At 44.2% G+C, this 523,782-nt stretch overlaps 15 protein-coding genes and 4 long non-coding RNA genes across 45 annotated transcripts; 11 read left to right on the plus strand and 8 right to left on the minus strand.

Moving 5' to 3' along the window:
• Positions 1-1,095: 1,095 nt before the first annotated feature.
• On the plus strand, positions 1,096-19,801 carry ANHX (anomalous homeobox). Its single transcript, XM_077308497.1, has 10 exons — positions 1,096-1,198; positions 4,531-4,804; positions 5,630-5,754; positions 7,375-7,498; positions 8,624-8,825; positions 10,722-10,848; positions 11,608-11,921; positions 12,582-12,723; positions 14,494-14,563; positions 18,933-19,801. The coding sequence occupies exons 1-10, from the start codon at positions 1,191-1,193 to the stop codon at positions 19,008-19,010; spliced, it is 1,464 nt and encodes a 487-aa protein (XP_077164612.1). The 5' UTR covers positions 1,096-1,190; the 3' UTR covers positions 19,011-19,801.
• Positions 19,802-24,845: 5,044 nt separating this feature from the next.
• YWHAH (tyrosine 3-monooxygenase/tryptophan 5-monooxygenase activation protein eta) lies at positions 24,846-29,753 on the plus strand. Its single transcript, XM_077309138.1, has 2 exons — positions 24,846-25,378; positions 28,348-29,753. Exons 1-2 carry the CDS (start codon positions 25,292-25,294, stop codon positions 29,002-29,004), a joined length of 744 nt encoding a protein of 247 aa, XP_077165253.1. The 5' UTR covers positions 24,846-25,291; the 3' UTR covers positions 29,005-29,753.
• A 10,707-nt stretch (positions 29,754-40,460) lies between these two features.
• Positions 40,461-60,085, minus strand: LOC143823153 (uncharacterized). Of its 2 annotated transcripts, none has more exons than XR_013226396.1 (5): positions 59,958-60,085; positions 52,428-52,498; positions 45,455-45,564; positions 42,990-43,118; positions 40,461-41,175 (listed from the first exon to the last, which is right to left on the minus strand). It is a non-coding gene; the product is annotated as an uncharacterized LOC143823153 (long non-coding RNA). The 2 variants fall into 2 exon arrangements; XR_013226395.1 differs by having other exon boundaries at positions 40,461-42,494.
• Positions 60,086-60,253: 168 nt separating this feature from the next.
• On the plus strand, positions 60,254-85,806 carry SLC5A1 (solute carrier family 5 member 1). The gene is made up of 15 exons (XM_077309137.1): positions 60,254-60,402; positions 66,075-66,146; positions 69,090-69,194; positions 69,495-69,554; positions 71,388-71,492; positions 73,812-73,917; positions 74,461-74,541; positions 75,194-75,414; positions 76,477-76,612; positions 76,814-76,921; positions 78,604-78,754; positions 79,892-80,060; positions 81,386-81,601; positions 83,195-83,300; positions 84,781-85,806. The coding sequence occupies exons 1-15, from the start codon at positions 60,277-60,279 to the stop codon at positions 84,993-84,995; spliced, it is 1,977 nt and encodes a 658-aa protein (XP_077165252.1). The 5' UTR covers positions 60,254-60,276; the 3' UTR covers positions 84,996-85,806.
• A 6,844-nt stretch (positions 85,807-92,650) lies between these two features.
• RSPH14 (radial spoke head 14 homolog) lies at positions 92,651-160,260 on the minus strand. The gene is made up of 7 exons (XM_077308850.1): positions 160,039-160,260; positions 159,497-159,713; positions 157,960-158,062; positions 156,841-156,959; positions 97,294-97,519; positions 96,642-96,778; positions 92,651-94,987 (listed from the first exon to the last, which is right to left on the minus strand). Exons 2-7 carry the CDS (start codon positions 159,693-159,695, stop codon positions 94,749-94,751), a joined length of 1,023 nt encoding a protein of 340 aa, XP_077164965.1. The 5' UTR covers positions 159,696-159,713; positions 160,039-160,260; the 3' UTR covers positions 92,651-94,748.
• Positions 108,715-154,652, plus strand: GNAZ (G protein subunit alpha z). Of its 2 annotated transcripts, XM_077308849.1 has the most exons (4): positions 108,715-109,165; positions 110,048-110,249; positions 129,981-131,290; positions 148,031-154,652. In XM_077308849.1, the coding sequence occupies exons 3-4, from the start codon at positions 130,568-130,570 to the stop codon at positions 148,373-148,375; spliced, it is 1,068 nt and encodes a 355-aa protein (XP_077164964.1). In that variant the 5' UTR covers positions 108,715-109,165; positions 110,048-110,249; positions 129,981-130,567; the 3' UTR covers positions 148,376-154,652. The 2 variants fall into 2 exon arrangements, with proteins under 2 accessions (XP_077164964.1, XP_077164963.1); XM_077308848.1 differs by lacking the exon at positions 110,048-110,249.
• Positions 160,261-161,355: 1,095 nt separating the features above from the next.
• RAB36 (RAB36, member RAS oncogene family) lies at positions 161,356-176,067 on the plus strand. 7 transcript variants are annotated; one of them, XM_077308854.1, is made up of 15 exons: positions 161,358-161,505; positions 163,842-163,940; positions 164,162-164,214; positions 164,426-164,512; positions 165,016-165,058; positions 166,220-166,307; positions 166,444-166,535; positions 167,224-167,289; positions 168,055-168,156; positions 170,785-170,849; positions 170,998-171,049; positions 172,465-172,546; positions 174,400-174,490; positions 174,847-174,966; positions 175,386-176,067. In XM_077308854.1, the coding sequence occupies exons 6-15, from the start codon at positions 166,239-166,241 to the stop codon at positions 175,448-175,450; spliced, it is 804 nt and encodes a 267-aa protein (XP_077164969.1). In that variant the 5' UTR covers positions 161,358-161,505; positions 163,842-163,940; positions 164,162-164,214; positions 164,426-164,512; positions 165,016-165,058; positions 166,220-166,238; the 3' UTR covers positions 175,451-176,067. The 7 variants fall into 7 exon arrangements, with proteins under 7 accessions (XP_077164972.1, XP_077164973.1, XP_077164969.1 ...); XM_077308851.1 differs by having other exon boundaries at positions 164,162-164,512; XM_077308853.1 differs by lacking the exon at positions 164,426-164,512.
• A 279-nt stretch (positions 176,068-176,346) lies between these two features.
• Positions 176,347-179,390, minus strand: LOC143823052 (uncharacterized). The gene is made up of 2 exons (XR_013226367.1): positions 177,399-179,390; positions 176,347-176,813 (listed from the first exon to the last, which is right to left on the minus strand). It is a non-coding gene; the product is annotated as an uncharacterized LOC143823052 (long non-coding RNA).
• Positions 179,391-179,456: 66 nt separating this feature from the next.
• On the minus strand, positions 179,457-185,248 carry LOC143823054 (uncharacterized). Its single transcript, XR_013226369.1, has 3 exons — positions 185,110-185,248; positions 181,351-181,424; positions 179,457-179,588 (listed from the first exon to the last, which is right to left on the minus strand). It is a non-coding gene; the product is annotated as an uncharacterized LOC143823054 (long non-coding RNA).
• On the plus strand, positions 183,839-285,895 carry BCR (BCR activator of RhoGEF and GTPase). Of its 2 annotated transcripts, XM_077308846.1 has the most exons (23): positions 183,842-185,489; positions 226,741-226,925; positions 233,889-233,993; positions 234,262-234,447; positions 238,391-238,498; positions 240,082-240,142; positions 242,678-242,730; positions 245,044-245,184; positions 252,689-252,810; positions 254,599-254,767; positions 255,460-255,579; positions 256,225-256,300; positions 257,660-257,764; positions 258,657-258,731; positions 259,636-259,733; positions 260,813-260,944; positions 265,356-265,415; positions 266,233-266,342; positions 268,164-268,303; positions 272,454-272,588; positions 273,613-273,718; positions 274,220-274,382; positions 275,038-285,895. In XM_077308846.1, exons 1-23 carry the CDS (start codon positions 184,172-184,174, stop codon positions 275,125-275,127), a joined length of 3,858 nt encoding a protein of 1,285 aa, XP_077164961.1. In that variant the 5' UTR covers positions 183,842-184,171; the 3' UTR covers positions 275,128-285,895. The 2 variants fall into 2 exon arrangements, with proteins under 2 accessions (XP_077164962.1, XP_077164961.1); XM_077308847.1 differs by lacking the exons at positions 266,233-266,342; positions 268,164-268,303; positions 272,454-272,588; ... (1 more) ...; positions 274,220-274,382; positions 275,038-285,895 and adding an exon at positions 266,378-268,154 and having other exon boundaries at positions 183,839-185,489.
• Positions 266,329-284,027, minus strand: LOC143823053 (uncharacterized). The gene is made up of 4 exons (XR_013226368.1): positions 283,988-284,027; positions 280,475-280,508; positions 266,669-266,741; positions 266,329-266,458 (listed from the first exon to the last, which is right to left on the minus strand). It is a non-coding gene; the product is annotated as an uncharacterized LOC143823053 (long non-coding RNA).
• A 1,433-nt stretch (positions 285,896-287,328) lies between the features above and the next one.
• Positions 287,329-342,014, plus strand: SPECC1L (sperm antigen with calponin homology and coiled-coil domains 1 like). 6 transcript variants are annotated; one of them, XM_077309073.1, is made up of 16 exons: positions 287,329-287,463; positions 297,381-297,570; positions 302,056-302,209; positions 303,681-305,314; positions 306,882-307,089; positions 314,211-314,284; positions 315,578-315,753; positions 317,103-317,266; positions 318,090-318,181; positions 318,718-318,808; positions 321,315-321,398; positions 321,702-321,858; positions 326,676-326,778; positions 331,796-331,912; positions 337,807-337,866; positions 339,372-342,014. In XM_077309073.1, exons 2-16 carry the CDS (start codon positions 297,418-297,420, stop codon positions 339,459-339,461), a joined length of 3,357 nt encoding a protein of 1,118 aa, XP_077165188.1. In that variant the 5' UTR covers positions 287,329-287,463; positions 297,381-297,417; the 3' UTR covers positions 339,462-342,014. The 6 variants fall into 6 exon arrangements, with proteins under 6 accessions (XP_077165188.1, XP_077165187.1, XP_077165189.1 ...); XM_077309072.1 differs by having other exon boundaries at positions 287,400-287,663; XM_077309074.1 differs by lacking the exon at positions 287,329-287,463 and adding an exon at positions 287,890-288,029.
• Positions 342,015-348,061: 6,047 nt separating this feature from the next.
• ADORA2A (adenosine A2a receptor) lies at positions 348,062-372,702 on the plus strand. 5 transcript variants are annotated; one of them, XM_077308141.1, is made up of 4 exons: positions 348,062-348,364; positions 360,267-360,370; positions 361,968-362,740; positions 369,225-372,702. In XM_077308141.1, the coding sequence occupies exons 3-4, from the start codon at positions 362,391-362,393 to the stop codon at positions 370,177-370,179; spliced, it is 1,305 nt and encodes a 434-aa protein (XP_077164256.1). In that variant the 5' UTR covers positions 348,062-348,364; positions 360,267-360,370; positions 361,968-362,390; the 3' UTR covers positions 370,180-372,702. The 5 variants fall into 5 exon arrangements, with proteins under 5 accessions (XP_077164256.1, XP_077164257.1, XP_077164255.1 ...); XM_077308142.1 differs by having other exon boundaries at positions 360,267-360,348; XM_077308140.1 differs by lacking the exon at positions 360,267-360,370 and having other exon boundaries at positions 348,062-348,368.
• A 22,894-nt stretch (positions 372,703-395,596) lies between these two features.
• On the plus strand, positions 395,597-420,632 carry UPB1 (beta-ureidopropionase 1). Of its 3 annotated transcripts, none has more exons than XM_077308739.1 (10): positions 395,597-395,831; positions 399,033-399,204; positions 400,830-400,917; positions 402,669-402,763; positions 403,186-403,347; positions 405,591-405,760; positions 408,766-408,847; positions 409,804-409,846; positions 411,686-411,840; positions 419,907-420,632. In XM_077308739.1, the coding sequence occupies exons 1-10, from the start codon at positions 395,731-395,733 to the stop codon at positions 420,003-420,005; spliced, it is 1,167 nt and encodes a 388-aa protein (XP_077164854.1). In that variant the 5' UTR covers positions 395,597-395,730; the 3' UTR covers positions 420,006-420,632. The 3 variants fall into 3 exon arrangements, with proteins under 3 accessions (XP_077164854.1, XP_077164856.1, XP_077164855.1); XM_077308741.1 differs by having other exon boundaries at positions 419,817-419,953; XM_077308740.1 differs by lacking the exon at positions 419,907-420,632 and adding an exon at positions 413,216-415,988 and having other exon boundaries at positions 395,622-395,831.
• GUCD1 (guanylyl cyclase domain containing 1) lies at positions 417,042-425,130 on the minus strand. The gene is made up of 6 exons (XM_077308743.1): positions 424,946-425,130; positions 422,821-422,905; positions 421,114-421,279; positions 420,028-420,119; positions 418,302-418,543; positions 417,042-417,486 (listed from the first exon to the last, which is right to left on the minus strand). The coding sequence occupies exons 1-6, from the start codon at positions 424,980-424,982 to the stop codon at positions 417,395-417,397; spliced, it is 714 nt and encodes a 237-aa protein (XP_077164858.1). The 5' UTR covers positions 424,983-425,130; the 3' UTR covers positions 417,042-417,394.
• An 812-nt stretch (positions 425,131-425,942) lies between these two features.
• SNRPD3 (small nuclear ribonucleoprotein D3 polypeptide) lies at positions 425,943-429,431 on the plus strand. Of its 2 annotated transcripts, none has more exons than XM_077308745.1 (4): positions 425,943-426,095; positions 426,880-427,032; positions 428,494-428,686; positions 429,282-429,431. In XM_077308745.1, exons 2-4 carry the CDS (start codon positions 426,907-426,909, stop codon positions 429,341-429,343), a joined length of 381 nt encoding a protein of 126 aa, XP_077164860.1. In that variant the 5' UTR covers positions 425,943-426,095; positions 426,880-426,906; the 3' UTR covers positions 429,344-429,431. The 2 variants fall into 2 exon arrangements, with proteins under 2 accessions (XP_077164860.1, XP_077164861.1); XM_077308746.1 differs by having other exon boundaries at positions 425,990-426,128.
• A 351-nt stretch (positions 429,432-429,782) lies between these two features.
• On the minus strand, positions 429,783-437,603 carry LRRC75B (leucine rich repeat containing 75B). Its single transcript, XM_077308742.1, has 4 exons — positions 437,223-437,603; positions 435,161-435,289; positions 433,746-433,858; positions 429,783-432,126 (listed from the first exon to the last, which is right to left on the minus strand). The coding sequence occupies exons 1-4, from the start codon at positions 437,442-437,444 to the stop codon at positions 431,640-431,642; spliced, it is 951 nt and encodes a 316-aa protein (XP_077164857.1). The 5' UTR covers positions 437,445-437,603; the 3' UTR covers positions 429,783-431,639.
• An 11,232-nt stretch (positions 437,604-448,835) lies between these two features.
• Positions 448,836-479,629, plus strand: GGT1 (gamma-glutamyltransferase 1). 5 transcript variants are annotated; one of them, XM_077308130.1, is made up of 14 exons: positions 448,837-448,962; positions 451,368-451,525; positions 457,625-457,798; positions 458,828-458,955; positions 460,550-460,639; positions 462,148-462,340; positions 462,925-463,082; positions 466,591-466,740; positions 468,160-468,296; positions 469,442-469,629; positions 472,463-472,590; positions 473,867-473,979; positions 476,645-476,758; positions 477,970-479,629. In XM_077308130.1, the coding sequence occupies exons 3-14, from the start codon at positions 457,629-457,631 to the stop codon at positions 478,111-478,113; spliced, it is 1,713 nt and encodes a 570-aa protein (XP_077164245.1). In that variant the 5' UTR covers positions 448,837-448,962; positions 451,368-451,525; positions 457,625-457,628; the 3' UTR covers positions 478,114-479,629. The 5 variants fall into 5 exon arrangements, with proteins under 5 accessions (XP_077164246.1, XP_077164245.1, XP_077164247.1 ...); XM_077308132.1 differs by having other exon boundaries at positions 448,877-448,948; XM_077308131.1 differs by lacking the exon at positions 451,368-451,525 and having other exon boundaries at positions 448,836-448,962.
• A 2,917-nt stretch (positions 479,630-482,546) lies between these two features.
• GGT5 (gamma-glutamyltransferase 5) lies at positions 482,547-518,486 on the minus strand. Of its 2 annotated transcripts, XR_013226422.1 has the most exons (13): positions 517,934-518,486; positions 497,371-497,501; positions 496,427-496,516; positions 493,457-493,652; positions 492,348-492,505; positions 491,268-491,414; positions 489,623-489,759; positions 489,349-489,539; positions 486,639-486,736; positions 486,113-486,225; positions 485,298-485,408; positions 483,880-484,416; positions 482,547-483,618 (listed from the first exon to the last, which is right to left on the minus strand). XR_013226422.1 is itself a non-coding variant. In XM_077309369.1 (12 exons), the coding sequence occupies exons 1-12, from the start codon at positions 518,101-518,103 to the stop codon at positions 484,270-484,272; spliced, it is 1,689 nt and encodes a 562-aa protein (XP_077165484.1). In that variant the 5' UTR covers positions 518,104-518,486; the 3' UTR covers positions 482,547-484,269. The 2 variants fall into 2 exon arrangements, 1 of the variants encoding a protein (XP_077165484.1); XM_077309369.1 differs by having other exon boundaries at positions 482,547-484,416.
• Between the last annotated feature and the right edge of the window lie 5,296 nt (positions 518,487-523,782).

Consider the following 523,782-nt stretch of genomic DNA (forward strand, 5'->3'; position numbering starts at 1 on the left):
GAAAGCCCTGATATTACTGCTCTATCAATGCTGTGGTGAGCCCAAGGTCACCCAGCTGGCTTCATGTTGGGGAGGAGCAGGAAATCAAACGCTGCTCACCAGATTAGAGGTCCACACTCCTAACCACTACACCAAGCTGGCTTTAATCAACCATGCAGCAGCTTTCATGACTGGACAGGGCAAAAGCATGTAAAGAAAAATGCAGCCTATTTTTCAAAAGTACCCTGCACTTGAGAGTCCCACTTTTACATGTGTACAAGATTCACCCATGGAACTCCCCACCCCCTGATGGCTGGGAACACTATTCCATCCTCTGTAGGCAAAGAAGCAGCCAGTGGTTAACTGGATTTTTGCTACTGGAAGCAAAGGTGCAGTGGAGGTCGCTGTGTCGAAATAAGCTCTGTGGAGCCTTGTGAAACTAGCTCTAATCACATCAAGGGTGTGTAAAAATAAAACAGGTGGCACCTTAGTGATTAACAAAATTGAGGACTGGAGCCCACTTTACATGCTCATCACTACAGTTTTTATGTAAGCTTGGGGGTGGGCAGGTGGGAATACTTTGCTTTAGGATGCTTAGGGCTGATCCTGCGTAGAGCAGGGGGTTGGACTAGATGGCCTGTATGGCCCCTTCCAACTATGATTCTAGGATTCTATGAAAGCGTCTACCGATGTATCCGAAGCATATGAACAGATCCCCGGGAGCGGGGGGGGGGGGGGCTCAGCCCCATAGAACAATTTTTAGAACGCTTTGCAATTAAAGCATAAAATAAAAACTACTTGTCGTGGTGAACTTATGCATGCAACACTTCGTTTGCACTAGGGGCTCACGGTGTGTGTATGTGTGTGTGGGGGGTCTCCCTGTTGCAGAGCAGTTACTCCCCCTGACCCGTGCTGGCGAAGGGAAGCAGCTGGGCGCTTTGCTGAGAATCGTTTCCCAAGTAGCTCGTGCCTTTTGCGTCCCCACAGGAGGCTCTTAGCGCCCCCCTCGCCGATCTAAGTACCCGCGGAGAGCTTGGGCTAAGGCGGCCGTCATAAAACGTGACCGAGCTCTTGGTGGGGCGGGCGTGGTTGGGAATGAACTTTTCCCCTCGCGGCTTCCCACGAGGCGAGGGGGCGCTTGGCCGCCCCGCGCTGGGGTCATGTTGAGGTAGCGGCTTGGGCGGGCAGGCTGGGAAGACGCTCCGACCACAATGAGCAGGTAACGACCGCATGGCTGGCAGGTCAAATTCACCACCTTGACGTTTCTGGAAGTACCTTTCGCTCGAGCCTGCGGCGACTGTACTCCCCAAAGGTCGCTCCCGGAGCACCTCTGGGATGCTCCCGTGCAAAACCTGTCGCCGCAGTTTTGGAAAAGAATATCATGTTTCCCCTGTAATATTCCAGGGAACTGTTTGCTAGCTGGTGGGCAAAAAGGAGACCTTCACCCACCACGGTCCGCGGCACCTGCAGCATTAAAACCACCACTAGACGCCAACAGTAAAAAACACATTGGGTTGGCAGAACCATGAAGCCTAGATGTGGCGGACAAATAACTCCTGGGGGCTTTAAAAAGAAATCTGCAAGTTTTAAAACGTCTATTTATTAACATTTACGACTACATCGTTAAAATTGCAATGTGTAATTAATTTTAGCAGTTTTAGATAGATTGTAATATTTGCAAGGATATAAATCAATCTAACAAAGTAGGTTCTTAAAAAAGAAAATTTGCAACAAAGTAGTCAACTGAAGGGGGCAAGCCTAAATTGCATTGTAAGCCCCATGTTATTAAATGGGCCTTACTCCCAGGAGATTCCCTTAGGTTGCAGCCTAAATGTATTCTTAATAGTTTATTTAAAAATAAATTAAGGCACGTTGGACTATTTGTTATGAATAGGAAACGTGCTCCAAGACATGGCCTTGGATGGAATAAAGTTCTGTATTGATTAGTTTTTGAAACCACCTTGGGCAACATTCAATTGATTTTTATTTGCAAGTAATTGGAATAAAAGAAACCAAAATAGTTTAAATGTGGAATATTAATCAAAAATCAAATATTCCAGAATGATCTGCCACATTCAAACCCTAATTCAATGGATACAATACTGGGCTGGGTGCTGGGTTTGAATGTCAGTTTACCGATAACTCCATTGAGAGCACATCAAAATCAGAGTCCGGTAGCACCTTTAAGACCAACAAAGATTTATTCAAGGCGTGAGCTTTTGAGTAGCCTTCACTGTCACCAGATTGCAGCCTTATTCTATGTCTCTTTGTTGGAAGAGAATTCTACTGACTTTTATTTCCTAGGAAGTGTGCAGAGGCCTTGGCCCCATTTGTGAAATAAGAGGAGAAATTCAGATGGCTGCAGGACACTCATGAAGTTAAATTTAAATAATAATAATAATAATAATAATAATAATAATAATAATAATAATAATAAATTTAAATACCCTTGACCGAAGAATGGTACACTCCTTCTATCTGGGATGGTCGTCCTCTTCCACCGAGCGTGCAGCTTCAGGAGGGACGCAAATGTGAGGGAGGTAGGGGGACACCTGCCTATCCAGCCAGATCCGCTGAATCAACCCTGGTGATCAATGGGGTGACAGATGTCGCAGCCAGATGGCCTCACATCATAAATTTAAATAATAATTTAAATAATAATGGTAATTTAATATTTTAAATAATGGTAATAATAATAATAATAAAGTTACCCCAAATTTGGACTGGTCCTGCTGAAAGTGCCCCCAGGACATAGTTTGGAGACTTTTTTGTTGTTCATTATAAGGGCTGAGAACTTCGGTCAAAGAGCAGTAAGTCAAAAGTGTGCACGTAAAGCTTAGAAAGCAGAGAAGGCATAAAACTTCATTCCCAGCACTTTCTGCATATTGAGTTATTCTTGTGTACCACTGACACAAACTGAGGCTACATAGTTGCCAAAAGCACTGGTTCGAGAGGGCAAAAATTGTCACTAAGATGTTTCTATTAAGTAGTTCCTTGTGAAATTACACAGCAGGAACATTTCATATGGGGCGCAGAATGTGTACTTCAGAAGAAAAGGGGGAAAAAAAGAAAATTATGTCAGCTTTTGAGAAGAATATTAAACGTGCAGTCCCTAAACTGATTCACATCCTCTAGGAGTAGTCAAATTGCGGCCCTCCAGCAGGGGCTCATGGGAATTGTAGTCCATGGACATCTGGAGGGACACAGTTTGCCTACCCCTGTCTAAGGCCCTGGGTGAAGTTCTGTTTCAGATTGCACTGTAAAAATGTTTATTATAATTTGTCACTTTTAATCAATATCTTGCTTGCTTTTTCAAGCCCTAGAAAATTCTCATTGTCACAAGATGAGAAGTTGATCTGTAGGGATCTGAAATTTTTTTGGGGGGGGGGGGGCTGGGTAATTTGCCATATTTTCTCCTGGCTGCTCTCCATTATGATAGGAATTATATGTTGAAAATTTGACAACAGAACAGGGTGTAGAATTGTAAGCATTCAAATCTCTGAATCTTAGGCTCTGGATTTTGCCAGAGAAGTAGATGCAGAGAAGTTGTGGTTGTTTTAAATAGTTATACCCACCTTCCCAGCTATATGGTGGCTGTTGAAATGACAAATATGAACCAACATTAAAAACTTCCATCAGCCAAAATAAAGAGTGAAGCAGTCAATATTTACATTTGCCAATAAAGGTATTGAATTTGAATTTGGGTGAACTGGCAAAAACACACACAAAGAGCTGACAAGGAAAAACTTAAAACATTTTAAAGTCAATAGGTTTAACAATAACCAGAAGAAACATAGTGTGGAATGAAAGATGGAGTACTTTTCACAGTGAAACAGGCTGTAAATGCTTAGGTTTCAGTAAATCCATCATCTTTTTTTTGTACGCAGTATAACAATCACTCTAATAATCAGCAAAAAAGGTCCATGCATTTGATGCAACTTGTCTGTCCTTTCCTGAAATAATCGGCAGGGCATTCTTGGACAGCCTGCTTCACTTTGTAGCTGGCACCCACAGAATCTCCTTTGAGCCTTGTGGCTGGTCACTATTTCTCATTTTTGCAACTCTCATCTTGACTGTCAACACCAGGATTTTCTAGTGGGCAAAAGCCCTGTGAGTGCATATAAATGATGGCAAATTCTCTCCTCTAGTCTCTGCCTTCCACACGTGGTGGGAGAACCAGCATGGTGTTGTAGCTAAAGAGTTAATAGACTCCAATATGGAGGACCAGGTTTGATTCCCCACTCCTCCACATGCAGCTAGCTGGATGACCTTGGGCTGGTCACAGTTCTCTTACAACTACTCTCACAGAGAAGTTCTCTTGGAGCTCTCTCAGCCTCACCTACCTCACTGGGTGTCTTTTGTGGGGACAGGAAGGGAAAGGTGCTGGTAAGCCAGTTTGGGACTCCGAGTAATGAAAAGTATAAAATAAACCAACTCCTTTTCTTCATGGGTGCTATGTGTATATCGGTAGCATTGTTGCTGCTGGAGCTGTCTCTTGCCTCAGTTTTGACATTGGAAATTCCAATCTGAAATGCTGTATGTGTTACACAGAACAGACAACGCCTGGGCCAAAAAGATGAAGCAGTTCATGGCTCTGCTTCAGAGGAATGACTGTGAAGATGCTCCACAGACCAAGCTGCTGGATGAAGCAGAAAAGCTTTGTCAGAATCTACAGCACTCTTCTAGCAGTCTTGAAAAGCTGGTGAAGGCTATGGAACAGGGAAGGCACTGGGGATTCCTCCTTAGCAATATCCACATAGTTCGGGCTTCTGTACATGTTCACATCCGTAGCGGTCAGTACGATGTGGCTTGCAAGCTTGTAGAGGTATAAATGCACTCTTGATCTCTTGTGGTAATATTCTTAAGTCTGCGGGTTCAGTGATCACGGACTCCAAGTCTTTAGAACAGCTCTTTTTATTTAGCAAGGTCAGCAACAGACTACAGCTACTGAACAGAGTAAAACAGGCAAACTCATGCACTTTTATACCTTTCAGGCAGCCCGCTGCTGCCTCTGATTGGCTCTAAGTAGAGCAATTCGATTGGCCCTAGCGGAGCAATCTGAGCAATCCGATTGGCCCAGATTCCTTTGATTGGTTAGTTCCTTGGCTGGGAGAAACCCTCATTTGCATCAGTGTCCAAATGCCCACAGACATAACAATTCTAACATTTTAAAAAGCTCTTTCAGTGCTTCATGTACATTAGCATATTGATGTGATTTTGTTGCAGCAAAAATAAACAAGACTAAAAAAACAAACAAAAAAACAACCACCACCAAACACCCACCCCAAACCTCTCCAGATACTATAAGTGGGTGTTCAGTTTGCATTAATTTGTCTGGGGTGGGGATAGGGGAACAGCAGGGTTATGGGACCATGAAATCCAGGGGGCTTAAAATGAAATATAAAACAAATGATGTTGTATCATTTCCACTGTAATTCTTCCAACAGTTCTGAAAGGTGGACCTTTTGCAGAGAAACTGCTGTGGGGACAGGATAGACTAATCGAGGCCAGAAATAATATTTCACGCTTCCAGTGCTATTTCAAGGTCCAGCCTACAGTACATACGGTCCCTAAGAAAGTGGGGAGCATGAAAAGAGTGGGATTGGTGCTACGTTTCATGAAATATAAACTAACTGTCCTATTGTCTCAGAACTGCGGAGCAATGGAGAAAAAGGAATTGGTGCAGCTTTGGAATGAGATCCACTATCACAAAACTATGGAGAAATATCACAAACCGTCTTTGACATCTGTCCAGAAATTCCGGTGTAGGAAAAGGTACTTGGTGGGAAGGAAGATTAAATGGGGCCAAAATAACTAATTGTTGGGAGGGACTTGTATGTTTGTTGTTTGCTGGTGAAAATTAAGCGTGCCAGTCGATTCCAGAGCTTCCTTTCGGACTTCCTTTGTTTCTGGAGGATTCCAGAGCAAATTCTGGTGTTTATTTTACAATGCCAGAATTCAAGACAGCCCAGAACTCCTTTCCTGAATGGCTTTTGAGTCTTGAGGGCTGTCTTGAGAAGATCTAAAGAAACATATTCAAGCACATACAGGGCTGCAAAAGGTGGAGGATGTGTGCACACAGGACATAAGGGAATCTGCAGGCCTGTGATCCCTAATGTGATCCCTGCTAATGCCACAGTACTCATTTATGGGTTCCCTGGAGACCATTTGCTTATTTGACAATGCTTTACACCCCAAAGCAAAGGGCCTTTCCCCCACCTAATTTGGGTGGAAGGTGGTTCAGAAGGATGCAAGCCATTCAGAAACAGCTGCCTCCTTTGTAACAAGATTCTTGGGAAGTAAGCTATGACTTCTTCGGGGAATGTAAAGTTCCAGCTCTTCAAGATTCTTGGTTTGAAGCCTTCTCAACATTTTTGTTTTATGTCAGCCATTTTTGAACCATTGTGAGAAAGAGAGAGAGAGCTTCTTTTCTTTAACAGAATACGTAGTATGTGTTCAATTAACCACTAAATAAATTACCCTGGAAAAGATATGCTTCTGGAACTTCAGTCACAATTAATATACTGAATTGGCTGCCCCCCTATTATTTGCTTGTCTTCTGCTGGTCTAAACCAGGGGTAGTCAACCTGTGGTCCTCCAGATGTTCATGGACTACAATTCCCATGAGCCCCTGCAGCAAATGCTGGCAGGGGCTCATGGGTATTGTAGCCCATGAACATCTGGAGGACCACAGGTTGACTACCCCTGGTCTAAACCCTATTTTGGCTGGCATGGGACTCTAGTGCCAAGATCAGGTGTCTTGCTTTCTATGTCATTGTGGCAGTTTGGCCACAGAAGGAACCTTATCCCTGTGGATGCCCTTAGAGTGGTACTGCAGATTAGATTCTGCCTAGGAGTACCAAGATGTTATAGCCAGGATGGATTTTCAGACTGAGCAAGTCATCACAGGCACAGTGTGAGCTGCTGTTGACCTTGCCTGGCATCACCATGATCAGACTGGCTTAGAAACAGACATGGGGCTACAGCAGCCTTTTTTACCATGGAGAAATCCCAGGAAATCCCAGGAATGGTGTGATCGTGCATAATATTGTTGGAAACCATAGCTGTGTAGATGCCCACTGGGGCCCTTCCCATCCCCTCCAGGCCCATCATTGGCAATTGGGGAGGACAGGTTGACATGACAGTATATGGTCATATCACCCAATATATGTTTAGCCATTTTTAAAAATTAATTAACTCCCACCCTTTCATGAAACCCTTCCAGGGCCATCAAGAAACCCCAGGCTTTCACAAAACCCTGATCTATAGCAACAGTGAATTCCTGTTTGCTACCACCACAGTCATGAATGGAGGGTTCAGTTCATTCATAGGTGATTAGTTTATGCACTTTGTGGAGCTTGAATAGAGCTCCATTTTTTCTTCTTCCATATACAGGAATCCTCCACCAGCTTCCCTCTGTCCTGATGGAGTGAAAAGTCGGAATTACCCAAAGGAGGTACGCTGGATCCTACAGAGGTTTGCCGTGGAGATGACAACCACACCAAACAGACAGCAAAGGGTAAACCTGCAGATAACTCTGTATGTTGTTTGCATAAGCAAGGATTAACAATTTGTGATTGTCAGTATTAAGTGTGCAAGTTCAGTTATCACAGACTCCCAAGTCTTCAAAACAGCTCTTTTTATTTAGCAGCTCCAGCAGCAGACTGCAACTACTGAACAGAGAAAAACAGGCAAACTCATGCACTTTTATACCTTTCAGGCAGCCAGCTGCTGCCTCTGATTGGCTCTAAGCGGAGCAATCCTATTGGCCCTACGCAGAGCAATCCGATTGGCCCTAAGCAGAGCAATCCGATTGGCTCTGGCAGAGTGATTAGGATTGGTTAGTTCCTTGACTAGCAGAGAACCTTCAGTTGCATCTGTGTCCAAATGCCCACAGACATAACAGTCAGTACCTAGTCTGCGAGAGACGGGTGTGGGCAGTGGACGAGGACAGAAACAAGAGCTGTGAGCCAACTCTCTGGCTTACTTCAAAATCTAGGTTTGGATCAAATATGCCCTTATGGAAGGGAGGATAGCCATCATACAATGCAGCCATGAAGCCTTAGGCAGACTCAACATACATGGAACTGACTGGCAGCTGTGTGAGGCAGGATGCTGGACAAGATGGACCATTTATCTGATCCAGCAGGGCTTTTATTATCTTTGGAGATTGCTTTCCTTCCATATGCTGCTTCATAATTCTGAAGATTCCCCACAGTCCTCTGAATGCCACTGGTTGTGTAATTAGTTAGGAAGACACAGGCATAGAAAGAAGTAATTTCAGTACCTCTGCACCATTAATGAGCTGTTTTAGACCAGCCAAACTCTAAGGTCTTTTCATAATCTGTGCCTCATTTGGGACTTGGAGTGAATAGGGAAGAAGTGTCAACTACTTGGACAAAACATTTTTCTATCCTATTGGGGTGTGTGTGTGTTTTATAAATCACTTTAATTTATCTCTTCCCCTTTTGTGGGGTGATTGATCTGAGAAGCTGGCACAGGTCCTTCAAGGGCCCAAATGGTATAGAGCTGATCCATCCCTTGTTGGCTAAGGATAACTAATAAGACTTAAATTTAAAGGACCTCTATAAAGATGAGGAATTAATCTGGATGTAATTTATGCCACATCTTTTGTTCACTGCAGGACGTTTTGGCCCATGCAACAAACTTGCAGCCCCAATGCATCTATAACTGGTTTGCTAATTATCGTCGCCGTCAGAAAACCAAGCCCAGTCCACCAAAAGAGCTTAACCCATCAACTTGCCAAGAGGAATCTCAAGCAGAAAGGACAGAAGGACAAAAAAGCCCAGCACAGAATACAGATCAGCCTTCTTTCGGTCACCAAGGTAAACATTATGGTTCATGCTGCTGAGAGAAGGATCCCAGTATGGAGTAGAGATGGACTTATAAAACACAAATATACTAAGGCACACTTGCCCTGATGGCCCTCCTGTTGCATTGGTTCCCATATGCTGAGTTTATGCTTATGCTGTGACAGGGATGGAATATGGCTAGTTGAGAAACTTTACAAAACTCAGCTCTTTTGGATTTCCTGTCATCCTGTTTCCTGTCAGTAGCACAAACTAGCAACTTACACTTGTGCTAATGATGTCTAAGGATGCTTCATATAAAATGACTGGTAGGAAAACCCATTTTAAAAATAGGTGGGGGATTGGGGTAGCCCCTCCAACTCTCCTGGCAGCTAGGAGGCCAGGCAGAGTGGCATAGCTGACGGGGAGTGTCTGTATGATCTTCCCCGCCATCTCTTGGTGGCAAGGAGGTTGGGGGAGAGTAGGGTAGCCAGTGTGGAACACGCTTGGAAGGCCTTCCCCCACCATCTCCCAGTAGCCAGGAGGCTGGGGACAGCAGTGTGGCTGGTGCAGTGTGCGTCTGGTTGGCTTTCCCATTGGCCTTAGGAAACCATAGTTCCACTTACTTTTGCCCAGCAAATGCAGCACTTCTCAAATAAATCCCACTTGAAGCATAGTGGGACAGGGGAAAGATGCAACTAGAATGAGAGTTGTAAGGGGTCCTCCTTACAACCCCCTACAGGAACTTACAACTACCTGCCCACCTACTCACAATCTGCCTCAATAAAATCAGCATTTTTGTCAGATGACTATCTAGCCTCTGCTTAAAACCACCCAAAATCCAGTTTACCTTTTTAACTACTGAGTCACACTGCTGACTCATATTTGGTGTCTGGCCTACTAAGACCCCCAGATCCTTTTCACATGTACTACTGCCAAGACAAGTCTCACCTATCCTATAGTGATGCATTTGGTTTTTCTTACCTAAATGCAGAACTTTACATTTTTCACTATTAAAATTCATTTTATTCATTTTAGCCCAGTTTTCTAGCCTGTCAAGATCATCCATTCATTATTGTTAATCTAAGTTATCTGTATTGTTTCTGTTTTATGTGAACCGCCCTGAGCCTTCGGGGAGGGCGGTATATAAATATAATGAATAAAATCCTGTTTCCTGATTCTGTCTTCTGATGTGTTTGCTACCCCTCCCAGTTTAGCATCATCTGCAAATTTAATAAGCACCCCTCTATTCCTTCATCCAAATCATGTTTTCCCCCCCCCCATTCCATGTGAACCACCCTGAGCCTCAGGGGAGGACGGTATACAAATATAAAAAAATAAAATAAATTTATGAATATGTGGAATAACACAGGGCAGATCCCTGAGACACTCCACTCTTCTCCAAGAAGATGACAAAACATTTACAAGCGCCCTTTGGGTGCGATCTGTCAACCAATTCTCAATCCACCTAAGAATAATAAGATCCATACAACATTTTACCAACTTGCCAATAAGAATATCATGAGGAACCTTATCTAAAGCCTTCCTGAAATCAAGGTAAACAATGTCCACAGCATTCCTTTGATCTAGCAGCTCTGTGCCTGTGTTCATGTGCCGACTGGCATGCCAGCACCAGCACACCCCCACACACCCCCACAGAGCGATGCGGTGCTGACTGCTTCTGGCTGGAATGGCTGCTTTGGCAGCCTAAGTAGTAACCTGTCTTTTTCCACACCAAAAGTGGCTTTTCTCATCCCTTGTGAAGAGAAATACTTCTGTGGCATTCCGTTTCTAGGCACCGTCAGTTCTCATAATCTGGAAGAGGATTCTCTGTCCTGTGCCCAAATATTGCCATCATGTTTGTGTTTTTGTAATTTCTTCATGAAAGCCTTGGAGTGTCTTTTCTGCCTGTATTTTCTCTCATTGTTTCAGATGGACTTCATGTAGACACTGGCTTGAAGCAAATGGAGCTGCCTCTTGTGAGCAATAATCCAGGTTGGGAGCAGATAGACAGAGGCCAGGTCTACTCCAGCCGTGGAACCTTTATGTTGCCTGGCAGGTGAAGGATAGCAGTGTTACTTTGGGGTCCTTTCTGGATTGCTCCTTTTAGTAATTTGGCATTAAAAGCCATCCTTTGTGCCTGTCTCTCTCCGCTCCCCATGAATCAATGATGATTCAGACATAACTTAACATTTATTTCAATTATTTTAATTATAGTTTATGAAACTATAATTTGGATGAAAATATGAGTTTGTCCAGTTAAATGTTGATTTAATTGCCTTTGTTCCAACCAAGCTTTACTGTAGCTAGGGAATGCATGAGATGGTAAGGGGCAAACCAGGATAATCCCAGGATACCCCAAAAGTTAAGATGTAGTTTTAAATAATAAACTAATTTCAGAACATGGTTTCAGATCCTGGCTTGAAAGACCTTAGTTAACCATAGTTAGAAGAAGAAGAAGAGTTGGTTCTTATATGCTGCTTTTCTCTACCTGAAGGAAGCTCAAAGCAGCATACAGTCACCTTCCCTTTCCTCTCCCCACAACAAACACCCTGTGAGGTGGGCGAGGCTGAGAGAGCCCTGATATCACTGCCCGGTCAGAACAGTTTTATCAGTGCCGTGGTGAGCCCAAGGTCACCCAGCTGGCTGCATGTGGGGAAGTGCAGAATCGAACCTGGCTCGCCAGGTTAGAAGTCCACACTCCTAACCACTGCAACAAACAGAGTGGCCTACAATACTATGATCATACAAACAGTTGTTGAAGCCACAGTTGTGCATTTTTTTCTGAACTGAGCTTGTGTTTGTGGAACCTTTGCAGCATCTTACAGAGTAGCTACTTGGAAGATTTTGGTCCAAGCCTTGAATTCAGGAGCCCCATCAAAACTGAAGAGTGTATGACGTTCTATTCCCAAACTGAGGAAGACCATGGAAGAAGCCTTGGTGCTGCTATTGTGGAATCTAGATGGAGACCCAGCAGTACCAGTACCAGTCTCTGGATGGAGAACTCCAGCTACAGTTCTTGCATTTTATACCCAACACAGCAGTGGTCTGAAAGGCTGTCAGCTTCTAGAATAGCGCTGGAGGCCACTTCCAAGGCAGACCAGTATACTATTTGGAGCTTGGATGCATCTTGTGAGTCCAATAGATCTTGGATTCAGGGGTGTCTTCCTATATAGAACGAGGCAGTGAATGGGGTGGGTGACAGCAGAGTGGAAAAGAGCCAGCTGAGAGCACAATCCATTGCAAATCCATTCTACCCAGGCCTCTTGAAAGAAACTGAGATATGCAAGTACATGACTGTGGGTAGAATGCTGGCATGTGGATTATGATAGGGGTAGTCAACCTGTGGCCCTCCAGATGTTCATGGACTACAATTCCCATGAGCATTCTCTGGCAGGGGCTCATGGGAATTGTAGTCCATGAACATCTGGAGGACCACAGGTTGACTACCCCTGGGTTATGAGACTCATCTTCTGTTGACCAAGCTCTTACAAGAGTATGCTCTTACAAGAGATCATGGCCAGGCAGCACATCATCCTCGGACCATCTTGAGGATGTTGTTGACATAGCCCTCTGCTGCCCGGTGGCAGGTGTTCCAGTATGGAAAAGGATAGTTTTATGCCATGGTGGGCTTTTTCTATTGGTTGTTGTTTTAATGGGGTTTTATTGGGTTTTTATTGTCCTGGTTCTTTTTTATCTTGTAACCCGCCAGCTTGCCGGGAGTGGCGAGTAATAAATGTAATAGTAATAGTAATAGTAATATTTTAACCTGAGCGTTTACTCCCAATGCAGGTGTGAGAGCTGCTTGCTGCAGAATGCCTCCAAGTATGTATGTTGAAACCAGGATGGAGACTGTCAGGGATCAGGCAGTGAATGAAGGCCTTGTGCTTAGTGAGAGACAGCTAGGGTCCTTGGAAGTACCTATGCTGTGCAGGTAATGAAAAACAGTCTGTGTGCATAGGTTTCTGGAGCACAACTGGGGGTTGGACTAGATGACCCTGGAAGTCCCTTCCAACTCTATGAAATGTGTATGAATCTTTGCCATGGAAGTTTGCCAGATAACCTTGGATCTACCACAGTCTCTGAAGCTGACCTAACTTATGAGGTGGTTCCTGTGGGGATAAAGTAGAGAAGGGGAGGACAATGGGACAAGCCTATTTTTCTTGTGAATAGGAGAAAAGCAGGAGATATTTTTTGTATAAAGATGCCATTTCAATCCTCAGCTTACCTAGCCTTGTGTAACTTGAATCCTGTTTGAATAACATATAGACAGTCCCCATTAGAAAGCATCGATAGAGAAATCAATGCACCAGACCTCCCTGCATGATTTTACACCTTTGCTCCAATGGCATGAATTGAGATCATACTTGATTGTAATGGACTCCAAGAAACCAGTTTCCATAGATACACTCAGAGCCCTGCTGGGTGGAACCAAAGGTTCCCTCATTGGCCAACCAAATCTCTCACCAGCCAAAGCCTTCTATTCCCTGTCTTCTCCTTTTGGTTACTTTTTAGCAGCTGACATTCAGAGGTATAGTGCCTCTGAACATGGAGGTTCTAGTTAGCATTCATGGCTTATTGCCACTGATGGACCTGTCCTCATTGCAGCAGTGTAAAAAGTCAACAACCCCTTGTGGTTTTTACCCAGACTTGGATTATTTTTTGAGCTGTTTGTTTTTATGCACAATAAAATCAGAGTCCAGTAGCACCTTTAAGACCAACAAAGATTTATTCAAGGCGTGAGCTTTCGAGTGCAAGCACTCTTCCTCAGACTATGACAAGCCCATATGCTGCTGGAGCAAGGGCAAGAAGCATTCATTTTGATGTACTCTTCTCACCCGTTTCACCCACAGGTTAAGCACAGGGGGTCAAGTGCGCTCTCCCTACCTGTGCCTATTAATTACAGATACCTGTAATTAATAGGCACAGTGTCCCTTATGGCAGGGATGGTCAACCTGTGGTCCTCCAGATGTTCAGGGACTACAATTCCCATGAGCCCCTGCCAGCAAACGCTGGCAGGGGCTCATGCAAATTGTTCTCCATGAGCATCTGGAGGACCACAGGTTGACTACCCCTGCCTTATGGTATTGGAGGAAAAAATTAAACAGCCTCTGTCCCTTTCCCAGTCTTCAAAGTAGTCACCCGGGCTACTAATTAGTTTTTTAATATGGTGTAAGATTTTAATCATGCGTCATTCAGATTACATTCGGATTGGCCATTACTGTCACTCAGGAAACAAGATTCCAAACTAACAGTCGTCTTCCCCTTCCCCGCCCTCTTTTAAAAGATCCTAGATAGAGTAGGAGAACAAGGTGTTGCAGCACTAGGAGAATTTGTAACTCCTTTTCCTTGTGCAATTTTCCAAAAGGGTACTTTCCCGAGAGAGGTATATGATTTGGAACGGGAAAACTATGTACAAGGAAACAAACACCATCTCACTACAGCACTGTGATTCCAGTCATACTGGTGGGGATTCCCACAGTTCTCTTTAATACTTTCAGATTATACATGAGGACTGATCAGACCAGTTATCCAGTCTTGTTTGGCCTTTAGGCACAGAACTACCTCTCCTTTAATGCACTGAAGTAGTGCCTAAATAGATTCTTGGACATCAGTGAAGAAGTAGGGATGCTTGCAAAAAACTGAGTCAAGAAGGGAAAGTATTTTCATATAGTCTAACTTGCCATCAACTCTTCTTTCTCAGTTCCACTCCTAGGTGCCCGGTGGTTTCCTTGCCTGATTTGGATGAAAGTCAGAGCTGGACGCATGAGCAGGTAATTACCAGCTGCACAGTTATCTGTAGCATGGTTCCTTCCAAAAGAGCAGTGTATGAAGAAGAGGGAAGGGCATTCTCCATCTTGGACTAGCCTAGAATGATGCACATCTGAATGTGAGGATCTAAGATGAATGCAAGAAAATGATCATGGAGTTAGGCTTGCAATTATTCCCTCTCTCTGAGAATTTGTAGTTCTCCATCAGTGAAGGAAGAAGCCTTTACATTGGGTTATGCTCCTTCCTTGCTCTTCAGGCACACCTTATGCAAATCTCTCACTTCCACACCATCTTGGAGGCACATCCCCAATCTATGCCCTTTGACTGAACAAGCTCCTGATAAAAATATGCAGAAGCACTACAAGGAGAAGGAGCATTGTAGATTTGCAACAGATAAATCTGATCACCTTTGTCAAACTACAACTCCCAGGATTCTTTGGGGGAAATCATACTACAATTTTGTTGGGTGATCTATCCCTAAGTTAGTTTATTTGAACAAAAGACGTGCCTTTTTACCATTCTCAAGAGCAATCTGATAGTAAAGGGGCGAGTGGGAAGGAATGACCATTCATCCTGTTTCACTGTAGGTCAGTTTGCTGACAATCCTTTTATCCATGCAATAAATAGACAGGGCCTCACAGTGACAGTGTTTTGCACTTGCTGGGGAACGAAAGCCACACTTCCCCATTAAGGATAGTGTGTGCTGGGGAAGAGTTTGCTTCATTATTTTTTCCTCTGCAACAGGAGATGCACCTGAGGCAAAACAAATGTCTGTATTTCCTGCAGCAGCTGAGCAGAGCAGCTGCTTCCCATGCAAGGAGGCACCCAGGAAGGGTCTGCAGCTGATGCTTACTCAGGGGAGGCTCAGACTATCCTCATGGAAGCTTTGTCTTTCATCTCCACCTGAACTCCATTGCAGGGAATGAAACAGATACACAAAAACATCCTGAGGCAGGAGTGTGAGCTCCAGCTCTTTAAAAAACACACACTTTCCTATTTCTCCCCTGCTGAAAGATAGCTCAAACGAGCTCTGCGGTTGAAGTACCCAAGGAGAACAAGAGAGAGGAAAATTGCCTTCCCTTGTTTTCATTTTCTGACACTGATTTTTATGGTGGGTGTTGTTCCTAGCCAACCCCTTGTGTCAACATGGGCAGCTCCAACAGTGAACTAACACTGCATCTTGAAGACGGACGATAGAGCCTGCAGCAGCAGCTGGTTCATGTCTGCATCATAAGAGGGCAGCTCAGATTTGTCTATAAAGCATTTATGATGTTTCCCCCTCTCCTGTCTCACCGCTCGCTGGTGCAAATACTCTGCAGTTCCTTGGAAAGAAATGGGGTGTCCATCAGATGCCATAGCTCGCCAGGGCGGTACTCCCACTGCCTCTTTCCGATTTCCACCTGGAGGAAATTCTCAGTAGTAAACATGGTACTTATAACCGATGTGAGCCAAGCCAAACACAAACTCTTAAGGCCAATTCGCACATTATAAAGGCCTATGTGGATATGTTATGGGAATTCCTTGCAGGGTGCATGAGGGCCGAGGCATTTGGGAAGGGGCTTCAGCCTTCCACACGCTGAGAGGAGGGAAACATACATGTATATTCATAGATGCATGACAGTACCCCAGTTGGACTAATAATGCTTTCCTGGGCCATGTCCGATGGCAAAAGGACCTTCTCCTCAAGCCCTTTGAGCTCAATCTGAATCAGGCCTGCATGCACCTGGCATCTGAGTTCCCAGCAAGTCCTCATGAACGTCATAACATGTGAATACACTTTTGAGAGACTCAACAGTGAGCAAAGGTGGCATATCACTGCAGTCTGGGGCGCTGTTTTGGTTGGGGTTTTAGATCCAGCTGGGAGGAAAGAAGCATTCTGAACACACAATGCATTCTAGGCTTCATTTGCAACCAAAAGGATTTTTGGTCCACCTCACTTACTATCCAGCTGCTTTAGGACATTGACTTATGACAAAGCCACTTCAGTTATCCAGCAGCTTCACAATAGCACTGCCAAGGTTCCTGCAATGGATAGCATAGAACATTTCCCCCCCTCTGAATTAGCAAGAAAGAGGACGGGCAGTACCTAAGCCCCTCTTAGCCAGTTTTCCCTCTAAACCAGGGTCCCCAATCTGCGCCCCCTCCCAACCTCTTTCTGTGCAGCCCTCCAACCTGCTTGACTGCTGCTATCACCCTCAGAGCATTTTCCCTCTGACCTATTCTGTTCTTCCTGCCTCAAGAGGCACCATCTACTGCTGTTCATCCTGTCCCTTTCTTGCAAAAAAGACAATAGCAACATTGTTTGTTTTGGTCTCCCTGGTTCCTTCTGCCAGCCCCCTCTTCTTCTTATCCTCCATAAGAGCATTTTAACCATTCTGGGTGCTTTGCTAGACAGCAAAGCTCAGGCACCCATCCCACTCAGCTTTTTAACTCCCCCTCTCCATGAATTACCATGTTGAAGCTATGTATGTATATAAGGAAGGTAAGATCGCTGTGTGGGTGGGTTCAGGCGATGTCAGGTCTGCTTTTGCAAAAAAAAAAAAAAACCCAGGAAAAGGACAGTAAAAGGCCTGGTAGTTTTGCAAAAAAAAGGATACAAAGTATTTTGCATACTGAACATTTCTAGAGGCTCCACCTATCAAAGCAAGTGGCTTCCAAAGTTACTGGTGAGGTTGCTGCTGCAAGCAAAAGTATTCTTCCTTCAACAACAAGATCTGGTTGCTCTGCTTCTGCCTTTCCTCCCTTCCTCACTCCAGCTAGAAATCTTCTTATGCATCTGTGATTGTAGGAGCCGGTGAGTGGCCCCTTGAGTACTCTCTTAGCAGGGAAGCTTATGGCCTTCCCCTTCTCTCATCTTCCTCCAGCCAAGTTCCCCTCCCTTTGGCTGCCATTTTACTTCTCATGACTGAGACTTGGCTGGCAAGCAGTGATGTACATGTGTACCCTGCATATAATTTGAAGCCAACTTAATGGCATATTTTCTGTTCCAGGTGGAAGGCTGCCCTCATTCACTCTGTCTACTTGCCCTTTTTTGGAGGGCCCCCAATTTTTAATATATTAAAATTTAAATGTATTAGCACAGAGGTAGTCAAACTGCGGCCCTCCAGATGTCCATGGACTACAATTCCCAGGAGCCCCTGCCAGCGAATGCTGGAAGGGGCTCATGGGAATTGTAGTCCATGGACATCTGGAGGGCCGCAGTTTGACTACCCCTGTTAGCAGGTGTATATTTAAACTTTAAGGGACTGTATTTATTAAGAAATAAACCTCATAGTATTCAATGTACGTAGGATTGCAACTGCCATCTGGTAGGCCAGATTCACAACACATTAAAAAAAATGTTCCTAGCCTATGTATATAGCCCAGGGCCTCTGAGAACTGTAGTGGGGGAAAATATTTTTATTTATTAAAGGATAACATTGAAACTCTGCAACTGCTGCTCTGTTAAAACCCAGTAAGATGTCTGCAAAAGGAAGTTCTGTTTTAAAGAAATGAAAAATTCCTGTGGAGCGGTATAAATAAAAGGCTAAGGGCTAAAGGGGAGGAGAAAGGGCGGGCTCTGTCCGTGATAAAAACTCGGAGGGCCCAATCAGGAGCCGCGAAGTGCCTGAAAATTGTGAAATCAAAGTGTAGGTCAAGCTTACAGGTGAACATTTACATGGTATTTTAAGAGTATCTATCACAAACCTTGACTTGGACATCAATGCCTTGGCTAACACAAATCAGCCACAAAAATCACTGACTAGGTAAGCATGTGTAGCTAAATAAAAGGATTCCACAGTAAAAATATTGTTCCAAAATGGATTGCTTTAACATTTCTTCATTTGCTTTTGAATGTTTACTTTTGATCTAAATAAGTAGGTTAATAATTTTGCTACATTTTGGTTTAAGATTATTAGGCACTTATTATTATTATATTAGGCACTTATTATTATGCCCTTATTAGGCACTGGTCATGCTAATGTGGCCCCCGTGTGCCAAAAGGTTGGGTACCCCTCTAAACTGTGGAAAATGTGAGCAGCCGCTCATTAACACAGGAAGCTTTGCTCACCAGCAATCTGGAGCTTTACAGGGACTTGCATTGCCCATTACCCCTGTTAAACATTATAGCAGTTATATCCTGTTCAGGATGTGAACTGCTCTGCCCAATGTGGGGGTTCTCAGTAGGACCATTGATGTTAATTGTTTTGCCATTTTTCTGGTGGTGTTTTCTCACTGGCTGATCCTGCTGCATGTACCCATCTCTCCCTCCCATTATGCTGAATTTAAAGCAATAGCTACAAGATAGCAGAATTTCACCTCCAAAGGGGAGGGGATTTACCCAAGAATAAAATGCAGCCATTGAACTAACATGTTCTGTTTTAATTCCAGATGTGGAGGGAACCATCAGACATCAGCACACTCCAGGCAGCTTGGTTGCTCTGTGAACTCTCTTGTAGCAACCGTTGAGTCCTACCAACTTTACGCTGGGATCCCTTGTGGCTAAAGGCTGAAGAAAATAGTACAAGGGACTCGTGGTTACTACGGAGAGATGTTGGGTTGCTGCTGCTGGCAGCACATTTAGTGGCTTGGCTCTAAAGGCGGCTCCAAATTAACTGGGAAGCAGTTCTTGGTTACCAAGATTGTTTTAATTAAATGGTTATCTATTTCTGAAATAACTGGGGATTGGCTGCCTACTCCCTCCTGTGTCCCAACAACAGTATTTTGGAACCATGCAAGTTCCTAGTATCTTAGTGTTCACCAGAGGGACACCGAGAGCGGCATGCTAATATTGTTCATACTAAGACATTGAATATTACTTCTGGTTTTGTTGCAAAACTTACTAATAGGAATCGTGTGTTCTGTACTTATTCAAGACTCATAAGAGGAGAGACCACCAGGGCTACTCCCAACTGCCCTTCCACAGACTAGCTGCCCCAGGTTTGCTTCCTTTTCCAATGTGTGACATTTTGCTAAATGCCACTTCCCATGTGGTAGGACTTAATTAAACATGACACCAGCTAAGGGGGAGGGGAAACCATAGGAATTTGCACTCTCTCCAAGTATTCTTTTAAGCCGGGCTTCTATCCGTGCACCGTGCGGAGTTTAAACAAGGCACTGTTCATAGGCAAACCCCCTAAGGGATGATGCTTTTGCCTCAGCCAGTGTCACATTGAACAGGGAATCATGTGTGAGGCAGCCTGAAACAAAAGGACTTTAAATAAGAGTCCAGCACAAAAGTTCTGTTTCATGGTTTCAAAGCAAAACTCTTGAACCTTCAGTTTCCTTTCTGTCATTGAAAAGTTTCAAATAAAAGTGGTTTCTGTCATCCCTCTCTCTTCAGTTTTTCTGTGGAGCAAAAAAACCCCCAAAACTGCACTGGATTGCTCAGTTGTCAGAATGGTAAAGTACCTGTGGGAGCATTTCTTTATACAATAGCATGTAAGAAAGAAAGAAAGGAAGCCTTGGCAAGGGGCTGTGGCTTAGTGGAAGAACCTCTGCTTTGCAGGTTCAATTCCTGGCATTTCCAGCTATGGACCAAGTAGCAAGTGAGCCACTGGACCAAGGGTCGGATTCAGTATTGGCCAGTTTCTTTATGGGGTCATGTGTGTGTGTGATAACACATTATTCATGAATGAGACAAAAGACAGGTGTTGTCATTTTCAGATAATGAAGGAAGAGACATTGAGCAAATAACTTTCTGGCATGGAAAAAAATCAATGAATTAGCATTCCACATCCTTTGCCCATACATTGCCATCTTAATTAGTATCATGTCCCTTGTATATCCATATGACATATCACAAGCACAGAAACAAAGTCTGATCCCTCAAGGGAGGTGATGTTTAAAGGCAAGCTGCTGTCCTGTCTTATTACAATTGCCTAATAAGCCTCCTTTGCCTTTAGCAACAACCTTACTGGCTAGAATTTAGGATGAACCATAGCAACAGGGGAGTAAGATTCTTTCTAGACCTAAAGTCTCAACATACAAGAACTAAGAGGTGCTTCATCTATAAATTGCACAGGAATAAAAGCTATTCCCATAAGAAGACTGCAATCTTTAAAAGACATGGAAACAAAGTAGGCATACAAAACAGAATTTCAAAGTAATGTAACTTGGACTTTTGCTGGGAAAGCTCCCTCATAGGTAATGCCCCAGAAACAAGATCTTTCAGATTCTGGTATTTCAAAGGAAAGGCAGGAAAAGATTCACTACTGGTTAAGGTGGTGACATTTCTGTTCCACTAGAGATGCACTGGAGAGTGCAAAAGTTGGCTTGAAACTCAACATCAAGAAAACAAAGATCATGGCATCCAGCCCTCTCAATTCATGGCAAATAGATGGGGAAGAAATGGAGATAGTGACAGATTTTATTTTCCTGGGCTCCAAGATCACTGCAGATGGGGACTGCAGCAAAGAAATTAAAAGACGCTTGCTCCTGGGGAGGAAAGCTATGACAAATCTAGACAGTATCCTAAAAAGCAGAGACATCACCCTGCCAACAAAAGTGCGTTTAGTCAAGGCTATGATATTCCCAGTTGCAATGTATGGCTGCGAAAGTTGGACCATAAGGAAGGCCGAGTGTCAAAGAATTGAGGCTTTTGAACTCTGGTGCTGGAGAAGACTCTTGCGAGTCCCTTGGACTGCAAGGCGAACAAACCGGTCACTCCTAGAGGAGATCAACCCTGACTGCTCTTTAGAAGGCCAGATCCTGAAGATGAAACTCAAATACTTTGGCCACCTCATGAGAAGGAAGGACTCCCTGGAGAAGAGCCTAATGCTGGGAGCGATCGAGGGCAAAAGAAGAAGGGGACGACAGAGAATGAGGTGGCTGGATGGAGTCACTGAAGCAGTCGGTGCAAACTTAAATGGACTCCGGGGAATGGTAGAGGACAGGAAGGCCTGGAGGATCATTGTCCATGGGGTCGCGATGGGTCGGACACGACTTCGCACATAACAACAACAAAAGATGTTCAGTATAGGCTGATAACCGAGTGGTATGGAACACCCACAAAAGCACAAGCACAATTCTATGCGGAGTTCCTGCAGTTCATTTATTTTATCCACCTTTCTCACTGAGATTCATGGCAGATTACAGGATTCTATAATACAGACAATAAACAATGCAATAAAACTGGATTACACATCTAGAGAGCGATGAAATGAAAACATGCAATAAACTGAGTTTTACAATGCCTAAAATTTTCACACAATTAAACTCTATTTTATTTTATTAAAAGTCCCTCTTAAACAGTTCTGTCTTATTCGGTCTGGGAAATGATGGGAGCCTTCCTGATGGAGTGATCAAAAAGCTTGAACTGGAAAGATTTCAATAATACTCAGATATTGAGACCATTTCCTCGCATGTTGGACATGCTGACTTATACTACACGTGGTGGTAGTATCCATATCTTGATGAGTTTTGTATAAAGGTAATCAATATTCTACCACTGATTACTACTAGCATAAAGTTTGAGATTCAAAAGAAGTGCATTCCATCTAATATCAACAAAAATGTTTCATCAGATACAAAGCAGCTTTGATTAAAGCAAGGAAGCAACCTGTTAAGATGGACAGGAGGCTGTTTGGCCTGAAAGGTAAAACAGCTGCTCAGTTGTTCTGAGACCTGAGCTTATGGGACTGCTGCTCCAGCATCCGGTCTTCATTCAAGGCTGCCTGATGGCGAGTGGAGACGGGAGGGGAAGTGTGTCAGAAAGGGAGCAGATGATGTTCTGTGTATTGTGGCAAAGTGGCTTAACTCTGGGTGATGACAGAGTTATGAGGCCTGTCTCTGGTGATGAGCAGATAATTGCAAGCTTTAAAGAGAATTCACTGCATAATAAATCTTTGTTGCTTTATAAAAACCTCCTGCTTCAATGATCTCTACTATTCAAACCCAATACAAAACCTACCTCACTGCACTGACAAAAAAATCTAAGAAAATCTTGTAAAAGAGGGAATGATTTATATCACAGTACCACATGGGTACCCCAAATGCCCCTCAGTTTCAAGAAAGGGCTTGATACACTTGTATTAATAAAAACATTTACTTCATTTCTGTGTACCAGGCACAAAGAACAGGGAAGGGAAGTCTTTGGCAACCCCATCTCTGTATGCAGCTTGATTCCAGAAACAGGCATTTCTTAATGTGTATGTGTGTCTGCACATCTTAAATTGCAGAGATCATGAGCCAGCCCTTTGTTCTGTACCTGGAACAGCCCCACAAACATCACCAAGGACATCTTTTAAGAAACACGTTTCCCCCTACTCTTGAAATTCTGTAAAACTTATCTATTTCCTCAATTTCTACAATTCCCACGAACTGCTACCAGCATGGCCAACTGGCAGGGGTTCATGGGAATTGTAGTCCATGGATGTCTGGAGAGCCACAGTCTGGCTACCCCTGCATGTGGGCTACCCCACTTGCAGGGTGTGCCAGACTGTGGCTTAACCAATAGTCCTTCGCCCTGGGAACTGCAGTTCTAGGGAGATAGCAGGTGAACTGTTAAGAGCGAATTCTTAGCATCTTCAATGTCACTATGCAGCATCAACACTCGTTTGTTATAGCCTTCATGTCTTTCTAATCTTTTTAGTGGCTTCACTTTTCCTGTCTTGGCTCACTGCACATTGATGCCTATCTTTACAACGCTGGCACTGAAGACCTGAATTATGTGCCAATCCAATATTTCTAAACAGATGGCGACCCAGCCGTTCTCTGGCTTTAACCTACGCACACACAGATTCACGTACAGTTGCTTCCCTCCCACCTCCACAACAAATCTCCCTAATACTTGGCAGAGAAATAAATCACTCCTTATCACCGCTCTTAGTATAGCTGATTCAAGGGCGGATGGCTACAATAAAGGGTGAAATTGGGCTCTCAAGTGATGGGTAACAAATACCTCCCAGACATGTGAAAGAAAATCCCACTTGGTAAAAACAAGTGCCTGCCAGCCCTGAAACATCTTGGGAACAAGGGTTTCTGTGCCATCCTTGCGCCACCTCAGAGAAGTGGCAGCACATAGGAGCAAGTCTCAGCTGGTGAGGCTGACAAGAAGCAAGAGGCATACTACTTGTTTCCTTTCAGTCTGAGATATAAAGGGAGGGCAAATTGGGCTTCAGGAGATCTCCTCCCCCTTGGGCAATATGTGCTTGATTCTTCAAAGATCTGCTGGTAGGGCCAAAATGTTGGTGCCTAGCTACAGCAATGGCACCTTCCCTAGAGATGCAGGCATACAGTTTGCACCTATGGTGCTTGACCTCAGGCAGTAATACTGTGTGCAGAAATGTGTCAAAACTGATGGGAAATGGATAAAAGGATGCTGAGGAAGAAAGTTCTAGAACAAATCCTGGCTGGGAACAGGAAGTGGAGCTAGCATGTGCCTAAGTGCCAACAGAACTCTGTTCATCACAGATATGCAGCCTACTGTACATATCTGAAAGCTTCCTGCCACCAAGCAATATTGCCCAGATCTCAGATTAGTTCCTCAGAGAATAAAACTGATTTAAATGTAATGCTGGTAAGTTTTCCAGCATGCCTAGATAAAACTGGCCTGCCCCTTTAATAGAGGTTTCAGAGGACGTTATTTACTGTTTGATATAATTTCTCTCCATGCCATAAATAAGTGATGTGAAGGGGAGAGATGTATTTGGGGGGAACATCTTCCCCCACCCCAGGACATTGGGAAACTTGTGGGAGCACTAAAAATACACTCTTATCAAAAATCTGTTTGCTTCTGAAATAATTAAAATGTTTAAGACAAAGTTTTATTCACTTGAAATGTAAAGCACCCCCATAATTTCCAGAAATTGTACATCTGAGTGATGAAAAACTGCAAGTTGTAGCCTGCAACTGGAGATTCGTACTAGGGGTCAGGTCCTTTAACCAGAACCCCAATACACCGTACCCTATGAGAGCCACTGCGCCAGCTTCCAGCAATTCACACAAATAGGGTCCAGTTTATCTCGGTAGGATTTACTCCCAGCCAAGTGTGCCACCAAGCCTCGGGGCCACGAAGAAAACCAAGGCACCCCAGCCCATTTTCCAAGGGGTAAGGCCTAAAAAAACGAAAAGGGCTCCTCGCGACAAGGTGCAAATTGCCCCCACCCATACACCACCCTCACTCCCCCCCTGCATTGCTGTTCTGCGCACGCGCCCACCACCGCCCTTTCCAATGCAGCACTTTCCTTACGCGTGCGCCAACTGGCACCGCCCAGTTCTTCTCTACGGCGCAGGATCTATTTATAGTAACTGACGTCACCTAGATATAGAACGAGGGACCGGCAGCCCTCGCGTCACTCCCTGTACCCCCCCTCCACTCGCTCGTTGTCCTCACAGTGCGCAAGCGCGTTGGGGAGCAAAAGGACACTAGCGGACGGCTAAACGCGAGTCGCTGTGATCCTCCTAAAAGCTGCCCCCCCCCCAAAAAACCCTTTTCCCGGTCTTGAGCGCTTTGGCGGGAGCGACCGCCAACGGTCACAGGGAGCTCGCGCGCATGCTCATCGTCTCAACCGCTGCCCGCTCGTGGTCAGTGCTGCGAGGGGGCGCCTGTGCGCATGCGGGGAAGCACCGCGGCGCGCTCTCGGTGATCCCGCTCGCGCGCTCCGCGGCCGGCCTGAGGTAGGAGGAGGGAGCCGCCGTTGAGGCGCAGCTCCTCTTGGCCCTGCGAGGCGTCGCGGGAAGGAAGGAGGGAGGCCCCGTCGGTTCGCCCGCCCGCCCGCCCTGCCAGTGCCACGACGGAGGGAGCAGCCATGAGCGACCGGGAGCAGCTGCTGCAGCGGGCCCGCCTGGCCGAGCAGGCGGAGAGATACGACGACATGGCCGCGGCCATGAAAGCGGTGAGTGGCTGAGGGGGGAGACGGGCTGCGGCAGCCTCCGCTCGGCTGACGGGGAGCCAACGCCCTGCCTCGGCTGCGCCCGCTTCCCGCCCTCGGCGGGGCCCCGCAGCCTCTCCAGGTAAGGGGGAAGGCAGGCAGATGGCCCCGGGCAGCCAGCCCCTCAGCGCGGAGGGCCAGCGTGGGCCGTCGCCGCGGGTCCCGCTTCCCACCCACGCTCCTCTCCCCCGCGGCTTCCGGCCCTCTGCCGGGTGACGCCCGCCTGCATGGGGGCGAATGGAGGGGCATCGCTTCGTGGGGGTTTGAGGCGGGCTCGCACGCATGGACTCCAGCGAACGGGAGGACTCGTGTGCTGAACCAGAGTCGTGCCGGACGTGTGCATGATCGTAGGGAGGGCAGGGACATTTGCGCCTCCCAAAGAGCAGGATGGCTCCTTCCAAGGTGTGGGTTCGGGGGAAAGGGGGCTGGGATGATTTCCAGCAGGGCATTCCACTGTAGACCCGAATGTGCTTGGTGATAGAGCCAGCTGGGGGTCCAAATCCATAACTGTTCCTCGGTGAGGAATATGTGGACCGTTTCTCTTCAGATTGGTTGTGATCTGCGGAATGTCATTCACAATTACAGGAAGGGTGAGGATTTAAACTCTATATGAAATTTTTTAGCAGACTCATAGTGTTAGAATACATATGCCCCATTTATATTTATTCTGAAACTCAGGTCAGTGTTACGCATTACTTTGGTTAGATGAGCTGAGACATCTATGACAAACTTATCTTATACTACAAATGAAACGTCTGGTGTCTTCCTGTATTTTCCATACTGCAGTACAAATTGGAGTAGGCCTTGTCAGTGTCAAACTCACAGTGAGATTTGGAAGAGGTAGGAAATGGTGATAGGCTACCGCCTTCCTTATTGCTGCGCAAATGCGTTCAAGGAGGGAATACGTGTTGCTGCTGATTACCCTCCTCACCAGAGATTCTGGGGCACTTTCTCTTGCAAGTTGGTGAGTGGGCATCTGAATGCCTGAAGGCAAATTTCAGTATTGCAGGATCTGATTTCTTTAAAATGAATCCAAGATTCATTCTAGCCAGAGCTAGTCACAAAATGGCATCTTCAAACCAGAGCCAGTCTGTATCCCATAAACTGACATGACCTGCTCTATCTCAAATGTATATGCCCAATTTTGCAAAATAATATTACCCCTGCCATAATATTACTTTAAAAGCTAATTATGTTAATATTTATTGTTGCTTTCCAAACTATATTGAAAATGTGTCTGTCAGATGTTCATAGTAGTTCTTAAGACAAGCCCCAAAAGTCCAGTCTACAAAGGACAAACAAGAAAGTGCACATGGGTAATTTTATAAGAACTTAATTGCATCAACACCATACTCAGTGAGATGGCAATCAACATATTTCAAATGTGCATTGCTAAGTGACCACATATTTCAGTATATGCCTTTTACTTGCTACAGTCACATAGCCATAGGCACATGACTTGTAGGAGCATAGCCTACAAGGGTTTTTTTTAATAATCTCAGATTATATTTGAAAAATGAAGTCATCGTGATTTAAAGATAACATTATATAACTGTATTTCTTTACACAGGTTTCTAAAGCTGCAAATAATTTGTGCTTGGTGTGTGCTTAACTCTGCCTTCTTCAGATGAGCTAAAAGCAAGTCACTGCATGGCAGCCTTGAGCATCAGTTCTAGAGGGGGAGGAGAGTATAATCGGGCACCAGAAGGGAGAGTTGTAGCTACTGATTATCTTACTCATTTTGTCTGTGTTTTTATCTCTGTGATGCAATGATAAATATATCTGTAACAGGATTGCACAACACTGTGAAGCCAACAGTTGTTGATCTGTCAAACATGGTTATGTTCTACTTGACCCTGAAATAAAGGGCAGTAATCTGTATAATGCAGATCTAATTGGGTGTTTCCTCATTTCATTTTAATCTAGTTGAGGTCCATTTAAAGAGTACAGTCGCTGTTCTGTACAATGTAGAACATAAAGCAGCAAGAATTGAACTGCTTCCAAGTTCTGGGTACCAGGATTACATTTCTAATTGCCAAACTTGTATAAGGATAAGAAGTCAGTTCTTAGGGATTTTTTCCCCCAACCATATAAATTTGCTTGCTATCATCAAAGTCCACTCTTAGTGTAGCAAAGGAGGATTTTTTCCCAAATTGTACAACCAAAAGAAGTATACTGTAGCATCTTTCTGTACTACAGTAGGTCACTTCTTTCTTCATGGGCTCAGGTGCAGAGGCTTGGAGATAGCAAGGACTTTTTCTTCAAATATATATACAGCATCCCACAGAATTCTTATTTTATCTTCCTGTAAGGTCTTTATGTAGGACATGGGGCTATAGCCTTTACTTCCCATGTTGCTGTAATATCTTGGTTAATCTGGACTTTCCTAGGGTGTGATGTATGTTCACATGAATCTCGTCAGATTTCAGAAATCGAATGTTACTGGACAAGAATCTGCTTGTAACTATGGAAAAAATAGGTTCAGTATTTAGAGTAAGACATTCTGTGAGGGAACTAAGGAAGAGCTGGGAATGAAGCATGCAAGCCAGAGAATGTCTCTCAATATGTAGAGTGGGTAGTAATGTCCAAAGCAGCCCATTGTTTCCCTGGACCCTGGGTAAGACAGTAGTGAGCATTATATTGAATGCTACTGCCCTTTTGTATAACTAAGTTACTGTATCAGTTTCATGTATTAAGAATTTAGGAAATGTGGTTAATGCTGATGACTTCAAGGCATTCCCAAGTGGTTCTTCAAAACTTATTTCTTCTTTGGCTTGACTAACCAAATGACTAAAGCTGACTTTACTTCTTGCATTTTAAGAGACATGGATGAAATTTGTGTGTATGAGGCTTATATTTTGGGAGGGGGGAGGATCGAAGATGTTATGGTCCCTAAAACCAGATTGTCTCAAAGTATTTGTGTGCATTTGCAGGTAACTGAGTTGAACGAACCCCTTTCAAATGAAGACCGAAACCTGCTTTCTGTAGCCTATAAGAATGTTGTTGGTGCCAGGAGATCTTCCTGGCGAGTCATCAGCAGCATAGAACAGAAAACCATGACTGATGGGAATGAAAAGAAGCTGGAAAAGGTTAAAGCATACAGGGAGAAGATTGAGAAGGAGCTGGAGACCGTGTGCAATGATGTTTTGGCCCTCCTAGATAAGTTCTTGATCAAGAACTGCAGTGACATTCAGTATGAGAGCAAGGTCTTTTACCTGAAAATGAAAGGTGATTACTACCGTTATTTAGCAGAAGTTGCTGCAGGTGAAAAGAAGAACAGTGTTGTGGAAGCATCAGAAGCTGCCTACAAAGAAGCCTTTGAGATCAGCAAAGAGCACATGCAGCCCACGCACCCAATCCGGCTGGGTCTGGCACTCAACTTCTCAGTGTTCTACTATGAAATCCAGAATGCCCCCGAGCAGGCCTGCCTTCTAGCCAAACAAGCCTTCGATGATGCCATAGCAGAGCTGGATACACTCAATGAGGATTCCTACAAGGACTCCACTCTTATCATGCAGCTACTTCGAGACAACCTCACTCTCTGGACAAGCGACCAGCAAGATGAGGAAGCAGGGGAGGGCAACAACTAAAAAGCTTTCCCCATCACAGCTTACCATCAAACCCCCATCACCAATACTTCCTTGCCACAATCACACTATGTATCTAGTGCTAAGCATATCTGTATTGTTGGCACAGCTATGAGGTCTGCCAGATGCCGCATCAGACAGCTCTTCCATGTGCATTGCTGGACTGAAAGGTGTATCAGCCCATTTTACTATAGTGGCATATTGATTGTGTAGAAGGAAAATGAGGCATTTTAGTTTCATTTGATTCATAATATATTGGTTAACATAATGAAAAGTGAGGGGAATTTAATCAAAAAATCTAAGCAATTCAATTTTCTGTTTGGAAGAAGTGGATTTTGTGTGTATTCAGCAGTATGCCTTGTGCATTCAAAACAAATGAAGAACATGCTGATCCCGTTGCCAGTGGAAACTACCATAAGAAGGTGTGAACTGATTTTGTCTTCATCAGTTTTAAAGTGGTGGTGTTCTGTAATCTGTGTTTGCCTCATAATGTTCACGGACTTTGGTTTCAGGCAATGCATCTTGAAAGGTTTTGATATTTGTAAACCTTTTTCTTTTTTTGCAAGTTTGAAAAATCATGGCATTTTGTTTTAGTAAATCCTTTGGCTGCTCAGTTGCCTGTGTATTCTGACAGCTCTGTGTCAATGTTTAGCCCATATTAAGGTGGATGATGATGAGAGACCAGAATTCTAAATTAAGTGTGTTGGAATTAAACAAAAAATAAACTGCTGCTTTGGGGTTATTGCCTGTAAGATGTCCTGTATTATTTACTAAACAAAAGGATGCTGGCAAGTTGTCTAATCAAGTGATTTAAATAAAATTTTAAGGAACTAGCGGCCACGCATTATTGGTTGGGTTCTCATGACAATGGTGTGACAGAGTGAATTGGTTGCTTTAGTTGCAACAGATGCCTGACTAATTTCTCTGCTTGTGGAAGACACAAATTTCTGTCCTCTGAGCCATTAGACCAATCATAGATCAGCCAATTCTAAACAGAATCATTTGTTGAATAGGTAGAACCACTATCTTTCCTGGCTATTTTATCCCAGACACATTTTTATTTTCTGGCAATACTGCAATGGTTAAGCGGCAGATTCTTGTAATGTTTTCATTGTCCAGAGAGAGAGAGTGTGTGTGATATGAAGACTTTGTTGTGCGCCTTCTCTTTGGTCCAAAGAGAAGTCTTGCTAGACTACCCAAAAATCTGTCAAAATAAATCCAAGCACATTTAGTATAGTTGCAAGGCCTGCACACCTGGCAGAACCAACTTCTGTCCTTTTTAACCTGGTGTATTCAAGTGGTCTTTTTGGGGATATACACGAAGTGTTGCTGGCTATAGCTTTTTTACACTCTTGCTGTTATTTCCCCATCAGGTCCAAAGGGCAAGGATTGGCAGAGTACCAGTCTGTATCACTGGGTTAGTAGGCATGCAATGATAGACTGTGTGTGGGAAGTCGTTAGAATGGTTCTCCCATACTTTACAATTTTGAAATCAAATAATTCATATATTCATTATTAGTAAATATCTCTATACATTAGGAAAAACTAGCATAAACAGATGAGCAGCAAGACATTGAACTTCTTAAGTGATACCACCTATTGAAAGTGACAGAAAAGAACCAAAGGAGTATTACACAATGAAGAAAACATTAAATGAAGAAAACATTTAAAATATTTTAACCTACTAATTGCTATGGAGGACACTGTTTTCTTTTACGAATTACTGGCTGCCCATTTAGAAGTGATTTGTCTAGTTATTTTCATAGCAATTCTGCAGTCAGTTTATAAAGCTGAAATATGATCTTTGACTTAAGGTCATCTTGTTCTGCAGATGAGTCCCTTTAACTGATGATTTTTAGGCTGATGGATCTATGGTCAGATTAAGACAGAATGTAACCGATACTTGCTTTCTGTTTTCTGTTCTATTCTTCATGAACTCTGTGGGGAAAAATACCTTTTCAAATAGAAAGCATAGCAGTTGCCAATGTCTAACAAGCTATTAAATCATTACCTAATTAAAGTACAGCAATTTTAATATTCACTCAATTTTTAGAGTACTTACAGAAGAAAACAGTGGTAAGTATTGACCAGCTTGTTTGGAAGACTCCTTGCCACATCCAGCAAAGAAGAAGAGTTAGTTCTTATCCACTGCTTTTCTCTACCAGAAGGAGTCTCAATTGATCAGAACAGCTTTATCAGTGCTGTGGTAAGTCCAAGGTCACCCAGCTGGCTGCATATGGAGGAGTCGGGAATCAAATCTGGCTTGCCAGATTAGAAGTCCGCGCTCCTAACCACTACACTAAGCTGGCTTTCAAGATTCTTGCATTTGTCTAAAATCCAGTGCTGCTGGTTTAGGACAAAGATAACAATGCCTTTGTGGATTTCATAGATGGCAGTGGAAACTCCTATCAGGAGGGTTTTTGATCAAGTTTCATGGCATCCATCCATATTAAAGAGCAAAACTCCCTGTTCACTTTATTAGCTGTGAATTATATCCATTAACACAACATGAAGAGATTCATCTACTCATCATAGTCATTTATACATGTTCAAATGTCATCTTTCAATCTTATGTGAACATGTAATACACAAACTAAAACAGAAATAACTGAAAAACCCATATAAGTGATCAAGGTAATACCATGGAGATGCTTTCACAATATAGAAGCATTCATGTAAAAGATACCTTGGAGTAGTGTGCTGAAATTTGGTTATGGCATGGGTCAACGAATGCTTGCTGAGGCTGTCTCATATTCTTCAAGGTATTTCTTTGCAGGTTAGTTGTCTTTGGTTACACTAAATGGAAGTTAGAGGGGGTCAGGGATTGAACCAGGATAGTAGTTCAAAGAGGCTTGTAAGATCTGCAGTCTGCTATCTAGGCAGCCTATATACTGCTTACTGGTTTTATTGTTGACTAAGATGACTGGGCTGGTAACTAGTATAAAAATTCAGGCTACTGCCTTTTTCAGCTTTGCTAATCTTGAACTGTTATGTTGCCCTAGAATGTCACCTGTTTCTAATCTTGCCCCTACTGTTAAATAAGACAACTCTCGTTTGTTCAGGGAAGTTTTGGTATTATAATTGCAAAATGTCATATTGCTTCTTTTCTCATTTACAACAGGATTGGATACTTTCCCATAAGATGTAACGCTGGAGACGTGCAAAGTCTTGTAGAAAACATGTAATTTTCCTCTTATGATTTTTCCTTCCTTGAAAGCACCCATATTCTTGCCCCTTTCCCTGTTTCCTCCTTTTATACCACCTTGTCAGCAGATCTACCTGTCCAGATTTTTCTCTTTCTCTGACCTGGTACTGTCTTTCTGGGAAAGGTTTGGACCACTTATATGGTTATGCAGTGGGGAAGCAGCAGGTACTTAAGGGGGGCAATCTACTTTCCCTGTATTCCCTTCACACTTTTTGGCAGCCCCCATATACTTAACTGCCCCCTTTTTCCTTCATTTCACCTGTTAAGCAAGCATACCTTATATCTTCAGTCAAATGTATTGTTTATTTACTTTATTTACCTTGCTTCCTTAATCTTTCTCCCCAGTGGGGACTCAAAGCAGCTTACATCATTCTTCTTTCCCATTTAATCCTCACCATAAACACCATGAGGTAGGTTAGGCTAAGTGTGTGACTGGTCCAAAATCACACAATGATCTTCAGTGACAGAATGGTGATTTAAACCTGGGCCTTCCGTATCCTAATCTAAAATTAACCTGTACAACCACACTGGCTTTCTTGAGGTGGCTGCTATTGAATAATAGCAAACGCAGGTTTCAGTGAGTCATGTCAAATGCGAAGTTGTCTATGGTTGCTACCATGTTTGGCCCTGATGAGTCATCCCTCAAAGGACAAACAGCCCTGAAAAGGACTGCCCCCCTTAACTTGCCTTTTACTGACAGACCAAGGCTTGAAGGTTGACAATGTTGTAGTTACCTAATAACTCGCACAATGGCCACTGTATGGGGCATTCATTTCTTAAAGGTGCAGGTATTGCTGCTTCCATTATTTTGTTTTAATCCACAGTATATTTTAAAGAGTTTTTAGATTTCTCTGCAAACCTGAGCTGTTTCACGTTTGTAGAAAGATCTGCCTTGTCTGTTTATGGATCTAATCTCTGGATTTAACTATCCACAGATTGGGTGATATTGAGAATTACATATTTTGACAATGAAAACCTACACTAAAGAAAGAGGTAAGCATTTAATTGGGAGCCTTGGCAGAAGTGTGAATGTGTTGCAAAAAAGTGTTCCAAAATACCTTTGTTAAATGTATTTTAACAGAATTGGGATGCTTATGTCAAAGCAAATTGTGTTCCCTTGTGGAAGCATATTATTTCTGGAAGTTTTGCATGATAATTTGCCTGTATTATTACATACCTTTAACAGTAAACATACAAATAAACAAACATACAGCAGTTAGGACATTTTGCTTTTCTCTCAAAGGTAACATTTCCCAATTCCATCTCTTCCCTTCCCGGTTTCCTTTAGAGTGTTTTCCCCTTGCTTTTCATGGAGTGTCACTATGGTAATGCCATGACATCATTGCACTAGGAACTGTTGTCTTGGAAACAGTGTGACGTCTTTGCACTGAGAGTGTTGCTAGGGATACTAAACTGACTAGATGAGGCTTGCTGGGAGGAAGGAGAGGAAATGGCGATATCAAACCCATGTCTGGAAATTTTCCTAGTCAACAGGGAAAGAGCAGAAATAAATCATTCAATAAAAGAGCTGCTGAAATTTTGATTTCCCAGTCAAGGCTTTATTAGCTTGAGTTTCATTGTGCCTATCCATCAGGTTGTCCGTTTCCAAGACACCAGCCATCCCAAGGGTACAGTAAGCTGCAAAGTTCAGTGTCTATACTAAAGGGGAGAGCTTTGCAGTCTGGTTCTGTTTTCTTTCCCACTTTTCCATAGGATGGCTTGAAGTGTGCAATGTTTGTCTATTGAAAACATTTCTGTCAACTTGCCACGCAAAGAGTCCCCAAGGTAGAAAATTCCAGCATGAAAACATACAGACATAACACCAAAAATCAGGGAGATGGCTACTAGCAGATATTGGAATTACAGTGAACTGAACAAAAAGGTCTTCAATATTCCTTTCAATGGCTTTGTGCCTTCACATGTTATATTTAAAGGTACCATTGGGCCTCTCAATAATAATAGCATTGGCTGCCCCAAGCAATGAGCTTTGTGTATGTATATTTTATTATAGGCAACAGATTACTGTAGAGAGCCAGCTTAGTGTAGTGGTTAAGAGCAGTGGCCTCTAATATGGAGAGCTGGGTTTGATTCCTCTGAACATGTAGCCAGCAGGGTGACCTTGGGCTAGTCACAGAGCTGTTCTCACACAGCAGTTCTTTCAGGGATCTCTCAGCCCCACCAACCTCATAGGGTGTCTGTTGTGGGGGGGGGGGGGAGGGAAGGTGACTGTAAGCAGCTTTGATTCTCTTTCAGGTCATGAAAAGTGAAGTAGAAAAGCCAGCTCTTCTAGAGGGACTTGAGGAGTGAGCCTGCTATGTACAAGCATCCAAATCCAGTTAGCCTTGAGAGTAACCAAGTCATCTTGTTTCAGTGCTCACTGGTTAGGAGGTTTAGTAAAAAGTGGGGATTTTTAAAAAGGCAAACCTGCCAGACACTCAGTTAAGGTTAAAAAGTTGCCGAATATAAGGAGTGGATCAAAATACACTGCAGGGAGGGAGAGGCAGTGAGCAACAACTTCCCCTTTGCAGAGGGAGGAATGATTGTCTACAGAGGGAAGTGTGTGGAGAAGGGCAGACAGATGACTCCTAAAGCATGATCCATATTCCACAGCTCCCACTCAGTTAGGTTTATGCAAGAAGGCTTCCTTAGATTATGGCCCAATTTTAATTGGTGTCTGGGGAAGAGGATATTTGCATTCTTTAAATGTAGGCATCAAAATTCCATGGGCTGGCCAATAAAAAGCAGTGCTTCACATGCATTTCAACAGTTCTTACATTATCCTTTTAATATTGCCCAGAACTATCCTTTTAATAAGTACTGGAAAGCAAGGGCAGTGTTTTCCCAAAAGCCCTCAAATGTATGTTAGAGGTGAGGATTGAACTAAGGACCACATGTTCCTCAAAGCCTTGAAGAGCTTTGAGCTGCCCTCCCCAGTTGTGCTGTGTAGCTTGTGACCATATAATGAATGTTTTTGACATGACAAAAAGCAGGCAACATAGTTTTAGACCCAATACGTATTCCAGCCACTTCCAACCAATGGCACCTGTTGAAGTTATCAGAACATGGCCTTCCTCAGTGATCCTGAAGAGTACAGACAGGGAGGTGTTTCATGAGACCCTATACAAGTAAAATTATTCATTTATGTTAATTTTTATAGGTAAGAAATGGTTTTAAAATCTTAAATCTAGAATGTTATACACAGCCCTGACAATGTTGTCCTCATAACAACTCTATGAAATACGTTAGGCTGAAAAAGTGATTGCCTCATCAACCAGTGAATTTATTTCCTTCCTGTCTCATCCACCCATCTCATTGAGACTGAAGGAGGATTACATAATTATAATCCAAACGATAACTAGATTACATAACTGAAGAATCAACTAAAATAAGTGTAAGATAAGCTAAATTTCACAATTCAATGGCGCAATAAAGCCAATAAAAATGCAGCATAAAGGGGGGGAACTGCCTGAATTTTGTATAGGAAATTCAAATTACAACCTCATTATGTATATAAAAAGTGGCCTGCAAAACTCTGTATTGCCCAGGCACTAGTCTCTTCATAAATATGTCCTAATGGCTGAACAGTAACCTGAGTAACCTCATGATGCCAGTAGTTCTTGAGATAAAACATAAAAAGACACTTAAAATCTGCCTAATGTCTTCTGAAGCATCTTTGCGTGCTGGACAACAATTAAGCAGCAAGACAGTGGCAATCTTTCATATTTTACCTGCATGGTTTCTTTTTTTTTGGGGGGGGGGAATGTTATGGAGATCCTAGAAAAGGCTGAAAGTAGGATGTCATTAATAAAGTGTCAGAATAGGATCTGGATCACCCAGGTGTCAGTCCCTGCTCTGCATGGACTGCCATGGATGTTTCCTGGCTGAGCTTAGGCCAGTCACAAATTCCCATCTTAACCTATCACAGAGTTATGGGGATAAAATGGAGGACAAAACAATGGAAGCTGCTTTGGGTCCCCATTGGGGAAAAAACAAATACTTCCAAATAATTGCCAGGCCGTAGTTCTTGACCTGAAGTTTCAGAGTCAGCCTTCTTTTCAAAATCATTAAATCAGAGGATGTGGTGTAAAACTCAAGGAAGAGACAGATTATTTTCTGCTTGTGTGTGTTTGATTTCTAGGCCACAGCTCCTAGCCAGCTAGTTCACAGTGGCTGACAACGTTAATTAAAATACAGAAATTCAATAAAACTTTAAATAAAAAACGTTACCCCCACCAAGCCTTCAATTGACTGTAGTCTATATCCAGGGGTGATATAATAGGCCACCGAAGTACCGGCTGGGGGAATAGGATCTTCCTCAGCCAGCCTCAACCAAAGACCTGGAGGAAGAGCTCTGTCTTACGGGACCTGCAGAACTAGTCCTCAGCATTCTTGAGACCTCATTCCACCAGGCAGGGACCAGGGCCAGGCATACCTCTCAAGGGCCAAGGGTCTCCAACCTGTTTGTACCTGCAGAGTGCAAGGCACTGCGAGGAGCATAGGGGGACTGAGTTTCTGCCATTTTCTTTGGCCTACATGCTTTTCACACTACACTATGAGGTTCTAGGTTGTGTGTGTGTGTGTGTGTGTGGGGGGGGAACTATGGCTCTCCAGATGTCCATAGACTACAATTACCATGAGTCCCTGCCAGTATACTGTAAGGGCTTATGATAATTATAGTCCATGGACATCTGGAGAACCACAGTTTGGCCACCCCTGTTCCAGGCTCTTCCACTGAGTTTGCTCTCGTCTGAACCTTCAAGACACCATATATATAATATAAGGGTTTAATAAGCATTAAAGTGCTGAATTAAATGCATGAAGTTCTGAGTAGAAAAGTGGAGACCAGACATGTCATGGGTGTTACCTGCTGTAACTCACTTATAGCTACTGGTTAGCCCTTTGGACTCCTGTGCATTCTGCATATCTGAATACTCTTGGCCTAATTCCATTGCGACTACTTTCTGCACAAGCCATTGTAGATTTCTGCTAAAGGCGGAGTTGCACGAATGCCAGTTTGAATTTTTAAAAGCAACCTGGGAGAAGAAACTTTGACCTGAGAACGGATAGCATGTTGTAGTTCCCCTAGAAATCTGCTGGAGGCAGTAAATCCTAAAAAAAAAAGATGCACATGTATCTGTTGCTGTTCTATGTGACATTTATTTTTAAAGAACAGTGGGGAAGTTGTTTCCCTGTTATTTTCATGTCTGCATGTACATTCCAATAAAATCAGAGTCCAGTAGCACCTTTAAGACCAACAAAGATTTGTTCAAGGCGTGAGCTTTCGAGTGCAAGCACTCAAAAGCTCACGCCCCGAATAAATCTTTGTTGGTCTTAAAGGTGCTACTGGACTCTGATTTTATTGTGCTACTTCAGACCAACACAGCTACTCATTTGAATCTATTCCCAGTCAATATCAGCCTGGTTATATACCATATATATATTTTAAGATACTTTGTTTAAAACATCTGTCTGAAGAAATGTTCATGGCCCGAGTTCGTCATATAATTTAATTCATCTGGGACATTCAATGGATTGTTCTGTATTCCTTGCCATGAGGCTGTTTTCTACTAGAAGAAAGCAATTTATCCAGCCATTTCCTTGGGTTGGGAAGATGATGTACCTTTTCATAGGTGAATGTGTCAGTGGACAGGATTTCGACCTGTAGTACATCAGTTTCTTCTCTCTTCCCTTCTGCTGAAGCCCCAGCTGGACCCGAACCCCAACTTTTTGGGGGCTAGGCAACCTCTGTATAATCAGCAGATGAAGCATTTCTCCCCCCTGTAGAGCACTGGTTCTCAACCTAGGGGTCGAACAACCTTTTCATAGGGGTCGCGGCAGGGCGAGCAGCCCTTCTCTCCAAGGGGGTCCCAAAGTGACCAACATCGCTCCTCTTCCATTTCATCCATACAACAGCCTTGCAGGGTAGACCAAGATAGAGCTTTCATCGGTCTGGAGCAGCAGAAAAGATCAAGATTGGCATGGTGGGACAAGAGGCAGAACTGAACTGAGAAACCCCGAAAAAAAACAATTTATATACAATCATGAACAGTGGATCTTCACGCCATGGTCAGTTTCGGTTTAATTTCTGTGAAAGAACATCTGCATAATTTTATGGTTGGGGGTCACCACAACATGAGGAACTGTATTAAAGGGTCACGGCATTAGGAAGGTTGAGAACCACTGTGTAGAGGATGCTGACTGAATGTTGTGTATGTGCGCATATGCATGCATGTGTGCACAGATGTAAAAGCAGTCATGCACCTCAGAATTTCCACTCAAATTTCTTGTAATATGGTCTACACTACAGGGTTGTTGTAAGGAAGCAATGAGCATCTGTCTCAGGTAAATGACACACTAGGGAAAAGCAGCTTAGACTTGACTCATCTTACAGGCACACAGCAAACTAGGACATTATGAAGGGAGAACAAAGGCAGACTCAGTTTATACAGCAGCTAGAGGGTCACACTTAGGAACATGAAGTTAAATTACCGAAAAGGGGGTATGCAAGAGGAAACATACTTATATATCATATATTTCTAATGATGAGGAAGAAGAGGTAGTAGCTTTTAGCCTGGAAACAACAATTATTAGCCTATCCAAATATTTAGGGTAAGATGATTCTGTATTTTCACCTTTTCTTTGTATCTTTGGTCAGACTGATGTTTGAGGAGTCATGTATATTCTTTTTATTTGTTTAGTATACTTCCTTTCATTGCCAGTGGTTGACCAGAGAGAGAAAAAGTCCCTCCAGGTATTAGGAAAACCTTGGAAGGCAGAGCAGAACAGGGCCTGCAGGTCAGATCAGGACTATTCCACCACAGCGTCAAATATGCTAAACAATTACTTTAGTTATTTTTTATTTTTAGTATAATATTTTGATGCCCAGCAACAATGGTGTGGCCATGCTTTTATCAGTGTACTTTGAGCTCATGATATCAAAACTTATCAAAGTATGTAAAAGAACATGACCTAAGTCTAAACTTGCCATTTTTCACCTCTTGGAATGGGTCCACCTGATAAGGCTACTGAGTTACTCTTTTGAGCTCCTTTTATGATACAGAGGCCAGGAAGATGAGAATCTTGGCTAGCTCCAGAAATAGAAATGGGGCTTTTAAACATGGTGCATCTTCCAGGCAATGTTAAGTCTGGAAGGTATTTTCAGCGCCCCATCCCCCACCAGCAAGGTACAAATTCAAAAATACGAAGAGAAGGAAAAGAATGGCTGTTCTTTTATATCCTACTTTTCACTACCTGAAGGAGTCCTAAAGTGCTTTAAAAACACCTTTCACTTCCTCTGCCCACCACAGACACCCTGTGCGGTAGCTGGGGCTGAGAAAGCTCTAAGAGAACTGTGACTGGCCCAAGGTCACCCAGCTGGCTGCAAGTGGAGGAGTGGGTAATTAATCCTCATTCCCCAGATTAGAGTCTCCCTTTCTCTTAACCATTACACCATATCGAACTTCATTTTGTCAATCATTGAAAGTAAGCTTATAACAGTTTCAGTGGCTATCACAGTGTATTTGAATACAGATTCCACTTCACTTGCCTTTCCTGCCGTCCTCTGGGTCCTCAGCGGCTTTACCACTTCTGTAGCGCAGGAAGACCTGAGAGGGTGATTAGACTCTCTTCTTCCTAAGGGAGGGTCTTGTGCACGAAGGGGGCAAATTTGGATTCAGTCCTCCAAAGTAGCAACCCACCTTCCCTGTTTTCTGTTATGATGCCTCCTAGCAGGAGCGATGCCATTTCCCCCCTCTCAAACAACTCAAACAACTTTCAAGGTCGTGCCGCTTTTTATCCAAGTTTTAAAGAAGTTAATGAGCACTAACGCTGCCAGGAGAGGAGATAAATAGAATATTTTCCAGGGAAAACCACACACTAAGCTGCCTTGCAGCCGCCATCTTCCAACCACTCCCATATATATATATATATATATATATATATATATATATATATATATATATATATATATATATATATATATATATATATATATATATATATATATATATATATATATATATATATATATATATATATATATATATATATATATATATATATATATATATATATATATATATATATATCATATTTCAAATAAAGCTAAATCACTACACTACACTGCCTAGTAATTCAGTCTGGTAAAGAGGGTTGATGAAGAAAAAAGGAGACGACCCTAATCACAGTCTTGGACTTGACTACAGAACAGCTGCATCAAAACAAAATGTTTGCGGGAATCTGAAACACTAATTCTCTGCATAAAGGCACTGTGGCTGCTAGGTATGTATTTTAATATGGGAAATGATGACACTACAGCCGGTGAGAATAAATTAGGGCCTTCAAGAGATACTGCTGGGTTTGTGTGCATGTGTGTTGCAATTTGGGAAACTAAAGTCTAGAGGTGTTGATGAAATTGTTTAATGACACAATTACTAGCATGGGAACAGACATCTGGGAACAGTTTTTATGTAAGTAAGGCATTTATTTATTTAACAGTACCTTGTCATTCAGTTTAGGGAAGAAGAGATCATGGAGCACAAAACAGCAACAGTAACTGGATTACAGATTTGATTTTACATAATACATTCTCCCTCTATCGTCAGAATATAGTGGTTATTTACAAGACATTTATTTAATTCATTTATATCTCACCTTTCTCCCCAATGGGGACCTGAAGCATATATTGTCCCACTCTCCTCCATTCTATCACAACAACCCAGTAAAGTAGGTTAGACAGGGAAATTCCGCACAGTAAACAAAGCTAGGGCCATTCCACACAACTTAAATGTAGCCAAATCTTCCCTTTCGTGAACGCTATTAATTTAACATTCCGCATGACGTCGTAAGCAAACTACAAAACTCCCGCCGAACTCCTGAAACAATTGGAATTTCATAGCGCTTAGGGGGAAATCCAGAAAAGCGCAGAAAAATATCGCTTCCTTTGTTGAGATTCCAGTGAGACTGGAAACCTGTGGGGAATGAATACAATGCTACTGGGACTTCAATATTCCACTAAAATTAAAGGCATGCGGAATGACAAAATTCCACTATTAAATATAGCGTTTCTGCATACTGAAAACATTTGGCAACATTGGTCCTTGTGCGGAAAGGCCCCTAGTGTCACAGATTGTGAGGCAAACCAGAATGGCTTTTGGATCTGCTTCTTAAGAGCTAGATTTGTTATTCTGTGGGACTTTAGGAATGCTGGAGTGGCATTTCTCTCAACTGTAGAGAAGGCGTCTATTAGAGAAAAGGAAAATGCAAAAAATAGCTGGTGGCACAACCGGCTCTGGAATTTACCTGCTCTGAGAGCATAGTTATGCCCTTCTAAATGCCTAAGGCAGAACTATTGTTTTGGTGTTGGAATGTATCTGTTCTCATTTCTGAGAATTGTCCATTCTGATACATAATCTTAGACACAAAACAGTTCCTGTCAATTTAGATTAACAGCTTAGCCTATAGTCTTCATTACGCCTGCTAATGACCTATTTAACATCTAGGTTTCTTTACTTGTGTTCCTGGAACAAGCTTCCTTGGCCTTCAGCTGGGGCGCAGCCTCTGGATACATTATGGCTAATTATATTAGTCATGTGTTAATAAGATGATGCTCCTGTGCTCTATGTCAAACACAGTATTTCCATTGCTTGACAGCTATATTGGTTTCCTTTTATTAGACATGAACATTTCCAGGTGTGTGAGTACATCTTTGCCCTTGGGTAACATAACTGACGTCCTCCCATGGAAAGGTGAATGATCCTCTGAGCACCACTAGTGGATACCAACCTCCAGGTGGGACCTGGGGACCCCCTGGAATTACATCCGATATACATACTACAGAGATCGGTTACCCAGGTGAAAATTTATGCTTTGGATGGTGGACTCTATTTATTATTTATTTATTCATATTTATATACCGCCCTCCCCAAAGGCTCAGGGCGGTTTACAAAAAACTGAAACTATACATAGAACCATACATTTAATAACTATAACATTCATATTATTAACTGATACAACCGGTAGTAGTGTAACATAAACAATAGTAAATCAAACAGGTCCAGGGATCTTAGTGGCATTGTACCCACTAAGGCCTCTGTCCTTCCTACTCTCATTCTCACTTTTTAGGGGTTTCCTAACCTAGATGTGGCAATCCTTTCCCCCATCTACTGCCAGTGGTCAGAGGAGACTTGGACACCATAAAAACCATTTTGGACAGGCAGCAATTACAGTTGATCACATATGACTCCAGTCTTCTTCTTCCCATCGAACAAATTAAAGATTTGAAAAAGACCTGGACACAAGTAGAATAATTTGCTTGTATATATCCCTGCCTATCCATATATTAAATTATTCCAAGCATTTCAGTTGCAACTGCCCTACAATCTGGTCCACTGTGATATTTTAAATTTTGCTATACATTTTTATATTCTAAAGAGGACGGTTTTTCAGAAGTCAGAGCAGGATAGCCCCCCCCCCAGGGTAAATGATGAGCCAGGGGTGCATGAAGCAGTAAACTCTCCCCATGGTGACCCAGTGCTGGGCAGCAGGACACAGCAAGGCCTCAGAACTTGGAAGGGAAGCACAGAGTCCTGACCCTCTCAATGGGCAATTCCGTAAAAAAGTCATGTGGTGGTGGCAAGTTACCCAAGAGAGAGACAAGCTTCTCCAGATGTTGGCCACATCTTGGACAGGGTAAAATGGGGCCTACAGCCCAGAGAAGGCTCATTCTGCCACATTTGCATTTTTACTAGTTTATTGTAACATAATCTTTAAACTCCTTCCTTACCTGTTCCCTGTTGCTTTGTTGCCACTACTCTCCTTTCAGATAAAATCAGACAAGTAGATAGCCATGGCTACATGTGCAGAGGAAGGAGATAGAAAACGCAATCCTAAACCACGCTATATCTTTCTGAATCTACAAAAGACAAAAGAATGAAGATCTGTTTAGAATTGCACTGGCAGCCTCACCTCCCAGGGGATCAACCACAAAGAGAGCTGAGGATCAAAGAGAAAAAGAAACCATTTCAGAACACCAGGTAAGGAGGGTGAAAGCAAGATCTTTTGCAGTGATAGGGATAAGCTTGGTAGAATTTCCTGGATCTACTAGTCATCTAACTGCAATAACCTTTTTGTTGTTGCTGTTGTTGCAGACTTTTATAACTGCCATAGTGTGTGGGGGGTACTTCCTGGCAGAGGCATAACATTTTCAGCACTAAACTGAGATCAGTTTACCTGCCAAGACCCCTTGGACTGTTTCTGCACTGGAAACTTCGCTCTGGCTCTGAGGCGGGAGCACAGATCTGGGGTGGACAAGGTGCACTGGGCGAAATGTTCCTCCGCGTGGGAGCGGGGAGCAGCCTGCCCTGGCTCAAACTTCAGTCTGCAACCCAGCACAAAGCCTCTGGTGTGGAAACAGTCTTGGACTGATGACTACTCTTGAGATTTAGCCAACACATTTAGTTTCAGAGCATCCTTGATGTAATAGGATCAGTACATGAGACTCAAACTACACAACACAGAAAACTGCATGGCAGCTATTTATATATCTATATCATGTAAATATAAAGAAAATGCTTTATGTGGCATGAGTCTGTTGCCATTTCCTTGCTCCACGGCTGTGTCTGCTTGAAATGGAACTGCTCGTGGTAATTATACAACAATGTTGTTTTGTGCTCCTCTCCAGAGCCATCAAGAGAGATCAGAGGCAGAAGCACTTGCACAACTCCCCATAACATATCATTTGAATGACTGCCAGATGGGGATGTGACCCAGCTCCCCGAAACATTGTGCTTAGAGGTGATGCAAAGTGAAACGGAAGTCCAATCTGTGGTAGTTTAGCTATGACGGACCATTTTCACATGAAAGGCGTCAAGGAGTGAACATCCATTCATGAAACAACCTTTGAGAAGCTCTGTATGCTAAGAACAGCATTTGGATCTGTCTGTGAGAGTCTTAAATCCAGTGCACTTCAAAGAAGTTCTGCAAGGGAACAACCACCTCCTGTTAAGTTGAGCTGGGAGGGTGCCACTTGGATTTCCCACGTCAGGCATTAAGAAGTCTTGAACTTGGTCTGTTAGCAATTAAATATGACTCATTGTGTGACTTTATGACAGATCAGAAGAAGAGCTATTCATTAACACTAGGCTGAGCTGGGAGTTTTCCCATTTCAGAGCTGAACAGGTGCTTTTTTGGTGTGGCCTGCAGGTGAGAGTCCATCATTGAGCTATCTTGTCTAGTGATTTTCTGCTCTTTTGAGAGACTGGGTGCTCTAAGAACATGACACAGCTATGTGAACATGGTAGACTTCTTTCAACTCTGGACTCATTCTGGATTCTTTTAATCTGAAGCCCATTGCTAGTTTTGCTACTTTTACTCAAACTGATTCCCCATCACCTGTTTTATTTTTTGCAGCGTTCTATCCTTCTTACACACAGATCTCCTGCCAATGGATAGTTCATGGCACAAAAGTACATCACATTAGCACATCTGGGAGCACCTGGCTCCTGCAGTACTTGCTAAAGAATGGGATCTGACTCACAGCTCATCTACCCTTAGGACTGACTGAAGCACAGCACAGACCCATGGACAATGTAATATATATCGGGCAATTTATCGTTGGAGATTAAAAATGTTAAGGGACTTCCGAAAAGTTTCACTTCCTGTGGTGAACTGCCCAGAGTCTGTTTGTCAGGAAGGGTGGTATATAAATCTAAGAAATAAATAAATTTTCATGCACACTTATTTTCCTGAGGGATCTGGCCACACAAGTTTTGTTGAGTGAAATGCTGTCAGACCTACAGCATCAAATTAGTCAAAGTACCTGTGGATTCCTCTTTTGGAGTATTTTCAGATTTCTGGGGGGAAATAAAGCTATTCTCTTTTCCTAGTATATGTTGATGTGGTAGAAAATTGTATCTGGTATTGTTTCATTTTATTTCTACCAGAATGAATATGGCACAGAATGCATGTAAATACAAAGCTCTCCCTAAATAGTTGTGGCTTTTGCTGACAGATTCCATCTAGCTGTTCTTGAGCTTCCTCCTCTGTGAGCCTTGTCATTAGTCACACCTCATCTCCCAAGGAATCCTCCTGTGCCAAGGGCTGACTCTTTTTTTTTGCCTGTTTAGATTTTTATTTTTCCATTAGCATAGAGTTACAGAAAGGAAAGCAAAGAATAGTAACTAGATTTTACAGTCATTTCAAGAACTTATCTCAATGCCTTTGAAATTCTTCAATTAATCTTTGATTTACCATATTTGTTAATTTGGCCATCACCACCAGTTCAGTAATGTTCTCACATCATAGATCCATCTGTGGTTCTTGGTGTTCTTTCCATCCAGAATCAATGATGAGTCTTATGGCTGTTGTTGCATAGAAGAAAAATTCTGCATCATCTTTAGGGAGACTTATCGGTAAAACACTCAATAACATATTTTCCTGTTTACATGCAAATTTACATTTCAACAAAGTTTGCAATTTGTCATGAACTTTTATTCAATATTTTTTTACTAATTGCAGTTCCACTACATGTGGGAAAAGGACCCAACTGTCTCATGGCATTTCCTACATTCACCATCAGTTTGGTTAGACATTTTACTTATAGCTTTGGGAGTCAAATACCACCTGAAAAACATTTTATACCAATTTTCCTTATATGCCAATAAAGGTACTCTGAATCCTTACCAATTTTCCCATAAAGCCTGACATTTAGTCAGGTTCACTATTTTACACCATAAGCATTCCCAATCTTCTGTAATGGTTTTACCAATGTTCTGCACCCACTTTACCATACAGTTTTAAATTTATTCTGTCTCAGTTTCATAAGTAAGGAGAAGGTTGTAAATTCTACCCAGATGATGTGGCTTGTCCTGCATGAATAATTTTTCAAAATCAGTTTGTTCTCTTAGCTTTCCATTGGAGTCTTTCAATTCTTCCTTCACCATTGTTGGCCATTGTAGATATTCAAACCAATTTACTGTTATACCATCTTGTTGTAATTTTTGCCAGCATTTCCTTTTCCCTGGTGAAGAGGAGGTGTCTGAAATGTCAGTTCTGGGTTGCAGGAGAATGAGGAAGCAAAGCTGCTTCAGTCTATGGGCAGAGGCTCCTGTTTGGGGCTTGCCAGTTATTAAAAAAAAACCTTTATGGAGGAAGGGATGGTATGGTGAGGGCTTTAAGCTTGCATACTGCAGTCAGCTGTGGTATATCCTGCCCACTCTTTATGAGGAACAGTACACCTCAGAGGGGGAAAGATGCTGGTTTTGGTGTTCAGAAGCCTGTGCATCCCCATGGAAGAGTCTCTATATCCATGAACTACAATTCCCACAAGGCCCTGCCAGCAGCATGTTCCAGAGCGATGGTCATGTGACTTTGCAGGAGAACACACGAAGCTCCCCTCCCACAGTGACAGTGACAATGGTTTAGAATGCATAATTGCTCAGAAAACCAACAGTGCAGGAACAGAGCGCAATTTAAAAGGGTCAGCATCATGACTGCAGAGGAAAGCAGTGCATGCACAATAGGCCCGCGTTTCCTGGACCCAGATCTGGTTCTCCACAGCCTCACAGCAGCTGCGAACAATAGCTATTAAACAAATAAAGGAGAGCCTGTTTCAGCTTGGCACACTGCTGTGGGGGAAGAAGTGCTCCTGCCTCCCTGCCCCTGCTGTTTTCTGCACTGAAACAGCAATGTGGGAGGGGTATTTTGTGGAGCACCCCAGGTAACTTCTCCCAGCGCCCTTCTATCCTTGCAGCAGCATTCTGGACCCCGGTTGGCTTTGCTTTATTGACATAGCCATTGTGAGGCTGCAGGGAGCCCAGATTCTTCAACAAAGCAAACCTCCTGTTCGGCTCTCCGGCACTATTATTGTTATTTATCATATGGTGCGTGTAGTGCAGCCAGGATATCCAAAGATTCTCTGGCAGCCAGACAAGGGACATTTAAGGGTGGTTTGCCTCCATGTCATAACCCCTAGTGTTCCCTAGAGGAACTCCATCCAAATCCTTGGACTACCAGCCAGGATTGACTTGCCTGGGCTATCCAAGGGCATGGGAGTGCTCTAGCCCAGGGGTAGTCAACCTGTGGTCCTCCAGATGTTCATGGACTACAATTTCCATGGGCCCCTGCCAGCATTTGCTGGCAGGGGTTCATGGGAATTGTAGTCCATGAACATCTGGAGGACCACAGGTTGACTACCCCTGCTCTAGCCTATCTCTGTTCCAGTCCCATGATGTCTGGGAATGGGTCTGCTGTACCTTTCCTCTTCTGCTGCCTTTTATCCATTTTCCTTGGTCCAAAAAAGCAATTTGCTTTTTGTTTGTGTTTTATTGTATCTGAGATAGAAATGTTCAATCAATCAATAAATCAAAAAAAATGTTTAGTTTTGTTTTCAGCACTCCTTAAGCAGTTGTGCAAATGTGTGGCAACTTAGGAATTCTATCTTCTGCTCCTTTCTCAGCATAATCATTTGAAGCTTTGTTGGTGTGCATTGGCAAAGAGGGCGATGCTGGTGTCAGACATGGCTTCTAGGAAATTACATGGTCCAGGATTTTTGCCTGCTGGAGCCTTGGGCCAGGTTCCTTTCAATGCATCAAGGCCCTATTATGTCAGGAAATGGCTGTGTTCCTAAGGAAATATGTGAGCCATTAAGCTCCAGGAGGAAGAAATATTGACACAAGCAGGAAATATTCCACTAGCTGCTGTGGCTAATGGAGAAAGAAGGACAATCGAGAGAACGAGGGAAACGGGGAATAAAACTTCACACTATAAAATGACAACATCCTATTTTTTATGACATCTAACAGGCAACAGGTTTCCTTCCCAGAATAATCATGTGAACACTCCTCTTAAGGGCTATGTGTATTCAATGCACCACAAACAAAACAAGACGTAAATAAAGTATAGATCGATCCCAGCAGCCGGCTCAAGGTCGACTCAGCCTTCCATCCTTCCGAGGTCGGTAAAATGAGTACCCAGCTTGCTGGGGGGTAAACGGTCATGACTGGGGAAGGCACTGGCAAACCACCCCGTATTGAGTCTGTCAAGAAAATGCTAGAGGGCGTCACCCCAAGGGTCAGAGATGACTCGGTGCGTGCACAGGGGATACCTTTACCTTTATCTAAACATGTTTGGCCCTGATGAGTCATCCCTCAAAGGACAAACAGCCCTGAAAAGGACTGCCCCCCTTAACTTGCCTTTTACTGACAGACCAAGGCTTGAAGGTTGACAATGTTGTAGTTACCTAACAACTCTCACAATGGCCACTGTATGGGGCATTCATTTCTTAAAGGTGCAGGTACTGCTGCTTCCATTATTTTGTTTTAATCCATGGCGGAAGACTTTGCTGGATGAACATTAAATATTATTTATTTATTGCATTTTTATATTGCCACTCCCAGCATAGCTGGCTCATGGCAATTTACAAATCAATATACATCTCATAAAATATCAATAAAATATAATAAAACAACAAAATCCCCATATAATATTCTAAAACAGTAGTCCCCAACCTTTTTATCACCGGGGACCTGTCAATGCATGACAATTTTCCTGAGGCCCGGGGGGGGGGGTAGTCTTTTGCCAAGGGATGTCGCTGCCACTGCCTGAGCCCCTGCTCCACTTGCTTTCCCGCCAGCACCACTGACTTCCCGCCCCCCGCCTGGGAGGTGCTGCCAGCAGCAGCTGTGCAGTACCATGCCGAGGGGGAGCCCCAGCCATGGCAGCCGCCAGAGAGCACCAAAGGGAAGGAGGACAAGGAGGAACCGTGGCCCGGTACTGACTGATCCACGGACCAGTACTGGTTCCTGGACCGGGGGTTGGGGACCACTGTTCTAAAATACAAGTACAAAAATAGCAGCATTAAAAACAATCCCCTTCCCAGCAGACTGCTGCTTTGGCCTTCAAACAGTCATAATAAGAGAAACAAAATCTGTCCAATAGCTTAATCAAATAATATTCAAAATATAAGTCTGTTATCTCTTCATTATAAATTCCACCTAGACTCAGCCAAAACTGTGTCTAGATGCTTTTATCCATGTTCAATTCTTTCATCAGTGGCAATGAGTCTTAAATCACAAAACATTCTTATTAGTATAACATAATGTAACAAATAATTGGAAATGTTCAAGAATGTCCATATCTCCTATTAATAAATTCAGTGTATTTACTCTCAATGTACTTTGTTTGTAATATAAATCTGTTGGAACAAATGTTAAAATGAAACCTACTAACTGCCAAAAGCCTATAAATTTATATCTTACTTTATTGTTTATCATTCTTGAAATATAATTAGTCCAAAAAAAATGCTCACATGGTATGGAGACCAAGCCTGAAAGCTTCTGGCCTCAAATTACCTCACTCAGCTGTGTTCATTTATTTTGCTGAAGTATCTGAGTCAGCAATACCTTGCTATTCAAATTTAAAGAGGCATGCGTCACCAATTCTTACCACATCATTCCCCTAATAATCTACATATTATAATTACTGAAACCTGCCTATGTGTACAAGCCACATACATGTATATACCAGCATAACAAATTTAAAGGACTATCTTTTACAAAAAGCAAGTTAGATCAAAGTGCACATTTAGCCCACGAGGTTGCATTGCCTTTAAGTTGAAGATGTAATAACATTCCTTTTGCAGCAGTTTCTTCCTCACTTCGAACAGTCATGCCATCTCTACTTCACAAAGGAGTCTGAGGCGAGGGCAGAGAGGGTGCTCAGGAGGAATCTCATCAATAGAGCCCATCAGGTGGGACTGCTGGTCTTCCCACAAGAGTCCAACAGCTGAATAGAGGGCGCCTCCAGTGATACTTGCTTTTCCAGGAGCCCCCCCCCCCTCCATTCCTAATATCTCTGGGTTATGGATAATGCTTTGCTCTCAATTTTGACAACCATACCAAAACCTGGGGGTTTCCTAGCAGCATTGCCTGGATTCACATACATCTGTTTATCCACAGTTTCCAGACACTGATTTATGGCAGCTCTTGGATGCTTCATGAAAGAAATATAATGCTCTGTATCATTGAGCAATACCTACGGGGCATTAAAAAAAAAATCCCAGTTCATAAGAAGTCTAGACAGAACCTGGGAAAGGTGTTACCCAAATCATTAGTACATGTGCAGCCCGTATAGCTAGTAAGGAGAAAACATACATATTGTGGGATATTAATAATCAGGATCATAAGCCTGCATATACTGGAGTTGAGATGCAAACACTCAAATGAAATGAAGGGGGATAAGTGTTTTAAACAAGAAATGTATTGAATTAACAGAAAGAGAGTCGTTAAATCGGGTACATAAAAACAGCACACTACAGAAAGGAAATAAATACACAGGTGAAGTATAAACACAGTTTAAACCCTTTCCTTAACAAACTACTTGCCACTGAGGGAGAAAATAAAGGGGGAAATTGAAGACATACAAAATTGAAGACATCCAGAAAATGGGCAGCTCTGAAGACAGAAATGGAATAGACTGGAGAAGTGCAGCAGGATGGGGTAGAAAAGTAGAGAAACTAACTGTACAGTTGGGGTAGCAGGCTGGGATACCAAACTTATTACCAACTGGATGAACGGAGGGATAAATTTCTGTACATTTTTGCTGAGATTGAGGAGGGATTGGAATGTGGAAGTGGTGAAAAGTCCATGTCTCCGTAGATGAGCTTATTTGAAAAAGTGGGGGGGGGGGTTGTGCATCGTGGAGGGGAATTTTCTTCTTTGCATTTATGGCAGAAGTCCCCAGGAGAAGTGTTCCTTTATGGAGATTGACAGGTTAGAGAGATTAGTAAGGATAGCTGAGTATTTTACATGATGATGTAGGGGAAGAAATCTTCCTGTCCAGTACTTAAGATAAGGAAGAAATAGCTGGGACTGACCCATTGCTCATTACTTTGATTATTTGGGTTATGATATTATAAGCTGCCTCAAGCCTAAGGGAAGGGGGAGCACAGAAATATAACAAATAATAATTGCTTAAAACCAAAATATCAGGCAGGGGCCTTGAGGGAAAGGGCTCTTTAGTTGACTCCCACCAGATATGGCTTTCACATGATTAATGGAGGAGTTTTTCATTGCTAGATGTCCATATGTGCAGTGATCAAAATTGGAGTCCCCAGTGAGGGAGAGTCCTGGGACATGACAGGTTAATCTCAAGCAACAGCTGCTTGAAAGATAAATTCACTACCGCTTTCTCCAGTCGCATTGGAGACGAGAACTGAAAAGATGCCCATCCTACCCCTCATATTTTCTGCAACTCAGAAGAGTATTTCCTGGTAATAATCTCTTGCCCTCCTATCTGTAAGATTATCCTTCTTATCTTAATGGTTAGGAAGCAAAGGAACATTAATTATTCCAGGGTGCACAAAGTACACCGTGCGCAGCACTTACACCAAACGCATGCTTATCAACATTGTGGACAATCAGCTCACACATAAACATGCTTCACATTTGCTGAAAGAATCATGCCTCACTGGTTACGCCCATGGCTTGTGTGTCTATCTCCCTCCTCAAGGAACACATCAGAAATGTGTTCAGATTTGCCCAAGGAATTAAAGTGATGAGAAGGAGTAGCAGGAAGCCTTGGGTTCAGGCTGGCCAGGAAAGGGCAAAAAGGCAGACTCCTGTCCGATTCTGCATGGATGGAAAAGACCAGGGCAGTGTTGTTATGGACCTGGGGCTAAGTCCCGTGCTTACACAATGTCACCACCAAGCTGCCACCCTCCTGTGCCTGGTGTGGATCGGGCCCCAGAAGCCCCGTGCTAAGGGAACATAGAACCCTTTCAGCGCTGCAGGGGCCAGTAGGGCCTGTGTCAGGGCAGGGCTGTCAGGCAGGAAGAGCTTGCCCTTCCTGGACCAATTCCTCCCCACCCTACAGAGGCCTGCAGGGTGCACAAAATGCCCTGGACAATTTCGCGACACTTCATGGTGCCATGGGGTGGACCATGGCTTTTTAAATTTTATTTTGCAGGACCGTGGGATTGCATGAAACGCAATCCTACCTTCTAGCAACCTCCCCCCTGCACGGTGGAACCATCCTGCCACCACTGTGTTTCCCAGGGGACACATTTCAGCAATAGCACTGGAATGTGTCCCCCATGGAGACACAGCACGCTGCAGAGCCAGCAGCTCCACAGCAACATACTGGCGGCAGGCAGAAGGGGTGCCACTAGTGCGGAATCGGCCTCCTGAGATCAAGCTTTTGTTTAGTCAGCCTCGAGGATCCTTACCAGATGTTTGTTGGAGAGCCCTTGTTGATGCCATTCCTGAAGAGGGCTCTGCATTTTCAACCATTTTAGGCCTGGAGGGAAGCAATAAGACGTAAACATCGTGCTTTTAAAAATTCTGCCATATGTGATCTGCACAAAAACAGGCAGTCAGGTGTCAACCTTAACTGCTGCTTGGATGACTATAGGGAAAAAAAAGACACAGAAGTCTCAACAGAGATTCTATAGAGTGGCTTTCATCTCCCACAACAGCAGTCTAATTGCCCCTTGGAGACTGTGAGCTGGGCAGTACTGAAGTCCTGTGGGCTGGATATGGCTCTTCCTAGGAAAGTCATGTCCACGTCACTGTGTTATACAGCAGCAATCAAAGGCACATGTAAGCCATTAACACAACCACAGCTGATCAGTACAAAAAGGAATCTGCTTGTAAAAGTATCATGTCATTAGGAATTAATCCAAGCCAAAGGGCACTTTCAATTGTTCACAGAGTGATATGGATTAGCAGCCTGCTGTTGCATGGCTTGGTAGTCAAAGGCATGATGTTGCTGGCAGAATCTCTCTTGAAGATGAGGCAGGGCCAAGTCAGTCCTTGACTGGTCATCACCAAGTCTGGCAAAGAACACTGTTATTTGCCCTCGTTTTTATTTCTGGCTTCAGGCCACCTGTTGGGACCCTGACGGAGCTAAAACAGTTCCGCAGGGCCTGTAAAAAGGACCTCTTCCGCCAGGCATTTGGTTGAGGCCAGGCACAACCAACAACATCTGCAGGGCCCCTGCCCCTCCCCCCTTTCAAGAAATCCATCAAGGCATTCTGCTCCTGGACCTGTTTGTATTATTACTGTTTAATGTTTTGTTACCCTGTTTTCAAGAGCCTCTTGTGGCACAGAGTGGGAAGGCAGCAGACATGCAGTCTGAACGCTCTGCCCATGAGGCTGGGAGTTCGATCCCAGCAGCCGGCTCAAGGTTGCCTTCCATCCTTCCGAGGTCAGTAAAATGAGTACCCAGCTGCTTGCTCTGGGGTAAATGGTAATGACTGGGGAAGACACTGGCAAACCACCCCGTATTGAGTCTGCCATGAAAACGCTAGAAGGCGTCACCCCAAGGGTCAGACATGACCCGGTGCTTGCACAGAGGATAGCTTTTACCTTTACCCTGTTTTCATCAGTAATATTAATGTTATAGTTATTTATATGTATGGTTCTTTCTTTAGTTCTCAGTTCCATGTAAACAGCCCTGAGCCTTTGGGAAGGGGGGTATATAATAAACAAACAAAAAACAAGGTCTGGGACCCTTGCTCAATTAAGGGCATTTATAGTTCAGGAGATGCAAAAAGGGCATAGATTTATATTGGCACTCTGGTCATGCCAATGTTAATGTTGTCGTCCCTCCCACCTGCACAGGGCTTGGTTTCTGCCCATGGATCAGTTGGGCATCCTCATTACTCATAAGTTATGTTCACTGAGTAGCCTACTGCTGAGGTTATGCTTACTAATGTCAACAGCAGCAGCTGAAGAAGAAATTTTAAAAAACCCACAAAACCCGATTGTCAGTGAAAAAACAAACAAGCAAATCAGTCAGCCCGAAACCCTCCTTGACACATCAGCCAACACATACTACTGGCTTTAGTCTGTTTGTATAGTCTTGCTAATGCTAAGGCACCAGGAAGATGCTCAAAATGTCCTTGAGCATAGAGGTCTTGGGTTCAAAGTCTCTGCAGTCGATGAGGATCTCAGGTAACCAAGCTGGGAACTGTCCCTCTGCTAGAGACTATGAAAAGCTGTTGCTACCTTTCTGCTTTTTTTCTGGCTGAAAAAGTTCCATGGATGCCCATGGTTTTCAACTCTAATTCTATGCCCAAGGTCACCCAGAGAAAGCCAGAATTTAACCTTGGGGATTTGCAGTCTAAAGCAGGGGTAGTCAAACTGCGGCTCTCCAGATGTCCATGGACTACAATTCCTAGGAGCCCCCTGCCAGCAAACGCTGGCAGGGGGCTCCTGGGAATTGTAGTCCATGGACATCTGGAGGGCTGCAGTTTGACTACCCCTGGTCTAAAGTGTTAGATGCCCCAAGCTCAAACCAGATGTCTTGCAAGTCAGGCAGCAGCTCCAAGTTCCACATAGCCATTTGGAGGTAAAAAACTGTTCACATCTTAAAGCCAGGATCCTTCTGGTCCAGGCAATCAGGTGATATTTGACAATGTCATCGGTTCCTTTCTGCTACAAAGCTGAAACTCAAAAGGGAAGTTTCACTTCCTCAATTTGGAAAACGTTTTTGAGCCCTAGGGACTTAACTGACCAGCCAGCCTGCTTGCCAAGCAATGGGAGCTGTTTGGCCTAAATAGCTGATCAGCTTTGCAGAAATCCAGGGCAGACCCAGCATGTATAATTAAGCAGTGTACAACCTTATAACATGGCAACTAGAACAGTGTGGTTATGGCTTCTCTAGGCCAAGGACAGGAGCAATTTAGTTGCCCATAAGGAACTTCAGGGGAAAGGCTAGTTGGCACCACAGTTCCCACAGAATTAGTTATGCTATTCATAACAGATACATCGTCATGACAGCAAACTCAAATGAAACCCCAAAGAAGTGTGAAGTCAGCCAACAATGTGCCAGAGCTTGCAGGAACATGACCACACAAGGACACTGTTGATTTGGGCTTGTGCAATGTATTGCTGAAGATCCGTGCATGAAGAATTCCATGTTTGTGACTATTAGATGACTCAGGAAGAGGTAGGAAACACTCTTACTGACATTTAAATAGAATGTTCTGTAACTAGCTTGTTGTGGTGGTTAAGAGTGGCAGCTTCTAATCTGGTTTGATTCCCCACTCCTCCACATGCAGCCAGCTGGGTGACCTTGGGCTGTTCTGACCCAGCAATCCTGACAGAGCTCTCTCATCCTTACCAACCTGACAGGGTGTCTGCTGCGGGGAGAGGAAGGGAAGCCGACTGTAAACTGCTTTGGAATAGGCTGCCTAAGGAGGAGGTGAGCTCCCCCTCATTGGCAGTCTTCAAGCAAAGGTTGGATACACACTTTTCTTGGATGCTTTGGGCTGATCCTGCGTTGAGCAGGAGCTTGGACTAGATGGCCTGTATGGCCCCTTCCAACTCTATGATTCTGTGATTCTGCTTTGAGACTCCTCTGGGCAGTGAAAAGCAAGGTATAAAAAACAATTCTTCTTCCTCTAGCTCTAGGTATTCTAGAGCAGGGGTAGTCAGCCTATGGTCCTCCAGATGTCCATGGACTACAATTCCCATGGGAATTGTAGTCCATGAACATCTGGAGGACCACAGGTTGACTTCTCCTACTCTGGAGTGTCTCCAGAGTGCATGCACTCAAAAGCTCATGCCTTGAATCTTTGTTGGTCTTAAAAGTGCTATTGGACTCAATTTTTGTTGTTCCATTTTCTTGATACATCAGGACCAGCCTATTGGCAGCACTAGAGTTCAGTCATCGGAACTCCATGTATATACGTTGGCCCTAAAAGGCAAGCATTCTGAGCATGGGTGTGCATGAGCTTCATATACACTGGGACCAGAGCACTAGGGAAAGGTGCCCTTCACATGCAGAGAGGAAGCATATTCAAACTAGGCCAGCTGCGCCGTATAAAACTACATGTTGTAGATTTCCAGAGCTTCTACTCTGGTCATATAGGGTGGACCTCCACTTTTGTTCCTACACTGTTTCACTCACTGAAAACAAATTCTGGGGGAAGGGGAGAGCTGTGTTGTTTATTTGGCCTTTCCACTTTGTCAAGAATCACAGCATCCAGGGGCTGGGTGTAGTTTAGCTCTTCAGTTAATGGTCTGAAAAACAGCACAGGTTCAAGTGTGCTGGGAAACTCCTATCTTGCTCTCTGTGGAAAGTCATGGTCAATATTGGGAAAGAAGCTATTGAACTCAATAGGCCTCGAAGCAAGCAGGCTTGCAATTTGCTTCTGAAGCATGGTTTGAAGAGTGGTGGAGTCCATGATTCCAGGAACACCTCCCTCAGATACGTAAATCTCTTGGAGAGGAGAGAGACACACCTATACTTTAGGAGGAAGTGCACCAAGGGAATCAAATGATAAATCCTACACCAAAAGCCTGATCTCTCTTGACCCACCCATGACATAGATACTGCTGGAAAGGGGAGATAGGGAAGAAGTGTTCAGCATGGAATGCGAAAATACAAATAGCTTTCTTTGGATCACTTTATGCATTGAGGTATGCTAAAATAATACAAAAAAAGGTGGCAATAGCAGCATATAATTCCTCTAGGGTAGCAAAAAAACTGGGGTCAGTTCTGAGTCTGGGTCATCCATCTTCCCCCTGGATCAGAAAAGGGCAACTTCATGGTGGTGGAGGGGGTGGAAGGGATGTTGCCTGCGGCTCACACAAGGGATCGCTTCTCCAAATTTGTCCCCCAAAGAACGTTCCAGTCAGCAAATACTAAGAGCCAGTTTGGTGTAGTGGTTAGGAGTGTGGACTTCTAATCTGGCAAGCCAGGTTCGATTCCACGCTCCTCCACATGCAACCAGCTGGGTGACCCTCGGCTCGCCACGGCACTGATAAAACTGGTCTGGCCGAACAGTAATATCAGGGCTCTCTCAGCCTCACCCACTTCACAGGGTGCCTGTTGTGGGGAGAGGAAAGGGAAGGCAATTGTAAGCCGCTTTGAGCCTCCTTCGGGTAGAGAAAAGCAGCATATAAGTACCAGCTCTTCTTCTTCTTCTTCTAAGTTGCTGGTAGTCCCTGGCCCAAAAGAGATTTGCCTGACCTCAGCCAGAGGTCCTGGCTCTTACCTGGTGGAATGAGCTGCTAGTGAATATTTGGGATTTGACAGAATTGCCAAGATTCCTCAGGGTTTGTAAAATGCCACTTTTTCACCAGGCCTATGGTTGAGGCAGGGCAAGTCAGAAGAAGTTCCTCCTTCATTTCTCTCTTCCCCTAGTGTGACCTCCGCTTTCCCAGTGTGGGTTCCTCTCTGCCCATCCGTGACCATCAGTATGTTGAAATATTGGTAAAGCCAAACAAAACTGTGGTGTCATGGAAGAAGGGACATCTTTTAATAACAATAAATTCGTAATAATCTTTATTGTACTTGTATTTAACCAAAAGTAGGTTTTAAATGCTGCGAACTGCCCCAAGACTTCTAGCAGGAAGGGTATGGTCAATAAATTGTTGTTGTTGTTGTTGTTGTAGAAAATCTTGGCTTTGGCTTTATTAAAAGAAGAAAGCAGGGAAAACATTAATGCGTGTTAGGAAAGAATCTTTAATATTTGTCAAACCCCAGCACATTTCACATCAAGTTTCTTCAAGGGGCTATCACTGTAATAATTAATTAGGAGGTTCATTAGGAGTCGCTAGGTCTTTCCCCATTGGCCTGGGCTGGGACCGGAAGGCTGAGGTGCGCATGGCTGGGTTAACTAAATTAACTAAATATTGGAAATAAATTGAAAGAATATTGGATTTATACTTGGTGTGTTCAAGGCAGCTTTGGCAAAACTCTGAATGTTCCATGGTGTAAAGAAGAATGAACTCACAATCTGGAGGTATGCCTAAACTATCCAATACTGAGAGAGCTGAGATACAAGGTTTCTCTTGTATAGTCAGATCTTGTTAATCATTGCTATTAAGCCAGGTGCTTTTTCTTCCTTGTTTATTTTCGGTTTAAATTTAGTCTCTTTGTCAAAGTAAGAAGAGTTGGTTTTTCTACCACACTTTTTACTACCCGAGGGAGACTCAAAGTAGCTTACAATCACATCCCCCTCCTCTCCCTGCAACGGACACTCTGTGAGGTGAGCGGGGCTGAGAGAGTTCTGACAGAACTGCTCTGTCAGAACAGTTCTAACAGGACCGTGACTAGCCCAAAGTCACCCAGCTGGCTGCCTGTAGAAGAATGGGGAATCAAACACAACTCACCAGACTAGAAGCTGCCACTCTTAACCACTACACCAAGCTGACTCAGCATAACTGGCAAGAATTTCCCTATGTGGTTTAGCCTTTAGTGTCAGTTAACAGTTGTACAAGAATGGGGAAAACCTAAAAATAAAAACACAGTGGGATTATAGTGGAGTAAGACAGGTGGTGTTTATGGTTCATGGCAAACAAATCTTTAAACCGCCCATGGCGCCACGGGCGCCACGGACTATATAAATGGCTAAGGGGTGTAGAGGTGGGATTAGTCCGTGATGAGGAAGGGTCCGGATTGGACCCTTCCTCACGACAGACAATCGGAGGGACCAATCGGCAGGCGCGAAGCGCCTGCCGATTGATCCCTCCGATTCCCAGCTCCAGGAACTGCGAGCCGCGCACAGCGCGGCTCGCAGTTCCTCCCGGCCTGACGCGGCGAGAGGCGCAAAGCGCCTCTCACTGTGTCAGGCCGCCGACCCAGGGAGCCCCCGGCAGTCGCACGAAGCGCAGCTGCTGGGGGTTCCCTGCCTGGCGGGCTGACGCGGCGAGAGGCGCAAAGCGCCTCTCGCCACGTCAGCCCGCCACCAACAGAAGAAGCTTGCCGCCCCCGACCAGCCTGCCGCCGCCCCCGACCAGCCCGCCGGACCAGCCCGCCGCCGACCAGCGCGCACACCACTGCGGTAAGGCCCTAGCGCCCGCTGCATTCCTCTGCAGCGGGCTTGATTACTAGTAACTGAATAATTGCATGAGGAGGAAGTGAGATTTTACACATACCCACCCCTCCTTGACGTGCTAGGAATTCTCTCTGCTGATTTGATTCATGTGGTTCCGTTTATCTCTCTCTATCTCACCTGATCTGAGAACTGTCCCAGGAGTCTTACAGGTCTTGACTGAAATAGAGTAGATAAAATATAGTAGATCTGATTGGCACTATATGCTATTTTGGGCGGTTTCCATTTCGAGAAAGTTATCTTTAGAACAATGCTTTTCTTTCAGTGGATCTTTTTGGAGGCCCTGTGTGAAATCCTTTATGCCAGAAAGGCAAAACCCCACACAGGTTCTGCAGTCTGCGAGGTGCGCCCTAAACCTCTTGCAACATCAGGAAGGATTCTGGTCATAACTTGTTGGCGTTAAGATTTTCGACTCTTCAAACTCTTGGGCAGGGTTAGTCAAACTGCGGCCCTCCAGATGTCCATGGACTACAATTCCCATGAGCCCCTGCCAGCGGTCGCTACCATCATCCCACTACCATCATCCTTGCTGTCACTCATTGGGCTGTAGACCGGCCTAACTCACACTTGTGAGAATCACAGTATTGCTTGTTATTTGGAGTCCATCTAACACAAAAGTCTGCCTGAGATCAAACAATTGCACTGATTTGCATTTGCAGATTTGGACTTTGCTGCTCTGATCCGTATTGTGTCCTGCCCTGAAGCACCACTGTGCATTCTCGCCTCCTGTGGGCAGCAGGGATGACACATCACAGCAAGGGTGTTGGTGGTTGCATCCTAGGGGATCCTTGAACCTGATGTAACACCGCTCTCGAACCCTGAGTGAGCAGGGAGTGAGCACGGGTTCCACTGAATCAAACATTCCAGAACAACCACTTCCGGATAGTATCCAGAGAGACAGAACAGTACCTTGCCAAGCCACTCCTGCTGCTGATTCCTCAGCCACCTGTTCCTGGACTACAAAAAGCTTCAGAGTCTTCCACTGCAGGGCATGCGAAACCAGGACTTCTTCACAACTCCAGAAGCAAAGACGCGTGGGAACAAAGTGCCGTGCAGAAAGGCACCTTCTAGGACTTCAGGCATCCCAAGAATACGGAATGAGCTTTTGAAGTTACACATTATATATAGCCTGCGGAAGGGGACCACGAAGGTTTTTCATTAACTTGTAGGCACTGCCGGGTGATATAAAAAGGGGAGCAGCCGAGGAGCAAGAGGCACAGTCAGCAGGATGGACACCACGGCATCAACCACGACAGCCCCTGCCCCTTCCGGCAAATCCATCGCCATCAATAATGCCGCGGACATCTCAGTGATTGTTGTGTATTTCATAGTTGTCTTGGCCGTGGGTCTTTGGGTAGGTTATATTTTTTCCTCCTTTTCTGCCAGCCTAGGTGCCAGGGTCCAGATGCAGAAAGCCCAGGATGAGAGGCTGCTTCTGTGGGAATTTGGATGTGGAAAGGGACAGGTGCATTGAGGGTGTTGAGAGCATATGATTCCCTGACAGGGGGCCAAGGGCCAGAATCCGGTTCAGACAGGAACAAGGAGCAGGCTAGAGGGGACCTGGAGTGAGGACTTTTGAGAGAGGGGGGAGTCAGAGTACCTTTACTGGCATACGAATGGCAAAGCATAAAACTAAAACTTCAAACCTTTCCAGTTACGGATTCCATAATGGAAAGGTTTTCATTTAAGATTGCCAGCAAAGACTTAGCTGCTTTTATAATTATTGCTGAGTCCTTCACACACTCAGCGGTGGGGATATTAGGAGCGGAGGCTGCAGCCGGTGCAAGGAGAGGAGCATTAACGCTTCGGTGCCAAGACTGGCACGGGGGCAATGATAAGAACAGGAGGGAGAGGGAGGTACACAGAAGAGATGGAAGGAAAGAGACTGTCTGGAGCATGGAGGCTGGTATTGATGCGACCTTCTCAGTGGTCCTGACAGGCTAGATGAAAAAAATGTGAAGCTCTGTCAGCTAAAGAATTTAGCACGAGACAAAAGGCTGAGGAGAGCAGGGTCACCTCCAGGATAGGTCAGGGTGTTTTGCTACCCAAGCAGCTGAGAGCTGCGTGGTATGGGAGCTCCTCAACGCCTTTGCAATGTCTTGATGTTGAACAGCTGGGTCTAAGATTTCCTGGTAATACAGTGAAAAAATGTGAAGCCTCTATCCCTGGGAAGGCAGGAACAAAGAGAGAATAAGGGAGATATGAAGACAGGGCTTGGTATCTCATGTGTGTATGGGGATGGGGCTCCAGGGATTCTCAGGCTTGCCCTTTTTGTTTCATAAACTCTTCGCTTTTGATATCAGGTGGGAAGGTTTGAGATTATTTAGCAGTGAGGCCAAAAATACTCTGCACATGTTCAGTGGCACTCTCTTCGTTCTCCTTTGTGCATATGTTTTAGTGGAAATGGCATGGGTGGCATTAGTGCCCAGCTACCTAGGGAAGGGGACTCAGCAGGGCAAGCACACCTGCACGTAATAGTTGGGGATGAAGGAGGAAGTAGGGTTACCAACTCTGGTCTGCGAAATTCCTGAAGATTTGTGGGGTGAAGCCTGGAGATGGCAGAGTTTGGGGAAGGGAAGGACTTCAGTCAGGATATAGTGCCATTAGTCCATGCTCCAAAGCCGCCATTTTTCTCCAGGGAAATTGATCTCTGTAGTCTGGAAATCAGTTGTAATTCCAGGCTGCACTTGGAGGTTGGCAACTACAGGGGGAAAGAAGAAAGACACCAAACCCCTCAAGCTAATTTCTGCTACTTCTGTGAGAGTTGAGGGAATAGGAAGGGAGACACACCGGTGTGTGTGTGAGGGGGAAGAGGGAATGGTGTAGCCCGATCCCATCAGAAGCTAAGCAGGGTTGGTCGGAAGACTGCCAAGAAAGCTTTGATGGAGGAAAGAAGGCACTAGGAAACCATCTCTGCTTCTCACTTGCCTTGAAAGCCCCTTGCTGAGGTCACCCTAAGTTAAGCTGCCCATCCGTCCCGACTTCCGTGGGACACTCACGCTTTTCAAGTCTTTGTCCCGGGTCTCGCCTGGATCCTTAAAAGTCTCCCTAGCCAGAGCCCCCTCCCTGCCTCTCTCCCTCCCTGCTTCCCGGCCAGCAGCGGTGCTCTGCCTTGGCTGGCCCTGTGGCTGGTCTGCACAGGTGTGCCAGGCAGAGGCCTGCCCTCAGCCCCTACCTGACCTTTACCGATGTCGCGCGGGCGCACAAGACGGGCTCATGGGAGAGGTGTGCAGGAGGTGAGGTGAACCCAGTCGGAGGGAGGGAGATCGCTGCCACCATGCTGTGGTGGCGGCGGCAGCAACACATCCCGCCTTACAGTCCCTTAATTCTGGTCACCTTACCCTACGTCAGCTGTCTGACCAGGCATGCGGCCAGAGGAGGAATCATGGAAGGGACCTCCAGGGTCATCTAGTCCAACCCTCTGCAGACTGCAGGAAATTTACAAGTACCGGCTGATCACAGTGACCCCAGTTCCATGCTCAGATGATGCCTCCCCCCAAAAAATCTCAGAATTCCTGGCCAGTCTGGCCTGGAGGAAATTTGCTTCCCAACCCCGAAGTGTTGATCGGCATTTCCCTGGGCATGCAAGAAAGGGTCGCAGGAGCCAAGCTCAGACACAATCCCTTTTCCCCAGCCATGTACAATCTGTCTAAACTCACAGAATCAGCTTCATCCTTCATGTGGAGATAGTGGAAGTCGGGCTGCTTAAATTACCAGAACCTGGTTAACGCAGGGACAATTCAGAGCTGCTTGGTACCAGCTTTTATTTCCTGCTCCTGAGCCCTTAAGGGAGATTTCACTGATGAAGAATTTTTCCAGCCTTCTCCCTGCTTCACCTGCCAGCCCACTCTTGAAAGCCCAGAAACAGAGCTGCTCACAGAAGGTCTGATTGGTGGCAGACAAGAGAGGGCTTGGGCAGGTGACACGAATGCATGGCCCTCTATATTCCCTAGGCTGCCTCATGCTGGAGCAATGAGTCCTGACCTCCATCTTTGCAGCTTTAAGTTCATTGGAGTTGCACAGAAGAGGAGGCAGGTTACAGTCTGGGCATGCCTAAACCAAACTCAGTACACCTGCTACCCTCAATGCCCCCCTCCCAATCTTCTGCTAAATGGAATCACACATCTAGCACTCTGTACCTGTCTTCTTCCTGCTTAAAATCTCCACTAGTTACTGGGCCTCCTCCTAAATGCCTTCAACAAAATCAGAGTCCAGTGGCACCTTTAAGATCAATAAAGATTTGAATAAATCTTTGTTGGTCTTAAAGGTGCCACTGGACTCTGATTTTGTTGTGCTACTTCAGACCAACACGGCCACCCATTTGAATCTAAACTCCTTCAAGTAAGCATGGGAGGGGGGTATCTCCCATGTGTTCTTCTCTGCCACCACCAGGACTCCCAGAAATCTCTGCTCTTGTGCAGTTCCCAGTCATTACCGAAGAAAGATACCCCAAAAATTTCAATTTCATGTTGGTTGATGGAGAAAGAGTCCATTTCCCTCCATTGTAGGATGCAAACAACTTGCACTAGGAATGCAGGAACTGCCTAACCCAGGGGTCTTCAGAGTGCTGTCCAGGGACACCATAGCAACCTCTGACACCTTTCCTGGTACCCAAGTGTTATTAGATGGTGGGCATGGCTTGGTGGAGGTTCTGCCCAGCAATGCTCCTGACTGAGCATTGGATATCTGATTGGCTGTGCAGATTTTTAAAAATCTGAACAAGGCTCTTCACTGTGTGACAGAAGGTAATAGGCAGCAGCCATTTTGTAGCCAGCTCTGCTTTCAGTGTAGTCAATTTGTATCCTACACCCATCACAAAATATAAAAATTCCATAGGTGAGCGCAGGCTCAAAACAGTTGGGGAGATCCCGCCTAGCTGTAACAAGTAACTCACTTAACGTCTCTGTACCAAGCTATGATTTGTTCCTACTGGAATGTTGGAAAGGCCAAGTATGAGTGATGTCACTTTTCAGGAATAATATTATTAATGCTAGAATGTGGGATAGCTTTTTCCCCCTTTCAGAAGTCATGAGGACTAGGAACATGCTCTGTTGGTTGTTTTGGGTTTTGTTTTGTTTTTTAAAGAAATAAGCTTCTGTTACTGTGCAGTAAAACCACACTCTGCAGTTTGGTTCCAGGTGACTGATGAAGGGCTTGGTTATGCAGTCCCCTTCTGTGGTTGGGTTGCTGTGACTGCAAATTCTATCCACAGGGCATTTAAAGGACAGCAAACAGCCATTAATTCTGTACTAACAAATGTACTTTCCAATTCCAACAGATTTTTCCTGTTTTTCTTGTTCTCTGTGCTGCAGAATGATAAAATGTTTGCTTCGGAGTGTAACCTTTTAAGCCTTGCCCAAAGTAATCAGAAATGCTATTTTAAATATTTGTATCCCGCTTTCAATTAGAATTTCTCTTTTCGCTTTCTCTTGGCTTGAGATTAAACCACAAAAAAGCGTGATCTTAGGTTCCCATAAAGCAGCTTCAGAGAGACAATGTCTCTTCCTGTGAATGCCCGGAAATGTGTAGAATGGCGACATTAGGAGAAGGGCTGTAGCTTGAAGCTTTTAGGAGAAAAATCCTGGAATGTCTTCCTTGGAACCACTTAAAATACCTCCTAAGAAAGTGCCCCCCCTTCCCCTGTGAGAACCTGCTGGAGAACCTGGTGGCCAAAATCCCAGATGTATTTGTAAATGTCCAAACCTAGATATGTATTGCTTCACTTTTCAGATGCACACCAGTAATAGTCACCATTCCGCAGGGGATTTCTGGGAACTCTCAACATTTGCAACATCCATGCGAGAATGTCCACAGCTGCCCATTCACTGAAATATATTTATGGCTGAAACAGTCAGGGTAACAAAGAGAATAATGGAAACTGCTTTGGGTCCCAATGGCGGGGGCGGGATGGTAGAGTATTATTTTTGTTGTTGTTGTTGTTGGTGTTTATATCCTGCCACTCTCGAGATTGTCTCATGGCGGGTTACAATTAGATTAAAAAACACCACAGTAAAAACTAAAACGATTAAAACAATTAAAATTACTAAAATTTACCCGTTGGCAGAAAAGACCCTCACCCCCTTCCTTTCCACTCACCCCCCTCCCCAAGCACTTCAGGGAAAAATACTAGTGATGCCTGTCTTATCAGATGGAGCATAGTTGTTATAAATAGAGTGTATATGTATATGTATATGTATATGTATATGTATATGTATATGTATATGTATATGTATATGTATATGTATATGTATATGTATATGTATATGTATATGTATATGTATATGTATATGTATATGTATATGTATATGTATATGTATATGTATATGTCTGAAGCTGTCTGCCCATGAGGCTGGGAGTTCAATCCCAGCAGCCGGCTCAAGGTTGACTCAGCCTTCCATCCTTCCGATGTCGGTAAAATGAGTACCCAGCTTGCTGGGGGGTAAGCGGTAATGACTGGGGAAGGCACTGGCAAACCACCCCGTATTGAGTCTGCCATGAAAATGCTGGAGGGCATCACCCCAAGGGTCAGACGTGACTCGGTGCTTGCACGGGGGATACCTTTACCTTTATGTATATTTATATGTATATGAAAAGGGTATATTATGTTTGAGGCACTTTATGGTGTTGTTCAGAAAGGGCTGGCCTCCTCCTGAGTTGGCAGTGAACAGGGTCTCCAATCTGGGAACATTGAGAGCTAGATACTCCCTGGCACTAACCATGCTTTGAATATCCACTGTAAGGATCTTTCTAGACATGTGTTTCTTGCCCAAATATTTTCTGTTCAGACTCTTTCTTTCTAAAGGCAGTCTCATGGAATGGCTCGGTGTAAAAGTCATCATCTGTCTCTCCTGAGAATCGGGTGAATTAATATCATTTTCCCAGGCAGAAAAACCAACTTTTCCCCTTGCACATTTGTACATACTAGTAATATACAAACATATGGTTTAGAGACAGATTAATCTAATATAAATTCTTTCTTTGGTGGACAGCTCTCTAATCTCCTCCTGATTTCCCTCCCTTTTCTAGGCTATGTTTGCTACGAACCGTGGGACTGTGGGAGGTTTCTTCTTAGCAGGCCGAAGCATGGTTTGGTGGCCGGTGAGTTACATTCAAGAAATGTCAAATCTCTTCCTTATGTGTGTGCATCAGTTGCATTTGTTTTTCTCCCCAAAAAGTTTTTACTCACTGCTTCTGCAACTTTCCTAGAGAATAGGGTCCCTGGCTCAAGTCCCCATAAAGGTTCTTTTTAGCAGAAATGTAGCTTTTAGATGAGCAACAGAATACCATGGAAGATTAAAATGATTTTTAAATATTGTAATTTTTAATGTCTGGTTTATGTCCTTTTTGTGCAAAGGTCCCTATCACCTTCTTGGAGTCATGACAATGGTTGATTCCATTTTAGATCTCACTTCTGTTTTTTTTTGGGGGGGGGGATAGTTTAAAATTAAAACTGATAGGATGGGAGGTGGAAGGTTGGCACTAGAGTTGCAGTACTGTGGTGGGTTTAGACTGTTTTCCTCATGGCAAAAATGCCCCCTGAAAGTACGCTTTTCCCAGTGGGGGGTAGATAACCTAGAGGCTGCTTGATGGGTTAGACTGCACCCTGAAAGGGCAAAGAGGTTGCCCAAAAGAATGCATCATCATGAATACAAATCTTTAAGGGTGTTGCTAACATGGGTTGACTCCGAGGTGCCAACTCAGATGGGGCAAGACCCACTGAAATGAATCGAGACATTAACTCTGCCTTGGGAGTTACCAACATTAGGATTACAAAGAATAACAATGACATTTTAAGAAGCTCAGTGCTTGCTTTGTTAAAGGAAAGTGTATAAATCAAAATAGGTTGCAGAACTGGAATTTTTCTGCATTTAAGTCTAGGGGCTGCTGTAACAGAAAGTCTGTCTTGAACCGTCCAGGAAACAGTCAGAGCAGGAGGAGGGAACTGCTGAAAGAGTAGAGAACATGCAGTTAATCATTTCTTGGAAGAGCTTTCCTAATAACCTAGCATTAGCTGTAGAGATTAATTGAAGAGGAAATACTTAGGTAACTTTTTAGGAAGAGAGGCCTCACCTGGGAGGTTTCGGCTGGTCACAGTAATATGTCAATGAGAACAGCGGGGGGGGGGGGGGGGCGATTTCCCTGTTCCAGTAAGTGGCTCAACTGGAGGCTTTACAAGCCACTGCCTCTCATCTGGCTTGCTGGTCTAGAAACTGCATATGATTGTGCAGGGGTGAGAGATGCTGCAGAACTCTCCCTCCCTCCCTCCCTCTCTCTCAATTATGCGCCTTGAATGGATGCTTTCAGTATCTTTGCAGTCGTGCAGTTCTAATCCAAGACTGGTACAAAGGGCCGAATACCAGAAGATCCATATTCAGGCCCCACAACTAGTCAGCTAAGACCCCAGTGTAGACCCCTTTGCCAGTTCCAAACATGACCTCTGCTGTTTGTCCTCCGTGAGGTCCACACAAGGAGTTTCTCCTTAACTGGACTCCTTTGGGTGGGTTCTCTTGTCAAATCCTTTCTTAATGGCTGCCTTGTTACAACATAATTAATTGCCACAGAAACTCACGCAATATCCAAAACATGTAAGATTAGTCTTCTCTGGGAAGGAAATTCCCTGGCGCTCCTTCCAGCTGTGGCTCTTCCCTATTTGCGTTAAAAGGCAGGGAGGATGCAAGGGATCATTGACATAACAATGAGGAGGATAGACAGATGCTTTCATGAAAGGAAGGGCATGCGGCATTATTGTGCCAGCTTCCATTGCTTCAGTTCTCATGTGCAGAGCTGCCCTAATGGTTCAGTGTAGGATCCGGTAAGCGCTGATTGATCTAATTCTGGCTCTTGGAGTGTGTTTGCTGACAGCCAGGTGAAATATGAGGGCAGCATATCCATCCATGTGTTTAACCCAGATCTGTTCCCATCACAGAAGAAGAGTAGCAGTACTCCTGGGCCCATTCTGCACACGTAATGCATTTTCAATGCGCTTTGGCAGCTGGATTTTCCTGTGCAGAACAGGAAAATCTACTTCTAAAGTGAACTGAAAGTGCATTATCGACTGTGCAGAATAGGCCCTGGAATCTGGAACTATTTCCTCCCTCTGCAATGTATCCCCTCCACACTTCATCCCACCCAGCTCCAGGCATTTTTCTCTCCTTTTGAACTCCTATCTGTGCACCGTGCTTGGTTAGGAAAGCAAAGCTTGGAGCATGCATGTCCATTCCTTGGATGTCTATAACATTGCCTGTCCAGTCCTCAATGAGGTGATAAACCTGTGCGTGAGCTGTGCTACTTCAGAGAACAAGAATTCTCTAACATGTAAATAATTCCTTGCATGCAGAAAATATGTCCATGAAAAAGGGGCTTAGCTTAGTTCGTAACATGCTGGATTTCTAAGGTGCAGGGAATTTAGGGAGAGTACTGAAAACCAGGAGATTGGAATAGCTTCATATTAAGAAGAAGAGTTGGTGCTTATATGTCACTTTTCTCTCCCAGTAGGACTCTCAAAGCAGCTTCCAATCACCTTCCCTTTCCTCTCCCCATAACAGAGACACCCCATGAGATAGGTAAGGTTGAGAGAGCCCTGATATTACTGTTCGGTCAGAACAGCTTTATCAGTGCTGTGGTGAGCCCAAGGTCACCAAGCTGGCTGCATCTGGGGAAGCGGGGAATCAAACCTGGCTTGCCAGATCAGAAGTCCACACTCCTAACCACTACACCAAACTGGCTCTTGGATCGATTGCTAACCTAGCTGGTTTAGCAACTGGAGCATCGTGATATGGGGGAAGGGGGGGATATTGTTTCAGGGGAATCTGGCTGGCAAGATCCAGATCCTGTGTGGTTTATGGCACACTCATGATGAAGACAAGATTTTGAGTTTTGCTGACCAAAGCCTAGCACCAATTATTGTGGTGGGAGCTTCCATGGGTGGGAGTCTGATGCATCAGGTAACAAAAAGCTCATCAAAAATGTACATGCCTCAAGGCTTTATTACAGCAAAGATGATGAATCTGACCAAAGATTTCCTTCCTTTTTTGTGTCCAGATTGGCGCCTCTCTGTTTGCCAGCAACATCGGCAGCGGTCACTTTGTAGGCCTGGCTGGGACAGGGGCAGCTGCTGGGATTGCCATCGGAGGGTTTGAGTGGAACGTGAGTGCAACCGCCTTCATTTGCCTGCTGGGAAAACCGGGCTAGAAATCCCAGCCAGAAATACGTGTTTGGGTCTTCCCTCTGATTCCCCCCCCACTCCATAAGTGCCTTTTGCTGGGTAGGCAGTAGTTCTGGGGGGTGAGATGGGGAGTCCCTGGGGACCTCTAGCAGAAGATTCTTCTCCTTCCTTCCCAGGTTGTGCCTCTGGCCTTCCCACTGCAAGCAAAGGCATGCTCCTTGGCGGGTTTGTCATGCATGGGGAGTGACCTCTGCTAAAACTCCGTCTTCCATTCTCCACAGGCCCTGGTGATGGTGGTGATTCTCGGCTGGATATTTGTACCCATCTATATCAAGGCTGGAGTAAGTACACAAAGCAGAGAGCCAACTTCCTCATTCTGGGTTAATGTCTGTCTGGCCCCTTACTTTCTGTAAACACTTGGCAGAGAGAGAGAGAGAGAGAGAGAGAGAGAGAAGGCATTTGCTGAAAACAAGCAAGCACAGTTCCTTCCCATAAGACTATTGGCACAAACTCTTCATCCTCATCCCTAACTGAGGTACGCAGGCTAACCCAGCCCAGTTCTCTCCTTCCTGCTCACGACCAATGGAAAAGCTGGAATGGTGGCCAGGGGCAGGCCAAGAGATCCTGTGTGCTGTTGCTGCTGCAGTTTATTTAGCAACTCCAGCAACAAACTCCAACTACTGAACGGAGAAAAACAGGCAAACTCATGCACTTTTATACCTTTCAGGCAGCCCGCTGCTGCCTCTGATTGGCCCTAAGCAGAGCAATCTGGTTGGACCTTAACAGGTTCCTTTGATTGGTTAGTTCCTTAGCTGGCAGAAGCCCTCATTTGCATCAGTGGCCAAATGCCCACAGACATAACAATAAGCAAACAAGCAAAAACCAGCTGAGAACAGCTGGGACTTAATGCAGCCACTTGGCAGAAAATTTAGCCTGCAACACTTGCAGAACGGAAACACTCTTGCTTCAATGGGGTTGCCTAAAGGAGTGAGCAGATTCTGCAAAGAGTCCCCCTCCCCTTACTGACACCTCTATCTGCAAGCACCAGGAAGTTCTTTACAAACCAAGGAGTCCTTGTAGCCATCCCCAGGCCTCATCCAGTCCATTCATCTGGACATCCCTGCCCCTTATTACTTTCTTTAAAAAAAACTGATAATATAAGGTGACCAGATTTCAATATTGGTAAATGTTGAAATTCCTGGCAAATAGATGGGGAAGAAATGGATATAGTGACAGATTTTATTTTCCTGGGCTCCAAGATCACTGCAGATGGGGACTGCAGCAAAGAAATTAAAAGACGCTTGCTCCTGGGGAGGAAAGCTATGGCAAATCTAGACAGCATCCTAAAAAGCAGAGGCATCACCCTGCCAACAAAAGTGCGTTTAGTCAAGGCTATGGTCTTCCCAGTTGCAATGTATGGCTGTGAAAGTTGGACCATAAGGAGGGCTGAGCGTCAAAGAAATGAGGCTTTTGAACTCTGGTGCTGGAGAAGACTCTTGCGAGTCACTTGGACTGCAAGGCGAACAAACCGGTCAGTCCTAGAGGAGATCAGCCCTGACTGCTCCTTAGAAGGCCAGATCCTGAAGATGAAACTCAAATACTTTGGCCACCTCATGAGAAGGAAGGACTCCCTGGAGAAGAGCCTAATGCTGGGAGCAATTGAGGGTAAAAGAAGAAGGGGACGACAGAGAATGAGGTGGTTGGATGGAGTCACTGAAGCAGCAGGTGCAAACTTAAATGGACTCCGGGGAATGGTAGAGGACAGGAAGGCCTGGAGGATCATTGTCCATAGGGTTGCGATGGGTCGGACATGACTTCGCAACTAACAACAACAACAAAATGTTGAAATGCAGACACCATTGACCGGGGCGGGGGGCTGTTCTTGATTAAAATTTTGGTCTATATGGAGCGACGAAAAGTTTCATAGAACGCAAAAATAGTATTGTAATATATATACTTTTAATTTCAACACAAGTACAATTTGCCAGGTGCCACCAGATGTCCCTCCAAAAGTGGGACAATCTGGTCACCTTACTTTAGCAGCTGAGATGGGATTCAAACCTGAGACATGGTCCATGCTTTATCTGCCAAATTCATGTTGCTCCCAGCAAATAGCTGCCTACCTGCTGCCTCTCTGTTCTGTTCAAAACACGGTGCTCTTCCTCTCTTTCCAGGTGGTGACCATGCCAGAGTATCTGAGGAAGCGGTTTGGGGGGAAGCGGATCCAGATCTACCTCTCAATCCTTTCTCTGCTTCTTTACATCTTCACCAAAATCTCTGTGAGTCCAGCCTGTTCACTCCCTTCTAGCGCCTTCACTTCTCCACCCCATTGTGCTCCTGGAAAGGGGACAAAGGAACCTTTCCCTATGCTTTATCCCCCCCCCCATTCCTCTTCTGGGGATCAGGACCCCCTCCCCCCACTGACAGCTCTGAAAGTTTGCACAAGACACAGGTGGGCAACTGTTGGTGTGAAGAGGTTCAGGCTGGAAAGCCAACATGAGCTAGACAGTATTGCCCACAGCAAAACCCTAACTTGCCTGCCTGTCAGTGCAATTATTACTCAGAGAAAGCAAAGGTTAAAGAGATCTGCAGCACCTGGGATCTGTAAATTAAATTAACATGGCCCTTTCCAGTAGATACTTTTTGACTTTCTGCTCTAATTCTCTCCCCCTTCCCCACTGGCCTGAAATATACCATTTATCTGAGGTATAAAATCCAAAAAGCGGTTCCTTGCTCACTACCTAAGATAGGCATGATCCATTAGAAAGCTTTCTTACATTGGGCCCTACGGAAATACACACTAATCCCAACACACTATCAAAAGCTGTTGCTTTTCAATATTTGAAAAACCTGCCTTTGAAGGCTACTCTTTGCCCTTTTGTGTGGGAGCCCAAAGATAATCCTACAAATTAACCTAAGTGGCCTGGCCTTTTGCCCTCAGACTCCACCAAGCTGGCAATAACTGATCTCTATCAGAGTTACTAATTAAACACTAATGGGACCCTTCTTAGCAATGTGCTTCCCTTCCTGGGTAATGTTCTCTTCACTGTTGGGTGGGATTCTCTTCCCTTATGTTCAGTTACTCCATTCACTGTCCTGTCCTGAGTGGTAGCCCCAGACAGGCAGTAAATTTTTATTCCTAGGTAGTACATTTCTTGACTCCAAGGCAGTGCAAGTAGTCAGGTCCAGGTCATCTTGCTACCCTCCCCGCAACTAATTGTGCATCACAGAATCCCTTGCAGTGTTGCTCTCTAGAGCTGCTAGTAACTTTGCAAACTCTTTGCTGGTTTTGAAAAACTTTTTTCTCTCACCTTTCCACGACACTTGTGGCACAATGCAGCTACCAAAATGGAATTCGTAAATACAGTTTAAAATCAAAGCAACCTTCTATTTACCAGAGTGGTCATCAGGTGCTCAGAGGGGGTGAGAGGAGGAACATTTGAGGTTAGTAGAGTTATACAGGTAGAAAGGTTGAAGCTCCTCTCCCCTGCCCTGCCACAGTCCTGATCTGGAACCATCTATTCATCAATAAAAGCCACCTGGGAGGTCCATGCCAGATTTCACATCTCTGATGGTTTGGCATCGGAGGTTTCTTTGCTTTTCTGCATGTGGCTTCTCAGGTGATGTCTCCCCAAGACAAAGTTTAGTCCATTAAGAGATACGATAAGGCTTTAAAGAGGGCCATAAAAGGCACTTAATGAATATATATAATGCAAGCCATGGAACTAGCTCCTAGATTAGAAGGGCTTGGATGGCTTCTTAAGAAAATTGGCATTGTTCAGGAAGTAAGGTGACTCAGCTTGTTTTCTTGTAGGGTCACGTACAAGGTGAAGGGACAGGAGCTTGCTCTTACAATCAAAGAGAGAGAGAGAGATTATAGAACTAGAATGCTCAAGAACAGCCCAGGACATTTTATTTACTTATTTATATTTGTATTCATTAACCACCACTCCTGGACACAGCTGGCTCATGGCAGTTTACATAAAAATCTAAAAACCCCAATGCACATCCGCATGGTACCAGTGAAATGACTGGGGAACCTACGAATTCTAGGCACCACCGAGGGAGAAAGCTGGGATAGTTTTCAGGTGAAGGTAATCCTTTTTTACACTTGGTTTATGTGTTTCCTGAGAGCACCTGGGCTGGTCTCTCTTAGAACTGAAAGGCGGGCCTACTTGAACCTTGATCTGATCCAGCCAAGCAGTTCTTATGAAATTTGCCATGATATAGAGATAGTTTTCAATTGGCCTGCCAGACGATTTGTTTACGTGCAAGTCAGTCACCCATGCATTTCACCAGTCCTGTTTACAAAAACTATGCAGATTCTTTACCCCACCCTCCTTTCTCCACACATCAATATGTCACTGTCCAGTGGTCAGCAGGACTTACCATCCAAGGTGTGTTTATTCTGAAGCAAGTCACGCTGAATTCCATGTGGTGGTTCTTATGTAAATTTGCACAGGAGAGTCACAGCCTCTTTTTACCTTGCATCTCACATCCGTGTGTGAATCCAGACAGCCAGAGATGAATTGCTGCCATGTTCTACAGATGTGTAGGCTAGCACGTTGCTAAACATGCCACTTTTGTCTGTGTTTTAGGCAGATATATTTTCCGGAGCAATATTTATTCAGGTAGCCATGGGACTGAATATTTACGTGGCTATCATCATCTTGCTTACCATCACAGCCCTGTATACTATCACTGGTGAGTTCTCCCTTTCTGCACCTGAGTCTCCCATTAGCAGCCTTCTGTTATTAATTAAAATAAGCTGCAGTTCCTTTACCTGGGGGGGATGGCTGCCTCAGTGAGCCATCTCTGACTGTTCCCCTGCCTGAATTTTGTTGCATGTTGTGGACATCCTTGGTAAGCAAGGAAACATGCTGCTTCCAGAAGAAGAAGAAGAGTTGGTTCTTATATGCCGCTTTTCCCTACCCGAAGGAGGCTCAAAGCGGCTTACAGTCGCCTTCCCATTCCTCTCCCCACAACAGACACCCTGTGAGGTGGGTGAGGCTGAAAGAGCCCTGATATTACTGCTCGGTTAGAACAGCTCTATCAGTGCTGTGGCGAGCCCAAGGTCACCCAGCTGGTTGCATGTGGGGAAGCGCAGAATCGAACCCGGCATGCCAGATTAGAAGTCCGCGATCCTAACCACTACACCAAACTGGCTCTCCAGAGGGGAAAATAGAAGGGGGAAGGTCTCACAAAGAATTTGGAATACAGTCTCATCAATTTGATTTGTGCTTTCAGGAGGACTTGCGGCTGTCATCTATACGGACACTTTGCAAACCTTCATCATGTTGGTGGGGTCTATCATCTTGACAGCATTTGGTAAGCCTGAATAATCCTCCATCAAACCCAAGTCATACAGGCCAGAGAATCAGTGTTTCTTCAGCTGCAAATTTAGGATTCGGCTCTTGCATGGAGATTCCGAAAATTCAATGAAAAGAAAAAGAAACTGCAGACAAGCTGTGGATCGATATGTTCATTGGGACAAATAATCTGGGCAGTTGATTCATTTAATTTAAATCCTTCCTTTGAGTAAAAAAAAAAAAAAACCCTGACAAACAACTACAAAGGCAGCTTGGTAGGGACCCAATCACAAGCAATAATAAAATACATAAAACGCAATGAGATTATAATTTGCAAACACAAATCAAAACTAGCCAGCCACCAATAAGAACAGAACCACCCAGCAACAACATGCAGGATAACAACACGCCATTTTCAGTTCAGCCTGCATCCTGACAACGGAGGGTAATTTTACAACCCTTTTGGGTTTTAAGGTTGTACAGTCATAGCATCAGCACAACTGCTCCCTGGTTTGTGTGTATTATTGTGGTTCTAATGGGTAATTTTAATGCTTTTTAATGTACTGTATTTGTATTGAAATATTGTGAACCGCTGCAAGCTGGTTTCTGAGAGCGGCGGTCATACAAATCAAATAAATAATAATAATAATTATTATTATTATGCTTTGCAGCATTTAACGAAGTAGGAGGATATGACAGTTTCATGAAGAAATACATGGAAGCTATCCCAAGTAACATAACGATTGGAAATGAGTCTATTAATCCTAAATGCTACGAACCCCGCGCAGATTCCTTCCATATCTTCCGAAACCCCATCAGTGGTGATATGCCGTGGCCAGGACTCATCTTCGGCTTGAGTATCCTGGCTCTGTGGTACTGGTGCACGGATCAGGTAGTATAAAGGCTACTGCTCTGAAGTCAAAACATATTCTTAATGTATCTTCCCATTTGATTCCAGGACCATGCGTGGCTCTTTAATTGCCAATATACTCTCTTCTTAGTGACCAAGTGTTCTTCTGTGTCCTCAGGAAGCCATCACTGGCTATTATGCCAGAAAGTGCTCCAATGTTGTTTCCCCCCCCCCCATCTTTTCATATCCAAGATCTTCTCTTTAATAGGGAATTGGTAGAACTGTCACATCCAACATGCAACTTATGAATCTGTTGCATGAGCGGAAAAAAGGCCTATATATTTTGATACGGGCTCTAAAATAGGCTCCTTACTCGATGTGAAAAAGTCTCCTAAGCAAAGACACTTTTTAAAAAAATGGGTGATATATGTCTTTGTCAGTTCCCCTAAAGAAGATAGGCAAATTGTGTTAGGGAGTTACAAGTTAAACTAATATTATACCTTCTTGGCTTTGCCTTCAGGGGCGCTTGTACTCCTGAAGAAGAAGAAGAGTTGGTTTTTATAAGCCACTTTTCTCTACCGGAAGGAGTCTCAAAGCGGCTTACAGTCGCCTTCCCTTTCCTCTCCCCACAACAGACACCCTGTGAGGTGGGTGAGGCTGAGAGAGCCCTGGGGCTCTTCTGCATGATGTAAAAGCTTGTGACAACTCACTCAATACATCGTTGTTTATCACACCTCTGCATGGGTTACTTAATTTACATCGCAGACAGGTTTTATCTCTGCATGGTCAAACATGTCTTTTTTGCGTTTCTTCATCGTGGTATCTGAAACTTGTGTTACAGCGACTGATATTCCTGCTCTATCAGTGCTGTGGCGAGCCCAAGGTCACCCAGCTGGCTGCATTTGGGGGAGGAGCAGGGAATCAAACCCAGCTCGCCAGATTAGAAGTCAGCGCTCCTGATCACTACACCAAGCTGGCTCTCAGTTGTAGGAGGTGTATAATTTCTGCCCTTTTTTTAGCTTACTGACTTTGAGGTGTCTGTTGCAAAGTTGACTGTTTGGAGCCTCTGCAGCCCTCACTTCCCCTTGTATATCTTTCTGCCAGGTGATTGTCCAGCGATGCCTCTCGGGCAAGAACATGTCCCACGTCAAGGCTGGCTGCATCATGTGCGGCTACTTGAAACTGCTCCCCATGTTCCTGATGGTGATGCCTGGGATGATCAGTCGGATTCTGTACACAGGTGAGCTCTCACCCTAGCTCTCACCTGTCTACCAATGGATCGTCTCTCTCCACACTCAATTACGGGAGGGGAGGAATGGGGAGACTGAGGCTTTCCTTCCTCAAGGACCCCTTCTCTAGGCAATCCTGGGGAGGATCTCTTGGAGCTTCAAAGCATGTTGGGCCAGCCTGTTAACTTGGTCCTCTTTTCTCACTCCTTCAGATAAGGTGGCTTGTGTCGTGCCCGAAGTGTGCAAGGAGGTCTGTGACACAGAAGTTGGCTGTTCAAACATTGCTTATCCAACACTGGTGGTACAGCTGATGCCAAATGGTGAGACTCCAGCCAAAGTTGCGGTGTTGGGACAGTGGACTTGTGTTGTGGAACGGCAGAGGTAAACCTGGGTCTAAAAATAGCAGAGAAGTCATGCAGAGCCAAAGTCTGGTGGGGATCGAGACGGCTGCACATTAAAAAAAAAAGGCACCTGGGATTGTGGATTCATGGTTTGTTTTGGAGTCGGGAGGAGCTGTAAATAGGGTTGCCAGCCTCCAGGTGGTGGCTGGAGATCTCCTGCTATTGCAAATGTTCTCCAGACAACAGAGATCAGTTCGGCTGGAGCAAATGGCCATTTGAAAGGTGAACTCTATGGCATCACGACTTATTAAGTCCCTCTAGTCCCCAAACCCCACCCTCCTCAGGATCCACCCCAAAAATCTCTAGAAATTTCCCAACCTGGAGTTGGCAACTCTAGGCATGAATCTGATTTTCCCCTGTCTCCCCTCCAATGAAACCTGAAATGGGCCCCTACGTATAAGAGACTTGAAAGTCATAATAGTGTTTGTGTCTTTTGGGGAGCAAAGGTTGTTATGAGGTTGATGGGGAGCTGTGAAGGTGCTGAATCCCTCTGACATGCAAGCCTTGCTCACCTACGTTGGAATAAAAGAGAAGTGAGATTCTCTTCCCAACTGTTACATCTGCCCGTTCTTGGACCAGCCAGTGAGTTAGCCGTGTGGGATGCATTTTCTTACTAAATTATTTACTACCATCAGCTGTGTATTGAGCTTTTAGGATGTTGTTTTAATGGGGCTTGTTTTTAATGATGATTTGTTGTTGGGTCTGTATTATAAAATTGTAAACCGCCGCGAGCCAGTTCTCTGAGAGCAGCGGATATATAAATCCCAACATAAATAAATAAATAAAATAAACCACATGTCAAATTCTGTGCTGCTCACAGGTTGTTTAGCTACCTGCCTCCCCCCCCCCCACACACAGTGCTTTTAGACAGACAATATTTGCTTTTTTAAAAGCAGCATTAAAAAAAAAGATCCTGCCCTAAGCGTATTTGCCTCTGAAAGAAATCTGAGTTTCTTTCTTTCACAATGTTAGAGAAATAACAATCAAAACCTGGGCCCACACGGATTCCCATGCCCTTTTCCTTGTGAAGCTAGACCTAACCCTAATTGAAGATCCTTCATAACCACTTGAGGGGCAAAACGTGTTTGTTTAAACCCAGGGGAGCCACACTGCAGTAACTGGGGATGCTTGTGCCTCAGGGCCTGATTAAGGCCTACTAACCCCCTCAACCAGGGAAGGCTTAAGAGGCCCTATAGCATCACCTCCCACACACATGCTGTGAATAATTGTAGGGTCTGAGAAATATATTTAAAGGCCTCCTCAGAGTCTAAGGCTGTGTGCTATTGCTTACATAGTTTGCGCAAAAACCGAGCACTTCTCTGCCTTCATCACCCAGCTACATTTTTCAGCTGACGGTATTTGTAGGGTTGCCAGCTTCCAGGTCATGCCTGGAGATCTGCTATTACAACTGATCTTCCAGAGACAGAGATCAGTTAACCTGGAGACACTGCCACTTTGGATTTTACGGTGTTAGGCCCCAAACCCTGCCTTTATCGGCCTCCACCCCTCAAATCTCCAACTGTTTCTCAACTCGGAACTGGCAATGTTTTTGACTGTGGCTCAGCTCTTCACCTCCTTCCTCTGTCTTGCTTCTGTTTTAGGCTTGCGAGGTCTGATGCTGTCTGTTATGCTGGCCTCTCTCATGAGCTCCCTCACCTCCATCTTCAACAGCGCCAGCACACTGTTCACCATGGATATCTACACCAAAGTACGAAAGCAAGCGTCAGAAAGAGAACTCATGATAGTAGGCAGGTAAGGATGATGATGGAACAAGGGCTTGTCCTACGAGAAAAGCTTCCGAATGCCAGTGGTGTTGTAATGCCTCCTTGAGGAGATGTGGGCTCATTGCATGCACATTTTTCTGATCGCCCAGATGCCAAAATCCTGTTATCCACTAGAGTAGACCTTTGCTTTTATTCAACCATTGCAACAAATTTTCCCTTGAATAACATGGCTGCTTGCTAAACAAAGGCACAAAGGCATATGTTGGCTGTGCTACTGGATGGATCTTTCTATTTCCTGAAATATGTTACTATGCATTTAAAACATGCTTACAGATGTGGTCAATGTGAACTTGAGTATTTAACATGAGGCCAGGGCTGAATCTGCACTTAGTTTGTTTATTCCATTGTAGATCCTGCTGAATTCAGATCGATTTGAACTCGGGTCTTCCCCTATCCCTCCCTCCCCATTGAAACAGAAAGTGTTCTGCACGTGATCAAGGAAGTTCAGAGGGGGGGGAGCCAAGCGCAGCAGGAGCCTCTTTCTTTTCTTGAATGGGGTGGGGGGGGCAGAGGATTGGAGACAGCAGAGGAGGGGGAATAAATCCAAGAGGAAAATCTCTGCCGAGAGTGGTTAGCACTTCTGGAGCTTCTGCTGAGAGAAGTTAGGGCTTCCCCTTTAAGGGAAGCCTTGCAACTTGGGAACCAGGAAGCCTTTGAATGGACACCCTGGCCAATCAGGGCTTTGCTACAAAATTGGAAGCTCGGCAGCAAGTTAGTTTGGGGAAAAGCAGAGAGCTATACCTTTACTCATGCCGATTTTTCAAATATCGATGGCTATATCCACTCCAGGATATCACAGGGGAAAGGTAGGCTCACTCCAGATCAGTCATGCTTGCTGCAGATGAAAAATTTAAATCACCCAAAATCAAAATGGAAATTGCACTCAGTGTAGACGGCAGGGATTTAATAGCCCTGGGATTGGAATAAAAACTCAGTCCAGATTCAGCCCTTGTTAAACTGGTTTTGATTTCCAACTCTGTTGGTTCAGAGCATGGAAAAAGGTAAGAGAGGAAATGTCTTGCTCAGGAGGGAGGTCTAAACCTAACTTAAACGGAAGGGATAAGTTGGGTATTTGCTATGACATATGCTTTAATTGCTTTTGCAGGTTGTTCATCTTGGTTTTGATTGGCATCAGCATTGCCTGGGTCCCTGTGGTGCAGTCAGCTCAAAACGGGCAGCTCTTTGACTACATCCAGTCCATTACCAGCTACCTGGGCCCACCAATATCAGCTGTCTTCTTTCTGGCTATCTTCTGCAAGAGGGTCAATGAACAAGTAAGCATGATGTGCCATGGCAACACGTCCAGGGACCCGAGGAAGGGCAGATAGCTCCCAAGTCTCCAGCTTGAGAGCAACACATGGCAGGACCCCAGGGAGACTAGCAAGAGACTGGTGAAACTGAGCAGCATGCTGAAATTAGCAGAGGGGGGAGAAAAGCCAAGATAGAGTCATAAAGGCCACTGAGCCTCAGCTACCCCTTCTCTGTAGAGCTTTTTAGAATGCTCTCCATTGGAAACAGGAATCATGAGGATGTGTAATTCCCCATCCCTGGGCATTGTCCCGAATAGTGGCCTAGTATAATAGGATCATAGAGTTGGAAGGGACCTCCAGGGTCATCTACTCCAACCCCCTGCAGAATGCAAGAAATCCACAACTACCAGCCTACCCACAGTGACCCAAATTCCATGCCCCCCCCCAGTCTGGCCTGGAGGAAATTATGAGGCCAACATAATTTCTCTGAGGCAAGGAATCAATGGAGGAGGTTTGAACAGTGGCAGATTTCACTGCCACAAGTTCCTCATTAGACAGAGGAATGGGATATCACTAATCGACTCAGTTTTAGAACCATTATGTTTGTCCCCCACATTATTTACCATCTTTATGTCACCTTTTGCCCAGTTGGTCCAGGGATTTGGACTTGGGTCCCATCAATATCCAGATGAGCTGCCTGAAACTCAACCCCTCCAAAATGGAGATCCTGTGGCTGGGTAGGAAAGGACCAGGAGAAGAACTACAGCTGCCCTCCCTAGACAGCGTGCAACTGGTAGTTGCACAAACCGTTAGGAGTTAGGGTGTGATTTTTGATGCCTCCCTATCTATGGAGGCTCAAGTCACCAGAGTAGCACAGTTGGTGCTCTACCACCTCTGCCAAGCAAAGTTCTCTACCTGGCCCTGGAACAGCTGGCTACAATGATTCATGCAATGGTCACCTTCAGGTTAGATTATTTTAACTCGCTTTACATGGGCCTGCCCTTGTCCCTGACCCGGAAATTGTAACTAGTTCAGAATGCAGCAGCATGGGTCCTCACTAGGAGACCTTGGAGGGCCCATATCCAGCTGCACTGGATTCCAGTTGAATTCTGGATCAGGTTCAAGATATAGGTACTAAGGTAATCCATGGTCTGGGCCCAACATACCTGAGGAACTACCTAATTAGCTATACCCCCCCCCCCAAGAGCGTTCTGCTCTGCCAGTGCAAACCAGCTGGTGATCCCTGGCCCAAGAGATGTACATCATGATTGAAGAAAGGGCTTCAGAGGAGGCCTGGCAACAAATGAACAGCAGCCAAAGCTCTGACTACAGTTTGGTGTCTCCTGCAGGGTGCCTTCTGGGGCCTAGTAATTGGTCTCTTGATTGGTCTCTCTCGAATGATCACCGAGTTTGCCTATGGAACTAGCAGCTGTATGAAGTCCAGCAATTGCCCGGATATCATATGTAAAGTTCACTACCTCTACTTTGCCATTATCCTTTTTGCCATCTGCATTGTCATCATTTTGACCGTCTCGTTCTTGACCAAGCCCATCGATGAGGTCCATGTAAGTAGTCACTCCTGCTCCTCACCTGACCTACATTCTTGCTCCTCAAGGTACTGGCAATGTGTGAGATGCACTTAAAGTAGTAATTTACATTAGGCGTAACACATTGCAATCCTGTGCTAACGGGGGATCAGTTCCAAGGTCCTGTTTCGTATCCTTAGTGCATGACATGAGGAAAGCAAGAGACTCCTTTCCTTTTGGGATCTGCAGCACTGTTCTAGTTTTGAGCATCCAGAGCAAAAAGGATTACCTTCCACTCCAATCTCACTGTTGAACTTAAGAGGTAATGGAAGTCCACCTGGGGAGAAGGCTGGATGTGTGTGGATGGAGATCGAGGTTCAAATCTTTGGGCCATTTCGCACGGCTTCAAAATAGCACAATGGTTGCTAATTGAAAACGCTACTAATTTGCCTTAACGCACGACGTCGCAGACAATCTGCAACACTCCTGAAACCAATCAGCAAAAAGCGCTTCGTTGTAGCGCTTTGAGGGGAATCCAGAAAAGTGGATTCACCCTCCGGATAGCGATACACTCCTGCAACCAATCTGCAACACTAGCGCTAAAGACCTGTGCGTTACCATTATTGCGGGTTCTTCAAAGTCCCTCCTCCTGAGCCTGTCCTCCAAACTTCCGGCGAAGCGATCGCCATTTTTTTTTCTCCGAGCGAGCGGGGATAAACGCACCAGCGAGCCTCTTTCTGTTTAGAGGCTTCCCTGGCTTCAGTCCTTCACCTTTAGTCACTAAGCACAAACCACATAAAAGCCCGTTTGCTGAAATAAAGTCCCTTTATTTTTTACACATTAATTCAGCCGAAAATCGGGCCCGTGAGAGGGGGGGGGATTTTTTTTTTATCACTCGAGGCAGCGTGCCAACGATCATACAATCAAACGACAGCTCACATTAGGCAGCTGGATGGGTCTCTCCGTTGCAACGAATCTACCTAGATTCGTTGCTATGGGTCTGTTTTTTTAAAAAAAAAACCTTTCTTAAAGGGAAAGGGGCTGTTTGGGAGCATGCTAACGGCTGCCCATTGGCTGCTTGACGGCCAGGGGCGGGACGAGCTTGGCAATAGCGCTTCCTTTCTAGCGATTTCTGCCGAGACCGGAAGCCTGTGGGAAACGCTAAAAAACGCAACTGATTCCACTACAAAGGCAGGTATGCATAACGACGAATTCCACTATTTTAAATGGCGATTTTTCATTCCGCAAACAATTTGCAACAAAGATCCCCGTGCGTAAAGGCCCTTTGTTTAACCATAGAGCTTCTCTGATTGATTCTATCTTAGCTTGGCATATTGGGCAGGACTGTTGTGAAGACAAATGGATGAAGTGCAGTTCTTTGTGCAATGAGAAGCAGGCTCAAAATTACAAAGAACTGATCCTTATGGACCCCTTGCTAACCTCCGAGTACAAAAATGGGCAGAATAGATACATTTGGCCACCTTTTCTGGCTTCAGAGCTTTTGTGCTTGAGCTACAAGGCTCATCTCTTAGTGGGCTCAAGTTCCCCCAGTGCTTGGGATCCCCAAACATTTCCCGATCAGGTCTCATCCCCCAAAGTTTACCTCTGTGCTCTTGTTTTATGCAATGGCAGCTCTACCGTCTTTGCTGGACCTTGCGCAACAGGACGGAGGAACGCATCGACCTGGACACAGATGATACGATAAAACTAGAGGAGACTGACCTTGGCGATGAAACTGGTACTTCCAGGTTTAATATTTGGCAATAAGTGTTACTGAAAATGTGGGTCTGGTCAGGTCATCCACAACTGGCCATCGTTTGTCCTGTGCAGTACAGGGAAATGTACAGACCAGGATAAGGGGCACTGGCAGCTCCTGCAAGCTGTGGAAGAAGAGGCTGGGAAATGGTGATGGGGGGAAAAGGGACAGTTATTTATTACTATTACTATTACTATTACTATTACTATTACTATTACTATTACTATTACTATTACTATTACTAGTAATAGTAATAGTAATAGTAATAGTAATAGTAATAGTAATAGTAATATATATTGTATGGTATGTGTGTTGTATAGCCAGGAGATCCTAGGATTGGTTTGCCCTTGCCTGCCTCTGTGTCATGACCTTGGGGTTCCTTGGAGATCTCCCATCCAATATGAACCAGGGCCGACCTTGCTGAGCTTCCAGGATTTTATGGGATTGTGCTTGCCTGGATTATCCAGTTCAAGGCAAGGGACAGCTAAAGTGGCTTGAGGGTTAGATGTGGCTCACTTCACAGGAGTGGTTCCTACAAGGGGAGGATTTAAAAACATATCTCAGAGATCACCCACTGGCACCGATCTCAACATCTGGGGCAAATTTGGTAGATCTTGCTCAGATAAAACATTTGCAGGGATTTGGGCAGAAGTTGAAAGACATTTAAAATATCTTGGGTTTTTAAAAACCTACCTGTTGTCATGGTTTTTAAGTCTTTTAATGGGAGTTTTAATGGGGTTTTAAGACACTGTAACCCGCCACGAGCCATTTGGGAGTGGCGGGAAATAAATCGAAATAATAGTAATAGCAATAGCAATAGCAATAGCAATAGCAATAGCAATAGCAATAGCAATAGCAATAGTAATAGTAATAGTACCCCAGTTCCTCTGGTCCCACTGTAATTATTCTCATACCCAACCACCTCATTGTGTATCAACCCATGGCTATTGTATCCCATGGCTTTGAAATGAAGAACATTGTGAGATCCAACCCATGTAATATATCCTCACAGCAACCCTGTGAGTGAGGATAGGCTGGCCCAAGGTCACCTGGCAAAATGTCATGGCTTGTGTGAGGATTCGAACCCAGGTCTCCCAGATACTAGCCCAACTACTATACCACAGGTTCACAACAGTCTTGAACTGGCCTAATAATTATTCCCCATTCCCCACAAAAACCATCATTTTGTAAAAAGTGACTACAGATCTCTAGCAGAGAATTCTCAGCACCCCTCACCAAATTTAACTCCCAGGATTCCTCGGGGGAAGCCACTGTTATAAAACCAATGCACTGACTCTCAGAATGACCTATCAAAGGGAATGATGAGCATGGCACCTTTCTTAAACCCTCCTCCAGCTAGATCCTGAACAGAATGATGCATAACAAGGTGCCTTTGCTGCTTGGATGGGCACCTCTTTCAGGTTCTGCATTTTTGGTCTAACGGAAAGTCTCTCTGTCGCAGCCCCTGACAAAGAAGTGAGCTGTTTCAGGAGGGCCTTCAACTGGTTTTGTGGCTTGGATGACCAGAAAGGGCCAAAGCTGAGTAAAGAGGAAGAGGCAGCCCTGCAGATGAAATTGACCGACACGACTGAGTCCCCCTTCTGGAAGCGAGTGGGCAACATCAATGGCATCATCCTGCTGAGTGTGGCCGTGTTCTGCCATGCGTATTTTGCATAGGCACCTATGCTCCAGGGTGCTATTTTAACATGGTCTCACTCGCTCACTGAAATTGCATTGTGAAACCATAGTGATGTCGTTGTTGAACCTATTAACTTATTTGTTTCTATTGAACTGATCAATATGGTTTAATCGCGTCAATGAATTGGAATTTTAAAAATCAGTGGGCTAAAGGGAGACCTCGACAGGGAGACCACAAAGCCTCCACAAACCTATGTCATCATGAGACTCTCTTCTAAATGGAATCATACAGCATCTCGGATTCTGCATGCAAGGAAATGGGGTGGGCCACCAGAACCACATCAGTGACACTCAAGTGTTTGATGATCTGGTTTGAATGTATTTTTTTGATACGAAGTGTGATTTTTTAAAAAAAAATGCTGCTTATTATAATGCCTGAATGTTGGGGGAATTTGTTCTCTTCTCTCCTAAGTGTTTTGTGAAGAAAGCAGAAGGTGAATGTGATTGTCTGGCAAATGCAGACTGCCCAGTGACGTTGCCCGTATTCATCTGAAGGCAGAAGCTCTTAGTTATTTTGCTTCCTCCCTTCCTTTTTGCTTCATGTTCAGCATTGTCCTTTCCCTGCGCAGTATTGCCCCCCTCCCTCCACCACTTGTTTCTTGGCCTGCAATGTGAACCGCAAGCATCTGCACGGGATGTTGGTTGCCAGTGCAATTTCCGTGGGCCTGAAACACGTTTGGAGGTGAGTTTTCTCTGACAACGAAGTCTGTTGATGACTGGCCCTGCCTTTGTACAGTGAAGTTGCTGGGCATCTGTGTGGAAATACAAGACCTTTATTTTTGAAAAAGAATAGTTTTTGTTGTTTGTTGGAAAAACAAAACCTCTCCCCGCATGCAGGGCAAAGCTAGCATTCAGCATCTTGTGCCCTGAGTGAACCCAGATTTATGGCCCTCTACAGCCTCTTGTGGCGCAGAGTGGTAAGCAGCAGAAATGCTGTCTGAAGCTGGCTGTCCACGAGGTTGGGAGTTCGATCCCAGCAGCCGGCTCAAAGTTGACTCAGCCTTCCATCCTTCCGAGGTCAGTAAACTGAGTACCCAGCTTGCTGGGGGGTAAACGGTAATGACTGGGGAAGGGAATAGCAAACCACCCTGTATTGAGTCTGCCAAGAAAACGCTAGAGGGCATCGCCCCAAGGATCAGACATGACTCGGTGCTGGCACAGGGGATACCTTTACCTTTACAGCACTAAGTGCCAGCAACTGTGGCCACAAGACAAGATTTGGAAAAATTGCTGAAGGGCTCTGGAATGGGACAGGACATGGCAGAGACAAAGGATATGGAATTTCTACCTGAAAGGTGGACAAGTCTGCTAAGAATGGTTTGGAAAAGAGAACAATGTACTGACTTTGAACCAGTGTGGCATGTGGAGAGGCTGGCATCCAAATCCCTTTTTGGCCATGGTCACTTTATGGGCTTGGGTAAAACCCCAGCCCCCATTATAGTCTAAGCAAAAACACTCTGTCACTAAGCAGGATAGGGATGAGAAAGTCCTGAGACAAAGAAGTGAAAATCAAGTGGGGAAATGAGACAGAAATAAATGAGAAACGTGTGGAAGAGAGAAATGTTTTTTATCTTGCTGCAACACCCTAATTACTGCTTTGTGAGATCTGCCTGAGCTAGGCACATGGAAAGGAAGAAAGGCTAGACTACTGGAGAAAATTACCTGCAGGCTGGCCGTTACTGTAGCACAGTCTTTCTCAACTATTTTACAGTTAAGGAACCCCTAAAACATTCTTCAGAATTCAAGAAACTCCAGAAGTGGCGTGATTGTGCAGAATATGGTTGGGAAGCAGAGCTGTGGACACGCCCACAAGGGGTCCCTCCTGTTCCCACGCCCTCCAAGCCCATCATTGGTCATTTGGGAGGGGAGGCGGGTCAACATGATCATATATGGTCATATCACCCAATAAATGTTTGATAAATTTTAAAAATATATTAAAAATTAATGAACTCCCATCTATTTGGGAGACCTGTCTGACTCCTCCTGGGTATCAGTCACCACGGCAAGCCCTGCAACTCACCGGAGACATTGACTGGATGGAGCAATGTTGGAGGGACCCATGGCAGTGACAGCAGGGCCCCAGAGCACGCACCACACTTGCCAAGGTGCTGGCCAGTGCCAGCCCTTCCTCTCACTGGGAGGCCCCTGCTGGAGCACAAGGCCAGGCAGGCATGGCTGGGAGCAGAGTTATCCAGCAGTGGGCATGGGTGCATCAACGAGCATCACAGCGACCCCTGGCCAGAAGAGGCAGGGCGGGCGGTAATGCTGGAGCATGGGTTGCCATTCTTGTGTCCTCAGGAGGCAGGGAAGCAGAGAGGGGTACCAGGAGAATGGGTAGCTACAAAAGAGGTGTCAAAGGAGCATATGGGGGTCGAATGCAGGAGGAGTGGAGGGCAGACAACCCACAGAGAGGGAGAGCTGAAGAGTGCAGGGATTGGAGGAGACTAAAGGAGACAAGAGAAGGATATTGCGGGAGAGTGAACCAGGGGCTAGTCAGGCAGGATCTGATCCTGGACTGCCTTGTGAGGTAGATGGGGAGGAAGACTCAGATGGGGACACCCCTTCCCCACTTTGGCTCCCCTCTGAAAGGGGGAGCCACCCTGCAGCTGTTGGGGCAGGCACTAAGGGGATCCTTAGTTGCTAGGCAGGGGAGGGGTGCCCACAAAACCCTAGCAGTGCACCCCGGTTGAGAAAGCTTGCTGTAGCAGCTATCAGTGTGTTGGATTTGTTGTAGGATCTATTAAGTAAGTTTGATTCAGTCTTGGAAAAAGTCTAGCTGATCCTAGAGCGCTTTTTGCTATGCTCAGATTGCCCTGTGCTCCTAGTGGTTGCTGCCAGAACTGCATTTTATAAATTAAAGGAAAGTTGTTCAAGGGCTTTCTTCAAGTTGTGCCTGGGGTGCAGCATCCCCTCTCTGCCCTTGGTATGCTGCTCCTTGAAACAAAAATTATATCCTACACTCCTCAGCCAGTTCAGCTTCCTGGGGTGCCTTACAAGTCCTGGGGTGCCTTACAAGTCCTCTCAAATAATTGAGAAGTTAACTAATAATAATAAAATCAGAAAGGAGATGTACAGACTGAACAAAATGGCTGGGCAAATAAACATGTCTTGACCTGGTGCCAGATGCTTAAGTAGCTCCATGGGAGGGAGAGGCATTTCAAAACTGGTAAACCGCAATGCATAAGGCCCTTGTGACTGCTTATCTGACTTCCAGTAATGGAGCAAAATAGAGCAGGGCCTCAGATGAAAATCTTCATTGACTGGCAGCTGGTCTTTTAAATTCCTTAGTCCTAGGCAATTTAAGGCTTCGAAAGTAATAACCACCAATTTTCACTGGACTCTGAACTGAACATCAGCCAACGTAACTGTCCTAAGACTCTCACAAGGTGATCTCTGTAATCTGCATCAGTCAGCAATCTGGTTTCTGCATTTTGCACTGGCTGCACGGTGCATCGGAATGGTCTAACCTGGATATGATCATGCTTGTTCCTCTGAGCCCATTTCAGGGATGCCAGGGCACAAATGAACAGTGGAAGACTCCATCAATCAAATGACATCGCACCAGGAACCCAATGACCAACTTGCCCAGGAGCCCACAAAACCAATTGCCCTTGGACTGGCTGTAGTGTCTCATGTGCTTCCCTTGGTCTCCTTTAGCAGAAATCACAACTCATTTAGTACAATTTTCTGTACCCCCCTGTAATTATACTATGAATATTCTGCAACTGTCTCTACAAATATGCCTCATTACTCTAGGGCCCATTCTGCATACATTGGATAATGCACTTTCAATGTACTTTAAAAGTAGATTATCCTGTTCTACACGAGAAAATCCAGCAGCAAAAGCACACTGAAAGTGCATTATCCAATATGTGCAGAATCGGCCCAGATCAGGCAAGGTCCAAATAAGCCAACTTTCTGACATGAGTCATGAGACTGAATTATAACTTCTGCTCTCGGTATCAGGACGGGGCTGGAGGACCCCTGTGCCGTCCTGGGTCCTTAGGAAAAACCTTTTCTGAATGAGCCAAGATAGATGGCCTGGTCAAAGTTGAGACCTTGCTCTCAGCATTTGTGAGAGAGCTAGGCTCGTTATTGAGTTCTGGCAGCATTAATTATAGCATTAATCAGTGCTGACTTCAAGCAAAAGGGAGAAGCAAGCTATTGTTAGTCAAATTAGGCTTTTGCCGTCACAGTGCAAGGAAACATCATGTGAAAGCCAGCGTCACTCACCATGGGCGTTACAGCAGGCGCTGGCTGAGGCTGACATGGTTTTTAGAAGCGTCAGGTTTAATTACAGGGTGCGAAGGTGCTGGAGCCTGATGGACTAATTGCTGTATTTACCATAAGCAGGAGGCAATGCAAAAGTGGTGGTGGTGGTGGTGGTGGGGAACCAGCATTTCCGAGTGACTAAGTGTTTCTGCAGCGAGATCCCCTGGTGCGCTCATAAGAAAACCTACGGCTGTTTCTGAGTCTTGCACAGCTTTCTGCACAAGGGAAGTGTTGAAGTTTTGAGCGGAAAGTGCAGTGGTCAAATGGATACAGAACTTTGAAGCAAGGGAATCAATATTTCTGGAGATATCAGGACCAAGTGGTCTGTTATAAGGGAGGTTGCTTTGGAATACTTCGTGTGGTGGGAAGTGCCACCAAGTCACAACAGCTCATGGCCAACATGTAAGGTTATCAAGGAAAGAGACATTCAGGGGAGGTTTGCCTCTGTGTCATGATACTAGTTGGGGCCAACCCTCCTTGGCTTCCTAAGTTTGACAAGGTTGGGCTAGCCTGGGCCATCCAGGTCAGGCTACTTTAAGGGCACTCAGGAGACAGCAGTAATTAGCATATAATGGACTCATGAAGCCTGAAGAGGGCATAATTGGCCACAAACATTGGAGGGAAGGCACAGTGTTTCAACAAATGTAATCCAGGGAATGGGCAAGAGATGGCTTTTAACAAGAATAGGGAGGTGTAAGACTCAGGGTGACCTAAAGCGGAAGAAGTGGGGACCAAAATGCCCCTTTCAATGAGGTCCTGGATTATTTGAGATTTAGGGGTAAATGACAAAGCCAATGAAGATACTAGTACAAGAGCAGTTTGAGAGGTGCAACTGAGTTAACAGCTTGACAATTTGAGAGGAGGACAACGTACAGCACCTGGGAACAGAACGTCCTATAATGGATAACGGCCAGTTTCCCAGTGGCTTAAATGAATTTGGTTCCCTCTTCCAGGGAACCAATCGTCAGGGTTCTTACCCATCCTAAATTGCAAAGCAGGCCCAAATTAGCAGCTTGTACTCCAGTGCGTCACCTGTGCTTTTACAGATTTTCTAACTCAAGCGCTGAAATCCCTTTAGCCAGCTCAGGACAGGAAACAGAGGAGTCAGAATCAAGATTGCTGACTTCACTGCTGTGCCCTGGGATTTCTTTTCTCAGCAAGAAAGTGGTTGCGTTTTCTTGTAAGGAAAAGAGCCTTTTGGCACCTGAAAGACTAAGAGTTCACTTCATCGTAAAAAGCATCTGCAACAGTAAATTAATTAGTCTTTAAGGTGCCTCAAGACTCTTTGCCAGCTTAGCTGTCCCTCTGGAGTTATCAGTGGAGCTGTTGCCCAGGAGGCTGCTGCTTATCACTTCCAGTAATGGTTTGAGAAGGATTTGGAGGGAGTTAATTATTGTGGAGTGAAATCTTCTTAATGGCCCTTTCTTTCTGGAAAGGAAAGGTTGGGCCCTGTCTTTCAGATTGGTACTAGAGGTTGCTTGCAGCACTGGAGGAAAATAAATCAGTTACTTGTGGGCAGAATAGAAATGAAAACTGGAATCAGCAGGTCAGATTAAGAGAGAGAGCAGGATGGCAGCTCATACAAAAAGGAAAGAAGAGTTGGTTCTTATAGGTCACTTTTCTCTACCCGAAGGAGTCTCAAAGAGGATTACAATCGCCTTCCCTTTCCTCTCCCCACAACAGAGACACCCCATGAGAAAGGTGAGGATGAGAGAGCCCTGATATTACTGCTCAGTCAGAACAGCTTTATCAGTGCTCTGGCGAGCCCAAGGTCACCCAGCTGGCTGCATGTGGGGGAGAGCGGAATCAAACCCGGCTTGCCAGATTAGAAGTCCGCACTCCTAACCACTACACCAAGCTGGCTTACAAGGGATCACTCTTGGCTGGAAACAGGGCGGTTAGCTCCTTTTTTTAGAATACACACACAGTAAGTTTCTTGTTAGCAAGAGAAAAGGGCATACTCATAGGTTTTCGATGGAAGAGACCAAGTTCAGATCTGTGACAAAATAGCCCCCCTCCACAGACATAGGTAGATCTTTTCCCAGAGCATCCCCTTGTCTTCCTATTTCGTCATAGAACAAATTTAGAGTCCATTGGCACCTTTAAGATGAACAAAGTTTTATTGAATGTATGAGCTTTCATACCTTGAAAAAAACTTTGTTGGCCTTAAAGGCGCCAATGGACTGTAAATTTGTTCTGCTGCTTCAGACCAACACAGCTATCCATGAATCTATTTTGGTCATAGTCAATGTTCATCTCCAATGGATTAAAACCACGAAAGAAAGAAAAAATCAAGAGACAAGGATTCTCACCCCTTATGTGGAACATCTACATAAGGGGCAAGAATCCTTGCTCCCTGCCCCCTCCCTCACCCCCCCCCCACTTCCCTCCTTACCTGCTGGCATGTCTACTGGTGGGGGCGGGGCCAACCCAGCTTGACACAGCACTGTGCATCACTGTGCCGCCCCCGCCCGTCTCCCAAGGCTGCCCCCACTCTCCGGAGGGCAGGAGCGGCCTTGGAAGGCTGGCAGCGGCGGCAATGAGGCCAGAACAATGAGCACACCTCAGTACTTGGTGCTGCTGCCGCGATCCAACTACTGGTGCTGTCCCTGGGGGCGGGACTACGGATGTCATGTCCGTAGACTTCCGTTGGCGGGAGCGCGCCAGTAGATGTTCCACATCAATAACTAGTGCCTTTTCATTTATCAGTGCACCAACAATGCAGGAAAGTGAATGAGAATACAGAACTGTTCTTATGGGTGCACAAAGAAAGCTATGCTAACAGCTCGCAGCCATGGAGTGTGTGTGTGTCTCCATGGGCAAGAACTGGACCCTTGCCCCCAAGAAAAAGTTAGGGGGTTTCACAACAAATATGGGTAATCCATAGAAGGGTGCCAGCGAGATGCTATTAACTCAGAAGGGGATGGATAATGAGTGGAGATCCGCCCTAGGAGTTGGGCTCCAATAGCTGCTGCACTCACAGGGAAGGGGTGGAATCACAAACAAGAGCACAAGAGATCACACCAGGCATAGAGATAAAGAAAAAGATCCAGAGTGATCCCTTTCTTGTCATCACGGACACATCAGTGGAACAATGCTTCTCTTGGTTGGCAGGAAAGGTCAGGGTTTGCTACAGTTCAGTTCTCTGCGCTAACACTGTCACATAACACTGCGTGATATGCATCCACCAACGGATAGCTCTAGGACATGCAATGACATTGATGTGCTCTTCTAAATATTAACTATTTGTGTTCAAATCATGGTTTAGAGTCCAGGTTAGCTGCTACCAACAAGCCACAGTTTAGGCAGCCGGGATTCGTACTTCACATTAGATCAGTTTTAATCATTTTAAAATCATTGAATAATTTATAAATTGTGGTTTATTGTAATGTCTGAATGCAACCAACTGTATACATTGCCTTTTAGAATATTCCAGAACCTCCAGCATAGGCCTCCTGACTATCCGGCTTCCTAATTGACTGATCCCCCATTGTACTGTTTTTGACCATTCTATTCCTTTAATCTAGAGCCTCTTGTGGCACAGGGTAGTAAGGCAGCTGACATGCTGTCTGAAGCTCTGACCATGAGGCTGGGAGTTCAATCCAAGCAGCCGGCTCAAGGTTGACTCAGCTTTCCATCCTTCCAAGGTTGGTAAAATGAGAACCCAGCTTGCTGGGCGGTAAAATGACTGGGGAAGGGAATAGCAAACCACCCTGTATTGAATCTGCCAAGAAAGCGCTAGAGGGCGTCACCCAAGGGTCAGACATGACTCAGTGCTTGCACAGGGGATACCTTTACCTTTTACCTTATTCCTTTAATCTAGGCCAGGGTTTTATACTCTTGAGTCCGCTCCAGCACTTGTGGATGGGTAGGAACAGGGAGAACGGAAGTTGTTGTCACTGCAGCTTCACATAGAAAAAGAACCTGGCTTATTAAATTGTGCTCCTGTTCAAAACTATGCTGCCTCCTTATTCTGATGCTTAGCACTGGGGACACAACACCCATTCCTTGCCAGTTCTTGAACCTAAAAACCTGATAATTGTGTAGGCAGCTGTTTTAGACTGCCCAAGCACAGCCAGTGATGTGTTTGGCTGCATCCTTGCCTTGCCTCTTGACTGAGAATGTATTTATCATATGGTATATGTGTCGGACTGTCCGGCAGCCAGGCAGCCTCTGCATCGTGACTCTCATTTTCCTTGGAGGTCTCCCATCCAATTACTAACCTAGGCTGACCCTGCTTAGCTTCTGAGATCTGGTGTGACTGAGGATGTGGCTAGACTACAATCTGATAGCAAGCAGCTCGTGTGAGGTTGTGAACCTCGTGCCAACATTACTGAGCCTCTGGTTAGAGATATGAATGCTGACGATGAAGAGGATTGGATTAAAAAGCTCCTTATGGGAGGCAACACCCCCACCCCCTTCCAGGTTGCAAAGTACTGTGCAATTTTAATTGAGATCAGGCAACTAAGTATCGCTGCTGAATAGTTTTACCTCTCGGTTGATCTGTTTCCATTTTTTATTCATACTGTTTTATAGGTTTTTGTTATGGTTGGCAATTGCTGAAGCAAATGCCATGGATTGATAGCAAGCAGCTAGCGTGAGGTTGAGTGTGAGGGGGGGAAGGCATGCCTGTATATAGCTGATTGCACAAGAAGGTCAAGCAGCATCTTTTTGGGTACCAATAGAACACCACATGAAGTTCAAGAAATGCAGGCCAAGATTCCTGGCCAGTGGCCATGAAGGGTAATAGCCAGATGCCCTCTGCTGGATCTGCTTGTTGACAAACAGTGAGCAACACAAATTGCTGTGAGAAAGAAGCGACTATGGAGCAGATCGACTGTAGCTGTGGCCCCTCGGAAGCAAAACATCTGTCCCAGGCAGACCTAAGACATCTTAGCAGTTGTTATAGAAAACCAACCCTTCTGATAATTATCACTGGGCAAACTTCTCTGGGAGCTTCTCCATAGTTAGTGTAATCTTCTCTAGAATGTACTGAAATTGCAAAAGACTCTACTATTAGCATTTCTGCAGATCCCATGCAGGGATTGCTTCCGAGTCACTTGTACTGTATGGCAGGGGTAGTCAACCTGTGGTCCTCCAGATGTCCATGGACTACAATTCCCATGAGCCCCTGCCAGCATTTGCTTCCGAGTCACTTGAATTGTAGTCCATGGACATCTGGAGGACCACAGGTTGATTACCCCTGCTGTATGGTTCAGATCCCGCCCCCCCCCCCCAATCTTGGACAGTGTCTGCTGCCTGGGACAACCACCTCACACTGCTCCTCTCTTCCCCTCCCTTTTCTTAGTGTCCAAAGCACCTCTCCTCATGAAATACCCAAGCTCTTCTATCTCACTTGACTCAGGGCAGCTCTACACATCTTCAGAAATCCTAGAACTTGACTGTTTATTGCAATACATGCTTTACAACTTAGTATTAGGCCTGCGTAACCCATTTTTTTCAAGGTTTCCAAGTAATGACATCCACAGCAATTTTGGCAGCTCTTCTGACATCCTCGCTGGGGTCTTTCATCCTTGCCTGAAACTCTTCCACGTGCCACAGCAAAAGCTTGCGACCTTCTGGGGCTTCTGATAACATGGTCAGAGCCTTGATGGAGTACAGGCGGACTTTGCTGGTTTCATCGTGGATCAGCGGCAGCAGCGTCTCAATGGCGGCAGTGTTGATCGCTGCATATTTCCCTGAACACACAAGAATGCAGTTGACAGCTAGGAATGGCAAGGGAAGCGGGACTTAGGGAAGGCACCAGGGGTTCTGCTCTGTGCCATATACTCGGCTCAGACCTCAGCAGTTCAGGAAGTGGGTCTGTGTACTGTGTTGTTAAGAGAAATCCTCTTAATTCCTCTTTACCCTATTTCCCCGTTAAATTTTGCTGGCAGGGGCTCATGGGAATTGTAGTCCATGAACATCTGGAGCACCACAGGTTGACTACCCCTGCCTTAGGGCATATTCTCTGGGAACTGTCCTAGGTCCTGCAGATCCTGGCCCTGCTTTGCACCTCCTTTTGCTTTAACATTATTCCTGCTAAAAACTAGTTCCCTCCAGAGGGCTTGCTTAACTACCCCAAGGGCTTTTGCAGTTTGGCTGGAGCAGGTCAAGCCTGTTTCACAAAAGCGCCCATGTGTTGATGTTGTCTCACAGCTGTGATTGGGTCCTTGGCTTTCCAATGGGACAAAAACATCAGGCAACATAATGCACCTGTTCATAAGGAGCAATGCTGTACCAGGCAATGATGTCAGCACGTCCCCTTGATGCTGTATGGATGCTAAGGCCAAATCCACTCTTGGCTTCTGTGCATGTCATGTAACTCAGCTGCATCCTACATCTGTCATACATTTGATAGGAAAATCTAGGTCATTTTACAGGTATGTTCCAATTCAGTGTAACTCTAGTCGTCAGGTGAGCCAGTCCCCTCTGTCTTGCCACCCCAGTCCCATGCAAGTGCATGTATAGATATTTCCAGTGCTGCTGAGAAATTTACATTTTGGGACTGGGACATCAGAATCTCAAACAACAGAGGGGTCACAGTAGTGGAAGGAGAAGAGGTGGAGACTTGGCAGAACAGTTGGAGGTAGTGGCCAGCCTTGGAAGAAAGTGAACCTCAAGAAATTTGCCTAAAACTAACGAATTATTTTTGTTTTGTCTGTAAGGTATTACTGGAATTGAATCTAACTGTTCTATTTCAGACCAACACTATGAAAATACCTGAATTAAAGTAATGGATTGAGTCGATTCTCATTCATACAAGAATGTACAAGATACTTTTGAGTACATCTGAAAGCACAATATGCACCCAACCTAACATTTATTTTCAGCCATGCACATCTTTATCAGCACATGGAGCAGAAAACTCAAATAGGTTGGTGGCACCATCTGCTGCACGTACGCATGGCATCAAATATACACTTATTGTGACAGGCGAAGTGGCTTTTTGTGTGGTTTCATTTGGTCCCCACCCTCCAGTCGATAATAGTGTTGTATGCCTGAGACAGATTTGCTTCAATACAGCTCAGAAACAATGGAAACTCCAGTCAACTGACTAGCAACTGTCCTGTGTGGCAACATATATCCTATAACTCTGCTGCAAACAAAAGCTGATTCCCACCAAGCTATGCTTTGGAACCGGTGTGGATGCAGCCTTGCAGAGTTTACCTGATCCTGGTGAAGTGTCCCCACTGACACTTCATTTATGTCCTGTTCTTGGAGCAGGGGCTTCAGAAAACTTGCTTTGCTTCGGCTACCTAGCCTAGGAATGTCAGCTGCTGCAAGAAGATTCCCTTCATAAGGGGCCGGATCTCCCAATGGGCCCTCCTACAGCACTTTCCTCGCTCTCACCTTGTGTTGTAACAGCTGCATTCATCAGTGCTCCGGCTGCATTGGCTCGGACCTCAGCATCATCATCGTTCAGCAGGCAGACAAGGTCTGGGAAGACCTCCTCTTGAAAGACCATTTTCTTCCCCTCCAAAGGGACGCTGAAGGTAACAAAAAAGTGGAGACTGAGCACACAGAGAGAGCAGTCTTGTCAGACAGGTGGGTGGCCTTGCCTTGTCTACCGCTCTACAATAGAAGAGCCACCATCTTGGAGGACCAGATACAAGAGGGATGTGTGTGAAATTTACAATGGGGAATATAGAACATTTGGCCTAACCGTGGAGGAAATTCCTTTGGAATTATGCCCCTGGATAAAAACAAAGTAGGCATGACAGGGTGAGGGGAAGCCCTGGACTCCATCACAATGGAGCATGATGTGTAAATCCTCATTTGCCAATAAACCTCACTGGATGATCTTGGACAGGTCACAAATGTGGAAGTTCTGTAAAAGCTTAACTGAAATGAATCAATATTAACAGTAGCTCCCAGTCACCCAATGGAGCTTGCACAGGTCAACTTCCCACTGGTATATCTGCCACTCTTGCCACCATTAATGGTGCCTAAGACTGCCTGAGGTGGGAAGAAGCCCTTTGGGGCTGATGTGTCTTTCCCTCACCTGATGGCCATGAGGGCCCTGGCTACTCTGCTCCTGATCTCCACATTAGGGTGGTTGAGCATCTGCTTCAGAATGCCAACAGCCCCGGTGGCCAAGGCTTCAAAGGCCTCAACACGCAGGCAGCCTGATAGCGTCTCCAGTAGCAGCTTTTGAATCTCTTCATTCTCCGTTTTCAGCTTCCGTACTAGAGAGGGGACCAAGCCACATTCCACAATCTCAACAGCCCCTGCAGGAGCAAACAGAAAGAGCTGATTTTAGGGACTTTATTTTAAGCTAAGGTGACCAGATTTTAACATTAGTAAAGCGGGACACCATTAACCAGGGGGGTTCTTGATTAAAAAATTGGTCTATATGGAGCAACAAAACGTTTCATAGAATGCATTGAACGCAAAAATATATATATTTTAAATTTCAACATAAGTACAATTTGCCAGGTGCCGCGAGATGTCCCTCCAAAAGTGGGACAATCTGGTCACTTTATTTTAAGCGTTCCACTTCTTGAGACCATCCACGCTTACCAAGCCAAGAGAATTGCCAGGGCGAAGTAGTGAAAGCAGGAGAAGGAAAACTTGCAGCGGAAGAGAACACATAGTCCACGAGTAACCAGTTGCAAACGATCCTCAGCCGCCTGGTTACTATGACTAATCCTGTTGTTGCTAGGAGAGATGCAGCTCTGCTCAAAGTGATTCATGTGCGGTTGGATGCTGTGGAGGCTTCGCTGTGCAAGAGAACTGGGAGTTTCTTCAAAGGAATCTCTCCTGAGATAACGGCGAGCGTTTTCTTCCCATCCACCCACAGCTTAGTGGTGTGGTGTGGGACGAATAAAGGGCTTTCATGGCAGACTAAGGGGCGAGTTAATTCCTTCTGTGTGCAGAAGTAGAACAAGAATACCCTCCTTTTGTTAGCAGAGGCTTTGCAATATCTAACACAATCAGCTTGTTAATGGGGGAAAAAATGAATCAAATATCTACTGTGAGCTTATTAAGGATTCTAACTGCACCCTATTTGTCTGAGGGATTGAGATGTAAGTGTAGTGTGGGATTGTGTCAGCAGCAAATTAGGTGGCTTTCATTTTTTAATGCAAGCCATCATTGATGCAGAGAACAGCTGGTAGACTCTCGATTACCCTGGCAGACAAACCTGCTGGGTAAAGTCAGTTTTTTCTGGCTGAGTGCTAAAGTGCTGGGTGCTAAAGTGACAGTACTAGTTCAAGCAGATGGAAAGTTAGGATTAATTCTGAGAACTGGTGAGAGCCTTCCCCCACCCAGCTGGTACTTTATACACCCTTGTATGTACAAAAAATATCTGGTGTTTTGCAGCAGTTTACAAACCACATGATTAAAGAGATGGTCTTTGCTCTTATTTATTTATTTATTTATTTAGTATTTTAGTGGAGACCTCAGTCATTAAAAAAATTAACTTTGGCAGGGGTAGTCAGAGGCGCAAATTCCCATGAGCAAATGCTGGCAGGGGGTCATGGGAATTGTAGTCCATAGACATCTGGAGGGCTGCAGTTTGACTACCCCTGGAATTTGGGGGCATATTTGTAGATAAGTTCCTTGAAATTGCTGTGTGGCCCCTGAAGAGAGCCTTCTCTTAACAAACTGATGTTATTACTGCAACAATCACCATGGTTTCCAGGACTCTCTGTCCTGGGCCTTCCGTATCCACAGCTTCAAGTCTTCAGTTTCAGAAGCTGGGGGTGGCAGGTCAGATGAAAACTGCCTTGAAGTCCGAGGATCATGGCTCCAAGCCCCTGCTTTGACAAAAGCTCTCTGGTATTTTACATCAGACAACACATTTTGACAGCTTGACCTTAAAGCATTTTTGGATGAGATGGTGAATGCAAACCATTAAAACGTTTTTTAAAAACATGGAACCAAATGTAAACATTCTTCCTTTGTCAGGCTTCCATCTTTGAAAACATGCTGTTTCTTCCTTGGTTTTTTTTTTTGAGGGGGGGGGGAACACTCTGAAGAACCCTTGTAGTCTTCATGGCATCCACCCACCCAAGAGCAGAGAGTCTACAGGCTGCTCACCTCTGTCTGTACTGCAGAACTCCCTTGAGTCAACCCTTCTGAAATTCTCCTTCCTGCGTAACCTTTAAAGGTTAAGAAATGATGTTTTGTCCTGCCTTCTGACTGTTATCTCCTTCTTGCCCCACACATCTTTAAGAAGCTCAAGAAAAATGTTCATTTTATTCAATTGCTGGTTGGGCTGCAGGACTTCTTGCCAGCTTCCTGTATTCCAACAGGCAGTGTTGCCACTTGCGAAATAAAGCAGGGCCACTCTGTTGGTACTTGGAATTAACAAAGTTTGTTTAATAAGAGAAAATGAATTCTTCACAACATGTTCTGTGAAAGCATTTTATAAGAAGTGTTGTTAACCTGTGGTCCTCCAGATGTTTATGGACTACAATTCCCATGAGCCCCTGCCAGCGTTTGTTGGCAGGGACTCATGGGGATTATAGTCTGTGAACATCTGGAGGACCACAGGTTGACTACCCCTGGTTAAAAGGACATAACTGGAGGGGAATGCGTGTAAAAGATGGCCCTGTTCATAAACCCTACTTCCTGATTAACCACAAACCATATGTTGCCATGATGTCTAAACTGGACAAAAAACTTGTGGCTCGTTTATAAACCCAAATTTAATCCTGATTTAGAATTCTGGTTTGTGGGCACGAGAATAATCCTCAGGTTGTAATTTCATCCATCTGCGATACCAACAAACTGATCTGTTGGTAAGAGAAAGGTATGAACATTGTGAGATATGCAGAACTGGAGGAGAAAAGGGAAGGAGAAAAAAAGCAAGTCGAAGATGCCCACTCTATCCCATAATAATAGATCATGGCCACATCCCTAAGAGACAAAATTCTGACATATTCTCCTGAAAGCCATTTGAGAAGCTGGAAAATGTTCCTTTTCTTTCAAGGGCATGTGAACTGACTCAAGCTGTCACTGCAACAGATAATACAGATATAGGATACAGCACAGATGGTGTTCAGCAGCTGGAGAAATCCAACCACAAAAGGTATTTACTGAAACAGTCAAAACTGAAAACAGTTTCAGCAAACTCCATGAGAGCATCATGCAGAGAATCAGTAAAGTAAATTTAGCAGACTGAGGCCCTAACTATCCTTTATGTGTAATCAATTCCCTTATAGTTCCAATGCTAGTTTGTGCACTAGAAAAACAACTTCAGGAAGTGGGAAAACAAAGCTGGGAAGAAGCACTTTACTCATTTCCCACCTGTTGTTCCTCTATTCCAGGGGTAGTCAAAACTGTGGCCCTCCAGATGTCCATGGACTACAATTCCCATGAGCCCCTGCCAGCATTTGTTGGCAGGGGCTCATGGGAATTGTAGTCCATGGACATCTGGAGGGCCGCAGTTTGACTACCCCTGCTCTATTCCAATCATCTCCTCAGCAGCTTTCCAGTGTGAGGTTTCAGGATGAAATGAACCTAAGTTTCATATAAATTCATATAAAAACAGCCCTGTTGGGTTGGGTTGAGGAGAGCCTCTAATCCAATATTTTGTTTCCAAGGGTCTTCTGGAAGCTTACCAGCAAGGGGTGACAAAACCCCTTCCTCTTTTTAAAAATCTCCAGTACCTACCACTCAGAGGCACATGGCCTCAGACCTCACAAGCATTTAATTTGCATTTTTAAAAAATCTGTTTTAAAATATAATTTTAAAAGATGCTTGCGGAGGAGGTCTCAGTAAAGGCACAATTTGGTGGCGCTACCATTTCTTCCTCTGTCCTTGGGAGTTGGGAGTCGGAAGAAGGGGCAGTCTCAGACAGAGTATTATCCATGGTCCAGTTAACCATCATCATAGCTACAAACCACTGATCAACTGATACATTCAGAAAACAGCTTAACTTTGCCCATCTCTTCTTCCTCAGTGGCAGTGGGCTGAATGCCCGAATGGACATTCTGTTTGCATCCTCCCCCCTCCAGTTTCCCCTTTGAGCCAGATAAAAGTAAGTTGATTTCTAACTGGACTCAGTCATGCTCACACCGGGCATGGTCTCATCTACACACCCAAATACTGCAGGAGCTGCAAGGAGCTGACTTGGGGGGGAAATCCCTGTGTGGAAGCAGACAAAGTTCAATTGGCATATTGAAGCCCCACTGGAAACATATATTTAGCTAATATGTCTTCTCTTTGCTCTTTGTTCAGTAAGGGACATAAGCAAAAGCATGAGGCATGAGCCCGTTACTGTGGAAGTAAAATTGTCCACATACTTCTGTTCCAAAGCAAAACCATGCATCTTTCAGTGAACATGACTGCCTGCTATTTTACACCTCCATAGGGAGTGGGAGTTCTTGTTTTCCTTTAAAAAAATACCTGAAACGTTGACATCTTTGCCAAGGTATCACACACTGAAAGTTTTGGACTTTTCTCGGGAGGCGAAGCTGATTTTATTGGTTTCATTTTGTTCCTCATGCATGTTCACAACAGAGACATAAGGAGGTGCATCTGGCCATTATTATAGCCATAGTTGTAGCTAGGAGACGCACAAAGGAGGAACAAGGACACAGCTGTCAAATATGCTCCAATACAACAATTCTAGAGGTACCATTAATGGGCAGAGAACACTGTTTACTATTTAAGGGCAAACTTTGCACATCTAAGATTCTGTCCCTGGCAAATTCGAAGGGTAGAGCTTGGGCAGCACTTGACAAGAGCTGGGGTGTGCACAAGTATAATGGGTAAGGGGCTTCAGTGTGGTTGTGTGACATAGGGAAGCATTTACTTCAAGTATGGCTAGATGTGATTTTGCAGTGTTGAGTCCAGGGATGGGCTAGTTCTGAATGTAGGAAGACATTCAGAAAGGGGCTTTTAAAAATGGGCTTTGAAAGGGGTGGCAGGCAGGAGGGTGTGAGAGGGTGGCCATGGCTCCTTTTGGCCTGCAAAGCGGGCTAAAGGGAGTGGAAGGCCGCCTTCCCACCGGTGGCGCTTCCGCGGGAAGATCCCTTTGGCCCAGCAAGCACTCTCACTGTGGCAAGTGTGCTTCCTGGGCTAAAGGGAGTGGAAAGTTCACCCCCCCCCCCAGCAGCAGCAACAGGGCTTTGTGGGCCGCAGGGAGACTGCAACACCCCCCCTCCCCGGCTCCCTCCCAGCAGGAGTGTACCTACGGGCCACAAAGCCCTGTCACTGCCTCTCTCCACGTCGGCAACAATGGAGGCCGCAGCCACAAGGCTTCTAGCAGGCAAGGAGGGAGGGTGGGAGCTGGAGGGGAAGGGCCAATCAGGGTGGACCTGGACGGACAGGGCCCTGGACAGTCTCCTCCCAAGAGGCTGTTTCCCAAATATATAAGGGAGCGAAATAGTGTTAAGGATGAATAATAAAATAAATAAATATTACGGATTGTAGTCAATATGGATGAAAAAATGTGTGTGTGTTGGCGGGGAGTTTAATAATCAAGAAACAGAAATAAACTATAAATTGTATGAATAATCACAATTCAAGCCTTAATTCTGATAATACTTCAAATTATTGTATGGGAGGAGGAAAAATCTTAAAAACTAAAAATGAAGGTTCCCATTAAAAAAATGCTTTGCTCAGAACTTCTTGCACCAAAATGAGACACACAAGTCCTTCTATATATAACTAACCTAAATCTACAGCTAATTTTTAAAAAGAGCTAGTCAAAAAGATGAATGAACCAAGACTCCTGCACAGCTTGCAACCCAAATAGGGGGATGTTTTCCCCCATAGATTTTTGCTTTGCTCTTTTCTGTTTGTATGTACGTGAGCCAAAATTTGAAGCATATTAAATAATTAGGATGACATAACGACTTTTGTAATATATATAGCATATAAAGCGGAGTTTCTAAAAAAACAACACAACACACTCATTTTTACTGTTGTCTTCTTTTGATGTGAATGCCTTTCCTTCTTCAGTCAAAAGGACTGCAATTATCATGGCACCCCCACGGAATCCTCAGTTCTGGCATTTGGATAAGATCCTGGGAATGTTCAGAAAGGGATTTGTGGTGATGGAAAGTCCTGCTGAGCCACAGCTGACTTAAGGCCACACTGCAGGGTTCTTGGGGCAAGATGTTTAGGGATCATTTGTCATTGCCTGCTTCCACATTACAACCCTAGTACTCCTCGGAGGTCTTCCATCTAAATACTAGCCAGGCCCAACCCTGTTTACTTTCAAAGATCTGATGAGATTGGCTTAAAGGTAAAGGTAAAGGTATCCCCCCCTGTGCAAGCACCGAGTCATGTCTGATCCTTGGGGTGATGCCCTCTAGCGTATTCTTGGCAGACTCAGTACGGGGTGGTTTGCCAGTGCCTTCCCCAGTCATTACCATTTTACCCCCCAGCAAGCTGGGTACTCATTTGACCGACCTTGGAAGGGTGGAAGGCTTGGTCAACCTTGTGCCGGCTGCTGGGATCGAACTCCCAGCCTCATGGACAGACAGCTTCAGACAGCATTTCTGCCGCTTACCACTCTGCGCCACAAGAGGCTCTAAGAGATTGGCTTAGCATGGGTTATCCAGGTCAGGGAAAAGGATTTGTAGACACCCTCAAAAGAGAATTCCTATATGGAGAGATGGAATTATCTGAGCAGGGGGCCTGTCTCGGTAGCAGAGCAAATGCTGGGCATGCAAAAAAAAAAAAAAAAATCCCATATTAAGTTCCTGACATCTTTAAGCAAAAATGGATCTTTGGAAGACCATACCAGGCAAGTGTTGTGTCAGCATGGAACTTGGAGAGTTGACACCAATCAATATTGATTTAGACTCGGCATAAGGCAGCTTTAAATATTCATGTAACTGGTAAACCAGTTTAAGTTTGTAGTATAAATGCATCCCAAATCTTCAGGGGGGAAATGGCTTACCATAGGTCAAAAACTGGTAAATATGTGCGTAAAGTGCAAAAACTAGGCTTCCCCATATAGGTCTGTTCTTATGCCTCTGTCTGATGTAAATTTTAAAGATACCTGTGACAATAAGTGATTTTTCAACTATTATGTTTAGCCTTCTGTATTTTATTGTGGAGTATTTTAATTGATTGGCATCTGTTTCATTTTACTATGATGTAAACCACCCTGAGCTCCTTGGAATGGTAGTATAAAAATGCAATAATAATAAATAAATAAACCTACAAAATGGAATCTGGGTTATAAATGTCAGTCTGAAGTTGCCTGTAATTGCACAGGTGAACACGAAGAAACAGAGCTGCTTGTGTTCTGCTGTGCCCGCCCTCTTGCTTGGTGTTTGGCTCCCACACAGGCCTCATTGTAATAAGTAGGTTTACTGCCTTATAATGTAGAAAATGGCCTTGCTTTGTCCCTGTGTGTCACGTGACTACGATGGATTTATTTGTTTAATGTAAAGCCTGTGTGGAGTGCATCCAGGAGAGCCTACGATTCCAGGATGGCCTGGCAGCCAGGCAAGAGACGTTCAGAGGGGTTTGTCATTACCTTGCCCCGTATCATGACCCAGGTTTTTCTTGGAGGCTTCCCATCCAAATATTAACCATGGCCAGCCTGCTTAGTTTCTGAGATCAAGTGAGATTGGGCATGCCTGGGCTATCCAGGTCAGGACACTGCTAAAGATACTAGGATGGATGACTCTCTGGTTTGACAGTGTTTATTGTAATATTGGTTGTTGTTTTTTTTACATGCAAGGGTTTTTTTTTATAGAGGGACACAGAATCAAGTGCCTTTGTGAGGCAGCCAGTATTTCTTGGCTTGTGTACATCTGTTTCTGCTAAAGCCACTGTGCAGGTTGGGCTGCAGAGCCTTGATTGGCAGAGAGCTTTGCAGCGGAGCCAAGTCACTGTTTACTAGCAGACAGAACTTGGCAACAGGGTAGCAACCATTTGTGCTTGGTCAACACAATCATCCACAGAACTGTAGTAGCATAATTCAAGTATGCCGGCCAGTGCAGACAGAGCTAGTACACCCTGGTTCTTTGCTCGATCGCTGCAGAAGCCAACACCAGCCACAAGAACGGAAGGAAACGATGGTCCAATGCAGCAGGTTCAAAGCAGGAATGATTTGAGGATTTGTGGGGCCCACAGCTCCAGAGCCAGTTTAAGAATTTGCAGAGTCCTAACATTACAATTGCAGAGGGAGCAGTCAGACTGGGGGCAGAAAGACCCCCCACTGTGGAAAGGGGTGTCATTCCAAACGTCCTTAAAGGGGGAAAAGGGGGGAAGGAGAGAGGCTATGTCTCTGATCCATGGATGGAAGGCACTACACCAGGGCCCCTGGAAGCACAGGGCTGGTAGCATGTGCTACATATGCTAGAATGGGTGGGCAAACTGTGGCCCTCCAGATGTCCATGAACTACAATTCCCATGAGCCCCGGCAAGCATTCAGATGGATAAACCAGCCCTGTTTTTAAAGTCCTGGAGCACAGAACCGCAGCCATGCAAATGAGTGTACACACTACTGGCCCCTCTTGAAATGGCAAGATGTTTAGAACAGGAAACTTGACATGCGCATTTCCTGCCGTTTATGCCTTCTAGTCTCTGTTGTTATACTGCTTGTTACTGCAGCCACAGGACGAAAGCAAAAAACCAGTCTTCACGTGAGCAAACGGACAGCATGTTGATAAAAGAACCCCAACAAGAAGCATGGGGTTTGATTTGCTGCTCTGTAGAGAAAGGTAGTTGCTATGGAAACTGTCTCAGTGCTTTGCATCTTAGAAATAGCATCTTCCACTTACTGACTGGTCATGGTAAGAAGAATCAATATATTGGGTGCACTATATCTAGGCTGTGCTCTCTGCCCACTGTTGTTCTCTCCAGATGTTGTTAGTTTGATCTGTCAGGTGACCCTCTTTAGCTCCAGCAAGCCCTTCTATAGGCAAGGGCTCATGGAAAGGACTTTCATCATCTTTTACTGCACTGGAATACCAGAGGGGCAAGTAAACAGACAAAGAGCCTGATGCCAGGGGAGGGCACGGAAAGATCAGAAGGGAGTTCAGTGGCAAGCAACAGGTATTTTATGCTACAGGGAAACAGCATGGGAAGTGGAACAATGGATTCAATGGGACTATCATGCACAGCTGGCTAACCTGCTTATGATCCAAATATTGTGGTATACCTATATGACATGGTAGGTAAACATGGCAATTAAAATTAAACTTTCTATGTTTATGTAACCTGCCACAAGACGGCTCGCCGATAGCGATGGGGAAGAAATAAAACAAACAAACACTCTCCATTATATTACTTTTATCATAATTTTAAAATGACAACCTCAGATTGAACATTTTAAGCAAAAAAAAAAAAAAACCAAGACTAAATAAAGCACCATGTGTTTGTGTGCTTTGCATCATAGAAATACACACACATACACACATTCTGGAGTCAATAATGTTTTCCATCTGGTTCTATCAAGTGATGCCTATGGAACTGCCTGTGCATTCCAAACTTACTGTTCTCTATGTATAATACAGAGAGGTTTTATGATAAGGACTCTTTCTGAATGGAAAACCTGGACCTGCCAGTTTCAGCATTTAGATCATTTGCTTTGCTACGATGCTCACAAATAGTGCATGGATGTAACCAGACATCTAACTGGTAATGCTCACTACACACCGATGGTCAAAAGGAAGCAAAATAAAAGGGGACAAATGATATATAGAGAGAGGATGAGGTGAAAGAAGGCAGGGAGAAAAAAGGTAGCAGGTAGCCATCGCTTTGGGCATGGTGTTGAGGACTGCTGGATTGGGAAAGTAAACAGTCGATTTTACGAATGGAACAGATAATCCAGAATTCAGTGCCATGAGATGTGATGATGATTTTAGACAGTTTTGAAACAGTCCTGTTCAAAATGACCGAGTGAGCAGACAGCTAATTGGCCATACTGGTCAAGTGAAAAGTTTCTTCAAAGAGTGTGCACAGGTGAGGAAGAGGTATGTGGAAACTCCCTCTTGGTGGTTTAACACAGGGGTTCCCAATGTTGGCACTATGCCCCCTCTGGGGTGTGTGTGTGTGTGGAAGGATCCAGGGTGTGTGTGAGGAATTCAGGGGCAGTGGCCTGAATCTTCCTTCTGCAGTTGCATTTTCCTAGCGAGAGACATTCCAAGGCAGCTTGTCACTGCCTGCCTCTGGGTAGTACTGACTCCTAACTTCCTTGTTGGTCTCCCATCACAGTGCTGAGCAGGACCAACCCTGCTTAGTTCCCTGAAGACAACAACTTCAGAAGGTGGGCTGGATGGGATTATATTCCTGCTGAGCTCCTTCCCCTCCTCAGACTCTGTTCCTTCCAAGGCTCTATCGCAAATCAGCAGGAATTTCTTCAGCCAGGGTTGCCAACCCGTCCCCAAAAGTCTCCATCGTTGGGAGGCTGGAAAAGCCTTCTCCTGTTTGCTCCTAGCCATGGGATTTTCCATTGCTTGCCTCGCTTGCCCCATCTGTCTTTCTCTCCAGTGAGGACCCAAAATGGCTTTTACAAATGACTTTGACAAAGAACGTATATATTTTTTCTCGACTAAAATACGGCCAGAGTACAGCAACCCAAAAAGACGTGTAGTGTTGTGCTTTGAATTTGCACTAGACCTAACCCCACGGAAGAGGCATGGGCTCCTGTGTGTGGGCCCTTCCCGCCCGTCCCGGAGGGCGCTAGGGATGTGGCCGGGCAGCCAAGAGGACCACAGCCTGAAAATGTTTGGGAACTACTGGCTTAACACATTTTTATCTCAACCTTCCTTTAGAGAGGAGGCGCTCAAAATATCAGACATAGCCGCCCCCCCCCATCAATACGGAAATGCTGTTGATCTCAGGACAGTGCCTGGGCCAAGCTTATGCAACGAGCTTCCTCTCTGGGTGGGGACTGTTCATCTTGCGCCTCCCCTGCACGGCCTGAGGGCCAAGAGGGACCCCGGGTCAGGAACTGGGACACAATACAGCACTGCCAAGGATTCCAAGGGGCAACCACGGGGTCCTGCGGCCCAGCTGGTCGATCAGCCGAACACTCTCAGGCAGCCCTGGGGAGGTTTGTCATGCCGCGCGCCTACACATCCAGGGAAGCACACGTGGGTCATTTCCTGAATCTGCCGGCGCGGACACGTCTTGTCCGCGGGGGAAATGCGGGGCGCGTCGAGCAGCCTTCAAACAGGGCTCGCGATAATGGACCCCAAGCATTAGGTCCCCCTCCCGCCCGCTTATTTGCAGACTTTTCTTTTCCAGATGCAGCCGGGACCGGTTTCTTTGCGAGGGAGAATGGCGCATTGGGGGGAGGGGGGAGTCCCCCCGCCTTTTCTCCTCCTCCCCCCCGCTAGAGAAGACACTCCTAATTGCACGCCCCGCCCCGCCGGGAAGCAAATTACGGCCGCGAGTAAATCTCCCCCGGCCAGAATGACGAGACCGCCGACGTCCCACCTGGCTGCCAAGAAACTGCGGCATGCAGAGCAGGCGTCACAGAACGTACGCGCGCCAGCCTCCCCGCCCGTCCCGGAGGGCCCCGTCCGTCGGGGCAAGGGAGGCACGCGGGGTTTCAGCTCGCAGGCCCCGCCCCTCGCGCGCTCTCGTTGGCCGCGGCTCTCGCCAATCTGCTCCGCGCCGACCAATCCGGGCGAGCGGAGCCCCTGCTCGCCCGTCAGTCCCGCCCCCGTCCGAGGCTCTGGAGCGTGGCGTGCTCCTCCTTGCAGCGGGCGGCGGAAAAACCCTCCTGCCTGGCTGGCTGGCTGGCTGGCTGGGGGCGCCGGCGGCTGAGCGAGCGGATCCTGCGCCGGCGGCTGGGGCGAGCGCCGCGCATCCCGCCTCGCCAGGCAGGACCAGTCCCCCGCGGCCGCGCGCTTTCGCCCACCCTGCCGGGAGGATGGCAGCGCCAGCGGAGTCCAGCTGCCGAACCCGCCCGCTACTGCTGCTGCCGCCGCTGCCTGGTCTGTAGGGAGGTAGGTGCCGCCGCCTCGGGCCCCCGCGACATAGGCCAGGGGCTGCCTGGGCGCCTGCGGTAGGCGCAGCACGGGGAGCTTGCGGATCCCTGGCCGGTGACCTTCTCTGCCCAGGCTGGCCTTGCCGAGAGACACGGGCACCCCTTTCCCTCCCTTCCCCGCGGCATCCCCAGTGCAGCCGCAAGGTCCGGCCCCAGAGAGGGGACCCCGGTGCCCTTGACCCAGACCCGCGGCCGCTCCTGGCCCGATGCGCCGCTTCTCCCGGGCGCATAATCCCCCGTGGCGGAATTGGCCTGGCGGGCGCCTTGCTGCGGAGAGGCGAGGGGCAGGATTCCGCCCCGGGCTGCACCTGTGGACAGCTCCCAGACAGCAACTTCGCACAGCCGGTAGGCCTCTGGCGCTCGCGGGCGGGGACCTCGCCGCATCTGCGAGCCATCGCGTAATGCACGCCCGGCTTCTCCCTCGCCTCCTCCGGCCGCCACTGCTGCTTGGGGCGGCCGCGCTCTGCGTGCATGCAGGCTCCTGCGGCGTCTGCACTAGACGGCGAGGGCCCTCCCCTAATCACTTGGGGTCGTCTGCATGCAGCTCGACAGAGACAGAGAGAGAGTCGAGACTTTCTTTTCTGCTTTTGGAGCGGGCTCTGTGATACGCATCTTAGCGGGTCACACCCTTTGGATGACTGTCTGGATCAGTTTTGCTGCAAGGATGAGAAGCAGCCGATCAGGCCAACAGTTGCCCGATGCGAGTGTGGGTTGGGAGGAACTTAAAAATGAGAATAGGTTTTAATTTGTTGCTGCTCTTTAGAAAAGGCTTTTTGATGTTCTAAATGCCGACGATGTCTGGAATCCAAGCTTCCAGTTGGATCCCTCTTTGTTTGGACAGATTGCTGGTTCTTGCAGCTGGAGATGCTTCTGTGGAAGGATGCATGCTTTCAACATGGCTTTCGGTGCTCACTGACTGGGTTGAGAAGCTGTCAGCCCAGAAAAGATTGATCCCTGTCCTTGGGTGGAGGACATGAGAAGAACATGGTCCCTGAGAGGCATGGATGGTGGCCATGGGGTTTGAAGAATGAGGATAAAAACAGGTGGGCACATTCTTATCAGGATAGTTTCAGATGGAATGATCTCTCATTGAGCCTGTGCAAACAGCCATACGCATCATAGAATGCCCTCTAAAAATGATTCCAGGTTCCAGGAAGAATATTGCAGGCTAGCACCCATGACTGGAGTGAGATGATGTTCTTCTTAAGTTGATATGGCCTCTGGCAATATCAACCATTTGAATGGCAGAACAAGGCTATCAAAGTAGCCATGATTTAAAAGCTATCTAAAAGTAACTGGCTCATATGCATTCCAGGTCTGAAGAGGTATAGTGAGCCATTCTGTTTACCCACACAATGTAATCCCAAAACAGAAGGATCAAAGAATGGGACTGTGTCCTCTCCATTTTATGAATTATATTGGGCACAGAGTGAGACGATCACCTTTAATGATGGAATGTACAAGAACATAGTGATGTCTACATCCCTTGTGGACACAGGCCAGGTTGAGCCAATAGGGAATATACATTAAAGGGTAATTTTAACAAAACTCAGAAACTGATTATGTTTGTTAGAGGAAGAAGTGGCCTCCTTTTTTGCCCACCATGACTACTTTATTTAGAAAGTTGGGGCATAGGATTTGGCCATGATTAAGGGCTTACTATCTGTTCTTCCATTATTCAAGCATGAATTGTAACAGTGGGTCATTTTGTTGCAATCTTATAAGGTATGTTAAGACAGTGTCTGCTGTTCTGTATTGAAGGTGCCCCTGAACTTTAAAAAGCAACTTTGGAGTGCCACTAGATTAATGGCAGACTTAGGTTCTTCTAGAAAAAACTTGATCCAGCAGGTACTGAAGCCATCATGAGTTTTGGTAGAAACAGAAGTGTCACAGTTTTATGACGGGTTTCAGAGAGGTCATTGACTTGGTGACAAATTCCACAACTGTGTGCTGATGTCACTGATGCTACTTTACAAGTCATCAAAGACATTTGTTTGTGCAGTGGAATGTTTGACATGGTTTCCTAAATTCTGGATTATTACATATCACTTTTAAAAGAAGACATCACAGAGTTCTTATGTGTATATATGTTGCATTATATTGCATTATAATATTCTGTTGTCTGCAACCCACCAGAAGGAAGTAGCTTGGCCTCAAGATATACTTCAGAAAAAAAAACAATGTTCTACTCTTAATGCAATAATAAAATCAGAGTCCAGCAGCACCAACAAAGAATCCACTCTTAAGGCATCAATCCGTGTCTCAAACAATCACTGAGACAATAGTAATCAAGGTAGACAAATGTCAGTTGTTATAATGTCACCAAAATAATCTATAATCTTTTTAGCACACTTCAGGTTTATAAGATTAAAGTATATTGAATATATCAAACAGAGATTAAAGCTCCTTGGACATGCTTACTTGGAGGCAAACACCAAGAATATACATACGTTGAATAAGGCGTTTAACAATTTTCACTACTTAGGGCTGGATGTTCTGATTTGTTTTCATCAAATATAAACCAAAAGTAAAGGTTGTAAAGCAGCAATGAAAAAAAATGGGGGGGATAGCAAAATGTACAATAAGACGACTTTAAAAAGTGTTTCTTTACAAAAGTAAGAGAATTACACAAAAAAGTCCTTTCAGCCTTATATTACTATAATAAATAATAAATATTCCAGCACAAAATGGGGCTGTTTTCTAGCAAGCTCTAAAGAATCAACCAAACCATTCCTATTTCAGCACTATCCAAACCATTCCTATCTCATCAGTATCCACAACATTCCACAATCATTGAGGTTGATCAGCTTTCCAGTGATAAACCAGTACAATTTTTGCAGCAACCAAATTGTTTTGTGTTAATAGTTTAGTAGCCTTTTGAAATACTTTTTCTATCCAAGACCTTAAAATGACGAGTAAAGAATCAACTGTTATTGGGTATCTCACAGGTTTACTGGACCTAAATGGTAGAAATAATAAGTAAAAACTCTGCTTTATACTCAGGAAATCTGTATAGCTGGTTTATTGCTTGAAATGGCCATCTAAGTTTCCTCTTTTTAAGATGATCAGTTGGACTCAACTACACGAGATGCTGGGACTTCTATGTTTCTAGTGTATTTTTCCTCTGATCAGATCTGATGCACAGAGGCACAATTAGATTGGGATTGCAGTACAAAATGAGGGGAGTTTTCCTGTATGTTGCTTTCCTGATCTCAAAAGGCCTCAGGAAATTATCATTTGCCCCACTGGGGCAAATATGGAACCTGTATGTCCAAATGGGGCATAGCTGTTCCATCAGGCCATTTCAGATTAGGAAAATGGCGCCAGGGAAAGCCACTCCCTTATGCTGTGAGCCTGATCCAACCCAATCCCTGATTTTTATACCAGGAAACATTTTTATTGGCCTTGCAAGTGCCATAGGACTCAAACGTTGTTCTGCTTCTTCAGATTAATATGGCTACCTACCTAAATCCATAATGGGAACCGTCTAACTTGACATGCTAATCTTTAAGTTATTTCTGTTGCTTCCCTAGTCCTTCACTGATAATTATAAAAATCCTTCAGTTTCCAGTAGTTGTTCTTCATATTGCATTAATTTTCTCAAATGGCCATCAGTTCTTATTTAATATAATACAAAATGCTGTACTATAATTGATGCCTAGTGGCATCTGCTTACGCTTTCATACTTCATGGATGGGAGATAAATTTGTTAATCATTAAGGGTCAAAATTCACATGAAAGAAAAGTCAGATGCATAGGAGGTTTTTGATTTAGATTGTATATTAAGGTTGTTTTTAATGTTCCAAGTTGCTTAAAGTGGAAAAAGACTGCACAAAATATTTACCTTTCCCCCATCTCCTGTAGCACAGTGCAGTCTGGGAGGGAGCTTTTGGAATATATTTTCTAAATTAGAATCTCTAAGAAGTAACATGATGATATTTTGTATCTATGATTTCCCCGAGATGTCAATATTTTTGATGAAACAAGCTAATTCTCTGCATGTGACCTTTCCTGCTTTCATTTATCAACCAAAGACAGACACTGTGATGGAACTGACTCCCCCCCCCTTCCAAATAATAAACCAGCCAATAATGTAAGCCAGTGAATGTGTGCTGCCTCATGACACCAAAACAGATTAGAAAGCACAAGACAACTCTTTTCAGTAGACTTCTATGTGACACAAAATGTAATCCTAGAACACTTCCCCTCCCTTTCACTTTGTAAAAATCATATGAGAGACATTTGTATTTTTTTTCTAAATGGGAGTTCCCAGCACACTGAAAATCAACAGGCTTTCTTGATAAACTCATACACTGCTACATTTGCTGAGGATGTAGACCAGGATTTTGTGAAACCCTGTGGTTTCTTGATAGCCCTAGTAGGGTCTCATAGGTGGGAGTTGATTAATTATGTTTTTAAATGGGTTAAACATTTATCATGTGATAGGACCATATATGGTCATGTCATCGGCCCATTATGCACGGGGGGGAAGGCCCGCATTCGAGGTGGAATGGCGTCGCCTAAAATCACCAATAATGCGTGGCGCTTGCTGCAACCGGCCGCAGATTTGATGTAGGCCGCCGAAAAAGCCGTGTTAGCGAAATGCGGAAGAAAGCGGAGCTCCCGGGCTACCAGAGCGCAACCAGAAGCGGCGCCGGAGTCACCGTGTGCATAATCGGATACTCTGGGTTTTGTGTTCTCTCCCGTGCATAAGCTTGCTTCGCTTCTTCCCCCTCCTCATTTTCCATGTGACCCGAAATCGCCGTTTCGGCGGCCGTGCATAATGGGCCATCCTGACCCGCACCTAAATAATTAATCTTAATTCGATTGATAAAGCAAGCAAGCGAATTATGGAGCTGGGAAGGGAGCAGCCCCAGGTAGGCATGTCCACAGCTATGCTTCCCAACCGTATTCTGCACGATCTCACCCCTTCTGGGGCTTCTCAAAGGCTGAAGAATGTTTCAGAGGTTTCTGTAAAAAAGTCGAGAAAGCCACTGGTGTAGACCAGGGGTAGTCAAACTGCGGCCCTCCAGATGTCCATGGACTACAATTCCCAGGAGCCCCTGCCAGCAGGGGCTCCTGGAAATTGTAGTCCATGGACATCTGGAGGGCCACAGTTTGACTACCCCTGGTGTAGACAGTTGGCTGAGCCTGAACCTCTCCATAGTATATGAAAGCTGAACAAGTGGCTGCAAATGATTTTTCTCCTTGCTGTCAAGGTTTGACAACTAGCTGAGATAGATTCAAATGGGCTGCCGTGTTGGTCTGAAGGAGCACAATAAAACCAGAGTCCAGTAGCACCTTTAAGACCAACAAAGATTTATTCAGGGTGTGAGCTTTCGAGTGCAAGCACTCTTCGTCAGACTATGCACTCCTTACATGACAGGGAATATATAGCAAAAATGACAGTTTTATAGAGACAGATGGGGCAAGCAGCATATGGTGAGGTGAGAGGCTTTGATCACTGACAACAGGCAGTTTGGTTTCTCCTTGTGTTTTTGTAAACTACACTGAATTCCAGGGGATTGATTGGCTGTTTTGACAAAGAATTATCCTTGGCTGTATTTGGCTGTGTGACACAGTCTACTGATGTAACAGAATTGATTTTTGCTATATATTCCCTGTCATGTAAGGAGTTCATAGTCTGACGAAGAGTGCTTGCACTCGAAATCTCACACCCTGAATAAATCTTTGTTGGTCTTAAAGGTGCTACTGGACTCTGATTTTAGCTGAGATAGAACGCCAGTGATCAAATGAAACTCTGACATTTCCATGCAAGACCCAAAACTCTATAGTAAAAGACTTTTCATATAGAATCTAATGTTTTAGTTTTATGTGTGATAAACAAGAATATGTCCAGAAAAGATTTGTTACCTTCCTTGAGCTTACAAAACAGAATGGCTTCAGAAATCAAAATATTGTGTAATAAATAATCAAATAATTGTGATATTATATAACGTAAACCCTTTCCCCCTATAGTTCAGATTTGTCAATCCATTATTTTCTCCCCAATACTACTACTTAACAAAGGGATATAGAAACAGAAAAAAATTCTATTTTGACCAGCTGTTTAACTGTATCAACAGAAATATACATGCAAAAATATCTGTCCTTGTGGACAGGATACGTAATTCTTGGAGTACTTTTACTAGTTGCTGGTATAAACACACACACACACGCAACTGGTAGAAGTACTCCAATAATTATGTATGTGTGTACATGTACATATATACATGCATATTGTGAACTGCCCCTAGCGCACTTGTGGGGAGGGGTGGAATAGAAGTTAAATAAATAAAAGCATCTGGCACAGCTCTGGCTGACCCATGGGTCACTTACACTGTATGTAAGATGTTCTTCCTGGAAGCTGGTCATCCCTTGGAACTTGAGACTTACAGTAGCGATCCCCAACCTGTGGGCCGCGGACCACATGTGCTCCTTCGACTAATCGGAGGTGGGCCCCGAAGGACACCTTCTCCCCCCCCCCAGTCCTTTACTTCATCCCTCCCGACCCTTTACAATACACTTTGGGTGTCATTGTCTCCCATCACTCCCAGATGGGACTACCTCATTGCAGAGAAACAAGTTCAGGGTTCCCATTGATTTGTCATTGTCATGAGTTAAAATTTCCATGAAAATAAAATGGTCCTTATGTTCATTGTTGTGGCGTGTCTGTATCTTATTTTGAAGGGATGTTTAAACATTACCATAGTGATCAGAGAGCATTAGGGCAGCGGTTGAGAGTAGAGGACTAAACTACCCCCTCACCAGGCCTCAGTAAAAAGTGTTGAGTGGTCCCCGGTGATAAAAAGGTTGGGGACCACTGACTTACAGCACCAGAGATTCCTGAGTCTCTCCCCTCCATAATGACTTGAGCTTAATACTAGTGAAATTAAACAAGCTGAGAATCCTTTTTATTTTGTGCTTCTTTCTAAACCATTAGCGGTTGCTTGCTTCTTTGAATAAAATCCAAATATACTTGGAACAGGAAAAAATTCCTTTGGGCTGCTTCCCTTATTGCTTGAATGACTAACAAAGCACTATGTTCATCCCAGGTACACATATCAAATATGTTTGCTTGGCTTAGCGATAGCAATACTTTTTTATGTTTCTAGGCTTGGTGACTTTACATTATGGCTGTGCAGGGAATAAACCTTCCCTTTTTTCTCCCGCGAAAAAAGCCAATCCTCACATTCCTCTACCTCTTCAGTGCTGGAAATGCTTCAGAAGAGCTCAGGAGGGTTTTGTTTAATCCACAGAGAACACATATTAGGAAGTCATAGGAGGATGCTTGGCATCTTCAAAAATTTTGTGACTTGGTCCATCCTCCCAAACTGCAGCCATTTTGTGATTGGTCCTGCCCCTTGGCAGTTATTATGTGGTGGCACCTGCTACCTTTCTCAATACTCCAGAATGGCAGGCTCAATAATGTTGTGGACATCTACATTAGGCCATATGTTTGCACAGAACTGCAGAAAACAGTACACAGGGCTGCAGCTTTCAGCAGCTGCCAGTAGAGTTACATCCAGACCGCTATAAACTTGCTTAAATTTACATGGGAGCAAGTCCAATGTTCAGGCTGGTTTGCGAGTGAGGCTTTTTGCCAGCTCATGATGGCATTATATAGATGTTACTCCAGGAGATATGGTGCTGGGAATATTTAGGATTGGGAAGATGGCATGTATAAAAACACGCTTTGTCATTTATTCTCTCAGATCTCATTCTGGGTTAATTAAGATATAAGGACTTTGGGAGAAGATATAACAGGGTGATTTGACCTGCGTGAAACAAGTGCTGTCTCGTTTTGGTTCAGAAATCATAGTTCAGAAATCATAGGAACCACCCAAGGCAGAAAATCCAAATCGTGCTGTCATCCAAAGCAACAAAAATAGATTTAAAAATGGCCTGGTTGAATGGTTAGCACAATCTGCCCTCTCGTCTACCTCATCATTGTTGTACATAATTAGAAAGGTAGGTATTAACCCTCATTTGCTCCCTCTTCTTGTAACACAACAGCATAAATGTAATAAAGTCTTAATGATAAGATTCAGTTCAATTCAAAGTTCTCTCTGGAGAAGTTAGTTGAAACTGGAGTTTCGCTTCTTTCTGGGAACAGAGGGGACTGAGAAAGGCCTAACTATCTGTAACTAAGTAACTGTTTTTAATTTAATTAATTATGCACCATAATAAATAATCAACAAGTTTTACATTATTTTATTGTACAGCTCAACTTCTGAGTTCCTTCCTTCCCACACCAGCAATGTCATGTGAGAATGAGCCCTTGGCACAGAGGAAGAGGAATCTGGATGCTCAAAGAATATTATTGAACATAAGAACTCAGCAGTAGTTTGTCCTGCCATCTACTCACTTGTGTCATAAAACCAACCTGTCTAGTTTCAATTTGTGGCTTTTTTAAATATTTGCTTTCCACAGAATTATTAACTAGCTGGCAAGTTTATGCAGAAGCCATGCAGTCTGTAAAGCTGGAGAGCTGGAGAGCACTCTTGGGCAGATTTTTGTTTTTTAAAAAGAACTTGTACCACAAACCAATTCCCCCAGTCTTACATGCAATAATTCAGACGGAGATCACCCCAATATAGTTTATATGTTGGGATTCAGAGTGACATTTCTGGCATTCTTAGATATCTGACAGGCACACATCAGAAAAGAGGTTAAGGGCTCTGTAATGGTATTGACTCATAGCTGCAGGCAGTGAATTCAGATAGGAATAATTGGTGGGGGCAGATGCAGCATCAGAAGAATGAAAATACAGACACTTGCAGGCCTTCCAACTAATGATGTTCGCAGCAATGACAAATTGCTTTTCTGTCAGAAACTTTCTTGGGATTCTGAGGCTTAACCCAGGAACCTTGAAGTCCAGGTTCACAACCCTTTTAAAACACAGAGACTGTTACAACCAGTGTGGTATAGTGTGTGTGTGTGTGGGGGGGGGAGGTTGTATGTGCAGAGTCTGTGGATACTTTTGGGATTTTGGGAAAGCATAGTGACTACAGTGTTGTGTCTGTAGACCTGCTGAGGACTGAGCTTGAGGTCTGAGGCAGGATTACAATGAAATTAGCCCATGTGTGGCTAGATTCCGATGGCAGGATCCAGTCAGTTTAAAGTGAAACTGGCCAATAGTGTGCACTGGCAGGAATATCTTTTGTTCTATGTGTGTTTATATGTTGGGGTTTTCAGTGCATTGTTCGGTTCAGTTTCTGTTCAGTTCTGTTTCTTGTACAATCATGCTGGGGTCACAAGAAAGAGCTGAAATGAACTCCCAATGTTCTGATCTCTGAACTCACAGATTTAACTTGCAGAATGGCTACCCAAGAGCGTGGGGGAAATTACAGAACACTGGGACGCCCTTTGACACACCTGCTTCTTAAGAGCTATTCTGCGCAGGTGATGCCTCCTAGGCTCAGCTGAAGCACCTCATCCTCCAGAGAGACTGAACAAAGCTGGCAGTTCAAGAAAGAGGAGAGTATGCTGTCTTCATAAGGAAAAGTTGCCAAGCTCCAAGACAAAAGAAAGACTATGTTTATGGCCAAGCCAAGAGCAGACAGCTGTGCCATGTCTGCTTGAGATGAATTCAGTTCAGTGTTTTGCTAGTCAGAAACCAGCTGTTAGGGAGTGACTCAAAGCTCCCTGATTTTATTTATTTTACTTGTTCCATTAAAGACACTTTGAATGTTATCCCCAAGAAGCAAGCAGGCATCCGAAAATATACTGGCAGGTGCCGTGGTGAGGACTTGAAGGTTAGAATGATATGAGCCCCACTCCTCTACAAATCTTACTGAGTGACCTTGAGCCATAAACTCTGTTAGGCTAACTGATTTTGCTAGATTGTGCTCATGGAATAATGGATCAAAGGAGAGCCTGAGGTCCTTGATGGATGGGTGCAGCAAAAATATAACTAATAGTAGGGATGTCAGACTGATATGCAACTAGCTTGAATTGAGCCTCCAGATTTTCTGGGATTGACACTCTGAGCCCAGTTTGCTGCTGTTCCCTGGTCAATGGAGCAGTGCATTCTGCTTGCTGCACTTGAAGTTTCCAGCTCAGGTTGCTGACCTCTGGGCCTCTGAGGGGACATCGAACCTTCTGGGACAGAGCAGGTATAACTGCCGACAGTCCTGACCTGGTGTTGGGGAGCAGTCATGTGTTAATGACACATGTGCACTTCATGTCGTAAGTGGGTATCAGCATCCCTTGTTTCACTTCCTATTTCTATTTATCACTGAGTATCAAATTAATTGTTAACTGCTTCCCTTCTAGTTGTCACAGTTTGTGTGTACAGTTCTGTTTTATGTTGCATTGTTGTAATGAGGATGTGGACCATTTATTAAAATCAGTGGACTCTATGCGTCTTCTTTGTTCCTTTGGTGGGATTTGGTGTTTCAACACAACTTGCTGATGTATGCATAGGCCAGGCTTTCTCAACAGGCATTTAATGAAACCCTGGGGTTTCTGGAAGCCTGAAGAATGTTTCAGGGGTTTCTCAACAGTAAAAAGGTTGAGAAAGGCTGTTACAGGCCCTTGCTAAATTTAGAGAAATTTTTAAAGGCAGCAACAGATAAGAAAACTTATAAAAGTTCCCAGACCTTTGAAATTAATAGTAACAGAGATGGCTACTTGCAGGTATAGATGTACAATCAACCCAACCTGTTTATCAGGCTAGAAGTTAAATGAAAAACATTATTAGTGTGCTCTGGTTTTTTATTGGTTGAATTTTAAAATATCATGTATTTCCATAAATTTTCCTGTTGAAAGAATTCTTTGTATCTCATGGCTCCTCTCTAGGGTCAAGACTCCTAAACTGGACAGTCCAGATGAAGGATAACTAAGCTACCCGGTATGGCCACAGAATAGGAAGAGATGGAAATAAGCAGGAAGTGATGCATGATAAAATAAAATATTATTCAAATTCTGAGCATATAGGTGTCTAGATTGGTTGATGTTACCCCATAAAGAGATCACTTATTCCTGGGATTGGTACCCATTCTGAAAACATCAGTACATTTTTTTTTATCCCTAGCCAATAATATTCTCAGAGTAACATACAAAAATAATCACTTCCAATAAGAATATCACAAAAGTTCAAGATGGAAACAAGTTCCATTGAGTTGGAGAAGACTTTTTCTCACAGAGTGACCATGACCTTGAAAGCCAAATGGCTGTTAAGTACAGAACTTACATAACTGCATGAGACCTTTCAAGTGTGAATCTTAGCCTTTCTTGTGGCAGCATGCTCAATATATTTACAATTTTGTTGTAAGAGCTCTCTCCTGTCCTAGTGCTTCTGCTAGAGTAATAGTATACCACACACGTATGTGCTATGCACATACCTGCCCCCTTGCTTAAACAAAATTATAACATTCTAATTGAAGACTACACTCAGCTGTAGTCATTTCCAAGTCTCCTGTGTAATATGTAGCATTTCAACTAACTGAATCAATGCAGTCTGTGAATCTTGTGTAAGAACATCTACATTGGGAAGCATTTCATTGCTTTCAGTTTTATTTACAGCAACCATCTGCTTAGTTCACACTCTCATTTTTTAGTCTTGGGAAATACTATTTGGAAGAAAAGCAACGGATGAATGGTGTGGCTTTTAAACCTAGCTGTAAAGAGATTTCTAACAGTGCAACCTGGCATCTTTAAAGGTGGAGAATCATAATGTGTCACAGGTGCCACCGTTACGAAACTGTGTGAAGGAAAGAGGAACTTAAAAACTGGGCAGGAAATCTGTGAAGACAATGTTAGATTGATATATTTCACAGCAGGCAGAGTTGACCTGGCCATTTAATTTACCCAGACTGTCCTTGTGGGGTTGTTGGCGACCTGGAGCAACAGAGCCAAGCACCAGTAGTTTTGCCAACACCGTGGGGCATTTGTTTTGGATGCTTCAGGAGGAACAATGGTCAATGACTGCTTACCCACTGTCTCCTCTGCCATCACTGCCATGAGGCACAACAAAATCAGTGTCAGTAGCACCTTTAAGACCAACAAAGATTTATTCAAGGTGTGAACTTTTGAGTGCAAACACTCTTCATCAGACTATGAACTACCATCATGACAGTGGGAATATAAAGCAAAAGTTAATTCTGTTAAATTAGTAAACTGTGTCACAACATCCAAGTACAGCCATATGATAATTCTATGCCAAAACAGCCAATGAGTACCCTCGAATTCAGTTGTAGTTCACAAAAACATAGGAGAAATAAAACTGTTTGTCAGTGATCAACAGCTCCCACCCCACCATTTGCTGCTGGGCCCATCTGTCTCCATCCAAGTGTGAAACATTCCTGCAAGTGAAATGCTGCTCTCCTGAGACCAGGGAATTAAACTCCAAATTCCATTACATATCACTAACCTCAAATTACAGTCACATTGCCCCAAATAAAATAAAATGTGAGAAATGCGTAGTGAGATAAAAAAAAACCCTATGTCCTTGTTGAGTCCAGGGTATGTCATAGTTTTGACCGTTGTAATAACTTGCATTTCTACAATCTCCCTTTCTAGCCTATTCTTGAAGTTCTTTTGCAATAAAACAGCTTTCAGGTCCCTTATGGAATGTCCTGGAAATTTGAGGTGTTCCCCTACAGGTTTTTCAGTTCTGTGGTTTTTGATATCAGACCTCTGTCCATTTATTCTTTGGTGGAGGGTTTGACCTGTTTGCCCTATGAACAGAGGGGTATTGTTGGCATTTGATGGCATATACAATGTTGGAAGATGAGCATGTGTATAAGCCTTTGATGGTGTAGGTGATGTTGTTAGGTCCAGTAATTGTGGCATTGGAGTGTATGGGGCAGCAAAGTTGGCATCTGGGTTTGTTGCAAGCTCTAGTACCAGTGTCAATGTTCCCATTTGATGCTGCATTGTTGTGGGTGAGGAGTTGTTTGAGATTGGGGGGCTGTCTGTGTGAAAGAAAAGGTTTACCCCCCCCCCCCAGTCCATACACTCTGTTCTCTATAGAGGTCTCTACACAAATTAATGGACAGATTAATAGTCTGAGGAAGTGTGCTTGCACTCGAAAGCTCATGCCTTGAATAAATCTTTGTTGGTCTTAAAGGTGCTTCTGGACTCTAATTTTGTTGTGCTACTTCAGACCAACACGGCTACCCATTTGAAGTCAGTTTCTGGGCTGATCAACGTGGATTGTTTGTGGGACATTTTACCTATCCCTGAGTGTAGTTGTTGTTAGGTGCAAAGTCGTGTCCGACCCATCGCGACCCCATGGACAATGATCCTCCAGGCCTTCCTGTCCTCTACCATTCCTCGAAGTCCATTTAAGTTTGCACTGACTGAGTTCACACATGCAAATAACTCAATTTGTGTAGCAGTGGAGTTTGGCTTTCTGGGATGTGGACACCAAATGTTATTAATACAAGCTCATTTTGAACCTGGTCTAGACCTCTGGAATTCAGACCTAAACTGACATGTCTTCTTTTGGACATATTTTATGCAAGCCTTTACTACAGTTCCCTTTCCCCAAACTTACTTTATAGAGCCTAGAGGGCAGTAAGGAGCACTCGTAGTAAGTGAATACCTCATGATAGAGACACAGAAGCTGTTGCCATTTTGTGGAGTCGCATCTATTGATAGCAAAATTTGAGAACTGGAGGCAGGTAGGGAAGGCTTGCAAATTGCAACAGGGGTTGATAGTGGTGAGGTCGGTCAGGCCCTATTGTGCTATCAGTGGCAAAGGGGCCCAGTTTAGAACAGGCGTGAAATTAATAAGAACATAGAATGTCCCATGAACATTCTTCAACATGAGCTGTAAAAATCTGGCCCAAGGAGTTCACCTATTAATAACAGAGACCCAGAATTCAAGGTGGTATATGAGTTGAGCCACATTGCTGAATGTTCATTAGTCTAGTTTTCAAGGGACTTGGGAGTTCCAAGTGCGCATATGGACTGTGGAGTTTATTGTGGAACCTATGTGATGGGAAACTCCCATCCATGGTATTGCATGTGCGTTTGAATGTTGGGTGGGACCTTTAATGCTCATACACATTTGTTTTATAGTGTTTTGTGTACTGAATGTTTTTATAGTCTGTGATTTTATTGTATTTTTCTGTTATTCGGCCTTGTGTTAGCCATCTGGGCTAAGGGTAGCCTTAGCCGAACCTGTTGAACCATTTAGATCTCCAGGTCCCTTCGCAATCTGAAATGACGTGTCTGTTGACTGTGGTGACGATGCCTCTCTCTATCATGAGTAATGTGTAATTGCATTCATTATAGGAGCAGTGATTGTGGAAATGGTTTTATTACCCCAAGGACCTTGTGTTATAGCTCTTTAAGGGTTTAGTATGCTGTGTTCACATGTCCCAGTCTTGTCCTGGGACCCTCTGAGATATTTATATGAGACCTATATCTGAAGGAGAGATTGTTGGTCCTGAGTTGTGTGAATCTCTTCCTTGAGTCTCTGGAAAGTGGAGGAAAGTGTTGCCTTCCGAGGACTTTACTCTCTTTCTTCTTGTGCTGATCCTGTCGAATCCTTACTGAGGGTGAAGCTGCCATCATCTCAGCTACTCTCTTGGAAGGTGATGAGGGATCATCTGATGGAACTTGCTTTCTCAGGCAAAAACCAGTGCAGAATGCATAGCTTAAAATTTGTTTATTATGTCCCACTGTACATTCCTGTGTATGAAGTCACTTTGGGTCTTGCTTAATCATTTTGCAAACTGGGAGACTTCTATTGTCAAAACATTTTGGTTTAGTTTCTGTTCATATTCAGGGAAGGGCCAAGGAATTTTGGCATCCTGTGGCAGCTACTTGTGGCCCCTGCCCCCACAAAGGTATATGCATGTACCCATCATGACCCAGGTGCACTCTGAACCCTAAACCCACTGTGAAGCTGGAGGGAGAGAATGTGGCAGAGCTGGTGTCTGCCTGCTCTTCCTTTCTCCCTTCTAGGTAGGGGTGTGTCAGGGAAAAGCAAGCCAAGTCAGCTGCTGTTTCCCTGTTTGCTGTTGGAGGGCGGGAGTGGAGTCTGGCACAGTGGATCTAGCAGGGAAAATCGGGGAGTGAGTAAAGCAAGCTGGTTAGAGATGCTGGGTAACCATTTGGAGCTGCAACCTGCCCCATTAAGTGTCTTTTGGTGCCTCCATCTCTGATGCCCTTTTTCCTTCCTGATGCCCAGAATCCTTTTTCCTTTTAAAGACATCTAGAGCAGGCTTTCTCAACCGCGGTTTTGTGAAACCCTGGGGTTTCTGGATGGCCCTGGAAGGGTTTCCTGAATGAGTGGAAGTTAAATTTTTAATACATATTTTAAAAAATGCTGGCAGGGGCTCATGGGAATTGTAGTCCACGGACATCTGGAGGGCCGCAGTTTGACAACCCCTGCTGTAGACTCTGGTTGAGTGCTTGCTGTTTGATCACAGGTGTTTATGTGTATTGTCCTCTGCACAGCTGCCCCTTTTCTTCCAACTGAAATTTCCATTTGGAGGTACCTGGCATGGAAGTGAAGCCGCAACGACATAGCAACTCAAGTTTCCAGCCAGTCTGTCTCTTTCATCAAGAGCTATAGCCCAACCGTTCACAGTTCAGCCTCATTGCACCTTATTTCCTTATAAGTTTAGTTCCCTCGTATTGATATTGGTTTGTGTATTGTTACAAGCTTGGCTTCTGATTATAAGACAAATTATAAGACAAATTATAATGTGTCCTAACTATTGTGGATGTTTCATTGGTGGGCCTAAATGTTAGGAGGTGGCTCTGGGCCCCATCAGCACTTAGAAGAGCAGGGTTAAAAACAGTGTGGTTCAGATTCTGGAAGACAGAATCAGAGTCACTGCTAGAACTTGGGTGCAGGATCTCAGTCTTATGGAATGTGATGTGGGGTGGTGAAGCTGTTGTCTTTTAGGCGTGCTCTATTTATATATTTGTAACAGAAGCAAATACTACAAAAATGCCATAAATGCCAGCCCCTGGAACTTCTCACCACTCCGAAGTAGGATGTGAATTTAATTTCCTTAAAATCTCTTTTTAAATTATATGGTTGTATTTAACAGATTTTAATTTATTATGTGATTTAGTTTTAATATGTATTATGGGTGTGGATTTTGCTGAAAAAATATCCAAAAAAGTACCTTATCGGTATTATTTTTGGATATTAATTCAGCCAGATTTTTGGGTTGAAATGGCTGATCCAAAAATTTCTTGTAATATTTTTCAGGATAGCAGGATTTTTCAGGGTAGCAGCAGTGAAAGTGCATACAATGGGCTCTCAATCCCCATAGATGCCTTTTGAATGAACTTGCAGCTTGGAGAAAGCATTTAAAGAAACTGTAAGCCCTTTAAATGCCTTTGGAGTTCACTTGCATCACTGCAGTTTGCAAAAGGCACTTAAATGTTAAAGGAATCCTTTAAAGTTTAAATCTTTCCCCCCTCCTTTGGAAACAATGGAGTATGGGGGAATCTCCTTTGGAAAACAGAATAGGACTCCCTGGTCCAATCGTTTTCAAACTTGGGAGGTTTTTTGAGGAGGGGCACCAGCAGTTATGATGTAAATTTGATGCCTCTATCTCACACACAAGGCTCCTTTCACACATGTTGGATAGAGCACTTTTGATGCACTGTAGCAATGTATGAAACCAGAAAACTCAGTTGCAAATTATTGTTGCATTATCCCTTGCATGTGAAAGCAGCATAAGAGTGAGTATTATATACCTTTGTGAGGTATATAATAGAATTTCTTTTAAATTTGGGCTAGTATGTACAAATGGCCAACTATAATGATGAAATTAATAATATAGTTATGAAATACATCAGTTATGAAATTTGAAATTAAAAAGGTTTGAAGAAAGGACTACAGTATTTTATAGAAAATGTCTTTAAAATTATAATGATGGGGATGTTGCAGATCTGGAATTTACAATATATTAGTTTACCCTGTGCAGATAAACTCTTACCAGGCTCCATCAGTGGGCAATAGCACAACATGACAACTCTAAAGCAGATTGCAACCAATTTATATATGGGATTGGAAGGATTAAGCAATGAACTTGTGCCATTGACGGATTAGTTTCTATAGATTAAAGACATTGGCTTGATCTAATCCAGTTATCTGGGCACTGTCACTGTCTGGACCTTTGCAAGCTCTTGAGGAACACAAGGATTGGCTCAGGGACTAGAGAAACTAGCTTCTGTGATAGCAGCAGGTAAAAGAGCATCTCTGGAAGAAAACACTGTGTGGCACCTTTTCAATATGGAACTTTTTTGCTGATTAGTTTATGACTGCAAAGAGCAAGTAATAAGAAAATGGGCATTTCTCATCCCTTCTTTAGAAAAGATGACTCCAGGAAAGTTTAGTGTTGCCTTTCCAGTGATGTCTGCCCAAAAGGTTTGGGTTTTGGTCCCTGGCTGGCTGTGAGGACAGGCTAGCTCACCTCTAGGTCCCCAACACAAACACTGAGACACTAACTCAACTGGCTAGCTCTCATCTGATTTCCCCAACACAAGCACACCATGACACTAACTCAAGCCTTCTCCTGAAAGGATCTGTGATGACATCTAACTGCTGAATCTCTTCCTGTGCGGGTCACAGCAAAATAACACTGGGCCAAATGGTCAGGACAACACAACTTCTGCAATTCAAAGAGGCCTCACTAGATAAAAATGGATTCAAATGGGTAGCCGTCTTGGTCTGAAGTAGTACAATAAAATCAGAGTCCAGTAGCACCTTTAAGACCAACAAGGATTTATTCAGGACATGAGCTTTCGAGTGCAGGCACTCTTCCTCAGACTATGAACTCCTTACATGACAGGGAATATATAGAAAAAATCAGTTCTGTTATATCAGTAGACTGGTGTACATCAATCTAGTGATGTAACAGAATATATATTTGCTGTATATTCCCTGTCATGTAAAGCAGGGGTAGCCAACCTGTGGTCCTCCAGCTGTCAATGGACTACAATTCCCATGAGTCCCTGCCAGCATTTGCTGATAGGGGCTTATGGGAATTGTAGTCCATGGACATCTGGAGGACCACAGGTTAACTATGCCTGATGTAAAGAGTTCATAGTCTGATGAAGAGTGCTTGCACTCAAAAGCTCATGCCCTGAATAAATCTTTGTTGGTTTTATAGATAACAATGGAAACGGCTCCTCAGAGGGGAGCCTCCTTCTCGCAGATCCTGATTTCCATTGGGTGGGATTCTGCCAGTGCAAAAGGTACCTTCAAAGAGAGCAACAACTAGCCTAAACCTCAACCGTCTCCCAGCTTTAGGGGGTGGGGACAGGATTAGACAGGGTCTGCCTTTGCTTTCTGTTGCACAGCGTCTCTGTATTGATTCTCTGGTTTTATGTAACTCTGGAGTGATTTTTTAAAAATAGATTCTTTCCTTTTTTCAACCATCCGAGTCTCAGTGTGTTTATTTGCTCTCTGCAATCGGGAAGAGCCATGAAGGCTTGAAGGGGACTCCCCTAAACCTTCCTTACACTGGCCCTGCTGGAAACTCTGTGAATTAGGCCGCATTTGCAGGTTTTGTGATATACTTTCTTGGTCAATGCTTTAAGATGTTTAATTGCACTCCTAGCAACATGTTTGAGTATTAAAACTTTCAATTTTTTAAAAGATTACATAAAATTCAACCAATTTTGGATTTTAGCTAGAAAGGCAATGTATTAATAAGTAGCGTGGTGGAAAGTATAATTTTGTCACCGCTGATTTATGGCTACCATTTTCAAGACAGATGTTCAGAGATGGTTCGCCACTTCTCTGTCACAAACCTGGTGTTCTCCCATCCAAATACAAGTCAAGACAAACTCAGCTTAGCCTCTGAAATTTGACAAAAGCGGGCTAGCCTGGGCTATCCAGGTCAGGACATGAATTAGCAATAGCAGCAAGAAATGTTGAATAACCAATAAGGGCCAAAAATATTGCTAGAATCTAAAACACAAATGAATGACAAACTATTGGTACATGTGGGAGCAGAGATTATTACAGTATGTTCATCAGTGTTTTGTTGGGTTTTAGACCATTTTGAAATAAGTGTTTCAAAGCAGAAAGTTACTATACATTAAGGGGTAAAATAGAATTGCTTCCCTCTAATCCAGCCTTTTTCAACCTTTAGTGGTCCCCAACCCCCGGTCCGGAGACCGGTCCGTGGATCAGTCAGCACCAGGCCGCGGCTCCTCCTCGTCCTCCTCCCCAGCTGCTGCCTTGGGGGCTGCCCTGCCACTCTGCCGCTGGTTCACCTTTGGTGCTCTCCAGTGACCGCCATGGCTGGGGCTCCCCCTCAGTGTGGCACTGCGCAGCTGCTGCTGGCAGCACCCTCCAGCGAGCGGCGGGAAGTCGGGGGCGCAGGCAGGAAAGCAAGTGGAGCAGGGGCTCAGGCGGCGACATCCCTCGGCAAAAGTCTACCCCCCCCCCCAGGCCTCAGTAAAATTGTCAAGCGTTGACCAGTCCCCAGTGATAAAAAGATTGGGGACCACTGCTTTAGACTATGCAGTTGGCATTTCTGTGAACTTCAGAAATTTATGAAGTTACGTAAGGGTATATTTTTAGACATATCCAACAAGACATGATATGCTTATTATATTTTATAACCGTAACAGATTATTATGCAGAATCTTGCTCAATAGTTTTTACTATCTACATTTCCATAGTGGGGAGTCAAGAGGTTGAAGGGGGGAAATAAATGGGGCAGGAGTCACATGGGATACATGAAAACAAAAGCAGGCGTATATACTTAGGCATAATTTCAGTTAGAGACAAGCACTGAGGGATTATGGATCTACTTTATCACTGAATCAGTTAAGTGGAATTGAGCTAGAGTGTCTTGCTCAATAAAAGAACAAGAGTGGGGATCATGGATTCCGCAAAGATCAATATTTGTGTAATTGAAAATTATTATCCACTGTTTACAAAAAAAAAAAGGAAGAAAGTAAAATCAAGTACAAGAACACATGCAGAACAATCACACAAATGGTTTACAATGCTAGGTACAGGATGTAACTGAAAGAGCCGGTAAGCAAGTTGTAGAACAATTATGTCCTCTAGTTTTATGAAAACGGCAGGAGAGGGATTGTCATCACTTCTTGCTGCCAGAGGAGCACTGACAATCAGCTTAGCAGCACTGTTTGCTTTCGTGTTGGGCTTGGGTAAGAACAGCAGACTAGAAAGACAAGAGGACTTGATTTCCTAATGTTCTAAGGACATATTTTCCAGGGCCCCTCATTTGTTTGGCATACCAAGATTTCTTGCTTTCCACTTAGCACTTCCCAACTAGGTTGTCGAGCATTCTCTGTTCTGGCCCCTACCTGGTGGAACGAGCTCCCAGAAGAGATCAGGGCCCTGACGGAGCTTAAACAGTTCCGCAGGGCCTGCAAAAAGGAGCTCCTCCACCAGGCATTTGGCTGAGACCAGACGTAATCAACAGCGACCAAGGGCCCCTGCTCCCCCCCACCCCCCCTCAGAATTCAATCAATAAACCACCCCCCTCAGAATCCCATCAATAAGCCCTGGACCTGTTTGTAGTACTATATTGTTATACCATTATATTGTGCTGTTATTTTGGTTACAATTATTAGTTATCAGTTATACATGTTACAGACTGTTTTATGTATTGTTCTCTGTTATGATGTAAACCACCCTGAGCCTCCGGGGAGGGCGGTATATAAGTATGATAAATAAAAATAAAAATAAATAAATAAATAAATAGTACAATGTTCAGCAGCACAAATAGTATGCAAGGCTCACATCAGAAAAACCGTATCTCCCAACTGAATTCATGTATTCTCTCCTCCTTTCACTGTCTTAACAGGTTGTGAATGCAGATTCACAGATCCAGGCTGGACCAGCTTGAACAGCTGAGTGTCAAGGGAAAGCCGAATAAACACAGCACCACACCTGACTGGAGCTTCAGCTGCACCTGAAGGCGTCACCACACTACCTGGGAAATATAAGGGAAACTGAAACACTTCAGAAGCCAGTGCAGCTCTTGACATTTGCACAGCAGGAGAGCAGTGGAATTATGCAGGAGAGCAAGAAGTATTTGGCAGATTTGACCACCCTGTGGGGAAGGGAAGGGTCTAATTCTTAGCAGAAATGTACAACTATTTACTGTTGGAAAGAGGGAGTGCCATGAGATCTATTGTCTGTTTGTGGTTGTTACAAATAGCTTTGCAACCCTTCTGGGACTGAAACAGTACAGGTCCACTGGGGCAAAGCATATGTTAGACAGTGTTATTTAAAAAAATAAAATAAAATTCCTGCTCCCAGAAGCTACACTTGGTACATGCATTAAGATACCACAGCTCCTTTTTGCAGACAGAGAGAGGGAGACAGAGGTCAAAAGGACAAAAAGAAATAAATCTCAAAATCCCCCCTTTTCCTAGGCTCTTCTGTACCATGGGATGTAGGCAAAGCTCTGAGGAGAAAGAGGCAGCGCGGCGGTCCCGAAGGATTGACCGCCACCTGCGCTCTGAGAGCCAGCGGCAACGACGCGAGATCAAACTCTTACTTCTTGGCACAAGTAATTCTGGGAAGAGCACCATTGTCAAGCAGATGAAAATTATCCACAGTGGTGGCTTTAATTTAGAGGCCTGCAAGGAGTACAAGCCCCTGATTATCTATAACGCCATTGACTCCCTCACACGCATCATTCGGGCTCTGGCCACCCTTAAGATTGAGTTTCACAATCCCGACAGAGCCTATGATGCAGTGCAGCTTTTTGCCTTGACAGGCCCGGCTGAAAGTAAAGGTGAGATCACACCGGAGCTGCTTGGTGTCATGAAAAGGCTCTGGGCTGACCCGGGTGTGCAAGAGTGCTTTTGTCGTTCCAATGAATACCACCTAGAGGACAATGCTGCCTATTACTTGAATGACCTGGAAAGGATTGCTGCATTGGACTATATTCCTACAGTTGAAGATATTCTGCGCTCTCGGGACATGACTACGGGGATTGTGGAAAATAAGTTTACCTTCAAAGAGCTGACTTTCAAAATGGTGGATGTGGGTGGGCAGAGGTCTGAGCGCAAAAAATGGATCCATTGTTTTGAGGGGGTTACAGCAATAATTTTCTGCGTGGAGCTGAGTGGATATGACTTGAAGCTGTATGAAGATAACCAAACAGTGAGTCCATATTCTTTTTTCCCCCCCTTTGCTGGTTTAGAGAGTTCTACTGCTTGTACGTTGACAGTGACTATAGATTCAGGATAAGTTAACTGCTTGCTTCTGTTTTGAGTGCTTAATAAGGAAAGGTCTAATTCCCAACTACCATTGGGGCTTTCCCTCCTCAGTCTCGGTGACAGAAGATAGGAGTTACAAATCCCGGTTAGTTGCTCTGACCAGTGTTTTTTTGTTATGTTAATGGAAGAGAGTAGAACTCACATTACTACTGACTGAAGCCTTTCTGTTTCTCCTGAAGCTCAGCAGAGATGGCCAAAGTTTGCACCACAACTGACATCATTTGTAGCTGTCAGGGATTTGATAATCACTTTAAATGAAATAGTAAGATTTCTGTTATAACAATTGTGACCTAATATATATTGGAGGAAAATCTCTATAAAGCATTTTCAAAACCCACATCTTAAAAGGTGATTTTCAAAATTTCAAAAACTGTTAACACTTTGTCCTGTTTTAAGATGCCTGGCTTCAAAATGTGATTTATCGAGACTATTGTTAAAAGGTTTTTGCTGTCCACTTACATGGCTACTTTTCTAATCATTAAAAAATTCTTCCTTTGCATTTCCTTTTTTAATATTAATACCAGGCTTCGGTTACCTTGAGCAAGCAGATACAGTAACTATAGCAATGGCTGAATATGTAAAAGTGTGTGTATATCACTGCATTCACCCGTCTTGACCTGCATTGTCCATTCTGTTTATGTTTTCCAGTATCCTTGCTTAATATTGAATTTAACTGAGAAGGTAATATACCTAATTGCAGTGCGTCCTTTGGAGAGCATTTCCTGTATGGAAGTCATGATAGCCAGTGATCAGTGAACTGTCTTGGTTACCAAATGCGCTTCATACAGGAAATTGCATTAAAACCTGTTCATGGTCATTGCCAATAATGTATGTGCTCTACAGAAGATAATTTTGTATTATGTTGGACTTTGGTGGAGTCTTATGAGCTGTTGCACAGCGAAATGCTGCACTGACACTACAGATGAAATAACCTTAGTCCCTTCTTGCCGATTCCTTTTTCTGGTGGGGAGGGGTAAGGGAAACGCAAGGAGAAGAGTGCAGAAATGGGAGAAGCAGCTTCAGGGAGGATGGAGACTTCTTTCCAACTCTTTGATACATGGATTCCTTTGGGACAAGAAGAAGAGCTCAGTGTTCCTGGCAATATGTTCATGGCACAAATAATTCAGTTTGATGTCTATAAAAATACAGCCTATATGTTTTGAAACCAAGCACTTTTATGTAATGGGGTAAATGCATCCTTTTCTGTGAGATGGGATTATATAACATTATATGGTTCCATTTAGGTGATGTACAATTATAGCAGTTGGAGTTTGGGTAAGAGTAGACAGATGTTAGCGGGAGACAAGTGTTATTTCAACTGGTTTTGTAATGCATACTGTGGTTTGGGAAGAGGAAAGAATGTCTAATTTTGTCAGACTATCTGCAGATTTATAAAGCAGTTCCTATCAGGTATGGCATAAGTTGAATGGTTTTAGTTGCCATGATGTTACCTGAGTTTGTGGTTGTAAAAGCAGAAGTTTTTCCAGATTACTACATTGGTCATTCAAAGAGCTAGTGAAAGGCAGCCATGTAAACTTGATCCAGCATATTCATATAATCAGAAAATTGAGTAGGATATACTATGTTTATGTAGAGCTATTTGAAATGAAGCTACATGGAAATAATTTTGTGACTTCACAATACTGGGAAGTATGGCTGAATTGATTCTTAGACTTTTGGGGCCCTCTTGTTTCGTTTCAGTTTTGTAAGCCTACTGAAAATGTTAACTACGCCTTCCATAAATGTCAGTAATTTTAAAATTGTGTACTTTTCATCAGATAAAATTGAAGGAATATATTACTGGAATATCCCTCCACCTTCACAAATGAATAATGTGGTGTGAATTTGACTGACCTCTCCAGAGAACATTTTTTAAAAAATCAGCATTTCTAAGGCTGAATCCAGATAACAATCCAGTATGTTTTTTTAAAAGATGAGATCTGGCAGTTGTCTCCTCAAGGCCTCTGTGCAGCTCCCTTCTTTCAGAGAAGAATTAGTGATGTCCCCTCAACCCAAAATCTCAGCATCACTCAGCCTGTGTATTGGAGTGGTAAAACTGGCAACAGTTCTTTGCACATGGCATTTAGGGTCCAGAAGTCTGTTTGCTTTCAATAATGCTTTTATAGAATTCTTTTAGGATTGTAAGCCACGACTTCTTTTAGGAAAAAGTATCTGAGTGGGACTTTCCAGCCTTGTAAAATTCTGAAGATATAAGGGCTTGCATCTTTTCCCAGGCATGCTGCATTGTCTAGCCACATGAATTGCTCTGTTGAGAGCAGTACGGGATCTGGCCAAAACTGGTACAACCTCTGTTGTCATCTTGACAACAATATGAGTCTCTTCTTTTGTTGTGGCCCTTGACCATCTCTTTCTGGTTATGTCAACTAGCTGCTGATTGATCATCCCATCTGAATTTATGATGTTTTAAAACTGTTCTGGCAGGTCTTTAAAGATTTTATTGCACTGTAAAATCATTTCTTTAAGCTATTCGTAATCATTAGCCTTTCAGTGTGAGAGAGTCCTCACTATAGCTTGTGCCCTCCCTACCCCCACCCCAAGTATGGTTCCAATAAACGTAACCAATGAGGCCTGGACTATATGTACAAGACTGAGCTTGTTCTGGCTACACTGTCTTCTGTTTTGACAGTACATCCGTGTCTCAGCATATCCTAAAACTGTGGTTCAAGGCATCCTCCAACACTTCATCATTGGCTTCAGGAGCCTGAGTGTGTGCACTCTGTGCTCACTTGCAGTCTTGCAGAGATGTTACCATAATAGTACCAGTAACACACAGATCTTGAGTTGTGCAGTTTGTGCTACAGAAATCATTTAGGAAACTTTTGAGGCACTATTTTGCAGAAAAAACCTACTTTTGTATTAAATTAATTATCATGTACCCATTTTATTCCCATTTTCCTGCAAAGATCTCAAGGTGTTATACATGGTTCTCTTTTCTCCTAGATTATCTCCAAAGCAACCCTGTGAGGTAGGTTAGGATGCAAGAGTGTGGCTGGCACAAGATCACCCCCCCCCAACTAGCTTTAGGGCTGAGTGGAGATGTGATCTAATTGGGCACTAACTGCTGCACCACATCAGCTCTGAAGTTTAGCATAGTAAGCCAGAAATTACTTCTACTTAAACAATCCCAATTCCTTTCTTCTCTTGTTTCCATAACAACATGTCCTTGTAATGGAACATGTAAGTGCACTGTAAGATTTCCTCCAGCACTGGCTTACCATCATTAGCCTGTGTGTGTCTCAGACACTTCTAACTTCTTGGAACAGGGTTAGGGAGCTTGTGACATGAAGGCAGATTCATTAAAAATAATTCTCAGGCCTGCTGCATTGCCAGGGACTGTCACACATCACGTAAAGGGCAGCAACCGCTATCGGCCATGCATCAAACAATACCACCATACAAGCGCCATGTTCTATACAATTATAACAAGTATTTCTGTGTAGTACATTTGCTGTTCAAAGTGGTCAGCAATCTCCATTGAAAAAGAAAAACAAGGGTGCATGTTTTCATCTGACCTCATTTTCCTTTGTTATATTTTATTTTCATGTGAGTATAAAATGAAGGTCTGTGGGAAGGACAGCTGAGTCATGCAGACTCTGGACCTTCCATGTTTGAGGCCATTCAAAGGTGGGTAGTGATATTTCCTCTGGCTTTGTTAGGAGTGTAAAACAAAAATAGAGTTCACAAAAGTTCGTGGAAGTTTGTGTGCACAAAATGTCCGATGGCTGTTTGCAGAATTATTTTGTGTTGTTATTTTAGGAGGGAGAAGGATTCTCAGCTAGGGATGGGCATAAACTGGCACACGAGCCAAAATTTGGGCTGAACTTCAGCTGGTTTGGAGTTGTGACCTGATGTTCAGGGAAGGCACGTTCCCAAAGCATTTACTGGACCTTTAGCCAGTGCAGTTTGGCTGTTCTAGGCTAGATGAGTTGTGCGAGAAAGAACACGGGATTGGTATTAATGTTCACATTACAGAAGGTTAAGACATTGCAATTTTGATGCTTTGCTATGAAATGTATGTTCTGTACTGTTTTGGAATCTCTATTATAAGTATGTGCCAGATGAAAGGCTGAAATGGATATATTTCTAGAATTCTGTTGCATATACATAGAGATCTTTGTTCCTGTGTGAGCAAGGCATGTAAATGTCAATATAAGGAACCCAGTTGGACTCACTCCTAAGGAAGAAATAACAAGCATGACACTCCAGTTAGCAACTACTGTTTTACCACAGGAAAATTAATAGCATTGGATTAATAATCTACAAACAACATAGGATTAATTAAGGAATCCACAGACAACGTTTGATTACAAGAGATACTACGTGAGGAATTACTGACTTAGGACTGTTCTGTTCCTTTAAGAGTGATAAATATTTGAGAATTTCCTCTCCCAGGTAATCCCCCCCTTTTCTTGGCTGCTGCAGAAAGGGAAGAAAGGTGTAGTTGAATCCAGATGGCATACAATTGAAGATTAAGAAATTCCAATGTGAAGTGATTAATCTCTTAGCAAAAATATGCAAAAATTAGAGCCTCTTGTGGCGCAGAGCGGTAAAGCAGCCAACATGTTGTTTGAAGCTCTGCCCATGAGGCTGGGAGTTTCATCCCAGCAGCCGGCTCAAGGTTGACTCAGCCTTCCATCCTTCCGAGGTCGGTAAAATGAGTACCCAGCTTGCTGGGGGGTAAACGGTAATGATTGGGGAAGGCACTGGTAAACCATCCCGTACTGAGTCTGCCAAGAAAACGCTAGAGGGCGTTACCCTAAGGGTCAGACATGACCTGTTGCTTGCATAGGGGATACCTTTACCTTTACAGAAAAAATCAAGTCATGGTGCAGGTGTTCTTCCACCCTTCTTTGCATTTTTGAATTTCAGCAGGCAGTTGGAACTCTATGAGATGCTTGTTTCAGTGGCAGCTGTTGCTGGTGGCTTACATTTCAAATCAAGCCACATATAAGCTACTTAGAAACAGGTATTAATTGAAAGGAATACTACAACATTAGCGTGTTCATTGGAGGTTTGTCAGCCCTGGCCCCGGCAGAATAGTGAAGGTGCTATGTAATAGGAACTGAACTACAAAAATGTTCAGTGCAGTTGAAGGAACTGAGAACTTGAGCATATGGAGCAAAATTAAAAACACAACTGGTAAAGCAAAGGTAAAATCAAATTGTTTGTTGGCTAATGAAAACAGAGGTTGCCCCTCAGCAAAATTGTTTTAAAATAAATTATCAGTCCTTCCATCCCATTTACTAACTATCTATCTGAGTGGAACTAGAGAAGCTGATGTCATCTAATGTCTTCAAGGACCCTTGTATTACGTACACATTGCAGTTCCCCATATAGAGCTAGACTTATCGCTATTTAAAAAGGACTCTGCAGTTTAAAAGAGCTGAAAGTTTGGGATGCATATTGGAAGTTTTGCATTTGACTAATCTATCACGTTTATGTAAGTTAAATTTTATACCCTTCCTAACCTTGATGCCTTCCACACAGTTTTTGTTCCACCTTTCCTCCCCAGTTGCAATTGCCACATGACATGATGCTCATTTTGATACATGTGTGCCTTTGGGAGCAGCACAAGGAGAAAGTATGGACTCTTCAGATAGTGACTTCCACCTAGGATACTACTCCTCTCGGCCAGTAAGCCAGGACCTGATCACTTTTCATAAGCAAGGTCTAGTCCCCTGAAAATAAGCCATAGTGTGTCTTCTAGAGGAAAAATAAATGTAAGACAGTATCGTATTATCGGGGAAACACAGTAGGAGGAGATGTTTTCAGGAAGGATTCTGGAAGAACTAAGGAAGTGAAAAATGATGTTCTGTGACAGATTAAATATTAAGAAGTAGTTGAGTCCAGATGGCATACAACTGAAGATTAAGAAATTCCAATGTGAAGTAATTAATCTCTTAGCAAAAATATGCAAAATCAGGCTGTCTTCCAGAGGATAAGAAGTTAGAAAATGTAATGCAGGGTATTATAAACCAGTCAGCCTAACATCTGTTCCAGGTAAATTGGTGGAAACTTGTTATAGTATTTTTAGCATATCAGAACAAACCCCACTGAGAATGAATCAGCATGACTTTTGTAAAGTGCTATCTCTCCAGCCTTTTGAAATTCTTTGAGAGAGAGTTAACAAACACAGTTTTTAAAAGAAAAAAATGAATAAGTAAAAAAAATTGCTTTCTTATGTTTACATGACATTTTAAAAAATAATATGCAATGGTGGAGTTAGCATTAGTGCATAGTTTCTGTTAGAATAGTAATAACTAGTGGGTGTGGTATTATTTGAGGCCCACAATGGGAAGGATGAATTGCTCTTATCTAGGTCTCATATTAAACTCTTCTCCACTAACCCCCCCCCACAAAAAAAACAAAAACATTCCCCCTTGAAAACTATTGCTTGTTTTTGGAATGGCTCCAAATGGTATGTTACTTGTCTTCTTCCACTGGGAAATTATCAAATTGCAGTTTTATGTACTGTAAGTAAGCTTGAATGCTTGATGATTAAAAGGAGGTCTACTTTTAAAAACTGGTAACTTCTTTAAACAAAAATTTTGTTTTTCTATATAATTTACAGTTTTATCTACTGTTGCTTAATATTTAATCAAATGGTTTCCTGAAGTTTATTGAATTGGCTTGGACTCCTTCCACCCAGCTCAAAGTTTTTGAAAGTCTTCTAGTTCTAGTAAGATGTTTCTATGGCTGGGATATGGCCTTATAGCTTTTAATGTTGCTCTCCTTGCCAGGGTATCCTACAAACAAAAAACTATATATTGCACTATACCAATAGCAGTTTAAGTTTCTTGAACATGTCATTTTTAAAACAAAAATAGTAAACAACAAAGTTAATTGAGTGTGCAGTGGAAATCCTGACAGACTGTTATGCTCATGATGGAGTTCACAGGGGCTATACTGTAGAGCGGGCTTTCGTGAGACCCTGAGCTTTCTTGATGGCCTTGGAAGGGTTTCCCAAATGGGTGGGAGTTAATTTTTATATATTTTTAAATGTCTTAAACAATTATCAGGTGATATGACCATATATGGTTGAGCTGTTGACCACCCCCCCTACCAAAATGGCCAGTGATAAGCTTGGAGAGGGCAGGGAGGGGCCCCAGGTGGGTGAGTGCACAACTATGCTTCCCACACAATCTGTATGATCGCACCACTTATGGGGTCTTGAAGAATGTTTCATGGGTTTCTCAATGGTACAAGAGTTGAGAAATCCTGGTGTACAGTGTCAGCGTATGAGTGTCAGCAAAGGATATCAGTGTTAGCTGCCTTGGGACACAGATGTCAGTGGCATTCTTACATGAGACTCTTTAGCTCCAGGTTTCCAGTGCTGGAATTTCTAGGACTGATTGTGGGCTTGTCTGAAAGAAAGTAGCTGTTATGAAAGGCATGAGCTGTCACCAAAATGGAAGCCCAGTACATTTCCTCTCCCTGACTCATATCCAGGTGCATTTCCTCACCCTGCCAATCATGTGGAAAGAGGACAGGGAAATGTATTGAAACAGGATACAGTGGAGATGGAAGAACTTAGCACAGGTATACCCATTTGAGGATGCCTCCATTTCTGTCCTCTTAAGACAAGTGCAAGCTATTGTTAAAGCTGCAGCTGTGCCAACCTGTTTATGGTGCCGTGACTAAAGTGATCCCATAGGATTAGGCTGCCCAGATAATAATACTCCTCCAATGAAGCACTAATCTGGCCTAATCACATGATCAGGAACTTGTGGGTTATATCTAGGAGACAAGCATCACCTCTGCAAATCATGCCAGGTGTATTAGACAAACTAGAGTGCAGCTTCCACAATCAAAATGAAGAAAGGCAAGAACATTACTCCTATCCTGTCAGGAAATGTAAGGAAACAAGCCACATTATCATATCATCAGCTACTAGGTCTTCTAAGTATCTTTGCAAATGCACAATAAAATGCATGGAATTGGTTTTCTTTCCAAACAAATTTAGGGGGATCTTAATGGAGAAATAACATTGCTTAGACTTAGAGGATTATGTAGAAGGGAATGGAATTGGGGGGGGAGGGGGCATGAATAATAGTATATAGCGGGAAATAATTACCCAAAACATTTTCAGTGCACTTTTAAAATTCAGCATGAGAAAAATAGTAGAGTTCTCATACTTGGACTCTTACCTAGTATAAGCAGTCCTTGCTGTTTTAGGCTGGGTTTGGAGTTATTACTACTCTGTATGTAATTGTACCTTACATGTACCAGCAGAGAAAGGAGGGAAGGTATAGGCAACTGAAAAGTATACATTTATAAATTGTGCAGTCACAATTCATGCTGGATTCCTCAGCCACTGTTCTTGTACCAATCTACTCCATCTCAGTCCTGCAGTGAGCGACAGATGTTTTCCCCGCCCCCTATAAAAAAACTTGTATATTCTTCAAAGCTGAGGGGCCGCAGAACTCTTCTCAGTTTTTAACATGTATACTGTGTTTGCTGCTTTAACACAGAGATGGTATTTGTCAGTCAAATCTGGCATACATTTTTATGGTCAGTATTACATGGGACCTAATGGCCAGAACCCTGATTGAGCCCGGCCGACTCAGAACATCTGCTGGTCCCCCCCCCCAGACGCCTGCCCATAACTCTCCCAAAGTTACTGTTAATTGTTATTTTATTATAAATGTGGGTTTGTAATCTTTTGATGTTTTATTGAAAGTTGTTTTGATGTTATAATGTTCTGTGTAAACCGCCCAGAGCTGCAAAGAAATAGGCGGTATAGAAATCTAAATAAATAACTAAATAAATAAATAAAATTATGCAGAGTAGTCTTAGATGAAGTGAGGCCAGTAAGCCCAGTTAGAATATAGAATCATAGAGTTGGAAGGGACCTCCAGGGTCCAGCCTAGACTGGAGGAAATTCACCTAACGTCCTAGGCCTCAGTAAGTGGTCTCTCCAGAACAGTTTATCTGAAAAAGCTATGCATACAACCTGAGATATTATATATTTGAAGCATGTCTTTGATAGATGGGATGACAGTATTATAGTCCAAGCAGTTTAAGAATCTAGGGATGCTGTTTCTCCTGGAGTAGCAGATGGCTGTGGTGGCCAGGGCTGCCTTGAGTAGATCCCCTTTTTGAGGTAGATCCCTTCTTTTGTAATCACCAGCAGGACTGACTCCTGTAATATAACACTGCAGCTCTAGAAGCTACAGATGGTGCAGAATGCTGCCACTCACAATCTCTCGATGAATATGGGGAGGCAAGAGCACATCCAACAAACATTGCAGTAACTGCTTGGCTGCCTTTTGACTTCTGAATCCTCTTCAAGGTACACAGAGATTTTTAAAAATGTTAGCTGAAACCCACATATTTTGGGGATTGTCTCTGCCTTAATTTACTTTTTGCAATGGCAGTCGCAGGGGGGAAAACAAATGCAAGCATTTCACCATTTGGCAACCATGAATTAAATTCTGCCTTGAAAAATTAACTCACTATCATAATGAATTTCCTTGCTGTGGGGTAAGTAAGAAGGCAATTCAGGTCTGCACCTGGAAAGGCTGATTTTAGTGTGGAAATAGGTGAAAAAGGCAGCAGTTTAAAAAGGCAAATCCAAATGAAATCGCTTGGGGGAAGAAGGTGATTGTAAGCCACTTTGAGACACATGAGGCCTGCTGAGTGATCCTGGGCCACTCACAATTCTCTCAGAGCTCTCTCCGCCTCCCCTACCTCACAGAGTGTTTGTTGTGGGGAGAGGAGGGGTGGGTGACTGTAAGCTCCTTTGAGACTCCTACAGTAAGGTGACCATATTGTTCCACTTTTGGAGGGACATCTGGGGGTACCTGGCAAATTGTACTTATGTTGAAATTAAAAATATATATATTACAATACTATTTTTGCATTCTATGCGTTCTATGAAACTTTTTGTTGCTCCATATAGGTAGACCAAATTTTTAATCAAGAACCCCCCTGGTCAATGGTGTCCCGCTTTACCAATGTTAAAATCTGGTCACCTTTTCCTACAGGTAGTAAAAAGCAGGGTACAATAAACCAGATCTTCTCTAAATAGGTTAAACAATCTTTCTATGCTTTTCTCAAACAGAATGTGGCTTTCTTGCTTTCAAGTAGTAAAACTGATTGGTTAATGCAGAGGAAGAGCAGACTTTATTTCAGAGGTATTTTATGCTACCTCTGTAGAATCCTGCTCTCTGTTTCTGGGACCTGCTTTTTCCCCATGTGATTTGGGAACTACCAGTCACAGAACAGCAACTTGTATAAAAATCACAGCAAGCCGGCTCAGGGCAGTGAACAAGAGTTAAAATAACATTAGAAAAACAATAACACAGGAGAAAGGGTAGAGGAGCTGTTGCAAGGGCTTTTATATGGAAGGACAAGAATGTGATTACAGCAGCACTGGAAGAGTGGCGGAGACCTACTTTTAATTGCATGTGACCTGCTGCCTTCCATGGGTTCATGCATTGCCAAACTTTGGTTTTGTTCTGTTTCCTAACGGCGGCTGTTGTTTTAAATCTTGTTAACTTATTTGAGCCTCTGTTTTAAATTTACTGTACAGTGTATTTCATTTTTTATTTATTCTGTTCTTCACTGCTTCAAGCACAGGAACAAGGGCATATAAACGCCTACAAGAAAGGAACTGCTCCAGCGTTGAGCTCCAATCCTTGCTTCTGCTGTGAGCTGCAAGTTAATGAATGATTTCTGCTGCTGTGTATTCCTTGCTGAGTTGGCCTTGCCCTGGCCTTGGAGCCCTGCCAGTTCTGTACTGGGCTCTTCTTTATTACTCTTTTGTAAATGAAATAAGTCACCTAAGTTGCAAATCTGTGTTCAGCTAATATATTTGTCCTTGCACGGAGTCCAAATCCACCAAAGCAACTGCTGAAGTTCTGTGCTCTGATCACTATGGTACTCGTATCATCAGAAAAAAAACGGTATCTCACCCCCCCTCCCATTTATGAAATGCTTATTCCAACTGAGAAACAGGGACATTAACATGTGAGCATTTGAGTAGAGCCAATAAGCTTACATTCCTGATTCTGTGACTGCTTCAGTGCAAGAGCATCTGCCACATAAATAATCTTTCTCTGTGTTTCTGAATATATTAACACTTATAATATCACCATCCTTATTTGCTATTTCCATGGAAACCTGAAGAGGAGCTGGGAGGGACTGCATTCATTTATAGTGGTTAGATGAGAAAATATGTTCTCTTTCTCTCTCTCTAGGCCTTATTCTGGATAGGCTGATGTACAGTAACCAATTAATAATTACGTATAGTGTATATTGATTATGCTGTCCTCATTTTCCTAATGGCTCAGGTTTGGCTACAACTGAAAAACAAAACTAAAATATACACTTAATCAGTAATAGTGTCAAAAGCACTTGAGACAGAAGCTCACAGGAAATCTGAAATTCCAAGACCCCTCCTGTAGATTTCTTTGTTGCTCATCCCCCCACACATGCTCACAACCTCTTCTCTCAAGGGGATTATCTTTCACTTCTCCTCCTTATTTGCTTACTCTGGCTCATCTGCCCATGGCTTCATATTGATTTGCAGCATCAAGAACCGTCTTCAGTAATCATACAAACTGCTCGTAGTGTGTTTGAGGTGGAGGTGAATTCTTCACAGTTCCAATGAACAAAAACAAAAAGGAGACTAGTAGGGCTTGCAAATTTATGGTGGCATATAAAAAACACTGCAATAAATGTCTGAGCAGAATGCTTTCCCTGCTTCAGAGAAGGTGGGAGAGTATTTCTACTCCTACTGTAACAGAAGACCAAGGAAGATGGAATTTGGGACTGTATCACAATACCAGTTAAAGTGATGAAAATATTTACATACCACCTTTCTGAAAAAAAGACTCAAGAGGGCTCACAATATGTATATGACTATCATTATCCATGGTTCCTGTATATATTTGTGAAACAGCCTGGGGGGTGGAACGTGTCTGGCTGTCCAAGTTGGAATAGGGCCAATCAGGGTGCAGCCAGGCCTAATTGGTTCTGCCCCTGCAGCTCCCTCCTTCCATCCCTGGACTCTAGCCTCTTTGCTCTCAGATGCGCCTCAGTGCCTGGAGCCAGTAGCAAGGGGAGAGGGCCCTAGGCAAAGGGTCCTGGTGGAAGATCTGCTAACGAGGGCCTCTTGGCCTGCTAAACTGGGCCTGCTAACAAGGGCCTCTTGGCCTCCTGCTAAGCAGGGCCTGCTAATGAGGTCCTCCCAGCCTGCTGACTGCCTGCTAAGGAGCTCTGTCCTGGACCTGCTAACGAGCTGCCCAGCCCCTGCCCGCCCCACTTGATCCTGTGGTGAGCTGCGATCCAAAGCTACCTTAAGCTGCCTGGCCAGGAGAGGGGACCCTTTCAAGGCCCGTTCTTAGGAATGGGCATTGAAACTAGTAATAAGAATATGAAATAGGAAGAGGTGGGGGGGAACAGGCCAACTACAAATGATAATCATCAACTAGCAACTGAGAAAACCGCCCATCATTTCACCACAGCTATCATAATCTCTACAAAACCTTTTGAAATAATGCACCCTTATAACTTTCTTGAAAATTGGGAGGGTAAATGCTCCCCTGCCTTCCTTTGACAGCACGTTCCACCAGACTATATGGATGGTTTAAAAGATCTAAAATAGAAAATGGCTAAGAGAATGATCCTGTTAAATGGCATATATTTTGAGCAAGGAGCAGTGGAGAGAATGAAGCTGGCACATTAATTCATACCAGGAAAAGCAGTCCTTTTGATATGTGGTTTCTAGTGTAGTTGAGAAGTGAATAAACAACCCAATGCACTCTTTTAATATTGGTGATATTGATCACAGACGGGCTCCCTTGGAAACCAGGATGCTGGGGCTGTACTAGGAAGGGAGGACACACTAGGGAGCAACAATTTCTATCCCTTTTCAAAGCCTGAGATACTAGACATACATTAAGGATCTAGTCGAGTCACTGCTTACACTCTCAATCTATTGTTGCTTGGAGTTGGACAACCTTGATGTACTCTGACCCTATGGAGAGGGTGTGCTACTACCAGCTGCCCCTTAAGTGAATACCGATGCTAGCAGGAGAAAATAAATGATACAAAGGGAAACTGTGCTATGAATCCAGAGTTTTTAATTTCTTATACAACAGCAGGAGAAAATATTAAAGAAAGTGTGTGTGAGAGAGACACTGTCAAATTGCTGGATAAATTTCAAGCTCTCTCTAGCTGGTAGGAATTTCCCTTCAGTGTAACACTTTCTCAGAATATGATTCAGTCATAGACCCATTCGTTAAGAGCATTTCCTTCAGCAAACACACATCCATCCATCTATTTATTTGATTTTTAGCCTGCGACTCTCTGGAGACTTGTGGGTACAATATATAAAATCTCCATAAAACATAAAAACCACACCCCAAAGACAGACAAACATGAGCTAGGATAAGATCTGCAGGAGCATTCTTAGTATAGATGGCACTGCTGAAAAGGGCATTTGGCAGATCGTAGGGACTTTTGAACTAATACGAGAACTAGTAGTACAGAGACCTCTGCATTGCATCATAGAAGGGAAAACCCAGCCTTCTTGAATACGTGATACACACACACACACACCAGTAAGCCATTGGTCTTATCTCCTACAAATAGGTAAATTATGGGTGCAATTAATCCAGATTGAAAAGAACTGGCACATATATTTTTAGAAGTTGTAATTTTAAACTCTGCATGAAATCTCTGTTCAAGTAGGGTACCATGGACAGCTCCACACAAACTCTTTCTAGGGACACTGACATTCAGATTGATGTTTTTTTGATACTGGCATGAACTCACTAAAAATGTTTAATAGCTGCTGACTGCTTGAAACCTTATAAATGTTGTACACCAGAAAGAAAAGCATGAAAATTATATGTAAATCTGCCCATGTGATTATCAGAAGGAAAGCTGTGGTATTTAAATAGGCCCTCAATTCAGAGATACTAAGCTGATATTTTGAAAATTACTGCTGCCTTCTTATAGTTTAGAGCAGTGGTTCTCAACCTTCTTAATGCCGCAACCCTTTAATACAGTTCATCATATTGTTGTGATTCCCAACCATAAAATTATGCAGGTGTTCTTTCACAGAAATTAAACTGAAACTGACCAGTGATGTGAAGATCCATTGATCATGATTGTATATAAATTGATTTTTTCCCGGGGTTTCTCAGTTCAGGTCTGCCTCTTGTCCCACCATGCTGATTTCGCTCTTTTCCGCTGCTCCAGACAGATGAACGCTCTATCTCAATCTGCCCCAAAAGGTTGTTGTGTGGATGGCGCCCCCCCAAAAAAGCTGCTTGCCCTACCATGACCCCTGTGAAAGGGGGTTCAACCCCAAAGGGGTCTCGACCCCCAGGTTGAGAACCACTGGTTTAGAGCTTGTCCTGACTGATCAGTTTTCAATGAAGACTGCATTTAGGTGTCCCTTTTAACTTGCTTTTTTACTAAATTATGTTCTTCTTAACATGTAAAACATGTCAAATTGGTGTCAGGGACTAATAGAGCTATATGGGGTTCCCAATGGGGGAATGTGGCCATATTCTCCTAATGCTATATAAAGGTAAAGGTATCCCCTGTGCAAGCAAAGTCGTGTCTGACCCTTGGGGTGACACCCTCTAGCATTTTCTTGGCAGACTCAATACGGGGTGGTTTGGCATTCCTTTCCCCAGTCATTACCGTTTTACCCCCCAGCAAGCTGGGTACTCATTTTACCGACCTCGGAAGGATGGCAGGCTGAGTCAACCTTGAGCTGGCTGCTGGGATCGAACACCAAGCCTCATGGTCAGAGCTTCAGACAGCATGTTGGCTGCCTTACCACCCTGCGCCACAAGAGGCAATAAGGGAAGACAAAAAAATGATTCGAAATTGCATTATATGAGCTCATAGCAATATATTGTGTTCTCACCAGCTTGGGCATGCCAAGCATTCTTCCTTTGAATGGCAGACCTTCCCTGCCCTGCCAAGTCATGCTTCTGAAACACTGCTCAGTTTCAAAAGGCGGCTGCTGTATGGTGGCTGTGGATAAACAATTTGGGCATGAGGAACAAAGGGATGTTGTTCCTTGCATCCAGGCTTACATGAAAAAGTGTTGCCATACTGTGTTGACATCATTGCATCCTCTCAAGCAGGAATTGAGAGTGTGCTATGGTAGTAAACAACTGCAGCTCCCTAATGGGATCTAAAGACTGATGCTGCATAATAAGAATAACCTTGAATGTTCAGTCCTCTACATATTGTTTTACAGATAAGAGGAAAACAGGGAAATGTTCAAAACTTGGAATATTCAGTCTAGGGAAGGGAATTATATGGAAGGGAAACAAGAAAAGTGTTATTTGCATAAAGCACTGTTGCCAGGAAAATGTGAAGGGTTCAAGCTTCTGGTAATAGGCTAGATGAGTATTTTGTTAGTAAATTACAAGATTGAGTTAAATATTAGGCAGAACAAAACTGAAGTCCAGTAGCACCATAAAGAACAAAACTTTACAGAGTTTCAGCTTTCCTGTGTCAAAACTCACTTTGCCTGATAGAAAAAGGCAGCTATAACAAGTATAATTAAATAAATATAAGGCAGTTGCTAATAGCTACAGTTAAGCCACAGTTCCAATTATCAGCAGATGTATCATTAGATTTCTTTTTATGTTTGGTTTTGGCATAATTAGCTATGTTCAAAACAGATGCATGGGTTGGTCGCTTCAACGCCCAAAGCGGCCAGTCTCTCCCAGTGCAGCCAGCACCACGCTGCGGGGCGGGGGGGGGGGGAGCAGAGGCACAGGTGCCTCCAATGCCCGTGGCGCTGGCTGAGCCGGGAGATTCTGGCCACTTTGGGCGCCGAAGTGCCCAACCCTATTGAAGATACTTTAAGCCAACATGTGTAGTATTTTGTGGCAAACCAATGTAAGTAATAAGCACTTTTCTTTCTGCTAAAAATTAGTGGAATGTTTAGTCTGAAATGTAACTATTTTCCTGAAGGGAAATAAATCCTGGGTTGTATTCTGAAGATTTAGTATTTTAAATTTTGAATATTCACTATCTGTAATGATTTCTTCAGAAAAACTGAAGACCACAAGCAGGAGTCCAGTGGCATCATAAGGACTATCAGAATTTTATTTATTTATTCAAACCACCTACACAGAAGCTCTCACTAATGAGCACAGCAGATGAAGTTTTTAGGTTTTAAACCCTGCTCTTTACTATCCTAAGGAGTCTCAAAATGGAATTTAATCACCTTCCCTTCCTTTGCGCACAACAGGCACGTTGTGAGGTAGGTGGGGCTCAGAGAGCTCTGACAGGACTGCTTTGTCAGACCAGCACTATCAGGGATGTGACTAGCCCAAGGTCACTCAGCTGGCTGCGGAATCAAACCCAGCACGTCACATTAGAAACCACTGGTCTTAACCACTAAATCAAGAGGGCTCTAGTCTGTGAAAGCTTACACTAGAATCAAATGTTGTTAATCTATAAGGTGCCACTGGATTCATGTTTACTTTTACTGCAGTGAGGCTAGTATGGCTGTTTGTCTGAGACAAAAGACTTTGTCTACTAATGAGGTTGTGGCTTATTCAGTTCATTCAGTGTTTTGTCTGGCAGATGGTTGCTGACATTTCTGTTCTTCCCACAGAGCCGAATGGCAGAGAGTCTTCGCCTTTTTGACTCCATTTGCAACAACAACTGGTTTATCAACACCTCCCTCATCCTCTTCCTGAATAAGAAGGATCTACTGGCAGAAAAAATTCGCCGCATTCCGCTAACAGTTTGTTTTCCTGAGTACAAAGGCCAAAACACTTATGAGGAGGCAGCTGTCTATATCCAACGGCAGTTTGAGGACTTGAATCGTAACAAGGAAACCAAGGAGATCTATTCACATTTCACTTGTGCTACAGATACCAGTAATATTCAGTTTGTTTTTGATGCGGTGACAGATGTCATCATCCAGAACAATCTCAAGTACATTGGCCTTTGCTAAGGAGCCATGTAAACGTCTTTGGTTTCTCAAGGTGATGCAAAAGAGGCCAACTGCCTGTCCTCACAATGGAAATACCAGGGCAGCATTTGGAAGACCCAGTCACGGAGGGGAGAAATATGAAGTATGTTCACATCCCTTCAGCTGCCTACACGCATTTTTTGCAAAAAAAAAGAAAAAAAAGTTAAATGTTTTGGAATGTGCAAGGCCTCCCTAAATGGTGAGGTTTTAAACTGTATGGAAATGTTTTCACTACTATCACCGCACCACTGGTTCATTCTATGTGTTTAATTTATTATTCCTATAAGATGGTAGAACTATGCTATTCTATGTAAGAGCAGATTGTTGTCTTTGCTGTCTTAGAAGCCATTTAATGTCAGGAAGATGCAAACTTGGTGGAGTGGGAGAGAGGGCTTATGTTGTGGTTCTTTTCCTCCTAAGAGGCTGGAGAACTGATATACCCACAAATATTGATCCTTAATGATATCCTGGTGCACAGTCAGTAGATGCATATAGACATGGATCACGTATACAAAATAAATCAACTTGAAGCAAATACAAAGTACGTAAGAAGTACCTGTTGTCTTTGCATCATAGTTGATCATGATTATTCCACCTGTTGGAGGAATTGAAAGTGCAAAAAAGTTCTGTGAGTTCCTATCCAATCTGTAGTCCTTTTTGCTGTTTAGAACTTCAAAGTTTGCAGCAAAAAAAAAAGAAAAGAAAACTAAAGGAATGATTAAATAAAGACTAGGCCAAATGCAGTCAGTGTTTCTTCTACCAGAGAGGAATTTTATACATCAAAAGTCTTCTTTTACATCCTTTTTTTGCCAAATAATTGTGCTGTTTCACAAAAAAAAAAAAAACCTCTAAAAGTTTAATAAGTGGTTGGATGTTCTTTTTTTAAAAAAAGAAATACAGATATATATATAAAAATAAGACATTTTGGAAAAAAAATATTGTTTTGTGTCTGGATTTATGAGTGTGCCAATGGACAAATCTAATCTGTTGCTCCAAGGAAATTCTGAGAAGTATGGCAACATTTACAACAGCCTTTACAAAAACAGGAGCCAATGAAACTGTACAATGTAGGCTTTTTTTTTTCCTTTTTTGGGGTGTTTTTTATTTTTTAACAGTGTGTTGTAATTAATAGGTGAACAGATGAGTGATATGAACAATACCTAAATGTCTTGATATTTAAATTTTTAAAATTAAAATTGCAGTTCAATGAAATTGAAGAAGTTGAAGCAATGCATTCTTCAGCTTCCTTTCATCCTGTATACCAATGATACTGGATGGTGTATTATTCTAGCAAATTTTCAGGAAAGTCTGAATGCCCAAGAAACTGTGTGATATAACTTGAAACACTCACACAGCCATTGGTGATGCTTCTCTCCTTTTCTCCTCTGATCCCATGCAAAAGCTCTTACAGGATCAGTGTGTAAATAAATGTTCAAGAATTGTAAAGCACATAAACGTGTTCACACTTTCTGTCAAATACACACACAGCAAGAATTCAGGGAGAATTTTCTTCTCTGTCCCCCTGTTTCCCACTTGTGTGAAAATTAGTGCAAATTCTCAGCCAAGGGCTCTAAGAAAAATATAGAGGAAATAATGAATGAAAATGCAGTTATAGGCTGTTCACTTCAAGAAAATAAATAATCTGACTGATCCCAACTAGTTCATGGTGTGCTCATTGTTGTAGATCTTATGATTTAAAATCCCACAAGTGGTTTCCCTCTTCTTTATTTGTCGTAGATTGGAGCTCTTATGCAATTAAATCCTTTTTAGTTTACAGGGTTGGTGATTTGGCTGTAGTTGAATGATTCGTCACTGTGTCATAGATACAGTATGATATTGTATGAACTTGGAGTGTAGCTTTCTTCAGAAAGAGCTTAAAAGGCTGAGGGTTGAAGGGTACCCTTGAGAGTGCTTTGCAGAAGAAAATTTCCCAGTGTCATTTTGCCTAGCTCTAGGGGGTACCAATCATAGCCCTATTTGTAAAAAGCAGTCTTTAAAGAAACAGACATTAGTCTTGGAAAACTTGTATCTATGAGAACTCATACTTGTGAATCCTACTGAATGTAATCTGGGAACCAACGTTTAAAAGGCTATTTATAAAGGCCAAGACTTTAAAAGTGCCAGTAAATGGAAGGAAATGCCTAACTGATCTAAACACAACTATTTAGTGAATGCTGCTCTCTGATTTAAGCTTACAGTACTTTCTAGCTGTGGAGGATGCAGCAAAAAAACTGGGTCACTTTTTGGTCTCCGTATCTGACATCCCATGGACTGGTGCCACCTTGTGCCATTAGAAGGTAAAGGCAAACAGCTGGAAGGGTAGACTGGCAAAACTACTGTGGATTATAAAATTATTTGTTTGGACCTATCAGCCTTTGAACTTAATGGGACATCTTTCCAAGTAAATGCACTTAGATAATGTGAACTGCTGAGAATTCCAAATCAAACTGTAAGATGCTTGCTCTTGAAGTATGAAGATTTATAACAATTCAGACCCCTTGACTGAAATTAGTGTGGTCTGACTGCAGATTGCAGGTGGGAGTGGTCCACTGCTAAAAGTTTTTATCCCCAGTTTTATCCAAATTAAAGTTGTAACAAGATCTAACCCAGATATACAGAATCTTGAGCTCAGACAAAAACGCTAAAGGTGCGCAATTTGTGGTTGCAGTAACCAACTTCAAACTTACAGTATAAAATACTGGTATGTCATGTAGCTGTCATATTCATGGATTTTTAAGATACAGAAGTCACCACTTTTAGGATACGTATCTTTGTTGCTTGCATTTGACATCAGATACATAAGCGCTAAGCACAGGATTCAAATAAGTCTCCATTGGTGAACTTAAAAAAAAACCCTAATATTTATTCATTCATTTTTTTAAATTTATATATCGCCCTCCCTTGTGGCTCAGAACGGTTTACACTGAAACTTTCATAATGAAGTACATTATAATGTTTTGACTTGAATACATAGCATTTTCTTAACAGAAGGAAGAATTAACAGGAGGAACTCATAACACAATGTAATATAGGACATCAGCATTGTTGCTCTAGTTTGGCATTCCATACTACACTGTAGGATCTGTTATTTTGTGGGTTCAGTTTGATGGCAGGAGGGGCCTTGGGCTCCGGTTGGTGCAGGTTCATTTGCCTCGACCAAAAGCCTGGTGGAAGAGTTCCATTTTGCAGTCCCTGCAGAATTGTTGACGTGGAAACATCTACTGGCACGGTCCCTCAAATGGAAGTCTACAAATGTGACATCCGTAGTCCAGCCCCCAGGGACCACACCAGTAGATGGAGAGTGTGGGTGGCCTTGGAGAACAAGCAATAGTGGCAGCAGGCAAGGCTCAGAGCTGAGCCCCGTTCGCCGTGATGCTGCCTGTCCGAGGCTGCCCACACCCTCAGAAGAGCGCAGGGGGCCTTGGAGGATGAATGGTAGCAGGGAACAAGCCTCAGCTCCGGGCCTCACCACCCACCGCTACTGTTTGTCCTCTGAGGCTGCCCATGCCCTCAGGAGAGCACAGGCGGCCTTGCAGGATGAGCGGTAGCAGTGAACAGGGCTTGACCCCAGGCCTTGCCACCCGCTGCTGCTGCTTGTCCTCCAAGTCTGCCCCCATCCTCAGGAGAACACAGGCAGGCTTGGAAACAAGCAGCGGTGGCGGCTGACCAGGCTCAAAGCCGAGCTTGATTTGCCGCACTGCTGCCACCTGTCCTCCAAGATTGCCTTGCACCCTCAGGAGAGCACGGGCATCCTCAGAGGACAGGCGGTATCAGCGAATGGGGCTCGGCTCTGGGCCTTGCCACCCACTGCCACTGCTTGTCCTCCAAGGCTGCCCCTGCCCTCAGCAGAGCGTAGGCATTCTTGAAGAGTGTATGGCGGCAGCTGGCCCCAGAGTCCAGCCCTATTTGCTGTGCCACCACTGCCTGCCTTCTGAGCCTGGTGGAGGCCAGCGGACAGGGCCTGGCACCCAGACTCACCAGCCATCGCTCCAGCCATTTTGTGGGATGTTTCCACATAATGGCTGAGAATCTGGTTGCCAGCATTTTTTTATTTTAGGTCTGGCAGGCCCTGATGCCATCTTGGAGCTCATTCCACCAGATGGGAGCCAGGACAGAGAAAATTCTGGCTCTGGCTGAGGTCAAACAAGCTTCCCTGGGGCCAGGGATCACCAGCTTGTTGATTTTAACCAAGCGTAGTGCTCACTGGGGGGGCATAGGTAGATAGGAAGTCCCTCAGATACTCAGGGCCCAGACTGTGTATGGCCTTGAAGGTGATTACCTTGAGCCTGATCTGGTAGTCAAGTGGTAGCCAGTGCAGTTGGAATGCGGACCTGATGTGGGCTCTCCAAGGTGTTCCCGTAAGAACCCTAGCTCCTGCATTCTGTACCAGTTGGAATTTCCTAATCAGGGGTAGGCCTGCACAGAGCGAGTTGCAGAAATCCAGAAGACACCGCCAAGGAGCCGCCCGCCCTCGCAAAAGGCCTCTAACGGGTAAGCCACCTTTCCTCACCCTACCCTCGCCAGTCCCTCGCTCTGCCCCCGCCTGCTAGCACGCATTGTATTTGTTATACAATGGGCTTTTTTACTAGTTAAATATATGTCTAGTATAGCCAGGCCACAAATCCTGAGGGTACTTCAATGATATTCCAATGCCCAATGCTGTAAAACCTCTAAATAACAGGAATAGGCAGGACTGGTAACTAAGCAGCAAGTAGGAGCAAAGACTTCAAGTATCAACAATACTTAAGGGTAAAAACTGTATCCGGAGTAGAGACTTTTTAAGAAGTAAAGGCCTAATCAAGTGAAGGTCATGCTAGTGAATGGGTGTAGAATGAGAAAGGAGAATAAAAGACCAGAGAAGGAAAATGCAGAAACTGATGCAGGTAGTAAAATAACTAGCAAGGCCTGCGGCCTGTATGATAGAAGGACCAGGCCTATGCCAACCCATGAGACAGGGAGGTGACAGTCCTGTCCAGAAGAACAGCAGGTTATTTTTTGAGGACCTGTCTGCCTTAATGTCTAACCTTGTACTAAAGGTGCAGTGGTTGGAGGCAGCAAGTAAGGAATCAAATCCCTGGTAGAGGCAGTAAGTGATGTGGATTGCCAAGCTACAATTGAGCAATGCGAACCTGAGTTTCTGTTATTGCAAACAAATTGTGCAGTAAACCACAGCCTTAATGGTCTTCCTTTTGGCTACCTTTTACCTAGGTGCCCTTGGCTGTACAGATTTGATAGGTACCTTAAAGACCAGCAGGTTTAATATGACATAAAAAAATGTTCATGGGCAAGAACCCACTTCATTGCTTGAAGTGTTATCCTCAGCTGTCAGAGTAATATCTATGGGGACAGATGAAAAAAATCTTAACTTTGGGGTCAATAAATGCTGACAGTGAAATGTAGGCCATTTTTATAGAAATCTCAGCTGTATTTGAGAGGCACAAAGAAACTATTAACAACAGCAGTAATTGATGATGATAATACATTCTTCTTAGACAAAATTCAGCTTCTTTAACACCTGTAGTCTAAGTGATAAGAATTCGTTGTCCTGACTGAGCTTTAATTGGACAGTGTCAAGTTTCCCAATTCTAATTCTGTAGTTTCACACTGAAGTTCATTTCTATGCGGAAACCATTAAGAACACATGTAATGTGCTATCTGCATATATGTACTTATTTCCCCTAGAACTGCAGGCTTTTTAAAAAATCAGTGTTGTACTGTTAATTAGAAATCTATTTACTGGGAGAAAATATGGAGTAGAAGAGTGAAATATATTGAAATTGGTCTGTGATACTTCTACTAAAAGGAAATAGTAGGTAAGACCTAGTTGTTATTTTTTAAATAAAAGGCCATTGACAACAGTGGAGAAACAGGATTTTTCATCCCACTTCTTCTGCATGGAGTTCTGCATTTAACTTCAGAAAGGTTACTGTACTAGATAAAGTGCCTTCTGACCCAGAAGGAGAATGTTGTGAAACTTCTGACCGAACCCAGCTGAAAAAAAGCTTATACTTTAACGAAGGAAAAAATCTTTCCACCCAAAGCCATGCTATGAATAGCACATTCTCCTGCATTCTTGCTTTGTAAAAATAAAAAAATAAAAAAAGGGGGGGGGGAGAAATTGGGTGTTAATTTTATGTGTTTTTTTCTTAACCTATTGTACCTTTTTATGATTTTAATAATTTCTGCTTCTCTAACTTCCTCTGACATCCTTGAATCAAAATCCTTCTCCTTCGAAGAATAAATTATGCAATTAACTTTGTATCCATTTCTTCAGTTTTCTGATTTACCAATTTTACAATATACTAATACCTGGAAATTAAAACATGCATACGAAAATCCTTTCCATCCAGCAAGCCTGGCATATTATGGGTGGGTTGTAGTTTGCTAAAATGAACAAAAGAGCCTCTGGCCTGCTTTACATTTGGCACCCTGGGGAGTAATATAGGTTGCAACAAAATGCAGTTCACCTCACCAAAGTTTCAAAGATAGTATCAAAACTCTATGATAAATTAGCCATGAAAACCCACACAATTTCAGAAAGCTATACCTTAAGGTTGGATGGCAGACAGTTCACAAGCACTATGCAACCAAAGTGTTTGACATTTTGCTTGTTCTTAGCAACTTGATGAAATCACTGGGCAAAGTATAGGGAATTTTTAGGTTCTGCAGCATTTCTGTCTTCACATAGTAAGGTCCCCTACTCATAAACAAAAATAGAACTACTTCCTCTCCCTCTCCCCCTCCAGCTGCCACTAATAGGAATTAGTATATTTCCCTTATGTCATCAGTGACTACTGTTGGCAGCAGTACACAGTATGCAGGAATTCTACTCTCTTGTTTCCCTGTAGGTGACACCAAGAGCCAACAGGTAGGATAGCCTGGGAGGTTCTCTGGCAATGGAAAACCAAACCGGGCTGCTCATTGGCTACTGAAAGTATACTCAAAGATGAATGTGTTATGGGCACTAGTTTCATATATTCTCTTCCACCCAGTGCCTCTCTCTTGACCCTTTTGTCAGCCATTCATTAATTAATTCATTCATTCATTCATTCATTCATTCATTCATTCATTCATTCATTCATTCGTAGAATCATAGAATCATAGAGTTGGAAGGGGCCATACAGGCCATCTAGTCCCACCCCCTGCTCAACGCAGGATCAGCCCAAAGCATCCTAAAGCATCCAAGAAAAGTGTTTATCCAACCTTTGCTTGAAGACTGCCAGTGAGGGGGAGCTCACCACCTCCTTAGGCAGCCTATTCCACTGCTGAACTACTGACTGTGAAAACTCCTGAAATTCATTCATTTATATACCGCCCTCCCCGGAGGCTCAAGAAGATGAGTTCTTTGAAGACTTAAAACATACAGAGGAGAGGGGACAGAAGTTCCAATAACTCAGATAATGTAAAGAGAAATGAACAATCGTTCTAAACTGAGTTCTACCACAGACCTGCTGCACCAACAAATTAACAGGTTCACCACAGGACACATATATACTACAGTCTCGTAAATACTAGTTTAATTAGCCTGGCTCCCCCCCCCAAAGAATCATGGGAGATGCAAATTAGTGAAGATGCAAAGAATTTAATCTCTATTCCCAGCCCTTCTCCAAAACCAGAGTCCCCTAGGAAGAAGGAACAAATCATAAAGTTTAATACCAGGGGTAGTCAAACTGCGGCCCTCCAGATGTCCATGGACTACAATTCCCAGGAGCCCCTGCCAGCGAATGCTGGCAGGGGGCTCCTGGGAATTGTAGTCCATGGACATCTGGAGGGCCGCAGTTTGACTACACCTGGTTTAATACGGTAGTCAGGGCTGATTCGCTGCCTCTGCAACACAAATTCTTGCTTCGGGTATCAGTAGTAGAAGGCAGCAATGTGGAAGAGGTTACAAGTGTGCTTCGCGCTTCTTGTCACCTCGTGGGCTGTGCAGGTTCTTGAGCCCACCTGGGACATAGTATTTGGGGTGGCAATATGCCTTGAATTGGCCAGGTCTGTATTGTTAAATATATTCTTTAAATGTTGGGGTGATTGGACAAAGCAATCTAGACCAATAGTCTCTCAAAATGCCATCTCCACTTTCCTTCTTCCACATGCAGATCAAATGATTAATTTCAGATGTACATTAGCCACAAATGCTGCATGCCAGAAAATAACTAGCTGCATTTTTCTCAAACAAAGCAAGCTGCAAATTGAAGACTGTCTTTAGCTGATTTGGTCTAAGTAAAAACTTTTTCTGACAATAACATGACAATTAACTATATCCTGAGAAGACTGAAGTCCCTGGGATACTTGACTTTATATGTGCATTGGAAATGCTTTTCATCAGCACACATTATAGGCTCAGGGTGCCCATTACATAATTTTAAACTACTATTATTGGCAAGCAGTAAAATGAAAGCAATCAATGGTTCTGAATAACTAATACTGTGAACTTTAATTTGTCATACCTACAGGCAGTTCTGACATTAGTTTCAATCCATAGTGCATGTTCCACCGACAGATGTCAACCGGATCATTCAAAAGTTGTGCTAGAGCTGGAATGACTTTCTGTTTTATAAAATTGTACCTAAAATCAGAAAGTACACATTTCTGTAATCAATCACACTTTTGTTCCAAGATGTTCACAGTAGTGTACTGTACCCTCTCTCATTTTATCTTCACAAAACCCCTGCAAGGTAAGCCAATCCAAGAAGGGGAGTGACCCACGCAACACTCTTTCATGAACTCCCTACCTGTTGTCTTATTAGCAAAATACTGAGCTCATCCAAATTATGTCCATCACATTTTTGTATTCATGACTTGGACACAGAATGGTAGCCTCTCTTTGACCGATTATGCACGGCAGCAGCCGGGCTACCACCATTCTGGTGCGCCGGGGTAAAAAGCCCCAGTGTCCCCTGAGTATGCACGGGGGCAGAGCATCCCAGGGACATGCTGGCTTCCCCAGTGCAATGGCCCTGCACATGCAATGTGGGGTAGGAAGCACCGGGTGCACTTGGAAGCGGCGCCAGCTGCAGCGAGGGGTCGGTGGCAAGCCCCCCCCCCCACTGCACAATGTTGGGGAGGAGCATGCTGTTTTCCCACCACGGCGGGGGCAGGGGGATGGCAGAAATCAATCATTCAGTTTTCTTTTGAATCTTAAAGCAAGCAACATCGCAAAACAAAGAGCCGAGCAGCTTTCCTATGCCTTCTTGGAGCAAGAATGGCTTAAAAAGAGCCCAGGAAGCATCTTGCATCTGTAGAGAACACCTATTTAGAGGCAGGGGGACATCTGGCACAGAGCTGTCCCAATATATTTTGTGGACTCTCCCAATATATTGTTGATGGCCCTGCCCTGTGGCAACCTCCTTATAGTGGCACCCATTACTTTTTCTCAAAAAGCATCTGCAGGTTTAATAACATTTCCCCCCACCCCCAATCATTATAAAACACTGTCTTCCATACAGGTGAACATGTAAAACACTAATTTCTAGAACCTAGAAAATGTATTGCCAAATGAAACTGTATGAATATGTAGCTAAATATCATTTAGCTAATTTACATCAAACTTTGGATCAAATACCTACCTGCCAATATTATGCGTAGCCATTATATAGAGCACCTCTGTTGTTTTTTGTCGCACAGTCTGATCATCATCTAAAAGCAGCTTTTTCAAGTTATCTAGAAATCCTGAAAAATAGGATACATAATCCTTCTGTGTTCTTAAGTTTGGTAGTTAAAACAGTAGTTACGAAGCATTAGGCATAAAAGCCTGTGAGTATATGCATCATACAACTTGTCCTTCCTTGCATACATCCAAAGTTCTGAGTATATCCTGCCAAAAGTCCCTCAGTTTAAAGATTACAGGACTGCCATTATGCATGAATTATCTAACTTCATTTATTTTCAGGTTCTTTCCTTGAAAGCTAATTAGAACTTACTTCAACCTCTCATTATATTCCTGGTTGCTCTTCCCTTGTGAGAATAACATTTACAAACATCTGATACCATCAAGACTCCCAAGCCTGTTACCTTATTCTTCAGTATACCTTTGAAGAGTAACCATTTTGAGCTTTCTGGGGTGCCTGAGAAACTGAACTTTGCATTGTACTATTTTCTCTGGTCTGTCCTAAATTACATAGAGGTCCACAAATCTCCCAGTTTCAAGGATGTAAACACAAGAAATATTTCTTAATGTATCAATTTAAATATTTATAGCCTACTTGGCCATGTGGCTCAGAGCAGCCTACAAGTCAGAGCTGAAACATTACATCTTAAAACCAGTAAAGCCCCAATAACGCCTTCCCCCATAGCTATTACTACCGTTTAATAATTTAGGAATTCCCTAGTCCAACATCCCGTTAAAAGTAAATTTGGTGCACCTCCAACACGCACCTTCCATTTTCCAAAGTACATTTTATAGCCTGATCTGAATGAGTCATACATTCATATTTAGCAGGATTCAGAAATGTACCAACCACGGTGCGATTTGATCCAATGCAGTTTGTGAGTGGGTGGACAGAAGGGATTGTGTCCATGCTTGGCTCTTGTGGCCCTTTCTTGCATGCCCAGCAAAAATGCCAGATGCCAAAAGAAGTTCCTGACAGAGCAGTTTCTCAGTGGAACAGGCTTTCTCGGGAGGTGGTGGGTTCTCCATCTTTGGAGATTTTAAAACAGAGGTTGGATAGCCATCTGACAGAGAAGCTGATTCTGTGAAGGCTTAAGGGGGTGGCAGGTTACAGTGGATGAGCGATAGGGTTCTGAATGTCCTGCATAGTGCAGGGGGTTGGACTAGATGACCCAGGAGGTCCCTTCCAACTCTATTATTCTATGATTCTATGCCACTTTGGGATCAGGAAGCAAATTTCTCCCAGGCCAGACTGGAAGGGATTCTGGGAGGTTTTCTTTTTTTGGGGGGGGGAGCATGGAATTGAGATCACTATAGGTGCGCAGGTACTTGTGAATTCCCTGCATTCTGCATGGTATTGGTGCTAGAATAACCCTGGATGTCCCTTCCAACACTATGATTCTAATATTACACCAGCATTGTGGGGACATTGTGGCAGTGCAAATGGCCAGAGTGATGACATCGACATGACAGATGCAGCACTAGTGGTTTCTTACCTATACTTACTGCTTGGTACGCATTCTCAGGATCATGTACCAGATCACAGAGTGACATCAGTGCCCTCTGCCGGGTCAGCAGGTCAGGATCTTCCAATTCCTCGTTGAGTTTAGGAAGGGCCCTCCGTCCAAACGCAATGGGGGCTTTTGTGGGATCGATATCAGGAGGCAATTTTGATGAAATACGGGGGTGTGCCATTGCAAATTCTTTCTATCCCTGCAATTTACACAAACATCAGTCAAGGGCATTGATCCCTGCACGGATCAAGACCGAACACGCCCCCGCAACCCCCTTTGCTTTCACTGCAAAGTACTTGTGTAGAGAAGACACGTGTCTGTTTTAGGTTTCAGTGCTACACCGGGGGGTCCAAATTCAACGCAGGAATCTTCCAGCAACCCCCCTCCCACCATAGGGTGGAAAAAAACATAACGTTGCAAAGGAGAAACTTTCAAAGTAGAGGACAGGGGAATTGACAGAGGAAACGTTAGCGTCGGGACAAAGAATGAAAATTATCATCCGGGCCACAAAGCAAAGCACCCACCAAAACAGCAATAGAGGAGAAACTCTGGCTTCCGTCAGGCGTGGAGCCTCTCAACATGGTGGACCTCCAGACACCGCCCTGGTTGCCAGGCGCCAGCGACGCCCTCGCTGCGGCCGCCAGTTTCTGGGAATACTAGATTACGGCCGTAGTCAGCGGGAGCGCCCGAGTCCATCGGAAGGCAAACTCCGCAGTCGCCGGCGGCGGTTGCGGAACATGAATGGCGGCAATGACAACATGGGAGAACCGAATACGACGCAATCTGCGAAATTGGCGTACCCGAGAGCACTAAAGGGGCGGAGCGGGAGGGAAAGGGACAAAGGCCTCACTTTCTCTTTGGAGGGTGGGAAGAGGGCGCGGTGGTTGACTGTGCAGCGGCCCGAGCAGCATTAGTACGGGTCGCCTTGCCCCCTTCGAAAGCCGAGGGATGCTTCGCGCGTTCCCTTACTCCTCTTGAGGAAGTGTGACAGCAGCCATGCTCAACTTTTTTACATTGAGGAACCCCTGAAACATTATTCAGGCTTCAAGAAACCCCAGTAGTGGCACTATTGTGCAGAATATGGTTGGGAAGCATAGCAGTGTACACGCCTTCCCACCTCCTCCAGATCTTTTGTTGGCCAATTTGTGGGGGGAGGTCATATAACCATTAAATGTTTAACAGGTTTTTTTCAAATGTATGCACATTAATTAATCCCCTACACCCAGGGCCATCAAGAAACTCCAGGTTTTCACAAAACCCTGGTTGAGAAAGTCTGGGCTAGAGACTCCAGGGTGTGTGAAGCTGTAGGCATCATGGTCAGTCCGGCTCTGCAGAGTTGCTAAAAGTGTCGGATTCATGGATAGGCTAGAATGATAAACTCCAGTTTAGGGTTTCACAATACAAGAGGGCTACTCGGTAATGAAAAGTTTAGATTGTGAGATAAATATATACAGTTTTCGCATATATTCACAGGTGAAAGGGCAAAGAGATACCCTCCAGTTGTGAATATAGTTGTAGTGCCTTTTCTAAAATAATAATAATTTGCCCTGAGTCATTTAAAGGAAGGGTGGAATAAGAGCAGAAACATAAATAACAATTTTATACTATAGGACATCTTAAACGATCATCATTGAGGATCTCGTTGAATCAGAATCTGGGCCTGCTTGCTGAGTGTGCCCAGCCTGGCCTAAAGGGTTATCTAAAAACAGCAGTCTTCCCTTAATACCTTTCGTTAAGAATAAGGGAAGCTTTGCTCCAGTCCAGAAAATATATCTAGTTACTAAGCACATTGCTAATACTCTAAATAAATTATTTTTTCCCTCACATGGGATCGTCTGTTAATTTCCAGTCCAGAAAGAAACAGAAGGAACTAAACTGGCCCTCAGCACTCTGTTTTGTTCAGGTGAAATCTTTGAAGCATACAGCACCACACATGCTGGAGCCAAGCAAGCTAAATGTTGCAGACTGCTTTGAACACTCACAGTACAATCGTAAGCATTTACTCTTTTATAAGTATATTTAGGATTATGGTGAAATAACTTCCCCCATTTTGCATTTGCTTATGGCTAAATCAGAAAACATTGATTGATTCATTGATTCATTGATTGATTCATTGATTGATTCATTGATTATTTATTATGGTCATTGACCAGCATCAGAAAACATTATTATATTTATATATGTATAATAAAGTAATACACACACGGAAAATGCACAAGAAATGGATGCCACTAGAACGGTCTTTTGTGGATGCAGCCTTAGGGTGTGAAATATGTCAAGAAGTATGAATCTACCAATAAAATGGGGCAAGGCAGCCACTGAGGGACATTAAAGAATGAGATGGAGAAAACTCTGAGGGTACAATTCGTTATAAAGTTCTCTTGCAGGAACACCTCCAAGAGGAGGAGGAGATTTCTATATGCTGCTTTGCTCTACCAGAAGGAATCTCAAAGCGGCTTCCCATCACCTGTTTCCTCTCCTCACAACAGACACCCTGTGACGTAGCTGAGGCTGAGAGAGCCCTCATATAACTGCTCTGTGAAAACAATATTATTGGGTTTGTGACAAGTCCAAGGTCACCCAGCTAGCTGTATGTGGGGGAGCAGGGAATCAAACCCAGCTCACCAGATTAGAAGCTGTTGGTCTTAACTACTATACCAAGTTGGCTTTTGGGAGGTAGATAAGATAGCTTGTGCTGTTAGTCACTATGCTTACCACAAATTTTAGGTCAGAATCCTATTAGAAAAAGGCTTCTCTTTACTGCTCCTTGCCTGTTCATCCTACTAAAGTCATAGCATTATAATGGGTTTTAAACTGGATTGTTTGACAAACTGCAATAATATGTCTCTGTGGTGTTTATGGCCTCATTTGGGAGAAGTTCTAAGCTTTCATGCGGGCAATTGTGAAGCTGGCTACATTAGAGGCTTTTGTTGCAGGGAATGGTTCTTCCTCAATATAAATAAGCAATGTGATTATTTATACATACCATCTATTTTTTGCTCCTCTGATATCATGTAACAAAAAGCTATTTTAAAAGCATTTTAAAAAAGCAGGGGTCAAGCAGGTCTGATGGATTAAAATAAAACAGGGAAATGGATGCTGCCTTGTGATCAAAATCCACAGCCAGCAGCAAATAAATTATTGCAAAAGCTGTTAATGCTCTTGATCACTAGGCTTACAAGCATGTGGTCTACAAGGAGTTGTCAGCTCCTTATTACATTACTATGGTAAATTTGACGTAACCTATTGTAGTAGTTCCACTGAGATGTATATTCCTCTACTGACATGGCTGTTTTGTATTTACAAGACAGTTCCTAGAAATACAGCTAATTAATTAAGGTGAGCTGATTAAATATTTTTTGCTCTATGAACAGATGCCTCAGATTCCCTCCGTGAAGCAGGTCTAGGTGGGTGGATAATAAATTTGAGATTATGAAAGGAGAAAAGACTAAACTCTCTTATCTTCATACACTGACACTGATTAGTTCCTTTAAAAACATATTTTTAGACACCCTTTAAACATATCTCAAGAGCCTCTTGTGGCTCAGAGTGGTAAGGCAGCCATCTGAAAGCTCTGCCCATGAGGCTGGGAGTTCAATCCCAGCAGCCGGCTCAAGGTTGACTCAGCCTTCCATCCTTCCGAGGTCGGTAAAATGAGTACCCAGCTTGCTGCTGGGGGGTAAACGGTAATGACTGGGGAAGGCACTGGCAAACCACCCCGTATTGAGTCTTCCATGAAAACGCTGGAGGGCGTCACCCCAAGGGTCAGACATGACTCGGTGCTTGCACAGGGGATACCTTTACCTTTACCTAAACATATCTCAATTTTAATTTGACCCTAAAAATTGTTGTTTTTTTGCCAGCTGCTACTGGTTTTGCCACAGGAAACCATGTCATTTTCTCTCTTCTTCATGTGGCATTTTTCTTAACAGAACATGGGGAAAAAACTCCAGTCTCTTTCTCAGACCAAATCTGAAGGGCAGAATACTTTAGCAGGTGTTAACTAGTTGTGGCAGATAAATATACAGATCAGATGCAGGTAGACAGCAAGATACCCACTGTGGGAAAGCAATAACTATTAAATGTGTTGTCTTCTTCCAGAGTGCAGCAGTTGGTTCATTTTCTTTTAAAACAGAGTTATTTGATGTTTCTGTCGCTTAAATTATCAGCATTGTGCATTTCAAATGCCAGCGTCCTTCAAAATGGCAAAATCCTGTAATAGCCGGATTTTCTATTCCACAGGGCTGGGTTTTACAGGGTTGTAAGATCTTTCAAATGGTTGGTCCGTTTTTGTGTGTGTGTGTCTGAGCTCCGCCTTCTTATTTAGAGGGAGGTGTTGAAAGTTACACTCTGGTTGCTATGGCCACACAGCAGAAGGCAGAGTGGTGTATGTGACGGGGGAACCTGCTGCATGAACTGCTGCATGGTGAGTTGTTTCTCTTGCTCTTTGCTGAACCATCTGAATCCTAACGGGAAATATCCCGATTGTAAATGCAGCAGCAAAGTCTTTGATCTGTGAAAGAAGGTCTTAGACCCCATCCTCCTGTACCCTGTGCCTTCCTTAAACGTGAGTCAGCTATTTTGTTTCGAATAAGCGTCTTGACAAAACTGAGCTATGTAGCTAAAACGTGTGTTCCTCTTTCAAAGGTTAAATTGGCTTTTCCGTGGATTAAATTGACACAAATGTAAGACCAACACTGGTAAGGATGTACGTTTAATTACCATGTTTTGTCTAATGTGAACTGTTTTGGCACCTGGAATGGAAAATTGGAATGGTACCTTTTGCTTTCTGCAGACTGGTTGGTTTAAAAATTAACACAAAATTAACATCACAAGTATTTCTGCTATCTGTTGTCTGATTGGATTAAAGTTCTTGCAATAGTTGTTACACAGAATGCAGTCTGTATGCAGGATGGTCTCCATGGAAGAATTTGCCTTTAAACAAATGAGGAAAATTACCTTGTGAAGAACAAATAAAAACAACAACATTTACCTGAGGTAATTCGTTATTTTAGTTGGGCATTTAGCGTGTAGACAGGTTAAGTTAAAAAATAATCCAAATAGATAAAAACAAGTTGACTCTGGCGTGAGGGCCTCACAAGGGGAGATTTCTATATCTTTTTCAGTGGCTTTATGGGTTTAGGATGCCCCTTACCTTTACTATAACAACCTAAAGGGATTGTTTTATTGAAGAAAGGCCTTGGTATTTTATTATCAAAGGAAATGAAAGACTTCTGAGCAACAGACTGCACATTTCCTCTGCGTGAAATAAAAATATGACCAAGTTAGGAAAAGCAGATATTCTGGCAGGTGTTTCCAGTATAATTCAAAGTGGGAAATTTGACTCTTTTATGCCTTACAGGCCAAGTTTTGGCCTAAAACCTGCATTGGTTTCTAAAGCAGGGAAAACCTATCTTTTGGAAGTATTTGCGGTGATGCCGAATTTGGGGATATATATACACACATAACTGAAAAAAAATGTTGCTTTGTTATCTGTACAGGCTGTTGGAAGAAGTCAACACAGAATATTAGATCTACTTTGGGGTATGTGAGCGGTCTTATTGTTACTGGTTTACTCCTCCCTCCAACATTACCTTATCCACACAGGCATGCCAAGATAATGGCCATGCATCTGGTAACTGAGTTCAGATAATGGAACTTGCATGGCACATTTGCTTCAAAGTCTTTGTGGTGGACCCAGCAATGATGCAAGGATAATGCAATATATAGATAAGCCTTCAGACTGGGAGTTTTCTTATAAGAAAATTAATTTATAAATGGGTAATCAAAACAACCACTTGGGTTTGCCTTGTATACTTTGAGAAGGAGCTGTTTGGCACACGTTAAGAATGAGCAGAACAGGAGGGGAGGGCTTAGGGTTGCCAAAATTTTAAAAAGTGGAGGTTCATATTATTAGGAATGTTAGCGAGCATGTCTAAAAGCAGGTTCCCTTCCTCTTCCCAGAGCCAGCTTGGTGTAGTGGTTAGGAGAGCAGATTTCTAATCTGGCGAGCCGTGTTTGATTCCACACTCCCCCACATGCAACCAGGTGGGTGACCATGGGCTCGCCACAGCACTGATAAAGCTGTCCTGATCAAGCAGTAATATCAGAGCTCTCTCAGCCTCACCCACCTCACAGGGTGTCTGTTGTGGGGGGAGGAAAGGGAAGGCGACTGTAAGCCACTTTGAGGCTCTTGGGAAGAGAAAAATGGCATATAAGAACCAACTCTTCTTCATATGGGACATGGGTATCCCTTGGAATTGCTACTCATCCCCAGACTACATAGAACAGTTATCTTGAAGAAAAAGGATGCTTTGGAGGGTGAACTTCATGGGATTATATCCCACTGGTGACCCTGCCCTCCCCAAGCTCCATTACCAAATCTCCAGGAGTTTCCCAATTTGGAACTGGGAACCCAGCCCACGCACCGCATTGGTGGCCAGGGGGGACCTGGCAACCAAAGTGCATGGGCTGCTAAAGTTTGAGAACCAATGCTCCAAAATGTTACCTAAGTGCTAAGTGTAATTATTGTTTTATTATTTCTCTGCTGGCAAGTCTACCTGGGTGATCTCCATAGTTACTGTCTATATCTGAGTTATTAGACTTTTATTCTACTATTCAGCAAAAAAAAAAAAAAATGATGCCCTTAATCTGGTGGGTTTGTGGATGGCAGCTGGAAACTATTAGATGTTTCATACTTTTTAGGAGAGATTGAATCTAGGGAATGAAGACCACTTTACTACACATTGTACCACCAGTGAGCAGAGACAGAATAATCTCCCACTTCCCAAAAGTAAGTGAACTTTTAACTTTTGTTGACTTCCTTAGCAACTTGGGCTATTCCCTCAAACAGACCCATTATAAAATTGTGCTGCAGCCTTTATATCATCCTGCATAGAGACAGATATCTGCTCTCTTCGTCTCTGCAGTGGTACACACCGGAGGCCTGCTTGCAGTTCAAAGATCACTTCCACACCCAGGTGAGGAGCGCCTGTCAGCGACGGAACACTGGTGCTGTTGGGTGAGTTTTACTTAAAAAACAATCAACATTTGCAATCTAAAATGTCCTGTAACGTCTCTCTGCTTCCTCAAGTGGTGAGGAGTTCCAGGGATAGCACTACTTTGGTTTTTGAAGAGGCAACACGAGTCATATTTTTTAAAAAAATTTATTTACAAATCTGTGGAAGTCTTGTTGCTGCTAAGCTGTTTCAGCAGCCATAGTAGCATCAGGGAAAACTGAAGAAGCCTGACCCTGACCGTTTCTGCACTCGGAACTTCACTGCCCCAGCTCCCGTGCAGGAGCGCAAATCAGGGGCGGATGAGGTGCACCAGGCTTCCACATGTGGGTGCAGGAAGTGGTGGGGCAACCTGCCCCAACTAAAACTCCAGCTTGCATCCCAGCATGAAACTTCCAGTGCGTAAATAGTCCTTGTGGCAACCACCCTGGGTGAATACCGTGTGGATGGCTTGTATTACTGTCAAGTCTCTAGTTATGGCCCTCTTGATATCCTCTACATTCATCTATGGGGGCTAGGGAAGGAGATGGGTGTGGTAACAACATGGATGATAGAGAGTCAGCTGTAATGGATATGGAAGGAATTGAGGAGGGGGAAATCACTAAGGACTCAAGCAAGAGAAAGAAAGGGAAGAGATGTTATTACTGTGGTCACTAAGCTTGATCTTAGCCTAATGTTAAAATGTATTCACAGGTTAAAAATATCAAAAGTGGTTGTGGTGGGAGACCTGTATGTTGGAAAAACAAGTCTCATCAACAGGTATAGTGAATATCAATCCCTAGCTCAGGGGTTTGTCAAAATTGTGTTTTGTAGTTTTTTAAGCCCCTTTAGTTGACTAGTTTATGGGGTTACAACTCACTGCAAAATTTGGCAAAGTCCTTGTAGAGAACTCTCCTTCATAAAGATAGTACAAAGCTTTCCCAGAAAGCCCCTCATTTATAGTTAGTAACATAAGATGGTCACATCATCTCTGATCTAGAGTCCACTACACCGCATCCTTTCCCCTCAAGGCCATAGTGCATGTGGCTTGAGACCACAAAATAGCCAATGAGGTAAGAAGCAGATTCAGGAACTTTTAAAAGATCCTAATGTCAACTGAAGTTCTGTATTAAGAAAATGGCATTTTATCTGCTAGACAAGTAGAATTGTGGCTAATGCTGAAGAACTGTGGCTAAATTTGGTTCTTCTTCCTTCTTGGATCCTCCCTCAATTCTTTGCTTCAGGATTTGATATCAGACTTCTGCTAAATTTTTGAAATTCAATTCCTGAGTCTTGAAATGTTGCATTTAATTTGGGACTGTGGATATTCAGTGTAGGGTGTCAATATTTTCTGCATTGGTACCATTGCCTGCACTGCAGCTCCCAAAATCTATTTCAATCAATAAGAATAAGCAATTCCTAGATCAATTTTTTCTGTATTCTTCCTTCTCCATCTCTAGCAAAATATTATTAAAGGATCAATCTTTCTAGCCCATTTTCCTCTGCACCTCAGGGGGGTTTTTTGTACCACTTTTTCCATTGCAGGTTTTGTAAGGATGTGTTTGACCGTGATTACAAGGCAACGATTGGAGTGGATTTTGAAATTGAACGCTTTGAGATAGTTGGAGTTCCATATAGCCTCCAGATGTAAGTTGGAATGCAAATAGTGCTCAATACTTTTTTATTTTTTTATATCTAAATAAATAAATATAGAAACTTCTGAGAGAACCAGATCAAGCTTTAGCTAATGGAATTAGTATCACCTCTAGTGGACAAAAAAAAATGACTGATTGCCTGTTTTAGCAAAGAATTATCCTATGGCATAATATGGCTTAATTTGGATATTATGACACAGTTTACTAATTTGCCACTAATTTACTTTTGCCTTATATCTGTACTCTTATGATCCTTGTTCCATTTAGTCTAAGGAAGAGTGCATGCACTCGAAAGCTCATGCCTTGAATACCTCTTTGTTGGTCTTAAAGGTGCTGTTGGACTCAATTTTTGTTGTGCTACTTCAGACCAACATGGCCACTCACTTGAATGAATTGTTAACAGTAACTGAGGGGGAGGCAAGATGAGATTGAGACTGGTTCTGGAGAAGGCATTTAGAACACCTTTCCATCCAAACACCAGTTTTCCAATATGCTGAATCTGCTATTTGCTGCATGGTAATAAATAAATAAACACACCCGGTACCTATAAAGTTTCCCCTGCAAGGCAGTACAGCTGGGGGAAGGGCAGTGCTTCACTTGAGAAAATAGTGTAGGGGAAAAGAGGATTAAATCCTTCCTCCAGTGCTGAGCTCATGATGCAATTTGGGATACCTGGAAGGCTTATGAATTTCTTACCAGGAAGTCTAATTTGGGCCTTAGCCAAAATTATTCATACAGAGTAAGGGACTTTTCCAATTACAAATCCTCATTCTTAAGGCTGAATTCAGTGGGACTTATTATGAAGTAAACATGCATAAGATCACAGCCTTAGGTTATCTAATGTTAGTAAATAAAATTACATACACCACATTTTGAACAGAAAAATACCATAGGCAATATATTTTTCCCATTGTTAAGAATTGCAGCATGTGTAGTTGGTTAATCAGTAGCACTTCTTAAGCTGTTCTTGTTCTATTGAGCAATGATAGACACAAAGAAGAAAATATTGAAGAAAAAACACCACTTGCTAGAAAAAGGACATCTTTAGCATGGTTGCCTTGACATACTAACAGGTTTCTGTGTTTGCACATGAGAGGCAGAGTAGCCATCTGTCTCTGTACTGCAGGGAATACTTAAGCAGTGCTTTATATCACCTGGACTGACACAGTTAACAATTGCTGTCTATGAACATGGGGAAAATAACATAACAAGTGTTGATTCTTTAATAGTGAACAATTTTCATTACTTAATGGTAACCCAAGCAACTATTATATAGAATTACATGAAGTGCTCCTGTAGTGAAATGGAGGCTTTTTGTGGGTGTAAAAGTCAGTCTGTGCCCACACTACTCTTTTAGTTTATTTCTTCTGGCTGCTCTTCCTTGTCTCACATTCCTCTTCATATATTCCATATATTTTTTTCTTCAGGCTTCTTTACTCAGGCCTATCCCTGGTCCGGCAACACTAAACATATCCTTACAGGTATATGCATTACAGTTTCATGATCTCAAAGAGACCCATCTTGATGGTTTGTGATATGTAAATACCTTTCAATTCAGTAATTAACGCATAGCTAGAAATTATTTAAATTGTTAACAGCCCTATTCAGATATTTGTGCCTCTTACAAAAAAAAGTGATGAGAATACATATCAGACTTTAAATCCAAATAAATAATAACAAAAATAATACATTTTCACCTATGGAGGAAATACCCAGATGATTTGCAGCTCAGCTGTATTAGGCTGAAGCCAAGTCACTACCTTCTACTAATTTCATTGCATATTATTTGTTATGCTGCTGAACATATGTTGATGGGATTCTCAAAGTAAGCACACATTTAATTAAGACAAATTTTATGTGTATTGTCTTGCTACTTAGTTCCATTGCTTAGCTGTTACCTTATCAGTGGTAATAGACATAGTATTCTTGAGGACTCTGATCAAGCCTCATTCAAGATAGAGGTTAAGAAACCCTAGGCATCTAGTTATATTTCTGCTTCAGTTCATGTAATTCCTGGCAAGTACACCTGAACAATATTTTAGGTTCGTTTTAGGTATAGTATACAGTTGATAGATTCTAATCAGTAGTCGTGTTGGTCTGAAGTAGCACAATAAAATCAGAGTCCAGTAGCACCTTTAAGACCAACAAAGATTTATTCAAGGTGTGAGCTTTTGAGTGCAAGCACTCTTCATCAGACTATGAACTGACCATCGTGACAGTGGGAATATATAAGCAAAAGTTAATCCTGTTACATTAGTAAACTGTGTCACAGCATCCAAATACAGCCATATGATAATTCTTTGCTAAACCAGCCAGTCAGATCCCTCAAATTCAGTTGTAGTTCACAAAAACATTGACAGTTTTATTTCCCCTATGTTTTTGGCACCTCCGAAATAGGAACGCTCAGTCTTGGATGTGCCACAGAACTAGTTTCATTACTTTTCATTTTTTAAAGAAGAACTATAGAGGATTGAAATATCTTTTTTTTAATGAGGTTCTCTGACAAAGCAGTAACTTACCACCTTCTTCTTCAGTGTGTTGAAGTCTCTAGCTTTTGTCAGAAGGTTTTTCGAGTTGTGCTCATTCGGACTGATCTGACTTTTCTTATTTTACCTTGCAGATGGGACACAGCAGGTCAAGAAAAGTTCAAGTGCATCGCATCTGCATACTACAGAGGGGCAGAGAGTAAGTAATGAGCTGCTTCCAGGGTAATCCTTTCATTCTCACTTATTCTTCCTATTCTTCAGCCTTTAACATCTGTGTAATGAAACTAGAAAGACTCAGGTTCTGCTGTCTCATCAAGCTTTTTTATTTTCCTGTGTTTGCATCACAGTTATTATAACGGTCTTTGATTTGGCTGACATCCAGACTCTGGATCATACCAAGTAAGTCAGCAAATTTTGTTTGCAACAGTTTTTTACGTAAAGCTCTCATAAAGATGATCTGGGATTCATTAGGAACAAAATAGGAAAGGGTGCAATGCCAAGCTATGATGTCAAAAAATGTGTACCTTTAAAAGTATGGCACCTTATGGTTTCAACGTATCCCCCATGTTGTATGTAAACCGCCCTGAGCCGTATGGAAGGGCGGTATAGAAATCAAATTAATTAATTAATTGTAAGACTTAAGAAGATGGCAGCTGAGGCTTGCTTGGTTGGATCTTTTTTTTCTCCACTGTTGTCCGCAGTAAAACTAACAAGGATATTCCGTAAAGTGCTCTGCTTCTTGTGCAATATGGAGGAAAAAGGTACACAAGGTATGAGCTGTGCTCGTTAAAAGTGTATGGCTCTGATTCCCATCTGTTCATTCTCTTGTAACCCAGCAGTAACTCCACTGACATAAATGTCAGAGCTGCAGCAGATGGTCCCTCTGCGCTTCTGTTGTCTTTACGCATTATCATCCTCTTTGCTACATCATTGCTTCCCCTTAGCCTCTGATATTACCTGGTGGTTGTTTTTTGACTTGGCCTTGCTTCTTCATCAGTGCTGCTGCTTTACACCGAAGACAATCCCAATTCTCCAGGGCTTTTTTTTTCTTCCTGAAATGGAAAGATTAGCTGAATCATTCTTTAGTTTCGGTCGGCAGGAAGAACATCTCCAAGGGGACCGCAGTGTAAAAAAAGTGTTTTTGAAAAGGAAAGAGCATATGGTGTGTGTTCATCCGCCACTTGCTTTCCTTGTGCTTTTAATTTCCTCTACCCCATGCCCTTTCCTCTTGTTCTTTTAATTTAATTACTTAATTCCTCTTATATCCTCTTTCTATTTCTGACTGTATTTTCATACCACAAGATCAGTTTCATAGGGGATTTTCCCAAGATCCTGCTTCAGAATGAGTAAACTTGGTAAAATGTGTCAATTTGACAATGGTCCTTAGATTATAGAACCTCTTGTGGCGCAGAGTGGTAAGGCAGCTGGCATGCAGTCTGAAAGCTCTGTCCATGAGGCTGGGAGTTCAATCCCAGCAGCCAGTTCAAGGTTGACTCAGCCTTCCATCCTTCCGAGGTCGGTAAAATGAGTACCCAGCTTGCTGGGGGGTAAACGGTCATGACTGGGGAAGGCACTGGCAAACCACCCCATATTGAGTCTGCCATGAAAACGCTGGAGGGCGTCACCCCAAGGGTCAGATATGACCCGGCACTTGCACAGGGGATACCTTTTACCTTAGATTGTGTTAGTAAAAATAATGAGTGAACAGAGCCTCTTGCAACCAGTTGAGACAAGTCCACTCTCAATGATCTGACCCTGAACCTTCTTTTATGACATGTGAAAGCATACTATTTCTTTTCCTTTTGTGTTTTCAGACAGTGGCTTCAGGATGCACTGAGGGAGAATGAGCCAGGGTCCAGCTTTATCTTTCTCGTTGGAACAAAAAAAGATCTAGTGGTAAGCAGCTCATCAAACCAATGGTGCCACTTGAAAAAGTAGTTCCTTTATCTCTTCTGTATGTCACCTGCTGTTTGTCATGTTACAAGCTATTATTTTTCCAAGGAGCTCAGAGCAACATATATCACTCTCTCCTCCCTCATTCATCTTCACTACAATCCTGGAATATAAGTGAGGCCAAAAGAGGTCCAAGTTTACGGTCATGTCTATAGTGATTTCAACCCAGGTTTCTGCAGTCCTACTCTCATTGCTCTGTTGCACTGGTTCTGCAGTGGCCAGTAGATAGCTGGTCCTACCTGAGGCTGAGTACTGGTCGGTTTCAGCCAAAACACGAGTTAGAAAAGAGTCATCATAATTCCTCCATTACAGGAAGTCAACTGAAGTTAAAGGTGAAAACTGCTGGGAAGTGTGCTCATCCAGAGCAGCAACTTCAGAGTAGACTTTTCCCTTCTTTTCCCATACCTCCCATATGCAAGAAGGAAGAAAGAGGCTGGCAGGGGCTCATGGTAATTGTAGTCCATGGACATCTGGAAGGACTACAGGTTGACTACCCCTGATCAAGAGTACTGGACCCATTGGATTGAAGTTAAGTTTTAACCAATACGAGAATGCAAGTAGCCACCTATAAAGAGATCAGCCCAGCCTCTATCTAAGACAGTGGTTCCCAACCTTCCTAATGCTGCAACCCTTTAATACTGTTCCTTATGTTGTGGTGACCCCCAACCATAAAATTATGCAAGTGTTCTATCACAGAAATAAAACTAAAACTGACTAATGGTGTGAAGATCCATTGTTCATGATTGTATATAAATTGGTTATAAATTGTATATAAATTGGTGGGCACCTTCAGGAGGAGTGGCAACAGTGGTGGCGCCCCCCTAGTCAAGCTGCTCACCCTGCTGCGACGCCTGTGAAAGGGTCATTCGACCCCCAAAGGGGTCCTGACCACCAGATTGAGAACCACTGATCTAAGAAGTTTATTTGTTATACACTGGGGGACTCCAAGGAACTTCGATTGCTTTCAGTGAGAGCCTTTCTTTGTAAATGCAGAGTTGGGAACTGTATTAGAGCTGTATGACAACCTTTCCTTGGAAGATCTTGATTGTTGCACAGATAAAAGAGGCCCCTTTTGTAAAGCAGAATTTAGAATGGCAGTGGATGCTCTGAGGTTAGCTGCTGCATCATGCAATGCCTGAGCTCTCCAATGTCCAGATGATGGGAAGAATATGCCAAGATATTTAAAGGTTTTTGTTTCCTCTGTTTGTGACTTATGGATTCAATGGTAAAGATGAGGACATTTGTTTTTTGGTAGTTTATCACAAGGTTCTCCTATGTGCTTAAGGTACAGAGTGCTTTCCGAAGGCCTACCTGTGAATAAAATAGAATGGCATTACCATCTTCATATAGTAAGGCAGAAATTATTTTACCAACAGGCTTTGGAGAATGGAAGTTTGGATTTCTCAGGTGTTGCACCAAGGAGTTGATATAATAGTTAAAAATTAGAGGGACCAGGATACATCCCTGCTTAACTTCTTTATCAAGTGGGATTGTATAGGAGAGATGGCCTTGAGACCTGCATCATATTTTTAGAAACTTTCTTTCATGCAGTGAGCAAATAAGTACACAGAGTCCGTGGTCTATTAAGGAGTTCTCAGGCTTTGCCCTTTTACTATCCTTGATGAGAAATCTTGAGGCACTGCTCCATTATGTGCTAAGATACTTGCAATGAACCTTGCTTAATAGAACTTCTGAACAGCAACTTCTGATAAAAAACGTGATTCTGCATAAGGGAGAAAATGCACAAGCAGTATAATTTGCCGAGTTAGCAATTACTGGTGTTTTTTATTTTTCAGTCCACTGCTGCATGTGAGCGGACAGAGCTGGATGCCATTCGTTATGCCAATGAGATGCAGGCTGAGTACTGGTCCATTTCAGCCAAAACAGGTTAGTTGTGCTCAATGAAGTATGTCAGAGCGTGGTGCAAAATGGCAAAGGATACGCTAGCTATCATCTCCAGGAGTTAGCGTCACATTGTCCATGTGCTCGTCTGTATATGTGTTAGGAAAAGCAGTTTCATGCTGCATACGTGCTTTGGTATTCTAGCTGGTCTTACTCCAAAGTGTGCCAGAAGATTCTATCCTAGCAAATTTGAAACTTTATGTTTTGTAGGAAGGATGTTAGAATTTCATGCTCTCGCCTTTTTAGAAGGCGAGGTATTGGCAAAATTTGACAGGTTCTCCTTCAGCAGCACATAGGTGGCCTTGTATATTGACTACTGAAGTCTCTCTCTCTTTCTCCAGGGGAGAATGTCAAGGAGTTTTTTTCTCGAGTTGCTGCCTTAGCCTTTGAAAAGTCCATGTTGATGGAACTGGAGAAGAGCAATGGCCGCATGGCCCAGATCGGTGCAGGAAACCTTATCAGTATGTTTAGTAAACTTCAGCTTCTTTTTATCATGTTTGATTTCAGTATTGACCAACAAGAGTTTCAGGGCATAAGGATTTGAGTGTCAAAAGTCTCCTTCGGATTCTCCAAAGTTTATACCCTGAAACTTGTGGGTCTCCAAGGTGCTACTGGAGTCAAATTGAATTGTTTTACTGCAGACCAGCAAAGCCACCCTCTGAAATGTTTATCATATTGAGTGGTGGGTGTGAGAACCAAATTCCTTTTGTCTTGGAGACCTAATGCTGAAAGCACAGAAGCTATCAGTGTGGCATTTTCTCTGCAAGGTTGTGCAAGAATTTCTGGAAAACCGTAAACGAGATGTTGATAGCTGTTAACATTCCTGGAAGGTGAGGCTCAAAAAGGATTAATCTGATCATTTCTGATTCCTCATTTGCAGATATAGAAGAAACTTCAGTGGAGACTTCAGAAACCAACCATCAAGCCAACGTAGGTTGCTGCTAAAGGTTGCTGCTAAAGGCTGTGGGGCTGGCTTCTCAAACTAGCAGCGCTTCAGGAAGATGGATCGCAACCAAAGAAGAGTGCAGGGGAGAAGCAATGCAAACCTGCCCTTTGCTATGTGTTTGTGTTGCCCTCCAGTGTTCCAGAAGAGAATGTTAGCAACACAGCCTGCACGTCTTTAGGAAAACTTGTATAATCTGTTTCCTTCTCCAGGCAAGGAGATGGCAGACTTGACTGTAGGAAAAGTTCTGGGACCCACTATTGTATCTTTTGGAAAACGGAGTTAAGTTGATGGACCCTCTTCTACAATGACAGCTTTAAGTCCTGGTTAAGCTGAAACTGTGGTTTAGTGTTAACCTTAACTTGTTGGCAGCATCACCCTTAGCCATGGCTGAGATCAGCAGAAGGAATTTACAGCCGAAATATTACAGTGTGCAATCCCATGGTTTATTCCTGAGTCCTGGTTAAGAGTCAGACCATATTAATGTCTGAAGAAGTGTTGTGTGTATTGGTTTGAGAGGCTTTAGAAAATAGTCCTGCTACATACAATGCTTTAGGTCTTAACTTTTGTATAAGGCACTGGAATTATTTCTAATGTAGTGCAACCCCTATGTAATCCAGATACATTACTTCTGATTTCCTTTGTAAGATTTTTTTTAGGATTGCTTTGATAGGAGATGATGCTTTGGATCATGTCTCTCATTTCAGAAGACAGCACAGCCTAGCTGAGTGGGGAAGCAGAAGGGATGGTTCAGGCATGAGTAACAAGGCACTGATCTTGGGATCAGTTGAGAGGGGCAAATAAGCTGGCTCATAATTCTTGGTTAATTTTTTAAAAATCTAGCCGTTCCTTGGTTTCAGGGCACATCGCAAACAAAATACACATTTTCCCAGGAACACCCAGAAAACAAAACCCAAAATATATTCAATGCAGTTTATACAAACTGAAATCTCACATCCTGAAAATGCTAAGATGTCTAGGTCTGTTTGTATTTGTCCAGCTAAAGTGGACAATGGTAGAAGAAAGAGATGAAATGATGTATAAAATTGACATAAGAGGGAATTGTCTGCTTTTCTGCTGATAGGGTTTCCATAAATCGGAAGCAACTTGACAGCACTTAAACACAGACATTTAGGATAAGAATAGGAGTCTCCTGGATTAGCCATTCTAATATAGTATCCTGTTTCACAGCCATCCAGTTGTCCTGAGGGTGAAAAGGGTGTAGATGTAGAAGCTTCCCCCAGCTGTTGCCTCCAAGCACTGGTTTGCTGCTTCTGGATATGAAGGCTCCCTTCAGTGACCATGGCCCGTAGGCATGATGAATCCATGGATCTGTCCTTTTGCTCATGGCTATCAGTACCTCCCCTGGCAAGAGAATTCCACAGTTTAATTACTCATTAAGTAACAAAGTATTTTAGTTTGTCTGTTCTGAACAAATTTCTGAAAATGTCATTGGATGCCCCCAAGTTCTACATTATAGAAGAGAGAGGGGGGAAAGCTATTAAAATATATGAAAAAGGTCCAGGAAAGGGTGGGTGGGAAGAGGCCCACAACACAGTTCATGGAATTTATTGATATAAAACTGGTTGTGGCCAATATAATTAGATTTAAAATAGACAGGTTCATGCTGGAGGAGAGGCTTGTTGGTGGCTGTTGGTCATAGTAACTCAGAATAGAACTATGTTGTACATGGCCACTGAATCTTTGGGGTTCAGATGGGAACGATCATTGGATAAAGACAAGAGGCCTATGCCCTGCTTGCTAAATTTACTGGGCATCAGAGGCAGATTCTAATGGGATAGTCTGGCAGCAAAAGCAAACAAGAAACTTGGAAACTGTAAAGATTGGTGGGTGCCTTGAAGGAGAAGCTTTTGTGTTTGTTGCCAGTTTTGCACAGAGGAGTCCTGGTGCAATGGGCTTTAACCTATGAAAGCAACTGTTGAAGAGTACCTGTTGGAAGCAGAATTCTGCATCAGGTGCATCTTTGATCTCTTCTAACAAGTGCCATTCTGCAGAGTATCATACTGTGTCCCTTGAATAATATGCAGATAAGGATTCTTGTTAAGGACGCTTTCATCATCCCTTCTCAGCATAACCGAATAAAACAGTGGTTTGTTTTCAGGCAACAGAAATGATTCAGTAGTTGATTTGATGCCATTACTGTCATTTAATTTGGCACTGCATTCCATGCCCAGGGTCACTGTGGGAAGATAAAAATAGTTTTTGTACCAAGTATTGTCCCATTTGCTCCTCTTAAAGCACGTTTGTTTTTTTTATTAGCCGCAATAGCCTTTTAAAAATTGATTTGTACAGGGGGAAAAGCACCAACTGTAACCCAACTCATATTATATTACGCTGGCCAAGAAATTGCTCAAACTAGATGATGCAAAGTTTGGCTGAATGATAAAACATTCACACCCATTTATTTGTAATTTCTTGGGCAGATGCTCATGTCTCAGCTTAGCTTTTATTTTTGTGTGTGAAGAAGACATCAGAGAAGAGAGATCATTTGCTTGTCTTATAGCAGCCTGCCCTTCTTTTGTGAGGGGGAGACAACATTGGTGGCAATATGGATTTGGAAAAATGCTTGACATTTTATTATAATTGATGATGACATGTTTAAGTTCGCTTTATTCATGCAAAGAGGTGCAACACCCAACAAAGCAGACTGCTGGTATCACTGTCATGCATGATGTTCTGAAAATGTGATTCTTCTTTCACGGAGAGATTTGCCAACACACCTTCTGCAATCTTCAGTAATCTTTAAGACAAAATGAAGAAGAAGAGTTGGTTCTTATATGCCGCTTTTCCCTACCCGAAGGAGGCTCAAAATGCCTTACAGTCGCCTTCCCATTCCTCTCCCCACAACAGACACCCTGTGAGGTGGGTGAGGCTGAGAGAGCCCTGATATTACTGCTCAGTCAGAACAGTTTTATCAGTGCTGTGATGAGCCCAAGGTCACCCAGCTGGCTGCATGTGGGGGAGCGCAGAATTGAACCTGGCATGCCAGATTAGAAGTCCGCACTCCTAACCACACCACCAAACTGGCTCTCTACACCAAACTGAGATATGTTTTCTCTTAAGAATAAAGATGTATTTGAGCATCCTCTCCTGTGCACTCTAGAATGCCCCTTGATTTTACTGAGGAACTTGGTGTGATTAAACAGGCAACTCGTTTAAATCTAAATGGAGGAAAACTCAAAGAGAATGTCACTAAACACAGACGAGAGCACATTATTGTGCCTATTCTATGATGGCTCAGTGACCCTACTTCTCTGTCACCATTGGATCTTCATAAAGCTCTCTGACCAAGCCTTTCTAGTTTGTGAAGAGGCTTGAGATCTGGGGAGGGGGGTGGGAGATTCACACCGATTCCACATGGGCAGAGAAAACCGGGCTGATACCCATATGGGAGTGGGGCTTATTCCTGCAGCCACACAACAGTACCAGCTCAGCCCTGCCCCAAACCTGTTGCCCTGCAGGGGCCAACGGGGCCTCTCTACCAGGCCTGGCTCTGCCTCCAACTGTGGCAGCCTGGAGGGGACAGAAAATGCCCCACACAGCTCCATGGTTCTTTGCATCACTGCAGGGCCAAATGGGGCATTTTAAAAAAATTGCATGAAGGTGGGATTGTGATCCCACCTTTGTGCAAATTTTAAAAAAATGTTGCCTTCCCCCTGGGATGGTGGAACCATTCTGCCCTGGATGCCTCTGTGAGGAGACAGTCATCTGGGGTGGACCTGGTCTGCTAGCAAAAAACTTCCCCCAGGGGGAACGCAGGAAGTAATAGAACATGTTACTCTGCTGTAATGCACTGGCAGCCACCCATTGGGGCCACTGCCATGCTGTGACTTTTTTTGCTATGCATTTTTTCAAATAAAATTGCTCACTTTTGCATAAAAGTCCACAATTGGTTTAATTAAATTGCAGTCTTTTTTATGCCATCAAGTCACGGTGACTCCATAGGGTTTTCAAGGCAAGAGTTATTTAGGGGTGGCTTACCACTGCCTGCCTTCATGTCACAACCTTGATATTTGTTGGTGATCCATTCAAATAGTAACCAGGGCCAACCCTGCTTAGCTTCTGAGATCTGATGACACAGGGCTAGCCAATGTTTACGAGGGTGTTCCCTTTAGAAAACTGACAGAGAGACCAAATTGCAAATAAAGAAAAACTCTTTATTGAAAAATACATTTAAAAGCCTACCATACTTGCATGCACTTTAAACTAACACAAACACATGAAGAAAGTAAATTATTGAAATGGTGTGATTTGGGGTATAATAAATTTGGGTCAAAGAAAGATTAATAGCTATAGAACAGGGACAGCAGGACGGCCAGCATACTGCTGGGTTAACTGGATCCAGGAATAACAAAGGTTCCCCAATGGTATCTGGCTAGAATTAAAAGGGCTGTAAGACCCTAAATGACCTGAGACCAGTATCCTTAAGGACCTTCAGTTCTCATACTCAGTTCTGTTCTCATCCACTTCTCATGCTCTAGTCCAGAGGTGGCCAAATTGTGGCTCTCTAGATGTCCATAGACTAAAATTTCCATGAGCCCCTGCCAGCACGTGCCATGTTTATGTCTGGTGCCCCCGTGCCTCCCCTACCCTTCTGCGGCACTGGCTGTTTAAAGTGCGAACTGCCGCTTCGGACGCCAAAGCGCCCACCCCTGATGGCAACCCATGAAGCTGCCTCAGCACAGGCTGGATATGGGTCCTCCACTGTGACCTGGTGAGGACCCTAGCAGCTGCATTTTGTTTTAATAATAAATACATAGTCATAGGTGTAATCTTTAATAAAAGGTATGGCACTTATTTTTAGTACAGATTATTTTAAAAAATAGTTTTAAAAATTTAAATCGTGGTGGTGTAATATGGTTTGATTGTGCTTTTACTAGTAAGCCACCTCGAGCAGAACATGGGAGAGGTGGCGTTTAAAAAGTACTAAATAAATTGAATTAGGTGATAACTTAAGAGCAGGGATTCCCAATCAGGGGCCTATGGACCCCTGGGGGGTCCGTGGGAGTTCTTAAGTGGCAAGGTATAGGGGGAGGGGTCCAGGCTGTCTTCTCAACTCCCACGCTTCTTTCCGGCCTACGTGAGGCAGAGTCACCAAAGTAGAAGCCAAGGCAGGGAAGGAAGCAAAGTGAGGGTTAAGGGTGCAAGTAGTGATGTCACTTCCAGGGGCATGACTAGCTGTCATCACTTCCAGGACTCCTTGAAGTCTGAAAAATTATTTCTGTCAATCCCCCATGGTCAAAAGGTTGAAAAAGGCTGCCTTAGAGTTTAGGGAAATATAAGTGGCTTTTGTCCACAAGAGGGCATAGCAGAGAAATTGGTTGCTTCAGCATTACCTTATTGCTGGCTCCCATATTCAACACAAGAGGGCTGGAAAGGGAGCTTGTAGGGTGTTCTAAGGCTCATCAGTGAAGACTGAAAATGCATGTGCTGTTTTTCAGCTCCCCTTCCACTGCAATCATACATGTATGAGAAATTGCCAGTTCTCAGTGCACTTGTATTGAGTTTCTGATTTGACTGAGGCCAATATAGGAACACAGGTAAATAGTTCCATCCCATCATCTTGCACTTTGCAATGTGCATCGGGTGTCAGTGTGTAAGAATTTTTTTTCTTAAAGAATATGACCTCAAACCATGGACCTGAAATCCATTTTTTGTCTTGTGTTGTGGAATTCGAAGCCGATTCTCTCCTGTTTGATTAGTTCGTTCTGGGGATCCAGAGTCATAGAAAGCAGCACTCCACTATAAACCCCTTGAAGAAAGACTAGAAGTATATTTACAAAGAGCCCACTTTCCCCCATTTAAACTAGTGAAAAAGCACAGTAACATCCATAAGTCACACCAAAAAAAAAAAAAAAGCAAAAGCAAGAATCCCCCTTACCTTTGTTTTTAAAAAATGCTCTCTGAAACTCCTGATGCTTAATTCTTTCAAGTTTTCTCCTGGCAGGAATACTTCTAATTAAGCAGAGAAGTAATGAAGATTAGTATTCTAGAAATCCAGTTGCCAAAAGAATGCAGCTTTAACAATCCATATTGATAAACTAGAAACATAAGAGCTAAAAATATGTGATGGATTATTAAAGAACTGCATCCAAAACTCAAGAGGAAAACTCATTGTTATGCTTTGGACTATTGACAATTTTTAGCTTTGGATCTCAAAATACATTGTACATATTAATGAACCACCTGGCCATCTCTTGAGTCTAACGTCAATGTTAATGAATCACTCATTGAATGCATCTCATGTAAGTTTTACACACATTTAGTTTGCATGCCTCTCTGGGTTACCGAAAGAAGAAAGACAAGCCACGTGGTTTTGTACTGCTCCGCTGAATATGGTAAATTTGAGACACATCTAAATAATGTGGGTAAAATGGAACAAGGGTGCCCAGAAAACCCTGGCAATATTTTTTTTACCAATGTGTAAACAGAGACATAGTTGGAGGGTTTATGGTGGAGAATACAAGGAGAAGGTGCAAAAATGAATGAACCACTCTCCAGTGTTTCTCTGTTTACTGACTTCTTTGGGTCTTCCTATTTATGTTGGCTGCTTGCGCATATAAGAACCAACTCTTCTTCTTCTTCAAAATGCTTCCTCCTTGCACAAAACTCTTTCCTGTGGAGCAGTGAAGAAGAAGAGTTGGTTTATGCCAGGGGTAGTCAAACTGCGGCCCTCCAGATGTCCATGGACTACAATTCCCAGGAGCTCCTGCCAGCGTTCACAGTTTGCCTACCCCTGATCTATACCATTTCTTTTCCACTATTGTAGCATCAGGAGGGAATTTAGGAAGACAACTAAGTCCTGCTGCTCCTTCAACGCATCCCAGTCCTAGACTTTACACTGACAAATGCCACAGGTGATGTGGCGATGTTGGACCACCGTCTGGTCTTTGAGATATACTCCCGGACAGTCTGTGTGATTCCGGGCAAAAGTCCAGAATGAGGACCATAGAATTACTGTTGTTACAGCCCTGCCTGTTCCTCTACCTAGGAATCTCTGCCAATCCATCCAAGCAAGGGCAGTCCTCACCACATGTGAAGTAGGCAGAAACCACAACAAGAAGTCAGTTGACCAACCCCTGAATGGAGACGGCACCATTGGCAGCTGCAGCAAGACAGCTTTTCAAGCCCCAGACATGGGAGATGTGAGTGGCCACTGCTGATGTGGCTGTCTGCCACCTGGACCGCAGTGGGAACCTATTATTCCTCCTTTAGACCTTCCTCTTCCAGGGTGTGGGGCTGTGTGTTATCAGGGCCCCCCATTTTGCTATTATGCATCCTAGGATTATAAGAACCAGGCAGCATTTTGGGACCCCTGGTCCATCTAGTCCAGCATCCTTGCCCACCCAGCAGCTAACCAGTCACTCTGGCAGGCCAAAGCCAGGGCATGGTGTCTATGCCTTTCCCTGATGTTGCCTCTTACCACTGGTCTTCAGAGGCCGACTGGCTTTGGGTGTGGAGGTTTCCTTTAGCCAGCATGGCCATCACTACATCCACGGACACCCAGGTCCACGCTGGAATCGGTCCTTTTCCCTAGGGCTCTCCAGCGGCCATAAGAAAGGTGCCCAGCCACCTCAGAAGAAGAATAACCTAAGGTGACCAGATTGTCCCACTTTTGGAGGGACATCTGGGGGCACTTGGCAAATCGTACTTATGTTGAAATTTAAATATATATATATTACAATACTATTTTTGCGTTCTATGACAATTTTTGTTGCTCCATATAGACCAACATTTTAATCAAGAACCCCCCCCCCCTTGTCAATGATGTCCCGCTTTACCAATGTTAAAATCTGGTCACCTTAGAACAGGGGTAAGTCCAACTGCGGCCCTCCAGATGTTCATAGACTACAATTCGCTGGCAGGAGCTCATGGGAATTGTAGTCCATGGACATCTGGAGGGCCGCAGTTGGACTACCCCTGCCTTAGAATAAACGGCCTTCACGGAGAAAGCACCGCTCCCGACAGATTGCCCGGATCCATTCGCTTCCCCCCTTATGTTCCGGGTTCGTAGCCTTCCACACTGAGCGCGGCGAGAATGAAAACGGAGTTGAGCCCTCGAGAGAGTAAAAAAGCTTCAACCTAAAGAAGAAACGGCCCGGACCAGCCAGCGACGCGCGCGGCGCACACCCAGACTGCGGCCTTCCTCCTCCTCCTCCTCCTCCTCCTCCTTCAAGGCCGACTCCCAACTCGGAGACGGGGACCTCCGCGGGACGTGGCGCGAGCGCAGCCACCTGTACCTCCCCGCCAGGCCGGCCTGCCGCGCGCTTCTGAGGGCCCGCGCCGGCCAGCAGCTCCGGCCGCGTCTGCTCCCCTGCGCCGCAGCTCCGCCTCCCCCCTGCCCCTTTAAGGGGCCCGCCCGGACGGCTGTTCCGCTCCGCCCTTTCTCTTCCCTTCCCGAGCCTGCCAGCAGGAGAGCGAGCCAGCAATGGGCAGCCAGCCCCCTACGCAGCGCGAACCGCGGGGGCGCCTCGTCACGGGATAAGTGGCCGGGGCTCCTTCTCCGGGGGGGCGGCGACGGCGGCGGCGAGAGCGCGCGCGGGGCCCCCCACGCGGAGGCAGACGCGGCCCCCGGCCCCACCTCGGTCCCGGCGCGCGCGGGGTTGGGGGGCCGCTCCTTCCCTTCCCTTCCCCGTCTTCCCCCTTTGTTTCCCGAGATGGGCAGCGGGACGAGCTGAGGCGCGCGCCTGGAGGGCGGCAAGATGGTGGAGCCGGTGGGCTTTGCCGAGGCTTGGCGCGCCCAATTCGCCGACTCGGAGCCGCCCCAGATGGCGCTGCAGTCGGTGGGCGACATCGAGCACGAGCTGGAGCGCTGCAAAGCGTCGATCCGGCGCTTGGAGCTGGAGGTGAACAAGGAGCGCTTCCGCATGATCTACTTGCAGACGCTGCTGGCCAAGGAGAAGAAGAGCTACGACCGCACGCGCTGGGGCTTCAAGCGCTCCTCGCACGTGCCCGAGAGCGACCCCCCGGCGCCGGCCGACGGCCCGCCTCAGCCCGAGCGCGCCAAAGGCGGCGGCGGCGGCGGCGGCGAGGAGAAGCTGAAGCGAGGCTTGGAGGACGCCGAGCCCCGCTGCGAGCCCGACGTGTCGCCTTCCAAGCACCGGCCCTCCTCCGGCCGCCGCCTCCCGAGCGGCGGCAGCGTCGACAAGGAAGGCGCTTTCGAGCCGGTGGCCAAGGAGAGGGCCGCGGCCAGCAGCGTGGCGGCGCTCCGCTCCAACTTCGAGCGGCTGAAAAGGGCGCCGACGGACGGCCCGGAGAAGCCCTTCTACGTGAACCTGGAGTACCACCACGAGCGCGGCCTGGTGAAGGTCAACGACAAGGAGGTCTCGGACAAGATCAGCTCGCTGGGCAGCCAGGCCATGCAGCTGGAGCGGCGGAGAGCGCTGCCCGCGCTGCCCTCGCCCCGCGCCCGCCCCGCGGAGGCCGCCCTGGACGGCGACTACGAGGACGCCGACCTGAACCCGCGCTTCCTGAAGGACAACCTGCTGCAGGCCAACGGCGCCGGCCGGCCCTCTTGGCAGCCGGTGGACTTGCAGCCCTATCAGAGCGTCTACATCGGCGGCATGGTGGGCGACGCCGAAGGCGGCAGGGCCCCCCTCCTGCGCAACCCCGGCGCCGCCGAGCCCGAGAAGCATCTCACCTGGCCCCGCCGCTCCTACTCCCCGCGGAGCTTCGAGGACATCGGCGGCGGCTACACGCCCGACTGCAGCTCCAACGAGAACCTCACGTCCAGCGAGGAGGACTTCTCCTCCGGCCAGTCCAGCCACGTGTCCCCCAGCCCCACCACCTACCGCCTGTACCGCGACAAAAGCAGGTCGCCTTCGCAGAACTCGCAGCAGTCCTTCGACAGCAGCAGCCCCCCCACGCCCCAGTCCCAGAAGCGGCACCGGCAGCAGCAACAGGTCATCGTGTCCGAAGCCACCATTGTGGGCGTACGGAAAACGGGACAGATCTGGCCTAGTGACAGCGAGCTGCTGCCGGGGAGGCCCTCTCTGGACAGTTGTTTCCATGGCGACGCTGGTGGGTGCTTTCTCTCCCCTCTCCTATCCCCCCCTCCCCTTAGCCGTGGGCCTAAAGGTGGGTGAGCTGTGGCAGATGTCATTTAATGGCGTGGGGATGCTGCTGTCTCTGCTGTGGCTTCGCAAGGTTCTTTACCTGAGATTATAAGGCAGCCAGGATCTTTATGTCCAAAGCAGGTTGCTGTGATTAAAGTCAAACAGCTGCAGGAAGCTGTGGGAGCTGTTGCTGTGCAAGGTTAGGTGTGTGGTCCCTGTTTCCAGAAAGTGCCTTGATCCCAAAGGCTTGCATCTGGAAGCGTCTGAAATGCTTAAGGCAGAATTTCCATGTTGAACAGTTAGTGATGCAGCTCTTATTCTGGATGTGGTTCCTTGTGTCCAGGGAAAATTCTCCCCCATTCTATTGTTCAGGGTCACTTCTGCTTTTAGGGATGGGAGGGTTTGTTTCTGCATTGATTTGTTGCCATCTTGTCCAGTCTTGTTTAGTCCCATCTTGAGGTTAGCATGAGCTCCCCTCCTCCCCCCAATTGGTGTTTATGTTGTTGCTGGCAAATGGTGGTGCTTACAATCAGGAACAGTTTGGGCATCAGGCCCCTTTTCTCATTTGTGTTTTGCTTCCTACCTGCTCTGATCTCTGGATTGTAGAGCTTGTGTGTACTGGGAGAGGATGCAACAACAGAATCCATGGTTAATTGCCTGATAGCTGGACTATTTTCACTCTGGCTATTTCTGAAGGTTGTTGGGTCCCCTCCTTCTCAACTAAGACAGGCTCTTAGGTGAGATCATTCAGTAGATAGAGCACATCATTTTCCAAATTAGCAGAAATGAACAAAGTGGGTCAGGAAGGAGAAAGCTGCAGGCAATGGAGCATTTGTAGGTTTGGCTCTATTCAGTCAGTCCTTGGGTGGCTTTCTGCATGTCCCTTAAGGGTCAGGTTATTTTTGATGGCCTGTGGCTTGAATGTGTGTGATTTGCTCCTGGAAAATACAGTGGGATTTGAATAATAAATAAAATGTAAGCTGGTGGTTGGGGGAAGCTGTTGTGGGGAGGGACAGTATGGATCAGGGTGGTAGCACCCATGTTCCCTGCAGGAAATTGCATTCTGCAGGTATGAATCTGTTGAGGATCCCAGGTTCCCGGGAAGTATGCTTGACCTCGACCAGGGCCTGGGCCTTTTCAATCCTGGCCCCCGCCTAGTGGAATGAATTCCCAGAAGAGCTGAGGGCCCTGTCGGAGCTCTCTGGGTTCTGCAGGGCTTGCAAGATGGAGCTCCTCCACCAGGCGTTCAGTTGAGGCTGGGCTGATCACTGGGTTAATAAGATTGGGTCCTCCCCCACCCTTGTGACATCTGGATCCCCTTTGGGGTCTACCATCGCCCAACTTGATAACAGACTGACACTGCCAGGAATATGGGTCTAGTTAGGGGTTATTATGTCTGCCATCTTGTTATTTAAATTGGGGTAACTGGATTGTTTTTTGCATTTATTGGCAATAGAGAATCTTGCCGTCTTATGTTTTTATCTTCTTGCAAACCGCCACGAGCTGGTTGCTCCGGGAGCTGGCGGCATACACGTTTAATAATAAATATATATGAGTGAATGAATGAATGAGAATTAACTCTCCTTCTCCCAGTGACATGTTTCCATTTGAAATGGAATCTTTATCACCTTCTTCCTGTTGTGTTAAACTCTTGAATGGAGGTAGGGAGGGACCGGCACAATATGGATGCCGATTTAAGTCTAGTGGGGCTTGAAGCAGATAGGAACAGGCATTTTAAGGGGGGGGGGCATGGGGCATTTCAGTGGGGGCGGGTCTCCAGGAACATGGATCAAATTCATAGTTTTCTATCTCATATTCTTATTCCCAGGGCATTGGGGGTAAATAGACTTTTGAGAGCTGTACAGAACTCCTATTTTGAATGGAGTTTGCCCTTCTGAATCTGGCATCTATCTGGACACTGTTGAAATAAAGTGATCAGCAATGAAACTGCAGATTTATTGTTCCTGCATTCCAGTTCTGAGCCAGTGGCCTGCTACCAGAGCTGTTTGAAGTTGTCCTGACAGAGCGCCGGGTGCTACACATTGCACGCTGGTGGCTCAGCCCTCGCCTGGTGAGTGGGTTTAACATCCTGTTTCTAAGCTGCAGGGGAAAGCATGAGGCCTGGTGGAACTAAAGGAGGGAAAGACTGACTTGGATGCAGATGGAAAAGGCCTTGAGGAATAATGTATTTTTCCTGCAATTAAAATCCTGGTAAAAAAAAAAAAATGAGGAACTCAATGCAGCTTAGGCCTCATCATTTTAAATGTGCAGTGTGCAAAATAGTGGCAATTAAAATCTTTGTCACGAAATTAACAAAGGGAAGAGCATTGCAGAGCATGTGCGTGAGAGAAAAGGCTATGCAATGGAATATTATCCTGTATTCTGACTGGGATTTGTGCTGAGCAGCTTCATTTTTCTGTTTTCCTTATAAGCTTTTGCCTCCCTGTAGGAAACCGAAGACCCCTGTTTCTCCTCCAGTCCATGCTTTCACATTCCCTTTTCTCTGCCTTTGTTGGAGGGATTGAGCCTGACATCTGCAAACAGCACAGAATTCCTGCAGAAGTGTGGAATCTCCCCAGGCTGAAGAGCTAGTGGGAAAGGGAGGGGGTGGTCTTCATGCTCTTGAGCTGTTCAGTTCTCAAGGGCTCTTTCCATTCTTGTCTGTGCATTTGCAAACCTGTCGAGGCAAACACAACTCTGGGGTCCTATTGGCTGTATGGAGGCTCGCTTGCCCGAGTGGGGGCAGTCATTAGAAAGGGGGATCTTTACGATCACATTAACCTCTGGCGATCCCCTGTTATTTGAGGGAAAGGCTGGTTGGGCCTTAAGCTGGCTTTTGTGCATACCAACCTTTATCCTCTCTCTGCCTCCCTTCCCCCAGTCAGATTAGAGAGTAGTGTGCACTTTTCTTTTCTACTCTGGGATTTCTCAGGTCTTGTAGATCTTTTGTGAATCCTTAAAGGGGGAGGGCTTTGAAACTGGGACTAAACGCTGAATTGCAGCCATCTGTCTGGTGATGCTCTTTAGTGGGCCGGGGAGCCTTCTTGAGTTTTCAGTTTGTAGTAGGGGACAAAAGGGTAGGAGGGAGAAAAGGTAACTCTGTGTCCTGTTGTAGGGGGCAGATGCAGCTGGCTGAGCCGCTGTTGCAGGGAGGCATGTGTGTTAAAATATAGTGTTGAAAGTTTTTTATCTGTGGTAGTGGACGAAAGCCATGCTAATGAAGAGAAGATTTAGAGTAGAAGAAGAAGGAAGAGTTGGCTTTTATACACTTAATATTCTCTATCCCAGCCTTTCTCAGCCTTTTTACTATTGAGAAAACGCTGAAACATTCTTCAGACTTCAAGAAACCTCAGAAGTGGGTGCAATCGTGCAGAATATGGTTGGGAAGCATAGCTGTGGTCACGCCCACCCAGTAACCCTCCCCCCCCCAGGCCAATCATTGACCATTTTGGGAGGGGGGGGTGTAGGTTGACATTACTATATATGGTCATGTCACTTGATAAATGTTTAACAACTTAAACCATTATATAAAATATTAATTAACTCCCACCCATTTGAGAAAACCTTCAGAAATCCTTCAAAGGCCGTCAAGTAACCACAGGGCTTCATGAACCTAGCTTGCAAGATTAGAAGAAGAGTTGATTCCTGTATGCCGCTTTTCTCTACCCAAAGGAGTCTCAAAGCGGCTTACAAGCGCCTTCCCTTCCTATTCCCACAGCAGACACTGTGTGAGGGAGGTGAGGCTGAGAGAGCCCTGATATTACTGCTCTGTCAGAACAGCTTTATCAGTGCTGTGGCGACCCAACTGGCTGCATGTGGGGGAATGTGGAATCAAACTCAGCTTGCCAGATTAGAAGTCGGTGCTCCTAACCACTACACCAAGCTAGGGGTAGGCTGTTTGTGTTGTGCACAATCCCGTTTTCTTTCTGACAATCTCTTGTTGGTATAGCAGAAGGGATTTTCGTGTTGCATGATACATGTGTGCCTTTTCGTGCTGCATGATACATGTGTGCAATCCTATTTTCTTTCTGGCATAATAATTTTTAGATATGGCTGAGGTGATTTTTGTATTGCACGATACATGTGTACGTTTTCGTGTTGCATAATATGTGTGTGCAGTCACATTTTCTTTCAGGCTTAATCCTTTTTTCGTATGGCCAAGGGGATTTTGCAGGTCCAGCCAAGAAAAAAACCTTCCTAAATGATCACCTTGCTGCTTCCCAGCAATTATTAGCTTGTGGCTTTTTAAAACTGGTATATCTTACTAAGATGAGGTGTGGGTTGAAATCTCTCACATTCTTGTTGCCATTGGCTGTCACCACCTTGGTGAAAGAGCAGAGATTAAACTGAAAGTCCTGTGTTTTTCCTCTGTTTTGAGGCTTATTGCTGCCTTATTTCTGAATATATGGTACTCAGCTGTATGTTGATTGCTGTATGACATTTGCATTTATGGGCTGTGCTACTGGTCAGGTATATAAATGCGCATCTGCTCTGGAGAATCTGCTGACTTCTTGTAGATATGGGGAATAGGTTTAGATGGGCCAGTTCTAAGGTCATCCTAAATGTGAACGCATCTAACAAAGGTGAGATTTTGTGAGGTACATTGATGTGTTTCCCTTTTCATATAGCTCTTTGTGTGCGGGGGGGGGGGGATATCCTGCTATCTCAGAATTTGTGCTTACTCATGTATGTTGTGCGTGTACCGAATGTTTGATTGTGACATGAAGTAAACTCTTATGATTTCACAGTGATTGTGTACACAAACATACAGCAGTGGCACCGTTTTTTTAAAGCAAAATCCACTTGAATAAGGACTATTAATATTCACTAAGGATTTACTTTAACTTCCCATCCAGGCATTGACTTCCGTAAACAAAGAACCAGGAAGTAGTGACAGAACACTGCAGCAGTGCATGTAAAGAAATTCAGAACTGACGACTTTGCTCCATAGCAACAAGGGGAGTTGGTAACACACAAGGGTGGAGTGACAGCAACCAGAGAATAATTCAAAACCAACCATGATTTTCTATATTACAGTGTTTCAGCCCACCTCTTAAAAATCAAGTGTAGCACCCCACACTTTTGATGTAGTAAGCTGAACTGCTTTTGTACAGGACAATTCAGGATTGTGCTCTCACTGTTACTATGGTAGATTTATAGTAGCAGTGGTATTTCCTCAGGGAAGAGTGTTCTCAGTTATCCCATCACACTTGTCATTCTCCCCTTCTTTGTTTTTGCCATTTAAAAAATTTAATAAGTGTAACACTTCAGTGCAGAGGGACTCCCAACCAGGGGTCTGTGGGAGCTCCAGAGGAGTCCACGGCCTTTTCCCTTCAGCCACAAGCTATGGAACTGGCCACTTCTTGACTAGAGGGCCCAGTGAGGAGCTTGTGTGTGTAAAAATCAAAGGGGGGGGGAGTCAGTTGTGCCGTAGTATGTGGGCTCTGGAGAGTCTTCTCAGCTTCTCCCCTTCTTTCTGGCCTACATGAGGCCTATATAGTGGCAGTAAAGGTGGGGAGATGGAGTGACATGTCACTTTGATGGGCGTGGCCAGCCACCATCACTTCTGGGGGTCCTCGAAGCCTGAAAATTTATTTCAGGGTCTAATGTCATGGTGCTATGTCATTCATTTTTAAAAACTGGCAAAAAGCCTTGTGATGTTAAAATGAGAAATGGACCGAAGGTGTTGCCAGATGTGGGTGGGGCTGTGCATAAATCTGTATCTTTGTGTGTCTGACCAAACCCACTGAGTTCAGGCTTCCCAGAAAGATTGTATCAAAGTGGACTTGGGAAAGCAGGCTGTGAGGTAGGGCAAAGCCCAGAATATGTACAATTGGTAGAGGATGTCGTGTGGAAGCTGAAATAAACAACAATATTGTAGTGGTTGGGGGACATAAAGCTAAAGATAGATGAAGAAGTACCCTAGGATTGTAAGTCGCTTTGAGTCTCCTTTGGGCAGTGAAAAGCGGGGTATAAAAATCAACTCTTATTTTACCTCAGTGTGTGAGGTTCAAGTCTATGTAGTAAGCTGTGACAGAATCAAAATGTTGCTCCTCAGACCAGGCTTATGCAACTATGTGTCTGGTATCACACATTGGTGGTATGGTGCTGGAGCATGGCTGTTCTGTCATGAAATAAAATGGCATTTTGGTTATTCTGTTCCTGTGTGTAAAAGTACCACATATAGAAGAGTTTTTTTTTAATCTTTAGAGGGGCAGTGTGCTTATGATTTAGAACCAGACCTGGCTGCTCCAGTTTGAAATCTCTACTCCAGGGTTTCTTGAGACCCCTGGAAGGCTTGGAGGGGGTAGGAAAGGGGGCCCTGGAGGGGCATGTATAAAGCTATGCTTCCCAAACATATTCTGCATGATCACACCACTTCTGGGGTTTCTTGAGGCCTGAAGAGTATTTCAGGGATTTCTCAACGGCAAAAGAAGTCGAGAAAGGTTGCTCTACTCAGTCATGAGGCTGTCTTGGTGACTTGTGGCCAGATGCTTTCTCTTCAGCCTAACCCACTTCATCGGATTGTTGTGAGAATAAAATGGAGAGCAGGGGAAAGCTATTTATGCTGCCCTGAGCTCCTTGGGGAAAGGGTAGGAAACTTGCAATAAAAATAGCACATCAAATGAAAGATTGTTTTCTCAAGTTCTCTGGTAATGGACTGCCCATAGCTCTTAGGGCAGCTACTGGCAGGGCTTACTAGCTTTGCCGAATGCCAATAAAAGGAATGAATGGATGAAGTTGCTTTGCACAGGGAACTTGCCAGTGCCTTTACCTCCAAACTGGACTCACACTCCCTCTGCCTGGTCCATAATCACCTTCCAGGTCACCTGCTTCCTGAACAGTTCGATGTATGGGTATTCCAGGAGTATTAGCCGCATCTTATCCTGCCCCGTTCATGTCAACCTGCTTGCTTCCTGTTCATTTCTCTCAGTCTTGGGTCAGATTCCTTCAGTGGCACCAGCTATAGGCAAGTTTATGGACTTCAACCACAGTTCTTCGCTTAGTTTTCTACCTTATCCTGACTTCTCATCTTGAACCTCTTGGGTTTGTCAGCAGCTCTGGGAGGACGGATTCTGCTTAGGCATTCAGCGTCTCTGGAAGGCTGTTGATTGATATTATAATACTTGGCATTGATGCAATCCTTTTCAGTGGCTCTTGCTTCTACATAAATGTGTTGACAACTTGCAAAAATTCATGCAAATGATGCAAGTCTGTTCAAAACAGAGTGATGTGTGTGGTTTATTCCAACATAGAAGATTTTCTTGTTTCCTTGGTGGAGCGTTTGATGAGTTTCTTTGGGTGAGTGGTAATGCAGTATGCATCAAGCTCTACACGTGCTCATGCGGATGAACTGAACTGTTGAATTAAAGTGTGGAAAATAAATCCAAATGTTGACCACACTTAAGAGTGTAAGCCACTGTTCTTTCAGTGAAGGAATAGACTCACAGCCTGCTGATTTTGAGGCTGAGCCATGCTGATGATTCAACATCACCGCCACGCAGAGTGAGGGAGGAAAATGTTTGAGGAAAACAGTGGTTGGAGGTGAACATAAGGCCCCAGCCTTGGGACGCCCTCATCATGTTACAAATTGCAGAGCAAATTTACTGGATGCCCTGCTCAAATGAGAGGGCTTAGTTGGTTAGTTATACGTTCTATAATCTTTGGTTGTACCTGCATAAATGGACAAAACAGTTTAAAAGGTTGTTTCGAAGGAACAAAGCCAAAACGAGTACAAAGGCATTCCTTCCTGTGTATGAAGGGGAAAGGTGCTTTTAGAAGTCTCCTTTAAAAGTATAAGAGCATTTCTGACAGATGAATCAAAGACACCTCTTTAGCCGATTAACTAATGAATCAGCTAAGATTAGGAACCCTCTGGTTTCTTGCCTGGGTATGTTTTTTTTAACTGTAGAATCATAGAATAATAGAGTTGGAAGGGACCTCATGGGTCATCTAGTCCAACCCCCTGCACTATTCAGGAATCACCTTAAATCATCTTTAAAAAATTGTTCAAAGTGCAAGATTAATATTTGCTTACATCAGTGGTTCCCAAAGTGGATGGTACCAGCCCTGGTGGACAGTGAGATTACCTAGGGAGACACTAAAAGTCCAGTAGGGGAGGTGCTGGAATTGGGCCCCTTTGACCGGATTGTTCACTTATTTATGAGTAACCAGCTGGAGCCTAGATGGGCTTTGGTGGAATCTGGTGGAAGCCATCACCAGGTACTCTAGTAAGGCCAGTATACCATGTGTGCTTTTGTCTTCGTCGTGGTATCGAGTATGGCATTTATTTTCCTGTGTTCTCGATTACTGAACCTGTTGTCTATGAAGCATGCTTTTTAGCCATATTTTTGTTGCAGCACACCCAATATGAATATTTCTAGGTTATATAAGGATTTAAAATTTTCCAACTACTGATTTCAAAAGGGAGAAAAACTAAAGAAAAATGTAGGGAATAGAAGGAAAAATTGAGGTAATTGAAAGGGATAACTGGACTGAGTTCATACATTTATTGAATATATTAAGCTAAAGTTTTAATTGGGTTTTGAATAAATGTCCAATTAGTCATTACTGTTTTGGATTTTATTGTTATTGCCTTCCTCAGTAGATCATGCAAATCACTATTCTGAATAATGCTTTTATATGGTAAGGAGCGCTGGCAATGAGTTTATGAAATCAACGGGGTGCTGGCTGGCCTTGTAGAGTCAAGGAAAAGCACGAAATTTAGGCAATAATGACACAAAAGTCCTGTTTTAGCCAAGGTTTAGACAGAAAACAGCAGTTTTAAAGTTTAAAAGAATAATAAGTTTCATGGTAGAAGAATAGAAACCACCTGACATGGACCAGCTTTTTAAAAGATCTTTTTAAGTGGTGCTGAAAGGTCATCAGATCTGTGAATGGAGAGGGGATGGAATTTCAGTGGTGAGGTGCCACAGAAAAGGTTGTCTACTTTTGGCAGAATTACACTGAGCAGGCTTTCTGGTACAGTTCCTAGCCAGGGAGTTCAGGGAGCCCGTTCCACAGAGCAGAAGCTATGATGGAAAAGGCTTGGACTCTGGTTGATGGTGCTTTACGTTACAGAGAAACCAATCAACTGGGGCTGCTAAATACAGCTTTCTTAATTGGAGACAATATGTACCTCTAGATGCTACAGACAGATAACGGGGGCTGGCGTCTCCATCTTGTGAGCTTCCTAAGAGCATCCGGCTGACAAAATGGACCTTTGGGACTGATCCAGCATAGACTGTTCTTACTGGTGGAAAATGTTATTGCCAAATGTGGACATGGCCATCTGCAGTCCTGAACAGGAATGCTAATTTTAAAGCAGAATTCTGCCCCAAAAGGCTTCAGGAAGGCTTGATGTCATTAATTCGTTGGCTGTTGGTAATTCTGCTCAGGCTTGCCCTTGGAGCTTGGCTGGTGATGCTGGGATTAGAGCCTGGTTGAATGTTGTGTACTTGCATTGAAAGAAGCGGGGAAACATGGCCGGGACGATACAGTAATGCTATCTGCTGATAGTGTGCAAAATGAAATGAGAGCATAAAGGTGCCAGCCACACTGAACTTGAAAAAAATGGTTTGGAATTAAGTTTTCCTTTTGTGACTATTAGAGATGGTCTTTATAAATTGGGATGCCCTGAGAATGCTGGCAGGGGGCTCCTGGGAATTGTAGTCCATGGACATCTGGAGGGCCGCAGTTTGACTACCCCTGGTCTAGAGGATAAATTTCTGGGTTTTTCACATCAGCATTTTGCTGCCTATGAAGGGAAGCTGTAGGCATCCAAAGGAGAGAAGTAGGATTATAAACTGTACAGAATCATGCTAGAGCTAAGTGCAAAGATGCTCAAATTATAGTTGTTTTCTAGTATTACAATTTTGAATAGCACATGCAATAAACTATGCACAGCAGGTGGTCTCTTCTTAGAATTGTGTATACCTGTGGTTTTTTCGGTCTGGATTTTTTAACAGTTCATATCTCTTATTGAATAAGGATGGCCCGATTAGATATTTTATTTCCCATTAATATTCATTGTAGGTTGTGTTATACCTATGGTTGTTTTGTGTCTGGATTTTTTTAACAGCGATTCCTATCTCTAATGAATAAGGATGGCCTGGTTAGATATTTTATTTCCCATTAATATTCATTGTAGGTTGTTTATACCTATGGTTGTTTTGCGTCTAGATTTTTAAACAGCAGTTCATATCCCTAATGAATAAGGATGGCCTGATTAGACATTTTATTTTTCACTAATATTAATTGTAGGTTGTTTAAAAAAAAACAAAACACAGAAATAGCAGAGCCTCTGCAGTTGAGCATCTGACACCACTGCGATACATTTTGTAAAATGATTAAAGTGTAATTTTTTGGGTGGCAGGAGGCTGCTCAGATGAGACCTCCTTTTATAATGAGGGGGCGGAGGTCCCATAGCTCATTGGTAGGGCAACTGATTGATATGCAGAAGGTTCCAGATGCCATCTCTAGAATATCTAGATAAACTAATCTGCAGAGAAAGTCTTCACCGCCTAGGGCAGGGTTAGTCAACCTGTGGTCCTCCAGATGTCCATGGACTACAATTCCCATGAGCCCCTGCCAGCAAACGCTGGCAGGGGCTCATGGGAATTGTAGTCCATGGACATCTGGAGGACCACAGGTTGACTACCCCTGGCCTAGGGTTTGTTTTGGAGAGCTGCTCTTGGTCAGAATGGTTGGTTCTAGGACATATAGATCCATGGATCTTACTCATTTGAAGGTAGCTTTGCAGGTTTAGCAGGTAAGTTTATATTCCTTACTGGTAATCCCAGTAACAAATTACTCATTTTGAGCAGAAAGACAAATAAAAAACAATGGTGAAGTAAAAACGAATTTTATTCCGATGTTAATAACCCCTACACATTTTTCACTGAGTATCCTTAGGGAGAATTGGTCAAACATAAAAACACCAATGTTCCCACTTGGTTCCAATTGGTGCTGCCCTTTGTTCTCTTCAAATTGAACAGCTTAACTTGGGAGAAGGAAAACATGTATATATTTTTAATACCACTGCCTTGGATTTTTAAAAAAATCAAATAAATAGGTTTTAACAATAAGAATAGTGGTCATTTAAATATAAAATACTTTGTTCTGGAACCGTTCAGGAAGGTTGGCTGTCTTGCTTCATGGCTTGGATAACCTTATTTAAGATAACTCAAATCTTATTTATGGAGATCAATAATGAGAACCAAGAAACTGCTGATGAGGATGATCACTCTAATGAGCTTAAATGGAAAGAAAAAAGGCTTAGGCTACTTATAATATGATTTTGCTTTGCCCCATTTCCTCCCTGCATCCCAGTTCACTCTACTGTGGGCTTTTCCAGGGCTACTTTTCTGCTATGCATATCACCATATAAAGGAAACCCTCAGCCCTATTTTAGCAGAAATGTTTCTAAAAGTATTTATACCTTGCTTTTTCTCACCAGGCACAGTTCAGAGTTGTTTACAACATTGTTCTCCTCTCCTCCTTTTTATGCTCACTGGATTAGGCTGAGAGAGACAGTCCCAAGATCACTTTGTGAGCTTCCATTAACTCAGAAGGGTTTGAACCTAGTCTTCCAGATCCTAATCCCCGTACCATGCTAGCTGTCAGAAAAGTGATGCTCATAGTAGAACTAGAGCAACCATTGTTTTCTGCTATGGCCATTGGCTACTCTTAAAACACAGTGCTGGAAGAATAAATGAAGTGATGATAATGAAAGTCTGCTCCTTGGGCCAAAGGATGAAAACCTTGTCCAGAATTTGCTGTCAGACTTGGATATGTGATGGCCTCAAACCTGTGGCAGTGTGCAAGAAATGTTGACCTTATTATTGGACCAGGCTACCAGAAAAACCTGTAGAGATCCACTGTGAATAGGAATAGCATCAGTAGCTTCATGATTAGTGCTGTGCTCATTGTGAGGACAGGAATGCTTCATTTGTAAAGCTAAGATTTTGCGGACACCCTGGAACATCTTTATGAAGGCTTTCAGGAAAACGAGGTACATATTCCCAACCGCTGATAATGATCGCCTCAGCACTGTCATACAAGATCAACTGCAAAGATTTCTCCTGCTAAATATGATATCGTCCTATGGAAAACTTGAGCGGAGCTCTAGGATAAAATGTTATAATAAATGATGAAGCTGTTCTTGGCTTTATCGGTTTCTGTGCAACTTGAAAATCCTGTTATTTGTGTGCTGGCATTTGGTCAGTCTTCTGCAGGCTCATTCCTTCATGTGGGTTGCCTTTGAAAGGGCTTTCTTGGCAAGTGCCGTCAAGGCAGCAGTAAGCAAGTGTGTGAATAATCTTTTTAACAGGTTTATTCTTCTGTCTCTGGTATCTAAGTGGATTTCCCTATGTCATCTAGGATTGCCTAAGAAGCTGATTGTGGGAAGGCAATTTCTGTTCCTGGAGTGTCTCCCCACCACCACCATTTAAACTTGGTTCAGCTACTGTCTTTTGGATATTACCATAGCTTTATGCTGCAAATTTGATTTTTGTGTGTGTTATTGCAGGGAATTAAGACAAGGGGTTGACACATCTCATGATGCTTTGATGCCTACAGCTGATTTGTTTTGTGCAGTCTACCATAGAAGTCTAGTTAGTTTTTATCTGTTCATCACCTCTGAAATTATCATTTAATTGGTGCAGTGATTCAAGTGTCAGAATGTAACTGGGAAGACTTTGGTTCAAATCCCCCTTGGCTGTGAAGCTTAGTGTGTGAACTTATGCTTTTTTCAGCTCAACCCACTCCCCAGGATTGGTGGAAGGATGAAATGGAGGAGGAAAACCACATAACCCCCCTGAACTGTTCAGAAGAAGGGTGGGACAAAATAGAATCAAACACAGTAATCTCTGGGGCTGCCAACAGTTGGTGAATGTTTACACGCTTAATACTACAAGAAACCTGTTGAACCAGTTGGTTTCTAGCATTGAACCTTGGCTGGTATTGTGTCTGTTCTAATGTTGACTTTCCACATGTCACACATTTCTCTGTCTATCTTTTCTGTAAAACCTGAAAGTGTGGAAAGGCCTTTAACTACTTTAACTAGCTAGTAGAGCAAGGGGTGTTTACTTGTAGCTTACATTTCAGGGAGTTTCTCATCCTTTGGGCAATGGGAATGGCTGTTAATAGAACCCAAAGAATAGCTGATGTAGTAGCATTATGTATGCTCAAGAGGGTTGGAAAGCTGTTTTGGATTTCTACCTTACTTCTGTTCTGTCCTGCTGGGCATCATTGCTGGTGGGGAGGGAATCAAGGTAACCTTGAGCCAAGCAAATGCCTTGAGCTGTAACAGCTTCTGCTCAGGAGAGTTTGGTGGGTAGAAGGCGCTCTGTTCTCAATGCTGAGTTAGCTTTCTGTGAGGAACAGCAGTGCAAGAGAAAGTCTGCTTATGAAGACACTGAGTGATTGATTTTAGTAGACATAAGACAACTAGTTAGTGCTTGCAGGAGCTGGTCAGTATGGGAAAAGAGGCAAGCAAGAAGATAATAAAACCAATGCATTTATCTCAGAGTAGCTTCAAAGCCCGTTCCTAAGAATGGGCCTTGAAAGGGTCTTCTCCCCTGGCCCCGGCCAGGCAGCTTAAGGTGGCTTTGCTGGATAAAGTGGGGTGGGCGGGGACTGGCCAGCTTGTTAGCAGGGCTGGGACAGAGCTCCTTAGCCCTGCTTAGCAGGCCAAGAGGCCCTCGTTAGCAGGCCCTGCACCAGGACCCTTTACTCAGGGCCTTCTCCCCTGACCTGCTGCTGGCTCCAGGCACTGAGGGGTATCTGAGAGTAGAGATGCTAGAGTCTAGGGATGGAGGGCAGGAGCTGCAGGGGCAGGGCCAATCAGGGCGCATCCAGCTTTTCTGATGCACCCTGATTGGCCCTATTCCAACTTGGACAGCCGGACACGTTCCACCCCCCAGGCTGTTTCACAAATATATAGAGGAACCATGGATAAGGATTGGTGTTTTTTTCCCCCCTGTTAATGACAATTTGAATCTTTAGCCCATAGGCAAATCAAACAATGTGGTGTTATTAAGATTGCATGGTACCAATTTTAAGACAAGAAAATCTAGTAAAACAATATCTCCAGCAGGACCAGAAGGATTCTGTACAACAATGTATTTATTTATTTAAAATTGCCTCTACATTAAAAAGTGGGTAGACCCCCCCACACACACACACACATAACAGTTCCATAAGAATGCAGGTTAGCTATCAAATTGCTATCTGAAATCAGTATTTAAATAAATAAATAAAAATATAGGCTGCAAGCCATGAAAAATAAATGTGTTCAGATTAATAGTTCCTTGCATAAACCATGTATTCTAATGCTAAAGCTGCTTTAGGTCATAAGAAATCCTCAAGCACAGGCTATCGCTGTTGTCCAACTGAGATGGCATCTGCACCGGACCTTTCTCCAGCATAACGAGTTGGTGCCTTATGCTCTCCCAGCCATGTCATCAAAGTACAATAATAGCGGCAGAAGAGAGCTGGCATAGCAACAGTGACAGCCTCTCCCATAGAATCCCTAGCAACAAGGTAAATGCATCTCTTCCAATGACACCCCCTCGTTAACTGTGTGCACAAGACACCATGCAGCCTACCCTGGCAGCAAAAAACTCCTTCGAGTCTTGCAGCCCATAGCCATTCATACAGCATACTAGTCTGTCCCAGAATTAGTTGGCCTAATGCACAAAAGAGTCTTTGTGCACCCGAATATTAAAAATCCATTCATTAATGCCCCTCTTCTTCTCAACCAACTAAGCATACCCTTCTTGGGACCCACAGAATTTCCTGGTGCCCAGTGTTCACCCAAGAGCAGTTTTCCTGGACAGGATGGTTTAGAATTAATGTAGGGTCCCTTCCCGAAAGTGCAGAGGCTTATGATGGTGGTCTTATTTGGGGTGTTTGTTTAGGGGTGGCCACTGATAATACATGAGTGGACTTGGGGGCATGGGGGGACAGCAGCCATGGCTTCTTTCCCAGTCCTTGGATTTTAAGAATTGTCCATTTATGCTTTGCAGTATGTACAGCACCTGCAAAATGAGCATGCCAACTGCAGTGCTGGTAAAATGTTAGGTGACAACATGCCATCGGCCTTATTTATGGAATTCCATTATTTTTCTGTCTGTTTTGCTATCTCCTTGTTTTGGTTATTTTGTGATACTTGTTTTTGTACCCATCTGAATATTGTGGGGCTGCTGTCAGGAAATTGTAAGTGGAAGATTTTACGGATTTCTGGTTTCCTTCCCTCGCTGTTTTTCTTAAGAAATCAGCCCATTTTCCACTTGATGAGAAGCAGACCTGGTGTCCAAACCAATTTCTGTGTTGTTGCACTGATTTTAAGCCAACCTAGCTTTCCCCAGTTTTGCATCTTTGTTAATACAGAATTTATGAGGCATTTCATTGCTTAGAACATCCTGATTGGCCCAGTTTGGCCCGGGCCTGTCAGGACTCGGGAGCTAAGCAGGTTATTACTTGAATGGGAGACTGTCAGTGAAGACTGGGGTTACTACAAGGAGCAAGGCAATGGCAAATCAGCTCTGCCTGCTTCATTCCTAAAATACCTTGTGGAAGAGGTTACCGTGCATTAGTTGTGATTTGAAGGCGTGATGTTCTTTTATTGGTTGAAGAGTGGACGTATAGCTCTGGTTCTGCCTTTTAGGAAACTGAACCTAAACTCAACTTTTCTTTCTTTAGTGAAAAGCTGAAGTTTGTTCTAGCAAGTTTTTTTCAGATCAGCTCTTGAGTTCTTTTGGACACCTTGGAAAAACCAGCATCCTTTCAAGAGGATGTTGCAAAACTGGATCCTTTGACTGCCTTTCAGGAATAGCATTCTCCTTAGTTTTCTCTCTTTTCAAAATCTTTCCTTCCTCCCAGTATAACTGCATTGTTCTCCAGGAGTTGTACAAAGTATCATCAGAATTGCATTTCAGTTTGTCTTGGCTGAGTCCAGCCATACTAGGGCAGCCCCTCCAAATCTATATCACCACGTTCCTAATCCTACATTCAGAATAAATTATCCAGGTACAGCTAGCTTCTGTATGTATTTGGGTGCAAACCAATATTTACAGAGTACATGACATCTTTTTATTTAAGAAGAAGAAGAGTTGGTTCTTATATGCTGCTTTTCTCTACCCGAAGGAGGCTCAAAGTGGCTTACAGTCGCCTTCCCTTTCCTCTCCCTGCAACAGACACCCTGTGGGGTGGGTGAGGCTGAGAGAGCCTGGTATCACTGCTCGGTCAGAACAGTTTTATCAGAGCCGTGGCGAGCCCAAGGTCACCCAGCTGGCTGCAAGTGGGGGAGTGCAGAATCGAACCCGGCATGCCAGATTAGAAGTCCGCACTCCTAACCACTATGCCAAACTGCTTAGGAGCCAAGCCCATTGCATTCAGGAATACAACGGGCGCTAGAAAGGGGTGAATTGGGAAGAACTCTGTGGATGGCTTCCCCCAGGACCTGGAAAGGCTGCAGGCAGCTGTTAGGGAACTCACTGTCAGGGGCAGCGTTCACACAGCAAGGATCTGCAGCCTCCAAGGAAAGTGGAAGGAGGATGGGGTGGTCGGGTGGGGGATGGAAGATGATTGGCTGGCTGCTGGACAGACAGGCAAGCTGGTTGGAGGAGGAGGTGGCACTCAGGGGCAGGACAGCCGCCCTGAGTGGATGTTAAGCACTGAGTGGCACCTAAGTCATGAGACACATTCCTCCTCCAAGGCCTTAAGAGAAATATTAAGTGGAACAGATGGTAGAAAGGGGGAGTTGCAAGACTTGAGATTCTTGAGTGTAGCTATCAGACCTTTGATTTGTGGGACATCTGAGGTGAGCTGAAGACAAACTTGTCTCTGTACATGTGAAAGGGAGGGCTGTCTTTCCACAAATGTCATAACTGCACTCTGTGATCCATGTTCCCAAGTGTTTTTCTTTTGTACCAGGTGGCAAACTGCATTTGCTTTGTGGAATTACCTTCTAGTGCAGGGGTAATCAACCTGTGGTCCTCCAGATGTTCATGGACTACAATTCCCATGAGCCCCTGCCAGCGTTTGCCGGCAGTGGCTCATGGGAATTGTAGTCCATGAACATCTGGAGGACCACAGGTTGACTACCCCTGTTCTAGTGGACTTGACTCGTGAATTATTTTCTTCCATGGAAATATTGAAGTAGGTAGAAAATATGCTAAGGCTGTATTCCCTTGTTTTGAGGCTGGAGCACACAAAGGCTTTTAAAAGTATAATCTGGTCCTTTGCTTCATCCATCACCCAAATGGGATAGTTGCCTCTTGAAGATGGTGACCCAAACAGCTTTTCTAAGAGCTCTGTCGGGTCCCCACTGTGGGAGAGGAATTCTGCTCCTTCCCCTTGACTCTTTTACATCTGAACTCTTAGAATTGTTCCTGGCTGCTAGAAATGAACTAGCCATAGAGGGCAAGCAGCTGTCTGCAGCCTGTCCATTCCAGAATCCTTGTCCTTCAGGAGAGAGAGGTCAGGGCAAAAACTGTGTTTGCAGAGATATCTTGACTGAGGAGCTGTCTGTATGTGTATCATGTCAGTGTATTTGTTTTTGTGTGGGAGGGTAGACAGTATAAGAGAAAAGCTGTTGCAGAATTACTGCCTGTGCCTGTCAGTGGGGGAATGTTGCACCAAAAATGTGAGGATACATTGCAGAAATCTGCAATTGTGGCAAGACACAGAAGCACTAAACTCAGGATCTTGAGAGCCAGTTTGGTGTAGTGGTTAGGAGTGTGGACTTCTGATCTGGTAAGCTGGGTTTGATTCCTCGCTCCTCCACATGCAGCCAGCTGGGTGACCTTGGGCTTGCCACTCTGTTCAGACCGAGCAGAAATATTAGGGCTCTCTCAGCCTCTCCTCCCTCACAGGATGTCTGTTGTGGGGAGTGGAAAGGAAAGGCAATTGTAAGCCGCTTTGAGTCTCCTTCGGGTAGAGAAAAGCGGCATATAAAGAACCAACTCCTCCTCCTCCTTCTTCTCCTGTCACTTTGGTTTGGAATTTCAGCCAACATTGCCTCACATACCCATGAGGGTGAGAAGGTTGGGGTTTGTCTGTTCTCATTCAGAATGCTGGAAGCTCTGGGGTAGGGCAGACATTTAAAAAAACCAGTGATGTCGGCACCTGTGAATGCACTGCTTTCCTTAGCAAGATCTTTTGCCATCTACTTGGGCTCCATCTCGTGGTCTCAGGCTGTTGGGCAGGAAAAGACTGTGCCAAGAACTCAGGTGCTGTGAGTCAGGGAGATTAGCCCTTGTGTGTTGGGTGTGTTTTGATGCTGCAGTTTCAGTCTGCCTTAGGTATTCCAGTCCTGTAGTCCCACCAGGAAGAGCTCTGGGTCAATTGAACATAATCAAGCTTAGCTCCTTGTCTTCACAGCTGCTGCCACCGTTATGCCTATGGGGATCCGGAGCAGCTGGCGGGGAGGGGAAGGAGGGGGCAGAAAGCTGACACAATTCCATATCCATCTTTCTCACCAAATTCAGATGGCTTTTGGAACAATTGCCTAGGTGTTCTTTGGATATTAAAGGCAGCATTTTTTTCTATCCATGGGTTATGTTCCAGAGATTTTAACAACCATTATTTAGTAGCGGTTGCAATTCAGAGAAGAAAAAAATCTGTGTTTGAAATTGTTCCCCCCCCTTATTGTTAATATATATATTTGTTGTTGTTGTTGTTAGGTGCGAAGTTGTGTCTGACCCATCGCGGCCCCATGGACAATGATCCTCCAGGCCTTCCTGTCCTCTACCATTCCCCGGAGTCCATTTAAGTTTGCACCTACTGCTTCAGTGACTCCATCCAGCCACCTCATTCTCTGTCATCCCCTTCTTCTTTTGCCCTCGATCGCTCCCAGCATTAGGCTCTTCTCCAGGGAGTCCTTCCCTCTCATGAGGCGGCCAAAGTATTTGAGTTTCATCTTCAGGATCTGGCTTTCTAAGGAGCAGTCAGGGCTGATCTCCTCTTGGACTGACCGGTTTGTTTGCCTTGCAGTCCAAGGGACTCGCAAGAGTCTTCTCTATTACCAGAGTTCAAAAGCCTCAATTCTTTGAGGCTTAATATATATTTATATATATATACTGTAATCTTAAATGTTAGGTACCAATGGTAAGAGAAACTGAAGTTGGGGGTCCCTTTCCTTAGTTCACAAAATCTTTGCAATGGAGCAAAGAGATGAGAACTAATTAAGAAAGGGCATTTTTCCTTTGTTCATTGACATCTAATTGGGTGAGTCATGGTTGGTGCGTCTTCAGAAAGAGGGCAGAAAGCAACTCTGTCTGGACAATTCTCTTGGCATGCTGTGGTTTGAACGGGTCATCAACCACATCTAAATCTTAGGGGAATAGTTAAAAAAAAAACTGAAGCAAATTAAATAGGTGCCAATATTGTTCCAGCCTATTCACTGCTCTAGCTTCTCTGCTAGAGGGAAAGCAGGAAATAAAGGCAATAATTTTGGACTTCATTCCAAAAGCTGTTCAATAGCCATCAGGAAATGAATTAACGGAGGAGTGCCTTGGAGCAGATCCCTTTCTTGCAGAGTAGCCATGTCCAACCAGTGTTTTTCTGGGATTTGTGGCCAAGAGTTGTATCAAAAGATATCTGTGGCCAGCTCATTCTGGGTGGGTGAAACCTGTTTGGCCTCTTCAGCATCTCTTACTTGGGCTTTTTATCATTCTGCGCTGTCAGGAACTGATTGGTTTGCCTTTTTGTTTTATCAGGAAGGGGTATCATATCTGAGGGGGAGAGAATAAAAGAGCTGGGTTGAGGGAAATGAACAAAACTGAAATGGTTTGAATATTATTGCCTGCTGTGTTGTTGATGATACTCTTATGTTAGTGGTTCTTTGTTCCTGTGGTTTCCTTTCTGACTGCTTCAATTTCTTGCATCAGTTCCCAAACCGTCTGCTTCCTCTGACTGTAGCACAAGGTAAAATGTGTGAAGGTTGTTGAAGCTGCTGAGTCTGGCTTCTTCTGGTTTCTTTGTGAATCACAAGGAAAAGAAAGAAAATGGTTCTGAGAAGTCCTGGAAGAAGTGCTGTCTTATAGGTTACTTGGTTTGAGTCCTGCCAACTGGAATTTTTATTTATTGCTTTAATGTTTCCACTGTTTCAGTGCGTGAGTCAGATTTATGGATTGCAAGAGGAGGTGTATGTTCTGAAATACATTCAGGACTGTTGCATGAGCCATGCAGAGAACTCATTCTATCCAACTTTCCAAAGCATTTATGCCTACAGCAGGGCTACTAAAATTGTCAATACAGTATCTGCACAATTGCGCCACTTCTGGGGTTCCTCAAAGCCTGAAGAATGTTTCAGAGGTTCTTCAACTGTAAAACAGCTCTAAAAGTTTCCTTCCTAAGGATTTTATAGTACTTACAGATGAATCAGACAAAGGCCTAGGTGGTTCTGTGATGCTCATCACAGTTGCATCTCTCCTGGACGGGTGTCTTTTTTGCCTCCTCAAATGGTTGTTAGAAACACAGCTTGGGAGGTGGCTTATCAGCTTGACCTTCATATAAGATCATTCCAAGGACAGTCAGAAGGTAGAATGTTCTAATGAAAAAGGGTGCTGGTTTGGAAACTCAGAATATGTGAAAGAGGCTATCTCCTGGGAGGGCAGTGCTACTAAACAACTTACTTTCCTGGTTCTACTTTCTGATTTTAGGTTGGAATAGGAGCCTTGCTCCATGAGGTAGGCGGGCTGTTGATGAATTCTCTGCAGATTGAAGTGGGGTGCTTCTAGGGGAAAAAATCGACTGTTCCTAAAATCTTGAGATGAGAATTGCTACTTACTGAGCATTTATTGAAACCTAGGAGGACACTTTGTGACTGTGTTCTTGCTGATGGACCTTCTACCTGTTTTGCCATGGAAGTGGAATAAAGCCACTTGGGTTGGGTTTGTGTGTGTGTATGCTGACATGAGCCTCCTGTGGCGCAGAGTGGTAAGGCAGCCGTCTGAAAGCTTTGCCCATAAGGCTGGGAGTTCAATCCCAGCAGCCGGCTCAAGGTTGACTCAGCCTTCCATCCTTCCGAGGTCGGTAAAATGAGTACCCAGCTTGCTGGGGGGTAAACGGTTATGACTGGGGAAGGCACTGGCAAACCACCCCGTATTGAGTCTGCCATGAAAACGCTGGAGGGCGTCACCCCAAGGGTCAGACATGACTCGGTGCTTGCACAGGGGATACCTTTACCTTTACCTTATGCTGACATATCAGCATCAAAGCAAGAGGAGTCACCTATGTATGAACATTGTAATCTGTTTTTTTTTAAATCAGTCTGCTTGCTTTTGGGGGTTTCCCCCCCCCCCCAGGAAAGCCTGCTGTTCCAGCCAGACTTAAATATCTGTTGAGCAAAGAGGTGGAATTTCCCGTTCACCTTTATTTTTTTAGTTTGTAATTTTTGAAGCTGGTCCTTGGGTTTCATCACAAACAATGAGCAGTTCTGCCATGAACTTTAGTGGTATTCTCCCCTTTGTAATGCTGCATCTTTGCCTTGTGTGACTTGCTGAGTAGACCACATGGCAAAGGGAAGAAGACCAGGTCTCTTTAACCTCATGGGCACTTTTGGTAATTCTGGGAATGAAGAGTGGACACTGTTACAAAGTGCCTACCATGGGGCAATCACAGGATGGTTGCCATGGAGTGCTGTGGCTGATTCCAGAACAATGGGAAAGGACAAGCCAAGCATCATATCATTATAGAGGTTGATTTAGCTGAATAGGTGCTTCAGGATAGCACAAAGGTGATGCTTTCTCTGTTCTTCTACACCCCTTTTCATTGAGGTGGAAGAGGCCCAGGATATGTTCCTTGATCCAAGGTGAGAGATGCTTTGTCAAAGAAGCAAATATGCACCAGCTCTGGGGGGTGCATATGGTTTTCAGAATGCAGGGTTTGCCTCAGCCCTTTCCACCCTCTCCCGAAATCAGCTCCTTTCTCCTTCTCTCTCCAAATGCAGCTGCTAAAAGACTTCCCTTTATCTCTAGGAAATCTTTCTATCCAGTGAAAAAATCACTTTCTTAGTCACCAGGAGACTACTGAATATGTTGAGATTTATATAATGGGCACACCAGTGGGAGATGCATTTTGGAACCTTTCTTTGGATGGTTGGGAATAGTCTTGGTTTCCCTCTTTGTTCTTTGGACAAACAATCGTGAGATATTTTGTGGCAGTACTTTGGGGGGTAGCCACCCCTCCATCTGTCTATAGTACTCTGAACAAACCTTTGTCTTAATCCCGAAACCTTCACACCCACAACATTAGACACTTAAAAAATAACAAGCGAAACCCAAAGCTAATGACATTCATCCCTTGCCCTTTGTGTGTCTCCTTTCTTCCCCTTTCTTAGTGCAGAGTTTAATACAGTCAGCAGAATCTAAAGATAAAGCTTGTCTCTGATTGTGCCACTTCAGGCTTGCACGTGAGAGAGCAGATTTCCTGTTTGAGTGTTTCCCCATGAGAGAATTTCCTTGCATGCCATTTGTCTGTGAGCAAGGAGTTCTTTCAGTGGGGAAGTGGTAGGTGTATAGCTGCTTGTTTGAAGTGGTCCAATATCACAAGATTCTGTGGATTATAAAAACCTTGGACTTCTCTTTCTTGTCCATTACTCTGCAAAATGCCTGTTGTGTTGACGAGGTTATTAAAATGACTCATCTATACTTAAATAGAATCTTAAAGCTCTGTAGAGCCTTACAACCGCCATTGGCATAATAATAGCTAGAAAAGGAAACTACCACTGAGATACAGAGCAAGAGGTAGTCCTACACATCTCCTTTGGGTTGTGTACCAGGCCCTGCAACCAATCAGTAGAGGGCAGAAGAACACAGTCCATGTAATAAGGACCAACCACATTCACACACTATGTTGCGCAAGCATTTGAGCTCACAAGAACTTCAGTCAGGCTGGATATTATAAAGTATAGTTAGATAGGTGGTATAAAGGTTTAACTAAAGGTCTGAAAAACCCTGGCACTTTACTCTCTACTTATTGCTTTCCTGAATTAGAGATTCCTTATACCCACTCCCAAACAATGGCTTTAAGTTATGCAGCACATTTGGTTGGTTCGTATAACAGACTGTGTATTGAATCTCCATTTATTGATTGTACCTCTTCATTCTTCTCAATAGGCACCAAAAGTGGTCAACATTGTTCTTCCATCCTTTATTCTCACAACAGCACTGTGAGGTAGGTTCAGTTGAGTGTGTGAGGCTTGCCTAAGTGAGCTTCCTTGGAGAAGTGGGAATTTGGACCTTGGTCTCCCAGATCCAAGTCTGAAACTCAATTAAAACACCAGCATTCTAATGGTTCTCTTTGTTCTCTCCCTATGGAATGTTTGTAACTTATCCGGACATCTGGCAAGACTTTCTACTGGGGTAGGGCAGGAGGAAACAGCAGAAATGGTTAAACTTATGAAATTGCTAAAATCACTTATTAATAGACCAACTTTCTCAGTTTCAATAAGATTACACAATTAAATATTGTAATAACTGTATCATACATATAAGTGATGCTTTGAGACTAGATTACAGAATTAGAGAACAAGTGAGTACTAATAAGGCAGAAACAAGTTAATAATAATACACAATGTTAAAAAAAACCACCCCAACCATTACAAAATTGGAGAGCCACTTAAGTTTTATTTATTTATTTATTTTAAAACTTATATCCCACCTCTCGTGGCAATCTCATCTCGAGGCAGCTTAAAGCCTAAAACCATAAAACAAGGTAACCCATAAAACCCATTACAATATTAAAACATTTACATAACAATTAAATACAGTTAAAGAGGGTGGTTTGAGCCAACTATACAATTGGAGAAAGGCTGTATGCTTGAGCCAATGGGAAAGATGGGGTATAAATATGCTCAGTGGAATGGTTGGCTAGAACTGAAGGATCCACCCCAGCGTTACATGCTTATGCCTCTTGTGGTTGTGTGTGTGTGTGTGGGCACGTCTGGGTAAGCTGGTGCCAGAATGTGCTGATGTGAAGGTCATGACTTTTGTGACTGGTAATTTAGCTGTTTTGATGTCCCAAAAGAGCTTGGGCATAAGGGTTTAGGGAGTTTATTGGTACCTTCACTGTCTGAGATTTGTGAATCATCTAGGTTTGTGTGCCATGGGCATCTGAGTGATGTTTTGTGGATGCAGAACAGGCAAGCCCCTTAGTGGGATGGGGCAGATATCTCTGCTTGTTCTGCAGGCTTTGGGATTAGATTGATGGAGCCTTCCCTGGACCTGCCAGCTGTACGATACCTACCCAGCTAAAGTAAGAATGTAGAAGAAGCCAAGCGGCATTCTGTCTTCCAGTTGCCAAGATGGGTGTGTTGGATTTCTGGCTTTTCACCCACTCTTTCAGTATTCAGTGGAGTCAGCAGGGGACAAACAGGACACAGCTTGGAATTTCCTGGGTTTTTTGTTCTGAAGCTGCAGCAGGCTTTGGGGGCTTTTACTTCCTTCTATTTTTAATTTTCTCTGAAAACAAACTGCTTCCAGCCTTCCATGTTTGCTTTGCAGATATAAACCTCATAAAGCCTGTGGAGCAACATGTCTTTTCTTTAACTGCTGGAAAAACAGCATGCAGCATTTAACACCCAGCATGGCTGCTCTTCCGCAACCAAGCTGCAGTTGAGGCAAGGGCTCTATGCTGTCCATTGCTTTCTTCTTAAATATGAAGTGGGGTTCCCTGTTGTTGCTTCTAGCGGGCACATGGGAGCAGAGCATCTCCTGCATGCTTTCACTCAGGTGATCGTAACCTTGATGCCCAAAGTTGTTGGTGTTATTATCTTCAGATTCTGTGGAAGTACCACTGTTACGAGAGTGCTTCCTGTAGGCAGTGTAACTGCTTGGGAGCACAGCTGGAAAAATATTTCTAGGTGTTGGAATAAGGCGCCAGCATTAAATTGTTTTGGCACAGTTCTCTGATACAAAAACAAATGTCCACATGAACTGCTTTAAAAACCTTGCCCAGTCCCTATGACTGCGATCCAGACTATTGTATCTGTGGGTGTAAGAACTTGACCCCCCCCCTTTCAGCAGCAGGCCAGAGCTCTCACCCAGGAGCAGATTTTCACAGAGCTTGGGAGCAGAAGCCCTCACTTCCGTAGAAATGCTAGTCTGGGCCCAAGAAGAAGAAGAAGAGTTGGTTCTTATATGCTGCTTTTCTCTACCTGAAGGAGGCTCAAAGCGGCTTACAGTCGCTTTCCCTTTCCTCTCCCCACAACAGACACCCTGTGAGGTGGGTGAGGCTGAGAGAGCCCTGATATCACTGCCCGGTCAGAACAGTTTTATCAGCGCCGTGGAGAGCCCAAGGTCACCCAGCTGGCTGCATGTGGGGGAGTGCAGAATCGAACCCAGCATGCCAGATTAGAAGTCTGCACTCCTAACCACTGCACCAAACCATTGTGACTGGCAGGGTCAGAGCATTTGTGGTTAAGGAATACTGAATGTAGCACTTACATTTTCTCTTCTTCTTGCCAAGTTATTTAATGTGGGAAATATTCCAAGTGACCTAAGGATTTTTTTTTACATAAGCAGTGCAGCACCACACTAAACACAGCAACGAGAGGCAAAGATGCTGATCTTATAACCACTATACAGGGCAACGGCATTAAAGCCTAGCAAGAAAACGAAACACAATTATCTAACTGCAAAAGGAAGGAAGTCTTCCCCTGGTCAGCTGTATCCAGAAATTGAGCCTGATCTAGAATCATAGAGTTGGAAGGGGCCATACAGGCCATCTAGTCCAACCCCCTGCTCAACGCAGGATCAGCCCTGAGCATTCTAAAGCAATTACTATTAGGTAAATTGGAGGTTCTTCTATTCTTGGATATCATGGGATCCTAACAGAAGAGGCGAGACTTGTCTGACTGCAAATTCTAATCCTGCTTGGTTTGTAAATCTCAGAGGGTTTTGCTTGGGTTGAGCTGTGGTTGGAGGAGGGGAACGTGTATGCATGTGCGGGTGGTGGGTAGGAATATTTAAACAAGCCATGGCTGTTATCTGTCGGGCACTGACTGAAAGGAAGGCTTATCTCTTCTTTCCATGTGTCCCAGAGGAAAGAGAGATGCAAAAGGGAAGACTCCCTGCTGCCTGGCAACAGAGAATAAAGCAAAACAGGGGCTGTGCATTAAATGGTGGGAGTGTGGGAAACAAGTGCACCAATCCAGCATCTCTTCTCTGCCCCCCCCCCAAAAAAAAAACCCTTGGCATTTCTGCTGCATTCTTGTAACAAGTGCAGGGTTTAATCCCAGTGGTGCCAGCTCGGCATTTCAGTGAACAAGACTTGAGGTCAAAAAGATCGTCTGTCCACAGAGAATTTTTTGTAGAAGGTTACCTGAAAAACGTGCCTAGTAAGTTGTAGATCACAGCAGTATTGTAAAGGTAGGGTGTTGGTTTTTTGGGGAAGGGAGCTTTATCATGTTCCTTGAAAAGGTCACAGTTTCCCAGGAGCACAAGAATGGGAGCAGGTTTGCTTTTGCAGCCATACCTTTTGGTGGCTTGACGTGGAGATTCATAACAGTGTAAGGTTTTCAGTAGACATTTGGGTTGTTTTTTGGCTTGCACTCTTAGGGCTGATCCTGCGTTGAGCAGGGGGTTGGACTAGATGGCCTGTATGGCCCCTTCCAACTCTATGATTCTATGATTCTATTCGCAGTTCAGAATTTTTGTTTCGCCATAAAGAGCCTCTTGTGGCGCAGAGTGGTAAGGCAGCAGACATGTAATTTGAAGCTCTGCCCATGAGGCTGGGAGTTCGATCTCAGCAGCCAGCTCAAGGTTGACTCAGCCTTCCATCCTTCCGAGGTCAGTAAAATGAGTACCCAGCTCGCTGGGAGGTAAGTGGTAATGACTGGGGAAGGCACTGGCAAACCACCCCGTATTGAGTCTGCCAAGAAAACGCTGGAGGGCGTCACCCCAAGGGTCAGACATGACCCAGTGCTTGCACAGGGGATACCTTTACCTTTTTATGGACTTTAAAAATTCTTGATGTCTCTGATGTCCCTTTGGATTCTTGACGTCTCTGAGGACAACACCAAATTCATATTTGTAGAACGGTGCCCCCAAAGCAAAGCTGTCATTTCTCCTTCTGGGTATGAAGTTAGTTTCCTTTTGTTTAAGTGTGTTACATGAATATACCCAGATGGGCTATATCTTGGCAATCCACATATAAGGCTTCCCGCCAACTAGAATTCTATTGGCATCGCTAGGATTTTATTCTCTTACCCACTTGCCAGTGCTGGAAGGTGCAAAGCCAGAATAATTTCTAGGTCTCCAGCCATTGCTGTCTCTGTGTGTGTGCATATCTGATATGTTCATTAAAGCGTTTCATGTTGGTGCATTGTTACCGTGCTAGTTTACTGATGGCTGGCGTGTTTGTCATGGGTATTTTGAGAGGAGACGAGAGCTCTGTGCCTTCCTGGGAGTGCTTTGTCATGGGCTGTCAGGGTTGTTGTTTTTTTCAGAGTTGGCAGCTCAAAAATAAAAGATGAGATTTATTTCATTTTAGACACCTGTCCTTCAGGCTTGTGTTGAAGACTCGATGCAGGCAGAAGTGATTTCTTCTTACATTCTTGTATCTCCGCAGAGGCAGAAACTTATGGCTAGTTGTTTACCATGTTAATGTGGTTCATTTATTATCTGCTGCCAAAGCATGCATTAATTCACTTTGCTGGGGAAAAACTGTCTCTGCTCAATCAATTTGCAGCCATCCCCAAAGGGGATAAAATCCAGCATATAACATATGGCATGCAAGCACTGCCACCAGCCGCCTGTTACCCTGCAGGGAGCAGTGAAGAAAGGGCAAGTCAGCAGAAATCATGGAGGCACAGGTGGCCTTTTGCCACTTAGGGCAGTTACACAGGGGAGGGGGCTGAGCCTAACGGGTGGCACACCTGCTTGGCATGCGAGAGGTCACATGTTCAGTTCCTGGCATCACTCCTGAAAAGATCCTAAGATCCTGGATAGCAGCTTCCAGAATTTTGATAGAGCCACATTCTACACATACATCAATACATCAATAATACTTGTGAAAAACTGGCAAAAGGAAAACTATGGGAGATGAGTCATGTCTCTCCCAAGCACAAAGCACTTCAATGCTTAGATATTAAGGTAGACCTAGCCCAACTGGAACAAAAGGTCTAACGTTTTGTGGGGAGGAGCCAAATTCTGGATTGTCACTCTTCTTTTTAGGTCAAGAAGTGACTAATTACTCTGAGAGAATGGATGCCCATAAATTACATGGAGGCACTGGGGAAGCTCTGTCTTCAGCTTTTCTTCTTTTACTCTTTTTTGCTGGCCAGGCCATGAAAGGACTCCATCTTGACCATGTGTTTAGTGACAATGGGCAGAAGCTCCTAAACTGGAGAACTCCTTTTGGAAGTGAGGGGATGAAGGAAGAAGAGAAGCTGTTTTTTTTGTACCCCTCTTTTTACTATCCAAAGGAGTCTCAAAGAAGGTTACAATTACCTACCCTTCCTCTCCCTGCAACACATTCCCTGAGAGGTAGGTAGAACTTTAGCCTTCATGCTAATCTAATGTCTAGTTTCTGCTTTCCAAAACAGTTGGCCGACAGGGGAAAAAAACCAAAGCACATTTTTTCACTGCTTTGGGATGCTTTGATATTGTGGTGCTGTTGTGTTTGGATTCTATCTGGATTGGCTTTTCATATTCCACCAGTTCAATTAGATGTTTTTTGCTGACTGAATGAGTAAAAAACTATCAAATGTTGACTGCTATTGAAAAATCTTTGGATGTCAAATACTTGTATTGCTGAGTCTTCATGCATCTTGACAACGTTCACTGGAGGGGATAATCTTTTTTCTATTTTGAATTTTATTTATAGTCCATTTCTTCAAAATACATTTAACAACCTCAAAGTGACATGTTAATAGATTTACATTTACAAACAATAACTTCGGACTGGATTTGTTGAAGAATATATAGAAAAAGATCACTAAATCTCCTACTCAAAGTTCCTAAATCCAATCTCATTTCTCCTTATAAATCATAAATCATAACCAATAGTCATAAATCCCCAATCATACTTTTTCCTGATATACTCAATCCAAAGATTCCATTTTGTTTTAAAGTCCAATATTTGTTTATCTTTGACATATATTGTCAATTTCACCATCTGGGTGAGCTCCTGACATTTTCAACTGCCAATCAAATATAGTGGGTATCACCTTTAACTTCCAGTTTTTTGCTCATACAGTCCTTGTTGCTGTCATCAAGTATCTAAATATCCACCTGAAGAGGATAACTTTAAAGGGAATCTTGAGAGCCAGTCTGTTTTTGCATTTTCTAAAATTTGATCCGCAAAAGAACTAATGCAGTTCCTGAAATGCAGTTCCAGCAGGTTTCCACCTAACACAGGGGTAGGCAACTGTGGCCCTCCAGATGTCCATGGACTACAGTTCCTATGAGCCCCTGCCAGCCAGGGCTCATGGGAATTGTAGTCCATGGATATCTGGAGGGCCACAATTGCCCACTCCTGACCTAACATAAGGCATAATAGCATTGTTTGAAATCCTTTAGGCCCAAGCATCCTCAGTAGAAGTCCTCAGATTATATACGAGTTTACAAACTGTAGCTTCAGCCAAATTCTTTTTTTGTTCTTGTTTTTGTTTAGTGAGTGGTTGGTAGGTAGGCAGAGTTTTATTTTTAACTCCGGGGACCACTACATATAGAGTGTTGGTTTAGCTGCTCCATGAGAACAGGAAGGGCTTGGCCGTGGGACACCAGAGTACGCCTTGTACAGCCAACCCCATTGCTGCAGTTGACCTGTTAAATCTATGCAATTTTTGCCACAATGAGCCATTATGCTAGTTTTGGCTTTCATGTGCTGGACGTTAATTGGTACCTATTGCCATTTAAAGCAGCCACTGAGTAAAGACAACCTCTAGCCTGGCCTCTGCACATCTAGGCTTGGTTAACCACATGCGATGCTGGAAGATTTGAAATGTTCCTTGGCCATGTGGGCGGAATCCTGTTTATAGAAGAGAGCCCGGAGCCCCAAATACAGGCTCTATGTGGAACAATCTGGTCAGATGACCTCAGATGAACAAAGTGTTGCTTTGTGGTGAGCCACTAGGTTGCCCAACCATGAGGCAAGGTGAGAATTGTGTGCCATTATGGTTGATAAAATGGGAGAGAGATAACTGACTTGCGGTACAGTCCAGAGGAGTTGTGCAAGAGAGAACTCCTGTTTGCAGAATGAAGTGTTAAAGCTTCTTCTGGACTGTACCAAATCGGGCTAGAGCTTGAGGGTAGCTTGCATAGCGGAATGTTGTCACGTGGTGAGTTGGTGCCGGTGAATGAGAGAGCTTCTTGTGGGTAACAAGCCAGAGCTGGAAGGAGAAGCTTTATTGCCAGGATTCTGTGTGGAGGGTCATTCAGACATGTAACCCACCAGGTTTGTGATTGGAAGTGGTGCAGTCTGGGAAAAAACTTTTGTCAGGTGGCTTTGCAGATCGTGTAAACCAGGTGTGGTCAAACTGCGGCCCTCCAGACATCCATGGACTACAATTCCCATGAGACCCTGCCAGCAAATGCTGGCAGGGGCCCATGGGAATTGTAGTCCACGGACATCTGGAGGGCCGCAGTTTGACTACCCCTGGTGTAAACTGTCCATAAAAATTGATCAGGTTCCCTTGTGTAACATACCAGAACTCTGAGAGTATACAGTGGCATGCAGCTCTCTCACTTGCTTGGGGGGTTAATGGTCCCCAAGCAAGGTTACTAGCTGGCTGTGCCCCTTTTGTTGTCTCCCTTCCCCCAAGGTTAATCCCCAAGATGCTTTGATGGCTCTGCTGTCTCTGTCTGCTGCCTTGCAAACCAGATGCTATTAAGGTCCATTACTGCTGATGGCTTATCTGTGTGTATTCCCCCAAGGATATAGTGTGTTGGTTTCTTGAGGAGGCAATGCTTCAGTTCCCCCCCCCCCTACTAATTCCTGTTTGCATCTTTCTTGATAGGTCTGGCCCCTGTGTGATCTGTGATGCTTGATAAAATCCCAGCCATTTAAACAAAATTAGCACGCAGGTTTCTAGTCCCAGTAGTTTTGTGTGAAAGTATGATGACAAACTGAAAATAGAATGGAAAAAAGAGGGCAGATATCAAGCATGGGAAAATAACCTGCAACAAAGACCGGTTACGCACTGGGACCTTCACTGCCCCAGCTCCCGTGCAGGAGCACAAATTGGGGGCGGATGGGCAAATGCTCCCCCATGTGGGTGCAGGAAGAGGTGGGGCAACCTGTCATGACCAAAACTCCAGCCTGCAGCCCGGCATGAAATCTCCAGTGCATAAACGGTAAAAGGGAGCATGTTTCTTCTACCTCCCCACCCCCTTTTCTATCTCACCCCATTCTCTGTGCCTAATAGCACTCGCAGTAAGAAGCTGATAAATCCTGCTGTGGAATAGTCTTGGGTCAGTGCTGCTTTGCAACAGAAGTACAAATCGCTTTCTGTTTTGAGCTTGTCCAACATTTAAGGAAAACAATTCCATATACAACTTGGAAAAGGCTAAACTGAACCTTGACACAGACTGCCTGTTTTCTAAGTAGAGCTCTATTGCACAAATAGCCCAACAGATTATTGGTTCTTCTTCACTGTCGGAGTGGTGGTGGTTTAAGGCATTGAAATGGGGTTAAGTGCCCCCAAAGGCTAAATTGACTGCAGGAGCAAATCAAATTAGGAAAGAACCATTCTGCTGACTCTAAATGAATCAACTGACAGCAGGATCCAGCTGTGGTCTGGGATGTTGACAGAACTGGTCTGTGGATATTGGTGCCCAAGTACAGAATATTCCGCAGGGGTGGGATGGGGGGTGATGACAATCCACCTGGAAGTTCTGCACATAAGCCTCACTTAAATGAACACAAGTGTGTAAGCTTGTGGAGAGCCATTATGTCTTGTTCTTTAAATGTGTCTCTTTCTTTAATGGGATGTGTAGACACAGGGGGAATGCCTTTTGTCATGCGGGAACTGGGAATTGCTGAATCATAGCCCAGTCTCAACCATTTTACCATATCTGTTTGCTTCGACTCTGTCCTTTTACTCAGCGATGCTCTCTTTCATTATGTCTTGGTTCCAAGTCTCTTAAGAACCAGACTGAGTGACCGGATGAGCTGTTGATGAGCAAGCAATGGAATAGGGAAGGTAGGATCTTTGTTCTGGCAAACTTGGCTGCAACTCAGAATTTTTAAGAATGTCAGGGATTTGTTTAAATGCCCAGTGGGTAAAATAAACCCATTAAAATATGAAAGTGTTTATCTTCACAAAGCATTAAATCAGAAAATTTAAGCTTAGGAGACGTTCTCATCCAAAGCCAGTTTAAGAGAGCAGCTGTTACTGCCCTCCTAACTAGGCTTAGTGGAAGGTAAGTAGCACATGGCAGAATTCCACAAGCATAAAACTACCACCAAGAAGACTGTTACCTGTAGGCATAAACTCTGGTGGTTATAGCATTTTTATTTAGGAAGACCACCAGGTCATAAGTAACAATGGACAGAAGTATGACTGGTGACTGGTAGCTCCAATAATATTGTTCACAGTTGGATAAAAATCGCCCACTTTATAGACTGCAAACCTGGAAGATTCTGCATTGGAGTTCTGTATAACAGGGCATGGCAGACTCCATGTTCCTGGGAACTACCAGTCACAAAATGGTGGCTCAGTAGTTGGGGGTTGCAAGTCATAAGATGGTAAAAGTCACAGTGCTTAAAACCAGCTCTGTGGTTCTTGGGTGGGAAAGGTTGACCTCTGTTTTTCCAAACCAGCACCCCAAATTGTAATTTGCCCTGCAGGGGAAAAAATGTAATTCTTCTCTTCAAGAGATGAATACCAGCTGTGACAAAGGGTGGTAATTAGTGTGATCCTTTCCTGTCTTGAGTAAGGCTGTTTGTGTGTGTGTGAGAAGGAGGGGATGTGGAAGGGAGAGGATGCTGATACTGCAGTTTTCCCATAAAAATCTGCTTCTTGTTCTTGACTTGGAAGCACACCGCCTGCCAGTGAAGCTCTTGTATCAGCCTTTGACTGTGCTGCTATATTGTGGACCGGCAATAGTTTCCTAGCTGCCTTCAGGGAAAGTTCCATGCAGAAAGCACTACCATAGTCAAATCAGCCCACCAGGTCTCAAGTAACAATGGACAGGAGTATGGCTGGTGACTGGCAGATCCCAGAATATTGTTTGGGTAAAAATCCCTTAGTCTAGAGCAGGGGTAGTCAAACTGCGGCCCTCCAGATGTCCATGGACTACAATTCCCAGGAGCCCCCTGCCAGCGAATGCTGGCAGGGGGCTCCTGGGAATTGTAGTCCACGGACATCTGGAGGGCCGCAGTTTGACTACCCCTGCTCTAGAGACTGCAAGTCTGGAAGCAGGAGCACTTTCCAAGCTTTAAACCTCATCCTTGAGAGGGGACTCCACTCAGGACAGGCATGTTGTGCTCACCTTGTGCTGTCTGGATCGGATGGGTCGGGGCGTACCCCAAGGTGTCCTTCAGAGATGAGACTGCCACTGCTGGGAAGGAGCCAATAGAATTGGGTGTTGTCAACATATTGATAGCATATCACTCCATGGTCCTGACTCACTTCTCTCGGGGATCCTGTGGATATGCAGAATTGCAGAAGCCAGGTCATGCGTAGCCAAAGGAAGCATGCTTTTAGAGCCAGGCTGGGAATGCTCCCTCGACAGACTTGTACTGCTAGCAGAGCATAGCCAGCTGGCAGCAGCTGGTTCCCTCCCCCATTTCATTAAGCTGTTTTCATGATTCTAACCAGGTTGGCAGCAGCTATGGGCAATCAAGGTCTTCTTGAGAACCGACATGACATGCAGGTGCTGTGGCTTAGTGGTAACCAAGAGCAAGGAAGCAGCCAAGAAGAGCTCTTAATTGTCTGAGCAAAGTGCAGGCTTTTTAGCTATTTGGAGCGCTTCCCCAGCTCACCCAGGATCAAAAGCATCGTTGCTGTTTTCCCTCCCCCCCTTCCTTAGGAGTAACCAAGCAGCCACCAAAGGATAAATACCAAAGCCACTGTTCCATCTGTCCTTGATTTTTGCTTTGTCATCTAGGCTGGTTGGGAATTGGGTGGGTTTTGGAAGGCCCACAGAGAGCCTCTTCTATTCTCAGTACCTCTGAGTCATTACTTTGGAATTGTTTTCCCCACTTGTACCTCTGCATCTTGACAAGCTTTCACCTACCACTAGTGGTGGAAAGTACTCTCAAGTCACAACCAACTTATGACAACTTTGTTGGGTTTTCAAGGCAAGAGATGTTCAAAGACGTAGTGGCCAGACTGACCTCCAAGCACGCCTTTGCTTCCTTCCCTTTTCTCTCCTGCTACCTTGACTGACTACCTTGACACGTCTCTTCTGCCAGTGAAATCTGTTAGCAGTGTCTTGAGGGTCGAATCCTTGTCTGTCTGCAGTGGGGTTGGGCCAAATGATCTCCCAACCTGCTTTCTTAACCCATTACCTTTTTTGAAGAAGAAGAAGAGTTGGTTCTTATATGCCTCTTTTCTCTACCCAAAGGAGTCTCAAAGCGGCTTCCAGTCGCCTTGCCTTTCTTCTCCCCACAACAGACACCCCGTGAAGTGGGTGACGCTGAGAGAGCCCTGATATTACTGCTCAGTCAGAACAGCCTTATCAGTGCTGTGGTGAGCCCAAGGTCACCCAGCTGGTTACATGTGGGGGAGGGTGGAATCAAACCCAGCTCGCCAGATTAGAAGTCCGCACTCCTAACCACTCTTTTAAAATATACTACCAGAAATGTGTCTCTGTGTTTCATGTATGTCCTCCCCCTCTCCCCCATGAATGCACTGATGGGGCTGGAAATGCCTGGGTGCATCCAGTTTGCTTTGGCTGAAAGAAACAGAGAGTGTTCCGAAAAAGGCTGTTTTCCTCCATTTGTGGCATGTACTGATGTTCTTCTTCAGCTTTGCAAGTCCTTTCCCGTGGACATGCTGTAGCAGGAATGCAGGAAGCCTGTGTTTGTTCAGCTTGGCCGACGGTCTTCTGCTGGTGGTTTCTGCAGTGCCTCCCTTCTTTTGCATGGCTTATACCAGCCATCCCTTCTTTTTAGTGCCGGGTGCCCAGAGGTCAGGGTGCAGCATGGGGGCTTCTGGCACTGAGCACCTTTTCCACCCTATGGAAGCTATGAGTGCAAAGTGCAGATGAATTTGAACTGCAGCTCCATGGAGCCAGCCTGATACTGGATCTGCTGCTGGTGCTTCAGGCTGTGGGCAGGCGGGAAGGTGTTGCGTTGCAGAGCCAGGGCTCTCTCTGCTTTCTACATTATTTATCTTGGCTTCCTCCTCTGTCCAAGCCTGCCTGTCTGTTAAAGCTGGTGGAAAACAGAGCCTTGCTTGCCATGCAGAAAGCATCGTTTTTTCTCTACACAAGTTCTTTTCCTTCATCCAGAAAAAATCATGAGCCAGGGAACCATCTCAAAAGGGTTAGAATTGGTCTGAGTCAGGGTTCTGAGTGCAGTGGGACTGGAGTTATAGGCAGGGCAGTTTTAACAGAGTGAAATCGTAAAAGAATTATCAGATGGAATACCTTTGAGTTGAATTCATCCCATTAAGTTGACAACCCATTTTTGAAGAATATTCTGTACTTTTAAATGGCATGTTTGGTAGGTAATGTTAAATCAACCTTGTGCTTTGTGTGTACAGTCTAAAGTTTCCTGTTGAGGTTTATTCTCATGGAGTAACTGGTGTATGGTGTAGACTTCAGAGTGGCAAATCTTCAGTTTCCTAAAGGAAGGGTGGAAAAGTGTCCCCCTCCTCAAAATTGGCTTTGCTTTAGCTTGTGCTGTATAAACTAAAAACAACATATATGTGTTCCACATAATATATTCCTGATAAGGGCTTGGAGGAAGAGCGTGTCTCATGGCTTAAGTGCCACTCAGCGCTTAACATCCACTCAGGGCAGCTGTCCCACCCCTGAGTGCCTTGTCCAACTGGCTTGCCTGTTTGTCCAGCAGCCAGCCAGTCCCCATCCCTGACCTCTCCCTCCTCCTTCCACTTTCCTCTGAGGCTTAGAAGTTGCAGATACCTGCTGCATGAGAACTGCCTTTGCCAGTGAGTTCCCTGCCTGGGGGCCTCCAGCCTGCAGTCTTTCCAGGTCCTGGGGGGAGGGAAAGGCCGTCCACAGAGTTCTCCCACCCTACCCCACCCCCTGTTGCATATTCCTCAATGCAATAGGCTTGGCCCCTAGTGTGATATAAAACACATGTGAAGGGCCATTTCAGCACCAACTGGCTAAAAACTCTTTTCTGCTTGGTCAACAAGGGTCCTGTGAAAGAAAGTCAAAAAACTAGGGACAAAACATCACCACCTTGTGATTAGAGAGAGAGATTTAAATTAAAGCCCCTGAATCTGGAACAGGTGCAAGGTGTTATCTCCTGAGCTCTGGGGGGGGGGGGTCTTGCTCCATGTATTAGCTGGTTTGGTGGGAGCCTTCCTCCTTCAGGAAAATCTTGATACTAATATTAAAAGCTCTTATTGTTGGACGGCACCCATGAAGTGTGGGCATGACCAGCTGTCACTTAGGCAGCCTATTGATGCGTCATGCAGCGTGCTGTGGGTGTGTTTTAGGGTGTGGGGTTAATAACTAAAGAAAGGGAGCAATATTTTGGCCCTTGCCTGAGTCTCTCCCTCCCCCCCCACTCAGGGAAGTGCTTTATTTGATTGATCTGCAGGAGATTCTGAAGGGCAGTTGCAGAGGTGTAGGAAATCAGATATAGAAAGTGCCTGTCTTTCAGAAACTTGAGTATCAGAAGAAACGGAAGTGATAAAATGATTTTCTCTTGATGCAGCACAGTTTAATGTAGTGTGCATCTGAGTCACATTTAAATGTCTTTCTGGAACTATTTTTGTGTGTGTGTAAACAGCTTGGGCCAAAACCTGCTACTAATCCTGGATTGTTCTGCAAAATGGCAGATGAAAATTCCTGGTGGGTGTGATCAAACAACTATTGAGACCCATAGGATTCCTTTGGGCATTACATGAAATCACGGTTTCATTTAACTAGCTGTGGTTAGTTGATATGCTAGTGTTGGGTGCTCTGCTAGTCATGGTTAGTTACCATTTATCAAACCAAAGTTAAAGTGCATTTAGTCTTAACTAAGTTAATTTTCTCTCTCCTCAACCAGGGCCAGAGCCTTCTCTGTCCTGTGCCCCACCTGGTGGAATGAGCTCCTGGAGGAGATCAGGGCCCTAATGGACCTAAAATAGTTTCGTAGGGCCTGCAAAATGGAGCTCTTCCACCAGGCATTTGGTTGAGGTCAACCGGAATCAATAGCATCTGCAGGGCCTTTGAACTTCCCTCCCAAGAACCCATACACCTGAACCATGGACCTGTTTGAACTGTTATGAATTAAATTGTTACCTTCAATTATGGTTGCTATTGTTATATTGTTACAGTCCATTTGTATGTCAAGTTGTGAAGAAACACAGTTTTATGTATTTTATTTATGTTCCATATGAACTGCCTTGACCCTCAAGGGAGAGTGGTATGCAAATATAATAAAACAAATGAAATAAATAAATTAAATAGTAAAATAGTTTACAGAAAAACCCGTCAAATTCAAATGGAATTGATTTTGTTAAAAAGACTTTCCCATATCTCACAGTGACGGATGTGGTGCTATCAATCATTCTTCCCTCATCAAAAGGATTATGCCCAGCATGGATACTTTCAAACCTTTTGCAGTCACATTGCTCATTAGAAATTAGGGTGGGGACACTATGATCCATTTTCCTCCTGAGCAGCTTGCTTGTGAAATTTCAGCTATTTGGAGAGGGCTCTGCTTGTGCTGTTAAGCCATGGCAGGCAATTGTAAATGTAGGGTCAGGTTTTTTTTTTCGTGTGGCTTACATTAAGCTGTGAACCTTGGTACAGAAACCAGATAGGGGCCTTGTCATTTATTGGCACATGTTGATGCCAAGAGGGAGCATAGCTCATAAAGAGAGGCTTGGCCTCTTGGTTCACCAGCTTATGGTGGCATCTGGGACAGGTGACCATTCCACTGTAGAAGTGAGGTCCTCAAGAGAGGGATGCAGTGCCTTAAAAAGATTTCACTTTGCACAGTTGAACTTAAAAGAGGCTCTGTAAGAAGAACCACCTCAGTGCCTTGATCTGTCTAGCTCATGGCTATCTCCTCTGGCTGGCAATGTAGCAGGCAAAGGAAATTTGCTTCCTGGTATCTTTTAATTGGAGATGCCTAAGATTGAATTGGGCCTTCTGTGTTAAGCCGATGCTTGGCTATGGAGTCAATAGCTCCTTCTGAGTTATATGCAAGCTACTACCAAGTTTATACAACTGCAGTAGCTAACAGGATAGGGGAAACTGGAAGATAAAACAAGAAAAATACATAGCTTTCTTAGCTCATTCAGGAGCTCTACACCTTTGCTGTTACATGGTGAAGATTCAAGATGGATCTTCATCTGCCTCAAACAGATCGTTTTTCAAAACAAAGAGAAGAAGTGGAATTCTTCTCTTCCTGCTAAAGTTGTGGAGGTGGTAAGCAAGCATGAAGCAATGGCCCCTAAACAAATCTGCATATCTGTGAACAGACTATATGACCCACTCTGCCTGTTCCCACTAGCAACAGGTGTAAACAAATAGTTAACCCTGTAACTGACAGTCAGTGGCTGACTCTTGCTAAAAGACAAAGTCGAATACTTTTTTGCTTAGCTTCTAAGTGCTTTATGCTGGTCATTTTTAAACTGGGACGGGAGCCCCATTCTTTCTCAGGCAAGATGTGAGACTGATAGGAAGGAAATGGAATAGGGTGAACTGAGAGTTTCTGGGAAGCTCAAGGGCAGTGTTAAGTTTGTCTCTGCAGAATCATGTGTGAAATGGCCACACAATACAGCCTCGTTGCTGAATAAGGTGATATTATTTATGAATACAAAAAAAAAAGAAAGAAACTTCAAGCAGTGTCCTACCACTCCATGCACTGGACATCATGTTTCCCCACATCCTCTCTGTTTTTGCAGACCCTTCCTACCCCAGGAAAGATCGTTCTCAGGTCTGCAGTGCTGTGGGCTATGGAGGCTGGAGAAAAGAGCAAGGAATTGAAATCAACTGTCCTCTCTCTTGTGAATGCTGCTCTACTGGGAAAAAAGAATCACATTTGTCCTTTTATGCCTCCTCACACCGTCCACCAATCCTAATGGCTGTCTTTTTTTTTTTTTTTTGCACGGATCCTGCAATGCCAGGAATTATCATTCCATAGGGCTGGGAGAGCTGCAGGAAAGGAGTGGGACATGGAAAAATTCTGTGTGCCTTGCACAGAGTCATGGTAGGATACCGCCCAACGTGTTCAGCGTTAACTGCTGCGAATGTTAACTCGCGTGCTTTATTCTGGGGAGGAGAAAAGTAGCATGGAGCTACTTTGCAGCTGGGTCCTGAAAAGCAGTCTAAGTTTTAAAACCGGAACCCACTTCAAAAAGCTTGAGAACCACTCCTCTGAGTAAATAAATGAAGCCATGTGTGGTAGGCTTCCATGAAAGGAAGGCTTTGGAGTTCATTTGCTGAAGAGTGGAGGAGGGGCTGGAAGGGACTCTTGTTTCCTTAGTAACTAGACAGGTCTCTTGCAGTGCCTGGTGTAGGCTGTGTATTTATTTTTAGTAATATAAAATATTTCAACTCTCTCCTTGGACTTGAGGTATGCCTCTTGTTACCCAATTGTCTTGACTGTTGAAGGAAGGAATTTCACTTTGGTGGGGGAAATGGGAAATATCCTTACCGTGCTTTGAGAGCAACGGTCATGGTTTTCCAGAAAAAACGTGAAGTGGAAAATTTCCTGATGCCTCAAACAGTATCCCATATTATCTGTGCTAGCTGGGTGACCTTGGGCTCACCACAGCACTGATAAAGCTGTTCTGACCGAGCAGTGATATCAGGCCTCTCTCAGCCTCACCTCCCTCACAGGGTGTCTGTTTTGGGGAGAGGAAAGGAAAGGCCATTGGAAGCCCCTTTGAGACTCCTTCTGTAGAGCTGTTCTGACCAAGCAGTAATATCAGGGCTCTCTCGGCCTCACCTCCCTCACAGGGTATATTTTAGTGCATCGACGTGCCTCACTAAGTCTTTCAGATCCCCTGTAATGTCATAGAGAAACCTGTGGCACCTCCTTCAGATTAGCCTGGGCAGTGAAATGTTTTGGGCCAGTGCCGTTTAAGGGTTGGAGCTATGTTTCTGTGTAAACTGCACCTCCTGTGCCTGAGAGAACCAAGCCTTTGCACAGAAGCTTTTATAGGCTAGAACGTTTGAGCTGGTTTCTCCACTCTATGGGTTGCCTCCTGGTTGCCAACTCCTGCCGCCCGCAGAACTGTGCGGACCAGAATGTGGAATGCAAGCCAAAAATGTTAGACCTCAAATGTAGGACTTGTGCTGTAGCTGCTGAAGTCTTACTGATGTATACCCGCAACACACCATTGATGCAATTGAAGTTTAGAGTTTGGACCTGTGGTTAAAGACCCTTCCCCCCCCAAAAAGACCTTGAAATGTCATTTCCTATTCCTCTTGCCATCTGTCTACAGAGGCCTTTGGTCGCTCAGTCTTGTCTGCCACGATTTCTTAGAAATACTGCATGCATGTGTGTATTGTAACGAAATTTGAGGATGAGCATACCCACGGCAATTTGTGAGAAGGAATGTTAGGAGTGGAGCTGCTGGCTTCCTAGCCAAGACAGTCATAATGTGCGGAGAAGATAAATATGACAGTTGGCTCCCAGTATTCTTGGTATTTCCTTTGAGCTTGGAAAAGACCTGAAGGTAACCTACAGTGCACTTAGCACTGACCCTACAAATATATGAGTCACAGAGACATATTAAAGGAGCCCAGTATATTTCAGTCTAGGGGACTACTTCTGAGCCTGACTGTAGACCTTGATCTTATGAGCATCACATGGCTGTTTGTGGTACAACAAAGTTGATTGGGATATCTTATTCTATGAGACAGGAGTGCTGTTAAATAAGGTTCAGTTCTAAACAATCCTGGAGATGTTTGATGGTTTTTCATTGCAGATTTGGGCAGGGCATTGTGATGGACCTCAGTAGGCACTGGACAGGGCTGCAGGGAAACCCAGAAGGACAGGCAAAGAACCCCAGAGACACTGTTGTATACTTGTGGGGCAGTTTAGAATGCCTAAGGTTAATAAAGGGTTCTTGCCTATGTGGCAGTAATTCCATTCTTTCAATTGCTGCTTGTTCTCAGATGCCTCCTTCAGTGGGATACCACCTGGCTATGCCTATGATGTGGACAGGGCTGAGGAACAGCGGCGACATCATGACCAGATGCCCTATATTGATGACTCACCTTCTTCCTCCCCCCATCTCAGCTCTAAAAGCCGGGGTAGCAGAGAGACCCTCTCCTCAGGATCATTGGAGTCCACAAAATCAGTAAGCACCTTTTATCTATTCATGCAACTGGAAGTGATAAGCGGGGGTGGGCGGGCAAGAAAACGTGTATTTCTGTTCACGGTGTAAGCTTGCATCTTCAGGGATGCAACATAGGATGGTCCCTTCAGATCAGGGGTAGTCAAACTGCAGCCCTCCAGATGTCCATGGACTACAATTCCCAGGAGCTCCTGGGAATTGTAGTCCATGGACATCTGGAGTGCCGCAGTTTGACTACCCCTGCTTCAGATATATCAGAAGAGACTTGCTGGGTCAGTGTAAAGAGTTGCATCCTTCTAAGTGCCTTTAAGTCAGTGGGCATACCTCTATTTGGGTGGCACTGTTTGGCATGCTTTTTGTTTGTAGGGAAAGTTCAATCTGTCACAGGCTGCTTGTCTTTGAAGACTATTCTTTGTATAGTTTTTGTTGCTATTACAAATGAAAAGTCATTCTCATCAGCAGTGAAACACCCCAAGGTAGTTTCCCCCTCACTTTCTTTGTCTTGCCCCCCTGCTCTTGCTGTTCTCTGGTTTCTCAAGTTTTCATTTTTAAAATAAAATAAATATCTAGTCTCTTTTGTTGGAAGAGATCTACGAGGAGTTGTGTCAGTATGGGCAGAACCTGCAAAGATATCCACCTTCCTGCCCTTGCTGGCATTCAAATGCAATTTGACTGGGCTGCAGTCTTTCCAGAAAGACTGTACCAAACCAAGTTTGGGAAGACAGCATAATAGGGACAAACACAAAGTGGATGATCAGGGGACTGTGTTATGTGGATGTTCCCCCCCCCCTGAAAAAAAAAACTGCTCCAGTTTGCACACTGAAACCTCCATGTGGAAGCAGCTGCACATCTGCTGGGGCAGGGGTAGTCAAACTGCAGCCCTCCAGATGTCCATGGACTACATTTCCCATGAGCCCCTGCCAGCAAATGCTGAATTGTAGTCCATGGACATCTGGAGGACCGCAGTTTGACTACCCCTGTGCTGGGGCATCAGAGTGATGCTTGTTGTAATGCTCATTTACTTCAATTATACCCTGCCTTTCTCACTGAGACTCAATGTGGATTACAAAATTCGGAAAACAGATTGATTCGATCTTCATTTCTCCAGCAAGCATTTGTGTTAAGCTGAATAAGGATTCTTTTATAGGGGAATATTTTAATGGGTTTTTAGGTGTTACTTATTTTGTATTGCTGGCCAAGAATGTGTTTCTTGTTTTTTTTTTAAATCTGTGTGCTCCCGCCTTATGGCTTTTATAAGCCACTTTCAAAGCACCTTGTTGTTGTTGTTACTTGTCCGACCCATTGCGATCCCATGTCCGACCCATTGCGATCCCATGGACAATGATCCTCCAGGCCTTCCTGTCCTCTACCTTTCCCCGGAATCCATTTAAGCTTGCACCGACTGCTCCAGTGACTCCATCTGGCCACCTCATTCTCTGTCGTCCCCTTCTTCTTTTTCCCTCATTCGCTCCCAGCATTAGGCTCTTCTCCAGGAAGTCCTTCCTCCTCATGAGGTGGCCAAAGTATTTAAGTTGAATCTTCAGGATCTGGCCTTCAAAAGAGCAGTCAGGGCTGATCTCCTCTAGGACTGACCGGTTTGTTCGCCTTGCAGTCCAAGGGACTCGCAAGAGTCTTCTCCAGCACCAGAGTTCAAAAGCCTCAATTCTTTGACGCTTGGCCTTCCTCATGGTCCAACATTCACAGCCATACATTGCAACTGGGAAGACCATAGCCTTGACTAGATGCACTTTCGTTGGCAGGGTGATGTCTCTGCTTTTTAGGATGCTGTCTAGATTTGCCATAGCTTTCCTCCCCAGGAGCAAGCGTCTTTTACTTTCTTTGCTGCAGTCCCCATCTGCAATGATCTTGGAGCCCAGGAAAATAAAATCTGTCACTACCTCCATTTCTTCCCCATCTATTTGCCTGGAATTGAGAGGGCCAGATGCCATGATCTTCGTTTTCTTGATGTTGAGTTTCAAACCAACTTTTGCACTCTCCTCCTTCACCTGCATCAAAACTCTATGGACAGTACCAAAAGGCAAAGCACCTTAATAACAAACAATAAGCAGCATATGAATTTTTTTAAATGAAGAATAACATGAGGGAAAGACAGCAGCTGGAGAGAGGGTAGAAGGGGGATTTGGTGGCAGTTCACTAATTTTATAGGTGGAGAATGAGAGACACTGACATTAACAAGCCAGAATGTTAGCCTCAAAGATCTATGAAATTAATGTTCTGTACCCTGACAAACTGGATTCCACAAGCTGTATGTAGAATTTCAGGTTTTGCACATCTGACTCTGCGGCGTTTACTATCCTTCACAATTTGTTCTCCTTCTGTAAATCAAGGTGTGCGACCCTGAAACCTCACCAACAACCCCCGGGAAGCTTTCTGCTTTATTTCAAGCATATCACCACAACTTGGTGCAGTGTAATCTTGCTCTCTTACCCCATAAAAAGCAGCAATCAACCTTTGTTGTCCTGGGCTCCCAGGTAGCAGAGATCCTTGGAGGCCCCTGAACAAGGGTGTCGTTTCCTGGACTTCACTTTGCAGAGGGTTTTATTAGGCTTCCCTGAGCCTTTTGTACCTCCTGGGATCTGGTGCTGTAGAGTCCTCTGATGCTTCAGGCACCTCCCGGTAAAGGAAGCTCCTGTACTGATCTGGATGTACAAGGACTGACTTTCCCAGAGGCTGCCTCTGCCCTTTGCCAAGCTGCCAGTTAAAAATGTTCCTCCCTGAGTGTGTGTGTAGGCAGAATGTCAGATAAAACAGGCGCGGTTTAACCCCTTGATTGATGGCAGACCTTGCTGTGCTTGTGTAGACTGGTCAAAATGAACGAAAGCTTCATGGAAGCAGCACTGATAGGGGATATCAAACAGTGCCTTGCAGCTTCCCTGATTGATGTTATGGGCGTGGCATTCTTGGAGCGCCTAATAAATAAAAAGAGAGAATTCAAAGCAGTGGGAGGTTGTGTGTGTGTGTGTGTTTTTTTTTTTGGGGGGGGGAGGAAATCCAACCCAACTGTACCTGAAGAGGTTTTTTCCGTGTGTTTTCTGCCCTGCCCATTGCAGAAGAGGCAGCCCTTGGGAGTTTTCCGCCGGTGCCTGAATTTCCAAAGCTATCTCTGTGACTTACCTTTCTGTGGTTCTTTCTGCTTTACGATTCATTAGCTGCAGCTCGCACAAGAAGCAAGGCCTTTTTAATTTCCCTGGAGCCTGGTTTGGCAAGAGGGGGAGGGAAGCAGCAGCTTGCAGCCGTGTGTGTTTGAAGGCTGTATTTCTCCAAGTCAGGACACCGATGACGGCTCCTGCCACTATCACAGGGAAGGGATCTCTGGAAATTAATTTTCTTTCTCAGGAGCTGGAGCTTTTTTTCCTGCCAGCTGTTCTTTAAAATAAAAAAGGCTTCTGTAAAGGTAAAGGTAAAGGTATCCCCTGTGCAAGCACCGGGTCATGTCTGACCCTTGGGGTGACGCCCTCTAGCGTTTTCATGGCAGGCTCAATACGGGGTGGTTTGCCAGTGCCTTCCCCAGTCATTACCGTTTTACCCCCCAGCAAGCAAGCTGGGTACTCATTTTACCGACCTCGGAAGGATGGAAGGCTGAGTCAACCTTGAGCCGGCTGCTGGGATTGAACTCCCAGCCTCATCGTCAGAGCTTCAGACAGTATGTCGGCTGCCTTACCACCCTGCGCCACAAGAGGCTCTCTGTAGCGGAATACAAAATCCTTAAGAATAACTTGAGCCAAGTCAGCCAGGCTATGGGGGGTAGCCGCTGGAAAGATGGCCTTGCAGTAGCCTAGCCAGGGGTGGGGGAGATGGCGAGCACATTCTTTCCCAGATGGGCATGAAGGGAAGCCAAAGCATCATTGCCGCTCCTCCGCTTCCAGTCACTGAGGACTCAACCAGATGTTTCAGATTCTTCCGCATTTATTTTAAACAGTGTATCTTCTTTGTGCAAACACAGCCTCTGGTTTTGCTTTATCGAGGGGGAGGAGAACAGTGTGAAGGGAGGAAGGGAAAATTTCACACTCTTCTCTCACCATTTTTTTTTTGGCTGCAAAAAAATAACCACAGAGCTGTTTTTCACTCAGAGAGGGAAACAAATACAGGTTCTCGTTTGCTCTTCCCAGGAGGAGTAAAAGCTAAGGTGTTTTTTTTGTCAAGCAAGGAAAAGGTGGAAAAATTGAGGAGCCCTATTATTTCTGGTCTGTTTGTTCCCAGGCTTTCACACCTCTAATTCGAAGCCACACCCAGACAGAGCCACACCCAGGATTGCCACCATTGGCACACTCACAACAGATTAACCCTCAAAAATTAGAGACCCCCCCTACAAATATCCCCCCCCCCATCTGAGCCAATTTTTTGGAAGCTTTCCGTGGAAGGAGCTGGTGATGGGCCCTCTAGAGAGGCTGTTGCACAGGGAAGGACGTGCTGCGAATAACTGCGTATTTAACCTTGTATAGTGGAACAACCATGGCCCAGGGGTGAGCATCACTTTGGCATGTAGAAGGTCCTGAGTTCAATCCCTGGCATCTCTAGTTTAAGAAAAGAAAGTTCTGGCAGCAGGAGATATGAAAGATCTCTGCCTGGAGAGCTACTGCCTTTCTGAGAAGATAATACTGACTTGAATGGACCGAAGGCAGCTTCATGTGTCCAGAATGATGTCTTGGCTTCTTCTTCGCCCTTTGTCTTTGGAGTGCTAACCTGTTTTATATGTATATAACATAAACACCCTGGCCTTATGAGCTGGAGACATCAATGAAGCTGTATCATCCCCCCTACTTGCCAATAGGCAGAAGCAGAGGCTCAAGTGATTAGAAAAGGAAAGGAGGATTCCATCCAGGCACTTGGACTCAAGGGCATCCAGTACACCAGACCCGGGCAAGCCCCTTATTTGGGTGCAGGGAGGAAACCTTGAAAGCCTTCTCTTCCAGAGGGCTTGGTGCTCTGCTCTTCTCCATTAAGCAAGGGCAGAGAATCTTCCAAGCTCTTGGCTTGGAGGACTTTCAGGCCTTGTGATTTCTGACCAGACCTCATACTTTTCCCATCAAATGCCCCTTTCGTCCTCAGCATTTCAGCTTTCCCTTCTTTGTGCTGCATTTGTTTCCATCCCAAGGTTATCTGCTTTGTTGCTGGCTTTCACTTTCCCTTCCACCCCCACCCCCCACCTCTTGTTCTCCACCATTTAATGGTTTTGCCTGAATGTACAAGCCCTTCCTGAGCAGAGGTTGGCACGTATGCCATTGGGTGGTTATAAATAATATTGGCTTCTCTCCCTTGCTCCTCCGCCACTCCCCACACGAAGCAGAGCTTGCAGGCTGTGCCGAAAACATTCCCTGTTCAGTATCACTCAAGCAACACGGCTCCAGTAGCTTATTAAACAGAAGTCTTGGAGGATAACGTGCATTGTACAATTCATAAGGAATTGGCTTCTCCCCCACCCTCTTTCCAGGTGCTCTCAGGAAGCCGACCTGAAGCCTCTGCTTTGCATTTGCAGAACTCCTTAAAATGCTCTTCTATAAAATCACAGGAAGAAATTTCTTAGGGACCTCCTGAAATGTACCTACTGGGAAACAGCATTTTCCCCTGCTGGAAGATGGTGCCAGTGAAAGATGCTGTGCAGTGTTTCTTTATTCAATAAGTTTCTGGAGGTTAAATCCATGTGATCTGAACAAAAGTTAGCTTCTGGGAAAGGTCCCAAGTCCTTTGAATTAGGTTGCAGAATGGATGGTTTCTGCCTTATCGTTATGGTTATTGCGATCTCCTGGGTTTCTGGGGTTAAAATTAGCTTTTTGGGGTTAAAATCAGCACCAGGAATTCAGAGCATCCCCACAGTGCTCCATCTGTAAAGGTATCCCCTGTGCAAGCACCGGGTCATGTCTGACCTTTGGGGTGACGCCCTCTAGCGTTTTCATGGCAGACTCAATATAGGGTGGTTTGTCTTTTCCTTCCCCAGTCATTACCGTTTACCCCCCAGCAAGCTGGGTACTCATTTCACCGACCTCGGAAGGATGGAAGGCTGAGTCAACCTTGAGCCGGCTGCTGGGATCGAACTCCCAGCCTTGTGGTCAGAGCTTCAGACAGCATGTCGGCTGCCTTACCACCCTGCGCCATAAGAGGCTCTTGCTCCATCTATATGTTGTGGCTAATAGCCATTGATGAACCTCCGCTTCAGCAGACCAAGCAGTCTGGCTAGTCCGCAAGTGGCGCTTTTGGGATCAACCTGCAGTGTGGCTGCAGGGAAAATGAGTTGGGAGAATCCTGACCCAACATTCGGCAAAATGTATTGTGCAGTTTGGTCCCCCATGTCTGCATATTTCCTTTTGTTCAGTGCTCCAGAAGCTGTGTGCTGTTTGTCATTGCTGCATTAGAATACCCATGTACCTTCTGTGGCATCACAGTCAGGACAGGTTGCCAGTGGTTTGTTTGCTTGTTTATTTTCTTAGATTTTTATTCCACCCTCCCCATATGGCCCAGGGCGGTTTACATGGGAACATTGTGGGATAACATAGAACGTTATACATTAAAAACAGTAACAAAAATATATCAGTAAAAATTCCAAAAGTAAACATAAGTTAACCATAATTAACTCATTGAACAATTTCAATAGAACAACTTTATCAAAGCCCCTAGGCAGGCCAGAAAGGTTCAGATTATGGAAGGTATGATTTGAGGGGGACCGCCGGATATTTCTAGGTCGGATTAACCTCAGTCAAATGCCTGGGGGAGGAGCTGCCTTTTGCAGGCCCTGTGGAATTCTGGGAGTCTGGGCAGGGCCCTGATCTCTTCAGGGAGCTTGTTCCACCAGATGGGGGCCAGGACTGAGAAGGTTGTGGCCCTTGTTGAGGTTCAATGTGCTTCTCTGTGGCCAGGGATCTGCAGCCAGTTGGAGATGGCAGGGCGTAAGGCTCTTTGAAGGGTCTGTTACCTTATCTAACATTTAATTTTTAAATTTATTTTCTCTAGAGTGAGCCAGACTTGGAGAAGGGCTTGGAGATGAGGAAATGGGTCCTTTCTGGAATTCTGGCTAGTGAGGAAACTTACTTAAGCCATTTGGAGGCTCTCTTGCTGGTAAGACTCATAGGGGCGTGTTGAATGGGAGTTCTCTGTGTTCAGAGGTGGAAAATCAAGAAGGGTTGGGGGATATCTCTGTAGTGTCCTGGAACAGTTACTGTTCATTTCAGTGGAGCTTGGGTAGAAGAATTTCCCAGATGGATGGGTAGGTTGGCCAGCTTTGTCTGTCTCTTCCACCCAACCTGGGGAGCTAGACCAAACACAAGACCCTGGTTCTTGCATTGTATTTGTGAACGTATGTGATCCGTGGCTTCTCTTTTTGCAGCCCATGAAGCCTTTGAAAGCTGCCGCCACCACTTCCCAGCCTGTGCTGACGAGTCAGCAGATTGAAACCATCTTCTTCAAAGTGCCTGAGCTCTATGAGATCCACAAGGAATTCTACGATGGACTCTTCCCACGCGTTCAGCAGTGGAGCCACCAACAGCGGGTGGGGGACCTCTTCCAGAAGCTGGTGAGTGGACATTTGTACCTTACTGAGCTAGCATGGTGAGCCAGTGAGAGTGCTGGACTAAGTTCTGGGAAACCCAGGTTCAAATCCCTACTCTACCATGGAAGCTCTTTGGATGACCTTGGGCCAGTCATTTTCACTCTAGATAAGCAGTTCTTAACCACTCGGCCGTGGCGGTGGCGGGGTTGGCGCACACATGTGCATAGCATGTGTGTGCACGTGCGCTTTCGCACAATAGTCGGGGCAGCGTGGAGGCAGCCATTACGATGGTCCTCTGCTGCCGGCTGCCGGTAGCTGCTGCCTGCCACCCACCACCTGCTGCCATTGCCAGCTGCCGCCTGCTGCTGCTTCTGGCCACTGTTACCTTCCCCTGCCGGTACAGGCCGGGCCTGCCTGGGGAAGCCGCCCCCCCCCCCGAGAAGGCCAGGGCAGGCCTGGCCTGTACCCTCAGGGGAAGGTGACGGCGGCCAGCAGGTGGCAGGTGGCAGACAGCGGCAGGCGGTGGCCACACCTCCATGCCGCCCTGACTGTTGTGTATCTGCGCTCACGGCGCACAACAGACGGGGAGGCGTGGAGGTGGCCATTGCCATGGCTCCTCCGCCGCCAGCCCCTTGCTGCTGCTGCCTGCTGCCCACTGCCTGGTACCATTGTTACCTGCCGTCGCTTCCGGCTGCCGCCTGCCGCTGCTGCTTTCCACAGTGGCAAGCAACCTGGGGATCCCGCAGAAGGGACAACGCAACCCCAAATGGGGTCACAACCCCAAGGTTGAGAAGCACTGCTCTAGATCAAGCCTACCTCACAGTTTGGTTGTTCGGATAAAATTAAGGAAGAGAGATAGATAATGTCAGCTGACCTGTGTCCCTCATTGAGGAGCAAATCACTCTACCTGTGGTTTCTGCTGCTTAGGATGCTTTGCGACCATCGTTTGCCATGTATTGCAGAGCATAGTGTACTGGGAAAGGAGATACGGTGGCTGGGAACAGCAGTTCCCCAGTAGAACAGATCTAGTGGGATAAAAGGTCCGCAAGGTTCACAATTGTGCCCGCCACCCCCACCCCCCAGTAAGTAACACTGCCCTGCCACTGTATCTCTGCAGGGATCACAGCATCCATGAACTTTGTCCCTCTAATCTTGAGCAAGGCCTTTGGGAGCCCTCCCTTTCCTTGGCTTGGAGCTTGCACTGTTGTGTAACAGTAGAATGCAAACTTTCTGGTTCATTTGTCATACTTACTGCATCCTGCGATGCTTCATAAGAAAAGGCTGTCAGGTGAAAGGTAAATCGAAGGATGACAAATCCAGCTGCAATTATTTTTGGTTACATTTCTCCAAAAAATGATTTTTAGGGACTCGTGCATTTTGGCTCTGATTGTGTTTCATTAGCCTTTTCCACGGCTATCTGTTGACATTTTATAAACACTTGCCAGAAATCCTTGGGAATTGTTTTATGTGTTGCTGTAACTTCATGTAGTCCAATGGTACATTTTCTACAGAGATCTGTAGCTCCAGGCTCGCTGATTTGGTAGAAAATATGCTACATGTGATAATACTGCTGTTTTTCTTACTGTCCATTTACCCCATTTCAGTCCAGGTTTTCACATCCTGAAGTCTTTGCTGTGCTCTGTGCATTATGCTGTGTGAATCACAGTGCTGCTGGTTACCTCCTAATAGCTGGCTTTTCTGTCTATGTGTAATCAAGGCAGCGACCAAATAGGCAGCATCACTAAACCAGGACCCCCCCCCCCCACGTGTGCGCACACACACATATCTTTCTGTTGGGTTGCTTTCTCAGTTCTGCAAGAGCAGATACAAACTTTGAAGCCTTCTCTGGGGAGGAGGGCTGCTAGGCATACTTGATGAACAATTAAACCAGGTGAAACTTAACATGTTTGTCAGTATTGCTGCAGAACTGTGGTTCCTTCCCACCACACCTAATTTAGATGTATTTGAGGTGACCAGAGATGAAGTTCTAGACCTATTGGGGATATTTAAAATCGACAAGTCTCCAGATCCTGATGGCAAACACCTGAGAGCTCTTAAGGCACTCAGATGTGAGATAGTTGATCTAATAATCATATACATAACCTATCACTAAATTTAGCTACTTATGCTAATAGCAAATGTTGCACCAGTTTTTAAAAAGGGATCCAGAAGTGAACCTGGAAATTACAGGCCAGTCACCCTGAACCCCTGTCCCAGGTCCGATAGATCCAAACTGAAAAATACTGTTGTTTTTTTTGTACACTCCTAGCACAAATACTCTGAACCCCAGAGCCAGGAGGCAATATTAGGGGAAGGCCTCAGCCCCTCTGCCTTGTTGTTGGCCATCCAGAGGAATTGGTTGGCCACTTTGTGAGACAGAATTCTGGACTAGATGGGCCACTGGTCTGATCCAGAGGGCTCTTCTTATGTTCTTATGATGCTGCTTTGCTGTCCAGCAATCAGTCCAGCAATCAGTCCAGCAATCCACATGATGCTCCAACTGTATAGCTGACACTTTTTTAATAAACTATTTTGAGTTTCGCAGAGATTAGGCTTCATAAAACATTAAAAAAAACCCTTCCTCAGGAGTCTAGGGATTCCTCAAACAGACCCCAAGCCACTTGCATTCCAGAGAAACTTTCCAACATCTCCCTGGGCTTGGCTGCAGGAGGGGACGGTCTCCAGCAGTCTGTTGGGGGGGGGGTGGGGGTGGAATTCCTTCTCTTTAAAGAAAAGAAACCTGCATTCTTCAGGTGCTTCCTGTGGAGGTGGGTCATGCAAGGGTTCCCGCTCACGTATCTAGGCCCCTGTCTGCTTAAGGAATGAGTAGTTCATTGGGTTGAGGATTCTTGAGGCCCACAACAAAACCAGTGCCCCCCCTGCTGTTCATGCTCTCAGTAATGAGGAAAGATGGATCATCCTATGATTTCCCCTCGTTTCATTTTAACATCTTCTTAAATGAATTACAATAAAGTCAGGGAGCCAAGAATCAAAAGTTAGGTGGAACTTTTCGTTTCCGAACCAGAAGGAATTTGAGGTCTTCCGGCATGAGTAGTGAGATTGCAAGGATGCTTCTCAGCCGAACACAGACTCCTTTTGTTGCCTTTCCTTTCTTCTCTTCATCCTTTCCTGAGAAATGTTTTTTTGGCTAGTGTGGTGCACCTATTGTGTGCAGCACAGCAGTCCCTTAAGAGTTCAGACACGCTTGGAATTTGCCCTGGGAGTTCTCAACCTGTGTCTTATGCTGTCTGGCACAGACCCTGACCGCTGTTTACAAGTCAGCAAATGAGATCAGCGTTAAGTCCCCATGATTAAGAGAGGCTTATTCCAGTACTTCCAGCACTGCTGTTGCAGCTACTTCTCCGCAGTCTGACCCTTCTCGTCTTTCAGCCATGAGTTCCGTGCTTGCTGATACGTCTTTGGTTTCACCTCTGTCCTTTGCTTTTTAGCTTTTTAACTTCGTATTTCCCCATCTGCTTGTGGGAGGTCTTTGGCCTGAGCCATTCATTGTCAGCAGATGTTCAGGGATGGACCCAATATCTCCTGGGGTTCAGTTCGTGATATTCAGCTGGCTTCTTGGGGACCGTGACCTGAGGCTGATCTATCTCTGGCTTTGAACTGTGCCTGTTGTGGAAACTGGCAAACTGGAAGGAAAGCCAGGGGTGGGTGACTCATAGAATCATAGAGTCGGAAGGGACCTCATGGGTCATCTAGTCCAACCCCCTGCACTATGCAGGACACTCATATCCATAGCTGTCACTGCCTGAGCAGGCCCAGGGACTATTTCTTTTGCTTTCCGGGTCCTGAGGAGGGAAGGTCTCTTTGAGCCTGGCATACTTTCTCCTGAGAGAAGCCCATATGGCAGAAGGTCCCTTTTCCCTTCCTTCTTGCACTGTGATTGCAGTCAGCAACCATTTCTCTCCCCCTTCCTTTGCTGTTTATTTCCTGTCATGTTTGTTTCTTACAGGCCAGCCAGCTGGGAGTGTACCGGGCCTTCGTGGATAACTATGAGGTTGCCATGGAAACAGCAGAGAAGTGTTGTCAGGCCAACGCTCAGTTCGCAGAAATCTCAGAGGTAACGTTATGATGCTCAGACACACGTAGTGCCTTGGTCTGGCTAAATGTGCTCAGATGGTGCTCTGGGAATGTTCTTGCAGCCTTTGCCACGCACTGCTGATGCTCCTGGACAGTTCCTGTTCATTCCATGTGTTCTAGTTGCCTGCATCTCACTCACGGCCATTAATGTCACTCAGGATCTGTACCTCACCTTACCTTGCGGGCCTCTGCCCCTCCCCTGTGATGGAGCAAGGGAGCCTTCCTGTAATGAGATGCTAACCATAGAAATTCCCGGAGCCACTAATTCTCATGTGTCCTCTTTACCGAAATGCCTGTTCTAGTTGGCTGTATCACACTGTGGGGTAGGCCTGATTAGGGGGAGGGGTGATAATAGCAAAAGAGATGCAAGGGAATTGTTAAAAGGCTGCCTGGAGAGGCACGTGTCAACCCTTGTCTGGGAAATCACAGGCTTCATTAGCCTCAAGTGTAGCAAGGAGGAGTAACACAAGAAGGTGCTTGTCTTCCAAGTGACAAGTGGATTCATAATATTGTGTTGCATTCTCCTTTGATTTCCTGGGGGAGCAAAGCCTTTTCAAGTGGGATGCGTCATGACAGAAGTTCCTTGGGTTCTTTGCCCTGTGGGACTCTTCTACAGGAGTTCCGTACAGCCTTCAAATGGATCATAGTTTGTATTGCCAAAGGAACCCACACTGGTATTAGAACCTGTTTCTTTACCTGCTGCAGTACTGGCCCATGCCAGACAATGAGATATTCCATGAAATCCAAGAACTGCTCATTTTGAGGGACATAAGAATCTAGAACCAAGAAACCTAAGCCATCCTTTCCCATTCTTCATTTTTCCTGAGTCCTTCCTCTCCCTGCTGGTATATACTCTTAGAATTTAATTTTTTTAACTTGTAGAATTCCTTTCCCACTTTGCTTTAGCTGGAGAATTAACCACCTAAAGCAAAATATGTCTGTGTTTTGCACCTCTCTATAAGATTACTGCTTCTTAGGTTCATCTACTACAATAAACAGTTCTGTTTCTACCTGCAGATATTGCAAGGCGGTTATTCATTTTTTTCCCAACATGCAAAGGGAAGTCTGCTACAGAGCTGAGACTAGATTCCCTTCCTAGAGTCCCTTGGTAATTAGATGTATGTCACCTCACACCTGATTTCATAGCTACTTCCTCCTCCTTAGGCAAGAGTAAATCTGTCACAATTACGGGGATATTTTCTTTGTTGTCACCAAAACCGAAAGCAGCTCCCTCTTTTCTGTCCTTTAGCAGAGAGTCCTGCTCCTAGAACTGAACATTCACAAGGGATTTGGTTTGGTGATGGGCCAGGTACTGCTTGTAAGGTATACTAAACCTGCCCCAGAGGACTTGCATTGCTCTGCTGCAGTGCTGCAGGTACATGAACCCTGGGCCACTTGTTTTCTTGACCTGGCAAATGATGGAACTTTTCTGGAGCTGGCTTGAAATGGATGTTCAGTAACAGAGTGTGCTTAAGCTGGCTGGAATGTGTTTGATGGGTTCATGCCTAACCTCGAAGAAATCATACCCTCTGGCAATTTTTTCTTTCTTTCTCCTTTCTGAAGAATCTGAAGGCTAGAAGTGCCAAGGATTCTAAAGACCAGACAACAAAGAACTCCTTGGAAAGTGAGTAAAGCACTTTGGGGCCCAACCTGTGGGTGTGTCCAGAAAACCTTGCCTGCCTTGTCTTAAAGGAAGAACAAATTTCAACTTGCTTAGTTTCAGACTATAAATGAAAAAATGACGATAAAATCCTTCTCATTATAAATCAATTCTGCAAATAGCTAGAATGTTAAGTCTGTGTATTTTTTTAATGTAGAATTTGATACTGATTTTTAAAAAGTGTAATGTTGGCCAGCCAGTGTGTTGGAGGTGGGGGGTGTCTTTGCGTACAGAGCAGAAGGCACAACAGAACCAGATTGGGGGAGCAGTTTTGAACCTCAGTGGAGTACCAGAAAGAGGGTTTGACTCATGCTCTAGGGAAGATGTCAAAGACTCTTCAAAGCCAAGCCTATCTGCAGGCATTCTTCCAGGAACTGTTATAGAGGCGGTGATGGCAAGTCAGTGTGTGTGATTCTGCCACCTCTCCTCAAAGATCAAACTCATCTTTTCCCTACAAAACAAAAATCAGTCCAGTGGCACCTTTAAGACCAACAAAAATTTATTCAAGATGTGAGCTTGCTCGACTTAGTCTGAGGAAGAGTGCTTGCACTCGAAAGCTCACGCCTTGAATAAATCTTTGTTGCTCTTAAAGGTGACACTGGACTCTGGATTTGTTTTGTTGTGCTGCTTCAGACCAACACAGCTACCCCCTTGAATTCATCTTTTCCCTCTTAGTCTCCTTTCCCTACTGAAACTGGGCCAGGTGACGTGAATGAACACAGTTTGTCTTCATGGGGAGAGAGCAGCAAGGACTTCTTTCTTTGGAGTCTGTAATGTGCCATGCCCGCTGATGTCACAGTATGATGACCAACCTCTATGGTTGTGCAGTAATAAGAGCTTCACAGGGGTGGATCTGGAATCGGCACAGATTTGAGCATCATCTCTGGTGGGATGAGCTTTGAAAGCTGCCCGGACAGGACTGAGACTGCTGAGACATCCTTTAAAAAAAGATTCTTGCAGAATCTCTCAGCCCTTGAAAACTGCACAACAAGCTCAAAGGTACACCTGGCCCCACTGTTGCATTTCTGTGCTATGTACTGCTGCACCTGGCACTGGGAGGGTGAAGGGAAATGTTGGATTCCCACAAGCCAGTGAAAAATTCTGACCTTCACGCCTTGATTGTAGGTACTCCAGGGGCACCTGATTGGCCACTGGGTGAAGCAGAATTTTGGACAAGATGGTCCACTGTTCTAACCGAGCATGGCTATTCTTAAATTATAACCATCACAGGTTTCTCTAGTGCAGGGGTAGTCAACCTGTGGTTCTCCAGATGCCCATGGACTACAATTCCCATGAGCCCCTGCCAGCAAATGCAAATGCAAATGCTGGCAGGGGCTCATGGGAATTGTAGTCCATGGGCATCTGGAGGACCACAGGTTGACTACCCCTGCTCTAGTATACATGGCAAGCAGGATTGGAAAATATCCTGGCTTCTGGTAATACCGACATGTTTCTGTGTTGTTGCTGTTGTGTTTATGTTCTGTATTTTTAATGTTTTTTTTTATTGGGGTTTTAGCTAAGGACAATTGTAACCCGCCAGGAGCCAGTCCTGGGGGTGGCAGGAAATAAACTGAAAAAAAAATGTTGAAAGGCAATTTTTCACTATTGTTCCTCCTCTCCATACTGTTCAGAAGGTTATTGTCTCTGAATACAGACGTTCCATTTGTCATCATGGCTAATAACCATTGATCGATCTGTCCACTGGAAATTTGTCTAATCCCCTTTTAAAGTGAATAAAGTTACACCTATTGCAAAATACAGTGGCAGTGAGTCCCACACATTAATTGCTCCTTGTGTACTGAAATACTACTATTTGACTGTCCTACCTGGGATTTATGTTCCACTGGGGCTCTATTATGATTCGATGCTGGCTTTGTCAGAATCCTGTTGTCCACTGTGATTTTGAGCCCGGAAATCGTATGGAGGGGCAGCTGTTTGGTCCTCTCTGACTATACCAAGAGTGTTTTCTCTGACACTACCATATTATGCTGTTATTGGGGGTAGGACTGCCCTCTCTAAGGCCTCTTATGCACAGCCCAGAATGCCCGCGCTGGCAGCAGGAGCGCTTCGGTTGAACTCACCGACAATTACACGGGGAACAGCGGGGCATCGTGGCCCACCGCAACGGGACGGCAGCAGCGCACAGTAGCTGCCACCGTGCATAAGAGGCATAAATGATTCTTCTGCTTTTTGCACTGGGCCCCCTGAAACCATCCTCAGTTTCTGACCTGATGCCAGTAGAGTCTCATTAAACACAGAAGTTCAGCCTGTGCTTTCCTTCTACCAGTGTGGTACCCTTGAAATGTTGGCATAACATTTAGTCAGCTGGTACAAAGAGCTTTGTTACGCTGCCCTTCTGCCCAACAAGTGTAAGCTGGTGACAGGGTCCAGGCTGTTGGACTTTTCCCTCCTCCCTTGCTCTGTTGTGAGGGTATTTGGGTCACTTGGCTGAGCTAACATTTCTTCCTCCGCTCCTGCTCCTTTTTTTCCCCTCCACAGCTCTCCTGTACAAGCCAGTGGACCGAGTAACACGCAGCACACTCGTCCTTCATGTAAGTAGCTTTGGGTAACTTAAGTGGGTGGTTGACACCAACCAGATGTGGCAAGCCCAGGAGTCTTTGGGAGTGTCTGTCTGTTTGATACCCTATAGATCAGGGGTAGTCAAACTGCAGCTCTCCAGATGTCCATGTACTACAATTCCCATGAGCCCCTGCCAGCGATCACTGGCAGGAGCTCATGGGAATTGTAGTCCATGGACATCTGGAGGGCTGCAGTTTGACTACCCCTGCTATAGATGTTCCCCTATGGTATAAAGTAATAAAGGTAAAGGCATCCCCTGAGCAAGCACCGGGTCATGTCTGACCCTTGGGGTGACGCCCTCTAGCGTTTTCATGGCAGACTCAATATGGGGTGGTTTGCCAGTGCCTTCCCCAGTCATTGCCATTTTACCCCCCAGCAAGCTGGGTACTCATTTACCGACCTCGGAAGGATGGAAGGCTGAGTCAACCTTGAGCCGGCTGCTGGGATCGAACTCCCAGCCTCATGGGCAGACAGCTCCAGAAAGCATTTCTGATGCCTTACCACTCTGCGCCACAAGAGGCTCTTTTAGAAAGTAATAGAAGGTATCAAAACAACTGTTAAAGTACTCAGGAAATGGGTGTTAGTGGCTATATAAGCAAAAGTGCCGTCTTTATTTCCCAGCGTCCTTTGAGTAAGAATCCCTTTCAAGTAAATGTATATTTATAAATATTAATGTGGGTTGTGACTGTTTTCAGTGGGTTTAATCAGGCATGTTGTCTTCAGTCATAGCAGTAGTTGACATTTTTTGACGGTGAGTACTGAATGACAATTCCCTTCAGAAGAACTTTATTTGAAATGTGTTAGGAATATAAAATCAGGCTTTTCACCCAATCACTGCTGCTCTTGCTTTGTAGGCAGCAGCCGTTGTACATCCTTCCCATTGGCTACAGGAAGGTGTTTTTGAGATTAGTGTTTGGAAGCCAGTTTTCTGTTTTCCATGCTGACTCAGCACATTCTCTGCAACAGAATCTGCCCCCTTGCCTTGTTACCAAGGGAAATTTCATTAGGCAGGAGAGACAAGTGTCTGCATGAAAGGGACTGGCTTGGTTTTCAAATTCAAGCCAGAAGCTCTGTGGTGAATCTGCAAGATGCAGCACTGAGTAAAGAAACCTTTCCCTCACACCTATTTAGCCTTGACATGGGTGGTGGGGGAAAGTGGTATCAAATTGTAGCCAAGGTGACCCCATAGGGTTTTCAAGGGAAAAGACCAATTGAGGTGGTTTGCCATTGCCTGCCTCTGTGCAGAAACACTGGACTTTTTTGGAGGCCTCACATCCAAGGCCTAAGCAGGGACCATCCTGTTTAGCTCCCAGAATCTGATGAGACTGTACGAACCTGGGCCATCCTGTACCTTTACCACAAAGGGACAAGCAGTTCCTTCTTTAGGCTGTTTGAGAAAGGAAACACAATGCAGTGAGGAAGGCCACTCCCCTGTTGTGCCATGCCCCCCCCGGGGGGGCACCTGAGAATGTATGAAAGTATTTGGGAGTATTTTCTACATTAGCGGTCCCCAACCTTTCTTTGGTCAGGAACCGCCTCCGGGGCGAGGGGAGAGCTGACGGCCCGGGCGCCGCACGGCAGCTGCGCGCAAACGCACATGCGCAGTTGCTGCGCATGCGTGTTCTCACCACCAGGAGGTGCAAACGCGCATGTGTGGCAACTGCGCGTGCGCATTTGCGTTGCCGACATGCCGGGCCTGCCTCTTCCCCGAGCTTCTCGCTGTGGGAGGGGGAGGCAGGCATGGCTGCCAGCAGCCTTGTACCGTGGCCTTCGCAGACCAGTACCGGGCCGTGGACCCCCGGTCTACATGACTCCTAGCATCATGTATAATTGGGTCCAAAGCAGCTTTTCTGGAGGATGCCTAGACTTCTGTCAAATTGAGATAAAAGAAGAGAGAGAAGAGAGCTCTATCCCTTCTCAATTTAGTCCTTCCTCCTGATCTTTCTCTTGGAAGCCCGTCCCTTTCCCTGGTCCTTCATGTCCTTTCTCAGCACACTCATTTTTTGACCACAAGGAATCTTCCCTCAAATCCAGTTTCCCTTCTACTCCTTCCAGCCCAACCTTTTGAAGCCCTCGATCACCTTCACTAACTTCTTCCCTCTCTTCTGCTCTTTGTTTCCCAAGTTGTAAAAGCCTTCCTCTCCTCCTTTTGGTGCTCGATAAAGTGCTTGGCCAGCTTGGGGGCTGCAAAAAGATTGCCTGCCCCTAAGAATCTCATGGCTCTGTAGGTTTCTGCTGGCTAGGCTCTGCCTGCAATCCTTACAATGTCTTTGTTTTTGGTGCAGGACTTACTGAAACACACTCCTTCAAGCCACCCCGATTACTCGCTCCTGCAGGATGCCCTCCGTATCTCCCAGAACTTCCTGTCTAGCATCAATGAAGAGATCACTCCCAGGAGGCAATCCATGACTGTCCAGAAGGGAGAGGTGAGGCACCAGCGGCCTTGGCTAATGTTTCTGTGTTACAGTTTCAGTGCCTCTCACAAGCACAGTCAGGTGGTGGCCGGCTGAAAGCGGGAAAAGGCAAAGGTGTGGGGGAAAGGCTGCATTAAACAGCCTGCCGTCTCTGATGTTGAGGAATTAGTTGAATATCTCCAGCACAGATTTCAGAATTGCTTCAACGCCAGCGTTCTCTCTTGAGAGGCAAGAAGGGGGCTGAGGCCATGTAGGAAGAGGAAGGAGGGGAGTTCTCAACTATTCCTTAATTAATGGTTTAGGTCTGGCTTCTACATGCTGACTTCTGAAGCAGGGATATTTCCCAAGAGCTTCATATCTTGGGCTGGACACAGACCGGGGAATGCTGGTTGGGTGGAAGGCTTTTGCATTCATCAATGAATTTTGCGTTCACAGTTGTGAGCACTGGGTGCTGATTGCTGCTTAGTTAGGGGCGTCTTTGGGTGAGTCACCATTTCTCTGCCATCTGTGTAAAATGTTGACTATTACTGCCTGGGCTGCTGAAAGAAGGTGAAAGGGATTGATGATTATAACAGGCTTTGTTTACTATATGTAGCATCTGTATAAACAGAGATGAACAATGGAAGGCTGGGGGCAGCGGAAGGTTGCATTAAATGGATGCTGATGGAAGGGGATGCTGAAGGATGCTGTGGGGGGGGTGCTGCTGTTGTTCTGTCACTGTCTCCGGGTAGGATGCAGGCTTTGAAGAAAGCCCTGCAGAATCTTAATGAGGAGAGGGCCAGGCTTGCATGGGAGGGAGGGGGTGGTGTTGATGTCCCCCGTGGTGATCCATGTCTTTGTCATCGTTTCCCCGCTCTGAAAACGGCCGCTTCTAACATGCCTGGAAGGGTTTTCATGCATTTGGGGGCAACTGTCTGCACCATAACTCCATTCATACAGATGTTGCGAGGAAGGGCAGAATCTCTCCTTCCAGCATTGTGGCAAACCTCAGAAGTGCTTTGGCTATTGTTTCTTTGCTGTCCCTGCTTGCAGTCTGTTCACCCTGTGCTCCAGTCCCCTTTCAGGCAGGCAGGATAGGTCCTTTGCTTTGTGCAGCTTCTGCTTGTGGCAAGCTCCAGGTGGGCTGATTGTGAAAGACACGGCAAACCATTCTCTGCCTCTTTTTTTCTCACGTGTCCCTGGAAGGTGAGGCGTTTCGAAGTCTCGTTCTGGTGCGGCCGTGTGTGTGTGTGTGTGTTTGGTACTCGGCTTGCATGTGGTCGAGCCAGTGGTTGTGACTCATGTGGGAAAACGGCAGCCCTGAAGGTTTCCATCTGCAAATGAGAGGGCACGGTGCTGGGATCGGCAGACAATTGGGGAGAGGGTGAAATGCAGACTAAATGCTGCAACGCATATGCAACTCGTTTCAAAACTAACTCAGCAGTTACTTGTCTAGAAATATGGCTGGGCGCTTGGATCCAAACAGGTAATAGGAATTGTTGCTTTGCCACATAGTGGCTTTGATGCTTGAAAAGGCCGAATGCCCCCCCCCCTCCATTCCCCCCCTGTTCGCCTTGAGAGGGTATTTTGCATCTACAGCATGGAGTCCGTGCTTCAGCCTCTCCCTCACTGCAGACACCTCCCCTGGGGGAACACAACAGCACGCTATTTGCTTCACCTGATACATAATGCATTTTTTTTCTTTTAATGACTATGGAGCCTGCTTTGATGGCTTTAGGGGCATTTATTCACCCTCTCTCCTATTGGAGCTGTCTTTGGAGGAAAGCAGGTGGGGTGGAGACTCGAGAGAGACCCCCTTCCTTGAGCCGGCATTCAAGGGCTGCGTCTGTCCTTCGCAATCCCCTTTTGCTGCTCCTTCCCTTTCATTTCTCACCTTCAAAAGGGATGAATATTTTGCCCCTTCATTGGGCTTTCCTGCTGATGCACTGATGAAAGCAACCAGCCTGATACTTAATCTCCCCAGTGATGGGCGGCTAATTGTTTTGGGGCGGCAGCAGGGCAGGCTCTGCGGCCAGACACCTGCAGCCTGCCAGAGCATCTTATCCAGGGGTAGTCAAACTGCGGCCCTCCAGATGTCCATGGACTACAGTTCCCATGAGCCCCTGCCAGCGCATGCTGGCAGGGGCTCATGGGAATTGTAGTCCATGGACATCTGGAGGGCCGCAGTTTGACTACCCTTGGTCTTATCTGTCCAGTGTTGCAAGGCACATGCATCCCTGCCTGCTCAATAACAGGAGTTAGCATTGGAATCCACACACCCTTCGCCCAGTCTCCTGCCTCTGTCCTAGTGGCAGAATTAGATTCAGGTCTAGTGGCATATTAGAGGCATACAAGGTTTTTGGAGCATAAGCTTTCAAGAGTCAAAGATCTGTCACTTATAAGTAGGACTGGAGATGCCTAAGGACTTATGGGATCTCCATTCCTACTTTATTATTATATTTCATAAAAGGAGCTTTGATTCTTGATATCTTCATCCTGGAAACCCTATTGGTTTTGGAGGTGCTACTAGAGTTGAATCTAGCTCTTCTGCTACAGCCCAACACAGCTCCCCTCCTGGAACTGTCCTCGAGGCGGTTCTTATTTGTGTATGTGGGACCCTCTCCTGATCTCACTTGAATCACTTCATTAAGGTATCCATTGTAAGCTTCTTTGAAAGGATATAAGCTCCACTGGCTTCAAATATATTCATTTATCAATTACATCTTTTCCTCCTGGAAGCTTGTACAGATGTACGATTTTACCTAACAGCAACCCTATGAGATAGGCTGAGTGAGGCTGACCCAAAATCATTTAGTACTTTAAATGCCAGCCTCCCCAGTCCAACACCTTGCCACTTGGGATTTGCACCCAACCCTACCTTGTAACCAGCCAGTTCTGTTCCATGCTTCTGTTGCTTTAAAATCTGGTTCGTAGTTGATTAATACATGTTTAGTAGCCAGCTATTTGCTGGCTCAGTTTTCCCTAACTTACTCCTGTGCGTGCTGCCAGGCCTCTCCATGTAACATCAGCATCCAGTTTTCTTCATAGCCTGAAGCCCTGCAAGACTTTTGCCCCCTCCCCCCCCCCCACACACACACTTACTTGTATGAAGGCTGCTGGCCACCTTGCTGCATATTTGACTGCAGACAGTGAAAACAAAGATGCCTTTGAACCCTGAGCATCTTTGTGTCCTTTTTTGCGGACAAAACTGAAGTTTCTAATTCTTTACGTACAAACAAGCAAGAAAATCTTGGAGCACTGTTGCCCCCAGCACACACTCCTTACCTCTGCCTTGGAGTGGCTCTGTCTGTATCCTCATTTCAAGATTCTGTGTGCTAACTTACTTTTGACAGCTTTTTGTTCCTTGCTGTTGGAGCCTAGGCTTGAAAAGCTGTGCCCCACGCGGGCTCAAGGACTTTCTTTTCTTCCTGATTTATGGCCAAAGGCTGAGCGTGGGCTTTGAATACAGATTCCAAGTGACCCTGAGTGGGTTGCCAGTGCCTTGTGCGTCCTTTCTAGCTGAGGTTCTGTGTGCAGTTTCATTAGCTGTTTTCAGGAATCTCTAAAACATATTTGTGGGGTGTTGCACATTGACTGGTTCTGTAACCACCCAGTGGGTGGCAAAAGCAGGCTGAGTGTGTTCCTAGAGATCCTTGTTGACCTTTCTGTTGAGGTTTTCCAGGGAGAGCTTTGTGCGTGTGGGCATACGTGCCACCTCCTCCCTTGGTTTGCTTGACCTTTAAGCCCTTTTCTTTCTCTCTTGCCTGCCAAGGTCCCTGTTTCTCTCCTTCGTCAGAGCAGCATTAGAATGACCCTGTTGTGGCTTTGAGTTGCAACACCTATGCCATCACCACCAGTCCAGAACCCCTGCAGACACACTTGTCCCCAGCATAGCGCTCTAGGCTCCCAAGATGCAGTTGTTGGTGTTCCTCCTTCCTGCTGAAGATTGGCAAGAGCTCAGCCATGCCTGCACAATGACGTTCACCCCTGAGTCAGTCTCAGTCACACACACCTGAGTCAGCCTCAGTCACACGCCCCCAGTGTTCGTGTGACAAGCCTGCCTCCTGCTATTATATGGTAGCCATCTGCTAATCCTCTCGTTCTCTCTGCTGGTACCCTTGGGCCACCTTGGGACATTCCTAAGTGGGCATCAGTGTCCTAAGAAAAGGTCAAATTTCTTGGGTGTTTTCTTGGCTGGTAATGAATGTGGTTGAGGTCTTTTGACAGTGAAAGGGAAAAGTGGGCTGGGGTCTCTGGGAACATTTCTGGAGTCAGGTGGTCTTTTTCTGTGGACCTGGGCTTTGGGTGGGCCAAGACATGTCCCAGTTACAGCTTGCTCCATGATACAAAAAGAGATCAGAGGTGGAAAGGCAGCATTCCATGAAGAATAGCATTTGAGGTCTTATTGATGTCTTATTGATATTGGCCAGGTCTGTTTGTTTGTTTATTAAGTTTATTCCAATGGCTTTTGGCGGGTCACAAGGTCCTCAATAAAAACCCGTTAACCCCCATTAAAAGGACATTCCAAACATAGGAAACAAAGCAAAAAAACAACTGCATCCCCAGGCCTGGAAATCCCCACTATAGGGGAAGGAGAGGGAGGCCCTACCTGACAAAAACCCAGGTGCTAGCATTAGCTCTGGGGAGGAGAGGGCATGATTTTCCTCACTGCCCTGGCCTCAACCATAGACCCTGGCAGAAGAGTTCCATTTTGCAGGCTCTGCGGAAAGCAGAAAGCTCCCACAGGGCCTGCAGCTCACCTGGGAGCTCATTCCACCAGGTCGGGGCCACAACTGAAAAAGCCCTGTCCCCGGTCGAGGCCAAGTATGCCTCTCTAGGGCCGGGAATCACCAACAAGTCAGTACCCACGGAGTGTAAAGCTTACGGGGGGCATAGGGCAACAGGCAGTCCCTCAGATATGTGGGGCCCAGACCGCGAAGAGCCTTTAAGGTCAAAACCTTGAACCTAATCCGGGCCGCAGGGGGTTGGACTAGATGACCCAGGAGGTCCCTTCCAACTCTACGATTCTATGATTCTAAGAGAGACTGTGACTTTACAGAATGTACTTCATTCTGAATGGCACTTAACAGTGCTTGTGGCTTCAGGAGAAGGAGCAGCAAAGGTTTTTGTTGGTGGGATTAGTGAACTCTATGGCATAAAGGGGACAGGCTGTAGTTTTCTCCTGCCAATGATCATGAGCCAGCATTGCAAAGAATAGTTAGTTGTATGGTGACCTCTGGTGGTTAGTGGGAGATATAATCCATTGAGCAAGGCAGCAAGATGGTGTTTTGGTCTTAACTCTTGAGGATGTTCCACCTACAGCTGCAGGGCAGGGGTATATTGGTCTTCTGCTGAAAACAGGGACCAAGCCAGACAGTTGCCTTTCGTGACCCATATTTCCTTGAATATAGTTTGGCTGTGGTTGCTGGCTGGAGGCAGTGTGGAATGCTTCTAAACAGCAGGCAACTCTATGTAGGAACAGTGTGGTTCTTGCAAACTGCTCCACCATGTGGATCATGCAGAAAGCATTACCAGTGGCTGCCTGGAAAGTGGTATGAGTGTTCAGGAGTTATTTCACACACACACACAAAATGAGAGAGGACTTTTAGAACACATGGTCTTAAATAATGAGCAGTCTTGTCCTGAGTCATTCAATCCAGTAGAGCTCTGTCCACAATGCCAGGAAGCTTCGCTAAAGGGTTTCCCCTCATCTTGCTGCTGGAAATGTTTTAGTGAAAAATTCCAGTGACTGCACCTAGTAGCCTGGGTTGTCTGTGCTCTAAGTATGTGAAATCAGATTGATATTGTCTTTCAGAAGCCCTGGGAATTGAAGTGCTAAGGCTGCTTGTAAGATCCCCAACCTTTTCACAGAAACACCTTTCCCCAGGGGTATGAGCCACACTTTCTTAAGGAGCTTCAATACTGATTTAAACTTGTAGTATAGATTGATTTCCTCAGGGTCATGTCTTCTCTCTAGTGAGGGGAAGACACAGGCCAGGGGCTGTCAAAGGGAAAGTACCAAATCCTCAGTTGATGGCTTCCTTTAAGAAACTTTGCAAAGGTGGGAAGCCTGGATGGCTTATGGCAAGTGGAATTTGAGGTCATGAACAGTGGGCTCATTCCCAGATAACGTACCACATCCAAACTGTTGAGACACACTTTCTTAGCAGGTGAGTTGTTTGCAAACAGCTGCATTCCTAGGGAGTCCCTGTCATGTATAATTATTTCAATTCCCCATTTAAATTGCTTGTAGGGACCAATTCTCCATTCAGAGGTAAATTTTCCCCTCCAAAAGAAAACATTGTTCTCTCACAGATTGAGCTGCCCTTGTAGTGTGGTTTCTTAGTTATAAAATGAAATTGTCCCACTCTGTCACTGATAGTTCTTTTGACTAACTCCGCCCTGGAATTTTATTGGAGAGTATAAGAGCCTTCTTTCAAAAAAAAAACTTTGTGAGAATGGCATTAAGGCATTGTTAACAACTACCAATAAAAAGATGTTAGCTTACAAAGAGGAAAGGAGTAGTTGGAATTAGGAATTCAGTTTTTACATATAAATCAGATATGTACAGTTAGAAGTTCTTAGTTACAGGCTTTTTGAGAGGTTTCTGAAGCTTTTTTAGAGGATGTTTATTTGTTTGTTCATTCATTTGTTCATTCATGTTTCGATTTATGTCTTGCCACTTTCACTGAGCTTTAGTCTGAGAAGCTTTTGGTTTAAGAAGTGTTTAACAAAACACATTTGTTTTTCTTTGTTTTTTCTAGCAGGCAGGTACTGTCTTCTGGTTTGGGTCCTGGACATTCCCTGTATTCCCCAATTTCCCTTCATAGAAGTGCCAATTTCCCTCTGACTACTGAGGAGTCCTAGGAAATTCTCATATCTGATTTCCCCTTTTTAACGGCAGAGATCTCCTTCTTTCTCTCAAAGAGGTCTCCCCTCTCCTTTGGCCTGAACTAGGAGTATCAACTCACTGCACAAATTCCCTCTGGCAAAACAACTATTGGCAGTGATTCTTTGCCCATCACAGGATGAGCTTAGCATGGTGTAATTTTCTGTGAGGGCTCTTGTGCCTATTTGTAAATACTGGAACAACAATATCTGGGGTGGATAATTTGTTTTCTCAATATCTGGAGTGGTTGCTATGGCTGTTTGTTCAAGGGACATCCAGTCATTTGCTTAGCGGGTTGTCATCTACATTTTCCTGCCCTGCTGGGTTCTTCTCAGTCCTGCTTTCTGTCTTCTTGATGATGATATAATCTTCAATGCTACCTGGTCTAAGGTCTGTCTCTCCTTAACCATTCCCCACCCCATTGCCACTCAGCTTTAACTTGCTGTCTTTGCATTTTGCATTGTTGTCCTGGCCCTGTGACTGCGACTAGACCACTCCCACAATTGTCCAGCCACCCTACTTTATTACAGTTGAACATAACTATTCCGGCAGAGGGTATTTCTCAGCTACACCCTATTTCCCCCAGGCAAAAGGTGCTGCTCTGTCCCTCTGCTGATTCCTTAACTGGAGCCATCTTCTTTTTGGCAGCACCGGCAACTCTTGAAGGACAGTTTTATGGTGGAGCTGGTGGAGGGAGCCCGCAAGCTGCGCCATGTCTTTCTCTTTACGGACTTGTTCCTGTGTGCCAAGCTCAAGAAGCAGCTTGGAGGGTAAGGATCTCTCTGCTAGATTCCAAGTAGGGGACCATGCCTTATACAAGCATGTGGGAGGAAAGCTGGCTGATGGGCTGGTGAGAGCCAGAATCAAAGCAGAAACATTGCATGTTCTCTGGGATCTGGAGGTCACAAGTTGATCATTGTCATGCACCTGGCTTCTGTCTGGAAGCTTCACCTGCAGCAGTACGAGGTGGTCTAGCCTCTGGACAGGGGTGAGCCTAGAAATGAGAAAAGGTGGCATTGTATAGATATGGCAGACATGTTGATCTATGGTGCATGCTTGCAATTGCTTGTGAGGCAATTCCAATGTCCCTCATTGGGGTTCTTTTATACATTGCTGAACATGGTTTTCTCTGGCTTAGGTTTAAAAAATAATGTAAAGGGCCCCTAAACATCTTTGCAGTACTATGAAAGATGTTAAGTTTGGGGGGGGGGGTAGTTTTTGTCAAGATGGTGATATAGGCAGCTGCAGGAAATGGGAGGAAGGCAAAGCCCAGTGCCTGAATAGATCTTACAGTGTTTGCATGTTTGTCTGAATGTCCAGGACCCAAACCAAATGCTACATTCAGGCTTAGCTTTGGCCACAAAAACCAAAAGGGGAAGGGGGGGGGACTAGAACTGGAACCATAAAAACCCAACTGGTAACTGTTAGGACCTTCAAAGGTTGAATGTCTGTATTATGGTTAAAATTATATTACTTTTATTGTGCACAATTTTAAAAAGCCCCAATTTTAGGAATTAAAACCATGCATATCCAAGCCACAGGCTATTGCAAACCTGTATGCTATCCACTGTGCGAACCAGTAGGGCCTTCTTCAGAGGTCTGGTTTTAACACGCACCAGTTCTTAACACACATAAAATATGTACAGCAGCCGATAAAAGCTCCAAAGTAAGAGCTGTAGAGTTCTATGTAAACGGACCTGAGCCTTTGGGGAGGGTGGTATATAAATGTGAATAAATAAATAAATCAGAGTCACTTAATGAAAGAAGATGTCTAGTTATCAGTCATCAGTTCTCTTTCAAAGGCTGCCCAAAAATTTAAATTGTCTGTTTCCTTATTCGTGCATGTATTGCAATGAGTAAGGCAATACATTGCAATGTATAAGGAAATACATCATTGACATATTTTATGTGTTAAAAACTGGTGTGTGTTAAAACCAGACCTTGAAGAAGACCCTATAAGGGCCAAAATACATTGGTCTATTGCAATAGTTCTCAACTTGGGGGTCGGGACCCCTTTGGGGGTCAAATGACCCTTTCACAGGGGTTGTGGCAGGGCAAGCAGCTTGGCCGGGGGGGGGGGCACCATCCACACAACAGCCTTGGGGGGTAGATCGAGATAGAGCGTTTGTCTTTCTGGAGCAGCGGGAAAGAGCGAGATTGGGATGGTGGGACAAGAGGCAGAACTGAACTGAGAAACCTTTGGAAAAAAACAATTTATATACAATCATGAACCATGGATCTTCACGTCATTTGGTCAGTTTTGGTTTAATTTCTGTGAAAGAACACTTGCCTAATATTATGGTTGGGGGTCACCACAACATGAGGAACTGTATTAAAGGGTTGCAGTATTAGAAAGGTTGAGAACCTATGGGCTGTGTATACTGTATATGTTTTTAATTCCTAAAGTTGTTTTTTTAATTGTGCACAATCAAATTTTAACAATACAGACATTCAACCTTCGAAGGTCCTGTTTACCACAGCATGGGCTTGAAAAGCTGTAATGCTAAGAATGCCTGAAGTGAGCAGAAGGCCAGCTTATAAACCTTCTGTCTTTGCAGGAAAAGCCAACAGTATGACTGTAAATGGTACATTCCACTCTCGGACCTCAGCTTTCAGACGGTTGATGATTCAGAAGCCGTGCAGAACATCTCGCTTGTGCCAGATGAGGAGCTGGATGCTATGAAGATAAAGATTTCTCAGCTCAAAAGTGATATCCAGCGAGAAAAAGTAATGGCAGAAATTTAAATAATACACTTTTAAATTGTATACACTGTAGATGGCTTGTCAGTTTTTGAACAGTATTTCCAACAAGCCTGCAGTGTCAGTGTAAAATGAGAAAGACAGCCAGACAGATGAGGGGCTAAGTTCTGGAGCTGAGGTAAAACTTGGACCAGGGACCTCCATGTTCAGAAAGCTTATTTGTTATATATTTTGGTTTTGAGCGGCTTTTGAGCGGCTGACAACGCCATACAAAGATATTAACTATTTCCAATTTTAAAATAATAGCAGTTTTTTTAAAATGCTCCATCACTAAGGTTGAGGCAGAGAAACACGATTTTATTCATGAAATGGCTCACAAAAACCTCACAGCTTAAGGCCAATTAACTATCACTTGAGCACCCTTCTTCAAGGGTGGTAAGAGACCAAATAACCCTAAGAAGTTGAGCTGGGTGTGGGCTCATGGATGCAATGGGGGCTATGTAGAAATCCCTCTTTGCTGCCTTCATCACCATCTCATAGGCTCTCATAAGCATCCTCCAAACTTAATCTATCCATCTCAACTCCCATTTCCTTCCTCTCAGCTCCCCAGTGAACTAGGGGCTGATTTGAGATGGGGGCATTGGGAAGCGATTTGAGTCAGTGACTGCTGACATTTGGCAGAAAGCCTTGTTCATGTGTATTCTCTTCTCTTTCCCTAGAGAGCCAACAAAGGAAGCAAGAATATTGAGAGGTTGAAGAAGAAGCTTTCGGAGCAGGAATCCATGCTTCTGCTGATGTCTCCCAACATGGCTTTCAAAGTGCATAATCGGAATGGCAAGGTGAGGGGGACTTGCGTGTTGTTATCACTTTATTATTGTTAAACTAAGTTATCTGTATCGTTTCTGTTTTATGTGAACTGCCTTGAGCCTTTGGGGAGGGCGGTATATAAATATAATAAATATATAAACCAATGTTGTAGATTTCGTAGCCTGACAAGTAGCCACTGGGAATGTGTAGTATTGCCTTCAGAAGTGTATTGGCTTGTGCCCCCCCCCCATTCAACCAAACCTTTGCAAGCATGTGGATGTCCACACATAATATTTTCAGTTTGCCCCGCCCCAGAATGGTATGCGTCTTATGTATGAATTGTATTGTATAACATCAGTGAAAAGTTAGACACTATCTCCATGCAGTGTCATGGGAATGTTGCTTTCCATGTGAGGCATTGCAACAGTACACCCAGCAAGGGACAACTGTGTTGAATTAATTTCATTTCTTTGAAACTAACCACCTCCCTTATAAGTAAGGTTCAAGTATGAAGCTGCTCTCAGTAATTGTGGGGTTTGAACTAGCAACATTTTGTGGTCCAAGGTATTCTGTAACATTTTGTTTCATTTTTGGATTGTTGTGATATATTTGAGTTCTTAGATAAGGACTTGCAAAATAAAAAAAAACCTGGTTCTGTCTTTTCTGGGGGCACTCAGAGCTACACGTTCCTCATCTCCTCGGACTATGAGCGAGCAGAATGGCGAGAAATCATCCGGGAGCAGCAGAAGAAATGTACGTGAAGGGCTCTGACTCCCAAGGGCAAGGTTGAGAGTCATCCTGTTGTTTTTATAAATTAGAGAAGCAAAATACATATGTTCCTGTGCCACGGGCAAGTGGCTAACTTGCTCGCATACTGATGCATAAATTTCCCTGCCTGTTTAAATTCATAATAGTCTTGGCTAACCAAATTACTCCTACACAATTGGAAAATAGGTTGGGGCCGCTTTTTCCACATGGAGGTTTTTCCTCAAATGGAACACAACATGCAACAATTGGGAGAGGCAGAGCTTCCATACGTGATATCCTGTTTCCATGTACTATATGTGATGCTTCCAGAACTTTTCTCTCTAAGCTGGAGGAAAGGAAGAACCTCCTTTGGTCTGACTTAAGGGGGAAATGCTTTGGGTGGGGATGGGGTGTCTTTGGGCCATGCTCCAATATACTCAGCTTGCAACCAAGCTTCTATTTGAAGTAAGTTAACCTTCTCAATTTTCTTTTAAGGCCTCAAGTTTTTCTGCAACCCTGATGCTTCCCTCAGGTTTGCAGACCTCCTCAATCTGTCCCTGACCCCACTATGTGGGTTGTTTGAGCCACATGCTAAGGCTCAGTTCACAGCTGGGTATTGCAATAGTTTATTCTTTCCCTGTAAACTAGGAATCCAAGCTAGGATTGCACTGCTACTTGGAATTCAGCTGTGCAGTGAGAGGATGCAAATCACAATTCACTACTTCAGAGGTATTGACTACCTAGTTGCTGTGAATGCTGAAATGCCTAATTGTATGGCTGCAGTGCAATGTCGGGCTGGGGATAGACTGTAAATGCAAGTGTGAAGATCTTCTCAATTACATATTTGAACTTCTTAATGTTGCATTTAAGCCAAGCCACTAAATAGAGAAATAATCTTGAAGTACGCTAGCATTTTCAAAGATGCGTGATTAACTGGAACTGAATATACTTTACTAATAAAATAAACAAATAAACAAACAAACAAATAAATAAATAAATTCATACATACATTCATACATTCATACATACATACATACATACTACCCAAAAATGTCACGGCTTACATTACATTACAGAAACGTTGGGATTTTCAATATAGTTACCCAGGCAATCCTTATATATGTGCTGACTTGGAAACAAATTCCACACAGTTGCATGGAGCTACTAGGACTCAATCTTTATTTTGCAAAGGATGAGCTGTTACGACATATATCAAGGTCCACACGTAGTCACTCATTTCATTTTTTTCTGAACCTCAGCATTTCTAGAAGGCTTACATCTTTGTTTGTAACTTGATCTCTCCAAGTGTTTGAAATTTTCCTGTTGACTGTTTTTCAAAGTTTGCATTTTTTTCTGAACCTTCAGGCTTCAAAAGCTTCTCACTGACATCAGTGGAGCTTCAAATGCTGACAAATTCCTGCGTGAAACTTCAAACAGTGCATCACATTCCCCTCACGATCAACAAAGAAGGTAAGGGTGCCTGCTTGACCCACCATCACACCAAGCTCCAGTATCTTGCCCTGTAATAGCGGGCAGTAGTCAAGGGCTTCTCAACAGGCGGATGGTATGCTGTGTGGAATCTGCAGCTTGCCACTTCTGCTGTGTGTCCTCAGCACTGAAAAGGTTCTTTGAGTCACGATGATCTTGCTGAAAAGGGGAGCCATTCAGCCCTTTAGTGCAAGAAATGAAATGAGTTTTTGGCTTTGTGGAGGATATGTGAAAACCGCAATTCTGCCTTGAGTGTTTAACCCACAGCCTTAACTGTGAGAATTAATTAATCGTGCCTTTGGACTCTTGTGATGTGTGTGTGTTTTAAGGGGGCATTGTAATTCACAGCGGTGGGCTTTTAATAAGAAGACTTAATTGTCTGAATTAAGTGGGGATTGTGCGATGATTCAACACAGCCTTTTATTTTGGACACAGAATTTTTTTTAAAATTCAGATTGAAAAATAACAAAATAGGGAAAATATAGAAGCGGCTGAGAGGCAGTCCAGTGGCTCATGATGCTGGAATTGAGATGAAATCATGAACTGGCTTAGATCATTTCAGTTCCTCATCTGTTGAATGAAGCAAAACAGTGCCTTCCTTGACAGCGTTGCTGTGAGATTAAACAAAGACTTGGGCTGTGTCATGCCCAGATTCCTGGTGTGGACATCATCATGTTCCACAGTCTCTCCAAGGATGAAGGAGGCCTTTTCCCAAACCACAGCAGCACATTCGACTTAGTTAGATTTGGGGGAAACACACATGGTTCACAACAATATATGAAAGTATTATTTCTGCTATGTGGATAAATCTTGTGCCATTTCCATCTCGCTTTGCTGCTTCTCTAACAAGAGTCATGTGTTCTTTCCAATACAGATGACGAATCTCCTGGCCTCTATGGATTCTTGAATGTCATTGTCCATTCAGCCAGTGGCTTCAAGCAGAGCTCAAGTGAGTTGTAGATGTATGAGGGGCTTGCATGTGAATAAACACACGGAGCTAGAGTTACTATTCTGCATCATGGCTGGCAAACTAGACTGTCCAATAGTGCCAAACTATATTATTTATTAGAAATACTTATATCTTGCTGTTCCTCTCAAGGTAGCTCATGGAAATACCTTATGGCTGCCTTTCTCAACTTTTTACTGTTGGGAAACTCCTGAAACACTCTTCAGGCTTCAAGAAACTCCCAAAGTGGCACAATCCTGCAGAATACGGTTGGGAAGCATTAGCTGTGCTCATGCCCACTTGGGGCCCCTCCCCAGGTCTGTCATTGGCCATTTGGGGGTAGGGGTTGGGTTGACATGGCCATATATGTTCATATCATCTGATAAATGTTTAACCCACTCCCACCCATTTGGGAAAACCCTTCCGGGGTCGGTTATTTTTATTGTTATATTTATACGCTACCAATTCCAGCACAGCTGGCTCAAGGTGGCTCACAGGATTCACAAAACCTGGTTGAACAAGCCTGCTTTATGGTATCCCTACCAATAATAAAAACACTAATGAAAAACTCCAGTAACCTAGCATGACCTCATTCTACACCATGCAGCTGCAGCCTTTGCAGAGAGTAGGTATGGGGTAAGACTTGGAGCCTTCAAAAGGGAATGGCTGCCTGGTGTAGTCACTTCCCTTCTCTATGGTTCAGAGAATTCTCTAGTCCAGAGAAAAGGTAAATGACTGAACATGTGAGGGGCTGGAACCAAGAGATTTAAGCTGCAGTTTGCAGGAAAATGCACATATATCTACAATAACAGCTCTGAACATGAGCACACAGTCCAACAATGACCAGCAAAACTGCAAGACAGGCTGATAATGGTATTCAAGATGTTCTTTGCCCTCATTCCTCTAGACCTGTACTGCACCTTAGAAGTGGATTCCTTTGGGTATTTTGTAAACAAGGCTAAAACAAGAGTCTACAGAGACACAACGGAGCCCAATTGGAATGAGGTAAGCTAAGACAGCATTCTGGGCCACCCTCCTACCTCCTGGAAAAGCAGCACCCAGTGATTTTGTTTGTGTCAAATGTGTTCTCCTTGTTGGGTCATCAGAAAGGGGTTCCTCTGGATTCCAGTGGAAGGGAGGCTTCTATGGCAAAGTTCTGATAAGATGGGCGTTTTAAGAGCTGATGAATTTTACTTTCCCAGCCATTTTCATTTCCAGAAGAGATGTTGCATGAACAATCACAATATGAAAAACACAGAGAACCAAACTCAAGTGTTTAATTTTGGGTCAGACTGGTAATACTCTTGTGCACCTCCTATTTGTTTATCTGAAGCCTGTGCAGAAGTTTCTGCATGCATTAATTGAGGGTTGCTGATTTTATGTTGGATTTGGCTTTTGGATTGGCCTGTGCATAAATCTCTCTTTGCTCAAGTCAAGATGAGCTTACAGTGAGTCTGGGAAGAAGATGGCTGTATTTTACACATAATAAAATATGTATATATATGAAAAGATGAAGGCAAAAGCTGTGGTTTTTCTCAGTTGTTATTCTCTGGCTGCATTGCCTGGCTCTTAAACCCTCTCTGGAGAATGGTGGGACAGGAGAAGGCACAGTGTCCGTAAAGTAGGGAAGTCCTATTCCAGAGGTGGCAGGACCCTGCAGTAGTGCCTCTGTTGCAGACCTGTGGCTGTTCAATTGTGGAGGTGTTACCTATGGTTTGTTTAGGGCTCTGCCAAGTAAAGCTGTTGAATCTTGGTACCTTTTCTGGAGAAACTGGGAATGTGTCTCTGATGGATAGAAAGCTGTCCTGCCCCTGAGAAGTAAAGCCGACATTCCTGCTGTTTTTACATCTGGAAATGCTGCTTCAACATCCTGCCTCCTTCCAGAGGGGTGTTGAGGGCTGCCTGAGGGAAAGTGGAGAAAGGAGGGGAATTGCCAGTCACCCTCAGCCTATGCTCAGGGAAGGGCACAGCCCACCTGTGGAAAGAGTACCCAGCAGATTCAGGCAAGAGATGCGACTGGATCCCCTCCGTTGGTTTCATTATTGCTCCCTTGGTTGGTGACCTTTGCTCTTCTTCTCCCAAAGGAATTTGAGATTGAGCTGGAGGGCTCGCAGACCCTGCGGCTCTTGTGCTACGAGAAATGTTACAACAAATCCAAGCTCCCCAAAGAAGATGGAGAGACCACGGACAGATTGATGGGCAAAGGCCAAATCCAGGTGGGGACTTGCTTTTGGATGCCTGTGCAGGAGCTCAGCGTGAACAAGGCTCCTGTTGTTCCGTGTATGTATGGTTGCAGCTGGGCTGAGAATCACAGTGTGAAGACAGACAACGCAAAAGTTTTTCTGAGAGATCATACAGCATTTTGTTTGGATATCCCATTAGCTGCTTCCAGCCATCCTCTCTGGCTCCAGATGCTACAAAACAATGCAGCCAAAATTCAATCCTTGTCCACCAAGCAATGATGCTAGTGCCCAGAAATAATAGTCAGTGTTTTGTACAATTACCAGGTCCCAGGCACAGGGCCAGTGATCTAGTACCATTTCTCTAAAAGGGAAAAATAACAGCACAAGGCAAGATCTGTCTGCTTCAGCATTGCCAGCATCAGCACTAGGCAAGGTGAGGCAGTTGCCATGGCTACCCATCAGACAGCAAACCAGACCACCTTTCTGCTGCAGCTGCTGATTTTATTGATGCATGTCCGGCAACACAAATATTAATGGTGACAGAGGTAGCATGCTTTAAAAGTGGGAGCAGGTTCCTCAGCCATGAGTCGAATTGGCCAGTACTAGCGGTGTGGGTGCCTTGAGTAACCTCGCTTCTGAGGAAGGTTCAAGGAACTGCTGGAGTTGTTGACAATAGTGATGCTGCCGTCTGGCCATTTGCAGTTTTCCCCATCTTCAGAAGTGCTACTGCTACCTTGACCCTGCATGCTCAATGCTAAGAGGTAAGGGTGAGAGAAAGAGCCACCCATATTAAAGACTCAACTTTACCTTGGTCAGCTGCTCGCATGATACGTCAGCCAGTGCCCAGTCTAGAAGCCCACAATAATCCAAGCCTTTGAGGAGTTGCTTCTATTGGTTTGCTTGCTTAAAATATTTCTCCTCATTCTCAGTATGGGATGCACACAAAACAGCTTATCTGTTCTGTGCAAGACAAATATCTTGTAACTAGATAATTTGCTGAAATCACAAATAAGAAACCTGATTTTAAAACCCAGCAGTTAGAAGGGGTTCCATGGAAGTTACCCTCCTCTTCTTCCTTCCAGTGTATTAGGGCTACGTAGGTTGTGTTTCTGCCAGAGTCCTTGTTTTGTTCATGGGATGATTTCCTGACTTTACTCCTCTAGCGACAACAGAGAGGGGCTGTCTTTGGGAAGGCCAGCAGCTGCTGGGAATTGGCAAAGTCCGCTTGATGAGTCAGTAGTGGGGGTGGGAGAGGTCAACCTTCAGGCATCTCCTTCCATTCTGTCCTTCTGCTAATCCCAGATTTTGATTTCTCCAAGCAATGGTAGCTTTTGAAATTCCTCTCTATTGTTATGCAATTTGAGAAGCACACACTTTTAGTGTGTGTCGTGGAGTTCAGTATCAGCAGTATATTAGTTCCTCCCCATACATTTCTATGTTGGATGTAGGTTTCAGGAGGGAGGAGAGCCATAAATAGAGTTTGAGCAACTTGGTCTGTCTGTGTGGAAGGGAAGGTATACTTTTCTTTGCAGAGGCTTCTATAGATTGTTCTTGCTATGTGGACTGGGAGTGATGTATATGTTCAGAATGTCCTCATGTAGTTTCCTAATCATGCTAGAAACTCCCGGTCACGTTGCATTTGCATGTACTACGCATCTTCCTTGGTAATGATTGTGTGGGAGTGCTGAATTAGGAACAGTGAGACCAGCCTAACCTTCATAGGATGGCTGTGAGGATAAAACGGCAGTGGGGTCAGAGATAGCATCCCATTTCTGACTAGAAAGGAGTTGCATATACTCAGGTCACTGTGCTTGCATAATGCATTTAGGGAATTTCTATATGGATAGGATCTTTAGTATGAAAGGATCTCATCATTTTTTTACTTGATAAAAAGCATTCCTGATTTTGCTGCCACCAAATTAGGATTTACTTAAATCAGGGGTAGTCAAACTGGCCCTCCAGATGTCCATGGACTACAATCCCCAGGCAGGGGCTCCTGGGAATTTGCTGGCAGGGGCTCCTGGGAATTGTAGTCCATGGACATCTGGAGGGCTGCAGTTTGACTACCCCTGACTTAATTGCATCATCTCCCCCCACCCTTTTCACATTTTAACAACATCCCCATAGTTTGATTTTTTGCAAATAAATAAATAATGAAAGTCATTGGGTTTCTGAGCCACCAGAATAGCTAAATAATTTTCTTTTCCTTGCCTTATGAGCCAGGGGTTCTGTATGTAGGGATCCCTTTCACAGGACCCATTAGCATGTGAATTCCATCCATGGTCCATTGAAAGATGTCATGTGGCAGGAAAAGACAAATGTGAAAACACCCAAATATGGGAATGAAGTCATTGTTGCACCAGTGTTTGATTTTTACTGTTGTCATGTGGTGTCAAAAGTCCCTGTAGTGCCCATGCCAAGCAATTGTCCTCCATGAGGCTGAGTCACCTGGAATTTCCAGATTCTCCCCCTATAAATAGGCTTAAAGCTAGACTTTAATCTTTCCATTTGCTGTCTACTTATATGTATTTTTCCAGAGGGATTCTCTTATCTGTCTGTTCCAGCTGACCTTCTCCTTCTGTCCCCCATCCCCCTGCCCACTGCCCACTTTTATGTAAGCTACTTGTCTGGCCTGCCTAGGACAGGAGCTCCTAGCCTTTTAGAACCTGTGGGCACCTTCGGATTTCTGGCACAGTGTGGTGTGCACAATAGCTGCTGCAGGCGGTGGAACCACACACATGCGCACACATAGAGGGAGCCAAGGGGACAAGAGAAATAATCTAAAAAAATACATTTGGAAAGAGGCATTCACTTTTTAAATGCACTTGGATGCCAGGAAAAGTGTTGCAGGGCATCATGCTGGGGACACATAACCTATAAGGACAGAGCTACTATTGTGGAATACCTTTGATTTCCCCTATTATTTGCCATTGTCCTGGTATTTATTAATTTTTTATTATAATTTATTCCATTTATATCCTGCTGCTCTTGGGACCGTCTCACAGCAGGTTACAATCAAATTGTAAAAATCCCACAAGATAAAATTAGACAATTAAAACCCTGCAGTTACTAAAATGTACCCAGCGGCAGAATAGACCCTCATCCCTTCCCTTCCCGCTCTCTCCCCCAACCCTCAGGGCGGAATTGATTGTTCCTCCTAAGATGGATCTGTTTTTCCATTCTCTTCTGTGGGTGGAGGGAGGAATCCATGCCAGAGTATCTCCTTCCAGTTGCTCAGCAGGCAGAATATGCTAATTAGCTGAGCTAGTTGAGTTAATTAACTCCCAGTGGTCTGGAAGACCCTTCCAGTCCTGTCTGCTCCACAGCTGGGTGTTTGTAGCATTTTCCCATCCCTCTCTTTATTTCTCTCTTCATTTTCCTCTTTCACCCATCACTTGAATGAGCTACAGAGCCGGTTGTCCAGCATTCTGACATTTTTGGGAGGTACTCTTGTGAGGCTTTGTCCTCTGCTTCAATGGCCTCCATTCCACCTTTGAAGTATAGCTGGCCATGCTTTGTGTCTGAAGAACATTAGTAGCTTAGCTCAAATGGAAAGGTAAGGTACATCCCAAATGCTCTGAGATTCAGGTTTGGCATTAATTTGAGCTTTGTGCAGTGTAGGATGACTGAAAAGCAGCTTTGGTTTTCAGGTGTGTGGTTCTCACCAGCAGCCCATAAAGTGTGGGTGAACTGCATCACCACAGTTACCATTGTCTCATGATAAAACATTTAAAAGCCCTGCACATTGAAAACAAGCTTTCCCACTGTTTCCCGGACATGCACATTTTCTACATGCAGAATATGTTTTTAATATTGAAGAGTCTTCAGCCACAATTTTATTTTGAATTAGAGCAGTTTAGGTTATCTGCTGTTTGGGAGGCCAAAGACTTGACATCAAGTGAGGCTGACGAAACTTAGTAAACAACTCTGTGCCAAAAGCTTTGCTGGAAATCCCCCCAAACACTGACTACCTTCTATGCAATTCTTTGTGAGGTCTTTCAGGAGGACAATTTTATAGTATAGCTATATTTGCTTTGTTTTGCATGTTGTTTGTACAATTTGGAGTTCTGAAACTTTGGAAGAAAATTGATAGAAACAGAAAGGACCTGATAAGTTTCTAATAGTTTTTTTTTAATAGATCAAGGTGGGTAACTGTGTTAGCCTGTCCATAGCAGACTGTCCATAGCAATAAAAAAGGCAATAATCTAGTAGCACCTTAAAGACTAACAAAATTAGTGGCAGGGTGTGAGCTTTTATGAGTCACAAGTAATTCTTTTTTTTTTATGGAATGTACTGCTTGTTTCCTTTGAAAAGTTTCTCAGTTCCCCCAACTCTACATGTAGCATGAAGACCAATGCTGATTAGTTATCTGTAGTGTAATGTTTTCACCCAATGTCGTTTCTGCAGCTAATCACTAACATGCTAACATCTTTGTTCTTTTCAGCTGGAGCCACAGACATTGCAAGATAAAGACTGGCAACGCACTGTCATTTCAATGAATGGTGTAAGTACTCAGAATTCAAGATGGCAGGGCTGGCTTTCAGTGCTGTTTGCTGCATTGCCTTTTGTGGGCCTGTTAGCCTAGCTGCTCGGAAACAGCTGCAGTCCATGTATGCCAAGTCCCCCTCCACTGCCCTTAGTGTGTTCTTCTAGTTTTAGAGTATCTTCAGGACAAAAATGCCTCCCCCCAAAAAGCCAGGTAGTGGAAGTGGACAAGAGAATAAAGGGAGAAGACAGAACCATCAAAATATTGTATGTGGAGCCTTTGCTGCCATCTTTTGGTTGGACTTGTTTATTGTTGCGTTCTCCTTCCTTTTGACATTAAGTTGTTGTGAATGTTGAGGTTGAGGTTGGAGACAGTGAGGTAGATCGACGCTCCGCCCCCCCCCCCCCCCAGGTTTCAGTAGTACATCGTTAGATCTTTTTCTCCACCCCTCTAGAAGTAGGGGTTGGGAGTGGGTTTTCCGCCATGTTGGGCTTTTTGATGTCTTTTAATGGGTGTCTTAATAGGGATTTTTTTATGTTGTAACCCGCCAAGAGCCAGTCAGGGAGTGGTGGGGAATAAATTTTTTAAAAAGTTTAGATTCCTCAAAGTCCTCTGTATTTAAAATAATACAATTCTGGTTCAGTCTATCATTGAATTTTTTTCATTGTATCAAGACTGGGCTGAAGCAACCTAGACAGGCCTGGCAATTCAGGGCAGAGCAGGGATGGAGGGCTCTGAGTCTGCACATGCATTTATGAATGGTTTTCTGAGTAAACATGCAACATGGGAATTGCTGTAGTTGGCAAGAATCGCTGTGCAGCTCCATGTCTCATAGGCTGAAGTGAAGCTGTCTGTGAAGTTCACAAGCAGGGAGTTCAGCTTAAAGAGAATGCCGTCCCGCAAGCAGACTGGAGTCTTTGGAGTAAAGATCGCTGTCGTCACCAAGTGAGTCAGTCATTTTGTCTTTTTTTCTCCTCCAGGATGCTGCCTTGAAGTAGATTTTTTTCATCTTACGCTGATGCTGAATGGAAGTTTCCATGTATTTATTTTCCTGCTTCCACCTGGGTAGTTTAGGAGGAATTTGTGCATTTGTGCTTGAGCATCAGTATGCATGCATGCTTTTTCATGTGCATGCTTGAAAAGTGTAGCTCATTTACTATGAACATCATGCATTGTGGAACCAACCCCTGGCCTTTTCCTATAAGATAACACACCCTGGAATTTCCCAAGCCACTAAGTTTTTTGTTTCATGCATAGAAAGTAGGTGTTACCTGAATTCCAATGTAGTGTTTAAATCCCTGATTTTCCACAGCTCGTTTACCTTCAGTGTCTTGGTTGTTGATGCTGGAGAAGTTGAGATAAAGTTATTTTTCACTTGCTGTGATCAGGATGACCAAGGTACACTTCACTGCCCTGAGACGTTATAATAAAGGGCAGTATATAAATTAAATGACTACATAAAATAAAAAATGTTACGTGTACAAAATATGAGAGGTTGAATAGGGAAACTTATTTTCCTAAATATTTTTCAGCTCCTTTTGTTAAAAGTGTGATGGCAAATATTATGGCTAACTCAGTGAAGTTAGATGGGGACATGGAGGTGTTGAGTTGAAATGCAGAAGGAGATGGCAGACTGATGGTTCTTTTCAAGAGGGTGGGCTTTGGAAGTGACCAGCTTTTGACTTCTACTAATCTTCATCTCTCTCTGATTGCCAGGGAGTAGTGTCTATTCCTATTTGTGAATAAATTTTGGCCCTCCATAAATTAGATTCCTTTTATCACTATACAGTCTGTTGTTATGAAAGTTGATTCAGCAATTGCCCTCCTTCCCCCATCCTACTCCCATGCATCTGAAAGTATTGATAGTTTTGCTTAATCTACTATGTTACCCAATCACTGCATGCTTTTTAATCAGAATAGAGCTGATGTATTTTTCCTAACTCCCCATTGTTTCCAGATTCATTTCAACAGAAAAATTAAAGATAACTTTAGTTTTATGCATTTAGTTCATTCAAAGCTTAGCTTCTATTTTTTTACCATTTACCACATGGTGGGCTTTGAACTTGGGCTGGATGGAGTGGATAGGAGCCGTTTGTAGAGTTTTAGGGATGAGTGTTGGTCAAAATGAGGGAAGAATAGTTTTGCCAGAAGAGTTTTGGATAGAAGTGAGGTGGCTGAGAAGTAACACTGGAAGACCAAAGAGGAGGAAGTTACAATAGTCAACTTTAGAGTTGGCCAGCCCAGGAAATTGAAAGACCACATCTTGTTATGCTGTAAAGAGAGACATGAGTTCTCAACAGGCTGAACATGGGCAGCAAAGGAGACCAAATAGTCAAAGATCAAGCTGAGTGTTCCAGTCTGTTGACAATATGGATGAGGATGTTGGAGAATATGGACAGGTAAGTTTGCGAGGAAAGCTTGGACGTATGAAGTTGAGTAGGAGACAAAACATTCAAGCACCAATATTGGATAGGCAATTTAAGATGTCGAATTAGGAGGAAGTTCAGTGACAGTTCTCGGTGGCAGCTAAAAAAGCCATGGGATATGATCAGGTCACTTGGGCAGTATGTAGAGGGAGAACAGAGAAGGACTAAGGAAAGATTCACTGGGGGATCTTAGCATGTTGTTTGGTGTTCAGTGCCTCACACATTACCTACTTCTGAATAAGATCCTAATAATGGATGGTTGCAGAGACTGAAGTGGACAAGTGTCTTCTGGCAAACGGGTTTCATCTTAAAATACTCTTTTTCCTTTCTAAACTTTCAGGAGAGAAAGATCAAAGGTGCCTTATATTGTGCGCCAGTGTGTGGAGGAGATTGAGCGCCGTGGCATGGAGGAGGTGGGCATCTATCGGGTCTCTGGTGTTGCCACCGATATCCAGGCTTTGAAGGCTGCCTTTGATGTCAGTGAGTATATGCTTGTGAAGTTCTCCTTTTCCACTCAACTCAGTAGTCAATCTAGCCCAGCAGGTGTCCAGAAACAATCAAAGAATCCACACTTGTTCCTTTTCGGCAGAAGCCAGAAGTTAGTATGTGTCCAGCATGGTTACTTTTCATACCTGCTTATGTCCCTTAACACACCCTAGCTTGCTTATTGATTTTTCTGATCTGTGCTTTTTGCCACAAACGTGATGTATTAATATACTAAAAGAGTACGCCATATGGCCAGAGGAGCGGTTTCCCTGCAACTGAATAGAATCATATAATCATAGAGTTGGAAGGGGCCATACAGGCCATCTAGTCCAACCCCCTGCTCAACGCAGGATTAGCCCTAAGCATCCTAAAGCATCCAAGAAAAGTGTGTATCCAACCTTTGCTTGAAGACTGCCAGTGCTTACTGCTTACAAATAGAATTGCAGCGCAGATGAGATATAATCTTACAGTACCCACAGGACAAAGCCCAGGGAAATGGCAACAGTCCCTCAAAACTACCTTATGACAATAACTTTGGGAGTGGGACTATTGTCAATGTCCCTCACAAGAAGCCTAGGAAGATTTAACAGCAGAGAATGTGAGAAGCTTCTGTGAGTTCCATAAGAATAAGAAAAGCTGTGCTTTCTCTGTCCAGCTCTACATGCAGATTGTGAACCATGACAGCCAGTATAATTTCTAACCAAAATCCAACAGGATACTGAAAATCTTTCCCATCCAAGTGTTTCTGGAACTGTCCCACCTCTGCTTGCAAGATTACAATCAATCAATCAATCAAAACCCACGCAAATTTGAAACCGGCCTACAGTTATTGGAATTGGCTGTTTACAAGGAGAAGTCACCACCACCTTTAACACATTAGAATGCAGCCCTCCCGTTAAAGATTGAGTCACTATATCTTATACACAAATCTACTGACAAGAGGCTTGTGTCCCTCTTTAAACTCCTAAAGCTCACAACAGCTTTTGATACCATCATGCATGTTTCCTTCTGAATTGCCTGCCAGGAATGAGACTTGGCAGTATTCTGTTGGGAATAGTTTTGCATTTTCCTTAAGATTGGTTCCAGAAAATGATGTCAAAGGCCTTTGGTTCTTTAGGTCCAAAAAGGTGCCATCTTGTCTCTCATACAGTTTAGCATCTACATGAAACCGTTGGAAGAAACATATGAGGGTTTAGAGCAGCCTTTTTTACCATTGAGAAACTCCTGAAACATTCTTCAGGCTTCAAGAAACCCCAGAAGTGGTGCAATTGGGCAGAATATAGTTGGGAAACATAGATGTGTGCACACCCACCCAGGGCCCCTCCCCTTCCCAACCTCTCCAGGCCCATCATTAGCCATTTTCGGAGGGAGGCGCAGTTCAACATGACCTTATATGGTCATATCTCCTGATAAATGTTTAACACATTTTGAAATATATTAAAAAATTAACTCCCACCCATTTGGGAAACCCGTCCAGGGCCACCAAGAAACCCCAGGGTTTCATGAAACCCTGGTTGAGAAAGGCTGGTTTCGAGTGAGCTGGCATCAGTGCACTGATGGCATTCTATCTTTCCTTTCCATCTAATTCTAGGGAGGCAACAGGTGTGCTAACTAGTATCTGGATGCAATGAACGTGAAAAACTGGATTGTCTGGAAATGTCAGCTAGGTCCAAATGTGGTAGTCAGAATGCTAACAGCAGCTTGCTGCAATGAGTATAATATCTGTCTGTCGTGTATCAACTATATTGGCTGTCACCTCTTCTGAGCTTAATACAAAAAGCTAGTTTAAAGCCCTGGAGGTTCACCTCCATACCTGGCCAACTCTGACACTAACTGAGGAGGTACTGCTGTAGGAACCCACAATTTCAGAGGTATGTTGGAGAACCCTCACAAAGGCCACCTTGGCGACTGCCTCTAACCTCTAGAATTAAGCCAGGTACTGTCATTATATGAGTTGAAGATTTTTTTGGAAGGACTTTTAAAATCAGTATCTTGCCCTGTGGATTTTTAAAAGACATTTTGTCTTAAAATTAAAAAAAAAGTTTTAAAAAAGTTTTAAACAAAGCATTTTATTTATTTAATATCTTTTAATGCCATCTTTAAATTTTCCCTCTGCAACAAGCATGATTGATCTGGAGTGACCCTACCTTTTGCCCGCGATATCCTGGAGTAGATATAACCCTCGATATTTGAAAAACTGGCATGAGAAAGCGTGCAGTTCTCTGCTTTTTCCCAAACTAACTTGCTGCTGAGCCTTCAACGCCCTGATTGGCCACTTCAAAGGCTTCCTGGTTACAAAATTTTCCTCCCAAGATTTATTTTTTCTCTTTGTGACTGCTCGAGAATCAGCAGAGATTTACCTCGTTCTCTGAGAGGCTGCTGCTGGCTGGCTGGCTGCTCGGCTCTCTCTCCCCCCCTGCCGCTCGTTAGCCTCATCCTGCACTAGGCTTCTCCACTGGCACTCAAGAGGAGAAATAAAACATTCCAGCTGGACTTCTTCTGCCCTCCCCCCTCTCAGCTCCCCAAATCAAGTGCAGAACACTTTCTGTTTCAAGTTGGGGGAAAGTAATGAAGAAGGGTTCAAATCGATCTGAATTCAACAGGATTGACAATGGAATAAACAAAGTAAGTGCAGATTCAGCCCAGGGCTCAGTGGTAGAGCATTTGCTTGGCATGCAGAAGGCCCTGAGGTCAATCTCTGACATATCCAGTTAAAAAATCTGGTAGTGATGTGAAAAACCTCATCCTGAGACTGGAGTACCACAATCAGAGTGGATAGTACTGACCTTAATGGCCTGGTTCACTATAAGAACCATGGAGAACAATGTTGGGTATCTTTAACAGAGGCTGGAAAGGGGGTCTAACCTGGAGAGCTAGGGAGAGTCAACTCTAGTTTGTGCTTGAATGAGAAAGCACCAAGAAAGTCTAGGGTTGCTACTCAGAAGTAGGCAATGGTAAATCAAGTTTGTTCATCTCTTGCCTTAAAAACCCTACAGGGTCACCACAAATCAAACCATATGTCAGCTGCAACTTGATGGCAAAAGAAAAGTAATGGGTAGCCAAAAATATCTGCTGTCATGGAGGTAAAGAATAAATGATATCCAATTAAGGCTCTATTAAAGGGATAGGACATCTTTTCTTTACCATACACCATGTTTTTCAACCTCCTTTCCGTTGTCATTGTGGTCACAGTGCTGTTGCTTTCTTCAGTAGCAATGAATTAAAGGAGGAGGGTCACACCCTGCTTCAAACATCACATTAGCAATCAGGAACATGCCATGTGCTTTCATGCTCCTTATCCCTTCATGTACGCCAGTTGCTGCCCACATGTCCTTTTCCCTGTTAGCAGTCGTTTGCTGTGGCTCCTGAACCAGGCACTTAGGTTATGACAAACTAGAAAATATCTTCACGTCACAACCAGGAAGTGTGAAGTGATTTGCAAACCAAGATTTCTTTTTACTACCCGAAGAAGCTTACAATCTGCAAACCAATCTTTCTCATACACATTTCCCTAATGAACCTACCTGACCACTGTTAATAATCCGAGACTCTGCTTGGAGTGCCCCCACCTTCCAAGATCAGGCAGCCAGCAACCTGGGAGAGAGCCTTGGTTCTGGCACAGAAACTCCGAAACTCTCTCCTCAGAGAGGCTAACCTGTCCCCTTCTGTTGCTTTCTTCTGCCAGCCCGTGAAGGCTTTTTTTACCTGGAGTTTCCTCAGTGATCCCTCTTTTCTTGTCCTGTTGCTATGGATGTGTTTTTTTAATGTTTATAGTTATTTGAATGATGTGTTTTTATTTGGTTTTAACAGTTTTTAAGATGTGTTTTTTATTGACCTTTGTAATCTGTTAAGCACTTTGGTGGCTGGAATGAGGAGAGAAAAGGTGGGTTAAGATTTTAAAGAAATCTGGTTTGGAGACTATCCAGATTTCAGATAACGGTAGTTTGCTTATTTCAAGCGTCACAGGTATAATCACTGAATGGGAAATGGAGGAGGGACTTGGAGAATGAGAAGGTGGAGCTTTGGGAAATCACTAATGTGATGTCCAAATCCAGCAAGCAGTTGTGGCAAAAGGAATTTCAATGTCATTATGGCTTCATGTGCTTCAATAGCATTATGTCTTCCTCCATGCTCTCTCTTTCAGATAACAAAGATGTATCTGTCATGATGAATGAGATGGATGTCAATGCCATTGCAGGGACCCTAAAGCTCTATTTCAGAGAACTGCCTGAGCCTCTGTTCACAGATGAACTCTATCCCAACTTTGCTGAAGGCATTGGTGTGTATTGAGATTGGTCTGAGTTTAATAGCTAACCAGCATTCTTCTTCAGCATTGTCTAATAAAAAATGGAGCACTCCAAAGCAAGATGCTAAGAAGCCTCGTGACTGGCCCTGGTGCAGAGGAAAACAGGGCTATTATTCTTTTGCCCACCAACTGAATGACCCAAGATTAAAACAAACACTTCTTGTGTGAATTCCATGTAGGGAGGTTGTAATCTGATGATCTGTGAACATCATATTCTCAGGGATCAGGTATTCTCTTTCAGGGCATCCTAATCCATCACTCCACATATCTCCCATTCTTCGTACCTGGCCCAGTTCCTTTCCTGTAGGCTGGTCTACAGATTAGATGGTGCTAATAATAGTAATGCACCTACTCTCTGTAGTCTTGAGTTGTGACACTGGTGTGAGTTTGTTCCCATATCCCCTGTAGTTGCTGCTTTAGAGAACTTCTCACAAAGTAAAAGTGAGGTCAGCTCAATGACAGAAGAACACCCTTGGACTTCTTGACTTCTCTTCAGAAAGAATACAACTGCCAAAGGGGATTAGGGGATCTGAACTCAGGATTCACAGAAATAGTAGAGATTCATCCAGATTGAATGTGGCCTCTCCTATACGGTCAGTGCACAACACACTGTGTCTCTTCCCCTAATTAAAAATTTGTCTTGCCGCAAAAAGCATGGAAGGCAGTTTATGGAATATGAATCGGCTTTGGCAGAAATCCTGAGCTGCAGTTTAAAAGGAGCAAAATAGCAGGACCTGAATGCGATTTTGATGCAGCCTGCCAAACTATTTTTCCTGTCACAGGAATATGAGCATTGTTCCAGAGAGATGTGACAGAGCTCTTTGAACTTCCCCAGTTGCCATTGGGTTGACTGAAAATTTAGATAGTAGGATTTAGTAGGATTTTTCAATCTGTATCATATTGTTGTATCGTATTGGTTATGCATTTTAGATTATATGCTTCCTGTGTTATCTCGCCATATATATACCCTAAATAAATAAATTTCCCTCTCCTTCAGCACTTTCAGACCCTGTGGCAAAGGAAAGTTGTATGCTGAACTTACTGCTGTCTCTTCCAGAACCTAATCTTGTCACATTCCTTTTCCTGCTGGACCATTTAAAGAGGTAATGTCAATGCTGGAGAAGCTGTGACTGTCAATCCTTTCCTCCACCCATAGTTGTGAACTTCTGTTTCTGAATGTCTTGACAGTCTTAAGCACAATGCCTCATTGTGCATGCAAGTTGTGCATGTTACAAGATGGTACTGAGAAATGAAGGGATTGGTATCTCAGCATGTGTGGTGAATGTCTACACAAGTAGAATAAAACTTGTGTTTTCATTCACACAGGCTGATTTTAAAGTATCTCATTTATTTGGAATTCATTTTACAGTTGTGGTAGTGTCTTAAAGTTTCTTGTCTGCCAAAAGTTTATTTTCAGATTTGCTACAAGTGTGTGTTCTAGCCTGTTTTTACCTGTAGTGTTAGCTCTGCACAATGGTGGTTGATGGTGCCTCATCTTGTTTTCTTACGACATGCACTGTTGTGGATTAGCATACATGATATGAATTATCCCTCTTCCAAGGTGTTGAATTCAGGCTCTCTCCCCTTTCCCCAAACTCCTTCAGGGTTGCTGAGAAGGAGAGCATCAACAAGATGTCCCTGCACAATCTGGCAACTGTTTTTGGACCTACGCTGCTCAGGCCATCCGAGAAGGACAGCAAGATCCCTGCCAACCCAACCCAACCCATAGCCATGACTGATAGCTGGTCACTAGAAGTTATGTCCCAGGTAAAAGGAAGTGATTCAGCTCAGGAAAAGTGTTGGAAATGGAGTCAGTGAAAGCACAAAGGCCAACTTAGCGGTTTGCCTAGTAGTGCTTAGACTTGGTCTTGGCCAGAGTGTTGAAGTACTGAGGGACACGGGGAGGTTACAGGGAAGGAGCAGGGTCGCATGATGCCCTATTGGCTTTGGGAGAGGAGCTTCTTGCTACCAATATCGATCCCTAGAATGGACAACAGAGTAGAGATATTAGGGAATGAGGGAACTGTGTCGGTACTCTTGCACAGAATGTGTATCCTATTCTTCTTCCACTGAGCTCCACCAATCCCAGTTCAACCTCACTGGGCATGAGGAAGTGTGACAGGGATACCTATGGTATGCCAAAGAAAGTTTTGGGATCAGCATAGTTTGAAAAAATCTGAATAGCGGCAGGGAGGTTATGGCCTCCCATAACAACAACAATCCACAAGGAAGTTCTTCTCCACAAGCTTTCTGTTTCAGTGGGGCATGTGCCCCTGTAGGGTTGCTGTGTCTGCCGACTGTGCTGCTTCCCTTATCTGAAGTTCAAATTCTGCCTTCTGTTGCAACTGCCTTGGTTTTGTTTCTGCTATTATGTGTTTCTGCACAACACACCCCTTGATTCTGTGTCCCCTGTACTTTGCAGGTTCAAGTTCTCCTCTACTTCCTGCAGCTGGAGACTATTCCGACACCAGACAGTAAGAGACAGAGCATCTTGTTCTCCACAGAAGTGTAGAAGCCTTGTTGGGCAGTGAAGGGGCTTGTGGACTTGCCCTTGGGGGGCACTGCCAGCACTGGAGACCACAGAAATCCATTCCTCTTCTAGACATTCCTGGCCAGTCCTTGCCCCACGAGGGAAGCAAGTCCTCCTGCTATATTGTCTGGCAAAGACCAGATGAAGATTTAAAAAAAACACACAACAACCACTGGTATGGGAACAGTGCTAGATGGCAGTGCACTGTGAGTTTCCTCCACTAGAGGGAAACAGTGGTCAGCAAGAACTGTTTTTTGTGGCTAATCAGAGAACAAGTTCCCAGGATGTATGCGTGCGTGCGTGTTTTAAAATTATTTCCGCTGTTGTTGGGAAGTTTTGTAATGTTTATTTGGACCAGTTATGAAGATGAGGGAAACAGAATAAGAGAGTGTGTCAAATGAGTAGCTTTATTGGCTACTGTTTTTAATTGAATACTGCTGAATATAGTGTAATTCGTCCATGATGGCCCTCTGCTTGGAAATACAAACCTTCATTGATTTGGTTTTATATTTGGTTTTATATTTGCCTTTCTTCCCTTGGCTACCTCTCTGCTTGGACACATAAGGGAGGTAGAGAAACTATTTTCCTGCCTCTTCTCTCAGACCACCATTTTATTTTTAGACGGGCTTGCTCAAAGAGGCAGATCCTTGTTCATATATAAAAAGAATTCCATATATAAAAAGAATTCTGGGAAAGGGGGGGGGAATACAAGAATGGTTAACTAACTTTTGTTTTTGTCTGGACCAAAAAAATTAACAGGCAGAACCAGTGTAAGAGATTCGCTGAAATCTCCTGGCCTTCCAAATATAGTTGGATGACATAAAAGCACTCATCACACCTGTGGTTTTCTTAAAAGCGAAAACTTTTCCAGTTTTCTGCCCAAGTCAATGTTGGCTCTCCAGCATAAACACCATGATCTTTTCATAAAGATTTTTCCAGGATCTGGAGATTACTCAACGGCTGTTTTTCTGGCTGGTTAGTCTGAAGTTTTCTCAGTATAGCTTTTTTGATACTTGAATTTTTATTTTCTTTCCTGAGACTTTGTATGTTGCTTATGAACAGTGTCTCTACCCATCCTTCCCTTTTCTGGTAAATAGGAAAGTTTTGATAAGATGTTTAATATCCTATGTGACTGATGAACAGGTAGATTTTTGTATTTTTTTCAGAAGATGAAACTCTGTTTTTAATTAAGGTTGTTACAGAAATTTCTAAGGCAGAATAAACTGCCCTTGCCATTAGCACTAGAACATCCACTTCTGGAACTATAGTACTGAAAAAGAATCCGTACTACCAGTTTGAAATAGAAATGCACTGCAGAGTCCCAGGGCAGGCAAACAGGGATTGGTTTTGCTCTGAGATTTCATTTGTCTCTGTCACTTTCCACCCAGTCATACATCATCGTTAGCTGTGCTTGTCCCATCACTAATTTTACCAGGATTAGAAATGCAGTGTGGAGGAGAGAAGACAAATCCACTTCCTACTTAAGAGTGTGAGGACTAACAAGTTAAACTGGTTGGCTTGTTTGGAAGGGGGAGAAATCCCCCCCCCCCCAGGGACTCTGGTACCTCTGATTTTTTAAAAAAGAAAAGACAACTACACTTAGTAACTGAGGACAAAAAGCAGCAGATAAACAACTGTTTCAAAAACTGCTCTGATTCTTACTGTGACATAATGCCAGCTGCTTTTGGTACTGTGAAGGCACACATTCTTAAAGAGAGAAGCTTTATCAGCTTTGTCAGTGTTTTTCATTCTAATGGACACTATTTTGTCAGAATTTAATGTTGCTTAGTGCTTCTCCCTCCCCAGGCACAGTTGTAGAAATCTCTGTTTGTGATATTGTGCAACAAAAGCTTTTCTCCTAATTCTGCTTATTTTTCAAATGTTGTCTCTATTTTCATGTCGGATCAACCCTGACTTTTTACAAGAAGTGTGATTTACAAAGAATTGGGAAGGTGCTACAAAGCAATTTGAAGGTATAAAATGTGCTTTTAAAGTTGGCTTGGCCTTTAATCATTATTTTAAAATAATTGGGTCATACTAGAACTGGCTTGTTGTCTGAATTGCAGTTTTCTGCCCTGCTGTATTTGTCTGCGTGCTTTTGTCTCTTTATGTCAAGTGTTCATTTACCTTTTCTTCCAAGCAGTGGTTGGGGAGACTTCTCTAGAGAGGTGTTGAGCTAGAAAGTCAAGGAGCAGGCCTCTATCCCTCACATTGGTTAAGGAAACTGCAAATCCCACTACCTGGATTCATTCATTAACGGAGCAGCAGAACAAGCTGCCATTTTCTAATTTGGGGAGTGGCCATACTAAGCTGAAGGATAGAGAGTTCATACACTGGGAGGCAACATCTGTCCAAATGATCAAAGGCACTAGGGTTCTCCTATATCATCACACTACCCCTTTTGGGGAGCTATCACTAAAGCTTCTCTCCAGATACATTCTTTGCATTGTGCTTGCCCCAGGGAAATCTTACCTGTACTTTGTTCCAGAGAGCAACCTAAGATGTGAATGCAATTGGGAAGTGGTAGAAGATGTAACTATTCCTTCCCTTGTTTGCAGACAGCCCTGTCTTATGTGGCTATACAGGACCACTGCCATCTGAAGGACTAGCAACGCGGGACTGAGGGGGTGGTGATGTCAAAGGATTGCCTACAAAAGTGCAGAAGCTTATGTTACACATGGGGGGGGGGGCTTCTTTTGAGAACTGCAGCTTTTAAGGGCTTCATACCGATGCCTGATCATTCTGAAGGTGTGCCACTAATGATGGCAGCCACTGCTCTTTCTTGCATTATTTGTTATTCCATGATCCAGGGCTGCAGTTTAAAACTGGAAAAGCAATACTAAAAAGATGTGCCAATTCATCTTGCCTGCCTTTTTGTGTTTTTTCTAATTTATATATAAAAATTGAAATGTTAATATTGAATTGATGCTTGTATAGTGTAGCTGTGAGGAGGTTGCTGTCCATAACCTTTGAGAGGGGATGGCTTTTGGAGACTTTCTGCACAAAGACTCGGGTTAATATTTAAATGCAGGCGAATGGATTGTAGGAGAGGGCGTGTGATTCCTTGAGCTACTAATGGTAGTACTAATGGTGATTATAAGCAATTTCTTCCAAAGTAGTGATTTGGGGCAAGAAAAATAAGAGCGTTTAATTTAAAATATTTGAAGGACAAGGGAAGAGGTTGTTATGCAGGGAACACTTTTTAAAAATTATTCAAAATAGTTTCTCTATTTCCTGTGTTTGGAGTTTTCTTAAAACCACCATAGCTGCCTTTCAGTAGCTTAATCTCCACATCAGAGTGGCCATTCATCTTCTTTTAAGATGATACAGAACTGGGTGATACAAGCTGCTTGAGACTGGCCTGTAAGGGCTTGTAATAAGCCAGTTGAACCTTCAGAATGCAGCCACTACTCTAGATCCAAGGACTAGGATTGCTTTCCCATTGCCTGATTATGACTACCTTGGTAAGGCCAGGGATTAGGGCTTCCTGCCTTCAGGCTAACAAGTGCCAGATTGTAGGCCCTATTTTATACATGAGATTGATGTTTTATCATTATTTCTTAAGAATCCCTGTATTGCTGCCCTCTATACTAGGTGGGGGGAGGGGTACTGTTAATAAAGGGTCTGGAAACCAGGTTTATGTGTACTGCTGTGCATTTCTTATTGGAAGAGCTGAATCAATACTGGCAAATGCAAGAGAGGCCTGCTAACAGTTCATCCAGTCTTGTTCAAGGCTGTGCTCCTGTGGTCCCACACAGGTGAGATGGATTGGGTGGGGGGGAAACATACCCCAGACTAAACCAAAGAAATCTTCTGACTCAGCGTCATGTTTTTCCTGTGGCTCAAGGGTTTGAAGGAAGATTTCCTGTTACTTTTTTTTTTTAAGCAGGGATCCTAATTAAAATTATTTGGGATCTGATTGAGAGGAAAAAAATCACCTTTATGTGTGTATGAACAAAACAATCCCTGATTTGGTTTACAAGTTTTGAATAAATTTACTTTTCTGAGATGGACAGCAGGAGATAAGGTATTGACCCAACCAGCTTTAAATTATGAAGAAAACTCCTGCCATTTTCTCACCAACACTTCCCTAAGGGATGAACATTGGCACTCCCATCACACACAAATCAGTTGAAAACCACAGCAAGGATATTGGCCCTCCAGTCTTGTTTCCATAGAGAATGCTTGGGTTAAGATAAGAGGTCTAAAAGCCTAGAGTTTATTGTTTTAAATTGGTGGGCATGAGACTTTGTCCACTGAGTCATAGAAAACTCAGTGTGAAAGTGGCCTGCTACAGAAGTGTGAAAGTGGCAGAAGTGTGAAAGAGGCCTGCAACAGCAGTGGTCCACAAGCACTGGGCCGCGGCTCCCTCTCCTCGCCCCCCCCCCTGCATTGAGAAACTTCCCAGGCCGCAAGCAAATCGGCCGCCATAGCAGCCAATTAGCGTGTGGCCCGGCATGCTTCTTTTTGTGCGAGGGGGGGTAGAGGGAAGCACGAGCGGTGGCGCATGCGCGTTTTCGCCATGCGCGGCTGCAAACGTGCATGCACAGACCTGCTGCGCATGCACGGCCGCCGGATCGTCCTCTCCCGCCCCACCAGTCCGCAGCCTTAGAAAGGTTGCGGACCACTGAGCTACAGAACCTTTTTGGGAATCAATCTCTCTACTTTAATATACATTTCTGGAAGGCTTGCTCCCAACAGCCCATTACCCTCTTGTTTGTCACTTATGTGGCTCCATTTTCCCCAACTGTCATTCTCTTAACCGGGGACCCAGAATATTCCGTTTCATAGAATATATTGTTTATAAACCCCTAAAGGTCTTGACACCTAAAACAATACGCTAACTGTGTCTTACTGTGATCATTAAGAATTATCAGGAGTGCCCCAGCTGCTTATATAGTAGCTCTCATATAGCAGAGAAGAGGAGGTCCTCACAAGTTGAACCACAATTCTTCCCCATGAATACCCCGGGGGGGAAACAAATCCAAAGTTTTACATTGATTCAGTGATTGTGGTTCACTGGTAGAATTTTGGTAGGTGGTAATTATCTGCTATGGATTCATATTAGAATCCATTAGAATTTAATAGAACATCTTTATATTTGTCTGTTTATATCAGGAACAATCAAAAGTCGAGTATATGCCAGGGTTTCCTTATGCAAACTATCGTAGACCAAATGTTCCTGTGCTTGTAGAAGAGATCTTTCCCAAACTTTTGAAATTGGGAAGATGGTACATTTCTAAAAAGAACAAATGTCCTGCAAATGCCACTTGCTGAATCAAATGTGAGATGTAATTTCTTGGGCAGCATTCTGAGGGGACACACATACCTTGTTCCTGCCCTCTTGGTCCTGCAGCAAGTGCCTGTCAAGGGACACACAAAAAAATGTAAGATCTTAAACTGGCAAAACAAAACTGGGAACATTCTGGTTTTAGTATCTCCACCAAGATTTATGTTGGAATTTTTATCCAAAACAGTACATGCCAGGGTTTCCTTCTGCAAGCACTCACAGGCCAAATGTTTCTATGCTTGGTAGGTAAATTCCCTGTGTAAATGGGCTTCTCTATGAGCACTGGAATTAATGGATTGTGGAAATATTTTGTTTAAAAATAAAACATAACTCATAACTCTTCTACATACAGTGCTGCTATTAATCTACAGAATTAGATGTAAGTGTAGAGGCTTCCATTTCATTTGTTTACCTAATCTTCCATTCTGCTACATCCTTGGCTCTGACCATGGAATATGCTGTATTCCATGGTGCATTTTGCATTTGAAAACAGTTGCCAGTGCTGTTGTTTCAAGAGGAATGTATAGCCATGGTTCTTTCAAATTTGTCTGCTTGACAAGCCTCACTCCCTTAATAGGTAAGTTTTTCTCTCAAAGTTTTTTGCAATAGTGAAGCTGGTCAGAATAAGATTACAATGAGTAGTATCAAAACACTGCATGTGGCCTTTGTCATCCTTACTATTTTCTTTTCCTTAGATTGTTACCCTCCATTCACAAGTAGATTAAACACTATTCTGTGCTGGTTATCTATGCAACGATTTTACAACATTTAAAAGCTAGCTACTTTCCAGTATTTGAAAAGCTAGGTTTCATTTGTGACACCTTAGCATGACCAAAAAATTGAACACAGGGCAGAGTTGTACATATAGTGCGGAACTATGCAGATAGTGGAAGCTGTTGAGAACCAAGCTCCTAAATTCACTGGGACTAATAGATCATGATCACATAGGCTATTGAGAGAGGCACAAAAACTGGTAATCATTAGGCTAAGATTTAGCTTATATGCCAGTGCATTCCTTGAAGGGTTCCCATTCATTCCTACAAGAATAAGTAAGCATATAAGGAAAGCAGAAAAAAGATTGCATGGATCATTGCTAGTCTGATTTGAGCTGGAGGATTAGGAAGAGCTTCCTAACTTGGAGAATGGTGATAGTTACAAACAGATCGTCTAGAGAAGGCGGCAGATGCCCTATCACCAGAGAAAAAAAGTATTTGGAAGGATTTGCTTAGGTGGATTCAATGCCTAAGGTAGAATAACTGACTTGGCTGCATAGCCAAGACTGTCTCATTAGAAATCAGGGTTTAGAGTCCTTTGGTAAGGATCATTTTGAATCAGGTGTTTTTTTTCTGATGGTTAGGTGGATTTTGAAATGACCTTATAGGTTATGATTATGTATTAGAATCCCCAGACTAACCTGTATATCTGGGAACAGGGAATTACATGGTCTCATTGTAAGTTCTACAAGTGGAATTTTAAAATGCTTAATTTTGCATGATCTGTACTACATGCTGTTGTTTTTCTATAGACATTTGTCCTGCTGAGATTATTTAAAGGCAAGCTGAGAAACCCTTCCTATACCAATTTATTGGTTTTGAGGGGGAAATTTACTTGCATACATAGACATCTCCTGTTCAAGGGGATGCTTTTGTCTTTACTGGTGAAGGAAACAACTGTGTACTGTTTATAAATGGGCACAAATGAGAATTCAAACATTGATATAGAAATGCATGTTTTGGTCAGGAAATGATGACAGGTATTCCACTTGATAAGGTACTTCTAGAAATAAAATGTAATGATGCATTATGATAACTAATCATCAATTTCTCATGTTCAGTTGGTAGCTTTGTTTATCACATGATAGCATAGGAGATGCTTGCTCTTGAATATGTCCGTAAACTGTATTACAGTCATAGTAAGCTACAATGAATTTAGGAAGTGATAATTGTCTAGAAAGGGAAATAGCAGATAGGTATTTTATTAATCAGGTGTTTCTGATATGGGTCATCTGAAAGAATGAGACTTTCCCAGTTGAACAACAGTCTTTGGCTTTAGCCTGTTTGATGGCTAGAAAGATGGGGATGGTTTTGCATTATCATTCTGCTGGCCAGACTCTTGACATGAACAGGAAGACTCAGAGTCTTAACCATGCTTTAACATTCTCACTATTTGTAGCATCAAGACACATTCCATCAGAGCAAACATGAAAAAGTGGCACTGAATGCAAGGTAGCCAAAACTCCACTCACGTTCTACAGATTTCAGTGCAAGAACTACATATGAGTTCTCTGCTATAAAAATAAATGGAAGTTGAAAACATGGTATTTTTGCCTGATATTGTTCTATACTGACACGTGGTTTTTTTTAAAGCAAGCAAGCTGAGAAATTTCTTAGACAGGAAGTTATAACCATGAAAACAGGAGCTGGGTAGCTGGCTTAAGTTAGGGGTTTACTTTGGTGAATAACAAACAGGCTCTCAAATATATTTGTCTGAAAATTACATGTCAGTGTGAGGAAAGTGAAGATATTAACTGCATATTCATGCAAATGTACAATATAGTAAAAATATAAAATTAAACCATGAAGGTTATCATATTGTACCAGAGATTATCTTGATGATATAAATGGAATTAAGATCCAAGGATACTGAAATATGCATTTTTGTGTTTCTTTTAAATGAATCTTCTCTTGCCTATGTAACATCTGTAACTTTTCCATATTTCTACTGTTGTAAGCATTTATCATGTGGAATAGAGGAAAGCAGATGAATAAGACTATTTATTTAAATATAAATGGAATTAAATTATATACTTAGTGCTGACATTTTCAGCTGTAGAGGGGTTTTTGGGGGGTCACTGTTGGTGGATCATCAGGTTTTCCACTGCAGAGTTAATATTGTGGACACTGTTTTAACACTGCCATGTTTCATGTTTAATACAACAAAAAAAGGAACGCACAGTGTAGGAATGAAATAAAGAAATAAACTGTATGGCAGAATTTGCTAATTACAATAAACAGATAATCTTACACAGTTTCTTCCTTCGATGAAAATATTTATTAGCAGAATTTGCTTTAAGAAAAAAAGAATTCAAAGTTTTGGTATGTACCTTCTTCAGTTCAGTTCTGTAAATCTATTAAACAATTTCACAAATTAGCAACTTATACAATGGGGAAATCTATGAGTACATAAAATGAGCAAAACACATCTATTTAATGTAAGCAATCTATTATAAAATGCAGTGATTGATGACATCTACCAAATTATAAAACATGAAAACATCTACTGGTCTACTAGGTTATTATAATATAATTATATTAATTAATAATTATATGGTAATAAAAAGCAAACAGAAACCTTCAATAGAGTAAAAACTTCAAAATCAATATGAACTCACAAAAACCAATAGTATATCACATTCAAAACATTGAAATGGGGGTGGACAAAAAACCTACAACTGGTTTCTAAGGAATAACATAAAAATACTCATTAAGATATATCAAGGACGCATAAGGTGTTCAGCAACAAAATTTGGGTAATAAAACCCATATTTCTTACCACAGTGAGTGCCTCTACTGCTTACTCAGCTACATTTAGTGCAATCAAAAGAAGGGAAGCAAGAACTAATATTTTAAAAAATTGAATCAGCTGTTGAGATGAGTTAATGAACTGCAGCTGTTGCAGTTTAGAAAGGTCAAATAGACCTGTCAAAGTTGTGATCAAAATGATCTACAGTCAGTCCTGTCAAAGTCCCAATAATTAACAGAAAGCAATGACTCAATGGAGTTCACGAGTACTTATTAAAGTTACCAGACTTCATATCTCAAATAGTATACACTTGTTCCTGTGGACGCTGTTAGCCACTTTTGATGTAGAATCGCTTTACACCACTATTCCCTATCAAGAGGATGGTTCTTGAAAATGTTTTAGATGGTAGGAATAATCTTTTTCCTCCCACCCATTATCTCTTATTCTAGATATAATTACTAAATGTGCCCTTAATGTAGAAACAGATTTGAGAAACCTGATGTTAATTTTAGAAAGGAGTTGCCTTTTCTAACTAATTCAAACAAATGTAATTTATGTTCTCTGGTGTCCATTCCCCAAATATTACATTGGCAAGAATAAATGAACACTAAAACAGAATTAGGAATGCTGTTTTAGAAGGTCCATTTCATTACTGAACATCAGAAGATGAACTGAAATTTTGTGTTTTGTACATTTTTAAACCTCACATGTATACCTTTGATGTCATTTGGATACTTGTACAACAGCAAGCTAGATTAATTTATATATTAAGAGCTAAGATTCCTTTAGGTCTCATCACATATCACAGGATTTATTCTGCTGCTTGTAATTTGTTCATACAAATTGACTATGTATCCACTAACCCTTAGTACATTTGCTTATTGTCCCCTTAAGTACTTAAGAGTTTGTGAATTCCTTTGAGTCATTGCTTTCTGTTAAGTAGGGCTTCTGACAGTAGATTTAGGACTGGCTTTGTAGATCATTTTGATCACAACTTTGACAGGTCTCTAAACTGCAACAGTTGCAGTTCATTAACTCATCTCAACAGCTGATTCAATTAACAGCTTTTTAAAATATTAGTTCTTGCTTCCCTTTTTTTTTGACTACACTAAATGTAGTTGAGTAAGCACATAGAGGCACTCACTGAGGTAAGCAAAATGGGATTTTTTTACACTAATTTTGTTGTTGGTGAACACCTTAGGTGTCCTTGATATATCTTAATGTGTATTTTTTTACTTTATTCGTTAGAAACCAATGGTAGGTTCTCTGTCCACCCCCATTTGAATGTGATAAAAAAATCTAGATGTTTTCATCCATTGTATAATTTGATAGATATCATCAATCACTGTATTTTCAAAATAGGCTGTTTAAATTAAAGAATTATTCTGCTCATTTCACATACCCATGTAACATTTTCCCTTTGTATAAGTTGCTAATTTGTGGAATTTTATATTAATGGATTTATAGAACTGAACTGTAGAAGGTTCATACTGGAATATTTAGTTTTTTTCTTCAAGCTTTTTCTACTAATAAATATTTTCATCAAACGAAGAAACTGCAAGTTTGTTATCGGTTTATTGTAATTAGCAATTTCTGCTACAGTATATTTCTTGTTCATGTTTCAAGTTTAAAGCATTTTGCTTTGGCATTTTATACTGTTGCTGTTCTTGCTTCAATATCTTAAGTGCTCTGATGCTGAAAAGAAGTGGAACTTTGAAGAGATGCTGAACATGTAGAACTGCTGTTGAAGAAAATGTTTTTGTAAGGTCCAAAAAATCCTGCAGCAGAGAAGTACATGTTATGTGTGTCATTAAAAAAAAAACTTGATAAAATGAAAAGGGATTGAGAAACCTGTATGGGGGGAGGGGGAACCAAGGCATTTGTAGTCCTTGTTTGTACACAATATTAAATAAATTTCTTCTGTATCTGTTTTATGAACCCAAACGGCATTTTATTTTCAGCAGGTTGTACTCTAATGCAAACAAATGTAGTGAAGATTAAAGGCTTCATCTCCTGGAGTCCCCAATACAGAGCTTGCCCCAGAGCTTGTTTTTGAAGGGCAAAGCCCAACTATTGAACTTGTTGGGAAACACCTCTATGAATATGAAGAATGCCTGATTCATGCTGTGTGATACTGTTATATACAGACATTTGTCCTGATTTATTAGAAAGGAAGCTGAGACTATGCAGAGTACATCCAATGCAAAAGTAATCATTAATCAGTTTAGTTCTTTCCCGCTCTGCTCCAGAAAGTGCATTGGTCTGCTTTAGATGTTTTTCACAGTTGTACACTTTTTCTAAAAAAGAAAAGCCCAAACATACATCTCCTCTCAGACTAGTATAAAAGCAGCAGCTCTGATCCAACTATGCTGTGATGATAAACACATTGTAAGACAATTTTGCATAGCAGACGCAATCACTGCCATGTATCCCAGCGCATTCATGTTTTTGGCGACTGCTGAAGGATGATACACCCATCTTTAAACGTGCACATATATGGTAAAATGCACTGGTCCAGGGGTCCCCAAAGTTCTTAGATATAAGGGTACATTGTCAACACATGGTGTAAGAGAAAGTGGGATAATTCTAATGTATCTGCAGCAACTAATTGCCATATAAAGTGTGGAACCACTTAAAAGCTATTAGCTTTTAAAGTAACAGTTCAGTTTATTCAAACTGGCTACCTAATTTCTAGGTATCTTGGGTATATATAAACACAATTGTACCTAAAACGGAATGTTGCTAAGTGGTCTGATTGTAACATCTCTAGCTGTGCTTCAGAAAAAGAACTACTTTTCAGGCTAGATTCAAATGAGTAGCCGTGTTGGTCTGAAGTAGTACAATAAAATCGGAGGCCAAAGTCAGACGAAGAGTGCTTGCACTCGAAGCTCACACCTTGAATAAATCTTTGTTGGTTTTAAAGGTGCTACTGGACTCTGATTTTATTGTACTTTTCATGCAACACTGTAGCTACTAAGTAAAGCAATAAGAGCTGTAGCAAAGCACGGGTATGTGGAGGTTCCTTATGGCTGCCACCTGACACAGTTTCCCAAACGACTTATTACTTCCCTGCATTACCTGAGGCCTAAGAACTAACCTTTGGGATCCAGCACTGAAAAACATCTCAAACGACACTACTGGTCAAACAAAGCCATGCACCCGGCATTGCACAGTCTTAGGAAGAGGAGACTCAGCTATTTCACACTTCTAGCCCTGCCCATAGTTGTTTCCTTGGCAAAGAAGGACCACGAGCCACATCCTCCCTTCGAGGGACCCTTGTTTCCCGCCCTTTTCGGCCGCTGAGGCGCCAAGCCGCCAAAGCGAAGGCCAAAGGCACGCACGCGCAGAAGAGCACGCTCGGGCTCCGGACGCCGCGTCCCCCTACCCAGTTCTCCCCATTCTGCGCCGGCGCGCTGCTTGCGTCTGCGCAGTAGGGCTCCTGGCGCCTTGAAGTAGGGGCGGAGTAGAAATCGTAACTCCGGTTGTCACCGTCTCTGGCCTCGGAGGTGCCTCATCCAGTTTTCCCTCAGTGACTAAGCCAGGGGGAGGAGGAACCGCATTAGCAGTTACGCGCGCGCAGGCGACGCAGCCCTGCCAGGGCCGAGAGGGGCCGCCTCGGGAGGGCGACAGGAGGAAGCGCCCCCCCCCCCGGCTTTCCTCCTCCGAGCCGAGGAGGGGGTCGAGTGCCGCCGCCCAGGCCTGCTCGGTGAGCTTCCCTGTTGTCCTTCGCCCTCCCCGGGCTGTGAGGCTCGCTCAGGCGCCGTGCCCGCTCCCCTTGGTCGGGGTCGCCCCGCGCCTGAGGGACCCGCCTCGAGGGGTCGGCGCTGGATGGGACTCGGTCGTGGCAGGGCGGCTGGGGCGCCGGCGGGGCTCCCGGTGGGAGCTGGGGGTCCTTCCCAGGGGGAGACGGGCATCGCTGAAGGGGCGGGGAGGCTGACCCCGGCTGCTTTCTCTCTCTCGAGCGGGGCCTCAGGTGGTCCTCCGGAGTTCTCGGGCTGGACGAAGCCGACGCTGGTTTGCGAAGATGGATTCAGGCGGGTAGCCGAGTTGGTCTGAAGTAGCGCAACAAAATGTGAGTCCAAAGAAAGGCACCTTTAAGGCCAACAAAGATTTATTCAGGGCGCGAGCTTTCCTGTGTGTGTGCACGTCTGGGGGAGTGTGCCTGCACACTGGGGCTCACGCCTTGGATAAATCTTTGTTGGTCTTAACGATGCTGTTGGGCTCAAATTTTGCAGGTTTGCTACAACTTTGATCGTGATACGCCTTAGGCTTTGTGGTTGGGTTTTATGGGTGCGTGGTCCCGAAGGAAGATGTCAACAGTGGTGGGGGAGGAGGTGGTGAAATATGGCCTTTCTGTGTAAGTGTTGTAGGTTCGCTGGTTTTCTCGAGGGTTTTCATTTGTAAGCTGTCTCACGAGTATCAGAAAGGGAGTATGCTTGTTTCTAAACAAATGAAATCTCAGAGGTGAACAAGTACAGGCCCTTTAAGAAGCCTTCACGCTGCTGCCCTTTATTGCTGTGGGGCTTATTTTGCACCCATTTAGTATTTGCATTGCATGGACATTTCATGAGCCACTTGGACCTTGTTACGCGGTTGTTTACAGTGCTTATTCTCATGTCTGTAGTGAAAACAATAATATAGTCCATTAAAACTTCTGTTTGAGCAATTATCCACATGTTGGATGCCATGTAGGTTACTTATTTCAATATTCATACTCCAAGTGGAAAGGTTTGGGCATTAGATAATTAATAGAAATGTTTATTTCTTATGAAAAAGTTTGATGATGTGGTGTTGCTGATGTGAGAGCCAGTATGGTGTAGTAGTTAAGAGCAGCAGACTCCAATCTAGAGAACTGGGGTTGATTCCATGCTCTTCTACTTGCAGACAGCTAGGTAACTTTGACCGAGGCACAGTACTCTTAGAGCTGTTTTTGCAGAGCAGTTCTCTTAGAGCTCTCTCAGCCTCAACTATCTCATAGCATATTTGTTATAGGAAGAGAAATGTGTTTGTAAGCCACTTTGTAACTCCTTCAGAGTATTAAAAACATCTCTTCTCTTATTGTGTTCTAACTTTTAATTTTTTATTAATAAAAGGGGACGTTATATGTACAAAAATAATAAAAGTACATAATAGAAGACTCTTATAAAAACAAAAAAATCTAAGATTACATCCTAAAATATTATCATTTCCATTTTCATTTTGCTTTAGACCAGATAGAATCCAGGTTCTCTATATATTGTTATGGCATGCCGTTAATTTAACTAAAGTATACATTTCACATTTTCAGTAACCAATCTTGGATTTTTAGGAGTAGTATTTTCCTTCCATTGTCTCGGATATACTAGTCCGGTAGCTGTAATCATATGCAAGGCAATGCTCCTATATTCACCTGAAATAGTAGGAAGAGAATTTAATAACGTTGTCTCTGGATTACATGGAAATTCTATCTCAAGGCCAGCTGTCTTATTAGAGCTATTTGTACCCAGAAATTATAATCATGATCACAGAGCATAATTGAATTCAGTTTATTGTATGTGCCTAGTCATAACCAAACAAAACACAACTAGTGTGCAGAAAGTGAGACTAAAGCAAATGTAAAAATTACAGTAATTAATAACAATGCATGGAGTCATTTGGAGAGACACAGCAACTGTGAACAGAAGAGTTGAGCTTCTGCAGGGGAGAATAGATTGTTGACTTGCCATAAAAATCTGTAAATTGTGTTTTAATGGGATTTTAATGCTGTTTTATTGTAATGTAAACCGCCACGAGCTGGCTGGGCCAAGAGTGGCGTTCTATAAGTTTAATAATCAATCAATAATAAACATCAGCATTAACTTTGGTAACCTATGTTCATTGTTATGTTATCTTCCCATTCAGTTCCCGATTATTAGTTTGACTGTTGACCATAACAACAATAAATGGCCACAAAGAATTAAGATCTCCAATTCATCTTCATTTTATCCCAAACAAAAATATTTAATGAAATAGCAAAATTATACGTAAGAAACATTCAGGATGTTTCTGAATAAAGTAAAGATAACATACATGATTACAAAAGGTAATATCTTTATAGACTAGGAATATAAAATTTAGAATATTGCAATCTATATAATTATGAATCCATCTAATTATGAATCACTATTAAAAACATCATGGTTGGATTAAACCAAAATAGGGGGGGGGGGACTTAACTTGCCTTGTCACCTGCAGAAGTGGCTGGTTACAAGTGTGATGCTGACTTAGCAAGTGGCAGCCTGATTGGACTTTCTGTGAGAGCGTCATTGGAAAGTCAATTCCTCATCTGCATGCAGATCATTTGCTAATAAAATAAACATTATTAACTAACAGCAACTTCAAGGAGTCTTGAAGAATTTGTCTTTCTGGTTTTAAGCCTTGCCCTGGTAATTTTGTTTATGTTAGAGGTTTATGTTATTTTATTAGAGGATTCCTGAAAATCCTTGGATAATGTTTCAGAACCTCATAATACAGTGACTGTTGCAAGTCCAATGCTAAGAGCAGTTTCCATTTTATTTATATATATTTAGATTTAAATTAGCAAATATAAAAGGGATACAAAAGAAAACAAAATATTTTGCCCCAACATCCCTATTATTATACTGTAAGATATTTTCTTTAGAATACAATAATCCTTACTTTAAACATTATAAATTTCAAATTCCATAACTTTTTTGCTACTATTAATTACATCATTACTATATATTCTGTTACATGTTTTGCTAGTTGTACATATTAGCTATAGTTTTTAATAATCCAAAGATGAAAGGATAATTTATTATGTATCACACAGAAAAAAAAGATACCTTGGTCCAAAACCCACTTCCTTTTGCATTTATATTCAAAACTTGTTCTCATTCTGCTTCTACATTGTAACATATTTATATACAACTAGTAATCAAGCCCCTCTCGCTGCGTCAGGCTGCCGGGCAGGGAGCCCCTGGCAGCCGTGCTCTGCGTGGCTGCCGGGGGCTCCCTTGCCGGCGGCCTGATGCGGCGGAGGCGCTTTGCGCCTCCCGACGCATCAGGCCGCCATCAAGGGAGCAACTGCGAGCCGCGCAGAGCGCAGCTCACAGTTGCTTCCTTGTCAGCAGGCTGGGAATCGCGCCTGCCAATTGGCCCGGCCGATGGTCTGTCCAGAGGAAGCATAAGCTTCGCGCCTGCCGAGTGGCCCGGCCGATTGGCCCCTTCCTCATCACGGACAAAGCCCTCCCCCCAAGGGCTTAACGAATTATTTAGTCCGCGGCGCCGTGGGCGTGTTAAGGATGTTAAACTGTTCCTCATTCTAAGTTTGCCTCCTGCTTATTATAAGACTCTCCTTAGATTCTGATATCTATCAGTTTCTCATATTCTCAAAAGTCCATCGCTAATTATGACTCCTTTCTTGTGTTATGATTGTTTTGGTTGGTTTTTGTAGCCATAAATAATTGTGTAAACTTTCATACAGTTCTACTGATTAAAGTTGTACTATTATTTGTCGTGGATTTTTAATCCAGTCCACAATACAGACCAGGTCTACCACTTGATAATATATCTTTATATTTGGAACTGCTAACCCTTCTTTTTCTCATCTTGGAGTATTTTAAAACTTATTCTTGGTTTTTTGACTACAGCTTCTATTGTTGAGCAGGGGAAGGGAAACATTAAGAGTTAACAATAATACTAGTAACCCTATACTACGGAGCATTTTGTATAGTAATCCTGTTTTTAATCTCTGTTTGAGAGCCTGCCATTTTATGGTGCATTTATTAGCGTATTCTATCTGGTCAAAGATTGGCTTTTAAATACAGAAGAAAAATCTTTCCTTTCTTTTCAAAAAGTTGATTCTGTGTATTTTCAAGAAGACTTGTTACAGGTCCCTGTTTATATTATTGGGTTTGGCTGCGGATGGTGGATTGCATGATGTGCTGTGAATAAACGACATATGGCAAAAAGTGTGATAGTTGGTGTGTTTGCACTGTAAGGTGACTTTTATAGTGTCCTATCATAGTCCTAACACAGCTCAAGATTGATTTATTTTTAGATATCACATTAAGGTTCACATTAATTGAATGGAGAAAATTGTCCTCACAATGACATTTCCAAAGAGATCTCGTTCTCTGAATTCATAAAATGTTATTGCTATCACAAATGTTAGAAAAACAGTTATGGGGTAGTCTTTCTTTCCTTATACTATGAATATATTTGGCATATTATGAAGCAGTTTGAATACCTGTAGTATCACTGTTGACCCACAAATTTGAAATAATAACTGGTAAAGATCCTAAGCATTTGATCTTTGGTGAGATCATAACATAGTTTAATTGACTTTAAATGGGATTAGATAAACTCATGGAGTTTGTCAGTAGTTTTTGGCTAAATAGAACCTACATGTTCAGAGGAAGTAGTACTTTGAATGCCAGTACTGGTAGAGGGTTTGGCCTCAGCCCTGCCTGAAGGCTTTCTGGGGGCATTTATGTTAAACCGAATTCTGTTTGTACTTCTGAGGATTTGTAGTCCATTTTAGTGTGCGCCCAAAAAAGTTAAGTGCAATGTCAGCACAATTTGGGGAAGTTATAGAGGTGTGGAGAAATAGAAATAAAATAGTTTAATAGTTTGTTTATATTTTTCCTACTGAAATCTTGTAATATGGAAAGGATAGTTGTCTTTTAAATAAGTTCTGGCTCAATACCTTTAATCTGCAGATTCACAATGTTGCTTTATGTAAAATAACTTGTTGAAATTAGTTCTTGAATGAGATGAAAGGGATTTATTAAATGAATTGTCCTGATGCCACTAGCTGTTTGTTAAGTTAAATGGCTATACTACAAACTTGTAATAAGCACATGCCCATTTTTTCCTTGTGTGCTAATTTACATGCCCCAGATAATTAGTTCTCGAGATGCTATTCTATCATCTCACAAGAAGCATATTGATTGCTTGTTAAGACTTAGGTATAGTGATGATGATGCAAACAGAAAACTGCCTAAGGGATGACGTATACCACAATGCAGAAAGTATATACAAAGGGAGAAGGCATTGCAATAAAAGCAGTGATATAATGAACATAGTGATAGGCTAGAGCAGTCTTAACTTCTTTAACTGTTGAGAAACCCCTGAAACATTCTTCAGAAAACTCTAGAAGTGGCCTGATTGTGCAGAATATGGTTGGGAAGCAGAGCTGTGTACAAATCCACCCGGGGCCTCTTCACCTCTCCACCCCCTCCTGGCCCATCATTGGTCATTGGGGGGTAGATCAACATAACCAGTTATGATCATATCACCCAATAAATGTTTAAGAATTAAAAATATATTAAAAGTTAACTAACCACCACCCATTTGGGAAACCCTCCCAGGACTGTAAAAAAAAAAACAGGTTTTCACAAAAGCCTGGTTGAGAAAGCCTGGACTAGAGCCGTACTCATTTATAAAGACATCCTCGTGAGCGGTTCCCTTATCCTACCATTCCTATCCCCTTCTTAAAATGCCCTCTTGAACATTTCTGTTTTGCACGTTCTGCAAAATAATAGCAATGCTGGGGCTTTTCTAATCTCAGACAGCAATTCCACAAGGTAGGAGCCACAACAGAGTACATGTGTATGGGCCAGGAGTTTGCAATACCCTGGGGTTTTGCAATGGCTCTAGAAGGATTTCACTGATTGGATGGGAGTTCATTAATTTTTATGTACGTTTAAATTTTTTTAAAGAATTATTGTGGCATATAACCATGTATGATCATATAAAAAAAAAATAATACCGCTGCCATCAGGTAGGGTAGGTCGGGTGGGTTGAGGATTGTTTTAGGTGTTTTATGTACCAGGAGTTTTTACATGTTGTTACCCACCACGAGCCTCAGGGGAGCGGCGGGCTAGAAATATTATTATAGTAATAATAATAATAATAATAATAATAATAATAATAATAATAATAATAATAATAATAATAATAATAATAATAATAATAATAATAATAATAAACCTGCCCCCCTCACGAAGTGGCCAGTGTTGGGCCTGGAGAAGGTAGGAAGGGGAGAAGCCTTGGCCATAAAAATCCTTTCCCTTGGTAGTAACGAGTCTAGAGAGGTAAATGTTCAGGGGGGGGGGGGCAGACCAGCATAAGCCAGTTCCAGCCCTGTTTCTGACATTGGGAGGATGAAGGTGACAGAGCGACATAGCCCTATTCTGGCCCTGTTTCTGGCATTGGGGTGGGGGAGATGGAGTAGTAGAGGCCTGTCCTGGCTGAGTTTCTGCAGCTTTCCACTGCAGGCTTTTTTTAGTAAAGAAGAGCAAACTGGTACCAGCCCAGAATGCGGACTTGGTTCTAGTCACAAATCATCTGAAAATATTTCTGTGCTGCCACTTCCTGTGCTGTGGGAGTGGCATCCAGTAGGAGTGACTGGGTGATATCATTTCTGGTGACATGTGACTTCAGAGGTTATGGCAGAAAGGTGTGGTCTTCTAACTTCCAGGGTTTCTCGAAGCCTGAAGAATGTTTCAGGGGTTTCTTAATGTTAAAAGAATTGAGAAAGGCTGGTATGTCGTGTTGCAAAGAAGGACCTTCAGAAGGCTTTGTTTAGCTGATAAAGCTCACGTTGGCAGAGTAGAAGAGGTTGTCCTGCAAATAGTGGGACAAGGCCCATGACTTTGTAGGTGACTAGAACCTGGTAACTGTTCAGTAACCACAGTAATGGGTGTGATGTGCATTTTCTCCCTTGTTCCCAATAACAAGTTTCTGAATAGACTTTGAAGGAAGACTTAGATAATAGTGCATTGCAATAGGTAAGCTTCAAGACTATAGTGAAGTGTATCCATATGTATTTTATTATAAACTTTACAAATGGAAAACTCATAAGGACTTGTATGGATCACTTCATTTTCTCCTGTATCCTCTTCTCCACACGATTTCCTCTTTCTTCCCTCCTGGCATCCTCCATTCATCTTCCCTTTCCCTGTTTCCTTCTCTCCTTCCCACTCACCAATCGCTGTTTCTTTTATCAGCTCGCAAGGCTTCAGGTTATTGATTATTTACCTCATTTATATCCTATCTTTCTCTCCACTGGGGATCCAGAACCGCTTACATCGTTCTCCTCTCCTCCATTTTATCCTCACAGCAACCCTGTGAGGTAAGTTAGGTTGTGTGTGGCCCAAGACCACCCAGTAAGCTTACATGGCAGAATGGGGATTTGAACCCAAGTTTCGAAAATCCCAGTCTGACAAACAGCTATACCACACTGATTCTCAGCTTTCTCTCCTTCCTTCCTCTTGGGAAAATTCTGGCTAAGTTACATAACTTGTGGTAGCAGGTCACTTGGGTCAATTGTGTGGTGGCCCCTACTGGTACCAGCCAAGTTTCACAACTTGAACGGAGGCTGCTGGATCCAGGCAAGTTCTTGGCATCTACTCAGCAAATTGCAAGGTGGCTGATTGCTCAGTGCTTGCTGCTGGGCCTGGCCCCAACAAGTCCTCTGTCCAGGGCAGGAGAGAAGGGAACAAAGATGGGCTGGGTATCTGAAACAGCCCTGGAAAGGACTTCTCTCCTGCCTCTTACTGAACAGAAAATTTGAAGGCTAGTAGTTTTCTTGTTGTCTAGCAGCCTGCACAGTGGCCGCTGATATCTCCTTTCTTTAGCATACAGGCACTGTTTCTATTATTTCAGGATTTTTTTAACCCCCTAGTATATTTCCCCCCAAGATACCAGTTTTTCCCCACAAACCTGGGGCTTTTCTCTTGTCTGCCTATGGCTCCAATTTCTGGATTTAGCTATCTACAAATGGAGCCATGCTGAGAATTAGAATACTTACATACAGCAGTAACACTGGTGTTATTTGAAATTCTACACAGAGAGACAGAAGTGATATTTGATTTTCAGATTTAAATGTTGAATTCAGTTAGTAGGAAGTTATTGCTGTGAAGATGAAGATATTTATTTTCTCTCCAGCTACCCTAGCAGTTTGTCTTGGCTGTCCCATTTTTGGCATATAAAATGGGTAACTCTCAGTGAAACTTGATGCAGTGTATTTTTCTAAGGTATATTCAGCACATCATTCCACATAGGAAGAAACCAAGCCCCACTTGTGCTGTGAGTGCTACTGTATAAGCTCAGCTGTGACATAGGCTGTGTCACAGCTCCGGGGGGGGGGGGGGGGGGGGGATGGACGACAAATGTAGGCCATGGCCATTGCATCTTACACTTCTGAGGTTTAGCTCAGACCCTATTTTGGCCAGATAACACAGTCCTTGCACAAACTGAGCCTCTGACCTCCTCTCACAGAAGATATGTGGCCGGTCTGTAGGAATGAGTGGGTTCACAGGGACCCAGAAGATAGAAGACCATATATAGAAACGTCAGCCCTTGTTTTACTTTTCATGCAACCCAGAAGCAGTGAGCTTAGAGTCCGAAAAGAGGCTCTGCTGCTGCCTTTGCAACCCACTGTTGGCTCTAAGATGTCACAAGGTTTCTAAACATTACTTACACCAACAATAATTTTACACTGCTTTAATTTAGGAATTGCTTACCATCAAGAAAAGTGAGTAGTGGTGATTATTTTATTTTGTTGTTGATCCTCAGATTCCCCTCGTTGCATATGCAGTACTATAGATAAAAGGTAAAGGTATCCCCTGTGCAAGCACTGAGTCATGTCTGACCCTTGGGGTGACGCCCTCTAGCATTTTCATGGCAGACTCACGGGGTGGTTTGCCAGTGCCTTCCCCAGTCATTACCATTTACCCCCCAGCAAGCTGGGTACTCATTTTACTGACCTCGGAAGGAAGGAAGGCTGAGTCAACCTTGAGCCGGCTGCTGGGATTGAATTCCCAGCCTCATGGGCAGAGCTTTCAGACAACATTTCTGCTGCCTTACCACTTTGCGCCACAAGAGGCTCTTTAAACTAGCTATATTCTCTAACTAATATTCTCTGACTTGGTTTGTTCATATTTTATCCTAGTGAATAAATTCCACATTTGAGTTAATTGCATATTTATATTAAATAATTACAACTGCAGTTGGGAAATGATGTAAGCTTAGGTGTGCCGACTTGGCCCCAGATTAATACACTTACAAAAGGATAGCATTTGCCTTGCCAAGGGCATTGGCAGAACACGTTTTTTGAGTGCTAAACTTTCTCACAGAATCTTAACATGGGCAAGCAATTGCAGTGCAATAGTTTAATTAGTATGAAAAATGGCTATGGAAATATATGCCACAAGACCAGAACAAGGAGGAAACTAGGTATGCATTTCCAGGGCCAAAGAACAGGATCTGAGCTCATTACTATGATGTGTATTTTATCAGAAACAAAATATTGTTTGTTGAGCTTATATATTTGTGGAAAGGAGCTTACGTTACCAATTTACTCTGGGCCTAAGGATACGGTGTTATAGAAATATTCTGTGCTTTTTGTAACATTTGTTCATTTCTTTCTTTCCAGACTTGTTTGTAAATGCCTGACAAACAGGTAGCCAAGAATGAAGAAAGCAAACCGGACTGTTGGCTCAGCACCCAAAGTCCCAGGGATAAGTAAAATACAAACAGTCGAAAAAGTTAAATCAGACAACAGTTCCACAGTATCTGTAGTGGCGAAAATTTCAAAAACAGGGACATCAGCTGCATTATTGAAGGTATTTCCTTTTCCACCTGTAATTTAATTGTTGGATTATTTATAACAAAACAGTGGGGGGAAAGGCGGCATAGCATCTAAACATTGTAATATATGTTTCTGCTAAATAGTTTCTTTAGCCAAAAGCCAAAAATACAGCCATAATATATTAATAGGTTTGTTTTTAGGGTTTTTTTCTGTTTTAAGTACTTAGTGGAGTGGTTCAATCTGTTTTTTAAAATTACATTAAAGCTCAGGTAGGATGCCATGCTGCAGGTATTCATGTGTAATTGTGGCCTTCATTCTATGGTAGCCTTTCATTTGCATATCAATATTTGTAAGGTTGCCATTCTCCACTGTTAGCTAAAACTGAAGGAATGAGGCAAAAAAACAGAGCCTACGCCAGACTTTCTCAACCATTTTGCCATTGAGAAACCTCTGAACCATTCCTAAGGCTTTGAGAAACCCCAGATTATGCAGAATATGGTTGAGGAGCATAACTGTGTATATGCTTACCCAGGGCCCCTCTCCTTCTCACCCCCTCAGGCCCATCACTTGCTATTTTGGGAGGGGGTATGGGGCAATATGACTATATATGGTCAATATCACACAATAGATGTATAACAGATTTAAAAACATATACAAAATTAATTAACTCCACCCATTCAGGAAACTCTTCCAGGGCCATCAAGAAACTCTTATTTCTTATTGCCTAAGGCTTGTAAATGGAGACTCACTGAGAAGAATTTAATCATTATTAACTGGTCATTTAAAAAATTATTTGGGGATTGATATCGCCATTCCCAAAAACAGCTCATGGCAGGTCACAATAATATAAAATCTCCAATATACATCTGGTATATCACTAAGGTATTAATATCTTGGTGGACGAGGTATTTATTGCTGTTATTCAGTTGTGTATTTGGCTATGCTAGGTATTAGTGATGGGTTTTATTGGAGAGTTCTTTGTAATGTTACACCTTTAGTGTCATGTTTTCTCCACTTTTCGTGAAAAGTAGAAATATGTCTAATAATTAAATAGTGGTAGATTCTTTGTCCAGCTCATAAATATCACCTCCGTTTTCTAATTTATCTAGTACAAGTTGGTATGTGATAGGTAAGCTCACAGTTTCTACATCAGTGTGCTAGGAAGGGAGAGGAAACTCCAGGACAGAGTGCTGTGTGATGTAGGGAGGGTGATCACATAATACAGACTACTTAGAGCAGTTTGCACATCAGTGCAAATATAATATTCAGCTGTCTACTGCAGAAAGTGTGGTGTGGACATAAGTTGATGTTGTAAAATTAGTAACTCTTCCTAGCTGACTAGGATGTTTGTAATGCTTATTTAACAGTTTCCAGCTGTCTTACTAACATAAGAAGGGTTATGGTGCACCCCTGAGGCAGTTTGGACAGTTGCAGGTATACATTTACTTCTTCTTGTTTTCTTTTGTACCTGGATGTCAAGCAAGATCAAGTACCCATCGGCCAGTTTTGACAATTAGGATATTTTTATCTTAAAAGAAGCAGTTGAGATGGTTTCATTGGAGGGTCAGAACTTGTTTTTAATCTATATTAGAAGATTATTCATCTTTTTGCTCTCATATTATGCAAGCTGTGGAATGGCAAACTCATTCAGCTTACATAGGCGTTCCCTTTCAGGTGGAATGTTTGTAAGTGATGTTAACTGTTGTGTGATTCTTCGTCATGTTGACTGTTTTTAAAAAGTCTCTATGCCGTTTAGTGCCTACATATTTCTACTTTTCAAAAATGCAGACTTCTTCAAGAGGTACAGCTGTTGAAGAACTTGAATGTCTGTAGAGAAAATGATTTTTGTCTGTTTTTGTAATATATGAATGAACTTTGATCCCCAGTATAGCAGTTATTAGGTTCATCTTAGTTCAGGTTAAAAAACTTTTGCATTGTAATTAAAGAAAAAAATTTGGTTTGTCTACAAACCAAAATTCTAAATCAGGATTAATTAATGATTTAAAATCAAACTGCTGTTTATTAAAGTCCCAGATTCTGACACCACAATAAATTGAGGTTATTTCTAAATAAACTGTAGTCCTTGCAGTATAGTGATTAGAGTGTGTGCAAGGAGACCTAGATTCAAATTCCACTGTGAAATTCCCCTTGGGCTGTCACTCTCTCACAGCCTAATCTACCATCCAGTGCCTTGGAGGAAAAGCAGGATCGAAATGTAATAAGTATTAAATAGTGCTCAGGGGAAAGGGAATGCATGAACCTAAGGACTTTTAGCTTGTTCATGACATCCAAATGCTATCAGAAAAGCCTGAGGCGAAACACAGGAAGCTGAGAGTCCAAACCATTAGATGTAAAAGTACTTTTCACTTATTGGCTGTTCTTCTTACATAAATTTTCAGCCAGTTCTGCCTACTCTGTCTTAAGCTCTTCTTTTTTTGTAAAATACTGGTGTTTGCTGCAGTCTGGAGAAACCTGTTTGGCTGGCTGTGGAAGTGGCAATCTGGACTAGAATTTCTCTTAGTGAGAAAAAAATAACAGTTGCTTTATTTAGGACAGGATTAGGGTTCGTAGACTTTTTTGCTTTGCAACTTGCAACAACTCAAGAAAAATTACTATTTCCACACCCAAGGTATGCCTCATTGTGTCTCCCCCTACTTATTACTTACTGTTTCACAAAAGTTGCTCCCCCCCACACACCTGACTTGTTCCTGAGAACAGCTTCCTTGCTCTTGAAATTAGGGTGGGGGGAAGATTACAGAGAGCAGAGTGTGTATATATAGTTAAAGTTCTTGAGTTCTTTCAATAGATTTAGCATTTGAAAGCCCAGCCTGAAGCATGACTAATGTTAATTAAATGTTTTCAGTGTAGATTTTTCCTAGCTGAATCATACTACAGTTTTTACAACTTGACCTATTTGGCTCAGTGATGCACAGTAGTTACCTATGTGGTGTATCTATAATTAACCTGTTTAGCATATTCTTCATGCTAGGTGTGGTAGCAATGTAGACAATTGGCAGTACGATTTAACCAGCTTGGATTTGCTGGCACAAGCCATCAGTTTTACTAGACAAGCCGCAAACAGAAATTGTCAAAGTATGTGCAATTAGCTCTGTTTTGGCTTTGTGACATCAGCTTTTTGAGTAGACACCATGCATCCTTTTCTTGTCTTAACAGATAAAATGTAAGTTTTCAGCTGTCACTAATGCAAATAAAAAACAGACTTTGTAAAATCTTTTCCTACAAAGACTGCGTTTATAAAGATGGCACTGCACAATTACAATAGGGAGAGAGTTTTGTTTCCGATGGAATGAATTAAAAGCTGCCATGTTTTTATAGGCACAATGTCTGTCAATTAAAACTTTTAAAATTTGTTTTCAAAAACTTAAAATAGACATTTAAAAGTAGAATACAACACACACATTGCAAACCAAGTATGGCTGAAATGCCATCAGTAAATCACTGCTAAAAGTTCTAGAAAAAAACTTTCATGTAATTCAAAACAAATTTAACATTAGGTCTTACTAAAAATATGTTGCAGTAAATGGTAAGGTAGCCTTCAATTGCAAATTGATTCCATAAAGTTGGGATTACTACAAAACAGATCCTTCTCAAATCCTAGCCTGCCTTCTCTTAAAGATGGGATCCTGACCTCAGTTTTTCAAGGCATACTTAAAGTCAGGAGTTCCCTGAAAAATAGTTCATGCAAAACACCTTTGCATATGCTGCAGCCAAATAGGGAGTGTGCTGTCTGTCTCTCTCCCCTCTCCGTTGCTCCTACTGCCTCCCTGAGTATTTTGGGAGTTGAAGCATCATTGGGGGGGGGGAAGCATCTTTTATGCTATCGGATATTGCTTATCCAATACCAGAAAAACTGGGCATTTTATTGCATTGGCAGTGTCTGATTGCACACTCTTAAACCCTAAAATGAAGGTCTTCAATTGTATGTAGTATACACTTGATAAAGGATGATTCAGCAGCTATTTATATAGATCCAGTAGCAATGCAACATCTGGAAGCAACATCAGTCTGTGTACTTGTTCCTTCAGTGATGTAGTAAGTCTGCAGTATCAAGGAGCAGCCCAGATCTGGTTCTTCCGATAAAACAATAAATCCTGATTGTCCTCAGATGTAAACTCGTGTGAAAAGCTTTTCCAAGAGACACTTGCTTAGGGATACATCCAGCAAGAAAAACCATGATACCATAATCACAGAAATTGGTGCTATTTCAGGAATTCTTTGGTTTGCACTTGTATTTTGTCAGGCAATGGTAGGGGTACATGTGATAGAGGCTACCTCAGATCTCTTTCTCTATAGGAGTAACATCCTGCTAGCTTTATCTTACAGATGGCATCCTTTTTAAATAATGCATTCGAAGGTACCTGTTAATAGAAATAAATCTTGCATTCTGTTTCTTTTAATATCATGTGTAAGTAGTTAATGAACCATTGCTTTTTAAAAACTATATGTCAGATGCCAATTTATTTGATCACTTAAATATAATATTTATCATCTTGTCCAGACAAAAAGCAATGATGATCTTTTAGCTGGGATGGCTGGTGGGGTTACTATGAGCAACGGTGTGAAGGGAAAGAAGAGTACTTGTACTTCCTCAGCACCTCCCACTACAGGAACCACTATGAGCAACTTGGAGAACAAACCCAAACCCATTACAGGTAAAAAAAAAAAAAAAAGATCATCTGTTTGCTGATCCAGCAACAAAGGCATTGCTCATCATACTGTAAATTATGTAGTGTGAAAGTTGAGACTGAGGTTATTGTTAGCAGGGTGCACTCAAACTTCCCTTTCAAGCTAGGGAACTACAAACCTTCATGTAGTTGCTGTAGTCCAAATTAATTTGATAGGTTTAGCCATGTATGCCTTAACTATACATGAGGATGTGGCTGAAAAGCTTTCAGCCGGCGTTGTGCGTAATCGCCAGCGCCAGGCTTGTCGGCCTGCCCAGCCCCGGTCCCTGTAAGGACACCGCATGCCCCTGCGGGCTCTTCAGAGCCCCAGAGCTGGCAGGGGCAACCCCCTGCCCCCGCCTGGCTTGCGGAGTGGGCCTGGCCCCCCCACTCCCTCCCCGGGCCGTCCAAACCTCCCCCACCCCCGCCGCACCGGCTTACTTTCTGGCCCCAGCATTCAGCACGTGTGCACACTATGCTGGAGCAGCCCAGCATGCCCCCGCCCCCGTGCATACACTGGGAATGGCGGGGCATCCTGGCCTGGCGCAACGGGACGGCGGCAGCACTCAGTAGCTGCTGCCATGCATAAGAGGCCTGAATGACTTTTTTGCTGCTCTTGAAGAATCTGGTTCAGATGCTTCATATTGATTGTGGCACTACTGAAAACCATTGCTATGTGCCTCTGTTATCTTTACTTCCTTTAAAGCAATGAAATGAAAATTTTCTATAAAAGTGATGATAGTGTTTATCTGACAGTGTTTAAACTCAGTTTAGGTGCTCCTTCTAACCATAGCTTGGTGTTTTATAGTTTGATTTGGAGGACTGTGCACAGGCCTTTTTGTATCAATTTTCTGTTAGGCTCAAACTATAACTTGAGGTGACTGACACACAAATCAGCAAACTATGATTAGGGCTTTTCCTCTGAACTGGAATCATTTTTAAAGTATGGATTCTCATTTGGATAGCAAGTGCTAATTACCCTTTGCCAGTGTGGCAATTATGACAATTTAGTGCTCATCTCTAAAGAGAAACTAAGGTGGGCGGAAGCAGCCTGTGAACCTGTAGCAAACTTCAGTCTTCCATACTTTGGTTTGAAGGAATATCTAAACTGACCAATACCCGAGACTGCATATTTTTATCCTTCCGCCCTTTGAAGGCATCTTTTATATAAATGTGCTGTCTTAATAGATTTGTTTAGATGGAATCATATGCCTTTAGAACAAGAAGAAATGCACAGTTATATGCTTATCTATTTTAATCAAAATCAAAACATTTACACTCGCTTCAAAAAAACAATTGTTAAATTCCATTTTAATAAGATGTGTGTGTACCTCATTCCTGATCATTGATTTCCAGCTACATGGATTTGAATGTGTAGCATAATTATGGAAAGCACATGGCTTTGTGTGGAATTGTATAATTACATGCTGGTTTGTTTTTCTAACCTTTTAAAATACAGGTACAAGTTCTGCAGCTAAACGTAGCACTTCCTCTGGAAATAAAGAATCTAGCTCTTCTCGGGAAAGAATTCGTGACCGTTCTCGGCTGACTCAAAATAAAAAACTGCCCCTAACAGGGCAGACAACCAATGATACAGTTCTAGCAAAGCGCTCCCGTAGCCGTGCTAACCCAGACACCGATGTTCGAATGAGCAAGTCTAAATCGGACAACCAGATCAGCGACAAAGCCGTTTTGGAAGCAAAAGTGAAAGATCTTTTAACGTTAGCCAAAACAAAAGATGTTGAAATCTTACACCTGAGGAATGAGCTCAGAGAGATGCGAGCTCAACTAGGCCTTAATGATGATCAGTATGAGGGAGACGAAAAATCTGAAGAAAAAGAAATCATCACCGTCCACCAGCCAACTGATGTGGAATCCACTTTACTGCAGTTGCAAGAACAAAACACTGCCATCCGGGAGGAACTCAACCAACTGAAAAATGAGAATCGAATGTTGAAGGATAGATTAAATGCATTAGGGTTTTCTCTGGAGCAAAGGCTAGATAACACTGAAAAACTATTTAGCTACCATTCATTGAGCCCAGAAATTGTAGCTGGAAGCCACAGTGATGGTGGGGGCACCCTTACTTCTTCTGTGGAAGGTTCTGCTCCTGGTTCAGTAGAAGATCTTTTGAGTCAGGATGAGAATACTTTAATGGACAATCAACATAGTAACTCCATGGATAATTTAGACAGTGAATGCAGTGAAGTTTATCAGCCTCTCACTTCAAGTGATGATGCCTTAGATGCTCCATCATCTTCGGAGTCTGAGGGTGTGCCGAGCATAGAAAGATCAAGAAAGGGGAGCAGCGGCAATGCCAGCGAAGTATCCGTGGCTTGTTTGACAGAACGTATCCACCAGATGGAAGAGAACCAGCATAGCACAGCTGAAGAACTTCAAGCCACTCTTCAGGAACTTGCAGACTTGCAGCAAATTACTCAAGAATTGAATAGTGAGAATGAAAGGCTTGGAGAAGAAAAGGTTATTCTTATGGAATCCTTGTGTCAGCAGAGTGACAAGTTGGAACACTTTAGTAGACAGATGGAATATTTTCGATCACTTTTAGACGAACATCACATTTCTTACGTAATTGATGAAGACATGAAAAGTGGCCGCTATATGGAGCTAGAGCAACGTTACATGGACCTGGCGGAGAATGCACGTTTTGAAAGAGAACAGCTCCTTGGTGTCCAGCAGCATCTGAGCAACACTCTCAAAATGGCAGAGCAAGATAATAAGGAAGCCCAAGAGATGATAGGAGCGCTGAAGGAACGGAATCACCACATGGAACGGATTATTGAGTCAGAACAGAAGAGCAAGAATACTCTGGCAGCCACTTTGGATGAGTACAAAGCCACAGTAACTAGTGATCAGATTGAGATGAACAGGCTAAAAGCTCAGTTGGAGCATGAAAAACAAAAGGTAGCTGAACTGTATTCCATACACAATTCTGGCGACAAATCAGATATACAAGACTTACTAGAAAGTGTCAGGCTTGACAAGGAAAAAGCAGAGACATTAGCCAGTAGCCTACAAGAGGAGCTAGCTCATACACGCAATGATGCCAATCGCTTGCAAGACACCATTGCAAAGGTAATGTTTTTAGAAATAACATTAAGCAAGGGGAAATCCTTTTCACATGACTTCTGGAATGTTTTGTGGGGGAGGAAGTGGAACACAGACAACTGGCTTAGAACTTTGATTGTCTTAATTGTGTAGCTGCTTTTGAGGAGGCTGTTTGCAGGGATTGTTTTTAGATTACTACTTTCCCCCCTGTTAGGGAGTAATTGGTTCTATGTGCTGTTAGTTCGGTATAGTTTTTAAGAAGTTTTTATTCTGTTTTTAATTGTGCACCATAATAAATAATTAACAAGTTTTACATTATTTTTATTGTTCAGCTCAACTTTTGAGTTCCTACCTGTTAAGGTTGGGTTTTGTTCCTTTTTTGGTTTAGTAGGGAGTAATGGCACTACACTGTAGAATACATGCAAAGTATTGTCTTTATCCGTGACTGGGTTTTTTCCCTCTTGATTGCCATGAGTGGATATTACTTCTGTTTTTGCAACCTGTGGAAAGTATTGCCCTTCTTCTCTGTCCCTCAGTGAAATCTCTGTTCATTTCTTTCCCTGATCACTGTAACTCTCTCTTCTCTGGTCTTCCATTGGTCCTCTTTGATTTCCTCTTCTCCATCTGGTACTTGGTTGCCAAAACTGTTCACCTTTCATAGTATCTTTGACAGTGTGGTATTATTCTTTATATCCCCGTTCTGACTGTCAGTCCGGTATAAACTCTTCACCCCTTATCTTCAAAGGCCTTGATAACCTAGCACCCATGCATTTCTTCACATGACCTTCACTCTACTTCCCTCAGCTAAAGATCTTGTCTCTGATACCTGGAATTCACTTCAAGAATGTCTTGTTGAAGCTGCTTCTCATTTTGAGATCACTTTTCAAAAGCTACTTTTCCCATAAAGCATTTGGCAGAATCCCTTAACCTTAATATTGGTAAAGGATGGGGTTTGCATAATTGTAATAAACATATTTACTTCTCCACTAACAATTTCCCTGTTAGTCACCCATGGGTTAATTTTTTAATATTAAGTTCATTGATAATGTTATCAATTCTTTTAGTACATTTTTGAGTGGATCTCTTTGCTTCTCATATCATGTTACATAAATTTGGGGAAAGTCCAGAGAGCATGTGTTCAATCCCTAGCTCCAAATAAAGAATCTTAAGCAGCAGGGCTTGAACAGATCTTTGCCTGAAACCTTTAGGAGTACATCTGTCAGAGTACATAGTTTTGGGCAAGATGGTCTGATTTGAAAGAGGCAAGTAAATACTAATTTTTATTTATATGCCATTATCACATATAATTCTCAAATAAATCATCATAAAAAGTAGATACTAACTTATCATTAATGCAATATCTGTATACTATGTAATAAAGTTTACAGCTACAACTATATAGATATGATTGCATAAAAGCCATGCTTTTGTGCAACAAAATCAGATATAAGTATGATGCCATTAAATATCACTATGTCATGCCAATATTTTGGTGTGGCAAATTATATTTTTGTGGTATGTACAGCAATATTTGGAAGTAAATTTGGAAGAATATTTGGACTAGAAGTAAAATGTGTAATTTTAAAAAATGTAGATAGAAGATGAATATAGAGCTTTCCAAGAAGAAGCTAAGAAGCAAATTCAGGATCTGAATATGACTTTAGAAAAGCTTCGGACAGAGCTGGAAGAAAAAGAAACAGAAAGGAGTGATATGAAGGAAACCATATTCGAATTGGAAGACGAAGTAGAACAGCATCGAGCTGTAAAACTCCACGACAATCTCATAATATCAGACTTGGAGAGTAAGTAGTGCATCTTTCTTATGTGGAACTTATGTATTCTTCTACATTTTTGTGGGTTCCCATACCAAAAAAGCATCAAAATACTCTGCATGGTAGGAGAAAATTCTTGCATGCTAATGGTGAATAGTCATTTACATATTCATACCAAACATTTGTAGCTTACTTTTCTACTAAAATTTTTACTCAAGGTGACACAGTTACGGCTTGCAGACCTGAACACGAATCATCAGTATGACTCGGTGGCTAAAAAAGCAAACGGGATTTTGGGCTGTATCAAACGGAGTATCGTGTCCAGATCACGGGAGGTGATGGTACCGCTGTATTCTGCCCTGGTTCGGCCTCACTTGGAGTACTGTGTTCAGTTTTGGGCACTCCAGTTGAAGAGGGATGTAGACAAACTGGAGCGTGTCCAGAGGAGGGCAACAAAGATGGTGAGGGGTTTAGAGACCAAGACATATGAAGAAAGGTTGGGGGAGCTTGGTCTGTTTAGCCTGGAGAGGAGACAACTGAGAGGGGATCTGATAACCATCTTCAAGTATTTAAAAGGGTGCCATATAGACGATGGAGCAGAGTTGTTCTCTCTTGCTCCAGAGGGATGGACCAGAACCATTGGGATGAAATTAATTCAAAAGAAATTCCATCTAAACTTCAGGAAGAAGTTCCTGGCAGAGCGGTTTCTCAGTGGAACAGGCTTCCACGGGAGCTGGTGGGTTCTCCATCTTTGGAAATTTTTAAACAGAGGCTAGATAGCCATCTGACAGAGAGGATGATTCTGTGAAGGCTCAAGGGGGTGCCAGGTTACAGTGGATGAGTGATTGAGATGTGAGTGTCCTGCATAGTGCAGGAGGTTGGACTAATTACCCATGAGGTACCTTCCAACTCTATGATTCTACCTGACTTTTTAATTAAAATGCTGGTCTTTAAAAATGGTTTGTGGGCTCATGCTTTGAAAGTCCTTTTGGGGTATGGTCAATTGTTGATTTTACTTAAGTCATACAAATACACTTCTACACAATAGAACCTGACCTTCATATATATTTTAATCAATTAACTTTTAGATTATTTGTCCTTTATTTACTATCTTGTCCATTTTCTTTGGGAAAGTACAGTTAATTGAGCTATTGTATGGAAGTTAGCAGCCTTGCAAGTTGGAGATTGAGATCCAAAGGATCTCAGTGTTTCATGCAGCCACATTATCTTTTCAGGCCACCCAACACAGCCTGTTGTATCCTTAAAATGCTACATCTGAAATTAGAAGGTGTGGCAAAGCATTATTTGATGCAGCTCCAGGGAAACAGGAAACCCTCCATACACATGTAACTGGAAGGGGATCTTTGTATACTGGCCATAACTTGCTACTCCAGGAGAGAGGAAGTTATTGAAGATTATTTCAGTTAATTTTGAGGTATATTTTTCCAGTCAACTTAGGCCTTTAAGTGAGAATTAATATGAACTTTAACTCTTCAGTCTTTGAGACTGAAGCAAAGACTTCTCTGTAATAGATCTGTACACTAGTGGTCAAACAGTCTGTGTTTTATAGCCCTTTGTGATAATTTGCTTGATACACCATTGACCTTTGTATCTACCAGAATGAATAAAGGCCAACAGGACAAATGGGAAGGGAGATGGAACATGCCAGTTTAGCAAGCTGATGGAAGTGGTGGTGACAGCCTTGTCCTCATATTAATGCACATGGCATTGTTAATGCAAAAATATACAAATGTGTGCAGATGTTTGCCTTACCATGTGGGTAAGTAGAGCAATATACCTGTAGGGCATTATACCCAGGAGAGGGACTCCCAAGCAATCGGCTCACCAGGACTACTAGCGGCCTTAATGGCCAGTGTACCTCTGTTTACGCTTGTTCCCCTGTTTCAAAAATGGGCCCTGCATATCAGTTGCTGCTTTAATTGAAGTACAGTGATTTGAAATGCAGTATATAAATCTTAATTAAAGCTGGAGGTTGTTTTTAGTGGTTGGCTGCATGACTGTGTCCTACAGATTCAGTAGGGTAGCATGTTGAAGCAGCAGAACAAAGTTGGAGTACAATGGAAGCTTTAAGACCAACACAATTTTATTCTTGGTATAAGCTTTCCTGTGTGCACACACTTCTTCGGATGCTTTGAAACAGAAGTGACTTTGTTCTGCTTCCTGTAGGAAAAGAGTGGAGGATGACACCTTGTGGTTACTATGAAGTATAACTGTAATGTGATAGAACAAAGCTTGAGTCCTTTATGGCCCAAAAAGTCTTAAAGGTGCTACTGGACTTTCTTCTGCTGTTTAAGAGCAATATGGCTACCCCCTGAATTTATCTGCTATGTGATAAGTCACAGTGAACTTAAAGTACTATATTAAAGGTAAAGGTATCCCCTGTGCAAGCACTGGGTCATGTCTGACCCTTGGGGTGACACCCTCTAGCATTTTCATGGCAGACTCAATACGGGGTGGTTTGCCAGTGCCTTCCCCAGTCATTACCGTTTACCCCCCAGCAAGCAAGCTTGGGTACTCATTTTACCGACCTCGGAAGGATGGAAGGCTGAGTCAACCTTGAGCCGGCTGCTGGGATTGAACTCCCAGCCTCACGGGCAGAGCTTCAGACTGCATGTCTGCTGCCTTACCACTCTGCACCACAAGAGGCTCAGTAAAGTACTATATGAAGTCTAGCTAATATTTAAAATTTGAGGGGTAGAGAACATTGTCTAGACAGTTGATTGGAATTCTAGGCTAAGGCAAACTAAAAGTCAGCGAGCCTCTGGCTTGAGTCTAATCAGAATGCCTTTAGGCAAATCTGCCCAACTCAGCTTCATCCTACTGTCTGTATAATAAAGATAATTGCACCGATTTGTGAGTTATTACAAGAAAACAGTGTATGCAACATGCCTTGAACTGGGCCAATGTGCAAGGCTAGGACCAAGGAGACCCAGCCAGGAAGATCACCAGATGACTTTGAACCACCATATCACAAAAAGGACATTGTAGAGCTGGGAAAAGTACAGAGGAGAGCAACCAAGATGACAGGAGGGCTGGAGCACCTTCCCTATGAGGGAAGAGTTCAGACTTTTAGTTTAGAAAAGAGATGACTGGGGAGGGGGGACATGTTAAGATCAATGGGCCCCCTCAAGCTACGCTATTCCGTCTAACGAACCCTGTCATGGACAGTTGTAGGGAGGTTGGAGGATTTTTCTTTCTACCATCTTGTGATTTTTATAGTTTCAGGGTTTCATGGGGCACTATTCTGTGATCCTTCTTGAGTCCAAGGAGTAAGGCAGACAATAAAATGAATAAATAAATATTTATATACCACCCTCCCTTGCAGCAAAGGGCAGTATACATTTATGGCAGAAAAGGACAAGACCTAAAAACAGGGTGGGAATCCTTTCCTATTCATGTGGGGTTTGTTCTCCTTTGAAACCCATTATACTCTAAAACTCTAATAGGACAGAGCCACGGTTCAAGATATTCAAGCCTAATAGTTCTAAGGATGTCTTTCCTCATGGGAAGATGAAAAAGAAATGATCAGCTCTCTTTTCGAATAAAACAATTGCTGCAGCTGCTAAAAAGTTCTCTCATATCAGTGCTGTCTTAGATCTCATATACATTCCACTGGATTCTGCTCTAGTTGCCTAATTAATTTCTGGGGCAGTGGTCCCCAGTGGCGGTAAGGAATCCTTCAAGGACATGACTATAGAAAAGTAGGCCAATCCATAGAAGTCCCCTGAAGCATTAATGTATCAGAGCATTGATTCCCACCTGTATTTTTGCCAGAGCTGTGTCATCATCATGTCAGCTATTAGAGGAGATTTTTCATGAGCCAAAGTGAATTTGAAAAGAGATGCAATCCTCCCCCCCACACACACACACTTTTTTTTTTAACTTGCTGACAAATGGAGCCTTGAATTCTTTACAATTCACAGCAGGGGGCAGAGACTTTGCTGTGACCACTAGATGCAAGGTTTCAAGTTCTGGGCAGTTGATACTACCTTCAGATTGAACTATGTCTCTTCCCTCTTCATTGGCAAGAAACTTCTTGGAGAGTCTGGATGTAGTAGTTGAGCTGAGGGGGGTGGTCTAGGAGGTGGCCAGAAAACACAGTGTCCCCTCATCTTAGGAAGGAGGAACCTGGTTCAGGCTGGCTTTAGACTTGGCTGTCAAATAGACACTGCCTTGGTTGCTCTGGTGGACAAATCTCTATTTGCACATAAAGAGGTACATTTCCTTACTAATTCCGCTGGATTGTCACCCCTCAATATAGTTGACCATTCAGTTTTAGACTCCTGAAAATTGGTCTGTGAATTAGAGGAGGATATTAGACTTGTTTAAGTCTTTTCAGACTGTATTCAGAGCGTTGTAGTAGGAGTACTGGTATTAGTGGTTTAGGATTTATTCTGTGGTGGTCTACATGGTTCTGTTCATCTATATGTTGCTTTATGTAGACATCCAGCGGTAGCTGTCTCAGTTCTCAGTGTCTGGGAGAACCAGCTGACAGTGAATATAGGCAACAAAGGTGATGGCTGAAAAAGCTGATGTATTGGATAGTTATGTTATATGCATCTACCCTTGATGGTATACATTTTATCTCTGTCAGAATTAGTTAAGAGTTCAGGGGCTTTGGTGCAGTTTGTTCCTCTGGAAGAAAAACATGGGTGTTCTGGCAAAAAGCCTTTTTCCCCGATGTCATTTAGTGCAAATTCAGAAACTTTAATTGGTGTAAAATATAGAAGTTCATTTGGTATCAAGAGCAGGCCCCCATTTACTTCTTATATTTATTTGTTGCATTGGATATCTATCTGTTCTGGCTCAAAATGCTGGCTCTTACTCATAAATCCTGCAGAGTTTGTTCCTCCAGTGAATGTTTGCTTAGTTCCCGCCTGACCCCCCCGCCCCCGGTTGTTAAAAAAAAAAAAGAAAGGAGAGAAGCGGTGAGCCAAGGGAACAAGACGCACGCCCAAGCCTGGCCTGGAGCGGGACAGCGAGCAATGTGGATGTGGTGGCGGCCACAGCAGCAGCCCCCTCCCCCGGCCAGGGCCCTCACCCCCCTCCAGTCAGCTCCTGTGGGGATGTCACCCATGGCCACGACTGGGGAGGGGGGGGCGGTGGAAGCGCCTCCACAGCACTACCTGGCAGCTCCTCCGGCTGGGTTCCCGCTGGGCTTCGCCGCCAAATTTGGGGTCACAGCAAAGAAAGGGTTAAGAACCACTGCTTTAGGAGAAGTTTGGGAAGATTATTACATGAAGTAGCTTTTAAAAAGAAATAACAAAAAAGCTCACTAGATGGCAGAGTTGGGTTCATAATGAAGATCTTAAACACATTGCCTCTACCATCTGCCAAGCAAACCTTAAATGTCTTTTGTCTTTGTGGTTAGATGTTTGGTCTTTTAAATCCACAATATACTTATATAAATATTAGGTCTGTGTCATGTCATATGTAGTAATAGTAGTCATACAGGTTATTGATTGTACTTTTATACACTCTGGTTTTGTATGTGTAATAAAATCCTGTGTACACTCTGAGAGCATAATGAATAATGCGAGGCTAAGCATTATAACTTGTTCAGCTCCAGTGACCTAGGGAAGCAGTATTTTTAAAAAATTAGCAAAACTTAAGTTGTTTGTGGTGTATTTTGTAATTCCTTCTTGGTCCGCATTCTGAAAGATAGTCAGGACCAACTCCCTCCAAAAAGATACGTTCCTGGAATTAGATTACAGAAGTTATGGATTATAAGAATAATAATTAGAATAGCCTGCTATTACTGCTGATCAAATGCAGCTTTTGTTTGAAAGCACCACCCACACATTCAGAATCTGTTTCACAAACCATTAATGACATATTATGACCCTGGATTAAACTGCATAATTTATTATGGTTCCAGTACAAGCTTTATCTTTTGGTTTTAGAAATCATTTTACTCCTAATTCCCAAGAAAGAGTAGAATTTCTGGGAAATGCAGCCTGTTCAAGTGTAGACTCACAAGAAGATCTGGGAAGGGAGAATTATTTGAAATTTCTCCCCTCTCTGTGAGCCTTTGTTCTAATGGACTTGAACAATCTCATTTCTCTTTCTCCTCTTCCTCCCTGCTTTAAGCTGACACTCGACTGCTCTCTCATCATTCTATCCTTTGAGGGGCATATTTGGCCCTTGTGCTGTTTTTAAAGACATTTTTTCTGTCTTAGTTCATTTACTAAGTCATATTTCTTTAAACATCTAGCAAGTTTCCCAAGTATATACATACCTCAGCTTGTCTAGGATATTTTTGTTATCCTAGACCACTTTTGTTATCCTAATGGTAACCAGTTAGTCACTATTAGATGTAAGTATCAAGGTGGGAGCTTGTGAGGAATTGCTAAGGGGGAATACTGAGATGTTCTTTCTCCAGGAATCATTATGTCCTTGGAGGCTTTCAAAAGCTGATTTGTCCCTTTTTAACTGACACTCAGCTGCTCCGGACTTTGATTCTCTTCTGGAATATATTTTGCCCTCATTAGACCAAGCTATTCTGCACTTTTAGAGTCCACAGGGTATGCAGAGACTGTGAATAGGCTGTGGGTCAGATTTTTGTGCCTTTTATCATCTCTACAGGGGCCTACCAATTTAATTTTAGATACAATGATTCTGTTTTGTTGGTTACTCTGCTGCTTATTCTGCAGCATAGTGGCATATTGGTCAAACGGTTACCTTCCCCTCCAATAGCTACACACCATGGTTGTACAACAAAATACTTTCCAATTCCAAGGAATAGGCTTATTCTCTGTTAGCGGTTTTGGTTCTTTCTTTTGAAAAAGGAAGGCATGCTGTTCTCCAAATAGTGAACAAATGAGACAACCCAAATTCCATTCATTGTCTATAGCAGGCAAAATAACTAGTGGCATCTTTCTTGATATTATTTTTACCACCTGTATTTGAAATATTGACCTGAAGTCAATGTAGGTTAGAACATACCCAGCCAACTGTATCTTTTCCTTTTTATAAGTTGCTTATATATATGTGTACTGTGATAGCTAGAGTGAAAATACTTTATTTTTATTACATTTATCAATGAAAGAGTTACTTACACATTTCTTTGAGGCAGGAGAGATAAAGTGTTTGTGGAGGCATGTGAAAATTACTTGGTTTTATTTCTCTAGATACTGTAAAAAAGCTTCAAGACCAAAAGCATGACATGGAAAGAGAGATCAAAACTCTGCACAGACGGCTCAGGGTAGGTAATACAGTTTCACATGCTTTGTGTAAGGAGGGGCTATAGTAATATCTTTCCATATAATAAAATATGTACTGTACTGGTCAGTGGGAAAAAGGAAGTCCAAGGGATCTGCCCAGCAATCACTGAGAAAAGCTTTTTCCTACTTCCTTCCCACCTGGAGTTTCTCCATTGCTGCAGCCAGATGGGGTGAGGAGATGCTGCCACCACTTCTTCTGGCAAGGAGCTGCTGGTCAGGACTGTACTGCCTGCCAGTGCTGTTTGGGCAGGAGGGAGCCTTGGCCCTTGTGCACCTCCCTGATGCATCTCTCAGGGTAACTCATCCCAGGATAGAGCTTGGCCTCTGTTGAGCACCACAGCCCTCCTGCTCCCCCCCTTTTGGCTGGTTATATCTCCAAAGCAGGCCTGTGATTCTGCAGAACCCATGTGGGACTGCACAGAACCCATGAAGATGAATCTACAGTGCTCTTTGAGCCACGCCGCATTCCAGGGGCCCCTGCACTGTCATCTCAGTGCCTGGGTTGCAGCAGGAAAGAGAGTATGTTCACCATAAAAAATTACAACCACCATCATCACCGTGACAGCCACACAGGAAAAGAGCAAACTAGCCACAATGGGGTAATCTCACTGTATCACCTGAGATGCTGCAACTCCTGCTGTGGAGAAAGCAAGCAGGTGCAGTTGGAGAAACCCTCCTTTAACTCCAGATAAACAAGGGCTGACTGAGCTTCGTCTGCCGTTGGGAGAGTCCTAAATGCTTAGAACAAATATGGTAATTCAGAAATATTATAATTGTAATTTTAATATTAAGAGTTATATTTGACATTGCTCTGTATGTTTGGGGTGATTTAAAAGACATACAGTAATTGTGTGGCTCTTTTGCTTGATGGAAGTTGTGAATGTGGCTTTTTGTGAGTCATGGAGTATGAGTAGTATAAACAGGCTGCGTGTGGTATGTAAGGGGGTGGCACGTTACAGTGGATGAGCAAGGGGTTGTGAATATCCTGCATAGTGCAGAGGTTGGACTAGATCAGGGGTAGTCAACCTGTGGTCCTCCAGATGTCCATGGACTACAATTCCCATGAGCCCCTGCCAGCATTTTCTGGCAGGGGCTCATGGGAATTGTAGTCCATGGACATCTGGAGGACCACAGGTTGACTACCCCTGTACTAGATGACCCAGGAGCTCCCTTCCATTATTCTATGATTCTATGATTCTAAGTATCTTTGGACTTAATATACCTCATTGCTGCTCATTAATTTTTTAAATTATGCTTACGCTCTCTATTTTTAGGAGGAGTCTGCAGAATGGCGGCAGTTCCAAGCTGACCTGCAGACTGCTGTGGTCATAGCAAACGATATAAAATCTGAGGCTCAGGAAGAAATAGGGGACCTAAAGCGCAGGCTCCATGAAGCTCAGGAGAAGAATGAGAAGCTAACCAAAGAATTGGAAGAAATAAAATCACGCAAGTAAGTTACTGAAAATTGGATTGATAGTTTACTTTTCCCCATGATTATTACAATTTCCATGAAGACCGTTTCAGAGGGTTGCTGTGTTGATCTGCTGTAGATCAGCTAGATTTGAGTCTAGTATTACGCTAACAAATTTCATGTCTAGTACAAGGGAGCTTTGACTCTCAAAGCTGATACCCCCAAAAATCTTGTTGGTCTTTATGGTGCTTCAGGACCTGAATCTAGTTGGAAGGCTGTTCATCGAGAAATTTCTTTTGTCTAAGAGCTTTGGAGGCTTTCAGTGGCGACCTGCTAAACAGCTGCATTGTTCTCCATGGCACCCTTCTCTATGGGAGCCCCTCTTTTTATATTATTGTTGTTATTGTTATTATTATTGATTGATAATAATAAACAACTTATTTATAACCAGCCCTACCCTGAAGGCTCAAGGCTGGTAACAATATATATCAGGGGATCTTTGTTACCCACCATGAGCTACTTGCAGGAGTGGCAGGCTAAAAATCAAATAATAAATAAGACAATAAAATAACAATAAGTATCATAATAAAATGTATATATTAATAAATCCTAACAACCAAATTATTTTATGCCCCTCTGGGATTTTTAGAGTAGGTGAAGAAATGTTGCCACAGAATGTTTCATCAATTCTTTTATGGGCTTGCTAACTACAGAAGCCCCAACCACTGAATTCGAGTTCTTTTAGCTAGACTTGTCTCACTTAAAAGAGCACTGGCTTGTGATATGACTTGTTTTTTTAAAAACGCCCTAAATCCCCCAAGATTCCAGTAATGTTCTCCGCAGCTGAATTATGTGGTGTGCGCTTCATGCAGAAAACCATGTGTTTCTAGTAAATTACTTAATGTCTCACATGGTGCAGCAAGGCCTGAGGTCTTTCTTAATATTAACCCTCAATGTTTTATGGTGTTAATTCCACCCCTGCCCTTAAAGATTCCACTTGCTCAAGCATGTTTTGTCTTTTCTTTTTGTCATTGGTAAACTTAACGGCAAGTACCATCCACTTGTTGCTTTCATGAAGCTGTTGTGTGATTATTCCTGCCCCATGTCAAAGTCTACTTTGGCCATGTTATCCAAAGAGTAAGGGTTGTGAGTTATTCTCCATCTGATGTCTCATTACTCCTTCTATACAATACAATTTAGCTAGATACATTTGATATACAGCCCTTGCCCACCTGAGAAGGCCATTTTTTGTTCATGTCTGGGCACTAGCAGGATGTAAATTAAACATTTCCCTTCACACTCTTTTGAGCCAAACTCAAATTTAGGTTACCTCAGCCCGCAGGAAGCATTTTCTAAAAAGTTAAAGATAATTTTTCTCTTGTTTTCAGACAGGAGGAGGAGCGTGGTCGTGTTTATAACTACATGAATGCCGTTGAAAGGGACTTAGCAGCCCTGAGGCAAGGAATGGGGTTGAGTCGCAGGTCATCTACTTCTTCAGAGCCAACACCCACTGTAAAAACTCTCATCAAATCCTTTGATAGTGCCTCACAAGGTAATGTTTTGTTAAATTGTAGCTGCGCAACTAAGGTTTGATTATCCCAGTATATTATTACTTACAGTACAACCCTTTGCAGAGTTCTTCCACGCAAAAGTCCATTGAAAGGGCTTTGACTGGGCCAGTTCACTGGGAGGGCAGTATAGAAATTAAATGAATAAAAATAAAAACAATTTTCCATAGGATGACATTATAACTAAGCAGAGATAATTTTCTATTGAAGTCAGTGGTTTTCTTGTAAGTGTAATTCAACTGACATTATTTTAAGTATAACTGTGTAACAATATAACTCTGTTTGAGATGACTGAACTTCTGAAATTAGACATGCCCATTCAGATGTTCTGTCTGTTTATAGTATTTCTATTCCTCCTCTCCAAAAACCTTGCCCGAGGAAGCAAAAACTTCAGTTTTTAAAAAAATTACTATGGTATTTCAGATGCCTTGTTTCTGTTGTGTTAATTTATATGTATCCTATGGGATTACCTGTTTGGCTTCTAGCTTGTAACAGAATGCTAATGCAAAACCTGCTCTGGGGTTTGAATACTACTTAAAAAAAAGTATTGTTCGCCAAAAAGGCACATTTTAGTAAGTGAGTTGGGTGGTTTACTTACATTCATCTAAAGTTGGAGAGGTGTGAGTTACTAGTCATGTCAGCTGATCCTGGATTTGACCTCACATGAAAATACCTCTGAATCCTAGGAAGTGGACACAGTTAATGACTGCCATATTTATGCTGCGTATGCTTCAGATGAGAAAAGGATAAGAAGTTTTATACTAATTTTGTGATATAAGTATACAATTTCTAAATTTGTTTTGGTAGTTCCTAGTCCAGCTGCAACAACAATTTCTCGTACCCCCCTGAGCCCAAGTCCTCTGAAAACACCTCCTGCAGCTGCAGTTTCTCCGATGCAGGTAGGTGGATGGGAAAGGAGAGCATGTATAGCTTGAAGAAATCCTGAAGGTTAGCATACAATTTTTAAGTCCCCGAGAAGAGGGTGGGGGGCAAGACCGGATGGTCTCTTTTGATATGAAATACAAATTCAAACAGTGTCTGTAGAAGATGCCATATTTATTTAGTCTTATTTATCATTATCTTGTTTCCTGTTTCCAGAGAACTCAGTGATTTACCCTCACTATGACATTGTGAGGTAGGTTAGGCAGTGAAAGTAACTGGCCTGAAGTGAACCCAGTAATTTTCTTGTCTGAGTGAGAACTTGAATCATGTCTCACTGATCCAAGTTCTGCTCCTTTTCACTGTGTTACACTGGGCTGTCTGAGGTTTATACCAGATATATATTCTGTAACTTCCATACTTATATCACCAGTTCAGACATTACAGCTGTGTTTGTGATTAATATTAACAATAATGATCACTTTCCATTATGTTCACATGATTACCATGTATTGTATTTACTATCGGGCAGAAATAATTATTGTGTTCCTTTCAGAGGCATTCTATAAGTGGACCAATATCTTCTTCTAAACCCCTCACAACTTTATCAGACAAAAGGCCAAGTTACACAGAAATGCCTGTCCAAGGTACATGTGTTTTCCTTATTTTAGTAGTGCCCCTTCAGTCTCCTGAAGCATTTTATTATATAATCAATGTACAAGGAATTTTACAGGGTACAAGACAGACCTTGCCTTGAGAAACTTACAATCTAAACTTTAAATAAAAGATGATAATAATAGAAGAGATAAAATGGGAAAGGAATATGCCCATTGCAATAGAACATTTCTAGACATAGTTTCATTTAAGGGTGAGCTAAGGGTGCTGTAATCCACACTGGCAAAGACATCAATCTTCATAACCGTCTCAATGTTTTATTAGTAAGTAATCTGTTATGTTTCATAAATAGGGTTGGGAATGAACCAGCTCATGAACTAGTCATGAATTTTGGCTAGTTTGTGGTTTGTAGAGCAATATCGATAAGCCTTCAAGGCAGTTTGTTTTGGTTTGTGAAGAGCAGAAATGCTTCCCACTACTCATTGGTTTAGTTTAAATGGCTCAGAACCATTTAACCCCCCTGCTTTCTGTTTTCCAAGAATGCAGTGCAGAGTAGAAAGCAGGGGTCACAAACCTATACAAACTGGTTCATTTTGCAAACCAGACAGCAAATTCTTGAATGAAGACCAAGGAAGGGGTGATAATTGGGCAGGCCTTTATTGTAAAAACGCATGGCAAAAAGTGCCTAGAGGTGGAATGGATCAGGAAGGTGCAGTTGTTTTGCTTAGCCAGGTAAATAGCAGATGAAGAAGTAGAAGATGATGAATATATAACACATAAAGTTAGCAAATTCTTTTGTCTTCTTCCAGAGTAGCTTTTTGAATTTATGGGCTATGGTCCAAAGAGCTACTTTGTGAGCACTCAACGGCATCTGTTCCTCCAAAGGAATTTCTGATTGACATTTTCTTGGAAGAATAAACAACCTAAGTGCTAAACTGCTTTTAAAAGTCTCTTTATAGAATGGGGATTGCCACACCCAACACAAAATCCAGTGTTCTAGTGTATAAACACATGAAACTGCCTTATACTGAATCAAACCCTTGGGTTATCAAAGTCATTATTGCCTATTTAGACTGGTGACAGCTCTCTGGGTTCCAGGTGAAGCTGTCACATCACGTAATTTCTGATCTATAACGAGGTACTGAGGATTGAACTTGGTACTTTCTGCATGCCAAGCAGATGTCTTGCCACTGAGTCATGAACCTTTCTATGGCATGTATATGGAGAGCTGGCCATGGCTTTTCCCTTTCATTGATTTTAGTGCAGTATTTTCACAATTTATTCCCCCCACCAAAGATATAATTTTTTAAAAAATCCATGGCAGTGCAGTGCATTTCATATCCAATATTTGTTTCTCCATTTCTTTCTCTAGTGCTTGTAAACTAGTTTTTCTTGTAAATTTTCCTTGTAAAACCGCCCATCTTGTAAGAATGAATAGCTCTTGAATGGGTGTAGTGCTGTGATTTACATCTGTTTGAGAGCCTTAAAATAGACATTTCCCAAGAATAGTTTTGGTATGATCATGCATTAAGCATGGCTATTCTGCCCCGAACATTAAGTCCTTTTGCCTTTACAACAGTCTTTTGTGTTGGACTTTCATTATGCATAGCATTTGGATTTTTTTAGTATACAGATTTATATTTATATATTCTCTAGTCCTTCAGTGGACTCCTGAGAAACATTACTGGGGTTAGAGTAGGGGGCTGTAGTGGGGGGGGGAGGGCTTGGCAAAAGTCATTTCTCTCTTAACTGTGGAATTGACCCATCACAAGTATAAAGTGCTCCTAGGATCCAAATCTGCATCTACTAAAGTCTTTCAGGCTGGTGACAAATTATTAAGTTAATAAACTATTGTTAGCTACTTATAATCCAACACACCTAAGATGCCATAGAATGAGATCATAGAATCAACTGTGCTAAATTCTGCATTTAGAGCAGTGGTCCCCAACCTTTTTATCACCGGTGACCGGTCAATGCTTGACAATTTTACTGAGGCCCGGGTGAGGGGTAGTCTTTTGCCGAGGGACGTCGTTGCCGCCTGAGCCCCTGCTCCACTTGTTTTCCTGCCAGCGCCCTTGACTTCCCACTGCCCGTTGAGGGGCGCTGCCAGCAGCAGCTGCGCAGTGCCACACCAAGGGGGAGCCCCATCCATAGCGGCTGCTGGAGAGCACCAAAGGTGAACCAGCAGCAGAGTGGCAGGGCAGCCCCCAAGGCAGCAGCCAGGGAGGAGGATGAGGAGGAGCCATGGCCCGGTACCGAATGATTCACGGACCAGTAGCGGTCCCCAGACCGGGGGCTGGGGACCACTGATTTGGAGGACATATTTTAATACTTACCTGTTCCTTTAAAAAAGAAATTCTTTACAAGTAGAACACTAGTAGTGCAAGGAGTGGTCTGAGTTACTACAACTTTCCCCGTGTGTGTGAGTTTCTCCATGGTCTGAAGTGGTGTAGTCTATCCTGTGAGCTCCTTCTTACCTATGTATATATCAGACCTGAGGAGACTTTTATGAGATCACCTCTTTTCCTCTCTATGCAGATCACTTGCTGAGAACTTCCACTGCCAGCAGACCGGCTTCTCTGCCAAGAGTGCCTGCCATGGAAAGTGCCAAATGCATTTCTGGTAATAACATGGATCTTCAGCATCAATAGATATATATTCCTGTAAATATAGGATTGAATAAATTTAAATGCAAAAAACCTCCAATCCTCTGAATTAAAACCTCATTCCCCCCCCCCCTTTTGGTAACTTTAGTGCCAGCTTGATACTGGATTAGATAGATTTACTGTCAACCTGGCCAAATAACAATTTGGATTTAATACAGAGCACAGAATATGAACATTTTTTAAATAGAATATCTTGTTAGTTCCGTGGATCTAGTTTTATGGAGAGATGGTTTCTAAAATATCTTTTCCTCCTTTTCAGTGTCTCGACGGAGCAGTGAAGAAATCAAGCGGGACATTACAGCTCCTGATGGAGCAACTCCAGCCTCTCTCATGTCTATTGGGACAACTTCACCCCAACTATCACTCTCATCTTCACCTACAGCATCTGTCACTCCTACAACACGTAATAGAATAAGGTACATATGGCTTATTACTTCATGACCTCAGTTCTTCATCTAAGGATTTTCATCTAAGGTTCTTCTACCCTTCGTTGACCTTTTGGTAGATAAATGGTTGAACTTTATAAATAACAGGGGGAAAGCAGTTTCTTAAACTTCACTGATTACCATTAGGAGATCATCTCATGAAATCTGTCGGTCTCATAATGCAAAAGTACTGAATTGCATATATAATTTTTTATAAGAAAATAGGTGATGGAAGAGATATGTAACACTGAGACAGATAAATGGCTAACACGGTCACAGTGCAATGAAATATCCAGTAATGATTTATAGCACAGAGGATAAAAGAATTACATCCTCTGAGTCTTGGAAGATCTGTTCATATGGTTTTCTTTTTGAGCCTGCTCTTTTGTATTTAAATTAGACTTGTAAGTTTTACTGGCACAAAGATCCTCAGGCAGAAAGGGGAGAAAATGCCCCCTGTCCACAGAAGCCCTTCAACTCTCCCATCATGTAGTTCCTGAGGGACTTCCATCCCCCAGGTGCAGCCTTTCAGAGAGCATTTTGGGATGCTTCAGGAAGGAGAAGGTGGGAAGTTTCAACAGGGACCATTATCCTAGTGTATGATCAGGCAGATGGCCCTGAAATCCTCAAGTTGTCAGATTCTGTGGGCATGAGACACATAGGCCTTGATTAGAAGCAGGACTCATCTTCACTAGAATTTGTACCTCTTCAGTGGCACTTCAGCTATACCAGTGGGTTAGTAGCCTCTTTGTCTTATTATTCAGCTTTTCTCCCATCAGTTTGGCTTGTGGTCCAGGTGCTCACAGATGTTAAGCTTAAGTCAACTGTAATGGTAAATGCTCAGTAGTCAAGGAAGCAATGTGGGAGTCACAATGAAGAGCACCACACCACACTGGGGTCAGGCTGAAAAATGAGCTTCAGTGGTGTCTGCAATTTGTATGAGGGACTAATAAGGTAACTCACAGCGAGCATCACCTGTCTGCACTCCCTTAGCTGCAGATCACCCAACACCATTGTTTATGCGAACACACACCTTAAATTTCTGTCAGTATCCCATTTGGGAGTACTACTTGTATACAAGGCACCATTAGGTGACACATCCTCTGATCCTAGACAGAGGCCAGAGCTATAGGTCAAGAAGCATGGGTGCCATGTGCTGTGGCACAAAGGCCAGTATGATACACTTTTTATCCTTCAATAAAATGGATGTCTCATGTCTTGCTCTGGAGAACAGTTCCAGAGACCTGCCACTCTAATCAGAGTATGCTGCCATGAAGGCAACCTTCCCTTCCCATACATTGGTCTCGGTCTCTCTCTCTCTCTCTCTCTCTCTCTCTCTCATTCTCTCTGTTACTGGATACATGCAGAGCTCTTCCAAGCCATAACCATGGCAGCACAACTGGCAGAAAGACAAATGGGTGGCTCCTGGGAGTGCAGAAATCCATCATGATCTTCTGTTGTTCACCCAAGTTTGGGGGGGGGTACTTCTTCCCCATCATCAGCTGCCAGATGTCTGCTTGCTTCCTGCCTAAATATACTTGTTCCCAGTTGCCATCCTGGCTGGCCATGGAAATTGAGGCTTTGGGACAGGGGCTCCCAACCATTCTGTACCTTTGGAATTTTGAGAATGGGTAGTGATCAACACCCCAAAATATCACCATCATTGCTTTGGAAAAGAACTGCAGAACAGGAATGAAAAGGAAGGCTGGTGGTGGGGGGGGGGTTATAATGGATAACTTGAAGGGGAAATGGAGCCACAAGCCCAGGTTCTTCCCAATCATTCTGGCTGTGACTGTTTGACCCTTCCCCATAATTACTGTATTGGGCTGCTTCAGCTTCTCCACTGTTAGCCACCTTGTCTGTTGGGCTGGAATGCAACCTCACTTTGGCCATCTCCAGTGCTGCTCTTCTCCTGGCTGCTGCGTTTTGACCAGATTTTAGCCACAGCATCTGTTGCCTTTTGAGATACCAGTTTTGGCAAGCAGCATGGAGTTCCACAAGTGCTAGGTCTTAAACTCACCTACATATAAAGAAGCTGTGTCTGGGCACCCAAGCATAGGTGCTTATATGCCACTATATATTTTTCACTTGAATAAAACTATGATTTTAAATAATACTGGCTGCTAAACTTTCTTTAGTATGAAAGTTTAAGTATTTTTTGAAATACCCAGTTAGCTCTTCACTCTTTCTGTGTCCATTATTAGAATATCCTGGGGGAGAAAATGAAGGCCAGTAATATAAGCCTGAAACTATTAATCAGACCTTGGATTTGGAATGCAGGTGACCTACCAAACTCATTTATAAGATTAATATTTGTTGTAAGCCACTTCTCATTGTGTCCACACAGTTCATTTCATTTGTTTCCTGCAACGCTATTTTCAAAACAAAGAACGTGACATAAACTGCGTTCCTTACTGGAATTTAGAAACAAACTGTACTGTTCTCTCACAATGTTATGCATGTTTAGCTTTTTAAAAGAAAAAAAGATATTCGAAGTTCCTGTACACTCTCAGTTCATCTACTGTGTTCATTTTTTCCCCAATTGTATGTTTGCTGCATCTGCTGCCTAGTCTGGATGTAAAGCTCCAATTTAAATCTGTTTCAGACAAAGTAGGTAACAGTGACCTTGAGTGTAAAGAAAATTTAAGGACATAGCATGCATTTGAGTACAAAATGGTGAAAGCTACTAGGATTTTTGAAAACTTCACTCTAGGACAGGGATAGTCAAACTGCGGCCCTCCAGATGACCATGGACTACAATTCCCATGAGCCTCTGCCAGCATTCGCTGGCAGGGGTTCATGGAAATTGTAGTCCATGGGCATCTGGAGGGCCGCAGTTTTGACTACCCCTGCTCTAGGATCTGCAAGAAAAAAGAAAGTTACAGTATAAATCGGGGGCAGGATTTATTTGAAGCTTTGGTGAAATATGAGCAATGTTGTAAAATACAAACTTCTTTTCAAATACTCCTCAGAATGCATATATAAAATATGTTAGTCGTGTATTACAGAGTAGAGGAAGAAAGGTGGGCTTCAAAGTATTCATGCGTGTATAGGCCATAATATACAATAACTGCAGGTACATTTTGAGTTTCATATACCCATTAGCAATCTGTATCATTTCATCTTCCCTGCATATCTTACCCATGTAACAAAACAGGCAGACATTCAGTCATAACTTACAGCCTTTTCGGTCCTGGCCCCTGCCTGGTGGAATGAGCTCCTAGAAGAGCTGAGGGCCCTGCCGGAATTCTCTGGGTTCCGCAGGGCCCGCAAGACGGAGCTCTTCCGCCAGGCTGTATACCAGGTGAATAGGAACGGGTCCTTCCCCTCAGGGGCCTACCATCGCCCCGATTTACATTGGGTGGGTAGAGCCGGGGATAGAGGAATAGAAGAAAATGAGCCTATTTTGGGTTATTGTGACCACCATCTATCTTGTTTTTATCTGGTTTATGTGTTATGCTGTGTTTTATATACTGTATTTTATGGGGTTTTATATTTTATTACATTTGTTGGCTGCCACGAGCCAGCTTGTCTGGAAGTGGCGGGATAGAAATCTATTATCTATTAATAAATAAATAAAAAGATAAAACTGAAAGTAAATAACGAATCTTAAATTCCTCCCACCCCTTACAAAAGATAGCTGCTGTTCAAAGCCCATCAGTAGCCCCAGCAAACAAAAAGACATTGCACCTCTCCTTTAAGATCTCCAATAAGGGGGCACTTTTGACCCTTTCAGGAATCCCAGCCTAAAGAGTGGGAGCCACTGTGGAAAAGTCCTGGGGTCTGGTCAGTACCAGGCATGCCACCTTAAGTGGGAAGCAACCAGCAAGTGGCATCCTGAAGCTAAGGTTGGTGCACAAGAATATAGAGAAACAGTTATTCAGTTATATGGCCCCCAGACCATGAATGGCTTTGTAGGGCATAAGCAATATCTTGAATTGAACTCAGAAACAAATTGTCAGCCAGGACAGTTATTTCAAAATAGTCCCCATATGGTCCCATAGCTAAACCTCTGACACTAGTGTAGCTGCCCCATTTTGGCCTTGTCACCTTTCCTCCAATAACAGGCTATTAAAAACATCACATGCTATTCCCACTTGCATTCTGTTTTGCTAGCTGAAATAGAGCAGGAAAACATGGAGAGAGGTAATGCATTATTTTTCTACCCACTATCAAAGGCAGGAGGGAGATAACATTGGGGTTCCTGGCTTCAGCAGTAGCCACACATCTCCCATAACATGTATTTCTAGTCTAATCCTTTTGAAGAAAGTAATTTTTCAGTAGTTAATGCTCCAACTCGCATTTCTTTCAAGGTGACATTTCTTAATCAGCCATAAACTGTCAGGAGATACTATCAGTTTATTTTCTAAATTCAAAGTAAAGCTGTTCAGTATAGCTGAATGTTCAGTTAAGATATGTCTCAAATATTATTTCTAACCATAGCTCTAAGAGAATGACATGTATCAGTCTTCCTTAAAGAGTAACTTAAATCTATCTTAAAGCATTTCCTCCCTGTATGCATGATTCCTCATTAAATTATCCTTTTTGCTGTGTACCTGTAATCTGGCAGTTACTAGGATAGTAGCAAGCAGATTACTTACTGGGAATTGGCTTCATAGGTCCTGAAGAGGAAGTAAGAATGCATGCAAAATATAACACAGTCTACAAAGTTGCCATAAGTGACTTAGCTTGGCCCAGCCCAATATAGATTTGAAGGACAGGGGAAATAGCAAGCCCCCTTTGAATTTTTTTTAATGCCTGTACTTAAGTAAGTAGTGCATTATGAGCTTTAAACTTTTTTCTTCTAGAGAAGAAAGGAAAGACCCTTTGTCTGCTCTGGCAAGAGAATATGGAGGTTCCAAGAGAAATGCTTTATTGAAGTGGTGCCAGAAGAAGACGGAAGGCTATCAGGTAACTGCTGCTTGGCTTCAGCACAGTGCAGCATAGGAACATCTGCCAGAAACTAGTAGCCCAAGTGAGGCTGCTCCACAGTTCACTGCATATATTTGAGGGAACTGGGTATGTACTGTACTTGCAGGAACATGTGATGTAAATCATAGCTGTTATTAATAGTTACTTGGTTATTCTGCAGTAACATAAATGCATCTTCTGACAAAGCAGCTGGTTTCTCATTAAAGGAGACTAAAATGCTTACCCTCCCTTTTGCACACTGGTAATTCCCATTATGTAGTTTTAGTCTTGAGAGGGGATTTATTGCAGTAAACACGCTTCAAATGCCAGCAATGCACAGTAATTTAAAGGGTGAAAATGAATTCATGTATTTTATCATTCCCTTGTTCTTGATTTTTTAAAACCCAAGGTTTTTATGATCATAAGACTATAAAACCCTTCTAGTGGAATTTGTTTTGGTTAACTTGTATTGAAAAGGTTTAGAATTCTCAAGCACCCGGAAGTTGTTTTTTTCCTTTTTGCTTTGTCTGTAACTTGAGCCTCACAATGCAGGGGGAAGCTGAAAGACCACGTAACAGGATGGGGAGGGGGGCATTAATAGGAAGGCAGCTCTTTCAGTACAATGGGAAACTTCGTGCTGTGTAGACAGAGGGCATCCCTCCCCTGCTTCCTTGGCATCTCTGCATTTATCAAATGATTCTATTTCTGAACATAGGCCCTTGTTTGTGGAGGTCTTTCACTTCCACAATTGTTGTTACAGGCAGGATGCTAAATGTTTTCTGAATAAATCATAAAAAGAAACATTCCTGTCAGGTGCTTTATCATGTATCTGACAATTTTCTTAATTTACCACAGAAAAATTAGACTTTCTATCTTGAATGGTCAATGTGAAAAAGATGGTTGTCTTGTTGCTGCCATTGACTGGCTGGTTATCGATCTTCCTGGAGCCTTGTAACTGCCCGGGGGGAGGAGGGAGTGTGAACAAACTTCATTTGTCTGCTAAAGCAGCGTACGTGACTTTCAGCATATACTCTTCCATGCAGAATCACAGTGTGATGTGTCTTCTATTGAACTAATAAGCTGGATTGGGGAGGGGGCTGAATGTACTGATGGGGGAGACATGCAATACTTCCTGCAAATGAGACACTAGCATGTTAGACCCTCGTAGAGGCCCTGGGTGTGCTTCTAGGCCCCAGGGGAAGGCCGCGCTGCCACTGGGGGGGGGAGGCCTTCCCACCGGGCTCAGAAACACCGCACCCAGAGTCAATGCTACCTCTTTGTTTCTTATGGGGGGGGGGGGGCTTTCAAAGCCTGTTCTCATGAACGGGCTTTGAATCTAGTTCATAACATATATTGCCACTCCTCCCCCTTTTTTATTTGTTTATCCCTTTTAAATAAGTTGTACCCTTCAATCCTAATATTCCAATTGTGAGTGTTATCCCAACAAGTTTCTGTAATGCCTATTAGGTCATAGTTCCCTTCCTCTATTAGGACCTCTTCCAGCTTGTTTTCCGTACATGCTGCATTAGTGTAGAGACGTCATAATCCTTCATTTGTGTCTCAGGGGTTTCATTTTTGAAATTACCTTTAAGTTAATGGTTCCCTGCATATGTGCCATTCTCTGTAAATCTGCAGGATTCCCCCTTACAGTTCTTGTCATCAGACTAGGTTTTGAATCAATGTCTCACTCCCCCATTGGATTTAGTTTAAAGTCCTCCTCACCAGGTCTACAAAACTTCACAAACATATTTTTCTATCCCCTTGAGGTGCAAACCATCCCCCGAGAGAAGAGGCTCATCACAACAGTGTAAACCGTGATCCAAAAATTCAAACCTTTCACGATGACACCAATGGCCTCATTAGGCTTACACTAATGACTCTTTTTCATTATGTATTCCTACATTTTCGTTATGTAATTCTGCATTTTATGCAAGAAAAATAAAAGCCTTTAATTTTGTCCAGAAGTTTAATAGTTTAATTTTGTCTGTTGCCTCAGGTGAGTTTAGCCTAAGGGTACCAGTGTCAGTTGTACATGTATAAGGTTGTCCACATGTCAATATGACCAAAGAGGTTCTTAGGGAAGATTATGGTGACATCGAATAAATGACCTTCCATCTAGTGCTTTCATTGCTGGAGGATCCAGCCACTTTTCCCATTCTCCAATCCAACCTGTAGTAAAATGACTTTATTCTCAACTATTCCCTCCATTGTTCCTGAAATAGCTCTGTGCTGTAGTTGTGGGTAGATTGCTTTTCTCCCTTTTATGCTATTCTTAGTTCAAAGTAACAACATGGGGTGGGGCTCACATTGCTAGCTAACTTGATGTTGTTTGTCATGATTTCACATTCTGAGAGAAACCTGGTAGCCTACTATGCATTTCCTAGTCTACATGGATATTTTTGCATATACCAGCATGACTGTGCTGATACATACAAGTGCTCAATTGAGAAAACAACTTAGCAGCATATTTAGTTGAACTCTCTGAAATCTCACAGCAAAATGTTAGATACATCATGTCCTCATGTTTGAGCATCTTCCAGAGGAAGATAAGACCTGAGCACTTAGTCATAGGTGACTTAGCAAATTGATCAAACATTGATACTGACCGTATCAAGTTTGCCATTAGTCAGCATTCTCGCCATAAAGCTACACTGTGGTTGCAACTTCCTGTTCAGCACTCCCACGTAAATCTCCATTGCTTGTTATTTGCTGCATTGATTGAATTAATGTTCACAGCTGACAATAAATGATGGGCATTTTCTACTTTGAGAGCTATAAGTCATAGGAATCAGTGCCCTTCCTAATTATGCACATTACAGACAGACCTTAAGAATGGTAAATGGCAAGGTGTTATACTATGCTTGTACAGCAATCAGTCTATAACACGCACAGCTGTCTGATGGTTACAAAGGCAGTACAGGTGGATGCACAAACATATGGAGGGGCTAAAATGTCAGGCATTTCCAGTAATATCTATGAAAAAAAAATCCACCTGAGAGAAAAAGTGGCTCTGTTTGGTGTTCCTTAATAGCTCCTCTTAAATCACTGCCATTCATTTTTAGCTTTTTAATTGATGCTTTAGGCTGTTCCTGCATTGAGCAGGGGGGTTGGACTAGATGGCCTTCCAACACTATGATTCTGTTATTCTAATTTGCATGTATAGATTGCATCCAAGTTTTTTAAACTTCTAAGTATATCTTTGTGTCTTCTGTGGAGTCCCACATGGGACTGCCTTCATTCATGCTTGGCGCAGAAGGAAAGAACTCCACAAGATTTTAGAAAGCTTATTTAATGAGTTCTCCCTCCTCCCATCTATCAGAGCTGCTCATTTGGTCATGTGATAGAGAGAGCAGTTCTCTTTCTGCCACCATGAAGAGAGAATGTACCACAAGTTTCTTCTGAAGAAAAATTGCCTCAACAGTCTTCATTTGGATTTATAGAGAGAAAAATCTCAATCTTGATGACTCTTTTCAAAAGTGTCAATCCTATGACACAAATATGGCACAAAATTATGAGAACTGAGTGTGCTTGGTGTGTTTGGGGGAAGGACCTAACATCAGCATCTGCCAGGTTTGCTGCCCTTTTCACACTAAAAATGTGCCAAGTCCTGGCTCAATGCCTAAAAGTGGTGCCACAGAAGAAATTGCCGCCCCCCCTCCCCATTGTCAGAGTCCTCTCAAAAGGGATCTCTGCTTCCTTCTGTAGTTTCCATTCTGGCTACAAAGTCAAAGCCTACTTCTGAAGGGGGGGTCATAATAGTGCCGAGAGTGACATCAGAGCCCCCCAGTGAAAAAAGCCAAAAAGATATTTTACAAGGAAAACATGGTTACATTTGCCTGTAACTTAAGTTCATTGAGTGTGTTCTATGCAGGTAAACATCCCTCCCTCCTTTCCCCACCACCATGCTCTGTTCTTTGGTCTACAGCGATGGAAAGAAAACTGAGGGAAGAGGGCTGAGTTCTCCTCTGTCACATGACCAAATGGGCAGGAAAAGGTCTCTAGCTCTGATAGAGAAGGAGAAGCTTTGTAGGATTTTGTGGAGTTCTTTCTCTCCACAGGAGGCCTGCATTGAGGCAGTCCCAGTGAATTTCAGTTACAGGTAAATGTAACTATATTTTCCTTGTAAAATGCCTACTATGAGATGTGATTTAGAGGGCTCGTGACTTGAAATATCTACTGATGGAGGTTAAAACAGAAGCGCAAAATCAGGTTTATAGCTGAACAGCAAGACAAAAATGACGCCTACTGGGGAATTGCACAACAAGGTGGATGATTAAGAAACTGCAATTGTTCAAGGTTTTTTATTCCTTGACTTGATCATTAACCAGAAGGGAAACTGCACCCAAGAAGTCAGAAGGAGATTGAAAGTGGGGAATGCAGCCAGGAAGGAGCTTGAAAAGATCCTTTCGTGTAAGGATGTGTTGTTGGCGACCAAGATTAAGTTGATTCATGCCATAGTATTATTCCCCATGACTATGTATGGGTATGAAAGTTGAACAATGGAGAAAGCTGACAGGAAGAAAGTATATTCTCTTGAAATGTGGAATTGGAAGAGAATTTTATGGATTCTGTGGACTTCCCCAAAAGACTAATAAGTGGGTCCTAGACTTCAATTCTGAGTTCAATCCCAGCAGCCGGCTCAAGGTTGACTCAGCCTTCCATCCTATAAGGTAGCTTGCATAAATATACAAAATTAGTGCAAAATCCCTGTATTTGGTGGACTGAATGCTAGAAGCTCCAAATGTAGGCTCTGATTTGGGCTGTTTTCAGTGCTTTACTGGATGGGCCTGTGAAAAACTTAGAACTGTGCAGAGTTCACTTGAGGACTTTACTATTCTAGTCTTTCTAGAAGATCTTTCCGTAACATGCCTTTCAGTCCTTTTCCACTGTTTAGTTCACCTCTTCAAATGGCTAGTTTAGCACTGGCATGGTGAAAGGGCACCTTACTAATAAAATAAGTAAGCCTAAGAAGTTCATTTATTGTTCATCTGATGTTTGTGTGTTTTCCCCTTCTAAGAATATTGACATCACAAACTTTAGCAGCAGTTGGAACGATGGACTGGCTTTCTGTGCTGTTCTCCATACTTATCTCCCAGCTCACATTCCCTATCAAGAGCTGAACAGTCAAGATAAGGTACAGTATTATACGTTTTATGTGGTTGAAATACAGGTAGATGCTATCACTCCCTAGCCCAGAGATATCAAACTCATTTGTTACAAGGGCTGGTTCTGACATTAATGTTGCTTTATATGTGCCATAAAATGTAATGCCAGGCACCAGAGATATAAACTTTATAAAAGACACGAGCAAGCCTAATATTTTCTTTTACTCAAAATACATACTTTAATCATAATAATGTAACACTGGCCAATCAGTTTCTCTGCATCTACATACTATTTCAAATGAGGCCACCCCCATAGATCTTTACAGGGGCATTACAATGAAATATTATGTTTCATTCTCAATCCTTTTCCTAATCTTCCCTAACTTGTTTGCCTTTTTTCATTGCTGCAGAGACGACCCATCAGCCAAATATGAGTAGACGAGAAAAAAAATTCCAAGCTGGCAATGGCAAAAACTGTATTCAAACAACAGAACAAGTTCATAGGTATAAAACCTAGTTTTTGTTTTTACTCCATCAGTGAACTTATTCCTTAATTTGTTTTTTTTCAAGGATACTAACAAAATCTTCAACTCACTACCTTAAATTTATACTTTACATTTTAAGACATATGACTTGTCATATATGTCTTATATTTTATTTTATATTTTAAGACATATGACATATGAATGCCCACTGTAATCAAAGGTCCGTGAAGGTAACTATCTTATAAATGACCCACATTGGGCCTTTGATATTAATAGACCCAAGTCATATGTCTTAAAATATAAGGTATAAATATAAGATAGTGTGTTGAAGACTTTGTTAGTATCCTTGAAAAAACAAATTAAGAAATAAGTTCACTGATGGAGTAAAAACGAAAACGAGGTTTTATATCTAGGAACTCGTTCTCTGGTTTTGCCATCGCCAGCTTGAATTTTTTTTTCTTGTCTACTTTTTTCACTGCTGCAGCATGCTGGGGTAGAACATAAGAGAAGCCATGTTGGATCAGGCCAATGGCCCATCCAGTCCAACACTGCATCATACAGTGGTCAAAGCCTGGGTACCCTCAGGAGGTCCACCAGCAGGACCAGAACTCCAAGCCTCAAGAATACAGCACATCACTTTGGAAGGAATGGCTACTTTAAAGAGTGGAAGTTCCCAATGGAGTTGGCATCCCTAGTTGAAGTGCCTGTAAAATAGAGGGAGGTGGGCTCCAGTTGGTAAACCTGGCTACCTGTGGAGGTATTACAAGATCCAGCCCTGAAGAAGTCTCCCAAGACATCTGTAGAATAGCAAGCCCAAACAAGCCAGGCTTCCTCCCATGGTGGAAGACTGACTGGGCTAGCAAGAGAGGTATATCTGGCAGAGCATGGATGGGCTCCACCAGGGCCATCTGTTCCCCAGGTCAGAAAGTGAAAGGGAGACTATTGCTTCCTTTCCAGTGTATGTGATGGTGTGACTCAACAGCAGCAATGGTGAGGTGTGTCTTCCACCTCCAGTCATGCGGTAAAAGGTGGTGGGGCGAGTGGATGTTGGGGGGGGGGGGGCTGTGCATTGCTCTATACAAGCTCCAGGATGCCCAGCTGGCTGCATAGCTCCCTGTCCTTGCGAAATGAAACGTGAAGTCACTGCAGCTCCTGACTCTTGTTTACCGGCCACTTCTCTCTCCCCACTCCCTGGAAGTTTGTAAACAACTGGGCAGGAATGTTTGGTACCACAGCGGCAATACATAAATGGTTTGATTCAAATGAGCAGCCATGTTGGTCTGAAGTAGCACAATAACATCAGAGTCCAGTAGCACCTTTAAGACCACCAAAGATTTATTCAGGGTGTGAGCTTTCGAGTGCAAGCACCCCTGAGGAAGAGTACTTGCACTCAATAGCTCACGCCTTGAATAAATCTTTGTTGGTCTTAAAGGTGCTACTGGACTCTGATTTTATTGAGATAAATGGTTTCTGAGCAATAATGATTTAACTCAACTCCTGCTCAGTCTCTGTTTGTAAAATATTACATTATGTTTCTTTAAAAATCAAATAAGGATTCTGAAAAGCCAATCTGTTGCATGTAAGAATCAAACCCTAGCAACTAGAGATGGAAATTTAACAGTAAGAGTTTTCTCCCCATTTTGGACCATAAATAAGCAAGGTATGGTGGAAGCAGGTTAAAGAATGTTGAAGGGTAACTATTTCCTGTGTATTATTGATGTGATCAAGAGCAGGAAAATAGTCAATCATTCATTCATTCATTTTTCACACTGCCCTCCCTGAAGGCTCAGGATGGTTTACATGGAACTGAGAATTATACAAAGAACCATACATATAAATGACTATAATATTAATATTACTAACTCATGATAACAGGGTAACAAAACAACATTAAACAGTAATAATACAATCAGGTCTAGTAGCAGAATGCATTGATGGATTTCTGGGGAGGGGGGAGGGGGAGGGGCAATGACAAATAGTTGTGCTTTGTCATTGTAGATTGTATATTGTCTAGTGGGAGGCATTACAAGACAGAAATTAGGACTAGACACACAGATAAGACTTTTTTGGCAAGATAATGGCCACAACTTTATTGTTATTCAAATGAGTGTAGGCACAGCATGGACATATGCAGCCATTTTGCATTCAGGAGACCACAGGGAATCCAGCATACCAGCAACCAAGCTGGCAAGCATCAATGCACACACGTATGATCCTGCTTGCCTATGGCTTGCTTTGGGTGTACAGGTGGTAGGCTGGTTGGGAGCCTGCAAGTGTCAGCCTGCACTAGGTCCCCTCCACCACCCTGAAATGCCAGCCAGGCAGCACTTTCCCCTCTGGGGATGGTGCTGTGGCTCCACATCCACACAGCTTCTTAAGGAGGCCCCTCACCTGGAGATGCCAGCATGCCAGCTTGTTCTCCCCCACCCCAGCATGGATCTGCCCGATGCACAACAACTGCCACAGAGCAAGAGGGGCCACACAACACTGCTCCCACCAATACTCAAACCTAAATACAACACTGTAGAGCTAACCTTTTCAACATTTCGACCATGGAAGAGCCCCTGAATACTTTGAGGAACCCAGGAAATGATAAAACCTGGTCACACTGCTCACATCCTTAGCCCTCCTTTTACTCCCTCCCCCTCCCTCCCTCCCCCTGCTCTGCCTCACGTAGGCCAGCAAGAAGAGCAGGAGCTGAGAAGACTGCCCCCCCCGCCAGACCCATGGTTGGGAATCCCTGCTGTAGAGCACAGTCAAATGTCTATTCCCCAGTCTGAAAGATGCACACCATCCTCTTGGAATGGCTGGCTCCATATAGCTGATATTAGGGTGAGGGATGAACAAACTGAATCCCAAAGGAATTTAGCCTTGCAAACATACCTTCTTGCCAGGACGATGTGGTCAGGTGCTACTGAGCTTCTCCATGATCATCTCTCCAACAATGTTGACCAATATATGTGGAAATTCAGCTTTAGCTGCCAGATCATCTTCAAATCCTTGATGATAGATTTGCAGAGACCTGACACTTCTGGCAGGTCATTTTCCCCTAACTGGATGGTGACCAATGCTTGGGGCTCCATGTTGTTTAATCTCTGCTGCCAATAATTCCAACAAGGAAGATCAAAGCATACCGTGACATCTAATCCAGAAGATATGGAAATGTTCCCCAAGACCCCAACCTGAATTCCACACAAATCCCAACACACAATGTTGTGCCCAATGATGAACTTGGACTTAGGGGGGCTATAAATAGAGTGAATAGTGAGAGGAACAAACATTAGATCAAAAGGGCGGATCACATATAGGTTTTGTAAGCAAAATATCATGATCTGAACTGCGCCCAAAATGTTTCTGGTGGGAGACGAAGCTTGGCGATGCACTGTCTCAGGACTGCACCAAAGTAGCATCTGGACAGTCAAATGACATTTGCATGCACCCGGAATGGGCCTTAAATCCAGAAAGGCAGAGATGCTGTGCGCTGGGCAAGGCTGTACCCCAACTGAACAGTTTTCAGTCTGCAAAGCCTAATGTGCAGGTCCACTCCAACTTGTGTACATTGCATAATGTCAATGCCCCACATCCTGAACCTGCGCATGATGCAGGCAGGAGTTTGCTGTTGTGAAATGTGCCGAAGACAACTAAAGTGAATGCTGCTTGGAAAAGTAATGACTCATAACCAGCATCACAAATGGCTGGCAGAATCTGAACCAGAAGCAGCATAAAGGAAATAGGCCTCCTGGAATCCCCCCCTGAAAGACACCAACCTCCTCCAACCTTAGCCTGCTGGGCTAACTGCCAGCATCCCGCCAGTTCATAAATTTGCAGAAGGAGGAAGTCCTCACAAGTGGACGTTAATGGTCTTGGATGTGACACCACAAGCTTGCAGCTGAGCCAAGTAGTACAAAACGGCTCCTCCGAGAGTGGTGGGGGAGGGTGACAGCCCTGTGAACAAGATCCTTGTATAAATCTGGACACCGCTCCATTGTACGCTCTCTGCATAGATGGTGCTAAAGACCCCATCATCCCTTTTAGGATGAGATTCCACCAAGGCTCCACAACTCCTCTAGGAAGGCCTTGGGAGTAGCATTTGTAGATGATACCTGAACCAGGAGCCGCTTCTCCTAGAATCAGAACAATGCATATGCAATATACTTGTGGTGAAAGATATTAACTCCCAGGCAGGTAAAAATGAACCTATGGACCAGCCACTCAATAGTGTGAAGATTGACTGTTCACAATCGGGACCACTGCCTGATTAATGCACCAGAAGAGTTTACTGTGATCCTGAAATAATTTCTGCCAAACGATGACTGCGACTACAGTGGGGGGGGGGGGACTGAAGAAAAATCAAATCCCCAACCAAATCAGAACCCTGTCAGCTTCTTGGCCACTTCTGTGTACACCACTGGCAATTATAATATATACCAAAGCCCAGGCTGGCAGCAGTGTCTGCGTGTACCTGAAGTGAGTTACCGGACAAGAGCAGGGTTTGCCAAATGGCTTTCCCATTAAACCCCCAGATCAATAACCCCAAGACCAGAAAGCATCAGCATCTCCCTCAGAGTACACTTCCTTTTGCCTAGCATGGCAGAGAGTAATCCTCTTAGCACTTGCTATTTAACTGGTGCATTTGAGAGAGCCCTGCCACAGTCTAAAATACTGCTCTAATACCAGGCCCCCCAACTGGTGCCAAAAAGGATGTCAGCCTATCCACACAGACCCACAAGCAAGAAATCACCAAGATAATGAGGGATGTGTAGGGATGCCCCATCTTTAACCACCCATTCCAAAAAGGTACTGAATGTCTCAGAGGATGCACACGCAATAAGAGTAACACATCGGCATGGCCTTGTCAACATACCAGTTCTCTTAAAACTCAAATTTAAACAAAAATCTCCAGGGTGAATGGGGAATAGGAGAAAGGTGGTCTGAATATCACGCCTTGTGATTAAAGCTCCCTTACCACATGCTCTGACCATGACCACTGCATGGTCTAGTGAAGCGTACCTGACAGATCCATGTTCTGGCGCAACAGCATCATTAACCCAAAAACCCTTGGTGTAAGAAAGGTGATGAATTAAGTGGTATTGTCCCAGGGCCTTCTTGGGGACAACTCCCAATGGTGAGATCCAGAGGTTGGGCAATGGAGGGAAAGGGCTAGTTAACTTGCCTAACTCACATTCTTGAGCATCTTATAAGTCCCAGTCTCCAGAAGCTTGGGAACAGACTTAAGGTTGGTGCCTGATGTAGGAACCCTGGGGCCTAAACAATTAAACAATGAGTAGTTATGTCTCCCCTAGGATGGTAAGAGGAAGTCAATTAACTTGCTGTTTTAAAATGTTATATACGTTTTGGACAAGCCAAGCCGTTGAGGCAATGTTTCTGAAATTTAAATTGTGCAAACTTTATTATTAAATATCCTACTATCTTTTCAGAGGAGAAATTTCACTCTGGCTTTCCAGGCAGCAGAAAGTGTTGGCATCAAATCCACTTTGGTAAGTCATTGGTGCTATCAGTCTAAATGTGTATATACTATCACACAAAGAAATTCTAGGATAGAATCATGGCACATGTATTCATGGTAAAAACTGGAAGGTTCCTTTTATGCAGTAAGCATCCTTCCTTGTTTCTCAGTTTCCTACTTCAGGACAGATGCTATTAATATGCAAAACAAAACAGACACTGAATATACTGAAAGAATACAATAACTTAACACCATCTTATACCCATCACAGCAGTCAAATGCATGTTTTGCTTTTGAGAAAAACTACGCTCCAGGTTCAGAGGAGGCAGAAATCTAAAAGCTTTAAAAATAAGTCTCCTAGATTAGCGATCCCCAACCTGTGGGCCGCTGACCACATGTGGTCCTTCGACTAATTGGAGGTGGGCCCCGAAGGATGCCTTCTCCCCCCCCCCGGCCCTTTACTTCATCCCCCCCCCAGCCCTTTACAACACACTTCATTGTTGTGGCGTGTCTGTATCTTATTTTGAAGGGATGTTTAAACATTACCATAGCGATCAGAGAGTGCTAGGGCAGGGGTTGAGAGTAGAGGAGTAAACTACCCTCCCCCACCGGACCTCAGTAAAAGGCGTTGAGTGGCCCCGGTGATAAAAAGGTTGGGGACCACTGTCCTAGATCACTGTTGTAGCCTTTGCCTCTGTGTGTGTGTGTACACAGCAGGAAGGCAAGTGTGGGCTTCCCTTAAAAGTCAAAACTTGTGCTGTTCCAAATGATGATGTATATTATCTGGAGGTGGAGCTGGCTTTGACCCAGGAGGACCGTGTGGGATGGGTGGTCAGTGTTTCCAATTTGTTAATGATAACCAAATTGGGACAGAGGTTTACCTTGCAAGTTCCTGCAGGTTCACCAGCAGACAAGTAAAGCCACACTTCAAGTGCTATAGAACTTGGGTGCGGTGGAGTGTGTTGCAGTCCTGAGCTGCTTTCAACTCTATCTAGTCGTCTTATCCTTTCTTCTTAACAGCAGCCATCCAGTTTAGACTCTTAACTTTTCATTCTTCTATCTAGTGCTTTTACCCAAGGAGCTAAATTACAGCCAATAATAATGCCAATTAGATGGCCCATGACTGAGTGGCAGAGCATCTGCTTGGCGTACATCCCCAGCATCTCCAGTTAAATAGTATGAAAGATCAATTAGCAGGTGATGTGAAAGACATCTACTAAATAGAGAGCTACAGCCATTGTGAGTAGGCTGTACTGAACTTGATGGTTCAGAGATCTGACTCTGTGAGAAAAATTCATGTGTTCAGTCAATGGATATAAGTAAGAAACTATAATTCCCTAACAAATCTCTCCTTCCAGGGTGTGCCCGGCTGAGAAGAATTAGTAGTAGGACTTGCAAACTTCTGTTTAGCAGCAGTCTTCTATTGGTTACTTGGAAGTATTGTGGTTTAGATTAACAGCATGTTTTCCTATTTTTTTGCAAGGTGTGGCTGTCTTTTTATATTTTGGTCTCTCCTCCCCTCCTCTTTTTTGTTAGGACATTAACGAGATGGTACGAACAGAGCGTCCGGACTGGCAAAATGTCATGCTCTACGTTACAGCAATTTACAAATACTTTGAAACCTGAGAACCTGATAACAAAGAAGAACATTAGACAAAGCTGAAATCCAACGATACAATAATTTTGATGGGCACAGTCCCACATCCCTTGGCCTCCAGTGAAACTCCTATGGACTTTTTTGAGTGGCTTTTGTGAACAAGGTTTTGTTACAGTGCTTGTTGAAAACTCAAATAACTAAACTAGCTGGATTAAGTTATTAGCCCCAAAAGCCTGAACTTTAAGAACAGCCTTGTATAGACCTGAAGCTCTTACTTTGAAGGAAGAGGAGAGGACTGAATGAATGCCACAGGATAAACAAGATTTAAATGGACTGCTGACAGTAAGAGATTGTTATAATAGAATTACTAAATCCTTTCTACAGAAAACACCCCTAAAGGTTGGGTGCATCATCTACTCGTGACACCCCCAAGTATGAGAACAAGTTACTTATAATCTAGTTATTGCCTTATATCTCCACCTCTGCCAAGTGCACAACTTTTATAGGAAATAAGAGGTTTGGTGTATGTTTTCCCTTTATATCAAGCCCATTTTCCTGAAGAATGTGTCAGTTTTGAGATGAGATTGATTCAGTGAAAAAGCTATTCAGTTTAAAGATATGTGTTTCAGCCTACCTCTGCTCACTAATAACGGCTTCCAACTTTATTACTGGATTGACTCCAGCATTAGCACATATAGTTCCCAACTTTCAGGACATTACTATACTTTTGCTCGCCTAGAGGAATTTTCTTTGGATTTTGCATTTTTCTCCCTACTCCCAAACTGACAAAATTGAACCTTTTATTTGCAGTTTCTTGCCTCTGTGACCGTCTACTTTTGCAGTGTGTTCTGATCTGTGCATCTGCCAGGAGCTGCTGCTACACGTCCTGCATCTATTTAAAAGGGGGTTTCCTATGATTTTCCCTCACAGGCCTTGTTGAAAGGAATAGTGCTTGCCCAGCAGTATTATTTGGTAGGTTGTGCATCTTAGATTAAATTTATTTTTATATAATATCAACAGTGCCATCCTAAGAGTTCCATGTTTCTGAGCCCATTGACTTCAGTGGGCCTAGAAGGGTAGAGTTCCGCACAGGATGGCATTGTGAAGCTGGTAAGGGAAGAAAATGTATCTTGAGTCCTGTGCTGTTGAATCCGCAGAGGAGAACTTTTGTGGTGAAAACTATTCATGCAAGTGCCTTACTTGCCCTGAGCTGAGGGGAACTGCAGCTCCAGGGCCCTGCACAAAAGACCTACCAATTCCAGTTCCTAAGGCATCTAAAAGCAGTAGCAGGACTTAAGTAAAGGACTGCTGTGCTTCTGCCATGGAACAGTCCAGGCACAGTGGAGATCTTGAAACTGCTATTGCTGAGGTTGTTTGTTTGCTAATAGACTCTATTAGCCTTTGTTAATAAATGTGCTTTGCTATTTTCTAGTCAACAGGCCAAGCATGCTAATTTTGCAATTATTTCTGTATACCTGGAACTCTTAGGGGACACTCTGAATGTCATGGGCGTGTGAATTCAAGAATGTAAACCAGATCTCAGGCTGGTTATCAAAGGACCCCCAGGACAGGGTATATATGCCAGAATAGTATCTTGAGGCAGGCCAGAACAAGCTCCGAAGAGCCAGAATCGGTTTAATTGTGCCTCTAGTAAATGCTTTTCATTTTGAACATGGTTTACACTACAAGGACTAAAGCAAAACTAAAGCAAAACTTGTTAATGGCTGTAAAAATGCCTTTCTTTTTCCTAATTATTTTTCTTTTCAAATCTGCAGCTGACATTAAGAATTCCTGCAAGTACATAAAATACTTTAGCCTGTGAATAAACAGGGTTGATGTTTCCCAATGAAGAGAGTAATTTTACAAAAGCCTTTTTTTTTGGGGGGGGGGGTCATCAAAATTGTGAGTGGAACTTGTCCTTTTGCGTTTTTCCCTTTTTGTTGAATCATAAAGCTAGACAGTAGAACATCTTCACCATTTTATTACCGAGTCCGCGGCTCTGGTACTAAAGAAGGGCGCACCCCTCGGTGGCCACTAAACTGACAAGTGTCTTGCTCCGCAATGATGCCTCTTTTATTTATTGCATTGTAACTGCCGAAACATAAGAGACTTCTTTCATCTACATCCAATTACCGAGCTGGAGCCTATTGGCACTGAGACACGTTTTAAGCAGAATCCTATTTATGAAGTTGCTGATTCACCTTAAAGTGCACAAGTTAAAGCCATGGATGAAAGGGGGACCTCAGTTATGAAGGAAACAAAGCATCATGCTGCGGTGTACAGAGCAAATCCAACTGTAGGTTGCTTCCTTGCCCTGATTATCTGAAACTTTTTGTAGTGCAGAGTCTGATCTGCACAGAGATCATGCCAGAGAAATTATTTCACCAAGAGAAGGGTTGAATATGTTTGGCGTATTATTTCTATTAATTGTATTCAACAGCAGGAGAAAGCCGTTGCTCTTGGTTTGATTATCTACAAAGCTTACTTTGAGAAGGCATTATTCAACTCATCTTTATTCTAAAATTGCATTCTTGTGGTTTTCAGTTTTTCTTCTATTAAATATTTTGAAATATAAGGTAAAATGGACAGTGTGCTGCTGTTTTGCATTTCATTGGGTGTCTTCAAAGTGCCCGTTTTGAATAAGGGGCTTGCTCACTGTTTGGGACCTCCACAGTCCTTGAAAATGAATGATGGCTCGCTGCTTCATCCCTGTAGTTAGAGTAATTTGAAGCACATGGAGATCTTTTCTTGTTGCTGTCTCTGTCCCAAGTTGTAACGCAAAATGATCCCTTTATACTCGTACAGTTTTTCTTAAATGAACCTAATGCAGTCTGTGTTTTCTTTTGGAACCTTTAAACCTGTTTATACACAGGTCAGACTTGGAAATGGAAGGAGTCAAAGGACATTTAAATGCCACCTTTATTTAGAATGAGAAGGACAGCATAACAAAAGTGGAGAGAGACAATTAAAAACTAAGTAGTTGGTTCAGCAGAATATCATGTACAGCCAGAGAAAGCTAGTACACAATCTAATCCTGTGTGAAGATACCAGTTACCTTCAGGTTCCTGAATGGGCAATAAAAGAAAGGATGGGGAGGGAGAGTTCAAGCTCTAGCATTTCTTGAAGATCTTGGACAGGACAAAGCCTTAACTGCAAGTTGATGTTTTGAGTACCAAGGGTGGCTGAATCCAAACTGCTCATCAAAAGAGCCCTTTTATACTTTGTGTCTGTTGGGACTTGAATTCAGGCAGGAAAAAAAAACAGGTTTTGGTAGAGCTACCAGGGCTAGAGCTACCAGGATGTAGTGGTTAGGAGTGTGGACTTCTAATCTGGCAAGCTGGGTTTGATTCCGTGCTCCCCCACATGCAACCAGCTGGGTGACCTTGGGCTCTTCACAGCACTGATAAAGCTGTTCTGACTGAGCAGTAATATCAGGGCTCTCTCAGCCTCACCTCCCTCACAGGATATCTGTCGTGGGGAGAGGAAAGGGAAAGGCAAATGTAAGCCGTTTTGAGACTCTGGTAGAGAAAAGTGGCATATAAAAACCAATTCTTCTTCTAATGGTATCTGTTGACCAAATTAATGCTGTTTTGAGACTCAGGTAGAGAAAAGCAGCATTTAAGAACCAATTCTTCTTCTAATGGTATCTGTGGACCAAATTAATGCCCTTCTCTAAGTTAAGGCGCGATACCAGTTTTCATTCTGGGTGCAATTGCTTCATTTATTGCTCTAGAAGGGGAGCACAACATCCACCGGAGGGGAAGTTAGTTACCGGGCATCCAAGAGAGATTTTTAACAATTCATGTCTGGGGGGGGGGGGACAATCCTGGCCTTAGTTGGCATTTTATTTCCCCTGTAAGTAAAGCTAGTTTTAAAGTTCTCTGTAATGGCAAAAAGTAGGCTTTCCAGGTGTGTGTGTGAGTGTGTGTGAGAGAGAATGGGTGTGGGTGAGTGAACCCTAGCAGCCATTTTCCCTTGCTGAATATGACAGAGGTGTAAGATTCTAAAGATGTGGACCTTGTAGGTGGCATATACTGGGAGTGGGGGTGTAATCTGGGGAATGATGTTATGATTTCTAGATAAGAATTCATTTGGCTTAGCTGACTTTATTTGTCAACTGAGCCCAGTCAGCCTTCATACTTGGGTGACGGGGCTGTCTACCTACTAGAAGAAAATCCAGAAGATTATTGAAGTCCTGCCACCTGTCTTCACAGGAGACAAGCAAACACTCAGGAAACTGCAACTTTTCTTCCTCCTTCCTGTCTTCTTCCCCCCTCTCCTTCATCACCGGCTTCCACCCTTTCTTCCTCTTCTGGTGCCTTGTGACCTTGTGTGTGTGAGGAGTAGTTGGGTCTGTTTGTGTTTAGAGTAACATTCTATTGCCAGAGAAATATGATTTCCTGCTACAGCCGTGCTAACTAGAAAGAAAGGCCAGGAACAGCTCTCTGTGGCGTTGTCCATCAAAATGAACGCTCATCCGGAAAAGCTCTTTGCTAGAGCCAGAAGCAAATCCTGCGCATCAGGAGGGGAAATTGAACAAGGGCTCCTTTGTTGCCTGGAGTGGGACGGTTCCATGAGCTTCGTGCAGTTGAGTGGCTGTAGTTCTTCACCGCTTCTCCTGTGCGTGTGCTTGGAGAGGAAGGCAAAAGAAATCTTGCTTCTGGGAAAGGGTCTGGTTTTCATCCCACAACAGCAGATATAAAACTAACAACTTGATGAATCTTTGTTTCACGCAAGGCAATAAAGCTCTTAATAGCTCTTGTATCTCCAGTTGCCCCTCCTTATCTCTATTCCTTTTTAATAGCTTAATTCTCCTGCATAGCATAATTAGCCCTTAGATTTTTCTTTTCTGTTTGTCTTTTTTCCCCCTCTCAGATGACTTTTAAAACTGGAATTTCTCTCCTCCCCCCTTAAATTTCATAAAGCAAACCAATGGTGGCCAACTGTATGCTTCTTCAAAACCAGAAACAGGACACTGAAGCCAATACCTCCTTCTAGCGCCTGATGATGTTCAGAGGCTTTCAGACATGGAGGCCCAATCAGCCATTGTAGCCAATTGCTGTGGACCTCTTCCACAGTATATTTACATTAGACTCCAGCCAGATTACATACTACAAATCAATGTGATCTCACCAAGTAGAAGTGCAATGCAAGAATAAAAACCGGCATGTTAATGCTGAAGATGCAGCGAAAGGAAGAGAATACAAGCATAGATAGCTTTAAAATCTGGCCTGAAATATTCATAAAGAAGAGCTGCATTCATGGCTACCAGCCTTGGTGACTGAAGAGAGCCTCCATGCACAAAGGCAGCAAGTCTATCTACCAGTGTTAGGTAAAAAGGTAAAGGTATCCCCTGTGCAAGCAACGAGTCATGTCTGACCCTTGGAGGGACAGTGCCTTCCCCAGTCATTACCGTTTACCCCCCAGCAAGCTGGGTACTCATTTTACCGACCCTGGAAGGATGGAAGGCTGAGTCAACCTTGAGCCGGCTGCTGGGATTGAACTCCCAGCCTCATGGGCAGACAGCTTCAGACAGCATTTCTGCCGCTTACCACTTTGCGCCACAAAAGGCTCTGCCAGTGTTAGGTAGCAGCATCCAAAGGCCTTGGTCTCTCTGTTGTGTCCGTTTGTCCCTCCAGAGCAACTGGTTGGCTGTGGCATTAAACAGAATGCTGGACCACATGTCTGATCCAGCAGGGTCTATTTATCTTAATGGTCTAGCTCAGTATAAGGTGCTTTCATTTGAGCTCTGCAGGGTAAGTAAGGAGTGGGACCATGGCTCAGTGGGAACATGACATCTGCTTTGTATGCAGAAGGGACCATGTTCAATAACCTGTCTCTCCAGTTAAAAGGACCAGGTAGTAGACAGTGGGAAAGACCTCTATTTAAGGCAGGGGTTGTCAAACTGCGGCCCTCCAGATGTTCATGGACTACAATTCCCATGAGACCCTGCCAGCATTTGCTGGCAGGGTCTCATGGGAATTGTAGTCCATGGACATCTGGAGGGCCGCAGTTTGACTACCCCTGATTTAAGGCCTACTGCCAGTCAGAGCAGACTGTGCTGAATACAATAGACCAAAGGTCTCATTCAGTATACATCAGTTTAATGTGTTTGGGTATATAGATCCGTTAACAATCTGGCCTGTAAACGGTGGATTCCCCTGTGGGTAAGAGCAACTAAGCAGATGTCGCTTGAGTTTATGGCTGCTATTCTAGCCATACCACTAATTATTATTTTATTTTTATTCTTATATCCTGCCCTTCCCTGTTGGCTCAGGGCAGGTAACATCAAGGGTAAAACAACCAACTCAATAAATTATATGCTGTAAAATGTTACATCAGTTATAATTTTTAGATTTAAAAAAAAAACAACTCTTTCCAATTTAGATATTGTGTCTTGGGGGAGGGCGGTCCATATTGGACAGATTTTGATGGGTGGATGAGTTCTCGAGCAAGGAGGCCATGCTATTTCCATAAGCCTGGTAGAACAGTTCTATCTTACAGACCCTCCAGAACTGTTAACGTCCTGGAGGGTCCTCATCTCACTAGGGAGAGCCCTAGCCCTGGTCAAGGCAAGTTTTGCCTCTTTACTTCCTTGGGATATAAGATCTCTTAAAGGAAGTATTACTCCTAAGTGATTTCCAGGAAAGGTAGAGTCAGCCAGCTGGCTGGGCAAAACTACTGAGCCTCATGTCCCAACCCTAAAGTGTTCAGAGTGGCAATGAGGCAAAAGACAACCCTCCAACTTTTGTGGATCATTAAAAATAGCTTTGTTCGCTGCATCTTTGTTGCCAAATTCCTGTCTTGATGCAGCTCTTAGCTTTGAAATCTCAGGGTGCCCTGCCCTCAGTGCTGCCTCTGCTCAATCTAGAAAAGCTGCCGTGGAGAGATCATCTGATCGGGACTGACATCCTTCCACGGTTCCCAACAGTTCCTTCATTGTGTGAACTTTGTTGGACAAACCCGGCCTGCATGCAACATCCACATGGCCGTTCAAGCTGCCAACTTGAGCTTTATTAATAGCCCACAACCGGTGCTTGAACTTCGAAAGGAGCACTGAATTAAATCTTTCTTTTTTGCTGACCCGAGAAGCAGCAGGAAGAGAAAGGGGCCTCCCAGCACAGCATCACTGGCGGTCATCAAGCAGCAACTGGACAGATCGTTCTCCTGGATGCTTTAGGCTGATGCTGCATTGAGCAAAGCGTTGACTAGATGGTCTGTATGAGCCCTTCCAATTCGGTGATTCTTCTATCAGACTCCTCTAAGGATACACATGGGATGCAAAGAAAGATCCACTTGCATTTGCTGAATCCAAACACTGAAAGATGCATTCTACAAAGTGAGGCCTGCTCATCATCCCTGGCCCTGCTCATGTGCATGGGAGAGAGGCTTGCTCTGGAAATGTTTGGGAGTATTGGAGATTGCTCTTGAGGGGGCCAGATGAGTCAGTCTTTCCCACAGTCCTTTAATGGGGTTTTCAAGTGCCCTTTGATCCTTGCAAGGCCGCTTCGGCTGCAATTCCAGATGGAGGGGCTAGACCAGGGGTAGTCAAACTGGCCCTCCAGATGTCCATGGACTACAATTCCCAGGAGCCCCTGCCAGCGAATGCTGGCAGGGGCTCATGGGAATTGTAGTCCATGGACATCTGGAGGGCCGCAGTTTGACTACCCCTGGGCTAGACAGTCACACAGTATGGATTCAAATACCCTTCTGAAGGGGTTGAGCCCGCTCCCCCATTCTGCGCCTGGCCTTTCACTGTTGGGCTCTTTACAGGTTGATTTCGTGCTCCTGATGGGAGTGCTCCTGCAGTGCTGCTTCCTTATAGGGATTATGGGTAGTTTGGGGGATTTACCCCATTGATTCAGGTGAGGGGCCCTGTGAATCCTGCAGTGCTAGAGGCCCACAAAATTCTCTAGGCTTTAAGCCAGGGGTAGTCAAACTGTGGCCCTCCAGATGTCAATGGACTACAATTCCCATGAGCCCCTGCCAGCATTTGCTGGCAAGGGCTCATGGGAACTGTAGTCCATGGACATCTGGAGGGCCACAGTTTGACCACCCCTGCCTTAAGCTATCATGAGTCAAAGTTCACAATATTGAAGGGTCATAGAATCATAGAGTTGGAAGGGACCTCATGGGTCATCTAGTCCAACCTCCTGCACTATGCAAGGACACTCACTTCCCATTTCTGGACTGTATCCACTATCACTGCAGGCAGTCACAACTTAATCTAAATCCCTGTGTGCCGCACCTGCCATACTTCTGCCTTTTGACTCGTGTGCTTAAGCCACCATAGGCTCAATCCACAAAAGAGGAGGCTCGTCTAGTGTGATCACCTCACGAGAAGACCAGTCGCTAGAAAAAAACGAAGAAAAAAACCCAATAAGGTTGGAGGCCGCTGGAAAAGAGGAAGACCCACCATGACTCAATCAAGGAAGCCACCGGCCCTCTGTTCGAGGACCCGGGCGAGGCTGTGAAGGAAGGACGCGACGGCCGGGACGGAGGCTGCTGATTCGGAGGGTCGCCCTCAGACGCCGTTTCACGCCCGCCCGCAAAGCACCCCAGAGAGCGTAACGTGGGAAGGGACCGCGGCGGACGGGTAGGAACAAGGGCGGGGAAGCGGCGGGCGCCTCCCGAGCACTCTGTTCCCAGCGCGACGCGGTCCCGGCCGAGGGCTCCAGGCGCTCCTTGGGAAGCGGCTCCGGGGCTCCGCGGCGTCAGTGGGAACGAGGCTGGGAAAGGGCGCCTTCGCGCGACCCCGGGCCCGGAGGCGGTGCTGCGCGGTCGCCAGGGGGCGCGCCTGCCTGCCTGCCGCGCTTGGGCAAGGCTCGGGCGGCTGGTCCGGGCTGGAGCGGCGCAGCGGGGAGGAGCGCGGAGCCAGTGGCCGCCCGAGCCGGAGGAGCAAAGCCTGAGCGCCAGCGAGCGACGGAGTTGAGTGAGTGAGTGAGTTGCGCGGGGCTCGGCTGGGAGGCGCGCGGAGTGGCCGGCGCTGCACGACCCCGAGAGCAGCCGGCGGGGCGCGGAGTGGAGTGGAGCGGAGTGGGAGGCAGGCGCGGTGGGGAGAGCGGCGCGAACAGAAGTCCCGGCTGGGTGGGGATGGGCACCGCGCGCTGTCCCGGGCTCCCTTTCCCCGTCGCGGAGCAGGGAGCGCTCGCCTTGCGGAGCAGAGAAGGTGGCCGGGAGCCCCCATCCGTCGAGGAGGCGCCACGAGGCACCTTTGGGGGGAGGCGGGGGGGGGGTGTCTGCAAGGCGTTTCTGCCCCCTCCCTTTCCGAGGGAAACCTGTCCCTTCGGACACGTCTTCTTCCCTTCTTCCAGGCTGCTCGGGAGGGGGGGGTCTGGCCCTCCCCGCACCCCGATTTCTTCTCCGCACCCCCGGGAGATTGGCCCGGCGCGGAAAGAGCAGCTGGCCCATGCTTCACCCGTTGGGGGGATGTTGAGCCTTGATCTGGCCTGTCTGGAAGGGCCATAGACACCTCGGTGTTGCAAGGGCGTCAAGGGTCTCTCGTCTGCTCCGTGGACAGAGGGAGTCAAGGGTAGCTGAGAAGATGCTCTCAAGGGCCACAGCCAAGAAGGAAAAGAATCAGGTCTCTGCCCTCAGGAGCTTCCAGTCTCCAAGTCAGCTGGTGACCAGAAAAGGGGAGAGGCTAAAGTCACAGTGACCAAAGGGGGGAGGGGGGATAGAATAGGAGATAGAATTAGGAGGCCTTCCATATTTTCTATTGTGAGGGAAACCAAAGAAAGAGTTTGCAGAATACTTCAAAGAGGGGGGTGGGAACCAGATCAGAGGGTTTCAGATCCTCGGAGTGCAGCAGCCCTCGCATCTTGTGTGCCCCTGACAAGAGATAAGGCCTGATTTTCACACAATATGACTGACCCTGCGATACAGGTTCTAAGGCATTGTTTATTAAGATGCACGGGAAAGAATGTCGGACATTAAAAGCCTCTGGAATAAAATCAGCAGATGCTTGGTGGCCTTGCAGCCCGATCAATACCCATACTGGCTGACTCGGAAGACCTGGCTCCCAAGGCTTCCTCTACTCTGGACGTCCCTGGAAGAGTCGGGGCAAGTGTGTGCTTTGCTTGGTTTGTCAGGCTGAAGTCTCCCCAAGTCCTTAATTTGTCCCTGGAAGGGAGTGATTCAGTTTTTCCGGCTTCTAGGAAATTGTGTCTCCCCTGACTCCCAGTGGCTGCCTGTTCTCATTGATCATCATCATCCTTCCAGTTTCCAACAGATTGCTTTGAAAGGGGGCTGTGCTGACTCTCTGCCCTTCGATAACAAAGGCAGAACTTCCTCTCCGCGGTGCTTGGCAGGAGACAATGTGCTGCAGTAGTTAAGAGTGTCAGACTAGGAAGGTACAATAAAACCAGAGTCTAGTAGCACCTTTAAGACCCACAAAGATTTATTCAAGGCGTGAGCTTTCGAGTGCAAGCACTCTTCCTCAGACCATAGTCTGACGATGGGTGCTTGCACTCGAAAGCTCACGCTTTGAATAAATCTTTGTGGGTCTTAAAGGTGCTACTGGACTCTGGTTTTATTGTGCTACTTCAGACCAACACGGCTACTCATTTGAATCTAGGTTAGGAAGGGTCACATTCAGATCTTCACCCTGCCATGGAAGCTGGCTAAATGGCCTCTCTCTTTCTCTCTCTCCACCCAGCCTACATCCCAGGGTTGTTGCGAGGATAAAACAGAGGCAGGGAGAACACCACCCAAAGCTCCTTGAAAGAAGGGTAGGCTAAACATGTACTACATAATAGTAGCAAAGAGCAGCTGCTGATGAAAGGCAGGCTATCAATGGAATTTTAAAAGCAGTACATAAATGTGTTGTCTCTATCAGTTTTTTAGCTTTCCTGGCATTAGTTAACAGCCTGCAGGTTTAACAGATTGGAGAAACTGTTGGCGTAACCAAGGTGGGATGCCTAGGGAAGGTTGATCTTGGACAGGATCCACTGGATGACTCAGGCTGCGAACTCCTTGGGAATCAGGTCATACCAATAAGCTTCTTGGTGAGATGATGGGTGTGAAATGACCATCCAGGAAACAGGTTGTAAGAACAAAGGGGGTATAAAGAGTTCCGTTTTGGTACTAGGAGCCCTGTGATCTGTAGAACATGGATAGCAAAATATTTTTCCAGATCAGAAACAAGAGACTTCGGGTGCTCTAAAGACTAACCTATCTGCTGTGGAACTCTGACCTTGATTGTCCAGGCTAGCCCCACCTCATCAGATCTTGGTAGCTAAGCAAGGTCGGCTGGATGGGAGACTCACAAAGAATACCACGGGTGCTACGTAGAGGCAGGCAATGGCAAGCCACGTTTGAACATTCCTTGCCTTGAATACCTTACAGCAGGGATAGTCAACCTGTGGTCCTCCAGATGTTCATGGACTACAATTCCCATGAGCCCCTGCCAGCAAATGCTGGCAGGGGCTCATGGGAATTGTAGTCCATGAACATCTGGCGGACCACAGGTTGACTACCCTTGCCTTACAGGTTCTCCAAAAGCCAGCTGCAACTTGACAGGTGTGGGGGGGGATTGGCTGTGGTTTGAGCCTGACATCAGATACACCAGACCAAAGTGGACTACAGAAATGGTATGGGAGGCTGAGGAGGCAAAATTAAAGCCATAGCTAAAGTCTTTGTTGTAGAAAGAGAAAGTATGGATTTGGTACTTTGGGGCATCACTGAGGATGTAGCTGGGCTTGGTGTTCAGCCGAATGAGAGGGGAATACTCTCAGACAAGCTTTTCTCAAGCAGAGATGAGAGTTTGCTTGGCACCTTCTCTCGCCTCTCTGCCCTCTTCTGTGGATTTGCCGTGGCTAGCGGGATTTCAGTGGAAGCTTCTTTCCCTAACTTTGATTTCAAGTTTCACTGCGGTCCTGGCTTGAGCCCAGGAGCACCAAAGTGAGGAGATGGAAGCATGCCACAGAGCCATTTGGCTAGGTGGACTTTGGGCCACTGTATGAGCATCCATGGCATGCCAGAAAGAATACCCCACTTTTCACTACCCGAAGGAGTCCCTGAGTGGCTTACGGTCTCCTCCCCATCCTCAACAATACCCTGCAAGGCAGGTGGGGCCGAGAGAGATCTGAAAGGACAGGCCCAAGGCCATCCAGTTGGCTGCAAGTCGAGGAGGAGGAATGGGGAATCAAACCTGGCTGTCCAGATTAGATACTGCTGCTCTTAGCTACTACACCATGTTGGCTCCTGAGATCCTCATTGGACTTTGTGCGTGCCAAAGAAAAGCAGGAGAATTCCAGAGTTTTCTGCCCAGGCACTTTGTAGGCACTAGTTCCTTCTTGGATAGCCAGGAAAATGTCAATTAACTGTCTTCACTAGAATGATTTCAGGAAAAAAGCTGTGTTTCTGCACAAGCTGCCTCTTCACCCATCTGAAACCAGAATCATCGCTGAAGAGCCATTGTGGCAGTTCAGCCACTTTATCTGGAAGGTGCCTGCCAGCTATAGACAGGTAGACCAGGAAACAGGGATGAGTGTACAGAATTGGATTAGGGCCCTCTCCATTAAAAGATCGATGCACTTAACGGTCTTTTTTGGATAATTTGTTTAAAGAGCCCATTTAAATGTGGCAAATAGATCAGATGTCTGACAGCTTGATTCTCAATGCACAAAACCTCTGTGGCCATTGGGGGAAGGCTGCTCTTCATCTCCCCCCATGTTTCATGCCCCACACCGCCAATTTTTAGGACTCCCCATGTCTTTCTGGCCTGTTCACTGTTTAAGCGACTGGATGCTGCCCTCTCCTCTTTCTCTGTCGTCTGATCAGAGTGTAATGCTGTGTCCCAGAGACACTTATTTAGAAATGATTTTAACTGGGGAGAAATAACAAGGCAGAGGTTGTGAGTTTTGCAAAAGCAATTCTCATTTATCCCTTTGAGGATAAATACAAGTTGGAGAAGCAACAGAAAAAGCACATGGATAAAAATTGTCAGCCTCCAACAGTGGCTGCAAATTGCAACCCAAATGACAGCAGCACTGGAAAGGCATGAAGAATTCTTTTAAGTGTGTTTATGCAGGATAAAATCCTTCTGATGTTCCTGGGACTTCCCCCCTAGTAAATGCACACTGGGATGTAGCATAAATAGCTTTTTCTTTCTTCTGCACTTTCAGAAGTTTGTCTTTTAGTCCCATAGCTTTGCATCTAAAACTTAGAAATCAGGATCATTCATTTTACATAAGAACTAAATCGCTGCTGTCTGGAGTGGGGGGTGGTGGAGAATTCCTTTCCATTGTCTCATGAGGTGCCCATTTAGTCCCCAGGGGTGTGAGGAATGAGACTCATTTGAGATTTTTAGAAATGATAGTCCTTGAGGAGTGTAGAACCCCAGCCGCCTACCCAAGCAGTGTTGGTATTTCTGAAACAGAGACTCTTGTGGATTTAACGGACCGGTTTGCCTCTGAGAGAAGCCCTGGGCAAAGGCACCTGGTGGTATGAGATGCTTCTGATGGGAATCTCAACAGCTCTATGGAGTAGAGTCTGGGGCCATCTGCTCCCTCGTGAGTTGGTGCACTTGTCAGAATGCACATGTTTTATGTTCGGCTCTCGCAGGGGTAGTCAACCTGTGGACCTCCAGATGTCCATGGACTACAATTCCCATGAGCCCCTGCCAGCGTTTGCCTGCCCTAGAGCATAAAGCAGAGTCACAACAGAATATCTGAAACCAGGAGGAGGGTGGAGGGAGCCCCCCAGCCTTAGCTCCACTTGGGTCGTATCTCCAAGTTGTTGGTATTTTAACATCTTTAAGACAGGAGTTCTTAAAATCAACCAGTCAGCAGTTGATCTTTACCCCCAGAGAAGTGCCTCTTGGCTCTTCTGCCTCTCTGCAGTGGGGATATAGCTAGGCTGGTCAGCCCCTCGCTCCCTCTGAGTTTGCTGCAACCTCGTGATAGAGTTTATCAGGGACTTCCTTGCATCCAGATGGGCATTCATATCTTTCTGCATTCACAAGCAGAAGTTGTTTCCTCCTCTCTGGTGGACAGAGATACTCGAGAGACAGCTGGATTTCCTTGGTGGTCACCCATACAAGTGTTGAGTAGTGCTGATGCTGCATAGCTTCCAAAATCTGATAAGTTTGGGGTACTTTAGACCAGGGGTAGTCAACCTGTGGTCCTCCAGATGTCCATGGACTACATTTCCCATGAGCCCCTGCCAGTGTTTGCTGGCAGGGGCTCATGGGAATTGTAGTCCATGGACATCTGGAGGACCACAGGTTGACTACCCCTGCTTTAGAACATGCAGGTGAAGGCAGGGAAAATAGTACATACGTAGACATTTTTGATAAAAGTCACTTTTATTAGGATCTGTCAAAATAACAAAACAAAAAAAACAGTGGGCAAGCATTCAGGTTCTCTCAAATGCTTTCTTCTTCGGGAAGGGACATATTTCAGGCCATGAAGTTTAAAGGCCTCTTTTTCTGCATCCTATTGGATGTTTAGCTGACTTCGGGGGAGGGTGTGTCAGGCTGGTATCAGACTGTGAAATGCTAGGACAATACAGAAAAACCAGCCCTTATTCAAATTCTGAATGCCAGATGGGATGTATCAGTCATTTAAAAGGGTGAGAGCAGGAGAACACCATGGCAGTCCTAAATGAGTGCGCTTCTCTTGCAAAGGGGGTTTACACTCTGATTGCATCTGCCTTTCACATTTCTTTGCTAGACCAGGGCAGAAGACAAAATGTGTCGAGAGCCAATCCTGAACTGTTTACGAGGCCATGAACCAAAGCCAGATTATTGTTCTTTGCAGCCAGTCACCTCTCTGGCTGTTTGGGAGGTGTCAAACAAGGTTTAATTCTGGTTCTGCTGTGTTAATTTGACTAGGAGTTCTTGCCAAAACTGGCAACTGCGAATCCTCTTGGCCAGACAAAATGCATCAATTACAACTCTCAAAGGAATCGGAAATGGCTATGGGGCATCAGCCCTTCAGACCAGACCAGAGTCAGGAGACCGGACTGCAAATATCCTCTCTCTGGCTGGCCGTCTGTGAGAAGTTGGCTTGGGGCTTATCCTGGGAATCAGATACTGCACCCATCCTAGCACTTCGGGAAAAGAATGGCTGCAGAACTAGCGGTCAGGGAAGGGTGCACAGGTGCACTAGCCAGCAGGATGTGGGTCTTCCAGAGATGCTGAAGGATCTTGCTGCATAACACGAGCAGCTTTTTTTTCCTTTTTTTTTTTGGAGGGGAGAGGTTGTCCCCTAGAATTCACAAGAGTTGTAATTGCCTGTCTGCCGGCTGAGGTGCTACAGCTTGGGGGAGTGTTTTGCTGCCTGTGCGGAGGCAGGACCTCTGAATCCATGGTATACCTCTGCACCATCCCTTGGCCTGGGCCTCCAAAGAAAGGGAGGCATCCAGGGTCATACCCAGACTCCTGACAGTCACAAAAGCTGTTATGAAAGTTGGGGGCCTCCAAGGGTCCTGAAGAGCCATCCTCGAAGCCAGATTTGCTCTCTGATGTTGGAAACAGAAATCATGCACCTTAGAATGGAGCTGCCCATCTAGGGAACAATACAGCAGTCTGGGATTTTTTTCTTTGCAAGTCGTAGGGATGTGTAGAAGCAGCTCAAGTGCTCCCATGAAACTTCTGCTCCTTTTCAGCAAGGCTTCTGCAGGAGAACTTCCCACTGGCCAGTGGCCTTGCAGTGAAAGTCTTGTTTATCGTGCACGCTCCAGGCACAAAAGAAACGCAAGAAGCGGCTACAGATTCTGGATGTGGCCACGGGGCTCTTTGGTTCTTTCGGTCACCTCCTTTCCTTCGTGAAGGAGCAGCTGCAAGGGAAATAATCTCTTGTTAATATTTAATTTCCTCTTATTACTGGAAACAGACAAATATCTAAAACAAATTAGAGAGAGGCAGCCAATAAGATAGGAAACCAGAAGATTTATATCTGCTTTTATTTATTACTGGGGGCGGGGCTGTTGTTGTTGTTATTTATTTCCGTTTCTTGCAACAAACTCTCTGCAGCTACCACCCCACCTCAGTTCCCTGTGTTAGTGTAACGGTCAGACCAGCCTCGGTCAACTTATTTACCATTGAGAAACCACCCGAAACATTCTTCAGGCTTTGAGAAACACCAGAAGTGGTACGCTTGTGCAGAATATGGCTATGTTTATGCCCACCTTGGGCCCCTCCCTTTTCTTGGCCTGTCACTGAGCATTTGGGAGGGGGTCAACATGACCATATATGGTCATATCATCTGATACATGTTTAACAAATTTTACAAAATATTTAAAATTAATTTTAGAGTTGGTTCTTATAGAGTTGGCTCTTATATGCCGCTGTGGGGAAATGGACCACACGTTTGGTTGGTGAGTTTGAAGATCAAGGTTTTGCCTAGCACACACTCACACAGTATGCTGGAATTTAGAGAAACCCACCTGTTTACTTGTGAATATGCGGATTTCTCCAGCAGGCTCCCCTAGGACTGTTAATTAAGGCAGCCAATTCTGGGTTTGGAAATACATAGAGGTGTTGGGCATGGAGCCTGGGGAAGGAGCGGTTTGTAAAATAGAGAGGGACCTGAGTGTGGCATAGTGACAGGACTCCATGCTCCAAGCAGGCATTTCCTCCAGTGGAACTGATCTCTGTCACCTGGACTAATTCCTGGAGAACATCAGATCCTACCTGGGATCTGGCAGCCACATTTTTCAAAGTGGGAAAACGTCACAAAGCCCTTTCTCCACCTGTATGGTGATCCTGACCTTAATCAGGTAACTGCACACACAGGAATTGAGGAGAACCCACAACTCGTGTGAAGAGGCATTTGCATTTTAGATGGACTATTCCTTGGGTTGGTTGGAAGGCAAGGTGCTACCATGAGCATTCTAAACCATAAGAGTCCTCTTTTGATGCCAATGGCTCCTGGTACTGAAGGTAGCCAGCTCATGCAAGGACTAAACTGGCATACTTCAATGCCTTTGACTATATGTGGCAAGATTGGTGATCCATGGTGTGTTACATTATCATCAGATTTCTCCACCCCTTTTCCTCTCTGGTCCTGCTAACCAGGCATGAGAGTTCCACGTGTGGAAACTTGGCAGGGCACCAAGGGGGCTTAAAGCCTACCCTGGTGCCATTTTCCCAAACAGAAGGGGCCCCAGGGAGCCCCTGTTTCCACCACTGTGGGCAAGGAATATGTGCTGATGATGGCCTAGTCAGGCCCCCTCCAGGAGAGTTATATGCTCCCGACCGCAGCTGCTTTATTGAGTTTTGAGAAGACAAGTTTGTTGTCAGGGACCAAGAGCCGTAATGGAACATCCTGTTCTCAGGGATGATAAATGGGCAGGGGAGCAGTGATGGGTTTGGGAGGAGCAAAGGAAATTTATTTAATAATGAGAATAAGGCAAGAACATAGCCGAGGGTAATAAGGAGGGATGCGTGCAATTAGCAGAGCTTGAAAAGTAGTGTCAATTCCCACTGTTTTTCTGGTCTTTTATGATAACAGCGTGAGAAGTGTTGGTGTGCAAATGTCACAGTCCTAACAGTCACGCATTGCCGCTCAGCACTGTGTCCTTCCCCAAATGATAATATCTAAAGTGTGTATTCCTCGTGCACATCATGAAAACCTTGTGGCTTCTTGACAGGCGTTTTATGTGATTGAGTAAAAACGTGTTTTCTTCCCTATAGCAAGAGAAGGCAATGCAAACTTCCCATCAACTTGTTTAGGTCTTTTTTTAAATTTTGCATTGGGACGATGACTAAACTGGATATTTTTTGAACCATCCTCTTGCCCTGGGACTCTGGTATGACACTAGGGTTGCCAACTTCAAGGTGCAGCCTGGAGATCTCCCGGAATTACAACTGATCTCCAGGATCAGTTCCCCCTGGAGGAAACGGCTGCTTTGGAAGGTGGATTCTATAGGATTATTCCCCTCTGAGCTCCCTCCTCTCCCCAGACCCCTCCCTCTGCCTGCCCCTCCCCCTCACTCTCCAGGAATTTCCCAGCCCTACCAAAAATTACAGTTAAGGCCACAGTGTTGCATCCATGCCTTCCATGTCTTGTAGTGCAGGGGTAGTCAACCTGTGGTCCTCCAGATGTTCATGGACTACAATTCCCATGAGTCCCTGCCAGTGTTTGCTGGGAATTGTAGTCCATGGACATCTGGAGGACCACAGGTTGACTACCCCTGTTGTAGTGGATGTGTGTTACAGAAGTGTTGTTGCTATATGTAGATTGGCTCCTTCTGTATATGGCTGACATAGAGGCATCATTGCATTCTGCTTCATGTTCAGTGGGTGTTGGCAGTGTTAAAGTGCTCTTTGCTTCTTGGTGTGGCAGGTTGCTTAGTTGTCTCTGCACATTAATTTTGCTGAGTAACACATCTCCTCTAGGTACAAAAGGCTGATTAGTTCTGTCTGACACTGTCCATCTGTCCTGGCAACCCTTGTTTTCTTCTCCCCTCTAACCTCCCCTGTGTTGCATATCCCAGTTGTAGTTATAACATCTTCAGTGATTTGGGAAGTTGTGAATCTGGAGGATCCAGTCCCTCCATTGCTGAAGCTAAAGTAGCCAAGAGTGGAGAACCTCACTGGTCCCCCCAGCTGGGAGAGGCCCATATGAAAGGGTCCTGAAATTATGGGAAACAAGCAAGGATTGGGACAGCTCCCAAAGCAGGTACCATGGAAAGAGAGCGATGAAGCAGTCAAAAATCTTTATTGAACAATATCAAGAATGGATTTCTGAGAACAAATCAAATAAGCAAGGCAACCCACCTTCTTGTTCTAGTAGGGCTTGTGGGCTACAAGAAACCAAATCCATGCATTACCATTTATTAGGTCCAACCAAAATGGCAGAAAACATTGGGAAAGTTCTCAAGCTCATCAGAACCCTTCATCTGGCTACATATTACAAAAATTATGCTGAAGAACAGGTATAGAGGTTCTGCTATCATTGCATCCCTATGAAAAGATCATTAATCAGAAAACCATTTGGAGAGGTGTGGCAGTTGGCTAGATGCATGTTGGTAATCCTCAAGAGTTGTTTCTGGATGTCATCACTGGTATTACTTTGGAAACATTTTTGGTCTTTTTTGCATTGGGAATGGGAGGACAATCTTGACTTTGCATCTATTGCAGGGGCTGCCTAGAAGGAGCCAAAAGAGATGCAGGAATGGACATGAATCAGTGTTGTGTTGGATGAAGATTGGGTAGACTAGAGGTTTTGCACTCTGCCACCAGTGGGTGATCTGTGATAATAAAATAAGCAATGGATGACCTTGCTTCCCCTGTAGGTAATGAGTAATGCTCAGCATCTACAATGGAGAGTATCTAGGTTAAGGCGTTCAGTGAGTGATAGTGAGCTATTACTAGGGTGGTGCCACTCCGTGGTTGTCAAGCTTCATCCCTCTCTCCCTTCCTTTGTATTGCTCACACCTGGAGATTTGCCCATCAGCGGAGATAGTGGGCCAGTAGTCACCCATCCCTTATAGCAGGCTTTCTCAACCAGGGTTTCATGAAACACTGGGGGGGTCTTGACAATCCTGGAAGGATTTCCCTAATGAATGGGAGTTGATTAATTTTTAATATATTTTTAAAATTTGTTTAACGTTTCTTGGGTGATATGACCATATATGGTCGTGTTGACCTCCCCCCCCCCCCATGGCCAATGATGGGCCTGGAGGGGTTGGATGGGGAGGGGCCTTGGATGTGCATGTTTGGTGTAGTGGTTAGGAGTATGGACTTCTAATCTGGCATGCCGGGTTCGATTCTGCGCTCCCCCACATGCAGCCAGCTGGGTGACCTTGGGCTCGCCATGGCACTGATAAAGCTGTTCTGACCGAGCAGTGATATCAGGGCTCTCTCAGCCTCACCCACCTTACAGGGTGTCTGTTGTGGGGAGAGGAAAGGGAAGATGATTGTCAGCCGCTTTGAGCCTCCTTCGGGTAGAGAAAAGCAGCATATAAGAACCAACTCTTCTTCTTCTTCTTCTTCCATATTTTGCATGATCATGCCACTGCTGGGGTTTTTCGAAGCCTGAAGAATGTTTCTGAGCAGATAGGCATTAGCAAGATATCTTGCCAATGTTCATTATCAAGCCAGGTTGTTTGTGCAAAGTACCCAGGGTTGCCATCTGTGGTGTTCTAACTACGCACGGGACAAAACTAGAATGTTGTAGTGATGTGTGCTTTGTCATTGGAAAGCCAAGCTACACAATACACCCCAAACATCAAGGATGCACAGTACATCGGGAGAAATATTTAAAAATGCTCACTGTTTGGCACTGTCAGTGGGGGAAATTCCCATTCCATTTTCACCAGCAGAAAGGGAAGGGCAGGAAAGTTTTCACCCCTTTTCTCTGTCTCCACCTGTCGTGTGTATTGTGTATGCCCTGAAGCTTGGGTATCCTGGCAGATGATTCTGTCGTGTTGTGGGAGGGTTGGTATCCAGTGCTCCATTGTGGCTCTGTAAGCTGGGCATGAGCACATGGAGTGCAATGTATTTTCCACCCATTGAGTTTGACTTGCATCACTATGGTAGGCCCAGAGCTCAAGGCAAAAGATGTTTGTATATAGTAAATCTGAAAATAATAATTTACTTATTGCAGAAAAGATTCTGTAGAGGCAGAGGATGTTGGGGAAGATCCTTGTTTGCTTCATAAACTGTGTCATGTGAAGCAAACAATTATATGAGTCATTTTGTACATCCCGTTTTTCTTTTCTGTACCCTTTTTATATCTATTATATTCAGCCTCCCCTCCCTCACAGGGTGCCTGTTGTGGGGAGAGGAAAGGGAAGGCGACTGTAAGCTACTTTGAGACTCCTTCGGGTATAGAAAAGCGACATATAAGAACCAACTCTTCTTCTTCTTCTTCTTCTGACAGACAGACAGACAGACAACTGTTGTTGAATGTACCCAAGGATCAATTTTCCCTCCTTATGAAATAACAAGGAGTTTCTCCACATGTAAATATTTCTACATCTATTTGTGAGTGTTTTATATTGGCAGTTACTAGCAACATTGAGAACTGTGAGCTGAGTGGATGAAGGGTTAATTCCGTGATGAGTTCCATCCAAATACGATAACACAGTAAGAGAGAACGGACTATGTCCTGGCGGTCCCCACAGAGAACAGTCACCAGTAGTCTCTCATCTCCAAGAGGGAAGCTCAGTCAGCCTCTAAGCCAATGAAATCTCCAATATTAGATTATTTCCCCGAGATCAGAAGTGAATCACAAGCTAATGTGGTTTCCTTTTATTTTCATGGTCTTTGCTCTTTATCATTGTTTATCCTGAGGCAGCTGGACTCTTGGCAAAGGCAAGAATCCCAGCTGGCGGGATCTAAAACGGGAGCCAAACCCTCTCAAAGCAAGAAAAGGTACCTGCTAGGACTTCACTTCCTGTGTATAGAAAGAGAAGGGAGACAATTGTAAATGATAAAGTAATACGGGATGATCTTAGTTAGGCTCACCAGTTGATAGGGCTGCTGACCTCCAGATAGTGAGTGGAGATCTCCCACTATTATGACTGATCTCCAGGTGAAAGAGTTGAGTTCACCTGGAGAAAATGGCTGAAGTTCCTCTCTGCCAAAAAAAACCCACCCTCCTCGGCCTCCACCCTAAGGTATTTCCCAACCCAGAGCTGGCAACCCAACCAGATGACTGTCATGTATTCAGCCTCTTCACCCACTGCAGAGGGATAGAATTACAAAGGATTTTGATCTTTGTCTCTAAGACTGCCCCCCTCCCCATGTCCCATTTCCTCCTGTGTATCTAGTTGAAATAACTTCTGGAGTAATGAATCGTGCCCTGAATTGTAGCAAAGAACAGCACTGCAGAAAGCCCATGTGAGGCTCTTGGAGGCATAAATCAGCTCTCTGATGACAATCTCACCTTTGCACTTTTTAAAAGATCCAAGTTCCTAGCCCCTATGGGCACAAAAATATACTGACAATAGACAGAATAAGATCTCCATTACCCCATTTGCCACTTTACAGGCAAGGCAAAATCAGAATAAATTGTGTGAAATAGTAATGTTGATTAGAATAATTTTGTAAATCTTCACCATTTTCTTTTTCTAGCCTAGAGCACATTGGGCTCTCTACTTTCTCCTGAGTTTAATTGTGATTACAAAAAACCAAGCACAAAACCACAAAGTACCTTTTATTGAGACCAACCAAATTAACACGCTGTATTGCACCCGATTTTGAATTCTCTGTAACTCTTTGTCAGGTTGGATGTTAAAAAAGGGAAGGAATGTTGAAGCTTCTTTGGTTGCTTGATGTATAACAGGTGTGTCCAAACTGTGGTTCTCCATATGTCCCTGGACTACAATTCCCATGAGCCCTTGCCAACACTGGCAGGGGCTCATCTAGTCCAGGGACATCTGGAGAGCCATAGTTTGGACACCCCCTATGTATAGGATACTTAGCTGACTCTAAAGGGCACAAGATATCAGCTGATATCTGTCTGTGTCCTTTCATGCTGGGAAGTGCTGTGTCTTTTCATATCTTCTGCTGTACCGCAACAACTTTACCTAACATTTTCTTCCTGTGGTCCCTTCCTCATCTCTCTCTTTTTTGAAAGGGACAAACAACTGGAGAAATAAGGATCTCTGTAAGAAAGTCCCCTGCCTTGCAGCATATAAAAGCAGAAGAGTGAGTAGTCCTGGAAAGTGTTGCAACAAAGACAGGAAGCAAAAGAAAGGAGCTGTCAACCATCAACAGTAATTTGATTTTCACACTGGCATGGAACTGCCTGCAGACAGTATGTGTGTTTTGTTTGCTTGCTCGAAGACCTGTATTGTCTGACTCCTGGACTCCCTTCTCCAGCACCTGCATGTCCTGAAATGTTACCATACCTAATGGTTTGTCTGTAACAGGGATCTGAACCTGCCAAAATCAAGAGGAGAGCAAAGAACCCCTTTTGGACCTTGAATGGCTTGAGGTGTGTACCTAACACCCACCGCACTGCAGATATGGACGCTGGGCTTGCTGCACCAACTTCACCATGCTAGACCATGGGAATGAAAACTTTATCTACGACGTGGTCTACATTGTCTTGGAATTGGTCATTGCAGTGCTGGCCATCTTGGGCAACGTCCTGGTCTGCTGGGCCGTCTGCTTGAACAGTAACCTTCAGAACGTCACAAACTACTTTGTGGTATCCTTGGCGGTGGCTGACATAGCAGTGGGTTTGCTGGCCATTCCCTTTGCCATCACCATCAGCACTGGCTTCTGCGCGTCCTTCTATGGCTGCCTCTTCATCGCCTGCTTCGTCCTGGTTCTGACGCAGAGCTCCATCTTCAGCCTCCTGGCCATCGCCATGGATCGGATTATAGCCATCCGGATGCCTCTCAGGTAAGCCCACAGTAGGTAGGCTCTCCATGCGTCCCCAAAGGATAAGCTTCAGAGTACCAAATGGGTGAAGCCAAAATGGGTGCAACCATGATGGTAACATCCGAGTAGACTTGCAGGGTGCAGAGCTGTAGGGCCCAGCCAAGCACAGGGGATATCTGCCTGCTTAGACCCACTGCTGCTGATCTCTGCCACTTCTCCTCGCTCTCTTCCATCCATCCTGTGAGCAGCCCAGATACTGGTGCCATGCAAGGCTTCATCAGACAGGGCTGGGAGGAAGAGGAAAGGGGAGGAAGGCAAGAAAGACAGTGAAATTCTTCCATCATAACTTCTCTGTGGGGGACAGGAGGAAGATGCCAGAGGGATGGTGGGGGGGGTGTACTTGGTAACATCAATTCTTCACCCTTGCTACTCTTTATGGACAATGGGTACACATTCATGGCCTGACCAGCAGGACATTTAAGAATCCCTGTAAGTGTACACGTGGGATATGTCACGTTTGATTAGGACTGTAGAATGTTGGGTGCCTCCTTCTGCACTGCTTGTTACAGGCTGCCTTTCTACACTTGCTGAAGAGAAATGCGGGGGACCCACAACAGAGGGAGAGCCCCACCTGCTTTGCATCTGTGAGGTCCCAGACTGGGCCCCGGGCATCTCTTGTCGAAGGAAGTGGGTAGCAGGGCTGGGCACAACCTGGAGAGCTGCTGCCCATCCCAGTAGACAAGATTTATTTATTATTTATCATTATTTGATTTATATGCCGCCCCTCTCAGGCTAGCCATCTCGGGGAGGTGGACATCAGAAAGGGCCTAACATCATCACAACGATAAAACGATACAGAAAACAATTTAAAATTAAGTAAGAAGTTAAGTGATTATTGCCTGCTGCCAGTGTGTTTGGTCCTGGGTAACAGGGAAACCAAGTCAGGAGGGGTCAGTGAAGGGGAGAAGGGGGGAATGAGAGGAAGAAGGCCTAGTATGAGGTGGGAGTGAGGAGGGGGTCTGGGGGTGTGTCTGAGAGAGAGGGAGGGGAGAGGGACCAGGGAAGAGGTCAGGGAGGCAAGAAGGAATGGGGAGAGGCCAGGGAGTGGGAGGGAGGGGGTGTATGTTTGTGTGTGTGTGTGTGTGTGTGTGTGTGTGTGTGTGTGTGTGTGTGTGTGAGGGGAGGAGGCTAGGACCAAGGATCTCCAAAGAGTCAGACTGTCACTATTTTTTTGTAATGTATGTGGGTACTGTAGTGCTAATGCTGCCAATATGCAAAACAGGGATTGAGACATGGACCAATCAGTGGGCTCCATTAAGGGCCAATCAGGGCTCTTGACAGGCCATCTGAAAGTGTGTATAAGTTGTAGTGAGTTCCCTTATTCCTTGTTTGGTATTCTTGGAGTTGAGAGCTGTTACTTCTAATAAAGAGAGCTGTTTTTGAAGAATGACTGCTTCTGTATTCAGCCAACCTATAGATTTTACAGTTTTAATATATGGTTCTGATTGGCCTTAACCATTGGCCCCATGGAAGAGCTTCTTCTTGCAGGCCTAGGAAAGTTCTGTCAGGGCACTAATGTTTTGGGGAAGCTCATCCAGGCAGGAGCCAGGGCTCTGGTTGAAGCCAAATGTCTTTTTGGTGGGGCCAGGGATTCATAGTTGGTTGGTGTTACTTGACCGTAATGTCCTCTGGGGAATGTATTTTGGTGTAGATAGACCAGTCATAAGTCAGTCTACAGCAGCCTTATTTGAAACAAGAGTAAAGAAGGACAGGAACTTCCTTTTAATGAACAAGCCACTCCCCAAACCTATTAAAACCCAGTTCCAAGGTGTCAGTCAGCTTTACTAACGAGTTTTGCAATGTTCAGAAACACTTCAACCGGATCTTGTCTTTGTTTGTATTCCACCAGCTGCTGTTTTTTGCATTTGCATGGCCTGGGTCTCACTTTGCAGAGGAACTTTTCATTTTTTTTATTTTGTTTTGTTTTTCCACCTACACTACTAAACTACTCTATGCAGAGTTACACAAACCTCACAGTGGTTTCCATGGAATTAGACTGGAGCAACTGCATAGGATTGCTCTTATCTGCCAAAGTGGGCCCCGACGCATATAAATGAATAAAATTGATATCACCTCTAAGTCTTTCCATCTTTTGAGGAAATGCAGTTGCTCCTGTGTATTTAATTTGCGTTTAAGAAAAATAAGAGTCTTTTTTACAGCCTGAAGGAGTCTCAAAGTGGCTTACAGTTGCCTTCCCTTCCTCTCCCCCACAACAAAAACCCTGTGAGGTAAGTGGGGTTGAGAGAGCTCTGACAGGACTGCTCAGTCAGAACAGCACTATCAGAGCTGTGAGGAGCCCAATTCCACCCAGCTGGCTGCACGTGGAGGAACGGGAAATCAACCCTGGGTCACCAGATTAGAAGTCACCGCTCTTAACCATGACACCATGCTGGCCTAACAACTTGTTTTTAATTGATCCTTCTTTTTTTTTGTTCTGTGCATCATCTTGGAAAGACAGCCCAGAAACTCTGTTTGCTGAGAGGATCAATGAAAGGGCTTGGCTTTGATGGTTTTTTCTCAGTTCTCCCAGCCTGCTTGAAAATATCTCCTCAGAGAGCAGCAGGGCGCCTGGGGGCAAGGAGGGGGGAGTACCCTGGGGAGCTCTCTCTCCAACCGTGGGACAACAGCTGGGCAAAAAACAGGCCAGTTCTTAGTCTTTTATTAAAGTTTGTACGTGTCTCCCGGCAATTTCTGTCTCCTCCCCCTCCTGCCCCTTGATGACCGAGTCTTTTAAAGACATGGTTTAAAAACTCAAGCAGGGCTTCCAGTGCACTGAACCAAAGCAGAGGTTGGGGATAGAAAGGCTGGAAAATCCTTTCCAGGAGGAGGAGCATAGCGATCAACTGTAAATAATTGTTCATAAACTGATGCTGCAAAAGGAGTGGCGCTTTCTTAAGTTTCAGCTGCTTAAAGTAGCAGTCTCTGTGAAATTGACCAGGCATAGGAGAAACGGCCCAGGTAAAATTTGAGCAGACATGATGGTAAGGCACAGAACTACCCACAGTGTGGATCGGCCAGCAGCTAAACTATTGAGGTTTCCTAAAGTCATTGTAACATCTGGAAAGGGCTTCCAAAAGAGGAATTCCGGAGCTAGGCTCAGGGACCACTGAGTGGGTATTGCCATTGCTGGCTTCTTCTTTCTGACTCACATCGGATCTTTGGCACCAAGGGCTTCAATACGACCCATTACCAGAATTCAAACCCCAGCAGTGCCACATGGCGGTCTTGAGCAAGTTCTTCTCTCTGGGACTCTTTTCCTTTTTTTGTAGCAAAAAGTTTTTATTTACTCAGAAAAGAAATGATTCTGCATATTACAGGATGTAGAGAAGAGAAAGACACTACGTATTACATTTACAGAACTATCAATATTAAGCTGACATTTCACAATATCTTTTTCCCCCCTCCTTTTACCTTATCCATGCTACCGCAGAGTACCTATTATATTTTCCTCCTAAGTTTCTCTGGGACTCTTGAAAGCCTCAGATGGACCGTTTATGCACTGGCAACTTCATTGCCCCGCCCCCCTGTCAGGAGCACAGATCGGGGGTGGATGAGATGCACCAGGCCAAGTACTCCCCCATGTGAGTGCAGGAAGAGGTGGGACAACCTGCCACGACTAAAACTCCAGCCTGCAACCCGGCATGAAACCTCCAGTGCGTAAACGGTTATAGACATGATACTCACAATGTCACAAATCTCCTAGCATTTCCCCCTCCTCTACAAATAAGACATGTGAGAAAATAACTCCAGCTGGGAATGTGCTGGTGGTGGGGAGGTTAAGTCTTCATTATTTTCCCTATCTGAAATGGATGCAGGGAGTCACCTTCCAGTTTGCCTTATAGGAGAACTAACTTTGCATATTGGAGCAAAATAGCTTGTCTCACAGGGTAGTTGTGAATGAAAGATGCACAAGCTGTATAATAGTTAGAACTTTAAAAAATCCCCCCCTGTGAATGATACTGGGGATTACAGTCGCTTCTCTCCCCTGCAGGGGCTTAACTTTCCCTGGGAGAGAGAAGCTTAGCATTGCATTTTGTTCTATTAAGTGTTTGCAAAATGAATTTAGAAGGGAGAAGGCAGGGAGCTTTGGAGTCTGACTGATTGCACGCAAGGCTCTGCTAAGGGCAGAGTGGGGTGGGATGGCCGGACAGGGGGCTGCTACTCAACTCCAGTTCATGTGGCCGGTGCATGTTGCTGTGAGGCTGAAAGGGATGAGTAATCTCATCACAGAGCGATCTGGTCCAAGGCTCCACAGCCCATTCAGGATGGGAGGGTGTCACATATAAAGAATATCGTTAGGTTGCCCGGAGAGGTGAGAAGTTCCAGTGGAAGCACTTCCAGGTTGAATGAATTCTCAGAGGCTTTCATGGCCAGAGTTGTTGTGGATTTTCTGGGCTGTTGTGGATTTTCTGGGCGGTGTGTCTGTGGTCTGGTATTTTTAGTCCCTGGCGTTTTGCCAGGAACTGTGTCGGGCTTCTGCAGAAGTAGGACATGGCAAGATGGAAAACTTTGGCACAGAGAGATTCCCATCTGGCCATATCCTACCTCTGAAGATGCCAGCCACAGTTATGGCCAGCCATCTACTCCCAGACCACGGACACACAGCCTGGAAAACCCACAACAGCCACTTCCAAGTTATTCTTTGCTTTGCATAAGAAAGCATTGATGACATCGGGTCTCTTTGAAATAATTGCAGAGGATGGAAGGGGGCAGTGCTGCCAGCAGCCAATCAGCGCCCTAGACAGAAAAGTGCTCAGCCTTCAGTCATCTCCTTTGAAAATGGTAGAGAGAGAGCTTGGGCCAGCAGCAGATGGTCCCCTAATAACTCATTCCCATCAGCTGAGCATGTAGGACCTAAGGAATGGATAATCCAGCCTCCATGGCAGGATGTTTGGTTCCCAGATCATATTTAAAGACATATGAAGAAGAAGAGGAAGAAGAGCTGGTTCTTATATGCCGCTTTTCTCTACCCGAAGGAGTCTCAAAGCGGCTTACAGTCGCCTTCCCTTTCCTCTCCCCACAACAGGCACCCTGTGAGGGAGGTGAGGCTGAGAGAGCCCTGATATCACTGCTCGGTCAGAACTGCTCTATCAGTGCCATGGCGAGCCCAAGGTCACCCAACTGGCTGCATGTGGGGAGTGCAGAATCGAACCTGGCATGCCAGCCATGACACCAAACTGTTATATGGAAAGCTGCTGAAAGAATCCCTTCTTTCTGTTCTTTGCCCTTGTTTTAGGTCCCATCCTCTTTGTCCCTGGGTACAAACTGCAGATTGGAGTCCTTGCATGAGTCTTTATTTGGGGCTGTTAACCTAACAACTTTGTTGAATTGCTTTTTAATTGCTTTTAGCAATTAAATACTAATGTTTACAGTAACCCCAGAGCATGCCTATGAAATTCTGCTACCTCTCCTTAGGATAATGGCCACAAAGCTCCTACCACTGGTGGGGTTGGCCTTAATCTCTCAAAATGTGTTCTCCAAGATCTCTGGACAGTCTTAAACAAGCTGTTTCACACCACCATGTTCTCAAATTCCCTAACTTTCGTGTAGAAAGAGTTTGTAGAATGTTCACAAAAGGTGAAGTTTATGGGAAGAAGTTAAAGGTTGCTTTGGTGGTAAGAAAACTTATGTTCCTTTCCTTATTTAATTTACAACCTGACTTTCTCCCTAATGAAGAACATTTTCTGTTTTATTCTCTCTCAGAACAACTCTGTGAAGTAGATTTGTTTGAGATATGTGGCTGGCCCAGGATTGCCCAACTATGTAGTTTCCCTGGGAGAATGGGGACTTGAACCTGGGTTGCCCAGATCTTACTGTGACACTCAAGCCACTACAGAGGCAGACCTAGAAGGAGGAAGGACCAGGGACAGGGATGTGAGGAGGAATTCTCAGTGTAAAGTGCATAGTGTGTAAAGTGCATAGGTTCTTCATTGATGCATTTTGGCACAGGAACTAAAGTACCACGGGTGTTTTTTTCTTAATGTAAGTTAAGCATTGTCATCTGTTTGCTGGGAAATCCTTTTGAGAGAGTCATAGGGCATATCTATGCTATAAATTTCATCTAGGTTAAGAGCCATTTCCCCATCACTGGGGATCCCAGGAAATTAAAGTTCTCCTAAGTAGCGATTTCTAACAGAGTTCTCACCACCCTCATAAAACTACAGTTCTTGGGGGGTGGAGAGATGCTGGAACAGGTATACTGGCAAAAAACAAATACAAGTTTTTAAGGGATATGGCCAGATGGATTACTAGAGCTTGGGGAGGGGACACCTTGACCAGTTTCCTGTTGACAGAGGATCCACAGTACAGTTCAAAGGTGTAGGAGGGAGACAGTAGTGAGCGGTGTGATTGATTCGTTGTTTTTGTACTCTGTAAGGATTGTCCTGCCTCGAAACTGAAAGTAAGCCAGATTTTATGCACTGACTGTCCCTTGTTCTCCTGCCAGGTACAACGCTTTGGTGACCAGCTCTCGAGCAAAAGGCATCGTGGCCATCTGTTGGGTCTTATCCTTCATTATTGGCCTGACACCCATGCTGGGCTGGCACAAGTGCTCTGCAGAAACCAAAGGGCAGAATAGCTCACTCGTCAATAGCTGCAGCAATAACAGGATGGCGTGCTTGTTTGAGTCTGTCGTCACCATGGAGTACATGGTTTACTACAACTTCTTTGCCTGTGTGCTCATCCCCCTCCTCCTCATGTTTGGCATCTACCTGAAAATCTTCATGGCAGCGCGGCGGCAGCTCAAACAGATGGAGAACAACATGGTTCATGGAGAGCGGTCCCGCTCCATCCTGCAGAAGGAGGTCCATGCAGCCAAGTCTTTGGCTATCATCGTTGGCTTGTTTGCATTCTGCTGGCTTCCGTTGCATATCATCAACTGTGTCATCCTCTTCTGTCCCCATTGCATGCGTGTTCCACCCTATGTGATGTACTTAGCCATCATCTTGTCCCACGCGAACTCTGTGGTGAACCCACTAATCTATGCGTACAGGATCAGGGAGTTCCGGCACACTTTCCGTAAAATCATTAGGCAGCACATCATGGGCAGGAAGGAGCGGTTCAAGCCTGCCACGGCCAGCCGGAGGACTTCCAATCATGATGGAGATACGGAGCATTCCAGCATACGGATTAGCACGCGTGCTCGGAGCTTCTACACCAGTGGGGACGCAGACAGCATCCGCACTGAGAATGATTTGAAGAAAAGCGTGGCCCTGGAATGGCACCAGAATGGAAATACGTTGGATGGGGAAGCAAATGGACATATCCCACATTCCTGCAACAACGGGGACCTCTTAAATGGCTCCAGTAAAATAGAACTGTTCAGCAAGGGGTATGTTGGGGTTCCGATCACATTGGCTAGCGTGGAGACTTCACCTTTAGAAGCCTCTGTTGTTTCCTGATGCTACTCAGGAAGAGATCCTTCTGGAATGGAGTCTTTTCCTTCCTTCGTTGAAACTTAAAACGCTTGGGTCATTATTGATGGAAGGGGCAGGAGTCCCTGCCTGAACTACCAGAAAGACTCTTAAGAACTGCATAAGGAGAGAGGTCTGGAGAAAGGAAAGGGCTGCAAGATGTTTTACCTTTCACAGGCCCTGAGAGTGGGCAAGGAAGAAAAACAAGCCAGTTTGGACAGTGGGGCGTGTGCTTTTGAGTCTCGGAAAGAGGGGCTATTGCAGTGTTGTCATGCTGTATCTCTTGTGCATCCATGGGCATGTCTGGCATGGCCAAGTTGTACTTAGCAAAAAGAAATAAAAGTGTAGCTGGGAGGATGCAGAGTGGAATGGAAAATTGCTTGAATCTCTCTAGGGCCCATTCCACACACACTGGATAATGCACTTTCAGTGTGCTTTTGCAGCTGGATTTTTCTGTGCAGAACAGGAAAATCTACTTCGAAAGTACATTATCTAGCATGTGCAGAATGGGCCCAGGACTGTAGGAGCACGTGGGTTTGCGTTCCTTACATGCTCCTAAACAGCACTGCCTTGCTGCATTTCCATAAACTGGGACTAGGGGACTAGAATTGTCAACAGGCCAACTTCCAGATAGGGCCTGAAGTTCTCCCAGAATTACAGTAGATCTCCAGACAAGAGAGATTAGTTCCTGGGAGAAAACGGCAACTTTGGGGAGGGTGAATTCTGTAGCATCACATCTCTCCCCACACAAACTCTTCCCTCTCCAAGCTCCACCTCCAAATCTTCAGGAGTTTCCCAACCCAATTTCACACGAGGAATTTGCCCCTGCCCAGCCTCTCATTGTTTGTGGGTTTTAATGCTGCTTTCTCATGATGCCAGCAGTAACCTGCAGCTGTGCAGGGGTTGGCGCAAGTTTTTGTCCCCTTTGCTCTGCGATGAGGGAAAGTGGTAGAATCCGCTTCCCCTTTCTTGTTGCAGCGTACAAAAATGGTGTGGGCCGCGTTGTTACAGGAATGCAAACCAACATGCCCATGTATCAGTGGAAATACAATGTACTGTCATGTTCTCTTCAAAGTGCACTGTGCACCCAGCATCCCTATCTAAAACATCTTTTGTTTTTGTTTTCTGGTAGGAGTTGATGAACGGGGAAGGGGCATGTCATGAAGCAGACTTCTCCCCATTAGCATGGCATCCATGTTCTCTATTTTTATTTTGTATTGTGAACACACAAGACATGTTTGTTTACTTCATTGGCCATAGCTACGTGGACACATTGCTTTGGTCATCTAAAATGGCAGCCACTGCATGCTCCATAGAGGGGGAAAACGTTGGTGGGTAAAAAGAATGTGACCATGTGATCCTTTGAGTACAATCGCCATGGCCAGCATAAGTTTCGAGCCCATCAGAAATCTGCCTGAACATAAATTGAGACCATCATAAAAAAAATTCTGAAAAGAAATTAAGAAAAATGTTTTAGTATTGTAGCAGGTCCCTGTAGTAACACAGAAGGTTCGGTATTTAAAATTAATTTCAGGACTCGGGGGGGGGGAGGGAAGTTTTGAGTCCCCAAAACCATTGCCGAGAGGGGATAGATGGCTCGTGTTGATTGACAACCTGAAGAGTGGGGCGGGGGAACCTTCAGGTTGTGCACATTTCTCGTTTCTCCACCATCTCGTCAGGAAGGGAAAAGCCGCAACAAGATGGAGGGAGAGATCTCCTGTCAGGAAACGGACAAATGTGCAGTTTACATTCCTGCATTTACAGGAAGGAGGCACCATGCATTGTCTGCCTCCATGCAGAAATGGTTCCAGATAGACAACCTTAGTGGGAGCGAATTCAAAATCCTTTCCTTTTCCAGGTCCCTTGCCACCTCCCCTCCAATGCAGACTTCCCAAACACAAGTCTTGTTTCACAACCTCTTAACTCTCTCCAGATGGGCACCAGCTGTCCATCCAAAGGGTCAAATGATCTGCTGCCTCCTTGCGTGCCTATCAATCAGCGTTCCTCAGAAGGTGGAGTTGAGACCCTCCCCTGCATAATCCTGAGTATGAGAAAAGAACTGTTGCAAACATGTCTTTATTGTCAATTGTGAACTGTTGGAGGGTATGTCTTTAGTGTTAAAAATGGGAGCGCTTGGTGAATGCTCTGAAGGTTAACCCCATTCTGTGCATATTTGCGTCCTTGTGTAATATCATGTAGAACACTCATTGTTGAAGTGCATCAAAAGATTACACACAGTGTGTAGGCCAGGAGTGGGCTGCCTTCAGTCCTGCGTGGTTCATTTTATGTCTGTGTTTGTTTTCTTTTCCTAAGATCCTTGTAGTCTGGTGCTGCAGTTTTAAATTCACAAAGCAAAAGCACATGTTCTGTTAACAGTTAAGGCACAATTACAGTACTTACTTCAATGTAAGACTATTTCCCCTCAAAATATGCCATAAAATGGGGGGGATCATCTTACATTTGCACATGTGTTACAGCTGTTTCCAGTAAAAATATTTTGTTGGTGCATAATTTGTTTTCTTGGGGGGGGGTAATCTTCTTGCATTCAGACTTGCCTTCCTTCCAAGTAAATATGGTAATTTGTGTTATTTGTGATGTCATATGTAAAGTTTTCACTTAAGGTAGTGCTTCATTGGATCAGACAATGGTCCATCATGAATTCACAAGTACTCAATGGCCCAGTGGAAACTGGCCAGTTGCCAGTGAGTGGCCCATTGTCTACATTTTGTCCACCTCTGTTAAAGGCCCAGGGTAGCTTAATTCCAAGCTAAAATGAATTCCCTACATAAATGCAAGTAACTAAAAATAACCTCATGCTTTAGCAGCTAAAAGTCCATTTGAGGGGAAATATATATATGCTCTTCAGCAGGGAAGGAAAGTGTGAGGTAGAAATCAAATTCCAGGAACCTTCTACTCCCCCAATACAAGTTGCTACCACCCATCATTTCCATAGGCTCGATTTGAACTTGGGTCATCCTCTATCCTCCCCCCCCCCATTGAAACAGAGGGTGTTCTGCACTTGACTGGGGAAGCTCAGAGAGGGTAGGGGAGCCAAGCGCAGCAGAAGTCTCTTTTCTTGAAGGGGGGGGGGAGGATTGGAGACAGCAGAGGAGGGGAGAATAAATCCAAGAGGCAAATCTTTGCTGAGAGAAGTTAGGGCTTCTGGAGTGCAGTCACTTTAAGAAAAGCCTTGCAACTGGGAACCAGGAAATCTTTGAACAGACACCCTGGCCAGTCAGAGAAGATTGTCTTGCTAAGAGGCATGGAGAAGGAAGATAATTCTCAAAAAGCAAAAATCTGCACACTTACTGATGACAATTTTTCAAATATCGAGGCTTATATCCACTTCTGGATACTGCGGGGAAAGGCAGGGTCACTCCAAATCAATCATGCATGTTGCAGGGGGAAAATTTAAAGTGCCCCAAATCAAAATGAAAATCGAACTCAGTGTAGGCGGGAAGGATTCATTCGAGCTGGAAGTGGGTAAAAAGCCCCGTGCAGACTACACCCAGGTGACCATGGTGACCCTGTGATGAGCAAACTTCCAGGCTTACAATGATAACATGGAAACATTTTCATGGCAATCTGGACGGCTGCCTGCTCAGATACAAAGATGACCTCTCCCCCCAATTTTTTCCCTTTGTTTCTTCATTCCTATCAGCCTTAGGACCGACAGTCCCTCCCAAATAGTGCCATGTTTTGAGGTGAAACATCTTTGCCAGACAAAGCAGTGACTCTGCCGTCACCACAGCCTTTGGTAAAAAGGATAAGCAAATAGGGAAACAATGGCTGAGACACTTGAGTTGTGCTGCTGACATCAGAGGATTATCTCCTTGACATACACAAAACCAACACCATTGTGCCAGTTTTCCTCAGGTTCCCTCATGTCAACAGTTGTCTCTTGTCACACTTTCACTTCCGGCATTTTTTCTAGTGAATCAGATATGGTATATTTTTTCCTACTAGATCTTAATGCAGCCTTTCTCAACTTATTTACCATTGAGAACCCCTTTCAGACTTTGAGAAACCCCAGAAGTGGTGTGATCATGCAGAATATGGTTGGGGAGCCAAACTGTGTACACACCCAGTGCCCATCCCCCACCCACCCCCTCTGGGTCCATTGTGGCCATTTTGAGAGGGGGGGTCATGTGACCATTTATGATCATATCACCCAATAAATATTTAACAAATTCTATATATACTAGCAAGAAAGCCCATTGCAACCAGGAATGAATTGGGCGCTAGGACACTGGAAGGCGCAGCTCTCTCTCTCTCAGCAGGAGCCATAGCAGGTAATCAGAGCTTGGCAGGGGTCTCTGTGTCTCTCTCATGCACTGGCTCCTGCAGCGTCTGAAAGCAAAGTGGCTAGTGTCCAGGAAGGGTGGGTGGGAGCTGTAGGTGCAGAGCCAATCAGGTTGTGACCAGCTTTAGCTGGCTTCACCCTGATTGGTCCTATTCCAACTCAGACACCCAGGACACGTTCCACCCCCAGGCTGTTTCACAAATATTGACAGGAACAATGGATAAGGATATATTAATTAACTCCCACTCAATCAGGGAAACCCTCCCAGGGCCGTCAAGTAACCCCAGGGTTTCACAAAATGAAACTTCTTGTCTTTCTGCATAGCTGTCTTCAAAATACACGTCTCTGCTAATCTTTTCAAAGCTGGGGAAGGATAAGCCAAGCCAATCCTGGGTCAGTAACCCTTCGATCCACACATGGAGTGAACTGTGGGAAAATACCAGTGCAGTCTGTGCTGGAGGAAACAACCACACAACAGAACATCCTGGCTTGTGCGTGTCAGTTTTGAGTTTGGAGAGAACCAAGAGTTACTGTCCAGAGGATTGCTCTGCCTGGATAATGGACAGTTTGGTGTATAGTTGTATGTGTGTTTGAGTGGGGGGTAAAAAAAAAAAAAGAACAACCGACAAACACAGTCCACATAACACCTTTTAGTGTAGCGTAGCAGTTTAAGTGTGTTGGCCACTAACCGGATTTTATTCCCCACTCCTTCATATACAACCTATTGGTTCTTTCACAGTTCTCTCAGCCTTGCCTACCTCACAGGGTGTCTGTTGACAGGAGAGGAAAGGTAGGTGCTTGGAGACTCCTTTGGATAAGAAAAAGCAGCATACAAGTACCAGCTCTTATCTTCTCTTCTTTTAGTAGGACCAACCAAAACGGCGCAAAACAATGTGTAAGCTTTTAAAGTCACCAGAACTCTTTATCACACCAGATGTTGCAAACGATAAAGAAAAGGAGTTGAGGGAAGTAGATTATTTTCTGACTGGTTAATGTCAACATCCTGTACTGAGCAGGCATGCAGGTTTTGAATGGTGGTGTAAGACTGCACCTTTCGATTTCTGTGTTCAAGAAGCAACAAATAGTTTCCCTCCACTGAAAACCAAAAGCCAAAAACAGTTGTAATAGTGAGGGAGGACTGAGAGGGGGTGGTACAAACTACTTTCTATATACATTTTTGCATTTCTATATGGATTTTTCTGGAAAGGTCCATGAGAAACGGCTGATTATGGATCTTCTCTGGAAAATATTCTGACATTCTGTTCTCAGCTTGTCTGTCCTGGGCTCTGGTGCTTTTGCCAGAATCTGGGGGGGGGGAGCAGGATTGTTGCTTAAGTACAACAAGTCATCAAAGGGGCTGGCTCTGCCATTAAATTTGCCAGCTACTAAAATAAGAGCGTCATGGAACTTCAGTAGGAGACTACCGACCCTAAGTCGAGGCACCTAATTCTACCACAAAATCTGGGCAAACTTATTGACTCACATATAAGCCGATTATGGGAAATGCTCCATCAGCACAGGCTCTCCCATCCAGCCTCCCCCCCCCCCCCCCCCACAAATACAGAAAAGTCAAGAGGATGAATAGCTGCTGGTTTTTGTACCCTGCTTTTCACCCACAGAAACCAAAAGAATAGTTTGGAAGATGTGATTAAGAAGAGGAAGAAGTGAAGGCAAAAGGAAAAAAAAAGATCAGAGTTCCTCAGTCAAACCGTTGATGTCCTATAAGCTGCCAGACCCATTTGCAAAGGCAATGCAATGATTGGCTGGTTGGAGCAGGCTTTTATTTCAATTACTGTATTTAAGCTGAGAAGGCTTTTTCAGTGTGAAAAAATATGCTGAAAAACTAGGTTTATACGCGAGTATATAAGTCAGTTATGTACTTCTCAAGATTGCTCCAGATTTCTTGAAGCCTAAACTTATTATCTTGTATATATTAATAAGTAAAAGGAAAAATCTATTGACTTGTACAGCTATGGGCCTCCGCATGTTGGGCATTTGATTCTAAATCTACTACTGTGAGTTTCATATAAACTAAAATAGCCACGCCTCCCCTCAATCTGCCCTTTCTCTCAGCAGCAGAGGCAAACAATTCCCATATGAAAAATCCATCTATTACAGGCATTTGAGTCCAGGTCTCTTGAAGAATTACAGTGTCAAACAACAATAGGCATTCCAGAATGGGAGGATCAGTTACCTTGGATGGCCAGCCAGCAATGTTCCAGGAGAGGATTTGGATATTGCCATGAAGCTGCAATTGTTAATCTGAGTGACTCATAAGATGTTCCTCCCTTGATGGATTAATCAGGATAACTCCACTCAAGGGTCTTTATAATAGGAGATGCACCACTGAATAACATACTTGCCCTTGGGATGTTTTTTTCAGTGGAACTGAAGCCATAGTTAGGTCTGCACTGGAGTTCCTTTTAGTAGAGTCACAGAGCAGAAATGAACGTTTTTTGTGTGCTGGGTTGGTGTTGGTTTTGGTGCTGTATTGCACTTGGATTGCTCTTGGTTGTCTGCCAATTATGCACAGGATGGGTATGCCAGGACAGTGCTCACATGTCAGTGGAGCAAATCCCCGCAGATGCATGACATCACCGTCAGCCCAGTTCAAGTGGTTGAGGGTACAAGTGGGAGGAGTGCTGGGTGCAGCAGCTCTGGACTGCCTATATTCAAATCTATTAGGACTTGTTGGTCTCTAACTAACAGGATTTTCAAGGTATACATTTGGAGAGTTCAAGTTTGTCTCTTGAGCTTTGTCTCTTGAATGTTTATACCCAGAAAATCCCTAAGGTGCTCCTGGATTCAAATCTGTTTATTCTACTGCAGACCAGCATGGTTACCCTCTGAAATTAATTCTAGATTAACTAAAAAGTATAAGGATGAGATCTGCAGTGGAGCAAAGCAGATGCTGAATTAAACACCAATCAGAGCTACACAGAGCTAGATCAAGATTGCTGATTGTGAAGGCAGTAGTAATTTATGATGGCCAGCATAGTGCAGTGGTTAAGCTTTTGGACTATGATCTGGGAGACCAAGGTTTGCTTCCCCATTCTGCACTGATAACTCATTGGGTGACCTTTCTCTTACCCTAATCTGCAGCACAGCTTCAGATGGGTAGCCATGTTAGTTTGAAGCAGTAGAAAAAGTTTGAGTCCGGTGGCACCTTTAAGACCAACCAAGTTTTATTCAAGGTATGAGTTTTTGTGTGCACGCCCTCTCCTTCAGTTACAGTGTGTTATGTATGTAGTCTCAATACTATTCCAGCATGCTATGCAAATGATGGATTGTAACTCAGCCAAACAGAAGCTTTCATTCCAAGAACTTAAGGACCAATGAACTCATCCCACTTAGGACCAATTGAGTTCTTTGGCGGGCTAGCCAGACTGTATATAAGGCTGGGTTGTTCCTATGTTCCCTGCTCAGTGTTTGGAGTTTGTATGAATAAAGAGCTGTTGATTAGTGAGCACGTCTAGTTTGTGCCTACTGATCCCCAGACTTATTACAGTGAAAAATTTTCTCAGTTTAGAGATGTGGTGGTTAATTGCCAGAAAGGAGAATGAAGATACATAAATACAGAAGATACATAGAATAAAGATACATAAGAGATAATAGCCATGTTGTTGCTACTGCTTGATTGACAGCAGGAAGTATGATGAACTCTGCTGTTAAGAAACACTCTGGCTAAAGGGAAAACAGCTGTAGGATAGGGAAGACGGGAGAGAGAAAGAGATGCAAAGGAGGAAGCAGGGCTGTGTAGCAGGGAGGAATGTAGAAGATACTGATTGTTCTGCAGAAGTCAGAAAAGCTGTTCATGCCAGAAGTCAAAGTGCAGGAGGACTGATGTCCTCTTGTCGCATCTGTATCTTTAAGATTGTTGTTGTTTCATATTATTCAGGCAGCACCATGATTTAGCATAATTACAGAGGAATTTAAGCAAGAGATAGGTCCCTTCCCTGAAGAGTTTCCAATCTAATCTGCAATAATCTAATTGGTGATAACTGGTATTTGGCAGAGATGTTGCTAAAATTGCAACACTGGCACAGAAGGCAAGAAACTGAAACAGAACATGATGGAAGCAGAGCAAAGAGGACCTTTTCAAAGGGGGAAAAATCCTTCAATCATGTGTATATATATATATATATACAGTTTCCATCTGTTCTGAGGTTTGCTTCTCAAAGAATGAATTACTAGTGACACTTGTTTTATAGTGCAATGTTGCTTTCCCTATGGAACTCTGCTCAAGCAGCTTCTCCGCACACATAGGATAATATACTGATGTGCTTTGGTAGCTGGATTTTCCGGTGCGGAACAGGAAAATCCACTTCTAAAGTGCATTGAAAGTGCATTATCTATTGTGTGCAGAATAGGCCCAGGTTTGCCAGATCCAAGTTGGGAAACTCCTGGAAGTGTGAAGATGGAGCCTGGGGAGGGCAGGGACCTCACTGAGGTAGAATGTCCTAGAGTCTGCCCTCCAAAGCATCTGTTTTCTCCAGGGGAACATATCTCTTCATGGTGGAGATGAGCTGTAATTCTAGGGAAATCCTCAGGTACCACCTGGAGGTGAAATTCCTAGTGAAGGGGCATTACATGCCCAACATTGTAAGGAAAAGGGGCACCTGGGACTGTGGCCATGACAACCACCAGAAAGGACCCAGAGATCAACACAAGGCCTTCAACCATCAGTCAGCCAAGAGTCCATATTCAGCTCCTTCTAACCCAGTGGTTCCCAACCTGGTTGGGACCCCTTTGGGGATTGAATGACCCTTTCACAGGGGTCACGGCAAAGCCAGCAGCTTGCAATGTAGATCAAGATAGAGCGTTTGTCTGTCTGGAGCAGTGGAAAAGAATGAGATTGGCATGGTGGGATAAGAGGCAGAGCTGAACCGAGAAACCCCAGGGGGGGGGAAACAATTTATATACAATCATGAACAATGGATCTTCATGCCATTGGTCAGTTTCGGTTTAATTTCTGTGAGAGAACACTTGCATAATTATTTGGTTGAGGTTCCCCACAACATGAGAAACTGTATTAAAGGGTTGCGGTATTAGGAAGGTTGAAAGGACCACTGGTCTAACCCAGCACCCTGGAAGGGTCAGCAATCTGAAATGTGTCCTTGGCTGTCCGGGCCCAACATCTACACAGAGGGTTATCCCTAAAGAGAATACACCTTGGCACTGAATTGTAATTGTCATAGTCCACTTCTGGAGCCAATCATAGTTGAAAAGTGGTGGTATGAATAAATAAGGGAAGTGTGACAGTAAATGGGAAAAGGCATAGTCTCAGCGGCCCTTGAGCACTTGCCGTTGAGGGGCACCGCTCCTCATGTGTACATGTCATCCTTTATTCCAAATGCAAGATGTGGGATTGCCTGCATTGATTTTTTTTCCAGCGTTGCATATTATTTAGAAACTAATGTGAAGCGCATTGATCAGAAGCTTTCAAAGTGGCTCGTGATTCAACACCAGGATTCTGGGAAGCAAATCCCCTGAGATGGGCAGGCAATGCTGCTGCCAGGGCGGGAATAGTGCCTTGATTGCATTACCAGTTGAAGTTGCCAGCCAGCCAGCCAGAACTAGTGTTCTAAAAGTTCCAAAATTCCCCAAATATTTTTGGCATTTTTTTGTCCCTTGTTGCTGAGCAAGTTGGGCTGAAACAGGTTTCCCCACCCATGTCTTGTTCTTCGTTTTTGTTCTTTGTCTTAATATTTTGCATGTGCGTGCATCGTGCAAGAGAAAATCAGGAAGTGTGTGCATATCCCTAGTGCAAGAGGGACTTAAATGCGTGCATTGCACTTACCTGTTGTCTCCTGGCCTCTCTGTCCCAGTACTGAGTGGAGTAGCCTGGCTGGCTGCCTCAGTCCCAAGCTGGCTGGAAGGGTGGAAGAGGAAGCAATTGAAAAGGACAGTGTGGTAGATCTGCCAGCTCACCCAATGTCAGCTGAGCTGCCCAGGCTGTGCAGGATGGCCACATACTGCCTGCAAAGATCCTGAGACAGAACTCTGGGGGCCCATGGAACAAATCAAAGCATGTGATTAGCTTTCATTAGATGCTTGATTGGGTCTCAATGATGTAAGGAAGGCCTCAGAGGAAGTCTTTGTATGGAGTTCCTTGGTGGCTGCTCAGCTTTCATCCCATTTCATCCCAAACTGGAAGACAGCCTTCAATTTCTGGTTGCATTTCAAAAGGCACATATTAAATAATCAAAAAGTGTTGAAAATAATAATAGGTGGGGCAAGCATCTTGGAAGTCTGATACTAAAGAAACTGCCATTTGAAGTTAACAGAAATACTGGCAGGCTGATCCTGAACAGTGACTTGGGTTGCAGTTCTTTGAACTCTTTCTTCGGAGTAAGCCCTTCTGACTAAACTGGAGCTTACTTCTGAGCAGAAGCTCCCTACAGCACCATCTGTCTGAGACCGTCACATTAGCTTCAGCTCACAGTCTTTCAAAGGTTCTCTGTTTCCCCTGGATCCCCTGGATCTTAATGCTTTAGTATGTTTCTGTATTACCTTGCAGTCAGCAGCCTAATATCAGGGCCCTGACGGAGATCAGGGCCCTGACGGAGTTTAAACAGTTCCGCAGGGCCTGCAAAAAGGAGCTCCTCCACCAGGCATTTGGCCGAGACCAGACGTAATCAATCAGCGACCAAGGGCCCCTGCTCCCCCCCACCTCAGAATCCCATCAATAAGCCCTGGACCTGTTTGTATTGCTATATTATTTACTGTTATACTGTGTTGCTATTTGGTTACAATTATTAATTATCAGTTATACATGTTCTACAGACTGTTTTATGTATTGTTCTCTGTTATAATGTAAACCGCCCTGAGCCTCCGGGGAGGGCGGTATAGAAGTATGATAAATAAATAAATAAATAAATAAATAAATAAATAAATAAATAAATAAATAAATAAATAAATAAATAAATAAATAAATAATATATGGAGCAGTGAAAAACTGTGTAATAAATGAGACAAGTTTAACTGAGTGGACTTGAAAAATTTTCAGCTTGGTTGTGGAACCATATGGAAGGGGAGGGGGGCAGAGAGGAACCTGAGATGCAGAAGGGGGTTTGGACAAAAAATCTTGCTGGAGGGATAGATAAGGCCATTGCAAGGGAAGCTTACAGGAGCAAAATGGGGCTGGACGGGGCCTTCTCTTAGGGTTGCCAATATCCAAGTAGAATCTGTAGATCCCTCAGAATTACAGGATTTCTCTAAATGACAGAGCTCAGTTCCCCTGGGGGAAATGGCAGCTTTGGAGGGTGGACTATATGACTTTATGCCCCAACTAATGTCTCTCCCCTCCCCAAACCTCACCCTCTAGAGGCTCTGCTCCCAAATCAACCAATCCAGGGTTAGCCACCCTACTTCCTCTGGCTTTTCCCTTGGAACCCAAATGGGCTGTTTGTTACAATCTACAATTTGGGCCTCTTTTTTCAATCTATATTTATTGGGCAGTGGCATCCTGCTATAAAGGAGACTCTTTTCTATGTTTTTGATAATAAAGGACATCCTGGCAATCTAGCTGCAGGACCTGTGACCTCTGAATAGCACTACAACATACAGAGTTTGTTTCTCCCAGTAGAAGCTGGTGTTCTTCGTGTTCTTGCAGCTGTCCAGCCAAGTGTGAAACTGGGAAACTTTCTACAATACTGGGTGTTTTTGTTCTGAAGCATCAAAGAGGGAAATCTGGAGAAACAATTGATGTCAGAGGAACAAGTGCAGACCAAGGAGCTAGGGGAAACAATGGAAATGCCATTCCTGAGGGGAAAAAAACATTGCACCAATTCTCTTGCTTGGGAAAGCCAGGTATAACTCAGTTACACTGAGCAGCTCAAACTGGGATCTTGAGAGATTATGCATTTTAACCCTTGCACAAAAATAGTTTACTTTTTATTTTCCCCATCCCCTTTTCCTTGCTCATCAATCTTTGCAATATTTTTTTTCATGCTGCTTACAGGAGGATCTTGACTGTGAGAAGACTGTTTTAGTCGGTAAGAAATCTGTATAATGTATGTTGTGTCTGTGGATGTAAGAGACTTTGAGCTAGGACTTGAGGCTTGAGCTAGGACTTGAGTTAGGATCCTGAGCTCTTGCTTGGGATTCATTGGCCCCAACCTCTTAGCCAATCACAGAACAAACTTAAGGTCCAATCACAGGCCTTCATTAATGGCCAATCGCGCATCTTGGCAGGAGCCCTGAAGAGAGAGAGAGAGAGAGAGAGAGAGAGAGAGAGAGAGACACGTTCCCCAGTTCTGGTTATCTGTATTCAGTAGTTTCTGGTTCCAACAAAGCTATTGGTTATTAGAGGGGCTGTGTCTTACTGAACCTGCAGATTTAATAATTCAATAATTTGTGTGTCTGAGCAAAGGAAGCTTAGGCATACACTGCTTGGAGCTGCAAGAGGTACAGAGCACTGAAGTTATATGAATATATCTTATCCAAAATAAACTAATAAAAAGTCCACGGGGGCAGCAAGACAATTCAACTATATGGGGAATCCAAGAAACAAAACTGATGGGGTCGTATTAAAAGCAAATAGGAGGGAAGATGCTTCTTGGACCCACATCCTGTTATTGCTGGTGAGGAATGCAGGGGTCCCAGCCAATAGAAACAAAGCAGTATGACAGACACAGATCATATCAACAGCGCAGCCTTCCTAGGCTACAGCAGGGGTAGTCAACCTGTGGTCCTCCAGATGTCCATGGACTACAATTCCCATGAGCCCCTGCCAGCATTTGCTGGCAGGGGCTCATGGGAATTGTAGTTCATGGACATCTGGAGGACCACAGGTTGACTACCCCTGGGCTACAGGACAAACTTAAAGGACTGGCAAGTAGTCCTTAGCAAAGCAATTCTCCCTGGCTTTGTCTAGGATCTTCCCCTCTCAGAACAGAGCTAAGAGACCAGCAGTACCCAAGAAGGAATCTTCCACACGGAGCAGGTTCAGTTTGGCCTGGACATCTGTGATTCTCTCTTTAAAAGTACAGCTTTAAAAAAAGAAACGTAACTTATGAAAGCTTTTCTTCTTTTACTATTTCCTGTTAAACATGTACAATTTGGAAGACTTTAAAAATGGATCTGTGTGACTGGGTCTCCAAATCACTCTAGGGCAGTTTGAAGCTAAGCAAGAAAACTTCCCTTCTGCTGTTGCCAGGGCCGCCAATAGGGGGGCACTGGGGGTTCAAGATTCCCAGGGCCTGAGTCAGCCTGAGGGGCCAGAGACGCGAAAAGCATCCTTCAAGGTACTTCTAATGCAGCTCTGCGATGGGGAGTGCAGGCAAGACACAGTCATGGCAAGCAGACAGGCTCCCTTCCTATCTCGCGCTATTTGCCACCCTTTTTAGAAGTGATTTTTGAAGAAAGCTCTCAGTGGCTGCAAACTTTTTAATCTACAAGGCTGAGGAAACAGTGTTCCAAAGCCCATCAACCCAGCCTGTATGCCTTAATTTCTTTCTTCTCCTACAGTAAAAGAAAGTCAAGTTTTGTTAGGATCCTTGTTTTGGATCAGGATCGCAGAGGAGTTTGGTTGGATTTTTTGTTCATTTTCTTTTAAATTGCTAATGGAATATCATTATCAGAATTCTAGTTCTAATATGGTTACACCTCTACCCCCTTTGCTGGTTTTTGGTCTTTGTTTTGGAGATTACCTAATTTCTGGGTCTTGATTGACGGGGAGACAGGAGTTGGTCTTGGCATTGTGATGGAGGGAGGGAGAAAGGAGAGGAAGATTAGGGTCAATTAATACAGAGTCATGATGGGAATATTTTCCTCTTTATACCTTTGGATCTTCACCCCAAATTTCTTTGAAACATCTCCAAGAAGCACACACTAGTTCTCCATAGGGTCTAATCTTTGTCTTCCTCATTTCTTAATATTTTAGGGGACATTTAAATACATTAATGGAAATCAAAACAACAAGAGATGGGGATGCCAACAGAGGCTTCCACATCCTTTGGAGGCCACTGTGTGTTCTATCATTTCTGGTCTCCAAAAGTTCCCAAGGTCAGATATTTTAGCCACAACACTGACATTGGTGGGCCTGTCAAAATCTTGATTTGCTTTTGATGTTATGCTTGAGTCACATGCAATATTTGGAAGCTTTGATTTTTCTGTTCTGTTCAAAAATAGTATGCTCACTCCACCAGCCAAACAGGCAGTTCTATGTTCGTAAGAAGGCTCTTGTTTTGTGGATCTGTTAGGATTCTCTCAGGCTGGGGGAAGGAACAGATGGATCTCTGGACTGTAAAATTAGAAACTGAGCGTCTTCCAAATGGGTTTCTTCTACAGTCCTTTTTACTGTGGGCCTGTACTTTTCCCTCGGGGATACTGTTAATAAAAAATGAATCTTTTAGGTCATTGTCCCAATATAGATAGAAACTTCAGATGCTTTCACATACACTGATGATGCACTTTTGAATCCACTTTCAGTATCCTTTGCAACCGGATTTTTCTATGTGAAAGAGCAAAGTCTACTTACAAATAATGGCTTACATGCATTGCTGGTATGCAACTGTGAAACTGCCACTTCTGTGCTGCGGAAAATATGCATTATGCCACCACTGGTCCTAAGTCTTGATGCATGTACCTTGGACTCTCCTCAGAGGAAGTCTGTTTGCTCTTGCATCTTGGGGCAGCAGGCTTACAAGGGAAGATAACAAAAGGTCATTTTGTGGTAGAAACATTTATCCAAGAATGTGAAAAAAATCCTTCCCAAACTGCAGTTTAGCTGTCACTATGCAGCTGGCGGAAGGAAGAAAAACAGAATGGTACAGTTCTTATCCTTGCAGGGGAGGGGGAGCTGTCCCATCCAACCAAAGCTGGGTCTCATCCAGCATAATGCACAACCAAAGTTAACTTCACCTCACTTTTCTGTACTTAATGCAGCTCTTCTCATGGATGCCCAAATCTTCTTTCATATTCCATCTGGTTGCTACATGTTCCGGAATGCATGATCAGTCTAAATCCCCTTCCCCATCTAGGACAAGCTCCTTGAATCCCCTTGCAAAGATAGACCATGGAGCTATATTCTTCTAACTTCCTTGTGGCTCTTGTCAATCACTGCTCACAAACACTGATTTCTCTCACAAGGCACACATGCCAACCATCAGTCTCTCTCTCTTCTTTGGGATGATGGAACCAGTTGTCACTTCTACGTTTCATTTCCAGCTGTTCACACCAGACAGCTATGCCTGTCTCATCTACAGTTGGCAGCAACATCAACCCTGGAAGCGAACCACAGGCATGTGCCAAAAGGAGGGTCAAATCTGGTGCTCATGTTCCCACTGGTGTAGCACAGTCGGGTAATTATGGCTCTGTATCCTTAGCTGACTTTTTAAACAGTTGCGATGAATTTTCTTTGTGGAACATAAGTTTCATTTGATTCTTTTTCAGGCATCAAGTTGCCTCTACTAACAGGTGATATCCTCGGAGCTATTAAGAGAGAGCTGATCTCAAAAGACTTCATTAAGTGTTTTTTTCATTGCTCCAGCATGGATTGCTCCCATCTGGGATTTCTTCTATAGTTTTGCTGGTTATGGGTTTGGAATTAACCAGCAATGTTGACATTTTGTTTGTGGATGTTCCTGCATCTGTGGTCAGTAGTCACTTGCACATTGGATAATGCACCTTCAATGTGCTTTTGAGGCTGGATTTTTCCGTATGGAACAGGATCATTTACTTCTAAAGTGCATTATCTAGCATGTGCATAATGAGCCGCTGATAACTGGACCTGTTTGTATCGTTCCACTGTTGTATTGTTTATATTGTTTATACTGTTACATTGTTACATGGTTATAACTATTAGTTATTATTATTATAAGGTTATTCACATGTTTTTATAGTCCGTTTTATGTACTGTTTCTTGTTCTTATGTAAACCGCCCTGAACCTCCAGGGAAGGCGGTATATAAATATAATAAATAAATAAAATAAATAAACTGTTCCTTACAAAATAAAGACCCAGGGAACTCACACCTCTCTGGAACCTGACATCAATAGAGCTTGCTTGGCCTCGCTTTGTGATGATGGTAGTCCATTTGGATAACGTTTGCAGATGTACCAGGGGGGCTTCCAGTTTTGTGCTCTTCTTCTGCACAGAGCATAGACGTAAATCCAATGGCTTAAATTTCAAAGCCTGAGTGGGTATACTCTTTAGATTCCTATGTATAATTCTTGGCCTGTTTCCCATCTGTTTCTGGGAAACAACCAACTCATAAACTCTCTCGTTAATAGAGTAACAGTAGTAAAAATTCTTCAAAGAGTAAGGATTTTGGAATCTTTTCTACCTCAGTTTTTTACTCCACTTTGATGTTTTAGTAACAACAAACAAAATAGAAGAAGTCTACACGTTCTGGAATGTCAATAGAAATCAAGAATACCATTTTTGCCACTGAGTCTTCAGCCTTGGATGCAATTTAAAATCTGCTACAAGCAGTACTGTATAATCTAATTTAGTTGCTAATGGGTTTAATTAGGCCCCGTTGAAGCCTTTCCACTATGGTCTGAAATATTTTTTTCTCTCTTCTGCCCCGATTATTTTTGCGTGTACTGAACATCAGGCCTGGTTCTGGGAATCCTGAAAACTTGCACACGGTTCTGTGATTGGTTGGTTGGCAAAATGCAGTATACAACTTTTGTATTCTTTGGGGAGGAGATTCCCGCCCCCACCCCTGCGGATCAATAGGACTACGGTCCTAAACATTGAAGTTAGTCAGTTTTATATCCTAGATCTAAGTTACTTGCTGACGGCTAGCTTATTATATGAACATACACCAGGGAAGCAGAATAGCAGGGCACCCTTGACCTGCTCACCTTACATGAAAGTTAGTTGTAAGTATGTCAGTACATGCCCACTTCCTCTAGTGAAAATATACTAGAGTAGAATGTGGTTATTCATCTTGGGCTAACTGTTAATGGGTAGAAATTAGGGAGAGGGGTCTGAATGGTTTAATTAAAGACTGCACCTTACTCAAAATATTCATTTCCTAATGGTTTGTTTTATCTGACAGTATCAAGGTAAGTCTCATTTACGAGTTATTCATGAACTCCAAGGGTATGACATAGCGAAGGTCTCTAGTTGGTAACTCATGAACTACAAGTAGATCACCAATGCTGCAGAATAGTTTGTGAATCCCCCAGTGGTTCTCAGCCTGTGATATGTGTAGTTTTGAGGGGGGGGGCAGAAGGTGGGATGCAGGATTTTCATAAGTAACTAAGAATTTGCTTTCCTTCAGTCCCATGTCTATCTTCAAATGAGATGTGTCTCCTGCTGGTAACCCTACCTGCCTTGGACTGTCCATATGTGAACTTTTGCCTTTGTAGTAGTAAGAACAGCCTGTAATCAAATCAATGTCCTTCTCAAAAAAAGTTGGCTTTTTGTCTCTATCATTCATTCATTCATTCATTCATTTATTGTGAGACTTGGGTTCTTTCAGAGAGTGAATCATGGGGTGTGATATAAGAATGGTGAAGAAACATTGCCCTAGAAGACCTGGGAAAAGATCACAAAAATATCTGCCCTAGACTATTTTGTACGCTTTTATTTCATAGGATTAGGATTTACCTGCCTCTGTGCTCTTTACCTGATAGCATCATCATATCTGTTGCTGTTCTTAGTCCATGTTCTGTTGCTAGGACCGAATAAAACTTAGTAGCATACTGGGGAGGGGAACAGCTTGAGTTATTTTTCATTACACTGAAGTAGCTCTCATTCAATAAAAGTTTGGCACCCCCTGAGTCCATTATTCATGTCTATGGCTATGCTAAGTATTCTTACACATTTAGGCTTACTGTTTCCAAGATGTGAAAGACCTTATGGGGATGTATCTATTGTAGCTGCCAACAAGAGCACTTATACACTAAAGAGTTTTGAGTTTTGCATTCTAAAGGGAAACTTTATTTTGACTGCTCAGAAGTTGACTGTTTACATTTTCTGGATTTGCTAAGAATCTAAGGGCAAGCATGCCCCCTGCTGTCTGCTAAGCTAACAAATTATTAGTGATTAATTGGAATACTTAAAATTCCTGTATGATGTTCCTGTAAAGTCATGTCTCTGGGGACCAAAGTCGCAATTCAAAGAGGATGTCAGTAATGGGTACTCTCTGTGAGAGTTAAAAAATATTCTCAAACACATTTTAGAAGCTTAGGAATCCCATATTCCAAAAACTTGGTCAAGTTACAATCCTTTAAAATCACACACACACAAACACGTTAAACTTGCTAAGTGAGTCTTATGGGAGGGTGGTATAGGAATCCAAGAAAATAAATAGATAGGTAGATAGATTTAAAAGGCAGCTGGTAACCATAGAGCAGTGTTGAAATGGGGAAGCGGGGGTGGGTAAGAACAAGGAAGGGATTCTGGGGAAGTGGTGTGATTCCCAAACAAGTGGCTGAGGCAGAAGGAAGCATGGGTCTCATCTCCGGGATTCTCTACATCAGTGGTCCCCAACCTTTTTTCGGCTGGGGACCGGCAACTGCCCCGCCCGCGCAGCGCGCATGCGCAGCCGCACCCGCGTATGCACACATGTGCGCTGCGCGGCCCAAATCACGCATGCACGGCGCTTTCGTGCATGCACGCATGTGCGAAAGTGCCGCACATGCACGATTTTGGCCACGCAGCGCATGCGCAGCGCATGCGCATGCAAGATTCGCGGTGCGGCCCTGATTCCCTCTCCTCCCCTCCCGCAGTAAGAAGCTTCCTGGGCTGCAAGCTTGCGGCCCAGGAAGTTTTTTACTGCGGGAGGGGGCGGGGAGAGGGAACCGCGGCCCGGCACCCTGGCCTTCGCAGCCCAGCACCGGGCCAAGGCCCGCAAGTTGGGGACCACTGATTTAAATAATATGTTTCAACTTTCATTCCTCTATCCTTAGGACCAGACTTGGAAGCTTGCTGTTGCTGATCTTATGATTGTGGCTATGCAGAAAACCACATTAGTAGTAAACAGAAAGTCCTAGGTTCAGTCCCAGAATCTACAATTTAGCTCCCACTGTCCTGAACTTCTGTAAACTATACAAAAATGAACTATGCGAGAGGGCTTTTTCTGCATAGGTATTAGGGTTGCACTATACAAACTGGTTTACAAACCTGCTTGGATACATTATGAGAGAGGAGTGTAGTGTATTCTGCTATATATAGCTTATTGAAAGAAAGGTAATTTCTGTACCTCTTCATGTGTCATGTAAATATTTATGCTATGCTTTCTGGCAGTTCCAGACTTCCTAGTCATTGGTTACTAATTGTTCCATTTTGTCCGTTGTACTGTCCGACTATGTGTGAGTTCCTGTGAGAAAGGCAGACTATAACATACACAAAACAAATACATAAAAAATAAATTGTTATACTCTCTGCCCTTCCTGCACAACAGTCCCCTATTCAGCAATCTACCTCTCCTTCCATGAGGAGGAGGCTTTGTGAGGGGTTGTGATGACACGACAGAACCCACCAGGAACAAGAGGCAGGGAAAAGTTTTGAGCAGGGCTGGGGAATGGAGCCCATGGTCATTAGTGAGATCTGGCAAGAGGAATGTGATGTCCCTTCCCTGAGAGTCCTCATGGGTTTCCTTTCTTGCTCATGCCCTAATAATATCCAGATTAGATTACGGTCACGTGCTCTACATGGAACTATCCTTAAAGAGGGCTTAGGAAAGTTATTTATTTTTCAGTAACGTTTTGTGTTTTTCTTTTAAGTACTGTTTGATTGCTAAACAGTGTGGGTTTTCTGTTGCCAGATGCAGAAAGTTAAAAATAAGCCAGATAGTTGCCAACAGGGGACCATTAAAATCTTTCTCCTGAAGTGAGCATCTCGCTCTCCCTAATTGTAGGCCTGGTCATGTTCATTTTTTCAGGCATCAACTTTGCCTTTTAGAGACTACAGGCTGCATTCATTTTGCCCCTAGAGTGTTTTGTTGCCAGTTTATTGCATTTTATTAGTAGATTAATTCAGTATATGAGAACATTTTTCTGGCTGGATTATTTCTTCATCTAAGCACAGTCTAGGGATGACAAGAACGAATTTGGTTTGAGCCATACTGAACTGCTAATGTTATAGCACTGTCCTTAAGTGGGAGATTCACTTTGTCAAAGTTGGGGTTTTCTTTCTTATGAAAGCAAATATATCTTTCATAAAATATCTTCCTTGCTTTTTTCATAGTATTCTTATCAGTCTTCATGTTAACTGAAATGAAGTCAGCTTCCTATGCATGTACTTTAAGCTGTTTTGCAAACAAACAAGGCATCAAAAGATAAGTTGCTGAAAGTTCAAGCTAAGAATAGAAACATAACTTGAAGAGGAGAGTTCAGCTATGTGACCTCTTTCAGGAGACAGACACTAAAACAAAAGCTCTGTGGTTTATTTATTTATATATTTTTACCCTGAAGTGTGCAGCTTGTACAGAACATAGTGAATCAATACCAAAGCACGACTAGCTTCTTTAGACAAGTTCTCAGACTCTAATTAGCCGCAGCTATGTAATAGCAGGGAATTCATTCAGAGCTGAAAGTGACCCTTTGGAGTGGAGATTGTTGTATCAGTAATCAGTAGCCAAAATTTTCAGACTTACTACATAAGCCTAAGTAACAAAATCTCTATTTTAAAAGCAGTAGAACTTCTGAGTTTTTTTTTTTTTTTGGAGTTTTGACTAATCTCTTGGGCCATGTTTTCACAGAAAAGTCAATTTTATAAAATTTAGAGAAATTGGTCAACTAAAGAGAAGGGTGTTCTCTTGTTCATGGGAATTCTACTCTCTCCTTCCCCTTTCAGGGTGTGTCGGTCCACCAGCACCACTTTAGAAAGTATCTGCCTATGGGAACTTATCTCTGTGTCTGCAGACAGAGTAATTAGCTCCTAAGGATAATAGAAGCATTGTCAATGAGATTTATGGTGATGTATCTAACTACACCCTCAGATCACAGCACTGTCTCTTACAGATAGGAGAACCATAAAGGCTTGGGGCTCAGTCTGCATTGTGGAATATTATGCCAAAGCACAGGTGACTACTTTCCTGCCACTTTTCCAGTATCTCATTAATGCTGACCACTTGTCGGTCCACCCACCCACCCCCGATTTATATTTGCATCTTCTTGGAGTTTATTTGGGATGCTTGTTTTTTATTTGGTAGTTTTTAAACTGAGGTTTTATATTTTAAAGGGCTTTTTAATGCTTTTTAATATGGTTATTCACTTATTACTTCAGGTGCCATCCTGATGAGGACAGTATATAAATCTGAAATAAATCACAACATGCATTGGCTTGAATGCCACATAGATTTGCTTGCAAAAAGAATGTTTGTGGAATTTTTGCCAATCCCTTTCCTTTCACAGGAGACATCCAGTTTTCCCCGATACTACTCCTGGGTGTCCCTTTCCCTTGCAGCAGCATTTCAGGGGATGTTCTGGCCTGCTGCCGGAGGGTGGGACCAGTAAGGAAAACACAAGATATGAACTCCTGTACGTGAAAATAAGACTTTTATTCCTGCATAATTATTCTGTAAATACCTAATGCTGATTTACTAATCTTAGTACAACATAAGGAAATACATAACAAAGAGAGTGATAACTTTTATTAGAACAATTTACTGACGGTAAGACATTATTGTCTTATAATGTTGTCTCTTGGAGAGAATGTATTTAAATATTTTGTTCCACTTTTCTCCAATGTTGGGGATTCAAAGCAGTTCACAGGGTAAAACAAAAATACAAAACCCAACAAATCCCTCAGTCACAGCTCAAGACAGGTGTTGGCCCACAAGTACATCCTGAACTCCACCAGCACATCTCGAATAGGGACCCAGGCTGCAAGCTGCAAACTAAGAGCCGAGAACAAAGAGCTCTTTGGCTGACTTCTCTGGTCAAGTCTGGGCTTTAAGTTATGGTCAAAAGAGCGAGGAGCAAATGTTTGTCTCGGGTCTTATTCAGTTGACCACGATGTTGATCTTGTATTCCTATTGATTCTCCTAGACCCATTGTTGGCTTTTGATGGCATAGATCACAGTAATCTTCTGGAAGGGTTTGCTTGGTTGACAGTGTGGTCACCTTGCTTTGATGTTTCTGCTCTTACCTGGCTGCCTATAACATAAGATTATGCTGGCATTTGGTTAACAGGCTCAGCTCTGTAGTCTCTGTGATATAAGGTCACACAGGAGTTTGGCTGGCTCCCCATTCTATTTAATATCTACATGAAACTACTGGGAAAGATTATTCAAGTATTTGGAATGAGTTGCCATTAATATGTGGATGCTCTGTTTCTACCTAACAGATCAGTTAGGTGGGTCTGTGAAAGACTGCTGCAAATGGCTGCAAAAGATAATGAGTTGGATGACAGACAATAAACTCAGTCCTGATAAGACTGAGATGATGTTGGACTAAGATGCCCAAGGTCTTAGAAGCCAGCCTCTCCTGAAGGAAGGATTCAAGTGGGTAGCCGTGTTGGTCTGAAGTAGCACAACAAAAATAGAGTCCAATAACACCTTTAAGACCAACAAAGATTTATTCAAGGCCTGAGCTTTTGAGTGCATGCAACTATCTTGTCCAGAGAGTTGCCAGCACAGCTTGTCACTTGCAGGGATGTTTCCACACTTAAGTGGAGATGGATGGGGCCAGCAACCAGTGGGAAAATGTCCGCCATTAATTACTACCATGGACAGTTTTATTTCTCCAATGTTTTTGTGAACTACAACTGAACTCAAAAGAACTGATAATTGTTCTCGTGTTAAAATTATTTTAAGTTTCTCCTTATTTTGTTGTTATTTTGTTCGGTTATGGACCCAGAAATATTATTCTGCCCCATTTTCTCAAAGCAATTCCAACCATTTTTAAACAACTGGCTATGCCCTCCAATGAGATTAAGTAATGGCACTTAGCAGCATCTAAATCATTTATCATTCACTCCTAAAACTTGCCTCTTTCCGCCTTTACAATGTGCCAATTTTGAGAATAAAAAAATGCCTAGCTGGGAAAAGCAAAAAGTTTACACTTAAAAGTACTATAGGGAAGGAAGGTAGGTTACGCATGGATTTTTTTATTTGGATTAAAGTTAAATATTAGTCATTCTTCCTCTGACAGTTTGATTTAAGAAGATTAATATTTAACTGGAAAAGCCTGTCAGTAGTATGTTCTAAGAATGGTTCACTATGTAAAAGAGGTGTGTGTGCAAATATATATTTATTTAATCTTGGGCAGGGTTGCCAGTCTTCTCAAAGGAGCTAGAGGTACACAGAAATCATGTGATATGAATATCCGCAAGCAGAAAACTGGCTCAGTAGTTACTAAAATATGGGAAGAACTTGGTTTAAAACAGTGACTTGTGTGGAAGATTATTTTTTGTGGACTGTAGGATGATTTTCAGCGATAGCCAAGCATTCAAAATCAATTGGTGAGAGTATGGTTAATCATTATGGCTTTTGGCACTTACAATGTGGCACATGCTGCTAAAGAGAAGGTTCATGTAATGAAAAACATGACCTTGTCTGAAAAAGCTGTATATCCTCAGTGCATAACTGCACTTTACTCAGTAAAAATGCTTTTCAAAGAAATTGGCAATAATCTGAGATATATATTACTAAGGTAGCAAACTATAAATCTACTAAATTTAGTGAGAATTTTGCCCTTGACATTACTGGAGTATGAACTGTATCCCCAAAGCTGTCAGAAATTCTTGGGAGAACCATATTATCTTCAAAGACATCTCTGAGATGAATGTACAACTGATGTGAGATATTCCAGGAGCTTTTTTGCTGAGTTTGAAAACCATTATTTTTGCTATCACGTAGACATGCAAGCCATTTTGTTGTGCAGCGCAATTGGCATTCTTTTTGATGACATTAATTTGAACATTTGATGTAATTAAATTTTAATGTGTTTTATTAAAGCTGCTAAAGTACTCCAGTTATACTTGGAATTTTAAAGTGTAGCACAAACTCTACTAAAGCGTTTCAAAGAGTAGGTGTGTTGGTCTGCTGTAGAACAGCTGGATTCATGTCCACTAGCACCTTGGAGACCTACAGGTTTAGGGGGTATGAGCTTTTGAGAGTCAAAGCTCCCTTTGTCAGATATGAGTTGGAAGCATGTATTGTGTAGGTGTGTAGGAAGGAGGGCCACATAGCATTACCCCACAGAAGCGTCAGAGCTTATTTCGTTCTTTCAGGTATGCCAGTCTCAAGGACAAGTATTGATGGATGATGCAGAAATCCTGAAATTAATGTATAGAATACAGCTTAGGCAAAGAAGCCAAAAAGGACTGGGGACATTTCTGCATATCTAAAAAAAATAGTGTTATGCCAGCATAATGGCGTAGTGCTAAAAATTATTGGGCCTCTGGCCATTCCTCAATTTCTTCCTGTCTCGCAAAACACCAAAAATATAGCATCTGCAAAAGGTAAGCATTACACTACATTAATGACGTGCAGAATGGCCCTTATTTTCAGCTGCCTGCCAAAAAAGCAAAATGGAAATTGCCACAGTACCACCCATTCCAGGGCTCCCTTCTGTGGGTCCAAAATGCTCTTTCTTTTTCTATTTGGGCTCTGCTCAAAAACCATAGCCATCCCCTGATAGCCCACGTCACACAGAGAGGAGAAAGAAGTGGCAGAACCCTGAAGACCAGGGGTAGTCAACCTGTGGTCCTCCAGATGTCCATGGACCACAATTCCCAGAAGCCCCTGCCAGCAAATGCTGGCAGGGGCTCCTGGGAATTGTAGTCCATCTGGAGGACCACAGGTTGACTACCCCTGCTGAAGGCCACTTTGCTTCGCACTAGCTTTTGCGCCCGCCTTTGACCGCAAACAAAGCTGTGCTAATTTGCTATCGTACAGAAGGGAGCCTGTGACAAAACCCAAAGCTCGATTCTAGCGAGGGCAACCTCAAGTCGATGCAAGACATCCTGCCACAAATACACCCACAGCACCTTCTCTTAGGGGAGTATGAGCTCCTGAGAGTCAAAGCTCCCTTTGGAGCACAGGCGCTGGAAGCAGGAGTTGTACACGTGTGTGCATCGATCGATTAGAAGCAGGAGTCCAGAGCCAGATCGCCTCACGCGGTTCTCGTTTTCCCGCCTTAGAGGGCCGTGCTCGGGAGTGGCGGCTCAGCACCCCCCCCCCCCGTCCCCAGCCCAGCCGCAGCGGAGCCCGCCAAAATGGGCGGGAGAAGTCTCGTGAGGGGCCTCTCCGCCATGACCCTCCTCCGAGGGCAACGGTCATCTCGCCGTCAGTTGGCCCCGAGCGGTGGGCCGCGCGTGCGGGAGACATGGCCGCCGGCGTAGATTCGTTAACGCGGTGCCTAGAGCGCTATCTGCCTGCCGAGCAACTCGGGGAAGTGAAGCGGATCCTCTACGGGGAGCACGTCAGGTTCGCTAGAACTACATGTCCCGAAAGGCTTTGCGCGGGCCGACCGAAAGGCGGGCTGTCTGGGTGGCCCTGGGTGCTTGCGGGGTCCCAGAAAAGGAGGAGGGGAGGGGCTCAAGGGAGGGGACGAGCTGCTGCTGTCGCTTCTTTTAAGAAACAGAGGATGCTGCAAAGAAAGGGAGAAGTGACATGTTCACGTGGGCAGCCGTGTTGGTCTGAAGCAGCGGACCCAATTCAGAGCCCCGTGGCACCTGTAAGACCAACAGAGTTTTATTCTGTCGTGTCTGAGGAAGAGTGCTTGCACTCGAAAGCTCACCCCTTGAATACATCTTTGTTGGCCTTAAAGGTGCCACTGGACTCGGAGTTGGTTCTGCGTGGTGTATAATTGCAGCATAAGCTGGCGTGGGCGGAGGAGGTGGGGAAGACTTGGGGGTCGTGGTACAGACAAACTGGAAATCGTCCCCTCTCGAAATCTTCAAGGGGATTTCTGAGTGCCTCTGAACTACTTGGCGAAGTATGAGAAACAACGCGAGGGGGTGGGGAGAAAAACGTAGGGCAGGGCACAGGAATTTCAGTTGTGTAGATCAAGAGATTGGGCATCTCTGTTGTGCCCTGAAATGTACTTTTCTCCCAAGGAGAGGACACTCTGATACTGTTAGGTTCCTCTTCCCACAATTGCTGGAGGTAGGAAATTGATTGCACTTTTTTTTGGGGGGGGGGGGCGGGTTAGCCCACCTTCAGTCTTTTCCCTGCCTCCTCATGAGAGACCAGTGGATTTGCTGAGCTGCTGAGATAATCCTTTGAGGAGCTTCTTTGGTTGCACTTTCCCTCCCTCTTTCTTTTCCCTTTGTTTAAAACCCAAACTTTATTCCTCTGACCTCATCTTCCCGAGGCTGTTTGCCTTTTGTCTGCTATTTCAATCAAGAGATGTCGGCACTTGAGGTCTCCGACCAGATCTCCTCCGAGACAGTGTTGCGGGAGGTAAACCCCAGGCAGTTGAGTATGGAATCTCTGCAAAGCAGCCATTCCACCAAGGCAGAGCTCCTGGAGAGAGCCATAGGTCACAAATTGCCTGGTTTGGGTTTTGAAGAAGTAGGCTCGATTTTTGGTGCAGAAACTGTGCCCTCTTCTGATCAGTCAGGACCATCAGGTTTGCGCAGTGCAGCACAATTTGTCTCCAATTGGTTAGAGAAGACAAAAGCTTCCTTATACAAGGCCCCCCCCCCTTAAACACCTTCAAAAATTAACTTCTGCAGGTCCTCTAAACCAGGGATAACTCCCCAGGGGCTCCCTGACCTTTCCCAGAAATAGGGATGACCACTGACATCACATTCCAATAGCCACTTATGGCTTTGAAGGTTGGATGATAAAATCAGACAAGAGAAGAATCGATTCCTTTGAACTCTGCTGTTGGAGAAGGCTTCTGTGGATTCCATGGACAGCAAAAGTCACAAATAAGGAAATAGTGCAGTGCATAAAATCTGCTTTATCATTGGTAGGCAGAATCATGAAACTCCAGCTCACTTACTTTTGGCCATATCTTGCGATCCAACTCAATGGAGAAAGCGATTATGCTAGGATTGGTCAGTGGGAAAAGGAAACCAGGCTGACAAAGAACACATTGATTAGACACAATCAGCATGGACATGGGCCTGAACACTGCATGGCTGAGGGAGGCGGTACAGGATTGGGGATTGTGGCGGCGACTGTGCCATGGGATTGCCAAGAGTCGGACACAACTGAATGGCTGACAACAAGCAGGTGGATAAAGGACTGCAACTCCTTGGCATATGAGTCTCAGGGCCTTCGTACCAGAGAGGATCACAGCTCATTCATCAAGAAGTGCTTCTATGTCAACAGCATGCTAGTTTTATTAAGGAGAAGAAGAGGAGTTGGTTCTTATATGCTGCTTTCCTTTACCCAAAGGAGTCTCAAAGTGGCTTCCAATCGCCTTCCCTTTCCTCTCCCCACAACAAACACGCTGTGAGGTAGTGAGGCTGAGAGAACCCTAATATTCCTACCCGTCAGAACAGCTTTATCAGTGCTGTGGCGAGCCCAAGGCCACCCAACTAGCTGCATGTGGGGGAGCGCAGAATCAAACCCGACTCGCCAGCTTAGAAGTCCGTACACTACACCAAGTTTGCTTTCCATAAACTATTAAATTAATAGTTTATGAACTCTGAAGAAAGCCCAAAGATCATCTTGTTTAGTTCCTCATAATAAGGTACTCTCCCTCAAGTGAATCAACATGTGATGCTGCAGTCTCCTCAGAAGACACAGTGCAGCACAGTAAGCTGCCTGTAGACTCTTCACCACCCCCGGAGGCGGTCCTCAATCTTAAAAAGGTTGGGGACCGCTACTGTAGAGCATATAGTTTTCAGGGGTGACCTTGGGTTTTCTATTAGTTATGCTGCTGTGCTATGGAGACTGATTAAAATTCCGATGAATTAATTGCAGAGTTTCTATTTCTAGGTACAGGGGAGGGGCTATATAAGGATTCCACATGTAATATCATGAAGAGATTCCACAGACCGTGGGTGGGTTGAGAGGATAAGTGGAAGGCAAAGGGTCAGGGCTGAGTTGGGAGCAGAAGCCATGTGGCAAATTTCGGTTTGCTTCTGCATAATATGCAACATGGCCATGAGGTACAGTTTGTTGCACAGTAATGGCTTGTATTTCTAAATATTAAAAATCGAGAAGTAAAATTGTTTACTGGCAAGTGATCTTGGATTCCTACATTTTTAGGTGGAGGGGGAAAATAGCATGGAGTTATTCTGCAAGCAAGTCTTGAAAAGGACATTAATACTGTTCTGCTTCAAATAATTTGAGAAATATTCATGTACTTGATTTAACTTTATTAAACGAGAAAGAGAAAGCTGCTTTGTCGATGCAGTACTGTTGCTTGTCATAAAGAGGCAGATAAATTTTTTAAAAATTTAAAAAATTCAAAACATCACCAAATAATACATTTCTGTGACCATGTGATTGCTTGGCGAGTTACATAGTATTATACAAGGAGGGCATGAAGGAACAGGTGAGTGAATCTGGGTCATGCTAGCAGCCTAACCTTCCTACAGTTTGCTGATCCCTCCAGTTGGCCCCTGCTCTGTGTTTGTTTGTGTTTGTTCCCCCTGTTAAATTGCTGTTGGCATACAACAGAGGGAAAGTGGAATGTTTTTGTCCTTCTATGTTATGTCTTTCCAGGCCACTGGATTTGCCTTCTGTTGCTACATCAGCAGCTGCTGAAAGGAACTTTGAGCTACTGGGCTATGGATTTCAAGCTGAACTGGAACAATTGAGGCAGCCACGTGTTGTCCGGGTGGGACTGATTCAGAATAAAATTCCACTCCCAACAGATGCACTGGTTGCTGAACAGGTACCATTGTTGTTAGTAAAGAGGGTGGCTACAGAGTAACATCATCAACTTTATTACTACAAGCTGGGGGCCACAAAAAAACAGAGGTAGTGATAAACTGAGACACAACCCCCACCATCACCCTGGAATTGCAATAGTGTGAAACAGCTGCGCTCCAGGACTAGCTGGATAGCTGTCTGCTCCTGTAACTCTGAATCTCAGTGTTCTGGCATTATGGTGCAGTTTCCTGTTCAGTTGTGAGTTCCATGCATCAGAAATGCCATGTTGTCTATTTTCTACCTGATTTCCTTAGCGTCTGGATTGCTTACCAAAAGTATAAAAATGTAAGATGATGTAATGCATTTAGTACCTTTTAGCCCATTATTGTATAACTGATCTCCCATCAAAAATTCCATATAAGCTATCTTTTTAACCTACTGCTGCTCCCTGTCAAAGAAAACTACAGGAAATCAAATTGTCTGCTTAACATGACATCCCCACAGAATTCCCATTGCCCAACATGTGTGTTTGGTGGAGTTAGCCCATAATGCTAATGTTAGGTCTAATCATGCATTTGCCCTAATCTTCTATTTGGGAGATTTCTGTGCCTCCAGAATCTTGTAAGTGGCTTACAATGCAAATAATAAATTATCTAAAAACAGTCTGGGGGGCATAAAGAACAGCATACAGCTATCCATAAAACAAACCCAAGGCCATGAAACAGCTGGAAAGATGAATCCCTAAGTAAAAATCCATGTAAAATGATGTTTTAGTTTGGTACTTGAAAAACGGCTTGAAAGAAAGAAGAAGAAGAAGAAGAAGAAGAAGAGTTGGTTCTTATATGCCGCTTTTCCCTACTGCTCGGTCAGAACAATTTTATCAGTGCCATGGCGAGCCCAAGGTCACCCAGCTGGCTGCATGTGGGGGAACGCAGAATTGAACCCGGCTCGCCAGATTAGAAGTCCGCACTCCTAACCACTACACCAAACTGGCTCTGTTCACTGTTAACTGACCTGAGATTACTTTGTTTTAGACTGGTGTGAGTAAACGATACTTTGTGAGTGGGTCTGAAAAGTATAATAAGTTTTGCTGTGGCCCTCAACAGGACATCAATTTAGAAGTAGTTTCCACTTCAAAAGGCATGAGAACTGCTGGGTTGAAGTGAAAAAGCTAAAGCTATTAAAACTCTCATAGTGCTTCTTATAATCCTCCATCCATCAGTGTGGTTGGAGGGAAAGTTTTATTTACAGCTGAAAAGGGAACATGAGGGAGGGTACCCATTTCAGCCATGCCTTCCAGCTTCAGACAGAGTCCTAACATGGTTTAGAATGGGAGGAGACCTCAAATGAATAGATAAGCATATCAGCAGCACCAGGACGAGTCTGTCCAAGATACAGTTTATCAGCTTTTCTTCACAGCAGTACACTGAGACCCCCAGTGCTTTTTATTGAAGCCTTTCAAATCTGTCAGGGATTACTTAGGATTTAGCTTGTAGCTGAGTTGGAAGGAAAATGAAAACATTTTAAATTATTTACTGTATTGATTTACTGCTGTTCAGCAGAAGGTTCTATATTAATCCTATATAGTAAAATTGAACTGTTTAAAAGTTATGTGTGAACTTTTACAGCAGTTCTGTTGTTTTCTAGGTAGCTGCCCTGCACAAGCGCATAGAAGAGATTGTGGAAGTGGCAGCGATGTGCAAGGTGAACATAGTCTGTTTCCAGGAGGCCTGGAGTGAGTAGTGTTTTGCCTTGTTTCCCTGTGTTTGAGCGCCACTGTAGTTAATGCTCAAAATCCCATACCAATTAAATAGCTACATTAACGCCTGCAATGTTTAAATAGAAGTTCTCCTGATTGCAATAAATTAATGAAGAAGCATGACAGACTCCTGGAGAAGTCCAAAACCCTATCAAGATGCCAGTCAAGCCTCCCCAGAAAGAATTTTCAGTGTTAGTCTAAAGTCATGTCATTCATTCATATTTTCTATTGCATATTCTTTTCCTAGTGTTATGTCATTGGGCAATATTTCTTTAAACTAAAGTTTTTCTGAACTTTTGATGCAAGATATACTCCCCTCCCCCCCAAAAATAGGAGGCATGCGTCATTCATATCCCAAAAGACTTTTATGATGTATAAGGATGATCCATCTTTAGAGGAGCTTTCCCCCTTTTCTTTCCTCTGTGACTCACTAGTCTACAAGGAGACAAGTCTAGAGCAGTGACTCATGCAGAGATTCAACAGGCAGCCTTATCTGAAGTGGGTAATTTTGCTGCTTTTCTGCAGAAGGGAATGAGTGGGTGGTCACGCAGGGAGCTTTTTCTTTCTTTTTTTGGCATAGTATATTTTCAAAGGCATAGACCTCTTCTTTTGGTAGAAATTGAAAAATAGTCCCCAGAAGATTCAGGAATTGTGAAGCCCTATCAGAAGATAACAGTTTCCTACTATGTACCTCCCACTGCTAACTACCACAGCTCTGTCCAGCATGCCTGTTCTGCCGCTCTACTCAACTTCCTGCATTGTAATATCATAATCCCTCACCAGTTTCTTGTAGTGTAGAATCAGTGTAGAGTCACCTGCCTGAATTGAGGCTGTTTCAAGGAATGCAGCCAGAGCCATCCTGGTGCAGTGGTTAGGAGTGGGGACTTATAATCTGGCAAGCCAGGTTTGATTCCCTGCTCTTCCTCCACATGCAGTCAGCTGGGTGACCTTGGGCTCACCACAGCACTGAGAAAGCTGTTCTGACTTAGCAGTAATATCAGGCCTCTCTCAGCCTCCCCTCCCTCACAGGGCGTCTGTTTTGGGGAGAGGAAAGGGAAGGCTAATATAAGTTGCTTTGAGACTTTGAGAGAAAAGTGGCATATAAGAACCAACTCTTCTTTCACAACAGCCCTTTGGGATAGATTAGTGTGTATGTGTGTGTGTGTGTGTGTGTGAGAGAGAGAGAGAGAGAGAGAGAGAGAGAGAGAGAGAGAGAGAGAGAGAGAGCAATGAGCCCAAAATCACACACCCCGTGGCAGAGTGGGGTAGGTAGTAGTTGTTATAACAAAACAACATCTGTTGTTGATATGGGGAGGAAATGCCTAAGTGTGTGAGTCATCTCCATTCTCAAAAGCATTGTATATTTGCAATGAAATCTGAATTCAGCCTAGCAGTGGGATGAATTTGAAAAGATAATCATGTTAATGTAATTCCTTATCCAAGAGAAAGAAGAAGTCCATTGTCTGGCACTAAACAAATTGTCCTAGAAACAGAACCATGATAATGTTAGACACCAAAACTAGGGCTGTCATCTTATGCATCCAGGTGACTTTGGGAAAATGCAGCCTGGGAACAAATTGTGGGTTTTTCCCCCATTTTTTTGTCTGTCTTTAGTCTCATTTTCATAGAGATGACAAACATTCAGCAGCAGAAGAAGAATGGGTTTTGATTAGAACCACCATGCAACAAAACTGTTGTGTTGATTTCTTGTTCTGGTGTTCTTACAGCAATGCCTTTTGCTTTCTGCACAAGAGAGAAGCTTCCTTGGACAGAGTTTGCTGAATCAGCAGAAGATGGCCCAACAACAAGATTTTGCCAGAAGGTAGGGGTCTGAATTCTTGTATCTCTGTTGTTTTATATCACACTTCAACCATCTAGGACTGTATTAAAAGAGACAATGAGCAATATAAAAGATACTAGGGAAAAAGCCCACTGCAGGCTTCAATGCAGCAGGCGCTAGTGGGACATCAGTCACAGGGGCGAGAGGTGGAGGGAGCCAGCCCCAGCAAGGAGAAGCGCGGAAAGGCGGAAAGCCCCAAAGGCGGCGTGGGGAGTGCATGGCAGCCTCAGGTCCTCTGAATCCCAGGAGGCAACATCAGGGGAAGGCTTCAGTCTCTGGGCCCTGTTGTTGGCTGTCCAGAGGAACTGGTTGGCCATTATGTGAGACAGGATGCTGAACTAGATAGATTATCAGTATGATCTAGCAGGGCTCTTCTTATGTTCTTCTAAAATTGGTATCTGCAGCTAGCCAAGAAACACAATATGGTTGTGGTGTCTCCAATTCTGGAAAGAGACGATGTTCACGGAGGAACTCTGTGGAATACTGCAGTGGTGATTTCAAACTCTGGTGCTGTCCTTGGAAAAAGCAGGAAGAATCACATCCCACGGATTGGAGACTTTAATGAGGTTGGTGGTAGCTTTTTGCTCAAGCTATCAGTCAGCACTACCTAGCACTTTCTTTTACTTCCTTTAAAACATTTTTGTCCTGCTGTCCTAATGAAATGGTTCTTAAGGCAGCTCAGTACTCAAATGGCACAATGACAGCAATAACATACTCGAGGGACTGCTTACCTCCTTATGCCACCCGCAGAACCCGAACATCATATGATTTTAATTAATTTGGACACCACCTCCTACATCCCCACCTGTATAGAAGGATTAGACCAAGGGGTAGTCAAACTGCAGCCCTCCAGATGTCCATGGACTACAATTCCCACGAGCCCCTGCCAGCAAATGCTGGCAGGGGCTCATGGGAATTGAAGTCCATGGCCATCCGGAGGGCTGCAGTTTGACTACCCCTGGATTAGACAATGACTTAGCTTGTGATGTTGTGCTGTTAGCTTTTAGTAGTTTAAAATGTATTTGTGTTTTTATGGCTTTATTGTTCATATTGTTGTAAGCCGCCCCGAGTTGACTGGTTCAAATTACCCTTGTTTCAAAAGGGGCGGGCTATACATGTATATATAGATAAATTAAAAACAAATAAATCTGACAAAGTGGAATCCCGCACATGAAAGTTTATGCCACAGTAAATCAGTTAGTCTTTAAGGTGTCTCAAGGCCGTTAGTTATTTTCCTCTATTCCCCACTACTATGTATGGATGTGAAAGCTGGAAACTGAAGAAGGCTGACAAGAAGAAAGTTGATTTGGTTGAAATGTGGTATTGAAGGAGAGTTTTACAAATACCACTGAGGGTTCTAGATCAAATTAAACTATCTCTAGAAGCTAAAATGACCCAACTGAAGCTGTTGTACTTTGGTCACATTATAAGAAGACAAAGCAGGCATTTCACCTCTTCATAGTCATAAAACAAATTACTAAGAAATCATAAAGAAAGAGAGTGGACTCTTTATTGACCCTTCACAGTTACATAAGGGTAGCTCTTCTTCAACAGAAGAGGCTGGACCTCTTCCTGGTTGGTTTTGGAAGAGTTTTATTTTATCATTATTTTATCATAGTCCCATTGTATACGGCACTGGTCAGACCACACCTGGAGTACTGTGTGCAGTTCTGGAGGCCTCACTTCAAGAAGGATGTAGATAAAATTGAAAGGGTACAGAGGAGAGCGACGAGGATGATCTGGGGCCAAGGGGCCAAGCCCTATGAAGATAGGTTGAGGAACATGGGAATGTTCAGCCTGGAGAAAAGGAGGGGACATGATAGCCCTCTTTAAGTATTTGAAAGGTTGTCATTTGGAGGAGGGCAGGATGCTGTTTCCGTTGGCTGCAGAGGAAAGGACGCACAGTAATGGGTTTAAACTACAAGTACAACGATATAGGCTAGATATCAGGAAAAAAATTTTCACAGTCAGAGTAGTTCAGCAGTGGAATAGGCTGCCTAAGGAGGTGGTGAGCTCCCCCTCACTGGCAGTCTTCAAGCAAAGGTTGGATACACACTTTTCTTGGATGCTTTAGGATGCTTTGGGCTGATCCTGCGTTGAGCAGGGGGTTGGACTAGATGGCCTGTATGGCCCCTTCCAACTCTATGATTCTATGATCTATGATTTGCCTTTTAATAGTAAAAAGTGATGATTAGCAGCTCAGGTATGGTCTGCACCCTCTGTGCTGGGCCTGGAAAATCAGGAACGTTGTGGCTCAGGACAACCTTGTGGTACTGTTTCTTCTTGTCCTGTACAGTTTGTGTTGGTCTGGATTTTCCACCTGTTACCCATTGGGACAAAGCCAAGGTACAACAGTCTGTGCCATGATATATAAGGTGATTAGGCATCTGCCTGCAAATTTCCAACCTTGCAGATGCTACTGTTTAGAGCTCTGCTAAGAAGGGACTGCGGCTGGTTTCTTTGATCTCCTCTATTAAACTGATGATGAATATAATCAGAGCTTTGTGTATTTTCTCCCTTTTCCCTCCCCATTCTATTATCAAAGAAGCTCAAATTTTCCATTATGCAAAAATATGCTTACTTTAAACAAATGCTTCAGAGAAGAGTCAGGACACCTCAGGGTTGCCATTGGGCCAGCTGAGGAAGTGAATGAAAGAAAAGATCTGCCCCTTTTCCCCATTACGTAGACTGGCTCACTGGCCTAGAGGCTTGCATTCAAGAAGGAAGTTTTTTGGACAGAATTATATTGTGACTGTTTTCTGGTGAAATGTTGTTCAGTACTTGATGCATTTGTATGTGTGTTTTGCAGTCAACCTACTACATGGAAGGGGACCGAGGACACCCAGTGTTCCAGACTCAGTTTGGAAAGATTGCTGTGAATATTTGCTTTGGGCGCCATCATCCCCTCAACTGGCTCATGTACAGTTTAAATGGAGCAGAGATCATCTTTAATCCTTCTGCAACGATTGGGAAACTCAGGTAGAGTATCTTGCATGCTCACTGCAGGATATGCTATCCTACACAACCAAATCTTTGGTTTGTTGGCTGAAGTGTACTCTAGTTTCCACGAAATTGTGTTCACTTTGGCTCATGGTGCCCTATGACTTCTGCCATTCTGTTTCATAAAAGTGTCAAGAATTTTTTCTCCTGCCTCAGCCCAAGGGTGTTAAAAAAATTAAATCCTGTAATAAGGAAAAGCAAATTCTGGAGTATAGTATGTACCAGGAGAACATCACTGCTTATGCTAGCCAAGGGAAGAGTCAAGAGCTGTGCAGAGATTTAAGGCTCTAGTCATCTGACCATAGCATGTCTGATGCCGCTCCTTCAGCTGCTGGGATCTCATCAGTCACCTTTCATGCGTGTCTGAATAACTGCCCACATCCATAAGGAATGCAAACATTTTCTCTCTTAAAATTAAGAGCAAGATCTTTTATGATATTTTGCTGGCACAACACAGTGGTAGGGGTGCCAAATGTACCCATGATTGGATAATGCCAGCAACAAGCACAAGGTGAGTGGCCATGCTGAAACAACTAAGAAGAGGTGACCAGATCATTAGAGTCTTCACACTGCTGTCTGGAGAAGAGATATGAGTGGCTGGATGGTACCAGAAGGTGCCAAGAGCTCTCATTTGTCAAATTCCTGTCAAGCTCCCTGGTTGCATCAAACCCCTTTATTTTAAGGAAACCCTTTGGGGAGAAATCCTTGGTTTACAGCATTTGATTGTTTAAGTTTATTTAGTATAGCACTGCGGCCAGATAAAACCACTGGTAATAAACATTGTGCAACAATACGTTTTCTAAGAACTGATAAGAAAGTCTAGAATAGTTAAGATTCCATGATTCCCAGATACATTTTAAAAATTGCATAGTAAAATTGCGCTATTTATTTTATTTGGGACAATGTGACTGTAATGTGATGTAAGTAGTATGTAATGTAATTTAGAATCTAACTCTTTGGTCTCAGGACAAGAGAACAAACTAGTGTGGCTTTTCACTTGTGGGGATGCTTCCATGTTTGGGTGGAGATGGACAGGGCAAGCAACTAGTCTTTTAAAATAATTTTCACAAGTGGGAAAATGTCTGCCATTAATTACTAACCGTGACATTTTTATTTCTCCAGTGCTTTTGTAAACTGTAACTAAACCCCAAAGACTAATTAGCTTTTTAAGCAAAGAATTATGATACCGCCTAATTTGGAAGTTATGACACAGTGTACTAATTTGCTACTAATTTACTTCTTATATCTGTACTCTTATGACCCTTGTTCCATTGTCTGAGGAAGAGTGCATGCATTCGAAAGCTCACACCTTGTATAAATCTTTGTTGGCCTTAAAGATGCTATTCTTGTTGGTACCATATTTATTCTTTGTTCCTACTGATTATTCTCTAGCTGGCAGTCCATGCTTTCATTTGTATTTTCATGTAATTTTATTGGCTTGAGGATAAAACAGATTTATTCAGAGGATTTGTAGAAATTTCCTTTAAGCGAAGCAATGCTGAATTTGTGTTAGACGGTGGAAGAAATATGATGTGTCCTCTTCAGTGTCTAGTCAAGGCCAGGTTTCTCCTGCCCTTCTCCTCCCATGTTGCATGAAATGTCTTAAAGGTCAGGTGTGGGATGGAGCTGAACTTTGGCTGGATTGTGCTTACTGTTTAAAATGTTGGATTGCTTCAATGCCCACTAGAAAGGAAACTGACATGTAATTGCACGTCACTTTTGAGGTTTTTTTTCCCCCTGGATTCTCTGAGTGGCTTTATGGCAGCAGGATTATTGGTGCTCTCGCCTCTTGATTGCTTTATTACTTGGCAAATCTATCAGCTGTGATTTAAATATGATACTAGTGAAGCAAAAACATTCACCCATAGGACTTTGTACTTGTATAGCATCTAATTTAAACTGGGCTGCTACATGATATGTGTATTTTGCCCAGGAAACAGCTCCTTAAAAACAAGATGCTGTCTGCCTGCAAACTTGTACCTTTAAATTGGGCCTGATTTGGAAAGTGGGAAGAGATTTTCTTGCTGCCCTACAAAGTACAATGAAGCACTTCTCTGCAAGAGGATGCTTGCTGTTCTTCATACTGATTTGGCTTAATTTACAGATTTAGTTTTGGTTGGCACCTTGTCCCTAGTTAATAGTCAGAGCCAAACTAGATATTTCATGTAGTTGGTTTTTTATGCCCCCCCCCTCCAAGATTATTTTCCCTAAAGAAAGAGCAATTCCCATTCTTTGCAATGAGAGTAGCGCAGAAAAACTTTCTGGTGGATTGTGCCTCAATTAGTGGGAAGGAGACTGTATCATTAGGATTTTCTGTCTCAGGCCATAATGTATTATATATATGTTAGCCCTCATGATCCAGGCATAAAGAATGCCAGAGCTGGCAAGCAACCCCGGAAGCAGCTGTCTGTTTCTCCTGCAGCCGAGAACCCTCCCCAGAATCCTTTTGGGATACATGCTGATACAGTAGGGTTTTCCACACAGGTTGTGTTGCTCTGGCTACGATGCTGTTGGAAAGCTTGTCCTCTCCCTGCTTCTTCATGATTCCTTGGGGATTTCATTCATCTCCTGGACATGTCCAGCCCTGGCTGAGGGCTTTCTGAAATCTTCACTATTATATTTTTGGAGAAGTCCTTTAGGGTGAATACTGTTTGGACTGGCAGGTCTGGATCTTTCCTGGCCATTTTCTCTGTCTCAGTCCTGCCGTTGTATGTTGATGACATGTTAGTTACCAGTGGGGAAAATAATGCCATGTGAAAGTGGGAGATAGAATGGTCACTGATGGGACTGGGGCAAGGAATGGTAGGGGAATTCACAGCATGGAAGCCTTCTTGCCACGTCATTGAATCAGCAGCAGCAGTGGGGAAACCATTGAAAAACATGGTCATGTGGAATGACTTGGGGAGGAAGATGGTGTCTAAAATGGGTCTTGCATGTGCTGCAATAATAGCATTATGCATACTGTTTAAAAATATTTTTTGCAGTGAATCTTTGTGGCCCATTGAGGCAAGAAATGCCGCCATCGCTAACCACTGCTTCACCTGTGCCATCAACCGAGTAGGAACGGTAAGATTTTTTTTTACTTCATTGTAGCTTTTAGATTTGTAACTTGGGAGCAGAGCTACTTTATGCAAGGGGCAAAAGGGGCAGTTTCCCCTGGGCTACTGCAGTTGGGTCCACACACAGATATGGTAACACATTCAGGGATGGGCCAAGTCATATAGAGAGGAAACAAAAATCTGCATTCTGACCCTGCTTCTTCTCTGATCAGCAATCTGCCCTTTAGAATGATCTGTAAACAGAAATCCACTTCCAGTTTGCCTCCATTGCCTTCCTCCCATCTGTGCCTCTTATTTTTGGGAAGTACAGAATGCTGTGGCATAGGAAACTAGCCTGCATGTCCTCTGGATAGCAAAAGTTTGGGGCAGCTGGATATAGGACAGGTGTGTGTACAACCAAGAGTGTCTGGGGTGGGGTGGGGTGGGGCAGAGGTTGCGAGTAACCACCTCTTCCCCTGCAGCATATTCTTCAAACCCTCTCTTTTGGGGGCCTTGGTCTTATCACTATCAAATAAATTGCACCTGTGAAAACATCAGAGGTTGTTCTCATGCAGTGGTGTGGTACCTAGGTCTCTTCCCAACCCGCTCCCTTCCCATTCAGTCCTCACTGAGTGGCAAGTGGCCAGTGAATGTTTCTCTGTGCCATTGGCAGAAAGTGCCACAAGTCAAAGACTTCCCCTTGCCTATTTTGCATGAACCAGCAGGTTCACTGGTTCTCCAGAGGGTTCTTCATTTCATGAACATCAAGCAAATGGGTAGACTGAATCTGCAGACAGACCACTCTGGAGGGAGAAGGCAGTGCATTATTCAAAAGCCAGACAAATCTTATTAGATTTACAAAGATTGTCAGGTAACAAAGGCAACCTTGTTAATCTAGTTTTGTGAGGGATGTGAGTGTTTTTTTATTGCGGTGAGAGAGGCAGAATGAAACAAGAGTGCCATCTTCTGTTTGTTTTCTTGTAGGAAATTTATCCGAATCCCTTTACATCAGGAGACGGAGGGGATGGTACGTTCTGCAGTCACCTTTGGCTTTCTTTCCTATGGGAGTCTGAATAAGCAGCTCTTTATTCTCTGCTATTTGCCCTCAGTCTCACATCACTGATAGCAACTGAAGGTGGCTCTGAGGGGGGAGGGTATGTGTGATGCTTGTCTGCCTACCTTACAGTTTTATCTTGCCATTCCTCCAAGAAGCTCAGGGCAATGGACATGGTTTCCTCTTTTCCCCCCCTCTCCTGTGTTAGTCTTGCAATAGAAAGAGCTTAGCTCAAGATCATGACCCATTGAGGGTCATGGCTGGCTCTCCCAGGTGGACCCTTGTTAGGACTCCATACAGATTCTCTGGTTAGCTGGAGAGCTGTAGTTTTGAATCTAGCTGCTTGTAGAAAAGGAGGCCCATATTGGTGCAGAAGGACTCTTGATGGATTTGTTTCATGAACAAAAACCTTGCTAACCTCTTGATATTGTGTGGCAAAATGCCAAGGAGATTCGGCTGTTGAAAGAAATCCATCTGGTCTAGCAGTGTGCCTTGTGTGAATCGGAGCAGCTCTTTGAACAGTGGCCATGATAAGTTTAGGCAGTGTTCTTGTCATTTCAGCTCAGCTCAACTCTGAACCATGTAACAAGGCTCATAAATTTTGCAAATAATATTTGCAATTTTTAAAAGGGTGTTTCCCAGCCACAGTCTGCATTAACCTGTATCTACATTTAGTTTTTAAAGAATTCCTATTCTGCCCTTCAGCCAGGGCTCCCAAGACAGAAGTGAAATGAAATATTAAAAAGCAATTAAAACATAAAGAACAATAATACCAGAACCAAAAAATGAAAAAGAAACAAAAGCCATTAATCTGTTAACCCACCCGTCTGCAACTGGGTGAGAGGTGAGACTGGATCATTGGGCTCCTCTCTCCTGGAACTGCCTCCTGCAGTGACAGTTCCACCCGTTCATTATGTGACCATCATATAAGTTGCCTGATGACAGAACCTTGTGTTTACTGGCACCTAGAAGGCTTTAATTAAGGCAGATGAGCAGGGAGACTATTTAACTCTTTTCCCTGGTTTGTTTTCCATGCTGAAATAGTCTGTCCCTAGGCTACTTTTACCCTGACTGGAGAAAATCTGCACTTTTCCAAGCAGGAGTTAAAAGCACCTGAGGAGTGGTGATTTTCAGTGTTTTCCTGCTTCTTTTTCCTTTTATGCTAGACTAGTAATCAAGCCCGCTGCAGCTAAATGCAGCGGGCGCTAGGACTCACCGACGGCGGCGGCGGGCTGGTCGGCGTTGTTGTCGGTGGCGGCGGCAGCAGGCTTCTTTGGGCAGCAGGCAGGCTCCGTCGGGCGGCGGGCTGACGCGGCGAGAGGCGCTTCGCGCCTCTCACCGCGTCAGTCCGCCAGGCAGGGAACCCCCGGCAGCCGCGCTTCGTGCGACTGCCGGGGGCTCCCTTGGGCGGCGGGGTGACGCGGCGAGAGGCGCGAAGCGCCTCTCGCCGCGTCAGGCTGGGAGCAACTGCGCGCGATTCACAGTTGCTCAGGCTGGGAATCGGAGGGACCAATCGGCAGGCGCTTCGCGCCTGCCGATTGGTCCCTCCGATTGTCTGTCGTGAGGAAGGGTCCAACCCGGACCCTTCCTCATCACGGACAAAGCCCACCTCAAGGGGGCTTAACGAATTATTTAGTCCGTGGCGCCCATGGCGCCACGGGCTGTTTAAAGATATATATATATATATATATATGTGTGTGTGTGTGTGTGTGTGTGTGTGCCTTGAAACTCCTTTTAGAAAAGCCCCAAGCAGCAGATTATATTAAGCAATTAACTTGTGGCTTTTTTTTTGTTTTGTTGCCATTTCTGAAGCTCACCACGATTTGGGTCATTTTTATGGCTCAAGTTACGTGGCCTCCCCAGATGGGAGTCGAACCCCTGAACTCTCCCGCACCCAGGATGGCCTTTTGGTGGCTGAGATGGACTTAAATCTTTGCAGGCAAGTTGGTGACAAGTGGAATTTTAAGGTAAGACTTCCTTTGCTTAGATTTCTTTTCTTTCCTACAAATATTTGACTGATTCAGTTCTCAAAGCAGCTTTCATCAAATGGATGAAATATTCCATAACACCAGCTTCCAAAAAGTCATCAAATCCAGTAGGATTGGCATAGTCCATGATATTATTTCAGTTATTATTTCAGTTACCTTCTCAACTTTTTTATCATTGAGAAACCTCTGAAACATTATTCAGGCTTTGAGAAACCCCAGAAGTGGTGCAATCATGCAGAATATGGTTGGGAAGCATAACTGTGTATGCGCCCCTGGGGCCATTCCCCTTCCCACCCCTCCAGGTCCATCATTGCCATGGGGGGGAGCAGGTCAACATGACCAAAAATGGTCATATCAACTGATAAATGTTCATCTGGTTTTCCTCATCATGGGATGCAAAGTATGGAACCGGGAAAGAGGCAGGTATGCGCACATGATGGAGGCATAATATTTATTTATATATTTAGATTTTTATACCGCCCTTCCCTACGGCTTTGGGTGGTTTACATAAAACATTTTGGAACATTTACATAGAACACTATGTAATAACAGATTGCAACAGTTGGGCTATGCCTATTTAAAGCTACTTTAAGAACAGACCTACCTGTCTTGGTTGCTCTTTGTAGGTGGCATTTGGCCATAGAAGTGACAGGTGCAGACTTGATAGCACTTGGGCATGATAACTAGAGGGCCCTTGGCTTGAGGAAACCCAAAGAGGAGAAAACCCAAAGGAACTTAATTTCTGACCTTAGCCTGTAGCCAGATCTCTCTTTCTCTATGTAACAATGAGGGAGAAGTGTGATTCCCTTAATATAGGCAATATGCAGTGGCAGAACCAGAGAGGGGAAATTAAAGACAAACGCAGCATATGTGCCAAGGGCACTGTGATTCTTCTCAAGCAGCTCAAAGCCTGGTCTGTTCACCTGCCATCACTGCTTTCTCCAGCAGTGGATTAACCCCCACTCCAGGAAGGTTTCCTCCACACTTACCTCTCACCACAAAATGGACCTCATGCTGCTTCCAAAAGGAAGCCTTCCTGCCAGCTCCAGAGGGCTGTTTCCATCAGACCTAGATGGCTGCCATGGCAACAGTGAGAAAAGTACCTCCTCTCCTGGAAAAGGCTGCTGGCATCAATGGCCAGATGTTTTCTACCTCTGGGAAAGAGGATTTTCTCACTGTGTGGAGATGAGCTCGCTTATCTTCAGTAAGATGGCAATGAGAAGCAGATACTAATCATGTCTGTGAACTGCATTCGTAAAGCTGTTGTGGGCATTAGGACAGGGAGGTTTGAATTTTTACAGCAATATGTGAGAAATGATGGGAAAGCGTTGACTTTTTTCCCCCCTCTTTCCAGATGACTGGGAGGTATGAGATGTATGCCAAGGAACTTGCTGCAGTAGTACAGCCTAATTTTGTGCCTAATATTATCCATGAGTGATTTTTCTCCGGAGTGGTTCTTCTTCATCTACTGATATGGAGTAGAGGAAGCACACTTCCTTTTCTCTTTCAGACATGATCGCTGTCTCTTGGCAACATTCCTCCAGGGAGAATACCTCAAAAGGCATGAATCAGTTGGCTAATAACAATTTTTAGCTCCCCCCACTTTGAACGGAAGGTATACACCCCATGCAGCCCAGTATGCTTTCATGCTAGCTGTCTGAAGCTGTTTTTTTTAAAGCCTCCTCTCCATTTATCATTTATGACCCTCCGGGGAAGGCGGTATATAAATATAATAAATAAAATAAATAATTTTTGCAGGAGCTCCATGTGGCCTGGAGGGGCTGCTTAGTCATGTTGCATTTTTCAACACAAGGCTACTACTATAGGTTTTAAAAACATATTGTGGCTTTAAAACCACAACGTTCAATTAGGGCATCTTCAAATAGGGCACCTGCAAATGCTGGCAGGGGCTCCTGGGAATTGTAGTCCATGGTCATCTGGAGGGCCGCAGTTTGACTATCCCTGGGCTAGAAGCTTACAAAGGAACAGGTTTTTCAAATGTTTTGTATGATGGCCCCAAGCAGCCTCAGACCACTGGCTTACACAATTCAGTTTCATTCTGTTTAGTTGGCAGTGGATATCTGGCAATTTCCTCAAAACATGACATCCAAAAGCCTTTTTAAATTAGTGTTCCGTTTTTGCATGCAAAGCTGGTATTCTATGGGAGCCATGGCTTAGTGTAGTGGTTAAAAGCGGTGACCTCTAATCTGGAGAACTGGGTTTGATTCCCCACCACATGTATCCAGCTGGATGACCTTGGGCCAATCACAGTTCTCTTAGCCTCACCTACCTCACAGGATGTCTGTTGTGGAGAGAGGAGGGGTAGGCAATTGTAAACTTTGAGATTCCTTTGGGTAATAAAAAGCAGGATACTAAAAAGCCCAGCTCTTCTTATTCTTGTTCCCCAGTTTTAAGGTAAGAAGGTTTTTACCCTCTTGGATAGTACCCTCCTCACCCCCCTCCAAGCAGGGCATCTAAACTAAAGGCACAAAGAGGCACCCACTTGACAAAGAAAAATCTGCCAGGATCAGATGAAGGGCTGAATAGAGCTGACCTGCCGCAGCTAGAACTGGGAGCTGCATCTGTGGGTGCCTTCTGGGAGAGACCTTTCTGTCATAGCTTTCTAAAAATAATACAAAAACCATTTAAATTACCTGTGTAAATCACAACAAGCCCCCCTCAGTTCTACCTCTCCTCCACCTGTTGAAGTACTTGGCGCTGCAGAGAGTGAGTTCTGAAGTTTCCTTTTTAGAAACTCTCCACTGTGAAGCCTCTCAGCTTCTCTGAAAGAAGGAAGCGGTATGCCTTTTTCTCTTGGATTATAACTTAAACCTTTATTGAGAGTGACTCAATTACAAAGTATATTTTGCATATAAAATTTCTCTATGTAAAATATTCCTTTTGTTATGGCGAATGAAGGCCTGTTGTAACAAATACTTCCTTGAATTCAGCAACCTTATGAAGAAGAAATGAGGTTTAGATGTTTCCTTGAATAAGCCTTTGACTTTGGGCTCAAAATGAATCACACTGCCCACCTCCCAGGTTTGCCTTTGATTTTGCACTGAATCCATTGCTTGCTGTTTTCGGCTTGCCCCTGCTATATGCTTGAGAGACCTTAATGGAGGGAATGCATTTTCACCTTTCTTTGTACAATGCAGAAGTTTGCTACTTGTATCCTCCCCAGTAATAGCTTCTGCTCTGTTATTAAGCCACTATCTGTAGTAAGAAGGGAGGGTTGGTTTGTTTCACTAACTGGCAATAAAGGCCAAGCTCCTGAATCTTACAATATTTGGGGGTCACTTCTGCCATCACATCAAGGAATGAGGTAGTTATGCCTACCAAACATTCATTAAAATTGTAACTTGGGAATAGTTTATACATCTGTCAACTTATTTGAAATATTTGGGTAAGAATCAGCAAGCAGTTCTGCTTAATCAACAGCAGGTACATTTATATCCTGCATCTTTTACAGTGCTAGACTCCTGGCCTTTAAAATCATAAAATGGCCCTTTAGAATTATTAGCCTTAAAAGAATTTGGCAGTGCCTTAAATACAAAGGACTATTTTTCCCTTTACTGTTGAAAGCATACATAATTTAACATAAAATTAGCATATATGATAATAGATGGGATAGAGATCTGTGAAGACTGATCTTTTACCCAATTGACCACTTCTGTAATGTCCTTTGCTCTCCCCCCCCCACACCCCCCACCTGAAAGCGGTCTCTAACAGAAGAGCTGTAGGTAAGAAATTCAGACAGCCCAAGTGATACAAAGAACTCTTTGGATCCTGCTCTACAAGGCCACAACAGCAGGAGATAAATGTTTACCCTGTTCTTAAGGTCTGTGTTTTTAGTGCTACGAGGTTCTTTGTTTTTCAGATTATTTAGATCACTTGTCTCACCACATTCACTTTCTGGGGTGGATAAGATTTTGAACCCAAACAACATGGCACTTAATGGCATGCGCTACTTTAAAAATCCACAAGTGAAGCCCTGCCACTGATATCCCCCTATTTCAATTGTCTATCATGTCCAGAATTTTGTTTCTTCTTCATTGGCTAATGTCAAGTATGTCACTATCGATTCTCTGTATTTGCGATATTTTCAAATAAAGTACATAGTGGATTATGCTGTATGGAAGTTTTATTTTAAACATCAGGGAAGCCCCATCTGAGCATGAGTGTAGTACTCATGAGGTAGAAAGTGGGTTCTGGCTAGCACCTGTCCTAAAACTCAGCTGAGAGGAATTTCCCTGTTTCAGTTCTGAATCTGCCTTTGCCTTGGAAGTCCACGAATACTGTTAGCAACGGAGTTCTAGTCTCCAATTATAGGTCTGCAGCAGCTAATGAAGTTTCCCTTCTTACCCGCTAGCCCTCTGGTGATACTGCCAACTGTTGCCATTGCATTAGTTTCTAGATACGTTCTGACAGCACAGTGTCAGTTTAAAAGGCTGGGCCTGAGGGTGCCCATGGGCAAGCGTCACATGGGAACTACTGACAGGAGGAAGCTGTCTTCAGTCTTATGGGTGACAACTGTTCAAGTGGGAGCAACGTGGACCCCACTTCCATGTTTGAACGTGCTTTAAAGATACTCGATTGTGCCAGGTTGGGACTGCCAAGTTAGCAAAGGGCTCTTCCCAAATTCACCTTTAAAACATTTTAACTTATTGAGGCAAAAAATTAGTACATTCAGGATTCTGCAACCCTTCCCCCGAAGCCGCACTGGGGAAGCAAGCAGAGGATTCTGAAAATAAATGGGTGGCATGCAGTGAACAGGTCCACACCACCATTTCCGAGGTGGCAGTGCAGTCACCACGCAACAACTTTCCCCTTCACCTCCTGAAACCATCTTCTGAAAGCTCTTCCAGCCTACTGCTCAGCCATATCTGCTGAATCTGCTGAATGTGCAGATCCTTTCAGAAGAATGGCATAACCACACAGGTGTCCCTCTCTGCTTCAAAAGCAGCTGTAGGAATCTGCCTGTTTCGGTCTGTGGAACCCCTTTTTGGGCAACGAGGACTTCTTCTTCTTGCTGCCCAATCTCAAAAAGAGTTTATTCACTATGACCTAGGTGAAGGCGGTGTCTTTTGTTGCTTCTTCCTGCGCGGTGTCTTTTGTTGCTTCTTCCTGTGCCTACCCTTTCTCCAAATGCCCCCAAGTGATGACTTACATTTAATGGATTTGGTTTCGGAGAGTTTTATTCCTGGGAAGGAAAAGGGTCTGACATCCAACCGGAAAAAAGTCTGATTTTGCATTTTAAACTTAAGTGTGCAAAATTAAAATTAAGTACATACACGTCCGTATGTATATAGCATAGTGTATGTACACAGGCTATTTCATCGTCAAGAATAAAAAGATGGAGATAGAACAACCACGTAGCTCTACCAACATCTCTAAAAGCATCCCTTGTTTGTAATCCTGCTGCAGTCTGGGAGCAAAGTCTCTGTAGCAGAAGTCCTGAGACAAGTCAGCTGCCCATAGAGGTGCTGGGCAGGCTGGGCCAATGACAAGCTGGAAGCACCAGATGCAGGTGTCAGCTGTCTGTGTAAATAAACAGGATGTCTTCATCTGTGCCGTAACTCGTCCTGGCTTCCTCAAAGTTATTGATGCTGGTGCTGCATGTTCCTGTGGGATAGGACCAATACGTATTCAGTGAGGAATCAGGGTTTAAGAGAGACAGAAGCCCAAGTAGTGGGAATCCACAGCTGGAAAGCAGGGGTAAATCAAGTAACCCTGGGCTTCGGAGACTGATCCAGACTAGATGTTTCCATGGAATACAATTTGATCCCCTACTGCAGCAGCCCCTAATCTACAGGAATCCTGTTCTGGGTGAGGGGAGAGCCCCCAGAACAATTCCAGGAGGGATTTGGGGCTGCCATGTGGGGAGAAAGGAGTGCAAAAATCGCACTATATGGATAGAAATCCATGTGCCTGCAGAAATGTTAGTCTAGGTCCAACCCTGTACATTGCTATGAACGGTAACAACACATAGCAACCCAGTGTAGAATACTTTTAAATGATTGTTCTAGCATATCTTTATCCTGCTTTTCCTTCCCAGAATGGATTGATTCATTAATATTTTCAGTATCTTATCTGGTTGTGGCAGGATATAATTTTTTTAATAAATAAAAAAGCTCCAAGCAATATACCTCCCCCATCCAACTATTTCTTTTTCTCCTCACAACTTTGTGAGGTGGGCGAGGCCAAGAAAGAGGGACTGCTGGTCCAAGGTCACCTAGTGAGCATTGTGGCAAGGTGAGAACATGAGCTGATATCTCTAGTCACTCACACAGTAGCCATTAATCCACACGGGCCACGTGACCACAGCAGACACAGAACAGAGTAACTAACTCTGAATAGCATTATTTGACATTTAACTAAAAGAATAAAAGCTCACAATGAGAGGGGGAGAAACCTTGGCAGCAAAGGTGGTTACTCACGGTCCGCATAGGCAGGGTTGTTGTAATAAATACTCCCTGAGGCTTCGTTGTAGCCACACAACACAATGAAATGGCCCTGGTAATCGGGGCTCCTGCAGAAGCACTTCTGTCCGATTGGGAGAAAGCAGCAGTATTTGACTGGGCTGGAGCACAGGTCACACAGCAGGAGGACTGCATTCACCAGCACAATGGCCACATGGCCTTGGGCCAAGTGTTCCTGGATGTCCCGGATGGTCACTGTGCTGTGGAAGAAGATTGAGAGAAAGTGGGCTAGGAGGGCCACTAGCCAAGGCCACCAAAACATCAATTATTACACTAGTGATGATGTTTGAGGACCAGGACAGACACCAAGCAGTTTTTGGTCTTCCAGGTCATCTAGATACTGTAAATAAAGATAATAACTACTGAGGCAATTTAGGGTTATAGTTAGATCTGCTAAAATTCCACATGCTTACACATAGGAACTCTATTCCATCTTTGCATAAAGATTATTTGATAATCTTCGAGGACAGGAGATTAGAGCTACCATCCCCATGCTGATGAGAGAATTCCAACCATGTCACAGAATCATAGGGACCTCCTGGATTATCTAGTCCAACCCCCTGCACTATGTAGGACACTCACAACCCTATCGCTCATCCACTGTAACCTGCCACCCTCATGAACCTTCACAGAATCAGCCTCTCCATCAGATGGTTATCCAGGCTCTGTTTAAAAATTTCCCAAGATGGAGAACCCACCACCTCCCAAGGAAGCCTGTTCCACTGAGAAACCGCTCTAATTGTCAGGAACTTCTTCCTGATGTTTAGACGGAATTTCTTTTGAATTAATTACATTCCATAGGTTCTTGTCCGTCCCTCCGGGACAAGAGAGAACAACTCTGCTCCATCTTCTACATGGTTGTCTTTTAAATACTTGAAGTGGAACAGGCTAATCCTGCCTCAAAATTTGCCATGACCTTGTTCTCTATCACCCATTGTTCTTTATCATGTGTTTTTAACATTCGTAAGCCTTCATTTGGAATGGGAATAGAAATTGTGGTTTTCTTATTGCTTTGTGGTCAGGAGCACAAAGCTTCAAACCTGCAATATTCTTTTTGATGACAATAAGTCGCCGTACTCAGCAGAATCCCAGCTTTTATGTAAAAGAGGCATAGCCAAGTACTCCTATCTGGGGAGACAAGTTGGAAAACTAAGGCAACTGCAGCCTTAATGATAACTATGTTAACCTTAAGAGTAAATTGCAAGGAATTCCATAGACCTTCATGATTAGTATAAACCCTGGGAGGAAAGGGAAAATATGCACATGAGTATGTAGAATCATAGAATCACAGAGTTGGAAGGGGCCATACAGGCCATCTAGTCCAACCCCCTGCTCAATGCAGGATCAGCCCTAAGCATCCTAAAGCATCCAAGATATGTAAATATGTATAGGGTTAAGATTAAGATCCAAGAGTGATAAGAGACTGGTTTCTCAAACTTCATTCTGCTGCATTTTTATCTTGTTCCTCTTCAGGATGGTTGATGCAGTTCTTCCTTCTTCACCTGGATCTCTCTAGTCCCAGACTGACTCTAAATTAGTTGTCTTCCATTTCTCTAAACCCAGATGAAAATTCAACGGGATGCTGACTCAGGAGTTTTCACATTTTTAGAGCTAAGTATTCCAGAAGAGTCATCCCATTTGCACAATAAAGCAAAAAGATAAAAAGACACCACCAAGAGCTCACCACTTCTCCACCAGCACCTTGCAGGCCTTGGCTTGTGCAAATAGCTGGTTGACTCGGTTCTCCTCTGTGTCAAAGTGTTTCCTGTAAAATGACTGAACAAAGAAGACAATTAGGCTGGTTAAGACTGACTTTCAACATGAGCATATCTGGATCAGGTAGCTTTTGAAGGAACCAAGCCATACCAGAAGGTGTTTCCCCACTGAGGGGTACACAACTATGGGATCTAGAATCACACTGCAGTTCAGCAGAAGCAAAGGCCAAACAGACTGGAATGTTCATGAATTGCAAAAGAACGTAAGAAGAGCCTTGCTGGATCAGGCCAGTAGTCCAACAACTTGTTTCATACAGTAGCCTACCAGTTGCTCTGGAGACCCAACAGAACACAGAAGCCAAAGTCTTCCCTCTTGCATTGCCAATTGGCACTGGTATCCAGGTTTCCTGCCTCTGAATGTGGAGGTTCCCTTCACTCACATGGCTAGTAGTCATTGGTGAGCCTATCCCCAATCTGTCTAATCCCCCTTTAAAGCTGTCTGTGTTTGAGGCCATCACTACATGTACTGGCAACAAATTTCAATTACTCATTGAGTAAACAAGTACGTACTTCCTTTTGTTAGTCTTCTTCCTATTGTCATTTGACTTCATTGAGTGGCCCCCAAGTTCTAATATTATTTTCAGCTCCTCCTATCCATCTTATTCAGCCCGAGCATAATTTTATAAATCTCCGTTATGGCCCCATCTCTTGGAAGGAAAGGTGCTTCAATTCCTTGATCATCTTGATTCCCCTCTCTGGTACTTCTTCCAGTTCTGCAATGTCCTTTTTAAGATACAGCAACCAGAGGGAAACGCAGAATTTCAACTAAGGCTGAGTTATGGCTTTATACAAGAGCAGCACACCATTTGCAGTTTCATTCCCAATCCATTTCCTGATAATCCTCAGCATGGAGTTTGCCACTGCTGTTGTGTTCTTCAGGAAACCATGGACTGTACCTGATATGGCCATCAAAAGGAAGCCCTGCCTTCACTTTGCCAGAGAACCAGAGAATTAGGGTAACATCAACATTTCACTGTTAGAAATAGGAAACTGACCTGGGTTTTATAACCCTTGTCTACCCCCAGGGTCTGTGTGCAGAATCTGTGCTTCACGCCAAAGTGGCGCATTAAGTAGGCCAAGTCAATGGTCCAGATGCTTTTTGTCAAGTGGAGTTCCTGAATGGCCTTCTGAAATTCATCATCATTCAGAAGATTCAGGTATCTGAGGTTAAATAAAAAGGGGTGGATGCAACATTAGGTAAAAAAAGAGCATTTTGGAACACTTCATGTGGCACATGGGAAACAGAATAGAAGGCTCTATCTAAAATGGACAGACATCCCACAACCAAAAGGACCCAGAATTCATATCAATGGGATGTTAAATGCTTGCTTGCTTCTGGGGTTTTGTTCTTGGCTTAATAGGTATGCAGGTAACGTATCTGGTATGTTTACACAAAACTGCATTTTAGAGCTTCTTATAAGCTACTGGTCTACATAAATGCAATAGGGACCCAAGATGAGGGCCTGACATTTGTTTGTTTTGAAAACCAGTGAGAGACTGGAGGATAAAAGGAAATAACTTGGCAAACATTTGATGGAAAGTTTATTCAGACACTGTCTGAGCCATAAATAATATGGTTCAGATGATCTCCAAGTTATGGTTCAGTTTGCTCCTATGCTCCCTCCTTCTCTCTTGGGGCAGTAATTCTGCATGCCCATGGCTTTCTGTATCTATAGTGCAGTGTTATAGTAACATTAGGGCTCACACCACTGTGGTCTGAAATAACCAGGCCTCCCTTGAAATCATGGTTTGAAGTGGGTTTGCAAGCTATCATTTGTGATCAGTAAGGCCATAGCCCTGAACTATGATTAGCACAAACTCTGGGAAAGTAGTGGAAACAAATGAGCCTGCAGGGCATTCCCAATGTGCAAACCACAATGTTGTCTGAACCAGACCTGCATTGTGACAGAAGACAGACAAGAAAAAAATGACAGTAGGAGAAACTAGTGGGAATAGTGGGAGAGCAGCTCATTCAGGATCAGGGTTACGGGGTCACCTGGCAGAGAGAAGAAACTTGCAGAAAAAGCCACCGGAATTCAGAAATGAAGAGGAAAGAGAGTGGTTTGGATATTCAGGAAAGGAAGTTCGGTTTTGGAAACTGCTTAGAATGGGTAGGGCAAGAGGAGAGGCAGGTTACAAGTAGTCAAGGTGGGAAATTACCAGCGCACGGACTAACGTCTTGGCAGAAGGGATGGAGAGAAATGAAAATCTTCTGCTTCAAATCTATTAAGTAGACATCTAAATATTCTCCTGCACCTAAAGCTCATGTTCCTCTGTGGAAGGAAAGACGAGTTCAGCAGGGCAGCTAGCAGGTTGGAAAAATGAAACCCAGGCAACACAACACACAGAAAACCAGAAACCCTTTTTTATTTGTGGGTCACAAATGGCAGCAACTTTGTGGAATGGGAAAGGGCAAGATATGCACAACACAGGACAAAAGCTACATCTTGATTACAATTACTTAATAAGAGCAATGCAAATCAGTAGTATGATACAAGGTGTAAGCCAGTGAGGGAAATAATGATCTTCCAATTTTTTACATCACATGAATCAGTCAGTTCCCCCCCTCCCACAACTAAGAAGCTGGCAGTACAGCTAGTCACACATTTTTAAAGGGCCAGCAACCTTCACAGTGGCTCAGATCCAGGAATCCACTATCTTGCTGCTAAGTGCTATCATTAGCCCTGGCCAAATTTACTTACTGCAGTACCATCCTGGAGCAAGCCAGTCCACAGTCCCAATGGTACCACTGCTGGAGCACTGGCACTTTCAGCTGCACGTGGTCCCCTGCACCAAACAAAGAGACAGCAGTGAATGAACAGCATGGCAGAAAACCCCAGCCTTTCTTCTGCGCACTTATTCGAGAGCCAGCATGAGGACTGTGGTAAAGAGCAGCAGACACTCATCTGGAAAATCGGGTTTGATTCCCTGCCCCTCCACATGAAGCCTGCTGGGTGACCTTGGGCCAGTCACAGTTCCCTCAGACTCTCTTAGCCCCACCTTCCTCACATGGTGTCTGTTGTGAGGAGAGGAAGTGGAGGAGATTATGACCCAGTTTGAAACTCCTTAAGACAGAGAATAGTGGGGTATACAAACCAACTCTTTTTACATTTCCTCTTAGGGGAAACCTCATCTTTCATTCCATTGTGTAGAAATCTGTGTGCAGTTTTTAAAAATGACAGGTCAGGTAGTGTGTAAGGGGCAGGGCAGCTTCCCCCCTACAACTTCATTGATGAAATTATTATGGCCAGCCACAATTCCTTTCAGGCTGAATCTCTGCTAATGCAAGAGATGGTGAAGGGCTAAATTGCAAGTCTGTTTGATACTTGTACCCTGATCTGTGCATTTCGACACAAGGAAAATGTGTTTAAATCAGTGATTCTCTGTGGTCTTCAGCAGTAGACACTGTGTCACAGGTAGATTCACGTGAAAATCTAAAATAGGGTGCATTACTGATTTTTCCAGGATTAGAGCCCAAATTGCAATAAGAGTTTGTTTAGGGCAACATTTAGCAATAGTTCAGCCATGCAGGGGAATTTTAACATTTCTTTAACATTAGTTGGGGGGTCAGAATTAATACAAACTCCAAAAATAACCTGGAATTACTCCCTGCTTTTATCAAGACATCTCAAGTTATGAATTCGAGAAAGGGGTTTTTACTATTTTAAAGAAAACTGTAAAAACACAATTTATTCTGAGAAAGTCAAATTAAACTTGGCATTCAAAACAAACTTCTCACCAGCTGAATATACCACTGCAATTAATACATTTACTCTCTTGAATAATGAACTTCATATCAGGAGGGCAGTGAAGTGGAGTCAACCCACATAATTTCCTAGGTCTGCAGAAAAATGTGTGCCTGTCCCAAAAATGGCCCCAGGGGTCTTGTCTTTCAGGAACCACATAATGGGGCAGAAGGGTAAGGGAACTAGTCTTGCTGGGCCTCTAAGAGATTATGAAGTGTGGTTTAAGGACCAATTTAAAGAGGTCTCTGGCGGGCAATGAACTATGCATGGACTTCGAGAAGCACATTCACACTGTTTAGTCAGCACGGCCCAACTTAACACCAGCAAGCATTACAGAGGTGCACATTAAGATGTCTATTGCCTTGTTTACCCGAGACGAGGAGTCCATGCGAAAATCTAACAAGGAAGATCTATTGCTGGGGTAGTCAAACTGCGGCCCTCCAGATGTCCATGGACTACAATTCCCATGAGCCCCTGCCAGCGTGCAGGGGCTCATGGGAATTGTAGTCCATGGGCATCTGGAGGGCCGCAGTTTGACTACCCCTGATCTATTGCCTGCTCAGGGGCCCGTCCTAACCCGGCCTAGCACCCTGAAGGGCGGCGGGCACAGGGAGGCGGCTTGGAGGGAGACTGCAGAGTGGGGAGAGAGCGCTTCCCCCAAGCCTGGCCCCAAGTCCCCGCGGGCAGAGCCGGCCCAGGTCGGGGACTGCGACACAAGCAGCATCCTCACCCCTCCATCTCCGCGGAGCGCGATGGCGCCGGGCAGGCGAAGGGCACGGGAGGCGCCCGGGAAGGGGCGGCACAGGGAAGGTTCCCCCCGCCCCACGCATGCCCGTCCTGGACCATGCCCACGGTCAGGGTCGTCCTGCCAGGCTGTCCCCGCATCTGGTTTCTTTTGGCAACAATCGCGGGAAGGGGGGGGCTTCAGAGGGGCTCGCCAAACAGCGGCGCCTCCGGGGGCTCATCCAGGGCAGGGACGGCTCCTTCGGTCCTGGAAGGCGGCAGAGGAGGCTCTCCGCCCTCATTGCACCGCACAGGCAGACCCCGCGCTTTGCACATGCTCTGCGGGCTCTTGACCGACCTGCAGGCGGCTCCGCGTCCTCTTTGGGACTCTTCATGGCCGGCGGGCGAGCGTAGGACCAGGGAGCCGCTCAGGGGGCGGCCGCGGGCCCGGTCATGGTTCCCACGGCGGCGGTGGCGGTGGCGGCGGCTCTTCCGCCTCCTCCTCTTCCACGCTCGCTCCCTCCCTCCCGGGCCGGCAGAGGCGGAGCCGCCCAGTGGCGGGAGGCGAGGCGGTCGGATCGGGTTGAGTTGGGTTAGGCAGGGAAGGCTGTCAAACGATAGATTCAGGAGGGTAGCCGTGTCGGTCTGAAGTCGCGCCAGGTTTGAGTCCAGTGGCCTCCATGCTTGGGTGGAAACGGCTGGCAACAAGTCTCTCTTAATGACTTCTTTTCACAACTGGGAAACCGTCTGCCATTAGTCACTAGCCTTAACAGTTTTATCCCCCCAATGTTTTTGTGGACGACAATTGGACCCAAAGGGCTGATTCGCTTTTCTAGCAAGGGATTTTCATACGGCCTGTTTGGGATGTTGTGAAGCTGTTTGCCAACTGGCTACTCATTTCCTCTCTCCTGAGATCTGCACTCTTTTGCTCCCTGATCCATTTTATCCGAGGAAGGGTGCGTGCACTCGAAAGCGCACGCCTCGGATACGTCTTGGCTGGTCTTAAAGGTGCCGCCGGACTCCATTGTCCTGTAAAAGGACGCCGCGCTGCGATCCCCTAGCATAGGAGATGTTCTCAGGCACAGCCACAGTCTCCAACCAGCGTACATTCACACATGACTCTCTCTGACACGAGATGCTCCGTGAGGGCTGTTGGCAGGCCGCACTTCCCCATGGCGGGCCGAAGGAGCCGCTGGGGGTCGTGGGAGGAACTGCAGCAGTTCGCGGGACGCCTCGGCGTCTCTTGCCCCAGCACAGCAACTATGCCCCGGTAGCTGCGCTGGGGAGAGCCGCCTTTGCCCGCCTGCCTCCCGGAACTGTTGTCGAGGGCTTCTATTTCCCAGCCGGCCCGCTCAACTTGATGCACCTCGGATCATAGAGTTTACGGCGTGCGGAGCAGAGCGGCTACGAGTTTCCGGGTGATTGGCGCATTGTGCGTTGGGGTTCTGGAGAAGGGAAAGTCGTCTTTGCAGCAGCCGCCGCCGCCGCCGCCATCAGAACCCCGGACGGTGAGGAGCTTGGTCGATGCTGTGGAGGGGAAGGTTAGCGGGGTAGGCCTCGGGTGGTTTGGATACGTTTGTGGTAGGCCCCCGGCCCGTCTAGTTTTCCTGCGCATGAGGTTTCCTAGAAGGCCTCTTCGCTTGGGTTCCCGCCTTCTCCCGATATTGGCTGCTCAGGGTCCCCGGTGCGGTGTGGGTTCTTCGAAAACCCGCTAGGCTCTTCGTGCGGCTATCGCTGTTCGGGTAGAAGAGTCAGAAATAGCCTCCTGTGGATCAATACTCCTCACATGTAAGGCAGGGGTAGTCAAACTGCGGCCCTCCAGATGTCCATGGACTACAATTCCCATGAGCCCCTGCCAGCTGGCAGGGGCTCATGGGAATTGTAGTCCATGGACATCTGGAGGGCCGCAGTTTGACTACCCCTGATGTAAGGAGTTCAGAGTCTGAGGAAGATGGCTTGCACTCGAAAGCTCACGCCTTGAATAAAATTTTGTTGGTCTTAAAGGTGCTACTGGATTCTGATTTTATTGTGCTACTTCAGACCAACACGGCCACCCATTTGAATCCCTCCTGTGGATTCTTTAAGTGGCCTGAAGATTTGGGGGGGGGGGGTCATCTCCCGCTCTACCCTTTCCTGCCTATAAAGGCTTGTCTGGTGGTGGTGCGTTTTTCCCCCTCAGCATCGATCCCCCTCCCAAAGCTGGTGTTCCTGAGCTTTCACATTGTCTTAAGTTTATAAGGTGAGAGGGGGCGATAATGTGACGAATGACCATTTTACACTTTAACTCCTCAGCTTTGAATTCAGACAACTGCCGCCGCCATGTCTATAGGAGTGCCAATTAAAGTTCTGCATGAAGCAGAGGGACATATTGTGACCTGTGAAACCAATACAGGTGAAGTCTACCGGGGAAAGCTCATTGAGGCTGAGGACAATATGAACTGCCAGGTAGGTTTCCTTAGGGAAGTAACTGGGGGTCTGGGCTAGCCTTTATAAAATGCCTCACTTTAGGTTGTTGTCTAATTTGGGGGGGGGGTCTTTAAACCAAGGGAAACTCTGACTGACTCATTCGGCAATAAATATTAAACTGGAATGGTTGGAAGAAGTGCTGTTTCACCACCCCCACCCAGGCTTCTTGGGGGTTCCCCAAGAGCATCCACTCTCAGATTTTGTCAGTGCTACTTTATAAGTTAGGTATGAGTGATCTGAAGAGTATATAGCAGCTTTTTTCAATCTTTTGACTGTGGAGGAATCCCTGAAATAAATGTTCAGGCTTCAAGGACCGCCCCCCAAATTGATGTCAGCAGGTTATGCCTCCATGTCATGTCACCAGAAGTGACATCACACCTGCACCCTTTACACTCATTTTGCTCCTTCCACCTGCCCTTACTACTACTATGAAGGCTCTGCCTCATGTAGGCCAGAAAAAAGGGCAAGAGCTGAGAAGACAACCTGGACCCCCAATACCATGCCATAACTGACTCCTCCCCCCCCCTTTGATTTTTATACCCATGGCCACTCACCGAGCCCTCTGGCCAGTTCCCTAACTTGTGGCTAAGTTCATTAAGGCTTCATGTCACTCAATATGCAACCTCTAATTTCTCACTTCTTTGCTTATCCACCTCTCCAAACTGTAGTTCTGTTCACAAGTTGCACTGAATACACGTGTAGTTTTGTGTACTCTGTATGCTTTTTCCTCTTTAGAATCATAGAATCATAGAGTTGGAAGGGGCCATACAGGCCATCTAGTCCAACCCCCTGCTCAACGCAGGATTAGCCCTAAGCATCCTAAAGCATCCAAGAAAAGTGTGTATCCAACCTTTGCTTGAAGTGCATTGAATAATTCTTGTGTTACATTCAATGCGTACAGCTGACAGGAAACACATTTCTCCAGGTTCTGGTTCCCAGTTTCATTTGTAATTTGTAAAGTGGAGATGTGGTGGTTGTTTCTTACCTACTTTTTGACTCTCTTCTGCACTGTTGTACATATGGAATTACATGAGTTCATTGACAGTTGTGAACAGGGCTTCTGTGGGATGTGTCACATGCCCTGAGGAACGTCCCTATTTGGGAATAAAGCTGATGGGTGGCTAGTTGTGGAGAGGTTGAAAAAAAAGTGATATACCACCTCTCCTTGCAGCTGCCTGTTCTATTTTAATAATTCCAGAGTGGTATCCAGATTGCCACAAAAGTCCAGGTACCTTAAGACTATTACCCATGCTACAGCATTTGTTTTTGTGATTAATCACTATGCTTTAATTATGTTCAATTTGTAATAATCAAAATAGATCCTGCATATCAGATATTTACATTACTATTCATAACAGTAGCAAAATTACAGTTATGAGGTAGCAACGAAAATAATTTTCAGCAGCTTTGCATTCAGGAATTCCAATTTTTCCTTTCCAGATGTCCAACATCACAGTGACTTACAGAGATGGGCGTGTGGCACAGTTGGAGCAAGTGTACATCCGGGGAAGCAAAATTCGGTTTCTCATCTTACCAGATATGTTGAAAAACGCTCCCATGTTGAAAAGCATGAAAAATAAAAACCAAGGTTCTGGAGCTGGGAGAGGAAAAGCAGCTATCCTTAAAGCCCAGGGTGAGTGCCTGTCTATATGTAATTTCAGGAATCAGATGAAGGGCTGTGAGCTAGAAATGAAGATTTTCAGAGTAGGGGGAATAGGCGTTTCACCCTTCTTTCTCCCTATGTCAAGATACAATTCCCTTGACTGTACAGTTTGCCCATATGTTCCATAGCATTTTTTTCTGTTTCCATGTCCAATATAAAAGGCTTAGATTTTGAAAATAAAATTAATAAAAAGGTAAAGGTATCCCCTGTGCAAGCACTGAGTCATGTCTGACCCTTGGGGTGACGCCCTCTAGCGTTTTCATGGCAGACTCAATACGGGGTGGTTTGCCATTCCCTTCCCCAGTCATTACCGTTTACCCCCCAGCAAGCTGGGTACTCATTTTACCAACCTTGGAAGGCTGAGTCAACCTTGAACCGGCTGCTGGGATTGAACTCCCAGCCTCATGGTCAGTGTGTCAGACAGCATGTCTGCTGCATTACCACTCTGCGCCACAAGAGGCTCTATAAAATTAATACTGCAAGCAAAAATGAGCTGTGGGCAGGGGAGCTTTTGATGAAGAATATGCCCTGGAGCATTTATAAGATATGTGTGTTTTCCCTTCAGTGGCTGCAAGAGGAAGAGGCCGTGGAATGGGGCGTGGCAACATTTTCCAGAAACGAAGATAACTTGGGACCCTCTCCTTGGGGAACTAAAAGCTGTTGGAAGCTAATTGTGTTATGTGTTCCAATAAATGTGTTTCTTAGAAAAATGTAATTCTGTTCTTTGGCATTAAGTTTGCTTTAATCAGGGATAGTCAAACTGCGGCCCTCAGTGTAATGGTTCTGGAACAGGTTTAGGAAAAGGATGAGTGGGGCATCCTGTCATTGCAGCCTTCATGGAGGGCCACTGATCACTTTTCTGCTTATTATCCATCATTAGTACATGAACATTTGTTGTACAAAACTTCACTTAATCCAGAGACTAATTATGGTTGAGAAAAGAAACTGCATGTGGAACGTAGCTTGGTAACGAAATCTTATAACCATTAGCTGTTGAAATTTAGAAAGTAAACTAGAAATCTTGAGTAGCTACAGTATAAGCCAAAAAGGCTTCTATACCTTTAAAAAAAAACTTACCATTACATGCGCATACACAATTTCCCTTAGCACTAAACTGCAATAGCCACAGTGTGATATCTCCACAAAGGAGTGTGGAAGAAACTGAAGAGCAACATGAAACTGTTTGTATTGCTTTCTTTCAATGAAAAGTGATGAGAGGTGTTCCAGTCTCGAAGAAAATCACAGTGGTGCTGCTTCTGCAGGTGTATGTTGCTTCCTTTGGCTCCTGAAGTGCTCTGCATTTGAGGAGAAGGGACGATGTGCTCAGCCTCCAAAGTAGTAAAACCAACAACTTAAGAGGTTCTGAGAAATTAATTGCACTTGGTTGTGTTTGCTAGCGTAGCACTTGTTAAATACATTAACTTGTAATGAAGGCATTCCGTTTCATACAGGAAACGGTCCCACTCCATTAGCAACCATTCTGTACAGCAGGGCTTGAACTGAGAAACCTCTAGCTGTCCTGGAAGTCTATAGCAAACTTGCTCACACCGTATTAAAATATTCCACCTTCAGACAAAAGTCATTTATTGTCCTTTATTGCATACAGCAAACTCTGGGGAATACTGCATTGTCAGTTTCCACCCTGGACATACTTTAAATAGGGGTGTACTTTTGGCTAGTAGGACCTCAAAAGAATATCGCCCCAAAATACCTTATTGATATTTTTTGGTTATTCTTTCAGCTGGATTTTATTTTTGCTATTTTTCTGGCTACCAAAATAGCAGAGCCCCAAAAATCCTGAATATTTTCGGGCCTGCCAGCTTCACAGCTGGAAGTGCAGAGGACATTTAAAGGGACCTGGGTCCCTTTAAATGCCCTGCACGTATGGAACTGAACAAATTTGGCATTCCGCAATATTTACCAAATCCAAATACTATACCAGTATTAGGATTTAGGAGTATTTGGAAATACAGATGTGGGGGGAGGTGGGTTTCAGTATACCCAACCCCCCAAAATATCAGTTATGTTTTGTTGTTTGTGGGTTTTTTCTTCTCTTTTTTACAACCCCCTAATTTTAATACAACTTTAAGTCTAGCCATCCCCAGTGGATGGCAAACAAGGCCGAGCTGTGATGTGTTTTATGCTGGTTCGTTTCTCTGTATCGAGCTGCTCAAGTGGTACAAACATTCCTGCCCCTCCCTTTTCATACAGTGGCAGTATCTGCAGTCCTTGTTCCTTTTGATCCCAAAGAGATGGAGTAGAGACACCCATCCCTGATGCCTGGGCTCCAAAAACCCTGACATTGCAACCCAGTCACATGTTTTCTTGATCTGCAGGCAGAGCTGAATGTGGGATTTCATTGCCCTTTGTCTGGAGAATGAAAACGCCACTGCAGTGGGGAGGGCGCTTGGCACAAGAGAGTAGCTTGTGCTTGCTCTTCTTGTCGAGGTCCTCCCGAGAAGTGGCCCAGCCTTTAAACGGAGAACCCTCACTGCGCATAGAAGTCATAGCCCCCTGAGACTTAATAAGCTGAGGGGAAGAAAGGGAAGCAAGAAGGCAGCAGCTTGTACATTATCCCAGCCAGTGCTGCATGGAGGTGGTTCTGAGTTCCTACAAATTGTCTGTCTACTGATGGGTCCCCTGTCATCGCGGTAAGTGACTGATGCCCTGTTATGAAATACATGAGATGAAGACTCTGGCTGTGAAGTGCAGCAAGCAGTCTGACTGGGAAAATGTGAAGTTGATCCGAGCTGCTAAAAGGCAAGAGAAGTGCCAAACAACTGATTGGAAGAGCTGGAGGTCTTTTGCCTGTACAGCACATGCTACTGCCACGGTATCATTCTTGCACAGGAGGTCTTATTGCCCAGGCCCCTTTCGCAGGACCGCTGGGGGAAAGACTTCGGCAGCCTTTGGCTGTGTCTTGTCACCTTGCAATGTTGTTGCCGCTGCCGCCGTCACTGTGTCTTCTACCGGTAGAGAGCTCAGAATCGCTATCGAGGGATTCGTAGATAGTGGGCAGGGTGGTCTGCAAATTGAGACGCTTACGCAAGCCAACCAGCAGAGGCTGAGGCATAGAAGACACGTCTACATTGTTGCCAAGGTCAATCCAGGCCAAGCAAGGGAACCGGTTCATGTCCTTCATGGCATCAGTCAATTCTTTTACAGTGGCTTTGGTCAGACGGTTCCCGTTGAGGGAGAGATGGGTGAGCTTGGGCAGGGACCACAGAAAAGGAAGCAGGAGGTGCATATTGTCATCGTTCAAGTCAGTGAAGCTCAGGTCCACCGTGCTGAGGCTGTGGCCATTGTTCTGCAGGTAATAGGCCATGCGATGGATGTCCTGTGTGGAAAGAGGGATCCCTGATAGATCCACAGCATCGTGGCTCAGCTTCTTCCTTAAGCTGTTCTTCAGACTAGAGAGAGAGAGAGTGCAGATTGAGGAGGATTAGGGACCTTGGTACTTAAAGGCCGTCAGGGCAGGCAGAAACAGCTTGGTAATGCTATCTTGGTTCCTTTGAGTGGCATCCCTCTCTGGATTAAGAATAACCCCCAAAACTGCAGGCCAAACTAATGCGGCTAGGTCTCTGTGAAAGAGTTGCAACAGCTTAAGAAAATTCAGTGTTTTAAGGATACCCATGGTTTAAGGTCTTCCTGTTGCACAAAGCCTAAACTTGTGTCACTCACTCATTCCATCCTGCAATAGTTTTGCAGTATCGTAAAAGGTATTTTGGGTGCATTGGTATGTTAAGCAAAGTGGTTCCCAGAACTGATCTTACAGTGCTTTCAAAGAATGTTAGGATTTCAGAAAACGCATAGATATGCAACCTGTAGTTTCCAGCAGATGGAAATGACTTCCTGTCAGGTGACTTTTGTACCTGGAAACTCTAACATAGGAATGAAAGTGGTGATGACTTCTACAAGCCACCTAGCTTGTTCAGCAAAATACCCAAAATGGCCTGCAGGAAAACTCAGGTAGCTTTTCAATACATCTAAGGAGTGACAGGATAATACCAGAGGCTACCACTGCAACTCATGTTCTAGAATATTGCAACTTAACTGGAGCAAATCAGTTTGCCACAGTGGAGGCTCAGCCTGTTGGGCTTTATTAGGAAAGTTGCTGCTATTTAAACAAGGAAGTGGAAACTGAACAAACTGAACTGGGATGTGAGGCAGCTCTTTGTCCTCTAAGCTGATTCTCCCTCATCTTGCCAGGAAACAGGCTGCTGTGGGAAGGAATGTTCTTTTTTTCATTCAACTTAGGTATGGCTTTGAAATAGACTACCTTGTGCCATGCCCATGATTGGTATCTGCCCCCCACCCAATATTATAGATACAGCAAATATGTATCTGCATGTACCGGTAGTACTCCCTGAACAGCTCAGTTTTTAAGCCTCCTATGCGCATCTGGGGCCAATTGTGGCTCCTTGCGGTACCTGTGACATATGTATAGTATTCATGTACCTATCATTAATTCGTACCACATGCAAAGCTGCTGTCAGGGCCTTGCTAACAAAGCTACGTTCTAGATGAGCCCTTGGTTGGGGACATGTACTCTTTTAACCTTCTCTGGAGCTCTTGCATCCAAATCCCTCCTTCCCCACCCTTCCTCACTTCCACTTGCTCCCTTCCTCCAGCCAAGCCTGTCTCATTTCCATCCCAGATACCCTTCTTTTCCATGCCTGGGTTTCTTCTTGCAATAGTCCCCCTTAAGTTTATCTTGTGCGGACTGGGGCTGGGGGAGAGAGGTAGCACAACTGTGGGGAGGGAAATGCCATTTGTTGCTATGCTGATTGTAGAAGGGAACTGCTAGGTGCCTTCCTTGAATGTTCAGCGCTATTTTCACACAGAAAGGTGGATGGCTGGGGAAGAGGGGTGGTTTTCATAGGCAGAATATCCTTCCAGGAGCACCAGCTGGCCCCTTATTGATGTGCTTCCTGCCGTTCTTGCTAATGCCCAGCCAGGATCAAGAGGCTTACACTTGCACCTGCCCTATTTCACTTTCAACCCCTACCCCCCAATCTGCATTGCTCACCTTGCCTGTGACTTCTGACGCGGCTTGCTGTGCTGTTGCCATTTTGAATGAGGAGTCAAGTGATAAATCAGCTGCCGGCAGATCCGGTCTGCAGACTTCCAGGGGTCATATTCCTGAAACCAAACAAATCTAAACTATTAGCAGGGACTTGGTGGTTTCAGTTTCTATAGCACAACAAAACAAAATCAGAGTCCAGTGGCAGCTTTAAGACCAACAAAGATTTATTCAAGGCGTGAGCTTTTGAGTGCAAGCACTCTTCGTCAAACAATATATTCCCACTGTCATGATGGTCAGTTCATAGTCTGAGGAAGAGTGCTTGCACTCGAAAGCTCACGCCTTGAATTAATCTTTGTTGGTCTTAAAGGTCCCATTGCACTCTGATTTTGTTTTGTTGTGTGGCTTCAGACCAACACAGCTACCCACTTGAATCTTTCTATCGCACAATGATAGAACAGAGTGGAGACTAGGAGAAGCCCAAGACAAAAGGTCGGGGACTACTACAGATAAACTGGGAGGTGTAGGTGACAATGAGCTACAGTACAATTAAACCTCTCTGTCTTTCATCATTTATGAGCAACCCCCTCATCTAACAGTAACAATGGAACGCTTAACAGAGATGTAAGTTCTGGGATCAGACCTTGCAGCAAACCCAGAAGCACCTACACTGTCCCCACATCTAATACCAGTCCCCTAATAACACTAGCTACATTATCTTGGGCTCATCCTCCTAGTGAGATGTCATCTGTCAGCAATGTTCTGCTGTTCTTAAAGCAAAAATGCCAGCACCTACACAAAAGAGTAAATGGACCTTTGAGCTTTCAGAAATCAGGGGGGAATCTTTTGATCTCCCAGGATACGCGGTTGCTGATCTTGGGACCATTCCATAGCAGAAGAATGTCAAAGGGATACTTCACTGTCAAAACCACTAATGTAGAATTTATCAGGAAGTTTCATACTGTCTAATTAAGAATCTACAGGGGTTCCTGGTTCCTCTCATATGAGCAAGACTGTAGTAAGAATGTTTTATGATCCCTCAGTGTTGTTGTGAGTGCCAGATATTTGAGCTTTGCATGGAAATGCAAGAGACAGAAACTGACATTTCACTGACCCCACAATTCACATTTCTTCCTCCACACCTCTTTCCACCGAGGACACGCGACATGCAATAAATGGGTTCTAGTCAACTAAACTTCTGGCACAACAAATCTGGTAGGTTTAGGGTGAGGCAGTGCTGTGTGCATTCTGAAGTTATTTACTGGAAACTGCAGAATTCTCTGGGGAAAAACATTTCCCCCCAGGCCTTCACATTTACCTGGGCACCTCTGGCAGCCTGACTAGCCCTCCTGTTTTCTCTAAGTAAGCAAACTGTACAAAGATATTTCTCTTCCACCCAAGTGGTAAGCAATGAAACTCACCTTCTTGGGGCACTGCAGGTCTCTGGCTAGGCTCATCAGCAGGTCATGGGAGATGGGATCCACAAGGTTGAGAAAGGCTGCATTCTTATAGAGAACTTCACTAAGAAAAGTCCCTTCTAGTCCAAGATCCTAAGGGAAGAAAGCAAACCAGCTTAGAGATCACCAAGACTATTGGGGGAGGGATGCCATGAGTCCTAACCCAAGAGTGGCAACAGCAGTAGGGCATGCCACTAAACCATTTTAATGAGCATTTAATGGGCATCGTGGCTCAACCTTTCCCACTGCTTTTTCAATGCAGCCTTCCAGCAAAATGAGCTGCATAGCATGTACTCTAGGCTAGGTTTCCTGAAAAAGGCAGGGAGCAAACACAGTTGGCCTCTTCAATGTAAATATACATCCAGGAATCACCAGTTCAGGCTAGAAATGGGGAGCACATGCCCCAGAGTTCTGGAATAATTGCCCTGGCACTTTAGCCCCTAGTTTTGGACCTGCCCTTACCAAAGCAGCCATGCTCCACTGGCCTGCCCCGGCGGAGGTCTGGCCTGCTAGGGGCGGAGGGAGGCCAGACCATATTCCATCTCTCCCCCCTTCCTTGTTTTCCCAAGTCCTGCCACATGAACCTCTAAGCAAAAATAAAATAGGAGGGGTGGGACCCAGTGAGAAACCAAACAAGGAACAAGCAAGAAGGCACGGCGACTCCAATATGGTACACCATAATAATCCAGGGAAGTAAACAGACATCCAGGGAGTCTTTAATCATCAATCAACTCTTTAATTCTTAAGAATTCTCAATCAATCCCAATGAGTTTCGCTGCATGGCTTTATCAAGGGACATGAAATTTTTTTCAACTGGAAACTTCAGTTTAGGAGAACAGTGATAATCTGGTATATATGTTTTTTAACCTGAGCACGATTACAGCCAACCAAAGACTGTTGTAGAAAATTCAGTCTTCGGTTGGCAGTAATGGTAGTCAGGTTAAAAACCATATATACCAGATTATCCGTTAAGAGATTGTTCTCCTAAAGTTTCCAGTCGAAAACAATTGAAATTTGATGTCCCTTGATAAAGCCACACCACAAAACACATTGGGATTAACAATTCTGCTTCTTAAAGAATTTATTGAAGACTCCCTGGATATCTGCTTACTACATTGGATTATTTTGTTGTACTATACTGAAGTCCCCCATTCCCCTAAACCAGAGCAGGAAGAGTTCTGGGTACTGTGAGAGATGTTTAATGTCATTTCGTGGCTCGACAGCAGGCCTGCCGTGAGCACAATAGAGCCGGGGTGCGTGCAAGGTGGGCGGGCCATTCATGCTGTATCACCAGGAGCGACTCTTCGGTCTACAGGGGTAGTCAAACTACGGCCCTCCAGATGTCCATGGACTACAATTCCCATGAACCCCTGCTGGCAGGGGCTCATGGGAATTGTAGTCCATGGACATCTGGAGGGCCGCAATTTGACTACCCCTGGGAGCTGCTGAGGGCTAACTTGAAAGAAGGCGCCCAAAGGATGATGTCACCAGCGCGGGGCTGCCGGCGGCTGACCCGGAGGCCTCGGCACGGACGGCGTGGCGGGGCCCTGGAGAAGCTGCAGGGAGGAAGGCTGGGGCTGTGCCGGGCTGGCCCTCGGAGAGCCGACGTGGGTGGGAACAAGGAGGCCACAAGGAGGCGCTCGCCGACGGGAAAGCGGGCAGAGGCAGCTCCTGCCCCGGGAGGGTCTGCCGTCAGCTAACCCGGGTCCTGCCCTCCCGCCCACGACGTCTGGCGCCCTAAGCATAGCGGCCGTGCTCCACTGGCCTGCCCCGGCCGGAGGAGAGCGCGGTCAAGGGGCGGGGGAGGCCACGCCCGCCACGCCCTGCCCCCTCCCACCGCTGCAGCAGAGCCCGGACAGGCCCGGGCCGCGCGCTCCCCACTGCACGCGCAGCGCTGCACCCCAGCCAGCCAGCCAGCGAGCGAGCGAGCGAGCCGGGCTCCTCCGGCTGTCGAGCGCGCGTCTTCCCGGCGAGGGCTCCTCGCGCGCCGCCCCTCCTGCGCCCTGTGGCCGGCCGCGGCGCTCACCTTCCGCAGCAGGAGGAGGACGCGGAGCGCCTGGTCCCGGCGGCGCGCGCGGAGGGTGGCCTGGATCTCGCGCAGCCAGCGCACTCGCCTCTCGTAGGGCGCCGCCTTGGCCGTCCCGCTGGGCGCACCGGGCAGCTTCGGGGGACGGCCGAGCAGGGAGGCCAGCGGGAAGCGACCGGGACGCCCCTCCGGGCTGCTGTGCCTGCTCAGCCGGGAGCCCATGGCGGCCGGCGAGGGCCGAGAACGGGCTCAGCCTCCGGGCAGCGGCGATCCGGACGGCCGGGCTGGGGCGGGGCAGCCCCCCTCCGCCATCGCGGCTCCGCTGCGGCTCCCTCTCGCTCTCTCTCTCGCTCTCTCTGCGCCAGGCACGTGCACGGGGCGGGGGCGCGGCTGCCTGCTGCGGGAGGCCGGGCGGCGGGAAGCGGGCGAGGGCGGGGCGGAGGACTCCATTGCTCTCCCTCCGGCTCGGCCCGGCGCGTCCCGTCTTGGCGACCGCATGCTTGACGGACGCTTCCCCCGACCCCCGCTGGCCAGGATTGGCTCTCGGCCCAGGCGAAGGCTCCCTCGGGGGTCCCCGCGGACGCGGTGCCCCTTCGGCTCGGGCCTTTCTGTCAGTCGCCGCGCGGGCACATTTGCGCAGGGCGCTCGCAAACGACGGCCCTTCCACGACGGCTTTATGTTCTCAGCAGTGCTGAGCGGAGCGACCGTCGGAGCTGCCCTGCTGCAAAGAATCCAGGGGGTTCGTCCAGCCCACCGCCTGGCGGGTCCCAGTCACAAAATTACAGAATCACAGAGTTGGAAGGGGCCATACAGGCCATCTAGTCCAACCCCCTGCTCAACGCAGGATCAGCCCTAAGCATCCTAAAGCATCCAAGAAAAGTGTGTATCCAACCTTTGCTTGAAGACTGCCAGTGAGGGGAGCTCACCACCTCCTTAGGCAGCCTATTCCACAGCTGAACTACTCTGATTGTGAACATTTTTTCCTGCTATCTAGCCTATATCGTTGTACTTGTAGTTTAAACCCATTACTGCGCGTCCTTTCTTGCCATCCCGGTTCTGAATTCCTACTGGGATCCCGCTGATAAGGCAGAGCTGGCCTTGTGGAGCATTGGGTTGGAGCCTGCCAAGTTTTGTGCTCAGGGGTAGCCCTTTCTACCAGCCCTGTCTCAGGTGGCTTTTGTTCACACAATTCCACTGATCTCAGCATAGCTGTTTTCCTGGTCAGAGCCCTGTCTTTCTCAGCAGCGGAAAAGTTGATTGGCTCCAACCCACTGAAAAAGTTTCCCAGAAGAACCCCACAACAGGGGTAGTCAACCTGTGGTCCTCCAGATGTTCATGAACTACAATTCCCATGTAGTTTGCTGGTAGGGGCTCATGGGAATTGTAGTTCATGAACATCTGGAGGACCACAGGTTGACTACCTCTTCCCCACAGCACTGGTGAAATGCCTTGCCTACAGAACCAGATGTGGATCTTTTGGGGAGACCAATAATCAGCACATGAGAGCACTGGAAAGTTTGATAGGTGTGCTTATTTACTGTATTTTTCAAGCCCCAGAATAATAAAATGAAATCGGAGTCCACTGACACCTTTAATATAAACAAAGATTTATTCAAAGTGTGAGCTTTCCAGTGCTTTTGCTTATATATTCCCACTATCATGATGGTCAGTTCATAGTCTGAGGAAGAGTGCTTGCACTCGAAAGCTCATGCCTTGAATAAATCTTTGTTGGTCTTAAAGGTGCCACTGGACTCTGATTCTATTTTAAAGAGCAACCAGTAAGAGTTGAAATGTTGAGAGAAAGAACAGAAAAAGAGCACTGGGGAGTCAGCAACTGGGGGGTGAGAGGGAAAAGAGTATATGACAGCGTGAAGCTGAGGTGAAGAAGAGCTTAAAGCTAAATGGAAAGAAAAGTCCATTTGCCATGAAAAATCTCCAAATGCTGTGTAACTTTCTTCAGTGTTATATTCACACCATAAATAAAAGTTCACACCTTGTTTGTTTAGCTATGTGGGCTGCATAGCTCAGGAAAGAAACAAACACAGACATATGAAAGTCAAGATCTCAGCTTATATATTGTTTAGGTTATGAGCAAATGGTGAAACCATCTGAATGGTAGAACATTTGAGCCCCAAACCCAATTGTTTTGAGTGATAGTAAGGGGGCAGTGTTGCCTTGTCTGCTGATGTCTCTGTGACACTGATTTTGCACAGCAGCAGCCACACTGCTGCTTCCTGTATATTGCTGCTTCCTGTACATTGACGGGGGAAGATTTCCCCTGTTGGACATGGTCCACCCTGGCTTTTCATGTGTGCACACAAAGCTGGGGCAAAAAGGTTCTGTCACGCCTCACCGGGGTGGTAGGTGGTGGTGGGGTTTCACTTCAAGAAGGTGGAATAGCATGGGAATGGGGGAAAAAACCTCCTGTTTGGCTCCATGGTGCCACAAAGCACCATGGAGCTGAACGGGATGTTGTATGTCCCTGCTGGAACACCATAGACGGGAAAGGAGCCGGGCCTGGCTGCTGATGGTGCCCACAGTACAAAAGGGAACACTAAAAAATCAGTGTTCCCTTAACACCAGGCACTGAAGGCCCTAAAGTGGGCCAGGGCCGGCAGGGGGCCAGGCTGATGGTGACATTGTGCATCAGCAGGAATTTGCCCTGCTGCCATGGAAACGCCAGCCTGGCTCCTCCCTCCTTTGCATAATTGGTCTGAGAGAGAGGACCTGAGGAGTGAAATGGTCATGGTTCTTTCTATAGCCTTTAAAACAGGCAAGAAAGGTAGTATGTGTGTCAGCCTGACCTGCTTGTAACCCTGAATGTAATAGAGGCGTTATGGAGAGTGGTGGGCCCTCTGAGTGAAGAAGGGGCTTACAATCATGTGCATGTATAATACCTCTGGAATGCTGATTAGTCCTGTCATTTTTGACAGTCCCTAAAGATGCCCCAGGCGAGCCTGATTTTGCCAGATCTCGAAAGGAAGCCTCCATCACTGCACAGAGTAAGGCCTTAGCAAACTGCCTCTGTCCATCTCTTGCCTTGACAAATGAGGGGTCACCACAAATCAGCTGCAGCTTGACACGTGGCAGCATTTTATATACACACAAAGATCACCTTAAGTCAGAGCAACACTTTTCTTTCTGATAGCCATTCAGAAAAGACATGATTTCAGTAGTAATTTGGAAGACGCTTCATTCATCCATTCTGCAAGGAACTGAAGCCAAAGATATTCTTTCTTCTTTTCCTTTTCTCCTTTTCTCCAAGTTCCTTTTCATTACTATGAGACAGCCAGCAGATGAAGTTCAAAGCTGTCAAACCACTTTGCGTGATTCCTTCCTGATCTCCTTAAAGGGAGTCTTTGCAGCCTTCAGTAGTGGCTCAAGGCACTTGGTCACCCCAAGCACTCCCTTCTCGTCTTACTTCCTGTGACCATGGTCTCGCCATTCGAGGCAGCCTTTCGCATTATCAGTGTCAACATGTATCAGAGAATCCCTCTGTCGTCTTGCACAAATGATAGACGGTCACTATGTCAGTTGGGCAAAACAAATAATCTAGGGAAGGACTTGGTGCAATTCCATTGTAATTGCAGGTCTGGAGCAATCCTGAGAAACAGAACAGCCTTATCAGAGCCCATCTTGTGGTACACGCCCATCTCAGTTTCAGAATGGAGATCTACATCGCAGGAGCACCTCGTGGAAATATCTGTGAATATTGGGAGGCAAGAGCTATGTCTCCCAGTAGCAAAACAAACACATGTCCTATAAAATGTAATTATGATGATGGAATGGTGGGAATAAAAACAGAACGGAGCTGGCATAGTAAGACCAATTCAGGACTGTTTCTGTTCCTCACTCCTCACGCTTATTTTTCCTCCTGTACCAAGATCTACATTACTTGCATTCATGTTTTCGACCGCAACTCGTGTGGGGGAACATACCATTGTGGATTTCCAATAAGTGAAATTGCAAGTCACAGATCTGCAAATCTGTACCTTACTGTTTGCAAAACAAAACATGTAAACAATAAATCCATTATACATAAAGCTGACATTTCCTTTTGTGATTGTAATTCTATCAATAGCCAGCAGCAATACAAAACAGAGGCCCTTTCATTGGATGTCTTTTTTTTACCTGCTTGCAATTTTATCTTTATTACCTGTTTAAAGTTTTTTGTATAGACAACATCTCTGTTTCAAATTTCTGCAGTCAGTCCTATTACATTGCTTAATAGATGTACCATCCAACCGATTGCATTGATCTGCATGGTATAATTCTCCTGAGTTTCAGTGAGAAAAGTGGACAATAAATAAATAAACAATATATTAAAATATTAATATATACTGAAACATAGTAATTTTGCAAAGAGGCTCAAAAGGGACAATCATTTATTGTCACTTCCACTAGTGCTTATCAAGCCCCATAAAAGAGTAATGACATTTATTTATTTATTTATTTAGATTTATAAACTGCCTTCTTCACCAGAGCAGACTCAGAGCAGTGAATAACATGTAACCAACAATAAATTAAAATCACAATTTAAAACAATTCTAAAGACTTGCCCATAGGTGTAAAACCAGAACCCAGGGTAGGGGTGCAAAACAGGAGGGAGACCGACTCGGTGTTGATATTTTGATATTTTACTGACCTCAACCCTAGGCCTAGCAGAAGAACTCTGTTTGGCAGGCCCTGCAGAACTCAGAAAACTCTGACAGAGCCCTGATATTTTCTGGGAGCTTGTTCCTCAAAGCAGGAGCCAGGGCCAAAAAGGCCCTAGCTCTGGCTGGAGACAGCCAAATTTCTCTAGGGCTGGGGGCCACTAGCCTGTTTATATTGGCTGAGCGCTAGGATCTTCGGGGGTGTTAATAATTGTTGGATTTGATCACTGAGCCTCATCCAGCACAGACTGGTTGGTATTTCCCACCCAAGACTCCTGTTGATTCAAATGAATGGGGCATTCCAGCCTTAATTATAATGTTGCTATTGTGTTGTTGCAATTAGCAGCTGAGAAAACATTGATAAGCACAGAGTCACCTAATTGAGTTTTCTTATGTAAGGGTCTTTTTGAGAAGGAAAACTGTAATTTGCCACTGGAGCTCGAATTCACAGTGCCATGTGGGCTGATGAAATCAGAGGTTTTGTTGCCAGTTGCCTTTCACAGAAACTGGGGAACTGAGCCAACATGGATGGGTCAAAATCTGAGTCAGTTCCTGAGCAAACAGACATCATGCTCCTTCCCAGGGAATTTGGAAGTCCCATGTGAAAGGTCTTTTTCCTTTTGCTTTGCAATGCTGGTAAGTTAGGCTCCATTTCTTAGAGAAGCTATTTTGATGCTTTAAGTTAGCGATCCCCAACCTGTGGTTCTTCGACTAATTGGAGGTGGGCCCCGAAGGACGCCTTCTCCCCCCCCCCCCCCGGCCCTTTACTTCATCCCCCCCAGCCCTTTACAACACACTTCATTGTTGTGGCGTGTCTGTATCTTATTTTGAAGGGATGTTTAAACATTACCATAGCAATCAGAGAGCGCTAGGGCAGTAGTTGAGAGTAGAGGAGTAAACTACCCCCCCACCGGGCCTCAGTAAAAGGTGTTGAGTGGTCCCCGGTGTTGAGTGGTCCCTGGTGATAAAAAGGTTGGGGACCACTGCTTTAGGTGATGTGTTATAGCCCTGGATCCTGTTCTTCAATGCTACAATGACAGTCTGTCATTAAGGGCGTAGGTAGATTTACTGTGGTAATGCAAGTCAACACCATTTGCCTCTTTGATCACGAAGTATTTAGGATGGAGCCCACCAACAAGCAAAAGCATCTTAAACTACTAAAACAATTATTCATGTTATCTTTTGGAAAATGCTGGTTTCTTGCTTTAATGGTGGTAGAAGAGGCACCAAACGTAAGGTGACCAGATTTTAACATTGGTAAAGTGGGACACCATTGACCGGGGGGGGGGGGTCTTGATTAAAATTTAGTCTATATGGGGCAACAAAGATTTTCATAGAACACAAAAATAGTATTGTAATATATATATTTTTTAATTTCAACATAAGTACAATTTGCCAGGTGCCCCCAGATGTTCCTCCCAAAATTGGGACAACCTGGTCACCTTAACCAAACGGTGGTTAAAAAAAGGCCATATCTGTTTACTAAAAGTTTAAAAAATTCCATGTATTCTATTATTGCTTTAATTACAGTAATTTACAAAATCCTGCTATTTAGCTATACAACTCTCCACTGAGCTGCTTTTCTCTACCATTCCTTGGTTATGAGCCAAGTAATACTGCAAAAGGAAAACAAGGATTACCACAGTCCTGAAAAACAGAGACAGCTGTAATGTATATGTGCATGGGCCCAGTTGGCTTACAGTGCTGTGAATATTGCACACTCAGACTTCTAGAGACACTCTGTTACCTTAGTGGTATGTGTAAGCAAGTTTCATGCCTCAGATATGTTATGAGTTATGATATTAAGGGCAGGTCTGCAGGGCCTGCAAAATGGAGCTCTTCTGCCAGGCATTTGGTTGAGGCTGGCCAAACCAGCAATATCCATCAGGTCCCCAAAATCCCTTCCCATGAACTGAACAACTGATGGGACTCTAGCTAATCAGATTAACAACTGGTAGTTGAAACCACTGCTGTTACTGTTGTTACACTTGACATAGTTGCTGAATCGTATTATTTATATTCACTATGTTCTCTCATGTTCTATGTAAACTTATGTTCTCTCATGTTCTGAACTGGATGGACGGATGGATGAATGAACAAATGAATGAATGAATGGGAAGTAAAGTATTCTAAGGAATTGCTTCTTTTCAGGTTCCCCAACCCATTTTCAGTTTTCCTTCCAGTCATTTCATTTTCACCCCCAAAGGTTCTTAGTTTTCCTGTAATTTATTGGAGGTCATTACAGTCAAAATATAAAATATAAGCAAGTCCTTTTCAGGTCAGTGTGGATAAAGAGCTTTGTCTTGTACTGGGACAGGATCACAGAGTAGAAACTGCTCTGAATTTGGATCAAGACTGGAAACGATGTGGCTGTGAGAACAGCAAACACTCATGAAAAAAGTCCTGTCTGAAGTGTCTGTACAAACTCATGGCATGTATATGAAACATTCAAGGTAACCACTCTGATTTCATGTTTTTTGGGGGCAAAAATATGGTGACTGAGAGAGAACTGCCTGTCATGTGCAAACTGTTCTTTCCCTCAACAGTCCTTCTGTTCAAGGAAACAGCTGCTGGGCCTTCAACTTAAAAGGTGTAGCCAGGTAGAAGGGGAAACAACAACAACAACAACAACAACAGAAAAAGCTGCTTTTTCCTGGTGAGGAAAACATATGGGCAACTTTTTCTCCCAGCACATTTTCAACACTAGCAATGAGTGTTCTTAGTAGTATTTTACTATTACCAGTTTCAGGAGGCCAGCCAACATAAAGCACATGGCAGTAATCTAATGTGGGTTTGATCAGAGCATGAAAAACTATGACCGAATATTGCTTCCCTGGAATCCATGTAAGTGCCAAACAAATTAGATCTGATTGCCAGTGCAATTCTAAGAAGAGCTGCACCCTTCTAAACTCATTGACTTCAACGGAAGTAGGAGGGTGAAGCTGTGTTTAAGATGGCCCTGTGCATGTGCAATTTTCTACTGGAAAATCTGAGTGCCGTCCATATCCTGGTGACACTTCCTTAAAAAATATCTGGGTGACCTCTCCCAGTGGCTTTATGTAAATGTTAAATAGCATGGCAGGAAAGAAGGAACCCTGCTAGATCCCTTACCAGAGGTGCCAAAGGAGCTGAGGGTCTGACAACCAGCAACACTTTCTGGTTTACCAGATAGGAATGGAGCCACAGAAGTGCAATTTCCCAGTGACCTTTCCAGGAAGCCAGTCCAGAAGTATATGATGATTGATGGTCCTGAAGAATTTGGGGGAGTTCAGCACAATCAACAGCACTACGTTTTCCCTTGCCTTTCTACTGAAAGTTGTTAGCTATAGTGATCCAGGCAGTTTCCACTCTGAAGCCCAGGCAAGCCCAATCCTTTCAGATCTCTGAAGCTAAGTAGGGCTGACCCTGGCTTGTCTTTGGATGAGAGACCTCCAAGGATCTGGATGCAGTTCCTCCACGGAACACTATGGGTCAGCACATGGAGGCAAGCAATAGTAAATCACCTCCAAAATGTCTCTTGCCTGGCTTGAATCTTCTGGCTACACTGCACACTCCACGCAATGAATCCAGGGGTAGTCAAACTGCGGCCCTCCAGATGTCAGTGGACTACAATTCCCATGAGCCCCTGCTGGCAGGGGCTCATGGAATTGTAGTCCACTGACATCTGGAGGGCTGCAGTTTGACTACCCCTGGATTAATACATTCAGTCTGAATGATCTGTTTGATCTAACAAGGTCTGGCACTATATAGCCACTCTCCCCATTTTGAACAATTTGCCCAACAAGTTGATATTTGCAGTTAGCCAATAGTTGTTAAGGTCACTTGAGTCCAAGGACAGCTTCTTTGTGTACCTGTGGGAGTGTGAGGGTTTGTTTCACAAGGTGGCTGGGGTAATTTCTCTCAATTCATTATTGGACTTTCAGCCACAGCTAGTCCCCTCCTTGATGGGCAAAGATCAAGCTAAGGGGTGGAAATCTGAACTTTTCCAAGCAGCTTATTAACTTTCTCATGCTGTAACAACTGAAACTCACCCCAGTTATTGGGACCAAACTGCACTCTGATAATATTGTGTGATTGTTCTGCAGAAACAGTAGAGTCTGAATGAGTATGGGCAAATGGTATGTGCAGAATTCTAGCAGGTAAATCATGGTGGGATTGAAGCTTACCAGCATTGTCCTCTTGAGGATTAGTATAGAGAAAGCCCCTTACAACTTGGAAAAATTCTGATGGATGGGTTTGCACTTCTGAAATGATGACAGGAAAATAATCTCTGAGGGTAAGAATGGGGGATTTCCATTTTACTGCAAACACTGAAACTAGCATACTGATTTACATAAAAGATCATGACAATACCCTTTCCCTGACCACTAAGTCTGATCTGCGGTGCACAGAGAATTGGGCAGAGCAAATAAAATCGGGACTGTTTCCTCATTCAGGCTTAGGGAAACAGACGAGAAATATTTTACATTGAGCAGAACAGGCATTCATCAGCAGCACATTTAAAGTCTGTACCAAAGGATTTAGTGTTCTGTACCAAAGGGTCTGTCAGGGTATCCCTGACTGAGAGAGGAAATGGAAGGATGTGACTCTGGCTAACATTTCTTTTCTTGTCCCTGACAAACTATATTTATTATTATTATTATTATTATTATTATTATTATATTAGATTTATTTACATGTCATAAAACCCCCGCTAAAAAAACCCAGTTAAAACATAATCCCCAACATGGTGGAAAACCCCTCCCCACCCCCAGCTATTAGAAGGGGGGGAAGGAGGTAAGATGAATACTCATACCTGGAGGGGGGGCGTAGATCTACCTTGCCAACTCCAGCCTTAACCATAAACCATAAAAAGAAGAGCTCCGTTTTACAGGCCCTGCGGAATGCCGTAAGCTTCTGCAAGGCCTGCAGCCTACCCGGGAGTTCATTCAACCAGGTTGGGGCCAGGACTGAAAAGGCCCTGGCCCTGGTTGAGGTTAGGCACACTTCCCTGGGGCCCGGGGGGGGGGCATAGGGCGTTAGGCGGTCCCGCAGGTATGTTGGTCCCAACCCGCATAAGGCCTTGAGGGTCAAAACCAAAACCTTGAACCGTATCCAGACAGCAACTGGCAACCAATGCAGCTGCCTCAGCACAGGCTGGATATGGGTCCTCCAAAGGTGTACCGGATCTACCAGATCTCCTGCCCCCAACACAATGGATAACTTGACAAAGTTTCTCAGGTGTTGTCATGTAGTCCCCCAGCATAGACTCCATGGCCAGGCTGCTGGTCTGCAGCATCCAGTCTCTTTCAGATTTTGGTTTTCCAGCCCTCCCACCCCCTTCAGTCTGTTCCCAGGTTGTTAGCTCTGTCCTTACTGTACTATCTATGCAGATTGTGACTGGAACTAAAAGTTCTCAAGTGCTTGGTAGCAGTTTTATTTCTCTTTTGTAGATTAAAACCTGTATTCCATGGGAAAGGGTTTTGGTGGACCAATTGTGTGTTTGTTGGTGGAAGGGGAGGAATGCCTTTATGAACCCGGGGCTTGGTGTATCAACCCATTCTTAGCAATGCCTTTCTATCATGAAGCACCCTGATGTACCCTTTCTGTGGATATTTATTCAAAAACAGCTTTGGACTCTTTCTAAGAAATGCCTCAGCTCGTTTCTCATTCAGCAGAAGAGGATCCCGGGTTCATGACAGATAGGTGGTGAGGAACTGCCCCAGGTGAAGAGCTTTCATTAAGACAATTAATAACATAAACAGAAATAAAAACCCTGAGAGCCACATGGTTAGGGATAAAACCAAGTATAGAAAAATAGAAACAATTTATTATTAAAGCTCAAAAATGTTTAAAAACCATAAAATTATATCTTATCTATTGGGCATACATAAAACATCTCAGTGTGTACTCCACAAGTGCTAACAAGTTCAGATTTAATGCGTTATGGCTGGTTCTGGGCCTGCGATGTATTGGCAGAATCTTCAACCAGCAAATATTTCCAATTCCTGGGTATTGGAAAATCTTGCTGTGTGCTTCTCTGCAAAAAGAGCAAAATGATAATATTTTGCAGGACCAGCCATATCAGATTACTCCCCCCCCACATTGTAAATTGGAAAAATTGTTATTTACAATGGCGTGTATCTATATATTGACCTCTGATGAAAATCAGTATGATCAAAACACATTAGCTCTGTACTTGTTGGCATTTGTGATGTACACACATGATATACTTTTATGTTTTTAAAACAACTTTGAGCTCTAATAATAAATTGTTTCTATTTTTCTATATTGGTTTTATCCCTAACCCAGGCTTTTTCAGCCAGGGTTTCGTGAAACTCTGGGATTTCTTGACGGCCCTGGAAGGGTTTCTTGAATGGATGGGAATTAATTAATGCTTTATATATTTTTAAAAATGTGTTAAACATTTATCAGGTTTTCATGTCAACCCCCCCCCTCTCCCAAATGGCCAATGATGCGCCTGGAGGGGTGGGAAGGGCGTGCACACAGTCCATATTCCCAACCATATTCTGCTTGATCATACCACTTATGGAGTTCCTTTAAGCCTGAAGAATTTTTAACGGGTTTCTCAATGGTAAAACATGCCTAGCAAGACTGCCCTAACCTTTGTGGCTCTTGCAGGCTTTTGGCAACAATGGTTCTCAGAAAGACAACTGACACATTGGCCAAGGTATGAAGGCGGACTGCCCTTCCATTTCTTCTGTTTTGTAATGAGAGAAGCAAAACAAAGCAGCAGCCTCTGAACTCTCCTTTCTCATAAAAATCTGTAATTAGCAATTAAGAAAAGAAAGGAACAAGGAAGTGGGGAAACAGAAAGAACAGTCTACAGACCAGAGAGTGAATCAAGCCTCTTTCTATCATCACCTGAGGCTTCACGTTCTTGTTACTAGACCACTTCCTCCCAGTAATTGGCTTTCTCCAACCCCTCCCATTTATAAAGTTCACTTGCTAATCAGCACTTACAAACCGATTGAAATTCCTAACCTAACAGACAAGAACAACGGAGGTGAGGATTCTGATATATGGTTAAGAAGGAAAATAACCATCTGTGGATTTCTAGGTGGCTCCCAGGTAATACCCATAAGGTATGTAACAGTGCAACCGTGTTTTGTTCTGCTTCATGTTTGTGAGATGTGGGAATTGTGTCTGTCTTTTGAAGAGATTCTCTGGTACTTTGATTCTGTTCTACTGAGCTTCTGTTGCCCTTGGTTTCTTTGCTGCTCGCTCCCCTTCTATTGGAAACAACAGAAGATGGTGGCACCTTCTTTGCAGAGTTGTAACTCACACCCTGTAGATACAATTCTCACCAAACTTGGAGGGCAGGTAGAGGAGAGTCAGCTGGAAATTCCCTGTGATTTGTTGTCTCCAGTACACAGGGGGAGAGGGGGAGTTATTTTACCACATCACAAATGGAATAATTTGGTTTGGCTCTTAAAACTTAATGAAGGATTGTAGACTGGGCACACCATGAACCCTCACAAACCACATTTTTGTGGTTTGCACCCATCCCTACCAACTGCTGTTTAGGGCTGTCTAGTGGAGAGGCACTTACATTAGAGGGGTCAGGTCAGCAGGCCAAGGTTGGAAGTAGGGTGTGAGTCCAGGTGACCCAAACCCTGCAAATGAGCACATTGCTGAAAACAAATGTGCTTTGCTGGTTTGACATAGAAATGCAGTGGACACCCTCTTTCTGTCCTTCGAGGAGAAAGGCTTGCAATTATTTCCATGTTAACACTCAAGAAGAACTGGGCAAAGGGCAGCTTCTCCTGCTTCCTTGGCAGAGTCCTTCTCTCTCTCTGTGCCTGTGTGTTGGGGGAGGAACCCATACTTTCACACCATACTTTGAATCCGCCTAATGATGTGGTTTCTGCAGAGAAAATCCTCTATGTTTTTTTGATGTCAGTAAATCCATTGGGAACTTCTCCTGTGCAAGAGACCCATAGCAAGGAAATGGAGTCATACAGCAGCATTGTAGTTTATGCCCTTAAATTGTGATTAAAGGCTGCATGATGCTTTTGCACATTAGAGGGCATTTGTGCATGCAAACAATGTTCACATGGAAGCATAATGGAGTGGCTGAACACTTTCTGCTTTCTTGACATTAACAATCTGGCTGATTGTGGAACCAGGTTTGCTGACAGGGTATACTTAAATCATTTCCTTTGAACTATTCTCGAATAGCATGGTCTTAGTTGAACAATCATCACAAAACCTCACTTACCTGAGGTGAGCAGTGCTCCACTGGAGATTTATAACAGGGGTAGTCAAACTGCAGCCCTCCAGATGTCCATGGACTACAATTCCCAGAAGCCCCTGCCAGCGAATGCTGGCAGGGGCTTCTGGGAATTGTAGTCCATGGACATCTGGAGGGTCGCAGTTTGACTACCCCTGATTTATAACATAAGGCATCTGTAGAAATACAGAAGTTTCCTCTGGGAATGAAACTCAACTTGAGCAATTATTCCAAGTGAGAGTCAGTGTGGTGTAGTGGTTAAGAACAGAGACCTCTAATCTGGAGAATGGGGTTTGGTCCTCACTCCTCCTCCCCTTGCAGCCAGCTGGGTGACCTTGGTCCACTGGCAGTTCTCAGAGCTCTCTCAGCCTTACCCTCCCACATAGGGTTCTGTTGTGCTGAGAGAAAGAGTAGGCGATTGTAAGCCGCTTTGATAATCCTTCAGGTAATCAAAAGCGGGGTACAAAACCCCCCAGCTTTTCTTCAGCATTTCTGCTGCCTAATTCTGCTGTTTTTTTACCATATCCCAGTCCAGATAAACATTTCCCTCCCCTAGAATCTCTTAGGATGCATCATTTCAATGTACTTGCTCATTAGAATTCCACTAGAGTAGCTAGAATGCCATGGGAAGATAATGTTGCATAAGAAGGAAAAGGTACAATTTCAGTTCTTCTGTTGCATGACAAAAGGAAGCTGGGTAGATGTTTTTTCTATGCTAGGGCAAAAACTCGGGCATGCCTGATCTTGTCCGATCTGGGAAAATAAGTAGAGTTGGTCTTGATTAGTATTTGGATGGGAGACCTCAAAAAAAAAAAAGAGTCATGATACAGAGGCAGGCAGTGGCAAACCTCCTCTAGGTGTCTTCTCCCTGACTTCCAGACATGCCTACGATTGTAGGATCCCCTGGATACACTAACATACACCATACAATAATTTTTAAGAAGTTTGTCTGGTCTCTTGAAGAAGGGCTGCTTGGTGGTAAGATTTGTGTGGCCTGCTCAGGATGCACTGATCTCTCAGCGTTCTCTTGCAGCCCCCTTGGGTTTGGGCATGAGACCTTTGATGTAGATAGTTCCCCACAGGCCAGGTCATTTTCTCCTTCTTTGCTGCCAAGTCCACCTCCAGAAGTAAGCAATGGGCAGGGTCACGTTTGGCTGTGCAGATACCTGGGGAACCAGTCTGGTTGCTTCTGAGGCTTGTAGCGAGTGAATAAGGCGAGAGTATGCCACATCTTCTGTGGTTTGCTGCTTTTTTTAGTGCTCCCAGATGGAACTCTTGCCAGCTGATGTGGCACCCAAGAACAAGTTGTCTGTCCTTTGCTGCTGGGCTTGATAAGGGAAAAAAAGAGGGGCTTGAACAGGCCATTGGGACAACCTCACCACCACCGTCACTCTTATCTTGTTGCCTGTCGATTGGTAAGTGCATTCTTCCAAGAGGCTGTCAGTTCAAAATAACTAGAAAGACCTAGTTTAGCTTGGTGGATCAAGAAGGAGGGGTATCAAGTATCTCAGAGTAACAGAATTAGTGGCTGGTAAAGTGGATTCGCTTCTGACACCAAGGACGGTGCTGCTAGGCATGAGGAAGGGGGAAAGGACTTGTAGATTCTGTGTGTGTGTGTATGTGGCGAGGTAGTTGCTAAGTATAAGGTGTCGTCTCTTTTGAGCCCCCTTTCCTCAGAGTAGCTATGGAAAATGTCTTCAAGAAGAGATCCTTCATTAGGTGCCCTCCTGTTCTTCTGTACCACTTATCTAAATTTTGATGATGATTTCTAGACCGCCCCTCCCACAAGCGGGCTTGGGTCTGTTTACAGTATCTGCAAAGAGCTATGTATTTCAGAGTAAAGTGGATTGAATATTGTGGGATTTACTTGGAATAAAAATGCACAGATTGGGCTGTAAAGTGCACAAAGATCAATTATGAACACTCGACCCCTCAGCCACTAGAGCAGGGGTATTCAACCTGTGGTCCTCCAGATGTTCATGGACTACAATTCCCATGACCAAACACTGGCAGGGGCTCATGGGAATTGTAGTCCATGAACATCTGGAGGACCACAGGTTGAATACCCCTGCTCTAGAGTATGAATTCTCTTGTATGCAAATACTGACATTTGAGCAGCCTCTAAAAATTCTGGCAAAGGTAGTTTGCACGTTTGGAAATTCTTCTTGTTCTGTGTATCTGGACAAGTGCTTTTGCTATGTGCCTGGAGACCTGCAATAAGAGAAAACTGGCTGTATGAATTGCCTCTTGTGCAGTGTACTGATTTTTTAATAGTGTCCCCTGATGTGCCATTTGCTGGTGCCTTTTCATATTTGGGCTCATGTGAATATAGATTTCCTCAGGATACAGTTCCTATCTCCACCCTCAGCTCTTCAAAAGTTCAATATCAGAAGAAGTTCTTATACTGGTACACTTGGGTGTAAATATATGCACTTAGATACCACACACCTTTTGAATCTCTTCCTCCTCCCTCCTCCACCCACAAAAGGACCCATCCGTATATGATGCTGCTGAATGTTTTTAACTAGTAGATATAAATACAACTAGTTCAGATGTGAGATTAAACTTCCCTAGGAAATTCTGTTTGGAAACTGAGTGGTTTGGAAACTAGTGCAGCCAAGACAATAAATAACTACAGAGTACAGTGGATTGAGGCAAGCCTTCGGTTCAGGTCTGTATGATCTTCAGCATAAGAACAGGTGCGATGGCCATTCCTTGTTGAACACAGAGGGTTTGAAGTTTATGTCCTAGTCCTCCTGTTTTACTTTCTGTATATTTGTAATTGTTCACAGCATGAATTTAAGTCAGGTTCTGGGGGAAATTACATATACAAATGTGGTAGGACAGGGGTAGTCAACCTGTGGTCCTCCAGATGTCCATGGACTATAATTCCCATGAGCCCCTGCCAGCAAATGCTGTCAGGGGCTCATGGGAATTGTAGTCCATGGACATCTGGAGGACCACAGGTTGACTACCCCTGGTGTAGGAGATGAAGGTGTAGGAGATGAAGGTGTACCCCTGGTGTAGGAGATGAAGGAGGAACAGGCTGGAGTTGAACTGAAGAGAGATGGACATGATGCTGGTGGGAAATGCTGATGTTCTGAAGAGGATTTTTGGATGGAGTAAGGGGATCATTGTCAAATCAGATGACATATTCATAGGTTCATGTGGACCCAGTCTGTTGTTTGAGGGACATGTTGGTCCTGTTACTAGGAGTGCCTCCTACCCTCTGCTCTCAATTTGTTAGCTTTCTTCCCTTCTAGACATGGCTCGTTTGACCCAAGTGATCCTTATCTCTATAATGAATCCCAGAGGTGTTGTGTTAGAATGCTGCCTGATGTATGCATACGCACCTTAAGGAAATTAACTGCCAAGATTAGGCATAAACTGCAATCTTACGTGGGCAAGCATAAAATTATGGACTCAATAATATCACGACTGTTTCCACGGTCTTTTTGGGATCTGGCAGGCAAAACACAGCCCCATTTCTGTTTTCTGGAGGTAGGGAATGAGCTGGAAAAGAGGGGGGTGATTGAGCAGCTTTCTTCCTGATCATACAGGGTCCTGAGCACTTGCCAACCATTTACAAGGAATGTATTTTTGGGCTCCAGTTACCATGTTCAGCATCTCAGAAATCCACTCAGACATGAAGTCCGAAAGAACACGAATCCCAAAGGGAGGGGAGGAATCCTGTATTGTTCTGGCATTTCACCATAGCAATATGGCAGTGCAGATTTTTATTGAAAATGCATCTGTGCATTAGCAGATCAGAAGTACTTTAAAATTAATTTTGGGGCTTGGGGCTTGGGGAGGGAGTTTCAGTTCACAAGAGAACTGCTGTGCTGTGATTTGTGGCTTGCTATGATTGACGAGCCAAGGACCGGTGGGAGGGGGGAGAAATTCAGCTTATTTTCCATTGCAGCCTCGTCAGAGCAGAGGGAAAATGCAAGAGGAGTTTCCTGTGAGTAAGGCTGCAAATATGAGGTTTACCATCCCATGTTTGCAAGCAGAAGGCCACACGAGTTATACCCCTCCATAGGGGAACGGTCCACCATTTGGCCACATATAATCAAATGTGAATCAATAAATCCCTGGTTTCACCCAGTATATCAATATTTGTTCTTAGTGTGTATGCAGGGTCACCATCCTCCAGGCCTGGAGATCTCTTGCTATAACAATTGATCTCCAGGCAACACTGCTTTGGAGGATTCACTCAATTACGTTGTGCTCTGTTGAAGTCCCTCCTCTTCCCAAATCCTGTCTCCTCTGGGCTCTACTCCCAGAATCTCCATTGTGCTCTGTTGAAGTCCCTCCTCTTCCCAAATCCTGTCTCCTCTGGGCTCTACTCCCAGAATCTCCATTGTGCTCTGCTGAAGTCCCTCCTCTTCCCAAATCCTGTCTCCCCTGGGCTCTACTCCCAGAATCTCCATTGTGCCCTGCTGAAGTCCCTCCTTCCCAAATCCTGCCATTCCCGGGTCCTACTCTCAGAATCTCTACTCCACGGTATTTCCCCACCCAGAGCTGAAACCTAATGTGTATGGATGTATTTGATCACTGAAGAGGACAGATAAAGTCAAATGTGTGTGGTCTTGTTTACTGTGACTGTGCTTTTGTTTGTACACCATAAATTTGGGGATATTCATATGTATTACGTTGTACATTGAAATGTACCAGACTAAATTGTACTCAATCTGGAGGCTAAAGTAAGGCCTATATTTTTAAGTTTGTAATTTAATTATAATTTAAATGGATTTATTTTGTTTCATTCGTGTTTATATTGTTTCTTCTCAACTTTCATGATACCTAATACAATTCCAGAGGAGCAGCAGATTGAGCCTATTTTAGCAAAATGAAACAATAGTCGAATGGCATCATATTGACCCAGGGTATTTATTCGAGCAGAGCCTTCATGAATCAGAGCTTACTTCCTCAAAAGTTTTTAAAAATGCAACACATTACTTCCTCTTCTGTCATTTTCTGCATTCCTGAAGGTCATCTCCCATGCTCCTTTTTAGCTTACCCCACCCTGTAAGCTCCTTTGATGATCCACTGTAATCCAGCAGGTCATTTCTGCACTAAGACAAGGTCTTTTTAGCTCTAGCATCCACCCGCTCTGCAGTACAGAATGATCTTCTGGAAGAGGCTTTGAGAAGACTGTCATTCCGTGCCAGTTCTGCACAACTCTTTTTTTTTTTTCTGTTAAAAGGCTGTCAGTGATTCATGACTTTGTTTTATTGTAGTTGTGTGGGTTGGTTCCACTATTTAGCTGCTGCTATCTGGTAACTATTATGAACACATAGGTGAGCATGGGATAAATAGATGCCACTTAGATTTGTCTTAAGAGCTGCTTAATTAGGGGTAAGTAAAACTGTCTTGTTGCTCATGTTATATACTGCCAAGCTCACTTAATTGTACCATTGCTGCTCTTCAAACAAGATAATGGGGGGAACCGGCATTTCCTTACATTACAGGTAGTTCGTGTGATTGCTTTACCAAAGGCTGTGGGATCAACAAGGGTGGAGCCCTTATTAAATGTAGCTAAATACCCTACCTAGAAGCCCAAATGCAAATGAAAGGAGGAGAAACTCCTGGCTGGGTTATTGGCATAACTGATTCCCATTTGAACTGACTGAAAATAGTGGGCTTTTAATTTCAAGTGTCTCTGGACTGTTTTCTGTACAGTTAAATGAACGAAAGCTTTGCAAAGGTGGAGTGTGGAGGAGATTAGATGGCTCTTCACACAGAGACCTGTCATGATGGGGAGGGTGCCCATCTTCCAATCCAAACTTTACAATGAAAGCTAGTATTTTCGCTGAGGGGAGGTTAAAGGTAAAGGTATCCCTGTGCAAGCACCGAGTCATGTCTGACCCTTGGGGTGACGCCCTCTAGTATTTTCTTGGCAGACTCAATACAGGGTGGTTTGCCAGTGCCTTCCGCAGTCATTACCGTTTACCGCCCAGCAAGCAAGTTGGGTACTCATTTTACCGACCTCGGAAGGATGGAAGGCTGAGTTGACCTTGAGCCGGCTGCTGGGATTGAACTCCCAGCCTCATGGGCAGAGCTTTCAGACTGCATGTCTGCTGCCTTACCACTCTGCGCCACAAGAGGCTCATGAGGGGAGGTTAGGCAGACATTAAAAAATGTGTTCAGATGCTGCAGGACCCTCAATGCCCAATCTTCATCATTCTGAGCATACACGAGTATATGTGCAGGTTCCTTCTGCAACTGGATATGTTGCAAATAGCAAGTCCCTGATGGTACCTTAAAGGCTGTTGACCACACATTTGAAGACACACAGTAGGTTTGGCTACTTGCCAAGGTTTGGAGTATGTTTCCAGAAGCTGGAACAGTCCTTTTTTCCATCTATGCTTATGAATAGTCTTTCTGGACCCCTGGAAATAGGCAGCTTGAGCTATAGTCTGTCAACCCTTGAACTGAGAAACATGCAGCTTTCTGGAGTCATGCAATTGTCATCTCCCCTGAGCATGTATTTAATGTGCTTGTTGTACTGTAGTTTCTACACTGTAACATTTTTCTTATTTGACATATACATGTCCCACTTTTCCATTAGTTATGTCTTCAGCATAGTTTATTAAAGGTCAAGGTAAAGGTATCCCCTGTGCAAGCACCGAGTCATGTCTGACCCTTGGGGTGACGCCCTCTAGCGTTTTCATGGCAGACTCAATACGGGGTGGTTTGCCAGTGCCTTCCCCAGTCATTACCATTTACCCCCCCCCCCCCCAGCAAGCTGGGTACTTATTTTACCAACCTCGGAAGGATGGAAGGCTGAGTCAACCTTGAGCCGGCTGCTGGGCTTGAACTCCCAGCCTCATGGGCAAAGCTTTCAGACGGCTGCCTTACCACTCTGCGCCACAAGAGGCTAGTTTATTACACTATCTTAAATTAGCAATTGAACAATCCAGCTTTAGAAGAAAATGAACAGGCAAACGGAAGCAAAGAGTACAACAATATAAACTGCTGTTAACAGGCCCAGGTGAACAGAATAGTGGCTGGTGGCTGAAATATACCACTGAAAGGACAAGTGAATGGCCCCAGGGAGGAAGGTCTGTAATCACAGTGCCACCACAGAGAAAGCCCTGTCTGTGAAAACTCCCACAAATCTATGAATGCAAATCTCTGATGATCCTAGGTGATAGGCAGGTTTGTATATGAAATGCATTTCTGTAACTGACACAAGTACCTATTAAATATTACTCTTAATGTGACCAGTGATGGGGGAGGGAAGCTTCTTGTAGGGCCCTGTTGGCATCCTGTAGTTGCATTGCTGCTGCAGAGGCTGTCAGCCCATCTAACCTGACAAACCCCAGCCACTTAACCCTCTTCTCTGTCTCCGTCTCCAGCAATATCTTGCCAGCTCATGACTCTGCTATTTTGTGTTTTAGTTCTGTAAGGGCTTGTGCATCCCCTCCCCCCTTCTTTCTAAGGCTGAAACCACCACAGTTTGCTGTTTGCCTTTATTTAGCCAGTGGCTTTGCTGATATCTTTCCCCCCAGAAATATGAAGAAATACCTGTGGATTGGGATCCTGACAGGAGCACTGTTGGTTCTCACTGTATTCCTTGGTGTTTTCATTGGGCTACGCTCAAAGTCATCCCCTGGACAAGATCTGTATGTCTACAAGAGGGCAGCTGTGGCCACAGATGCAGGCCCGTGCTCTATTGTGGGAAGGTAAGTAGTTGCTTCATTTTCTTAGCAAAGCACCCAGTCCAAGCAATGGCCTGTGTTTTGTTTTGTTGGGTTGATAGTGGAACAGTGTCCAGTGTTCCTGTCATGGAATTTGTGACCTTGGAGTCAGCAGTGTTTCAAGATGTGTTACTTCTGCCTCTATATTCAGACACTCTCAGTCTTTGAACAAACTTTAAACTTGACAGAAATAACTTATTTACAGAGCTCTCTCAGCCTTGACCTCTCTTTCTGCTCAGGCCCCAGTGGAGGAGAAACAGAAATCGCCTGTTACATTCCTGGCTACTCTCAGGGAGTACAATATAGTAAGCTTTTTCATGTTGCTACAAGTAGCATTGTGGCATGTCAAAAGCCAACCCAAAGTCCCTACTCACATCTTCTGTACTGTAAGGCAGCATACTGGGTTGGCTTTACATCTTTTTCCCAGTCGAGGAACATTTAGGCCTCTAGATAAGAGAACCAAGAATCATCAGGAAATAGAGAAATCCAGCAACCTTTGAGGAGGTTTCTTAGCAATATTTTGGTGAAAAACCCATAGCTACTCTCATGCTATTCTCTGGCTCCCTTTCCTACCCAACCCTAATTTTTGCTCTTCGCCAATAGAATAATAGATTAATAGAGTTAGAAGGGACCTCATGGGTCATCTAGTCCAACCCCCTACACTATGCAGGACACTCACATCGCTATTGCTCATCCACTGTAATGTGCCACCCCCTTAAGCCTTCACAGAATCATCTTCTCCGTCAGATGGCTATACGGCCTCTGTTTAAAACTTTCTTAAGTTGGAGAACCCACCACCTCCTGAGGAAGCCTGTTCCACTGAGAAACCGCTTTAACTGTCAGGAACTTCTTCCTGATGTTTAGATGGAATTTCTTTTGAATTAATTTCATCCCACTGGTTCTGGTCTGTCCCTCCAGGGCAAGAGAGAAATTTTGTCTTCATTCGTAAGCTCATGTGTGCATGAAGGCAGTGATCAAGGAACATGGCTTACATGACTGTTTTCTTCTCTGCAGGGATATCCTTCAGAAAGGGGGATCAGCTGTGGATTCCGCCGTTGCAGCTCTGCTCTGTGTGGGCCTGATGAATCCGCACAGCATGGGCATCGGAGGGGGGCTCTTCTTGACCATATACACAGTTGATGGTAAAGACGTGTCCACTCATAGTTGTGGCATAGCAGAAGCTCTGCGGTTGTTGTAGGAAGCAGGACCATAGCTGGGCAACTGTAGCTCAAGACAGCATGCCATAACCCCATTTGCCAGGTCCTGGAAAATAGGTTAAGCAAAAAGGAGGCATGAAAGCAAATCAGTGGGTGCATTGGTTTCAACTTGTTAAAAATAATTGTGTGAGTCAGTTGTTCCTAGCTTTGAAGTGTGGAACAGTTCCTCCTTTGACCTATTAAAAGCGAGCACTGGTTCCTGAAGCATGGGAAGAGGATGGACTGTGAATGGGCACAGTTGATCAAGAGATACGGACTTCAGGATGATTACAGGCTTTTTGGACACATGTATGAAACATGGGGTCGCGATGGGTTGGACACGACTTTGCACCTAACAACAAATGAAATGCTGACATATCACGCAGTTTGCTAGTTCTTGGCCTTTCTTTGAAACATGGAGTCAGACAAAAACTTCCTGCATGTGTGGGATTCGTTTGAGCATCCAGAGAACTACCAAAGTGGCTTCATCATATCTGTCGTTCTGAATCCACCTTGGTGAAATGGTAGCAAGGGACTGAACACATACATAGACACAAGGGGCTGTCTTTATCCTGAATCAGAACATCGGTCCATAAGAATCAGTATTGTCAGCTTGGACGGGCAGCAACTCTTCAGGTCTCAGGTAGAGGTAGGAATGGGCATGAACTGGGAAAATGGGGTCTGGTTTGTGGTATGGCCAGTACATGAGCCATGAATCGTTGCAAACTTTTAGGAGGCAAATGATTTGGTTTACCTCTGGTGAGGTTTGTGACCCAGAATCCACCCCCCCCCCCCCATCATGCTAGAGACATCAAGCTCTCTTCTACTTGCCATCCAAGTTTGTTAGGGATTAGATTTATGGGTCTGAGTTATGCCTCCCTAAGAAGAAGGTGCCCCCAGGAATGTGTTTTCTGGGGAAATGACTGCCTATCATTAGGGTGGCACCATTTTATAGACTATAACTCAGGCCCCATAAATCCAATCCTTACCAAACTTGGATGGAGGGTAAAGGAGTTCGTTAGAGATCCCCCTATGAGTTTGGTCTCTCTAGTTTGCACAGGATCCATTCTATACACTGTGGAACCTGTGGCTGTCAAAATGATTGGCTGTAGAAAATGGATCCTGTGCAAGCTAATAAAGATATCAAAAGTCACAGGAGACCTTCCCCAGATGCTCCTTTACATGCCCTACAAGTTCCATCCCTCTGTTTCTTTGAAGTTTGGTAAGCATTTAGTTTGAGCGGATACAATCTGTCTGGAAATGTGTCCATTCACAAACCACCAGGAACCACACCTAATAGCTGGAAAGTTCATGCCACTTGTCCTGCCACAAACATCACTGTGCACCACAAACCAGCCAAAATTCAGCACAAACTTTAATTTGTGAGCCAGTTTGTGCCCATCCCTGGGCAGGGGTCTTTGGCAGACCAACTACCTGTTGCTTTTAACTGAAGATACTGGGGACCTCCTGCATACAAAATAAATGTTCTGCCACTGAGCTCCAGCCCCACAGACTGATCTCATTCCTACTCTTCCTAAAGGTAAAGTGGAGGTCATTAATGCCAGAGAGGTGGCACCGAAGAATGTATCCATCAACATGTTTGGCAACAACACAGACCTGTCTCTGAAAGGTAACATGATGTTTTCCAGACATGGTTGCCTCATATGGATTTGGGTAGGCATGTCTCTGAATCCTGGCTACAGAGTGATGGTGAAGATTCCCTAATATACCATATTAATGTGTAACTTGCAGTCTCTTGAAATTAAGAACAGTCATGTTCAAGATATGGGTTTGATGCTACCACATGATAACAGCAAATTTTACTTAACACAGTTCCATTTGCTCAAGACAATTGTGCAAGAAATCTGATCAGGTACCAATTTTTTAAAAAAATTATAAATCAGTGTTACTGCATATAAAAATCAAAAGGTTATTTAATGCAGTCACTGCAATCCAAATGGCAGGTTTGATATGCCTGAGAAAGGAGGTCATTATCAGGGCGGGGTTGTGGAAATCTATCTTGTGTTATGTCTCAAGTGGCAATACAAGATAGGATACTGTTGGGTTTGCTTAGAACAAGGGCTGCTTGCAATGTCTGTCTTGTACAGGTGCTTGTGCAAGAATACGTGTGCAAGCAGATCTGTTCCATGGGATCCAGCCTATTAACTCAAAGAGGAGGGTTGGGTGGGGATCCTCCACTTTGGTCTTAGATGAGAACGATGAGGTAATAACTGTTGTTAAATTTGTGTATTTGGTTAGTCATGCAAATCTGTTCCCACTAGGCTTGTGCACCGGAGGCACGGTTTGGACGGATCCTGCTTCGCCACCCATTTAATTCAACGGCGCCATTGACTATAATGGGAAGTCTGGTGTTCTCGCCTCTCCTGGGGCCTGGGGGTGGGTCGGTGTTCCAGTTACAACCTCCAAACTTTCATGGTAGCTCCTGGAGGCTCTTCCCTAACCGCCCCTCCAAATTTCACAATGTTTGGACCACAGGGTCCACGTCCAGGGGTTCTGAAAGAGAGTGCCCCGACCCGCACCATTCTATCCAGTGGGACGGACTCGCCATTGGATAGACTAGAGAGATGGGGGCACCCTCTTTCAGCAGCATCTGTCCGGATCGGGCCCCTAGTGCACAAACCTAGTTCCTACCAATAGCATGGCTCAGAACACTACAAACAGCTCAAATATATATTTGAAGTAAAAATACCATTGCAAATATGCAGGTAAGCCAATGGTGAGTTGCCAGGACCAGGGGTAGTCAACCTGTGGTCCTCCAGATGTCCATGGACTACAATTCCCGTCTGCTGGCAGGGGCTCCTGGGAATTGTAGTCCATGGACATCTGGAGGACCACAGGTTGACTACCCCTGGCCAGGACCACTCCCCACAGGCTTTTGAAGCAATAAAGGTTATTGCCAGCCCTGCAGTCACAAAGACTCTTGAGAACCAGATCAAAGAACCCTTTGTTGTTTTTTCCTTTCCCAACCCAGTCCTCGTCCAAAGCGATCGCAGACAAAGACTCCACCCGTCCACTGAATTCACTACAGGGGATTTTACAAAGCTTCAGTTTCTGCTGCACTATTATGGCAGGGCTTAGGAATGCACTTCCCTGACCTTTGTCCTCTTCTTGTATAAGGAGGATTGTCCATTGCTGTTCCTGGAGAAATTCGTGGTTATCAAATGGCTCACAAGCGCCATGGCAAGTTGCCATGGAAAGAACTGTTTCTGCCCAGCATCAAATTGGCAAGAGAAGGTTTCCCGGTTGGGAAAGGCCTGGCAAAAGCTCTCAGAGACAAGGAGAGGAGAGTGGAAAGCAATCCATCTTTGTGGTAAGTGATGCAGGTTCTTATATTAAGAGTTTTGAACTGGCAGACCAATTATGCAGGGGGGGGGGGAGGCAGGCCTGTACCTGCATGACAATGGGGCAAATCTCCGCTTATGCCTGACATTGACGCTGACCTGGCCCCCTCCCGGCCCTGGCCCGCTTTAGGGCCTCCAATGCCCTGCGTTAAGGGAATGCTGGTTTTTCCCAATGCTGATTTTGCCCAGAAGGGACCTAGCAACCCTAGGCAGTGGGGCAACCCTAGTTAAGGCCTTTTGAATTAGTAGCCCTGTAGAATCAATTACTCTTTGGTTATAGACAATGTAGGAACACAGTTTGTGTAGCTGACATAGTTTTCACTGCAATGTTCTCATGACTCGGACAGGTATTCTGGAAGATATTTGGCTTGCTGTGCACTTTGAAAGGGCAATATCTGGTATAGGGCAGGTGCCAGACAGGACTGGGAGGTGGTTCCAGGAAATCTTAACATTAAAATGGGGGTTCCTTGATCCGCTACAATTTGAGAACTGCTGTTATAGGCCTAAAGACCTCTCCATTGAAGAAGCCTGACTCTCCTCGTTCTGTCTTCAGTGAGGTCTTCTGCAGAGAAGGAAAAGTCCTCAAAGAGGGGGAGACACTCAGACTGCCTAAACTAGCCAACACCTATGAGACATTAGCCAATGAGGGACCAGATGCCTTTTATAACGGGAGCTTAGCTCATCAAATTGTCACAGACATCAAGAAAGCAGGTGAGAAACCAGGGTCTGGTGGAGCATTTTAAAGGGAAGAAAGATCATTTGTGTTTTGTTCATTTTTTGTTAAGCAAGCCAGGGACCTGTGAAACTTGCAGGGAAGGGACATCCCAGCCTCCACACTCTCCCCACTTCTCCCTTTCCAGTCTTTACTCTCCTGCATTTCCCCCTATTCTCTCTCATCACCTCTTTTCTTTACCTCCTTCCCCATCCTCCCGTTACTTTTGCTTCCTCTCCCTGCTGTTACTGCTGTCCCCCAAGATGCAGCCATGTTGGAAATGCCTGGCCCAATCTCTTCTACCTCAGTTGCTAAGAAACCCACAGTGCTGGCTGTGATCCTCTGAGCTCTCGGCGGCCGTTCTAAACATGGTGTTGAGGGAAGGTGGCAAATTTCCCAGTTGTCTTTACAAAGTTTTCTGATTTTTCTACAAATCTAGAGATTACTTTGTCCCATCTGTATATGTTTTAAATCTGTGTTCTAGAACTATGTTTAAAACTTTATATAAGTACACTGGCAATTGGACAACCATACATTTCATTTATGAAGACCAAGTTTTTACAGGGTTTATGGGAATTTTTAAAGATATATCTCTATACAAAGAATAAAATACTTGTATCATTTTATAGACTAACCTATTTGCTATAAAACATGCAAATGTGTACATCCACCTGATGAAGATACTAAATCTTCAGAAATCAGATTTGTCTGGTTACAGTCCTATGAACTGTCATGAGGAAGTTGTTACTGAGGAGTGTTGTTTCATCTCAGCCTTCCTCCGTAGTCTTTGGGATTATCTCCTTTTGGTGCTGTGAGTCCCTCCCTCCATTTGAATGGATTCAAGTGGGTAGCCATGTTGGTCTGAATTAGCACAACAAAAATTGAGTCCAGTGGCATCTTTTAAGACCAACAGAAGTTTTATTCAAGGTGTAAGCTTTTGTGTGTAGGTACACTTCCTCAGACAAAATGGAACAAGAATCACGAGAGTGCAGATATATAGAAAAGGATAAGTTAGTGGGAAATTAGTAAACTGTGTCGTAGGTTTGTCATAATGTTCTGCCTCTGCCAAAACTTGTCTTGAAAACACTTCAAACTGCAATTAATAAAGATGATTAACTTGAATAGACTAAAGAACATAACATCATATTTCAATTACAAAGAAATGAAATTAGTTGCTTTATTTAGCAATCCAGAAATAATTGAAGCTTTACAGAGAGAACAAAATTAACTGAGTATCGAGTAAGCACAAGCTTTCAGTTACAAGACAAAATGTCTCCTGTCTGGAATTTGCAGTTAAATTGGGAAATCATTAAATAATGGCTGTGGGTGATCTTTTTACCACCTGCCCACAGGAAGTCAGGGACAGCATATTTACTCCACCTGTAACCAACTAAGTATCACTGCATTAAGCTTAAGCTCTAACTTGGGACCTTGATCCCTATCTATCAATTACTGTTAACTGAGAAGCAAAAATTAATTGAACTGGAACTGCCTTTGAAGATAACTCTGAAATTTGAGCTGGTGCAGAATACTGATGCTCATCTGCTTACTGGAGTGGGTAGATCTAAAAACAGAACCCATTCTAAATGTTCTGCACAGGCATCCACTTTGTTTATGGGTTCAATGATGTTGCTTGTTACTGGTAAAGTCTTTCACAAGCTGTGACCTGCATGCCTGAGGGATTGTTTTCCCCAGTATAGATCACACACACAATTAGATTGGCTCTAAAATTTCTCCTGACCACCCTTTCTTCTCAAGGAGTTAATGGACACTGAGATGTTGTTGACTTGCCAGCACTGGTAAATAGCGGTATTATAGATGAGTCATCTTTTTTTACACAGCGAAGGGTAATTGTTTTGTTTCATGTCATTTTGGTAGAGCAAGGTTAACATGCATGAAATAGATAACATAAGTAAATAATCCAGCTGTTCCCCGGGAGAAAACAGCATTGTCAGTGTTTAAATTTAATGCTCAGCTTTTTAAGAATTCAGCTAGTCAAACCTGATGGCTGGAATCTGATATTGCTCTCCCATCTTTAAGTAACGTTAGAACTTCTCTTCAGACTGTAGGTCAATAGTCTATTAAATATTTTTCCAGTAGGGAAAAAGGGAAACATTTTCATCGTGTAATCCTAAACAGGTCTACTTGGAAGTCTATTCAGTGGGGCTTATTTCCAGGAGACTGTTCTTAGGACTGTACTCTCAGTCCCAGAAATCATTTCTAGATAGGATAGTGAAGAGAGAACTATGCTAGCTAATGAGGATGGAGAGAGATGCAGGAATCCATGTCCTACTCTCATCATGCCAATGATGGAGAACTGGCAAAATGTGCAGGAGAGCGGTGTCAGAGTTAAAGGAAGAAAAATTGTTTCCTGAGAGTAGCATTCTACACATGAAAGGGATCTCAATAAAGTACAGACAGAGCATGTTAAGTTAATGGCCCATCTATTTCTATGACTCCCTCATAGTCCCCCTCTGAAGTCTGAGACAAAAAGTAATCATAAAGTCCTTCCAACATCTTACCGAATTGAAATACTAAAATAGAATCTCCTTATTAGCCACTAGGTCAGTGGTTCTCGACCTTCCTAATGCCGTGACCCTTTAATACAGTTCCTCATGTTGCGGTGACCCCCCAGCCATAAAATTAGGCAAGTGTTCTTTCACAGAAATTAAACAGAAACTGAGCAATGGTGTGAAGATCCATTGTTCATGATTGTACATAAATTGTTTTTTCCACCTGGGGTTTCTCAGTTCAGTTCTGCCTCTTGGCCCTCCGAGCTGTGCTGCCACTTGGGAGTGCCTGGTGGTAGACTGCACTAAGCTGGAGGCACGGCTGGAGCGGCTGGCGGCCGAATGTGGGCAATAATGGCAGCGCCCCCCCCCCCGCTAAGCTGCTCACATTGCCGCGACCCCGGTGAAAGGGTCATGTGACCCCCAAAGGGGTCCCAACCCCCAAGTTGAGAACCACTGCACTAGACAGTAAATATTCACTTTCTTGAGGGTTTGATCAGCGCTAATTAGATAAAAACTGGAAGAGGAACCTGTTCCCCTTACCTTCAGAAATAAGAGGTTTTGCCATTATGAACCAGTGCTATTGGAAGGAAAAGGGTGAGTACCTGAATCGTAATTCTACGCATCTGTTCTTTTCTGTACATGCCTCCAGAAGACTGTAGGTTTTAATCAGCCTGTTTACTAGAAACATTTGAAAGAAGGGATGAAGCTTCTAGATGTGCATAAAGGGATCTAGGGGAGGATATACCCTTCTATGTCAGCTCAAGAGCAGAGTATGATGTCTCTCTCATTGCACTGGTGTACAGCCAGGACTGAATTTATTCTTGCACATTAAGTATGTGGGGGGTAGCAAAGAGTGGGCATGAGGCCACTGCGCAGGCTCAAATGATACACTGGTGAGATTTGCCATGAGTCCCCAGATATTTCCTGCAGTGAACAGATATATGTCCTTAAATGTTTGTTTACCTCTGCAGAAGGTAAAGTATTTTTGTTGCAGGTGGGATCATTACACTTGAAGACCTGCAGGATTATCAGCCACTTTTAGACCTCAATCCATTAAACATAACCCTTGGTGAGTTCACCTTGTATGTGCCCAGCGCCCCGCTAAGTGGTCCTGTGCTAGCGCTCATCCTCAATATTCTGAAAGGTAAGACCGCCCCCTTTTCCCTCCTTGTTATATCTAAAGCATTTTTAGCCTGCCAAGGGCTTTGAGGTGCTGGGTTTCTAAATGGTTCCTGACTCTTTGTTACTGTTTGATAAGCAGAAGTAATGAATAGAGGAATAATATACAGACATGGAAAGAACAAGGGGATCCTCTCTATACCAGCACAATTCCAGCTGGAAGGGTTAGGTATTACTTTGATTTCATGCTAAAATGTGCCCTGGGGTGGGGGCGGGGGCTCAAGCCAAACTATCTGTCTGAGCATGTGAAGTATAACCTGGAACGGGAAGATTCTGTTCTGATCTGTTACCACTAGATAGAGCCTCCATGTTCAACAGCAAGATACTTCTGAGTATCAGGTTAGATGACAAGTGGTTGAGTGGTGAGTTCAGAGGCTGCTGTTAGAAACTCCACCATGCCTAGAAGAACTCCTGCACTTATGCAGCAGGACTCATGTTAAGCTATCTTTGAATCTTTCCTGTAAAAAGCTGTATTGGTTTGCTTTCCATCCCTCAGTCAGACAATGATGAGGAAACTGGCAGGACCTAAGGATACCAGGCTTTTGGGGGGAGGATCAAAGGCTTGCCCTGAGAGAGCCTTCTAAGGCAGGGGTAGTCAAACTGCGGCCCTCCAGATGTCCATGGACTACAATTCCCATGAGCCCCTGCCAGCATCCGCTCATGGGAATTGTAGTCCATGGACATCTGGAGGGCCGCAGTTTGACTACCCCTTTCAGGATGAGGATAATTCAAATCTCTTTGATCAAAAGAATGTAGCTGCGGTTGAGTTCAGTGCAGAGCCAGCTCACTTAAATCTCTTTCACAAACAAGCATGAACTGGCAGCATTTGCATTCTATGCCAATACAATACTGTGGAGTGTGAGTCCCTTCCTCCTTTGCCGTTTTCTCATCAGTCCTTCGAGGCTCTTGAAAGGTCTTTGGTTTGGGTTGAGAACTTTTTCCTGGAACTTTTCTGAGGGTTTGATAGCTGGCCAAGGATTTGAACCCAGATCTCCCACCTGAGAACCGACATATTTAAAGTTTGCACAAGTTAGTGAAGCAAAACATTCCTTCACAAAACCAAACATCTTTCTCCCCCTTCCTTTGTTTAATAAAATCTAGCTTTGACCATACTTTGCACTGAAGTCCTGAGGACAGGTAGTGAGCTGAGACATTTGCGATCCCCCCTGCTTCCCTTCTTAAAACCAATGTTATATGCTGTGCTGGCTTTCACCTTCTAACTTGACCGATGAAAAAAGTTCTGCTACTGATGGGGGAAGCCTGGCCTCTGCTAACTGCGGTGCTCCGTTAAGCACCCAGTTAGGCTCAAGCGCTAGTCTGGCCAGCGGAGGCTATGAAAATGTCTGTTTTCATGTCTAATGCCCAGTCTTTGTCTCTGTGTCAGGATTTCATTTCTCCAGCAACAGCGTCAAGACTCTGGAGGAAAAGGGCTTGACTTACCACCGCATTGTGGAGGCTTTCCGGTTTGCCTATGCAAAGAGGACTTTATTGGGGGACCCAGCGTTTGTCAACATCTCTGGGGTAGATAGCAGACAAGTCTGTAATACGGTGCAAATGCTTCAACTTGGCCAGGTTTTGCCGTGTTCCTTTGGTGGCTGCTGTGAAGGCAGAGGCATGCATCCTCACAACAGAGTTTTTCCTCCAGCAGCCCCCTGTGGGCATGCCCAGTATTTTTCCTCACCGCACAACCGGGGAGCTTTTAGAGGGATTTTTTTAACGCAGTAATTGATATAGCACTGCAGCAATTAAAACATGTGGATTTGCTTGAGCTCGCAAAAGGCCTTCCAGTGGTGTGGTACAAAAAAACTGGCAGCTAGCAGAAAATGATCACTGATGTGAGCAGGACGTGTCCAGGCTGTGTGATAATGCATTTGGACTGTGCTTTTTCCAGGAAGATTGGAACAAGGCACATTTGAGAAGGAATGTACTGAGGAGGGGGAAATGGGTGGGGAGCACAATTACAGTAGGGCATTGTATGAACACTAAAAAAAAAAAGATTGCTCTGGTTTGCCAGCTGAAGCTTGTGAAAACTTCTGTGTGGAAACACCTTGTGCATTATTTTATCTTTACTTTTTCTTCATTAATAACTTTAAGAGCCTCTTGTGGTATAGAGTGGTAAGGCAGCAGACATGCTGTCTGAAGCTCTGCCCATGAGGCTGGGCGTTCGACCCCAGCAACCGGGTCAAGGTTGATTCAGCCTTCCATCCTTCTGAGGTCGGTAAAATGAGTACCCAGCTTGCTGGGGGGTAAACGGTAATGACTGGGGAAGGCACTGGCAAACCACCCCGTATTGAGTCTGCCATGAAAACGCTAGAGGGCGTCACCCCAAGGGCCACACATGACCCGGTGCCTGCACAGGGGATGCCTTTACCTTTAAGCTCCTCCCTCTGATTCCTGAGTTCTAGGGACAGACAACAGAGTATGCCTGTTACAATATGCCTTCCTTTGAACTGGGGACAGGAATGCTGGATTTAATGATCTTTTGATCAGATCCAGCTGGGATCGTTGTGTGTTATCTGTAATCATTTTCTCTAAGTTAAATAGGTTTTTTTCTCTCACAGTGTTCCTACACTTTGTATCAGTTGCTTTTTACTTTATAAATTGCTCTTTTCTATACCCCTCTTGGCTCTTTTATACCCTGTCTGCTCCCCACTTCTGCCTTCCAGGTGATCAGCAACATGACATCAGCGTCCTTTGCGGCTAACCTGCAGGCCAAAATCACTGACAATTCTACCCATGCGACGGGATACTATGAGCCGGAGTTCTACACTCCAGATAATGCCGGTACATCTCACCTCTCCGTTGTGGCTGATGATGGCAGTGCTGTGTCCGCCACCAGCACCATCAACCAATAGTATGAGCTCAAACATTACTTCCATGTAGGGACTCTGCTGACTTCAGTTGGTTAGTATAATTCTTGCCAGCTTGGTGTCAACCAAGTGGGTTGAGGAAGAGAGTTCTGTTAGACTGCCATGCTCTCCAAAAATGGGCTATTCCTTTCACTCAGCATTGGAGGTTAAAGATTTGATGACTGGTCCATTCCAATGGGATGGAGTGTGCTTGTGCAGGTATACACACACCTTTCCATTCCTGACTTCTTCAAAGCAACAAGAATTTTAGAACTCCAGCTCTTGGAAATGTTTAACTTTTGTTGTGGCGTATTAAAGTATTTAGATCCTGAGTTTGTCCCCAGCTGTGGACCCAAAGAACTTAACAGTATAATTTTCCTCCTCCACCTTAGCCTTACAACTCCTCCTCTGTGAGAAAGGTTAGGCTGTCAAAACCTCTCTCTGAAGGTGGCCAAGGGGCCTCCAGTTCTTTTACTGTATTAAAGGTTAGTGGAAGGTCATGGCGGGGCGTCAAGATTTTATCAGCAAAATAGTTCACAAAGGCCTCACAGCTAATTTCCAATTGACTTGTATTTGAGCGCCCCACAGAGAGGGCATAAGAGACTGAATCACCTTAAATAATTGAGCTGGGCGAGAGCTAACAGGTGCAATGGAAACAGCATAAAACTTGTTTAGCTGTTCTGCCATTATTTATTTGTTTGTTTGTTGTTTGTTTGTTGTCACTCCCCCCCTATCATACTGCAGCACCCTCCTTGTCTTATGCTGTGGAGGGTGGGAGGGAGCTCCTTGTAGTTGTCCAGTGGGCCTGGGGGCATCTCCCTTGGCTGCTGCTTGCCAGGACAGACCCTACTGCTGTAAATGGGGAGGACAATAGGGCTAAGTTGATTTGACATTCCTCCACTTAAGGTGCCCTGAGCAACTGCATAGGTAGGCCTAGTGGATGATGGATGCAATCAAACTTTGACAAAAACTAAGATTGTTAGGGCCTCTTGTGGCGCAGGGTGGTAAGGCAGCAGAAATGCTGTCTGAAGCTGTCTGCCCATGAGGCTGGGAGTTCAATCCCAGCAGCCGGCTCAAGGTTGACTCTGCCTTCCATCTTTCCGAGGTCAGTAAAATGAGTACCCAGCTTTCTGGAGGGTAAAATGGTAATGACTGGGGAAGGCACTGGCAAACCACCCTGTATTGAGTCTGCCAAGAAAACGCTAGAGGGCGTCACCCCAAGGGTCAGACATGACTCGGTGCTTGCACATGGGTTACCTTTACCTTAAGATTGTTAGACCAGTGCTCACACTGATGTTGGATTATTAGGAATCTTGAGAACAACTCTACCATGTAAACATTTCCTTCCTTCTCCACTGGCTCTTCCTGCATGCTTTACTGGCATAATTAATTATGGGTACAGGAAGACTTTCACTGACGGATGCCTAGATATCTGTAGCTTACAGTTTTAGAAGGCCACTTTGTTTGTATTCCATATAGTGAAAGAGAGATGACTGTATGTGTGACTATACATTCACTGTAAATTTATCCCATGTCACATTCCAGTACTGGAAACTTGAGGAAGAAAGTAATTATTTTGAGGATTATTGCATCTAATTTCCCAAGAAGGTCACATTCAGGATAAGTTGGTGTTACTACTAGCAGATCGAGATAGTTGCTTTTCTTTCCACATGCCGAAGTTAGTTGCCCGTGTCATAAAGCTAAAGATGACAGGGAAGTTTGCTGATGTAAGCTTGGTTGACCTGCATGCCAATTGCTCCACTTGGATTGTAAAGTGGTCTTACTTTGAGATATTTTAAATCATTGTATATTTTAATTTTTCCTGTTTGCCAAGTGGATGAACTGGCCTTGCAAGTGGCTGAAGCACCCAGCCACCTCTTGCAGTTATGGGAAAGAGATTATTTCTCTATTAAGACTATTGATCTTAATGTCTGATCCTTCAGTGATAGATCCCAGGGATTTGAATAGAAGCATTTGTAATGCAAATTAGCATTCTGGCCATTACAAACCAAGGAAAGCAAAAAAGTGCTGTAAGGCAGGGGTAGTCAACCTGTGGTCCTCCAGCTGTTCATGGACTACAATTCCCATGAGCCCCTGCCAGCGTTTGCTGGCAGGAGCTAATGGGAATTGTAGTCCATGAACAGCTGGAGGACCACAGGTGGATTACCCCTGCTTTAAGGTATACATAGATAAATAATAGATACACATGGGTAGCCATGTAGGCCTGAAGCAGCATAGGTAGTGGTACCTTTAAGACCAATTAAGTTTTATTTGAGGTACAAGCTTTTTATGTGCATGCACAAAAATACCCAGTTAAAAGTTAGTTTCATTTGTATATTTCTGTAGAATTTGGGGTCAGAACTATATCATGTGTAATCTAGCAGCAAATGTGTTTGCCATGATAGAGAATGGTAATTAATCATAGCTGTACGGTGCATGCACTTGCCTGAGATGGACGTTTGTCACATGTATACTTTATTTAGGGTACATGTTGAAGGAAGACAGCTGGGTACAGTGCTGGGAGGTCACACTGCTACTCTTTGGTCAGTGCTGAACAAAGATGTCCCCTGCCCAAACGCTTGCATGGATTTTTGACAGCAGGTTTTATGTGCAGGGCAATTCTCCTGACATTTCTGTTGCCACAAGCTGCATCTACAGATCATTGAGAGTTATGATACTGTTGCATTATAGCAATCACTGACCATTGATTTGATTCGTTTACACAGGAAAATACAATTGAGAATATTTGCTGTAATGCAATATCCGGTAATACGTGGATGGATCCACCATCGTCTGTTCCTGTTATGGATTTGATGTGTTTTTCTTGCTCTATTTTAGCTTTGGGTCAGATGTCCGTTCCAATGTGACTGGAATAATATATAATGATGAAATGGATGACTTCAGCTCTCCTTTAATTATTAATGGCTTTGGGGTTCCACCTTCAGCTGCCAACTTCATTGTCCCAGGTAAGACTTCTTAAGGTAGCTTCTTTGCTCCTAGGCAGTTGTCAACTTTCTGTGCATTTCTTTTTCCTTTTGCACAGATACTCACAGATCCCTGTGATGGGTAGGAACCTGGTCACATCACCTGCTAAGTACCTACAGGGATTGTAATAACTGGGAGAGACTTTGGTGATCTCCTGACCTTTTGAATAATTAAGCTAATGGCCCTGCTGTTAGATATTAATTTCAATCAGACTCATGGCTGGTCTAGTCCATAATGAGATGGCAATCAAAAGTATTCTGCTTCTGGACATGGAAACTCCTCTTAGCTATTGTGGCTAATAAAATCAATGAAGTAATTTGTGTGCATCTTATTTTTTTTTAAGCTATCTAAGTTAATGGCCATAACCATCTGTTAGTGAATTCAGTGTTCATTATGGTTTGTGTGCAAAAGTGCTTAATTTTCCAGGTGACCTTTAATTGAATTGCATGACCCAGGTTGTACAATTTCTCTCTTCAACATTAGGGGAGGGCAACAAAGAGGGTGAGGGGAGCTTGGTCTGTTTAGCCTGGAGAGGAGGTGACTGAGAGGGGATCTGATAACCATCTTCAAGTACTTAAAAGGCTGCCATGTAGAGGATGGAGCAGAGTTGTTCTCTCTTACCCTGGAGGGACGGACCAATGGGATGAAATTAATTCAAAAGAAATTACGTCTAAATATCCACAAGATGTTTCTGACGTTCGGAGTGGTTTCTCAGTGCAACAGGCTTCCTCGGGAGGTGGTGGGTTCTCCATCTTTGGAAATTTTTAAACAGAGGCTGGATAGCCATCTGATGGAGAGACTGAAATACACTGAGTTAATGATGTTGGGAAAGTTATAGGCTGCAATCACAGGATTAGAAGCTTGAACATGAGCCATATTTTCCCCTCAGGCTGGGAGAAAAGTGAGAAGATTGCAGATGAGGTAATTGGTGTGGTCCCACATTTGTGGAGGGAGGGAGGGAGCCCCCATGTCCTGTGACTCGTCAGGAAAGGAAATGAAGGAGTATTTGAGACTGCATTTGATTTGCTGGTGGCTGGTCTGTTTACTTCCAGCAGAAAACGTCCCACCCCTCATTACAGGAATTTAGTTGACTCTGGCTTTGTTTCTTATAATTACCGTTCTCATTATCCTTAAGACTTTAAAAATGCTGATAAGAGAGCCATTTCAGGAGCCTTTTAAGGTTCAGAGTTGTGGGATAAACATTGGAACAATCGGACTGCATTTCTGTCTAATGCCTCCTGCCTGTTTCCCAAACAGGCAAACGGCCTCTTTCTTCCATGTGTCCAGCCATTTTGGTGGATCGGAATAACAAAGTCAAGATGGTGGTTGGTGCCTCTGGAGGGACAAAGATTACCACAGCAACAGCCTTGGTAGGTTGTGCTTCAGCCATTGAACTGGCTGAATGAGATCAGAATTAATGTTGGGGCTTATCTGTCTTGATGCAGTAATACACATTAAACATATCACACAAATGCAAGCAATTGCAATGCTGGGAAAGGGAGCAGAGCAAATGGAAGAGTCATATCTCTACTTGCAAGACCTTGGTGCCTGCACCTCTTCTTCTAGCAGTTCCTAAGAGTAGCTGTGCTGTATTAGATCAATGGCCTATCCAGTCCAGCATCTTATTTTACTCAGTGCCCAGCCAGATGCCCGAGGAAATAAACGAGCAGGGCAACTTTTGGGGACTTTTAGACTTGGCTTGGTCCTGAGTCCCTCCAGAGAAATTGAGCTGTAGTGTAACAGCAGTTATTAGTTACCTTTGTGGATGAGGCACAAATCTAGATTCACAGCACTTTGAGGTTTCAAAGAGAGTTAATTGGGAAAGATTATTTACAAATATATTATATTCACCTGCTTCAGTTTTCCTACTGAAGCAGAGAACAAAAACATAAAGAATAGTTACAAAAGCAGCACATTGCAAGCCTCTATGGTTAGGCTGCAAGCAGGACTAAATCCCACACATCAGTGGATGGAGAGGGCTTGAGAGAACATTACTATTAGTCTTATTTTCAGTCACATTCCTAATAACCCCTAGTATAGAATTTTTTTCTCACCAATATGATTCACTGAGTTGATGTTTTAATTTGACTCTACACTAATACCCATTCCTACTCAGTTACCACCAGCAGGATGGGTTGCTTTAATTATTTTATTGCTATCAACAGGCTATTTTTAATTTTAATGTTTTGTGTTGTAGTCCAGATAGAGCAAAAAGTTCACAAAAGGAGCTGGCAGAGTAGGTCTTCTTCTGGTTTGTCTAAGTAGCTTTGTTTGCTCTGAAAATCCTCTCAGGGGTTTAAAAAAGCCAACAAAATGCATTGTTTGAGCACTGGAGCAATGTGGAGGGAGGTAGCTCAGGTAAAATCACTTCCTTCCTCTTCCCCTAGTAGCTTCCAACAGCACGTGTATGTGTGGCTCATGGAACCTTTGAGAGGATTTTCAATTGCTGGCTCTTTGGGGAAAGGGCGAGGAGAGTCCTACTCTGTTCATGAACTTTTGAGCTAGCTCCAACGTCTTGTATTCTAGTAACAAAGTTGGCCAATCTTCAGATACTTAAAATCTGGTGACTGGAGCTGTGGCTGGGCAAGACAGACCTTTCTACAAGCCTGAAAAGGGCCACAAGTTTAGAGAAAAATGGGAAATTGGGGGGAAAATCCAACTACACAGGGGGTTTTAAGCAATCTTTCCAGACCTGTTTTGGCCTTTGGGCTAGGCCTGACCAGAGTTGTCAGCTCTATGTTTGGAAGTTCCTGGAGATTTTGTAGTAGAGTCAAAGGAGGGTAGTTTTTAGGGGAGGAGAAATCCTCAGCTGGATTTAATACCATAGATGCCACTTTCCATTCCAGAATTTTTCTCCAGGGGGACAGATATCAGCCATCTGGATTTCAGTTGTAATTCTGGGAGATCTGCAGGTCCCACCTGGAGGTTGGTAACCCTGGGCATATGTTTGCCAGCTCTGGGTTAGGAAATACATGTAGAATTTAGGGGTGAAGCCTGCAGGAGGCGAGGTTTGAGGAGGGAAAGGGACCAATGTCATAGAGTCCACCTTCCACAGCAGCCATTTCCCCCCAGAGGAACTCATCCCTGTCATCTGGAGAGCAGCTGAAGTTCTGGCTGATCTAGAGGTTGGCATCCCTAGTTTCCTGGAGGGAATGGCTGCTTTGGAAGATGGATTCTATGGCACGTTATACTCCTTTGAGTTCTCTCCCCTCCTCAAACTCCGCCTTTCCAAATCGCCAGAAATTTCCTAACCCTGAGCTTGTAGCACTATTTCCTTACCTGCCCTTCTGTCTTAAGCTGTTCCTCTTCCCTCTCACCCCAGCAGCATCTATCTAGGAAAACCTGAAGATCAGTTGTAATAGTGAGATATCTCCAGCCACCACCTGGAGGTTGATAACCCTACTGAGGTTGCCTCCCTTTCCAAACCTTGCCCTTCCAAGGCCCCACTTCCAAAATCTCCAGGAATTTCTCAACTGGCAACCCAAAGGGAGACGGATCTCTGTAGCTGGGAAATATATTGTGATTCTGAGAGACCTCCAGGTTGGCAGTCCCAGCAGGAGGGGTCACAGGAAAAGGCGAGAAGCAATGAGGCTTTCAGGAAAGGGAAGGAGGACATAGTATGGGAGGGGAAAATGATATGCCTCCCACAAGTCCTTGTGGGTTCCCACTTGCTTTTTATATGACTCTTGGAGATCAAAACAGTTCTGAATTTACTTTGCAACTGAAGGTCAAGGATTCAGGATACTAGAATGTTTTGTTTACATTTATACTTAATTTTTCTGATCCCCACGGGTAAACAAATAACCAGGAACTGAATAAGGAGACAATACAGAACACAGCCAGATTAGTCATGGTAATGCTTTTGTAATTTCTTATTCTGCTGTTTTGTTCTAACTTGCCTTGGATGTTTGGAAATACCCTGCCATGTTTGTATAGTCATTTGTACTGTGGTGTTAAATAAAAATTAATTTACTGATTAAACCTGTCAAAGGACATTAGGCATGCTGCTGATACTGACCTTTTGTCTTTGTTTAGGCAATCATACATTCCCTTTGGTTTGGTTATGATGTTAAAAAGGCTGTGGAAGCACCCCGAGTTCACAATCAGTTGTTCCCTAATGTCACCGAACTGGAGGAGGGTGTGGAAAAGGTTGGTTTGTCCACGTCAAGGGACAATGTGGGTAGTCATTTGGTAATTACATGACCTTTGTGGAAGCATCATCTGTGGTCTTGGGTTACTTCATGGTTGGCTAGATATTGTCCACTTTTCAGGACATATGGATCTCTACAGTACGGATAAACTTCTAAAACATTGAATGAACATAAATAAATATTGATTGACCAGAGCTAGAATTCAGCATTAGATTGCTAACTTGCCTTAAGCACCTTGCTCTAATACTCCTGACAAGTGATTCTTCACTGTGTTATAATGCAGGGGTAGTTAACCTATGGTCCTCCAGATGTCCATGGACTACAATTCCCAAGAGCCCCTGCCAGCATTTGCTGGCAGGGGCTAATGGGAATTGTAGTCCATGAACATCTGGAGGATCACAGGTTGACTACCCCTGTTATAATGTATAGAATTTACTACCTTGAGGTATGGTGTGCTATTGGTGCAGACAGCTTTTTAAAAGGGTAAGACTAAGTCCATAGAAGAAGATGGGTCCATTCACATCAACAGAGCCCCCATAACTGGGATCAACTTGTATGTGTTTCAAATGGAGTACAAATATGGGAAGGCTTCTAGGGACAGATTCTGCATGGGAGGGGAAAGACTGGGCTGACACTCGTATGGCAGCGGGGTTAATCTCTGCTTCCACGTGATGTTGGTACCAGCCCAGCCCCCTCCTGTCCCTGGCCTGCTTTATGCCCTCCATTGCCCCGCGAGAAGTGCATTCCCATTTCCCACACAGGTGCCAACAGGGCCAATCCAGGCACAGGCCCATGTGGAAGAGGAAGAGTTGGGCCTTCCAGGCCCAGCTCCTCCCAATCTCCCCCAGAAGGGACAAAATATGCCACAGTCAACTCCACGGTGTTTGGTGATAGCATGGGGCCAACCAGGGCATTTCTTTCCTTTGCCCTGGCTGTGTCATTGGGATGCAGAAATCCAAGGCAGATGGTATGTGCTGCCATAAACAATCCCCCAAAGGAACACATGAAGTGGTGGGCATGCTGCCCCCACACAACAAACCGGTGGTGGCCCAGAGTGGTGCTAGTGGTGAAGAATCAGTCATGTATGGACATCTAAAAATATCTTATGCCAGTCCAGAAGACTGGTGGATTAATCCCAGCTCTTTCTAGTCTGATTTGTGAATAATCTCCCCGCCTCCATGTGTATTTTTCTTTCTTTTCTGTGTCCAGGAAGTTGAAGAAGAGCTCAAGAAAAGGCTGCATGTGACCGAACGGGTCAGTGGGGGAGCTGTTGTGCAGGCCATTCTCCGAACAGATGGGGGCTGGGCTGCCGCATCAGATTCCCGGAAAGGAGGGCACCCAGCAGGCTACTGAACTTGGATTCAAGTTGCTTCAATGCATCACGTCCTCAGTTGTATAGTTAGCATCAGACCTCAGGAGTCCACTGAGACAAATATGCCACAACACCCCCCTCCCCAAGTAGCGGTCAAGATCTGTATCCCTTTGGTTTCAAAATGTTACTGATAAGCCTCAAAGCAACCATAAGCCCAAAGTAAATGATTTAAGCTGTTTTGTAACACCAAGGCCTTGAATGAAGGTCTAGTTTATTATATTGTTGCTGATCTAAATAGTTAAAAAGGAATGGTTCTCCACTTGTGGGTGTAATCAAGGGCTGCTTGGAACCAAACTTAACTTATAATGCACAGCAGATGATATCCTGTATCATTTTTGAGCTTTGGACCCTTTCAAAAAACTCAAACAATACCATTGAATAATGAGAAGGAAAACGTCATTTGATGATAAATGAAGAAAGTGTTGACCCAAAATTAAGTCAAAACAGATGACATTTGCTGAAACAAAAGTGAATGTTGAAAACAGCTTTGGTTGAATTGAGAAGTTGGGCAGAAATCAAAAGTAACTAGAACTGGGCTTGAGCATTTTTGGATGCTAAGACCATTTGATTCATAGGCAAGGGAGTTGTCACCAAAATGTACCAGGAGTTGTACTAGGGTGAGACCTTGGTTGTAAAAATTCTAAAGCACTTGGGTTAGAACTTAGAAATAGCACCTTAAACATGGATTTCTACCTCTTGGAATTTTGATTACAGCTTTGTGTAAAGGAATACTGAAATTTAATTGTACAGTGAGGTAGTCTGAATTTAAACAATTCAGGACATTATGCAGGCAATTTTTCTTGCCATTATTTGATAATATTGCAGGGTAAAAGTGAACTGTTTAGATCCCCTGTAAAATCATTCATTTCCCCCTATAAAACACTATTAACTTTGTACAAGGAAGTTGAAATGGTGAACAGGTGATTCCAGTGTATTATTTTCTAGACAGCTGGGACCTGTATCTGGTCAAATCAGAGAGCCTTTTAAATAATTGTTCAGGATATATTTTAATAATAATTCTATTGGAGGTCATCAAATGTGGAACGTTGTGCGTCTGGAAGAATAAACTTTCTGGGTGTCCAACCATCAACAGGGAGAGTTGAGTTTTCAAAGTAAAGAAATAGAGATGTAGTGCCTTAAAAAGACAGTGAAGAAGTTTTTAGGTTCCTTGGAGTCTTTGGGAAGTACAGGAAGATGGGTTTACCAATAAGAATTAGGTCAGAATCTCCCTTGGTTTGTATATAATTGTTTTGTTTTTTTTAAAGACCAGCTTAAAACAGGCAGTAATGAAGATTTTAACTAATTAGAACTCCTACAGCTACCTGGGGCTGGGTGTTTGGACCTGGATTGTATCATTTTCTAAGCCCTTTAAGATACTATGCTTCTGCTGCAGACCTTGTAGAATGTAGACTGGGGACCATAAACGTGAATGTGCCTGAGGTTCAACAAATGGATCCTGTAAAGCAGGGATAGTCAACCTGTGGTCCTCCAGATGTCCATGGACTGCAATTCCCATGAGCCCCTGCCAGCAAATGCTGGCAGGGGCTCATGGGAATTGTAGTCCATGGACATCTGGAGGACCACAGGCTTGACTATCCCTGCTGTAAAGAATGTGTTTTTCTCTTTATGGCTGTCCAACAAGTTTTTTTTTTAATTTATCAGAATCATGAGAACCATGGAACAAAGATGCTGCTGTATGCCCTAAATATACTTGAATGGCTTTTAAAAAAAATCAATAATAAATATATATATATTTGTTTATGGTGTCAGATGTAAATGGTTATATCCAATTTTAATGGGGAGCAAAATGATTTCAGGAATTATTATCTCTTAACTTATACTGTGAGTTGGAGCCAATCCGGCCTTTTTGCTGATTAAAAAAAGGAGTGGGGGCTTCCTCTGATCATCAAAGGAGGCTAATGTGGGGCAATCACTGTATGTGCATGCTTTGCCATAAGAATAATAGGCAGGAATGCTACTTTAGGGAGTGAGGGGAGGAACATGCATGTACAAAATCAGTGTGAGATAAAGGAAAATTCCTTTCACTTCAAAAAAGTTCTACTAAATTATTTTGCTGCTGCTTTACTGACCTTTCTTCCAGACTGGAACTGGAACTCATGAAGGGGATTCAGATCAGGAAAACAGTGAGCCTTTAGACCCCATCTCTGGGCAGATTCATCTGCTCACATCTTTTAAACTAAAAAACACAACAATCTGCATCTCCTCTACTTTAACTGTCAAGGAATCATTGCATCCTGATTCCTCCCTCTGAGCTCCTATTGCTCCAATTGCTTTTAAAAGGCCTACAAAGAAAGCATTTTTCTGGTTGGGAATTTAAGATTGCCAGCTGGTCTCCATTCTGTCTCCACTGGCAAGGGTTTTGTGTGTGGTGCATAACTCTGCTGCTGTAGAGCTCTTTTATAATCCCTGAAATAATCTTTTGGAATCTGAGTGCTAGCAAGAAAGGACGGGTGGTTAGTTTGAGGTTTGTACAAATTGATTTCTTGACATATTTGGATTGAGTGATTATATTTCTGTTTTAGATTGCCCGTAATGTTATAGTTTGTTAACCACGAGTCCTTAAATTTAGCAGAAAAGCAACTGGCTAAATGAATAAAAACTTATTTCCTAGAGCCTTTCAAATGCCACAGGCTGCTGTTGGCTACCGTTTTCAATATATGGTCCCCAAGCAGGCTAGTTGTCTGCTGCTGCCACCTCAGTCCTTGACCGTGAGGAAGTTCAGATGACCTGTAGTAAGGACAAGATCATAGATAACTTTCTTAACTCTTATCTGATTTGTTGGCGGGGGTGGCCAAACAGTGTCCCATATGGTGACAGGGGCTCATGGGAATTGTAGTCCATAGACATTTGGAGAGCCACAGTTTGGCTACCCTGTGGAGGGGAGAATAACAAGTGTGATGTTTCTCAGCACTGACTAAGAATATGGAACTGCAAGAAATGCTAAGATCTCTATTAAATACTTCTAACTTCACCTTTACCCTACCTACCCTGGATTACAGTTACCACAGAGAATGTGAGCAGAAGAAAACCTGCATTTGCCATAATAATAGGCAGGAGTGCTATTGTAGGGAGTGAGGGGAGGAACATGCATGTACAAAATCATTGTGAGATAAAGGAAAATCCCCTTCACTTTAAAAAAGTTCTACTGAATTATTTTGCTGCTGCTTTACTGACTGTTGTTCCAGACGATGCTCTTCTGTCACATCTTTTCAACTAGCTTTTCCTGTTCTTGGGACCTAGCTCTGCAAGATGCTCAGCTACAGCTCCCTGATGCAGGAAACTGGAAGTTCATATGGTGATGGAATGTCATCAAAAATCAAAAGGGGCCAAGCATAGAGGAGGGTGTCAGGGCAAATGAATAAGATTTTTTTAAAGCAAACTACAACAGAGATTTACTTAGCCCCTTCCTGGGCTGATTCTGCACTGACTTTGTTTATTCTGTTGTGGATCCTGCTGAATCCAGATCGATTTGAACTTAGGTCTTCCTCTCCCCCCTACCCCCAATTGAAACAGAAAAGTGTTCTGCACGTGGTTAGGAGCTGCAGTCCCTGCGGGAGCTTTCAGCATTCTGCAGGGCCTGCAAAACGGAGCTTTTCCACCAGGTCTATAGCTGAGGCCAGGCGACAAGGAAGATCATGCCCCCCCCCACTGGAGTGGCAGTAGTGCATGTCATTGGCACCCTCTTTGCCCTTTTCCCCTCTGGATTTAGTTGGGAGACTTTGGGTATGGGAAGAGTTTTTTGTGCCACATTATCTTGTTTTATGGGGTTGATGTTTTATTGTGTATTTTATACTGGTTTGAAGGATTATTTGGGGGGGTTATATATGCTGTAACCTGCCTTGAGCCTGTGGGGGGAGGTGGGTAAGAAATTACATAATAATAATAATTAGGGAAAATCAGAAGGGGGGGGAGCCAAGTGCAGCAGGAGCCTCTTTCTTTTCTTGAAGGGGGTAGTGGATTGGAGAAAGCAGAGGAGGGAGAAAAAAACTAAGAGGCAAATCTCTGCAGAGAGAAGTGAGTGCTTCTGGAGCTTCTGCCAAGAGAAGTCAGGGCTTCCCCCTTTAAGGCAAGCTTGCAGCCTGGGAATGGGGAAGCCTTTAAAAGCCAATCAGGGCTTTTCTACAGCATTGAGGCTTGGCAGCAAGCAGAGATCTGCATGCTTTCTCATGCTGATTTTTCAAATATTGAGGGTTATATCCACTCTAGGATATTGTGGGGAAAAGGTAGGGTCACTCCGGATCAATCATGCTTGTTGCAAAGGGAAAATTTAAATTGGACAAAATCAGAATGGAAATCTCATTCAGTGGAGACGGCAGGGACTAAATCAGCCCGGGATTGGAATAAAAGCTCCGTGCAGATTCAGCCCTGGTTGCTAAGACAAACATAAAACGGAACCTGTTAAAAGCAGTTTTATTAAAAATATAATTTTGTAAAATATACACATGAAGAAACAAAGAAACAAAATGTTCAGAATTACTGTGCGGATCTCTTCTCATGGAGCAGTCCATCCCCCCCAGCCAAAATTTCACAATCATGCTGCTGCTATTGCTTTTGTAATGAAGCCACTGGCTTCGGTCAGTTTCCTCTGCCTTAAGCTCCAGTGTCAGCATTTCACTTGGAATGTCAGGGTTGAGTTAGCACCGGTGCTTCCTAAAAACTAAATTTTTCCTCAAAACACAAGACCAAACGTAAGCCAAGGGCCCTAAAGGCCAAACAGCACAGGCATGCAGGCAGTGCAGGAATACAAAGCCCAGTAGACACCCGACCACCACCACAGCCTCACCAGGAATTCACCTAGCCACAATTTTTAGGGATGGGCCAAGAAACAGACCTTTGTGCTTTCTAAGCAGAAGTAAGTGGGGGACAAGTGGCTCCCCAGCCCCATCCTAGTGCAAAATAGAAGCCTGCACAGGTGGCAGGACAGGCTATCAACATTTCCCAAGATTTAAGGACTGCAGTAGCCTACCTTGGTTGGAGAAGGACACTCGATAGAGGTCCCTGTACATCCAAACGTCTTTTTAAGAACCTTATTGGGCCCTGCAAAGACAAGTAGCCCACCTAAACCCCAGAATTTTCTATTCCAACAAACCCCTCTTTTTGTGCATGGACGTTTTGACTTCTTTGCATGTTATTGACGTTTCCAAAGCAGTGACAGGTTGGCCAAGCAGTGTGTACTCTCATCCATTTGCAACTCTATTCTTGAAGGGGGGGGGGAGGTTCTCTGAAAATCCAAGAAGGCTACTTTGACCAGCAAGGGCAACAGGATGCAGGCACATAACGGGCAATGAGGACATGTGTGGCACTTTCAACTCTGAAACATTCACTGATCACTGGAACTAGTCCACACATTTCCCTTGCTTTTGAGGCAGAAACTCATTTGAGTTTGTTTACAACAGTTTGTAGAAAAGCAGAGAGAGTAGAAAAATGTATTTAGCCTAGAAACATCTTCGACATCAATGTTTCTTCTGTAACGAAGGAGAAAAATCACATTAGCCCAGGAAATGCAGTCTACACCGGAAAGAGCCTCTACAGCACTGAAAAAGCAACTATTGGACTGTTACCAGAATACTGGCGATACTGCGGTGCAGCGTAAGATATGGCTCAGCTTGGTTAGTACTGCACCCTCCCCCTTCTGTCAGTGCATGGTAGCAAGTCCTACATTTGGCATGGGGACATTCACTGAGCAAAACAAACGAATTGGCTCATAACTTGCTTCTTCCACCTACCTCCTGGCAATACTGCATTTACAGTCCCCCTACGCTGGCAGAGAAGAACATCCGAAGTGTGCAAAAAAGGGGAAAGAATCCAACTTTTTCTCCTCCCAGCAGAATGCGGCAGAAGGCAGCTCTGTCTGCCGTTTCTCAACAGCTGCTCTCGTCCACAAAAATATAAATCTCTGTGCCTATAATGATTTTTGCATTGTTTCAGCTTGCAGAAGGAAAAGCGTAAAAAGCAGGGCTCCTGTTCAGATGTCAGTTTGACTTTGTGGTGGATGCAGATGGAAAGGCCTTGCTGTGCCAAAGTGGCAGCTTCTCCCAGAACACACAGCAAAACACCCAGCAGCCTTGGCACTACCAATGCTCTTGACACGCCATAATCCCTTTGGCCCGGCAGGGCTAATAGCCTGATGCTTCCCCTAGCTTCCTCAGATCCGAGTAAGCAAAAATGCAGTGGCCCTCCTTGGAGATTCCTTGCACCACATTCAGCGTCCTGTTTTCAACAGAGATTTTGTGTCCCTTTTCTTTCAGCGTCTTGAAAACACGCTGCAAGAGAAGAAGCAGAAGGCCAGAGTTAGATGTGGGTCCAGAGGCAGCTATTTGGGGAACAATTATCACAAAATCAGCCATGACATCAGGCAAGATAGGACTGTCATCACAGGAGATGGACTTGGGGCACCCTTTACAGCAGAAGCAGAAACAAGGTCAGGCAGATGTGACGCAGGGGACTTCCTCTATTCCCCCCATTGAAACAGAAGTGTTCTGCACTTAACTGGGGAAGCTCTAAGCAGGGAGGGGAGCCAAGCGCTCCCCTTTCTTTTCTTGAACGGGGGAAGGGGGGAGAGGATTGGAGACAGCAGAGGAGAGGGAAATAAATCCAAGAGGCAAACCTCTGCTGGGGGAAGTTACGGCTGATGCCCTGGCCACTCATGGAACACTGCTTTGCTACGAGGCCTGGAGAAGGAAGTTAATTCGCAAAAAGCAGAAATCTGCACACTTACTGATGGCAATTTCTCAAATATCGAGGCTTATATCCACTTCTGGATGTAGCAGGGGAATCATGAATGTTGCAGGGGGGAAATTTAAACTACCGGAAATCAAAATGGAAATTGAATTCAGTGTAGACAGGAGGGATTTATACCAACTGAGAGTGGGTAAAAAGCCCCGTGCAGACTACATCCATCTGGAGTGCACTGTGGAAATGTCCTCCTGTTTACTAACCAGCATGCTGGGCATTGAGCAAGCAGCAGAATGGAGCTAAGGGGAGAACTGCTGGCAATACTCTGGTATGGGAAGTGGGAGGGGGAGAGAATAATGCATTTCTCTATGCCTCCAAGAAATATGACAATCAATGACATCATTGTTGCTCCTCCCAGCCTCCCCCTCCCCATCCCAGAAAAGCAGCAGAAGCAGGTCAAACATCTCACCATATCGAAGTCCCGCTCAACCTTGATTGCGTTCCTCTCGTCAGCATAGAGAAAAGAAGCCTGGATGGCTTCATCCAGCTCATATCCAAACCACAGTTTGTTCACGATCGCCTGCAATTCAACAAGCCTAGCTGTCAGAGGCATTTTGGGAGGGAGGCCCATCTCAGCAGCTATTAGGCACAACAACTGAATGGAGACTCTACAGTCAGAGCAGAGTATCTCTGAACACCAGATTCTGGTGGTTCCTCAGATAAATGAGGAGGTGCTATTTCGCTTCCTGTTTTACATGCAGGTTTTTTGATTGGAAACTGCTGGATACACAAACCTCTATTCCGTGCATTCTTGGGGGCTGGGATGGGGAGGGTCAAATGAATAGCAAGGCAACCAGGGAGCCTTTTCCTGCCAGACCCGTTTCTGCCTGGTGGTGGTGCCATCTCGAGATGTGGCTTGCAAGTTGAACAGAGGTCCTATTTCCTCTTTCTGGCCTTGAACAAGTTGTGTAGCAGCCAAAGGCTCGTGCTTGTGTGTGTGTGTGTGTAAAGTGCTGTGTGGTACTATCGGAATGCACCTCTGTGATCCTCTGTGACCTTGCAAAAGGCCTGCAGATGTTTAAATACTAGTGAAAATGGTTGTCCATTACAGCAGAACTTGATATAGTGTGATATTTTTAACAGGACGCTGACGTCCTATATGGACCCATCATTGAGGAGTATTACTAGAAAGGTTACAGCTTTAAGTAAAAAAATAGTTTGGTACACAGCAGTGAATAGGGAAATTTTTCCAACTGCAGATTCCAGGGGGCAGAAAACACTCACCAGGGCTACAGCAGGGGTGATGAGGGTCCCACCGGAGCCACCAATCACCAGCTTGGACTGCCCATTTCTGGAAATGAGAATGGCTGGTGACATGGAAGAGGGTGGCATCTCTCCTGCAAAAGGAGGTGGCAATGGCATTATATACTTACCAGATCACAGGGGCATTTGGCATCCATTTCTTTTTAAAGACAGGAAGAGAAGTGCACTATACATAACATTCAGTCTGTGAAATCCTGGAGACTGGCAGGGTGCTTAGCTAAGGAACAGAAGGCACAGAGAATGCATTCCTCCACTAAGGCCTGTTTGTTCTCTCTATAAAAGTATGGTGTGAGCCCTTTTTTGTAAGAAAGATTACAAAATTATTCCCATTAGTGCAGCATGCTGCTCCAGGCTAGAAAATCAGAAGAAGATTCCCAGAGCATTAAAGACAGCAGTTCTAAGCATTAAAGACAGCAGTTCAGATACAGAAGGATGGCTGATCAATCCCTCAGAGTGGGAATTCCTTGAGAGAGGAGATGGAGATTACCTGGAGAGATATCTCTGTTTGATTGCTTCATGCAGAAGTCAGCAAGCTCATTATTTAAAATGATCCCGGTGTTTTGCGAATATACCATTGAGCCAAACCTAAGTATATGTGTGAAGGAGAGAGAGAGAGAGAGAGAGAGTGAGCACAGATCCAAGGGCATCAGAAGGAGGTACTGTTATGCTACAAAAAAACATCCAGCAGGGTAGTAAACAGGATCAACAGCACTGACCAAATTTCATCGAAACTGGAAGCAAAACACATGCTAACATCCGAACAAGTGGGTTTTAAAAGTGAGGTCATGAGACAGGCCATCCCATGATTCTCTTAGCAGAGAGAGAGAGAGAGAGAGAGAGAGAGAGAAAAGCAGCTGTGTGGTGCTCAGGCTGAGAATGATTTGAGTATCCAAATCGAATAACCCATCCCTGCACTTTAAATGGCCAGAATCACCCTTATCCGAATTGTGAATCAGTGATTCAGATGAGATTCGGCTGCTCCATTATAGCCTTTGTGGCCATTAAAGTCAATTTGAAATTTCATTTTTTCATCTCTTTTGTGGTCTGGGTGGAAATGGGGATTTGAGGTAGAGGGACCAGATTTGCAGTAGTGTTTCCTACAGTGTGGAGGAAAGACAAGAACAAAGAATCTCTTTTTCCCACTATAGGGGATCATATGGGGGAAACATTTTTGGTGCCCAAAGAATTGGACCCTTGGTCCAATCTTTTTGAAACTTGTGGGTTCTTTTGAGGAGAGGCTCCCGCAGCTATGCTGCAAATTTGGTGTTTCTATCTCAAACCCCCATCATCCCAGACTACAGAATACATGAAAAGACAACATTTTCCATTGACTTTAATGGTGCTATAGGTTAGGATGGCGCCAAATCGATATTGCTGAACCTGCATCTCTGAATCTGAATCAGTCAGTTATCTGGGTAAGTTGGTAAAAGGTAAAGGTAAAGGTATCCCCTGTGCAAGCACCGGGTCATGTCTGACCCTTGGGGTGACGCCCTCCAGCGTTTTCATGGCAGACTCAATACGGGGTGGTTTGCCAGTGCCTTCCCCAGTCATTACCATTTACCCCCCAGCAAGCTGGGTACTCATTTTACCGACCTCGGAAGGATGGAAGGCTGAGTCAACCTTGAGCCGGCTGCTGGGATCGAACTCCCAACCTCATGGGCAAAGCTTTCAGGCGGCTGCCTTACCACTCTGCGCCACAAGAGGCTCTTGGGTAAGTTGGATTCAGCTGAATTGAGCCAAACCAAATCTGAAAAGTGCCATTTTTTTTCCTGTGCACATCCCTAGAAACAGGCCACTGCTACAATGGAACTGTCTGAAACCCTTGGTTTTTGCACTGTGTAGAAGTCTATGAAAAGCTGTTTTCATAATCTTCTTTTATGCTTTTGTGTCACAGAAGCAAACCAGCAAGCAGAAAGGTTGGAGATTCTTGGCCAGAACTCTCAGGTCTTTAAGATACCGCTTGATAACCACCAACGTGTGTGGGGAGGAGTGGGGCAGGACTGAGGCAGTAGCACTCAAGAAGGGAGAGGGTAAGCCTACTTTCTCCAGCACCACCTTCCTTGATGTAAATTTCCTATCCAGAAGTTGATACCTGCCCCAGTAAAACCGATTGTGTGCAGGAGGGAAAAGCCAGGTCGGCGCTGACATGTCAGCAGGGCAAATTTCCACTGGCACATGACATCGGTGCCAGCCTGGCATCCTCCTGGCTCTGGCCCACTTTAGGGCCTCCGATGCCCCCATTAAGGGAATGCTGATTTTTCAGCATTCCCTTTCGTAACGCAGGTGTCAGCAGCGGCTATGCTGTGCCAGGCCGATGTATACAGGGAAGAGCTGGGCCTACCAGTCCTGGTTCTTCCCCTGCCTATGGTGACACAAAATGCCCCGTTTGGCTCCATGGTGGTTTGGAGTGCTGTGGAGCAGAACAGGGTGTTTTTTCACCCCTACAATCGAGGGACAGTGTTGTGACGCTATCCCACTTTTGTGCAGTGCAACTTCCCTGACCCACCCCCACCTCTAGCATGGCAGAACCTTTCTGCCATAGTGTTGTGCATGTGCATGCACAACTCTGGGGTGGACCATGTGAGCTAGGGGATTTCTTCCCTCGTTATTACATGGGAACCAGTGGGCATGCTGCCTCACCGCCAGTGGCCTGGTACAGTCACCGCCATGCATAATCGGTCTAAGAGAAATTAACAGAGTCATATAGGAATTGAGAGAAGAGTTGTCTCAGAAAAACGGTATGAAGGGAAAAGGCAGACATCCTCTTTCCTTGCCCTGCAGCACCATCTGCCTTGCTCTCTGCCCCATCTAAAAAGGTAAAGGTATCCCCTGTGCAAGCACCGGGTCATGTCTGACCCTTGGGGTGACGCCCTCTAGCGTTTTCATGGCAGACTCAATACGGGGTGGTTTGCCAGTGCCTTCCCCAGTCATTACCGTTTACCCCCCCAGCAGCAAGCTGGGTACTCATTTTACCGACCTCGGAAGGATGGAAGGCTGAGTCAACCTTGAGCCGGCTGCTGGGATCCAACTCCCAGCCTCATGGGCAGAGCTTTCAGACAGCATTTCTGCTGCTTTACCACCCTGCGCCACAAGAGGCTCTGCATGGCTACAATTAAAAGAAATCTGAAGAGACAGAAAATCTGACTAGGAATCTCCAGTGTCTTGTCTTGACCAGCCTTTAGCTGCTCCCCACTTACGGGTGGTTGATGGTGCTGGTGACTGAAACGGCGCTGCCATCTTCAGCAAGGACAGAAACATGAGAGGTGCCAAAACCCACTGCTCCCGCCTGGGTGAGGTTGTAATGGGTGGCAGCATGGTCCCCTCTCTCGTCGATTTGCGCCCTGACACGGTTAGCAAAGGAGTCCGATATCAGCTCACTAATAACATCCTAAAAACAGAGTGGGTTCTCAATCAAGCAACCTCCAAAACGCTAAGCTCGTAGCTGCAGAGTTGCAAGGAAGCTTCGCCTACCTCATGTATACGGGAATATTCGGGGTCATCCACTTTTTTTTTCTGGCCGTTGGCAAACTTTAAAGTTTCCGCAATATAGTGGTAAGCCTCAGCCTTCTCCCTGGATACGTTCATGGTCGCCTTGGTGAAGTTGAACCCTGAGAAAGCAGCAACAACTCGTGGTGAGGGCTGAGTGGCCAGAAACAGTTGCTGAAGATGCTTCAAGACCCGCACACTAACTCTCTTCCCAAGGAGATTAGGCTGGTAATCTTTCAGACTGTCAGGCCTAAAGGAATTACAATGTTTTGCTCTTCCAGAAGGCTTTTGATTTGAATGGAAGAGGAATGGCTCTGGCTGTTTTTATTCTTGTGTGTGCTTGTCCCCCCACCCCACCCTGAAAACATTGTTTTATCTGATTGTTACTTATACCCTGCCTTGGGTAGCCATGTTGGTCTGAAGCAGCACACCAAAACAAAATCAGAGTCCAGTGGCACCTTTAAGGCCAACAAAGATTTATTCAAGGCCTCGGGCACCTTTGGATGGAGTGGTGGCTGTTTCATAGAAATGAAAAATACATCTGCAATCTAGTATAAAACAAGCTGAACATGCAGATTCTCTAACAGTACCTCAACACTTGTTAGGACACACTTCTAAAGAAACAGCTCATCCAATTCCTCCTCATCGTGCACGCAGTCATTTCTAAAGCCAAACAAAATCCTTTTCCAGTAAAAACAAGCTGACTGCAGATACCTTTGTGTTTAACAATTTCTGTTTTGAATAGTGTCTGAAGATCAATACAATCTTGAGACTTATCCTATTCCTGTTTGTCTTTGGGACCATCCTCCTCCTTTGGGTGGAAAGCAGTAAATCGCTGTTCCTTTGCCTTCTGTTTCCTTTTGAGGCTTTGCATAATGCCCCCTCGGTTCATGTCCACATGCCCAAAGGATCCATTTACTATTTATTGAAATTTCTGTGCAAGTTCTGGCCATCAGAAGCAAATATGAATAGTAAATTGGCCCATACTGCAAGTTCACTCAAATTCACTCATTCGTAATAAATGGAAGATGAATTCAAGCGTTGGTCTGAAGTAGCAAAACAAAAATTGAGTCCAATAGCACCAACAAAGATTTATTCAAGGTGTGAGCTCCCGAGTGCAAGCACTCTTCCTCAGGCAAAAAGGAACAAGGATCATAAGAGTACAGATATAGGGCAAAAGTGGCAAATTAATAAACTGCGTCATAATATCCAATTATGCAGTCTGGTAACTGTTTGTTAAAACATCTAATCAGTCCTCTTGAGTTCAGTTACAGTTTGCAAAAACACTGGAGAAATAAAAATGCCAAGGTTAGTAATTAATGGCAGACACCCCAGTTGTAAAAAGAAATAATTAAAAGAGACTGATTGATGGGAGATGTGTTTTTAAAAAGAAAAGGCAGGAAGCAAATCTCAGTAAACATCAAATTATAGCCCACAAGTGGTTTCTCTAACCACATCCCCCCCACCCCAAACAGGCTATAATTTTGAATAGTCTCTAGTCAGTTCTCCTGTTCAGAAAGCTAGAACACCTGAGCACCATCACAGCAGCACAAGAAGGGACCAAGCAGCAGCACAAGAAGGTTACAGCAGCACAAGAAGGGACCAAGCAGCTCCAGTTTCAACCACTCACCTTTCAGGACATTAAGGATGAAGAAAAGAATAGGCCCTGCAGCTGGTCGGGGGGCAGAATACACAGTGTATTCACCCAGTGAAATATTCAAGGCTTTCACAACTTCAACCCGATAATTCCTGAGATCGTCTAATGTCAAAATGCTACCTGGAATATGAGACGAGAGAAAAAAGTCAGGAAACAGCAAGCATGTTAATGATGGAACTCTTTCCCCTACCACTATCTCAGTGGTACGCCTCTGGCTATTCTACCCTATTGGGGTAAAGGTTAAATATCCCTCTGCACAGTCTGAATAGTACCCCCGTCCCCCATTACTATTTAGTATTTTAAATAAGGGGAGGTCTGTTCCCAGATCTCCTTTCCCTGCTATGTGTAGTTTGGCAGTCAACAAATTTATTTTGGGTCGACAGCATTTATGACAAACTCTCCATCAGCTCTGTCGTGAAGGTTCTAAAGAGATCTCTCATTCCCTGAGAGATTCTTTCGCTTGGAAAAACCACAACTGAGTGGTGACATGATAGAGGTTTACGAAATTAAGCATAGAGAAGGAAGAGAAAGAAGTGCTTTTTCCCCTTTCTCACACCACCAGAATATCACTGCGCTTTCTCCCATTTTGGGAGGATCTTTTGATAGCTCTTCATAACCTGCTTAGGTGTTCACAATCCAGAAAACCAAAGGCCATCCATGAACACAGCGACCTCACCACTTTTCTCTAATTCTCTAGTATAAATCCAGAGAATCCTGCCGCTTATGTCCCTTTACTGTAATCATTTCCCATTTACATGTACTCTTTGCTCCTCATTGTATCCCCACTTGTACACCTCTGATCTGTTCAGGGAGCTCTGGGGGGCAATTGCTCAAGAAACCTTTCTCAAGAAGATTCAATGTGAATGTGATTCAATCTTGCCTGTGCGCCAAACTGCAGTGAGGTGGAGGAATGTGCATTCCTGCACTCCCTGCGAAAGACTCCACTGATTTGAGCCTTAGAAAAGGGAGTCAGAAACAAAGAGAAAAGAAGAGCTGGGGGCAGAAACCTAAGAAGAGCAGCACAGCTTGTGAGGAGACATCCAAGTTGTTTACCTTCCTTTTTCAAATCTTCCACCAACTTCTCTGCCGTCTTCCCTGTATAAAATTCGTCAGCTCCATTTTCTGCCACTGCTTTCAGAGTCTGGATTAGGGCTGGCCATTGAAGGATCTGTCCTTCTTGCATGATATTACCTTCGTTAAAAAACAGTTTGCTGAAAGAGAGAGGAGATGCCCATTGCCCATCAGCTTCTCATTCCTGACCCTCATCCGAAGTGCCTCCCCTGCTGGTTGTTTTAAAGAGACAGAAGGAAAAAGAAGAAGATACTGCACTGTACCTTCTTTTTTGTGTGTGCCTTTTTTGCTTCCTGGGGCCCAGAGCAGTTTAGGAAAGGAACAATTCCAACTTTTGCTATTGTGGCAGCATCAATTCAGTTTTCTCATTACCATGACTGCGTTTTTGTCGTTAAGTGTGCAGTTGGGATGTGATCATGGATCCCCAGTGTTATGTCTGTGGGTATTTGGACACAGTTGCAAATGAGGGTTCTCTGCTAGCCAAAGAACTAACCAATCAAGGATCCTGATCACTCTGCCAGAGCCAATCCGATTGCTCTGCTTAGGGCCACTCGGATTGCTCCACTAGAGCCAATTGGATTGCTCTGCTTAAGGGCCAATCAGATTGCTCGTATTGCTCCGCTAGAGCCAATCAGATTGCTCTGCTTGGAGCCAATCAGAGGCAGCAGTTGGCTGCCTGAAAGGTATAAAAGTGCATGAGTTTGCCTGTTTTTCTCTGTTCCGTAGTTGTAGTCTGTTGCTGGAGTTGCTAAATAAAAAGAGCTGTTTTGAAGACGGAATCTGTGATCACTGAGCCCGCAGACTTAATATTCAGCATCATACATGGTTGGGATCATAGAGCAAAATGAGTATTAAGGGACTGTGAACTGAGATCAAGAGCCATGCTATAGGCCAGGCTGAGTCCCTGGGCTGCCAACTGCGTATTATAATAAATATCCTCATTGAAGTACATCAAACAAAGAAAGTAGCCATTGGGGACTCAGATGTCTGAAGTATTGCCATTCCCAAGAGTCTGCTAATGAAAGATCCAAACAGGGCATTTCCGTCCTGGGGGCCTCATCTATATGGCTATTTTAATGGGATTATCTTACCCTAAAGAAGAGTTTTTCAAAGCGTTCTGTAAGGGCTGGAAGAGGAGGAACATGCTCAAAACCTTCGGTATCTTGATTCCAGGCTCAAGAAGCTCGATGGTGGGTTTAAACAGCACCTTCCATGGCAATTTGCCATAGCGCCTGTGAGCTTCTTCGTACCCACGAAGTTCCCCAGGAACTGCAATCCACTGTGCTCCTGCCAAAGGTATGTTTAATATGATATCATCACCCATATACTGTATTTTTCTACATGGCCCAGATTTAAGAGATAAGATGCCCGTATACCAGGGGTAATCAAACTGCGGCCCTCCAGATGTCCATGGACTACAATTCCCAGGAGCCCCCTGCCAGCGAATGCTGGCAGGGGGGTCCTGGGAACTGTAGTCCATGGACATCTGGAGGGCCGCAGTTTGACTACCCCTGCCGTATACTGTTAAATACATTCAGACAACTCTCTGGTTCTTATGGATAAGCCCCCTAACCCAGTAGTCCCTTTTTGAGCCTGTGCGCACCTTTGGAATTCTAGCACATGGTGGCGGGCACAATTGTAAACATGACTGCTCCAGGAGACGGAGCTGGCCACCTGGGAAGAAAGCCAAGTGAAGGAAAAAAGAGGGCTAATTTTAAAAGCATACTGGGAAACAGGAATGACAAAACCAATTCCATGGTAGCAGCTGCAGTTGAAACAGCCTTATTTTTACCTGTGCAGCCAAATTGATCTCAAGGGACAAATCAAAAGCCCTGCTAGGCAAGAACCTTCCCCCTGCCCCGCCCAACCCACTTTCTAAAAGTAGTTACTGGGCATGTTGGGGATCCATTCTCTAACTCTTTGCCAGTAGACAGATTCCAATGGGTAGCTGAAACTGCAGAACAAAGTTTGAATCTAGTGGCATTTATCTGTTCCACTTAATATTTCTGGTAAGGCCTTGGAGGAGGAGCTGGTCTCATGGCTTAAGTGCCACTCAGTGCTTAACATCCACTCAGGGCGGCTGTCCCATCCCTGAGTGCCTTCCCCTCCAATCAGCTTGCCTATCTGTCAGTGGCCAGCCAATCACCTTCTGTCCCCCACCCCTGACTAACCCCTGCTCCTTCCACTTCCCTCTGAGGCTGCAGATTCCTGCTGTGTGAGAGCTGCCCCTGCCAGTGAGTTCCCTGCCCAGTGCCTCCAGCCTGCAGCCTTTCCAGGTCTTGGGGGGAGGGGGAGGCCATCCACAGAGTTCTTTCACCCCACCCCAGTCTAGTACCCATTGTGTTCCTGAATGCAACGGGCTTTGCCCCTAATCTCATGAATAAAACTCAGACTTTGTTCTATGCCAGCATAGATCCAACAATCCTGGCTGTCATTTAGTAGTAGTGAGAATCTAGACCCTGTGACTAGAAGTTTGGAACCAGATTTTATAGTGGAAAAGGCATTTCTTGGTTCTGACAACTTAACTTTCTTCCAGTTCAACAGTGGGACTGGTTTACTGGAATCCTCTGAGGAGGTTTTATTTCATGTTATTTTATGTATTGCTGACCTTATGTAAGTATCTTGTTCTTGTCAAACTTGCTGGTTTTCTCCTCGACTTCAATTGAATTCCAGGGGAACCCCCACCACTTCTTTTGTATCTGGATTCCCTCATGCTTCATGGAGAAATTTGCTGACGTCCTATCAGTTTGTACAGTAAGCAAGTTCCTTCACACCTGCAGTGCAAGGACACTTCTAGAAGTAACCATGACAATGGGTCTGGTATGTGCCCAGGTTTGCCCTTGATGCATTTCCTGTGGTAAGAATTCTCACTTCTCTGAATGTTTGATGTAACACCATTTGCGTTTGAACTGTATGTCTTTTGAAGTGTAAAAGTTTGATGTGTTAACTGTCCTCTTTGAAGGGAATACCTTCAAATCTTGCCCTAGGCAAGAGAACCTTTTGTTTATTTGTTCATGAATGGAAGGCCTCATTGAGGCATTTGGATTAAAGAGTTTAGAATCTCCAGTTTTGGCCTGGAGATCTCCAGGTCATGACATTTAATTTAAAATGTATTTTTATTCTCATGACCCTTGAGTGAGGGTTCATAAGCTGTATTCCTGCTGTTATGAAAAAGTTGCTGTTCCTTCTGTTTCTGTTGGGATTCTCTGTTAGAGTTTTGTGTTTATGCTAATGCACAGGGGCAGCCCACTTGCTTGGAACTCAAATAGTGCTTAATTTGGTAAGCCTTCCATGATTCCCAGGGATGTTTTATCTTAGGAAACGATTGTTTATGCTTTGATACTAAAATGCTTGACCCACGCTTATTCACTGTCATTTTACTCTGATCCTGGGTGGATCCAACATTTAAGACTAATAATAAACCAAATTAAGAACAGGCAGTTTGACGCATGATAGAATTCACCAGTATCACTAAAGGGTTATAGTATGTGGCCCTGATCATGCTGGAAGGAAGATATAAATCATTCAATAAATATTGCATCACACTATAACCCTTTACTGCTTCATGATTTAAACTGTCTCATTCTTCATTCATTTATTTACCTTGCTTGATTGGACTTTACATTTATCTTCACCGACATATGAGAGAGACCAGAACTTTTAATCTTATCATCCTACCACCCTGAGCCTCCGGGGAGGGCAGTATTTAAATATAAATAAATACCTACCTATCTACCTACCCACCCTAGAGGTTCAAGTCCCCAACACAGAGATTCACACTTGATCAATCTGTAATCTACCATGTGATAATGAGAAAAATTATTTTCTTTCTTTCCACTGTACCTAAGGAAATGAGCTCAGACTCACCAAAGCTCACACTGGTATACATGTTGTTAGGTGTAGCTGGACTTCTGTTCAGTTTCTCCTCTGCCGATGATTGGTCATTTCCAGAGAGACATTACAATCTTGTCTCGTGAGCAGTGAGGCCTCCTTTCCAACCAAGTGTCCCCCCCCCCAACTTCTATTTCTATAAACGAATGTGCTTCAGACCCCATTGTTACCTGGCAGTAAATCGTATCGACATTGACCCAGCAAGTCTCTTGAAATTGCTTGTGGGGCTTTCTCACGAGCATTGATCACCTCAGCCTTTCCTGGAAATACAAAGGGGGCAATGTTAGGAAGACTGCAACCCAGCATCTCATCTTGTACTTCAAGCAGCTTCAGGGGTGGTGGTAGCAATTTGTTGTGAACTGCCCTGAGCCCATATGGGGAGGGGTGATATACAGATAAAATATTTATTGCTTTTATCGTTGTTTTTATTTTGGGGAAATTCTACAAGGGAGGCAGAGGACTGACCCTCCCCCTTCCTGTAACACAGTGGCTTCAAGACAGACTGCTATTTTTTTTAACCTTAAAAAAAACCCTGAGAGATCTAATGACAGATTCCTGCCCAATTTACTCCCAGAGCAGGTTTGCTCAGACATCTTTGGAAGATGCATACGATACCATTCCAACTTCTGAAGTCCAGGCACCTAGCTGAAGGAGGAGACAGACACTGTGGGTGGCTTACAAGAGTCCTCTCAGTTTTAGTCAGACACACTGCAGTTTACTTTTCTCCTCACACATGTTGTTACCAAGAAATACATGCGTCTACACTACAGATATCAGAATTACAAGTATCATATTGCTTTGCTGTAGGATGCAACAGTTATGCAATAGTTTTTAATCGGGACCATATTAAAATTATAGACCTCCAACAGCAATTTTTAAGCCTCCCAGTGTTCCATAAGGCTGATACAAAGAGAACAAGAGAGACTGACAGAAAACAAGGTTTCAGGCATGCTGACAGAGTCAGTGGTGTACAGCTTTCTTAAAACAGTTGTAAGAGGTGCTGGAGACAACACAGTAACAACACAGACTAAAAACCTCTTGGTCTCCCAACAGCAACCCTTACCACCAATTTGCTGAGCATCTCCCTGTACAGAAGAGACCGGGCAGACCTTACCTGTGGATGCATTATAGATGGTAAAGATGACACCTCCCCCTATTCCCATGCTCTGAGGGTTAAAAACAGAGGTGCAGATCAAGGCAGCGATGGCGGCATCTACAGCTGAACCTCCTTGTTGCAAGATATCCCTGTTGGACCAAGGAGGAGAATTTAAAAGACATCATGCCAAAGGGTAGGAAGAGGTCACGCTTTCACTCAAATGATACCCAACTGGCCATTGATAAGAAGACCTTTTTTACAGATGCAAAATTGAAATAAGCTTGCTTCTTTTTCATCTGTGGCCATGTGCCTACCTTGAGCCACTAGATATAAAAACAAAAGAGAACATAAGATGGCCCATCCAGTTCAAGACTTTATGTCACAGAATGGTCAATACCCAGGTGTCATCAGGAGGCCCTCTAGTGAGGCCAGAATTCCAGAAGTTCTCATGCTGTGCCCCCTTTCTTCATAGGCAAAGTGTTCCACCACTTAATAATTTTAGTAGTCCTTTTTTGCATCTTAGAGAGCTCTAACAGAACTAGTCTGTAAGAAGAGCCCTAAGAGAACTGTGACTAGCTCAACGTCAGCCAGCTGACTTCATGTGGAGGAGTAGGGAATCAGACTCAGTTCTCCATATTAGAGTCCACCACTCTTAACCACTACACCACACTGGCTCTCATCCATTGTTCATCAATATGCCTACTAATTTTAATAATGGATTCTACCAGATTACCCAAGTATCAACATTAGACTGGCTGGCCCTTAATTTCCTGGAGCTCCTCTGGAACCTTTATTAAAGATGAGGGTTGCATTAGCTTCCTTCCATTACTTGGGAATGGTCGCAGATTTTAGTGATAGACTGCATATTTTGTCATGTTGTCCTGGCCCCACCCATGGGAACAGTCTCTGGCATCAGCCATCATAAAATTTCCTGCAGCACAAAGGACTATTCTGACAATTCCACGTGCAGCAGTGATTTCGTTAAAAGGCAAGTTCTGTACAAGGAAGCATAAGGAAAGAGACCGAAACAGAACAAACAACCAATGTTGTAATATTCTTGCATGCATGTGTGGTGTGGCCATGCTGGCATAATGGTTCTAGATGCCGCGTCTCTAAAAGGACATTATAACACTAGAAAAAATGCAGAAAAGCAAAATGAGAATGATTAAGGAGACCGACCCAATTCAAAGAGGGCAACATTTGCTCGGTGGCAACAACAGAGGAGGGATATTCCCTGTAGCCATGTATGCATGTTTAATAAAGCACCTTGTTGGCCACCGTGGCAAAGAGGACGCTGGTCTAGACAGACCTTTCATCTCATCCAGCAGGCTCTTCTGATGTTCTTATATAATGACACACAATGGAGTCACCTGATAAACAAGGCATTTTCTCGGAGGGCACTCTTTGGTGGAAGCAGCAGGAGAACAATCAGAGGAAATGAGAAATGGCGCAAAAGAACAAAATGTTTTAAAACAAAGAAAGTATTTACAAATGCTCTCCAAGTGATACCATCACCGCCAGCATACGTTTTTTCACACAGACTCGTGCCTACTCACTGGACCATGTGTTCTGTTCCCTTTTATAAAAACTCATCTGATAGGTCCTATCCAACTAACTTATCTGTTCTGTAATGAGCTTAGCATGGGCAGATGGGTCTGTCCTCGGATCATATGGCATAGTCCACCTGATGTGACCAAACGGATGGTCATGTTTTTGTGGGAGCAACAACAGAGTCTAAGAGATCCTCCTTCCTTAGCAAGAACTTCTCATACAAACATCCAGATATACCAGGAGAGGTAAGGAACAAAATTCAGCCAACTCGTATATAGCAGTGTTGTGATTTTGTGGGCTGCTTAGATCTAAGATACACGCAGCCTGCCAAATTACTTAGTTTCTGGAGAGAGTCTCATCTGCCTTCGGAAGATAGTACAAGTCACATTCAAAAGAAGAGGCAGTTTCAGATGTCACTATGGCCACAGCTGGCATCTGATGCCAAGTTTGGGCAAAATATTATGCTACAACTTTCTACCAATGCTCAGCCAGCAATGGGGGAGGCCTCCCCAAAAGGTATAGGGCAGGTGTAGTCAAACTGCGGCCCTCCAGATGTCCATGGACTACAATTCCCACAAGCCCCTGCCAGCATTCGCTGGCAGGGGCTCCTGGGAATTGTAGTCCATGGACATCTGGAGGACCGCAGTTTGACTACCCCTGGTGTAGGGACTACCACTACTGGCTGCTTTATTGCTGCCCCTGGAATTATCCCCTTTGGTCCCTGCCCTGCCTTTGCCATGATATCCTACCTCCTTACCACTGCACCTCTGCCAACTTGTTTGGAGTTCCACAGGAGGCGGTTCTGTCCCCGACATTATTTAACATTTGCATGTTAAAATGGGGGCTTGGGTGGCTTGGGTGTCACCGATATGCAGATGAAACCCAGCTCTATCTCCTGATGGATGACCAACCAGATGCCCCTCCAAACTCATCAACTGGGTGTTTTGAGGTGGTGGTGGAGTGGCTCAAATGTAGTCGCTTGAACCCTTCAAAGGAGATTCTGAGGCTAGGCAGGAAGGGGTCAGATCAGGACGCAAGCTTGGCCTGCCTGGATGGAGTGCAACTGTCAACTGCACATACAGCCAGTAATCTGGGTGTGATTTTTGATGCCTCTTTGTCAATGGAGGCAGAAGTCACAAAAGTAGAAAGGCAGGTGTTTTTCCATCTTTGCCAAGCCAAGCTACTAGCATTTGCTACAGTAATCCATGCAATGGTCACCTTAAGACTGGACTACTCTAACTCACTTTACCCCTGATTCTAACCTGGAAATTACAACAAGTCCAAAATGCTGCTGCATGGGTCCACAATAGAACATGGGGGTCCATATTAGACTAGTACTTTGGCAGCTGCATTGGCTCCCAGGGGAGTTCCAGGTTTGCTGGGACTCCAACCTTCAAGGCCATATGTGGTCTGGGCCCTGCAAATCTAAGGGACTGTCTGAATAGGTCCCCCAGGGGGCACTTCGCTCTGCAACAGCTAATTTCCTGGTAATCCCTGGTCCTTTTTGGCCCTGGCCCCTGCCTGGTAGAATGAGCTCCCCAAGAACATCAGGGCCCTAATGGAATAAAAGCATTTCCATAGGGCCTGCAAGGCGGAGCTCTTCCACCAGGCTTATGGTTGAGGCCAGTTTACGATAAAGGGCCTCCCCCACTGCAACCCAACAGCTCATTGCTGGCCCCCAATAGTAGAAACAAATGGACAGATCACCAATTGTTTGGCAAATTAATGGTCAATTTTTAAAATTGTTTTAATTATTTTACTTGTTACTGTATTTTAATCAATGTTGTGAACCTTCCCAAGACAGCTGTGCCGATAGGGGCGATCTAGAATTTTAAGAATGAATGAATGAATGAATGAATGAATGAATGAATGAATGAATGAATGAATGAAGCAACTCTGTCATTTTCAAGAGATTGTCCAATGTCCAAATCGCTCTTATGGGGTATATGGCTATGGGAGATTAAGGACAGCTGTTTTTAATACTCACACTTTATGGAATCCTGCCTAGTTCTGGCAAACTGGCTCCTGGATTTGTTGTTTCTGTGCCTGGTGTTTACATACTTTTAACTACTATAATGATATCACAATCTATCTAAACAGCCTGAAGAACATTGAAAACATCTGGACAACGACAATGCCATTTGCCTTGAGTTTACTCCTGATTGGAAGAAGCATTGAAGGAAATCAAATAAGTCTGGGAATGACAAATGGATTAATGCTCCTCTACAACCTAGTCATATTTTATAATGGATACGGATTAGGTTTCAAGATTCCATACGTAACAAGCATTATCACTGTAGTGGGGAAGTGTGTCTGTACATAATCTGGAGTTGGATTGCTCAGCAAAAAAACACTGGACTGATACAATTACAACATTTGCTTCCTGACACTGTTGGTCATGGAACTGACTAGAGGAAATGTTACTCTTGAGGAGATGCCACTTCCAGCAGGAAGCCACTTGCGTTTTTTCCCTCCATGCGGAAATGGCCCCTAAATTCACGAATGCATCTGATATGGTGACCTCTGGCTCACAACAGCTTCTGTTGGAATAATTTGTAGGGTTTTGGGGGGTTCTTTAAGGTGCTTCTGGGTTTCTGTTTTATCCTACTGTCACACACTAACAGGGCTACCCTTCTGGACTGATCACATATTAGGAAAGATACCACCAAAGGGCAATCTAGCTATGACATCTATGACCGCATTGATAGCTAGGGTTGATTCTCTACTACCAACAAATCTAAGAAGGTGCCAAAATGTTTAATAAGCAGCATTAAGAAAGCTATAAAAGGCAAGAATTCAACATTTCAAAAGTGGTTGTCTTGCAGAAATGAAGGCAACATCAAAGAATACAGGCTCTGCCAGATAAGTAGTTGAAATGGCTTTAAAAACAGGGTTACATTACATAGCAAAAGACATCATATAGTTGGAATTTGGCAAAGCTTCTGTTAAAAGTCTCTCATTAAAAACCTCTGTGTAAATTTAGCAGCCATGGGATAAGAACGATATTGTCATGGATTAGCAACTGGATAAACAACAGGAAGCAGAAGGTAGAACAGAAATGATGGTTCTCATAATTGAAGGAAATAAGAAGTGTAGTCTCTTGGGGATATATCTTAGTTCTCTAACTACATTATTTGTTCATCTGAAATAAGAAATGAGCAACAAAGCAGCCATGTTTGCAGATGACAAATAATTATTCAGGATGATAGAGAGGATTGTAAGGATCCCTATTGGAGCTCTCCAAAGTGTTAAGTGTGTAACTACATGGAAAATGAGGTTTAATGTAGATGTGTAAAAAATGATGCACAAAGGGGCAAAAATCTTAAATTAAGCTATTTATATGGGCAGGGCACAGAACTGCTGTTGACTAACCAGAAAGAGATCTTGAAGTCAAGATAAGCCTATGATGCAGAAGCATTTGCAACAGTTGTAGTCATTCCATCTCAAAAAGGTTATAATCAACTTGGAATAAGTGTAGAAAAGGGCATAATGAATGATCAGAAGGTCAGGGCATCTTCTCTAGGAAAATAGGATACACAAGGGTTTTATATTCAAAGACCTCATGGGAGGCACATAATATAGGGTTTATATATAACCAGGGATGGTATGGACAGTGGATCTAAAGAACTTTTCCTCTCTCACTCAAAACACCAGAATCTGATTGAATTGATGTATAGTATATGTAGGCCAGGCAAAACCAAGTGCTTCTTTTGTCACGCATAATTTACATGCAGAATTCATTGTAGTGATGGCCATGAGTATACATAATTTTTAAAAGGAAACTGGATAAATTAATTGGTGATTCATCCATCCACAGCTACTAGCCACAGTGGCTAAATGAGAGGCAGCATACTTCTGAAGACTGGTTGTTGGGGTGAGGAGTGGTAAGTGGCAGAAATGCTGTCTGAAGCGACATCCATGAGGTTGGGAATTCGATCCAAGCAGCCGGCTCAAGGTTGACTCAGCCTTCCATCCTTCCGAGGTCACTAAAATGAATACCCAGCTTGCTGGGGGGTAAAACGGTAGTGACTGGGGAAGGGAATGGCAAACCACCCCGTATTGAGTCTGCCATGAAAACGCTAGAGGGCGTCACCCCAAGGGTCAGACATGACTCGGTGCTTGCACAGGGGATACCTTTACCTTTATGCTTAAGTCAGATGGGCACTTGATGGGCAACTGGAAAGGTGGCAGTGGTCACCCTGGCACCCTCAGGTACCATGTTTGGGATTCCTGGCCAAGAGCAACTTTAAAATGTAAAAACTTAAACCTCCAGGCTTTGGCAGGGACCACAAAGGTGTAACTGGAGCCCAAGATACTAGGTGCATGGGGGAAAAATGAATATATGCAAAATGAATCCAGTGACAAAATGGGAATCTGTCGTATCAGCACCCTAAATAATGCCTGCTGGAGCAGGTTGTTAAAACAGATGGGCTAAGCAGTGTGAAAATATGATGCAAGAATAGAAAATGTGCTTGTAAATAAGACCTCGCCCAGACAACACAATAAAGCACAGCATATAAGCCACAATTTAATTGCACTCTTGTTTCATCTAGTGTCTATACATAGGTCTGTATTGGCCAACAAAACTAGGCTTTCTTGGTGTGTGTTAAACTGTGACTCTAAATTACAGCTTGAATCTGATTTTTTAACAGTGGTTTATAATACTGAGGTTTCTAGTTATGTCTTAATTTTAAAAAATCCAGTCTGTTTAGTAGCATCACTCCTTTCATCCTTCTGCATAGAGAGAGAGCTGCACAGAGCAACAGGAAAAACCAGCATCACCACCCAAAAAACATACTTTTGATTCTAGCTGTGCCATCCTAAGCACGGGTCCTTGTTACACATCTGAGGACTCACCTTGCAAAATGCTGAGACAACATGAATTGGTTGCAGAGGACCATACAGTGAGCCTTCGACTGATTATGCACGGGTCAGAAATACCGGGCTGGTGGCAGCATGGCATTGGGGCTAATCCTGGCATACGCATGATGTTGCCACCATCCTTGCTCCTTCCTGGCCCTGGCCCGAATCAGGACCTCAGATGGCCCGCAGCATGGGAATGTGGATTCTTCCGCATTCCCTGTCTTGCTGTCGCAGCCAGCAGAGGCCCAGTGAGGGCAGCCTGTGCATAAGGGCAGGCCTGTGTGTAACCACCTCCCCTACATCTATGGTGTCCCTACAGGACTCATATTGTCCTGTTCAGCTTCATAGAGTCAAACAGGGCATGTCTACACCCCCATGATGGTTGGAGAGCAGAATGCCGCTATCCCACTATCCTGTGGTAGGATCCCCATACTCGCCCGCCGCCACCGCCATGAGATACAACGGACCTCTCCCGCCCCAGTGTTGTGCGGGTGGATGCACAACTCCGGGGCAGTCTGTATGCACCGGGGAATTTTGTCCGTGTGTACTCGGGAAGCAGGGGGGCATGCTCCCTGCCGCTAGGAACTGTGTGTGGCGTCGTGTTGCTGCCACTGTACATAATTAGTCTTCCCATGACATTTGGGCAGCAAAAAGGCCATGGAGTCCAGCTGTTTGTCCCATACCGCAGTTCCACTGGTCTGCCCACAAATATGGGCAGACGTGGCACCAGCAGCAGGATAAACAGCTCCCCCATGACTGTTTTTTGCTGCCCAAAACAGCACAGGACAGAAGAAAGCTGAAGCCCACCCACTGACCGGGCACTGCATTCTGCTCTGCAGCCATTTTGGGGACTCACAACAGTTTTGAATGTGAGTATCAGGCAAAAGTGTAACAGGCACCATATTTGCTCCCTGGAAATAAGCTTAGAGGGGCACAGCTCTGCATTGTAGCACATTCTGCAATCAACAGTGCTTCCTCCGGACAAACCAGCCCTTCTCTCTCTTCTAATTTCTCTCTGGAGGCCCCATTTCCCGCTCGGTGATGATTCGCCAAGCAGGATTGTAGGACTCCAGCTTCCCCAGGGAGAGACAGTAAGAACAAAAGATCCTTACTTAATCATACACTCTTGTTCAGTTTGCCAATATACACAATAGAAATGTTTCCTCACACAACACAGCAGCCAAAGACAATTCATAACTCACTTCCTGCCAAATCATCAACCATAAAGGTTCTCCCTTGAAATACTCCTTTTTGTCCCAAGAAGGAGTGAATGTGTTAGCCATAATTTTAAGCTTCTGCCAAGGAGAGGGAACAGGTTGTGTTAAAGCAGTAACAAATAAAGGAAGGTGGAATTTAATTTCTGTAAAAAAATATATTTTGTTTAAAAGATAAGAAGCTGTAGTGAAGAGGCTACAGGGAAAGGGTGAGAGGTTGATTACTGGTGATTGCTATATTAAACAACACCATTTTGGGACAAAGAATGAGAAGTATTTGCCAGTTATGAAAGAAATGGCAAAAATCCAACTACTGAACACGAAAGAGTTACTAAACTCTTTCCAACTACTGAACACGAAACTGCCAAAGTTGTTACTGCTATTGAGAGGAATTACAGTGGTCACTGTCAGTTGGACATGGAGTGACCTGAGAGATTTCAAGCCAAATATTTACAGGAGCTACAAAACAGAAAGAACTACTGTAAAGATTTTAGGATGTATCTCACATCAAGAAGGGCTAGGAGCATATACAGAGATAATAATCCAATAGAGATAATAATCCACAATAGCAACTTTCTTGAAATTCTTTTTTTTAAATATAATTTTATTTATTTCATGGAAAGGGTGGGGGGTGAAGGGTTTGATGTACATCAGGGGTAGTCAAACAACGGCCCTCCAGATGTCCATGGACTACAATTCCCAGAAGCCCCTGCCAGCATTTGCTGGCAGGGGCTTCTGGGAATTGTAGTCCATGGACATCTGGAGGGCCGTGGTTTGACTACCCCTGATGTACAGTATACAGTGCAGGGAAGGAGGCAGAGGGAAACAGGTCAATTTTCAAATACAGTCTCATCTTAACATTATCTGGAATTCTTGACATTATGACCGAATCAATCACAACCAAAGGGAAACAGAAAGCAATTGTGGGCAGAACAGTGCAAAGACTAGCTCACTGTCTCCTATGGGAAAGTGAGAATTAACATTATTGATTCATGTGGTAATGGGGTAATGGGGAACAAAAGGCCATTTTCTCAAACAGAGGGGGGGGAAACATTTGTTGTACAGTACATTTAACATTAAGGATCCTGAGGTTATCCATATCTTGTAGAAGAAGGCATGGGAGTTTGGGCTCAATTACCAAATAATAGAGGTGCAAAATGCAACGAATTTCATTATACAGCATTTCAGTCCAAGAAAACATATTCTACCACCTCAGAACATCAGTTAGCATCTTTATTTGGAAATAATGTTTTTCATGCAATGTTATCTGTGAATCAGAGCACAGATTCAAAGTCACCAATAATATTTAATTAACTTTTTTTAAAGTCTTAAAATATTTTGATACTGCAGATAGAAAAAGCTCCTACCATATGTTCTTCGAAAGTACCCTGTGGATTTTTCTTAGGCTTTTCCTTGTGAAATAAATCTGTAAGTCTGTTGGTGGTAAACAGTATGAATTAAGCCCTGCTCATTTGTCTTATTAGATTCACAAGAGACATCTGCAACTAATTTTCAGTTAAACGTGCATGGATTGCTTTGCACACTGCCTGTCACTATGTCAGAAGCTGAGAGAAGTTTTTACCAAACCTAGTACTCATGAAAAAACACACTATTACACAAGACAGTTAACCATGCAGTCCTAAGCATACCATAACCTTCTATGCCCACTGAAATCAACAGACTTAGGACAGGATTCTATTTCGGGTCGCACTGTAAACCCGCCTAGCTGTTTTGTCTATTGACTGTGAACTTGCAAGAGACATTGCTCAGGGGAGGGGGGATTATTCATGATTCAGCAATACCAGTAAAAAGGGGCATTTGCTGGTTGATTGCAATGAAATAATCAAAACTTTGAAGGGCAATATCTTAGGATCCAACAAAATGTCCACAGGATTTTTAAGGTTCTTCTTCATGATAGATACCACATTAAACAAAAATAGGAAGGCAAGGTTTGGATAGGGTAGCAAACTCGGGCGTGGCCAACGTACAATTTTCAAACGATAGAAAATGTAACTTCAGATTTAAAACAGAAATGTTTATTTTGCAACTCCTGTGATTGTATGCATGGTCACAGTGGCATGTTACGATGCACACTACACATCTGCACCCTGAGTGCCTTTGTATCAACACCTCTCCCACCTTCTGATGGGATATAAGGACTCAGCCTCCTTCCTACTCGTATCTGATGAAGACAGCTTAGTCTCTCAAAACCGTATACCCTGAAATTTTGCTATTCTCTGTGGTGCTATGGACTCAAATCTAACTGGGACCAATTAAATGATGTTGCTTAATGGCTACAGTGAGCCAGTGGTAAGCAGGCTGCATACATATTAAGGCTTTGCCTGCTGTTGGAAAATGCGAGGGAGCTTGGGAAAGATTTTGCAGACGTTGCTTAGAAATGAAAAAGTAGGCAAGCAGTGGACTCAATGGCATTTGTATACCAGTGGCTGTTGTATACCAGTCAGGGTTTGTGCAGTATCTGACTGATTTCTATTACTAATGAAGGAATTAGGGAATACAAGATGGCTAGAACATGGAAATCATTCAACATAATCAATTCTGTCTCTGGTACTGTTTTTCCAAGGTGGATCAAATACAACAAGGCTATTTGAATGGACTTGCACAATGAATACTGAGCAAAGCCAGTAATATTGTTGGAGGATTGATTTGTATTCTTGCGTGTTCTCTGCAGTAATTTTATGACACATAATCCCAATTTGGGTAACCTATGGTTCTAGGTATGCTACCTTTATTGCTTTGTTGTCTTTTATCCTTTCAGCATTGATTTTATTATGGCTTTTGTTTTTGACTCTTTTATTATCAGTGACGTTTTTGTAGGCAGTTTTGCCAAACAGCTAGATGGACATTTTATACCCTTAATATTGAAAACAGGCTCCCGAGGTAAGGCTTGGTCAGAAGTGAGAGAAGAGCAGAAGAAACAATGCAGGACCTTTCACCATAAAAATGCTTTTGCTCAGTTTCTGTCCTTCATCGCTCCCAACCTTCAGCTCACGGGTGCTGGTAGAGGAGGCAGCGGCTCTGGGGTTGGGCAAGTGCTGCAGGGTGACCAGTGCCATAGCTGGACTGGAGGTGGAGCCGAGACGACACAGCTGGGGCCAGGGCCGGGCGGTTCCTCCAGGCAGCCTGCCTCTCCCCCGTCTGCCACTGCCTCCTTGTCTGCCTGGGCAGCCTCCGCCAGTCTGCTCCAACTAAGAGTGTAACAATAGAATTGATTGAGAGAAGGGTGAGACAAGGAGGAACCAACTTTAATAAAAAAGTGGTTGGGAAAAGGTGGAGTGAACCAGATCATACGTGAGCTCTGCTTGTGGCTGAAAATGAGGGAACAGGTATGTGTGTGTCAATGCTTAATTTAATCTTGAATGAGAAAGGTGTCGAAACATTCAGCTACAGTGAAGCAGTACAGTGTTGCAGCAAAATAAAACAGAGCTCTAGTGGGACCTTAAAGTGAAAGAACAAGTTGGCAAGCTCTTCCTGTTAGTCTCTGGGAGGTCAGAATATCTGCTGAGCAACACTGCTCCTCTCCCTCACTCCACAGAGGTCCTGAAAACAATCTGCTGCCACTGGATTATCTCCGGCGACGTGAAGTCAGACATCCAGCAGACAGTACTTGCACTGCCAATGAGAGGCATGGCGTAGGTGCCACACCTGCCCAGTACATTTCTACTAGGTAGCACAGAGGCAATCTATCACAACTTTACTATTTCAAGCTCCCATGCTCCAGAGACGGCGTGCTTACCTGCTACCCCTGCTACCCCTCCCTTTTACAGTACTTCAGATAGCCAGACCAAATAGGCATTATGTGTTTTCAGAGATCAGGCTTAAAGGTAAAGGTAAAGGTATCCCCTGTGCAAGCACCGAGTCATGTCTGACCCCTGGGGTGACGCCCTCCAGCGTTTTCATGGCAGACTCAATACGGGGTGGTTTGCCAGTGCCTTCCCCAGTCCTGACCGTTTACCCCCCAGCAAGCTGGGTACTCATTTTACCGACCTCGGAAGGATGGAAGCCTGAGTCAACCTTGAGCCGGCTGCTGGGATCGAACTCCCAACCTCATGGGCATAGCTTTCAGACGGATGCCTTACCACTCTGCGCCACAAGAGGCTCTAAGATCAGGCTTAGAGATTCAAAATATAAAGTTTAATAAATGATCAAAAAGAATATATGCTGTGTTCAAGAGTTAAGACTGAGCAAGGGTACAAAGAAAAGGTGGAAACATGCAGTCCCCTCCCTAAATTATGTTTCAATAGGATAGGCTAGTTACTTGACGTCACAGCACCTTAAAGTTCAGCAATATCTTGGGGCATGTCCACACACCATTAAAAATAGTGTTACGCCAGCTGAGTAGCGTAATGGTACATATAATTGCGCCTCCTGGCCCCTCCTCGCCTTTTTTGCTGTCTCGCTCTTCTCTGACACCATTCTGCACTTCTCCCCCTCCACAAGTGCTGCTGGAAATGGCGGAAGAGAGCAACACAATTTAAACGTGACAATCTTCCACCTGTCAATCAAGCTGGACAACCAATTTCCTTTCTCCATGCTGGGCCCATGATGCCCGCTAATTAAAAAAAAAATCAATAGTTCTCCTTGAAATGCCTATGCATCTAATCATAGATGTATAATGCTTCTTTATTGCCAGTGCTTATGGCAGTGGTTCTCAACCTACCGAATGCCACGACCCTTTAATACAGTTCCTCATGTTGCTCCAGGCAGTTCATAAAAAAAAAAAAACTCTTGTCCCTGGGAGAAAACGGAGGCAGGTGCAAGGGCAGGACATTGAAGGCGGAGATAGTGCTTCTTTGCCTTCATACATTTTTTTGCTGGTGGCCTGCTGGTTGCTCTCCGGTAGGTAGTGCTACATATGTTGGTGAATCATTCACCAACTAGTGCTTTAAAGTGGAGGATGTTGCCAGCTGTTTACTGCTCAGATGCTGCATGTTGGTGACCTAATGTGGAGGGGCTGGAATATAATGACAACGAAAGGTAAGTATCTCACTATTTTTAAAGGTTGCGGAAATCCCCTTGGTTCTCATGGTTATTACTTCTTCCCATTGTCCCTCACTAGATGAACTAAATGGAGTTACCTAGCTTAAAGTCAGTCCTTCACCATTTGTTCCCATCTGAGAAGAGCAAGGTGGAAAAGAGGATGGAAGAGCAAAAAGAAAATTTGTAATCTAACCTGAGGAGCCTGTTCCACCTTACGTTTATCTTATTCTTGCTTTCTGTATAAGAAGAGAATAATTTATAGCAACTTGGATCTTTGGTGTCACTTTGCAGCAGGTGTGAGGTGGTAAACAATTGTCCTGTTTCAACCAGAGTCATCATTGCAACCAAGAGCCTGAGCTCAAAGGCTCCTTCTGTCCATTATAAGTATGCAGCTGGATTCTTGAACCCATGTGGAATATAATCATGATTTAAAATATTGGGGTACATTCCAAGAGAGCCAGTTTGGTGTAGTGGTTAGGAGTGCAGACTTCTAATCTGGCATGCCAGGTTCAATTCTGCACTCCCCAACATGTAGCCAGCTGGGTGACCTTGGGCTCACCACAGCGTTGATAAAACTCTTCTGACCGAGCAGTGATATCAGGCTCTCTCAGCCTCACCCACCCCACAGGGTGTCTGTTGTGGGGAGAGGAAAGGGAAGGCGACTGGAAGCCACTTTGAGCCTCCTTCGGGTAGAGAAAAGCAGCATATAAGAACCAACTCTTCTTCTTCTTCTTCTTCAAGGTGGGCAATTCTCCAGAACTAACAATATTTATTTCAGCATGAACCCTCATGAGTTTGAGCTCACTTCATCATACCTTTAAGCCAGCACTCTGTAAACCTTAGGGAGGGGGCATCTGCATCATTACTCATGAAGTTGTGATTGATCCTTGTTTCTTTGACATGAATATACTGATTTACCTTAGTTAATACACTGCTCCCTTAGTCACTATATTTCTCAGCTGTGAATCTGTACATCTAAATGATATATATATACGTACTGTATGTACCACATTGCTATGAGCTTAATATGTGTTTGACTCACCTTTTGGCTCTTGACATCTGAAGACCTCTTTTAACATGCAGTTTTAGTTCCTGCTTTCTGCATGTAGTAAATGGTTTGCATGAGCCCCACCACCGGTTCTCTGTCAGTGTTGACAGATACTGCCCATAGCCCTACCCACTTATGTTCATCTAGCTTCATCTGTGAAATGCTGGGAGTACATACAGTTCTGGGGATAATAATGAAAACAACCACAGTGTACTAATAGAGAATTCAGTGTAGTAATAGAGAAGTCATGTGAAATTTCACTTTCCTTTTTTCCCTGCATTTAGATATTCTCTCTCTCTAGTCCCTTCCTCCACATTTTAGAAGAGAAGAAGAAGAAGAGTTGGTTCTTATATGCCGCTTTTCCCTACCCGAAGGAGGCTCAAAGTGGCTTACAATTGCCTTCCCATTCCTCTCCCCACAACAGACACCCTGTGGGGTGGGTGAGGCTGAGAGAGCGCTGATATCACTGCCCAGTCAGAACCCTTTTTATCAGTGCTGTGGCGAGCCCAAGGTCACCCAGCTGGCTGCATGTGGGGGAGCACAGAATCGAACCTGGCATGCCAGATTAGAAGTCCGCACTCCTAAACACTACACCAAACTGGTTCTACACCAAACTGGCACTACACCTTTAGCAGGATGATTACAAAATGATTACATTGGCCACATTTTTTTCATTGTTGATCCTATGCACCATTTACCATATGTTCAGTGGGATTTTGTAACACATGCTTGCTACTTCCGTACATGTCTGTGGTACTTTTAAGTTTGGGGCTTTAGTTAACATTAGGACATTCCTTATTTGTTTGCAAAATTTATACCCCATCTTTCTATCCTCATCAGGCCATCAAGGTGGCTAACAGATTAAAAAATACATAATAAAAATCACAGATTAAAATCAGTACTTGCAGTCCCATTGTTTAATCATTCAGTTTGATGAGCTTTCTAAGAGAACTTTGCCAAGATATTGGTGTGGGGGGAGGGAAGAAAGTGTGGTTCTTCCTGGAAACAGATTCAGACTGAGATAAAACGAAGTGTGCCATCATGAAAAAATATCTGTGTGCAATTTGATTCAAGTTGTGTGCATGCGCTAGCAGACTCTAAGATTTGCAATGACCAGGAAAATGATAAAAAATATGAGACATTCTTGCCTTCTCTTTGTACCTTTAGCAGCAGCTTGCCCTGTGCAGAAATCAACAAGTCAAGCTTTTCATGACAGAGGGATTAGCAGTTGAACGACAGTGCTGATATTTGTAGATCTTGAAGCCATCAATGGTAAGGAGCTGGTAATTGCAGGAGTAAACAGTTTACCCTGCTGTGTCTAAAAGCACACCAGCATTAGATATTTGTCCCAATAAATACTAGGAATATTCAGGTAACTTCTGTGCACTAGCACCCAAAAGGGGCCATGGAAACTGGTTGGCAAAGAACTGTTTTAAGGGGAGTTTTATGGGTATTTTGTATTCTGATTTTATATTGTAAGCCACCACAAGACGACATTGTCGAGAGTGGTGGGATATAAATCAAAGCATAAACAAACAAACAAATAGGTGGGTAGCCATGTTAGCCGTGTTGATCTGAAGTGGCAGAACAAAAATGTTAGTCCAAAGGCACCTTTAAGACCAACAAAGCTTTATTCAAGGTGTGAGATTTCGTGTGCAGGCACACAATGGAACAAAAATAAGATTTTTAGTTTGCTGCTGCCTCCAGCTTCCAGTAGATGGCATAAACATATCATGGACTCATATTGTAGCCACAGAAGGAAGACTGCCCTCAGTGCTGATACCATGATCTTCAAACACCTGGACTGTGTGATCCACAACTGGATTGCTACTTGACTTGAAGGGGCTATCCATAAACTTCTTTTTGCATTCCTGAAGGATTCCACAATAAACTGTAAACAGAATCACACTTGGCGTAGGGCTACATTCCCATTCAGCAGGATCCTAAGCATATTTACTCAGGAGTACAATTCATTCAGGAAATTTGAACTGAATTATTACTCACACTTTATGAGCATTCTTTGCAACACTCTTCCCACCTTCTGATTAGCTTTAAAGGACTCAGTTTGCCACTTCTCTTCTAGATTCGAGTGGGTAGCCATGTTGGTCTGAAGCAGCAGAACAAATTTTGAGTCCAGTGGCACCTTTAAAACCAATCAAGTTTTATTAAAGGTTTTATACAATGACACTGTATCTGAGGACGTGTGCATGCACATGAAAGCTCATACCTTGTATAAAAGTTTGTTGGTCTTAAAGGTGCCACATCTGGGCCTATTCTGTACACAATCGATAATGCACTTTAGAAGTAGATTTCAATGCACTTTAGAAGTAGATTTTCCTGTTCTGCACAGGAATATCCAGCTGCCAAAGCACATTGAAAGTGCATTATCCTATGTGTACGAAATGGGCTCTAGTCTGCTGCCTCTGACAAAAGGAACGTGACTCTCAAAAACTTACAACCTGAAACTCTGGTTGCTCTCTACAGTGCTACTAAATTCAGATATAACTGTCCCATAACAAATTACGCTATGTTTTCTAAATGGGATAAATTCAAGATAAGGCATTTCCTGAAACATTTTCTCAAAAGTGTATTTTTATATGCAAAACAATCCAGTTCCGTTATGGGCTGCAGATGCCCAGCGAACTATGACCAAGCATCAGTTGTGGGCAGCATGGGAACAAACTGATTCTTAATGTGTTTAGAAAGAATTCAGAGGAGGATAACAGAAAGCAAAACATGAGGGATGATGAAAGGACTCTGGACACTGGTCTGATCAGAAGGAAGGCCAATTATCTGCAAATATTTGTGAGACAAGAAAGGCAGCAGAACTAGATCTTTATAGACAGAGATAAGGTGCATGGCTGTACAATCCTAGAAAACATGATCAGTGGAGAAGTGAGACTATTAGCCTGATTATTCACTGGCAGAAAACAGCTTCCTGGAAAGTCCTTTTTTGGGGGAAAGGATAGACCTAGCAGACATAGGTGTGCTTGTCTGAGAGACAGCAGTAAAAGGGCCCTGTTCCTTAAAGCCCCTTCCAGTTCCAAACTCAGGATTCTTCTAATCCAGAGCACAGCATGGAAATAAAGGGGGGTGGGGGTGGAAAGTACTGTCAAATGGCAGCTGATTTATGACTACCCCATTAGACAAGACAAGAAACATTCCGGGATGGCTCACCATTTTCTGCCCCTGTGTAGAGACTGTGGACTTGGTGATCTTCCAAAGCAAATACTAATCATGTTTGACTCTACTTAGCTTAGGTCACCCTGCTCAAGGCATAGAAACGAAATGAGATAGTAATACACTAGTAATTTTGCCCCAGCCATGGTCAGAGACTCCAGTCAAAGTAACAGGGGATGCACTTCCTGCCTTGCTCCTCCACCAGTAATACAATCTTCTCCCCAGCCTGCTGTTTACACCAGGTGGGAAGGGACACCAGGTGGGAAGGGACACGGTGGTGGAACAGGACAGGAGAAAGTTACAGCTACAGTACTGATTGGGACTCTACATCATTTAAAGGAAAGTACCTGGCAAGTGCCTACCCAAAACAGTAAAGAAGTGCTGGAGACAGACAATGGTTCCTTCAGAGATTGACAGCATCTTGAAAGACACAGCCTGATGCTCATCTTTGTCTCTGTCGAATGGGATTTTGAATTGTTTTGAAACCTGCGGTGCCTATTTTGGTGGGTCAAAGGTAATGCGCATGCACTGTGAGAAGCACCATTTCTCTCTAACCACTTCCAGTTCTCTCTAAATCCCTTGTCTGTCCTGAGCTACAGTTTCTACTTGCCTACAGGCCAAAGGCAATCAATGGCATCCAACTTGGATGCTGCTCACTATCACCTTTCCAGAAAAATGTAATAGAAAGAGGAAAGGGAAATCTAGTTATCGGATTAGTAGGAAACAAAGGCAGCAAGCACTTCTTGACAGCGTTTCCTTTCCCTAGCCTTAGTGGAAAATCCCACAACAGTTCCGTTAAATCCAGGAGAACCACTCACAGGAGCACTGAGTTCAGTGTATTTCTGGAGAAATAACTGTGTGACACAGTTGGGGGGGCAGGAGGATGTTGCTGAGCAGAACACCCTGAAACCAAAGAGAGTCAAGCAGGGTTATGCCCTTGTATATGCCTCCAACCCTATACTGTGTCCCCTGTCCTACCAAAACACACACAATACATCTGTTGAAACATACCCCAAGACTCTAGTGTTTTGACTATACAATACCAATATTGATGTCTCTCTAGAACCAGAACAAGCTGTTCCAGTGGGAAGAAGTAGCAGGTATCTGGGAAGAGGACAGTACAAAACGACCCACTGGATAAATAGGGCTCAAATTCCTACATACCTGGTGGACCATTGGATCACAGATGTGATGTGTGTGGAGGAGGGACTTCCACCTCTCCCCACTGCATTTTCCATGACCTACATCATTTGGGAGAGCACTACTTGGTATGCTGGGGAACCCACAAGTATTGATTTGATTTATTGATTTATTGATTTATATACCACCGTTCGCCAAAAGGTCTCACGGCAGTTAACAATAAAACATAAAATCAAAATAAAATCACATAAAATCCCATAAATATCCCATTATTACAATAAAAAGATGGCATTCTATTCTGAGGCACCACACATGAGGAGAACCTGCAATTCGTGTGTATCTGTGACACAATGTGAAGATACTGGCCCCAACATGTCTTCTCCATAATAAATGAACTGGCCGTTAAGGATCTTCTGTAGATTCAGATATCTTTATTGGCATATAATGGTAAATACGTAAAGCAACGAGAAATAAAATTCCAGGCAAAGACATAGATTACAATGAAAGTGTCTTATGTCGTGCAGTCGATGTGCATCAGAGGTAGATTGGTCCTGATCGACAGGATTTTTGCAATGTCCACTATCCATGAGGCACCTTCAGACAACATCTTCACCAGGTGTTTATCCTCAGCACACAAATACTTCAGATTTCCCATTAAAAACCCCAGATAGTGATGGTACATCTGAACTGGGGCAGTTGAATAATAGGTGGGGAAGTATTCTGAACATTACATCCATGCAGGCAACTTCTCTCATTTCGGGGAATTTGAAGGTGACGACCTCTTGATAGGTTTGAAGGAAAAATATGTAAACATGTTTTTTGGGGGTAATCATCTAAAACTTGTAGGTATAAGGGCACTGATTTGGAGAAGGATCTTCTGTACAAAGACAAGAGCTTGAGAAGAGCCTTGCTGGATTAGGCAGAATCCTCCCATACTGTCCATCTCCAGCACCTGGGATACAAGGTACACTGCCTCTGAATATGTAGGTTCTATTTCAGTATTTGAGAGATCTCTCTTCTTCTCTTTTAAAACCTCTTGTATGCCTAAAAAGTGCTATTAATACTTTTTTCCTGCCTAGTTTTTAACCTACAGACTTGTTTTGACAGCCTGAAGGCAGGAGATATTAAATTGCCTGGAACTGGGCCTTATCTTTATTCACAGTCCTCAGTTGCTAGTTAATCGCCAGTTCTACTGGGCTGGTCCCTGCCTTCTCTCTCTCTCTCTCTCTCTCTCTCTCTCTCTCTCTCGCTGGCTAGCTAGCTAAACACAATTTAAGCTACTTTCCCTGTGGGGGATCTGGCTCTGTAAGATGCTTCCAGAGTCTTCCACTTCTCCTTGGCCTCACGCCTAAATAACTTGTCGGGTTACAGGGCTTTATTGTGCATTTTGATAGGATTAAACCTTTCGTCTCAAACTGGCACATTTGATTTAGGAACACATAACTTTTCCTAGTATCATTTCCCCATTCATGTTTATGAGCAGTCGAATTATTTTATGGACAGCCTTCTGTAGACACACAGTTCATTTTCTTCTTGCTCTCCAGAACCTTTCCCCCGGGGCAGCTTTTGGGAAGGCAGCTCCACCTGAGGCAAAGGGCTTAGATCAGGGGTAGTCAAACTGCGGCCCTCCAGATGTCCATGGACTACAATTCCCACAAGCCCCTGCCAGCGAATGCTGGCAGCGGCTCATGGGAATTGTAGTCCATGGACATCTGGAGGGCCGCAGTTTGACTACCCCTGGCTTAGATGTTGTCTGCCTGATTTCAGGAGATCCTAGCTGAAATCTCCTCTCTGCCACGAAAGCTTGGTGGGTGTGTTGTTTTCTCCCAGCCTAATCTACCTGACAGGGATAAAACAGAGAGGGGAGGGGGGAGCAACTCTGGAAGTTGCTTCAGGTCTCCAGTAGGGAGAAAAGTGTGACATAAATACTTCAATAAAATAAAGACAGTTTGTCCAAGAGCCAAATTTAAAGATGCCCGAAATGAACTGGAACCTTCTCCACATGCATCAGAAGAGCCAAAGACCTTCACCAAAGACAACTCCATTTTAAGACAAATGAGTAAAAGGTGGCTGTCAAGTTTCAACCGAGGGTGTGTATGTGTGTGAAAAACAGCTATACAGTTATGTGTTCAGGAGAAGAAACACATTAGACGCATGTTGCAAATGTGTACTCAGACATAAATTACTTGGGGGACAAATGGGCCAGAAGCTCTCCTGGAAACTTAACAGCCCTCTTCGTAAGTTACACAGGAACAATCTATGCAAATCAGACACTTGACTTTACTGTACAGATACGTTGAATAATCCTCACTTGATATTTAACTTATGTGAGTGAAAGGCCCCCCCCGCCCCCAATTTACACAGGTACTGGCCCCTGGTTTAATTTGTAAAGCAAGCACGTGTTGGCTTTCTCTTATAGATGGGTTTTTTTTTAAGTGCCGACTATACGCGCGTTCACTGTAACGTGTGAACAGGAAAACAGTGGGCTAGCATCTTTACACGCGCAAGGAAGCCTGGCTGCCTTCCTGAAGTCGACCGTGCGTATCGGAAGCGCCAGCCGGGAGCTCCGAGCCACGATCCCTACCTTCCGACATCCGAGCAAATCCTGGTGTCGGCGGCCACGGCTGCACGCGAATACCTCGGCGGGGCGCACCGGGACCGGGTCAGGAGCACCGCCAGCACCACCGCCGCGAGGACCGTCGCGGTCAGCACCGCCGCCAGGCAGTAGAAGCCGCGCCGCTTCGCCGACGCCATCTCCTCCGCCGGCCCGACTCTGCGCAGCGGCGCGGGGGAGTCCACTTTTAAGGGGCGGCCCCCTCCCCCGCCCGTGCGGCGCCGCCTCCCTCTCCCCTGCCCGGGAGAAGCAGCAGCTCCAGCAAGAGACCCTCGCCCGCCCCGGCGGCTAAGGCAGCTGCAGACCCCTCGCCCCCGGGAGCCTTGGCCGCGCTAAAACGCCTGGAGACCCAGATCAGCTCCCGGGACCGCCGCCTTTCCCCGTTGGGTTCTTTCCCGTCCAGGGCGGGAGCGCTCGCCTGCTGCAGAAAGTGGCTTCCCCGGGGACTTGCGCGTGAGCGCCTTTCGGGATTTGGCGCCTTTCCGCGTGGCACGAGGCCCGTCCCGGGATTTGCAGCCTGCCGGTGGATAAGGGTAGTCGTTTTGCAGGGGCTCATTGCGGGCTGCTTGCACTGGAAGCCGGAAGCCTTCGTGCAAAGGCCAAACGGTGAGCTCTGCCGCCTCAACCAGCGTCGCGGGATTAGTAGAAGAGTTGGCCCTTCAGGCCATCGAGTCCAAATCCTTTCTCAGTGCAGGATCAGCCTAAAGCACGGGTAGTCAACCTGTGGTCCTCCAGATATCCATGGACTACAATTCCCATGAGCCCCTGCCAGCGAATGCTGGCAGGGGCTCATGGGAATTGTAGTCCATGGACATCTGGAGGACCACAGGTTGACTACCGGCATCCCTGGTAAGTGGGATGTACTAAAAGGAATGACAAGAATGCCCACGGATGGAGCCCATGTAAGTCAATTGGCATTCGTGCCTCCCATTATTTCCAGTGGGGCTTCCAGCCACTCCCATAGTTTCCAAGGGGCATTCTTGTCATTCCTTTTAGTACATCCCTGGGTGTATCTGTCCAGTCGCTGCTTGAAGATTGCCAGGGAAGGGGAGCTCACTATCTCCTCCTAAGCACACTCTTAGCTCCTTTGAGAAAGAGCACAAAGAAGAAGGAGTAGACGAGTTGGTTTTTATACCCCACTTTTCGCAACTCAAAGCAGCTTACAATCGCCTTTCCTTCCTCTTCCCACAACAGACACCAAGCCGGTTCTTGAGCCAAATAAATAAATGTGAGGGAACACACAGAGACTCGACTTTCACTGGATGTGTTTATTATGAGGTCTGCCGTCTTGTCGCACAGTTTTGCTACATATCTTCGCTGCACTGACATCTCAGGAGAATGGCAGGACATAATTTGCCAGCTCCAGACTTGGAAAAGTGTTGCCAGATCCAGGTTGGAAAACACCTGTAGATTTGGGGATGGAGCCTGGGGAGGCCTGGCCCTCAGTGGGGTGCAATGCCATGGCATCCACCCTCCAATGCAGGGGTAGTCAAACTGCAGCCCTCCAGATGTCCATGGACTACAATTCCCATGAGCCACTGCCAGCCACTGCTCATGGGAATTGTAGTCCATGGACATCTGGAGGGCTGCAGTTTGACTACCCCTGCTCCAAAGTATCCATTTTCTCCAAGAAAATTTAGCTCTGTAGCCTGAACATAAGCTGTAATTCCAAGGGATCCCCACAGCCCACCTGGAGGTTGGCATCCCCTGTCATACTACAATTCTAATTCTTTTATTTAAAATGTCTTCCTGAACACTTCTCTTTTGCATATTCTGTAAAATGATCTAAATGCAGACAGGGGGGGATCATTTGAGGAAGGGGAGAGAGGAGGGAGATATCTAGCAGCATCAGAACAAACAGCATTATAGACCTCACTGAGTCCAAACTGATCTTCTTCTATGGGAAGGTGTGGAATTTCATAGAAGAAGCCTTGGACTCTGACCAACAAGCTCCAGCTCCTCTGGATTTTAAGTCTGAAGCACTGAACTGTTGTCCATGCTTATCCCCTCTTCCTCCCATAAAAAGCCCCGTTTCAGAGACAGTTTCAGAGTCCCCTTGTTCTTCTATTCCTGCTACTTTGCCTTGAAATAAAACAGTGTTAATCAGAACAAGAATGTCCAGGATTTTCGCCAAGCTCCCAGTCGGAACATTCTCCCACTGACCTGTTGCCACCCGATGGCTATTTCCTGTCTCTTTAACATGTCCTAAAATTAGTTAAAAGTAAACAAGATTGACAGCTTCTTTTTAATGAGGGTTACTGTTGAGTTGTGTTGTCTTTGTTTTATGAAGCAGAACTGGGACTATTCCAGTGCTACATGCTGCTGAGGCTGCCCCTGACTGCATTTCAAGAAAGGTGTAAATGGTGGCGTTTCAGTGTTAATAGCACGTAATTGCCCTTTGTTTTGGGAGGTGGGAAAGTGACAGATAAATAAACTAACTCATAAGCCAAGTGGGAAACAAGGCTGGGTGGAATCTTAGCCCTAAAATGTACAACCAGCCAAAGGCTATAACTGAGCTTCCACCAGACAGGCTTATAGTCTACTAATAACCTCCAGATTGAAAAGGTGGGAACCATATTTGTCTGTTATGATGATGATGTTATCCATTCAGTCATGTCCGACCCACGGCAATTCTATCATTAAGCCCATTCCCCACTATTTCAAGGAATTCCAGGGACTTACCTGGCTAGTTTTGGTGTCTCAAGGATATAAGCGCATTGTTGATATTTATGTAATATGTACTTATTTACAAATATACTAGTAAAGGAGGAGGCAAAGAGGCAATCCTATTGGGCAAGAGGTCCACTACTCATCATTAGATCCTGAGACAGAGATTGTGTGCCCCAGTGTGTCATTTCACAGCAGTCCCTGTCTGCTTCTGCCTACCAAAATTCAGACTGCTGGTTTTTCACATCCATACCTATCTTCTCTACCTTCTCACTTCAGGTTCCAGTGGGTGCTTCAACACAACTGTCAGGGATGGGGCAGGGAAAACACCTCTAACAATTATCTCACAATGGAAGGACCCATCACCCAACTGCATTAATAGAAGTGGACAAACTGCTGGGGTCAGTGAGAGCAAGCATTTGCCCCTTGAACCCATCTGTCCTGGCTGCTCAACTTGGGTGACAGGTGGATAGGTGGTCCCGAGGGAGATTGTGAACCTCTCCTTGACATCTGGAGAGTACCCCCGACGAGCTCAAGGAGGCAGTGGTTTGTCTTCTCCTGAAAAAGCTACCTCTGGACCCGCAGGACCACGCCAATTACCACCGTGTCACATTTAGTGTTCTTGGGAAGGTGGTGGAGTGGGCCGTGGTGGACCAGCTCTTGCCATGTTTGGAAGAAACTTTAGCCCTAGACTGGCTTCCATCTTGGCCACAGGGTGGAGACCGCGCTGGTTGCTCTGACTGATGATATCCGGGGCGGTTTGGCCATCCTCGTTCTTTTAGATCTGTCGGCCACATTTGATGTGGCCAACCACAAGTTGTTGGCCCACCGCCTTGCTGTGACCAGTATTAGGGGGACCACGCTGAAATGGCTGGTCTCCTTTCTCTGGAATCGGATGCAGAGGGTGGCTGTGGAGGAAGAGCTGTCGGATCCCGTGGCACTTCCTTGCGGGTGCCACAGGAAGCGATACTCTCCCTCACGCTTTCCAACATCTACATGCGCCTTCTAGCCCAGCTGGTATGGAGTTTTGGGCTGAATTGTCACCAATATGCAGATGACACTCAGCTCTTTCTCCTGATAGATAGCTGGTCGGACTCCCCTCCAGCAATATTTGCACCCTCTCACCTGATTACTTGACCCTTGTCTTTCTTATAACAGGACTGGCCAAGTCTAGAAGGTTGTTAATGTTGCAGCCGGAGGAATGCCACTCTAGGGGAAGCTGACTCTGGATCTGATTGGTGATAACAACTCTTGATCAGTTATGGACCTCCCATTGTTCAGTTGAGCAGATCCCAGCTGTGGCATATATTCTATCGACTGACCCCTTCTCTTTGCTATTGAACATCTTGGAAATGTTGTCCACTGACTGGAGGTATATGGCTGCCAGTCTGGTAATGGCACCCAACCTCTGTTTCTCTTTTTCATCTGGTTAAAAGGTAAAGATACAATAAAAGGAAATACCAGGCATTTATGTTGAATTAAGAATATAAAAAGCAAAAACGTATACAAATGTGGAAAAGGAGAATGATAAACATATTTCTACACTGCCTAAAAACATGATCCTCCAAGCAGGGTCCAAAACCTGCTTACAAATAGTTCCTTCTTTGTGGATGATTATTTAAGCTATGTTTTTTCTACACTTGGAACAAGAGCAGGGGTTCTGTTGCTTCCCTAGAGAACTTCAGGCAGCTCTATTATAAATAATAGTTCTCTAATATAAACAATAGTTTTTATATCCTTGCCAGCAGCCAAATGACTCTCTCTTCACTCTCAGTAGAGTCAGATAGATATGCTTTACATGGATTGAAATCTTACTGTTTAGATTTCCTGGTAAGTCTTTTAGCCAATGGGAGCAAGAGTTAGGCAACAATGGGAAATAAGGTTAGCTAAACAATGGGAGGTTGGAACTGGCAGCTGATGGACCGGAAACAGGGAAGAGCATACTTTCCAGCAAAACTTAACACATATTAAAGAGTTTGTCAGTTAAACTGGGGAACAAATTGTAGGTTACTGCTGAGAGGTTTGGACACAGGGAATTAAAACATTACTATATGTCCAGAATGCAGCAGCCAGGGTCCTCACAGGAACCTCGTTCCAACATCTGCACTAGTTACCATTTGAACTCTGGATCAGGATTAAGATCTTGGTCACCTTTAAGGCCATACATGGTTTGGGCCCGTTGTACCTGAGGGACCACCTCACTGTCTATACCCACCGAAGAGCTCTATGCTCCGCAATTTCCAACTGGCTGGTGATCCCTGGCCCCAAAGAAGCACGTCTGATCTCAACCAGGGCCAAGGAGATTGAGGATGGGAAGAGCAGCCATGAAGAAGCTAGAAAGGCTCCTAAGTGTAAGAATGCATCTTTGGTGACCGAGATCAGGATAACTCATTCCATTTTATTCCCCATTACGATGTATGGGAAATTAAAGTTGGACAGTGAAGAAAGCTGACAGGAAGAAAGTTGATTCATTGGACATATGTTGGATGAGTGTTTTATGATACCATGGAATGCCAAAAAGGCATGAATGAGTTCAAGGAAGCTTAAACACTTCCTAGAAACTAAAATGACTAATGAACTTTGGTCTCAAAAGAGGACAAGATTAACTGGAAATTGCAATAATGCGAGGAAAGTTGAAGGCAGCAAAGAAAGAGAAAGATGCAACAGGATATAGATTGACTCAGGACACCCAAAGTGGTCAGACCCATGTGCCCCAGGTTTGAATTCTTATTGTACCATGGAAGCTTGCTGGGTGACTTTGGGTCAGTCATACACTCTCAGCCTCACCAACCATATAGGGTTGTTGTGAGGATAAAATAGAAGAGATAATGATGTAAGCAACTTTGGGTCCCCATTGGGGTGAAATGTGGGAGGGAAGCAAGCAAGCAAGCAATCCACAGCCTTTTGTTTGCAAGACCTGAGCAAAGTTGTTAGCAATAGGATATTTTACAGGTTATTAATTAATTCATACATTTGCAATAAAATGGAAACATCTTAATACATACAAGTTTTAAAAACAATGAAAAGAATAAAGGTATTCAGGGTCTAACTTCAAAACATAATTTTGAAACTGCTTGATCGCACTTAAAATGGCAATTAAAGAAAGCAATAGAAGAAAACAAGAAAATTGACTATGATGGATGGAGAAACAT

Source organism: Paroedura picta, chromosome 13 (assembly GCF_049243985.1).
Source record: "Paroedura picta isolate Pp20150507F chromosome 13, Ppicta_v3.0, whole genome shotgun sequence".
Lineage (NCBI taxonomy): Eukaryota > Metazoa > Chordata > Lepidosauria > Squamata > Gekkonidae > Paroedura > Paroedura picta.

Coding starts and splice junctions, on each gene's coding strand:
- ANHX (XM_077308497.1), top strand. Junction 4,805..5,629: donor TGGCTTGCAAGCTTGTAGAG/GTATAAATGCAC, acceptor CTATTGTCTCAG/AACTGCGGAGCAATGGAGAA. Junction 5,755..7,374: donor AAATTCCGGTGTAGGAAAAG/GTACTTGGTGGG, acceptor TTCCATATACAG/GAATCCTCCACCAGCTTCCC.
- YWHAH (XM_077309138.1), top strand. CDS start 25,292: ATGAGCGACCGGGAGCAGCTGCTGCAGCGGGCCCGCCTGGCCGAGCAG. Junction 25,379..28,347: donor TGGCCGCGGCCATGAAAGCG/GTGAGTGGCTGA, acceptor GTGCATTTGCAG/GTAACTGAGTTGAACGAACC.
- SLC5A1 (XM_077309137.1), top strand. CDS start 60,277: ATGGACACCACGGCATCAACCACGACAGCCCCTGCCCCTTCCGGCAAA. Junction 60,403..66,074: donor TCTTGGCCGTGGGTCTTTGG/GTAGGTTATATT, acceptor TCCCTTTTCTAG/GCTATGTTTGCTACGAACCG. Junction 71,493..73,811: donor ACATCTTCACCAAAATCTCT/GTGAGTCCAGCC, acceptor TCTGTGTTTTAG/GCAGATATATTTTCCGGAGC.
- GNAZ (XM_077308849.1), top strand. CDS start 130,568: ATGGGATGTAGGCAAAGCTCTGAGGAGAAAGAGGCAGCGCGGCGGTCC. Junction 131,291..148,030: donor TGTATGAAGATAACCAAACA/GTGAGTCCATAT, acceptor TTCTTCCCACAG/AGCCGAATGGCAGAGAGTCT.
- RSPH14 (XM_077308850.1), bottom strand. CDS start 159,695: ATGGCACACCCCCGTATTTCATCAAAATTGCCTCCTGATATCGATCCC. Junction 156,960..157,959: donor GCTACGCATAATATTGGCAG/GTAGGTATTTGA, acceptor TTCTGATTTTAG/GTACAATTTTATAAAACAGA. Junction 94,988..96,641: donor TGCAGCTGTTACAACACAAG/GTGAGAGCGAGG, acceptor TTGTGTGTTCAG/GGAAATATGCAGCGATCAAC.
- RAB36 (XM_077308857.1), top strand. CDS start 166,239: ATGAAGACCACTTTACTACACATTGTACCACCAGTGAGCAGAGACAGA. Junction 168,157..170,784: donor GTTCCATATAGCCTCCAGAT/GTAAGTTGGAAT, acceptor TTTACCTTGCAG/ATGGGACACAGCAGGTCAAG. Junction 174,967..175,385: donor CGGTGCAGGAAACCTTATCA/GTATGTTTAGTA, acceptor CCTCATTTGCAG/ATATAGAAGAAACTTCAGTG.
- BCR (XM_077308846.1), top strand. CDS start 184,172: ATGGTGGAGCCGGTGGGCTTTGCCGAGGCTTGGCGCGCCCAATTCGCC. Junction 245,185..252,688: donor TGACTGTCCAGAAGGGAGAG/GTGAGGCACCAG, acceptor TCTTTTTGGCAG/CACCGGCAACTCTTGAAGGA. Junction 252,811..254,598: donor CTCAAGAAGCAGCTTGGAGG/GTAAGGATCTCT, acceptor CTGTCTTTGCAG/GAAAAGCCAACAGTATGACT.
- SPECC1L (XM_077309073.1), top strand. CDS start 297,418: ATGAAGAAAGCAAACCGGACTGTTGGCTCAGCACCCAAAGTCCCAGGG. Junction 317,267..318,089: donor CTTTGATAGTGCCTCACAAG/GTAATGTTTTGT, acceptor TTGTTTTGGTAG/TTCCTAGTCCAGCTGCAACA. Junction 331,913..337,806: donor AGCTGAACAGTCAAGATAAG/GTACAGTATTAT, acceptor CTATCTTTTCAG/AGGAGAAATTTCACTCTGGC.
- ADORA2A (XM_077308140.1), top strand. CDS start 362,391: ATGCTAGACCATGGGAATGAAAACTTTATCTACGACGTGGTCTACATT. Junction 362,741..369,224: donor GCCATCCGGATGCCTCTCAG/GTAAGCCCACAG, acceptor TTCTCCTGCCAG/GTACAACGCTTTGGTGACCA.
- UPB1 (XM_077308739.1), top strand. CDS start 395,731: ATGGCCGCCGGCGTAGATTCGTTAACGCGGTGCCTAGAGCGCTATCTG. Junction 405,761..408,765: donor GCAACGATTGGGAAACTCAG/GTAGAGTATCTT, acceptor TATTTTTTGCAG/TGAATCTTTGTGGCCCATTG. Junction 409,847..411,685: donor ATCAGGAGACGGAGGGGATG/GTACGTTCTGCA, acceptor CCATTTCTGAAG/CTCACCACGATTTGGGTCAT.
- GUCD1 (XM_077308743.1), bottom strand. CDS start 424,982: ATGAAGAGTCCCAAAGAGGACGCGGAGCCGCCTGCAG. Junction 421,280..422,820: donor TGCTCCAGGATGGTACTGCA/GTAAGTAAATTT, acceptor ATTTAACCTCAG/ATACCTGAATCTTCTGAATG. Junction 417,487..418,301: donor CAACCCTGCCTATGCGGACC/GTGAGTAACCAC, acceptor CCTATCCCACAG/GAACATGCAGCACCAGCATC.
- SNRPD3 (XM_077308745.1), top strand. CDS start 426,907: ATGTCTATAGGAGTGCCAATTAAAGTTCTGCATGAAGCAGAGGGACAT. Junction 427,033..428,493: donor AGGACAATATGAACTGCCAG/GTAGGTTTCCTT, acceptor TTTCCTTTCCAG/ATGTCCAACATCACAGTGAC. Junction 428,687..429,281: donor AGCTATCCTTAAAGCCCAGG/GTGAGTGCCTGT, acceptor TTTTCCCTTCAG/TGGCTGCAAGAGGAAGAGGC.
- LRRC75B (XM_077308742.1), bottom strand. CDS start 437,444: ATGGGCTCCCGGCTGAGCAGGCACAGCAGCCCGGAGGGGCGTCCCGGT. Junction 435,290..437,222: donor TCCTCCTCCTGCTGCGGAAG/GTGAGCGCCGCG, acceptor TTCTTCCCTTAG/GATCTTGGACTAGAAGGGAC. Junction 432,127..433,745: donor CGTCAGAAGTCACAGGCAAG/GTGAGCAATGCA, acceptor CTCTCTCTCTAG/TCTGAAGAACAGCTTAAGGA.
- GGT1 (XM_077308131.1), top strand. CDS start 457,629: ATGAAGAAATACCTGTGGATTGGGATCCTGACAGGAGCACTGTTGGTT. Junction 462,341..462,924: donor GAAAGCAATCCATCTTTGTG/GTAAGTGATGCA, acceptor TTCTGTCTTCAG/TGAGGTCTTCTGCAGAGAAG. Junction 472,591..473,866: donor TGCCAACTTCATTGTCCCAG/GTAAGACTTCTT, acceptor TTTCCCAAACAG/GCAAACGGCCTCTTTCTTCC.
- GGT5 (XM_077309369.1), bottom strand. CDS start 518,103: ATGGCGTCGGCGAAGCGGCGCGGCTTCTACTGCCTGGCGGCGGTGCTG. Junction 497,502..517,933: donor ATTTGCTCGGATGTCGGAAG/GTAGGGATCGTG, acceptor TTGGTCCAACAG/GGATATCTTGCAACAAGGAG. Junction 486,226..486,638: donor AAACAGAGATATCTCTCCAG/GTAATCTCCATC, acceptor CTCCTTTTGCAG/GAGAGATGCCACCCTCTTCC.